General features: G+C 39.0%; 7 protein-coding genes and 1 non-coding gene across 22 annotated transcripts; 4 read left to right on the top strand and 4 right to left on the bottom strand.

Annotated features, from left to right (window-relative positions):
* The first annotated feature begins 18,669 nt into the window (after window positions 1–18,669).
* On the top strand, window positions 18,670–113,732 carry KLHL5 (kelch like family member 5). 4 transcript variants are annotated; one of them, XM_025290155.3, is made up of 13 exons: window positions 18,670–18,795; window positions 43,953–44,429; window positions 45,554–45,652; window positions 61,574–61,756; window positions 65,319–65,455; window positions 65,958–66,154; window positions 72,227–72,439; window positions 83,547–83,733; window positions 97,201–97,425; window positions 101,149–101,311; window positions 104,474–104,686; window positions 107,198–107,369; window positions 112,459–113,732. In XM_025290155.3, exons 2-13 carry the CDS (start codon window positions 44,047–44,049, stop codon window positions 112,513–112,515), a joined length of 2,229 nt encoding a protein of 742 aa, XP_025145940.1. In that variant the 5' UTR covers window positions 18,670–18,795; window positions 43,953–44,046; the 3' UTR covers window positions 112,516–113,732. The 4 variants fall into 4 exon arrangements, with proteins under 4 accessions (XP_025145940.1, XP_025145941.1, XP_044801913.2 ...); XM_025290156.3 differs by lacking the exons at window positions 43,953–44,429; window positions 45,554–45,652; XM_044945978.2 differs by lacking the exons at window positions 18,670–18,795; window positions 43,953–44,429; window positions 45,554–45,652 and adding an exon at window positions 23,001–23,950.
* Window positions 113,733–126,828: 13,096 nt separating this feature from the next.
* WDR19 (WD repeat domain 19) lies at window positions 126,829–207,873 on the top strand. 3 transcript variants are annotated; one of them, XM_006066133.4, is made up of 37 exons: window positions 127,428–127,602; window positions 133,046–133,137; window positions 133,423–133,488; window positions 135,494–135,619; window positions 137,573–137,688; window positions 141,131–141,246; window positions 145,026–145,106; window positions 146,311–146,423; window positions 146,696–146,869; window positions 151,773–151,843; window positions 152,529–152,701; window positions 152,789–152,903; window positions 153,828–153,934; window positions 154,881–155,003; window positions 159,266–159,415; window positions 161,308–161,455; window positions 161,585–161,789; window positions 164,434–164,593; window positions 164,781–164,891; window positions 169,159–169,268; window positions 173,336–173,393; window positions 176,002–176,142; window positions 176,223–176,305; window positions 176,785–176,868; window positions 178,092–178,238; window positions 178,561–178,685; window positions 180,619–180,731; window positions 182,519–182,587; window positions 190,435–190,512; window positions 192,486–192,582; window positions 192,770–192,894; window positions 195,926–196,007; window positions 197,647–197,797; window positions 199,397–199,520; window positions 200,896–200,972; window positions 201,300–201,424; window positions 207,562–207,873. In XM_006066133.4, the coding sequence occupies exons 1-36, from the start codon at window positions 127,597–127,599 to the stop codon at window positions 201,409–201,411; spliced, it is 4,029 nt and encodes a 1,342-aa protein (XP_006066195.3). In that variant the 5' UTR covers window positions 127,428–127,596; the 3' UTR covers window positions 201,412–201,424; window positions 207,562–207,873. The 3 variants fall into 3 exon arrangements, with proteins under 3 accessions (XP_025145937.1, XP_006066195.3, XP_006066196.3); XM_006066134.4 differs by lacking the exons at window positions 127,428–127,602; window positions 133,046–133,137; window positions 133,423–133,488; window positions 137,573–137,688; XM_025290152.3 differs by lacking the exons at window positions 192,770–192,894; window positions 195,926–196,007; window positions 197,647–197,797; ... (2 more) ...; window positions 201,300–201,424; window positions 207,562–207,873 and having other exon boundaries at window positions 126,829–127,602; window positions 192,429–192,583.
* Window positions 207,874–208,016: 143 nt separating this feature from the next.
* RFC1 (replication factor C subunit 1) lies at window positions 208,017–290,114 on the bottom strand. Of its 6 annotated transcripts, none has more exons than XM_044945973.2 (25): window positions 289,617–290,111; window positions 274,913–275,041; window positions 267,511–267,586; window positions 263,916–264,038; window positions 244,286–244,518; window positions 243,302–243,379; window positions 239,461–239,538; window positions 237,730–237,817; window positions 236,111–236,382; window positions 233,538–233,645; window positions 230,375–230,554; window positions 229,126–229,230; window positions 226,742–227,141; window positions 225,138–225,250; window positions 223,260–223,374; window positions 221,740–221,831; window positions 221,417–221,554; window positions 221,176–221,271; window positions 220,954–221,052; window positions 216,690–216,844; window positions 216,446–216,563; window positions 214,931–215,076; window positions 212,889–213,102; window positions 211,488–211,679; window positions 208,017–209,036 (listed from the first exon to the last, which is right to left on the bottom strand). In XM_044945973.2, exons 1-25 carry the CDS (start codon window positions 289,617–289,619, stop codon window positions 209,010–209,012), a joined length of 3,378 nt encoding a protein of 1,125 aa, XP_044801908.2. In that variant the 5' UTR covers window positions 289,620–290,111; the 3' UTR covers window positions 208,017–209,009. The 6 variants fall into 6 exon arrangements, with proteins under 6 accessions (XP_044801908.2, XP_044801906.2, XP_044801907.2 ...); XM_044945971.2 differs by lacking the exon at window positions 208,017–209,036 and adding an exon at window positions 209,069–210,457 and having other exon boundaries at window positions 289,617–290,106; XM_044945972.2 differs by lacking the exon at window positions 208,017–209,036 and adding an exon at window positions 209,069–210,457 and having other exon boundaries at window positions 225,138–225,247; window positions 289,617–290,104.
* On the bottom strand, window positions 242,705–242,776 carry TRNAH-GUG. Its single transcript has one exon. It is a non-coding gene; the product is annotated as a tRNA-His (tRNA).
* A 19,687-nt stretch (window positions 290,115–309,801) lies between the features above and the next one.
* On the top strand, window positions 309,802–346,680 carry KLB (klotho beta). Its single transcript, XM_006066138.4, has 5 exons — window positions 309,802–310,731; window positions 330,422–330,932; window positions 333,088–333,356; window positions 339,549–340,692; window positions 341,655–346,680. The coding sequence occupies exons 1-5, from the start codon at window positions 309,994–309,996 to the stop codon at window positions 342,041–342,043; spliced, it is 3,051 nt and encodes a 1,016-aa protein (XP_006066200.4). The 5' UTR covers window positions 309,802–309,993; the 3' UTR covers window positions 342,044–346,680.
* Window positions 346,153–351,022, bottom strand: RPL9 (ribosomal protein L9). The gene is made up of 8 exons (XM_006080940.4): window positions 350,914–351,022; window positions 350,440–350,486; window positions 350,235–350,350; window positions 349,536–349,631; window positions 347,621–347,753; window positions 346,789–346,869; window positions 346,461–346,575; window positions 346,153–346,236 (listed from the first exon to the last, which is right to left on the bottom strand). Exons 2-7 carry the CDS (start codon window positions 350,483–350,485, stop codon window positions 346,469–346,471), a joined length of 579 nt encoding a protein of 192 aa, XP_006081002.2. The 5' UTR covers window position 350,486; window positions 350,914–351,022; the 3' UTR covers window positions 346,153–346,236; window positions 346,461–346,468.
* On the top strand, window positions 350,475–362,994 carry LIAS (lipoic acid synthetase). Of its 4 annotated transcripts, none has more exons than XM_025290150.3 (11): window positions 350,909–351,136; window positions 352,326–352,498; window positions 353,415–353,508; window positions 354,173–354,253; window positions 355,969–356,125; window positions 356,209–356,266; window positions 357,563–357,691; window positions 359,357–359,466; window positions 360,152–360,222; window positions 360,846–360,957; window positions 362,661–362,994. In XM_025290150.3, exons 1-11 carry the CDS (start codon window positions 350,924–350,926, stop codon window positions 362,711–362,713), a joined length of 1,251 nt encoding a protein of 416 aa, XP_025145935.1. In that variant the 5' UTR covers window positions 350,909–350,923; the 3' UTR covers window positions 362,714–362,994. The 4 variants fall into 4 exon arrangements, 3 of the variants coding, with proteins under 3 accessions (XP_025145935.1, XP_025145934.1, XP_006066201.1); XM_025290149.2 differs by having other exon boundaries at window positions 359,357–359,502; XM_006066139.3 differs by having other exon boundaries at window positions 351,034–351,200; window positions 359,357–359,502.
* A 2,721-nt stretch (window positions 362,995–365,715) lies between these two features.
* Window positions 365,716–398,695, bottom strand: UGDH (UDP-glucose 6-dehydrogenase). 2 transcript variants are annotated; one of them, XM_006066144.4, is made up of 12 exons: window positions 398,387–398,695; window positions 389,599–389,762; window positions 379,821–379,922; window positions 376,532–376,732; window positions 376,226–376,423; window positions 375,142–375,289; window positions 372,904–372,998; window positions 370,893–371,023; window positions 370,525–370,658; window positions 369,967–370,058; window positions 369,743–369,853; window positions 365,716–367,164 (listed from the first exon to the last, which is right to left on the bottom strand). In XM_006066144.4, exons 2-12 carry the CDS (start codon window positions 389,758–389,760, stop codon window positions 367,054–367,056), a joined length of 1,485 nt encoding a protein of 494 aa, XP_006066206.1. In that variant the 5' UTR covers window positions 389,761–389,762; window positions 398,387–398,695; the 3' UTR covers window positions 365,716–367,053. The 2 variants fall into 2 exon arrangements, with proteins under 2 accessions (XP_006066206.1, XP_006066205.1); XM_006066143.4 differs by having other exon boundaries at window positions 389,599–389,767; window positions 398,387–398,693.
* Window positions 398,696–404,070: the final 5,375 nt, after the last annotated feature.

Below are 404,070 nucleotides of genomic sequence, written 5' to 3'. Positions count from 1 at the left end.
TAATCTTCCCAACCCAGATATCAAACCCACATCTCCTGCAGCTCCTGCATTGGAAGGTGGAGTCTTTACCACTGCACCACCAAAAGCAGTAAAATGGGACCCATTAAACCTAAAGCAATGTGAGTACTGTTACAGAACCCACATGTTCAGTTCCCATTAAAAAAAAAAATCTTTCATTATGACAATCCAAGTGAAACAAAATGCATTGTCTTAGAATATTAATCAAGAGTAGGCAAAAATCATGGTGAATAAAGAATAGGTACAAACAAGTACTTTTATTCCCATATTCTTGTTTTCTGACTTTAAAAAAGAAAAGTGGTACCAGGTATCACCAATCTTTCCTCCTGCTCACTTCATCTTGTACTCTCACCACCCATCCATTTCCATTTATCCTATTTCTTGTTCTTACCCACCCAGCCCTAGACTTTATGGAACAACAGGTGAGCTGGGGATAGGAATCAGGAAACAAAGGTTGTCCTGTGAATATATATCATGAATATGAATTAACTGTTTTTCTTCTGATTGGGTGCAACAAGTTGATGGACAAATTCGAATCATGGATTAAGGGACTTTAGGACTTGAGTCTAAGAACAATCATAACTGGAGTATGACTGCAAATATAAGGCTTATCTTATGAACAGTAGTAAGGACCATTCAAAGGAAGAGAGGAATTGATGAGTTATGGCCTGCACCAATTAATGGACTAAGACATACCAGATTACAGGTCGGGCAGTGTCAACAGCAGAGATGCTGGTAGGGATGGGTGGGAAACCCCGTTCATTAGTTCTCACAGGTGTCACTAAGTGCTCAGTGGAGCCTCTACTTCCCATTTTCACCCTGTTTTGATTCCCTCAGACACTCTAAGTCTCACAAATACAAACATTCCAATCATAACTTTACCAATGAAGATGAAATTGATCAAGGAAGTATTTAATTGACATAAAACCATTGTCAGTTTATTTCCTAGATGAATTTCCTTATAAGAGCAGTTAAACCACTTCTGTGTTTTTCCTCTATAATTTTGATTTTACTGAAACTACTTTTTGTTAGTATCTGTCCTTTTCTATGAACAACACTGCTTTAGTTCATTTACTAATTCTTTCGTCCTTACTAAATTCTATGGATTTGTGAGTTTTGTGCATGTGTGGTAGTATTTCTTCTAGATCTACTTCTTTCCTCCTTACCCTCTTCCACCCAATATGAACTTAGGCTGGTAATCCTATTCTAGAACACCTGGAAAACAGACTTTCCTAGCAGCTCCATGGGTGCTTTGTCAATGATGGGCTGTTTCATGTTCTCTGCAGCTGGCTTTCTCTGGTGCTGTATAGATGGTGGATGTCAGGAGACCAGTCCACGGTCCTTAGTCCCAGGTCATACCTGGCTGCTCTGAGGATGTAGGGGATCAGGGTCTCATGTGCATCCGTGCATGCTGCATGCTCAGTCGTGTCCAACCCTTTGTAACTCCATGAACTGTAGCCTGCCAGGCTCCTCTGTCCATGGTATTTTCCAGCAAGACTACTGGAGTAGATTGTCATTTCATACTCCAAGGGATCTTCCCGATCCAGAGATTGAACCTGGATCACTTGCATCTTCTGCCTTGGCAGGCAGATTCTTTACCACTGCACCACCTGGGAGTGTCTCATAACTGGCCTACAATCTATCTGCTGGATACCAGTGTGTCATCTCTGATTCAGAAAATCATGAGAAATTATTATATGCCCTCAGATATTTCAGGAATCTTTTATTGTCCTCAATTGTTCTCTTATATTTTCATCTAATTTTTATAAATACTTTTGATCATTTTGCGTACAGTTACTAACTGCTCAAAGGGTTAGCAGCAGAACAATAATCAACAAGTTCCAAGTATCCCCTGGGTCAAATCCTCCAAGATTCAATAGCAAGGGTGAAAAGGGTTGAAATATCTTTCTTTTTTCTGACTGTCATAATTTGTCTATTGAAATGTTTTATTACAGAAACTTGCCAGATAAAATGCATCACTAAATACTGGCATTTTAACCACCAGCAATCACTAAAATGTAAGAATTAAGCTGCAGTTTCTTGAAGGTAATCCAACTTAAAATGATAGTGCCTTGATTGGTTGGTTGGTTTAGTCACTAAGTTCTGTCCAACTCTTGTGACCTCATGGACTGTAGCCCACCAGGCTCCTCTGTCCATGGGATTTCCCAGGCAAGAATACTGGTGTGGGTTCCCATTACTTTATCTGATAGTGCCTTAGAAATAAATAAATATGAGTTGTGCTCACTTTGGATTTTCAGTTCAGTTCAGTTCAGTTCAGTCACTCAGTCGTGTCCGACTCTTTGCGACCCCCATGAATCGCAGCACGCCAGGCCTCCCTGTCCATCACCAACTCCCGGAGTTCACTCGAACTCATGTCCATCAAGTTGGTGATGCCATCCAGCCATCTCATCCTCTGTCGTCCCCTTCTCCTCCTGCCCCCAATCCCTCCCAGCATCAGAGTCTTTTCCAATGAGTCAATTCTTCACAAGAGGTGGCCAAAGTACTGGAGTTTCAGCTTTAGCATCAGTCCTTCCAATGAATACCCAGGACTCATCTCCTTTAGGATGGAGTGGTTGGATCTCCTTGCAGTCCAATGGACTCTCAAGAGTCTTCTCCAACACCACAGTTCAAAAGCATCAATTCTTCGGCGCTCAGCTGTCTTCACAGTCCAACTCTCACATCCATACATGACCACTGGAAAAACCATAGCCTTGACTAGACGGACCTTTGTTGGCAAAATAACATCTCTGCTTTTGAATATGCTATCTAGGTTGGTCATAACTTTCCTTCCAAGGAGTAAGCATCTTTTAATTTCATGGCTGCGATCACCATCTGCAGTGATTTTGGAGCCCCAAAAAATAAAGTCTGACACTGTTTCCACTGTTTCCCCTTCTATTTGCCATGATGTGATGGGACCAGATGCCATGATCTTAATTTTCTGAATGTTGAGCTTTAAGCCAACTTTTTCACTCTCCTCTTTCACTTTCATTAAGAGGCATTTTAGTTCCTCTTCACTTTCTGCCATAAGGGTGGTGTCATATGCATATCTGAGGTTATTGATATTTCTCCAGCAATCTTGATTCCAGCTTGTGCTTCTTCCAGCCCAGCGTTTCTCATGATGTATTCTGCATATAAGTTAAATAAGCAGGGTGACAATATACAGTCTTGACATACTCCTTTTCCTATTTGGAACTATTCTGTTGTTCCATGTCCAGTTCTAACTGTTGCTTCCTGAGCTTTGGATTTTATCTAACTTTTTATTTTATTTTGAAGGCAGAACTGAAGCAACCAAAAAGTTAGAAACAAGTAGATAAGCATCTAGTGATGTGTTGGAAATTTTCTTTAACAACGTTATTTGTGACTTTGGAGGACAGAGACGTATTAAGCTCTAAACCTCTAAGTGTGTGACTCTGACATTGTTAGAATTCAGTGTGAATATTTACCCTAAGGAATTGTGAGAGCCCAAGGGACTCCCAGAGCTTGAGAAGCAGTAAGGGTAAAGGGCACTCTTCTTTAGATGTTTCCCCCTTGCATCTGTGTTCTTCTCTCTCTCATATTGCTGTACTATCACCTCTCTGTCAGCAAAATGTGAAAGACCTGCAAAATAAGTTATTTCTAAAGATTATTTGATTTTTAATGGTCCATGGATAGATCAAAATTTATTTAACCATACTCCATTTATGTCATTAAAAATTTTTTTATATAACACCAATATGTGAGTAGTCACATGCATGTATCTTTGTGCAAGTATAATTACAGAGTTTAATTATGAAGACAAACAGTATGAAGATTTTTGAGGTTCTTAATTCATACAGATAGCTGTCTCCAAAACAAATTGTGTCAATATATACTCTGCCCACAGTGGATGAGACTGCCCTGTATCACCACACTTAATGCTGGCCATTTTATTCTTTTAATCTTTGTCAATTTGAAAGGAAAAAAGAACGAAAAACTTGGTTTTAATTTGTTTTTCTTTGATTATTAGTAAGTCTGAATATTTTCCAGATTTTCTGGCAGTTTGAATTTCTCCTCTTATGAATTGACTCATCATGTTTTTTTTTTGGACTCATAGTCTTGTTGCTTTAGCGGCCTCTTTTCTTTATTGGGAATATGTATCTTTTGCTGTATGTGTTGCAAACATTTTCCCCAGGTTGTCATGTTCCTTTTTGTTTTGTATTCAGTTCAGTTGCTCAGTCGTGTCCGACTCTTTGCAACCCCATGAACTGCAGCACGCCAGGCCTCCCTGTCCATCACCAACTCCAGAGTCCACCCAAACCTATGTCCATTGAGTCGGTGATGCCATCCAACCATCTCATCCTCTGTCGTCCCCTTCTCCTCCTGCCCTCAATCTTTCCCAGCATCAGGGTCTTTTCCAATGAGTCAGCTCTTCACATGAGGTGGCCAAAGTATTAGTTTCAGCTTCAACATCAGTCCTTCCAATGAACACCCAGGACTGATTTCCTTTAGGATGGACTGATTGGATTTCGTTGCAGTCCAAGGGACTCTCAAGAGTCTTCTCCAACACCACAGTTCAAAAGTATCAATTCTTTGGCACTCAGCTTTCTTTCTAGTCCAACTCTCACATCCATACATGACTACTGGAAAAACCATAGCCTTGATTAGACAGACCTTTGTTGACAAAGTAATGTCTCTGCTTTTCAATATGCTTTCTAGGTTGGTCATAACTTTCCTTCCAAGGAGTAAGCATCTTTTCATTTCATGACTGCAATCACCATCTGCAGTGATTTTGGAGCCCAAGACAATAAAGTCTGACACTGTTTCCACTGTTTCCCCATCTATTTGCCATGAAATGATGGGACTGGATGCCATGATCTTAGTTTTCTGAATGTTGAGCTTTAAGCCAACTTTTTCACCTCCTCTTTCACTTTCATCAAAAGGCTCTTTAGTTATTCTTCACTTTCTGCCATAAGAGTGGTGTCATCTACATATCTGAGGTTATCGATATTGGGATTTTTCCTCCCCCATTTTGTGACAATTTCCAAAGCACCTTCACAAATATTAGATTATAAAACAAGAATGACTACAAATCTGCAGTTACCCACCCACTGTGGACTCTACCCTCCTACTTCAGTTTAGGAATAAAACATTAATAAACCTAAAACCCAAGATATTGTTGATTCTGCTCTAGTATTAAACTTCCCTAAGTTTATATTTTTGTATCTGAGATTCGGGTTCTGGAATTACTTTAGTATGTCTATAACTCTAATGGAAAAAAGTCTTAATAAATTTATGTTGTGTGCTAGATGCAATTTTATTTTTTTAATGAGAGTATCCTTTATCTCAAGGAGCTGCTCTTACCAGAAAAAGCAACATAGATTTTAAAAATACATAACCATGACCCTGGTGGTCCAGTGGTTGAGACTCTACCTGCCAATGCAGGGGACATGGGTTCAATTTCTGGTGTGGGAGGATTCCACATGCTGAGAGGCAGCTAGGCCCATGCACCACAACTAAAGAAGGCCAAGCGCCTAGAACCCGTGCTCCCCAACAAGAGAAGCCACCACAATGAGAAGCCTGAACACAGCTAGAGAGAAGCCCCTTTCGCCGCAGCTAAAGCAAGCCCTCATGCAACAATGAAGACCCAGCACAGCCAAAAAGTAAATAAATTAAAAAATAATAAGAAACAGTCTTAAAAACTATGGTTTGGATTTAAAGTCTGTGTAGTTATCTCCTATCATATGAAATACACACTTGTAATACTTTACATGAACAATATTTTTTCTATTTTTCTTTGTCGAAATTACCCCCAATTCCTTTACTGTATTCTGTGGAAAGATCTTTTTGAGGTCAATAAAAACAATGTGCTCATGTGTTCAGTTGTGTCCAACTCTTTGCAACCCTTTGGATAGTAGCCCTCTGTCCACGGGATATTTCAGGCAAGAATACTGTAGTGGGTTTCCTCCTCCAGCGGATCTTCCAGACCCAGGGACTGAACCCACATCTTCTGTGTTGCAGGCTGATTCTTTACTGCCGAGCCATCAGGGAAGCCTACTCTCAGTCTCTTCACTATATTCTATGGAAAGATCTTTTTAGGTTAAAAAAAAAAATTATCAGTGACATTTATTGAATATTTACTATGTGCAACTACACATTCTTGACCAAAAACAATTAGACTACCAATTATTTCTCCCCCCCCCCCCAAAAAAGGCAAGGTTTATTTAGGATCAGCAAAGAATTGCAATCCAGGCTCCGCAATCATGGCAAGCCACAAGCAAGTCCCCAGCAAAAATGAAGAGGAGAAGTCTTTTTATAGAGTGGAGAAGGAAGCTGGGAGGCTGTAGTAAATAAAGAGTGCATAACTTTTCATTGGCTGAGTTGGGACAGTCTCTCATTGGCTGATCTATTGTCAGGTAAGAAGAGGAGTCATTCTTCTTCCTGTTGGGCTCTACTATCATTGTAGGATATGAGAGTTCCCCTCTCTGATCTCCTCACTCTATTTAATTGAGGTTTCTGTTGATTAATGTTGTGATTTTCACAACATTATTGAGTATTTTATATGGATTATTTTATTCAATTCCCAGCAACTTTCTGAGTGAGTTTCTACTGTTATTCCAATTTTATAGGCAAAGAATATGAGGTATAGAAAAGTCAAATAACGTACTTAAAATCACATTGTTAATAAATAGTCAAACTAAGCTTCAAACCCATCGAGTCTGACAGTAGACTGCTCTCAACCACTGTGCTATATACCCAGTTTCAGACTGTGTGAGAACATTTGTCTGTCAGAAAAGGGTCATTTATGAAATAATAATAACAGCAAACACAAATATAGCCCTTTCTGTGTGCCCGACACTGCTCTAGTTTGGGGTTTCTCAGGAATGGCACTACCAACATTTAGGGCTGGATAATTCCTTGCAGGGAGCTGTCCTTTGCATCGTAGAATGTTGAGCAGCAGATGCCATTAGCAACTCTCCCCACCCCAGTTTTGACAACAAAAAACTGTCTCCAGACAATTCAAGAAGTCTCTGGAGTGGGCAAAGATAGTTCCCAGTTGAGAGCTACTCTGGTAAACTCTTCACTTACTTTAAGTCATTTAATCCTCATAACACCAGTATGAAATAGTTACTAACATTACTTCCATTTTACTCACTTCAGACCAGTTCTATACACGGCAATCTAATCATCCAGCAAGTGAAGGACTCATAATCTGGATCAGTCTAATTACCTCTCAATGTATTACTTGCAGATAAGCCATCTACTTTGGCAACACAGCCATGCTTGGATTAACACATTTTGTGGGAGGAAATAATCTTTTATTAATGAGATCTGCCTAAGCATAAAGAAGTTTGGGGGAAGCTCCAATGTCCTCATTCAGTTTGCAGTTCATTCAACAAATATTTACTGAACAGTTCCATGGTGTCAGGCAGTGTTCTGAGCCCTAGAGATGAAGTGGTAGATTAAGCAAAGTCCTGGCACTCCCATTCTAGTGGGTGTGTACATTCCAGGGACAGACGACAGGCAAGAAAATCACAGCAATAGTTTATTTTCAAATAATGTTGTGTTCTGGGGGAAAAAAATAAAGAGTGATGTGCTAACAGAGAGTTGGGCAAGGTACATGTTGGTTTGAATAAGGATGTTAAAGAAGGCTTTCTATCATTTCTTTTATATGGCACTAAGGAAAAGCCCATGGACTGAGGAGCCTGGTGGGCAGCAGTCCATGGGGTCGCTAAGAGTCAGACAAGACTGAGAGACTTCACTTTCACTTTTCACTTTCATGCACTGGAGAAGGCAATGGCAACCCACTCCAGTATTCTTGCCTGGAGAATCCCAGGGATGGGGGAGCCTGGTGGGCTGCCGTCTGTGGGGTCGCACAGGGTCGGACATGACTGAAGCAACTTAGCAGCAGCAGCAAGGAAAAGCAAAAGTGCAGGAACAGAAAACAGGCCAGTGGTTGCCAGAGGCTGGAGGCAGAGGAGGAGTTGACTACAAAGGCACAAGATGGAATTTTTAGGGTGATGGAAATATTATCTTGATGACGGGGGCACTTATATAACCGTACGCAAAAACTCTAGAACTGTACACTGAAAAGGGTAGATTTTACTTTACGTAAATTGTAACTCAGTAAACATAATTATCTCTCTCTCTCCCTCTCTCCACATAGCCTTTTTACTGCTTTAGAAACAAAGATTATTGAGAAACATGCTGGGATGTTCCTGGGGCTGGGAGTGTGGGTCAGAACTTGAACTTAGAGAGTGAGAGCAAGCCTGAGATCAGGCTGACGGGAGACCACAGCACTGCCCTTTCTTGCCTTGTTAACCTTCAGTGGCTGTGGCGAGGTTGTTGCAAAGAAACTCAAGGCCACGTGGACACACAGGAGTCGCCCGTTAGCAGCCAGCGCAGCCTGGCCAACCTGGGACATACATCCGGCCCCTCAGAGAACCAGAGAAGATGCTCAGCATGGCTCAGACCACAGGCTGCGGTTCACTGAGCTGCCTTTTCTTTGTTCACCTCCCCTCTGGGGGACATCTGGTTTGATCTGCTACCACTGTGTTTAGAATGCTGGAGACTGGGCAGAGTGCACCTGAGGTCTTCACCCACGGGCCTCCATAGAGGTGTCAGGCCTTCACGTGCCCAGCCCACACATGGCTGCTTTCCCTACACTGGCCAGGAAAAGTTTTGTCTGTTTTCACTAACAAAGAGACAGTTTTGTCTGTTTTCACTAACAAAACCCACTGCAGTGAGATAGCAGCCTGTGTGGGAAGGAACCTGTTGGGGCCACTTTCCTTGAAAGGAATAGGAGGCAGGCTTGTCTGCCCAGACGGTACAGTGAGAGAGGGAGGCCAGAGGGAAAGCCACCCTGGAATGGATTCCGGGGAACACTGTAGTGTCTCAGCCTCTGGGAACAGCTTCTGGCACCTAATCTGACCTTGAAATGTATTATCATGTTAACGACATGTATCAAGAGACAGAAATCACAACTGAAACATTTTTCACCATTCTAGCATAGAACAAGCTTTGACTCTTTAGGTAACAGAGAAAAATCAATTGCTGAGAGTCTGAAAGTTTTAGATCCAATGGGTCCAGACTCTGATAAGAAAAAAGAAAGAAAAAAACTGGCTGCGATTGGAGAGCTCTTCTAAATCTAATTAATACTAGTTCTTGATTTTCTTGGAAATGGAGGGGAGAAGAACGAAATGCATTCATAATTTGAAATTGAAACGCCCTCTCGTTGCAGCCTATTCTTTTTTTTTCTGAGACTGTACCTACTGCACCTAATACTTTCAGATGCTGAGCGATTGATTTTACTCTATTTCCTAAAGAGTCAAAGGTTTTTCTATTCTAACATCACGAAGAATGTTTCCACTGCTCTTCTGTCTCTTGATACATGTAATCTGTAAGTAACACTATGTCTTGGTTTTGTTGGGGACAGGGTGAAGGAGAATGAGATGTTTGTTTTCTTCCCTCTGTCTTGCTGAGACCAGTAAATCTGAGACTGTCTTCGAATGTGTACCGTGTGTGCCACCTTCTAGTCACTCACTGTTTTTGTATCTCGGGTCAGCTGCTTGTTAGCCAGAACCTTTCCTCAAGTACTCAGTGCTAAGTGTAGTCACTGAATTTAGAATGCAGGTGTGAACAAAGGGATGTGTGCTACAGAAAAGATGAAATGGAGGAGGAAGTAGAAGCACAATGATTGATAAGGACTTTTCAGTTTACATATCTGTCTGAATCATCTTTCTTTAAAACTCTCTCCCATAACAAGTAGCAAGCACAGTGTCTTCTATGCTGTAGGCCTTTTCGTCACATCTGGTGAGTGCTACTGCATGAATATTCTATAAGCAAACCATCAGCACCGTGCCAAACCTAAATGCTTAACCCTGCATAGTGGTTGTAAACTTGTTCTCTGAGACCATTAAGATAGAAGCCAGATGAGTGGTTCCCGTCTGTTAGGTGGTGAACCCAGAAAAAATATTTCAAATATGAAGATCCCGGAATATTTTTTAACTCACAAGAAATCAACATCAGTTAGTAGTATTGCAACTTTCATTTTTAAAATGCAAAACAAGTATATTGAGATGCTGGAAGAATTTTTTTTTCCTTGCATGAAAATACATACCAGTATTTTGTGTTCACTCCCTTTCCTTATAAGTTTAGAGAATCCTAAATTAAGAATCTTCTAAAGTTTTATGAAACTGGTAGTGTAACACTATAAATTAGAGGAAAGTTTCCACCCATATATGTTATAATGCTAATAGGTAGAAGTGGCCTTGCTCTAATAAGTTGCTGTTTCTCAAGGCTTCATAGGGAAGGGGTGCTTTTTTGATCCCTTCATGCATTCACTCAACAAATATTTATAAGTGCCTGTCATCACAGATGTGGGTTTAGAGCTTTGGGTTCTTGGAATTAATAACAGTAATAATAATAGCAAACATTTATATAGTAGTGAGTGAAAGTGTTAGTCACTCAGTCGTGTCTGACTCTTGCAACCCTATGGTGCCTCTGTCTATGCAATTCTCCAGGCAAGAATGCCAGAATAGGTTGCCATTCCCTTCTCCAGCAGATCTTCCCGACCCAGGGATTGAACCCGGGTCTCCTGCATTGCAAGCAGATCCTTTACCATCTGAGCTACAAGGGAAGCCTATCCATATATGTTGTAATGCTAATAGGTAGAAATGGTCTTGCTCTAATAAGTTGCTATTTCTCAAGGCTTCATAGGCAAGGGGTGTTTTTTAATCTATTCATTCATTCAACAAATATTTATAAGTGTCTGTCATCATAGACCTCAGCTAGTCAGGGAGGCAGATGAGTAAACCAATGTTCATAGCCCATTAAGTACCAGTGGTGATAGAGGAGCGTACAGGATATTATGGGAACACAAAGAAGGAACAGGCTCAGTCTGGAAGATTAGGATAATGATTGCCAGAGCAGGTCCCCTTGAGTTGAATCTTGAGGGACTCAGGCAAGCAGAGATTGGAAAGACTGGACTTGCCAGAGGGAGGAAAGCTATGTGAAAGTACAATTACAGAAGAAATGATACATTCTGGACACTGCAAATCATTCGGAATGGACACAGGCCTGGAGAGGGGTTAGATTACAAAGGATTTTACAACCACTCTAAGATGTTTGAACTCTACCTTGAAGGCAATGGAATCACTGAAGCTTATTAAGCAGGGTCCTGGGGGATGAACAGAATGAGGTTTGTGTTTAGGAGATGGGAAGGAAGTGTTTAAATTGTTTTACAAAAACCTTTTTTTTTTTTCCAGTCAGAGCATAGCCTGATTATTGGAGGCCTACTTATGAATGAAGGAATGGAAATACGTGCATGAGGGAATGCACATTCTTTCCCCCGTCCTCAGCAGGTTTGCTGGGGTGGAGGCTGGGAGAGGGGGACAGACAGGCTTGCTTATTTTTTGTTTTTAATTTTTGGTAAAAAGTTGGCTTTACTCATCACTTATTTACCTTTTCTCAATTATGGCATTTCGGCATCCACAGTGACAGTACCCTGGAAGGTGGGGCTGGCCCCACCCCTCCATGATCATTAACTTCACTGAATGGTTACAAGCCGCAGGCAGGGTTGCAGGGCTCACCTCACAAGGCTCAGTGCCCTCTGACTCACGGGCTCTGAGCCTAGGGACTGCTGCCTGCCTGGCAAGGGCCACGGTGTTCCCATGGGTGGGACTAAGCAGACCGTGTATTGGGGGTGATGCCAGGTCTCTGCTCAGGACAGGATCTGACAAGGCTATCTGTGACAGTGATATGTCCTAGACTGCGGGTGGACAGACCTGCGGGACCCTCTGGGTCCTGCCACTGACTTGCTGGGTAGCTTTAGACAAGGCCCTTCTTGTCCCTCTGTCAGTCTGTCTCCTGGTAGGCACTGCCAGGGAGGTCTCCTGGAAGCCCCTCCTGACTCAGAAGGGAGGCAATACCAAGTTTGCACTTCTACTGAACTGTGACCATGGCTTTGTGCTTTGAAGGTCCCTGTGTGTCTGCGGCTGGTGGGGGGCGTCTCTCCCCATAGGGCTGCCCTTGCCATTGCTTTTCCCACCTTCGAACAGGGGCTGGCCTCCAGTGAGAAACCCTCAGACTGTCAGCACCTGACTCTATTGTCTCTGCTGCCCAGCACTGCCAGACCCCTGTCCCAAGAGGGGTGTGCTTGAAGGACAGTTCTTACGTGAATACTCTGAAGATGAAAAGAAGTGACCTAAGTGGGCTTAGAATGACCTTTCCTCCATTAAGAGAGTTCCACCTAAAGAAGGAGCTCTCACACTGTGTCAGTCCTCAGAGTCCTGGGATTGGATTGAGACTATGCCAGCACCCTCTGACCGGAAGTAAGAACTGAACAGGTGTACAAGTCCAGCGGTTGTGCCTGGGACAAGCCTGATGCCTCTCATGTAAAAGACACAAAATGACTCTACCATGTGGAGAAAGAAACAGAGCCAGGAGAGAAGGAAACTAGGCAAATTGCCTATAAATTTATACCTGCCCTTTGGGGATGAAAGTTTGTTCCTGGAAGAATGGAAACCACAGGAGAGCAATGGAACAAATGAATGAAGTTACAGGTGCTGTTTATATTTTCCATAATAATTTCATTTTTATTTTCCTCTAGAATTTGGTCTTTAAAAGTTCATTTTGAAAATTCTAGATTGGCTTGGTTGTGGTAAAGAAAGCTAAGGGAACTTTTTATTTATTTTGGTGTTTACACCAGGCTCAGTTGGTAAAGAATCTGCCTGCAATGCAGGAAACCCCGGTTCGATTTCTGGGTTGGGAAGATCCGCTGAAAAAGGGATAAGCTACCCACTCCAATATTCTTGGGTTTCCCTCATGGCTCAGCTGGTAAAGAAACCATCCACAATGCGAGACACCTGGGCTTGATCCCTGGGTTGGGAAGATCCCCTGAAGAAGGGAAAGGCTACCCACTCCAGTCTTCTGGCCTGGAGAATTCCATGGACTGTATAGTCCATGGGGTCACAAAGAGTCAGACAAGACTGAGCGACTTTCATTTTTTTTGCATCAAGTTAAAAGGGGGAGTGAATTGCCCTGGGGAACCAAGAGAAATCAGAATGAGAATCTGAGGTAAAATTCAAGGGGACATACTTTGGGTTGGATTTACTTGGCCACATGTTCCTCCCACCCTGGAAAGGCTCCTTCCAGGGGTATGATCTAATCAGACCTCTTAAAGCTGTGTATTTTCATAGGAGGAAATGTCTCCTGCATTGGCGGACAGATTCTTTACCACTAGCACCACCTGGGCGGAGAAGGCAATGGCACCCCACTCCAGTACTCTTGCCTGGAAAATCCCATGGATGGAGGAGCCTGGAAGGCTGCAGTCCATGGGGTCGATGAGGGTCGGACACGACTGAGCGACTTCACTTTCACTTTTCACTTTCATGCATTGGAGAAGGAAATGGCAACCCACTCCAGTGTGTTATTGCCTGGACAATCCCAGGGACAGGGGAGCCTGGTGGGCTGCCATCTATGGGGTCGCACAGAGTCGGACACGACTGAAGTGACTTAGCAGCAGCAGCAGCACCACCTGGGAAGCCCCACATAGTAGATACTCAGCAACTATTTTTTGAAGGAATGAATAACTTCAGATAGGAAAGATAGGTTGTATTTCTTTTCATAATGGCCAAAGGGCTTTTATGAAATTTATCTTATAACTGGAAAGATCCCCTGGAGGAGGGTATGGCAAGCCACCCCAATATTCTTGCCTGGAAAATCCACATGGACAGAGGAGCCTGGCTGGCTACAGTCCATAGGGTTGCATAGAGTTGGACATAACTGTGTATTTTCATGAAACAGGAGGCTGTTTCATGTCAAAACATGGAGAACAACAATACTGTTAAAAGTAATCCTAAAGCCTCTAAAAGCAATCCCATTTGTGAGATCCAGATTTTGAACATAGATACTACATAAAATGATATTTAAGCTTTTAATCCTCCCCACCCACACAACTGATAATCAGAGCAGAAAATGAAAAGTAAAACCATTTCTTTACTAAGTGCATCCATACACTAGGATTAAGTTCTGTTTGCTATCAGTACTACACCTTAACTAAATTCAAACATTGTCACTTTCCCTCTCATGATTAGTTCAGTTCAGTTCAGCCGCTCAGTCGTGTTTGACTCTTCGCGACTCCATGAATCACAGCGCGCCAGGCCTCCCTGTCCATTACCAACTCCCGGAATTCACTCAGACTCACGTCCATCGAGTCAGTGATGCCATCCAGCCATCTCATCCTCTGTCGTCCCCTTCTCCTCCTGCCCCCAATCCCTCCTAGCATCAGAGTCTTTTCCAATGAGTCAACTCTTTGCATGAGGTGGCCAAAGTACTGGAGTTTCAGCTTTAGCATCATTCCCTCCAAAGAAATCCCAGGGCTGATTATTATTATTATTATTATCATGATTATTCTCAACTAAAATCATTTGAGCATTCAAAGGACATTGTATTGGCACCATTTATCAAGTTATCAGTAGAGTAATCACATTTTAGGTTCAATTATTCCACTTCTGATTGCTGCTATATCATCTCAGGGAAAAAATACTAAGACTTTGACAGCATTTATTGATCTATTATACTCTCTGATTCCATGGATCCATTTATGTAAGATCTTACCATAAATTCTTAGCTGTGAATGCTTCAATTCCTGTTTCTTAGTATATTGCCAGAATAAGAGGTTAAAAACTACCATTTTCTAATTCTAATTTTAAATACGGTAAAACCAGGCTGCATTTGAGACCTCATTAATACGTCTAAGTCAGATGACCCCAGTTACAAGATAAATTTCATGAAAGCCCTTTGGCCATTACAAAAAGGAATACAACCTAACTTTCCTATCTGAAGCCATTCATTCCTTCAAAAGATAGCTGCTGAGTATCTACTATGTGGAGAAGGAAATGGCAACCCACTCTAGTATACTTGCCTGGGAAATCCCATGGGCAGAGGAGCCTAGCAGGCTCACACGTATACGGGGTCACAAGAGTCAGACATGACTTAGTGACTAAACCACCACCACCAACAACTACTATGTGGAGATTCCCAGGTGGTACTAGTGGTAAAGAACCTGCCAATGCAGGAGACATAAGATCCCTGGGTGGGGAAGATCCTCTGGAGGAGGGCATGGCAACCCGCTCCAATATTCATGCCTGGAGAATCCCACAGACAGAGGAGCCTGGCTGGCTATAGTCCATAGGGTTGCATAGAGTTGGACACAACTGAAGTGACTTAGCATGCACGCACACATCTACTATGTGACAGACAACACTGGAAATGTAACAGTGAACTACAAAGACAAGGTTCTGCTGTCCTGAAGTTTATATTCTCGTGGGAGCAGAGAAACAGATAAATGTCAGGTAGTGCTAAGTGGACCCACTCCAGTGTTCTTGCCTAGAGAATCCCAGGGACCGGGGAGCCTGGTAGGCTGCCCTCTATGGGGTCGCACAGAGTCAGACACAACTGAAGCAACTTAGCAGCAGCAGTAGCAGCAGCAGCAATGCTAAATGGTGAGAAATAAGAGATGGAGTAGAGGTTATGGTTTGCAAATTTACATAACACAGTCAGGAAAGGTGACATGAAGGAAAAGGGAGACAGTCATGTGTATGGCTAAGAGTGTTCCAAACAGAGACATGCAAAGACTTCACTGGCAAATGCTTGGTGTGATGGCAGAAAAGAAATCCACTGTGGGGAACAGCCTGAGAGTAAGCATGCTGTCAGCTGAGGCCAACAGCAGGACGTCAGGTCATAAGGGATGTATATTTGATTTGCTTTCATTGAGGTGGTGGAACAAATAACCTGAAAACAAAATTAGTAAATCAAAGAGAATAGACTTCAGTTCAGCTCAGTCACTCAGTCGTGTCTGACTCTCGGCAACCCCATGGACTGCAACCCGCCAGGCCTCCCTGTCCATCACCAACTCCCAGAGCTTACTCAAATTCATGTCCATCTAGTCGGTGATGCCATCCAACCATCTCATCCTCCGTCATCCCCTTCCATCCCCTTCCATCCTGCCTTCAATCATTCCCAGCATCAGGATCTTTTCCAATGAGTCAGTTCTTCACATTAGGTGGCCAAAGTATTGGAGCTTCAGCATCAGCCCTTCCAATGAATGTTCAGGATTGATTTACTTTAAGATTGACTGGTTTGATTTCCTTGCAGTCCAAGGGACCCTCAAGAGTCTTCTCCAACACCACAGTTCAACAGCATCAATTCTTTGGTGCTCAGCTTTCACTATGGTCCAACTCTCACATCCATACATGACTACTGGAAAAACCATAGCTTTGACCTTTGTTGGTAAACTTGTCTCTGCTTTTAAATATGCAGTCTAGGTTTGTCATAGCTTTTCTTCCAAGGAGCAAGCGTCTTTTAACTTCATGGCTGCAGTCACCATCTGCAGTGATTTTTGGAGCCCGAGGAAATAAAGTCTCTCACTGATTCCATTTTTTCCCCATCTATTTGCCATGAAATGATGGGACTGGATGCATGATCTTCGTTTTTTGAATGTTGAGTTTTAAGCCAGCTTTTTCACTCTCCTCTTTCACTTTCATCAAGAGGCTCTTTAGTTCTTCACTTTCTTCCATAAGGGTGGTGTCACTTGCATATCTGATGTTATTGATATTTCTCCCGGCAATCTTCATTCCAGCTTGTGCTTCATCCAGCCTGGCATTTCCCATGATGTACTCTGCATATAAGGTAAACAAGCAGGGTGATAATATAGACAATATAGACATACTCCTCTCCCAATTTTGATAGACTTCAAACAATATATTTAGTATGAAATAAAGGAGAAGGAATTCCTATTTCTTAAATTAGGATTCATTTTCTTTTTACAACTACAATTGTAATCTGATTTGATTGTAATGCTTTTCTAGCCTTTCTCACTATAAACCCAAAAGACTGAATTAAATTTCCAAAACTGAACAACAAATAATGATGAGAGGAAACAAAACTATGAGAGCAATGTCATTTGCTGTGAATATGCACAAATGTTAACACAGAGAAATCAAATGAAGGCTGAAAAACAGCATTCAACTCCAAAAATTCAGACTGTGGGTTTCACAGCTGTCTTTTGTAATTAAAGACAATGCTATTCAAGTAATTTTTATCCATGCATGTAGGTGTGATTGCAAAGAGGGAGTGGGGAGTCTCTCCCAGGTGGCTCTGATTAAAAAAAAAAAAAAATGCATCCTGTACTTTGTGGTTGGAGCTCTCACTGGGATTTTATAAAGTATCTCTTCCTGATTGTAACAGTTTAAAATCAGCCCATCCACTTCCTTTTGAACTAGCAGTCCATATCAATGCCTCAGTGTTTTACATTCTGTTGGTTTTTCTAACCACTTCCCCAAGTGGGAGTGTACAAAAATAGATCCCTAAATCTCGCAGCCACCCCAGGCTGTTGCCACGAACGCAATTTGGCCAAGTTGTTCTGCTATTGACTTGACCCATCAGTCTTCTGGACAATTTGCTTGCATTGGGTTTTCATTATGGACACAAACTAAAGATCTCCAGTGCAAATTTCATTTTGGGAGGACTGACGAAATGCAACCTCACGGACAGGATGACAATGTATCACAGGAGCACTAAATCTGAAAATAATGAACAGACGCCATTACTTTGAGAACAGAAACCAAGTGGACATTTCCTTTACACAACACTTAGAGACAAACTAAGGAGGCCTCTTCCTTCCCTTATCCACCATGAGCTCCGTGGGTGCAGGGACCTTAGCTGCTTTGCTTAAGACTGATTGAGTTAAGCTATATGAAGCGCTTTCGATTGGTGTTGGGATACAGGCACTGAATAAACTGAATTTTCAGCACCTGGCATATATACACAAACGCACACACTATATATATATATATATACATGCATTAATATATATTGGCTAGAGGAATGAAGAAGGAACCAACTTCAGCGGAATTCCTGTTATCCCACCATTAGAAAACAATGATTATGACCCCAAAGTTGAGGATCGTAATTATCATGACACGTATTCACAAACCCACTATGGAGCGCAATAATTACCAGCGTGTTGCATGGGGAAGGGATAGAGAGTCTGGAGAAAAGAGGCAACTCTTGGTGAGTTTCCCCAAAGCTTTAGAACAATACAGTCCTGTCCTCCAAGGAATCAAAAAAAAAAAAAACCAAAACACAGGCCGGCTCTCTGATCGCCTTCCAGCCCTGCAGAGGGACCTCTTCCTAAACTTCCACCCCCAGGAATTTTCCCTTATCCCGGTTTCCAGGGGCAGGGAACAACCGGAATCTTTGTCAGGTCCTCCGCGCCCCGCCCCCTTCCCCAGAGCCCCACCCAGCCTGAAGTCCCCCTCCCCCACAAGCGGCCCCTGCTGCACCCCGCCGCTCCCCTTCCTTCTCCCCCGACTGCCCCGGCCGTCGGCGCGCACCAGGCCGGGGGGAAGGGAAACCAGAAGGGAAACCACCAACCCCGCGGCAGCGGCGGTCTCCGGGGGCAAGCGGGCCGGCGAGAGGGGGGCGGAGCCTGGCGGAAGGGGGCGGGGCAGGCAGCTGCTAGCGCCGCGCCGGGACTGTTGGGCTAGCGGGCCCCCGACTCCCAGCCGCCAGCTCGCCCCCCTCCAGCGCTGCCTGACGAGTTTCTCGCCCCCTGGCCTCGCACCGCCTGACGGAGGAGGAGTGGCCCGCCCCGGGCCGGCCGGCGGCGGGCGTGAGGCCACCGGGAAGGGGTTGGGGGCGCCCGAGGGGCCGAGCATCCTCCTCCTCGGCCCGCCGGCCCCCGCCTCCTGCCTTCCCTCCGCCCGCCTGGCCGCCCCGCCCCGCCGTGACCCCCGGCAGCCTCCGGAGCCCGACGCGGTAAGTGCGACTTCCTCCTCGGCGCCGGGAAGGGGGCCGCGGCGGGTTGGCCGCGCACCGAGGCCCGCTCCCCGCCACCACGCGACCCTCCTCCCGGGCCCTCGGAGAGGCGTCTCGCTCCGGAGGGTGGGCCAGGCGGGGACCTCCCGGGGCTCGAACCGCGGTCCGGCCTCTCGCCGCTCAGTCGCCCGCCCGGAGCGGCGTTTGGGCCGCTCTCGAGTTATGCAAAGTTCTAGACGCAGCGTTTGTGGCCGGCGGGCTGCGGCGTGGGCTGCTGTCCAGAATCAGTGCTTCCTCCCCGTACTCTTCTACCAATAAAACTTAACTGGAAACCATTCTGGATTTTTTTTTTTCCCCTCGTTACCCTCAGGCTACCATAAGCTAAGTTTCTGAGTAATTGCCTCACCCTGGGAGTGTGGAAAATAAGAAAGAGACTTTTATTTCAAGAAAAACCAGCGTGTTTGGTTGAAACTTTCTCAGAGATTTAGGCATTTCAGTTCTGGTTGAAACTTTTTCATTTAGGCATTTCACAGTCGTACCCAGAGATCAAAACATGACGAAGAAAGTTTGGTGTGTTAAAGAGTAAAGCATTTCTGCCGTCTTTATTATCGATTCATTAAAAAAATTTTTTAATGATACATTTACAAAATTCACAGTACAGAAGAGATACGCTGTCTCGCCCCACCCAGCAGTATTACCAGTTCTTACGCATTTTTCCAGAGATAATGTATATGCCAATGTCTTTGCTGCTTTAAAAAAAAAATACGGAAGTGTTGTGTATTAAGTGCCTAGCAGTTACGGGTACCCAATAAATGGCAATTGTCCTTCCGTTTAAAAAACAGTTTAATAAGTCTTTTTGGTTATTAGACCGCTGAAAAACCAATAATGACCTCTTTCGGTTTTAAGCATAATGAATATGACTACATTGTAAATGTGTATGTTCTGTTGGCTTCTCAAAGCTGTATGAATACTTTTACACAAAGGTGACTCTGGTATTTCGGGGTACTGGGACAGGTAGGGAGAAATCAGTATGAAATTGTAAGAAAATAGAACTTGATGAATATAATAGTTCCAAAAATGATTTAAAGCAACTTAACGTCCATATGGTACTGTGGGGTGAAACAAAACTAAATGAAAAGTTGAAGCAGAGCAGGGCAAAAAGTCAAGGGTAAGATAATACCAAGTGCATGAGATCCTGTACTAGAGGCGAGTCACAGTTTTGGCTCTGAACATCGCTAGCAGCCAGGGGGAAGAGAGAGAGAGGAATAAAGTAAGTTTCAGGGTATTTCAAATTCTGAGATAAAAACAGACCAGTTCTTCTGCCTAAGCCCAGCATTTTCCAATAATTAGGCCCGAGAGGAATGGTTTCTCATGGGGCCTAATTAAAAGAGATTGTTGTGATGCAGTTGACAACATTTTTAAGGTATCTCTACAGAAACTGATGAATTTTGGATAACAGTGGACTTCAGTATAGAGCAATAGTAAGACTCTAAAGGTAAGTTCTGTAAAGGCGTTAAGCCTTTCATAATGATCCATTCATAATGTGTAGAGTTACCTAGAATAGTATTTCCCAAACTGTATTCTGAGGCATGAGAAATCAGTAGTTTATTTCTTGAAATAAGATTTTAGCTTAAATAAGTTTGAGATAACTGGCTTAAACAAATTTCAGGGTTTCCCCCCTCCTCAATTTCTTGGCTAATGTTAGTTTACTTTCGTAAAGGGGGATGTATTGTGCGACCTTTTCCAAATTTATTTGATATGGACCACAAATAGAAAATCACTGAACCTGTATAAGTGGGTGGATTGCTTATCCTTCAAGCAGTCTTTGTGAATATTTCTTACAGCTGAGATTTGATAAGAATGAGAGAGCAAAGGGCCTGAGGTTTACCAATTTATTAAGAGCCAAAGTAAAGATACAAGTCAGGATTTTAAAATGTGTGTATGTGCTCAGTTGTGTCAGACAGTTTGCGACCCCTTGAACTGTAATCTGCCAGGCTTCTCTGTCCATGGAATTTCCCAGGCAAGAATATTGGAGCGGGTTGCCATATCCTCCTCCAGGGGATCTTCCTGAACCAGGGATTGAACCAATATCTCTTTGCATCTTCTGCATTGGCAGGTGGGTTCTTTACCACTGCGGCACCTAGGTAGCCCAGAATTTTAAAGTATTTTACATCAAGGAAAAGGCTACTTTCCCCCGGAGTTCTTTTACAGTTGTTCTGCAAATTGCCTGTTGGACCAAATGATCTCTAGAACTTCTTCCTATTGTTCTGTGCTTCAGGGAGCTTGGGATCTTGAATTAAACTAGGTTTAGGCAAGTAGAACCCCTTAAAGGATGATTTTAATTATTCTTGGATATAGATACATTATTAATATTTGCTTTTTATTCCAAACACTACGGGCACTATTACTGTCAAACCTGGAATTCTGTAGCTATAAGACATCTTGGAAAGCATGATACATAATGGAAAGGGATTTGGAGCCAGAAAATCTGGGATTGTGCCATTAATGCGCAGGGTTGTTTTCCAGTAAGTTTATGAACCTCTCTGAATCTGTTTCCTTATTTGTAAGATTAGAATGATGACAGTATGCAGTTCATTCAATGAATGTTGAGAGTCTAATAGGTACTGAGTAGTAGAAAAACAGCTTTAAGAGTCCAAATGAAATAATGTATCAAGAATCCTTTACTATAAATTATTTCCATTCCTGGGTATAGATGGCAAGAGTTTGAACAGCAAGAAATATCATCCTATCCAAATATATTTGGCCTGTGAGTTTCAGATAGCAAGTAGTGAGAGATGAGAGAATGAGGGATTAGTCCAAAATTTTGACTCCGTTCAGTTCTTGTGTTTGGATTTGGAGACTTAGGATAATAACTTAGGAGACTTAGATAGTACTTTCTATAAGAAAGTATTCTATAAATCAGTTGTCCCCATCCTTTTTGGCACAGGGATGGGTTTCATGAAAGACAGTTTTTCCACAGATGGGGGGGGGGGCGGGGGGGGTGTTGTGTCAGGATGAGTCAGGCACACTGCATTTATTGTGCACTTTATTTCTGTTATCACTATATCAACCCTGCCTCAGATCATCAGGTGTTAGATCCCAGAGGTTGGGGATACTCTGCTAGAAATGATTCAATGCTATATAAAATGTTACCATCCTGAAGATAAATTGAGGGCCAAAGGGATTCATTGTCTTCATTTATTTGGTAAAAAAAAAAAAAGACCCTCATATCTTAGTGGTTTAAAACAACAAAAGATTGTTTCTCAGTCATGCTAAGTGTCCAGTTAGGGTCAGCAGGAGCGCTCTGTTCCAGTAGTCATTTAGCGCCCCAGATCGTCAGAGGCTCATCTTAACACCTGATTCCACATTTATTAGGCAGGGAGAAGGATGTGATAAATTGCACATTGGCTTTTAAAGACTCTTAATGACACATATAACTTCCACTGCCATTTCATTGGCCAAACAAGTCATATGACTGCAACCCAACTTCAAGGAGGAGGGGAAATGTAATTCTATCTTGTACCCAAAAAGAGGAGAAGGGGAATAATCTTGGGATGGTCTTTTGGACTACAACTAAGCAGACTTTATAGTTCCATGAGTTAACATAGTCTGAATAAATCAAATCCAAACCATGTTTTTCAGTATTCTATTTAGGGAATAGAAAACAGCGTTTCTTTGTGTATATGTAATCATAGAATTATGCTAATGAGAATTATAAAGAACATTTTTTATTAATTGGAACTGAAGTGCTTTTTGGAAACTCCCAATTAGACAAAGTGTTTGGCCAAGTGAATTTCATTATTTTTTAATTATATGTCCATTCAGTAAACATTTGTTAAATGTGGTATTGTATGAGGCCCTGTGTTAGATCCCATGAGGGTAAAAAGCTGAATGGGAAGTTTATACCAATAGAAAACAGCTATAATTGAATTCTCTCTCTCCTTTTTTTCTCTTTAAAATAACATAAATAGAATCTTCTAATATGATAAAACTTGGTTATGTATATCTACATCATTACACTTTGCTTCTAATCATCTTTTTTGGTCATAGGGATTATTTGGTGACGTTATAGAAAATTAAACTAATTTAAGCAGAAAGCGTGTTTTGTTAAAAAAGTGATATAGCTCTCTGTCAGAGAATCCAAGGGCAGGACATGCAGTTGCTCAGAGGCAACTGGCATATAGCAGAAAGTTAGGAGCTGGAGCTGCTTTTCCTCTCCATATCTTTAATTTCTTGCCAGTGTCTCTTTCCACACATACACTTCATTCCTCTTTTCTCTGTTGGCTGGCTTTCTCAGTTCTGCTCTTAAATGGGTGCGTTTAACCTAAGAGTTCACACACTTGAAACGAATTAGAGCCTTTGGCCATTTCAGAAGAACTACTTTTTTTCTAAGTGCCACATCTTGGTTAGTTCTTAAGGTAATTTACTATCAGAGTCTGGAAATGATAGAGTGGGCCCTAAAATATAACAAGTTAGGGTAATTGACAATTTTGTAATAGCAAGAGAAGCAGTTCAAATAGCTTAGGATGAAAGAAACCTGTGATGTCCATGAAAGTGCTACTACATAATTAACATCAGCTGGCAAATCTAGTGGGACAGGCTGATGAGAATAATCAGGATAAGAAGGTAGAACTGGAGCTGACTTGTAGCAACAATATCCCCTCCCAGAACACTGGCAGATGCCATCTCCATTGTAATACTGTCAGCCATCTCTCTTCCCTCTCCCAAGGTACAGATTACTGAATTGTCTAATGCTTATAAATCACCTACTTCTGATGCTAATACAGGGCTCCCTTGTTTCTTCCCATGACTAATAATGCAGGAAGACTGCTTTTCTATTCTTTTCTAGCCTTCAAATTGGTCTAGACAGTCTCCTTGGACATTTTACCCTTTAACATGCTATTGCTGTATTTCTCCTCCAGCTTAACCTATTTTTATTGTCAATAAATTTCCATTCTTTTTCTTTAAACTGTGTACTTAGCTTTTCTAGCAGAGTTTCCTTGCCATTCTTTACCTATGCAATGTCTCTGTTCATTTGAGTTGAAAAACATCCATAGCTTCACCTCAGCAGATGGCTGAAGGGATGGACTGTGGAGAGGTTATATGTTACCTGGAAGAGGGCATCCCCAGGAGAAAAGAGTAACAACAGAGGAAGGTGAGTAAAAGCTGTGTATGAGATTAGGTGGGATTTATCAGGGCTATATGTTAGGCTAAAAAAGGCAAAAAGAGTATTGAGTTTGGGTTCAGATTGTAGAACATCTGCAACCTCATTTAAGACATTCATTCATAACAGTCTTGTTGCTGTGGAAATGATTGGGTTTTCTTGGGTTCAGACTTATAAAACTGCTGTAGGCTTGTTTACTCAGAAGATATCAGACAGGAACCACAGCTGGCTGGTAAGGCAGCATCACATATTCCTCCTCAGTGCTTGTGATCCTCATAGCAGGCCATGTAAGCAGTTTATGGAGCCACCTGGGAGACATCTCTCTACGTGAAAGCTTAGGTGCTAGGAAACAAAGCTCACATCAGGTAGGTCCCAGAGCCGGCTTGGCTTAAAACACCTCATGTCCCACAGGAGACATTGTCTCTTATATGACTCCATAGATTTAACTTCAGGGTCCCCTCAAGGGATGTGCCAATTTCAAGAGCTGTCACACCTAGGAAAGTCAAAGCCATGGCTTCTTATGAGGTATTTATAGTTCATTATAATTCCTCTGAGTCCAGATGCAAATTTACTAATCAGAGGGATCATTTACTTGAGGAATGTTGCCAGGTAACATAGTTAACATAACTACTTCATTAGATTGCCAAGGAAGTAGAACCAAGAGAGTTAACTGAAGGTTGGTAGTAGATGAGAAAAAGATTTTACCCACACTTGTCATTATCCACAGTGTCTTCCATAGTCCTTTTCATTTGGGAAGTATTCAGTAATACTCGTTTTGTTAACTTTAATGTTGTGTGTTTTAACTCTTTTCATGACAGGAAGTATGAGATAGAGGGAAATAGAGAAGAGAAAGGTAAGGCTGGAAGGTAGGCTGGGACCATTAGATTGTCAAAAACACTAAATTCCGTACTAAAGAGCTTGGCTTTTATTTTTGGGGGGGCGGGGGGGTGGGGAAAGTTTTAACTAAGAGTGATGGGATCAAGAATTAAACACTTTGAAAGGTTAACTTTGGCTCTAGTATGGAGAGCAAATTAGAGATTTAGATTTGAGGACAGTTGGCTCATTTCTACTAAACCTGCCCTTCGGGCAGAGAGTTCTCTGATAAGCAGAAAGAAGGGATACTCAGTTCTGTGCTCTGCAGAGTTTAGAATTACTGGACAGATTCTGCATGGTACATTGGATGGAGGGGCCAAACCACTCATTTTTCTAAGTTTATTTGGCATCCCTTCTCCCAGCTTGGAGACTGGGAGTTTGAGAGAATGGCTCTGAACTGCCTGAGAACATTGGGTTAACACTAAGACATAACCCTTGCCTCCACTGGTTTCCACTGATCACCATGTGACTCACTTAGATTGCCTTATTTTGCTTTTTACTGGAATTAAATTATAAAACAGTCATTTGTTGGCTTTTTCTCTTCTTTCCTTTTTGTTTTGTTTTTTAGTTCTTGGTTATAGGTCAAGCCAGGGAGTTTCTTGAATGGCTAACTGGTTTGACATTTGTAGTGATTAACCATTTCTAATTATAAGCTGTTGAGAAACATAGTGCTTTACATTTTTCTCCTATTGTTTACACTGACCATTTTACCCTTTCCTTACAGAGCTTAACACTGTTCTATCTAATATAAAATGCAGTTTGTAAAATCTGATTGGGCCTACAACAAGTCAAGTTAATCTGTGATTGACACATTGTGTTCCAAGAACTCAGGCAGTTTTGCTTGATTATATTAGTGTCTCAAGAGTACTGATTGCTTACTTTTTTCCATCACTGTAAAGCTACAAACAAGACAGAAACACTTACTGGATTTTGTTCAAGTCAGTAAAAAACAAAATTATAGCTATCCGATTATTACTTTTTATGGCACATAAGACAGCTATGCGCATACCAAAAATACGGTATCTGGCAGGAAGTTAGCAGTGGTTTGCCATCATATTTATGGTATTAAGACGTTCGTGCTTGTGTCATAACATATTCACAAAATCAGGAGTGGGCAGCAAGGAAATCTTTTTTACCTGTCACAAGTCAAAGGGCTATTTAAAAGTAAATATTTTGTTATAATTGGGCTTCCCTTGTAGCTTAGTTGGTAAAGAATCTGTCTGCAATGCAGGAGTCCCTGGTTTGATTCCTGGGCCGGGAAGATCACCTAGAGAAGGAAAGATCACCTAGAGAAGGAAATGGCAACCCACTCCAGTATTCTTGCCTGGAGAATCCCATGGACAGAGGAGCCTGGCAAGCTGCAGTCCCTGGGGTTGCAAGAGTTGAACACTACTTAGCAACTAAACCACCACCTCCGTTTTGTTATAATTTTGCCATAATCTTCAGAATATCAGTTGTGATAACTTGTATAGATAAGTTGGGGATACAAAGTCCATAAAATATTAATTTAGCTGATTTTTTAAAATGTTACTTGCTCTTCTACTGTCTTTAAGTACTGATACAGTTGAGAGATGAAAAGGTATTTTTGATATTAATGTGGGTCAGCACTTCATCCTATGAGAATAGTGACAGAGTTTGGCAGGGAGCTTAAGTGGGGCAGACTCTGTGAGGCATTTGTACTTGGTGAATAAATGCCACATTGGCACTTAATTGTAATAAAGTTGAACTTAATATATATTGTTACATTAGGAGTGATATGTTAAGTCTGTTCTCTGGCTGTCTTTTAATAGCTAACCTTGATAACCTAGATATCAAATCAACTGTACTCTGAATCTGCTTCCCAGTTTGGACAATGGTGGTAATTACCTACTCTACTTCTCCCAAGGTAGTCATCTGCAAATGAGAATACCTTAAAAACAAGAAGCAGTGGGGTATCCTTGACAGTGTACGGTCTTTACAATCAGTCCTGGATTCAAATTGAGCCCTGCTACTCACCATTTATTAATATATGTAATCTCACTTCATTTTGTGGCCTCATCAGTTCAGTTGCTCAGTTGTGTCTGACTCTGCAACCCCATGGACTACAGCACACCAGGCTTCCCTGTCCATCACCAACTCCCAGAGCTTACTCAAATTCATGTTCATTGAGTCAGTGTGCCATCCAGCCATCTCATCCTCTGTCGTCCCCTTCTCCTGCCTTCAGTCTTTCCCAGCATCAGGGTCTTTTCCAGTGAGTCAGTTCTTTGCATGAGGTGGCCAAAGTGTTGGTTTCAGCTTCAGCATCAGTCCATCCAATGAATATTCAGGACTGATTTCCTTTACGATGGACTGGTTGGATCTCCTTGCAGCCCAAGGGACTTTCAAGAGTCTTCTCCAACACTGCAGTTCAAAAGCATAAATTCTTCGGTGCTCAGCTTTCTTCACAGTCCAACTCTCACATCCATACATGACCACTGGAAAAACCATACCTTTGACTAGATGGACCTTTGTTGGCAAAGTAATATCTCTGCTTTTTAATATGCTTTCTAGATTGGTCATTGCTTTCCTTCCAAGGAGCAAGCAGATATGCAGATGACACACCCTTATCGTAGAAAGCAAAGAAGAACTAAAGAGCCTCTTGATGAAAGTGAAAGAGGAGAGTGAAAAAGTTGACTTAAAACTCAACATTCAGAAAACTAAGATCCATGGCATCCAGTCCCATCACTTCATGGCAAGTAGATGGGGAAACAGTGACAGACTTTATTTTTGAGGGCTCCAAAATGACTGCAGTCTCCTCATATATAAGGGTAAAAGGGATGAACCCTGTTTCCCAAGTGACTGTAACAACCAAATGCCACATTCAATATAAAGTGTACACGTTACCTTGCACATTTACACATTCATAAAATGGTAGCTGCTGTTACAAATTAAAATTCTTTCTCGATACTTGTACATGCTACTTCCTGAATCCTATTTAACTGAAGAGAAAACCAAAGATGGAGGAGATGAAGTGATTTGTCCAAATTATGCACTAGCTGGTGAGAGGGTTGGTTATTGGCTCAAGTTTTTTCTGCTGTGTCACTTACGGTACCATTAATTAGTGATTATGTGAGGCAGTGAGAGCAGAAAAATCCACACCAGCCACCTCTGCACTGGCTCATGGCTTTAACCTAATGCACTTTCTTCCCTCTGTAAAATGTACCTACTGATCCTGAAGACCGAGAGATCACTCATGGCTGAGTAGGTTGCTCCAGGGCAGACCTACACAACTTTGTGCTTACCCACTGAGTTGGGTACTTAACCGAAAGTTGGTTGTGTTTATTCACAAACCTGTTTTTACTATAAAACATTAATAAACATGTAAATTAATGGGAGTGTAAGGAAAAGACTTTTTTTATTCTTGAAAATTAAGTTGACTGCTTTCGTATATTATCTCAATATAAAGGAAACAACAAATTTGCTATCAAATTTGATGAAGCCTGGAAAACTGTAAAAGACTATGGGGAAAATCCTCAAAGTTAAAAGCAAAGCCTGTCAAAGTGTCCAAATCCATGGTCCAGCTAACTGGTTCTTTAGGCTATTAGAGATTCTCAAGGAATCTCCAAACCAGACTTCAACAGTATGTGAACTGTGAACCTCCAGATGTTCAAGTTTGTTTTAGACAAGGCAGAGGAACCAGAGATCAAATTGCCAACATCCGTTGGATCTTAGAAAAAGCAAGAGAATTCCAGAAAAATATCTACTTTACCTATTATGCCAAAACGTTTGTCTGTGTAGATCACAACAAACTGTAGAAAATACTTAGAGAGTTGGGAATACCAGACCACCTTATGCGCCTCCTGAGAAATCCGTATGCAGGTCAAGAAGCAACAGTTAGAACCGGACGTGGAAGAACAGACTGGTTCCAAATTCGGAAAGGAGAGCATCAAGGCTGTATATTGTCACCCTGCTTATTTAACTTATATGCAGAGTACATGAGAAACACTGGGCTGGATGAATCACAAGCTGGAATGAAGATTGCCGGGAGAAATATCAATAACCTCAGATATGCAGATGACGCCACCTTATGGCAGAAGGTGAAGAAGAACTAAAGAGCCTCTTGATGAAGTGAAAGAGGTGAAAAAGCTGGCTTAAAACAACATTCAGAAAACTAAGATCATGACATCCAGTCCCATCACTCCATGGCATCTAGAAAGAGAAACAATGAAAACAGTGACAGACTTTATTTTCTCGGGCTCCAAAATCACTGCAGGTGGTGACTGCAGCCATTAAGTTAAAAGACGCTTGCTCTTTGGAAGAAAAGCTATGGCTAACAGCATATTAAAAAGCAGAGTCATTACTTTGCCACAAAGGTCTGTCTAGTCAAGGCTATGGTTTTTCCAGTAGTCAGGTATGGATGTGAGAGTTGGACCATAAAGAAAGCATCAACTCTCTGGCGCTTTTGAACTGTGGTGGTGGAGAAGACTCTTGAGAGTCCCTTGGACTGCAAGGAGATCCAACCAGTCCATCCTAAAGGAGATCAGTCCTGAATGTTCATTGGAATGACTGATGCTGAAGCTGAAACTCCAATACTTTTGGCCACCTGATGTGAAGAACTGACTCATTGGAAAAAACCCTGATGCTGGGAACGACTGAAGGCAGGAGGAGAAGAGGACAACAGGATGAGATGGCTGGATGGCATCAGCGACTAGATGAACATGAGTTTGAGTAAGCCCCGGGAGTTGGTGATGGACAGGGAAGCCTGGTGTGCAGTCCATGGGGTCACCAAGAGTTGGACGCGACTGAGCGACTGAACTGAACTGAAGGAAGTAAGGAGCCCACACTGGAATGTAAATTAACTACATCACTAAGCATAGTGTTTGGAGAAGGCAGTGGCACCCCACTCCAGTACTCTTGCCTGGAAAATCCCATGGATGGAGGACCCTGGAAGGCTGCAGTCTATGAGGTCACTAAGAGTCAGACACGACTGAGCGACTTCACTTTGACTTTTCACTTTCATGCATTGGAGAAGGAAATGGCAACCCACTCCAGTATTCTTGCCTGGAGAATCCCAGGGACGGGGGAGCCTGGTGGGCTGCCGTCTATGGGGTCGCACAGAGTTGGACACGACTGAAGTGACTTAGCAGCAGCAGCAGCAAACACAGGGTTTGGATCCACTGACACTTTTTTCATGGTGAGACTTTCTCCTTGAAGGAAGCAGTGCATTAATTTATGTTCTGGCACATGTCTTGTGGTGTATCTTCTTGTGTATCTTGTGGTGGATACACCACTGGTCTAATGGATTCGGTATTCTTACTCTTTCAAAAGTGCTTTTAAGTTCTCTCTCCGTTTCTGGAAGCCATAAGTGGAAATCACAGATGGTGGGTCGTGGTGGGCATGGCTTATGCAAGAAAGAGGACCCAAATTCAGTAGGAGACCCATAGCAAATATGTGGCATTAACCCTATATGAAAAGATTTGTGAATGAATGTGCATTTATGTGTTTTAACTTGAAATAAAATCTTTAAGATTATGCAAATACAATTTTTATGCTTACTGACTTTTTCATTTAATGGAGCAGCTATTGATTTCATCCAACAATGGGGCTTTTATTATACTCGAGTTCCAGCTAATTAGAAATGTATCTTTGACCTCTGCAGCTGTCAGGATCCTGTGCTTGCCCCTGTATATTTTTACCATGCTGTATTGCAACTTTAAAATTGAAGGTGAATTCCTGTGTTGTAATTCGTTCCAAAACTGTAGTCCTTTTTGCAGCCTTCATAGAGTTTCCAGTCCAGGGAAGAAAGTAAACATTAAGTAAATAATTTCAATGAGATTAAGTTATCTGAGCAAGTAGTTGGGATGCTATGTCATCACATAGCAAGGAGGCATAATTTAGTTTAAAGGTTAAAATTTACCCCACTTAATCTTTTTTACCTTGCTGTTAAGTAAGTATAGATCACAATGCTTTTAGGGTACAGCAGGAAATAAAATGCTTGGTTAAATGGCTGTAACTATGAAACTAGTCTTCATTTTCTGTGTATATAAGAGTTTGCAACTTTGAGTTTTCAATCTACCGTGTAACTTAAAAAGTTAAACTAAATCTCTTAGTTTGTTATAGCTGAATTTAAGTTAAATACTTATTTTTAATTTTACTGATTAATTGGAAATATTTCCCAAGTATTTTTAACAGAGTGAAAAACTTAACATTGTGCTAGAAATTTAATTTGGTATTTCAGACTGTATTTCTAAGCTTATTTTCGTTACAAGAGAAATTTTGATGTCGTGTTTTTGGTAACTATTGGAAAGAATGCAAAGATAATCAGTGTTAACAGCCCAGGGTATATCTATCCAGGCTTTAAATTTCTGGTTTCTTAAATAGATTGCAGATTAATTTTAAACTATAAGCTAAACATGGGCTTACCAGGTGGCTCAGTGATTAAGAATACACCTGCTGATGGAGGAAATGCAGATTCAAACCCTGGGTTCGGAAGATCCCCTGGAGTAGGAAATGACAACCTGCTCCAGTATTCTTGCCTAGAAAATTCCATGGACAGAGGAGCCTGGCAGGCTACTGTCCATGGGGTCACAAAAAGTATGACATGACTGAGAGACTGAGCATACATGCAGGAAAATAGGGTTCTAGACTCCATATTCCTAGCTATTGGGTTGCTAAATACATAATTAAAGACAAATTTGTCTAAAGTCTCAATCTTACTGAAACTGTATCCTTCTTATATATATCAGATCAGTACAGTTCAGTCGCTCAGTCATACTCTTTGCGACCCCATGGACTTGCAGCATGCCAGGCCTCCCTGTCCATCACCAACTCCCAGAGTTGACCCAAACTCATGTCCATTGCTCCAGTACTCCTGCCTGTAAAATCCCATGGATGGAGGAGCCTGGTAGGCTGCAGTCCATGGGGTTGCTAAGGGTCGGACATGACTGAGTGACTTCACTTTCACTTTTCACTTTCATGCATTGGAGAAGGAAATGGCAACCCACTCCAGTGTTCTTGCCTGGAGGATCCCAGGGACAAAGGAGCCAGGTAGGCTGCCATCTGTAGGGTGGCACAGAGTCGGACACGACTGAAGCGACTTAGCAGCAGCAGCAGCAGCATCTCCATTGAGTTGGTGATGCCATCCAACCATCTCATCCTCTGTCATCCTCTTCTCCTCTCGCCTTCAATCTTTCCCAGCATCAGGGTTTTTTGAAATAAGTCAGCTCTTCATATCAGGTGGCCAAAGTATTGGAGTTTCAGCTTCAACATCAGTCCTTCCAATGAACACCCAGGACTGATTTCCTTTGGAATGGACTGGTTGGATCTCCTTGCCATCCAAGGGACTCTCAAGAGTCTTCTCCAACACCACAGTTCAAAAGCATCGATTCTTCAGAGCTCAGCTTTCTTTATAGTCCAACTCTCACATCTATACATGACTACTGGAAAAACCATACCCTTGACTAGATGGGCCTTTGTTGGCAAAGTAATGTCTCTGCTTTTTAATATGCTGTTTAGATTGGTCATAAAATTTTTTCCAAGGAGTAAGCATCTTTTAACTTCATGGCTGCAGTCACCATTTGCAATGATTTTGGAGCCCAAAAAAATAAAATTCAGCCACTATTTCCACTGTTTCTCCATCTGTTTGCCATGAAGTGATGGGACTGGATGCCATGATCTTAGCTCTCTGAATATTGAGCTTTAAGCCAGCTTTTTCACTCTCCTCTTTCACTTTCATCAAGAGGCTCTTTAGTAGTTCTTCACTTTCTGCCATAAGGGTGATGTCATCTGCCCTTATATCTGAGGCTATAGATATTTCTTCTGGCAATCTTGATTCCAGCTTGTGCTTCTTCCAGTCCAGCATTTCTCATGATGTACTCTGCATATAAGTTAAATAAGCAGGGTGACGATATACAGCCTTGACATACTCCTTTCCCTATTTGGAAACAGTCTGTTGTTCCATGTCCAGTTCTAATTGTTGCTTCCTGACATGCATACAGATTTCTCAGGAGGCAGGTCAGATGGTCTGGTATTCCTGTTTCAGAATTTTCCACAGTTTGTTGTGATCCACACAGTCAAAGGCTTTGGCATAATCAATAAAGCAGAAGTAACATGTTTTTCTGGAACTATCTTGCTTTTTTGATGATCCAGTGGATGTTGGCAATTTGATCTCTGGTTCCTCTGCCTTTTCTAAAACCAGCTTGAACATCTGGAAGTTCACAGTTCACATAGTGTTGAAGCCTGGCTTGGAGAATTTTGAGCATTACTTTGCTAGCATGTGAGATGAGTGCAATTGTGTGGTAGTTTGAGCATTCTTTGGCATTGCCTTTCTTTGGGATTGGAATGAAAACGGACCTTTTCCTGTCCTGTGGCCACTGCTGAGTTTTCCAAATTTGCTGGCATATTGAGTGCAGCACTTTCACAGCATCATCTTTCAGAATTTGAAATAGCTCAACTGGAATTCCATCACTTCCACTAGCTTTGTTCGTAGTGATGCTTCCTAAGGCCCAGTTGACTTCACATTCCAGGATGTCTCACTCTAGGTGAGTGAGCACACCATCGTGATTATCTGGGTCACGAAGATCTTTTTTGTACAATTCTTCTGTGTGTTCTTGCCACCTCTTCTTAATATCTTCTGCATCTGTTAGGTCCATACCATTTCTGTCCTTTATTGAGCCCATCTTTGGATGAAATATTCCCTTGGTATCTCTAATTTTCTTGATGAGATCTCTAGTCTTTCCCATTCTGTTGTTTTCCTCTATTTCTTTGCACTGATCATTGAGGAAGCCTTATCTCTCCTTGCTATTCTTTGGAACTCTGCATTCAAATGGGTATATCTTTCCTTTTCTCCTTTGCTTTTTGCTTCTCTTCTTTTCACAGCTATTTGTAAGACCTCCTCAGACAGCTCTTTTGCTTTTTTGCATTTCTTTTCCATGCGGATGGTCTTGATTCCTGTCTCCTGTACAATGTCATGAACCTCCATCCATTGTTCATCAGGCACTCTATCAGATCTAGTCCCTTAAATCTATTTCTCACTTCCACTGTATAGTCATAAGGGATTTGATTTAGGTCATACCTGAATGGTCTAGTGGTTTTCCCTCCTTTCTTCAGTTTCAGTCTGAATTTGGCAATAAGGAGTTCATGGTCTGAGCCACAGTCAGCTCCTAGTCTTGTTTTTGCTGACTGTACATCTGCATCTTTGGCTGCAAAGAATGTAATCAGTCTTACTTCTGTGTTGACCATCTGGTGATGTCCATGTGTAGAGTCTTCCCTTGTGTTGTTGGAAGAGGGTGTTTGCTATGACCAGTGCATTTTCTTGGCAAACTGTATTAGCCTTTGCCCTGCTTCATTCTGTACTCCAAGGCCAAATTTGCCTGTTACTCCAGGTGTTCCTTGACTTCCTATTTTTGCATTCCAGTCCCCTATAATGAAAAGGACATCTTTTTTGAGTGTTAATTCTAGAAGGTCTTGTAGGTCTTCATAGAACCAACTTAGCTTCTTCAGCAGTACTGGCCGGGGCATAGACTTGGATTACCGTGATATTGAATGATTTGCCTTGAAAATGAACAGAGATCATTCTGTCGTTTTTAAGACTGCATCCAAGTACTGCATTTCGGACTCTTCTGTTGACTGTGATGGCTACTCCATTTCTTCTAAGGGATTCTTGCCCGCAGTAGTAGATATAATGGTCATCTGAGTTAAATTCACCCATTCCAGTCCATTTTAGTTCACTGATTCCTAAAATGTCGATGTTTACTCTTGCCATCTCCTGTTTGACCACTTCCAATTTGCCTTGATTCAGGAACCTAACATTCCAGGTTCCTAGGCAATATTGCTCTTTATAGCATCAGGTCTTGCTTCCATCACCAGTCACATCCACAACTGGGTGTTGTTTTTGCTTTGGCTCCATCTCTTCATTCTTTCTGGAGTTATTTCTCCAGTGATATCCAATAGCATATTGGGCACCTACCGAGCTGGGCAGTTCATCTTTCAGTGTCCTATCTTTTTGCCTTTTCATAATGTTCATGGGGTTCTCAAGGCAAGAATACTGAAGTGGTTTGCCATTCCCTTCTCCAGTGGACCACATTTTGTGTATGTGTGTGTGTGTATATATACATATATAAAACATATATGTATATATGTTAGTTGCTCAGTCATGTTGAACTCTTTGCAACTAACATACATATATAAGGATACAGTATCCTTCTTACTTAACCTATTTATGTTAATATTAGCGTTCGTATAGTCACCTCTGCTTCCCTCATAGCTCAATCAGTAAAGAATCTGCCTGCATTGCAGGAAACTGGGGATCGTTTCCTCGGTCGGGAAGATTCGCTGGAGAAGGAAATGGCAATGTACTCCAGTATTCTTGCATGAAGAATCCCGTGGACAGAGGAGCCTGCCAGGCTACAGTCTATGGAGATGCAAGAGTCTGACATGACTTAGCGACTCAACCCCCATAGCCATCCATGTTTGAAAATGTTGTCATCTTTGACCTCTTCCTATCCATTTGACATGGGCATTTTATAAGGCCCGACCCTGTAGTAGGTTTTAACAGCCACTCCCCTTTCAGATCTCATTGCCTCTAGCCAAGGTTACTATCCTCTTACCTCAAAGTTTTCTAACTGATTTTCCCACCAATGGCATCTTCCCTTACAAATCCATTCTTCACTTGCCAAATTAATTTTTTGAGACATACTTCAAAATTCTCAACTCAAGAACCTCATCTTTTCCCAAATAAAAGACATATTTACTCCTTGATAATTAGTAAAGGTTTCATTGAAAACCCTCTTCTGCTGTATTTTAAGACCTTTCAGATGAAGGTGTGTGCCATTAATTTTGGAGAAGGAAATGGCAACCCACTCCAGTATTCTTGCCTGCAGAATCCCATGGACGGAGGCCATTAATTTAGTCATTTATTCTTTGGTCTAAATTCAGGAAATGTTTGAATGTTGTGCACTATACAAGTTGTTAGGAGTATAGTGACCCCTGCCCTGATGAATTTTGCTATTTTCTCATCTTTGAGTTCTTTCTACATATAGCACAATTTATTGAGTTTATATAATTACAGGATTCTTTTTTACCTTTATAATGTTTGCTTTTATAAGTTTGGAAAAGAGGTACAGAGTATGTACTATATTTCTGAAATTAAAGTTAAAATTAAATCTCACATATTCCCTGATCTAGGTACTTAATGAACATTTTCTGATATCGTACATTTTAAATTTTTAGTGGAATTAAATGTCTTCAAATTGTTAAAATAAGCCAAATTCTGATAAAAGACCTAATTTAACAGTTTTAAAAGTATCCTAGAATTACCAAACTTTAAAAGTTTCTTTGAAATCATATGCTGTAACTTATTTTAGTTGAGAGGAAAACTGGGGAGGTGAAGTACTGCTGAGTTAGTACAGTAAATTAGTTCTTGATGTGTTTTATGCCATATATATTACTGGTATATAAAACATATATATATATGGTAATATATATGTTTTATGACATGTATATTTAGTATATATTAAAACTATAGGAATAGATTCATTAAAATTGATTACTCAATTTTAAAATTGATTACTCAATAAAACAAACACTGTTGTTTTTGAAAACTCCATGTGCAGGGAGATTTGTGTAATAGTGATTACCCATATAAACCAGTTACTGGATGACTGTAATTTGAATTGCTGAGTGAAGCCTTAGCTTTGAAAGCCACACTGTTGAAGTGAGCTCATCAGCAGTCTATCTTAATGACATCTCAGTGTTGCTATTGTCATATTGAATAACTTCATCTTATAAATTCACAAACTAACATTTGAGCAGTTTTGAAGCAGAAGTTGCATGTGGATTCCTTAATTACATTTTGAAAAATGTATTCATAATTGACACATCTATTTTAAACAATGTGTGACCCTTTGTATCTCAAGTTTAAGTAAAGCAAAGTTATTAAAACAAGAAAGAGTTACAGTATAATTTGATAATCGATTTGAAAAAAAGTGTTATGTTGATCTGAAAAGACATTTGTTGTTTAGCCAATAGATGTCAAAGTGATAAAAATTTTTATACCCAGAGAACAAAATAGAAAAAAAGAAACTCTTAGAGTAATATGTTGTGAATTTTCCTAAGTTGAAAAAATACTAAAGAGGTTTTCTCACCAGCAGTAAATGTTTTCTAATGTTCTTTTTAACATTCAATTCTTAAGTTTATTTTATAATTCCAGAAGTGTACATTTCAAGTATAAGTCTTTTATTATTGCTTTTATAGTTATGGATTCATTCATTCATTAGAGAAATACTTATTTAGCACCTGTCTTTCAGATACTGTTCTAAGGGCTAGGTACAGCTGTGAGCTAAAGCTCTACTGCAGCTAATTTGTGGTGAGCAAAAAGCTAACAAATAAGTGAATAAACATCTAATATGCTTGATGGTGACAAGTGCTATTAAAAAAAGGAAGAGGGTCAACGATATAGAGAGTGATGATCTAATTTATATGTGTAACCCTTGCAAACCATTTTAATAATTTAAGTGTAATGACTTTTAGTGTGTATTAATCTTTCATCAGTAATTAAGAAGTACTTCTCATCAGAATTGGATAAATTTTTGAGTGAAACAATATGATATTGTATAATAAAATTTACTGGGGCAGAAGAAAAAGTCTTATTTAAATTAACTCTGAATTCCATGCCATGAAAACAGTAATGCCTAAGTTTACTACATATTTTTCCTAAGGAAAATATTTGGCCCAAGAATTCAGTGTTAACACTGGGAAGTAGTTTTATAGACCCTTTTCTGTCATGGTAACTATAGCAAGCTACTTTATCAATAGATAATCTTTAATAGATGTTGTTAAAGTGAAGATTCTTTTCCCAAAATACATACCCAGGCTTAAGCTTAGGCAGAAATTGTTAGAGACCTAGCTATGAAGGATTTTTCAGCAGATTCTGTCTTTCAGGAGGATTTTACAACTTTGCTTACCTAAATTCTCTACATTTGTCATTATTCACTTCTGTTCAGTTGTTCAGTCGTGTCTGACTCTTTGCGACCCCATGAGTCGCAGCACGCCAGGCCTCCCTGTCCGTCACCAACTCCCAGAGTTCACTCAGACTCATGTCCATTGAGTCGGTGATACCATCCAGCCATCTCATCCTCTGTCGTCCCCTTCTCCTCCTGCCCCCAATCCCTCCCAGCATCAGAGTCTTTTCCAGTGAGTCAGCTCTTCGCATGAAGTGGCCAAAGTACTGGAGTTTCAGCTTTAGCATCAGTCCTTCCAATGAACACCCAGGACTGATCTCCTTTAGAATGGACTGGTTGGATGTCCTTGCAGTCCAAGGGACTCTCAAGAGTCTTCTCCAACACCACAGTTCAAAAGCCTCAATTCTTTGGCGCTCAGCTTTCTTCACACTCTCTTCCAACTCTCACATCCATACATGACCACTGGAAAAACCATGGCCTTGACTAGATGGACCTTTATTGGCAAAGTAATGTCTCTAATTTTGAATATGCTATCTAGGTTGGTCATAACTTTCCTTCCAAGGAGGAAGCGTCTTTTAATTTCATGGCTGCAATCACCATCTGCAGTAAATTTGGAGCCCCCAAAAATAAAGTCTGACACTGTTTTCACTGTTGCCCCGTCTATTTGCCATGAAGCGATGGGACCAGATGCCGTGATTTTGTTTTCTGAATGTTGAGCTTTAAGCCGACTTTTTCACTCTCCTCTTTCACTTTCATTACCCTTATTCAACTTGACATTTAAAAATTTTCTTGTATCAATTATTAGAGGAGAAACTAAAGAATTAAATAAAATAACGGAATTAGATCTTTTAAATATTTTAATGGTCATGTTGTCCTCTTTCTAAGTTTTAATTTTTCTTTGATTAAACTTGCTAGAAGGGAAGAGATTTTTAGAGCTAGGTCTCTAATTCTCTCTTTTTATTTCTTAGTTGTTTAGTTTCACCTCTATATTATTTCATGACTCCTCCTAGAGGAGTTTTCAACTTGAATAGATGGCTTAGTGCATGTCTTTTCTTTCCTTTTAAAATAATCGATGCATTTAGAAAGTCACAGTCTTACAGTAGAGGAATTATCCCACCTACAGTGACTATCCAAACTGTCCACTATGCTTAGGTACCATCCGTTTTTCTTTTATCAAAGTCTTACTTACTTTTTTGCTCCAGTGCTCCCACCTACAATAATCAGTCTCACCTTCCTGTTGGATCATTCTCATCATTCTAATATGTTCTATATATTTTTAAATCAACAAATACGTAGACAAAGTAGATCCATTACCTTGATTCCTCTCAATTCTTCCAGCCGGTGGTTCATTGAAAAAGCAAGAGAGTTCCAGAAAAACATCTTTCTGCTTTATTGACTATGCCAAAGCCTCTGACTGTATGGATCACAACAAACTGTGGGAAATTCTGAAAGAGATGGGAATACCAGACCACCTGACCTGCCTCCTGAGAAGCCTATATACAGCTCAGGAAGCAACAGTTAGAACTGGACATGGAACAACAGACTGGTTCCAAATAGGAAAAGGAGTCCGTCTAGGCTGTATGTTGTCACCCTGCTTATTTAACTTATATGTAGAGTACATCATGAGAAATGCTGGGCTGGAAGAAGCACAAGCTGGAATCATGATTGCCAGGAGAAATACCAGTAACCTCAGATATGCAGATGACACCACCCTTAATGGCAGAAAGTGAAGAACTAAAGAGCCTTTTGATGATGAAAGTGAAAGAGGAGAGTGAAAAAGTTGACTTAAAGCCCAACATTTAGAAAACTAAGATCATGGCATCCAGTCCCTGATGGGTAGATAGATGGGGAAACATGGTATGAAAGTTAACTATCCCTTCATGGTAAATAGATGGGGAAACGGTGGCAGACTTTATTTTGGGGGGCTCCAAAATCACTGTAGATGGTTTGACTGCAACCATGAAGTTAAAAGATGCTTGCTCATTGGAAGAAAAGCTATGACCAACCTAGACAACATATTAAAAAGCAGAGACAGAGGGATGGAATGGGGAGGGAGGAGGGAGGAGGGTTCAGGATGGGGAACACATGTAAACCTGTGGCGGATTCATTTTGATATTTGGCAAATCTAATACAGTTATGTAAAGTTTAAAAATAAAATAAAATTAAAAAAAAAAAAAAAAAGAAAAAAAAATAAAAATAAAAAATAAAAAGCAGAGACATTACTTTGCCAACAAAGGCCCATCTAGTCAAGGCTATGGCTTTTCCGGTAGTCATGTAAGGGTGTGAGAGCTGGACTATAAAGAAAGCTGAGCACCGAAGAATTGATGCTTTTGAACTGTGGTGTTGGAGAAGACTCTTGAGAGTCCCTTGGACTGCAAGGACATCCAGTCAGTCCACCCTAAAGGAGATCAGTCCTGAATGTTCATTGGAAGGACTGATGTTGAAGCCGAAACTCCAATATTTTGGCCACCTAATGCAAAGAGCTGACTCATTGGAAAAGACTCTGATGCTGGGAAAGATTGGAGGTGGGAGGAGAAGGGGACAACAGAGGATGAGATGGTTGGATGGCATCACCGACTCAGTAGAGATGAGTTTGGGTAAACACTGGGAGTTGGTGATGGACAGGGAGGCCTGGTGTGCTGCAGTCCATGGAGTTGCAAAGAGTCGGACATGACTGAGCAACTGAACTGACTGATAATACTTATTGTTGCCTAGTGGGCCTGTAAAAATAAATAAGAAGGATACACTCACTCTAGTTTTGAAAATATGAGTTTTATGAAAGTTAACTATCTTTTCAAATTTAAAATAGACATACTTTCAACCCAGCAATTCCACTTCTGTGAATAAATTCCATAGATAACAAAAGTCTCACAAGGATTTTTATCTCAAAATTATTTTAATAGCATAAAGCAAGTGTAAAATCAATCTGCATGCCCACTAGCAAGGAAATAGTTTAATAAATTGCATTTTACAGTTACGAAATATTATGCAACTATTATAAGATCATTATTAGTTTATATTTCCATGTATATAATTTTAGTGAGAAAAGCAAAATGCCAAAAATATGTATAATGTAATCTCTTTTATAAAACAAAATAATAAAAACTCCTACATATGTGTATGTAAGTTTGGATATGAATTCTATAAACATGGAGAAAGATGTGAAAGGCTATACACCAAGCTATCAGCATTGATTACCAGGAAGAATGAGTGGTGAAGATTGACAAAATAAGTGTCTCAGTGAAGAAAAGCATGCAGTGTGAGCCTGCCGATGTAGAAGGATGGGGCAGGCGTTGTATATACATGCATATGTATGTATGTATGCAACTAAACCCATGAGCACTACCGCAGTGGTTAAAAACTTCTGCTTGGCCTTTGTCGACCAAGGATCCTAGTTTCTCTTTAATCAGAAAGCCTGTTTCAGGAGCTAATCTCCCGCCTGCATCTCTAGCCTACTCAGAAGAGCTTCTCTACTTAAGAGGTATTTAATGCATTTCTCAGTTCCTCTGTGAAAAGGGTCTTTGGCCCCTCTTGGGACTGGAGGCATGGTTCAACATTGTAACATTCACGTCTTTGGATTTCTTGTCTATCACATACTGAGAAATGTCTGGCACCTTAGTGGCCTTTAAAGTCCATTCTTGTGTTCAGGCTTCAACCAGTCAGCCAAACAGCAAAACAATTAAAATTAGTTATTGAAGCTAGCACATTGTAAATGGACTCTCTGGTAAGTGTTCTCATATTGACAGATTGAATCCAATTTAACATTTTATTTATGTAAGTTATATTTATTAAGATAAATTCTTTATTTGTAATGTTCATTTAATTATTTTCTCTGCCACAATAAATAGCCCTCTTAAAAGAAAGATCTTTGTTATTTATCTTTCTACCTCTTGTGGTGCCTTAAGCATATAAATACTTGGTAAATATTGTACTTATTTACATGAAGACAGTGATGGTAAGATCATCACGAACTACTGCAATGGCCTTTCTTCATTGTGTGGGTCTGTACTTACAGATATTTACTATCTCTGGCCCCTGCCCACTCAGTGCCCTCTTTTGTCATTCCAACAACTAAAAATCCATGCCCCCTAATTTCGGAGTGTGGGAGCAGAGGGGTTGGTGCTACTCTTGTTGAGAACCATAAGGCTAGAGTAATTGGAGAAGCCTTTCTAAGGGGCAGCAGTGCCGGTGATAAACCCTGAAGGATGAGTGGATTTCCAAAACTAGAGAAATTGGGACACAAACAGCATGTGGAAGAGGAAGCACCATAATGTAGGCTCTGAAGTGGTGTGTCCATGTTGGAAAATAGTTAGAAACAAAGTTGGATAGGTAGAGTGGAGTTAGAAGGTTGTGGATAGAAGGAGTCTGGCAGAGGTGAAGAAGAGGGAAAAGTACTATTTCATACTGTAATGCATGCTGCATACTACTGCCAAATTAACTTTCTAAAAGCATTGCCCTCTTCAGCAGTCCACTTAACATTGCCTGCTAGCCTTTACACTTTGGCTCTGTGCTCAGGACGTTTTATGTCATCTTATGCATGCAACTTTGTCTCTTACTGCTCCTTAAAATGAATTAGGAATGTCTGGTTGGCTGATCAAACTGATAGCTCCTCCTCTTTCTTTGTCAGTATGCTCACTTCATGCTTTTATTGATATATTTCTTCCTTGATAAAACCTTTCATCATTCTGCCTAGGCAACTTCTTCCCATTCTTAGAAGCCTTCTCCCTAATCAAACTGACCCATAGCACTCCACACCATGCTGATATCTCCTTTCTCTGTCTCACAGTATTTATGGTTTGTTGTACACTGTTTGGCACAGAATTGTATATGGCTTTTCATGCCTCTCATTCTTATGTCTCTGAATAATTTTTATTCGCCTACTAAAGAGCTGTGTAAGGTTAAGGTATATGCCTCACAATATTTTCTAAGTCTCCAAAGCAGCTTTGCTTTTTCTTTTTTTTTTTGGTCATTTGAAAGATATTGGGCACCCTGAAAGCTCAAATTCTGTATTTGTACATTTGTAGGTAACAAAATGTTAATACTGCAGCATTATAGTGTTTCTTATATTTAAGTTGTTATTTTTTGTTTCAGTACTTAGTTTAATTATTTTTGAGGGTAAGAACAAAGATGTATATTGGTGTCCCCCACAATGCTTGGTAGAGTGTCTTGCTTACAGTTACCATTCAGTATTTTAAAATTTGATTGTATTTGATAATATTTATATTTGCTTTATCAATGTGCCTTAGCTATAACCATGTTCAGACCATTTGTTTTGTCAATAGCAGAGGATACCGTTAGGGCATTTGTACACCCAAGAAAGAATCCTGTCCCACCTAGGTATCTTTCTTGAGCCATATTTTCCTTTTGCTAAGTAGTGTCATAGAAATTTGTCTACTGTACTAAATCAGAATGGCACAGTCATAATTACAGAGCCATACTGACTTCAGGTTATTTATTTGAAAAAGAGTAAGTATTGTGTTATTTTGATCCTTTGTAGTTTCCAAACTTTTTCTTTCTCTTTAGTCTTCTCAATATTCTTTGCTCAAATGAAGTCCTACCCAGTATTGTACTATATTAATGAAACACCCTCCTTTCCTTAAGGGAGAAAATAGAAGTGGAGAGCAGTAAACGGGAGCCCCACCTTTGTATTTCTCCTCCTTTCTCACCCCCATCCAGAGTACAGCTTCAACATCACTATAACTCATCTAATTTAAAAATGCTTTCTAAAAAAGTGATAGTGAAATTTCATTTAGGAACTTAGTATAAAAATAGAAATATTTTAGTTTTACAGTGATTTTTAAGTACAAAGGAAAATGCTGTGGAATACATTTCTTGTTTCAGCAATAAAAGAGTTAACATACTAAGCAGCAGAGACAGACACTGCAACGGGATAGTGCTTTCTGTCTCTGTCATTTGTGGTTTAAGAAAAGGGGGTGGTGTTCTGCATTTAAAAGGACTTTAATGAATGCTGTCAGTGTTTGTGAGAGCTAATGGTCAGTAAGGGAAAGGAGAGCAGGGGAAAGTCTAGCTGCTTCAGGATAGGTGGATGAGAGTTTGCTCTGATTGAACGGAATGTTCCACCGTGTTTCCTCTTTTTTTCATTGTCCTTTGTTCTTTATAATCTGATATATTGGTATAAAAGTAAATGTAGATATATATGTGAATGTGATTTATTTTCCTTTCAATTTGTTTATTGTGTACAGCAGGGCATATACTTCTCTTGTCTTGGTTGGATGCACAAATCTGTGTGCAGTGCTTTTTGCCCGTTGCCTAGACGATCACTTGGTTTCTCTGAGGATGTCTGGTTCTCGTAAAGAGTTTGATGTGAAGCAGATTTTGAAAATCAGATGGAGGTGGTTTAGCCATCAAGCATCATCTCCTAATTCTACAGTTGACAGCCAGCAGGGAGAATTTTGGAATCGAGGACAGACCGGAGCAAACGGTGGGAGAAAGTTTTTAGATCCATGTAGCCTGCAATTGCCTTTGGCTTCAATTGGTTACCGAAGGTCCAGCCAACTGGATTTTCAGAATTCACCTTCTTGGCCAATGGCATCCACCTCTGAAGTCCCTGCATTTGAGTTTACAGCAGAAGATTGTGGCGGTGCACATTGGCTGGATAGACCAGAAGTGGATGATGACACTAGTGAAGAAGAAAATGAATCTGATTCCAGTTCATGCAGGTTGATTATTTTTTTTACTGTTAGAAATGGGGTGTGGGGGGATATTCTTTATACTGTTTAAAATAATTTAGTATTATTGTTTAAAATCGATGATTATACACATACATGCCTCTCTCTCTCTCTCTCTCTCTCTCTCTATATATATATATAGTATGTAATGTGGTTCTTTTACTGGGATTTTTTAATGTTCTAATATTGATTTTAATTCTAGAAAATTATAAAGACAACAAATAGCTTTCATTTTGAAATATCTTGTGCTCCATATATAGATCTGGCTCTGCCTTGAAAATAATATATGTTAGCAGTTCTATGCATCATGCCTTGTAGTTTGCTTCATTCATGTACCTTCTATAGTCTTATAGCAAAACTATAGGAGACATTTCTGTAGTACAAAACATTTTATGACATTTGTTTGCAACGGATTATAGTCATGTTTTAATTTTAGTGAAAGGTTTTACCAGGAGATGCACATAGTAGTTGCCAGTAATTTTTATTTACTCCGTTGTGGTTGTCAATAATCTTTTTCTTATGGTTATTTCTCTTTGTCCTGTGTTGCAGCCCTCTTGACTAATACAGAGAATACAGTAGCACGTCTCTTTCTAAGATGACAGCTACTAATTCCTGTTACCTTCACTTCACTGAAAATTGTGCTATTTAGGGAAATGAAGGACATTCCTTCAGGAAAGTATAAGGGAACGTAGAGGAGCTAGATGTGGTCAGCTGGTAAAAGGGGGGCAAAAAGAAGGGGAATTGAGTTTGAAAATTAAAAATTGGTTAAATTCATATGACTTTATCCATCTTCACCCATGGAGCCAGGCTTTACTTTTGAAATGAATTTTCTTCTTAATCAGTATAAACTACTATCACATCTTAAGAAATAAGTTAGAGCCTGAAAGTCACCCTTCTGATTCATCTTCACTCAAAAATATTTAAAGGCTTATTTTTCTAGATTAATTACTGGATCCTTTTTCTTTTAAAATTTCTCTGCAGGTTTTGATAACACTTGTAATTTGTATCTTGGTTATTAATAATATAGGCATCATAAGAGATGGAGACAAAATGAGTTCATATATTGAAGTATCTCTTACTTGGGGATATTTACCACCTTCTCTTCTAATCTTCAGAATATGGAATTCTGAACTGTGGTGTTGGAATAATAACAAATATAGACCAGTCATCTATGCTCATTTGTGTAATGGAGAGAGGGGAATATCTTTACATAGGTAACTAGTATATTTAATTTTTAAAAATTTAATTAGTTCATGATTTAGCATTATATTAAGAGAATAGAAGCCACTGATAATTTTCATATGGAGATCATTTGAATTAATATGGTTTCATTGTTTTGTGTTTTCTTTGGATACTTGTTGCCATAAAAGGAGTGATTTATTTAGTAAAAGCTTCAGGGTTTACCATTTTTGTGAGAAATCAAAGAGTAATCATCTTTGCATTTGAAAATCAATATAATGTATCAATAATATTTTAACAAAATTAGAGGAAAAAAATAAATTCATTCATTTATCAGCATAAGTTATAAAAATCTTAACATGTGTCTACTACCTGGAGAGATTATACATATGTGAGGGAGTATAAAATTTGTATACATGTATATAATCTTACGTTACACACACCTGGGTCACTGTAATTTACTTCCTTACAGCAAAGGTACTTTGCAAAGCTAATGATTACCGAAATTGAGTTACTCTATTCTTTAGTATCCACATTAAAATGTCATCTTGATGGGATAGTCATTATGACAGAAAAAGGTTGCTTTTTTTTTTTGGACTTAGATTGCTGTGTGCATAGTTCAAGAATATATAATTGATGTTTTTATTTGTAGGAGTTATAAAAATCAGAAAATTATATTTTCTAAAATTTAAAATGAATGTAGTTGTTTTTAAAATGCTAATAGAGAAGATTGAGAAAGTAAATAATAAGGGAATAAACAGTTCACATCTGCAGTGATCAAACTCTTTCTAAATTATTATTTCAAAAATGTACTTAGAGAAAATGTCTTCAATTTTTAGATATGAGAGGAAATGTGTCAAAGAAATTTAATATTCCTGGTGGCTTAAAATTTCTGTCCCAACATCTTACTGCAAAAAAAGGGAAAATCATTTTAGACTTTAGAAATGTCATGTGTGTGTGTACTTTTACATTTCCATTTTTCTCCAGATTAAATGTATCTAATTTTCATATCCTTCTTCAGTCCTCCAGTTCTAAGTCTTTGATCTTCATCATGAGGAATACATTTATTTGCTGCCAGCTTTTTGATTAAGTGAGCAATCTCTCTAGGTGGTTGCCCTTCTACTGTAAACAAATCAAAAACTATCACTGTTAATGTCAAAAGAAGCTACACTGACATTCATCAAATTCTGTATATAACGGGAATAGTTCTTTTCCTTATATAGTACTTGCAATAAAATATATAGCAAACATTTTATTTCAGTATACCATAGACTGACATGACATGATGGGGGAATACATATGATATACGTTTCATCAGTTGTATTCAAACCTGCCTGGCTCTTCAACTTATGGTAATTTCTGCTGTCTCACAGCTAAGTGATTTAAAAGTTTCTTATCTTTTAACTTTGATCTTGTGTCTATAGCTTAGCCACTTTCTCTCCAATGTCATTACTTTGTTATTAAAATACAAACTTTGATTTTTACACCTTGAGGAATTTTAGGCCCTGAGTAACAGAATTGTGATCTTTTGTGTGAGCAGTAGGTTTCTATGACTGTAACTCAAGATGAATTTTCACCAGGGCCAGTCAGGTTTACATGATAACTCGTCATGGGACCATAACATAAACACAGTTTACACTGTATTTGATTGGCCAACTTTGAAATTATGGTATTTTTACATAGTGAAGAAATTTTCATTATCTCAACCTTGTTTATAAAGTTAAACATTTTTTATATCAGATTATTTTTTAATTTATTTAAAATAGTAGTAGTATTTAAAATACTACTGTATTTTATAAATATCCCACTAAAATAATAGCTAATACTGACTGGGTTTTTAATATCTGTGACACATTGTTCTAAGCACTTTAGTACTGTATTACATCATTTAGTCTTCACAGATTTCTGAGTTAGATTGTCACTATTGTCATTCTAACTGTAGGGATGAGACCAGTGAGGCACGGAAAGGTTAAGTAACTTGCTCAAAAATAGTAAGTAAAATGAAACTGCATTTTTAAAAAACTGAAGTTTATATTTTATAACACTTTCAGATTTACAGGAAAATTACAGAGATAATGTAGTGAGTTCCTATATATCCCACACCCAGTTTTCCCTATTATTTCCCTAACAGTTATTAACATGTTCGAATATGGTGCATCCATTACTGTGAACCAGTATAATACCTTATTATTAACTAAAGACCATACTTTATTCAGATTCCCTTAATGTCTAAATACCTAAAGTTCTTTTTCTGTTACAGGATCCCACCTAGGATACCGATTACATTTAATCATCATATATCCTTAGGCTCCTCTAGGCTGTGACAGTTTCTCAGACTTCCCTTGTTTTTGATGACCTTGGCAGTTTGGGGATTAGTGGTTAGGTATTTTGCAGAATGTCTTACTCAGTTGGGATTTGTCTGATACTTTTCTCATGATTAAACTGGCGTTATAAGTTTTAGGGAGGAAGACCACAAAGGTAAAGTGCCATTTTCATCACACCCAAATCAATGATAGATATCATCAATCTGACTTACCATTTTTGACCTTGGTCTCTTGGAAATAGCGGCATTTTGAACCCAAACCATTAACATGTAAATTTCATGCACAAATACCAGTAGGCAGTTTTCTGTGACTTTTCATTTAATCACTGAGTTCACTTTGGATTAACATAATAGTTACTGATTCATTCTAACCAGTTTTACCTTCTCAACTAATTTTCTCAGCGTTCAGTTCAGTTCAGTCGCTTAGTTGTGTCCGACTCTTGGCGACCCCATGAATCGCAGCCCGCCAGGCCTCCCTGTCCATCACCAACTCCCGGAGTTCACACAGACCCACGTCCATCAAGTCGGTGATGCCGTCCAGCCATCTCATCCTCTGTCGTCCCCTTCTCCTCCTGCCCCCAATCCCTCCCAGCATAGCCACCTCTGACTGATTTACAAGTATAATCTCTTGACAGCTATTTACCGACAGTCATCAGATCCATCGTATTCATTGCTTGCTATTCTGTTTCAGCAGATATCCTTGAACTCTTCTGTTCCTTGGTCTGATTTGCCTTTCTTTGACTCATCTTGAAAACTTTTAGGCCCTTCTCCTCTCCCAGCAAGGGGTTATCTTCATAATATAGCATTTCTCAAGTGCTAACCCTTTTTTCTTGACCCTTTTTTTTTCTCATTAGAAGCATTCTTTATTTAATAGAGGTCTAGATTAGGACAGATCTTAATAGGAGCATAAATTTTAAACCCAAGAATTTATGTAGAATTAATTGAAAGTAATTAGCAGTGTCTCTTTCTGTTGTTGACTCTTTTTAATGTATGTTTTTATGTCAAACATCTTCTTGTTTGAACTAGTCTGTTAATTCTGATTCATTTTAAAATTAAAATCTTATACATCTCCACATGAAAAAAACCTTTGCTTCCAGAGATGGCAAAGTTCTACTATATTGTACCTATATCAAGAAAGGACGTAACGTCCTCCTCACACATAAGCCCAAGTCATGGATTCCCTTGACATAAGCTATAGAACCTTTCCCCAGAAAACCCTCTGTATGTGTGTGTCTATATGTGCATGTATGTACACACACACATGTTAAATATTTCATACAGGGTTCAGTTCAGTTCAGTCGCTCAGTCGTGTCCAACTCTTTGCAACCCCATGAACCGCAGCATGCCAGGCCTCCCTGTCCATCACCAACTCCCGGAGTTTACCCAAACTCATCTCCATTGAGTCAGTGATGCCATCCAACCATCTCAGTCTGTCGTCCCCTTCTCCTCCTGCCCTCAATCTTTCCCAGCATCAGGGTCTTTTCAAATGAGTCAGCTCTTTGCATCAGGTGGCCAAAATATTAGAGTTTCAGTTTCAACATCAGTCCTTCCAGTGAACACCCAGGACTGATTTCCTTTAGGATGGACAGGTTGGATCTCCTTGCAGTCCAAGGGACTCTCAAGAGTCAAGGGACTCTCCAACACCACAGTTCAAAAGCATCAATTCTTCGGCACTCAGCTTTCTTCACAGTCCAACTCTCACATCCATACATGACCACTGGAAAAACCATGGCCTTGACTAGACAGACTTTTGTTGGCAAAGTGATGTCTCTGCTTCATAAATCCCCTAAAGCCTATCTTTACATTGTATCAATCAGTGTTCTTAGTTTTAAGCAACTGAAACTGACTGGCTGGTTTAAACAGAATAGAAATTTATTGGAATCATTAGTTCCCAAAAAGAATTAGCTTAGCAAAACGGCTAATGGATTCTAGAGTTGTACAACTGACCTTTGTAAGTCCAAATTTTTAAGGCAGAGGAAACTTTTATGACACTTAACTGCTTATATGTTCATCCATTTGTAACTAGACAGTGAAGTTTTACATTTTTAGAATTGGATAAATTAGGCATGAAAAACAGTGATACAGACATACACACAATCACTCATATGCACAAAGCTGTATAATTTGGCCATTTAACTTTAAGGAGTATGTTAGTAGAGAATATGCTAAGATGATATAACAAAGATATTCAGAAATGTAGTGTCTCAAATAAAATAGAAGTTTATTTCTCTGTCATCTCACAAATGGGCAAATGGCTCAGGGCAGACAGGTAGTTCTGCTACCCAAGTTCCCTCAGAGACCTAGGTTCCTTCCATACTCTTTCTCCATCCCATAGGGCGTTATTCTTTTTTTATGGTCAAAGCTTCCTAAGCTCCCTGTCCACATTCTAGCCTGTGGGATTGAGCAAGGAAAGAACAGGGAGGACATTAAGCTATTAACACAAATTACAGGTATCAGTTCTGCACATGTACCATTGTTGAAAACCTAGTCACATGGCCCCAGTGAGGAGCAAAGGAGGTTCAGATGTGGTCTCTGCCTGGGTAGCCGTGTGTCCAGGTAAAACTCAGTACTGTGATGCCTGTGAAGAATGGTTTGGGATTATGATCAACAGGGCAAGAGGTGAAGACAGCTGGGTAGAACTCTTCAGAACCTTTTGATCTAAGTTTTGATGAGTTTTTTTCAATATTGTGTTTTTTTTTTTTACACCATTTGAGACATTAGCAAATAGAGATAAGCAGAAATGAAAAAATAAAAATCACTAATTACCCTACCACCTTGAAATAACTATTAACAATTTGAGAAAGTGTTCTTCCAGTATATTTTATACTAGTATAGAATAAAAATATGTTTTTAGAAGTGACTTCACTTTCACTTTTCACTTTTATGTATTGGAGAAGGAAATGGCAACCCACTTCAGTGTTCTTGCCTGGAGAATCCCTGGGAAGGGGGAGCCTGGTGGGCTGCCGTCTATGGGGTCGCACAGAGTCAGACATGACTGAAGTGACTTAGCAGCTGCAGCAGAATAAATACTGAATTTCATTGTGCATACTGTTTTGCAACATTTTTGCCTTGACTTACTCCTTTTCCTATTTGGAACCAGTCTGTTGTTCCATGTCCAGTTCGAACTGATGCTTCGTGACCTGCACACAGATTTCTCAGGAGGCAGGTCAGGTGGTCTGGTATTCCCATCTCTTTAACAATTTTCCACAGCTGCTTGTGATCCACACAGTTAAAGGCTTTGAAATAGTCAATAAAGCAGAAGTAACATGTTTTTCTGGAACTCTCTTGCTTTTTCAATGATCCAACGGATGTTGGCAATTTGATCTCTGGTTCCTCTACCTTTTCTAAAACCAGCTTGAACATCTGGAAGTTGACGGTTTACATACTGTTGAAGCCTGGGTTGGAGAATTTTGAGCATTACTTTGCTAGCGTGTGAGATGAGTGCAATTGTGCAGTAGTTTGAGCATTCTTTGGCATTGCCTTTCTTTGGGATTGGAATGAAAACTGACCTTTTCCAGTCCTATGGCCACTGCTGAGTTTTCCAAATTTGCTGGAATATTGAGTGCTGCACTTTGACAGCATCATCTTTTAAGATTTGAAATAGCTCAACTGGAATTCCATCACTTCCACTAGCTTTGTTCATAGTGATGCTTTCTAAGGCCCGCTTGACTTCACATTCCAGGTGTCTGGCTCTAGATGAGTGATCACACCATCGCGATTATCTGGGTCATGAAGATCATTTTTGTACAATTCTGTGTATTCTTGCCACCTCTTCCTAATATCTTCTCCTTCTGTTAGGTCCATACCATTTCTGTCCTTTATTGTGCTCATCTTTGCATGAAATATTCTCTTGGTATCTCTGATTTTCTTGAAGAGATCTCTAGTCTTTCCCATTTTATTGTTTTCCTCTGTTTCTTTGCACTGATCATTGAGGAAGGCTTTCTTATCTCTCCTTGCTATTCTTTGGAACTCTGCATTCAAATGGGTATATCTTTCCTTTTCTCTTTTGCTTTTTGGTTCTCTTCTTTTCACAACTATTTGTAAGACCACCTCAGACAACCATTTTGCTTTTTTGCGTTTCTTTGTCTTGGGGATGGTCTAGATCCATGTCTCCTGTACAATGTCACGAAACTCCGTCCATAGTTCTTCAGGCACTCTGTCTTATCAGATCTAGTCCCTTTACTCTATTTCTCACTTCCACTGTATAATCTCAAGGGATTTGATTTAGATCATACCTTAATGGTCTGGTGGTTTTCCCTACTTTCTTCTATTTAAGTCTGAATTTGGCAATGAGGAGTTGATGATCCGAGCCATGTCAGCTCCTGGTCTTGTTTTTGCTGACTATATAGAGCTTCTCCATGTTTGTCTGCAAAGAATGTATAATCAGTCTGATTTCGGTATTGACCATCTGGTGATGTCCATGTGTAGAGTATTCTCTTGTGTTGTTAGAAGAGTAGAGTGTATTTGCTATGACCAGTGCGTTCTCTTGGCAAAACTCTATTAGCCTTTGCCCCGCTTCATTCTGTACTCCAAGGCCAAGTTTGCTTGTCATTCCAGGTGTTTCTTGACTTCCTACTTTTGCATTCCAGTCCCCTGTAATGAAAAGGACATCTTTTTTGGGTGTTAGTTCTAGAAGGTCTCGTAGGTCTTCATAGAACTGTTCAACATCAGCTTCTTCAGCGTTACTGGTTGGGGCATAGACTTGGATTACCATGATATTGAATGGTTTGCCTTGGAAATGAACAGAGATCATTCTGTTGTTTTTGAGATTGCATCCAAGTACTGCATTTTGGACTCTTGTTGACTATGATGGCTACTCATGGCATTGGTCCCATCACTTGATGGTAAATAGATGGGGAAATAGATTTTATTCGTGGGGGCTCCAAAATCACTGCAGATGGTGACTGCAGCCATGAAATTAAAAGACACTTGCCCTTTGGAAGAAAAGTTATGACCAACCTAGACAGCATATTAAAAAGCAGAGATATTATTTTGCCAACAAAGGTCTGTCTAGACAAAGCTATGGTTTTTTTCAGTAGTCATGTATGGATGTGAGAGTTGGACTAGAAAGAAAGCTGAGCACAAAAAACTGATGCTTTTCAACTGTGGTGTTGGAAAAGACTCTTGAGAGAGTCCCTTGGACTGCAAGGAGATCCAACCAGTCAATCCTAAAAGAAATCAGTCCTGAATATTCATTGGAAGGACTGATGTTGAAGCTTAAACTCCAATACTTTGACCACCTGATGTGAAAAACTGACTCATTGGAAAAGACCCTGATGCTGGGAAAGATTGAAAGCAGGAGGAGAAGGGGACAATAGAGAATGAGTTGGTTCGATGGCATCACCAACTCAATGGACATGAGTTTGAGTAGGCTCTGGGAGTTGGTGATGGACAGGGAGGCCTGGCGTGCTGCAGTCCATGGGGTTGCAAAGAGTCAGCCGTGACTGAGCTACTGAACTGAACTGAGCTGAAACATAAAATTAGGGGCTTTCCAGATGGCTCAGTGGTAAAGAATCCGCCTGCCAAGCTGGAAATGTGGGTTTGATCCATGGGTTGGAAAAATCCCTTGGAGAAGGAAATGGCAACCAACTCCAGTATTCTTGCCTGGGAAATCCCATGGGGTCGCAAAAAGTCAGACACAACTTAGCGACTAAACGACAACAAACATAAAATTAGGTCACAAAAGGCAGAAACCCTACTCAAACTGACAAGCAAAAACTAAAGTTTTTGATTCACAGAAGTAAATAAAAGCTCAACTTGTGATGAATCCAAATACTCAAATAATGCCAGAAATCCTTTTTTTCCTCCCTTTCTAGATTCTCTTTTCCTCTGTGATGGCATTTCCTTATGCAGGCTATCTGTGTGGTAACAAAAAGCCGCTAGCAGCTCCAAGCTTACTTTTTATCAGCTTAGCCTCCTCAGTGGAAAGAGAGTGACTCTTTTCCAAGAACATCAACAAACAACTTGAAACTGATTCTCTCTGGCCTTGTTTGGCTCTCATATCCACCCAACTGATCATGATTGCCAGAAGATATGACACTCCTATTGGCCAGGCCTTGGTCCCCTGCTCACCTCTGCCCAGTGGGAGGAGTCACCTCTGCCCAATCCCTGAGAGCTGAGGTAGGGAATGTGTGGTTTCCCGAAAGGGAGAGATGGATCTGTCACCGTAAGAAAGAATCCTGGATAGGCAAAGGCAATATCCAGTGAAACAACCTGCTATGGCATTAAATGTTCTTCTGTATCTTTTTAAATGGCTGAATCATTCTATGCACAGACAAAACTTGTGGCTATTTAACCAATATTTCCCTATTAGAAACAACCTGTGATAAGCCCCTCTCCCCTACACCCCCTAGCTAGATCTCTGCATACAGATGAATATTTCCTCTAGATAAAGCCCCAAGGGAGTGCACATTTTTTAGGGTTTTTGATCTATATTCTCAAAGTCATTTCAGGAACATCGAGTGTGTCCATACTCGGTTGCTTCAGTCACGTCCTACTCTTTGAGACCCCATGAACTGTAGCCCCACCAGGCTTCTCCATCCATGGGATTTTCAAGGCAAGAACACTGGAATGGGTTGCCATGCTCTCCTCCAGGGGATCTTCCCAACACAGGGATCGAACCTGCATTTCCTATGGTTCCTGAATTGCAGGTGGATTCTTTACCCACTGAACCACCTGGGAAGCCCTTCAGAGGTGTTAACTATTTTAATTCTCAGCAGCATTGCATGAGAGTGCCCCCTGGCTCTTCTCCTTCACACTGATTATTGTTTTAGAAGTTTTGATTCTTATATAAACAACATTTAACTCTCTTCCTTACAGATATTCTGGCCACAGGACCAGCAGAGAACGCCTTAAATTCAAAAATATTTCTCTTGAAAAGGGAAGAGGTGAAGGTTATCTTTTTCTTTGCCTCTTGTCATTTCTCGGTATGCACCTCGCCTTGTCCTCACATGTATACCTGTGGCGGATTCATTTTGATATTTGGCAAAACTAATACAATTATGTAAAGTTTAAAAATAAAATAAAATTTTTAAAAAAAGTAAAAAAAAAAAAAAAAAAGAAATGACTCCAATTCCTCTTCCTCGTTACTCATCTAAACTCCCAAGTTACTCAGTTTCAGTAATCAGATCTCACCTGTTACTTGTTGCCTTTCCAGACACTATCCCATACTGATCTTTCCTTTCTTTGTATTTTGATACCAGTTACATTCCAGTTGGGAATGTACAAGATGATTTTTTGGAGGCATGGTAAAATATGGATAATTGGAATGTGTTTATTTACATTTTATCTTTTAAATCTCTATTTTTTGTTTTATAATATAAATAATTGTATGATGATATATGTATATCTTTTATAAACTCAAATGTCTATTGGGGCACATGCTTAAAAGTATACTGTAAAGGATATGCGTAAAAATTCTTTTAGAGACTGCTAGCCTATACTAAGCAATTTACATTCTTATTTTACATTTGTGACTTTGAATATGTGCAAAAGATGCCAAAAGATTCATGATATAATCATTTGCACTTTGGCAAAGGCATGAATTCTGAATGCCAAAAGCTGAAGCAGGTGGCTAGGAGTAAATCACTTACCTAGGGAGTGAGCCAGACAGACCATGAATAGAGTTTCAGTGTAGCTTTGTTTTCTACTCAAAATCATATAGTGTATAATCCTTGGGAAGTGAATCTTAAAACTTCTTTTGAAAAAATTACTCCATTAAGAAAGCCTAATGCAGTACTTCCCTTGTGGTCCACTGACAAAGACTCAGAGCTCTCAATGCAAGGGGCCCGGGTTCCATCCCTGGTCAGGGAACTAGATCCCACATGCCACAACTAAAATTCCCGCATGCTACAGCTAAGACGCAGCATAATAAGTAAATACAAAAAAAAAAAAAAAAGAAAGCCTAATGTAAGTTCTGGTGATGAAAGTGAAGAAATCGAAATAATTTGTAATAAAGAGGTAGTTTTGGCTGAGGTGCATAGTGTGTGTGTGCACACATGTGGAATCTGAAGAATTGCAAGTGATTATTGTTGCTATTTACTTTTTTTCTACTTCATAAAACTCAGCTCCTCAAATTCCAAGTCCTTTCACTGAAAAAGAAAATCATATCTTCTTTGCATCCCCACAGTTTTAACAACTGGCACAGTGCTTCATCTTAAATAGTTGGTGACTTGATTTGTTTGATACTTGCCTCTTTTCTATGTTTAGGCATTTTTCTGACTTATAAATTCATTGCCTACTGCATAGGAACAGTAAGTTAGAAATTAAATGTTTCCCTGTGACCTGGAAATATCCAGCAATATAGAGTTCATTATTCTATATTGAATGTCTGTTATAAAAGATTTGAATGCTCTCATGATGCAGTTCTTTGAAATATGACTTACCATCTTAGTAACATCAAAGAAATAAAACTAAGCGGAAATGTTAGATATTTTCCTCTGTTACCATGCAGAGATCAAGTAGAACTCACAGACAGATGTGTTTTAAATGCTCCATAAATGGCCTATTCCCAGATGTTTATATTATGGGTTAGGATGTCCACTGGGTGTGTTAAGTCAGTTCAGTCACTCAGTCGTGTCTGACTGCGACCCCATGTACTGCAGCACACCAGCCTTCCCTGTTCATCACCAGCTCCCGGAGCCTACTCAAACTCCTGTCCATCGCATCAGTGATGCCATCCAATCATCTCATCCTCTGTCCTCCCTTTTTCCTCCCGCCTTCAATCTTTCCCAGCATTAGGGTCTTTTCCAGTGAGTCGGTTCTTCACATCAGGTGGCCAAAGTATTGGAGTTTCAGCTTCAGCATCAGCTTCAGCATTCCTTCCAATGAATATTCAGGACTGATTTCCTTTAGGATTGACTGGTTGGATCTCCTTGCAGTCCAAGGGACTCTCAAGAGACTTCTCCAACATCACAGTTCAAAAGCATCAATTCTTCAGCACTCAGCTTTCTTTAATGGTCATTTTAATAAAGAATTAGGAAATTTAGTTATAAAAATTTTTTAGGAAGACAACCAAAGGAACAACAGTGTGTAAGACAAAAGACTGAGATTACAGGTCTTTCCATTGGCCTTTGAAAAGCGAGGCTCTGCTATGAGTTGATTTACCTTGATGTATATTTATTCTATGCTAGGGCTATGCATTCATTACTTCATTTAATAATCTTCCCATGAAGCATCCTCTGAAAGAAAGTATTATGTGTTACTTATCTGTATTGCTGTTGGAAGTAAAACTTAGAGAACTTAAATACTTGTCCAGATACATGGTGACAGAGTCAAATCAGCACTATGCAATAGAAAGCAATTTCTGCAATGACAGAAATGTTCTATATCTGCACTGTCCAATCTGGCAGCCACTAGCCCCATGGGGCTACTTGAGCATTTGAAATATGATTGGGTCAACTAAATAAGTGCATTTTTATTTTAATTAAAATAGCCACATGGGGCTAGTAGCTACTGTATTGGACAGCACAGCTCTAGAACCTTCCTAAAATACTCTTAATCATACACCATACCTCTCCAGTTCACGTCTCCAAACCAAAGCACATAATAGGAAAAAAATGGTAATAGTAATAATACTGACACTATAAACTACACAGACCCACAGTATTAAAAACATTTGATTAGCCAGAGCTAGAGATGTTATCTCTACACATAGAAACCTAAGAGACTCCTTTTCTCTTATACCTAGCTGCTGCTGCTGCAGCTAAGTCGCTTCAGTCGTGTCTGACTCTGTGCGACCCCATAGACGGCAGCCCACTAGGCTCCTCTGTCCCTGGGATTCTCCAGGCAAGAACACTGGAGTGGGTTGCCATTTCCTTCTCCAATGCATGAAAGTGAAAAGTGAAAGTGAAGTCGCTCAGTCGTGCCTGACTCGTAGCGACCCCATGGACTGGAGCCTACCAGGCTACTCCGTCCATGGGATTTTCCAGGCAAGAGTACTGGAGTGGGGTGCCATTGTAAGGGGCAGTAACACAGTAGTAGACTTCTGTCTATGATCTTTAATTCTAGTGTCTTCTTCTTGTTAAATTATCCTCCTTCATTTTGTACTATCATTCTCCCTTCAAACCTTTAGTCTTTGCACTTACTGATACTTAGGGCAGAGGTTAGCAAAAATTTCCATTCCTTTGTGAGTGGTTTGACCAACATTCTGAATGCCTTCAGGTCCTGGCTTTGTATCCAGCTGCCTATATGTCCTTTGTTGATCGCTTTGTGCTGTTCTGAGCCTCAAAATTTTCTCATCTGCAGAGTAAGGGGGTTGAATTAAATGACCACATAGGTTCTTTCTAGATACAAAGATTCTGCATATAATGGTTCTAGTGGCTAGGGTTCTATAGTTGTATGGATATGCAGTAAATTCTTTTTTAAGTAAATTCTTAGATTATTAAAATTGTATGTACAAAACCCCAAATTTCCAACAAGAAATGTTGGAAAGGTGTGCAGCTTTTCACGTGTGATTAGCTCTGTTCCTTCCTCTTTCATGTTCCTTTTGTGAATGGATGGCTTCAGTCTTCCACAGACACAAATCAGAAGCCTGTACTTCTTTTGATCCTTCATCTGAAGCAGTGGGAATGACTGCTATACCCAGAAATCTCTAAATTAATTGTCACATTGAAATAACATGCTCAACACATCATTGAAATGGCATGTTTAACACATGATAGCAAATGAAGGCTTGAAAGCGAATTAAGTTAAAAATATTATTTTAGAAGCACAAATAGTTGTTTGTTAATGTGTATGTATTTAAACAATTTTAATGTTTTACCATTATGCTCATTTTGAAAATAACAAGTACTAAGTTCTACTAGTTCATTTAAAATATTCTAAGAAATTCAGTTTACACGTAAAGTTTGAAGTATCTATTACATATATCAGTGTTTTGAATCTGTACATTCATCACACACTGACTTGTATAATGTATGCATCTCTTCTCTGAAGTATATCGGTGGCCTTTAATCCATGATGTGTTAGCATCACCTGTAGGGCTTTGAAAAATACAATGTTCAGGTCTCATTTCAGACCTGCTGAATCAATTGTAAGGAATGAGACCTTGAACACAAAAGCTGAAATGCTTTCCAGATTATCCTGATTCATGTCTCAGATTGAAGAACTAAAAACCTTCCGTCGGGACCGGGGTCCGGTGCGGAGAGCCCTTTGTCCCGGGACACGGGGCGTGGCCGGAAAGGCGGCCGCCCCCTCGCCCGTCACACACCGCACGACCGCACGTTCGTGGGGCACCTGGTGCTAAACCGTTCCTAGACGACCTGCTTCTGGGTCGGGGTTTCGTATGTAGCAGAGCAGTTCCCTCGCTGCGATCTATTGGAAGTCAGCCCTCGACACAAAAAAAAAGAAAACAAAACAAAACAAAAAAAACCTTGAAAGTTCTTAACAAGAAAAGAGATGGCCCCTTTATTAATTGGACTTATACCAACATCAAAGCTAGCCTGTAATAACTTAGTGATGTTAGTATTATAAAGTTCTGTTGTTCTTTCAAATTAAACATTAAAGTGTGTTTTGATGATGGCAATTCATCACTCAAAAAACACTCAGCTAATTCATTGTCCAGTCATTACTGAGAATTTATTATAAAGTATAAGAAATGTGATGCAAAATATAGGAGCACCCCCCCCCCCAACTTTACTTCATATGTTCTTATTCTTGAAAGAATTTGGGCTTATAAAAGCAGATGTTCAGAGACTTCCCTGGCAGTCCAGCGGTTAAGATCCCACACTTACACTGCAGGGGATCAGAACCAAGACCCGCATGCCATGCTGTGCTGTCTCACACACACAGAATTAGGTATTCTAATCTTCCCTCATCCTTACATCTCTAGTCTTCATAATCATTTGTCAGTATTTTGACAATAGAAAACAACATTTTATTGAGAAATGTTTTAAATCTTCAGATTGGTATTCATCAAAGTCAACTATTTGTTTTTGCTTGTATTACATTTTACCCTAGATTTTAAAATAGTTTCTAATTCTCATTTATTTATATAGGCAACATACAGTTATACAATACTCTTTCTGTTTTTATACTAATGATCTTAAATGTAAAGTTGAGTATTGTATATACTAGGTTTCCCAAGTCATTACACCAGTAATATTCATAGTGTGCAATGTATACTTTGTAGATAATTTATATTTTGCTTCTATTATCATTATTCACAGTTATCCTCTAAGAACATTCTTTAGGACCCATATTTGTATGGCATTGAAACTGCGATGGGCTGGGAGGCTTTAGGTAGAGATATTTATTATTCATGGCCCTCCTAACTTTCAAAACTGATACATCTGAATCAACATGAGAATTCTTACAAGTAGAATCTGTATATATAATCCTAGTTATAAACACTTGTGTATATTTTGCCTCTTCCTCCATGTAAGTCCTCCGTCCTCATGGTTAGAGAAAGAAAGAATGGGAGATACACACCTGCTCTTGGCCACTTTAGCTGGGAGGTGAAACAGTTGATTTCCACTATGAGACCACACCCATCTGCAGGAAAAGCTGGGAATGCAGTCTAGCTATATTCTCAGGAGAAAAAGGGTTTTGGTGAACACACAGATTTCTCTGCAACAGCCCTATTTCTGCCAGGATCAAACTCTCCGACTTTTGGCAAAGCAGTTAATCTCCTTGGCTTCAGTTCCCTTTATTATAAAAGAGTCAAAGACTTTGATAAGATTATTAGATATTTATATTAAGAAAGTTCTCTTAAGATATAGCGAGGCTTGATTCAACAATGCATATATCAGAATCATAGTATCCTTAAAAGTAGATCTGATGAGAAATGAAAACTAAGTTATGGCCCAGTTGGTGGTTTTGTGGTTAAATGCATAACCATGGGATGTTGATTACTTGATTCAGGTAATCTTGGAGAAGGGATCTTAGGGGGAGGGAGGAAAGGGGTGGATTTAGGATTTCATTCTTAGTCTCAACCTTTTTACTTTTTCCATCAATAAATCGTAATGAAAATATTGAACTCATACTCTTCACATTATAATTTGGAAATTTCAAATAATTTTTAGATACTATCTAAAATTCTTTGGATTAGACCATCAAATTTTTTTAATTTGTAATCTAAGTTATAGGTTACCCAGGCTTTTGAAGACTGACCAGAAAATCAAATGAATTATTTACAATACTGCATTTATGACCGTATACTTTGTATTGTAAACAGTTGTCTTACAAATGAACTGTGAAACATAACCCATTTTAAATAAAGGATGGCTTGAATTTATATCTGCAAAATAGTTTAATTGCTTTCCTGCCTTCAAAAAGTGAACTCTTATACCCTTAAATATAATGTCGGAGCTATGGCTGTCAGTATAAATATAGTTTGGCGCTTCTTCAGCAGAGATTTCATACTGACCAGAGAAGAGATCTCAAGGACAGGCAAAGAATATGTGTTATATAGCTGTTGGCTAGAATGTACCACATTTACTCACAGTGTTTGTAAGACACACAGATGATTTGATCTATCATTGATTTTAAAAGGCAAAAATGATAGATGATTACACATTAATATTGACTGGTATTATTACTTCTGTTACATTTGAAGGCTTTAAAAGGACTTAATAGGAAAGATATTTTTAATGTGTTCATAACGTTTCAAAACATGTGTTCTCTTTCTTTTCAGGACTTCCAATAGTAGTCAGACGTTATCATCCTGCCATACTATGGAGCCATGTTCATCAGATGAATTCTTCCAAGCCCTTAATCATGCTGAACAAACATTCAAAAAGATGGAAAACTATTTGAGACACAAACAGTTATGTGATGTAATTTTAGTTGCTGGTGATCGCAGAATTCCAGCTCACAGGTAATTGTTTTCTAAATTTCTATATGTGTGAAATACTTCCTTGATCCTTTAGTAGTGTATGTTGAGGTAACTTGTTCTAATTGATTATTCAGTGGAGTGTTTTGGTAAAGGGGTATATTTCATGGACTTTCTGCAAAGAAAGCAGTGCATATGAAATTATTACACACTATGTGCTCAGTCGCTTTAGTTGTGTCTGACTCTTTGTGACCCTATGGACTGTGGTCCACCAGGTGCCTCTGTCCATGAGATTCTACAGGCAAAAATACTGGAGTGAATTGCCATGCCCTCCTCCAGGGGATCTTCCCGACCCAGGGATTGAACCTGCGTCTCTTAAATCTGCTGCACTGCAGGCAGGTGTTTGTTTTACCGCTAGCGCCACCTGAGAAGCCCTAAGTCGCTTCAGTTGTGTCCCGACTCTGTGCAACCCCATAGACGGCAGCCCACCAGGCTCCCCTGTCCCTGGGATTCTCCAGGCAAGAACACTGGAATGGGTTGCCATTTCCTTCTCCAATGCATGAAAGTGAAAAGTGAAAGTGAAGTCTCTCAGTCGTGTCCAACTCTTAGCCACTTCATGGACTGCAGCCTACCAGGATCCTCCGTCCATGGGATTTTCCAGGCAAGCGTACTTGAGTGGGGTGCCATTGCCTTCTCCTTGTTACACATTAAATGACTCCAAAAGTGTTACTTTCCCTCTGTAGAAGCATAAAAACAAAACATACCAGCCTGAAGTTTGTCAGTATCATTTGATACAGTTTTCAGCTACTATTTAAGCCACACCCACCTAATTTTATCTGTTGTATAACTTTCAGTAAACTCAGTGGAAATTAAAGTGGTGATCATTTAGAAACAAACTGGTAGAATGGAGTGGCAAAACTGTTGAGTTTTTGTTTTTGTTTTTTTTTTAATTTTATTTTATTTTTAAACTTTACAAAATTGTATTAGTTTTGCCAAATATCAAAATGAATCCGCCACAGGTATACATGTGTTCCCCATCCTGAACCCTCCTCCCTCCTCCCTCCCCATACCATCCCTCTGGGTCGTCCCAGTGCACTAGCCCCAAGCATCCAGTATCTTGCATCGAACCTGGACTGGCAACTCGTTTCATACATGATATTTTACATGTTTCAATGCCATTCTCCCAAATCTTCCCACCCTCTCCCTCCCTGTGTACGAGACAGCAAAAGAGACACTGATGTATAGAACAGTCTTATGGAAAACTGTTGAGTTTTAAAATAGCCAACTCTATCCCACCTTCTTGGAGTAGGAAATGGCAACCCACTCCAGTATTCTTGCCTGGAAATTCCATAGACAGAGGATCCTGTCAGGCTACAGTCTATGAGGCTGCAAAGAGTTGAACATGACTGAGCACCGCACATCCCAACTTCTGTTTGCTGACCTCCAGAAAATATGAAAGGCAGTAGTACTAGGGAATAAAAGCATTTAACAGTAATGAAGTATTACTTTTTGTTGTAAGAAAAGGAAATGAAAGCTGTTTAATAAAGAATAATTTTTCTCCTAATAATTCCATATTTAATTGTTCAGTGTTAATCACCATTATGATCCCAGAGGTTTTTTTTTTTTAATACCTTTCAAAACTAATTAACACTGTGTCCCAAAAGTTTTGTTAAACCTTCCAAAGTGAAAGTAAAATTAGGAAGCATGGGCTTGGTCTTATAGTCTTTAATGCCTGAATCAGCACACATTTATTGAGATGCCACTATATGTTGTGACCAAAAGTCCATGTTGTGAGTGTGGGTTTATTAGAGATATTTCAACCAGAATTTCTAGAGGCATTTCAAATTTCCTGTTTCCAAAACAGAACTCAATACCTTACCTGCAACACCTGTGTAAGACACCATCATCTCACTTAGATTACTCGTGCAAGAAACTCCTGGCCCATTTCCCTGTTTTCACTCTTTTCCCTACATTCTGTTTTCTACACAGCTGCCTGAGTGACCCAGTAAAGTGGTACTCAGATGTGGTTGCTCCTCTGATGAAACTTTCTAATGCTTCCTCATGTTGCAGCGTGAAACCCCATGTCTTCCCCGTGGCTTCTGTGACCCAGCTTGCCGTTACTTCTTTATCATGCTGCCCACCATCTTACTCACTCTGCTTCAGCCGCTCTGACCCCCTTGTTGTTCCCTGCATGTGGTAGGCATGCCACTTCTGCCTTTTGATGTTTGCCCTGGCTGCTCTTCTTCCTGAATGCTGTTCCCAAATACCTGTATAACTAATTCCTGCACCTCCTTCAAATTTTATCTCAAGTGTCACCTTCTAGTGAGACCACCTATTTAAACCAACTCCCCATTTGCCCTTACCCTACATTTTTCCCCATGGCACTTATCACTTCTTGCCATAATTTAGAATTTACTTCTGCTATGTATTGTTTGTCATCTTGTAGACTATGACTCCATAAAAGAAGGGATCTTTTGTCTAGTTTTCACACCAGTATATCTCAGAGTATCTAGATCTCCTTGCAACCCCATGGACTATATCCCACCAGGCTCCTCTGTTCATGGATTCTCATAACAAGAATACTGGAGCGGGTAGCCATTTTCTCCTCCAGGAGATCTTTCCGACCCAGGAATCAAACCTGAATCTCCAACATCTCCAGCATTGGCAGGCGGGTTCTTTACCACTAGTGCCACCACTTAAAATCTATTCTTGCATATATGTGACTATCAATAATTTGGACAGAGACATACCTATTATATAATAATGTATTATTATAAAAAGATACAAAATATACTTTTGTGTTGTGGTAACAAAGGTACTATAATTTTACAACAAAATATAAACATTATAGTATACCCTAATAATTTAAAAATCATAAAAGTTAAAAATAACCTGCTAAAAACCAGTGTCAGATATCTCCCATGTATTTACTACTTACATAATTAAAAAAAAAAAAAAAACCCTTAGGTTGTTTTAAAAAATGATAAGCTGGAGAACCTTTACATTTTTTCCTGTATTTTATATATCATTAGTTTAAATAATATTACAGTTTTTTTTCGGGATGATAAAAAGGGATATTTGAGTAGTGAATGAGTAAATCATTTACATCAGCAGAAAACTTTCAGTAATGGAAATTTATTATTCAAAGGAAGAGACTAGAAGTTAGGGAGCTTGGGATCACCATGTACACACTGCTGTATTTAAAATGGATAACCAAGAAGGACATACCGTATAGCACATGGAACTCTGCTCAATGTTATGTGGCAGCCTGGATGGGAGGGGAGTTTAGGGGAGAATGGATACATGTATATGTATGGCTGAGTCTCTTTGCTATCTACCTGAAAACTCTTACAGCATTGTTAATCAGCTATACTCCAATACAAAATTAAAAGTTAAAAAAAGACACAAAAGGAAAAAACAAAGGAAACGACTAGAGCATAAAGCAATTTATCAAACTTAAAATGCATTTCTTAATACCAAACACTTTCTATGGGTAACAAAGTTTTTTAAAAAATAGAAGAAAAAGAATGAAAGAAAGCAAAGTGTTTACTACTGAACATCAGCTTTGATGTTGTCACTGATGTTTTTTCTTCTGATGTGCTCTTAGATTGGTGCTCTCCTCTGTCTCAGATTACTTTGCTGCCATGTTTACTAGTGATGTCAGGGAAGCAAGACAAGAAGAAATAAAAATGGAAGGTGTAGAACCAAATTCCCTATGGTCCTTGATTCAATATGCATATACAGGTAATAAATCTGAAAATAAAATGAATGTAAAACCTCTTAGATTTAAGTTGTATTATTAGATTTCAGATTTCTGCCTTTAATAAGCCTACTGCAGTTAATAGTTCTGATGTTTATAACTACCCTTGGTGGTACCTCTATAGATAAAATCTCTATATTAGAACCTTTAAAGTGGTTATTATAATTAAGCTTTTGAATGATATTTTTACATGTTAATGTAATAATTTGATGAATTATACAATGTTTTTCAACTTTTGCATTATTACTAATCCTTCTTTGAAAATTCTGGAAACAAGCTATTCATTTTTTATTTTAGTAGAAGTCACAAAGCACTAGTAGCTTATTTTTCACATTTAGTACTTTTTTTCTTTTTGGAATGTCTTAAATCATCTATATCTGGAATGCATGTAGTGAGCTCTTAGAATTATTATTGTTTGCATCAATTACCTTATAAACCAAAGTTAATATAGTTCCATAGTTAATGGAATTTCTTTTTATCATTAAGGCCGCCTGGAATTAAAAGAAGATAATATTGAGTGCCTGTTGTCTACAGCTTGCCTTCTTCAGCTTTCACAGGTTGTAGAAGCATGCTGTAAGTTTTTAATGAAACAGCTTCACCCATCCAACTGTCTTGGAATCCGTTCTTTTGCTGATGCTCAAGGTTGTACAGATTTGCATAAAGTGGCTCACAATTATACCATGGTATGTATGTTTAAGAAAGCAGGAAGGCATGGGCGCTTGCCTTATTCTTTATTGTTGCAGGCCTGTCTGCGTGTTGCTGTTTTCCCGTGGCTCTGCGGTGTGTCTTGAGGTTCAGGTTCACTGTCTAGTGTGTCATATTTTCAATGAGGTCTGAGGGGAAAACCCCAAGTAATATTTCTCCTGGATTTATAAGTCAGGCCTTAAATTATCACAGCCACTAAGAAGCAGAGCAGTATTTTAGAACCCTTTCATTCAAGATTTTCAATCTGCTACTTTTAAAAGCAGATTTCCCCTAGACAGTTGACCTTGTGGCATATGAATGAATTTCAGAAATTATCCCCTTACTCACTGATGGAAGTTGGTGATCGTGATAGTGTATTGGTGCAGTACTAGTACAGAAGATACGAGGTTGGAAGGGAGAGGCTATTTATTAAGGATAAATCTGACTATATGTAAATCTGACTAGAAAGATGTTCCTATTGATTGTAGCAAATCCTGTGCTGAAAATAAATCCCAGGGAGTTCTGATTCAGAAGGCTAAGGATAATGGATACAAGTTGATCTAGGACAGTAAGAAAATCAGGGCATGTTGAGAGCATGCTGTTAGGACCAGCCTCCACCATCAAATAGTAGAAGGATTTGGGCAGCAGAGGTGTGTGGATTTTTAAGGAGTGACCATTTTGCCATGTGTGGGTTTTCATACCTGGGTAGTGATTGAAGATTTTTGCTTTAAATGCTTCATTTAGGGCAATACATCTTCTGAGAGAGGAAAGAACATGAATATTCACATACACATATGTTATTATCCATGTTACTGATTTTGTCAACATTTAAGAGGTACATTTTTGTCTACCCTGTCTTCCATTCCCCATCCTTCCATTGAGTTGGTTCATATGTGAAGGAATTGACCAGTACTTTAGGAATCTTGCACTATAGAAATAGAAATTGGGAAAAAAAATTACAAGAACAGATGTTTATAACTATTGGGAAGATTAATTCTACCTATTTCGTAAGCTTAAGCAAGGATTAAGTGAGTTAATAGAAGTTCAGCACTTAAAATGGTGATTGGTACATAGTACCAATAAAACAGTGATTGATACACAGTTTCAACCTGGTCATTAAATGACACCATCATCATCATCATCATCATCATCATTTAGATTTATTCTGTTCCACACAGTAGGGACCTATGTGAGTGAGCAAAAGTCCTTAGGCAAAAGCACAGCTTTTATGGATGTTATTCTCCCTGTGGTATAACTGTTCCTGGGAAATGTTTCTAGTTTATGATGTCTAACTTCTTCAAGTGAAAAAGACTGTGTGACAGGGCAGTACTGTACAGACCTAGCATGGTATTAGGTTAACGTCTGATGAATTAAGTCCTTTGAAATATTCCCCCCCTCCCACTCCAGCCTTTATCCCTCCTTGTAGATTTTTCATTTTAACTTTTGCACCTCAAGTTCGAATGCTTTTTGGAATAAGATGCGCATAAGTAAAATAAAGCTGGATTTTTTTTTCTTTGTAATCAGTTCATAATTTAAGTAATATCTCTTACCTACGAAGGAGTTTTATTCACATGCAAACATTTGTATGCATTTAGGTCATTCTTATTGTTTACAGTAGAGGCATAATTGCTGCTTTAAGGCTTAGATATAAGTTAAATCTAAATTAGCTTGTGTTTATAAAGCTATATTTATAGCCAGTTAGTTGTGGTAGTTTTTTTCCTCAAGGCCATTATTTGACTTTATTCAGTTTCAACAGATACATAAAATTGAATTCTAATATAAAGTAATTTAGAGACAGATTGTGTGATTTGAATTGTTGCTATGGGAACTGAATGAAAATGTATAGCAAAATTCAGTCTTCAATTTAAATAAATCCCTCAGTAACTTCATTTGCTTAAAAACTGTTCCAAAGGGGGAAAGAGCATAATGCTAGCAAGTGTTTGGTAGCATGATAGCTGTTTATATCATAAAATGGATTTAAAATATGAAGTAAGCACAGTGCAACAGAATGAAATCAGTTGTCACAATTAGCAAATAGTGCATATACTTGGGATGTTCATTCATCCTGCATGAATACAAGTAGGAAGGGATGAGAAGTTCCTTCTTGTAACCCTGAAATATGAAAACTTTTGTTCTTGTTCTGACTGCCACTGAACATGACCTGAAACACATGGTTTAACCTCTACGAAAAATTCCGAGACTGGTTATATCATTACAGATATTTAATGCCATTATGGAATAAATACAAACATTTGATTTTTTTGCAGTTTTAAATTTGGTTTCTTGACCTAGAAAAGCTATTTAAAACATTGAATTTTGCTAAAATACCTGCTTCAAAACCAAAGTAATAATTTTGAAGAGCACTTTGTGTTTAACCTTGAGTTCAGTAGTATTTCCATAAGATGTTGAAAAACTCCATTTTCACTTAATACAGATTATACCAGAATGGAATGGCATTGTTCTGAAATAGATATATCAACAAATAAGCTATTAAATGAATATTTGTATAATCTCTTTCTCACTGATGAAATGCAGTTAATACCATTTGAAAGTATGGCAATAGTTACTTCAGTGTTGTATAACTGTTGACTGTTCAGTTCAGTTGCTCAGTCGTGTCCGACTCTTTGCGACCCCATGAATCGCAGCACGCCAGGCCTCCCTGTCCATCACCAACTCCCGGAGTTCACCCAGACTCACGTCCATCGAGTCAGTGGTGCCATACACTATACTTGTGAACAATTAGAAATGTATATTATTTTGATTTCTTCAGAATCTTATCTAAAATTAAATAATAAATATCTTTCTATTTATCTGTGTGATCTTTGTCCCTAAAGTTTTTGATGCCTGAATAATAGCCAATTGAGTTACAACTTCCTAGAGCTGGAGATTTAGGCTGTTTCTCTCTTTTTTTCTTTAATATTATAGATAACAGTACAGAGAAGCATCAGGTTTTTTCCCCCCTCTTGTGAATTATTTACCAAGGATTAAGCTGCTCATGGGATAGCTAGGAGTTGAGAGCTTCAACATTTTTATAGCTCTTGCTATGTGTTATGAAATCATTTTATAATGTCAGTATACAATTGAGTAGAACAATTTGCTTGAAGCCATTCAGCCCTGAGGTTTTATTAAAATATATTTCTGAAAAATGATAATCAGTCATTTTAAAATAGATTCATTTGGGCATCTTTAACAAATCATGATGAATTGAAGCTATTGAATATTGTTAATTATTCATGTATGGTTTTCCTCTTAAGAATTTCTACGAAAGGAATGAAATGTCAACCCAAGATATATCTTTGATCAGTATAGGACTTGGGTTACTAGAGGCTATATGGAAAATATAATTCTCATCTTAATATAGCAGATAATTTTTGATAGTCCTTATCTCTAGCTCTAATTTAAATAGCTTAAGCTATTTTTAAACAGCTCTAATTTAAACAGCCTTAGCTTTTTTACTAAAACTCTGTGCTGAGACAGCCATAGTGCATTAAGAAGCGTAAGAAACATTAAGGGACAGTACTTCACAGCATTTGCATTTATATTGTAACTATATAAATAGCCCACGCATTAAGACTTGTACACCAGAAGACTATTTTCCTTCTCTTTAGATTGTTTAGCATAATAGCTTAGTAAAAATTATTATTACTATTTCACACCTGAGGACATTTTTATCTTCCATTTCAAATTACAAAGAGCGTGATTCAAGAATGTGGCCAGAACTGAGTCATCTTCAATCTAAGATCCTGGAGTTCCAATACATTCTAGGTCAGCATTTTTATTTTGGCTCTGAAATCTCTAGGAGGCTCCAGGGAGCTCCAGTTCTTTATGTCTCAGCACGGAAAGAATTCAGTGAGAGGCCAATTCTGGAGTAGATATCACGCTTCCATCATAATTCCTCCTCAATATTGAGCAGGAAAGTTTTCTTGTCCCTACATGGAGGAGGTGGGACTGTCGTGGCACTATGGAAATACTATTTCAGATCCCAGTACAATGAGGGTCCTTCACTTTGAAATGTCACCTTTCCATAAAATACTGTTGTTGTTGTTGTTGTTGATGTGTGCAAAGAGCGTGTCCTAGGGGTTCATTAACTTACTGAGCTCACTGGGCAGGATATGGGTCTCATGCCACCATTGTTCTATTGTTTGGGAGCATGTCTCATGCTTCTGTCTTATTGTTTGGTTGCTAAGCAAGGCTGCTTGGTTTTGTGGGTAAGAAAACCTGCTTTCTTGAGTGATCATTAACTTCCAGGAGTCTCCCATACTTTTTTTCTCCTACTTACAGTCCCCTAGGGCAATTTACTATTTAATCGCCTGTGTTGTCCCTTTCAGTTCAGTTCAGTTGCTCAGTCGGGTCCGACTCTTTGCAATCCCATGAATCTCAGCACACCAGGCCTCCCTGTCCATCACCAACTCCCAGAGTTCACTCAAACTCATGTCCATCGAGTCGGTGATGCCATCCAGCCATGTCATCCTCTGTTATCCCCTTCTCCTCCTGCCCCCAATCCCTCTCAGCATCAGAGTCTTTTCCAATGAGTCAACTCTTCGCATGAGGTGGCCAAAGTATTGGAGTTTCAGCTTTAGCATCAGTCCTTCCAATGAATACCCAGGACTGATCTCCTTTAGAATGGACTGGTTGGAGCTCCTTGCAGTCCAAGGGACTCTCAAGAGTCTTCTCCAACACCAGAGTTCAAAAGCATCAATTCTTTAGCACTCAGCTTTCTTTCTAGTCCAACTCTCACATCCATACATGACCACTGGAAAAACCATAGCCTTGACTAGAAGGACCTTTGTTGGCAAAGTAGTGTCTCTGCTTTTTACTGTGCTATCTAGGTTGGTCATAACTTTCCTTCCAAGGAGTAAGCATCTTTTAATTTCATGGCTGCAGTCACCATCTGCAGTGATTTTGGAGCCCCAAAAATAAAGTCTGACACTGTTTCTACTCTTTCCCCATCCATCTATTTGCCGTGGAGTGATGGGACCAGATGCCATGATCTTAGTTTTCTGAATGTTGAGTTTTAAGCCAACTTTTTCACTCTTCTCTTTCACTTTCATCAAGAGGCTTTTGAGTTCCTCTTCACTTTCTGCCATAAGGGTGGTGTCATCTGCATGTCTGAAGTTGTTGATATTTCTCCCAGCAATCTTGATGCCAGCTTGTGCTTCTTCAGCCCAGCATTTCTCATGATGTACTCTGCATATAAATTAAATAAGCAGGGTGACAATATATAGCCTTGACGTACTCCTTTTCCTATTTGGAACCAGTCTGTTGTTCTATGTCAAGTTCTAACTGCTGCTTCCTGACCTGCATACATGTTTCTCAAGAGGCAGGTCAGGTGGATTGGTATTCCCATCTCTTTCAGAATTTTCCTTTACTCTACCCCTATCAGCTCTTTTTCCTATGAGAGCAAAAGAACTTTGTACATAGATCAGGTTAGATGAGATTAAAGTTTTCACATCAGACCTAAAATCCTTCGTGGTCTTATAAATAATATTAAAACACTTTAAAAGGCCCGTTTGGGTTTAGGATAGCTCTAAGGACACAGGCTCTTGCCAGGCAGAGTCTGAGAAGAGTTCCGTGGTCCAGAATGGTCTTGGGAAATGTAGCCACCCTAGAAGCCATTTCTGGGTAAGAGAAATACTTCACTCTTACCCAGGTATTTGGCTCCCCTGTTGGCCAAATTCTTCAGCAACCACAAATCTGAACTAACTTTTGATGTTGGAGTATCATATAAAGTGTCTTCTTTCATTTTTTTCTATCTTCCTTTGAAAGACTTGCCAAAACTATTCCCTAACTTGAGCAAAGCAATACCTAAAAGTCCTAGATTTATTTTTTAAATTGTAATACTTGATATATCACTTTAATCCTGTGTATACAGAGAAATGAGAATTTTAATAACAATTACAGTTTAAATGTTATTTTTTACTTTTTTTTCCCCCTTTTAAGCAATAATACATTGTTAGAAAGGGCTAAAGTATAAACTGTGTTTTGGCATCTAATTAAGAAATGTTTAGTTTCTTTTAAACTGTGATGGAAAGAAGAAACAGTATTTCTTATATGCTCTTTTTTTCCTCCAGGAAAATTTCATGGAAGTAATTCGAAACCAGGAATTTGTATTATTACCAGCCAGTGAAATTGCAAAGCTCTTAGCCAGTGATGACATGAACATTCCTAATGAGGAGACAATATTGAACGCACTTCTTACTTGGGTTCGTCATGATTTGGAACAGAGACGGAAAGATCTCAGTAAACTTTTGGCTTATATTAGGCTACCTCTCCTTGCACCACAGGTAAACTATTTTTAATTATTTAAAATAATTAAAGTTTCAACAACTTTGAGTAGACACCATTCCACACATCCCGAGTTCAACAAAACATGAATTGAAAATTTTTTTTAATTCCAGAAAATTCAAAAATGCAAAACTTGAATTTGTTCTGTGCCAGCAACTATTACATAATATTTACATTGCATTTACAACTGTTTATGTAGGAATTGCATGGTATTAGCTAGGTATTATAGGTAATCCAGAGATTATTTAAAGTATATAGGAAGCTGTGCAGAGTTTAATTGCAAATACTACATATTTAAATTGAGATACTGGTATCGACAGAGGTCCTGGTACCAACCCTCTGTCCCCAGAATACTGAGGGACTACTAATTACATTAATATGAGCTAATTACAGTATGCTAATTACATTAATTAGTGCACATTAATGCTAATTGGGCTTCCCTGGTGGCTCAGATGGTAAAGCATCTGCCTGCAATGCGGGAGACCTGGGTTTCGATCCCTGGGTCAGGAAGATCCCCGGGAAAAGGAAATGGCAACCCACTCCAGTACACTTGGTTGGAAAATTCCATGGATGGAGGAGCCTGGTAGGCTACAGTCCATGGGGTTGCAGAGAGTCGGACACGACTGAGCAACTTCATTTTCACTTAATGCTAATTGTGTTAGTCGCTCAGTTGTGTCCAACTCTTTGTTACCCCATGGATTATAGCCCACCAGGCTCTTCTGTCCATAGTATTCTCCAGGCAAGAATACTGGAGTGGTTCCCATTCCCTTTTCCAGTGGATCTTCCTGACCCAGGATTGAACTTGGGTCTCCTGCATTACAGGCAGAATCTTTACTATCTGAGCCACCAGAGAAGCCCATTAATATTAGCTTGTCTATAGGTTTTTTCCTTAGTCTGTTCAACGTGGTTGTTTTATGTATGTTCCTATGAAATGTTAAGGTGAAAAGATAGTGAGCTAAAAAAATTTGTTTTTTTTCAACCCAGAAAGTCTGACTACCTAAATTGCATTCATTAAGTAACATCGTTGCTTTGGGGTTAGTAATTTTATTTGACTCAGCTACAAACCTATCCTAGCAATTGAAGAATTAATAAAGCTGCTAATGAAAGAAACACTGAACTCTAGGAACCAGAAAATTTAGATTAATTCATGTGCCACACATTTATTAAATATCCACTAAATGCTGGACTCTGATGATAAACAAATTAATGAGACATAGTTCTGACTCTGACATTTTAAAACTCTGTGACTTGGCATGTTCACATACCTTGGTTTCTTCATCTGTCAAGTGGAGATCACATCCTTTCTATCTCACAGGATTTTTATGAGGATCAGAAAAGTGCTCTGAAATAAAATGTGCTATAAATAATGATAGTGTATTATCACTGTTTTAGAATTGAGAGATACCTAGTTGGTGTATTCAAGGCAATTAGTCATAACATATATACATGCATGGTTTCGCCTTTTTATAGTTTCAATTGGAATATACAAAAATTTCCTCTGCCTGCCTGGCTGCTTTGGAGAAGGAAATGGCAGCCCACTCCAGTATTGCCTGGAAAAGCCCATGGACAGAGGAGCCTGGTGGGCTTGCAGTCCATGGGCTCATAAAGACTCAGACATGACTGAGCGACCTACACACACTTGGCTGCTTATTTTGAGGCCTTAAGTAGAGTCCTTGAAAGAAAAGGAAAAAATGAGCTATTACTGCTCAAGATCAGATTTTTTTGTTGTTGTTTTAAGTGTTGTGTGTTTTGTTTGGTTTGTATTTATCTTGAGCATTATGTATTATTTCCAGCTGTTGTGAGCAAAAGTTACTGTTTGCTCTCTACCTTACAGAAACAAAAATCAGTGTGATACTTTACAAGAACGACTTCCCTCTTCAGAGGTAGAATATTGTATGAATTCATAGGAGTGAAACTGCATGACTTGATAATTCAGGAAAAATAACATCATAAAACATTTCTTAAAATCAGATTTAAAGAGGACTATTTTTACTGGTATCCAGCCTAATTTTTTTCCTTATCCTTCTCTAGAGGAAAGAAAATAAAGTCTGAAAAATCCTAGTATACTTTGAAAAGAACCTGTGCAATTAAGTAACCTGACAATTTACTTTAGCCCTGTAGTTTCAAATATTTATGATACCGTATTTGCATGACTCTCAGAGACCTTTAGAATTTCTTTTATCCAGGATACTGCTGATAATCATAGTCATAAGATCTTATGAGTTGAAAAGCATGTTGGAGATCATTTAGTCTAACACCTGTTGTACAAATGAAATAACAGATTAAAAAAGTAAAGCCATATGTTCAAAATCACAAAGTGATTGCATAAATCATGTTCTTTGGCACTGTGGTTTTATTTGACTTTAGACTAGAGCTAATAAGAGACAGGGGCTTCCCTGGTGGCTCAGTGGTAAAGAATCTGCCTGCTAATGCAGGATACGCAAAGAGACTTGGGTTCGATCCCTGGATTGGGAAGATCCCCTGGAGAAGGAAATGGCAACCTACTCCAATATTCTTGCCTGGGAAATCCCATAGACAGAGGAGCCTGGTGAGCTACACAGTCCATGGGGTTGCATAAGAGTTGGACATGACTTAGCAACTGAACAAGAGACAGAGGTAGACCTTGAACCCAAATAAAGTTACATGCCTTTTCTACTGAACTGTTGTGCCTCTTGAATGTACTTCATGTAAAATTGCTGGGTAGGGAGGATATCAGGTGGAGGAAGAAAACGATTAAAAAGCAAATCAGTAATTACAATATAATGAGATAAAGTCTGTGATAGACATGGCATTATGAAAGCAATTGGAGTGGTCCACCTAGACTGATAGTGGAGAAGCTAGGAAAATCTCTCAAGTGTCACTCAATTTGCAAGCCATGTTAGTCACCCAAAAGAATGGGCATGATAGCCCAGAAAAGATAAGAGTCCTGGTTATGGAGCCATGAGCAAATATATCATGTTCTGAAATCTGAAGATAGCATGCATAGCTAAAGTTACAGAAACAAAAAGGACAATATTGAGAGATGAGACTGGAGAAGGAAACAGACCAGATTGTGGAGGAATTCTAGTCATGCCAAAGAACTGGGATTTTTTTATCTAAAAGCAATAAGGAAGCACTAAAGGATTTTAAGTAGGGAATGGCATAATTAACCTTTTATTTTAGAAAGATCCTATGATTGCATTGCAGAGAATAGATTGGAGGGATCAAAGTAGAAACCTGCTAAGGAAGACTGTTGGATTCCGACAAGTGAATTAAGCACTTTTAAAAAAAAGTGGAGGTAGAGAAATTAATTATGACAGTCAAGAGCTATTTAGGAGGTAGGATTGATACACTGGAATGATTGAATGTACAAGGTGAAAAAAAGAAAGAGTCCAGAATAATTCTCATTTGTGCAATGCAGTTGATGAAGGTGCTGTCAGTTAATACAGAATACAGGATGAAGCATTGATTTTGAAGGTGGGGAAGGAAGTAGAAGAAGCACATTCCCAGAGCTTATTGACATCTTTAATCCTCTTAGAGTCTAAGAGGAAGTTTTAGAAACTACTTATTTAGGTTGTTGAAGCCAAGGGGAAGAGAGTGACACCAATCAAAGAGAACATAAAAGCACTAGAGGTGGAACCCTAGGAGATACTAATATTTAGTGATAGTCCCATATCTGCCTAAATAACTGTAGTACTATTAAAAAGAGATTGCAGGTTCCAGAAAGGGAATTTTATCATCATTAGATGCTGCAGAGAAGACAGATAAGGACGGTAAATGCATTGGATTAACCCAGTGTTTCTCAAAGTGTGTTCCCCAACTGTAAGATCAGTACCACGTGGGTAATTGTTTAAAATGAAAATGATTAGGCTTCCACCTACTAAATCTGAAACTCTGGTGGTGGGGCCAAGCCAGTTGTGTATTAATAAGCCCTCAGTGCATCTGATGCACACTCAAATTTGAGAACCACTGTCTTAGCCCAGGGAGTAGCAATGATGGAAGCCACATTGCTCTGTATAATTTAAACAACTTAATAACACCTCTTTGAACAATGTTTTGTTTTTTTTTTCTACAGTGATAATTCTATATGGCACCATTATGGCATTCAGAGATACTAGCAAGGTTCTTTTTTTTTCCTTACTAAAAGTAAAGGGCAGATTTGGAGAATTAGAGTTGTCAAGTGATAAAGTATTGAAGTAGACTCTAAAATCATCAAGAAAATCTTGGATTATGTTCTGAATGTTTTATTTTAAAAGATAGGAAAAGGATGAAATTGCTAAGAGTAGGTCTGAAAAGTTCTCATCACAGACATGAAAGAAGATAACTATGTGGGGATGAATGTTAACTCGACTTACTATGGTAATCATTTTCCAATATATAGATATGTCAGATCATTGTGTTATACATCTAAAGCTAATGTTATATGTCATTTATATCTTAATAAAAAATAAAAGTGACAAAGCAAAAAAATGTCTAGTGCCTATCAAATAAATGACTGATTTTTTTAAAATTACCATTACATCTAGTTACCTAAAGAATTTACTTTCATAAAATAATTCCTTTCTCATACAGTTTTAACCCTATTCTGTTGGTAAGAAACATTCTCTTTTAGCCTAACTATAATGAGTTCAACCTACATATAGTCATTTTATTGTAGTGTCTCTTTAAAATAATATAGGAAATAATATATATCATTATAATCCTGAACCAAATAATCATTTTAGTGTGGCTCTATTTTTAAACTCTGAATAATCCAGAAGATAGGTGTGTGTGGTTTTATTTTACCTTTGAAAGCATTCCAGACTTTTCTGTTCATTCCTATTTTAAACAATGTGGATGAAAATGCAGTTGGCCCTCAAACAGCATGGGGATTATTCTGTGTATAATGTATCACCTGCCCTCCATGTGAGATTCCTCCATATCTATGCATTCAACTAACCATGGATTGTGTCATACCGTAGTATTTATTGTTGAAAAATATCTATGTATAAGTGGACCTTCATGGTTCATATCCATGTTGTTCTAGGGTCAACTGCATTAGGGCATTATTTTAAATACTTTGATATCTAAATTCTTAATATTCCCAATGATTAGTCTGCATTACAAGTATATTGGTCTCCACTATTCTGTTCTCAGTTCTCATTGTTGTTTTTTACTAAAATTCAGAAATATAAAACAAATCAGTATTTATCTTTAGCATTCTTTTAATTTACAAGTTTGGGGTACCAAAACACTTTTTAAAGCCTATGGAGTTCATAAATCATTCACATTCTGTTATTTACTCTAAGTAGTATTTGGGGGAAATATTAGTATTGGGGGGAGATAGTTTTAGTGCAAATTACATCAGTTTAGTTCAGTCGCTCAGTTGTGTCCGACTCTTTGCGACCCCATGGACTACAGCACACCAGGTCTCCCTGTCCATCACCAACTCCCAAAGCCTACTCAGACTCATGTCCATTGTGTTGGTGATGCCATCCAACCTTCTCATCCTCTGTCGTCACCTTCTCCTCCTGCCTTCCAATTTTTCCCAGCATCAGGATCTTTTCCAGTGAGTCAGTTCTTTGCCTCAGGTGGCCAAAGTATTGAAGTTCAACTTCAGCATCAGTCCTTCCAATGAATATTCAGGGCTGATTTCTTTAGAATTGACTGGTTGGATCTTGTTGCAGTCCAAGGGACTCTCAAGAGTCTTCTCCAACACCACAGTTCAACAGCATCAATTCTTTGGCGCTCAGCTTTATAGTCCAACTCTCACATCTATACATGACTACTGGAAAAACCATGGCTTTGACTAGATGGACCTTTGTTGACAAAGTAATGTCTCTGCTTTTTAATATGCTGTCTAAGTTGGTCATAACTTTCATTCCAAGGACCAAGCATCTTTTAATTTCATGGCTTCATGGCTGCAGTCACCATCTGCAATGATTTTGGAGCCCGAAAAAATAAAGTCTGCCACTGTTTCCATTGTTTCCCCATCTATTTTCCATGAAGTGATAGGACCAGATACCATGATCTTAGTTTTTTGAATGTTGAGTTTTAAGCTAACTTTTTCACTCTCCTCTTTTACTTTCATCAAGAGACTCTTTAGTTCTTTGCTTTCTGTCATGAGGATCATGTCATCTGCATATCTGAGGTTATTGATATTTCTCCCTGCAGTCTTGATTCCAGCTTGTGCTTCATCCAGCCCAGCATTTCGCATGATGTACTCTGCATATAAATTAAATAAGCAGGGTGACAATATACAGCCTTGACATACTCCTTTCCTAATTTGGAACCAGTGTGTTGTTCCATGTCTCGTTCTAACTGCTGCTTCTTGACCTGCATACAGATTTCTCAAGAGGCAGGTCAAGTGGTCTGATAAGCCTGTCTCTTTTAAGAATTTTCCACAGTTTGTTGTGATCCACAGTCAAAGGCTTTGGCGTAGTCAATAAAGCAAAAGTAGATGTTTTTCTGGAACTCTCTTGCTGTTTCTGTGATCCAGCAGATGTTGGCAATTTGATCTCTGGTTCCTCTGCCTTTTCTAAATCCATCTGGAAGTTCATGGTTCACATACTGTTGAAGCCTGGCTTGGAGAATTTTGAGCATTACTTTACTAGCGTGTGAGATGAGTGCAATTGTGTGGTAGTTTGAGCATTCTTTGGCATTGTCTTTCTTTGGGATTGGAATGAAAACTGACTATTTCCAGTCCTGTGGCCACTGCTGAGTTTTCCAAATTTGCTGGCATATTGAGTGCAGCACTTTCACAGCATCATCTTTTAGGATTTGAAATGGCTCAGCTGGAATTCCATCACCTCCACTGGCTTTGTTTGTAGTGATACTTCCTAAGGCCCACTTGACTTTGCATTCCAGGATGTCTGGCTCTAGGTGAGTGTTCACACCATCATGGTTATATGGGTCTTGAAGATATTTTTTGAATAGTTCTGTGTATTTTTGCCACCTCTTAATATCTTCTGCTTCTGTTAGGTCCATACCATTTCTGTCCTTTATTGTGCTCATCTTTGCATGAAACGTTTCCTTGGTATCTCTAATTTTCTTGAAGAGATCTCTAGTCTTTCCCAGTCTATTGTTTTCCTCTATTTCTTTGCACAGATTGCTGAGGAAGGCTTTCTTTTCTCTCCTTGCTATTCTTTGGAATTCTGCATTCAATTAGTTATATCTTTCCTTTTCTCCTTTGCCCTTAGCTTCTCTTCTTTTCTCAGCTATTTGCAAGGCCTTGTCAAGTATGTGAGTAACGATAAAAATTTACAAATTGAACATGTTTCTCATCTTTTCTAAATGTTTCCACTTTAGTAATTTGCCATTCTTTTTTGGCATAGAAAGTACATGGTGTTGCCCTAAAATGCAGAGTATATGAGGGTCTGTATTTTGTAGTCCTTTCTCAGTGCCTTCTGAATCATTTTCCGAGTGATATCTGGTCTTCCATTCATCTGATGCTTATATTACTGGATTCATATTTTCTTCCATTACTGTCATCTCTCTACTTAAATATAATTAATCCCATTTATTCATAAATTATAGATACTGTCAGCATGCTAAGAAATATATTTCACTGTAGTAACTGTTGAGTCTTCTAAGACTTTACTTTCTACAGTTTTTTCACATTTATATTTATTTAGAAAGGACTAAAGCATTTATGTATAACAAGTAGTAGAAATACTGAGATTAATCTAAATGAGCCATTTGATGCGTATTCATTAATGACTTGTAAAAAGTATAACTATATTTTGTGTGCATAGGATAACATGGAATGATTAATATCAGAATTTACACTCTGCCTTAGATCCTGAGACTTACATCTTTTTTTTCAGTTTTAATATTTGTTTTTATTAAAGTATAGTTGATTTACAATATTGTTAATTTCTATTGTACATCAAAGTCATTCAGTTATACAGATGTATAAATTCTTTTTAATATTCCTTTCTATTATGATTTATCATAAGATACTGAATGTAGTTTTCTGTGCTGTCAGTTATATATAATAATTTTTATCTGCTAACCCCAACCTCCCACTCCATTTTTGCCTCAACCCCCTCTGCCTTAAAAATCACCAATCTGTTCTCTATGTTGAGACTTCTGTCTCAATTTGGCTTTTTTTTGCCTTTTGCATGCTGTTCTCAGTTGCCAGATGCCACAAACTATTTTACAGTTACTTTTGTTGTAGACTTCCTTCTCTTCCATTATCAAAATATGAACATATTCTCAACATTATTAGCCATTAAGTAAGCACAAAGTAAACTCACATTTTTCACCCACTCAAGTGGCTGAAAAGAGAAGACAGTAATAATCGTTGGTGAGAACGTGGAGAAACAGGAACCCTCGAAGATAGCCGGTGGGAATATAAATCGTGCAGACACCTTCTAAAACAGTTTGGCAGTTTCTTAAACAGTTAACATAAATGTGTACCATATGACCTAACAACTCTACTCCTGAAAACATATCTACATAAAGACTTGCACACAAATGTTCTTAGCAGCCTTATTCATAATAGCCAAAAACTTGAATGTAAGTGCCTATCAGTTGGTAAATGGTTAGATAAAATACGATGCATCCATACAGTGAAGTAGTATTCAACAAAAAAAAGAAATGGATACTGATACATGTTACATATCAATGAACCTCAAAAACATGATAAGTGAAAAAAGCAAGACGCAGGAGACCGTGCATTGTGTGATCCAATTTATACAAAGCATCTAAAGGCAAATCTGTAGAGACAGATTAGAGCTTGGAACAGGAGATAGGAACCGAGATTAACAGTAAACAGGCATTCACGGTGATGAGAATGTTCCAAAACTGTTTTTATGGTAATGGTTGCACAACTTGGTAAATTTACTAAAAATCATTGAACTGTATACTTGAAATGGTGAATTATACAGTATATAAAATATACCTTTGGAGAAGACAATGGCACCCCACTCCAGTACTCTTGCCTGGAAAATCCCATGGACAGAGGAGCCTGGTAGGCTGCAGTCCATGGGGTGGCTAGGAGTCGGACACGACTGAGCGACTTCACTTTCACTTTTCACTTTCATGCACTGGAGAAGGAAATGGCAACCCACTCCAGTGTTCTTGCCTGGAGAATCCCAGGGACGGGGGAGCCTGGTGGGCTGCCGTCTCTGGGGTCGCACAGAGTCGGACACAACTGAAGCGACTTAGCAGCAGCAAAATACACCTTATGTTGTCAAATACAATCCTGCAGTATATCAAAAGGGTAATACACTATGATCAGGAAGATCTTTTTCCAAGAATATAAGAATGGTTGAGTGTTAGGAAATCTGTCAAGGTAATTATATCAATAAAGGAGAAAAAGCCATATAATCATATCACTAGCTGTATAAAAGATATTTGGAAAAAATTAACCATTCTTAATTTTAAAACTCTAAAATAGGGAGAGAAGAAAACAACATATCTATAATAAAGATAAATTATTTAAACATAGTAAAAAATTAAATGCTATAGTAACTGCTGCTGCTGCTGCTGCTAAGTCGCTTCAGTCGTGTCCAACTCTGTGTGACCCCAGAGACGGCAGCGCAGCAGGCTCCCCCGTCCCTGGGATTCCCCAGGCAAGAACACTGGAGTGGGTTGCCATTTCCTTCTCCAGTGCATGAAAGTGAAAAGTGAAAGTGAAGTCACTCAGTCGTGTCCGACTCCTAGAGACCCCATGGACTGCAGCCTACCAGGCTCCTCCGTCCATGGGATTTTCCAGGCCAGAGTACTGGAGTGGGGTGCCATTGCCTTCTCCGCTATAGTAACTATTATCCTAAATAGTGAAAGACTGAAACCATATCAATTTAAACTATAAGATGGATACTCTTTATCACTCTAATTATTTAACACTGCTTGGAAGGTTTTAGCAATTGCATTAATGAAATGAAAATGATATAATTGGTGTATACATTACAAAAAGGTTTAATGCAGTTCCTATTAGAATTCAAACAGGATCAAGATGGTGAAGGGGAATTGGACAAATCTGTCTTAAGTTTATATAGAAAATAAAGACTCAAAAATAGCCCAGAAAATTATTTAAATGAATAGTGAAGGTAGATTTATGTCAGATAAGCAAAAAATGTCATAAGACACTGTAATAGGGATTTCTTTGACAGTCCAGCAGTTAAGACTTCGCCTTCCAATGCAGGGGGTGCTGTTTCCATCCTTGGTCTGGGATGTAAGATCCTACATGCCCCATAGCCAAAAAAACCAAATCATAAAACAAGCAATATTGTAACAAATTCAATAAAGACTTTTTTAAAAAGATACTATAGTATTAGGAAAGGAATAGACAAATATATCAGTGGAACAGAATAGAGAATCAAAAAATAGATCTCATATATCTTGAGACTACTGTAACCAAGGGTCAGTTCAGTTGGGAAATGGAATTATATTGGTCTAGAGCTAGCTATTCATTTGGAAGAAAAAGTATTTCTCAACTCATACGCTGTTTAAAAATTAACTTCATATGAATTAGTATCCTAAATGAAAGAAATAAGGCAATAAAGAGGTAAGTAGGGGGACGAAGAACCAAGCACAAAAGAAAAGAAAGTCATCTTTTTTTTTTTAATTCATCTTTTAAAGGTAGGTTGTAACCATACTTATCCATTTATGTAAAATTACATAGGTAAAACATGTAGAATTCAATGAAGTACAAGGAATTTTAGTTCTTTTAAAATAATCACCATTCGGAGTTCTTTGCCCCTTGGAAAAATTGAAAACTTTGTTTTTGCTGTTCTTGCTGGTTGAACATTCTTTAGAGAGGTCAGATAAATGCAGTCTAATTAGTCAGCTCCCACTTATAATTATTCTTCAGTTAAAACTATTTCTAACTTAGTAAAATGATTTATTTTAGAAAATCTTGAAAATATAGAAACATACCAGAAAAGTTATTTTAAAAAGCACCAGTTTCCCCACTACCCGGAGATAAGCACTATTAAGATTTTAAAGCATACCACTTTTCCTTAGTTCTGTTTTTCAGTAAAATGTAAATTTTGTAACTGTTGAATATTTTAGTTAAAAATAGATGTCCAGACTTGGATTTTTTTTAATGAGATAATTTCCATTTGTGAACATTTGTGTTTATTCTTTTAGCCTCATCAATTTCTTGATCAGTCAATATACCTACTCACTATTTTTTTCTAGTTCCTAGCAGACATGGAAAATAATGCACTTTTTCGAGATGATATAGAATGTCAGAAACTAATTATGGAAGCAATGAAGTATCACTTACTACCAGAGAGACGGCCCATGTTACAGAGTCCTCGGACAAAACCTAGGAAGTCAACTGTTGGTACATTATTTGCAGTTGGAGGAATGGATTCAACAAAAGGTATTAAATAATCTTTTATTTGAAGAAACATACAAAATGAATTTTTGTTTTTCTTTGAAGTATAGTTGATTCACAGTGTTGTTAGTGTGAGGCGTACAGCAAAGTGATTCAGCTATACGTAGCCATATATCCACTCTTTTTAAGATTCTTTTCCCATATGGGTCATTACAGAATATTGAATTCCCTTCATTATACAGTAGGTCCTTATTAGTTATCTGTTTTATATATAGTAATGTGTATATGTCAATCCCAGTTTCCCAATTTATCCCTCCCCTCTTTTCCTTGTTAACCATAAGATTGTTTTCTACATCTGTAACTCTCTCTCTCTTTTGTAAAGAAGTTCATTTGTACATTTTTTTTTAGATTCCACATATAAGCTGTATCATATGATATTTGTCCTTCTCTGACTTACTTCACTCAGTGTGACAATCTCTAGGTCCATCCATGTTGGTGCAAAAGGCATTATTTTGTTCTTTTTAATGGCTGAGTAGTATTCCATTATATATCTTATATATATATGTATACCATATCTTTTTTATCCATTCATCTGTCGGTGGACATTTAGGTTGCTTTCTTGCCTTAGCTATTGTAAATAGTGCTGCAGTGAACATTGGGGTACATGTATCTTTTTGAAAGAAACAGAAAAATGAATTAGTAATAACTAAGGCTTATGAGCTCCTTGGAGAAATAGCTGATTCTAGCACTGAGGTAGGAAAAGTACAAGATAAGCCTAGAACAACTTGTAGCGCCAGAAAGTAAGGAAGTGCCCAATGATGGAAACAGGTCAAGAGATACAGCAGACAGTTGATAAGGGCTCAGTTCAATTCAGTCGCTCAGTCGTGTCCTACTCTTTGCTACCCATGAATTGCAGCACACCAGGCCTCCCTGTCCATCACCAGCTCCCAGAGTTCACTCAAACTCACGTGCATCGAGTCAGTGATGCCATCCAGCCATCTCATCCTCTGTCGTCCCCTTCTCCTCCTGCCCCCAATCCCTCCCAGCATCAGAGTCTTTTCCAATGAGTCAACTCTTCGTATAAGGTGGCCAAAGTACTGGAGTTTCAGCTTTAGCATCCTTCTTTCCAAAGAACACCCAGGACTGATCTCCTTTAGAATGGACTGGTTGGATGTCCTTGCAGTCCAAGGGACTCTCAAGAGTCTTCTCCAACACCACAGTTCAAAGGCATCAATTCTTCGGCGCTCAGCCTTCTTCACAGTCCAACTCTCACATCCATACATGACCACTGGAAAAACCATAGCCTTGACTAGATGGACCTTTGTTGGCAAAGTAATGTCTCTGCTTTTGAATATGCTATCTAGGTTGGTCATAACTTTCCTTCCAAGGAGTAAGCGTTTTTTAATTTCATGGCTGTAAGGGCTACCACTGTCCAAACCTGGGATAATTTCAATGTCAAAATAAATAATGGTAGCAAAAGATTATAACTAAGTATTCATGAATTCATACCGATACAAACAGAAGTAGAAGGGAATGCTCTTCCTTACAGTAGAATACCAACTAATTAAAATATAGAAGCAAAGATGGGATTAGAAAAATCACCATTTGGCAATCATCATATTAATAAGTAATTCAGTCAATCATCAGTTCTCTAAGACTCATAGGTGAAAGTTTTTGAGAGCAGGATCTTTAGTCTCAAAGTATCTCCCAATCATTTGCTTATTAGTCAATCATAAGTTATGTCTTATGGTAGAGAAACTTGACATACAATACCTAAACCAAATAATCAGAGGTCATATTGCCAGTAAAGAGACTAACCAGCAGCCTGTGCTTATGTGATATACTGAGAACTCACCTGGACATCTGTGGTATTCTTGCCAAAAGTGTATAATCTGGACTTAATCATAAGAAAAAGACAAACAAATTCAAATTGAGAGACATGCTACAAAATAACTTACCTGAAGTATTCCAAAATGTCAGCATCATGAAATACAAAAAAAAAAAAAGGTTTAGGAATTTGTCTCTGTCATATGTCTTACAGAGATACGACAGCTTTTACAATATATCATCTTGGATTTTCTTTTACTATGAAAGACATTAAAATGAAAGTTGCTCAGTCGTGTCTGACTCTTTGCAACCCCATGGATAGTCTGTGGAATTCTCCAGACCAGAATACTGGAGTGCGTAGCTGTTCCCTTCAGGGCATCTTTCCAACCCACAGATCAAACTCAGGTCTCCCACATTGCAGGCGGATTCTTTGCCAGCTGAGCCACAAGGGAAGCCCAAGAATACTGGATGGATAGCCTATCCCTTATCCAGTGAGTCTTCCCAACCCAGGAATCAGACCGGAGTCTCCTGCATTGCAGACAGATTCTTTACCAGCTGAGCTGCCAGGGAAGCCATAATTGGAACAAATGATGAAATCCAAATAAGGTCTGTAGATTAGACAGCAACATTGTATAAATGTTAATTTCCAGATTTTGATGATTGTACTGTGGTTTTGTAAGAGGATTTCTGGTTTAGAAGAAGCAACACTGAGATGTTTAGGGATACAGGGGCATCGTGATTCCCAATAGCTCAGTGGTAAAGAATCCACTTGCAATACAGGAGATGTGGGTTCAATCGCTGGGTCAGGAAGATTTCCTGGAGGAGGATATGACAACCCACTCCAGTATTCTTGCTTAGGAAATGCCATGGACAGAGAGGCCTGGCAGGCCACAGTCTGGGGTCACAAAGAGTCAGACACGACTGAACGACTGAGCATGCATGGTCATCATTTTTGCAACTTAATCTGATGAAAACAGTTCAGAAAAACATTCATGCCTACACATGTACATACATAGAAAACAAATGTAAAATATAAATATGCAGGAAATCTCGGTTAAGAGTATCTGGAAATCTTTGTACCCTTCTTGCAGCATTTGTTATTCATAGTAACATTAATAACAACAAACACCATGCCCAGTGCCTACTCAATGCCGGGTATTGTGCTAGAAGCTTTCTGTTTATGTGTATTTTTTCTCAGCATACATCGATCTCCTCTTCCTCTGAATTCCTAGTACTAATAATTTGCAGGCTCCTGACAATACCTCTGACTTCTGGCTACCGCTGTGGTCTCAGTTCTCTTGTATTACTTGTATGACTAAAGCACTTGATACAGTGATCATATCTAAAGGTTTCTCCTCTATATGATATTTCTAAGAAATATCAAAATGTGAGCTCTAATTGAAAATCTTGCATTGTTATTTAGCTTTTAGGTTATAAAATATAAATAAATATAAATATAGCTATTATTGCACATAGCATATAGTGCTATGTATATATAGATGCTTAAGTTTTAAATATAGACTTGATGACTCAGTGTTCTATAAGTACATAAAGATAACTGATTGGAGTTATAATGTAAGTATTTGAACATTTTTGGAGACGTCCACTGTCCAGATAACTGATCTGCAAATACTTACTAAATAACCTGCTCTATGTCTGAAACTGGTGCTTAGCTTTATAGTCATTACCAGCACTTAAACTCTTCTCCTCAGTCTTTCCTTCTCTTTTTCAAGGCTTTAACTGTTATCTCTGTATTAATTATACTCTCACATTTTGATTTTTTATAATTTATTGAAGTATAGTTGTTTACAGTATTGTGTTAATTTCTGCTCTGTAGCAAAGTGATTGAGTTCTGTATATATCCTTTTTTATTTTCTTTTCCATGATGGTTTATCATAGGATATTGAATATAGTTCCCTGTATAGGTCCTATACGGTAGGACCTTGTTGTTTAACATTTTCTATAAAATGGTTTGCATTTGCTAATCCCAAACTCCCAGTTCATCCCTCCCCCACCTCCGCTCCTCCTTGGCACCACATCTATTCTCTATGCCTTGTGAGTCTGTTTCTGTTTGGTAGATAAGTTCATTTGTATCATATTTCAGATTCCACAAAATAAGTCTTGCACTTTGATTTTATTCTCATATTTCCAACTTGTATAAAATACCTATTTGACGTTTGGTTTTCACCTTAAACGTCATGTATTCAAACCTTCTCTGACCGTGTCTCTCAGACTTGAGAGCTTGTGATCATAGTTCAGTGCTCTTCAGAGGACATCAGCTCTGGCTCATGTAAGCAAATAAGGAATTTATTGGAAGGCTATTGAGAAATGGATAGGACTACATCCACTGTCCCTGCTTCTTTATAAATCCTGCTTTAGGTTTTAAATTCCAAGTTCAGACATCCATTTGACTAGCTTTAGGTCAGTCATAGGCCCCAAAATTCCAAAGACAATGACTGTCTTAAGTCCAGAAAAGAGGGGTTGTATGTATACATATGACTGATTCACTTTGCTGTACAGTAGAAACTAACACAACATTGTAAAGTAACTATACTCCAGTAAATTTTTTTTTAAAAGAGAAAGACCTGCCTTTTCAGTTTTCTGGGAGATGGGTTCCTGGCTCCCATCAAGGCTTATACATACATAGGAAGAGTCCCCAAACTTGGGGAAGGAACTTGAATTCTAAGTAGCCAAGTAAACAATACTTACCTCCTCTCTCCTTCTGTCTCTCAAACTTACATTCTGATAGTCACCAAGTGACTTCTTTCAAATGACTCCTAATTCTTCCAAATCTCCACTGCTGTCCTGATAATTCCAATTAGCCTTCTCTCAACTCACAAATTTTGATTATGTTAATTTTGTGGGAGTAGCATTCATTATATTCTTAGTAAATGTCAGGCATTATGCTAAGAACTTGACCTACATTGTTTCATTTCATCTTCCTAGCAACTTTCAGAGCTGTATGTTACTCGATTCAGTTCAGTTCAGTCGCTCAGTCATGTCCAGCTCTTTGCGACCCCATGAATCACAGCACGCCAGGCCTCCCTGTCCATCACCATCTCCCGGAGTTCACTCAAACTCACGTCCATCGAGTCGGTGATGCCATCCAGCCATCTCTTCCTGTCGTCCCCTTCTCTTCCTGCTCCCAATCCCTCCCAGCATCAGAGTCTTTTCCAGTGAGTCAACTCTTTACATGAGGTGGCCAAAGTACTGGAGTTTCAGCTTTAGCATCATTCCTTTCAAAGAACACCCAGGGCTGATCTCCTTCAGGATGGACTGGTTGGATCTCCTTGCTCCAGCACCACAGTTCAAAAGCATCAATTCTTCGGCGCTCAGCTTTCTTCATAGTCCAACTCTCACATCCATACATGATCACTGGAAAAACCATAGCCTTGACTAGACGGACCTTTGTTGGCAAAGTAATGTCTCTGCTTTTCGATATGCTATCTAGGTTGGTCATAACTCTTCTTCCAAGGAGTAAGCGTCTTAATTTCATGGCTGCAGTCACCATCTGCAATGATTTTGGAGCCCAAAAAGATAAAGTCTGACACTGTTTCCACTGTTTCCCTATCTATTTCCCATGAAGTGATGGGACCAGATGCCATGATCTTTGTTTTCTGAATGTTGAGCTTTAAGCCAGCTTTTTCACTCTCCTCTTTCACTTTCATCAAGAGGCTTTTTAGTTCCTCTTCACTTTCTGCCATACTGCCCTCTTTTAGAGAAGAGGATACTGAGACAGAGAAGTTAAATAACTTTCCTAGGTTCACACAGCTAATTAGTGATGGAATCAAGATACAGATAGGCATTTTGACTTTGGACACTATACTCTGCTTAATTCCCATGTTAACTTCCGTTAACATGCCGCTGCTCTGCTCAAAAGTTTCAGCAATCTTAATTTCTTTACTGCACAAAGTATAAATTCCTCTCTCTAGATTTCAAGACTTTCTGTAATCTGGCCTTTGCAGTTTGACCAAATTTATTTCTAAGTCTCTCTTAATAATCAAATGCTCTGAGGTTCTGTCCTACTCAAGCTGTCTTCCAAGGCTTTATCTTATTCCCAGTGTCTTCATGCTGCTGCTAAGTTGCTTCAGTCATGTCCAACTCTGTGCGACCCCATAGACGGCAGCCTACCAGGCTCCCCTGTCCCTGGGATTCCCCAGGCAAGAACACTGGAGTGGGTTGCCATTTCCTTCTCCAATGCATGAAAGTGAAAAGTGAAAGTGAAGTCGCTCAGTCGTGTCCGACTCTTAGTGACCCCATGGACTGCAGCCTACCAGGCTCCTCCACCCATGAAATAATGAAGAGCAATTTGCATTAGTTAGATAGGAGTCTTGATTATTAAGTTCTTGGTCCCTTCATATATCTGTTTAGTATAGAACCCCCAAATGAGCTAGTAATGGTTCTAAATAGCCACTAAAATGGTATCAGGATATATTTGTACTTAATTTTTTTTTTAAAGGTCAGTCCTTCAGTATAAATTAGGGAAATTCCAAGCTTTTACATAGGATTTTTATAATTACTAAGATTTTGTTATTTGGAGATAACATTTTTTAAGATACATGTTTCAGATTTTAAAATCTTAATGTCTTTAAAATTACATTTGATATTAACAAAAGAATTTTTAGTTACTAGTTCATATGCCTCTGATACTGCTTAGTGAACTGGATCTAAAAGGAATAACTCAAAATTCAAATTAGGACAGATAAGTAGCAGGGGCTTTTTATTTGAGGAAGAAAGAAGTTTTTAAGGTCAAGTTTAGAGTGATGATTCAAGTATACTATTACATAAAATATTTGTATCGGTAAAGCCTCATTTTGGCTAAAAATCACAAAGATTATTCAAATTCAAAAATATTTTTCAACAGCTGCTATATACAACAGAGTCTATTATATGACATTTGAGAGTGCTACAGTGGAAAAAGACTCAGTATTTATCTCAAATAACTTAAAACTTTTATAAGGTAAATAAAAATAGTAACACTAATTTAAGAAAAATATATGCATACACACAGCCCTGGTGTCTCAGCAGTAAAGAGTCTGCCTGCCTGCAATGTAAGAGACTCGGTAGAAGCTATGGGTTCAGTTTCTGGGTCTGGAAGATCCCCTAGAGAAGGAAATGACAACCCACTGCAGTATTCTTGCCTGCAAAATCTCATGGACAGAGGAGCTTAGTGGGCTGCAGTCCATAGGGTTGCAAAAGAACCAGACACAATGTATCAACTAAACAACAACAAAAATATGCATACACACATGTATTAAAGACTTTAAAGGTTTCTTGCCATATGTATAATGGCAAAACTATTTCTAAATTTTAGTAGACATCAGTAGCATCAGTGCTCTGATGACCTAGTTGTAACAAATATTTCAGAATAAATGCTTGTCTTGATTGTAGTGCTATAAGAATAGCACTGATTGCATGTTGTATTAGAGGCTTAGAAGAGAGAAGTAAAGTAGATACTAATTGAACTCTTCATAACTGAGGGTTTTCCTCTGTTTCTTTGCATTGATCACTGAGGAAAGCTTACTTATATCTCCTTGCTATTCTTTGGAACTCTGCATTCAAATGGGTATATCTTTCCCTTTATCTGCCTTTTTTTTTTTTTTTTTCAGTTTGCAAATTATTTATTTATTTATTTATTTTTACTTTACAATATTCTATTGGTTTTGCCATACATCAACATGCATCTGCCATGGATGTACACGTGTTCCCCATCCTGAGCCCCCCTCCCACTTCCCTCCCTATACCATCCCTCTGGGTCATCCCAGTGCACCAGCCCCAAGCTTCCTGTATCCTGCATAGAACCTGGACTGGCGATTCGTTTCTTATATGATATTATACATGTTTTAATGCCATTGTCCCAAATCATCCTCCCACTCCCTCTCCCACAGAGTCCAAAAGACTGTTCTATAGATCTGTGTCTCTTTTGCTGTCTCGCATACAGGGTTGTCGTTAACCATCTTTCTAAATTCCATATATATGCATTAGTATACTATATTGGTGTTTTTCTTTCTGGCTTACTTCACTCTGTATAATAGGCTCCAGTTTCATCCACCTCATTAGAACTGATTCAAATGTATTCTTTTTAATAGCTGAGTAATACTCCATTGTGTATATGTACCACAGCTTTCTTATCCATTCATCTGCTGATGGACATCTAGGTTGCTTCCATGTCCTGGCTATTATAAACAGTGCTGCGATGAACACTGGGGTACAGCCACTATGGAGAACAGTGTGGAGATTCCTTAAAAAACTGGAAATAGAACGGCCATCAGATCAGATCAGATCAGATCAGTCGCTCAGTCGTATCCGACTCTTTGCGACCCCATGAATCGCAGCACGCCAGGCTTCCCTGTCCATAACCATCTCCCGGAGTTCACTGAGACTCACGTCCATCGAGTCAGTGATGCCATCCAGCCATCTCATCCTCTGTCGTCCCCTTCTCCTCTTGCCCCCGATCCCTCCCAGCATCAGAGTCTTTTCCAATGAGTCAACCCTTCGCATGAGGTGGCCAAAGTACTGGAGTTTCAGCTTTAGCATCATATCTTCCAAAGAACACCCAGGGCTGATCTCCTTCAGAATGGACTGGTTGGAGCTCCTTGCAGTCCAAGGGACTCTCAAGAGTCTTCTCCAACACCACAGTTCAAAAGCATCAGTTCTTTGGTACTCAGCCTTCTTCACAGTCCAACTCTCACATCCATACATGACCACAGGAAAAATCATAGCCTTGACTAGACAAACCTTTGTTGGCAAAGTAATGTCTCTGCTTTTGAATATGCTATCTAGGTTGGTCATAACTTTTCTTCCAAGGAGCAAGCGTCTTTTAATTTCATGGCTGCAATCACCATCTGCAGTGATTTTGGAGCCCAGAAAAATAAAGTCTGACGCTGTTTCCCCTGTTTCCCCATCTATTTCCCATGAAGTGATGGACCCAGATGCCATGATCTTCGTTTTCTGAATGTTGAGCTTTAAGCCAACTTTTTCACTCTCCTCTTTCACTTTCATCAAGAGGCTTTTTAGTTCCTCTTCACTTTCTGCCATAAGGGTGGTGTCATCTGCATATCTGAGGTTATTGATATTTCTCCCAGCAATCTTGATTCCAGCCTGTGTTTCTTCCAGTCCAGCATTTCTCATGATGTACTCTGCATATAAGTTAAATAAACAGGGTGACAATATACAGCCTTGACGGACTCCTTTTCCTATTTGGAACCAGTCTGTTGTTCCATGTCCAGTTCTAACTGTTGCTTCCTGACCTGCATACAAATTTCTCAAGAGGCAGATCAGGTGGTCTGGTATTCCCATCTCTTTCAGAATTTTCCACAGTTTATTGTGATCCACACAGTCAAAGGCTTTGGCATAGTCAATAAAGCAGAAATAGATGCTTTCCTGGAACTCTCTTGCTTTTTCCATGATCCAGCGGATGCTGGCAATTTGATCCCTGGTTCCTCTGCCTTTTCTAAGGGCATACACACTGAGGAAACCAGAACTGAAAGAGACACGTGTACCCCAACGTTCTTTTATCTGCTTTTTGATTCACTTCTTTTCACAGCTATTTGTAAGGCTTCCTCAGACAGCCATTTTGCTTTTTTGCATTTCTTTTTCTTGGAGATGGTCTTGATTCCTGTCTCCTGTACAATGTCACGAACCTCTGTCCATAGCTCATCAAGCACTCTGTCTATCAGATCTAGTCCCTTAAATCTATTTCTCACTTCCACTGTATAGTCATAAGGGATTTGATTTAGGTCATACCTGAATGGTCTAGTGGTTTTCTCCACTTTCTTCAATTTCAGTCTGAATTTGGCAATAAGGAGTTCATGATCTGAGCTACAGTCAGCTCCCGGTCTTGTTTTTGCTGACTATATAGAGTTTCTCCATCTTTGGCTGCAAAGAATATAATCAGTCTTATTTTGGTGTCGACCATCTGGTGATGTCCATGTGTAGAGTCTTCCCTTGTGTTGTTGGAAGAGGGTGTTTGCTATGACCAGTGCGTTCTCTTGGCAGAAGTCTCATTTTGTACTCCAAGGCCAAATTTGATGGTTACTCCAGGTGTTTCTTGACCTCCTACTTTTGCATTCCAGTTCCCTATAATGAAAAGGACATCTTTTTTGGGTGTCAGTTCTAGAAGGTCTTGTAGGTCTTTATAGAACTGTTCAGCTTCAGCTTCTTCAGTGTTACTGGTCAGAGCATAGACTTGGATTACCGTGATATTGAATGGTTTGCCTTGGAAACGAGCAGAGATTATTCTGTCGTTTTTGAGATTGCATCCAAGTACTGCATTTTGGGCTCTTTTGTTGACTATAATGGCTACTCCATTTCTTCTAAGGGATTCCTGCCCACAGTAGTAGATATGGTCATCTGAGTTAAATTCACCCATTCCAGTCCGTCTTAGTTCTCTGATTCCTAGAATGTCGATGTTCACTCTTGCCATCTCCTGTTTGACCACTTCCAGTTTGCCTTGTTTCATGGCCCTAACATTCCAGGTTCCTATGCAATATTGCTCTTTATAGCATCGGGCCTTGCTTACATCACCAGTCACATCCACAACTGGGTGTTGTTTTTGCTTGGCTCCATCCCTTCATTCTTTCTGGAGTTATTTCTCCACTGATCTCCAATAGTATATTGGGCACCTACCGAGCTGGGGAGTTCATCTTTCAGTGTCCTATCTTTTTGCCTTTTCATACTGTTCATGGGGTTCTCAGGGAAAGAATACTGAAGTGGTTTGCCATTCCCTTCTCCAGTGGACCACATTCTGTCAGACCTCTCCACCATGAGCCGCCCGTCTTTGGTGGCCCCACGGGCATGGCTTAGTTTCATTGAGTTAGATAAGGCTTTGGTCCGTCTGATCAGAATGGCCTGTTGTCTGTGATTGTGGTTTCAGTCTGCTCTCTGATGCGCTCTGTCAGTGCCTACCATCTTACTTGGGTTTCTCTTACCTTGGACATGGGGTATCTCTCTCTTCACAGCTGCTTCAGCAAAGGCCAGCCGCACTCCTTACCTTGGATGTGGGGTAGGTCCTCTCAGCCGCCGCCAAGAATGGGAAAGACTATAGATCTCTTCAAGAAAATTAGAGATACCAAGGGAACATTTCATGTAAAGATGGGCACAATAAAGGACAGAAATGGTAGGGACCTAACAGAAGCAGAAGATATTAAGAAGAGGTGGCAAGAATACACAGAAGAACTATACAAAAAAGATCTTCACAACCCAGATAATCATGATGGTGTGATCACTCACCTAGAGCCAGACATCCTGGAATATGAAGTCAACTGGGCCTTAGGAAGCATCACTATGAACAAAGCTAGTGGAGGTGATGGAATTCCAGTTGAGCCATTTCAAATCCTGAAAGATTATGCTGTGAAAGTGCTGCACTCAGTATGCCAGCAAATTTGGAAAACTCAGCAGGGGCCATAGGACTGGAAAAGGTCAGTTTTCATTCCAATCCCAAAGAAAGGCAATGCCAAAGAATGCTCAAACTACTGCACAATTGCACTCATCTCACACGCTAGTAAAGTAATGCTTAAAATTCTCCAAGCCAGGCTTCAGCAATACATGAACTGTGAATTTCCAGATGTTCAAGCTGGTTTTAGAAAAGGCAGAGGAACCAGAGATCAAATTGCCAACATCCGCTGGATCATGGAAAAAGCAAGAGAGTTCCAGGAAAGCATCTATTTCTGCTTTATTGACTATGCCAAAGCCTTTGACTGTGTGGATCACAATAAACTGTGGAAAATTCTGAAAGAGATGGGAATACCAGACCACCTGATCTGCCTCTTGAGAAATTTGTATGCAGGTCAGGAAGCAACAGTTAGAACTGGACATGGAACAACAGACTGGTTCCAAATAGGAAAAGGAGTCCGTCAAGGCTGTATATTGTCACCCTGTTTATTTAACTTATATGCAGAGTACATCATGAGAAATGCTGGACTGGAAGAAACACAAGCTGGAATCAAGATTGCTGGGAGAAATATCAATAACCTCAGATATGCAGATGACACCACCCTTATGGCAGAAAGTGAAGAGGAACTAAAAAGCCTCTTGATGAAAGTGAAAGAGGAGAGTGAAAAAGTTGGCTTAAAGCTCAACATTCAGAAAACGAAGATCATGGCATCTGGGTCCATCACTTCATGGGAAATAGATGGGGAAACAGTGGAAACAGCATCTGACTTTCTTTTTTTGGGCTCCAAAATCACTGCAGATGGTGATTGCAGCCATGAAATTAAAAGACGCTTGCTCCTTGGAAGAAAAGTTATGACCAACCTAGACAGCATATTAAAAAGCAGAGACATTACTTTGTCAACAAAGGTCTGTCTAGTCAAAGCTAGGGTTTTTTCATTGATCATGTATGGATGTGAGAGTTGGACTATAACGAAAGCTGCACGCCGAAGAATTGATGCTTTTGAACTGTGATGTTGGAAAAGACTCTTGAGAGTCACTTGGACTGCAAGGAGATCCAACCTGTCCATCCTAAAGGAGATCAGTCTTGGTGTTCATTGGAAGGAGTGATGTTGAAGCTGAAACTCCAATACTTGGCCACCTGATGCACAGAGCTGACTCATTGGAAAAGACCCTGATGCTGGCAAAGATTGAGGGCAGGAGGAGAAGGGGATGACAGAGGATGAGATGGTTGGATGGCATCACCAACTCAATGGACATGGGTTTGGGTGGACTCCAGGAGTTGGTGCTGGACAGGGAGGCCTGGTGTGCTGCGGTTCATGGGGTCGCAAAGAGTCAGACACGACTAAGCGACTGAACTGAACTGAACTGAACTACTGAGAATTGGCTCTTTGTTTAGAGGAGTACGTCTTTTTTTTTTTTTTTTAACCTTAACTCCACTGTTCTTACCTCATAAAGAAAACAGAAGAGTTCTTTGGATCTTGTAATTCTTGATAACATGTAGACACCATCATTCCCCAAACTTTCCATGCTTAGGATTCTCAAAGCATTGCATCCACTCTTCAGCTCTTGTCCTTCCCTGGTTTCGGTGAAGTGTGTATCCCCCCTCCTCCTATGAAAGCCAGCCTCTCACCTGGGCCCTGATACTGCCCTTTCATGTTTTCTCAGGAACTCTCACTGTTAAGTAGGAGCCCTTCGTCTCATGTATTTTCAACTTCCTTCCCCACGGCTAGATCCTTCCGATTATTAACTCAGGTTTATCCACTTTTAACAACAAAACAAAACTTCCCTCAGCCCACCAAATAATTCTTCTCTCTCTCCACCTTTTTGTAGCCAGACTTCTTAAAGGAATGATTGATGCTTATTTTCTCCATTTCCTCACCTCGTAGTCCTGTCTCAACTGCTCAAACAAAGGACTCTCCCTAAAGTCATGAATGACCTCCATGTAGCTAAATTCAGTCATACTTTTCAGTCTTCATCCTACTTGATCCTCTTTTTTACTTTGGCTTCCATCGTGCTAAACTACCCTGCTTTCTTCCCTTCTGGCTGTTGCTTCTCAGCCCTCTTTGACAGACTGTCCTTTCTCACTTGACCTTCTAGTACCAGAGTCTGGTGTAAGCACTAGAGAGTAGAAGGAGATGAGGGCAGGGAAGTTGAGATCATGCAGGTGCTTATTGGAACATATTAGAAATATTATTGTCAGTGCTAATCCTATACTTTTATATGTCTAAGTTCATAAAATACTCAATGATGGTGAGCTTTTTATTTGCATAACTTCTTTCTGTTACTATTAAGGAGCAACAAGCATCGAAAAGTATGATCTTCGTACAAATATGTGGACTCCTGTAGCAAATATGAATGGGCGGAGGCTGCAGTTCGGCGTTGCAGTGTTAGATGACAAACTGTACGTGGTTGGAGGAAGAGATGGACTGAAGACTTTGAATACTGTAGAATGCTACAACCCTAAAACAAAAACTTGGAGTGTGATGCCTCCTATGTCTACACATAGGCATGGCCTTGGTGAGATAACTGCAGATTTGTTCATACTTTCATGTATAGGCCTGTATGGCATTTTCACATTCTTTACCTGGCAGAAGATCAGTGTCGCAGCTGCTGAGCCAACAGCAGTCACCGGCATTCTCTCATGCTCCCTGTTATCTGAGAAGCAGAAGCAGAGAAAACAAGCATGTATATGTGCAGCCAGCACAAGTGAAAACATGAATATTTAAGAATTATGGTGTAGCATGATGGACTGACAAGCCACCATTTGACATGTGTGTTCTATGTTGACATTTAATGTTATCTAACTGAAATGCTTATTTAAAGATCTTTAGCATTATTTTTTTTTCATGTATATTCCTTTGTTTTTAAGCAGAAATGAATAAGATGCAGAAAAATTTTGAGGTAGCACAGAGAATGTCATGATAGAGACTCTTCATTCTTTAATTCAGTAATTCACTGAGCAAATATTGATTAGCATGTGCTGTGTGCCATGCTCTCTGTTCTGTAGATATATAAAGATGAGGAAGACACTGTCTTTATCTTCAAGAAACTGATGACTCATTCTGAAATGGACAGAAGAGAATTTAGGGATCTTGTATCAGATGACTTCTCTTTTCTCATAGAAAAAAATGAAAAGAATTGTTTGCTGAGAGTGAAGGGGTGGATATATTATAAAATTAGATGGGGCTTGAAATGTATGTATATCACCCAGATTTTGCTGTATAACAAACCACTCCAAAACACAGAAGCTTAAACCAAGGATTATTTATTTAGCTCATTAATCTGTGCATCAGCTGGGGAGTTCTTCTGGTCTGGGCTGACTTAGAAGATTTCAGCTGGGTTTTCTCATGAATCTGGAGTAGGCAGGCAGGCTAGTTGGTCATTGATCTAGAATGGCCTCACTCACATGTGTGGAACACCAGCTATCAGCCTAGGCAGCAGAGGCAATTGGGCCACATGCCTCTAGTCATTCAGGCTAGCCCAGTATTATTCTTATGGTGGGAGTCACAGGGTTTCAAAAGCAGCAATAGAAGGTAAGTCCCAATGCACAAACATTTCAAGCTGCTTCTTGCCTCATGTTTGGTAATATCCCATTGGCTAAAATAAGTCATGTGGGCAAGCCCTGATTCAAAAGGTAGAAAAACAGACTCCACTTCTTGATGGGAGGACCTACAGAATCCCATTGCAAATAGACATGTCTTCTGGGAGAGGGAGAATTTGTTACCATATTGTCAATTTATCAGAGTTTTGGAAAAGGCTTAAAATAGTTGCAATAAAGAATTTGATAGGTTATTATAAAAGATGAATGAGTTACAGTGAAGAGATAGTTGAGTTTAGATAACATGGCTTTGTACTATACCCAGTTTATTAATACTGAGCACCAGAGTAGAAATTGCCCAAAATGCCAGTGAAAATTGTCTAGGCATGAAGCTTGGTATGGTAATGGGAACAGCAAAAGATCAGAGAGACAAGGGATTCCTCTAGTTGCAATTAGCTTTCAGTGAAAGATGATCTTCAGTTTCAAGTTAGATAAGGAAGTAAAACCAGAGAGTTGGGGCTAAGGTACTGAGAGAGGAGCTTAAAATTAACTACATGAAATTCAGCAAACAAAACAAATAGTAATCTTGAATCCATAAAATCAACTATTCAGTTCAGTTCAGTTCAGTTGCTCAGTCATGTCCGACTCTTTGCGACCCCATGAATTGCAGCACGCCAGGCCTCCCTATCCATCACCAACTCCTGGAGTTCACCCAAACTCATGTCCATCGAGTTGGTGATGCCATCGAGCTATCTCATCCTCTGTCATCCCCTTCTCCTCCTGCCCCCAATCCCTCCCAGCATCAGAGTCTTTTCCAATGAGTCAACTCTTCACATAAGGTGGCCAAAGTATTGGAGTTTCAGCTTCAAAATCAGTCCTACCAATGAATACCCAGGACTTATCTCCTTTAGAATGGACTGGTTGGATCTCCTTGCAGTCCAAGGGACTCTCAAGAGTCTTCTCCAACACCACAGTTCAAAAGCAGCAATTCTTCGGTGCTCAGCTTTCTTCGCAGTCCAACTTTCACATCCATACATGACCACTGGAAAAATCATAGCCTTGACTAGACGGACCTTTGTTGGTAACTATTACATAGGCACAAAATGGAAAGATGTATCTTAAAAGCAGCCTGAACGAGGCTTTTAAATTTGTGTTGAGCATAAAATCCAGGGTCAAAAATATGATTCAGCTGCAAACGTTCCTCTATTATGGGGAAAAGAAAGTCAATTCTAACTTAATGTAATTTCTTATAGTACATAGAATGGGAATGGCCATTATCTACCTATGTCTTGTACAGATGAGATTGTGCATGGGATTCTATCATTAGTTCTAGGTACCATACAAAAGAGTTTATTGAACTGTAGCAAGTTCAAAGGAGAATGACCATATCATTCAAAGTGTCTTCTTTAAGCCTTTATTTCCATTTTATGTTGTTCAGAACAGCTTTGTTCTTACTAATTTACCTTATAATAAACGTTATAAACATTATTTAAAATAATGTTTGAACTTACAGAAGAAATCTTTACTTAAGTAAATTTTAAATTTAAATTACTTAATTACACTCACACACATGTAAAAATATAAAATTGTCTATGTTTTATGTATATTTGGAGATAGATAGGTAATCTCCTATAGCTAGTACTGGTAGGACACAAATGAGTAGGATGGTATGTTGATTTGGTTCCTGCATGGACGGTGACTATTTATGTCATCTGGCTATGATTTCACAAAAATAGATGTCTTTGTATCACAATATGTGTATTTTGGCCTTCAGGTGATATGTATTTATATCTTACCTGACTATGGTCATGTCATACTCCTGCTGCTTTTGCTAAGTCACTTCCCAAAACCCTCCACTGGCTTTCCATCTCATTTAGAATAGAATCCAAAGTCCTTACAATTGTCCCGACCACTACATGATCTGAGTCCACCCTTCCCCTCATCCACTACTCTCTCCCCCTTACTCACCAACTGGCCTCCTAGCTGTATATACCACAGACACACTATGCCTCAGGGCCTTTGTATATACTAGTCCTTTTATCTCACCTTCTCTTCCCCTAGATACCTTCAAGCCTGGTTTCCTAACTTCATTCACATTTCTGTTCAAACATCAGTCTATCCGAGAGGTCTCCCTGATCCTCTCTACCCTTTTCCTTTATTCCCAAGTAAAATATTAGATCCATCAGGGCAGAGCCCTTATCTGTTATGCCCCATTAAGTACCTGGCCCGTGGTAGAAGCTCAGTAGCTGTTGAATAAATGAACATATGAATCTGACTTGGTTCTCTTTTGATGAATCAGACCAATATATTGTGGTATCAAATCTAACAAGCAGAATCTCATAATTTGAATTAAAGGAAGAAAGGAATAAAATTGCTGTTTTCAAATATATTGTAAATCCAAATTGTTGAAAAATATTCTAAATATGGCAAAATTGCACATATTGTATGTTTTTTAAATAACTTTCCCCTGTTGGGCCTCAAAAGATTGCCTCTAAACCTTTTAAGACCAGAATTACAGTGCTGTTTCTCCCTCTTACCCACCCACCTATCTATCAAGAAGAGCTGTGTCCCTCATAACCAATGTCTTCGTCATAAATTTTTATCATCAATTTTTGCTCAGTTAAATTTGCTTCTTAAAGGTTCATTTTACTTATATGTCAATGAACGATTTTTCAGTTTGCTTCTTTCCTGTCTCCTTGCAGGCGTGGCTGTACTGGAAGGTCCTATGTATGCAGTAGGAGGACATGATGGCTGGAGCTATCTGAATACAGTGGAAAGATGGGACCCTCAGGCTCGCCAGTGGAACTTTGTTGCTACCATGTCCACTCCCAGGAGCACAGTTGGTGTGGCTGTACTAAGTGGAAAGTAAGGATATATTTAAAATTCCACTTAAATGTATCAAGCTATAGCATGTCCAACTTAAAAGATACATAGAAATCATGAGAGAAATACTTTGAATGATGTAAACAAACTTTTTAGTCTCTTTTTTATAATAGTTCTAAATATAAATAGCTCAACATTAAGTTAGGGTTTTATTTTAATGTACAGATATTATAAATTTCTAGTTATTTTAAGTAAATTTTATATAAATATTCAATATAGTGAAAATCTGGTGGTTTATATAACTTGAAAAGTTTTTTTTTAATTATATAGTCTCGCTCGTATTTCTCTAAATAATTCCTTCCATCTCTGCTACTGATTTTTCCTTACTTAAATATATGTGTGTTTTAGTCACGCAGTTGTGTCTGACTCTTTGCAACCCCATGGACTGTAGACCGCCAGGCTCCTCTGTCCATGGAATTTTCCAGGCAGGGATATTGGAATGGGTTGCCATTTCCTTCTCCGGGGGATCTTCCCAACCCAGGGGACTGAACCCAGATCTCCTGCATTAGCAGGTGGAGTCTTTAGCAGTGAGCTGTAGGGGAAGCCTTTCCTTACTTAACACTTCTTTCTTATCTTGGTAAACTGCTGAATACTAGAATGCATTTAGAAAGACATGTTTCCTTGTTTCTTGTCTGCTCTAAATAAACATATTTGGATAGAGCCACAACTAATAGCTCTTAGTTACTCAAAGACTAAAACATATAGTATCTTTTCCAGGCCTTTCTTCCATAAAATGAAGACCTATATGGTTATTAAATAAAAGTTTTTTGTTACATAACTTTACTCATTTAAAATGCTTTATCATCATCTCCAGAAAGAGAAAAGAATAAAGGTTAAAATACAGAAACTTAAAATTATTTGTAGGATTGTTACTGATTATTAAAAGATTTAGATTTTATAGATGATAAAGTACAAGCAGATAGAGATTAAATAACTCGTCCAAAGTCACAGCTAGTAAGTGATAAGTGGTAGAACCAGGATTCAAACCCAGAGAGTCTGGCTCCAGAGTCCATTCTCTTAATGAGTATATTATACCACTTTTCACAAGGAAGACCCAGGAATTCACTGTGAAGACTGTGCAGTACCTGAAAACCTATTAAACTGTGCATGTGTATATGTGTTTTTAGTTATTGAGATTTCTAGTTGTTGATTCCTTCTAACATTCTGTGATCTGTATTTATATAATTACTCTAACAAGTATTAGTTTAAGATGAGGACAGTTGACTGTTAAGGCAATAACATCAAAAAAAGTTTTTAACATAAAATTTTAACAGGTTGAAGTTTCAAATAAATTTCAAATTCCATGCTATTAATATATTTTAAGTTTAAAACAAGATACTGCTGCAACTATATTTTACTGTTTAGGATATGTTATCTTATTATTTAAGAACCAGTTTGAAACCTGGGTTTGATCCCTGGTCAGAAAGATCCCCTGGAGAAGGGAATGGCTACCCACTCCAGTATTCTTGCCTGGATTCCATGGGCAGAGGAGGCTGGCGGGCTACAGTGCATGGAGTCACAAAGAGCCAGACATTACTGAGCGACTAACACTTCACTTGAGTGGCACAGGTATTACAAATTATGAATTAAAATTATGAAATATTTCTTTTAAATATGTATATCTACCCAAATATAAATACTTAGAGTTTTAATGGGTAGAAATTTGATATAGTTCAAATGCTATTCTTTAAGAATTAAAAGATAGCTGAATATTAACTAAGGCATCCATAAATTCAAAATGTGTAAGCTTGTGTACGTGCAGTAAGCTGAATTTATTATTTTACAAAAAACTGATAGAAAAATATCTACAAAGAGTTTCCCAGGTGAATAGTAAGTTTAAGAAGACTTTGTGCTGAATAAAAAATATTTATATGTCCAAATATTTAAAATATTTTACATATTTTAAGATCAGAGTAAAAATATTTTTAATTAGGGCTTCCCTGGTGGCTCAGTGGTAAAGAATTCACCCACCTGCCAATGCTGGAGACTTGGGTTCTATCCCTGGGCTGGGAACATCCTGCATGCCATAAGGCAACTAAGCCCATGTGCCACAACTACTGAGGCTATGCTCTAGGGCCTGTGAGCGATAACTCCTGAGCCCACGTGCCGCCACTGCTGAAGTCTGCACACCCTAGAGCTGTGCTCTGCAAGAGCAGCCACCGCAGTTAGCAGTACTCATGCCACAACTAGAGAGTAACCCCCGCTCACTGCAACTAGAGAAACGCTCACACACCAATGAAGACCTAGCACAACCAAAAATAAATAAATAAAATTATTTTTTAAAATAATATTTTTATTAGTGCAGTAGTAATAATATAATTAATAATAATCTTAGTGCAGTGTATTGATTGATAATGAATTTCTATTGGTTTATTAGGCAACATTTAGAACATTAACATACCAGTGAATATAAATATGGTATTTTAGTGTCCTAAACATTGTCTAGTAGATGAGTATATTTGAATCGATAGTTCTGTTCTCATATTTCACTATTACAAATACATCCCAGATGACTGTTGACTGTACAACTGCTCATTAATGTAACTGTTGTCCTGCTTCTCTTTCTTACTGAGTGACCACATGCAAGTTTCTTAATCTCCATGAATCCCAGTTTCTTTACCTGTGAAACAAGGATACAAATAGTTTGTCATAGGATCACTGTAATGATTAAATTAATACATGTAGAGTGCCTCACCTGTGGTAGTGCTCAGAGGTTAGTTTCTTTTATTTATCACCAAGTCCTATCTTAGCGATTTAAGAAATGTCATAGTATATTTATATATCATCTTTTATCTGTTTTAAGACACACTTTAACATCTCTAAAATTGTGATGTATTCTACAATCAGTGGTAACTTGTCAGTTAGATGGCAGCTGTGAAAAAGTTGTCTTTGCTCCCGTGAGTTTATGTGTTCTTTTTTATGTATGTACAGAATGATATGTAATATATACAAATATATGATATATACATGTGCCATTTAATAGGTGGCACATCTTCTTTCTTAATGGCACATAGATTGACAGTATTTCTTATAACTGATGACACCCTGAATTCAATGAAATACCATAAGAATAACCTCTTTCTTTGTCCTATGCATAATAATAGGACTGTCTCTTATTTACCATTCAATTTGTTCTTTTTATAGACTTTATGCAGTTGGTGGTCGTGATGGAAGTTCCTGTCTCAAGTCAGTAGAATGTTTTGATCCTCATACTAATAAGTGGACACTCTGTGCACAAATGTCAAAAAGGAGAGGGGGAGTAGGAGTCACTACCTGGAATGGATTGCTGTATGCCATCGGAGGACACGACGCACCTGCATCCAACTTGACTTCCAGGCTGTCAGACTGTGTGGAGAGGTATTTCCTGTGAAAGAAAACTAGGAATGAATAAACAAACCTAAGCCTCTGACACTTCCACACAAATTAATAATTCTTTTTTTTGGTTTGTTTTTATTTTTTAAAATTTTAATTGGAGGCTAATTACTTTACAATATTGTGGTGGTTCTCTTGCCTGGAAAATCCCATGGACGGAGGAGTCTGGTAGGCTGCAGTCCATGAGGTCGCTAAGAGTCGGACACAACTGAGTGACTTCACTTTCACTTTTCACTTTCATGCATTGGAGAAGGAAATGGCAACCCACTCCAGTGTTCTTGCCTGGAGAATCCCAGGGATGGGGGAGCCTGGTGGGCTGCCGTCTATGAGGTAGCACAGAGTCGGACACGACTGAAGCGACTTAGCAGCAGCAGCAGCATTGTGGTGGTTTTTGCCATACATTCATATGAATCAGCCATGGGTGTACATGTGTTCCCGATCCTGACCGTCCCTCCCACCTCCCTCCCCATCCCATCCCCCCCGGGTCATCCCAGTGCACCCTGAGCACCCTGCCTCATGCATTGAACCTGGACTGGCGATCTATTTCACATATGATAATATACATGTTTCAGTGCTATTCTCTCAAATCATCCCACCCTCACCTTCTCCAACTTGAGCACCCACAAACAAGGCAGTTCATTATGAGCTCTGTAAATACTGGGTGGTTTGCTCAGGCCATCTCTTGATCTGTCTCCAGCAACCCCCTCAGAGTTTTCCCTCAGTGTTACCTTAGAATTGATTACATAATTCATTAATTGAATCCTATGACAAACATTTAGTGTATACCTATTTTGTACTGGATATTGTACCTAATAAGAAAAGGAGTCTGATGAATTTTACAGAGAATGAATTAGGAGCTAGAAGCAAATAAGCAAAAAGGAAAGGGACATTTCTGACATGTTTTGATATAAAATGAAGAAGTATGAAATAGTAAACGAAAAAAAAGGGCTAGTAAGACTTAAAACCTGAACAAGTTATCCATGTTCAAAACTCATATATGGGTCTAGGTAAAGAGCCTGACATCAACACAAGCTCTGGACAGTGGTTCAGGCCCCGCCCTGCCCCATCTTCTGTGTGATCAGTGGGATGCAGAGAATTGAAGGGATTTAGGAAGTAGATTCTGGAGAAGGCAATGGCAAGCCACACCAGTACTCTTGCCTAGAAAATCTCATGGACGGAGGAACTTGGTAGGCTGCAGTCCATGGGGTCGCTACTAGTCGGACACAACTGAGCGACTTCACTTTCGCTCTTCACTTTCACGCATTGGAGAAGGAAATGGCAACCCACTCCAGTGTTCTTTCCTGGAGAATCCCAGGGACGGCAGAGCCTTTTGGGCTGCTGTCTATGGGGTTGCACAGAGTCGGACACGACTGACACGACTTAGCAGCAGCAGCAGCAGGAAGTAGATTGAGTAGGAGTGTGTATGAACACATCAGAAAGGTATACGTTTCAAAACTGGAAGGCAGCCACTGTCACTGGAGAACACAGAACGATAGAAGTGGCAGGAAAGTAGTAGGGGGAGGTCGGGGCAGATCTTGTAGAGTCTTGAAGCCCTGTTAAGGATCTTGGATTTTAAAGAGCAATGAAAAGTTAACAAATATGTGTATGTGTGTGAATTATTTAATAAACTATAAATGACTAAAAGAAGGATAAAAAATGAAGGTTTGTTGATGACAGTGAGTGCCTTCTATAAAATAATAAGCAGAGTTGGTGTTTTTTGAGAAAGCAAGATAGTTAACACCTATGTTTCACCTGTGTCAGGAAGAAAATAATTCAGACTTTGCCTGCTGCATGTTAAAATCCAGGAAAGATATATGGAAGTGTTTAAACACTTTGTCCCATAAATTACAGGCCCACTATAGGACCGCATCCAGTGAAAAGCTGTTCATTACTACAAGAAGCATATATAAGTCATTTGGAAGCAATATAAGTCATCTTAGCATGGTGTATCTGCTCTTAGACAGTTTGGGAGCAGTTCTAGCTAACATACTTCATGAAAAGGACAAGAAACTCTAAAAATGAGCAGTTAACAGTGATTGAGGGGAATTCCCTGGTTGTCCAGTGGTTAGGACTCCAAGCTTCCATTGTGAGGGGTACAGGTTTCGATCCCAGCACCACCACCCCCCGCAAAAAAAAACATAAAAAGCAAAAAAAAGCTGCAATTGAGGCTGTAAGTCATCTTACATAGAGCACCCATCTTATGCAGAGCTTCATGAATTGATTTCTTCAGATTTGCAATAGGCAATCTAAAACCCTAAAGCAGTTTTAAACATTCACATGAGCTCTTTTGAACTAGTTTAAATGTTACACATCTGTAAAATAATTCTGTTGTAATTTAGAAGTTTTCAGGAAAATACTGATTTTTTTCTCTAAAATGTGTTCAAATTTACTTTATGTAATAGATAATAAGACATAAAATAGGATTAAAGGACAGAAGGATTTTATGTAAAGTGTTGTGAGAATAATGTCAGCTCCATTTCTAAAATTTCCTTTCAGATATGATCCTAAAACAGATATGTGGACCGCAGTGGCTTCTATGAGCATCAGCAGAGATGCTGTGGGGGTCTGTTTACTTGGTGATAAATTATATGCTGTTGGAGGATATGATGGACAGACTTATCTTAATACAGTGGAGGCTTATGATCCCCAGACAAATGAGTGGACCCAGGTATGGCATTTCATGTTTCATTATTACACTTACTGTATTTTTGTTAAAAACAATTCTTTTGGTAAAACAGACCCTAATTATGTCCAGTATCAAAATACATAGCATAAGCAAGATAAAGTCATCTCTTAATTAAATATAAGAAAACAGAGGGAGTGTTTAATTTTATAGTATAGTTAAAATTCAAAATTACCTTTAAAGTGTGAGTTAATACTCAGAAATTATTAATTGGTTATTGTTGTTGTTATTACTGTTATTAGCTGCCACCATTTGCTTACTGAGAATTGATGAGATATTCTAGCATCAGTAGAGCAGATAGAACCACAAGAGGCTATAATAAAGGAGAGATTGTGGAAAATAAAAAAATTGAATCACTTTGCCATAGATGAGCAATAATTTTTAAATACTCAAGCAACTGATATTTGGGAACAGAGGACATGGCAGCCCACTCTAATATTCTTGCTTGGAGAATCCCATGGACAGAGGAGCCTGGCAGGCTACAGTCCGTGGGGTCACAAAAGAGCTGGACATGACTTAGCAACTAAACAACAACAATAACAAATGTCTGGTTATAACCTAATAAAGATGGCAATCTTAATATTAACAAGTAAGAAACTTGACTTGGGAATCTTATTAACAAAAAAAAAAATCCATCTTTATCTATTTCTAAAAGAGTCTAGAGCTTCTGAGAATGATCTTTTGAGATATTTGTTTCCATTATCACCCAGAACAGAACCATGAATTTTCTGCCTCTGGCACATAATTCAATATCTGGTACAGAAAAGGCACTTAGATCTTTAATTGAGCCAAGGTTTACCTTCCCAGGCAGTAAAGAATCTGCCTGCAATGCAGGAGGCCTGGGTTCAATCCCTGGGTCAGGAAAATCCCCTAGAGAAGGAAATGGCTACCCACTCCAGTATTCTTGCCTGGAGAATTCCATGGACAGAGGAGCCTGGTGAGCCACAGTCCATGGGGTCACAAAGTGTCAGACATGACTTAGCAGCTAACACTTTCACTTTTACCTACATACAAGGAGTAGTGGTAAGTACTGTCAATATAACAGAATTTATGAGAAGCTCTGCTGTCATAGAACTTAATTACTTGGGTCAGTGAGATCTGCACGTGTAAAGGGAGGATCCACAGTGTGGAGCATGAAGTGTTGGTATGAAGTTGGTATGAAGTGTCGCATGGTCTAGGCAGTGAGCTGCATGGGAAATCAAAGAGAAGAGAGAAAATGGTTGTTGAGAGGGCTTCAGTGAGGAAGAAGTGGGATTTAGTGTAAGCCTTAATGAATTGATCAAATTAAGGAAATCATGTAAGAAAACATTAAATAAATGTCACTAAAGTGGAAATATGCAGGCTATCTTGAGGAAGTGGGGCTGGTTATAAGACTCCATGCTTGAGAAGAGTAGGAATTCTTGGAGAGGAAGGTTGGAATCAGGATGGAGGTCTGTAATGGTTAACCTAAAGAGTTTGGTAGTGAGAAGCCAGTGGAGACTTTTAACCAAGAGAGCAATGCAGTAATAGAAAATCCACATGTCAGAAGCTGGGGCCAAGGTAAATTGGGTTGGGGCAGGGTAAGTGAAGGCTGGGTGAAAGGACATTTAGAAGGTTGCTTCATTTATATGGAGAAGGCAGTGGCCCCCCACTCCAGTACTCTTGCCTGGAAAATCCCATGGACGGAGGAGCCTGGTAGGCTGCAGTCCATGAGATCGCTAAGAGTTGGACACGACTGAGCGACTTCCCTTTCACTTTTCACTTTCATGCATTGGAGAAGGAAATGGCAACCCACTCCAGTGTTCTTGCCTGGAGAATCCCAGGGACGGGGGAGCCTGGCGGGCTGCCGTCTATGGGGTCGCACAGAGTCGGACACGACTGAAGCGACTTAGCAGCAGCAGCAGGTTGTCTAGAGAGGTGCAGCTTCTGGAGAAAACAGCAAAAGAATGATCAGAGAGTATCTTAGTAGATAATGAAATAGAGCATTAAAAGAAAGGAGAGAAGATTTCAATAACATAAAAGAATGAAGATTTGTCATTCATGAAGTTGTCAGGACCTTTGAGAATGTGATAGAAGCGGAAGCCACCAGAAGATTAAAAGTAAATGTGGAAGCTAGAGGGGCATACAATTGTAAAATAATGATAATGATAGAGAGTTAACACTTAATACATTTTATGTACCTGGCTCTGTTCTAAGCAGTTCACATTAAAGAATCTTCCCAACAACTCTATGAGGTAAGTACTATTATCTCCTCACTATATTGGATGAGGTGTCTAAATAGCTGACTCAGTGTCACACAGCAGGTAAATGGTGGAGTTAAAATTTGAGCCTAGAATCTTTTTCACAATTAAAGATGAAGACAGAAGAGTTGACAGAAAGCAAAGTTGAAGGCATTTTTCTGAAAAGAAGGACAGAAAACAGAATTGAGGGCAAAGGCAGGAGGAAAGTTTTTATCCTCAGACTGGAGGAAAGGTTTTATCCTCCAAAACTGGAGGGGAAGATGAGAATATGAGGATTGAAAGATAGAAAGTATTTTCAGGTGAAGAGAATGGTAGGTAAAGAGACTGGTAAAAAGGTTAGATTGTATAACCTTGTATTTCTTAAATAAGCGAGATCACTTGGTGAAGGGGAGAAGGCATAATTTGAGGACTTGAGGTAGAGCTACAGAATTTCATTAGAAACTACCATCAGCCTCCTACTGTGGCAGAAGAAGTTGTGAATGATAATTGAGGAACCCAAGGAGAGAGAAAAGACTCTCTTTTCCTGAAATGTATTTCATTTAAGCCCTTAGGCCAGTTATAAGGAAATCTATTTCAAACTTGCTATTACAGATAATTAATACTTTATGCTGAATCACTTTGTATCAGAATTCATAATCTGTGACCATACAGCCCTTTGCTTTACATGCCATCTGCATTACTTTTTAAAATTTTTTTATTGAAGTACAATTAGTATACAATATTATATAAGTTACAAGTATACAATATAGTGATTCACAATTTAAAGATTATACTCCATTTATCCATACTATAAAATATTGACTGTATTCCCTGTGTTGTACAGTGTGTCTTTGTGGCTTATTTTATACATGTGTTTGCTCAGTCGTGTCTGACTCTGTTATCCCATGGATTGTAGCCCGCCAGATTCCTCTGTCCATGGAGTTTTCCAGGCAAAAGTACTGGAGTGGGTTGCCATTTCCTCCTCCAGGGGATCCCACCCAGGGATCAGTCAAACCCACTTCTCTTGGGTCTTCTGCACTGGCAGGCAGAATCTTTACCACTGTGCCACCTGGGAAGCCCCGTTTTATATGCAGTTGTTTGTAACTCTTAATTCTCTACCTCTGTTTTGCCCCTCCACTCTCTCCAGTGGTAACCACTAGTTCTGTAGACCCATGAGTCTGTTTTGTTGTTGTTGTTGTTGTTGTTATATTCACTGGTTTGTTGCATTATTTAGATTCCACATATAAGTGATTTTAAAGTTCCCAAATATGAACTTATAACCATAATATCTGAAAAATAAATGTTTTCCATTCAATGGTCCTACAAATGGACAGGAGGACATTTATTTGCATAGGAAATGAAATATGATTATGAAGTCTTAAGTTACCACTCACCCCACTACCAGCATTGACCCAAAACAGGTGACCACATTGCGTTTAGTAAATTCTCAAAGCTAAACTTTCTAGCTGGTTATCATGACAACATCAACTATTCACAGGGTAGAGACAGTGTCTTGAGTGTTTTGAGAAAAACTACTAATTACAGACATTGTGATTTAAATGACTTGGAGGTTACTTCTAGAATACTGTAAGTAAATATGGTTTTAAAATAGGTTATTTAATCAAAAAGATGTAACAGTGATGAAAACAACTGATTCAGGTGGAAAACAACCATGAATTCACTCACGTTGAAGTCAGGTGTATCCTTAATTGGTCAGGAGAGGAGAGTCAAAATGACTAGAAGGTCATTTTGATATCATGTACAGGTGGCACAGTGGTAAAGAATCTGCCTGCCAAGCAGGAGACCTGGGTTACCATCCCCAGATCGGGAAGATCTCCTGGAGAAGGGAATTGCAACCCATTCAACTGTTCCTCCCAGGATAATCCTAAAGACAGAGGAACCTGGCAGGCTCTTATGTTGCAAAGAGACATGACTGAGAGACTAACCCCCACCACCATTTGACAAAAACACTTTACGACATATCCGTACATGCATAGGTACAAAACAAAACCCTTTCCAAATGCTTAATGTTTTAATTCTCTTAGCTCAAATGCATAGATTCTTACTGGGCTCAAAGTAGTCTTTCTTTTAAAACTATTCTTGTCTACACTTATCTCCACTATGAATTACCCCAGTGTCTAGAGTACTTTTGGAGAAAAAAAAAAGACAATAAGTGAAATATTTAAGAATTGTTGCTTATTCATAAGATTATACTTTCTCCCAAGTGGCTCATATTTCTGTCTCACTGTTCTCACGGTTGTAGAGTTTATTCACCAGGTTTATATTCACTCCCAAGAAGCTGGGTGGGTGATATGTGTTATTTATTCACTCTGCTAACAAGTAGTAGAATGAGTTTAGACTTTTCAGCCATGCTGAGAAGGTCATCAATAACTGTGAGGTCAGTGGTTCCTCCAGAGTAAGCAGATCCCAGGCAGCAGTGTATTTTGTGTACTCTCTGAGACAGCAGTCACGGCAGCTCTGGATAATACTTAGTATTTTCTCCATGTTGGTCACAAAGTTACTTTAAGTGTTCAGCCTTGTCTCACATCCATATTGCACATAATTTTGGCCAAAATAGTGTTTCACATAGAACAGCTCCTGATCTGTCTTTAAAAGTCATCTTTAAAGAGAAGTGAATGCTACATTATGTTATATACCCAAAACGATTTAGTCCCTGAAGCTTTGGCATCAGGAAAGAGGATCTCGTTTAAGAAAAGAGCCAGCAGAAGAGCTCGGACAGTAGGGTTTGGGCAGCAGCTCTTTGGCAACCACTGTGAGCAAACTGTTTCAATATTTCATTGACTGTTGTAGTATTATCAACATTTTTACCCACAATCCCAACACAAGTCTTTTTGGTTTTTTGTTTGTTTTTTTAGGTTGCTCCACTGTGCCTTGGAAGAGCTGGAGCTTGCGTTGTGACTGTGAAACTATAACTTAGTGCTTGTTTTTCTAAATGAAGATATCTTCTTCCTTTATGAATTTAGTATAATTATTCTACTATCAATGAATATGTTTTTAGTAAATTTGCAACGCCACATTCCTGGGCACAAAGTGCCTGATCTCTAAATGAAGATGTTAAAACACGGAAGGAAAGAGCAGAACCAGGATTAAAAACTTTCACTTCTTAGGAGAGTAAAACTGCATCTGGTGGATTGTGAATGTATGTTCCTGATATATAGAATATGACGACAAATGCACTGCTCCTAACACAACCCAGGGTTAATTGGGAATTTCATTTCTTTCAATAATCAAAAACATTTTACTGAATACTATTATCTGGATTTCTTTTATTATAGTGCAAATACATCTGATAAAACTTCTAATGTATTGCTTTGTAACTTTATCATACATGAGTTGTAGTAATTTTTATTCATTTGTTTGCTTAACCACAACCACTATTTTAATGATATACTAAAGACTATGCATTTAGTTTTTTTCAGGAATAGCTGAATTTTCTGTGCTTTGGTTGTAGAGTTTTATTTCTAAAATGTCTAAGTGAATCAATTTAATGAACATTAAAGAGTTAGAACAATGACCAAATAAAAGCTTGTTTTGATCTTTGGGATCTATTTAAATATTCATTCCATCTAGATTCATCAAGAACTCCATATTATGATAGTCTTCCTTTGGAACTGAAACAAGGTGTTTTACATTAAATTCAAGATATGCAGATTTTGTGGAGAAAATAAATGCTATATACCCTCTAATGTTCTTTCACCTAAGTAGCATTTAATTATATGGATTTGTTTTCTTTTATATTATTAAAAATGTTTTGATTTTGTCTTTTTATATCAAAGAACTGTTTGGATATTCTTATGTTCTCAAGTCTGTGTTTGCCTCTCCTGCCTTGTTTCTTATCTTTTGCCAGAATTAGTAATCCTTTGTGCATCTTTGTAATCAAACAGTTTGGAGGGGATGGGCTTACTGAATGTTTGGCAAATGAGTTTAAAGTGTTTATTACCCAAAATTTTGTACATTTGTAAACTCTTAATTATACATGTGAATGTTAATACTGTCAGTGAATTATTTATTGTTTGCACAAGTGCACTGGGCAGTATTATTTTATGATAAATTCTTTAGGGTATAAGTCATTAACTTATATCTTAATATAAAAAGAATATAAACTAAATTCTCACCTTTTAAAAGTTCATATTGTGGTTAATGTGTTTTTACATTCTGTATCAGTGTAGCCTTTATTTTGGTTGCTTCCTTTAAAAATTGAACTTTTTTTTTTTTTGAGCTGATTTTGAATACTCATGAAATTTTTTTTTTGAAGTCAACAAACCTAGGACTTCTATTCTCAAAGGAAATTCCATGGGCATTTTACTGGTGTGGGTACTAAGAAAATAGCAGTGATCATGACAAATATATTATTATTTCATATATTCATTGTAGCGTGTATATGAATTCAGATATTTTCCTCAAAAGGTGGGGTCAGCTGTAGAGTATATTTATTTAGGGTAAGAGAGAGAAGAGGAAAAAGGTATAAGAAACAAAACAAAAATTTCAAAAGTAGAAATGTGTTAGTACATCGTCCCTTCATGTGGAGGCTTAGGCCTGGATTTGAAAGAAAAGTGCTTATCCTTTTGTTTACTTCTCATCTCCATTCATCATTCACTGTCTCCTTCCCTGTGTCTGCAGTGGAGTCAGACTCACCTTAAAGGTAAGGAACTGATTCTTGTCCCTGAGGATCTTCCTTTCCTTTATGGGATTCATTAGAACAGTACCTTTGATTTTCTGTCCCCCTGGAGGGCCTTTCTAATGGAGTTTTGTAGTCTATAGGACCTGCTCTCCTGGATACAAATGAAGAAAACTTATTTCTTTTCTAGTGACAGAGCATTTGCCAAAATATTTATTCTTCTCTTAGACTGGGATCTTGTAAATCTAGAGGAAAATATGGCCCTTCCTTGTGTGCATCATCCAAGACTGCTGTCTTAACTTTTACTATTAGCTTCTCCATTATCCCAATGAACATCTCATCCAGCTGCTCTTAATTTTAGCCCCAGTTAATGACCACCTTATGAAAATTAAGAATATTTGTGAACTATTGAATACTTATGAATTAGGATCCAAGCTTTTTGCATGCATTAATGTACTTAATTGTTCTCCTTTTATTATTCTCCTTACTCAGATGAGGAAACTGGAGCATGGAGAGTTTAACCCCAAGATGATATATAGCAAGTTAGTGGCACAGTACGGATTCAGGTGTAGAAGTCTGGCTCGGGAGTCCATGCTGTTATCACTCCTGCTTCTAGGTAGAAAAGAAGTTTCATTTCATGTGAGAAATCCTTAATTTAAAAAAACTTTATTTTAAATAAATCATTTATTTTAATTTAAAAGAATGTTAATGCTTTAGAAGTAAAATTTATCAGTTATACTCTTACCAGAAAATTTTGGTTCCTTAATATTGGGGGGATATTTTATTTAAGTAAAACTCATATGGAATTTTATATACATTTTGCTTTAGAAAAGTAAATGTAAGTAAACATACTTCCAGGTTTTATGAATATTAGATAAATTTCATGGTATTTTGGATGGCTCAATCATAAACAAATCAAAAATACGCTTTATGGGACTTCTCTGTTGGTCCAGTGGCTAGGACTCCACACTCCCAATACAGGGGGCCCAGCTTCAGTCCCTGGTTGGGGTACTGGATCCCACCTACCACAACTAAAGATCCTGAATGCTGCAATGAAGATCAAAGATCTCACATTTCACAACTAAGACTCGGCACAGCCAAATAAATAAGTAATAAATATATATATTTTTTAATGTTTTATGGCCAACAAAATAGATAATCTGTATGAAATAGACAAATTTCTGGAAATACACAAATCACTAAAACTGATTTAAGAAGAAATAAATCTAAACAAATCTAACAAGTAAGAATTGACTCAATCATCAAAACCTCTCAACAAAAAAAGTTCAGAACCAGAATTTGGTAGACTTCACAAGTTTATAAGACCAGCATTACCTTGATACTTAAGCCAGGCAAAAGCAGATTTTATACCATGATGAAGTAAGAATTTATTGCAAAAATATAGGGGTGGTTCAAATACAAAAATCAATCCATCAATGTAATTTACCACTTAATAGAACGAAGAGAACTCAGCTAGTCAGTGACATGAAAATAAAGCTCTTCATTATTTAAAAAAAGATAACATTAGCATCTCAGTTGATAAGAAAAAGCATTTGACAGGAATCAATACCCTTTAATGATAAAAGCACTCAGCAAACTTGGAAGAGAATGAAATTTCCTCACCCTGTTAAAAAACATTCATGAAAAACCCACAGTTAACCACACAATAAATGACAAAAGATTAAAAGGTTTTCCTCCAACATCGGGAAAATGTCCACTCCCACCATTCCTAGTCAACATTGTACAACAGTTCTAGCCCAAGCAGTTAGGCAAGAAAGAAAAGGAATTAGCAATTAGGAAGAAGTAAAACTCCATTTGCAACTGTTTTGATCCTATATATTAAAAATCCTAAAGAAAACACACACATAACTATTAGAGCTATCATTAATGTTACAAGGTCAACACACAAATGTTAGCTGATTTCTATATACTGGCCAAAAGTGTAAGATGAAAATTAGAAAACCTTTTCATTTACAAAACTTGGGAATAAATCTAACAAAGGAGGTATAAGGCTTGTACACTGAAAAGTACAAAATATTGCCGAAATGAAGACCTGCTGCTAAGTCGCTTCAGTCGTGTCCGACTCTGTGCGGCCACATAGACGGCAGCCCACCAGGCTCCCCTGTCCCTGGGATTCTCCAGGCAAGAACACTGGAGTGGGTTGCCATTTCCTTCTCCAATGCAGGAAAGTGAAAGTGAAGTCACTCAGTCGTGTCCAACTCCTAGGGAACCCATGGACTGCAGCCTACCAGGCTCCTCCGTCCATGGGATTTTCCAGGCAAGAGTACTGGAGTTGGGTGCCATTGCCTTCTCTAATGAAGACCTAAGTAAGTGGAAAGACATGTTCATAAATTGGAAGACTTAAGATGGCAATACTCCACAAATTAGTCTATAGATCCAATGCAATCCCTGTCAAAAATCTAACGGTCTTTTTTGCAGAAATGGAAAAGCCAATTTTAAAATTCCTGTAAAATTTCAAGGGACCCAAAAGAGACAAAACAAGTGTGAAAAAGAATAGCAAAGTTGAAGGACTTTCTTATATCAAAATTTATGAAAACAGTGTGGTACTGTTACAAGGATAAACATACAGACCAAAAGCATAAAATAGAAAGTCCAGAAATAAACTATAGTCAATATCTTATGGTCAGTTGATTTTCAGTAAGAGTGCTAAGACCATTCAATGCAGGAAACAGTCTCTTCAACAAATGGTGCCAGATGCATGCATGCATGCTGTCATACCCAATTCTTTGCGACCCTGTGGACTGTAGCTCACCAGGCTGCTCTGTCCCTGGGATCTCCCAGGCAAGAATACTGGAGTGGGTTGCCATATCTTTCTCCAGGGGATCTTCCCAACGCAAAGATTGAATCTGAGTTTCCTGCATTGCAGGAGAAATTATATAGCAAAGAAAATGGTAAACCAAGGTGGGGCTTCCAACATCAAGAAAGTTATTGAAAGAAGACAGAGGATGAATAACTGAGTCTCTGGGCCTGAAGACAAGCAGAGCATCTCTTAGGTTTTGAAGTATTTAAATGTAATTAGGCTGAATCTCATGTTTTATTAAATTTCTTCAGACTTGTTTACTGAAATGTAGGAAGGTTAAGTCATCTTGATTGTGTGGCAGATATGTGCTAAGCATGTCATATATATGTTCATACATTTAATCTTTACAATAGCACTATGAAGTAGATATGATTATTCCCACTTAATGATGACTTCCCTGTGGAAGAGATTAGAGAAAGTGAATGGGGCATGGAAAGAAATGCTGAAAACTTTGGAATGAATAGCATATTCTTTTACACTTTAACTAGGAAGATAAAAAGGTATTTTATACTCAGGGCCAGCCTTAGGATTTGGAAGACCTGAGGTAAGCAGAGTGTGTAAGGGTCTTAGCTGTGTTATACTAGTGGTCCTCCTGTGAATATGAGTATCATCTAGAAGAAATCTAATGGCAGGTTTTGAGCCTCTGACCACTCCTGCCCTGTAAATCTGATCCTGTGTGTTTATCACAGATTGTTCTAGCATAACAGTTACATTCAGATCATATCAGATCAGTCGCTCAGTCGTGTCCGACTCTTTGCGACCCCAAGAATCACAGCATGCCACGCCTCCCTGTCCATCACCAACTCCTGGAGTTCACTCAGACTCACGTCCATCGAGTCAGTGATGCCATCCAGCCATCTCATCCTCTGTCATCCCCTTCTCTTGTCCCCAATCCCTCCCAGCATCAGAGTCTTCTCCAATGAGTCAACTCTTCGCATGAGGTGGCCAAAGTACTGGAGTTTCAGCTTTAGCATCATTCCTTCCAAAGAAATCCCAGGGCTGATCTCCTTCAGAATAGACTGGTTGGATCTCCTTGCAGCCCAGGGGACTCTTAAGAGTCTTCTCCAACACCACAGTTCAAAAGCATCAATTCTTCGGCGCTCAGCCTTCTTCACAGTCCAACTCTCACATCCATACATGACCACAGGAAAAACCATAGCCTTGACTAGACGCACCTTTGTTGGCAAAGTAATGTCTCTGCTTTTGAATATGCTATCTAGGTTGGGCATAACTTTCCTTCCAAGGAGTAAGCGTCTCTTAATTTCATGGCTGCAGTCACCATCTGTAGTGATTTTGGAGCCCAGAAAAATAAAGTCTGACACTGTTTCCCCATCTATTTCCCATGAAGTGATGGGACCAGATGCCACCATGATCTTCGTTTTCTGAATGTTGAGCTTTAAGTCCACTTTTTCACTCTCCACTTTCACTTTCATCAAGAGGCTTTTTAGTTCCTCTTCACTTTCTGCCATAAGGGTGATGTCATCTGCATATCTGAGGTTATTGATATTTCTCCTGGCCATCTTGATTCCAGCTTGTGTTTCTTCCAGTCCAGCATTTCTCACGATGTACTCTGCATATAAGTTAAATAAACAGGGTGACAATATACAGCCTTGATGTACTCCTTTTCCTATTTGGAACCAGTCTGTTGTTCCATGTCCAGTTCTAACTGTTGCTTCCTGACCTGTATACACGTTTCTCAAGAGGCAGATCAGGTGGTCTGGTATTCCCATCTCTTGAAGAATTTTCCACAGTTTATTGTGATCCACACAGTCAAAGGCTTTGGTATAGTCAATAAAGCAGAAATAGATGTTTTTCTGGAACTCTCTTGCTTTTTCCATGATCCAGCGGATGTTGGCAATTTGATCTCTGGTTCCTCTGCCTTTTCTAAAACCAGCTTGAACATCAGGAAGTTCACGGTTCACATATTGCTGAAGACTGGCTTGGAGAATTTTAAGCATTACTTCACTAGCGTGTGAGATGAGTGCAATTGTGCAGTAGTTTGAGCATTCTTTGGCATTGCCTTTCTTTGGGATTAGAATGAAAACTGACCTTTTCCAGTCCTGTGGCCACTGCTGAGTTTTCCAAATTTGCTGGTATATTGAGTGCAACACTTTCACAGCATCATCTTTCAGGATTTGGAATAGCTCAACTGGAATTCTATCATCTCCACTAGCTTTGTTCATAGTGATGCTTTCTAAGGCCCACTTGACTTCACATTCGAGGATGTCTGGCTCTAGGTCAGTGATCACACCATCGTGATTATCTGGGTTGTGAGGATCTTTTTTGTACAGTTCTTCTGTGTATTCTTGCCATCTCTTCTTAATATCTTCTGCTTCTGTTAGGTCCATACCATTTCTGTCCTTAATCGAGCCCATCTTTGCATGAAATGTTCCTTTGGTATCTCTGATTTTCTTGAAGAGATCTCTAGTCTTTCCCATTCTGTTGTTTTCTGTTTCGGAGGGCAAACACACTGAAACCATACCCACAGAAAACTAGTCATCTAATCACACTAGGACCACAGCCTTGTCTAACTCAATGAAACTAAGCCATGCCTGTGGGCCAACCCAAGATGGGCAGGTCATGGTGGAGAGATCTGACAGAATGTGGTCCACTGGAGAAGGGAATGGCAAACCACTTCAGTATTCTTGCCTTGAGAACCCCATGAACAGTATGAAAAGGCAAAATGATAGGATACTGAAAGAGAAACTCCCCAGGTCAGTAGGTGCCCAATATGCTACTGGAGATCAGTGGAGAAATAACTCCAGAAAGAATGAAGGGATGGAGCCAAAGCAAAAAGAATACCCAGCTGTGGATGTGACTGGTGATAGAAGCAAGGTCTGATGCTGTAAAGAGCAATATTGCATAGGAACCTGGGATGTCAGGTCCATGAATCAAGGCAAATTGGAAGTGGTCAAACAAGAGATGGCAAGAGTGATTGTCGACATTCTAGGAATCAGCGAACTGAAATGGACTGGAATGGGTGAATTTAACTCAGATGACCATTATATCTACTACTGCGGGCAGGAATCCCTCAGAAGAAATGGAGTAGCCATCATAGTCAACAAAAGAGTCCAAAATGCAGTACTTGGATGCAATCTCAAAAACGACAGAATGGTCTCTGTTCGTTTCCAAGGCAAACCATTCAATATCACAGTAATCCAAGTCTATGCCCCAACCAGTAATGCTGAAGAAGCTGAAGTTGAACGGTTCTATGGAGACCTACAAGACCTTTTAGAACTAACACCCAAAAAAGATGTCCTTTTCATTATAGGGGACTGGAATGCAAAAGTAGGAAGTCAAGAAACACCTGGAGTAACAGGCAAATTTGGCCTTGGAATATGGAACGAAGCAGGGCAAAGACTAATAGAGTTTTGCCAAGAAAATGCACTGGTCATAACAAACACCCTCTTCCAACAACACAAGAGAAGACTCTATACATGGACATCGCCAGATGGGCAACACTGAAATCAGATTGATTATATTCTTTGCAGCCAAAGATGGAGAAGCTCTATACAGTCAGCAAAAACAGGACCAGGAGCTGACTGTGGCTCAGACCATGAACTCCTTATTGCCAAATTCAGACTGAAATTGAAGAAAGTAGGGAAAACCACTAGACCATTCAGGTATGACCTAAATCAGATCCCTTATGATTATACAGTGGAAGTGAGAAATAGATTTAAGGGCCTAGATCTGATAGATAGAGTGCCTGATGAACTATGGAATGAGGTTTGTGACATTGTACAGGAGACAGGGATCAAGACAATCCTCATGGAAAAGAAATGCAAAAAAGCAAAATGGTTGTCTGGGGAGGCCTTACAAATAGCTGTGAAAAGAAGAGAAGTGAAAAGCAAAGGAGAAAAGGAAAGATATAAACATCTGAATGCAGAGTTCCAAAGAATAGCAAGAAGAGATAAGAAAGCCTTCTTCAGTGATCAATGCAAAGAAATAAAGGAAAATAACAGTTACATTACTTATCTATAATTTCCATTCTTTCAGAAGATTGTTTCTGAAACAGTAACTTTTCCCCAGGTCTCAAATGTAACCCATTGCTTGGCATTTTAAAATACTATCAGAATGTATTGATATCTTTTTTGAAGAAAAATTCACGTCTGGCATGTTTTCAAGAAAAATCTCAAAGTCTGCAGCTACTTAAGACAATATTCACATCTCTCAACCCTACTAGTCTTGTTTTTCCTATTCTCTTTTTATTTTCTTTAATTTCTTTCCCTCCCTCTGGCGTGCTTCTCTTCTGCCCTTTTAGAGAAAGCAATATCTTCAATCATTTACCCTTGGTGGACAAGTCCATCCAGAAGTTTTTAAATCATTAATAGTAATTATTGAAACAAGGGATACACGTTTTAGTCACTGCATGCTCCCTAAACACCCAGTTTTTTTTTAAGGAACCATCAAGCTGGTTTCCAGAGGAACAGAGTGAGCATAAGTTTTTTAGCAGAAGTAGCTATCCATCTTCAGAAACAAAATAGGCTTTCCATCTGCTGCTTTACATTTGGCATACTCTAGACCAATGGTTCTCAACTCTGTGCACCACAGAATTTAAAAAGAGAGAAGGAAAGAAAGAAAAGGTAGGCTTCATCTCCAGAAATCTGTTTCAATAAATCTGGGTTGAGCCTAAGCTACTGCAAGTGAGCCCCAGCTAATTCTAATGGCAGTAAGGATTAAGAACTACAGTATGAACTCAGGGGAAGTAGTGCAAAAACTTTCTCCAGAGAATAGGAATCATTAACTTGTCATGGACCCAGCACTAATTTTATTAATTTCCTTGGCTATTTTATTCACAGTCAAGTATCTGCACCTAGAATCATGCTTCGCACAGAACTGGACAAAAATAATTGTCTAAATGTTGAATATTCAATTATAATTTAAGCTTAAAATTAATCATATATAATAGCTATTAATTTTTAAATGACATTAATATTTTTAGCTACTAATATTCCTTAGGAAACCAAAGGGAACTGTGCTGAATTTAGGATCCCCTGATCAGATATTATTTTTGAATATACTGTCTTCCCTAGTTATTAATTGTCATGCTTATTAGACTTTCTACATAATATTGTAGAAAATCATTTATTTGTTCTAATGGGCATCATTTTAAAGTTTGGAAGTATAAAAAATAAATTGAAAGCAAAATATAAGATGATCAAACAATACTGGCATTTACTGGAAATGTATACAATAAAAATTTTGTGTATTATATCTATTTATTTTAAAAATCTGAATTCCACCTAAATTTCCTAGTTTCTTTATCTGTACTTAGTTTAAATGTCATTCTTTTCCATCCCCAATCCCATACCATGCCTCTTTCTCTTCACCATGGAAACTCTCCTCTCTCATTTTCTCTCTCTCTGGAAAAACATTTTTCTGATATTATAACAAGTTAGGTTATTTTTCTCAATATCCTTTTGACAAACTTCATGCTATTTTTTGCCAGTTTTTATAGCAAATTCTGACAAATATTTTTCATAATGTCATATTTTAACAAATAAATTAGAGGATCTGGTGTCCACATGCTGGAAAAGAGCTACTGAAGAGTTAGCCTATCCTGAAGATAGCATATTTAAGAGATATTTATTTATACTTAAATAAGCAATCAATTTTAAGTTATATAGTTTATTTTTTAAAATAGCTCTGTGCACTCTAGAATTACCCCCTCCCATAGGTTGTATATAGGTTCCAAATAGGAAAAGGTTCCAAATAGAAAAAGGAGTACATCAAGGCTGTATATTGTCACCCTGTTTATTTAACTTATATGCAGAGTACATCATGAGAAACGCTGGACTGGGAGAAACACAAGCTGGAATGAAGATTGCCAGGAGAAATACCAATAACCTCAGATATGCAGATGACACCACCCTTATGGCAGGAAGTGAAGAGGAACTAAAAAGCCTCTTGATGACAGTGAAAGTGGAGAGGGAAAAAGTTGGCTTAAAGCTCAACATTCAGAAAACGAAGATCATGGCATCTCGTCCCATCACTTCATGGGAAATAGATGGGGAAACAGTGGAAACAGTGTCAGACTTGATTTTTCTGGGCTCCAAAATCGCTGCAGATGGTGACTGCAGCCATGAAATTAAAAGACGCTTACTCCTTGGAAGGAAAGTTATGACCAACCTAGATAGCATATTCAAAAGCAGAGACATTACTTTGCCAACAAAGGTGCGTCTAGTCAAGGCTATGATTTTTCCTGTGGTCATGTATGGATGTGAGAGTTGGACTGTGAAGAAGGCTGAGCGCCAAAGAATTGATGCTTTTGAACTGTGGTGTTGGAGAAGACTCTTGAGAGTCCCTTGGACTGCAAGGAGATCCAACCAGTCCATTCTGAAGGAGATCAGCCCTGGGATTTCTTTGGAAGGAATGATGCTAAAGCTGAAACTCCAGTACTTTGGGCACGAAGAGTTGACTCATTGGAAAAGACTCGGATGCTGAGAGGGATTGGGGGCAGGAGGAGAAGGGGATGACAGAGGATGAGATGGCTGGATGGCATCACTGACTCGATGGACGTGAGTCTGAATGAACTCTGGGAGTTGGTGCTGGACAGAGAGGCCTGGCATGCTGCAATTCATGGGGTCGCAAAGAGTCAGACACGACTGTGTGACTGATCTGATCTGATCTGATCTGATAGGTTGTATAATGGATTGGCTAACTCTTCAGTAGCTCTTTCCCAGCATGTGGACACCAGATCCTTTCCCAGATGAACAGGCTTAATCATGTCCCTAGTTCTTAAATTTTAGAATGAGACACTGTATTTCCCTCCTTTCCCAAATATTCAGTTAATTCAGTCGCTCAGTCATGTCTGACTTCTTTGCAACCCCATGCACTGCAGCATGCCAGGCTTCCCTAGTTTTGTTTTTTTTTAATCCACATTTATAAGAAACAGTTTTATTACAGCAATGGGACTCAGTGGTATGGAGCGCCACACCACTTGAGAGGACATCCTCCCATAAGTGAGCACCAGTGTACAACTATACAGCTTCCCCACTAACCCTTATTAAAAACACCTACTTAGTCTGCTCCTGAGACTGTTGAGAGTCTTCTAGAACAGGGGTTCCCAACCCCTGGGCCAGTACTGGTCTATGGCCTGTTAGGAACCAGGCCACACAGCAGGAGATGAAAAGACAGTGAACAAGGGAAGATTCATCTATATTTATATCTACTCCCTATTGCTTGCATTACAACCTGAGTTTCACCTCCCACCCTCTCTGTGGAAAAACTTTTCCATGAAATCTGTCCCGGGTGTCAAAAAGGTTGGGGTCAGCTGTTTTACAACACACTGTGAACACTCACTTCAGTCTACTGTAGAACCATCTAAAGGAACCTCTTCTGGCAGGAGGGATATCTCAGCTGAAAACCTACAAATGGGGTCCTGGGCTTGTCAGCACCAAACATGCAGGTTTCCCATCTGCCCCACAGCATTCCTAGAAAAGTGCTGCACTCCAGAGAAACCCTGCACCACTGCAGAGGTGGCCACTCTAGAATAGGGAATAGGCTAAAAGAAATTAAACCTAAACTCTTCATCACGAGTATCCGAGGTACCCTTGGACCTTCTTTCTGGATGAGGTCTGCAGACCCTTCAGCTCTTCTTTCTGGTAGCCTCACCTACAGGCTACACCTGGGCTGAGTGGGCAGCAATCCTGAGAGCCTGCAGGGCCTCATGCCACTCAGCTTCTCTGAGCCCTGTAGTCCCCAAAGAGCGCATCAGCTGCCTCTTCCCTGGTCATGGAACCAAGATCCTGCAAGCTGAACAGCATGGCCAAAAAAGAAAAAGAAAAGTGAAGTTGATCATTGTCACTACAGTGGCAATATATTACAATATAAAAATGTATCAAATTAACATATTGTACACCTTAAATCTACACCACACTCTATGTAAAATATATAACTCCCATTTTTTAAAAGTAGAGCTGAGAAAGTTAAGTACATAATCTAAGTTACTAAAAGGTTGTTATTGGGTTCACATTGTCTATATCTTCCCGTGTACCTCATTACCTCTAAATATCCTTTCTCTTGCATCCATATATTGAAATTCTGCCTATTCTGTTACCCTAAGGAGAAAAACAGAATAATAAAAAACAAGAAACTAGGCATTAATTAGGCTCCCTGCTTTATGTAAAATAATAATACCAAATGTTCCTTGCAGCTTAAAAATAAATTGACAATTGATTTTTCAGAAGGCATATACTTGGAAAAAAACTGTTGCTTTGTAACACCATGAAAAAGAATACAGAGGATTTAGGAAACAAATTTAGAGAACAGTGGTCTCAGTGTAATCCAGAGGGGCATTATCAGCATCACCTGGGAATGTGTTAGACCTGGAAATCCTCCAAATCCACCCAAGGACAACTAATCAAAGACTGGTGGTGGGGCCAAGCAATCTATGTTTCAGCAGGCTTCCAAGGTGGTTCAAACACCCGCTGCTGCTGCTGCTGCTGCTGCTAAGTCACTTCAGTCATATCCGACTCTGTGCAACCCCATAGACAGCAGCCCATTAGGCTCCCCCATCCCTGGGATTCTCCAGGCAAGAACACTGGAATGGGTTGCCATTTCCTTCTCCAATGCATGAAAGTGAAAAGTGAAAGTGAAGTCGCTCAGTTGTGTCCGACTCTTAGCGACCCCATGGACTGTGGCCCACCAGGCTCCTCTGTCCGTGGGATTTTCCAGGCAAGAGTGTTGGAATGGGGTGCCATTGCCTTCTCCAAACACCCGCTAAACCTCTCAAATACACAGTAAAGTTATAGAACCAATGATCTAAATGATTCAGCCTCAAAAGTTGTAGAAAGGAGCTGAAAAAATTTATTTACTTAGTAGGGGGAAATTAAAACCTATTTTATTAGGATTGTATGCTCTATTACTCAGTACTATCAGGTCAGTTTATTTCTCTTGTTTAAAACAACAGACAAGTTACAGTACAAGCAGGCACATCTTTTTTTATTCGACAGACACTCCCAAGACATGGGAGTAGGCCATGGTCATGATCCCTCTTGGCCTCCCCCTTTTTATACTTCCTGTCTCTTCCTTTTGGTTGTGCCCTATACAAAGTAGGGCTTGTACCCACCACCAGTCAAGAAAAGGAATGCAAATAGGCATACACTCTAGGCCAACTGGCATCTGCAAGTTATGTAACAGCAGGCTCTGTTGTGCATGTCTTCCCATAATTCAGTCTGTTATAATCAAGATATATATGTGTGTGTGTGTAGAATATTTATGAACCCTTAATTGGCTCCTAGTTGCCTAAGGTTACTTGAGGAAGCCCCTGTGGTTAGGTTGTACCCACTGTGTGTCTAGGGCACATGTGCAGGAGTTAGAAAAGTCTCTGTGGTTATTTCTATAGCATCTGTGAATTTTCCTGAGTGTGTCTGGGAGGGGTTTTAGAGATCAGCTTGCATCTTTTTTTTGGAGAAGGAAATGGCAACCCACTCCAGTATTCTTGCCTCGAGAATCCCATGGACAGAGGAGCCTGGTGGACTACAGTCCATGGGGTCGCAAAGAGTCAGACACGACTGAGTGGTCTTTTTTGGCTAGGCCATTCCTTGTTGCACATGCCTAACTTGCTACCTAATAGTACTAACCACCCTAAAAAATGTGCTTTATTATTTGACCTAAATAACTCAAATACACATATATCATAATTATAAACACAAAGTAAAATTGGTATACACAGGGACAAAAACTAGAGAGAAATATAGCACCCTAATTAACGCATTGATGTGAGATTTCATGTTTCGTTTCTTTTCTCTTTTTAACTAATTCTCCCATATCGGCTAAACATAATACATATAAATTCGTAAGCTTTTCTCCTGTTAACTGGTCTTCTGTCAGTTTAATTCTCAGCCCCTAAAATTAAAAGTTTCTCCCTCTTAACATTCCCTAAATCTAAGAAGCCCCATTCACTCTGTTTTAATTATTATCAATACAAAAACAATTTCCGAATTTCTACTTCTCTAACCTTTTTCTCCATCACCCAATCACCTATTAAAGACATCTCCGTTTAAATGTGTGGGTCTTGCAGCCAAATTTAAATATCTGAAGACACAAACATATTCCCAGCCAAAATCAGCCTCCAAATTGAATATCCTTTGAACAGTTGCAGTGTGAGCTCTTTGCGTGAACTGCGTGAGTACGGCCCCAGGAATCAACTCCCGCCTCTTCTTATACAACACTCAGCTCCTTGAAGTTCTCAGCGTCCCTACTCGCCACCACTGATTTCTTTGTTGTCAGGGCCTAAATTTACGCCTGCGGCTTCCACATCTCACAGAACCCTCCGATGTCATCCAATCACGGCCCAGCTAGAAAGCCAAGGCTCAGCAACGCCTCACGACGTTCAACTACTCAGGGCCTCGCTTCGCTGGCATCACGTGACTCAAGTCCCCGCTTCCCACCCACTCCCTCCGAGGTTTGGAGGCACCGCCCTTCAGCTGGCGCTCGCTGATTGGTTATTGCTCGCGCGGTCTCCTGGGTGACGGGAACGCGGTAGCCTTCTTGAAGAAGACCCGGTGCGCTTGCGCACTTGTTAGATCGCGCCGCTGCTGGATCTTTGAGATGAAGGTAAATAACTTACAAACCCGGGGGGTGCGGGACTGTGCGACCACTGGCCATTCCCTTAAACTCTCCGAGAGTCGCTTTGAGGATAGAGGCTTGTGACCTCCCTTCCTTCTCCAGAGTGCTTGAGAAATGGGGAAAGGAGCGGGGTGACCAGGGAGAGCAGAGGCGAAGTTGAAGAAACAAGGGGAAAGGAAGGAAAATTAAAGAGGAGACGGCGGGGAGGGAGGCCTCTCATTTCTAGGACCGCGGACGGAGTTGGTGCGTTTTGGCCATTCCTCCTCTGCTGGAAATGAGCAGACTGGATCTGAAGAGACTCCGAATTCGCCCGATTTCACACGGCGGGCAGAATGAGTTTGGGGGAAAAAAGCGTTCGGAGGGTCCTTGTGAAGTTGGCTCGTTCGAGTGTCAGGAGCTGCCTCATTTCTTGCAGCTAAACACCTGGCAAGGCTCCTGAACAGCCTCCTGGCAGCTGTTCAGCTCCTTAAAATGAGTGAAAATCTCCGAAAGAATCTCAAATTGTATTGGCTGTGACTGGCGCAATTTACAGATCACCTGGTGACGGTGAATATTATTCACGGGGAAATCTGCATGCACAGGTCTCAATCTCTAGAGCGTCATCCTCTGCATGCACCGGTTTTAGGATTGCGCTTATGAACCCCATTCCCGGGTCACTGGCTACAGCTCATTCACCCGTCGCCTTACCAAACAATACCCCCGCCCCACTCCTAGTGCCCCCTACTCCCCATCCCACCCCCCCTCCACCCCCTCCCCCCCTACACACACAGGCCCTGATCTGGCATAGAAATGGAAAGCTTAATTTTTTTCATTGTTTTGTACATTTTCTTGGCTATAGTGTAAATTGGAGTTGACCTGTAATCTTAACTCACATTTCTAAAGCTCTTCACCATTTACGAAGTACTTGTAGCTCAGTTGGTAAAGAATCTGCCTACAATGCGGGAGACCTGCATTCGATTCCTGGGTTGGGAAGATCCCCTGGAGAAGGAAATGGCAACCCACTCCAGTATTCTTGCCTAGAGAATCCCATTGACTGTAGCCTGCCAGGCTCCTCTGTCCATGGGGTCGCAAGAGTCCTACACGACTTAAGGACTAAACCATCAGAGTAAGGAGATACTGTTATTCCTGGTTTACAGTTGAGAATTCTATGCTTGAGGCCATTTAATAGACCTGCTTTAAGCCCTACAGCTAATAAGTGAAAAGCAAAATCTAGAGTTCCCTGGTGGTCCAGTAGTTTGGATTCCTTTCTTTCACTGTCAAGGGTCCAGGTTAGTTACCTGGTTAGGGAACTAGGATCCCACAAGCTATGTGGGTGGCCAAAAAAACAATTGTATTAAAAAATAAAGGTTGAAAGGGAAAAAAAAAAAAAGAGTCTAAAGGTTCGTTTTCTGGTTGTGAAGCTAGCACCTTTTTACGGGGTGTTGTATGTGTATGGAGCGCCTGTTGACCTTCTTTGAAGAAAAATAGTATGTAAAATCACAACCAGAGGAGGTCTACCAAGAAACTAGTGACATTCAGATTTAGGAAGCCCTCACTTGCATGTAGGGGTTCCAGGGCAATGTGGTCATAAAATTGCAAAAGTAAAATGCTTTTATACTTTTTTTTTTAAGGGTGTCGTCTTGCTCCACACAACTTGGATGCACCTGTGATTGATTATAGGCACCTCTGTTTTCAATAGAGGTGGATTTGATCATCTTTTTAACGTAGTAATTGCCTGTGATTGGTGTAAAATTTAGACCATTGGAAGAGTTTTGTGTTACCATTGAGACTGTCACACCACCTGCAATTGTATCTAAACTTCACTTGCCTAGATATAGGCATCATTGTTTAATTTTTAATTTAACCTAATGTTAAAATGTAAATTTATTCATTCAAACTTATGGCCCTAGATGTTTTGTATCAACAGTGTTTAATATAAATATAATGTGAGCCAATGTACTTTAAAATATTTAGTAGCCACATTAAAATGTTTTTAACGAAACAGGTAAGGTTACCTTTCATAATATATTTTGTTTTACCCAGTATATCCAAAATATTATCATTTCACATGTAATCAATATGAAAAATTATCAGTAAAGATAGTTTGCCTTCTTTCCTGTATTCTGTCTTTTTAAAATAAATTTATTTATTTAAATTGGAGACTAATTACTTTACAATATTATATTGGTTTTGCCATACATCAACATGAATCTGCCACAGGTGTACATGTGTTCCCCATCCTGAACCCCCCTCCCATCTCCCTCCCCATACCATCCCTCTGGGTCATCCCAGTGCACCAGCCCCGAGCATCCTGTATCATGCATCGAACCTGGACTGGTGATTCGTTTCACATATGATATTATACATGTTTCAATGCCATTCTCCCAAATCATCCCACCCTCACCCTCTCCCACAGAGTCCAAAAGACTGTTCTATACATCTGTGTCTCTTTTGCTATCTCACATACAGGGTTATTGTTACCATCTTTCTAAATTCCATATATATGCTTAGTATACTGTATTGGTGCTTTTCTTTCTGGCTTACTTCACTCTGTATAGTAGGCTCCAGTTCCATCCACCTCATTAGAACTGATTCAAATGTATTCTTTTTAATGGCTGAGTAATACTCCATTGTGTATATGTACCACAGCTTTCTTATCCATTCATCTGCTGATGGACATCTAAGTTGCTTCCATGTCCTGGCTATTATAAACAGTGCTGTGATGAACATTGGGGTACACGTGTCTCTTTCCCTTCTGGTTTCCTCAGTGTGTATGTCCAGCAGTGGGATTGCTGGATCATAAGGCAGTTCTATTTCCAGTTTTTTAAGGAATCTCCACACTGTTTTCCATAGTGGTTGTACTAGTTTGCATTCCCACCAACAGTGTAAGAGGGTTCCGTTTTCTCCACACCCTCTCCAGCATTTATTGCTTGTAGACTTTTGGATTGCAGCCATTCTGACTGGTGTGACATGGTACCTCATTGTGGTTTTGATTTGCATTTCTCTGATAATGAGTGATGTTGAGCATCTTTTCATGTGTTTGTTAGCCATCTGTATGTCTTCTTTGGAGAAATGTCTATTTAGTTCTTTGGCCCATTTTTTGATTGGGTCGTTTATTTTTCTGGAATTGAGCTGCAGGAGTTGCTTGTATATTTTAGAGATTAATTCTTTGTCAGTTGCTTCATTTGCTATTATTTTTCTCCCATTCTGAAGGCTGTCTTTTCACCTTGCTAATAGTTTCCTTTGATGTGCAGAAGCTTTTAAATTTAATTAGGTCCCATTTGTTTATTTTTGCTTTTATTTCCAATATTCTGGGAGGTGGGTCATAGAGGATCCTGCTGTGATTTATGTTGGAAAGTGTTTTGCCTATGTTCTCCTCTAGGAATTTTAGTTTCTGGTCTTACATTTAGATCTTTAATCCATTTTGAGTTTATTTTTGTGTATGGTGTTAGAAAGTGTTCTAGTTTCATTCTTTTACAAGTGGTTGACCAGTTTTCCCAGCACCACTTGTTAAAGAGATTGTCTTTAATCCATTGTATATTCTTGCCTCCTTTGTCAAAGATAAGGTGTCCATAGGTGTGTGGATTTATCTCTGGGCTTTCTCTTTTGTTCCATTGATCTATATTTCTGTCTTTGTGCCAGTACCATACTGTCTTGATGACTGTGGCTTTGTAGTAGAGCCTGAAGTCAGGTAGGTTGAGTCCTCCAGTTCCATTCTTCTTTCTCAAGATTGCTTTGGCTATTCAACGTTTTTTGTATTTCCATACACATTGTGAAATTATTTGTTCTAGCTCTGTGAAAAATACCATTGGTAGCTTGATAGGGATTGCATTGAATCTATAGATTGTTTTGAGTAGTATACTCATTTTCCCTATATTGATTCTTCCCATCCATGAACGTGGTATATTTCTCCATCTGTTAGTGTCCTCTTTGATTTCTTTCACCAGTATTTTATAGTTTTCTATATATAGGTAGTATTTTATTCTTTTCGTTGCAGTGGTGAATGGAATTGTTTCCTTAATTTCTCTTTATATTTTGTCATTATTAGTGTATAGGAATGCAAGGGATTTCTGTGTGTTCATTTTGTATCTTGCAACTTTACTATATTCACTGATTAGCTCTAGTAATTTTCTGGTGGAGTCTTTAGGGTTTTCTATGTAGAGGATCATGTCATCTGCAAACAGTGAGAGTTTTACTTCTTCTTTTCCAATTTGGATTCCCTTTATTTCTTTCTCTGCTCTGATTGCTGTGGCCAAAACTTCCAAAACTATGTTGAATAGTGGTGGTGAAAGTGGGCACCCTTGTCTTGTTCCTGACTTTAGGGGAAATGCTTTCAATTTTTCACCATTGAGGATAATGTTTGCTGTGGGTTTTGTCATATATAGCTGTATTGTCTTTGAAATCATATAGTCATGGACTACCCGTATTTCAAGTCCTCAATAAAATTCCAAGTACGCATGTGGTTTGTGGCTTCTATATCAGATGTGCTCAGTGGTATTTGACCCTTTGGAACTTAAAGGACTGTAGCCCTCTCCAGCCTCCTCTGTCCATGGGTTTCTCCAGGCAAGAATACCTGAGAGGGCTGCCATTTCCTCCAGGGGATCTTTCTGACCCAGGGATCGAACCTGGGTTTCCTGCATTGCAGGCAGATTCTTTACCACTGAGCCACCTGGGAAGCCCTCCATATTGTATACACAGTTCTTTGTTGTCTAAGTGAAAAAAATGATTTTTCAGTTGAAAAAGTATCCACCCAATAGCCAAATTAAACACTTAATGATAAAGTGTATCTAATGGAGAAAGGAGAAAAAATAATTTTGAAGGAGGTATAGATATTTTGTATTTCTGTCATGGTTAAGGTTTTTTAGTAGCAACTTTATTAAATTTAATCTCCCCAAATCCATGCTATCAATAATTAGCTAAATTCCCTGATAGCTCAGTTGGTAAAGAATCCACCTGCAATGCGGGAGACCTGGGTTCAATCCCTGGGTGGGGAAGATCCACTGGAGAAAGGGATAGGCTACCCACTCTAGTATTCTGGCCTGGAGAATCACCATGGACTGTAGTCCGTGGAGTTGCAAAGAGTCGGACATGACTGAGTGACTTTCACAAATTCAAGTTTAATTTTTTAAAATTTTTAATAGTTATAAAACACTAAATCATAAATGTTTATAAAATTAACATTTAGAAACATTCAAAAGCAAAAAAGTTTTATAGTAAATGCTCCTGTGTATGTTGAGGCCTGTACTTGACCAGCCAGATTATGGTTATTTGGTTGGTTGGTTGGTTAATTGGTCATTTTATTTGTTACATTGTTGACTTCTTTTGGGTAAGCTCTAGCATAAGCCTTCACCATCCTGAATCCTACTGTTTTCATTATTATGTTTTGACATCTTTTCTGACCAACTGTTAATTGTATGTTTTAAAATATAAAAATTGTGTTGTGCTTTTTTAGCGTGTTTTCTCACTACTAGAAAAGACTTGGCTTGGCACACCAATACAGTTTACCTGGCAGAAAACATCAGGAAACTATCTTGCTGTAACAGGGTAAGATAACAGTGATTGTTAGTAAATCACCCTGACTCCACGTGGTTGTATGCCCACCAAACCGCACCATCTGTTCAGTAGAAATTCTTGAATGATGGTTGCATGGTGAGAAAAGTAATATATTAATATCACAATTCATAGAACCTTTTCCCTAGTGATAACTTTTTACATACAAATGATGAAACTATCATGAGAAAATATAGAAATCACTTGAATGTATAAGAACTCTTTAGATACATAAGAAGTAAAATTTAAATCATATCTTTTTGTTCTAATTGCTTTTAGAGCTGATCATATTGTGAAAATCTTTGATCGCCATGGTCAAAAAAGAAGTGAAATCAACTTATCTGGGTAAGTACAGAGGTAGATCAAAATTTTTTCAAACTTTGTGGCCTAAAAGATAAAAAAACACTGTCTTAAAACTTATAATCAAGTAGAATTTTGTAATTTATGTCTAACCTGTATCTCTTCTTTTGCTTTCTCCATTTGCAAAGAGATTTAGTTTTGTATACCATAAGCAGTTAATGAAATAGGTATATAGCATATGAATTAAGAGTTTAATACATTCATTGACAGATAAGCTTTAAGGCAGAATTGTAAATGAGTCTATGTGAAAGAATTCTTATTTAATTGTAAACAAGCCTTAGTGTATATATTTGCAGATAAGCCCTTATTGATGTAGTATTTCCTCTCTAATATAAATTGGAAAATAGTTACTTTCCACACTTTTTTTATCCTTTTTAAGAAAGTCATTCTAGATTACAGTAAGCATAACATAAGCATTTTTAATAATTCAGTGTGATCATTCCCTGTATTAGTTATTTTACCCATAGTCTTAGTGGTTATTATGATGTTTGCATAAGACCTAAGTGGTCTTAAGCTGCCAGGCTTTTTAAATTCACATCAGCCTTGTGTAGTTTATCAGCCACCATCTTTGCAAATTTAGTGGCTCTACTTATCTCACACCCACCTAATGCCACCATTTTAGCATTTCCTATTGCTCTCTTAATTGTTGCTTCTGGTTTCTATTTTCTGGGGAACAGAGGGCAAGCTAGTTATAATTATGTTTAGAATAAAGTGAAAAGGCACTTAGTAAAAAACTTCTCTGATTAAGTTGTAGGAGCTTTATTGCATAATCTCTGTAACATTGCTTTTGGTTATGCAATGTCCTTATTTTTTTGCTTCTGAGTTCTTTTGCTGTATTCAACATAGCTGAATTAGACTGACAAAACATCACCAGATAAACAAAATGCTATTATATGTTGTCTTTAATGATTTTATTAAGAATTTGAAAGCCTCCCTCTTCCATACCTCTCAAAATCTGTGGAAATACTATAGAAAATTAAGATCCCCAAACATATTTTAGTAGTTTGAAGAATAAAATAACTGAAGTGATTCCCAGATGTCTTAAATGGAAAGCTGAGTGTTGCTTCAGGGGCCCGCAAAGTCTGGGATCTGAGCTGGAGCTGATGTAATAATAATAGGAATAAAGTGCACAATAAATGTAAGGCACTGGAATCATCCAGAGCCCATCTCCCCAACCCCGGGTCCACGGAAAAATTGTCTTCCACAAAAGGCCAAAAAGGTTGGGGACCACTGGGCAGGTGCCCCAAAACAGTCTCCAAATGAGAAACAGAATCAGAAGAGGAAGAAAAGGTTAATCTCCAGGGAAGTTCTTAAATTATAATAAACACTTGGAGTAATTTTAAACAGTAAGAAACATATTAAATAGAGCATTTCCTATTTATAACTATTTTGTTACCTTAAATCACTCTTCTTATTCTATTCAGTATTAAGATATGAAATGAAAATGACTTTTCTTACTATGTATTTCAGAATTCAGTATTTCTTACTGTTTGCAATCCTACATCTAGCCAGCCTTGCTCTGTTTAATACACAGCTTGTCTAGATATTTCACTTCTTATCAGTACCTTCTTTTTCCCTCTGTGCATCTGAAACCACCTTTCAAAAGTTGATCACACAAATTTCCTCTTGATTCCAGATATGATTCCTTTCTAGAGGTGCTTGATGAGTATTTTACCACAAGAGCCCAGCTCTTTACAGGTGTCAAGAAAATCTGCTAACCTATTAGATATAATTGTATTTAATATAGTATGTGAAAATGATATTTAAAATAGAATTCAAAATGTTTCCATCCCCTCAACAACAACAAAATTGGTGTTAGTGTTATCCAGGCAGTAAATTTGGAGTTCTGTTTCTTACTTTAGAAAGTTTATGACTTTAAAAATAGATTGAATGGACTTGCTATAGACAAAAATCACAAATAGTTGATTGTTTAAATTTCTTTCCCCTACTTTAATGTATAGTGATTGTTTTGTTCTCTTTTTAAAAAAAGTAACTGTGTTACTATGGATTGGGACAAGGATGGAGATATTCTAGCAGTGATTGCTGAGAAATCCAGTTGCATTTATCTGTGGGATGCCAACACGAACAAAACCAGTCAGTTAGACAGTGGCTTGAGGTAAGGATAACTTTTTTTATTTTTTAAATCTTCACTTAGAAATACTATTTGCAGCTTTGATGCTAAAAAGATCTTACTACATTCATTATAAATATGCCCTGATGAGTTATTTTCTTATAAAAGGGAAAAATTCATTTCTTTTAAAATTGTTATATACAATCCTATTAATTTTGCCCAATTAATTAGAATACAGTATCATTCTAAAATATAAAGAGCTTCTTAAAAAGTTGCTTTCAGTGAAATAGACTAAAAAGTCCAAAGAAGAGAGAAAACATTTATAGGAAAATCTGGAAATAGGATGACTACAGGCATGACCGGATCTAGGGGTTGTAGTGATGCAATCTAGACATCTCACAGCTCTTTCTTTCTCTGTATTGACTTCTAAGTCAGACTCTCTCCCTTTTTTAATTCTGTTGAAGTATAGTTGATTTATAATGTTGTGTTAATTTCTGCTGTGCAGCCAAGTGATTCAGTTATACATATATGTACTTTCTTTTTCATATTCTTTTTCATTGTGGTTTATCACAGGATATTGAATATTGTCCCCTGTGCTATACAATAGGTCCAAGTCATTTATCCATCCTGTATATATTTAGACTCTTTTGATGGCTACTGGCATCAGCTTCTACCATTCTTCACAGCAAGTTATGCCAAAGAAAAGGGCATGCCACTATTACATCGCCAGTATTCTCTCAGTTCTTTAAAAGGTCTTTGAATAGGGTAGACAGGGCCATAGGGTTGATAATCCTACCCATGAAGATTGGGGTAAGAGTGGGGCAGTTCACAAGTGGAAGAAATCCTGGGCAGACCGAATAAGTTACAGATCTCTGCTAAAATAGAAGCTGTTTGCCATATGGAAAAGAAAAACTTGTCAGTATTTACAGCTGAAATGCAATTTTGACCTTGAACAAGTTGCTTAACCTCTGCTTAAGCTTCAGTTTCTTCATATATGTAAAATGAGTCTAGTAATAATATCTGCCTCATAGCATCATGTGGCCTATAAGTGCAGGAAGAGATCACACATCTACCATAAGATTAGGCTTTACTTTTCCGACTTATCAAGGAATAACAGAGCAGGTCAAAACATCCCCCTACTGCAGGTTCCCTCGACCCTCCAAAGTGAGGCTCAAGAAATGCACCCACAGGCAATGGTGTCTGACCAACATCAAGTCTACTAGATCTGAGAACCTCCACTTCTTGCTCTGTCCTTTTACACTTCCATACCTCACTTTTCAGAAGGATTTTACACACTCTGTGCTTCCATTCAAGAAAGTGAAAGTGTTAATTGCTCAATTCTGTCCAACTCTTTGTGACCCCATGGGCTGTAGCCCGTCAGGCTCCCCTGTTCATGCAGTTCTCCAGGCAAGGATACTGGATTGGGTTGCCATTCCCTCCTCCAGGGGATCTTCCAACCCGGGTCTCTCACATTGCAGGTGGATTCTTTACCATCTGAGCCACCAGGGAAGCCCAAACCTCCTTCTGAGATGCCCTTAATAGTGACAGAGCTGGAAAATCTATATCCTTTTTCAAATCATGAATTCCCAATAATTTTTTCAGTTTACTGTATCACATTTTTAGACTTTTTAAAAGCTTAAGATGTTATCCATTAAGATTTTTACCACAATTAGAGTTACAACAATTATTAGTAGACAGATTAATAACTGTCTTATCATTAGTCATCTCCTGAAATGTGAGATTCCATCATGACTGAATTGAAGCCTTTTATTCATTATACATTTGTATTTTAGGTCTCACTGACTTAAGATCACTTTATAGTGTCTCAAAATGCCTTTAGCACTTACTCTTTGTCCTAAATCATTAAAATTGTAATTTTATACTTCAGCTTCTAACTAGATATTACAGTTATTCATGAAATTCACGAAGCACTTTTAAAAGGACTGCTTAGGAGGTTAGGTTGTAAATTGTTTAGTAATTTACATCTTAACGTTACAGGGATCAATTGTCTTTCCTTCTTTGGTCAAAATTTGGAAGTTTCCTGGCCGTTGGAACTGTTAAAGGAAATTTGCTAATTTATAATCATCAGACATCTCGAAAGATTCCTGTCATTGGTAGGTTACAGCTGGAAACACTGCTTAATATTTGGGATGCTTTAACATAAATGTAAATTTTATCACCTCAGGTTTCCCTGATATTGCAGGGGAAATTTTGTAGTTTAAAATTGACTTCCCTTGTCAAGCCATACCTCTGTCTAACTAGAAGATCCATCTTCACTACCTACTAAAAACTTCCCAGGTTACATAAAACAAGTTGCCCTCAGGTAAGTGAGCCTGTGCCTCTGGACACCAGTACATTAATAGCATGATTTCCATCTGTCCCTTTCTCACCCAGATTATGCCTCTGGTATGGGGTAGCTCATGTGCCTATCAACACATTAGTAGATGGGCTAAAACATTTGGCGACTTCTTGGACAGAGTATATCCATATTCCTAATTCTGACCCCTCACTCTCTCCAATCACTAATCTAGGAGTGAACTAGGAGTTATTTTTACCTCAGGGTATATGACTGGAAGGTATGCATATTTATTCCTTCTTTGACCTTCTTGATTTAGCCTCTTTGATTCCCCCAGCCTCTGGCACTTAGCATCTGACTACCTGAAGGAAATAGTATTGATTTTTTTCAATTGTTGTAACATCAGGCTGGTGAGGAGTGAAATCGGTAGGCTTAATTATAATTTACTGCTAATGGAAGAATTAAATGCTGGAGATAATAGTGCCCACAGAATACTTGAGAAAGTGCTTTTCAGTTAAAGACACTTATTCATTTCAAGTTATTTTCACATATATGTATATCTTTCATATGTGTATTTTTAGCACTCTGGCTATACAGTTACACCATTGATCCATTTGAAAAGTTGAACTAAAAAATCAGCTTTCACCATGTAAATTAATTTGTTTGACTTCAGTAGGCATTTTCTGTATCCCACTTCATTTATAGGCATGTCCTACCAGTTAACTTACGATCCTTAGATAGCTTGACACTTGAGGTAAGAAGAAAATAATCATGTCAAAACATGATTATTTGGTGTCAGTATTTGTTCATATGTACATGATTTTATATGTGATCTTTGTATTTAATATGAATATTGATTCTAATTCAGTCTGATTTATTAACTGTATAAAATAGACCTGAAAATATTCAGGTTAATTTTACATTTTAGGCCCTTTCACTGCCTCTTTCAGAGTTTGTTGTGATTTATAGGTGCGCTTTTTTTTTCCTCTGAAATAATTTACTTTTCTAAAACCAAGGCATTTCACTTCCAGTAGCAGCTGCACAAATGCACAATCAGCAAGTGGTTTTTACAGTAACTAAATGTCTGTTCCCTTGTTAGGTCTTGCTCTGATTTCTTTCCTTGAACTGTGTTAGATACAGGCAATCCTCACTTTGCATGATTCTAATATGCATGAATTTCATTGACCACAGTTTACTTAATATTGCCAGTCTCCCAAAAACATGATTCACATTTCAGTAACTGTGGTATATTCCTGTAAGCTAATATTAATTAAATGAGTCAATACCTGCCCAGAACACTGTTAAGTAAGCACACGAAAGTGTTAACTGTTATCACTGATGTTAGGACTAACCTGAGTTCTGAGCTCTAGAAGAAAAGGAGAGATTTTCTTCTCTCTGTCCTGAGTGTAGGATGAAGTTTGTCCTTGGCATCTTTCCACCTCTCTTAATGTACTCCTTTATCCCTTCTAATACCTATTACTTTGGATACCCAGTTCCATTGTACTACCTATATCTCTTAATCAATCCATGATCAGCAAAATCTCCTATATCCCAGTCTCTTCTCTGAATGTCCCTTCATTTTTGTGCTCTGGTCTCCTGGTTTGAAATACTACCTCTGTAGTCCCATGTTTGTCTCTTCCAGACTCTAGACTCATGCAAGCAATTGCTTACTCAACAGCTCCAATGAAATTTCTAGTAAATACTTCAGATTTGATATCACCAAACCGTGCAGCTGTTCCCTCTCATCATTGATATCTTTTCATCCTCTTAGATGTTTAAGCCAAATCTTACTGTTATCCTGACTCTTATCTTCCTCATACCCTCTATACCAAATGTGCCAGAAAATCTTACAGGATTTACCTCCAAATATGTCCAGAATCAACTTGTCTCATCACCTCTACCACTACCACCACCACCATGGTGTGGGGCTCAGACATCTTCTGCCTGCATCTCTGCAATCTCTTAACCGGTCTCCCTGCTTCAACTCTTGCCCTGCTATAAGAATATTCTCAACTCAGAAGCCCAAGTGAGCCTTCTGCTCAGAACTATCCAGTGGCTCTTCATGTCACCCAAGATCAAAGTCAGAATCCTTACAATGGCTAGCCAAGCCCTCTATGACCTGGCCCTTGAAAACTGTGATTTCATCTCTTAGTTACCTTTCTTTACTTTCTGGCCTCCAGCCACACTGTTCTAGCTGAGCCTCTAACACACTGGACACACTCTTGCTTCAGGGTCTACTGACTTAATAACTATTTATTTAGAGCCTGCTTTCTGCAGAGATACTGTATTAGGTTCAATAGGGGGTACAAGGAATAAAATAAGCATGATCTCTGTCTCCATAACAGCTAAAATAGCTAACACTTATATAGCAGTTCCTGTATGGCTGGCACTCTTCTAAGGGCTTTAGCTCATTTGATCCCCAACCCTGTGAAATAGCTTCTACTATTATCCCCAGATTTAGGACAGTGTGACTAAGGAATAGATAGGTTAACTTACCCAAGGTTTTGTGATAAGTAGTGGAGCCACTTACTCAAAATAGGCAGCCTGCCTCCAGAAACTGTATACTTAATTAACCTTGAGACTCTTGAGTATTTATCTATTCTAGGACCTTTAACGAAAACCTGGTGTCAAGTCATGTGATTTCCACCCCAAAATGTAGTTTTTGCACTGGCTAGATTGCTTAATTAAAAAGCGTTCTGATACTTAGTGGCTCTCTAATATCCCTCACTAGCTAAATGACTCAGTTCTTAACATAAGTCTCACTAAGGTGCATTCATATTTGTACCTCAATATTGTCACGAATCACTGTATGTCTTTCAGTTATATACAAATAATCAAAATTGTGATGTTGAATCGGCTTATGCCAAGGATCTCCCACATCATAAAGCTGAATATAATAAAGATAACTTCAGTGCTTTGAGATTTACTTCTTTTAAGACATTACTGTGATAGGTTTTGTTATATGGTTAAACAAACAAGCTTGTCGAGGGGTGGGATATCTTTTTATGTTAGGACCTATGCTCATATTCACATACAAAGTTGGAAAATAGGATTGCCCTTATATACAGTTATCTTGATTTACAACTTTGTTATAAACTCTTTTAAATAAGGCTGCTTAGACACTAAACTGCTTTGAGATTTTAAATTCCTTGTTAGTTTAATTTCCATAGTATATTATCTAAACTTTGAGATTACCATCACAGATTTTGTAAAATTTTTTTTTGAGAAATCAATATGTACAACAATCATCTCTTTTGCAGGAAAACATACTAAGAAAATCACATGTGGAAGTTGGAATGCAGAAAACATGCTTGCTTTAGGTGGTGAAGATAAAATGATTACAGTTAGTAATCAGGAAGGTGACACAATAAGACAGGTAATACAGTAACATCTCTTTGACTTGCTGTGTTCAGATTTTCCTCCAAAATAAGGTTTGTCTATCAAACTGACCTATAAAATTTTAAAATCTCTATGAAAGATGTTTACAATAACTTCATATTCTAAACATCAAGTTTTTTCTTTTTATGTACTAGGACATTTTTCTTTTAATACAAATACTTTATCTAAATTTCCTCCTTTGTACACTTCCCCTTGGCTAGTGTTAGCTTGGATTATCAGCTCTGTGGTTATAATCAACCATTATATTTGTGAATATCTCTTATTTTATTTGTGTATTTACAATGTAAATCATAACCACTGGACTCAGTCAGATCTGCCTGATTCTAAAGCCCACTCCTTTAGCTGATATGTTAAATTGGTTCTAAACTAATCCTAATTAAATTTTAGGATTAAATTTTACTGCTGTTCAAATTGCCCAAGATTAAGGGAATTTGTATTAGCCATAGCTATATAATCTTACCAGTGGCAAAATTTCAATTCGGATGACTTGGCTTATGGTTTAGTATTTCTAGAGCAATAGTGACTGACACATTCTTTGAATACTGCTAGTTTTACATTAATAGGTCCTACATTAGCTATTTATTGCTGCATAACAAATTACCCCTGAAACTTAGCAGTTTAAAACAACAGATGTTGCTTTGCCGTTTTTGTGGGTGAGTAGTTGGCACTCCACTCCAGTATTCTTGTCTGGAAAATCCCATGGATGGAGGAGCCTGGTGGGCTGCAGTCCATGGGGTCGCTAAGAGTCAGACAGGACTGAGTGACTTTACTTTCACTCTTTTTCATGCATTGGAGAAGTAAATGGCAACCCACTCCAGTGTTCTTGCCTGGAGAATCCCAGGGACGGGGTCGCCTGGTGGGCTGCCCTCTATGGGGTCGCACAGAGTTGGACACGACTGAAGCGACTTAGCAGCAGCAGCAGTCCAGACACATTGGAGAAGGAAATGGCAACCCACTCCAGTGTTCTTGCCTGGAGAATCCCAGGGACGGGGTCGCCTGGTGGGCTGCCGTCTATGGGATCGCACAGAGTCGGACACGACTGAAGCGACTTAGCAGCAGCAGCAGCAGCAGTCCAGACACAGCTAAGCTGAGTGCTTCTGCCTCAGGGTCTCTCACGAGGCTGCAGTCATTTAGCAGTCTGGACTGCAGTCTCATCAGGAGTCTTGACTAGGGACAAGTCTATTTCCAAGCTCATGTGGTTGTTGAAAGGCAGGCTGTTAGGCTCAGGGCTTAGCTCCTGTCATTATTGACTGGAAGCCTGCCTCATTTTCTAGCCACATGTATCTCTCCGTAGCATATCTCACAACAAAGCCACTGGCAAGAGAATGAGAATAGTCATTCAAGACTTAAGCCACAACCTCTTAATAAATAACCTGATCTCAGAATTATTTTTGCCATATTCTGTTCTCTAGAAGTGAGTCACTAGGTTCAGCACATGCTCAGGGTCTGGGTGGCAATCGCACTAAGGCATAAAAGCCAGGAGGTGAGGACCATTGTGGCCCATCTTAGAGGCTGCCCGCCATAGGCCCCCTTCTCTCAGGAAGAGAAAGCTAATCCTGATAAAACACATGTAGCCTTATATGATTGTCAAATGTGTGATATAGCTTACAAACCCTGTAGCATTTGTGAGATAGAGGAGGTAAATGAATGTTGGATTGTGAATTTGTAAGAGAGAAGATCTAAATCAGTCAAGGTGTATGCTAAACTATTGTAACAGAGACCCAAAATGACAAGGACTCTAAGAATATAGTAGTTCAGGTGGCTTTTTCCTCTTTCATTTTATTATATAACAGAGGTAAGCAGGTCATCTGTGTATCTCTGCTTCTCCAGGTTGTGTAAAGTCCCCCTTCTCTGCTTCCCCACCCTTCCTTCCATCTTAATGTTTTGCCATTTATTAGGGTGTTTTGCCCTCATTAGCACCACATCTGCATTTCAGCCCCAGGGAAAGGAAAAAGAGTAGTAGAGTGCAAGGAATTGTAAGCTACCTGAGCTGGAAGATGCAGTCACTACTGCCATTCATATCACATGAACCTAGTCGTATGGTCAAACCTAAGTGCTGCCATGGAAGCTGCAAATTTAGTCTGTCTAGGTGACCATGTACCCTGCTAAAACTTGTTATAGAGGATATTGAAAGACTTTTATCAGTTGCTGTCATTCACTCCAAGCAGAACAGAAAGATAAGAGGAAAAACTTACTATGGCTTGCTGAAGACCGGAATGACTGAAAATTTGGGCTTTGAGAATTTACAGAAGTCTGAAGAAGAAAGTTGGTTCTTATATCTGGAAAGCTTTGAAATTGAGGTAGAAGTAACTCAGTCATATTGAGCAGACCACAGCGTGATTCCAGTGATTCTTAAGGAAGGCATTGATGTAAAAATAGTTTCTAGAAACCTTGTAATTTTCATCAATCTGTATTGATGTCCTTCAGAATTCTAATACTACAGGTCCCTGCTCTTGTGTCCATACCAGACATCGTCAGTAGATACTGGCATTTTTTTCTTCACTGAATCAAGACATGACCTTAGAATACTTTTCCACATATAACATCCCAGGAAGCTCTACCACTGAGCTATTATTTACATACAAGATAACTATTTCCCATTTTTAATCCCAAGAATTATGCTTCCAGAATATGACATACTAAAGTTGTAATTTAGTAAACAAAGCATACATTATAAGTATTGTTTCATCTGGTATTTTCTCCAAATTGCTTATACTTGGCTATTCTGCAAAGCACACCATCGTTACTTCTGTGGATTTATTTTTTATTTATCCTGCTTGTCTTGCTTCCTAAATCTGAAGATTGCTGTCATTCATCAGTTCTGAAAAATTCTTAGTCATTGTCTGTTTGAAATTTGCCTCTTGCCCTTGTTCTTCTCTTTCTGCAGCAACTGTTAGACATATGTTTGACCATCTTATGTCTCTTAATCTCTCTTTCATATTTTCTTTTTGTCACTCTGTGCAATCTTCAGGATAATTTCCACAAATCAGTCCACTTATTCTTCAAATATGTCTAATCTTCTATCCCATCAGTCCTTCCCATTTTAATGACCCTAATTGTTATTGGTGGAAAGTACTTTGTAGCTCTTTTTTAAAACCTGCTTGGACTTTTAAAGAAAGTGTTGTCTTTTCTTTTATTTATGAGTCTTTTTATGTTTGTAATCATTTTAAAAGTATTTTATGATCTTTTTCTGATAATTCTGTTCTTTTTAGATCTGCTGACCCTTGCTCTTGGTACATTGCTTGTGAATTTTCTCATTTTGAATTGGGAGCTCACCTACTGTAGGAAGTTGTTTGCAGCCTTGGAAGAGGCTTTAGATTTGTTTTTGCTGAACGCTGCAGGGAGTTTCTAGACCACTCAGAGTATAACTTTGGACCTTAGACCACAATGAACATAGGAGGAAAACTGATTTGAAAAGAATTTTTTCTAACCAAAGCCCAGTTCGAGTCAAATGGGTTCATTATCATCTCTCTTTATCAGCCAGATATCTGCAGCATCAGTTCCTGCACTCACTTTGCTTTTCAGTTTGATCTTTGCTTATGGGCCACAGAAATCTTCCTTACCTTCTTTCAGGCTTATCTTAGCCATTTAATAAGATACGTGTTCAGTTTCATCCTGAATTTCTAGAACTTTGTAGCAGTGGGATTTTCAGGTTATTCAGTCCAATGTATTCAGAAATGAAAGCAAGCTCCCTGTTTTGTTAATGGAATTTGGGTGTGGGGTTTATTCATGGTGATACTATGTTCATCTCCACAGATACCAGTGAGATCGGAGCCTAGTGACATGCAGTTTTCCATGATGAAGACTGATGACCGAACCTCCACTGCTGAAAGCACAGTAAGAGTTCTAAATCCAGGCCCAAATTATTTTGGTAATTTTGTAGGATATACTGTCTCCTTTTCTAGGATGGTTCAGAATCTCTGTTAAAAAAATTATGGTACATCACTTATGAAAGCAACATAGACCCCAGTTTCTCAGGCCTAAATATTGTTTTTGCTGCCACCTAACATCAAAACAATTGAAGATAGAGTCCTGTAGCACCGTGGCTGCTCTCCTTATGGTAGCAAAAACAGTGGGGGCGCCTTGAAAAACAAGAGTATTGATTTCTATATCTTTAAAGTTTTTTCATTCTTATCAGATATGGGGACCAGAATGCCAGAAATTACTAGTTTTATTTTTTAACACCTTAGATTTATTTTCCCTGCCACATTTTAACATTCTGAAGTCCAGATGGTTTTCACAATCAACCAGAATATATTTAATGAAGTAATGTTTTTCTTTATTTCTTTAAAAGATGTTATATTGATAATGACTCATAACCGATAGCATCTTCAAAGCAAGGAAATATACCAAAGTGTTTCTGTTTATATATATATATCCATTACCCTTAGTGAGCCCAAATCAGTAGTGTACTCTTCTGTCTCAACACAGTTACACTCTCAGCTGAGAATTACAGTTTAGTATTGGCCTGTGAGTAACAGGGATACTAGTCTAGCCACATTGACCAGTGCCCTGCAGGTGATGGAAAAAGTGATGATATAAAAAGCTGAGCTAGATTATCCACACGGGTGTGGACAGGTAAACCCACGTAGCTTAGAATCAAAATCAGATGGCCTCAGGGTAGAAGAGTTGCTATACTCTGAATGTGAGTTTAGTTACAATGAAACTGTGTCAGACTTACCTTCTTGTACTGCACGGTACTCTTATTAGAGGTACAGAGAATTTTTAAAAGTTATTCCATTGAGCTATTTTAGTATACTTCCAAGGGTATATTGCTATGCTAAGTCACTTCAGTCATTTCCAACTCTGTGCGACCCCATATTTTGGGTATGTGTAAACCCAAGGATCCTTCCCAGACTACATTTTAGGAAAATGATACAAATGTTTTGAGTTAGTCACATTGTTTCCTTACTAATTTATAATATTTAACCCTAAATTTGGCTCAGTTGTTTTTCTAAATTAAGTTTATGCTGTTTGAATTTGCTTATTAGTCTCTTCATGAAGTACTGAACATTCCTCTCATAATTCCTATTTTTGGCAGATAAGTGTAGTGGTTGGCAAGAAAACTTTGTTTCTTTTTAATCTGAATGAACCAGATAACCCAATTGATCTGGAGTTTCAGCAACACTATGGCAACATTGTCTGCTACAGTTGGTATGTACAGAAGCACTATACATAAAGAGTGTTTTTCCTTACTAAGTATAATGTGTTTCGTTTTTGTCTGTAGCATTTTCACTCCTCTCTGTGACATTTTCTGGATTGCAGTCTGTGATTTAAGGTGTGAAACTACCTAGCATGTTATCTGGCAAATAGGCCCTTGATAAATGATATTCTCTATTTCCTCAATGTTAAGGTATTTGTTTATTACTGTATTGCAAATGACAGTTAATCTTCCTTTTACTGTATTACTGCCTTTGTTGCTGTAGGTACGGTGATGGCTACATCATGATTGGTTTTTCACGTGGAACTTTTGTGGTCATTTCCACTCATATTCGAGAGATTGGTCAAGAGATATTTCAGGCTCGTGACCATAAAGACAGTCTAACCAGTATTGCAGTATCACAGACCCTTAACAAAGCTGCTACGTGTGGTGATAACTGGTAAGTTATATTCACATATTCCTAGGAAAGCTTATTTAAGGAATGGTCAAGAGATTCAACAAGATGTTGTTAACTAATGTTAATCTATCCACCATACTTGTACTATTAGAACATGTTTGCAGTTGAAAATTTCTAAGATATCTTTACCTTTGCCTTGAACACTCAGGGTAAAACCTAAAATACTAAATGTGTACCAAATACAAAACCTAAAATGGAGTATACTTGAAAATCAGTCATAAAAATAAAATGGACACTTCTGGGTAACAGGGAGTTAGTACCCTTGACCCTATCTCTCTCACCAAATACAGCCATAAAACCTGAAGAGAACTCATAAAACAGCTATGTAAGGATTCTGAAAAGTAAATAGTAGCAGGCAGACTGGAGAAGAAAGCCAGCATTTGAAGTACCACTGAGCCAGCGGTGAGTCTCCTGTGTGTCTTCTGGTCTCTCTCAGCCAGGACTCAAGGCAGCCTGAGACCTGGAAGTAAGCACTGGAGCAGAGACAGAGAGAGCTCTGAAAGAAGCCCTTTAGTTCTGGCTCAACTTGCAGGAAAGAGAACTCCTAACACTCAGGCTAAGTTGGGGAAATCCCTCAATTTTCTCTTTTTTCGCCCTTTGTTCTCTCATGCCCCAGCCACCAAGCAGTCCACCATGGCAGTGACAGAAAGGACCCACAGGCACCTGAAACCCTGAAGGAAGCAAACCTTCCTCTCCAGTTGGGGGAGCTGTGGTCCCGAGAAGATGGGGATACCCCCACTGTTTATTTTTCTCTCTGTCCTTTCGCTGCTTGGCTGCCGGTACAGTTGTAGGAAGACCAGAGCAGAATAACTAGAGCCCAGCTTTTGTGCTGGAAGACCAACAAGGGGAAGCCCAGGTATATTCTGATATACCTGGGAGGTCCTAGAGAAGGAGGAACTCTGGAAAGTGATCCTACAAAGATACTTATGAGGTCCCAGGTTCATCTCTGAGCTGCGTGTGTGTATCATATCGTACATGCCTGACAAAGACTTTGAGAACTGAACTAAGGGATAGATCATAGCCCAGGTCCTGTACTGGCCACTGAGTGGACCATACAAGGACGTACCTGAATACCACTGCAAAGGGTTTGGAAGTGGAACAGACATTGAAATCATAGCCCACAGAAGGCTGGTCGAAATGTGTGGCCTGAACCCAACTGGGCCAATTGCCTCCTTAAAAAAAAATAATTTAACTTCCTCCGTGGGATTTAAACAAGACAGAGTCTCATAACATAATTGTCAAACTGTCCAGAATATAACCCCAAATTGCTTGACACGTGAAGAATCAGGAAAATTTTGACTCACTTGAGAAAAAACAATCAAAGGACGCCAGTGCTGAGGTGATGCATGTAGCAGCTATTATAAAAATGTTCCAAAAGGTAACAGCATTCTAAAACAGACTGAAACATAACCTCAGGGGGAGAAAAATGGAGCCTATAAAGAAGAACCAAATGGCAATTCTAGAGGTGAAAAAATAAAATTAATATAGTGTATGTAATATCAGAATGGAAATCACAGAGTAAAACAGTTGGTGAACTTAAAGATAGATCAATAGAAATACACATTCTGAACACAGAGGAAAAGATTAAAAAAAAAAAAAAAAAAACAGCCTCAGGGACCTTGAAACTACCAAAATATCTAACATTTGTGTCATAAAAATCTCAAAAATAAAGGTTGGAAGCATCTCACGTTTGACAAAAGACAACCTATATATTATACTAGCTCAGCAAACCCCAAAAAGGATAAATCCAAAGAAATGTAGGCCCAGACTCATCATGGTTAAACTGCTAAAAACTAAAAGCAAAGAAAAGGTTTGAAAGCAGCCAGAGAACATTTTGAATGACAGCAGATTTCTCACCATAAACCTTAGTGACCAGGAGGAAACTCATAACATTCTTAAATTGCTGAAAGAAAAGAATTGTCAACCAAGCTTCCATCTATATCCAGTAAAAATAGCAATCAGTAATGAAGGTGAAATAAACATTCTCAGATGAAGGAAAATGAAAAGAATTTACTGCCAGTGGGCCTCCTCTAAAAGAACTACTGAAGGAAGTTCTTCAGATAGGAGATAACAGATGACAGAATGAAACTTGGAATGTCAAAAATAAAAGGAAGGCAACAGAAATGGGAAATAACTGAGTAGATAAAGTGAAGGTGTTGGTCACAAAGGCTACTGGTGAAATCACATCAGGAACTTATATTTGCTTATGACTGTGGGCTGCTATGAAGGGCATGAATGTGCATAAAGGGACTAGTGTTCATTTAAGATCACTGCAGGCCACTTGGCCAAACAAAATAGATGCCAAGACAGCTATATCATGGTGTAACTTAAACTTTCAGCAGACTTGGATAACACTATAAACCAACTAGACCTAGCAGACATCTACAGAACTGGCCCGCTTGAGGGGCCCACTACAGGAGGCCCACTCCACCCAACAACAACAGAGTACACATTTTTTCCAGATACCCGTGGAGCATTCACCAATGTAGACCATATCCTGGAGCATGAAACAAACCTCAACAAATTGAAATCATACAAAATGTGTTAAGCCATCATGTAATCACACTTGAAACTGGTAACAAGATAACAGGAAATTCTCTGTATACTTAGAAATTAGACAGCCTGCTTCCAAATAATTCATGGGTCAAAGAGTAAATCTAAAAGTAAACTAGAAAATACGTAGAACTGAGTGAAAATGGAAATGTACATTTGTTGTTGTTCAGTCACTCAGCAGTGTCCGACTCTTTGTGACCCCACGCATGCCAGGCTTCCCTGTTCTTCACCATCTCCCAGAGCTTGCTCAAACTCATATCCATTGAGTTGGTGATGCCATCCAACCATCTCATTCTCTGTTGTCCCCTTCTCTTCCTGTTTTCAATCTTCAATAGATGTACATAGCAATATCTATTTTCAGGCGGCTAAAGCAGTGGTGAGAAGAAAATTTATAGTACTAAATTGATATAGAGGAAAGAGAAAAGACATCTAATCAATTATCTAAGTTCCTATCTCAAAAAACTAGGAAGAGCAAAACAAGCCCAGAGCAGAAGGAAGAAAGTAACAAAGAGCAGAAATTGAAAATAGGGAAAAAATTTAAAAGCTATGGGTTTGGGGGGGGGGGGGGGGGGGAATTGATAAATCTCTAGCAAGGATGACAAAAATAGAATACAGTTCACCAATATCGTGAGTGAAATAGAAGTATCACTACAGATCTGAAAACTACTAACAAAGCAACACTACAAACCACTTTATACTCAGAAATTTGATGACTTGGAACATAGGAAGCAACTCAGTCGAGGGTACATTTTTATGTGCCTACTGGCCATCTGTATGTTGTCTTTGGAAAAATGTCTATTAAAGTCTTCTGCTCATTTTTCAATTGGGTTGTTTGGTTTTTTTGTTGAGCTGTATGAGCTGTTTATATATTTTGGAGATTAAGCCCTTGTCTGTCGCATTATTTGCAAATACTTTCTCCCATTCTGTAGGTTCTTTTCATTTTTGTTGTTGTTTTTTTTTAATGGTCTCCTTTGCTGTGCCAAATCTTGTTAAGTTTGATTAGATCCCATTTGTTTATTTTCACTTTTATTTCTATTGCCTTGCTAGACTGACCTAAGAAAACATTGATATGATTTATGTCAGAGAATGTTCCACCGATGTTCCCTTCTAAGAGTTTTATACTGTCTTGTCTTAGATTTGTCTTTAAGCCATTTTGAGTATGTTTGTGGGTGGTGTGCACAGAAGGGTGCGCACCCCCCTTTTGAGGATGTGCCCTAACATCTGATCTACATGCAGCTGTCCACCTTCCCCAGCGCCACTTGCTGAAGAGACTGTCTTCTTCCCATTGTGTATTCTTGCCTCCTTTGTTGAAGAGTAATTGACTGTAGGTGTACAGATTTACTTCTGGGCTCTTTGTTCTCTCTATTATTTCTTACAGTCACATGTGGACCTACAGTTATATCAAAAATTTAATTAAATGAAAACGGAAAATATATGAAGAAGCAGCACTGGGAGGGTGGAGAAGGGACAAAGGAAGGAGAGAGGAAGGGAGACAGGAAGAAAGAAATACCACTCTTAGGTCCCAACATCATACTACACAGGTTTCACTTGCATAAGCCTACTGCTGCTGCTGCTGCTAAGTTGCTTCAGTCGTGTCCGACTCTGTGCGACCCCATAGACGGCAGCCCACCAGGCTCCCCTGTCCCTGGGATTCTCCAGGCAAGAACACTGGAGTGGGTTGCCATTTCCTTCTCCAATGCATGAAAGTGAAAAGTGAAAGGGAAGTCACTCAGTCATGTCCGACTCTTAGCGACCCCATGGACTGCAGCCTACCAGGCTCCTCTCTCCAAGGGATTTTCCAGGCAAGAGTACTGGAGTGGGGTGCCATTGCCTTCTCCGTAAGCCTACTTACCCTTCCCAATAACCCTTTGAAGTAACATTATGCCTCCACTTTTCAGAGCTTTCCACCTAGACCTTTCCAAATCTTTCTGTTATACCTCATTTATTTTTGTAGGAAAGAACTCTTGGAGCAGTGGATGAGGGGAGAGGAGGGGAGGACATATTGCAAAGAGAGACCTGCTTCATTTTACAATAATCAGTACTGCTCAGGGGCAAGTTTGCCTACTCAAACTTTTCCTCAGGATCTTCCGCCTCCTTGTTCCTGACTGTAGATCAAAGAACTCAGCTGGGCACCACTCCCACCCCCTATCAACAAACAAAAATTTTAAAGAAAATATAATTAAATATAGAAAGTTTAATATTTTCTTACCTTAACCCTATAGATCCTCCTGTACCTCCCTTTTTGGAGAACACTGACCTGTTCCATAGCTTATAATTGCTTGAATTTAACTTAGTGCTCATATTTAAAATATATATTTTTTTTTTTTTTCAGCATTAAAATCCATGACTTGGCAGAATTAAAAGACATGTATGCTATAGTCAACCTGGATGATGAACATAAAGGTATTGATTTTTCTGAAGCAAATTGGCATTTGATCATTTTAGTAAAAGAGTAATGTGTTTGTTAATGTATGGTTTGCATTCATTGTAGGAGGAAGCAAATTAACACCTTTCACTAGAATTCCCTAAAGTAGCTTCTTTATTAGTAATTATGTTGAGTCATACTCCTTGACTGGGCTTCCCAGTTGGCTCAGTGGTAAAGAATCCACCTGCCGTTGCAGGAGGCGCAGATTCAATCCCTGGGTCACAAAGATCCCCTGGAGAAGGAAATGACAACCCACTCCATTACTCTTGCCTGTGAAATCTCGTGGACAGAGGAGCCTGGCTGGCTACAGTGCATGGGGTCACAATAGAGTTGGAAATGACTTAGTGACTAAAAACAAAAAACTTCTTGAATAGGAGGATGTGAATATACTTTGATTCAAAGATTCCTGTTGTATTTTATCCCAAATCCAGTTGCAAAATCTAAATTCTTATATATTTCCCTTTGAGCCAGTTTTGAATGCATCGGGGCTCATGCTCATAAGCCAATCCATGATGAATGTCCTAGACTAAAGCTATTTCCACTATTTTTTTAAAAACTTTGAAGATTTTTATGCCTCTGGTAGCTTAAGATATTTAGTGTGCTTGGTTTCCTGTAACAGCATATCTGTTTTTAAATAATCCTTTATGTGCTCCGTCATTTCAGGGCTGGGCACCTTGTCCTGGACAGATGATGGCCAGCTGCTGGCACTGTCCACCCAGAGAGGCTCGCTGCACGTGTTCCTGACCAAGCTCCCCATCCTTGGAGACGCCTGCAGCACCAGGATTGCATACCTCACCTCCCTCCTTGAAGTCACCGTAGCCAACCCTGTTGAAGGAGTACAAAAACAGTGTTATCTTTATTTGTTAATAAAATTAAAACAGTGTTAACAGTTGATTCACTAGTGCTTCTTTTCTCTATTATAGGAACTGCCAATCACAGTTTCTGTCGACGTGGAGCCCAACTTTGTAGCAGTGGGACTTTATCACCTGGCTGTGGGAATGAATAATCGAGCTTGGTTTTATGTCCTTGGCGAGAATGGCAAGTCTAAATCCAGTTGTTTTCTTATCTAACATATAATTTGGTTTTTTGTCTGTTTGTTTGTTTGGGAAGCACTAATAGTCTCTTTTAAGACCAAATCTTACTTTTTCTTCAGACATCTCTTTCTTAGCTTAAATGGTTTTTTGCTAATCTTCTAAAAATTTTTGTTTTGTTCTTTTGTTCTTTATCTTTGTTGTGAAGACACTGGTATCCTGAGCAGATTGTGTTCTTTAGAATTGGGCCCTGGGTTCAAATTCCCTTCTGCCCCTTTTAGCTGGGTGACTGTAGACGAATTATTTACCCCTCTGAGCCTTGGTTTCCTCATCTGGAAAATGAAGATTCTTCTACTTGAAAAGGGTTATGAGAAAAATTATATGGGATAAAATGTGTAATCTATTTTGTGCCTGGTCTTTCTTAGGCACGTGTTGGTCTGGTAGGTACTTAGTAAATGTTAATTCCCTACCCACCACCCCCCAACCCCACCCCCCCACCCCCGCCCCACTGTATGCTTTGAATGACCACTGACGTCTGAAGGGAACCTCACTTTTTCTTCTCCTCCTCCTCCACCTCTTTCCCGAAGGAGGTCAGATGTCCCTCAGGAATAGAGCCAGCCTAAGAATTATCCTCAGATGTTCCATTAATCTTCTTGTCACTAAGGTTTAATTTTTGGTTGTTTTGCAAGTGACTTTATTTTTTTGTTTTTTTTGACTCTATTTTTTATTACTTTGTTTCTTGTGAACCACTATGAAATTCCTAAAGGCAAATTTATATGGCAACTAAGATTTTCTTTAGAATGGCTAAAATAAAACTTTCAGATTCAGAATATTCTTTCAAAGGCACACATTTAAAACTTATTTGCAGATCATTAGATTAGATCATTTTGTTTATATTTTATTGTGTTTGTTCTTGTTTTGACTACCACAGCTGTTAAAAAATTGAAAGATGTGGAGTATCTGGGGACAGTAGCCAGTGTTTGCCTTTATTCTGACTATGCGTCTGCACTTTTTGAAGGCAAAGTCCAGTTACATTTGGTAAGTATTTTTGGTGTCCCATGGCCTGCTCAGGTCAGTGATGACAATGAATAGCCTAATGTTTTGTAGTCAAGAACTTTGGTCAAGAAGCGACCATGTACAGACTAGCTAGAAAGCCATATGTGATAAAGGATTGACAAAACTCTTTACCCTTCTGCATGAGATTAACCCTCAATTAACCCTTTAACTCTGTTCCCAAGAAACCCAACAAAGTTTCAGCTGTGCTGCTCATAACATTGCTTATGTAAAAATGGCCATGTAAAGTGCGTCTAGAAGGAACTATAAGTAAGTTGTAAAAACTGATGGGAATGCCATAGGTCTGGCTTCCTGGAATGGATTGACCCATGCATGTGTTTGGTCCTGTCACTGGTGGGGATCTTGAAACTATGCCCCATGAGTTGTTCAGGAGATGTTGGCCCTTGGGGCTTCTCAACCAGGACACTTCCCACATGTATTTCTTGGTTCTTTACTTCTGGGAAGCCAAAGAGATTAGCTACAAGACAACTGCAGAGGCTACTGCAAAGACTTTTACCATTAAAGAAAGTGAAAGTGTCAGTCGCTCAGTCCTGTCCGACTCTTTGCAGCCCCTTGAACTGTAGCCCATCAGGCTCCTCTGTCCATGGAATTCTCCAGACAAGAATTACTGGAGTGGGTAGCCATTCCCTTCTCCAGGGGATCTTCCCAACCCAGGGGTCAAACCCAGTCTGCTGCATTGCAGGCAGATTCTTTACCATCTGAGCCATCAGGGAAACTCGTTAAAAGGGATATTTAATGTGCCTTGCTGGCAAGCTGGGTTCCTGCCTGATACCTTTCTGAGTAAAGTGGTTTATCTGGTGAGCCTGAATATTTAGTTGAATTTAAGAAAAAGACTCTCCCTTACCCGCTAGATGTTGCAAACCAGATTTATTCAGTTAAGTCTATGAGCCACTATTATTCTTTGTTTTAGATAGAAAGTGAAATGTTGGACGCTCAAGAAGAACGTGAGACGCGACTTTTCCCAGCAGTGGATGATAAGTGCCGTATTTTATGTCATGCCTTAACTGGTGATTTCCTCATCTATGGCACAGATGTACGTGTTGTCGTCTGTAATATACAATGTGGGAAAATTTCTCATTTTTACCTTGTAATGTATTATATATGTGTGTGTATATGTATATGTGTTATATAGGTATTATATGTGCACGCATGCATACATGCTCAGTTACTCATTTGTGTCTGACTCTTTGCAACCCCATGGACTATAGTTTTCCTCTGTCTGTGGAATTATCCAGGCAAGAATACTGGAGTCGGTTGCCATTTCCCCCTCCAGGGGATCTTCCCAACCCAAGAATCAAACCCATGCCTCCTGCATTGGCAGGCAGAATCTTTACCACTGAGCCACCTGGGAAGCATTATATGTGCAAAAAATTATTATATATGTATGTAGAGCACATTGGTGTGATTTGCTATCATCAAGTGCTTTTGTAACTATAAGCAACTTTGCTGGCACAATGGAAAGGACAGACTTTGGAGTCTGGACAATCTGGGCTCAAATACTAGTCCTCTTACTTGCTGCTTGACACTTCCCAGTCTCATTTTCCTTATCTTGATGCTTTCAGGATTTAATCTGATGACAAATGTAAGACACCTCATTCAACTTTAGCTGTCCAGTGCCTACATTTAGCGGGCATTTAATTATAATTAATTGAATATTGAGAATCCCACTTCAACCTTTTGGTCGTTTGAACCACCAACACCCTGTACTCTTAAATGTTACATTAGCCACATATATATAAAGCATAATTTAGTAATAGTATTTATATTTGTAAAAACTTATAAAGATTTTTCAAAGCATATCATACCTGTTACCTTGCTTAACCTCTAGAAGAATTCACTAAGTTGGTTTTGAAAAAAAGGCATTATTTTCCACATTTGTTGCTATTGTTCAGTTGCTCAGCCGTATCTGACTCCCCCATGGACGGCAGCACACCAGGCTTCCCTGTCCTTCATTAGAAAAGCAATTAATCACTGTTTCAAAGGTTCTGTTTTCTCACATTATTTTTTTTTAAAGCATATTTTAAAACATGCTGATTGCCAGAAGAGAGACTTTTTAAATTTAAATTTGACCCCAAATCAGTTTTTGAGCTTATATACACAAGTAAGGTAGGTCTCATGTATCAGATAAAGTGGTGGTGATATGGTAAATAAGTAGTAAATAAATTAATAGTACATTTGTATAACACACAACAGTTTATAAAGCCCTGATCTCACTTGTTTTATCTCATTAACTCTATAAAATAAGCAGGGAAGCTATATAGATATATATATACTTATATATATATGTATATAGTGTATATAATATCATGATGTCCACATATAAGTGATATCATATATTTGTCTTTCTCTGTCTGACTTACTTCACTCAGTGTGACAATCTCTGGGTCCGTCCATGTTGCTACAAATGACATTATTTCATTCTTTTTTGTGACTGAGTAATATTTTATTGTATATATGCACCACGCCTTCTTTATCTGTTCATCTGTTGGTGGATGTTAGGTTGTTTCCATGAACAGTTTTTTCTCTCAATACTTTAAAGATGTAGCTCCTCTGTCATCTTGCCTACATTTACTCCAGTGAAATCTCTGTCATTCTTATCTTTGTCCCTCTGTGTGTCATCTGTCTTTTTCCTCTGACTGCTTTTAATATTTTCTCTTAATCGCTGGTTTTAAGTAAATTAATTGTGATGTGCTTTGATGTAGTTTTCTCCATATTTCTTGTGCTTGGGTTGTTGAGCTTCTTTGAACCCAAGGGTTTATAGCGTTAATAAAATTTGGAACATTTTCAGCCATTATTTCTCCAAGGATGTTTTCCCTCCCTCTGTTTGCATTCCAATTTCAGAAACTCCAATTACACATATATTAAACCACTTTAACTTATCCCACAGTCTATGCTATTTAAATTTTTTTACTCGTTTTTTTTTTTTCAGTTTCATTTTAGATAATTTCTACTGCTGTATTTCAGGGTTACTAGCCTTTTTTTCTGTCATACTGAATCTGCCAGTAGCTTCATCCACTGTACTTTTCATTTCAGATACCATAGTTCATTTGCAGAAGATATATTAGAATCTGTTTTTGTATCTTCCATTTATCTATTTAAACATATGCCATACCATTATATTAACTGTTTTAGTTACCTTATTTGCTAATTCTAATATCTGGGTCAGTTCTGGGTCAGTTTTGATTAATTATTGTCCTTAATATGGGTTATGTTTTTTCCTACTTCTTTGCATACATGGTACTTTTTCCTTTGGGGGTGCTGGATGTTTTGTATTCCTAAAGATACTTGGAGCTTTGTTCCCGGAATGCAGGTAATTTGCTTGGAAACAGTCTGATCCTTTTGAGTCTTGGCTTTTGTGATTTGTTAGGCAGATGTGGAACACTACTTTCGTTTTGTTGTTTAGTTGCTAAGTTGTCTCCAACCCTTTTGCAACCCCATGGACTATAGCCCCCAGGCTCCTCTGTCCATGGGATTTCTCAGGCAAAAATACTGGAGTGGACTGCTGTTTCCTTCTCCAGGGGATCTTCCCGACCCAGGGACTGAACCCCCGTCTCCTGTGTCTCCTGCATGGGCAGGCAGCTTCTTTACCACTGAGCCATCAGGGAAGCCTGAAACATTGCTTAGTCTACACCTAATTATTTCCCACTTTTGAGGCAAGATCTGCCTGAGTACTCTGTTCAATATCCTGTGAATTACGTTTTCTAATCTGCCAATTGGAAACAGTCACTGTTCCCAGTTCTGTGTGAGTGCCAGTCACTGTTTCCTCTAATGCCTTTGGATGGTTCTTCTCCCTGGCTTTGACAATTTTCTCATAAGTGTGCAGTGATCTATGCTGAAGACTCAAGATGGACCCTCTGAAGATCTTCAGTGCTCTCTCCCAGTGCATCTCTCTCCTCTCTGGTATTATACGCAGCAAGTCTAGCCAACTCCCTTCTGCCCCACTGAATCCTCAGCTCTATCTCCTCAACTCAGGGAGTCGTGCTCCACCTGCATGTTCCCTCGCTTTGCCATGGCTTGAAGGCTCTCCCAAGGCAAAAACTGGAGCAATCACAGGACTTATCTTGTTTCCCATCTCCAAGAGACCATTATCCTGTGTTGCCTTATTCCAGTATCTTGAAAATCATTTTTCATGTCTTTTGTCTGTTATTTTTGGTTCTTTTGGGTGGGCAAGTCAAGTCCAGTCATGCCATCTTGGCCTGAATAGAAATGTAAGATGTTAACATGTGTTTTTATTTTAATTAAACTTTCTATTTTGGGATCATCGTAGACTCACATGCAGGTATAAGAAACAATACAGAGAGATCCTATAAATCCTTTTCCTAGTTTCCCCCAATGGTAACATTATATTACGTATCACAACCAGGGTATTGACATTAACAGGCAAGATACAGAGCAATTCTGTCAGCACCAGGACCCTTCATGTTGCATTTATCTCCACACCCACTTTCTTCTTGCCTCTGCCTTATCCTTAATCCTTGATAACAATCTGGCTTTTCCGGTCTATTCCAATGGTCTGTGTGTCTGTCCCTCCACCAGTACTACACAATGATTGCTGTAGCTATAAAAAAAAAATTAACCGACTGATTTTCCCATTTTTTTTCACAACTGTTTTACCTATTCTAGTTCCTTTGCAGGGCCATATAAATTTTAGAATAATCTTGTCTGTATCTACAAAAAAATCTTGTATATCAGTTCAGGAGAAATAACATCTTTATTCTGATACCAATCCATGAACACAGTATGCCTCTCCATTTATTTAGATATTCTTGCATTCTTTCATTAGTGATTTTTAGTTTTCAACACACAAGTCCTATGCATGCTTTGTTAAATTTACACCTAAGTATTTAATTTTTTTGAGTGATTGTAAATGGTATATTTTTAAATTTTGATGTCTACGTGTTCATTGTTATTAGAGAACTGTGACTGTATCTTGTGGGTTTTTGTTTATTTAAACTTAATTTTCTAATTTATTAACAGCAAAAATATTTAAAATAATATGACTTGAAAGTTACTCTTAACCAATAAGAGTATTTCTTACAAGTGGGAAATCTGAAAATCAATTAAGCTTTAATATGACTAAGGATATTAGAACTGATAATAGACTGTTGAGTTAGATGTACATACTCATTTAACTTACTTTCTTGGATCTGTACTTTGCTTATATAGCAAATATTTTTAGACTCTTGATCAAAAATATGACTTATTTTTTTCAAATTAGGAAATATGCTTAACATAAATGCTGAAAACTCAGTATTTTCTTGACAGCCTTTCATTTCTGTGACTGGATTTTTTTAGACTGGTGTCATTCAGTATTTCTACATTGAAGACTGGCAGTTTGTTAATGATTATCGACATCCCGTCAGTGTGAAAAAGATTTTTCCTGACCCAAATGGGACCAGATTAGTTTTCATTGATGAAAAAAGTGATGGATATGTCTACTGTCCAGTAAGTCTAGAAAATTTTTCAAATAGTTATTCTTTTAAATGGCAACATATGAAGAAAAAAGTGTTTTTAAAATATATTTCATATATAAGATCACTTTCTCTAAAACAGTGCCGAGAATTATAGTACTTTGTTATTATGTTTGTGGTATATTTGTGATTTGTTTTCATGACTGTTTTCATCTAGAAAATTTTTACATTATTTTGTAATTTTTAAGTGTTAAAATATCTTAGCTTTTTAATGGAAAAAATAGTTCTTATTCTGCATCATTTTAACATTATTTATGGCACAGTATTACAGTGTATCTTCAGGTAACATATGAATTTTCTCTCTGGAAATGCAATAGCTTCAGAGAGCAAGGACTGTTCCCTGTCCTTTCTGCCCACCTCAGTTGATTTTCCTCTTTTCTTAAAGATCCTGAACACAGAGGAAATATTTTTTTTTTAATTAGGTGATTTAAAAACAGATGAATCCATTTTTAGACTTTTTTTTATTGTTGTCAGTCATTCAGTTGTGTCTGATTCTTTGCCATCCCATGGATTGCAGCATACCAGGCTTCCAAGTCCTTGCCTATCTCATGTCCAAGATAAAGGAAGTTTTTATCTTGGAGGAGTTTGCTCAAAGTCATGTCTTTGAGTTGGTAATGCCATCCAACCATCTCATCCTCTGTCACTCTCTTCTGCTCCTGCCTCCACTCTTTCCCAGCATCAGGGTGTTTTCCAATGAGTCAGTTCTTCACATCAGGTGGCCAAAGTATTGGAGCGTCAGCATCAGTCCTTCCAATGAATAGTCAGGGTTGATGAAGATTTTTGGATTTAGTTACTCCTATTTTTAAACATTGTTAATTTTTACAAGGCTAAATTTAGAAAAAAGGAAATAGTGTGGTTTTATCTCACTTACTATACTTGGATTTTTTTTTTATTTGGATATCCAGTTAGTATATTTTTGTTCATAGTTGACACAGCCTACAGCTGCGCTTGGACTGAACCTTAGTGACTGTTCCCAGGTGTCTTAGCTTTACCACAGTGAGGACACATTCCCTGAAGATAGCTCTCACTCACGATATACCCTCCTAGATAGTAAAACTTCCTTCCTCCCTTTTTCTTTTTCTCTTCTCTTTATTTCTTTTCTTTTCTTTCTTTGACAAATATGTAATAGGTTTCCACAGAAGTGCCTGGATTATTTATTCAAAATTCCTAATAGTTCTTTCCAACCCATTTCTCAGTTACAAAGTAAATGAGAAAAAACGACCTGAATGTAAAGATGACCTTGAGTTCCCCCTACTTAATAAGGAAATTAAATCTTGTAGAGATTTCCTTTCAGGATATATATGTAAGCCTATCTGCCTGAGTTTATAGGGATATATGGGTTGATTTTTTTAAATAGTTTATATTACTGTAATTACAGTTTGTTGGAATACATTGTTGGAATGCATGTTTTTAAATAAAATGTACCAAGTGGAATTTATTTAGATCTCAAATCATGTATGAATTATTTTGTTTCTTCTCTAGTTGGAGCATTTCTATACCCAATATTATTGGAAATTCTCTAAGCACAAGTGTGTTCATAGTTAATATTTCTGTTATCATTTTGAGCAACTTCAACTTTTTTTCTTAACCTGAAGTTTTGTGTCCAGACTTGTAGTTTTTCTGGCAAATTCACCAAATTTTAGATAAAACCCTTGATTTTACATGTAATTACAGTTTTTTTCAAGCTATGCTCATTATAGAAAGGGGAAAAGAAACTTTTCTTCATTTATCTTAGGATGTTGGCAAGTTGAATATGAGTTGGTAAGCTTTGCCAGCTAAGGCTGCAGACAAGCTCCATCCTACCAAGGCAAATGATAATGGTTTAAGTGCAGACTTGGGTAAAATCTGTAAATCCTCAATTTTTAGGTTAATGATGCTACCTATGAGATTCCAGACTTTTCACCAACCATTAAAGGTGTTCTTTGGGAAAACTGGCCAATGGATAAAGGTGTATTTATTGCCTACGATGACGATAAGGTGTACACGTATGTCTTTCACAAGGACACTATCCAAGGTACTTAATCACTTTTTTGTATGTTTGTTGGGAATTACATTTCCATTGCACTAAAATTAAAACATTCTTTTTTTAATGTGTCTGCTGAGTATTAGCTTTTAACATTAAGGTGTCTGTTTTATAATATAGGATCCAAGGTCATTCTGGCTGGTGGCACCAAAGTTCCTTTCTCTCATAAACCTTTGCTGTTATATAATGGAGAGTTGACCTGCCAGACCCAGAGTGGAAAAATAAACAACATCTACCTAAGCACTCACCGCTTCCTTGACACTTTAAAAGACTTGGGGCCTCATGAACTGAGGCAGGTGCTGACACAGACTTTAATGCTGAAAAGGTATGGCTTAAACATTTCTTGTGGAGCTTCTCATTTCCTTTTGTGATTTTAAAGGTCAAATCTTGTGAAAATAGATGGAAAGGAATTCCCTGGCCATCCAGTGATTAATAAGACTATACTCTTCCAATGCAGGGAGCACAGGTTCGATCACTGGTTGGGGAACTAAGATCGCACATGCCACACAGCATGACCAAAAAAAAAAGATGGAGATAATAGTATTTACCTCATTTACTTCACAGGATTATCATGAGGCTCAGATATGATCGATTTGAGAATATAAGTAAATTCTAAAGGAAGGGCTTTTGTACTATGGGAAAAGCCTATCAGAACAAAAAGTTTCTAATCTCCCAAATAGCACAGTTATTGTGAAATTCTAATAAATGTAATTATTTCAACACTCCCTTAATTTCATTATAACAAAGTTAGATTTTATCTTACTTGAGATTTTTTTCCCCCTGCTTTTTCCTCTCACCTCTTAGGACCACAGTGAATTCCTTTGTGTAAATGTTGCTCTTCCTCAGGGTCCCTTGGGCTCCTTTCTTCTCTTCTCACTCTAATTATTCTTCCAGAGTGAATCTCCTCAAGTGAGTGAAGTCGCTCAGTCATGTCCAACTCTTTGTGACCCCATGGGCTGTAGCCCACCAGGCTCCTCCTTCCATGGAATTCTCCAGGCAAGAGTACTGGAGTGGGTTGCCATTTCCTTCTCCAGGGGATCTTCCCAACCCAGGGATCAAACGTGGGTCTCCTGCATTGTAGGCGGACGCCTTACCGTCTGAGCTACCCCTGCTTTTTCCTCTCACCTCTTAGGGTGACTGTGAATTCCTTTGGTAAATGTTGCTCTTCCTCAGGATCCCTTGGGCTCCTTTCTTATCTTCTCACTCTAATTATTCTTCCAGAATGAATCTCCTCAAAGGTGGTTTCAATACCTTATATATGAGATTAACTCCAGAATATGCATCCTTGACTTAAATCTGTATCACCAGTACCTCCCAGTCCTGTGTAGCTGGGAGTCCACGAGTTCCTCAAACTCGCATCATCATCTTTCCCAGCCTCCTTTTCTCCCCCTGCCCAAATCACATTGTGCACATGCCCTACAGCGCACACCGACACACATGTATACACACCCCCACATACGCATACACACCCACACACACCCAGGTCTTTTTCTCCTCCACTATTCCTCCACCTTAACTCAGGCCTTCCAATGGTGTAATGTGTAGCAGAGCGACTTCTGTCGGCTCTCTCTCCAGGTAGCCTCAAGACAATCTATTCTCCGTACACTTTGGAAAATGTGAGTCTGATCCTCAGTGACTTCCCATTGCCTTTAGGAAGAAACCCTTATTTCTCAGGGACCTCAGCCTGACACACACAGCTCTTGCTGATTTAATACCAGCCTCACCTGCCCCGACTCCTCCACTGCTCTCTGTCCACTGACTGCTTGAATTCAATAATTTTTCATGATTTCCTGCCTTGGCATGTGCTGCTTTCGCATCTTAGACTGCCCTTCCCTGTCTGTGTAGGTAGTAATGCCTCATTCTCCACCATTCAGCAGAGCCCTCTCCTCCAGGAAGCCTTCCCCAAAGCCCCTGATCACTGGCAGTACAGATTGAGGCCTTTCTCATGTGTTGCCTCAGAGCCAGGATCTGGTGTGCAGAGTGGTTTAGAGCACATTGTCTCTTACCACTAGGCTGGTCTTTTAAGACTGCAAAGCCTCACTTTCCTCCTTTATAAAGGAGAAATAATAATAATACATAGGGAATAGGTTGTTAGGGTGATCCAGTGAGATAATGTATGCAAAGCACTAAGCACAAAGATGCACATATTGTAGGCACTCTGGTACCTCTGTCATCCTGTGTCATAGTCCTCTGTTTGCTCACGTGTCTCTTCTGCCTTCCCCAAGTGTGACCACCTAAGGACAGTGACTGCATTTGATCCTTACATCTTGGTTCCAAGCACATAACAGTGCTCAGTGAGTGTGTGTTGGGTGGAAACTGGATTGATGACTAGATGGGGAGGGTGACATATTCATTAATATAGGAGTCCCACAAAAGTCTCATTGACATTTGTGGTTAAGTTTTAAACCAGAAGTCAGCAAGCTTTTTCTGTTATGGTCAAAATGGTATTTCAGGCTTTAAGGGCCATAGGGTCCATCACAACTACCCAGGTTGGTTGTCTGAATGAGAAGAGCCCAGACAGCTCATAAAGGGTAGGCGGGCTAGTGGCTGTCTTCCACTCACTTTATTTCCCAAAGCAGGAAGCTGCAGGCCATAGTGGCTGACCTATTTTAAATTTTCCAGCTTATAGGAATAGAATATTAATGTTATTAGACTTATATGACAGCAGAAATAATTTTCATATGTGTGTCAAGTAAACCAAAAAATAAGTGAGTAGAATTAGTTACTGATGAGGGAGGGTGGTTACACAACGTCGACTCAGATTAATTCAATAAATTCAGGAAAAAACATCTATACAAAAAAGGAAAAAAAGTCTATGTAGTTCTTTTATAACTTGGAAATGATTAAAGATTGAAAAGTATTTTTGCAAAATTTATCTAAGGCATAACATTAAATTACATACAGTCTAAAAGCTGCCTAGTGGGAAACAAATAGAGCTCTTTGATTATGCTTATATGTTCAAATGACAGGTTTCCTGATGCCTGGGAACTGTGCAAGATTCTCAATGACCAGGCTGCCTGGAATGAACTGGCCAGAGCCTGTCTACACCACATGGAAGTGGAGTTTGCAATCCGTGTTTATCGCACTATTGGAAACGTTGGCATGGTGATGTCCTTGGAACAAATAAAGGTAAATAGCATCTTATGGGAATTATCAGATTCGCATTTAAATGATACTGAGTCAACCATTTAAATTTCTGCAGTTAGTCTTACCTAGCTCAAAAACTGATAGATACTACCACTTCTTCCTAAGCACAGTCCTTAAATAAAAATTAAACCCTTGAGTTTCTTCTCATTAAACCTGTTTTTATTTGTAGGGAATAGAGGACTACAATCTTCTGGCAGGACACCTTGCCATGTTCAGCAATGACTTCAACCTGGCTCAGGACCTGTACCTGGCATCCAGCTGCCCTGTTGCCGCCCTTGAGGTAAGGCCGCAGATGAGGGAAAGAACGTGCAAAGAGGCTCTCACCTCTTTAAAGAGTTAACATCTCTCAGCACCAGGCACCACATGCCTTCCCCCTCCTTGAACTCAGACTTCAGCTTCAAGAACCCTTGAGTATTCATTAACCTTAGAAGTATTTTCACTCTGCATTCTATGGAGCAGTAAAAGGCATGGTATTGTTACATTACCCATTAATTTAGAGTCAGAGTGTATCCAAAGAGAACAGATTCTGTAACTTACAAAAACACATACAAGTGAAAACAGCCATCATTTATTGAGCACTTACGTGTACCAGGTACTTTTCTAAGAGTTGACATAAATATTTTAATTCATTCAACCTTCACAACAATCCTGTGAGATAATACTATTATTTTCTCTATTTTCCAAATGGGAAACCTGAGGCATATTTATCATTTACTGTGTGACGTTCTCTTGTGTGTGAAGAGGGGGAGGCTAAGGCTTGTTTATCATCACCAGTTTCCCAGAGGTGAGCATTACAAGGGAAGGACCAGAACAGAATGCAGGACCTAGGGCCTCACAGGTAGGAGAGAACTGTGGCTGTGTAGAAGAGCAGTTAAGAACGTGGACTTCAGAGTTGGACGTGACTGGTTTCAAATCCCACCTCTTCGTGCCCTTGGACAAGTTATTCCATGTCTCAGTGCCCTAGATCCCATTTAAAGGAGGGATAATAATATCTAGCCCATAGGGTTGCCGTAAAGACGTAAAATGAGAGTAGATCTTTGGGAACGGTGCCAGATTGACTGTAAAGACACAGATGGTGGCTTTCATCACTAACATTGTTCCACCTCAGCCAACATTTCCACAGCCACATACAGAAAGCATATTTGCTACTGATTTCACGACTTCTCTTTTTCAAATTGTTCTATAGCAAATTTCATTTTTTTTAATTTAAATTTATTTATTTTAATTGGAGGTTAATTACTTTACAATATTGTAGGTTTTGCCATATATCAACATGAATCCGCCACGGGTGTACACGTGCTCTCCATCCTGAACACTCCCTCCCACCTCCCTCCCCGTACCAGCCCTCTGGGTCATCCCAGTGCACCAGCCCCAAGCATTCTGTATCCTGCATCGAACCTGGACTGGTGATTCGTTTCTTATATGATATTATACATGTTTCAATGCCATTCTCCCAAATCATTCCACCCTCTCCCTCTCCCACAGAGTCCAAAAGACTGTTTTATACATCTGTATCTCTTTAGTTTTAGAAGTTTTGGCCACAGCAAATTTCATTTTTAAATTTTAAGTGAACTGAATGTTAAGAAAAAAATTAGATGATGTCCCAGTGTTATTGGCTTCCCAGGTGGCACTAGTGGTAAACAACCCGCCCGCCAATACAGCAGATGAAAGAGATGTGACCCAATCCTTGGGTCAGGAAGATCCCCTGGAGTAGGAAGTGGCAACCCACTCCAGTATTCATGCATGGAGAAGCCCATGGACAAAGGAGCCTGGCGGGCTACTTTGCAAGTCCATGGGCTTGCAAAGAGTCAGACGTGACTGAAGCGACCTAGCACGCATGCACTCACAATATTATTTGAGATGACTGGGGACACCCTGAGAAATTTTCAGATCTTGGATTGGTATGTGCTGGAGTAGGAACAGGGCTTCCCTGAGTGAGGGCAGAGATGTCATCCTTGCTCTTCCGCGTTAGCTGTGGACACTTGTCACATGCTCCTGGCTTCATAAAGGATTTAAGCTGATGGCTTCACAATGGGAAGTGGTGACTGCACCCCATTGTTCCTTTAACCTCACTTTGAAGGCTGACAGGTTAGCTAAGTAAAAACGTTGGAGGCAGAGTCCTACTGCTCAGCCCTGCCACACACTAACAGTGAGACTGTGCGTGCAAAACTAGCCTCCCTTTGCCTCAGTTCTGGATCCCTAAAATGGGCACAGGAACAGCTCATTACAAAAGGCCTAGTTGTGGAAAGTAAATAGGCTAATGTCTTAGAGTAGAAAATACCACTTGCAAAATGTTAGCCATTGTTAATTCTGTACAAAGGGTGAATAAAGTGAGGAATGAACTCCAGAAGATTAATGGTTTACTCTTTAATGGTTTTTTATTATTTATTTTAAATGAAACAAAGATGAATATTTTAATGATAAAAGGAACAATTCACAAAGAAGATAGATATCATAAACCATTAGACACTTAACAAAGAAACAAAAGACATAGAGCAAAAATCAGAAGAAATAAAAGGGAAAAGAAGCAATATATAATCATAATGAGACATATTAACATTTCTCTGAGACTATTTTATCAAGTGCAGAAAAAAGAATAGGAGCATCTTGAATGATGTCATTAATAATTTAAATATAATAGATTTATATTTAATTAATTTATGTTAATCATATCCTGTGTGCTTGTGTGCTAAGTCACTTCAGTCATGTCCATCTCTTTGTGACCCACTGGACTGCACCTGCCAGGCTCCTCTGTCCATGGGATTCTCCAGGCAAGAATACTGGAGTGGGTTGTCATGCCCTCCTGCAGGGGATCTTCCAGACCCAGGGGTTGAACCCACATCTCTTATATCTCCTGCATTGGCAGGTGGGTTCTTTACCGCTAGTGCCACCTGGGAAGCCCTAATCATATCCTACACAAATATATTTAAAATTTTGTATCTCATATGTTATTAGATGTCCATAGGACATTTAGAAAAACTGGCGATTTCAAAAAGTAGAATTCTTTTTTGTGTGTGTGATTCAGTTATACATATACACGTTATTTCTGAAATTATTTTCCAGTATAGGTTATTACATCATTCTGTTCCCTGTGCTATACAGTAAACCTTTGTTGCTTGTTGCATATCTGTTTTTTTAATTTGGAAATCTAGCATTCTATTCATACTAAGAAAAACAAGTGGAATCAAAATGTCATTAATTTTTTAGTTAGACAAAAATTCATAAGTTTTTAAAAATATATATATATGTTTACAAAAGCTTTTCTACTATGCTTGATAAACACTTGAGAAAGAACATCCAGAAAAGAAAAGATGGAAAATTGGAAAACATAAACAAAATGAAATGGGAGCACTGAATATGAAATAGAAAAAAATGAAACAAACTAGATAAAAATGAAAGATCCTCGTATATTCCAGGTGTATTTATTTATTTTTAATTAATGTATTTATTTATTTTACTTTACACTATTTTATTGGTATTGCCATACATTGACTTGAATCCACCCTGAGTGTGCATGTGTTCCCCATCCTGAACCCTTCTCCCACCTCCCTCCCCATCCCATCCCTCTGGGTCATCCCGGTGCACCAGCCCCGAGCACCCTGTATCATGCATCAAACCTGGACTGGTCATTTGTTTCACATATGATATTACATGTTTCAATGCCATTCTCCCATAACATGGCTGTTCATTAGAAACGGGAGCTTTAGCAAAAAAAAAAAAAAGCAATACCTGGGCATTTGTACTTGTATTTTTCAAAAAAAATTCCAAGATAATTCTGATATGCATATGAATTTTAAAAAGTGATTACAGGTTTTTCTATTAAATGGTAGCTTTGGTGATAAAGAATTCTGTAATTTTTCTGTTGACCAATCATAATACAGTGGTATTAAGTAATAGTTACAAAATCACAATAGTAAAAAGATGTTTATCAGTTTTCACAATCTATAGCCAGACAAAAAATAAAAGATAATTACAATTTCAAGCCATAATGGGAACATGATTAACCTAACAATATAAAATAATTACATACAATTTTGGAATTGTGGAATTGTGTACCAGACACAGATAAAAGACCTCAGGAGCCAGGGAGAAAGACATATTCACATTTTATTTGTGTTTGCTACTATTCATCTTATGATACAGGTTCAGATTTTCTCAGAAAATAAGATCAATTCCTATAGTAAAGTATTTCTCAACTTTTTCTTTATTATCTCCCCTCTAAGAAGAAATACTAGTTTTAATTTAGTTGATTGAATTAATTTTAATTCAATGTAATTTTTTCCTATTGAGACAAATTAAATACTACAGAGAATAAGATTTTGTTTAGGATTGAGTTTTGGAGGGCCAGGGACCCTTGTAATAGCCACGGCCCTGGAATGCACAGGCTCAGTAGTGGTGGTTCGCCACTTAGGATCTTCCCGGACCAAACCCACGTCCCCTGCGTTGGCAGTGGTCCACTGAGCCATGGGGAGTGTAAAACCAGCACTGTATGGTAACTGTGCAGAATAATTTGCTATTTGAAATTCATATCTTTCTCTTTCTAATAGATGAGAAGGGATCTGCAGCACTGGGACAGCGCTCTACAATTGGCAAAACGATTAGCCCCAGACCAAATACCGTTTATATCAAAAGAATATGCTATTCAGCTTGAATTCACGTAAGTCCTCGTCTTTATATGTTTCAGTCAGTAACTAATTATTGAATATCTTCAGTTCTAAACTCCTATCCATTATAAGGCCATTGATTTAATAATTAAATACATGGATTTAATAGTGGCTTCTTAGGTGGAAAAAAACCCATATTAATTATACATCCAAAAATGTTTTATTCTAACTAATGATGTCTTATCCATGTATCTATCCACTCCCTTTCAGCATCAAAATCTCAGTTTGGGTCTAAGCCTTTTCCATATTTAGAATTGTTTTGAATTGAGAAATATTGTTTTGAAACACATTTGGCCAACAACAGTTACACATAGTGTCAAGGTGACTCTGCTTTTCTTAATCTACGATCATGACCTTGACCACTTTGAACACTTTGAGGATTTGCAGTGTGAATTCAAGGCATGGTGAAAGATACCAGGCTTTGTTCCACAATTCTCTTTGCTTCAACTTGTACTTCTGCTTTTTAAAATTGAATTGAACGTGGATAAAAATTCATCAGTTCATGTTGCAAATCAAGCCAGAAGCTTTTCAAGGTGAAGCTGCAGTGCTTGAGTAATAAGCCCTGCTGATGCATGATGAATATGCTTCACAGATCTTGCCTACCTTTGAAAATGCCATAATCTGTTCTGAGAGATTTAGAAATTTCTAGTGTTCTTAATTGCTGCTGCTGCTGCTGCTAAGTCACTTCAGTCGTGTCTAATTCTGTGCAACCCCATAGAGGGCAGCCCCCCAGGCTCCCCCATCCCTAGAATTCTCCAGGCAAGAACACTGGAGTGGGTTGCCATTTCCTTCTCCAATGCATGAAAGTGAAAAGTGAAAATGAAGTCGCTCAGTCGTATCCGACTCTTAGCAACCCCATGGACTGCAGCCCACAAGGGATTTTCCAGGCAAGAGTCCTGGAGTGGGGTGCCATTGCCTTCTCTGGTTCTTAATTGCCAGACGGTCTTGACTGTCAATAGTCTTAATTGATAGACTATACAGTTTTACTTCAGTCCTGCCTAAAAGTGTAATTTTAGAGGGATTTCCGGATCCAATTTGAAACTCCCATTCAGCTGTGGTTAATGTCACTAACGCAGATACCTGCAGAGACAAGCAATGAATCATTATTGACAAATAGAAGTTTGCAAGTATATGTAGTTGCAAGGACAACTACATCATAACTGGGTGATTTATTATAGGATATATTCCATTTTCAAAAATTATAAAATGGGAAAAACACTGCTTCTTGAACAAAGAAAATATGGTTCTAACATTAAAAATCATTTTTATGTAGTTCCATTTTATTTTCATATAGACTTTATAGTCATTGAGAATATTGACAGATAATAGTTGTAGAAATTACTCCATCAAAAAGTACTCTTTCATTTCTAACCAGGATACCTTATTTAAAAGTCCCCATTTTGCAAATAAAAGCTTTTTGGAGATTTTATTTCTTCTTAGTCGATCTTAATCTAAATTTATCACATTTCTGCCCCTTACAAAGTTAATCCAATATGTTGAAAAGAACAAATAGGAATCTTAGTGCATAACACAGGTGAGGAGGCCTCAGTGCCCTGGCCCTGCATCTCTGTCCTGAGAGTGACTGGGGCTGAGAGTAAAGAGAAGAGGGTCACTGCACTGGGAGATGACCCACCCTCCCCTGTCAGAGCACAAGCACTTGAGGAAGCTCTGGAACTATCCAGAAAACTTCCACTGTTCCTCCTTTCAGGAGAATCAGTCTTTGTAGCAAACCCTCAAAAGCTGTCTCATCACAGTTAGGTGAGCTGAGCCAGTTGAAAGTCTGATGTTATTGATAGTTTTTTAACCGTTTTTGCTCAACATGTGACTGTGAAGCCACCAGTTTCCATAGTTTTCACTGCTGTTTCTATGCTGACCCCTGGGTCCTGATCTAGGTATGCACCCCAACACCCAAATCAAGAGACTTACTCTTGTGAAAATTGTAACTAAGTAGGTACAGCTTATCACCATCCAGTACCCCGGTAGCTACCAGGTGCTGATTTTTAAAAAATATTTGTTTATTTGGCTGCACCAGGTCTGGTTGTGGCACGTGACCTCTCAGTTATGGCATGTGGGATCTAGTTTCCTGACCAGGGAGGGATTGAAGCCAGGACCCCTGCATTCAGAGTGTGATGTCTTAGCCCCTGGACCACCAGAGGAGTCCCACCAGCTGCTGATTTTGATTCTAAGGCCCTGGGCCTCTGCTCAGTTCCAACCGTCTGTTTCATTCTACAGCCAACACATTGATTAGATCAAAGAAGGACCCATCTGACATCTGTGGGAAGGATTCGCTCTCCAGTCTGACATTAGAATCATGAGCTAGAGCCACACGAGAGTTCCAAAATAATTAAATAAAGTACATGAACTAAAAATACCATAAAAATAAAGTGAGAGTTCCCAAGTCTCAGTTTAGCATCTCTTAATTGGGCTTGCTCAAGGAAAACCTCAGTTCCCGAAGAAGGAGCTATCAGGAGACATCTCTATCTGTGTTGATGTAATTGGGTCCAAATATTGGAAATTCCTGGGCTTCCTGGGTAGTTCAGCTGGTAAAGAATCCACCTGCAGTGCAGGAGACCCCAGTTTGATTCCTGGATCGGGAAGATGTCCTGGAGGAGGGATAGGCTACCCACTTCAGTATTTGGGGCTTCCCTGGTGGCTCAGATGGTAAAGAATCCGCCTGCAGTGCGGGAGACCTGGGTTCAATCACTGGGTTGGGAAGATCCCCTGGAGGAGGACATGGCAACCCACTCCAGTATTCTTGCCTGGAAAATCCCCATGGACAGAGGGGCCTGGAAGGCTACAGTCCATAGGATTGCAAAGAGTCGGACACGACTAAGCATAGCACGGCAACATTAGAAATCCCCACGTAGGAACACGGCCGACTGTGAGGCTCTGGGCTGTCCCACAAATTCCTTGTAACCAACAGATGAGGAAATTGAGTGAAGCTGAGGGAGGTTGACTGGTCTAAGCTGATTTCTCAGAGCTGATGATTCTGGAGGAGATGGTTTCTTAAAGGACAATGGATTTCCAGATAGATACTAAGCAATCACTGATCACTGATCCATTCTGTTTCAAGCAGTAAGAATGAATTGAGGTAATAAATATGACTTCTAGATACGCAGATCCATATTAGCATCCATCATGGGAAGAGGGAGTGGTATCATTTATATTCCCCGCTGTCTCAGTGGTAAAGAATCTGCCTGCCAATGCAGGAGACAGGAGACAAGAGTTCGATCCCTGAGTCAGGAACATCCCCTGGAGAAGAGAATGGCAACCCACTTCAGTATTCCTGCCTGGGAAATCCCATGGACAGAGGAGCCTGGCAGGCTACAGTCCATGGGGTTGCAGAGTCTTAGTGACTAAACAAACAACATGATACTTTTTATCAGAATAAGAATCAGGGCCCTTAATACTGTCATCCCCAGTATTTTCCTTAATTTCTACACATATTCTCTCAATACATATTGCACTTATAAATACTGTGTATTTGGGGAAAAAAAAAAAAACATTGCTTTTTATGGTCTCATGATTGTCTTTAGAACCCCAAAGGAAAGGAGGAAAGGAAAGTTTGTCGCACAGTCGTGTCTAACTCTTTGCGATCCCATGGACTGTAGCCCACCACATCCTCTCTGTCCAAGAAATTCTCCAGGCAAGAGTACTGGAGTGGGTTGCCATTCCCTTCTCCAGGGGATCTTCCCTACCCAGGGATCAAACCCGGCTCTCCTGCATTGCAGGCAGATTTCTTTACCAACTGAGTTACTAGGGAAGTCCCTTAGAACCCCAAAGGAGATAATTAAACAAAAGTGACCCCAAAATTTTAATGTAGCTCCCCAAAATGCCTAGCATACTACAAAGTTAGTACCTTACACTCTTAGCATAATCTACTTTAATACTTATTTTTAAAGTAGCAAAATAATGGCCTGCACTTCAAAGAATGCATGCATAAACATTGTGTATCGTCTTTCATGTGCTTAAGCAACTCAGTGACAGTTTATCTTTTAAATCTTGTATATGTAAACAAGATACTTAAGTGTGTATTAAAATTCACTCTCTTTTTTTTCAGAGGTGATTATGTAAATGCTTTGGCTCATTATGAGAAAGGAATAACAGGTGATAATAAGGTAACCTTGAATAAAGATAAGATATGCATAGTTATCTTTGAGTTTGTTGTTAGTTTCCTGTAAGAAATAATCTTATTTGCATTGTATTTATTTAGTATGAAGCAGGTGAGCCTTTTTTTTTCCGTTTATTAACAACTTTGCAAGGACATAGTTAAATCATTTTAAAACACTTTGAACTCTTGAAAACTGACATTGACAATATTTTTATCTGTCTGAAAAAGCTTTGTTTTCCATTGGACCCTAAATATGAGCTTTTTATTGAGGTTGGGAGTAAAATTTGTATCCCTTTCCACGTACAGGCTAGCTATGATTTTCATAAGGCTTTTCGTTTCACTCTTAAAATGTTTCAATAACCGCTTTAAAAGTGAATTCCCAGTCCATAAAGGTTTTTCTGCTATTTTACTGCTCATGCTGTATCTTTTATGATTAACCTGGTAAGCATATACTTTACCCACTATTCCAGTCCATTCTCTTGTCCCAGACCATCCCAGAATTTAACTCAAGAAGCTAAATTTTGCGATAAAAATTTGAGCGACTTCCCTTTCACTTTTCACTTTCATGCATTGGAGAAGGAAATGGCAACCCACTCCAGTGTTCTTGCCTGGAGAATCCCAGGGACAGGGGAGCCTGGTGGGCTGCCGTCTGTGGGGTCGCACAGAGTCGGACATGACTGAGCGACTTCACTTTCACTTTTCACTTTCATGCACTGGAGAAGGAAATGGCAACCCACTCCAGTGTTCTTGCCTGGAGAATCCCAGGGACGGGGGAGCCTGGTGGGCTGCCGTCTGTGGGGTCGCACAGAGTCGGACTGAAGCGACTTAGCAGCAGTAGCAGTAGCAGGTGATGTCAAGATTGAAAACCTTTTTATTTTCTGTTTTATATCTAGCCTTTTATTACAAAAGTGATAACAATGTCATTATAGTCAATTTGAAAAATCACCAAAGTCTGTTAACCTTACAAAGTGAGAGTTCAACGTTCTCTCCTCCAAGCACACTCCTTAATGATGACTACTGGTCATGATCTTGTATATTTCCATCCAGAATCTCTTCTAAGCATATAGATATGTACACAATAGGGGTTTTTACTAAAAATCATTCACTTCCATTCTCTCAGCAGAGATCAACTGAGAATCTGTTCTGTGAAAGAAAAACAGCATTTTGCCTTATGGTCTTTCCAAGTCAATACATATGAACATTTTAATTTTTTAAGAGCTTCTAAACTTTCATTGTTTGGATGTACCATGGTTTTTTCCATCCACTCCCTTGTTGAATTCAAATAACTATAATTATAGTTATTTGGGGGTTTGTTTCTATCAAATACACCATGGTGAATATTCTGCCTGGTGTTAATATATGTATCTTAGCTACTTAAGATAGTATATCTGCAGGCTGTATTCTCACAAGTGGGATTTCTACATCATAAAATGTGTGCTTTCAAATCTTTAAACTCCTAGATTGCTCTCCAAAAGAACTTATGGTAATTCATACAGCTGTGTATGAAAGTATTCATTTCCCCCATATTCTCTACACTACCAATCTCTACCAATTTGATCAGCATTAAAAAAAAAAGGGTATTTAATTTTATTTTCTGTGTGTTTGATTATTAGTGAAGCCAAGCGTGTTTTATTTATTTATTGGCCAATTGTATATTTTTAAAATTAATATGAATTGCCTAATTATATCCTTTGCTCGTTTATCTCAGAGTTTTGACAATTTCTTTGTTTGGCTGCATCTATTTTCGTTCATTCTTAACTGTGTTATTAAAATGCAGTCAGCACTAGCCACATGGGGCCATTTAAGTTATTTAAAATTAAATAAAATGTAAAACTCAGATCCTCTGTCACAAATAAGTAAAGGTTTTATGTTTCATCATGCCTAGTAGAGCAATCTTTAATTTGATAAATGTTTTTTCTCTTAATTTTATTCATAGCATAGCTATGTACCCAGTGTATTTCCTCCCACATAAAATTTTATACCAAGAAGACATACAAAGATATGCAAGGTATTATGACAAAGGTGCAGTAAAAATTTGGCCTTGAGCAGAAAAGATCTAGACTTCTAAAGAAAAGAATATGACTTTGTAACAGATGATTAAAAAAAAGATTCCATATTATTTCAGAATCTTGAGATTTGCCAGCAAAGACTATTGAAAGTAAACCATAACATTTAGACTCATTTTAGATTTAAATTGTTTGGCTGAAATACATCCTTTTTACAAGTGAACTTACTTAAAAGACAGAAAGAGACTCACAGAGAATGAACTTATGGTTGCCAGGGGAAAGACTGGGGGGACAGGATAGTTAGGGAGTCTGGGACAGACATGTATGCACTCCTGTACTTAAAATGGATAACCAGCAGGAATCTCCTGTGTAGCATGTGGAACTCTGCCCAGTGTTACGTGGCAGCCTGGATGGGAGGGGGATTTAGGGGAGAATGGATACACGTATATGTGTGGCTGAGTCTCTTTGCTGTTCACCTGAAACTATCACAACATTGTTACTCGGCTATATCCCAATACAAAATAAAAAGCTTTTAAGAAATTAATAAAAATAAAATACATCATTTTAAGCTAGGGTGTGCTTTGTTAGTTATTTGCCTTCTAATTTCAGGAACACGATGAGGTGTGCCTGGCTGGCGTGGCCCAAATGTCCATAAGAATGGGAGACATCCGCCGCGGGGTTAACCAAGCCCTCAAGCACCCCAGCAGGGTCCTTAAAAGAGACTGCGGAGCCATCCTGGAGAATATGAAGGTAGAGTTTCCTGGGAATACATATTTATGAGGTCTCATACACAATAAAACTAGTATTTTGATAATCTCATACTATTTTAGCAATTTTCAGAAGCGGCTCAACTGTATGAGAAAGGTCTCTACTACGACAAAGCAGCATCTGTGTACATCCGCTGTAAGAACTGGTAAGAATCTGCTGCAGAGTGTGTTCTGAGCAGGCGTGGAAATGAACGTGAGTAGATGCCCTCCCCTCTGGTTCTCTTGCTCCTCCTCCCAGCTGTGCAGCTTTTGCCTCTGTCTGGGTCTTCCCTCCATCGCCTGTTTTTCTTTATAGATAGATGAGTTCATTTTAATAGTTCTGTATCCAAAGAACAGCACATTTTCTTGGCTTAATATGAGGAAATAACCTGATCAGATAAATTACTAGAATAAAAAAGCCCTATTATTCACAGAGTCAATGAACTGGCCTTCATTTTCCCACAGAGGGTGGGCTGGCTGGGTCGGGGGCCGGAGAAAAAGCAATTAAATCTTTTAACTGTAGGGGCCAAGATTTTTTTAAGATCATGATAACTGTTTCTTGAATCCTAAAAATTAACATCTGATTGTAGGAAGCTACTTTTGGAGCAAATGTAGCGCTGACATTATTCTCAACCTACGTTTCTAGGGCAAAAGTTGGTGAGCTTCTCCCTCATGTTTCTTCTCCAAAGATTCACTTGCAGTACGCCAAAGCTAAAGAAGCAGATGGAAGGTTTGTACAATGTCTCAAGTTTACACAAATCTAAAAGGATGTTTTATAAAGTAATTGTTGATATCTGCAACCTTTAAGAAAGGCAAAAACAGAAAACATCTATTAAGTTTTCCCCATACTTTATATAGTTCATCCAGTCAGTCCTTTATGTATTTATATGTGGACTCCTATCTCATTTTTATTTGAAGGTTAAATACTAGAAGTTGAAATTTTGATATAATTATGGCATGAAAATGAAATTAGGCAATAGTCATTTTATTAAGGAAGATAACTTACAGAGGCAAAGAAAAGTGAAGAAACGTGAATTTCATGGCTGCTCTGTTTAAGCTGAAAAACAGTATTACAGTATAACAATGGATTATTGGTACTTTAAATAGACAAAGATTTTCTGGAACTTAATATAAGAAACTCAAATCCACCGGGAGGAAATGGGCTAAGAAGGAGTGCCAGAGGAAGAAATACAGTTATGAAATTATATTTTATACAGATACGAAAAAGTTCCATCTCACTAATGGTAATTAAATTAAAGCAACAGCATATCATTTTAACTTATATTGGGAAAAGATTTATTTTAAACTAATAACCATATTGTCAGAAAGCACTTGTTATGCATGACTAATAGGACTGTAAATTTCTAAAGTCTTTAGAAGGTTATTTAGCAATATGTATTCAGAGATTTTTAAAGGTTACTTCCTTCTACTTTTAGAAAAGTAACCTTAAGAAAGAGATACACACTAAATGTCTTATTGAAATAGAAAGAGCTAGAGAGCTCATAGAGACTGAACAGAAGTCTTGAGCTCCATCTAGAGGTCAATACACAATGATTTTATAGATTACTGTTGTATCTGTAATTGTGAAAAATTCCTGATTTTCTGTTTGCTAAAATAAGCCTGTATTACTGTTATAATCTTTCCTCTTTACAGAAGATATTTTACTGTTACAGAACAGTAAAATATTAAAAATTGTATATATATGATTCAGATGAGAAAACAGTTCATTTTTGGTATTTTACTGTTAGTTTATCAAACCTCTAAAAACAGCATATTTTAATGAAATGGTTCATGGTATTCTTTCTGATAAAAAACAAAGATGTGCAAGAAAAGTGAGCAACCACCATCAATTAAAAAAAAAAACAAAAAACAATATCCTAAGCATTTATTGACATTTTTCTCCCAAATGTGACAAGGTTGAGAAAGTTTGTTTGAACTAAGTATCTCTTATAGATACAAAGAAGCTGTTGTGGCTTATGAGAACGCAAAACAGTGGAACAGTGTGATCCGCATCTACCTGGACCACCTCAACAATCCAGAAAAGGCTGTCAGCATCGTCAGAGAGACCCAGTCCCTGGAAGGCGCCAAGATGGTAGCCAGGTGATGCAATGCGTTATTTTTGGACTTCCAAAAACTAGCCTTTAAAGAGAGCCCCCACTTCCCCTTGTCAAAAAAATCATTTCAAATGGAATATTTATTCTTTCTTTTCAAAATTATCTCTTCTGAGAGTTTAAATTCAAAGGCTGTTTGTTATGGTCAACATACGCGAGTATGTTTACCAAATGTAAACATATGGTGTAGAACTAGTTTACCCAATACGTTTTACTTTGGAATGGTTTCTCGGGCTTGAAAAAGATTTTATTTTGTGAATGACAGACTTCTCTTAAATGAGTCAAGCTAATTAAAGTACTCTTTGCTTTAGATTTTTTCTACAGCTCGGTGACTACGGGTCTGCCATCCAGTTTCTTGTTATATCCAAGTGCAATAATGAGGCTTTCACACTGGCTCAGCAACACAACAAAATGGAAATCTATGCAGACATTATTGGTAAATATCATTGTTTTCCCCAATTTCTCTTAAAGATTTTATCTGGTCTAATAATCAGACTGGCTACATCCACATGCACATGCACGCACACCATTTGTACACAGGCACACACACCATTCCATTTGTACACAGACACACATACAACCATATGTTACCTGTTAGGTTTCAAGATCCCTACTGTCACCTTCAAGGTGAGATGGACGTAAGACCACTTTGAAAAATTAAGGTGTTTCAGGTGACTTCCACGGAAGGCCAGATTTCCCAAATTCTCCTGCCAATCCACCAGTGGTAAAGGAAGGTTCCAAAACGAAAGTAATAGGAAAGGCAGAGTGACTTTTGAAAAAGTAATTGTGTTCATCAAATTTAAAAATTGAGTTGTAAATTAAGAATATAGGATGTGGTTTTTAAAGATTTTGAAAGTCCGAAAGAAAATTTTATATTCTGAGAATACCAGCTTATAGGTTATCTTCCCCTGTTTGTAATTATTCTTAGAACTTACTGAAATAACTTTCAGATTTTTCACTTCATGGGCCATATATAACATTATTTGTGGTGTGATTTTTCTCTTTTTTTTTTTACTGTGGTAAAATATACAAAACATTAATTTACCATTTTAATAATTTTTAAGTGCACAATTTGGTTGCGTGAAGTACATTCACGTTGTTGTACAACCGTCACCACATCTGTCTCCAGAACTTTTTCACCATCCTAAACTCTAACCATTAAACAATGGCCCCCATTCCCCTCACCTCCTGGCCTGGTAACACTGTCCTACTCTCAGTCTCTATGAATTTGACTATTCATGGGACCTTATATAAGTGGAATTATAATATTTGTCCTTTTATGTTATTTCATGTTTTAAAATTCAGAAAATGACCATAAGAAATGATGGTGGGATTCATAAGAAAATTTTTTTTCAGTCTTTAAGGGAAATGATAGGTAAAAGCATCTTGTAATATCTTCAGAAGTCATTCAGATAATTGGAAATATAAAGAGTTAAAGAAAAAAAGAAAGTACAGATAAAAGTCACATTATGATTATTAATGTTTAACATGGCTGATGACATTTCTGTCCTAACATTACAAGTCATCATTGCACTAAAGCATTTAAGTTTTTCTAATTTCATAAGGATGTGGCTTATCCGATACACACACACAAATACACACTCTAATCCCCAAACATAACACACACTTTCCTTCATCTTTCTTTACTCTCTTCTTTTATAAACTCTAAATCTGGCTTGGTCTGGAGATAAGGGCTGTTCATACTCTGGTGCCCTATTGGGCCTCCAACTCCCGTGAGTAAATGTGAAATGAATGTAAACAATGAATTGGAACTCCAGCAGCTTTGGGGTCTTCTGTGCTTAATATGTTTAAGCCTCAAACTGAAAGAACAACAGTAAAAAAGGAAAAACAGTAATTATCTTTAATAGCATCTATTATCCACTTGAGTATCATCTTCCCTGTCTGACAAATACACACAGACTATTGTTTAAACCAGGCATTGGAGAAACTGAGAAAGGAGATGGATTGCATGTGCATTATGGTTAACTTGGCTCCCAACTGTTTTGAAACCCTAGGGAAATCCTGGATTGTTCCTGTTGTTTTAGGAAATGAGATTGAAACTTTTAAAGAAAGATAAAAGTCCCTAAGGGTAATGTCAAACCATAACCTAGCTTCTCACAAAACCTCCTAGCTTCCTCTCCTGATTGCTGTTTAGAGAGAAAAGAAGGTGGAACGGTTGATCTGTGAGGTTATTATGGTGAATGTGTTTTGTGATGAAAAAGACACTGATAATAATATTTGCTGTTAAGTGATTTTAATTGCCTCTTTTTAGATTACCTGTTTTTAGATCTTGTTTTTGAATTAGCAATAAGAAGTAAACAGCTTATGCTCAGATATTTTACTCAATGAATTTCTGATTTCTGTTGTAGGTTCTGAAGATACCACTAATGAGGACTATCAAAGCATAGCCTTGTATTTTGAAGGAGAAAAAAGACATTTTCAGGCTGGAAAATTCTTCTTGCTGTGTGGCCAGTATTCACGAGTGAGTATTTGCAAAGAAAACATACTTTGGACTCCACAGGAATGATTAGGGGAAATGTGTTAAAACATAGTATGCTCCTAGACACCCAGCTTTGAAATCTGAAAGTCAACCTTGACATCTTCCACTCTCTCCCACACCCAGTCACCTCTCTCACAGCTGCCTTCGTAACCTCTCTCACAGCTCTCTCTTTTGTTCTTACCACCGTCCACATAATCCAGACCCGGGTCACCTCACTTTAGATTGTTTCCTATTTTCCTTGTTTTTACCTTCTCTCTCTATAAATCTTTCTTCGTTTTGTTCCCCAAATGGTACTGACTTTGACTGCCAAAGAACCCCTAAGGCAGAGTTACGGTGTTTAAGCAGGGGACGTAAACAAGTGAAACTGTGTAGTAAGGCTTGCTTAGTGAGTGAAGGGCCGGGACTGCTGGATGGCACCTCGTATGAAGGAAATGGCTGCTACTCACCCTCAAAAATGTGTTGCCATTCAGCAGTTTGGGCCTACTAGTTTCAGATTATAGGATTTTTCATAAACATAAGTCTGGGTCAGTGTTAAAATATAGGCCCGGATATTTGTATAACATCTCTCTGACCAAAGAAACAAGTCTGTGTGTGAACATGGCCTTCAGGCCACCAATTTGCTGTTCTGGCCCTTTGGTTCTTGAGTCTAAATTCCTTCGCTGGATTTTCCACGATTGATCAACCAGCCTGAACCTCGCAGAGTGGCATCTAGCTTTTTCCAGTGAAGAGTCCTACTATCCCACTAGCCTTTCCCATCCTTGTTCTCCACTGGGCTCCTCTCTGCCCTCTTCCCCACCTACCACAGACCTTTTCATCTTCATGTCCTTTTCCTCTGTGATACCTTCAAGAACATCCTTTCTTCCTCACACCAGCCATAAAACCAACAGGCTATACTGTTCATTTGTCAATTTAGTACTGACTTGCACACACTGCTATATTTAAAAATTTTAAATAGATAACCAACAAGGACATACTGTGTATAAATAAATTGGAAAGAAAATATTGCCATTTGTCTCTGAAGCCTTTATAGCCATAAATGTCGTCATAGTTGTGGTGGTATGGTGTTTAGGAATTAGACAACCGTGGTTTAAATAATTGCTTTTGGGGATTTCCCTGGTGATCCAGTGGTTAAGACTGCACCTTCCATTGCAGAGGGTGTGGGTTGGATCCCTGATCAGGAAGCTAAGATCCATGCCTTGTGGCCAAAAACCAAAACATGGGGGGGGTGAGGGGAAGAGGAACAGAAACAGTGTTGTAACAAATTCAGTGAAGACTTTAGAAGTGGTTCACATAAAAAAAAAAGAAAAAAACTTAAAAGAAAGATTGGCTCTTTGTATTATCATCACATCACATAGATCCCCCCAGTGAGACTGTACATGATACAAAAAGACAAGCTGCAGAATCCCCTTAACTGGTATCTTCCTCAGCATCTAGCACAGCCTTATATTCAGAGCAGCAGATCGTCAGTAAATGATTTGTTGAATGAATCAATGAAAATAATTGCATCTTCCTATCTAAAGAGGGCACATTTTTCATTCTTATTTCATTCAAAATCAGAACTAGAGTCTTCAGACTGGATCCTTCTACTTTTTAAATAAACTACACTTAGCCTTTTAAGTATGTGTTATATGACCCAACATGGTGCAAGTTCCTGGTTGAGATGAAGATACTTTCACAAACTGCGATTACCATGTGTGTGTGAAAGCTTTGTGTCTCCTGTTGTGAAAGCAGTCTGAAATTTTTTAATTGTTATACAATTCTCCTTTCAGGCACTTAAACACTTCCTGAAATGTCCAAGCTCAGAAGATAATGCAGCAATAGAAATGGCCATTGAAACTGTAAGTAAACTCTGTAATGAAATTTTCAAGAATGCTAACTTTTTAAAAACTTTCTGAAGAAATTTTCAAACATTTACAAAAGTAGACCTAACAGTATAACAAATTCCCAGGTACCCATCATCTCTCATTTCAACAGCTAACACATGGCCCATCATATTTTATTCCTGCCCCCACCCTCTTTCCCTGTATTATTTTAAAGCAAATCACAAATATCACAAAAATCACAAATACCATTTCATTTGTGAATACAAAAATTATCTCTGAAAGATAAAAACATTTCGATTTTCTTTTAGATGTAATTTGCATCCAGTAAAATGCAAAAATCTTAAAATATACAATTCAGTTAGTTTTCTCAAATATGTACACCTGTGTAACCCCCACCTAGCTCAAGCTCCCCAGAAGGCCCGATTGTGCCGCCTCCCAATCAGTGATCCCCAACAAGAAAGAAAAGAAATGTTAGTCGATCAGTCGTGTCCGACTCTTTGCGACCCCATGGAGCCCACCAGGCTCCTCTGTCCATGGGATTCTCCAGGCAAGAACACTGGAGTGGGTTGCCATTCCCTTCTCCAAGGGATCTTCCAGACCCAGGGATCGAACCCGAGTCTCCCACATTGCAGGCAGATTCTTTACCATCTGAGCCACCAGGGACGTCCTTGCCTCCCAACAAGGGTTGCCGGGGTCCAGCCCCGGCTGATCCAGGGTATTCGAAGTGGGGACAGCGTCGGCGAGGATCAGGATACAATAGCTTCAATTAGATATTAATTAAAGATATAAAGAGTAATAGAATAAGGATAGCTCAGTAGGAAAATTCAGTGGAGAAAAGAGGCTGAGTCGCTTGGTTTACGCAGGAGACCAATAAAACTTCAAGACAAGAAGTTTGCACCACTTACGGAGGCCGCAGGCATCCTTCCGTTCTCCCAAAGGAGAGGAGACACTGAGGCCTCCCCGGTCGGATCTTAGAAGCCCAGGCATAATTAGTAAGCATGTCGGGTTCCGCGCTCCAGATGGAGACTCAGCCAGAGTGAGAGAGAGAGCGACATGGGGAGACCAGTATTTCGAGAAACTGATCCCAATTCTTTATTTTCCATGGTCTACTTTTATACACTGAGATGTTATGCAAAAGTCACGTGGGGTCAGCAGTCCTGACTTTTATCAAAGTCAGGTGCTTCATACAAATGTATACAGAGGTCTTAGGGGGTGTTACATCATCTTCTGGCCAGGGGACCTGCTGACAATTTATGACCCTCTTCTTGTGACAGCGGTCAGTCAACCAGGACACTTATTTTTCTAGGGGTGATTATTCTTAAAACAGACGCCACCCAAATAAAGTTACATTCCTATAGGGTGAGGGTGTAGTGGGTTTTAGTTAAGGAAAGAATTTACTTAGCCTAAGGTCTAATGTGATTTATATCAAAGGTTAATACTTATTTCTTCTATATATTCATTAATGTGTGTAAGGGCAGGGGATATGGAGACTTAGCAACAAGCATTGGCTCAACAAATGAAAAACCCTTCACCAATACAACTTCTAATCAGCCCATTATACTTATACTAACAGTTTTCTAACTTTTCTAAGGAACCTGTTTTTAGAAGGTTTAAAGCATCTCGTGCCTCTCATGGTTGGGAGGCTGTGAGCAATCACATGTGGCCGGACAAGCCTGTCAGGCAGGCTAGAGAACCTTCAGAGGAGTTTGTAGGTTAAAACACTCTTGTCACGCCCAGGAGTTTTTATTAACTGGAGCTCTAGGTTAACTCCTTCTCCGAAAGAGGTGGTGGGGGACAGCCCCCCGTAAAGTCAGAGGTGAAGGTGAGAGCACAAAGTAGTAAAGTAGGCAGGCTCTGGTTATGGGGGTAGATGCTCGAGGATTTCCAGGGGGACTCCTGAGGCTCAATCCCGCCTTTGCGTATGTCGAGCCTCCTTCCTCATGACCTTTGCCACGGGCAGAGTGCCTCACTCTGGCCCCCAACAAAGGGTAACCACAATTCAGACTTCCATTGTTATAGTTTTACATGTTTATGAATTTCATGTAAAAATCATACATACAATCTTTTTTTTTTGGCTGCTCTGTGTCTTCAGTACTGCATGGGCTTTTTGTTAGTTGTAATGAGTGGGAGCTGCTCAGAGTTGTGGTTCGTGGGCTTTTCATTGCAGTGGCTTCTTTTGTTACACAACACGGTCTCTAGGGCATGCAGGCTTCAGCCGTTGCGGCTCCTGGGCTCTAGAAGAACACAGGCTCAATAGTTGTGGTGCATGGGCTTAGTTGCTCCACTGCAGATGGGATCTTTCCAGACTGGAGATCAAACCCATGTTTCCTGCATTGGCAGGCAGATTCTTTACTACTGAGCCATCAGGGAAGCCCATATGTTTCCTTTCGTATCCAGTTTCTTTTAGTCAATAGTAAGTCTACAAAGGCAGCTGTGTTATCACATGTGTCAATAGTTCATTCCTACTGGTTGCTGTGTAGTATTCCACCATGTGACTATCACAATTTCTCTACCCACTATTCTATTAATGGACATTTAGGTTGTCTCAGTTTGGGCATATTATGAATTAAGTTGCCATAATGCTGTTCATATCCTTGTGTGGACATAAGCACTCAGTTTTATTGGGTATGTATCCAGGAGTAGAATTATTAGCTTACAGAATACATATATATATATATATATATATATATATCTTCAGCAATAGTTGTTCAGTCGCCCTGTTGTGGCTGACTCTTTGTGACCCCGTGAACTGCAGCATACGAGGCTTCCCTGTCCTTCAGTATCTCCTGGAGTTTGCTCAAACTTATGTCCATTGAGTCAGTGATGCCATCCAGCCATCTCATCCTCTGTCTCCCCCTTCTCCTGCCCTCAGTCTTTTCCAAAATCAGGGTCTTCTCCAGTAAGACAGCTCTTCACATCAGGTGGCCAGAGTGTTGGAGCTTCAGCATCAGTCCTTCCAATGAATACTCAAGGCTGATTTCCTTTAGGATGGACTGGTTGGATCTCCTTGCTATCCAAGGGACTTACAAGAGTCTTTTCTAACACCACAGTTCAAATTCTTTGGCACTCATCCTTCTTTATAGTCCCACTCTCACAGCTGTACGTGACTAATGGAAAAACCACAGCTTTGACTATACAGACCTTTGTTGCCAAAGTGACATCTCTGCTTTTTAATACACTGTCTAGGTTTGTCATAGCCTTTCTTCCAAGCAGCAAGTGTCTTTTAATTTCATGGCGGCAGTCAGCAATAGTAGGTACTGCCAAACACTTTTTTCACACTAGGTGTACCAGTTTCACTCTACCGACGATGTAAAAGAATGTAGTTGCACCTCATCTTCACCAGCACTGATCTGTTTCATCGCTACTATGCTGACAGATAAGTAGTGGTATCTCATTATGGTCTTAATTTCATTTTTCTAAAGAATAATCATATTGAGCATTTTTTTAAGTTTGTTGGCTATTTGAATGTCCTATCTTAAAAAGTTCTATTCAGATCTTTTTTTCTAATTTTTAATGGTATCATCTCTTTCTTATTGGTTTGTACAATTGTATTATATATTCTGGATATGACTCTTTTCATCAGATAGAAGCATTGTTGTAACATGTATTGATATATTATCCCTCTTAAGGGCAGAATAATGTCTCACTGAATGCTGTATACCTTGTCTTTATTCACCAGTGGTTACACGTTTGGGTTGCTTTCTCTTGGGGTCTATTATGAATGATGCTGCTGTGACCATTGTGTACAAGGTTTTATGTGGACATGTGTTTTCATTTCTCTGGGGAATATACCTAATAGTAGAATTGCTAGGCCATACGTTAAGTCTACATTTAACATTTTGAGGAACTGCCAACTGTTTCCCAAAGCAGCTACACCATTTTACATCCCAGCAACAATGTATTAAGTTCCAGTTTCTCCAACAATAATTTCTTGATATTATCCAACATGTAGCTAGAGTTCACATTTCCCCAATGTTGCATGAGTGCCTTTCAGTTGGTTATTTCACATCATATCCAAACAGAGTCCTTGCCTTGCAGTCAGTTTACATGGGCCTTAAATCTCTTCTATCAAAAGATTGTTCTTCCCCCATCTCCCTTTCTCCCTCCTTCTGGCTCCTTTTCTCTTTTCTTCCTCCTCTTCCTCCTTCCCCCTTCTTTCTTCTCACTTCTGCTTTTTTCCCCCTCTCCCCTCTCTCTTTACCCCCTTGTCATTTATTTGTTAAGAAAATGGGTTATTTGTGCTGAGGAATTCCTGACATTTAGATTTAGCTGATTGTATCCTTGTGGTATAATTTGTTTCTCTACCTCCTGCACCTCCAACTAACTAGGTATTTAATCTAGGTATTTCATTAGATTAGATTTTTTTTTGAAACACTACTTCATAGATGATGCCATGGGCTTCTTTTTTAAAAATATATATTTATTTATGTCTTTGGGCGCACCAGGTCTTCGTTGCAGCACACAGGGTCTTTTCCAGTTGTGGCACGCAAACTCTTTGTTGTGGCGTGTGGGATTTAGTTCCCTGACCAGGAATCCAGTCTGGGCCCCCTGCATTGAGAGCCTGGAGTTAAGACTCCAGGGAAGTCCCAATGCCATGTACTTGTTATATCATCACATTAGCAGGCCCAAGTCTTAGTTCAGGCTAGCGTAACAAAATACCACAGACCAAGTGGCTTAAACACAGACATTTATCTCTCTCCAGTCCTGGAGGCTTAGAAGCCTAAGATCAAGGGACCTGCTTATTTGATTCCTGCTGAGGGCTCTCTTCCCGGCTTGCAGACTCCAAAAAGAATCTTAGATATCCCTGGAGATGATCCAACCTAATCTCCATTTACTGACAAGGAAACCAATGTCCCAGAAGATGATAAAACCAACCTAAAGACAGAGGAGTAGAGCTAAGACCAAAACCCAAGTGTTCTTCCCAACCAGACTGCCTGATCACAATCCTAGGCCGGTGCTCTGTGCTACAGCCCAACTGGCCCCTTTCCCCGAGTAGCTGAGGGCTCCCATCTCTTTGTTCCTGTGCTCTTGCTGTTACCCACACCTGGGACACCCTCCTCCCTGCAACCTTGCCTCCTACCCAACAGGCAGGACCCACTTCACATGCCACTTCCTGCAAAGGTTTTCCTGAACTGTCCTCTGGATGTAAATTAAGCCTCCTTAGAATCCCATGAATACTTTGAACCTCCCTTACTGCTACAGTTAACCCCCTTCAAATTAATAGTCCCTCTAAGCCAAAGGCCCATCTCTTTGTAGTGTTTAGCACATTGTGGACACTCAATTAATATTCACTGGAATGAACACATTGGCCCCAGTTCTGAAAGTACTGTATAGGTGATGTTAGTTTCCTTCCCATCCCTCTTCTCCTTTCCACCTTGAAAACCCTCCCCTGAAAAAAGAATCACCTTTACTCATGACATGCATTTGCTCACAACCTGTGTGTTTGTATCTGCTGATTCTCAACTAGAAGGCACAGCCCTTAATCCTTTGAGAACATCTTTAAAATGTTCAAAGTTCACCCACCCACGCCCTCCACACCTCAGGGTTCTGAAATACCTTCTTGGTGTTTGTGTTGGTGGAGGGGGGCTGTAATGGACCCCACGTTAGGAGTCAGTACCAGCGTGAACCCACAATACAGATGGGGAGGATGGAACTGTACGGCATCCGTAGCTTTGTTGGGGGCCTGCTTCCCTCTTTGCAGTCAGGTTTTGCCTTCACCAATCATAGCCTTCCCTGAAGGGTCGCCACTGGTCTCTTTCTTGCTAAATACAGACGTCTCTTCTCAGCCTGCACCCTACTCCATGTTATGGTAGCATTTTATACTCTTATACCGTATCTTTCTTGAACTTTTTTACTCCCTTAGAACACTGCTTCGCTTGTTCTCCAGTTACCCCTCAGATGCACCTTCGCAGCCTTCTTCTCTGGCTCCACTGCCCTTCAGTGGGAGTATCCGCAGCACTCTGTCTCTATGCTTCTTTTAATTTTGATTCTGAGTGGCAACATCTCTTCTCTCCTGGCTCCCCTTTCCATTTATCCTAGTGTTTCAGATGAAATTCAAACTTAACTAGGCATCACATTTTTGTTGTTGTTTGCTCTCTCTGGCAACACTATCTGGCACTTGATTACTTGTGTGTGAACATATTTAATCCTTACAACAATTCTGTGAGTAAGGTATTATATTTATCTCCTTTGAGGTCCTAAGAGTGACCTGCTCTGGATCTCACAGGTGACCTTTTGACCTCAGGCAGACTGACCGCAAAGCCCTTTGCCTTAACCATTTCTTCGTACAGGTTTATTCACCCAGAGCCATCCCCAAAAGCCTTAAAGTTGATGAGCTCTGCCTTTTCATCCTTCCTTACAGCCATGGGCAGAGCAGAGACAGCAGACTGGTCAAAGCTTAGCTTTCTTGCAGTGAGGACCACGGGCAGTGGAGTGTGTGGAAATTCGGTAGCCCTAGAGCCTATGCCCCCACCCTCCACCACAACAGGTTCACGAATGTTCGCGAAGACCCCTTCTGGCTCACAGTCTCCCTCTGCTGCACAGAGAGCTTCTGAACTTCTTACACTTTCCCTGAGCTGTGGTGAGCTAGGCCTTGTGTGGCTCTGTCCCTAATGAGTTTCCTTCCTTTTCCAGTCTCTTTTCTTACCACATCACTGCTGTGACAGGAGGGCAGGGCTCCTTCCTGCTCCTTGGTTGAGCTCCAGTTGGGCTCTTGGCTCACCTCTTTTTTTTTATAGACGCAAGACTCTTAAGCCTCCAGATCTTGTCAATAATTATTCCTACTAGGAGAAGGCGATGACAATAATTATTCCTAGGAGAAGGGGATGACAGAGGATGAGATGGCTGGATGGCGTCACTGACTCGATGGATGTGAGTCTGAGTGAACTCCGGGAGTTGGTGATGAACAAGGGAGGCCTGGCGTGCTGCGATTCATGGGGTCGCAAAGAGTCGGACACCACTGAGTGACTGAACTGAACTGAACTGCGCTAAAACTAATATATTTCCATTCTCCAATTTGGTAAATAATTTTCCTGATCATCACTGCCCAACCTAGCAGTGATTTAACTCTGAGCTTTATGGAGCGGACTCTGAAATCTGGATCTCCAGGCCAGGTCCTCTCCAGAACTCCACCCCACACTTCCAGCTGCCCACCCACTTCTGGGATCCCTTGGCCTACTTTCATTTCTACTGTAGATTACCAGTAACCACATGTGAGCATGTGTCTTCAGGGAGCTGCTGGAGGTGAGCGTTTAGGGGTGCGTTGTTGTGAATGGCTCAGTTCCTGTGCTCAAGATGGCATCCTGCCCATGTCATAATCACTCATCGTAAGAAAGTGCTTATTGAAACATCCAAGGAGTACATTCTGTGTGTAAAAATAATACTACAGTATTTTGATACAGCAACTTAGAAAAGCTAGAGCTTCTAAGGATGGATTTTTATTCATGGAGACTTTACAAATGAATGACAGGCTTCCCAGGTGGTGCTAGTGGTAAAGAACCTGCCTGTTAATGTAGGTAGACATGAGAGACGTGGGTTCAATCTCTGGGTTGGGAAGATCCCTGGAAGAGGGCACGGCAACCCACTCCAGTATTCTTGCCTGGAGAATCCCTTGGACAGAGAAGCCTGGCAGGCTGCAGTCCGTGGGTCGCAAAGAATTGGACACGACTGAAGCGACTTAGCATACACCCACGAATGAATGAAGACAGAGACCCTGAGCTTACATCATGGTTCAGGCTCTTGACTATAGGTGTTTTTACACACTTTTTAAATTCTGTCACCTCAGCAGACTTTTTGTCCTTCCTCTCCATTCTCTTCCTAGGTTTAAGATGCTGAACTTACTGTTTCTTTCTTTTCCTAAACAGGTTGGTCAGGCCAAAGATGAACTGCTGACCAGTCAACTGATAGACCATCTTATGGGAGAGAGTGATGGCATGCCCAAGGTACCATTTTCTCCACTGGGATTAAGTATCTTAGTTGTGCTTTTACTTTTATCTGCCCTATTTTGGAGCCTGGCAGACTACAGCCATGGGGTCGTAAAAGAGTCAGACACAACTGAAGCTACTTAGCACACATGCATGCACTGTTTTTATCTATTATTGCTTTGGCATCATAGATGTACAGACTTCTCTCTCTGTGTGCAGCCTTAGATCATCTAGACAGATCCTGCATTTTAGATATTGTGTGCATTCACTCTTGGAAATTGGCATCACTTCCTGTGATTGCCATGCCCTTCTGGGTAACAATTCTCACCACCTGCCATTTTTCTCAAATGTGGTAGAGTTTTATTTATTCTTAGAACTTTGAAAAATGACTATTAAAAGCATGAGTTAGCACTAATCCTCCAAAATCAGTGTACTTTGTTCATATTTCAAAAATTATGGGAATTAATAAAAATCCTATTTACTATAAAAGTAACTCACCAAAACTAGATATCATTAAGAACATGTTTTCAAAATAGATGACTTTCTCGGATTTTGTGCAGAAGTTGGTCTTCTCTCAGGCCTGATAAGGACAGACTCCTTCGAGAATGCCGCCCCAGAGCCTTTTTTTCCCCTTTTGCTTTGGTGTTTAAGGGAATCGGCCTGTTTGTGAGGAACTTGAGTACAGTTGACCCCTGAACAATGTGGGTATGGACTGCGTTTCCGCTTACATATAGATTATTTTCAGCAGTAAATACCATGGTGCTACATGACCCCAAGTCGGTTGAGTCCATGGACATGGAGGAACTGCAGGTACCGAAGGTGGACTATAAACTACACGATGATTTTCAGCTCTGTGGAGGTCAGCACCCCAACCCCATCATTGTTCAGGGGTCAGCTGTAACTGATTTGGATACAAGGTGCTGAAAGTCGTACCTGGAGAGGACTGGCCATCCTGATCCCCGAGTCCATTTCCTATGTTTTATAGATATAAAGACACTGAGACCCAGGGAGGCTCAGAGAACCTGCCAAAGGGTACAGGTTAAACTTGCCAAACCAGCTCACCTTATATCCACTTATTCTAATAATCAGCAAACCAATATCAAGTATGTGAAATTGTTTAGAGTTAAAATAGGAATGGAAAATGGGCTCAAAAAATTTTTATAGGTGTAAAAATTTTTGAAATTGGTACATTGTCTCAGCACACCTTTCCGCTGAAGCACACGAGAGAGAACTCTGTGGACTAGGGTTTGGAGCCCAGACTCTGACGCTGGTTCAGATCCTGGCTTGGGAGAGGTACTTTGTTTCAGTACATAATCACACCTTCCTCCCAGGGAGGATATGAGGATTTAATAGAGTTGTTATTTCTCAAGTACTTAGAATACTGCCTGGCACATATTAAACTCTGAATAAATACTTAATAAATAATTATTTGTTGACTCTTTAAAAAAAAAAAAGGTTGTTTTTAAAAAATGGCCTCTTAACACAAGCTAAATTATTTTGGGGGTTTTTTTTTTGGCCACACTGTGCGGCATGCAGAATCTCAGTTCCCAACCAGGGATGGAACCCATGCCCCTGCACAGTGGAAGTATGCTGTCTTAACTAGTGGACCGCCAGGAAAGGCCCTCTTTATTGGGTTTTTAAAAAACAATTTTAACACTCAGTTACTGGAAAGTGAAGGGCTTCCCTGGTAGCTCAGTCAGTAAAGAATCTGCCTGCAGAGCAGGAGACTCGAGTTCGATCCCTGGGTCAGGAAGATCCCCTGGAGAAGAGAATGACACCCCACTCCAGTATTCTTGCCTGGAAAATCCCATGGACAAAGGAGTCTGGTGGGCTGCAGTCCATGGGGTCGCAAAGAGTTGGGCCCAACTGAGTGACTGACACTTTTACTTAACTAGGAAGTAAATGTGATCCTAAATGAAAATGCAAAATTTTAGGCATCTTCGCACACAGCTAATGCGGATGTGATGTTTCTCTAATGGCTTGTATGTCAGGACGCCAAGTACCTGTTCCGCTTGTACATGGCCCTGACGCAGTACCGAGAAGCCGCCCGGACCGCCATCATCATCGCCAGGGAAGAGCAGTCTGCAGGTGGGCCCCCAGAAGCCATGGTTTACACCCCAAACAAGTAGTAGAAGCATGCTCCAGAAAACAGGGAACTAAATAAATCATTCTTTATTAATAACTTAATAAGACGATTTAACAAAATCCACCTGTTAAATGGAAAGTCCTCAGATTTCATCCTTTGCAGTAACGTCGTTTACCACCTCTTTTCAAGGAAACTATCGGAATGCGCATGACGTTCTCTTCAGCATGTATGCAGAACTTAAATCTCAGAAGATCAAGATTCCCTCTGAGATGGCCACCAACCTCATGATTCTGCACAGTTACATACTAGTGAGGGTGAGGCCTTCGGGTGACGTGGGACATAAGCTGGGTACCCCTCCCCTGGGTTGGAGCCATCTCCCAGATCTATATTGTTAACTGAAGACACAAGAGACAGGATAATTATATAATATGCTGCCTTTTGTGTACAAAAAGGCAGAAAAAATATATATTCACCCCAAGTAAAATTAGAAATACATTTAAAAAAAATAGGAAAAATAGTTTCCTAAAGGGATCAAGGCAGAGGCGGAGTGTAGCACTAAACCCAGTCAAGGGAGAAGAGGGAGAACAGGCCCCTCCATATAGAATACCTTTTTATGTTGTCTTGCTTTTGAAGCAGACAAATGTGTTACTTTGTCAAAAAAAAAAAAAAAATTTACTAAAAACATTTTTGTTTAACCAGTTTCCTAGTTTATTAATTGCAGGGTAATGAATTTTATACAGTTCCACTGTGCTTTAATACTATTTAGTTTTCATCTGAATATAAAATAATACTGAGAAAATTTAGAGAATATAGGAAAATATAATGAAAAATAATTTTCCCCCTTTAAATCCATCATCAGATATAAGTTGTTACCACTGTTGTACACTATATCCTCCATGCTTCTAAAATACATGTGTGCACCATTTTGGGGGCGCCTCCCAAGTGGCTCAGTGGTAAAGAATCCACCTGCCAATGTGGGAGACATGGTTTGATCCCTGGGTCAGGAACATACCCTGGAGAAGGAAGTGGCAACCCACTCCAGTATTCTTGCCTGGAAAATCCCATGGACAGAGGAGCCTGGCAGGCTACAGTCCATAGGGTTGCAAAAGAGTTGGACATAACAACTAAAGAGCAGCCATTTTTTTTATTAGGAATATATTTATGTCTAGTTGTCTATTTTTAATTAGTGATTTTTAGTAAAAACAGAATGTGCAAACCTGAAATACTTCTATGTAGTTTACATATGTGTATGTATATATACATTTTATATGCACACATATCTTTGTAAAAATACAGGTAGACTCCAACGTACGTACTTGTCCAAATTTTGATTTATGTCAAAGTACGCCTTCCCATTTTAATGCTAAGTTGGTTTTCAGGCCAGTCCACAAGAGTGAATTCAATTTGGAAGCTTCCTATGTTACAGCAGTCATGCTATGAATGACTTAGATGCTAATTATGACCTGCAACAGCACGGCCTACTAGAACTTCTGCAGTGATGGGTGTGTCCTATATCCATTAGCCTGGCCGTGGAGCACTTGAATGACACATAATGCAGCTGATAAACTAAATTTTAAATTTTTATAATCTTAATTTTTACTGTAGCTACATGCGACTAGTGGCTACCATTTTAGGTCCCATAGGTGTGCTGTGCTGTGCTGTGCTTCAGTCGTGTCCAACTCTTTGCAACCCCATGGACCATAGCCCGCCAGGCTCCTCTGTCCATGGAATTCTCCAGGCAGGTATACTGAGGTGGGTTGCCATTCTCTTCTCCAGGGGATTTTCCCAACCCAGGGATCGAACCCGTCCCCAGCATTACAGGTGGATTCTTTACCTAGTGTCTGAGCCACCAGGTTAACCCACAGGTCTACAGAACCTATTGTAAGGGAAATCGGAGAATTCCAGCTTGCAGCCACCAGGAGTGCATTTCCTCTTGAGCCACAGGAGGGCTCTTGTACAGAAAGGACTAGAAATGGGGAAGGAGGGCTTTCTCGGCTTAGACATGAGTGGCACTGCCAGTGTGCTGAGGCACAGAATCCAGCAAAATGGAGCCTTTGGGCATGGAGGGGAGGACAGAAACAAGTTGGTGGAATATGGGAACAAAAATTACAGGTTCCTATTAGAAGCCCTCCAGGACCAGGGCTTTCTCCCACGAAAAGCCACAGGGATGGCTCTTGAGTCTTCTTTTCCTCTGGCTCTAAGAGTGGGCCCATCACTTCCCCGAGACCAGACGTCCTCCCCCGCACCCCCCCCAACTGAAGAGCACCCATGTAACTTTTCCCCTTCACTCTACTCCTTTATCCCAGCACCAGATATATTCAAGATTTTTAACTGCGTCTGGCATTCAAAAGGGAAACTATTAGACCTTATCAAGTAAGAACTGATATAAAAGTGTCACAGGCCTCTTTGACACAAAGGGCTGGAGAAAGCCATCCGTGTTTCAGGGGAAATGGGAGACTTGGCGTTAGTGGCTGCTTCCTCCCAGAGCTGGGACAGGAACTCCAGCTGAAGGACAGCCTGGGACCTCTGCACATGGATGGCTGAGCTGGCCCAGGGAGTCAGTGGAAGGCGACTTCAGGTTCAGTTAATATTTATTAATTACGTTGCAATGCTCAGTTAATTACACCATCGTCCATCTGCTCAGACCTGATGGATGTTACAGCTGGGAGTTACTCTACTCACCCTTCACGTTCTCACCATTAATAGCACCACTTCCGGCTCCCTGTCTGTCTGCTTCTCTCCATCCCCACTCCCCACCCTCTCAGGGCCGCCTCCTCTCACCTGGACAACAGCAGCAATATGGTGGTCTGGCCCTGCCAACTCCCCAGCCTTGTGTCATCCTAAGAGGACCACCTCCTTGCATCACACACCCCACTCATGCTCACCCAAGCTCAGGCTCTCCAGCCATCGTTGCCCCTTTGCCTCTCACAAGTAGCGCCCTCTTCTCGGAACAGCCCATCCTCTTTCCTCCTGCCTCACTAACTCAGACTTCAGGGCTCACAGGAAGTTGGTAAAGTTGTTATTGTTACTCAAGCTCCCCAGTAAAGACCAGTAAAAGATGTTGAGTGATCTAGAGCAAAGTAAAAAGCAGAGTGTAGAGCAGGGTGAGGCTGGCAAGGCCATGAGGCCGGGCAGCAGCTGCCAGAAGGAGAAATAAGGGAGAAACCTCAAGTGAGTGACAGAAAGGAAGACTGCCAGAATCTCGTGACCACCCTGTTCAGGATCATAACTGAGTTGTTTATTTGGGAGAATAAAAGGTGAATTCGTGTTTTGTTTTGTTTTTAATTGGAGTATACTGAATTAGTGTTAAAAGTCTCTAAGAGTCTAATGTGTCACTTATTTCAGATTCACGTGAAAAATGGAGATCATATGAAAGGGGCACGTATGCTTATCCGGGTGGCCAACAACATCAGCAAATTTCCATCACGTGAGTCCTGAGGGGAGCCAGTTGTCCCCATTTCTGCCTGAGTGTAGCATGGTTAAGATCTAGCCTCTCTAACTCTGCCAGCCTCTCTTCTCTACACGTAGCGAGTCATTTCATCCTCACAGCCACCCCATGAAGAGGTGTAACCGGCATTCCCAAGACCACCCCCAGATTTGATAATTCACAAGGAGGACTCATATAACTCAACACAGAGTAGTGCTAAGGTTCAGATTTATTATGAGGAAAGGATACAAAGCAAAACCAGGAAAGGGAAAAGGGGAGGGGCAGGGCCTGGGGGTCAGGGGCCAGCACCCAAGCCCCCCGTGCTGTCACACTGGACACACTCAGCGCCTCCAGGCAGCACGTAACTGGAGTCTACCGGCGTGCGCGTGACTCAGTGCCCGGGCGGACCCTGGGGGCCTGGCCACATGGGTACCCCCTGATGAGCAGGTACCCAGTCTTGACTCCCACAAAGCAGATGCTCAGTATAAACCCCATTGTTTGTACAGAGGCCAGGCACAGGGAACCATTCATTCCCTGCTCTGGAAATGATGGGAACTCTCCAAAAATCCAAGTTCCCAGATCCCAGGTTCAAGCAGGTCTTTTTCAGGCCACCAGTCTCCAGTTTGCACATGTGTCCTATTTTCTCTGCTTTATAGATAAGCAAACTTGGGTTAGAGAAGTGAGGGGGCACTTGCCCACGATCATACAGTCAGCTAATAAGTCTTACTCTGTGTTCTCAACCGCTGTAGGTGCCTGCCTCTGAAAGCAGTCCCAATATTATAAGACATGTCGTCATAACATTTTTCAGTGATTAGATTTTGTCACATTCTATATGACAGAGTCAGTTTTTTCTATAAAGCGTCAGATACCGAAGGCTCGGGGCTTTGTGGGCCAGTCTCTGCCGTTTTGGCGTGAACCATATGTAAATGAGCACAGCTGGGTTCCAACAGAACTTCATTCTTTTGGACACTAAAATCTGAACTTCCTATAACTTTCACATCACAGATTTTTATTCTTTTGATTTTTTTTCCAACCATTTAAAAATGTAAAAGCCCATGGACCATACAAAAACAGAGGGGCACATTTAGCTCACAGGTCACAATTCACCCCATTCTTTAAATGAGTTTATTTTTGTTACATGAAAAAGACTAAATAACTATATGTGGCTGGCAAAGGGTGTGCTAGACAGGCACTCTCCTGATGCTGGTGGGAACAAACATTCCAGAAAGCAGTTTGACAATCTGCACTGAGTGTGTGCACGTGTCTGTGTGTGTGTGTGTATTTTTTAAGTTATGCTCTTTGAGCCAATAATTCGACTTCTAGGTATCTGTCCTGAAGAAACAAGTGCACTCAGGTTAGTGCATAAAATTGTTAATCTCCCCACTCATTCATCAGCTGTCCGTCAAATGCAGAACTTTTATCTTCGAGGCAGGAAAGGAAACATGCCAAAGGTTACCTCAAGGGAGTGTGGGGCCCCGTGTTACTGGCAAAACACAGTATCACCAGGGGAAAGACACCCGATTGCACTGCTGTGCCCTTTCCTCCTCAAACGGTCCATCACAGGTTCTTTGCCAGAAAAGGCAGATTGAGAGAGAGGCGATCCTGGCATCATGCCAGCGCTCCTCCATTTGCTTTGCAGACATCGTACCCATCCTGACGTCCACTGTGATCGAGTGTCACAGGGCCGGCCTGAAGAACTCGGCCTTCAGTTTCGCAGCCATGCTGATGAGGCCTGAGTACCGCAACAAGATAGACGCCAAATACAAGAAGAAGATCGAGGCGATGGTCAGGTACGTGGGGACAACTGTTCCTACCGTCTAATCACAAGTATATTTTTCAGAACACAGCTACTAATGTGTGGACTGAGTAAGAACACAGATTGGGGAGAGCAATTAGGCTTGTACTCAGCCACCAGGAGCAGGAAACCCTTACTCAGAAGACCTGAATAAGTCAGGATTTGTCTGACTCACACACAAGGTGTTATAGTCCCAGGCTGGTATCTCTGTGTCCTGCTTGTCACCGAGGACAAAAAAAGTTCCCGCCTCACAGCTGCACAGCTGTGGTTGTCTGACATCACGTACCCTGTTCCAGGCAGGAAGAAAGAAGTATGGAAATCAAAAGACGCAAAGGTTTTTGCCTTGTTAGTTAGGAAGGACATGGCATTTACCTCTTACTGGCTAGTCCTCTGCTGCGTGGCTCCCTCTAGCTCTGAAGTATATTGCTGAGTGAAAACAAAGCTCTGCTGGCCAGGATGGCTGTTAGGTAGGCAGCAAACACTGTCGGCCACGGAAGGACCAAGAGTGAGTGCTTCTCAGTGTGAGCAATTTGGTGATGACACAGCCTATTGCCAGAAGAGTTCATTTCCAAACCCTCGAAAGGCACACAAGTCACAGCCCCGCTTCAGAAAGCAGTCCAGTGACCTGACTTTCTACAGGAAAACCCGGGGAAAGTAGCACTCATCTTTACAAAAGGCGAAGGTAGTAGCAATCATGTGGTAATTCTGTATTACCAGGTCTGCAGTGATGACATCTGGGGCGCCTGTGGGTCCCCTTTTGACCAGGGAACTCAGGTGTACCTGCCTGCTGACCCAGAACTCCCATGTCAGCCAAGGGCCATGGCTGCGCCAGTAACAGCAAAGGGAAACCAAGTAGTACTGACTGCCAGCTGGGCTCATGGCAGGGAACTCTCACCTGGATAGGGCTACATGGACTACTCCCGTTTTTTTTTTAAAGCCAATAAGCCTAAGTAGCTTCAGACCAAATCCTCATGACCGAGCATGCCTGCCAGCATGGGAAGTGAAGTGGGGAGAAAACGCTGGAGCACACTGACCCCCAGATTCGTGCCACACCAGCCTGGGTGCCAGCTTGGAGAGGCACTGGATCTCGCCCCACGCATGAGTGCTCTATAGCTGTGAGGTCTCCTGTGGTAGCCACTGGCACATATGGTTATTTACATTGAAAAGTGAATAAAACTTAAAAGTTTCTCACACTACCCACATTCCAAGCGCTCAGAGCTCTGTGTGGCTCCTGGCTACCATATTGGTGAGCACGCAATTAGAACATTGCCGCCGGCACGGAAAGCTGTGTTGCGCAGCCCTGGACAGCCTTTACCACTTCAGTACACAAAGCGAAGTGGCGGGCTCACTGCTCCAGTGATCTGGGAGACAGGATACAGCCAGACCCAACCATGCTTTCTGCACGTAATGTGCTGTGGCCTCTACCCACCCCCCCAGCAGAGGTGGCCCATGTAATGCTATGGTCTGAGCCATGCTCATTCCTCTTGCTCCTCCCTGGGCTGGAGCATGGGCCCAATAGTCTCTAGCCTGTATCTCTAGTCTCAGGACCTGATTATGAAGAAACAGGTGCATTTCATGTGATTCTTCCTCACAGGAGACCTGATACATCAGAGACAGAAGAGGCCACAACCCCATGTCCCTTCTGCGAATTTCTTCTCCCAGAGTGTGAACTCCTCTGTCCTGGGTGTAAAAATAACATCCCATATTGCATTGCAACAGTAAGTTTATCATTTCCCTTTCTTTGCATATATATAATCTATAGCTCGCTTGAAGACTTGATGTGTTAACACTTTCTCTGCTTCCGAAATAATCTTACCTCTCAAATTTCCTGCAACATTTAGCATATAATTGCATGATCAGTAAAGCTGAAAGTTGTATTCAAGGCATATAATAACCTAAGTAAGTATGAGGCCCTGCAGAGGAGAGCCCAGAGTTGGAGATCAGGTGGTCCTGGGCTTAGATCGTCTTTCTGCCACGTACTGGCTGTATAACCTTGTGCGACTTGCTTTTTACCTCACTAGGTCCCTCCATCATAATCTCTTGTCTATTGAGATGAACTGCAGGTTGACCAGAGAATGAATATGAAGCCTTAATTCAATACCTGGCATGCTGTAGCACTTAAGTGGTGGTTTTTATTATAAACTTTAAGACCTATTATTCAGTTCAGTCCCTCAGTCATGTCCGACTCTTTGCGACTGCATGAACCGCAGCACGCCAGGCCTCCCTGTCCATCACCAACTCCTGGAGTTCACCCAAACCCATGTCCACTGAGTTGGTGATGCCATCCAACCATCTCATCCTCTGTCGTCCCCCTCTCCTCCTGCCCTCAATCTTTCCCAGCATCAGAGTCTTTTCCAATGAGTCAGCTCTTCGCATCAGATGGCCAAAGTATTGGAGTTTCAACTTCAAAATCAATTCTACCAGTGAACACCCAGGACTGATCTCCTTTAGAATGGACTGGTTGGAGCTCCTTGCAGTCCAAGGGACTCTCAAGAGTCTTCTCCAACACCACAGTTCAAAAGCATCAATTCTTCGGCGCTCAGCTTTCTTCACAGTCCCTCTCTCACATCCATACATGACCCCTGGAAAAACCATAGCCTTGACTAGATGGACCTTTGCTGACAAAGTAATGTCTCTGCTTTTGAATATGCTGTCTAGGTTGGTCATAACTTTGCTTCCAAGGAGTAAGCGTCTTTTAATTTCATGGCTGCAATCACCATCTGCAGTGATTTTGGAGCCCAGAAAAATAAAGTCAGCCACTGTTTCCACTGTTGTCCCCATCTATTTAAAACTAAGACCTATTATTAGAAAATATTAAAATGTTTGTTCATCACTAGACTAATATAAGCTTTATTTTAAAGGAAAATAAATTTAGGTAATGTCACAATACTGAAGATTATTCTTTTATACACAAATTTGATAAAATCTGGCTTTAGTCCTTTTGATGTCATCTCTTCTTAATCAATTACCCACCTATTATTATTATTATATCATGATTTAGAGGTTTGGCTTTTAACTGTAACCATGTATTGTAATTGAATAACGGGAAATTTGAATAAAGATGAGTTTTACTCTCCAATGTGCTGTTTCCAGGGTCGACATATGTTGAAGGATGACTGGACGGTGTGTCCACATTGTGACTTCCCTGCTCTGTACTCAGAATTCAAGGTGTAAGTTGTATCATTTCACTTAGTCATACAGACTTATTATCAAAAAATAGACCTTTTATTCAGCCAGTTTCTACTGAGGTCTCTTTATTTGTTCATGTTCCTAAAAATCTCTGAAGACTCAAATTGTCTTCTTGGGAGAATCTTCTATGACTTTTGAGAACATTTTCCTTAAAGGGACTCCTGCCTAAGACTGAATGTTCCTAATTCTTAAGTTGCGTGATGAACGTGTAACTAAGACATAGAAAGGAACAGCTGTTTTTCATATCACAATAACCCAAAGGTAAAGGAATATTATTTAATCTACTCTGCCTTTCCCTCCCCAAACAGCATGTTAAGCACTGAAAGCACATGTCCTATGTGTTCAGAAAGATTAAACTTGGATCAACTGAAAAAAACCTCTGACTGCACCCAGTACCTGCGGACAGAAGTGGAGCAATGAGCGGCATGTGCAAGTAAGTACCAGGCCATCCACTCACCTTCTCAGGGCACAGGGTCCGCAGGGCAGACACGGCTTTACAGTGTGTTCTGCCATTGGTTCCTTTTTGTGTGTCATGGAACCTGTCCGATTTGCACAACAAACTAAGACAGGTTGTACAGTCTCCATGGTGACAAAAGTTATTTGACCGAATAGCATCATGGATTCCAACCAGAGTGTATTTTATCAAGTCACATGGGTTTCTTTTTAACCAGTTCATTAAAACTATAGCTAGCTGTTAAAATGGAGGTTGTTTTAGTTCATAACTCAGCAGAGTAATTGTAAAAATTTTTGTTTCCAGAGACCTGAAAAATTCCCATTAGTCTTTCCAAGTTTCATTTTTGTTGCATAGAGGCAGCACATAACCCTTCCAGTCTCCACTGGGAAGAACCTATTCATGTGGCCACACACACTGCAGGGGAGGCAGGGAAATGCAGTCTCTAGCTAGGAAGCCAAAAGCCCTACTCGTTTTTCACAAAGCCTGTTCTTGCATTCCTTTACTCCCTTGGTAAACTGCAGCTCCATCCAACCAGCTGATCAGGATGGAAACCATACCCCCAGTCACCCGGTCCATGGTCAGGTCCTTTCAGTCTGCCTCCAGTGTATCTGGCTCCCTTCCAGAGGTGGAGCTTCTGATTGCAAGTGAAAAGACAAAGAGGCCCCAGCCTCTTCCTCTACTTATTGCAGCCCCACTGGCCTTTCGCTGTCCTTGGACTCCAAACTGCTTTCTCGGCAGCACCTGCAGTCTCTCATATTCCCGCCAGCAGCATAAAGAGTTCTAGTTTCCCCTCATCCTCACCAACACTTGTTGTCTGCCTTCTTGATTACAGGCATCCTAGTAGGTATGAGGTGGTATCTCACTGTGGTTTGATTTGCATTTCCCTAATGATAATAATGTTGAGCATCTTTTCATGAGCTTGTTGGCCACTTGTATATCTTCTTTAGAGAACTGTTCAAATCATTTGCCTATTTTTTAACTGGGTATTTCATCTTTTCATTGAGTTGTAAGAATCCTTAATATATTTAGGTACAAGTCCTTTATCAGATACGTGATTTGCAGATACCTTCTAGATAGTATCCTTTACTGTACTCAAGTTTTTATTTTGATGAAGTTCGATTTATCTGTTTTTTTCTCCTTTGGTTGCTTGGTGTCATGTCTAGGAAGCCATTGCTTAATCCTGGACCACAAAGGTTTTACAGTTACACTTCCTTCTAAGAGTTTTACAGTTATTACTCTTACATTTATGTCTTCAATCTATTTTTGTGTATGATGTGAGGTAGGGACCCCGATTCCTTCTTCTGCACGTGGATGACCAGATGTCTCAGCACCATTTGTTGAAAAGGCTGTTCCTTTCCTATTATTACCAGATGATTGTCTTATTATGTAAGTTCTTTATTTGTATGTTCTAGATATGTCTTCATCAAATTTATTTTGCAGATATTTTCTCCCACTATGGCTTCCCAATTCCTTTTCTTAATTTATGTATTATCTAAGAGTTGATTTACAATGTTGTATTAGTTTCAGGTGTACAGCAAAGTGAATCCGTTATACATTTATTTTAGTGGTCTTCTGATGAGCAGAAGATTTTGATTTTGATGAACTATATCTTAGCAATTTATCTTATTGTTATGACTTTCTGTGTCTAAGAAAATATTTCCCTACTTGCAAGTCAGGCGCATATTCACCTGTGTTAGGTCTGTGATCCATCCTGAAGTTATTTTTGTTTACAGTGTGAGGTAGGGATTGAGATTTCTTTCCGCCTCAAGTAGATATCTACTCTTCCAACAGCATTTGTTGAAAAGTCTTTCCTCATTGAACTGCCTGCATGCCTTTATTGAAAATCAGTTGGGTTTTCAGTGTGCATGTCCCCGATTTTTATACTATACTGTCTTGATTACTGTGACTTTATAATACATCTTAAAGCCAGGTATTGTGTATCCTACAACTTTGTCATCTTTTCCAAGATTGTTTTGACTACTCTTACTTTTCTTTCCATTTCTGTATAAAATTTTAGAATCAGCTTGTCAGATTCTGTTTTAAAAGCCTGCTCAAATTATGATTGGGGTCCATTTATTTTTCTGTTGCTACATAACATATTATCACATATTTAGCATCTTAATATATATTTAATATCTCAACTTTTTGAGGTATAATTAATCATCTTGTATTAGTTTTAGGCATATAACATAATGATTTTATGTTTATATTATGAAATGATTACCACAGTAATTAACATCCATCACTACACACAGTTAACAGGTTTTTTTTGAGAACTTTTAGTATCTACTCTCTTAGCAACTTCCAGATATATAGTATTGTTAACTTATAATCACCATGCTGTACATTACATCCCTGGGGTTTATTTGTAACCGGAATTTTATACCTTTCAGCCATGTTCATTCTGCCTACCCACCACCCTGGGCCTCTGGCAACCAACAATTTGTTCTGCATCTGTGAGTTCAGTGGGTTTTTTTTAACTACACATATAAGTGAGACGGGGATTCCCTGGTAGTTCAGACAGTAAAGAGTCTGCCTGCAATGCAGGAGACCCAGGTTCAATCCCTGAGTTGGGACGATCCCTGGAGAAAGAAATGGCACCCCACTCCAGTATTCTTGCCTGGAAAATCCCTTGGACAGAGGAGCCTGGTGGGCTACAGTCCATGGGGTCCCAAAGAGTCACACACAACTGAGCAACTTCACTTTCACTTTTCATAAGTAGATAGTACAGTTACCTGTCTCTCATTTCATTTAGCATAATGCCCTTAAGGTCCATCCACGTTGTTGCAAATAGCAGTATTGCCTTCTTTTGTATATGTATATACACAAGATATACACCACATATATTTTGTTGAGGGCTTTTGCAACTATGTTCAGAGATACTGGCCTGTAATTTTCTTTTTTGTAGTTTCCTTGTCTGGTTTTGGTACCAAAGTAATGCTGGCCTCATAAAATGAGCTTGGAAAAGTTTGAGAAGGTAATTCTTTAGATGCTTGGTAGCATTCACCAGTGAAGCCATCTGGTCCTAGATTTTTTTTATTACTGATTCAATCTCCTTTACAGTAATTGGCCTTTTTTTTTTTTTTTTTTTAATTTCCTCACAATTCAGTCTTAACAAGGTTGTGTGTTTCTAGGAATTTATCCATTTCCTCTAAGTTGTGCATTTTGCTGGTCTTATAGTTTCATATAAGTCTCTTACAATCTTTTATATTCCCATGTTATTGAATATCATATCCCTTCCTTCATTTCTGAGTCCCCTTTCTTTCTTGGTGAGTCTAGCTAAAGGTTTATTATCTTCTGAGAAATAAAAAGCAGCTATTAGTTTCATTGAACTTTTCTATTGTCTTTTAAGTCTCCATTTATTTCTGCTCTTTGAAATTTCCTTCCACTAACTTTGGGCTTAGCTTGTTCATTTAGCTCCTTAAGTTAGGCTGATCTATTTATTTGAGATCATTCTTGTTTCTTAATGTAGGTATTTATTGTTATGAGTTTCTTTTCAGAAGTGTTTTTGTTGCATCCCGTAAGATTTGGTTTGCTGTACAGCTGTCCCTCAGTATTCGTGGGGGATTGGTTCTAGGACCCCTAGTGGATACCGACACCCATGGACGCTCAAGTCCCTTATTTACAGTGGTGTAGTATTTGCATATAACCTATGCACCTCTTCCCATGCACTTTAAATCACCTCTAGACTACTTATATAACTGAATGCAATGTAAATGCTATATAAAAAGCTGCCAGCATGTGGCAAATTCACATTTTGCCTTTTGGAACTTTTTGGTACTTCTGAATTTTTTTGATCCATGGTTGGTTGGATCTGTGAATACAGAACCCACAGATATGAAGGGCCAACGATATTGCCATTTTCAAGTTTTTTTTTTCTTCTTGATTTCTTCTGTGACCTCAGTGGTTGCTGAGTAGTATGTTTTAATTTCTACATATTTGTACATTTTCCAGTTTTCTTGAAATTGATTTCTAGTTTTGTATTTCTGTTGTCAGAAAAGATGTTTGATATGATTTCAGTCTTCTAAATTTATTAAGACTTGTTTTGTGGCCTGACATGTGATCTGTCCACTTATGCTTGTTTAGTCCATCTGGTCAAACACATCATTTAAGACCAATGTTTACTTACTGATTTTCTGTCAAAGGAAGATTTATTCACTGATGAAAGTGGGATAGTGAAGTCCCCTACCATTATGGTATTGCTCCTTCTCCCTTGAGATACGTTAATATTTGCTTTATATTTACAAATGTTATATCCTCTTGTGGACTGATCCCTTTATCAGTATATAATGGCCTTCTTTGTCCTTTATTACAGTCTTTGTTTTAAAGTCTATTGTGTTTAAGTATAGCTATTCCCGGTTTCTTCTGATTTCCCTATCTTTTTCCATTCCAGTCTGTGTGTCCTTAGAGTGGAGTCTAGTAGGCTGCCTACAGATGGATCTTGGTTTTAATCTATTCTCTTTTGATCAGAGAATTTATAGTTAAATAGTTACTGATAGATACGGACTTACTACCGCTTTGTTTTCTGGCTGTTATTCCTTTGTTCTTGCTCCTTTCTCTCCTTTTGTGATTTGACAGTTTTCTGTAGTTGTATGTTCAGATTCTTTTGTCTACTATAGGTTTTGCTTTGTGGATACCATGCTGCTGCTGCTAAGTCACTTCAGTCGTGTCCAACTCTGTGCGACCCCATAGACAGCAGCCCACCAGGTTCCCCCGTCCCTGGGATTCTCCAGACAAGAACACTGGAGTGGATACCATAAGACTTACATAAAATGCAACAGTCTATTTGAAGCTGATAACAACTTAAGTTCAAATGCATTTTTACTCTCTTTGTCCACATTCTGACATCACAGTTTACATCTTTGTCTCTTGAGAGTCCCCTGGACTGCAAGGAGATCCAACCAGTCCATCCTAAAGGAGATCAGTCCTGGGTGTTCACTGGAAGGACTGATGTTGAAGCTGAAACTCCAATACTTTGGCCACCTGATGCCAAGAACTGACTCATTTGAAAAGACCCTGATGCTGGGAAAGATTGTCGTCCCCTTCTCCTCCTGCCCTCAAGAGAATGAGATGGTTGGATGGCATCACCCACTCAATGGACATGGGTTTGAGTAAACTCCGGGAGTTGGTGATGGACAAGGAGGCCTGGCATGCTGTGGTTCATAGGGTTGCAGAGTCGGACACAACCAAGCAACTGAACTGAACCTTATGTATCATTAACAAATTACTGTAGTTATAAAACCTTTGCATTATGAGAAGGATATCTATAGAATAGTTTATATACATAGCTTATTCACTTTATGGATATAATAAAACATTATTTTTACTCTTGTTTAACTTTCACACTAGTTATAAGTACCTTTCATTAGTCTGCATTTATATTTACTTTTACCATTGAGATTTACAATTTCATATATCTCCCTATTATTAAGTAGTGCCCTTGCATTTCAGCTTAAAGAAGTCCCTTTAACATTTCTATAAGGCCAGTCTAGTGGTGATGAACCTCTTTAGCTTTTCCTTGTCTGGAAAATTCTTTCTCTCTCCTTTAGTTCTGAAGGATGGCTTTGCCAGATAAACTATTCTTGACGGGCAGTTTTATTCTTTCAGCACTTTACAGGCTAGAAGAGAATGGCCTGATGTTGTCAAAGCTGCTCCTGAAAAATCTGCTGACGTTCTTATGGGGAGGAGGAGGTTCCCTTGGACATAACAAGCTATCTTTTGCTGCTTTTAAGATTCTTTCCTTGTCTTTAACTTCTGGCAGTTTAATTGTAATGTGTCTTGGCATGGGTCTCTTTGGGTTGAGTTGCTGAGCACTAACTTTGCATTTCCTCATTCTTCTCAGTAAGGTGGCTGTTGTCAACATGATCCTCACTTTATAACAGAGGTTCAACAACCTGCCCATACAATTTTATCAACTGAAAGGCCAAGACTGAAACTCAGTACTAATTACAGACTGAAAATTTCTCACCTACATGTAGTGATCCTGCTTCACATTCCAGAAAATGTGCAAAATATCATGCTTAGCTTTTTTTATTACTAAATGCCAGTTTATTATTTGAAGCCTTTATAAAAGCATATGGGGTTTATTTTTTATTTTTTTTTGGTATACTTTTTAGGTATAATGATCCTGAGAAGACAGCATTTTTCTACAAGAGGCTGTGTTTCTGCCCCTAGCAGTTTAAGGATGGTTCTTCCTGGATACAGAAAAAAATAAGGTCACATCTCCAGGTCACCACTTTCAACTTCTGTAGAGTGACAGTGATATATAACATGCTATTTTTTATACTTTGTATATTTCCTCTTCTGAGTCTTACATATTCAGTGCTCTGTACTGTTAATAGTAACCTATGACATAATTGTAAATATTCAGCTTTTTGATATCTTTTATATTTTGAAATATCCCCTTTAAAATAAACTGATTAAATATTTGTAATGTTTTCCTGTATTTAAAGACAGAAAAAGAAATAAAGTAGCTTTGAAACACTGAAGTTTAGACAGCACAGGTGTTAAAAAGTTTAAAGTGAGAGGCTTACACAAATCAAGTCCTAGAATAAAAATATCAAAAATCAGTAAAATCAATATTTGAAAGAATGAGTGAAACTATAAGCTTATGTTTCCTGAGTCATTATACTATGTAGTACAGAATTCCTGTCAAAAGTTAAATCATTTGACATCCGCTAGAGATGTACATTATTCAGTATCTTCCCCAAGGTGGCCCTGAGGGTTCCTTCCCCAGAGTATAGTACCCCGCATACTATACAGGTGAGTATATACTTCCTTGCCATCCAAAACCAGAGTACCAAAGTCTGAGCAGAGACAAGGTCATGCAGCCTAACTCTGAATGTATCAGATGATACAATTTTACAGGGTAGCCACCAGCATCCTGAGCATTACAGAGGTACCTACGAGCCTAGGGTAGAAACCAAAGTGCCAATGACATTTTACAGCACCAGGTATCCATATGAATACCTCCAGCTTTATAATCTCTTTTTTCCCTCCCAAAGGCTGGCTAGAGGCCTTGGCCTTACTTTCTAAGTGATACAAGTCATTATCATTAAACCTACCCATAAGGGGCTTAGACATTCACTAGTGAACATAACTGTACCAAAACTTATTTAGGAAGATACTCTTCCCAATACATACACCAGTATACTCCTTGTTAATAACTTCAAGAGGCCCGATAATGTTGCTGCAAATAAAAGACTGCCAAAACTTAAAAGATGAAGGATAAAGTAGTAGTAGTAATAAACTAGTAGTTTCTTACAGACTACCAAATAGCCAAGATTCAATGGATCTCAAAAAAAGAAAGTATGCTGCAAGGATGATGTGTGGCCTCCAGTGGCTCCAATAAGGATTTGCTGGTTGCTCCAAATCATACTGAACAAGTCAAGGACACAACCCGCTGACCTGGGCGCAAGGAGATTACAATTACAATCTTTCTCCCGGGGAGCACAGAGCAAGTTAACAGACACAACTTGCACATCCAAAAGTGACAGAAGAATATGCAGAAGAAATGTGTGCTCACCCACTGGTGAGGTGAGGCAGTCATCAATCAAGGAAATCTTCACTGAAGCAGAAGTTTCAAGCAGGGCTTTAACAAAAAGAGGGACATGGCTCAGTAGGCAAAGGCTTAAGGAAACAGTTTATTCCCATAATGAACTTAATCTATATGGAAGACGTTTTTCACACTGGTAAATACATTTTAAATGTCTCAAGACTTAATCTTGTTATAGAGGTGAGAGAGACAATCAGTTCCCTAAAGGCTGGAACAGATTCCAGATTTTACATTCCTTTTAACACATACCTCACAGAAGTAGCACGTACCTCTGAGCATTTATTGACAAGATTAAATAATCGCTAGACACCCAAACTCAAGGCTGGTTCCACAGCCTCAAGGCTCCTCAACAAGCGCAGCTGCAGATACAATGGAAAGTCCCAGCAGGGCTGTGAGCCTGTGAGGATGGAACCGGCTCTCCCAAGGACAAAGTCAGCAAAAGCCTGTGTGCGTTTTGTCCCAAACCAGAGGAAGGTAAGAGTCTGAGCCAGCCTAGGCCTTTCTGGTTTGAACCTGATGAGCTGAAACTCTGGAAGGTTAGGAATGTCTGACATTCCTTTTGCAGCCACAATACTCTCTAATAATAACAAAGAGGCCTCTCCATGAAATTCTGTTCACAGCAGAGGTGTGTGTGGTTGACTTTCACAGGGGAACGATGTTTGGAATTAGAGTTTGACTCTTCAGCTGCAAAAGTTACATGTTTTACACAAGAGGTTAGTAGGAATATAGTTAGCTTTTGTATCCAATCATCTGCAAATTAGTAAGGAAAAATATACCAACATAATATTTTACTGTACAAGATAACAATCTTAAGAATCTGTACATGTAGCCTGTGACACATTTTTATTCCTAGTTTATATTTGGCAAGATATTTGACAATGTACAAAGAAAACCCAGTTCTAGGTGGTGATTATTTTGTATTATGATTTATTTACAAAAGTTCACCACATTATAGTAACTATGCTTTTTAAAAAGTCAGGATTGGTCCCATAATGGCCATTAGGATAAACTCGTAAGCCTACAAAAGCCGCCTTACTACCTCTGTTCCCAGACATATCGCTGTTCACTAAAAATCTGACTCCAAAGCCCACATGCAGTTTCTAATTCTGATTATACAGTCATCTTGAAGTACAATCTGTTAGACTGACAGGGACAGTGGAGGACCTACGCAGTCCTAATAACCTCTATAAGAGGTGTACATCAGCCTACTGGTTACGTCCTTCTAGCTGTACCACCGTTTATCTGCAATGAGACCATGAGGCTGTCCCATTACACTAGAACATGGTTCCTCTGGGAAAACAAGGTATTCTCTAAGACCAGCTGAGACTGGTCAGCAGGGTAAGCAAAAAGTAGCTGTCAACAGTGAAAGAGTTTCATTTCTTTGAACTTTTTCCTTTTCCTTTTCTGGACTCCTTATCTTTTTCTGATTTTGAAGGCTTTGAAGATTTTGTCTTTTTCTGTTGGGAGGGAAAGATGCACAAAATAGTTAGCATTTGTGTTTATGGGTTAGTTCATCTCTACAATAAATCAAATCTTTATCTGCAACTTAATAAAGAAGCAAGGCTGCAAACGCCTGTATCCTGAACTGCAGCTACCCTTGATGTGCTTACTAACAGCGACTGGCTAGGTGTGTGGCCTTTAAACTACTGAAAAGCTATTTAGCCTCTAGAACCAGACTATGTTCCCCAATATGCAGTTTCTTAGACTTCAGGTATAGATATACTTAGGAAAGACAAAACAAGCAAGAGATCATTTACACACGCAGTAATGGTTTCATGAAGAATTGTCTTTTCTTTCAGTTTCAGATTAGAGATCCAAACACACAGTTTGAGCAGGGGAAGGAGTGGTGTGTCTAGACAAGACTAGTGAGAGCCACACTGGAGAGGCCACTACCCCACCCCTACACATACAAAACAGAATCGAGGGGCACAAATGATAAACGCACCCACACCAAGGACAGAAGAAGATACAAACTAGATTTCCTTTGCCTTGGCCCATGGTAAACAGTGAACCGACACCATAAATGATTTTAATCTTTCCTAGAAAAAGATGAGGATGTTTTGCTCTGAGAAGTTTCTATAGGCAGTTCAATAGCCATAGCAAAAAAAAAACAACAGAAGGGAGGAATAGTTTCATTAAAAATGCTTTTCTTAATTATGCTGTGAAAATGTGTCTGTGTGTAAAGCACACACCAAGAGCGGGAAAAAAAAAACCAAAACAGTCCTTTCTCCAACAGAGAATAAGACCATCAATATGATGGCCTAGTTTCTTGCTATCAGGCTCCTACACCCTTATAAGAAGCTGTTTATAAAAACGAAATCTATACTTTCTTTACCCTTGGAACTGTGATGAACAAAAAAACTTTTTCTCAGCTTCCTCTGCTACTTGCTAAACAGGCTCTGAATAATTCAAAAGGCAAGTTACATACAAGGTAAGCTATTTTGAGGGAGTATCATGGCTTCTCCTATTGGTATATTAAAATAGTACCTTGATCATAGCATCAGTTTCCAAAGTGTCCTGGTCTTTCTCATCAGACTGAGAGTCATCTTCATTTAACTCTTCATTGTATTCAGAATCCAGAGATGGGCCTGTGCTATGTCTGTGTGTCTTTACGGCCTGGAGTGAATATGGAGTAAGGTGGACTTCTTTATTGTAAGCTCTTGTGAAGGCTGCTTTCACCTACACAAAAGGAATAGAGTTTTTAAAACTTCAAGTGTCAAACAACCCTTTAAACTTTGTAGGCCTAGAGGCTTTGAGAGACCCTAGGAACCCCTTGAAATTGTTTGTAAAATATGCATGCAAGTACATGCAAGTCTATCTCTATGCATTTTTCTATGGAGAAGTTCCTATTTTTCATGACATTCTTAATAGAGCCCATGACAAAAAGGAAGAATGCAACATTGTAAACCAGGGACTTCCCTGGTGGTCCAGTGACTAAGACTCTGAACTCCCAGTGCACGGGGCCCAGAGTCAACCCCTGGTCAGGGAACCAGATCCCACATGCCGCAATGAAGACTTGGCACAGCCAAATAAATAAATGTATTTTTTTTTTAAACTGTAAATCAACTATCTTCAACAAATTTTTTTTTTTAATATGAATCAGTATTTGGGAACATTAGGCAGATTTCTAATAATCATTTTAAGTCATCATTTTTTTCTATTCAGTGCTCTCTGCAGTTCTACAAAGTGACAAAGTTGATCAGTAAACCAACAAATCAAAAAAGATTTACAATGAAGTACAAGACTAAAGGTGGCCTCTAATTACCACAGAATATATAAATTACATTTCCCACAAAAACAGGTTATTTCAAAATACTACGTAACTTGAAAAGCCTTAATTTCAAGCTTCTAAACCTAACTGCTGAATTAGTGCAAAAATTCTAACAATGGATAAATTCTCTTGTGAGAATTTACCTATAGTCATTCCCATAGTCAAGTCAAAGTTCTAGAGAAGGCAAGTCACAGAGAATATAACTTCCAGAACAGCACCAAATAAAAAGGCACCGGGTGAAGTCTTAGATGTCACAAATTCATGTCACTTTAGTTTTTTCATGCTCATTATAAGAAGTCTGTGTGTCTGTTACTCCCCCAGGCTCATCTGCCCATCCTTATAAAGGATACATTTATTAATATATTTGCTCCTCAGATTTCACATCGTGCTTTCCCATTTAGCATAAAGCAAAGATAAAACTATAAATTACAAAGTCAAATCCCAAAGTCTACTCTTAATATTGTACTCAAATAGTATCTTTGGAAAGTGCAGACCATAAGCAAAAAGCATTTAAGAAAAAAAAAAATAAACTTTTGAAAGCATCTAAAACATTTCTGAAATACTCCAGTATATGGTAATTATAAAGTGTTGGAAAACCAGTGGAGTACATAGTTTACCTTGGGATCCAGTTTAGAGAACGGACTAGGTCTGCCTCCCCAGCTGCTAATTTCCATAATACTCTCGAAGTCATCTTTCATCAAATAATATGCATCCATAAGCGCAACAACATCCTGTACTCCTTCTATCCCTTGTGAGGCCAAGGGCTGTACAAGTGCATCTCTTATATGTGACAGATAATCCATGTTTACTGTCCTTTTGCTGGAGTAAGTTCTTAAAACAAAAGAGATACAAATGTAGTCACTGGCAAACTACCACCAGCTCACAGTTTGCTAGAATTTAATCCACTTTTAGTAAAGCTCAAAGGAATGCTTACTAATTAATAGCTGGAGTAGGGAAAGCTTAGCACTTACACCACTAGGCTGATGGATACACATTAGTGTATCTACACAAATACAGTGGAAGCATCAGAGAGGGACACCTGGGCAAACTGATGCTTCATCTTTAAAAAGCAATGGGCAGAGAATAGGAAAAGAGCTGAGATGCAGGCCTTCAGCTTTATTAATGAGAAGAGCTGGGGAAAGAGCCCTTTCCCGCTTCTGGAGGCCACCTACGTCTCTTGGGTCACAGTCCCTTCTTCCATTTTCAAGTCAGCAGAGGAAGAGCAGCATCTTCAGATCTCTGCCTAACTGCTGCCTTCCCCCACCACTTTTTTTTTTTTTTTTTTGGTAAAAACACTTAACAATTACATTGGGCCTATCCTGATAATCCAGGGTAACTACTATCTCAAGATGAGAATAAATTCGTGTTAAGACATTAAGTTTTGGTAATTTGTTACAGCAGCAATAGAAAACTAATACAGGGTAGCAAAAAAAAACCCCTATACCACAGGCTATGAAGAGGGAAAAGAGTAGGAAGCAGGATTCTATAGGAACAAAAGAAAGGCGTGTCTTGGTTCAGTTTTAAATAAAAGTTAACAGTAGACTAATATTCTCTTCAGGGACCAGAAAGGAAAATGCAATTATTCAAGTAGTTCTTCGTGGTTAAAAATGAATCCCTAAAGTTCCGTCTAGTCAAGGCTGTGGTTTATCCAGTGGTCATATATGGATGTGAGAGTTGGACTGTGAAGAAAGCTGAGCTTTGAAGAATTGATGCTTTTGAACTGTGGTGTTGGAGAAGACTCTTGAGAGCCCCTTGGACTGCAAGGAGATCCAACCAGTCCATTCTAAAGGAGATCAGTCCTGGGCATTCTTTGGAAGGAATGATGCTAAAGCTGAAACTCCATGCGAAGAGCTGACTCATTGGAAAAGACTCTGATGCTGGGAGGGATTGGGGGCAGGAGGAGAAGGGGACGACAGAGGATGAGATGGCTGGAAGGCATCACTGACTCGATGGACATGAGTTTGGGTGAACTCCAGAAGATGGTGATGGACAGGGAGGCCTGGCGTGCTGCAATTCATGGGGTCGCAAAGAGTCAGACACGACTGAACTGAACCTAACTGAAAGTTCACCTAATATTTGTGTGCACATACATTTTCTAAGTTTCTAAACTGTAACAGAATTTTACCAAATAACAAGAATTTTTGAACTTCTTAAACTCCTCTAAGGAGACTGGTTTTCAATTCTCTGAGTATCTACATTCTGTGATATGCTAAACTGTATCCCCTACCCCAAATGACCAGGTCAGTTTACTATTAGCATAGGAAGCAAAAAGTAGTTCATCTATTTAAATAGTTCTCTTTCTCCTATTAAGTATTTTGGAGACCAAGACATTATGTATGCCTCCTAGTAATAGACATACTCACAATAACAACAAATAATAGCACTATCTCAGATTTATATAGTTTTAAAACTTAACATTATGGCACATCTACCATCTGGCTTTATTTTCCAAAGTATCCTTTTAAGTAATAAAGCAAGTGTTACACTAATTATAGATAATAAAACTCAGGGCCATGAACTTATCCATGATCATTTATCTAATTAGTAATAAAATCAAAACTAAAACACAAATCTTTGTGACTCATGGTGTCATTATTAGAGAAAGGCTAAATATACTACCCTGATTTTAAAATGTCGAGCATGGAGTAATACTGCTTACCTGAGACTCATATGCAAAGCCAGGTCCTGAACGGTACGATCGTGTTTGCCCATAGATGAGTACTTCCCCAACCAACTCGGGAAGGTAGGAAACTGGGTCATGTACCCCCTCATTAACTCTCCAGGAAGAACACTGGCATAAATGGCCTAAAAAAAAATGAATTGCAGTCCACAAGTTAAATCCAGTACTAAGCTGCTTCTTTAGCAGCTGCTGGCTTCTAAGCAGTCTCTGGAAAGTGAGGCAACACTGTCCCCTGTGCCCTTTCCCTCTGTCTCTGATTTGCTGATATGGGAAGCTTCAACTTGAGGGAACAACTGATTGCTATAAATGTCTTGGACCAAAACATGTTATGGCCCTCAGAGATCATCTCACCGACCTAGCTTCCTCAGCCAGCTGGTCTCAACACACACACCAGCTACTTCAGGTCAATGTCACGGAAAAGATTTTAAGAGGGATATGACTGTCTTAAAAAAAATATATTGATAGACCCAGGTCAATCAAAGCATGGAAAATCTAATAATTAGAGAAATAAGTAAACTGGGACTTGAGGAAAGTTCTTTTTTTTAAATAGGCATCCTTGGTTATCTTTTATAGCCACAGTTTCTAACTTTTTTAAGGCTGGAATTATACATAAATTTTCTACCCTGCTTTAACAATTTTCTGTCATTAGTATTCTTTATATTAGATCATCTTTACAATTTTAAAGGCTGCATAAACATACCATCAAGAGGATTTACCATAATTAATCAGACTCCTATTGCTGACCATAGAGATTTTCTCCCATTTCTTGCTATCAGAATTAATGTTTTAGGGAGTATTTTTGTACATTAAATTCTTGCTGTGTTTAGCATTATTTCTTTAGGATAAATCCTCACAGGTATAATTATTAGGTACAGAGAAAAATGAACACTTCTAAAACAAAATAAAAAGATATCTTTAAAAGAAGAGTAGACCTTCCAGAAGTCCCTTGCTTGTTACTCAGGTCAATTATTAAATATACAAAACTCAAGAGCAAGTAACAGTCTTAACAACGAAAGTTTGCAGAATTCTGTTTGAGTAAAAGATATCAACCTACATAAAGTAATCAATATAAAACTGCCTCTGTAGCAAGGAAATTAAAGAAAATCAGAATTCACGTATCAGAAAAGTGGCTACAGACCTGCCCCTGCAGCATTTCTTCAAGAATAAGCTACTTAGTAACAATATGGGAAAGCCAAGAATGACAAAAAAGAAAAGGATTCTTAAGATAAAAGAAAGCAAATGAAACTAGATTCATATCTTAGTTAGGACCAAAATCTAACTTTCCTATTTCATATGTCCATTTATAAAAAAACATTGAAAAGTAAGGCTAGATTAAGAAACAGAATAGTGACCACAGGATACTTTATAAAAGACTGTATTTTTGCCATTAAAAGTTTAAATGTTTATCTAGTATTCAAATAATTACAAGAGCTAAAAGCTGTTTTTGTTCTAACTAAAGCCGAGTCTGCACTTTAAGGGGAGCCCTGTGCTTACCTGTGTGGGCAGAAGACTCCAGCTTTGCTTATTCCGGATTTGACGGTCCACTAGGTCACCATCACATATGCTGTCTGCTGCTCTGCTTAAAAGCATCAAGTGCTTTTTCATGTCACCCCTGCAGGAATACACCAGTCTGGGTTACACCACTGTCCACACTCCACACCCTCCCTCCCAGGGCACCTGGCCTTCGTGGGGCTGCGAGGGTGCCGATCCTAACTCCTCGCTACCTCTGAACACTCACCCTGCAGCCACGGGCTTCACATGTATGTAATTCTCCTGGACAAAGAGGGGTGCTATTGAATAATCATGGAAGAAGAGATCTGATTTGTCCATAAGTGACATATGAGCAGTCTCCTCTCCAGTTACAAACACTTTCCGGGCAACATCAAATGGGCCCTGAAAGAGAGAGGGACATAGCTAGTAGAACAGCCAACATCCAAAACACTGACGACACCAAGCGCAGGCTAAGATGTGGGGCAAAAGAGACTTCATTTCACTGCTGGCAGGAATGCAAGACGTTATAGGCACTTTGGAAGGCAGACCTTACAAAACTCTTTATCATCCCATCCAGCACGTGTGCTCCTTGATATTTACCTAAATGAACTGAAAACACAAAATAACCTGCACATGAATGCTTATAGCAGTTTTATTCAAAACTGCCAAAACCTGGAGGTAATCAAGACATCCTTCAACAGGTGAATGAATGGATAAACTATGGTATACCCAAACACTGTACTGCCATTCAGCACTAAAGAAAAAAGAGTTATAAAGCCATGAGAGGATATGGAGAAGCCTTAAATGGATACTACTAAGTGAAAGGAGCCAATCTGAAAAGGTGACATGCTATATGGTTCCAATTGTATAACATTCCGAAAAACCTGAAACTATAGAAACGGTAAAAAGACTAGTGGTTGCCAGGGGTTGGGAGAAGTGAGGGACGAAGAGGCAAAGCAAAGAGGATTTTTAGGGCAGTCAAAGTATTCTGTGCAATACTACAATGGTGGATACAAGCCATTGCTGCTAAGTCGCTTCAGTGATGTCCGACTCTGTGTGACCCCATAGATGGCAGCCCACCAGGCTCCCCCATCCCTGGGATTCTCCAGGCAAGAACACTGGAGTGGGTTGCCATTTCCTTCTCCAATGCATGAAAGTGAAAAGTCAAAGTGAAGTCACTCAGTCATGTCCAACTCTTAGGGACCCCATGGACTGCAGCCTACCAGGCTCTTCCGTCCATGGGATTTTCCAGGCAAGAGTACTGGAGTGGGGTGCCATTGCCTTCTTCGGGATACAAGCCATTACACATTGTCAAATTTCACAGAACATATAAAACCAAGAGCAAACCCTAATGTTAAACTATGGACTTTGGGTGACAATGATATGTCAGTGTAGGTTCATCAGTTATAACAAATGTAACACTCCTGTAGGGGATATTGATGGTAGGGGACATTACACAAGTCTGGGGACAGGACATACCTAGGAAATCTCAATTTATGTAGACCTCTAGTCTCAGAGAGGTCAACTATAAACCATTTGAAACAAGATTAATTCTGAAGTTTCAAAACCATTCAAAACCTGAAACCCATACACAAGGGACTCTGGAAAAGCTATTAGCAGCTATTAGATCAGATCAGATAAGATCAGTCGCTCAGTTGTGTCCGACTCTTTGCGACCCCATGAATTGCAGCACGCCAGGCCTCGTTGTCCATCACCAACTCCCGGAGTTCACTCAGACTCACGTCCATCGAGTCAATGATGCCATCCAGCCATCTCATCCTCTGTTGTCCCCTTCTCCTCTTGTCCCCAATCCCTCCCAGAATCAGAGTCTTTTCCAATGAGTCAACTGTTCGCATGAGGTGGCCAAAGTACTGGAGTTTCAGCTTTAGCATCATTCCTTCCAAAGAAATCCCAGGGCTGATCTCCTTCAGAATGGACTGGTTGGATCTCCTTGCAGTCCAAGGGACTCTCAAGAGTCTTCTCCAACACCACAGTTCAAAAGCATCAATTCTTCGGTGCTCAGCCTTCTTCAAAATCCAACTCTCACATCCATACATGACCACAGGAAAAACCATAGCCTTGACTAGATCAACCTTTGTTGGCAAAGTAATGTCTCTGCTTTTGAATATGCTATCTACGTTGGTCATAACTTTCCTTCCAAGGAGTAAGCGTCTTTTAATTTCATGGCTGCAGGCACCATCTGCAGTGATTTTGGAGCCCAGAAAAATCAAGTCTGACACTGTTTCCACTGTTTCCCCATCTATTTCCCATGAAGTGGTGGAACCGGATGCCATGATCTTCATTTTCTGAATGTTGAGCTTTAAGCCAACTTTTTCACTCTCCACTTTCACTTTCATCAAGAGGCTTTTGAGTTCCTCTTCACTTTCTGCCATAAGGGTGGTGTCATCTGCATATCTGAGGTTATTGATATTTCTCCCAGCAATCTTGATTCCAGCTTGTGTTTCTTCCAGTCCAGCGTTTCTCATGATGTACTCTGCATATAAGTTAAATAAACAGGGTGACAATATACAGCCTTGATGGACTCCTTTTCCTATTTGGAACCAGTCTGTTGTTCCATGTCCAGTTCGAAGTGTTGCTTCCTGACCTGCATACTTTCTGACCTGCAAATTTCTCAAGAGGCAGATCAGGTGGTCTGGTACTCCCATCTCTTGAAGAATTTTCCACAGTTTATTGTGATCCACACAGTCAAAGGCTTTGGCATAGTCAATAAAGCAGAAATAGATGTTTTTCTGGAACTCTCTTGCTTTTTCTATGATCCAGCGGATGCTGGCAATTTGATCTCTGGTTCCTTTGCCTTTTCTAAAACCAGCTTGAACATCTGGAAGTTCACGGTTCACATATTGCTGAAGCCTGGCTTGGAGAATTTTGAGCATTACTTTACTAGCGTGTGAGATGAGTGCAATTGTGCGGTAGTTTGAGCATTCTTTGGCATTGCCTTTCTTTGGGATTGGAATGAAAACTGACCTTTTCCAGTCCTGTGGCCACTGCTGAGTTTTCCAAATTTGCTGGCATATTGAGTGCAGCACTTTCACAGCATCATCTTTCAGGATTTGGAATAGCTCAACTGGAATTCCATCACCTCCACTAGCTTTGTTCATGGTGATGCTTTCTAAGGCCCACTTGACTTCACATTCCAGGATGTCTGGCTCTAGGTCAGTGATCACACCATCGTGATTATCTGGGTCATGAAGATCTTTTTTGTACAGTTCTTCTGTGTATTCTTGCCATCTCTTCTTAATATCTTCTGCTTCTGTTAGGTCCATACCATTTCTGTCCTTTGTCGAGCTCTTTGCATGAAATGTTCCTTTGGTATCTCTGATTTTCTTGAAGAGATCCCTAGTCTTTCCTATTCTGTTGTTTTCCTCTATTTCTTTGCATTGATCGCTGAAGAAGGCTTTCTTATCTCTTCTTGCTATTCTTTGGAACTCTGCATTCAGATGTTTATATCTTTCCTTTTCTCCTTTGCTTTTCGCTTCTCTTCTTTCCACAGCTATTTGTAAGGCCTCCCCAGACAGCCATTTTGCTTTTTTACATTTCTTTTCCATGGGGATGGTCTTGATCCCTGTCTCCTGTACAATGTCACGAACCTCATTCCATAGTTCATCAGGCACTCTATCTATCAGATCTAGGCCCTTAAATCTAGTTCTCACTTCCACTGTATAATCATAAGGAATTTGATTTAGGTCATACCTGAATGGTCTAGTGGTTTTCCCTACTTTCTTCAATTTCAGTCTGAATTTGGCAATAAGGAGTTCATGGTCTAAGCCACAGTCAGCTCCTGGTCTTGTTTTTGCTGACTGTATAGAGCTTCTCCATCTTTGGCTGCAAAGAATATAATCAATCTGATTTCAGTGTTGACCATCTGGTGATGTCCATGTATAGAGTCTTCTCTTGTGTTGTTGGAAGAGGGTGTTTGTTATGACCAGTGCATTTTCTTGGCAAAACTCTATTAGTCTTTGCCCTGCTTCATTCCGTACTCCAAGGCCAAATTTGCCTGTTACTCCAGGTGTTTCCTGACTTCCTACTTTTGCATTCCAGTCCCCTATAATGAAAAGAACATCTTTTTTGGGTGTTAGTTCTAAAAGGTCTTGTAGGTCTTCATAGAACCGTTCAACTTCAGCTTCTTCAGCGTTACTGGTTGGGGCATAGACTTGGATTACTGTGATACTGAATGGTTTGCCTTGGAAACAAACAGAGATCATTCTGTCGTTTTTGAGATTGCATCCAAGTACTGCATTTTGGACTCTTTTGTTGACCATGATGGCCACTCCATTTCTTCTGAGGGATTCCTTCCCGCAGTAGTAGATATAATGGTCATCTGAGTTAAATTCACCCATTCCAGTCCATTTCAGTTCTATATCTATTTACTATAAACATCCATACGTTGTGTAGATGTCTCTATGAACTGTAATAACTATTTCCATTAGATTAATACTGATAGGAGAAGAAATGCTTTGGCTAAGAAAGTAGGAAATGAAAATTCATTTTACCAGTTTGATGTCCTTTTTGGCTCTATGAGAATCAGCCTTGGCCTGGTCATAAGTTAGTGCCTTATTCCGTGCACACCACATATTCAGGTTGTGTAAAACCTAAAAGAATCACAAGCAAGATACTATCAAGATAAGAAAACACTGCCACTCCCTGTCCCCAAAACACTAAAGGCATCAGTTGAAAAGAATTGTCAACTGCTATATAACATATATTTAATTTACCTGTCTGATATCTTGATTAGCTCCCAAAATTATTTCATTCATAGCTGGAGGGGGGATCTTTAGACCCTCTTTAAATGCAATAGACATCATAGCACCCTGAAATTGACAAAGGAGAATGAACCTTCAATGATTTTTTTTAATTCACATAATCAGATATTTTAAAATATTTATCAGGTACTTTAAAAACTGACCCAAAAATATACATGACAGTGTGATGGAGAAAAAAATCCAATTATCATACCTTAATCTGTTCAACCCGAGGTCTTTGAAAACGAAGATCAAAACAATAATGAACCAAAGAGCGAATCTTGGGATGATTTCTATCATTGCACATACAAATAATGGGAATTTTTGTATGTTTTATCAGGCCAATTAATTCCTGAAAAGCAAATTTGCAAAATAAATATAATTTGTTAAAAAAAAGATCACAAAATATATGTATTTTAGGTTTTAAAACCTCCTCAGCAACATGCCTTAACTGCAGTAATTATAATTAGCTCTTCAAATTCTTTTTAAAACCTAAAAATTAACAGCACCACTACAGAAATACAGTCCTTTCATTACCTGAATTCCTCCCCTGTCCTCATTGCCAGCCATGCCATCTACTTCATCCATGATGAGAGCATGCCTCGTGCCTACTGAATGGACTGTTCCACCTGACCCATGGTGAGAAGCAATGGGATGGGACAAAAAAAATTGTTGTTCAAACACTGCTGCTTAAAAAAAAAATACTATATACACATATATATAAATAACATAGGTACATGATACAAAATTCAAAAGGCACAAGAGTAAGCAGTGAAACTCTCTCCCACCTCTGTCCGCTAGGGTATGCAGTTTCTCTCTCTAGAGGCAATGATGTAAACTCACTCAGGGACGTACCCCTTAAGAGATATCCTACATGTTAAAAACGTGTACATAAAAATATACACCTTCAGGACTTCCCTGATGGTCCAGTGGTTAAGACTCAGCACTTCCACTGCAGAAGGCATGGGTCTGATCCCTGGTCAGGGAACTATAATCTCACATGTCACATGGCATGGCCAAAAAAATAAAATGGAATTTCTATTTTTAAAATACACACACACACACCCCTTGGTATTCTGTTCCTTATCTGTAGATACAGAACACCTCATTTTTTAAATGCTATAATATTCCATTTTACACATATATCAAAAATCAATCACTTTTCATTGATATAATATGAAGATCCTTCAATCTTTTGCTATTATGAATTATATGAAATGAAGATCCCTACATGTATGTGTCATTTTGCATATATACAAGTATAACAGTTGCTAAATTCCAGGAATCAGAATTTCTGGGTTAAGGGTATATATAATTTATTAAATAACTTCAAGTAATGCTGTTAGATTGCTCTCCAGAGTTGTACCAATTTACATTCCCAATAATCATGCATATGTGTAACATTTCCTGAGCAAATTCTTTTTAACAATCATCTCTACCATTCATTCAGTGACCATGCAAAATACCATAGATTCTAAATATGCAGTATGGTCTGTAATTTGAGTATCCTATTTTCCCCATAAACTCTGGCCACACCAGACCACTAGCTACAACCTGAAGCAGTGGCACTTTTATACTGTGTCTCATCTCCTCTACTGCCTTTGCCTGAAATAATCTCTTCCACCCGCAAACTATTCTCCTTCTCATTCTTCAAGGCCCTTTGAACAAACGTCACCCTTTCATGGTAGCTTTCCCCAGTGTCCCAGATAGAACCATTCCTTTACCTACAGGCCTCTATTTCCTCACTCATCATACTTCATTAGTTGTTATTAACTTTCTTCACAGGATTCACTCTTGAATCCTCTAAAATCTGCGTAATTATGTCCATGTATATATTTTTATCACAGTCTTAGAAACCACTAAGACCTAAAAAAAAAAAAGTTAACTAGTGCCTATCAGGGTTATGTCATTCTCTCAATAACCCCAGGATTTAATAGGGTGCTTGGCACATAGTAATGTTCAATCATAGTAATGTTACTGAACGTTGAAACGAACCCATTTTTCTTACATAACTTCCCCCCAACCCCTCTGCCAAAAAAAAAAAGAAACCCACATACTTGAATAAAAGCCTTTGATGCTGGTATTATTCAGTGACTCAGCAACAATCTCCTTCAAACTGTTCTTACTCCGAGTGTCACTTGCATTCAGTTCCACATAGCTATATCCCAATTCCTAATCCAAACGTTGGAAAACATTACTATCACAATGCAAATTATTAGCTCTCCGCACAGAAACAAAGCAATTAAGAAAGAGGCTAGAAAAGTCACATAAGAAACCATGCTGCTAAGTCACTTCAGTCATGTCCAACTCTGTGCGACCCCATAGACGGCAGCCCACCAGGCTCCCCCGTCCCTGGGATTCTCCAGGCAAGAACACTGGAGTGGGTTGCCATTTCCTTCTCCAATGCATGAAAGTGAAAAGTGAAAGTGAAGTCACTCAGTTGTGTCCAACTCTTAGCGACCCCATGGACTGCAGCCTACCAGGCCCCTCCATCTATGGGATTTTCCAGGCAAGAGTACTGGAGTGGGGTGCCATTAATACAGTGGACACTAATAGATAATGAGATTAACTATAATATGAATCACAATAAGAGATTTTTTAATATCATATACATATATAACACAACACATAAATACACACACAAATGTGGTCTTAAAACCTCAACTGCTACATATAACTAATCTGGAAGAGCATATCTGAACAAGCAATTTTACTAGTTCGCTTCTTAAAGTTCACTTCTTAAAGTCCCCAAAAGAATTAAATATAACTACCCCAAAATTTCAATACCAGATATAGAATTAAGATATCAAAAAGTACATTAAGATAACAAAAAGTAATCATTGACTCTTCAAGATAAACTATAAATTGTTCTGTGTCAAATTATCCCAATATATAATCTCCCTCTCAAACTGAAAAATCAACTAACTTGGGCTTATTTCCCAAAAGGGATCATTATGTTAAGGCATTATGCAAAACCATTAATTCCACAAAAAAGTAATGCTAATAATAAAGGGGAAAAAAGGCGTCATTTTCACAATTGTAAAGACTAGGGAAAACATTTTTTGTTTTTGTTTTTAAATGTTAAATAATAGAGTAGAAAATATATAGTTATTATAAGAGCTAAAAATTTATGGTCTGGTCTATAATAAAAAATACTAAACAAAGACATCAACCTATGGGACAAAGGGTTGGGAAATCCAGTAATAAATTTAAAGTAAGTGTAAAATCTCTCATTTAATTTTTCTGATACTACTTCATGTATTGTTTTACACCATTCTGATACATCTGGACTCCCCTGGTGACTCAGCGGTAAAGAATCTGCCTGCAACGCAGGAGCCATAGGAGACTTGGGTTCAATCCCTGGGTCAGGAAGATCTCCTGGAGAAGGAAATGGCAGCCCACTCCGGTACTCTTGCCTGGAGAATCCCATGGACCGAGGAGCCTGGCGGGCTACAGTCCATGGGGTCACAAGGAGTCGGACATGACTGAAGTGGCTGAGCACGCATTCTGATACATGAGTCCTGGTTTGCTCCAGTGCCTCATGCTCTCACTGTCCAGAGATGTGGCAAATGTAGAGACAACAAGAGCAAAGGCAGGACCCGCAGTGTGAGAGCCAGATGCCGGGGTCACACTGTGCCACCACCCTCCTCTACAAATCTGTTTCATTTGTCACATGACGACGGCAAGAGTACATATATTCGGTACACAGAATTTTTCCTACAGGGGCATATAAGATATCTGTAACAGTCTGTAAGACATATTATCTGTAAGATTATGCACCCAAGGGCTTATATGCACACGGCCTGGCACACAAGTAAATATCACCTATTATTATAATTACCAATATTTTTAAAAGGGGGAAAATGACAAATAGGCTCAGAACCAAAGCAAACTGCAGAGGTTGGATTTTAGAAAAGTAATGACGGAATACGCACCTGACAAACCAGAGAAGCTGTGGTTGTTTTGCCAACACCAGGAGGACCTGAGAGCAGCGCCGCTTTAAAACTGGAGCCATCATCTTTGCCAGCAAATTTCCCAAACTTTGCTGCTAGGGAAAAAGAAATTCCAGAATGTTAACCTCTACGACCTAACAGAAATGCAAGAATGACAGGAATAACTGTGCATTAAGTTAGCATCAAGAGCAGTCCTCCAGTTTCACTGAAAATCTGCAATTTTTTTTTTTTTTTTGCAAAGTTCAAGCAATAGTTTCCTGAGCATTTAGTGAAATTCTACTCCCTACCTCATCTTCACTCAAATAAAAAAACTTCAAAACAATAATTTTATGAGCCTCCTTTCCTACAAAAACATAGGTCATTGAGCAGACTCCCTGGGTTTTGGGAGAACTGCAGGTGACTTAACCCTGTCTGTTTCCTCCTTTGTAAAATGAGGGAAACAACAGCGATGTGCCTGGAGGGGAAGCTGTGAGGATGGACAAGCTGAGCACAGAGCCTGGCATGTCTTAATAAATATTAACAAGAATGGCCACAAAAAGAATGAATTGAAGACGTTGCATCCGCAACTATCCTGCCCAGCTCAACTCCTCCCCTTATCATGGGGGCCTGGAACATAATAGGTGCTCAACATGTGCACAAGGACTGAGAGAGAGAGAGATGGTTAAGCCTACCTCAGGCATGGGGAAAGGGACTACAGCTCGCCTGAAGCCTTAAAACCTCTTCTTTAGGCACATAAAGCACTTACACCACATTTTATTTGGTTTTGAAAGAGAAAAAGGGTCAGTTTAACCCTGTATCATCAAAATTATATTATTTAAATATTATAAATAAAATAAAGTGGCTCTGTTGACCAATGTCTAGTGATGACCTCGCTGCAAATAACCCAGCCATCACTCTGGAAATTCACTACGCTGCTCACTAAATTTCTCCTTTTTATTTCTCACACAGTATCCCCCAGGGTTGTGGCTGGAATTCAAGACTTTACTAGCATTTGTGACTGGAAACTTCAGTTCCAATAATAAATATATATGACCGTTCGTTTTCCATGCCTAGCAAAAGCAAACACGCTGCTGGGGTTCTCAGGCTGCCTCCTCTGCAGCATGCCTCAGCTTTTTAAGTGTACCTTTCCCCCCCGAGTCTCTCTGGCCCTCTCGGGGGTCTTGCTCTCACATGTCGCGGACCTTGAGACATGTCCCACCTGACACTCCCCTCCCTTCACCAAGCTAACTCCTTTGAGTTTCCAAGTCTTAGCTTAGCTATCCCTTCCTCTAGGGACGGGAATCCCTGTCCACACTCTTCCAACTCCTGAGTGCCCTACACTTAACCCTCTAACTGTACTTAGCACAGTACATTTTAAATGCTGGTTTATCTACGTCTCCCTCACTGACTGGAAGATTCTTAAAGGGGACTGTGCTTTGTTCACAACAGCACTTTTGGGGTCTAGTATGACACCGAGGCTCAGAGCAGGCTCTTAATAAATGCTTGCTGAGAATCAATAACCAACTATTACACTTCCTAACATATGTGTTCCTGAGCAATGACATGGTGACAGACACACACAAGAATGAATGAAGCTGTAAAATCACCGTGTTTCTTATCTTCGGATGGACTCTTGTGCCAGTTTTGGAGCCAGCGCAGGAGTTTGTTGGCACAGCTCTGGTCACCTTGCTGTCCAATTATGGTCTTGAGCGAGGTTGGCTTATACTTATCCACCCAGAGCAAACTTTCCACTTTGCTTTCTCTGCTGTCATCAGCCAAATTCCTAGCCCGGCTGTCACCATTTGTCTCCTCAGCCGCCTGCTCCTTGAAGTCCAGGCCTCTCTGAGACACACTTGCTTCCTTTTTTAGTGACTTTATAGAGCTTTCCCTTTTGGGAGTCAGTTTGCACTTTTTAGATTCTGATTCCTTCTTAGTTGGACTACTTTTTCTTTTTCCTTGATCTTTTTTTTGGGGTGTTCTTTCCAATTTGGATTTTTCTTTCTTCATCTTAAAAATTGGAGGAAAAAAGAAACCTGATGAGATATACAGAATTTCTATCCTGCTAAATGTACTCTAGAGGACAAACTGAGGTCCCCAGGTGAGCTACTCAACCTGGGTCTGTCTTCTCACAATGGACTCTGCTATTTGTGGAAATCTCCATGTTCCAAACTTTAAAAAAAAAAAATGAACAACACACCAAAAGCATCCACATGCAATTTTAAAAATGAGAGTTAAAAAAAATGAAAATAGCTTTTTGAAAGCAATTAAGTATTATAAAATTAGTTTAAAAAAAGGATTAAGAATTTTTGCTTTGTGACTCGTTGATATTTTATTCCTCCACAAAAACATTTACATAAATGTTCATAGCAGCATTATTACATTTTATATATACAAATATTATAGCCACACCACTCTTGGCCATCAGAGGATGAACAAATAAAACATGGTATATCCACACAATGAAATACTAATCACCAACAAAAAGGAGAGGAGCACCAATCATGCTTCAATACTTTGAAAACAAGGTGCTAGGTGAAAAAAGGTAAGACGGCCACATGTTACGTGTTTCGCTTTATACAAAATGTTCAGAATAGAGCAGCGGTTGCCAAGGGGTGGGTATGATCAGTTTCTGTGGGGGGACAACTGTTCTAGAATAGACAGTGGTGACAGCGGCCCAGTCCTGTGAATAAACTAAACCACGGACGTACATTTTACAGCAGGTGAGTTTTATGATCTATGAAAACTAAAATTAGTGGGAAATCTGACCAAAAGCAAGGTATTAGCACTGTATTAAAGTATCTCCCCAAGACATTTATCAATACAAAAGGAAAAACTGTCACTTCACTAGTGAAAAAACCAGGCAGAAATCATATGAACTAAGTAACAAAGGCTAACACCACCAATAATAAGACATATCAACATCATGCACAGCTGATGTGATGCCCTGAAGGGGACACAGTATCACTTATGTGGTCGTCTTGCCCAAAATGTATAACCTCAACCTCACCATGAGAAAAGATCAACAGCCCAAATTGAGAGACAGTCTACAAAAGAAATGACTAGCACTCATCAAATCAAGGTCATAAAAAGACAGAGGAAAGACTTGCAGAACTCTCACAGATTGGAGACTAAGAAGACACAACTCAACGCAGTGAGATCCTAAGGACGACGGGGCTAAATGTGAAGTTAACATGTTTAGCATCAATGTTAATCTCCTGGTTTTGAGAACTGCACTATGTTATGTAAGTTGTGAACATTAGGGGACATGGATGATGGGACAATCCAAATCATTCCCCAAGACTTTTCTAACTGGAATAAATTGGAAGACCACCTCACCACTTGGGTGACAGAGCTGGGGACATCAAACTTGGACTGCTGGCAGCCCTGTGTCCCACACATGGACATGTATATAGCGGAAATGAATGCAGCTAACACTAGGAGAAGTAGAGAGACCGAAACTGAAAGAGTACTGAAAGCACTGCAGTCTGCAGACCCAGCAGTCCCCACATCAGATTTCTCAGAGTTTACTTATGTGAGTCAAAATGGTTCCCTTTTTTGCTAAAGGTAACATGGGCTTGGTTTCTATCACAACTGAAAAAGTCCCAATATAGTTCTAAAAGCAAATGATTTTATCATGCTGATATGTATGATATAACCTTCAAAGAATTCTTAATCAAGAAGCTCTGCAGAGTTTTACTGTAAGAATAAGGAAAATATGGACAGTTTAATCAGTAATTAATAGATATGGGTAGTACAATGTATGGTCCCCTCTTCCTCCTCATACTCCCTTGAGAAAGTTAAAGAAATACATCAATGACAACAGCCGACAGCTGAGTCCACCTACTCAAAAGGAAATAAGGGAAGTTCATTTGCAGCAGGAAGAAAAGTTAATTTTTTAGCCCACAGGCCTATATTCACCCAAGAAATGTCTCTATGAAACAGGGAAGGTCTATACACCAACATAAATAAGTCAAGTTCACTTTATACAAACCTCAGCTTCAGCGGCTATTTCATACTTGGACTTCTTGCCTGGCATAGTTCGAATCAGATTCAACAGGCCATCTTCATCAATAATATTTGTTCCCAAGGCTGCTGCCTATTAATTTAAAATGCAAATCATTGAAACCGTTACTTTCTACAAAAAAGAAATATGATTCTCAGGCTTGTCAGAAGGTGAAAAACCACATTTGTAAACTAGGTAACACTGGAATATTTTTTAAAACAGTGTGCATGAAAAAGCATCACTAAAAAGAAAATAACAGAACCTCCTCTAAGAATGGTGGGGTATCACACTGCCCCTTTTGTGGACTGCTTTCCCTTTCTCTCTACCCTAAGAAGGTCAAAGCCTCTAAGGCCTAAGTCCAGCTCTTCACACCCTCTGCCAGGCTCGACTGGCTAGCAGACCTCCTCCACCATCTCCCCTGCTAACAGAACTGCAGTGTGTTTATCTCCAAGGGATGACTTATGACTGGTCTAAGAATCAGAAGAATCTTCATCCTCCCCAAACTCTATCACTCTGAATGGCCACAGGACAGCTCTGGCCAATGAGACTTAAGTGGAATTCTGTAAGAGGTATTTCCGGGAAAATTCTTATGGTCAGTTACACCTAGTGTAACATCTTGCCACTGCCCCCTACTTCCTGCCTTGAATGTGAACTTGAGAGCAGCAGCCAGCTTGCCACACAAGGCAACATGCATGGAGACAGAAGTGAAGGACAGAGCTAAGTCCAGCTACATCTCTGAGGGGCTGAACCATCCCCAGCAACTGCCCACCTCTGGAATCCTCATAAGGTAAGGAAATAAGCAGCTATTTGTCAAAACCACAGTCAGGTATTCTACTATTTGGAACTAAGTATAAAAGAGAGTTTCCACTTAAAAAACTCAAGATGGAGTCCACAGCAGCATATATAGGAATACTTAGGACTAGAAGAAGAGGAAAACTGCTTTTGCTTCTAGAGGAAAACTGCATTTGCTTCTATCTTCAAAAAAAATATTCTGGCTAGAATACTACACTAAGAAAGCCAAGTCAATAGGAACTGTGCCTTCAGCTGGAAAACCAAAATCCCGGGTCAAAGACAAACAACACTTCTGTGGAGAAGAAATAACGTAGAGAAGAAATTACTTTTCCATTTTTTCTCCTCATTTCCCTCTGTGTACAGGACATTACTACGTATGGTCACATCATGAGCCTGCCAAGGCAAGCAGGCTATTTCACTGTGCTGAGAACACAGCACTACCCACCTTGTCACTCTTGGATTGGCCACTATCACGACCCATGACCAGGTAGTTTGTTTTCTTGCTGACATTTCCTGTCACTTTTCCCCCATAACGCTCAATTAGAGACTTGGCCTCATCTCGTTCAATGGACTCCAGCACTCCTGTGATTACAAACGTAAGGCCTTCCAAGCAATTTTCAGCTCCCTAAAAACCAAAACGTTCAAGCAGAGAGGAAATTACATGGTAGCTTTCCAAAGAAATATTTGGCATCAAAACTGCAGGAAGTTGATTTTTCTCATTTGACATCATAAATAATCTCAGCATGAAAAAATCTGCAGGAAATTTACAGTCAATACACAGAAACTGAAATTAAATCCTGAGAAATTCTTATGTAGGTTAACATTTAACAAGCTTATAAAACCAGCAACAAAAAAATGTATGTTCAGTATGGTTAGGAAACCTTATTAAAATTATCCATTCATACTATCCTCACTGTTTAAAAAATATTTAAACTACTAGTTAACTTGTATAACTTTAAGTAAGCAACCAGATGTAATGCACCTACAGAATATCTTGCTTCTGCTAAAAAAAGTTTCAATTCTGAAAAAAACTACACAGGTTTGAGCTCTTACCCTATCATACCATCTCTTGATTGAAAAGTTAATCTGATAAGACAAAAGACACTCGGCAAAAGAAGGCTAGATGGAAAGACATTTAACCTTAATTGGAACTGTGCACAGGTATAGATTTTTTTTTACTTTCACAATGGTTCAATATGGTATAACCCCAAGCAAAAGGAAAAATATATGTCATTCCAAGTTACTTATTACTTTTGAAAAGAGGATTGAGATCAACATAGACTTAAAACATGCTTGCAAAGAAGCAGCTAAGCAAAATTCAAAGACTGCCCCAATACAAGCTCAATCCTTCACCATCCAGGTGAAGAACTGTTGCTGGGAGGGTAGGGGGAGTGTAGTAAGTCTGTTTGGAGAGAAAAGGTTTGACTAACAACATCTCAAGGTCCCTATGACTCTAGGATTGAAACGACCTTGTGGATCTCCCTACCACGCTCTTTCATTCTCGAACTCTCATTGCAGGACCAGCAAACCACCCAATATTCTCAACCTCTTCTCCAATATTCCATCCATGACCTTGCTTTCACTGAAACCTGGCCACCCCCTAAGAACACCACTTTGGCTCAAGTCCTCTCAAGCAGAAGCTTTTTTATCTTTCATACAGGAGGCAAGCCTGGTATCTTCCTCCAGCCTCCTACACAGCCCACTAGCCCCTTCTGGCTCATCCTCTGCCCCTCTTTATTATGGGAACTACACCTCCATCTGTGTTCTGAATCCCCTACCCTTCTACATTCTCAGAAACCTCATAGTACCTTTGATTATCCTTCTCTTTCTGGGATATCTTCAATCTCTCCCTTTCTGATAGATCAATTCCATCATCAAAAAAAACATGCTTTAAGCATCTGACTCAGTGGTAAAGAACCTGCCTGCCAATTACAGAGATGACAGTTCAATCCCTGGTCTGGGTAGATCCCCTGGAGTAGGGAACAGCAACTGGCTCCAGTGTTCCTGCCTGGGCAATCCCATGGACAGAGGAGCCTGGTAGGCTACAGCCCACGGGGTGGCAAAAGAATCAGATGTGACTGAGCAACTGAACAGCAACAAACCTTAAAGACGCTCACATTTTCCCCCTAAAGCCACCTCCCATTATAGCTAGAAGTCCTCTCTCTCCTCTCCCCTTCACAACCAACATCATCTACTTATGCTGCCTCCATTTCATCTCCTCCCACTCACTCTTCAACCCACTTCCACCAGTTTCTGCCTCGATCATTCTATCAAAACTTTTGCTAGGATCACTAAGGATCATTCACATTACTGAACGCAGTGGACAATATTCAGTCTCCTCAATGTTTTTTTAAAACTCTCTCCTCCCTTTGCTACTGTGATACCACCTTTACCAGGTTTCTCTCCTCTATCTGGGGCTGCTGCTCCTCCGTCTGTTTCTGGGTTTCACCCTCCTCCACTTCATGAGGAAGCTAGGTCCAAGGTCTCTTCTCATTCTGTCCTTGTTTGCCAGGTGACATCAAGTTCTTCAAACATTTTCTACACGCCAATAATGCCCAATCTTTTGCATCCCATCGTGACTTCTGTTCTGAGCTCCAGTCCTCCTGTCCACTGAATATTTCCACCTGGCTACCTTGCATACATCTAAAGCACAGCATGGTCACAATGAACTCATTATCATCTCTCCAAATCTGCTCTGCCTCCAGCGGTTATCAGCATCCACCCACAGATGCTCACACCAGTAACGAGGAAATCACCCCATGCTCATTCTTTCTCAGTTCCCACTCCCAATTACCACCACGTCCTATAGATTTTCCTTTTTCATTGAAGCTACTTCACTTCTCAGCCTGGTCACTGCTACTACTCTAGACAAGTCTCTATCATTTCTCACCATCTCTCCTAATTGATCTGCCTGCATTTATTCCCCCCTGCCTCCACTGCACTCTATATTTAGCAGCCAAGAGTGCTCAGCCTGAAATGCAAATCTGGTCATACTGTTCCCCCACCCACAACTCCACTTAAGGACCAGATTCCCTAAAAGAATCTCTGCTTTTTCCCTTATGGCACATATCACAATTATAATAATTAAGTACCATGAAGGCAAAAAGCATTAGTCTTGTGACTGCCGTATCCTACATCCTAATTTGTAAAGATGGTGACTAATGTTTTCCTGTTCTTTTTTATTTATTTACTTTCGGCTGTGCTGGGTCTGCTGCTGTGTGGGCTTTTTCTTGTGGTGAGCGGGGGCTACTTTCTACTTGCAGTGTGAGGGCTTCTCACTGCAGTGACTTCTGTTGCAGAGTACTGGCTCTAGGGCACGTGGGCTTTAGCAGCTACAGCACATGGGCTCAGCAGTTGCGGTTTCAGGCTCTAGAGCACAGGCTCAGTAGCTGCAGCGCACGGGCTTAGCTATTCCACGGCACGTGGGATCTTCCTGGACCAGGGGTCGAACCCATGTCTCCTGCATTGGCAGGCAGATTCTTTACCACTGAGCCACCAGAGAATCCCTGCTCATTTTTAATTATTAATTCTCTGCTACTGTAGACATAGTGAATACATACAGGGACCCATAGACCAGAGGCCTTGAAACACCCTCTCAGTGTTCTTACCTTTGGTATTTCTTTGGAGCCCAGAGCTTTGGGACCTTCTCGATTTAAGTAGCTTCGGTAAGCTTGATAATTAGTGCGTCTCTTTTCAGCCTCATCAGGACTTACAGACTTTGGGGAGACGGAAAGAAAAATGAATAAAGTCATGCAAAATTCTTACAAAATTAAAAATACATATCAAAAAATAAATAAAAATACCTATCAATAAACAAACAGTAAGTCACTTCGGTGCTTGATCCTGATACTAACATTTTCAACCACATAGGTACGTCCCGATCTACACACGCCAGGCTTACAAACAGCCCTGTCATAAGCCCTTCTTAAACCCTTCAACTCTCTCTAAAGGCACAAACCTCAGGGTAGACTGAGCATACAAGCCAAGCTGCTAGCCCCAAGCCACAAAACAAAAAGATGTATTTTATTTCAAAAATTCACGTGAATTTTAAATTCTATTCCATAGTATATCATGTGTATTTCAGTGGAAAAATTAATTTTTTCCCAAGTAAACGATCACAGAAGAAAATATACTATTTTTAGACAATGGCTCTGAATACCCTTAATATAACTTATCCCCTGTACTCCTGGGGAAACAGGCACTACAGTCTGAGAATTAATGGCTTTATATAAACACCTGGCTCAAATGAGAAGCGAGCTATACTCCAAAAAGCAGACACATTCTGTATGCCACCACTCTCCCTTCTGGGTCTAATCTCTCCTATTCTGCTTCTCTCAAGGGATCTGACCATGGGTATCTCTCAGAAAATACTGGGGAAATCTTTTAAACTGTAATCCCTGGATGCACTCCAAGTTTTTGACCCAGAGATAGGTGGTATAACCAGCATGTGTACATTTGGGGGAAGAACATCTTAGATAATTAAGAACTACTACAAGAATGATCTCTGTCATTTTTTCCACTTCCTAATTTTACATTATTGTTAACTTGTAAGCCACCTCAAAGTCCTCTGAGAATAGACAAAATACCACTTTTATACAAACAGATGATTTAATCAACAAAAGAAAATAAGTTGCTTTGGTTTTGAGTTAATTGTGCCATAGGCTATAGGCTAATCCTAGACTCTAATCCTACTTTTTATCAGTGGCTCTCAAATGGTGGTATGCAACCATATCATCTCAGAAGCTTGTTGAAATACACCTGCCCAGACCACGTGCCCGAGGAAATCATATTTTTAACTAGTGTCACAGGAAAGTACAATGCATGCCAAAATGGGAAAATCATTTATAACAATAATTCTGTGAAAAAATAACTGAATTATAAACAAATTATAAAAGAAATCTAAAGCACATTCATTTGTGAAGTCAAAATTATTTGACTGAGATAGACTGAATTTATAAAACAGACTTTCATGTTCCCAAAACTACTTAAGTTCTCTGAGTCATTTCTATTTCAACTTTGAAAAATAAGGTGAATAGCAACAGTATCATTTTTAAATTATTCTGCTTTAATAAAAATAGACAAGCGTCTATAAACTGAACATGTTTAGTGTGTCTGAAAAAAATATTCATTCTCCAGCTAAGTACTTTGCGAAGAAAAATCTGAGACCAAAAAGTTAATTGTCCCCTTAAGCATATTTATTAGCACTGACCAAAAACAAAAGCATCTAGAAATCATCCAGCATTTCAGTTTTTCACTAAAAAATAATGGTAATGAGCACTTAAAATAGATAATATTCTGCTTTTAACTGCAAGTGCCAAAGAGGCTTGAAGGAACAGTGGCTTCTCTTATGATCCTAATAAGGTGGTTTCAAACTGGAGACTCTAAGAAACAATTCTCAAATACATATGAAAACAAAAAAACTTCTAAAAGTCATTCTGAAAAATAAATAAATAAATATATAAATAAAAGTCATTCTGCATTCCTTCACTGTTTATCCCTCTGAAAATGATTTGCTCCTGTTAAACAGGAGCAAAAAGGCATACATTCAGGACAATTCCAAATAAGTTATTTTAATAATAATAATAGCCAAAATTTATATAGCATGTATTATGTACCAGGCACTGTTCCAAGCAGTTATACACATTATCTCATTGCATACTATTATTATCCCAATTTTACAAATGAAGAAACCAAAGCAGAGAGAGGGGAAGTAACCAGACCGAGGTCACATATCTGCCCAGTGGCAGAACTATGATCCAAAACTGGCTCCAGAGTCCATGTTCAGAGCCACAATATTACATTACTTTTTACTGGCCTTAGAGGACCTGAGTTCAAAATGACTCTGCCATGTACTCACCAGATGATCTTGGGAAAGCTACTTAAGCCCTTTCAGCCTGTTTTATCATCTTCAAAAGTTGAATAATAAAAGTAAATATCTCTTGTGTGAAGATTACATGACATATCACCTGTATGAGCACAGTATCTGATACACATTAACCCTCAATACATACGGGCTTATTTAGCTATATTATTAATAATAACCTATATTCTGCAGCAGCATCTTTAAATAAGAGAGTATCTTTAAGATACTATAATGCCTTATAAAGTTAGAGACAAAACTTTAAAACAAACCAGACCAACACACAACCCCCTCAATGATACCCTTTTCGAAAATGTCTACCTCTTTTTTAGCTGGAGAACTTTTGATTTTCTTAGGAGTTCTTGTCTCTTTTAACTCAATAACATTTTCTTTTCTTTTTGAGGCCATAAACTCTGTTTCTTTATTAGAACTCTCTTCTTTTTTTTTCAAAAGTGCCAGCTTAGAACTGGCTTTTGGAGAAGTTTCTCCTGTTTTATGAGCTGATGACCTGGAACGTTGCTGGGATTGTCTTGAACCTTCACACTTAGTTTGCTTCTTAGGGCTGAAGTTCTTTCTTTCATCTGAAAATTGTTCTGTTTTTATGAGGAAGAAAGAAAGGATTATAAATGTTGTTTTTGCAAAATGATACCCAATATCAAGACTATTTTTTCATTTTTCAACTAAGAATAATCTTAGTAGGACATATTGTTATATGGTGACTTCATAACATTCACATTAAAATTTTAGTTTTAAGTTTATACAAAACTTTTTTAATTAAATATTTGTATATTACTTCCTTGTGTAACCAGTTCAAAATAAGAGATCTGCCTTTTTAACTATAAATTATTCATTAATTGAAATGAAATGGTAAACTACATCTGAGAACATGGACTTTATTCCACAGATAAACTTCAATGATCCGAAATTCACAGAGAAAAGTTACTAATTAGAATATCCTGTCACATAAAAATTCTGCTTGTAATAAAGTCTGAAAGAATCCTGGGATTTCAAGACTAAAATTATATGAACAGATACATTAATACTTATGAGATTAAGCCCATCTATTAGCATCTAACCAGTAGCACATGCTTAGATACCTGGACAACTGAAAAAAAACTAAAACCTACAGACAACTAGCAGAAGAGCTTCAGAGGACCTGGACGATGATGATTCAACTACATAAGCTTGAAACATCTAGTCTTTTGTCTTCATGTATTGAAGTCCACACACTTGCACTACACTTGGAAATTAACATGAACCCAAACAACAATTACAGAGCAGACAGGCATTCTGTACCAGCTAACAACCACACAGTTTGCCAAGCATCTAAGTAGAACATGCTCCAGTACTATGAAATAATGTCAACCTAAGAATACCAGGCAATTATTATACAGAGTGAAGGAAGTCAGAAAGAGAAAGACAAATACTGTATATTAACTGTATACAATCTAGAAGATGGTACCAATGATCCTATATACAAGGCAGCAAAGGAAACACAGATGTAACGAAGAGACTTTTGGACTCAGTGGGAGAAGACAAGGGTGGGATGATTTGAGAGAATAGCATTGAAACATACATTACCGTATGTAAAACAAATAACCAGTGCAAGTTTGATATATGAAGCAGAGCACCCAAACCCATCACCATGTGACAGGCACCTGTCACACAGGTGCTCTGTGACAACCTAGAGGGATGGGGTGGAGAGGGAGGTGGGGGGGGCGGCTCAGGATGGAGGAGACACATGTATACCTATGGCTGATTTATACTGATGTATAGCAAAACCATCACAATATTGTAAAGTAATTATCTTCCAATTAAAATAAGTTAATTAAAAAAAAAAAATACCAGGCAATTATTGGACAAATGTTTAAACAAAAGGTTACATGAAGTTTCTTCTATAAAGATAAATGTTCCGGCTTACTTTGTTCTGCTAGTTTTACCTTTATGAGGATATTTAGGTTTCTCTGCTTTACATAAATTGACTTGTACAGATGAAAATGTCTCTCTTTCTTCTGCATCCTTTTCAGCCTAAGAAAATGTAAAAAAGTGTCAAATGCGACAACAGGAAAACTTTTACCACAAAGTATGTTGTTAAAATCAACCAAAGATTAAGGGTCATCTTCCAAAGTAGCAAAACAATGCAATAAATTTTAATTCATTCTTACACAAAATTTCTGGGGCAGATGAAACATGTTTAATTACTTTCAATTTTACAGATGAGGAAACAGATGAAAGAGTATAAAAACAGACCTAAAAAAACCTATCCCAGTTGTTCCCCACTTGTGACGCTGAAAATGAAAGCCTTGTTTCTGCTGCTTTCATCTCAATTCTCAAACTGTTAGCACATCACATGCAGTTAAAAATTAAAATCTAACCCAAAAGACTAACAACAATCTGAAGCTCAAAAGAAAAACAGAGTACTTTCTCAAAAAAGAAAAAAATGTCCATTCTCTCCACTGCTCTTCAAAACTCCATTTTGCAGAAAGGTCACAATTGGGGTGTATAATGCAGTATTTTCAATTTGAATGTCTTTAGATGAAATAATAAGGCTTTTCTAATGACAAAGTCTCCACCATTCCCTACATTGCCTTACATCTGCCTGCTGTAAAATCTCTTAAAACGGTCCGATTGATACTGACAATATTAACAGAGTGTGATTCACAGAAATAAGGCTAATTTTTTGGAGATCAAGTGCTTAAAGAAAAAAATCTTGATGCTTTCAGAGATTCCCCAAAATACTCACTATTTGAGACTGTCCTAATACAGATCTTAAAGTTAGCTAGCTACAAACAACAAATTATGCTTTTAAAAAGACAGTAATTAAAAAAAAAAAAAAAGACAGTAATTAATATTATAGTTATTAAACTTTAGATTCCATTGAAATGTTTATTTATCAGTGTTATTCTCTGAAGAAGTACATAAGAACCTCTTTGGAACAGAAAGCCAAAGTTACAATTTGTTTTTTTGTGAAGAAGGGTTCTGATTAGCTTTGGTCCTATCGATCTTCCTTTAGGAAGAATAAGTTTCTCAATGAGCTTCCCCAAAACATTTTCATTAACTGAAATAATTTTAAGCATCTCTCTAGAAGACAACAAAGGTTCGTCTAGTCAAGGCTATGGTTTTTCCTGTGGTCATGTATGGATGTGAGAGTTGGACTGTGAAGAAGGCTGGGCACCGAAGAATTGATGCTTTGGAACTGTGGTGTTGGAGAAGACTCTTGAGAGTCCCTTGGACTGCAAGGAGATCCAACCAGTCCATTCTGAAGGAGATCAGCCCTGGGATTTCTTTGGAAGGAATGATGCTAAAGCTGAAACTCCAGTACTTTGGCCACCTCATGCGAAGAGTTGACTCACTGGAAAAGACTCTGATGCTGGAAGGGATTGGGGGCAAGAGGAGAAGGGGACGACAGAGGATGAGATGGCTGGATGGCATCACTGACTCGATGGACGTGAGTCTGAGTGAACTCCGGGAGTTGGTGATGGACAGGGAGGCCTGGTGTGCTGCGATTCATGGGGTCTCAAAGAGTAGGACAGGACTGAACGACTGATCTAATCTGATCTGACAGAAGAGTTATTCATGGTTATATCTCCAAAGCCTAAGATACAAAGGTCTGAAAGGAAACACTGATCTGTATTGTATATTCAGAATGCAAAGAGCCGGTAAAACACTACCTTTTTGGTCTTGGGTTCTTCATCCAACATGGCTAACGTTCTGGCAAACTCTTCATCTTCATGCAGTTGTCTCTCCAGCTGTAAAAAGTGTCAACACAGTGAGTTGCTTTTTTTTCTTTTTATAAATAAAAAGCTTTAAAATGTTCGGTTCGTGATACTTAAAAGAAACTGGAAAAAGATTTTCTAGAAAGTAACTATGACATTTTTTCACTTAGAAGTTAAGTATCACAGGTTTGCTTTGCTAAGCCAAATTTGATTGCAGAACATTTATTGTTAATTTTGCAGGCAAGATAGATGGATCTGAGCATAAAGATCCAAGTCTTTAGCTTTTTCTTAATGGTCCCAATGCAATACTTACAGATCTCTCATTTCTATGTATTCTAAACTCTAAGAAGGGCTCAGAAAAGAATCATTATCCTAACACAAAAAGCAATAGCCTGGGTGGGGACACAAAAAACTAAATAAATCAAGAAAATTATATAGTTCCTTTGCACATGACAGTAAGATACATACAATGCAACTATCACTAATATCATCAAACTTCTATTTTCAATTACTAACTCAAATGTATCTGTTCTTTTTTTTTAACTGAAGTATAGCAGACTTAACAATTTTATACTAGTTTAAGGTATACAACACAGTAGTAATTTCTCTGTTTTAACTTCTGAAAATTTAAGTCATTATACCAGTTTTCCTAACATGCTAATATAACACACAGACATTCTAGTTACCATGCTGTTATTTCCAAATATTACTATTTTTACTTTCAATTAAATGGAACTCTTCTAGAAGAGAATGTGTGGAAACAGATTATATTTGTCATTATAAATTTATGCTCCTTGATAAAATGGCCTAATACAATACCTTATTCAAACAAAGGAAAGGACCTCAAAAACAATCCAAAAGAAAAGATTTGCAAACTGGTATAAGCCTGGTAAGAACTCAGTAACCAAGTCTCCTCTTGTTTATAAAATGAATTAACTCAAGTTACACAGAACTATAAGCAAGCCAGACAGGCGCACATCAGTATGCTCTCTGTTGCCTAGCATTTCTTTACCATAACTGAACTACACATTTAATTTCTAAAACAAACAAACAAACTTCATCATATAAAGTTCCTCTAAACTCTAAACTTCTAGTGGTCCTGCAAGGATTTCTGGTTGAAATTTACATTTTTCTAAAATTTCACACTATGTAGTAGTATACTTCTAATAAACAGGATTCTAATTGTTTCAGAAGAAATGTAAATACTTCCATTAGAAATTCATTATTGGTAATTATGGTATTATGTGATCAAAAGTCTTATATTTTAATATAATGTTTATCATAGCAGATAGTGTTTAACATACTGACTTGCAAGTTAGATTCTGGGCACACATTCACTAAATGAATAAACAAAAAGGTGAAAGTGAAGGGGAGGGGAGGAAAACAGAAGCTCTTAGAGGGATAATTAAGAAGGACAGCATCAGTCAGTTATTAACACCCTGAAAGTCCTTCATAGACTAATAAATTACCCAAACAAGATTCTGAAAGAATGTGACAGAAATGGGAAAATAGAGGATTGTGATATAAAGCGCCACACCTGGTTTGGAAAGGATAGGGTAAGCCTTCAGTATCTGGGACAGATAAGAAGTCAGGTCCCTAAAACTCACTCCACAGTTTTACCTAGGCCATGTGTGCTAGCCTGAGTCACATGGATACCTGTATGTAGTTTATAAAATTCAGTATAGACAGTAAGATGGAAAAAGATTTTGAAAACACAAACTATAAACTGCCAAATCAATAAAACGTGAACAGCAACATACACTGCAGAAGACTGGGATACTGTCCTCTCACAACAACTGCTGTCAAGAGCCTCTTCCTTGCCAAGCACTAAAACGGGCGCTGATGTACAATAGCTGTGACATAAACACCCCGGCACAGAGCTTAAAGTCGACAGACAGGAAGACATTTAGATGTTAACAGTAGGTACAGGGGGTTCAGTAAAGTACACAGAAGGGATGTCTTACATAGTTTAGGGAATATGAGAGAGCGACATTTAAGCTAATAAATAGGAAGGGGGTTCAAACAACAGGCACCAAGGTCTGGAGCCTCTGACAGAGATGAACACTTGTCCTTAAAATAACCTTCTTCACTTGGCTCCCATAAAATACCAAGCTTTCCTGATTGCTCCACTTTCCTAGCCACTTTGGTAAATCTCCTCTGCATGATCCTCCTCCTCTTCCTGACCTCTCATTGTTAACAGTGGCCCAGAGCTCAATTCTGACACTTCTTTCCTGTTTACATTCTCTCCATGATCTCATCTAGTTACACTGGTTTTAATACCATTCAAATGCTGCTGATCCCAAATAAGTATCTTCAGCTTAGACCTCTCCCCTGAGCTCCAGATTCCTCTACCAACTACCCACTCTGCATCTCCATCTGGAAGCCTATCAGGCATTTCTGAGCAAAACAGATTTCTTGACTTCCCTGTATCAATGTTCCAGTCTTTATAAATGATAACACCATTCACCTAGTTGCCCAAACCAAAAAAAACATGGAGTTATCTTTGAATCTTCTCTTTCCCTCATACCTTACATTCAATCTATCAGCAACAACTTGAAGGTTATATCTTCAAAAAGCACATACAGATTGTGACCACTTCTCACCACCTCTTCCATTACCACCACCCTGGTACAAGCCAACATTGTCTCTTGCCCCCCACTCACTCTAACAGTCCCCAAACTGATCTGATTTTGCCCCACCATGGTTTATTACCTTCATAGCAGCCCAAATAATTTTCTTTTAAGATCCATCAAGTCATGTCATTTCTCTATTCAGTACTCCAATGGCTTCTCATCTCACAGAGACTAAAATCCAGACTCCTTTCCATCCCAAGTCCTTCTGGTAGGTACCAAAGACCAGTCATGACTTAACAAGATTTGCTGCTATTTCTTTCAAAGTCATCAAGCTCAAACATTTCTACCTCAGGAGGCTTGCACCTGCTTTTCTCTGTTTAGAGGAAATCTTCCTCCAAGTGGAGGGAAGCTTACCACTTAAATTTATGCCCCAATGTCACTCCCTAAGAGGGGTTTCCCAATCTCTTATTTAAATAACCCCATTGAAAGTGAAAGTGAAGTCGCTCAGTCATGTCCGACTCTTTGTGACCCCATGGACTGTAGCCTACCAGGCTCCTCTGTCCATGGGATTCTCCAGGCAAGAGTACTGGAGTGGGTTGGGTTGCCGTTTCCTTCTCCAGGAGATCTTCCCAACCCAGGGATCGAACCCGGGTCTCCCGCATCACAGGCAGACGCTTTACCATCTGAGCCACCAGGGACTGATTGCCCCCAAAAGCAGCTATCCCTTTACTTGTCCTCATAGCATTTATAATGACATTATTTTTTTTTAACTGCAGTAGCCTTAACAACTAGAAGTGTGCCACAGTAAGTGCTCGGTGAACACTTATTAAATGAATGGAACAGGTTTACCACAAACAGTACTCTGAATGAAGGTAGATTTAGGGAATCACTAACACATGCATACTACTTAAGGCCACAGAAGTAGATGAGATTGTCCATAGTGAAAAGAGATATGACCAAGTTAAATTATTTTAATTATACTAAAGGAAGCTTCCATTCAAAGAAATCTAAAAATAAATCTTTAAACAATTATCCTCTGCTCTCATCATTTATCTTTTATATAAACTTAGGTTTTCATATAGTTTTAGATCTTAACTTATTTTACACATAACTCTTAGAATGAGGCTCAATTCAAAATAAGACTACTCTAATTGTCTCCTGAGTAGACTAAATAGTAAGTGACAACTCCAATGATTACGACTATCTAATGAAAATGCCAATACCTCTGCATCTTCATCAAGCTGTAATTGCTTGGCGATGGCTTCATCATTTAATCTGGAATCATCTGCATTTTGTGAAGGCTATATTTCAAAGAAATCAAGCAAGAATAGCATAAACCTTAAGTTCAAAATAAGGTGCTTTTTTTTTAAACATAGATGAATAAATATTGGGTTGGCCAACAAGTTCATTTGGGTTTTCTGTAAAACCGTATGGAAAAACCTGAATGAACTTTTTGGCTAACCCAATACATCAATGAGAGATAAATATAGTCTCAACGCAGCATCAGCCAAAAAATTATGTTCACATCTACTCCATGATCACATTCAATTTCCTAATGAGCAAATATCCTACAGACAGATGATTCTCACATATTCTATTGAAATATCCAAAAGAAATATCCCCAAAATACTATCTAATGTCTTGACTTCAGAAATAGCCCAACACTGGCAAACCAATAGTGAGAGAAATTACACTGTCTTATGGAGGCACTAGTGAAATCAACACACACACACCACGTGCCAGGTTTCCACGCAGGGAACTACTTTATTTATCTGTATTTCTGTTTCCTAAGTGTCCAAAAAAAATAAATCCAACCATCAGCCTGAGAGGTCAAATGTACAGAATGGGTGGGCTCTATTCTAAGTTACGTATTCATGACCTCACTTGGGAACAATTATGTTGTCCAGTTTTGTCTAGCTGAGGTTAACGGTAAAATTAGTTTACATTCTGAGTATTTAAACACTAAGAATTACAGTTTATTCTCATGATTTAAATGATCTTTTCCCACTTTCAAATATTAGAAGCTTCAATGTGTGATATGCCAATTTCTTCATTCTCCAAAACAGCATCCACACCTTTTACCCATAGGAAAATTATTTTCATCAATAAAATGTTGATCTATTTATAAAATTCACATTTCACCTCTTATTAACAACAGTGAACGGGGACAAATCCTGAACATTCTTGCCAGCGTGGAAAACACTCACCTCTTTTCTTCTGCTTGCCACCATCTTCTTATCTGATCTTTGGATGCTTCCAGTTCCAAAATAATCAAGCACTGATGTGGGGGTAAGTTTTATTGGTGACAAAGGCTTATTCTTGGTCTTAGTGTTTTCCTCATTCTTTTTCATGTTTGATGCTCCAAGATAACTATTTGTAGATCCTCCATTTTCTTTTAATTTAGAGGCTGTCTTCTTACACACAAAGTCATCGTCTTCATCTTAAACGAAACATAACCAAATGTGGTTTGATAAAACATCAATTCTAACTACAAAAACAACCATTTCCACCAACTTTCTAAAAAATATATACATGCTATGGGATGCTAATGACTTTTTTCTTGCTATCTGCTAAATTCAACAGTTACCCTCACATTTACCAGTGCTAGGTCTGTAATACACCATATCCCCCACTGACTACCCAGAGTACATAAACATGTATATTTATTCACGTAGTCAACAAATATTTACTGAGTGTCCATTATGTGCAAGGCACTGAGGATACAGGAGTGAATAAGACAGACAAAATTCCATGCAATTATCCTTCAGTTAAAATTAAATAAAATTTTTTAAAAAGACAAAATTCCTGCCCCTATAAAGCTTGGCACCTAGAAGAGGAAATAGATACAAACATATGCCGTCAAGTTATAAGTGCTATGAGGAAAAGTAAAACAGAATGAAAGATTGACAGTGGATGAAGGGTTCTCTTTTAGATAGGGTAGTAGAAACAATCCGATTTCAGTACTGACCATCTGGTGATGTCCATGTGTAAAGTCGTCTCTCATGTTGTTGGAAGAGGGTATTTGCTATGAACAGTGCGTTCTCTTGGCAAAATTCTGCTAACCTTTGCCCTGCTTCATTCTGCACTCCAAGGCCAAACTTGACTGTTAGCCAGGTAACTCTTGACTTCCTACTTTTGCATTCCAATCCCTTATGATGAAAAGGACAACTTTTTTTTGGTGTTAGTTCTAGAAGGTGTTGTCGGTCTTTACAGAACCGTTCGACTTTAATTTCTTCAGCATCAGTGGCTGGGACATACACTTGGATTATTGTGATGCTGAATGGTTTGACTTGGAACTGAGATCATTCTCTTTTGAGATTGCACCCAAGTACAGCATTTTGGACACCTCTGATGACTTGAGGACTACTCCATTTCTTCTGAGGGATTCTTGCCCACGGTACTAGATATAATGGTCATCTGAATTAAATTTGCCCATTCCTATCCATTTTTAGTTCACTGATTCCTAAAATGTCAATGTTCACACTTGCCATCTCCTGCTTGACCACATCCAATTTACTTTGATTCATGGACCTAACATTCCAGGTTCCTATGCAATATGGAGAATTTTCAGCAGGGCTGTGAGTAATCCAAGTTAAGTCATGTCCTTTGGATTACACAATATCAAGGGATAAAAGTGAATGCAGGGAGCCCATTTAGGAAGCTGTTCTGCACAGTTAGAGAGGAAATCTGAAGCCTTGGATTAGGGTGGTAGCTGCAGAGGTGGGAAGAGGCAGAGTACAGCTACACTTTGAAGGTGGAATATCTAGCAATATCTAACCACTGAAGACTTTAAACACTTTGCTGTGCTACATTTTATGTTTCTAAAATGTTTTCATCGAACATTTGGCTTTAAAAGTCTTTATAAGCATGCATGACAATACATAACTAGAGACCCCAAAAAATGCACCTCAAAAGGAACTCAGTAAACTCTTTTTGTTTGGTTCAGTGATTCACAAGATAAAAGGCTTTTCACTTTGGCCTAATAAAAAAAAAAGAAATCCAATGAAAAGAAAAATCTAAAAGGCAGTTGCCAGGTCACTCTGGAGGAGCGAGTGTTCACTCTGTAAGTTTGTTATTCAAGGCCACCTACGAATGAGCCTTGCTTCCTCTCTAGTACTCATTCAACCACTAGTATTTGCTAAGGGTGTTATATGGCAGGAACTATGCTATTCCTAGGTGCTGCCATCTCAAACATAAAAAGTGCCTAAGATATATAAAAATCAAAAAGGATTTAGTCTTATTCTCTATTTATATTAAAATGAAACTATAAACAATGCATAAATAACTCTTAAAGGTTTCTGAGTACTAAACATAAAAAGTAATCCACTATATAAAGCAAAAATATAACAGACATCTCAGAGAATGCCCATTCAGCTCGCCACAAGTCCATGTTCCCTTAAGGACTTATACCCCACTTGACATCCCAATGGCCTCCTATAACCACAGATATATTTATTAGATGGTTCCATATTCCATAGGGCTTCCCAGGTGGCGCTAGTGGTAAAGAACCTGCCAATGCAGGAGAATACCAGACTCGGGTTCAATCCCTGGGTCGGGAAGATCCCGTGGAGGAAGGCATGGCAACCCACTCCAGTATTCTTGCCTGGAGAATCCCATGGACAGAGGAGCCTAGTGGGCTACAATCCATAGGGTCACAAAGAGTCAGACACAACTAAAGCAGCTTAGTACTCATGCACATATTCTGTGCCATCACAAACTGGACAAGGAATGGGCACTTGAACAAGGTGGGCCCAATCTTACCCTTAATCGTTTTGCTGAACTCACATGTTTAAACTAAGGTGCTAAAGGTTTATTCTTACATTCAATGAGACTCAACAATGACCTAATAAATTCCATTTTGCTCACAACAAGCTAGGTTTTCTTCTTAACCTGCAACCAAAGATTTTAATTAAAACATACTCATTTTACTTAGCTTCAACTATAGCCAATCTACCTTCAAGATTAAATTAAAAATTCGCTCAATCCTTCTAAGCACAATGCAAGGTTCGATACACTTGCCGGATTTCAGTTTAACCATGTGTTGACAAGAGTCAACAGACTAAATTCAGTCTCTCGTATATCTGTTCTCCCTACATGACAATCAGTCCTTCACTTTCCCTGCCATCTTATTCAGATGGTTCTGCAAAGTCTAGGTGACATTATCCCCATTCCACGTAGGTACAACGGCCACACAGATCACCCACAGCAGTCCTAGTAACCACAGAGAATATAATCTGAAACTTCTCTCCTTCTAAGATAACAACAAAATGAACTGTTATAGCAACCCAAACAATTTTTTTAATAATTTCTTGTTTGTCGATTTTAAATCCCTACACTCAGTTAAGGTGCAGCACAGGCAAACCATCGGTGTTCAGCAACTACTCTCCCTTAGCAGCCAAAACAAATTGCACAAAATGCCTCTAAAAGAAGATTCAAAACAAAATCACTGATATCTAGCTTTAATAAAAATAAGAAAACAACAAACCTGGAAGCTCCTAGGTGTGGACATCCAATACATCTCCTTAGGCCATAAGTGCAAAATTAAGAGCATAGCTAGTATATATAAGACTTCCAATCATATATGAGAGCTTATTAAATTTTACAATTTTTACTTGGTTTAAGTTCAACAACTGTACTTTTGGGCAGGAAGGACTCCTTTAATGGAGAAAAATAAATTAAATTGTATTTACGAAATGACAGTCCTCTACTAGTTTTTCCCTCACTTTAAAAATGTCAAAGGCAGTAACATTTAATTTCCACTACATCCACCCATGTATACAAGCAGTATGACAGAAAATCTTGGAACTGAATGGATCAGGTTAAGCACTATGTTTTTCTGTTATAGTTCTTCCCCCTTCACTCAAGAACTTCATTTGTATAGCAAATATTATAACTGTCCTTAAGGAATTAATTCAGACGAGATCAACCACTGCTACCCCAGAAAAGGAAACAACGGTATTAGCGATATTTGCAATCCCTAGCTTAACCCTTTCTCTAGCAATCTCATAAATATTCACAGGTAACAGACTAGTATGAAATTTAGTGAGATCCAGAATTTCTAAGACTATCAGATTAAAAAGATTGTTGGCAAGGGTATAGGGAAATGGGACCTTCATATATGCAAAAGGATCTTCTGGTATTTAAAAATAGTAAACTTTAAAAAACCTTTATGGGGGCAAACCTGCAATATATATCAAAATCTCAACTATGCATACCCATTAGTCGGACCCAGCAATTCCACCTCTAACTAATTAGTCTAAAAACAAAACAGACTTCCCTGGGGATCCAGTGGTTTAGATGCCACGCTTTCACTGCAGGGGCCGTGCGTTCACTTCCGGTTAGGCAACTAAGATCCCACATGCTGCAGCCAAAAAACAAACAAACAAACAAAAAACATACAAAGATGTATGTACAAAAATGCTTGTCACGGCATTTGTCCATTCAAAAGTATAAAGAACAGACTGCAAGAGGGTAAGAAAAGATGAAAAAAAAATTAAAGGACTGGAACTTCCCTGGTCCAGTGGTTAAGAATCCACCTGCCAGTGCAAGGGAGATGGGTTTGATCACTGGCCAGGGAAGATTCCCCATGCTGAAGAGCAGCTAAGTCTATGTGCTACAGCTTCTGAGCCCACGCTCTAGAGTCCATGCTCTGCCACAAGAGAAGCCACCACCACAAGCGGCCCACGCATCTAGAGAGGAGCCCATGCTCACCGCAACCAGAGGAAGCTTGTGCAGCAACAAAGACCCAGGGCAGCCGAAAATAATAGCTAAATAAAAGATGAATACAGTTGAGGCAAAAAAGACAGCCTCAGCTATGAAGTGGCACCAAAGACAGAGGTAAGTGAACACTGTTCATAAAGTGGGAAAACAAATTACCAGAATATCTACTATTATGTTCAATCCTGTAATGGATTCTATGCTCCGACAGAAAGTTACAATGCATATACATATTTACTGACATCAAGATATGCTTATGTTTAAGTGATAAAAGATATACAACAAGACGTTTAGTGATATACCTAAATCTACTCATTTATGCTTTTAAATTCATGTTCAAAGATCTGAAAAGAATAAAATGTGAGCAACTTTTATCTCTAGATTGAGGATTATGGGTGGTTTTAATTTCTTTCGTCGTATGTTTTTCATCTTTATATTATATTTGTCTTTCTTTTTAACCTACATCTAATATTTACAACAAATCGACTATCTCCTAGAAACTCTGTCCCTTTGGCTTTCTGAGACAGAAAGGTTTGGCTTTAGCTTCTCTCCCCATTTTTCTTTGCTACTTCTTTCATTACTTATTAACATCTCTGCTTATTCTGTCACTAGCTTCAGGGACTACATGGTATCTATCTAATATATGATATAATAAAAATTTATAATAGCTATCATTATTGGGCATTCAACTTCATGCCAGGTACTCTACCACATTCTTTAGAATCCACTACCTTTAGTCAACTAGTTTTCTTAGTCAATAGATGGACTCCACATGTATTGAATGTGTTTTCCACATTCCTGGCAAACACAGAATTGGCTTAAACACTTTCAAAATAGAGCAGTGAAACCCAACACAGCCTCCTCTCTCTTTAGTGAATAGCACTTACTGTACTCCTTAGGAGAGCTCTTCCTTATATTAAGCCAAAATATTTCCCTGTGAATTCTACCTATTTTCCTTTTCTCACATTCAGCATTTGAAGACTGCTCTCATTCTCCTCTTTAGCTCCTCTTCCCTACAAATGGTAAAACAGTTTCAAACGACTCACCATTTGAGTTACTGGGAAGATTAGATTTTTAAAAATCAAACTGCCCAGTATAGCAACTCATCATGCTATAATAAACATTCAATAAATAATAAAGCAGTATTCTCTGATAAAAACAATACTGAATAAGAAATCCAGAAAACTAAAATTCTAACCTGACTTCAACTTATTTTATTTAATTATCTGAGACTCACTATCCTCCTACATAAAATGTTGGACCAGACAAACTCTTCAGATTTTCCGTCTATAATTCTGAGAATCTGTGAATGGTCACATAGATTTTGTAGCTTCCGTACTCAGTACTGGTGAGAATGTGATAAGTATGTACTAATATAAACACTAACTATGAAAGTGTAAACTAGCACAACTTTTCTAGAAAGCAATTTGGCAAAGAAGTTCATAACATTTAGCATAGTAATTCTTAGAGTGAATCAGAGGTGCTGACAAATATTTATATACAAATATATTCATCACACTATTGAGAACATAAAAATGTAAGCAACAAAAGTATTTAAAACTGGAAGGGCTATATAAATTGTGATCTAATCATATAATGAAAGTGAAAGTGTTAGCTGCACAGCTGTGTCTGAATCTCTGCGACCCCATGGACTGTAGCTTGCCTGCCAGGCTCCTCTGTCCATGGAATTCTCCAGGTAAAAATGCCATTCCCTTCTCCAGGGGATCTTCCCGACCCAGGGATCAAAAACTCAGGTCTCCCGCATTGCAGGCAAATTTTTTTTTACCATCTGATCCACAAGGGAAGCCCAATCATATAATAGGTTCATGGAAAACCAAAAATGTATCACTTTGTTCTTTTAAGTTAGCCTTAAACATCATTCCTAAAATAGTTTCTTTTCACAGCCTTCTCTACTAGAGATCTCTTTACAATGGTGGAGGGTAATACAGTCCCTCTCTGAAATTTTGGCTTAGAATACATGGATTTAAAACTAAAAATTTAAAACTAAAAATATCTTCAAGCTATAGATTCCAAAAATATATTATACCTAAACACAAACATAATTTTATAAACATTTTCATAAATACTAAGTAAAATGTAATTCTCAAGAAAAAAAAAAAGAAACATTCTGCATGAAATATCAAGTATGTTTTCACTGTACTAAGAAGAAATTGTATCAAAGTTCCTTTTTCTCTACTAACCACACCAAAAATGGTTCTTCAGGCACCTGGAAAGCAGGAGCAATTCTAGTGAAATACAGTTATGCAAGAAGAAAAAAAAATTAATGTTTGATTTAATACTTATTTAGTGCCTTGTGATTTGTGCACTTCTCCAGAGTCTTTAGAGTTGTGTGGGGAAAACTAACACCCAAACGCAAATTCACGACCCTGTGTTTCTTAGGGTTTCATCAAGGTAACACTGAAAAAGTCACAGGCGTATCTGAGAGCATGCTGTCACCTTGCCTTGGTGACACCAGAAAACCTGAACAAAGCAGCAGTGCTGCTCTATCTTAGGACTTCTGAACTAGCCAGCTTAAAATCCCTTTGAGCTCACATGCTCAGTCTTGTCCAACTGTTTGCGACCCCAGGGACTGTAGACCACCAGGCTCCTCTGCCCATGGGATTTTCCAGGCAAGAATACTGAAGTGGAGTGCCATTTCCTATTCCAGGGGATCTTCCTGATCCAGGGATTGAACTTGCACCTCTTCTGTCTCCTGTATTGGCAGGTGGATTCTTTACCACTAATGCCACCTGGAGAGACCCCTAAAACTCTTTTGGCCCTGCTGCTGCTAAGTTGCATCAGTCGTGTCCGACTCTGTGTGACCCCATAGACGGCAGCCCACCAGGCTCCCCCGTCCCTGGGATTCTCCAGGCAAGAACACTGGAGTGGGTTGCCATTTCCTTCTCCAATGCATGAAAGTGAAAAGTGAAAGGGAAGACACTCAGTCGTGTCCGACTCTTAGTGACCCCATGGGCTGCAGCCAACCAGGCTCCTCTGTCCATGGGATTTTCCAGGCAAGAGTACTGGAGTGGGTTGCCGTTTTCTTCTCCAATGCATGCATGCATGCTAAGTCACTTCAGTCGTGTCCAACTCTGTGCGACCCCATGGACAGCGGCCTACCAGGCTCCTCCTAGATATTTCAAAACCTGTACCAAAATATTATGAAGTTCTAGAAGGCAAAAAAGGCCAGGGATCAGAACAATGCAACTAGCTGCTTGACAAAGACCATCATTTAACAGGTGTTGTTATGACCAACCTCACGTAAAATAAGTATATTACAATTCTACACAGTGTATAGGGATGAAACATGCCAAATAAAGTTATGGTTGTTTTCCTTTTTTAACATTTATTCTTGTTTTCTAATGAACCTAAATTTGTTCTGCCTTGTCAGAAGCCAAAGGCAAAATTGTGTTCTTTTCCTCCCAGAAACTTATAATAAAGTAGTGATAAATAAATCTAAGTCAAATTTCTATGACCTACTTGAAAATTTGGCAATTGAACACTCAGAATCTCCCCCCAGGATATTTGACTCCTTTTAAAAACACCATTTATTTTTATTTATATACAACATAACCTCAAACATGGTAACAGTCACCACGTAAACTAGCATTATCCAACACACAGCAGAGAAACTGCCTAGAAAAGAAGATTGCTTTGCCACTCTGAGTTAGATACATTCATTTATTTAAAAGGGTAACAAATGAAAGAACAAAAAAATAATGTGCAGCTCTCTAAAAAAATCTAATTCTGACGTTCCTACTGCTCAGAGTTTGGGATTCTGATTTTTTTCCTTCAGTGTGAAACACACAGAAACCAAATTAATGGAGACCATGCTAGAGAATCTGGTTACAGAGATTTAAAATACTTTATTTTGCAACAAGTCAAAAGCTAAAAAGGGAATCTGAGTCTTTAGAGCTTTTCTCTACTAAGTTCTTTTTTAATACCTCCATGAGTCAAAAATCCCAACTGTAACTTTGGTTATAGACAAAGAGAAAGGTTCACGCATATTTCAAATCTTCAATAAATATCTGTCAATTAAGTGGACAGAAGATAAATTACACATACCACCTCTGCAAAACTTATGGAGCGTGAGAATCAGATACTCTGTGGTGAATCAGATAGCTCTCAGTATAATGAAATAAAACTAAGACTGACCATCTTTAATCAAAAAATTAAAGATATCATGATTCTTTACTAATAAATCCTCTTACAATCAAATGGAGTCAGTTATATCTTAAGAATAAAAATATTTAATAATCCATGAGGTATACAGTGAGGTAGGTAAGCAATGATATTTGTCACTAAGAGATAAAAGCACTGACTTGTGCTGTGATGTTACCTACCACAGAGTCCCCACCACAGCAGGAATAACAGTCCATGGAAAGTCACGACTGGTTTCAATTACTAAGAAAGCACAATACAGGAGAAGAAAGTGGAATACTTTACTACTTACTGGCCTCCTTCCTCCATCTCCACTGCATCTCTCAGGAAAAGAAAAAGGAAGTTTGGAGTTAGGGGAGGGAAGGCTTGGACAACTGGCCACAGGTACATTTTCCAGAGCTTCTAAGGCATGAAACCAGTTATAGAAGGAAACCTGACTGACCAGAAGTGTTTAGGGAGTGGTTCAACAACGCAATTCCCCACTTTCATTCACATTCCAAGTCCCTGCATGTGAGAGAACGAACGACTATGGTTTCGGTGTAACAACTAAGCATAAATCACCGTATATTGTTTTATTAGTACTTGCTGACATTTTCATAACATAATCCTACTTAGCATTTTGGAATACAATCCTGTGTCTCTCCTAGTTTCACAAGTGCCTGACAACAAAATACATGTCATGATAACAACCAACAAGTCTGCTCACTTTCAGAGCTGCTTCAGACAAATGATCATTCCAGATACTCTAGTGCTTCACTATCAGTATGTCCTTTTAAATTCTCCCTCTCCATATGCCACTAAAGTTTTTTAGGTCAAATATTGAAAGAGGAATAAAGGGCAAAGTAGGCAAAAAATATTTCAAGAAAGCATCTATACAATATTGTAAAGTAATTAGCCTCCAATTAAAATAAATAAACTTATATTTTTAAAAAAGCATCGAGCTCTTATAATGATGCTTTAGTCAAAATAAATCTGTGAATAAAAATTGCTAAAGGGTATCAGTGACCTGTGAATCATGACATAAAATGGAAGAAGTCTCTAAAGATTAAAGAGTATAAGTAGAGTCCTAATTTCAAAACGAAAAAGGCAAATCCCTAACTACAATAGAACCAAAAAGGTTTGGTGACAATTCTATGCATCAATATCAAGAATAGTTCAAAAAAAGAGTATTTACACATGGCCAACAGGCACATGCAGGCTTTCCTGGTGGCTCAGTGGTAAAGAATCCACGTGTGAATGCAGGAGATGCAGGTTCAACTCCTGAATTGGGAAGATCCCTTGGAGAAGCAAACGGCAGCCGACTCTAGTATTCTTGCCTGGGAAATCCCATGGACAGAGGAGCCTGGCAGGCAATATAGTCCACAGGGTCACAAAAGAGCTGGACACAACTTGGCAACTAAAACAACAGGCACATGAAAAGATGCTCAACACTGCAAATTATTACAAAAATGCAAATCAAAACCACAATGAGATACCACCTCACACAAGTCAGAATGGCCATCATTAAAAAGTCTACGAATAACAAATACTGGAGAGGGGGTGGAGAAAAGGGGACGCTTGTACACTGTGGTAGGAATGTGAGCTGGTGCAGCCAATATGGAAAACAGTATTGAGGTTACTCAAAAAACTAAAAAGCCAGAACTACCACATGACCCAGCAATCTCACTCCTGGGCATATATCCAGACAAAATTATAATTCAAAAAGATACATTCACACCCTCATCCCCACACAATGCTCTAAGCAGCACTATGCACAATAGCCAAGACATGGAAACGACCTAAACGCCCACTGACAGATGAATGGATAAAGGAGATGTGGTACATATATACAATGGAATACTACTCAGCCATGAAAAAGAATAAAATAATGCCATCTGCAGCCATATGGTCGCAACTACAGATTATCATACTAAGTGAAGTCAGAAAGAAAAAGACAGATACTGTATGATACAACCTACATGTGGAATCTAAAATATGACACAAATGAACTTATCTACAGAACAGAAACAGACTTACAGAGAATAAACTTGTGGTTGCCAAAGGGGACAGAGGTGGAGAAGGGCTTCAGTGGGAGTTTGGGGTTAGCAGACGCAAACTATGACATATAGAATGGATAAGCAACAAGGGCCTACTGTATAGCATAGGGAACTATAATCAACATACTGTGATGGAAAAAAATATGAAAAAGAATGTGCATATATGTATAACTGAATTACTTTGCTGTACAGCAGAAATTAACACAACACTGAAGATCAACCATACTTCAATTAAAAAACTAAAACAAAAAAAAGTATTTAATAGAAGCAGAGGACTCACTGACACTAAACTACACTGGCCTAAGCCATCATTTATTCCTTGAGTTATAGGACTAGTAGATGATAAGAATACTAGAAACAGGGATGTCTGGATTTCAACAAAGAATCTACCAAAACTGTCTTCTGATAGGCCATGGCAGGGTTTTTAACCTCTGCATTATTGACATTTTGCATTGTAGGATGTTTAATAATGTCTCTGGCCTCTACCAACTGGATGCTACAGGATCCACCAGTTGTGATAACCAAAAATAGCACTCGAGATATGCCGAAGTTCCCCTGGGAGGCAAAATCACCCTTGATTAAGAAGTACTGATTTATGGCAAAATGGAGAAATACAAGATAAGTAACAGTGGTTTCTGAAATTCATAAGTAATTGAACAGCTATTCAAAAGAAATTGAAAAGCTGTATCCAGGGTGCTGATAATGGATCATGTCCATTTTGAAAAAGGTTTCTTTGTGTGTGTGCACATGTGCGCTCAGTCACTCAGTAATGTCCAACTCTTTTTGGCCCATGGACTACAGCCCGCCAGGCTCCTCTACCCATGGAATTCTCCAGGTAAGATTACTACAGAGGGTTGCCATTTCCTACTCCAGGGGATCTTCTTGAGCCAGGGATTGAACCTGTATCTCCTGTATCTCCTGCATTTTACTATGATCCAGAAAATGTACATAGATAGGTTCATCAAATTGGAAGATATGAAATCAGATGATATGAAAAAAAAAAAAGTGGATGGGGACCTCCAAAGAACTACAGAATTCATCCACAGTGAAGGTTTGTGTAATGGTTTGAAAGTTGATTCTTTCAAAAGTAAGTTTTCCTAAGGTAAATCAGCCCTGAATATAAGGTAGTTTTAAAGATCAATGAGACAGATAAAAAATACAAGCCATATAATAATGTTATTCTGTTCATGAAGTCTGTAAAACACTGCTTTGAAAAAAATTTACAATACCATACAAGACAAAACATATGTTAACATTATTATGGTCGAGCTCCCCCTGCCTTTCACTGTGGACACAGGGGTTTCAAGTAGAGTAAGAGATTCCTACACAGATGACACTATAATTAAGAAAATACAAGGTATAACACAATACTAGGTAGTAACAATCTAGTTTAAGTAAATCTATGAATGTTTACAAATTGAATCTCTCTCCCAGGAAATGCTTCCCGAACCTCCAAAATAAAAGCAATTTCTCTCATGCCCAAATATCTTTGGAAGATATTTCTATCACTGTTAATTGTTTCCTTATATTACAATTTTTAGTATTTAAAAGATAATCTGATAGTTTATAAGCCCTTGAAAATAGGACAGAACTTTATTCTCTTATCTGTTTTATAGATTGTCCAGTACACGGCTGGGCATATATGGTGAACCATCACATTTGTTAAATAAATAAATTAGTGAGAATTTAACATTTTTAAAATATTTATTTGGCTGCACCAGGTCTTAGGATATATGGGCTCTTTAGGTGCAGCATGTGGGATCCAGTTCACAGATGAGGAATCAAACCCTGGCCCCCGCATTTTGAGTGTGGAGTCTTAGCCACTGGACCACCAGAGGAGTCCAAAGAATTTACTATTATTCAATTAAAGTATTCAAAGTTAAAATTTTAGAAATAGATGACAGAATCAGAATACAAAAGCCTGGAATCAAGATAAAAATGTCAAGAGCTTCAGAAAAAAATTTAATGAGAATCAATGTAAAGTTCCTTTTCTGGACCTGAGAATCAAAGAGTAGAAGCCCCATTCTATTCTTCATAATATAGGTGGATGAACTACATTCTTAAAAATGAATACCACTGAATCTCAAGAAATACTATTTTTTTTTTTAATTTTATTTATTTGGCTGCAGTAGGTCTGAGCATGTGGATCTAGTTCCAGACCAGGGATCAAACTCAGGCCTCCTGCATTAGGAGCACAGAGTTTTAGCCCCTGGACCACCAAGGAAGCCCTACTACTCTCTTTAAAGTGATCATATTCTTCATTGTGAACTGCCCACTTATTGATAGTTAGATATGTTCTCTTACAATGAAACATAAACAAGGATATTCATATAATAATCCAATATCCAAAATAAGAGTATGAGAAAAACTAAATGCATACTATTAAATTAAATGCAGAAGTTTAAAAGAATGAGATACGGATCTTTCTGTATTGAAAGAAAGAGAGGCTGGGGCAGGTGGGGATGGGAGGAGGAGAGAAAAGGCGATAAGAAAGGAGGAAAAGAGGGAGACATTAAGTTATGAAAAACCAAGCTACAGAAATGTTACAAGATGCCGCTCTCAAATACATACATGTGTGTATATATGTACATATATATATATATATATTTTTTTTTTTTTTTTTAATCTGTCCCCTGGTGCTCAGATAGTAAAGAGTTTGCCTGCAATGCAGGAGACCTGAGTTCAATCCCTGGGTGGGAAAGATCCCCTCAATAAGGAAATGGCAACCCACTCCCGTATTCTTGCCTGGAAAATCCCACAGACAGAAGAACATGGGGGGCTATAGTCCATAGGGTCACAAAGAGTCAGACATGACTGAGCGACTTCACTTTCTTTCATTTTATATAGCTATGTAAGGCAAAAGGGATGGAAGAAGGAATTGAATATTTTTTATTTGAATTAATTCTTTTTCAGTGAGAATGTGTTCCTTAGATAATTTTATATAATATTAATGTAAATACTCATCCTCCAAAACCTAAACTTAGTTTCTTTTATAGTCTTAGTGCACAAATCGATATTAGTTTTTAAACAAGTATAATGAAAGAAATATAATTCTTAAGTTTCCCCTCACTTCAAAGAAATTCTGTCTCAGTCATGCTGGGTTTCCCTGACAAGTCTAAGAGAAGGTCTCTATCCTATATAAAATCCATTTCCATTTATCCAGTACACAAAGCTATAGGTCATTAAAAATTAGCACATACATCTCCAGTAATATTTTCTACTGCTATTTTCCCAAGTCACGGATACTGCCTGGTAAACCTAGAGAACACCACATTCCCAATTTTTTCCCACTTAATGTTCCCCAAATAATTATAACTGTAAGAGCACTCTGCCTCTGGAATTATGTGCTCACTAAAAATTACCAGTCATAAAAACCCACAGAATGGGAGAAAATATTTGCAAACAAAGAAACCAACAAAGGATTAAATCTCCAAAATACACAAACAGTTCATGCAGCTCAATATAAAAAAAAACCCCAAACCCAATCAAAAAATGGGCAGATCTAAATAGACATTTTTCCAAAAAAGACATACAAATGGCTAAAAATTATATGAAAATATGTTCAACATCACTAATTATTAGAGAAATATGAATCAAACCTACAATATAGCAAGATATCACCTCACACAGGTCAGAATGACCATTAACAGAAAGTCTACAAATAATAAACGCTGGAGAGAGGGTAGAGAAAAGGGACGTCTTCTACACTGTTGCTAGGAATGTAAACTGATACAAAAAAACTAAGTATAGAACTACTATATGATTCAGCAATCCCACTCCTGGGCATACACCCAGAGAAAATCTTAATTCCAAAAGGGACATGCACCCCAATATTCATTGTAGTACTATTTACAAAAGCCGAGACATGGAAGCAACCTAAACGTCCACCAACAGAGGAGGAGATAAAGAATGTGTGGTGCATATACACAATGGAATATTACTCGGTCGTGAAAAAGAATGAAATAATGCCACTTGCAGCAACACGGGTAGACCTAGAAACTGTCATACTGAACGAAGTGTGTCAGACGGAGAAAAACAAATATCATGATATTGCATATATGTGAAACCTAAAAAAAAAAAAAAGAAATGAACTTATTTACAAAACAGAAAGAGTCACAGATAGAGAAAACAAACTTATGGTTACTAGAGGAGGAAGGGGGGATAAATTGGAAGACTGGCATTGACATACACATACTACTATATATAAAATAGATAACAAATAAGGACCTATAGTATAGCACAGGAACTCTACTCAATACTCTGTAATAACCTATATGGGAGAAGAATCTAGAAAAGAGTAGATATATGCATAACTGATTCACTCTGCAGTACACCTATAACTAATACAACATTGCAAATCAACTATACTTCAATAAAAAAATTTACTTTTTTAAATTACCAGTCATAAATAATTCTCAAGACATGGAAAACCCTCACTATTTTCAAGCAAACACCCACAGCTCCTGATGAAACTGCATAGTAAAAGGTCACCTTTTGCCAAACAAAACTCAAGGTCTCTCACTTCATTAAACAGCTAAAAGTAAATATATTTACCCAGTACTTTGGATTTTTACCAACCTTCAAAAACATCCCACTACAGTCAACAGTTGCTATGAAGATATGTATAATAATATAAAGAATTTTTTCCCTTTCCTATAATCTGGGAAACTAATGTAGTTAAAGTACTTTAAAAATCAGTAAGTATTAGAAGATAAGTTTAGTCAAACAAAGTGATGATGAAAAGTATGTCATGGAGCTAAATGGTAAGCCTGAAGAACTGTATAATAATATAGCCTAAAGACTCATATGATAGTACAAAGAAAAGCACCTGAAGTAGGTTAAGTAGGTTATTTTCTAAAGTAATGTTATTTCCTAAATATATTTCTCATTGTTTATAAAGCACTATGCAACAGAAATAAAATGTGATCCACATTTTAAAAAGTAGAAAGAATAAATAAAAAGTAGAAACAAACAGATGAAACTAACTTTAACAATATATTTCATCTATCCGAAAATATTCAGATGATTTCAACATGTAACTGATGCTAAAAAATTATTAATAAGATAATTTATCTTTTTTAAAGTCTTTGAAATCTACACTTCACACATACCACCTTTTCCATTTAGGCTAATCACATTTCAAGTGCTCCACAGACACACGTAGTAGTTCCTATATTGGTCAGAGAGCATCTATAACGTAAGTGGGTCAAATACAATTTCTAAATTTCTGAAGCACAGTTATATAATCAAAAGAAGCCCTAAATAGCTAAGCAAAAGCAAATGTCTTTAGCATAATCTTTAAAGGCAGATGTAGGTAAACAATCAAGTCAAAACATTTCATATGTACCAGACCCTACTTTAAGTGCTTGTCCAGCATTATCTCATCTGCTCAAGCACAAAAGCCTCTGATGCTGGCACTAGTAATACCCTCATTTTAGAAACAAGGAAAATAGGACATAGGGAAGGTTTAACCCAGGCAGTAGGAGGTTTAACTCAAGAGCTCATGCTCTTAATCACTATACATGCTATACTGTAAGAAAAAAAAAAAAGCTGATTTATAAAAGATAAAATATGGAATAGTAAAGCAAAATCATTTCTTTAGGAATAGGTTATTAAAACTGAATCATATAATTCTTCTCCACAAGAAGCTCCAAACTCCAAAAAAAATAAAATAAAAAAACAATTTTAGGTTAGAATTTTTATTTGTAAACTATTATTACCACACATTTTATTTAAATTTATGATGTTTATATTTATAATATTAATATTTATTCATAATCATCATTGAAAAATTATAGATTTAGCTTTAAAAATGAATAAAAAGATTATTTTGTGGTCAAGAAATTTCAAGTTTATTTCAAGCTGTACTTTTATGTTTTACAAACTCATTTTATTTCTGATCTCATTACTCTAATTTTATTGCGGACTTCTTTTAAAAGTCTCATTCTCTTTTATGAAGGGAAGGAAAAGGGCTTATCTTTCTCCTATTCACCTATCATTTGAAGGTATAAAAAAGTATGAGAAGATAAAACAGGCAAAAAAAAAGTTAGCTTCTTTCCTATATCTTAATTCTAAGAAAAAGCAGAAAATAGCATCATATTAGATGGATACATTGTACCCCAAGATTCTTTGATAAAACCAGGAGAAAACATTCACTTTCACACGCACGTACCCTTGGCAGAATGACCTAAATACTGTCTAATGGTCATAAAATTTTCAGATAAGATGTCAGCTATCTCCTCAGAAAATAACATTCAAAAATACTTGCTCTGAAATAAACAGTCCCATGTTAAAGAAAATCGGTGACCAGAGTTTAAATTGTCTGACCTTTCTGTGTACCTAAAAATCACAAGACAAGGATAGCCTTGATCCCCGGTTGAAGGCCATTGCTGTCTGCCCACTAACTTTGACGTTTTCAGGGTGTCACTGGGAAAGCCTGATCACACCACCTTCAGTTACATAATAAACCTATCACCTTACCAGTTTTACCATCCCTCCCACATATTTAAAACTTGACAAAGGTGGCCAGATGTTAAGAGGGGGCCCTTTAATGGAAGACTGCATTTGCACACCGTGCCTGAGCACATATTTAGCAACAAAAGAGGTTCAAAAGTCAACCTGCCACAAGCCATAATGAAGAAACATCTCAGCTTACAAAAAATGTTATAGAAAATATGCTCATGCCACTTAGATTTTCCCTTTGGTATTTGAACAACTTTATCAAATATGCAAATGTTTCAGAGAGCCTGCAAAGCTCATCTGTGGGCTTCCTTTGTTTTTATTTTTCCCTTTTGACAGCTGGCTATTTATGTTTCAGGCACTGGGTCTGGCCCTTTCATGTGCATCACCCTGTTAAGTCGTCCCAATTGTCCTATTCAATTAGTTTCTGCTTTACAGAAAAGGAGGCAGAGTCACTGACCTTCAGCCCTTTAGAGTTAGACGGGAACCAAGGATGTATCCCCCAAGCAGGGCTTCTTTCAGCTTCCTTCTATAACACAGGGACTGTGTTATCCTGTTTCATTCCCTACTTACTGACCAACTTATCTACCATGGGTACCTTCATGCTCTCAAGTACCAGCTCAAACATGTAATAAATAATAAAATTCCAGTAACACTAAAACATGAAAGGTGAATTGGAGGCTATGTGAATTCTATCTCAATAAAGCTGATGCTAGAAAATAAAAAAAAAAATTAAACATAAGCAGGATAATAACATCAACTTTCCAATTATCCTAGTAGTAAATCATAGACAGCATGGCTGAACCACAGGCAATCCAAAAACCTAATCTATAACTCATCTCTCAAATGTTTATAGATCAGTCCCTTACTATTGGTACCTTTTTAAAATACTATTACTTCACTCATAGATTACCGTTAAGAGCCTCAGCCTCCTCAATTATTATTTTTCCATTTTCCCTGCTACATTAAACTAAATTCTTCCACCTAGTTTTCAAGGTCTTCCCTAAATTGGCCTCATATACCACTCATTATTTCTCATCATGTGGGCAAGCAATCTCTTTGGGGTCCTACGAACATATCAAGCCTTGTGCTGGATGCTCTGTCTTAAATAATCCCATCCTATTAACCAGAAGGGCTTCCCTGGTGGCTCAGTGGTAAAGAATCTGCCTGCCAATGCAGGAGACATGGGTTTGACCCCTGGGTCAGGAAGATTCCTCTGGAGAAAAGAAAGGCAATCCACTCCAGTATTCTTACCTGGGAAATCCCATGGACAGAGGAGCATGACAGGCTACAGTCCATTGGGTAGCAAAAGTCAGACACAACTGAGAGATTAAACAACAACCAGACATATTCTTTCCCTCCATCACCTGCTCATCCTTCAAGGATTAGACCAAATCTTACCCTCTCCATTAAGCTCTCTCACTAACTAATGCATACTGCAGCCTCAGGCAATTCCTACAGTAGTTAGCAGTCTTTAGTTCTACCTTTATATCCCCAGCTCCTAGTAAACAGAATGGAAAAGATAATCAATAAAAGCCTGCTGAATATAAGTTGCAACATGCTGTCCCAAAATAATTATGTGGTTTTTACCCTATCTCTTCAAACCAGGTGTATTCACTTCACTGGCAACACAAGTAGCTGAGTGCTAAAAATAATGCTGCCAGAGGTTCTCCTCAAGATGAACAAACCAATGAGGTATATCAGATGCTCTCATGGCCCCCAAACATTTTTATTAGGAACTGATTCAACAGGCTCTGTGAATTTGAAGACAGTCTCCTCTAGGAGTTAACAATGCTCAGATCAAAATGACTTTATAACAATCCATCCTAAGTTTTTTTCCCCTAAGATGACAACGTAATTCAGGGCCTCTCACTATAAAAGAATACTGCAATTATTTATATACTATGACAATTATTCATACTTCAACATCTTAAGATTAGTGTACATTTATAAATGTCTTGTTTTGGACCACTCAAAAAAGATCAAATAAATATAAACACAAAAACAAGCATATTTTTAAAGCCACTATTAAATCTTTAGGGTCACCAGAGAATATAAGGAATTCAAGTCACAAGATTATAGATTAGAAGGCACAAATTTGCATAGTCATTATATTCTTAAGATTGTTATGACTTAAAAAGGTAAAAAAAAACACCAAAGTTTTTAAACAATCCAATAATACTTATATAATATATGATTCAAGACATAGTATCAACATGTATGGTTTGATATGGAGCACTTTAAAAAAAATTCCAAGAAACAACTACCCTGTTATTGGCCCTGAACTCACAGGAAATGCCAAAGATAATTACAGCTTTCCTCTGCTAAGTACAATTCTACACAGAGAAAAAGGCAACTGAAGTTCGGTTCAAAGTGAAGGAGATACATTTAGATACCAAGAGAAGCTCAAGAACACAACACACCGTGCACTTGTCTCTAAAACAAACATATTTAGTTCCCTTACCTGTTTCTGAAATGTACGTAACAGGATCCTGCTGTTGGATTTTAGCAAGTTTAGAAGACAGTGGCAATTTTTCTGGTCGCTTTTTGGCATTTTTTACCTGTACTGTTTCCTCTGATTCTGAATCTGAATACAAGAGGAAAATAAAAACTCTGAAAAGAAATAGTATTAATATAGTGTGCTTTTATTTTTAAGTTTTTTATTGGAATATATCATTGCTTTATAACCTTGTGTTAGTTTCTGCTAAGACAAGTGAATCAGCCATATTCATACATCCTCTTGGACCTCCCTCCTACCCTACCCCCATATAGTTTGCTTTTAAAGTGGGGTTTTTATTTTATTTTATTTCCCATGAAACACAGCCTGTGGGATCTTAGCTCAACCAGGGATCGAACCTGAGACCACAGCAGTGAAAGCACCAAGTCCTAACCACTAGACTACCAGGGGATTCAAGTGATTATTATTAATCAATTCCTTGAGATTCTTTTCCAAACAAATCTCTTTTTTAAATTCTGATAGATTATCACTACCCAGTGGTTAAGCCTTTCTATTGCTGTGGTAACAAATCAACACAAACTTACTCGCTTAAAACAACACAAATGTATTATTCCCAGTTCTGGAGGTCAGAAACCCAACTTGGGTCTCTGAATTAAAATCAAGCATCAGGACTGCTGTGATCCCTTCTGGATACTATACGGAAGAATCCATTTCCTTGTCTTTTCCAGTTTCTAGTGACTGCAAGCATGCCTCAGCTCATAGCCCCCTCCCTTCCTCCATCTTCAAAGACCGCGACATTAGGCCGAGTCCTTCTCAAACTGCCATCTCTCCAGTTTTCTGACCTCCTTCCACAGTCAATTTCTAAACCTCTTCTGCCTTGCTCTTCTTTGTGACTACACTGGGCCCATCCAGATAATCTCCCTACATTAAGGTCAACTGATTATCAACCTTAATGTCACCTATAATTTTAATATCACCTCTTTTGCCATACAACTGAACATATTCACAGGTTCTAGTAACTAGGGTGTGGGCATTTTTAGGGGCCATTATTCTGTCTGCTGCTGCTGCTAAATCGCTTCAGTCGTGTCCGACTCTGTGCGACCCCATAGATGGCAGCCCACCAGGCTCCCCCGTCCCTGGGATTCTCCAGGCAAGAACACTGGAGTGGGTTGCCACTTCCTTCTCCAATACATCAAAGTGAAAAGTGAAAGTGAAGTCACTCAGTCGTGAAGTTGCTCAGTCGTGTCCGACTGTTAGCGACCCCATGGACTGCAGCCTACCAGGCTCCTCCATCCATGGGATTTTCCAGGCAAGAGTACTGGAGTGGGGTGCCATTGCCTTCTCCGATTATTCTGTCTACCACAGTCTAATTACCCAGAGCACTTAAATACAAATCAAGACAAAGTATAAATACCTAGTATATGTCTGGTACAAAATAGGAGTTTCAGAAATTTCAGTGTCCCTCCTCTTCCTCTCACCATGCTTTTATAAATCCTGGCTCATACAGTTCTAAAATGTATCAATTATATTTCCACTTTCCCAAAAGATGTAAACTTCTGGGGAATAGGGATATGTACTTATTTCAAATTCTTTATTATATACAGCAGTAAAAGACTCACTATAAACATTCAAGTACTTTTAGAACCTTTGCTATCACTGTCAAAATCCTGATAATCTATAAATGCTTCCTTAGGTTACATTCTTAATTTTAAGAATTCATACTGAATAGATCTTCTCCAAAAAAATCAAAATCTAAAACTTTTACCATTATTTTAGCATACCATAAAAGGCACGCATAAAAATGTATGTTCCCTATCTTAAAAATACAATTAACCCTTGAATATGGGTTTGAACTGCACATGTCCACTTCTACACAGATTTTTTTCAAATAAGCATGTTGAAAAAAATTTTGGAGATTTGCAACAATTTGAAAAAACAGACAAACCACATAGCCTAGAAATACTAAAAAAAAAATTAAGAAAAAAGTATGTCATGAATGCATGAAATATATGTAGATACTAGTCTATATCTACATAGGTATGAGGTGATCTTTCATATAAAATTAATCTGTATTAGTTTTCTGTTTTATAACATTGCTTTCAAAGAATTACTACTATAAAGATTTACTACTATAAAGAATTACTACTATAAATTTCAAAGAATTTACTACTATAAAGTATGCCTCTCTGTAACTGGGTAAACTGCATAACAGCCTATTTATCGTAACAGGTAAGTGGATTTTCTTTTTATGTAACAATGTTTCCAATACTGTATTATGAATACCGTGTTATAGTCATACTGTATGCCAAAATTTTGTTAACAGATTCATTAGTGCATAGGCTAGGCTATCATGAAGCAATCCTATCAATTACACCAGGCTACCATAAAACAATCATACTGCTGCTTCTTCATTATTAATGCATGAATTGTTATACCTGTAAATATGAATTTCCTTTTCACATTATCTTTTCATTTCTGATGTCAAAAGTTAGTAATATGTACAACATCTACATCTGTATTATAATAGAGTGTAGTAATATATATAACATCTAGAGTATTTTATTTTGTATTATATTAGACAAGATTGATGTAGGTACTGAGATTCATCTTGTAAACAGATGACATAAACTTATAGTATCAATAAATACAGTATAGTACTATAAATGTATTTTTCTTAAGATTCCCTTAATAACATTTTCTTTTCTCTAGCTTACTTTATCGGAGAAGGCAATGGCACCCCACTCCAGTACTCTTGCCTGGAAAATCCCATGGACGAAGGAGCCTGGTAGGCTGCAGTCCATGGAGTCGCTAAGAGTCAGACACGACTGAGAAACCTCACTTTCACTTTTCACTTTCCTGCACTGGAGAAGGAAATGGCAACCCACTTCAGTGTTCTTGCCTTGAGAATCCCAGGGACGGGGGAGCCTGGTGGGATGCCGTCTATGGGTCGCACAAGGTCGGACACAACTGAAGTGACTTAGCAGCAGCTTACTTTATTGCAAGAATACAGTATAAAATACATATAACATACAAAATATGTGTTAACTGACAGTTTATGGTATTGGCAAGGTTTTTAATCAACAGTAGGCTATTAGTATTTAAGTTTTGGGGGATTCAAAAGTTGTGTGTAGATTTTCAATTGCAAGGGGTGTCAGAACCCCAACCCTCATATTTTTTAAGTCAATCTTATAGTCAAAGTTTTTAAAGTGTGTTTGTTCCTTTTTAACTGCAACAAAAAAGGACCAAATCAAAAGGATAAAAATGAAGTTTTAGATCTTTGTTTGTAAAGCAACATTTTATGGCACTCTTTTTCAAATTCAGTTTCCAAGAACCTCAGCTGAAAGAGAAGTTAATACAAATACTTTAGCATATTCAAAGTAAGTTTCAGACACGCCATATATACCACATCTCTACAGAACAAAACCTTATTAACATATTTCAGCTCTGATAAATTCTCTAGTAATAATAAAAGTTGTTTTCAACTTTACTTGAACACAGAGTCCTCTTCTCACAGCACCTATTAACATTATACAGAACATCAGCTCTAACAGATACAAAATGAAAATTTTTAAACTTGAAAACTCCTGAAAAGAAATATTACCCGAATCATAGATGATCCTCTTTTTCTTGTTTGACTGCTTCGGCTTGAATTCATCTTCTTTACAAGAACTATTTACCTATAAACATCACAGTATAGTTAGAATACAAGGAAGCCTATATAACTTACCTATTTTTTCCTTGTTAGATTTGAGCTCAATAGTTCACAACCAGAGAAACCCTGCCCCTACAGGATACATTTTCACTTGTCATACTGGGGTCGGGGTGTTACAGGTATATAATGGGTAGATAAGGGATGCTTCATTCTACAATGCACAGGACAGTCCTCCACAATAATGAATTATCTCACCCCAAATGTCAATAATCCCCTAATTAGGCTAAAGAATGGAGAAGGCAATGGCACCCCACTCCAGTACTCTTGACTGGAAAATCCCATGGACGGAGGAGCCTGGGAGGCTGCCATCTGTGGGGTCGTGCGGAGTCGGACACGACTGAGTGACTTCACTTTCACTTTTCACTTTCATGCATTGGAGAAAGTGAAAATGAAGTTGCTCAGTCGTGTCCAACTCTTTGTGACCCCATGGACTATAGCCTACCAAACTCCTCAGTCCACGGAAATTTTCCAGGCAAAAGTACTGGAGTGGGTTGCCATTTCCTTCTCTAGGAGATCTTCCCAACCCAGGGACTGAACCTGGGTCTCCTGCATTGAGGCAGACACTTTACTGTCTGAGCCACAAGGCAAGCAAGGAAATGGCAACCCACTCCAGTGTTCTTGCCTGGAGAATCCTGGGGATGGGGAGCCTGGTGAGCTGCCGTCTGTGGGGCCGCACAGAGTCGGACACGACTGAAGCGACTTAGCAGCAGCAGTAGCAGAGGCTAAAGAATAAGCCAGTGAGTGCGTGCATGCTCAGTCATTTCAGTTGTGTCCTACTCTTTGCGACCTTATGGACTGTAGCCCACCAGACCCCTCTGTCCATGTGGATTTTCCAAGTAAGAATACTGGAGTGGGTTGCCATTTCCTTCTCCAGGGGATTTTTCCAACCCAGAGATCGAACCCGCATCTCTCAGGTCTCCTGCACTGGCACACGGGTTCTTTACCACTAGAGTACCACCTGAGAAACCCTGCAGACTAGGCCAGACCCATCATCAAAAAGATAAAGAGATCACAAATGCTGGTGTGGATGTGGATAAAAGGGAACCCTTGTGCAATGTTGGTGGAACTGTAAATTGGAGTACCACTATGAAAAACAGTATGGAGGTTTTTCAAAAAACTAAAAATATTCCAATCCCAAAGAAAGGCAATGCCAAAGAATGCTCAAACTACTGCACATTTGCACTCATCTCACACGCTAGTAAAGTAATGCTCAAAATTCTCCAAGCCAGGCTTCAGCAATATGCGAACCGTGAACTTCCTCATGTTCAAGCTGGTTTTAGAAAAGGCAGAGGAACCAGAGATCAAATTGCCAACATCCGCTGGATCATGGAAAAAGCAAGAGAGTTCCAGAAAAACATCTATTTCTGCTTTATTGACTATGCCAAAGCCTTTGACTGTGTGGATCACAATAAACTGTGGAAAATTCTGAAAGAGATGGGAATACCAGACCACCTGACCTGCCTCTTGAGAGGTTTGTATGCAGGTCAGGAAGCAACAGTTCGAACTGGACATGGAACAACAGACTGGTTCCAAATAGGAAAAGGAGTCCGTCAAAGCTGTATATTGTCACCCTGCTTATTTAACTTATATGCAGAGTACATCATGAGAAACGCTGGACTGGAAGAAGCACAAGCTGGAATCAAGATTGCCGGGAGAAATATCAATAACCTCAGATATGCAGATGACAGCACCCTTATGGCAGAAAGTGAAGAGGAACTAAAAAACCTCTTGATGAAAGGGAAAGTGGAGAGTGAAAAAGTTGGCTTAAAGCTCAACATTCAGAAAACGAAGATCATGGCATCCGGTCCCATCACTTCATGGCAAATAGATGGGGAAACAGTGGAAACAGCGTCAGACTTTCTTTTTTTGGGCTCCAAAATCATTGCAGATGGTGATTGCAGCCATGAAATTAAAAGACGCTTACTCCTTGGAAGGAAAGTTATGACCAACCTAGATAGCATATTCAAAAGCAGAGACATTACTTTGCCAACAAAGGTTCGTCTAGTCAAGGCTATGGTTTTTCCTGTGGTCATGTATGGATATGAGAGTTGGACTGTGAAGAAGGCTGAGCGCTGAAGAATTGATGCTTTTGAACTGTGGTGTTGGAGAAGACTCTTGAGAGTCCCTTGGACTGCAAGGAGATCCAACCAGTCCATTCTGAAGGAGATCAGCCCTGGGATTTCTTTGGAAGGAATGATGCTAAAGCTGAAACTCCAGTACTTTGGCCACCTCATGCGAAGAGTTGACTCATTGGAAAAGACTGATGCTGGGAGGGATTGGGGGCAGGAGGAGAAGGGGACGACAGAGGATGAGATGGCTGGACGGCATCACTGACTCAACGGATGTGAGTCTGGGTGAACTCTGGGAGTTGGTGATGGACAAGGAGACCTGGTGTGCTGCGATTCATGTGGTCGCAAAGAGTCGGACATGACTGAGCGACTGAACTGAACTGAACTGAACCACATGACTAGCAATTCCACTGCTGAGAATATATCCAAAGGAAGAAAAAACACTAACTAAAAGTTATTTGCACCCACATGTTCATAGCAGCATTACTTACAAAAGCCAAGACATAGAAACAACCCAAGTGTCAGTCAATAAGGGATGAATAAAGAAGTTGTGAATATATGAATATTACTCAGCCATAAAAAATAAGGGTATCCCACCATTTCTAACAAAGTGGACGGACCTCGAAGGCCTTTTACTAAGTGAAATAAATTAGAGAAAGACACATACTGTATATCTCACTGTACATAGAATCAAAAGCAAAAAATTAAAAAGCATGAACTCATAAAAAAAGAGATCAGATCTGTGGTTACCAGAGGCAGAGGGTGGGGGGAAGGGGGACCTGGAGGAAGGTGGTCAAAAGGTAAAAACTTCCAGTTATAAGATAAATAAGTGCTAGGAATGTGACGTACAACATGACAGCTGTAGTTAACACTGCTGTATGATACACAGGAAAATTTAAGAGAGCAGGTCCCAAGAGTTCTTAACACAAGGAAAAAAAATTTTCTTCCTTTCTTTGTACATATATGAGATGATGGATGCTAACTGAGCCCACAGTGATAATCATTTCAAAATATGTGTATATCAAACTATCATGCTGTACACCTCAAACCTCAAATAGGTGATGTATGTCAATTAAAAGATGTCCTTTTCATTATAAGGGACTGGAATGCAAAAGTAGAAAGTCAAGAAACACCTGGAGTTAACAGGCAAATTTGGCTTTGGAGTACAGAATTAAGCAGGGCAAAGGCTAAGAGTTCTGCCAAGAGAACGCACTAGTCATAGCAAACACCCTCTTCCAACAACACAAGAGAAGACTCTACACATGGACATCACCAAGTGGTCAACACCGAAATCAGACTGATTATATTCTTTGCAGCCAAAGATGGAGAAGCTCTATACGGTCAGCAAAAACAAGACCAGGAATTGACTGTGGCTCCAATCATGAATTCCTTATTGCCAAATTCAGACTGAAATTGAAGAAAGTGGAGAAAACCACCAGAGCATTCAGGTATGACCTAAATCAAATCCCTTATGATTATACAGTGGAAGTGAGAAATAGATTTACAGGACTAGATCTGATAGATAGAGTGCCTAATGAACTATGGACAGAGGTTCGTGACATTGTACAGGAGACAGGAATCAAGACCATCCTCATGGAAAAGAAATGCAAAAAAGCAAAATGGCTGTCTGAGGAGGCTTTACAAATAACTGTGAAAAGAAGGGAAGCGAAAAGCAAAGGAGAAAAGGAAAGATATACCCATTTGAATGCAGAGTTCCAAAGACTAGCAAGGAGAGATAAGAAAGCCTTCCTCAGCGGTCAATGCAAAGAAATAAGGAAAACAACAGAATGGGAAAGACTAGAGATCTCCTCAAGAAAATTAGAGATACCAAGGGAACATTTCATCCAAAGATGGGCTCAATAAAGGACAGAAATGGTAGGGACCTATTAAGAAGATATTAAGAAGAGGTGGCAAGAATACACAGAACTGTACAAAAAAGATCACCTAGAGCCACACATCCTGGAATGCAAAGTCAAGTGGGACTTAGGAAGCATCACTACGAACAAAGCTATTAGAGGTGACAGACTTCCAGTTGATATATTTCAAATCCTGAAAGATGCTGCTGTGAAAGTGCTGCACTCAATATGCCAGCAAATTTGGAAAACTCAGCAGTGGCCACAGGACTGGAAAAGGTCCATTTTCATTCCAATCCCAAAGACAGGCAATGCCAGAGAATGCTCAAACTATCGCACAATTGCACTCATCTCACACGCTAGTAAAGTAATGCTTAAAATTCTCCAAGCCAGGCTTCAGCAATACATGAACCGTGAACTTACAGATGTTCAAGCTGGTTTTAGAAAAGGCAGAGGAACCAGAGATCAAATTGTCAACATTCGCTGGATCATGGAAAAAGGAAGACAGTTCCAGAAAATCATCTATTTCTGCTTTATTGACTATGCCAAGGCCTTTGACTCTGTGGATCACAATAAACTGTGGAAAATTCTGAAAGAGATGGGAATACCAGACCACCTGACTTGCCTCTTGAGAAACCTGTATACAGGTCAGGAAGCAAGAGTAAGAACTGGACATGGAACAACAGACTGGTTCCAAATAGGAAAAGGAGTATGTCAAGGCTGTATATTGTCACCCTGCTTATTTAACTTATATGCAGAGTACATCATGAGTAACGCTGGGCTGGAAGAAGCACAAGCTGGAATTAAGATTTCCAGGAGAAATATCAATAACCTCAGATATGCAGATGGCACCACCCTTATGGCAGAAAGTGAAGAAGAACTAAAGAGCCTCTTGATGAAAGTGAAAGAGGAGAGTGAAAAAGCTGGCTTAAAGCTCAACATTCAAAAAACTAAGATCATGGCATCCGGTCCCATCACTTCATGGCAAATAGATGGGGAAACAGTGGAAACAGTGGCAGACTTTATATTTGGGGGGCTCCAAAATCACTGCAGATGGTGATTGCAGCCAGGAAATGAAAAGACGCCTACCCCCTGGAAGGAAAGTTATGACCAATCTAGACAGCATATTAAAAAACAGAGACATTACTTTGTCAACAAAGGTCTGTCTAGTCAAGGCTATGGTTTTTCCAGTGGTCATGTATGGATGTTAGAGTTGGACTATAAAGAAAGCTGAGCACTGAAGAATTGATGCTTTTGAACTGTGGTGTTGGAGAAGACTCTTGAGAGTCCCTTGGACTGCAAGGAGATCTAACCAGTCCATCCTAAAGGAGATCAGTCCTGGGTGTTCATTGGAAGGACTGATGTTGAAGCTGAAACTCCAATACTTTGGCCACCTGATGTGAAGAACTAACTCATCTGAAAAGACCCTGATGCTGGGAAAGATTGAAGGTGGGAGGAGAATGGGATGACAGAGGATGAGATGATTAGATGGCATCACTGACTCAATGGGCATGAGTTTGAGAAACTCTGGGAGTGAAGGACAGGGAAGCCTGGCGTGCTACAGTCCATGGGATCACAGAGTCAGACACGACTGAGGGACTAAACAACCACAAGCCTCAATTATCTGTAGTGCAATTCCAAAATTCTAATATAGATACATATGTGTGTGTGGGGGTATATGCGTGTGTGTGTGTGTCTATATATAAGGACTCTTCTCCTATAAGAGGAGAGAGTAAAGCAGAAATATATTTGAAGAAACAATGGTAAAAAATTACCAAATTCAAAAAAAGATATAAATTTACAGACTCAGAACTCAGAAACCCTAAACAGTATAAAAAAAGAAAACTACACCCAAGTACACCATGGGCAAGGCTGAAACTCAAAGATAAAGTCTTTTAAAGAAGCATGAGAAAATAATACAATACATACAAGAGAAAACAATATAAATGACAGCTACCATCTCACCAGAAAAAAATGGAGACCAAAAACAAGGAATGGAACACCTTTACAGTGCTGAAACAAAAACTATCAATCCAAAACTCTATATCCAGCAAAAATATCAAGAACAGAGACAAAATAAAGACATTTTTAGATAAACAAAAACTTATATAATTCGCTGCCAAGCCTATTCTACAAGAAATGCTTAAGAAAATTCTTCAGATTTACAGAAAATGGTATAAGGGACTTCCCTGGTTGTCCAGTGGCTAAGACTCCATACTCCCAATGCAGGGGGTCTGGGTTCAACCCTTGCTCAGAAAACTAGGTTTTACATGCAATAACTAAAAATTTGCATGCCACAACTAAAGATTCTGCATGCTGCCGACAAAGATCGAAAGGATCCTGTGTGCTGCAACTAAGACTGGGTGCATTTAAATAATTAAATAAATAAAAATATTAATTAAAGAAAATTATAGTAGATGGAAATTCAGATCTTTGATAAGAAATGAAACCAGAAGTGGCCAATATATGGTTAAGTACAAAAGATCAATCTTCCTCTTTTTTTTTTTTTGACAGCAAAAGACTGAGATTTTTATTTTAGTCTCACCTAGGAAATTAAAAAAGTTAATTTATGTGTTTAAATTATAGTTTATTGGTATTTTAACAACAGTTTAATTACATGCATTTGTAATTACTCATATGTTTTTAAAATATTGTTTATTTTTATCTTATTTACAAAGTAAGTTTTTATTGAGATATAATTGACATGTAACATTATATTAGTTTCAGGTTTACAACATGATGATTCAATATCTATACATATTGTAAAATGACCATAAGTCTAGTTAACATCCATCACCATATGTAGTCACAAACCAATTTTCCTCTGTTTATTCCTTTAAAATAACGTTGGTTTAGAGCAATAATTATTATATTGAATGTGGAGTATTAACATATATAGATATAATTCATATGCCAATTATGGCATAAAGGATGGGGTGGTAGTAAACCAACCTGTCGAGTTGCAAAATTCTCACATTTTACACAAAGAGGAACAATATTAACTCAAATACACTATTGACACCACTGCCTGCTCATCATAGTGATATTATATCTTAAATTCTATGAAGCCCAAGGAGGACAGGAAAAAGAATAAAGCTTTCCTCCAAAGCCTTCCTTCACAAGAAGCCCAATACTGGAGCTTATGTCTTTATGAGCAAACTTTGGTTAAATTTTCACTAAATCAATTAACGAAAATACCAAACTATAGATGCAGTAAGATATATTAACTAGAAATAAGTAAGACCTTATTACTTTTCTTCTTTTTCTGCTAAATGAGTCGAAATTTATATTTACTTAAGGCTCTCAATATATTAAATCTCAGAACTGAGTTTATTTTATACAATTCAACATTGCATCTGGAAAACTGACCTTGATTTCCTTTATTCCTTTCTTTGCTTTTAAACTTTCTTCAGCAGACTTTGTTTTCTCATTCTTCTTTACTGTTTCACTTACAAGTTTCTTTCCACTTGGTATAACCCCAAAGAATTTTCGAATATCCTAGAAGCAAAAAAGGAGATTCATAAACAAACATTAACTGCACAAAATTCTAATCTCAATTGTAAAAAGGAACAACTCTGCATACACACTGGTGTACTCTCAATCATGTCTTCATAATGATATAGCTCCAAGTGTGCAGCAGCATCCTTTTTATATGCAAAAATTAACTGATAAAATTACCTGAGTTAAAAATAATGAGTCTAGGGAATTCCTTGGTGGTCCATTAGTAAGGACTCCGAGCTTTTACTGCTAAGGCCCCGGGTTCGATCCCTGGTTGGAGAACTAAGATCCTACAAGCTGAGCATCACAGGCAAAAAGATTCAAAAATAATAATAATAATGTGCCTAATGAAAAGCAGTTTTAATTCTCAGAATCTGGCCAAAACCAGGGCAAAAATTAACAAAGGAAATTTTTGCTAAAAACAGCACCGTTAAAAGAGGCAAGTAACAAGCATTTATTGATTATGCCTGCACATATCCCATCATCACAGACACACTAGGGGAAAAGACAAAGAGTTGAAGAACATAATCCTTGCCTATGGAATTTACACTCCAGTTTGAGAGAAGAATAACTCTTACAACCCTGATCATTTAAGACCTTAATAACTAAGAACTTTGAAATTATTTCCCGTTATATGATTTTTCCAAATTCCAAAGGAAAAATTTTGATCACACTTGCTTCAATTACTGTCAAATTAATCATATATTTACAATGTAATTTATCATACATTTGTAATAATCATACTTTTACAATATAATATATAATTAATATCACTTATCTTTCTTATGATATATATTCTTCCTACACTTTTAGATTTTCAGTGCAATTCAGTTTCTCAGTCGTGTCTGACTCTTTGCAACCCCATGGACTACAGCACACCAGGCCTCCCCGTCCATCACCAACTCCCGGAGTTTACTTAAACTCATGTCCATTGAGTCGATGATACCGTCCAACCATCTCATCCTCTGTTGTCCCCTTCTCCTCCTGCCTTCAATCTTTCCCAGCATCAGGTGGCCAAAGTATTGGAGTTTCAGCTTCAACATCAGTCCTTTCCATGAATATTCAGGATTGATGTTCTTTAGGATGGACTTTTAGATTTAAGCTCTGAATAAACTGTTGTATAGAGAAAAAGTAATAGCCCTTAGAGTAAGAAATCCCTGGTATGAATCTCTGCTCTAGCACTTTCCAGTGGACCAAGGGATGACCTTGACTTTTAATCTGTTTTCTCATCAGTAAAGTGAGATCAATACTCCTTACACTTCATGAGGATTAATTATGCATCTGTCACAATTCTGACTCAGTAAAAAGCTTCCCTTCTCCCTCATTTATGTACTATTATCCCTCCATATCCACCTACAGTTCTCCACCTACAGTTCTCTACTCACAGGAAAGGAAGGGTATAAGGAACACAGAATATGAGAATTTAGGATCTGAATTCCAAAGAACAGGGTTCAACAGGCAGTTGAACTGTTTTCCCTATTCCTATCCTCAATGTTTATAATCCTGAGTCTTCAATTTTTTTTTGCCTGTTCCAAGCTCTCTCTCTTTACTGTAGTGAGGAAAATACCTGTTAAAAGTACTTTGTCAAGTGTAAGAAAGATAACAATGTTTTTCCTCAATCCTGGCGGTAATTGTCACACTCTTAAAATGTCAAAAATCCCAAATAAGTGTGTTCTGCAAACACAGAAACACATAGCTTTGTGGTTAAGCCAATAAAGAAAACAGATAAACGAGATACACAGACATGTTAAATTTTTTTGAAAGGTTACAGACTTCCCTGGTTTTATACCCTCTTCTGTAAATTTCCTAATATTAAAAAGTCACAAATCCATCCTAATAAAATCTAAGATATATTGTTCGCAAAATGGTACCTTAGCTATGAAACTGAGACATTTGTGTCAGTTGCTAAGAAAAAATAGATAATAAAGAAAGCCAGAAAGCCACAGTCTTCCGTATAATTTGCAAAGAATTGAATTTGAGGCTGACAACTACTTACTTTATTGCCTCTGGAGGAAATGAGAGTTTCACATTGGAGTTTCACTTTTGAAATTACCAAGTAGGTCTTCAAATAGTGTGATTTTTCAAATATACACACACAGCACGCATGCACCACAGTTCAAAACTGAACATTAATAAACAGCTTAAAGTCGGTGGTGGTTTTCCATCTGTGATGGAACCACAAATACTTAAAACCACAAAGAGAAAACAAAACATAATTCAGGAAATGGAACTACTGGTAACGTTGAGCTCTCTGACTTCTGTCTGTACCACACTGCCAATCCTAAGCATTTTTGTAACCTTTTCTTCCTAAGTAATTCTTCCTATTCACAACCCCTTTCCTCTCCCTGTACTCTACCCTACTTTCCCACTCCCCATGCCCTTACACTCTGACGGCAGCAAAACAATTAAATTACAGCATCCTGATCTTAACTCAATATCTACTAAAAATCTAAACTTTTGAAAAAGAATTTTCATTGGAATGAAAGTCGTTCTACTCACACTTTTTTAGGAGTTACCTCCAAAGTGAGCAGCCATCTGGTGTATAAGCATCTAAGAGAAAAAGGTCACCAATTTGACTTTAATTTATATCATGACTTTACCTTACTCTTTATTAACAGTCCCTACCTGGTATTGCAGGTCTTTAAAGATTTCATCAAATAAAGAACAAGACTAGTGACTAATCAAATTACCAAATAATGGATCTAAACATCACTCTTACCTGCACAGAATAATTCTTGCTCAGCATATGAGTAGAAAAAGGAACACGTTTTTAAATTTTATTTTTATAATCTTAGCAAAGGGAAGTCCTTCCAAGCAGAACATCAAGACTAGAAACTACCCATTAAGAAAGAAAAATTTGACTACATAAAAATAAAAGATATCATAAACAAAGTTAAAAAATAACTAACATGAAAATATCTACCACACATTATATATGAGGGCTCCTACAAATCAATAAAAGATAATCCAGTAGAAAAAATGGATAAAAGTTACCAGCAGACAAATTATAAAAGAAATGCAAATAACCAAACAATAAAAGATGCTCAACCTAACAAATAATAAATTGGAACTTGATTATTGTTGTCTAAGTGTTAAAAGATTCATCATGTTCAGGTATGTCAAAGGTGTGGGGAAACAGATTCTCACACACTACACTGCTAATAAAAGTAAAAATTGGCATAACCTTTCCAAGACAATCCAACACTTATCAAAATTTTAAATGTGCATACCCTTTGTCCCAGGATTTCACTTCTAAAAGAAATGGTAAAAGAAACAGCTTTATTTGGGGAAACCAAAAGAGTAGTAATTAACTCTTACTTTCTTTTTAAATAGTTATTAACTGAACATGACAGTTTAAATAAGCAAGATTTAGGCAAAAATCACATAAACATTAAAACAAATTTTAGCACAGACAGCTAACAGCAACAAGTTTTTCACACTTCTACTTACAGCTACTGGACACAGATTTATCTCTTTTGACAATTCTATGAGGTATAAAGGCAAATAGAATGAATTATCTCCATTTTATAGATAAGTAAGTAGAATTAAGTCTGACAAACATAAGCTTTTAGTCAGTTTTGCCACTTACTACTAGACACTTGGGCTTCCCTGATAGCTCAGTTGGTAAAGAATCTGACTGTAATGCAGGAGACCCCAGTTCGATTCCTGGGTGGAGAAGATCCACTGGAGAAGGGATAGGCTACCCACTCCAGTATTCTTGGGCGTCCCTTGTGGCTCAGCTGGTAAAGAATCTGCCCACAATGCGGGAGACCTGGGTTCGATACCTGGGTTGGGAAGATCCCTTGGAGAAGGGAAAGGTTACCCACTCCCAGTATTCTGGCCTGGAGAATTCCACGGACTGTATAGTCCATGGGGTCGCACGACTGAGCGACTTTCACTTCTACTGGACACTTGGGGGCTTCCCAGGTGGTGCTAGTGGTAAAGAACCTGCCTGCCAATGCAGGAGATGTAAGAGAATGGGTTCAATCCTGGGTCAGGAAGATCCCTTGGAGGAAGGCATGGCAACCCACTCCAGTATTCTTGCCTGGAGAGTCCCATGGACAGAGTAGCCTGGTGGGCTACCATCCATAGGGTTACAAAGAGTCAGACACAACTGAGGCAACTTAGCACACATGCACCAGGCACTTGGGATGAATTACTTAACTTCTCTGGCCCTGTTTCCTCATAATGCCACTTGCCTCACAAGATTCTTGTGGGGATTAGAGATGGCACACCCAGATTGCAACCTGGTCCTCTGACTCCAAATTCCTTTCATAGTTCTCTACTTGACCACGACTGTCCCCTCATCATTTTACCATAATTCTAAGTGAAAGTCACTCAGTCATGTCCAACTCTTTGTGACAACAGTCCATGGAATTCTCCAGGCCAGAATACTGGAGTGGGTAGCCTTTCCCTTCTCCAAGGGATCTTCCTAACCCAGGGATCGAACCCAGATCTCCCGTATTGCAGGCGATTCTTTACCAGCTGAACCACAAGGGAAGCCCAAGAATACTGGAATGGGTAGCCTATTCCTTCTCCAGCAGATCTTCCCAACCCAGGCATCGAACTGGGGTCTCCTGCATTGCAGGCGGATTCTTTACCAACTGAGCTATCAGGGAAGCCCTGATAGATCCTGACACCCCATCACTAGCAATATGGCCTTTCCCTTATTATTCCTGATACATTTGATCCTTATGTGATTACAGACAGGCACCATGCCAGGGACTTAGGAAACAAACAGGAAAAAGACCTCATAAAGTTACCTGGGAGACAAATTAGTATATGAAGAATTAAATACAAAAGAGTGCTAAGACAGAGCTAATCACAAAACTATAAAAGCACCAGGAGCACCTAATACAGACAGCCTCAAGGACAGAAGACAGACCTGAAATGGGTCCCAAAACGATTAGTAGGAGATACTTTTGATAGTCATAGAAATCCGAGTTCGAACACATTGCTATAAATTCCATACAGGAGGCTTGTCTATCTTACTCACCTCTGTATCTCAAGTACAGGGCCAGCACCTCAGATAAGCAGATGCTTAATTAATAATGGTTAAACACATGAGTGGTTATTTTTAAGGTCACTGACCTTCACACCTGGGCTCAGGAAGAATGGTTCTTAACTGTGTAAAATGAAATTGATGGTAGATTTGTTTTTAAAGATTGCTTATTAAAATAAACTTTGAGATTAATTTGTGGGGATGACTTTATTTACTGCTCTTTGTTTTAAGGAATTTTAAGCAGGTATTAAATTAACATTATTGTGTACTATTTCCCAGGAAAATTATTCAAGTTGACTCTTCTATCATATGGTAGTCTTGTCATATTAGAGTATTGTGGCTACAAAAAACAAAATACTTTCACTTTTAGTATAATACTCTTCCTCACAGCTTTTCTCTAAAGCCTATTAATGGCTCTCCATGAACTTTAAGTTAAAAACTTCTGATTCACATACTCACACTGCATAAGCTAAGTTACATCCATCTTAAAATCAGGTACCCCTTAAAAACACACTGCTGCTGCTGTTTAGTCGCTCAGTCGTGACCAACTCTTGGAGGCCTCGTGGACTAAAGCCCACCAGGCTCCTCTGTCCATGGAACCTTCCGGGCAAGAATACTGGAGTGGGTTGTCATTTTCTTCTCCAGGGGATCTTCCTGACTCAGGGATCAAACCCACGTCTCCTGCTTAGCAGGTGGATTCTTTAACACTGAGCCACCTGAGCCTCCTAAATCTTGTGTTTACTCCAGACCTCTGAGCTCCATATCCATGTAGCCAGTCTGTCATCTTCACCTCTATCCAAATGCCCCAAAGGTGCCTCCAACTCATAACATCCAAAACCAAGCTCATATTTTGGGGGTACTTGTTTCTCTCTGTTTCCCACCTCAATGCACAGCACCAGCATTCACTCAAAACAGAAAAATGGGCACTGTTTTTCCTCCTCATTCTGACCCTCCACCTCACTATCCTATCTAAGAATCTCCTGAATACTGCTGTCCTCTTTCTTCTATTTCTATTGCCAATGCCCTGATTTAGGGTTTCATTTACTTTATAAAAAAAAAATTTATTTATCTCATTGGCTGTGTTGGGTCTTAATTGGGGCACACAGGATCTCTGTTGCTGCATGTGGGATCCTCCACCATGGGCTCTTCTTTGCAGCATGCAGGCCCTCAAGTTGTGGCTTGTGGGCTCCAGACAGTGTGGGCTCAGCAGCTGCAGCACCAAGGCTTAGTTGCAACATGCAGGATCCTAGTTCCAGGACCAGCAGTTGAACCTGCGTCCCCTGCATTGGAAGGCAGGTTCTGAGCCACTGGACTGCCAAGGAAGTCCCTATTTACCTTTTTAACAAACCCTTAAATAGGACTCGGAGAAGGCAATGGCACCCCACTCCAGTACTCTTGCTTGGAAAATCCCATGGACGGAGGAGCCTGTTAGGCTGCAGTCCATGGGGTCGCTAAGAGTCCGACACGACTGAGTGACTTCACTTTCACTTTTCACTTTCATGCATTGGAGAAGGAAATGGCAGCCCACTCCAGTGTTCTTGCCTGGAGAATCCCAGGGACGGGGAGCCTGGTGGGCTGCCGTCTATGGGGTGGCACAGAGTCAGACACGACTGAAGTGACTTAGCATAGCATAAATAGGACTTACTCTGTGCCAGACAATGATTTAAACATTTTAAAAAACTAATTTAATCCACATAACAAAGTCTATGACAGTCTTTAATTTTAATTCATAGATGAAAAAACTGAAAATGCTAACAAGACATTTTCTAGTAAATGTTTTGAAATATAAGACGTTCTTGAAGTGAACTGAAAGTTGTTCAGTCATGTCTGACTCTTTGTGACCCCATGGACTATACAGCCCATGGAATTCTCCAGGCCAGAATACTGGAGTGGGTAGCCTTTCCCTTCTCCAGGGGATCTTCCCAATTCAGGGATGGAACCCAGGTATCCCACACTGCAGGCAGATTCTTTACCAGCTGAGTCACATAAATGTAACCAAAAGGAAAAGATCTGTTGCACTCTCCTACCCTAAGGTGTAACAATTCTACAACACTATTAAAGAAAAGCATTGCCTATCAGGCAGCCCAAATGCAATTTTAATATACATATACATTGGAAGGAAAGTTATGACCAACCTGACAACATATTATAAAGCATAGACATTACTTTGTCAACAAAGGTCCGTCTAGTCAAGGCTATGGTTTTTCCAGTGGTCATGTATGGATGTGAGAGTTGGACTACAAAGAAAGCTGAGTGCCAAAGAATTGATGCTTTTGAACTGTGGTGTTGGAGAAGACTCTTGAGAGTCCCTTGGACTGCAAGGAGATCCAACCAGTCCATCCTAAAGGAATTCAGTCCTGGGTATTCACTGGAAGGACTGATGTTGACGCTGAAACTCCAACACTTTGGCCACCTGATGTGAAGAGCTGACTCATTGGAAAAGACCCTGATGCTGGGAAAGTTTGAGGGCAGGAGGAGAAGGGGATGACAGAGGATAAGATGGTTGAATGGCATCAGTGACTCAATGGACATGGGTTTGGGTGGACTCTGGGAGTTGGTGATAGAGAGGGAGGCCTGGCATGCTGCGGTTCATGGGGTCTCAAAGAATTGGACAGGACTGAGCGACTGAGGTTCGTGACATTGTACAGGAGACAGGGATCAAGACCATCCCCATGGAAAAGAAATGCAAAAAAGCAAAATGGCTGTCTGGGGAGGCAGCCCATTTCACAAATAGCTGTGAAAAGAAGAGAAGCGAAAAGCAAAGGAGAAAAGGAAAGATATAAACATCTGAATGCAGAGTTCCAAAGAATAGCAAGAAGAGATAAGAAAGCCTTCTTCAGCGATCAATGCAAAGAAATAGAGGAAAACAACAGAATGGGAAAGACTAGAGATCTCTTCAAGAAAATTAGAGATACCAAGGGAACATTTCATGCAAAGATGGGCTCGATAAAGGACAGAAATGGTATGGACCTAACAGAAGCAGAAGATATTAAGAAGAGATGGCAAGAATACACAGAAGAACTGTACAAAAAGGATCTTCACGACCCAGATAATCACTATGGTGTGATCACTGACCTGGAGCCAGACATCCTGGAATGTGAAGTCAAGTGGGCCTTAGAAAGCATCACTACGAACAAAGCTAGTGGAGGTGATGGAATTCCAGTTGAGCTATTCCAAATCCTGAAAGATGATGCTGTGAAAGTACTGCACTCAATATGCCAGCAAATTTGGAAAACTCAGCAGTGGCCACAGGACTGGAAAAGGTCAGCTTTCATTTCAATCCCAAAGAAAGGCAATGCCAAAGAATGCTCAAACTACCGCACAATTGCACTCGTCTCACACGCTAGTAAAGTAATGCTTAAAATTCTCCAAGCCAGGCTTCAGCAATATGTGAACCGTGAACTTCCTGATGTTCAAGCTGGTTTTAGAAAAGGCAGAGGAACCAGAGATCAAATTGCCAACATCCACTGGATCATAGAAAAAGCAAGAGAGTTCCAGGAAAGCATCTATTTCTGCTTTATTGACTATGCCAAAGCCTTTGACTGTGTGGATCACAATAAACTGTGGAAAATTCTTCAAGAGATGGGAATACCAGACCATCTGACCTGCCTCTTGAGAAATTTGTATGCAGGTCAGGAAGCAACAGTTAGAACTGGAGATGGAACAACAGACTGGTTCCAAATAGGAAAAGGAGTCCGTCAAGGCTGTATATTGTCACCCTGCTTATTTAACTTATATGCAGAGTACATCATGAGAAACGCTGGACTGGAAGAAACACAAGCTGGAATCAAGATTGCCGGGAGAAATATCAATAACCTCAGATATGCAGATGACAGCACCCTTATGGCAGAAAGTGAAGAGGAACTCAAAAGCCTCTTGATGCAAGTGAAAGTGGAGAGTGAAAAAGTTGGCTTAAAGCTCAACATTCAGAAAACAAAGATCATGGCATCCGGTCCCATCACTTCATGGGAAATAGATGGGGAAACAGTGTCAGACTTTCTTTTTTTGGGCTCCAAAATCACTGCAGATGGTGACTGCAGCCATGAAATTAAAAGACGCTGACTCCTTGGAAGGAAAGTTATGACCAACCTAGATAGCATATTCAAAAGCAGAGACATTACTTTGCCAACAAAGGTTCGTCTAGTCAAGGCTATGGTTTTTCCTGTGGTCATGTATGGATGTGAGAGTTGGACTGTGAAGAAGGCTGAGCGCCGAAGAACTGATGCTTTTGAACTGTGGTGTTGGAGAAGACTCTTGAGAGTCCCTTGGACTGCAAGGAGATCCAACCAGTCCATTCTGCAGGAGATCAGCCCTGGGATTTCTTTGGAAGGAATGATGCTAAAGCTGAAACTCCAGTACTTTGGCCACCTCATGCGAAGAGTTGACTCATTGGAAAAGACTCTGATGCTGGAGGGATTGGGGGCAGGAGGAGAAGGGGACGACAGAGGATGAGATGGCTGGATGGGGTCGCAAAGAGCCGGACATGACTGAGCGACTGATCTGATCTGATCTGAGCGACTGAACTGAACTGACATTAAGTCAAGACAAAGTACCAGACCTCACCAGTGCTCAAAAAAAAAATTATTAATTTTTTAGAAGTTTCCAAATCTGCTAATTACAAATCTATTAGTAGAGTTAGAGATGAAAAAAAAAAAATCTTTGCAATAAATACTCCTAAACCTGCACAAAGGAAGCCACCATAATGACCTTTTAACTTTAAAAGATCAAAGCACAAAATCTAATACATATTTACTTTGAAGTATAACCAAACAGCTAGTAACTTTTCCACTGCACATGGGCTCAACCAGCGAACAAGTTATATCTGTCTACCAAAAATGCAAAGAGAAACCATATCCTGCACTGTGTTCACTCACTTTGAAGAGTACAGGATTTTATGCAAAATAAGCACTGCAGTGCTCTGTGGGGTTGGCTTTACTTCTCTATTTTGAAAGTAAAGAAATACAAATATTTTTGATTAATATGTTTAATTCATCCACCAAATCCACAAGCAGAAATTGATTATCACCAACACACTTCACAAAATCTATCCAAATGCAAAAATCTATAATTCTGAAAAACAGTTAAATGCAAAATGATATATCTGACTAAAACCGTATATTAACAGCAGCACAGAATAGACAAATGAAATTAAACAATTTTAAATTATATTAAAACCTTATACTTTAAAAACGACAGGTAAGCTGTTGGAATGTAATTCCCTAAGTTCAGGAGAGAGATCCATTCTCACCACTCTTATTCAACACTCTGGTTAAAAAAAAAAAGAAACCCATTAGGCAAAAATAAATTATAAAAGGCATACCAGATTGGGCAGAAAGAAGCAAAATTATTTTTATTTGCAGCTGAAATGATCTTAAATAAAGAAAAGCCTAAGGAATTTACTAAAATAACTGTTAGAACTAATTTAAATGAGTTCTACAAGGTTGCATGATACAAGCAAGATCAATATACTAAAACCAACTGTATTTCTATACTTTTCACAAGAACAAACCAGAAATGAAATTAACAATTCCATCTATAGCATCATCAATAAGAACAAAATAGCATTATCAATAAGAACAAAATACTTACAAATAAATTTGACAGAAGTGTTAAATCCATACTCTGAAAACTATAAAATATTGTTTAAAGCAATTAAAGAAGACACAAACAAATGGAAAGATAGCCCATATTCATGGATCAGAAGACATTATGTTGTTAGGATGGCAATACTTTGCAAATTGATTTACAGATTCAATACAATCCCTAACGAAATCCTAGCTGGCTTCTTTGCTGATTCTAAAATTCATATTTTAGAAATTCAAGGGATCCAGAACAGGCAAAACAATCCTGAAAAAGGTCTAATTTGAAGGACTTACACCTCCCAATTTAAAAATGCACCACAAAGCTACAGTAATAAAGCCAGTGCATTACTGGCTTTAGGGAAAACACATAGATCAGTGGAATAGAATTCAGTGTCCAGAAAGAAACCTTCACACTTACAGTAAACTGATTTTTGACAAGGGAGCCAAGACAATTCAATGAGAAAAGAATACTTTGCAAGTGGTGCAGAAACAACTGGAGACCCACATGCAAAAAAAAAAAAAAAACTTGGACCCCCCCCCCCCACTTCACACCATATACAAAAATTAACTCACAATGGATCAAAGTCCTAAATGTTAAGAGCTAAAACTATAAAACGGTCAGAAGACAATAGAAGCATAAATCTGCATGACCCTGGATCAGGTAATGGGTTTCTTAGATATGACGCGGAAAGCTCTGAGGAAGTGATGACTGACACTTGAATGAGTGAGAAAAAGGCAGGGTATTCCAAGAGGAGGAAGAGTATCCCAAGGAGAGGAAATAAAAATAAAAGCTGAGACAGAACCAGCTTAACACACTCAAAGAACAGATAGATGAGCCTGGAAAGGAAATAAGAGTCTTATAGGTCAAGTACCAGTACAAATGGCAAAAGTTACATTATTAATACAAAAGAGTGACAACATTGTTCCAGGGAAGCATTCATGCAGTAAACTTCAATGTGAAAGGGCTCCCCTAGAATGTGGCAGAGCAGCAGCTTAGATGTGTTCTGACCTCTCTCATCCCTCAAGTCTCATGCCTGTTTAATTCAAACTTCTCCATATTTTCAATAAATAACTATGACAGTCAATGAATTAAATATGTTGACTTTTTTTAATGGCATCTCTCAAGTTTTATTAATGTTTTAAGCAAATAATTAAATCCTCATAGCAATCCAAATCATTTACATGGCTACTTTTTATTCTATTTATTTTCATTTCAATTCCTTTAATAGACATTATATTCACATGGTTCAAAAATTCAAAAGGGTAAAATGTCTCCCTCCTACCCTGCCTCTCAGACACACATTTCCCATCTTTGGAGGCAACAGATGTTATCAGTGCCTTGTGTATCCTTCCCATCTTCAAGCAAATATGTGTATATTCTTTTCTCTCCTTTTCTACAATAAACTGGCAGCATATTTTACATACTGTCTTGTATCTTCTTTTTTTTTTTTTTAACATTGTATCTTCTTTTTTCACTGAATTATTTTGGCAACTGTTCCGTATCAGGGTACAAAGTTTTCTCTTTTTGATGGTTGCACAGTATTCCATTTTGTAGATACACAGTATTTTACACCTTTGATAACTTTTAATTGGAAAAGATTTGAGAAAAAGATGCAGCTCCCAGGGCAAGAGCTGCTAACCTTACATCTATCGAAGGGCCTCAGAAGATATATGAATTCCCTTAAGTGGTGTGTATATGTCCTTACGTATTACTGTGGGCAGCAAACTTGCATACCATTCACCACATTATCAAAGGGAGAGCTGTGATCCAAACAAAGCTACAAACTACTGTACAATATAACTTGTGTGCTGCTGCTAAGTCGCTTCAGTCGTGTCCGACTCTGTGCGACCCCACAGACGGCAGCCCACCAGGCTCCCCCTTCCCTGGGATTCTCCAGGCAAGAACACTGGAGTGGGTTGCCATTTCCTTCTCCAATGCAGGAAAGTGAAAAGTGAAAGTGAAGTCGCTCAGTTGTGTCCGAGTCTTTGCGACCCCATGGACTGCAGCCCACCAGGCTCCTCCATCCATGGGATTCTCCAGGCAAGAGTGCTGGAGTGGGGTGCCATTGCCTTCTCCAGGTGTCTAATAAACATATGTTGAACAGAATTTTGGTCGAGGATCAGCTCATTTTTGTACTAAAGAGAGAACTAAACACCAATAAAATCCAAACTTGTTATGTTCTTTATAGAATCTTTTCCCTTTACAAACAGCAAAACCGATCCCTTTGACTCCCACTTTTTTTGAGAAGGGCTTTATTTTTCATCTGCACCTTGAACAGGAGTACTAAGAAGAACCAATTATGTAAAGTACCTGAATGATCAAAAGTTGACTACATAAGCTATCATTCTCCATAACTGACAACATCAAAGGTATCTCTGATGCCCCTTAAACTCTTTAATGTTCCACACAATCCTTCCTGAGAAATATAGATCATTAGTCATGTAGTTGTATGTTTCCTACCACAAGCCAGGGACCAGAATAGAAGCTTTACATTTATGATTTTGTTTAACCTTCAAGACAATCACTCAAGGCAGCTATATTTCTCCCTTTCTACAGTTAAGGAAACATAATTTAAGAGGTTAAAGTTAAGCTATTTACTTGTTCAAAAACCACTTCATCATTAAATGGCAGAGCAATACCAAAACATCGCCTCACTCTTACCTTCAAGACTCCAAATCTTAAGAATTTTCCACAATTACCATGCAGTGCCTTAAGTCCAAAATGTAATTACTAATTACAGTCATTTTAGGGGGGTGGAATAATGTGGTGGTCAGAAAAACCTAGGTTCTAATTCTAGTTCAACCATTTATTAGTTACATCACAAAATGTTTTAAACTCTAAAGGCCCCCTTTACCATCTTTAAAACTGGATTGCTGTGAGGTTTAAACGAGAAAAGACATGTAAAACAAACAGCCCACATATCCACCTGAAGATACTTGCTACAAGCTGGCTATTACGCTGTTATCATTATTTCATCCTTCTCTGAGAAGAAACACAAAGGGCTGTAAGGTTTCCGAATCTGGCATAAAATTACACACACAGCCCAGAATGTTGACACTGTGACAAACACGCTGATTGAAAATCAAATGACTGAAAAAAATGTCTGATTATTAAGTAGACTCCAGCTTAACGCAGCACAATAAACTGTCCTTTACATTAAAATATTTCAAACACACACTAGTATCAACTGCCATTCTAGCATGAATGTTTTGTTTTGACGGCTGCATAATTATTTCACTATTTATATGGTTTATGCAGAATTAGGCACTGAGGGTTTTAAGATTATTTTTACTATCAGGTGACAAGCGATGACAGCTGTCAAATGCACTACAGCTGCTCCTCCCAGGTTTGCCCTCCCTCCTGTAAACCGTATTATCCCTTTAATTTCTATGAACTCATCTGAACCAAATAAAACATCCTCCCCGTGCCCTCGATCTCAAAACGGCTGATGAGCACTTCGCGGAGCTGCTAATGAGCAAAGTACAAAAACTGAAGGCTGAGAAACTTATTCATGAGAGCATTTCGCGGTGTTGTTGAAGACGAAAGTTGAAGGCCTGAAACTTGTTCATCAGAAAGGAAGTTTGTTCGATTCTTCTTCTCTGACACCCAAAGCTTGAAATCAACGCTTTAGGCAGGACTCAAACAGAAGTTGGAGGCAACACTTCACAGGAAAAGCAACTTTACCCCTGAGTCCCCCAAATCACCTCATTACTCCCTTCCTTCCTCCCTTCCCCCAACACTGGGAAAACGTGGAGCTGCCGCGCAGCACCAAGAGCGCTGCGCGCTGGCTGCGGCCGAAAGCTGAAGCCCCCAGTGGAAGGAAAGCTGTGCGCCCGGCGCCCAGTTTTTAGCCCCTTTCGTGCCTTCGTTCCCTTCCGGGGCCACGCATCCCGGTCCTCCCAGACCATCCACGCCAGGAAAGCCAGGTCCACGCCCTGCCTGCGAACTCTCCCCAGCCCCCCAGCCGCGAAGCCTTTCCCAAGGGCTCACCATTGCAGCCCACGGATGAACGCGCGAGCAAGCAGGCCCGGCCGGCTGGGGAATCCGTTACCGGGGCTCGGGATCCATTCGCGCCAACAACTTCTCCCGCGAAGTGGAAGGAGGTCGAGGCAGCGGCGCCCGGTGATGACGTCAGGAGGCGCGCAGCTTCTTTTGGGTCCCGGCGGGAGGCGGGAGGCGCTACGTGAGCCCAGGTGCGACCCTTGAGACCGCCGCGACGCTGGCGTCGCAAGGAGTGGCGGGACCATGGCCCGAGCCTAGTTTTGCGCCTTCGACTTTTGGTAGGGGCCCTCAATTGGGGAGGTCTCGAGATCGATGTCCTCCGAGGGCGGACACCTTTGGAGGTTTCATTGCCCTCCTTAGTAGCTTTAAAATGTTTATATATATTTTTTTAAATGTTTCCATTACCAGCCGCAGTAAGGCAAACATTTTAGGTGTATGTTTCACAAATTACATTTTAACATCTATTCTGAAATAAAAATTTCACCGAACAGTATTTACCCTGATCTTCTTTTAAATGTTTGACCAATCCAGTTGGTTTTGTTCGCCTACTTTTAAGTGGAGACCCACACTTTGAAAACACTTTTAGGACAATTTTATATTGTATAATTCCAAAACAAAAAAGACTTTGATAAAATAGTCATTACCACCCACTCCATTTTATAAATGAAGAATATAACGCCCAAACAAGCTAGGGGCCCTAACTGAGAATCTAGGCCTTCAAATTCCCAACCCTACCTCAGCTGCTGCTGAGTCTCAAAAAAGTGTGTTGGAAACCAAGGCATAAACGAGGTACATCTTCCTAGAAGAACGATGATCCCAAAAGCTTTGGAGTAAACAAGTTTTATATTAATAGATAAGCAATGGCATTTTGGAATAGAATGTGACATTTGCATACAATTTTAAGAGAAAACGGAGACCTTAAGTAGTTGAATGGGAAGAGCAGTATCTCCAGGTTTGGCCCTAGACTTTCAAATCCTTATCCACCCTCACCCACCCCTTGTTCCATCTTGCATTTTATCACACCCAGTATCTCTGCAATGAAAGATAGCAAAGCCTTCAGGAATGAAACAGAGGTTAAGGTGGAGCTAGTGGTAAAGATGGACAGAGGAGCCTGATGGGCTGCAGTCCATGGGGTCTCGAAGAGTCCGCACGACTGGGCGACTTCACTTTCACTTTCAGTGGTCAAGAACCTGCCTGCCAGTGCAGGAGACATAAGAGACTTGGCTTCAATCCCTGAGTCAGGAAGACCCCCTGGAGGAGAGCATGGCAATCCACTCCAGTATTCTTGCCTGGGAATCCCCATGGACAGAAAAGCTTGGAGGGCTATAGTCCACAGGGTCGCAACGAGTCAGACAGGACTTAAGCAGCTGAGCATGCAAGCACAGAGAGGTCCTATTTATTAACTGCACAGCATATGTGCCAGGCAAGCAGCTATGGACTATCCCACTTGAACTCATCTGATACCTAGTGACACTGGCTACTATTAACATCCACAATTTACAAAGGAGTAAACTATTCTCATCAACAGAGCCTCAGTGCATTGGACCCTCTGATGCCAATATGCCAGGATTCCTAGCCCTGCCACATGCTAATTGTGTGACCATGGGCAAGTTACTATGCCTCCATTTCCTCAACTGTAAAACAATGATAATAGTTCTGTGTTCCTCGTAGGGTTATTAAGGTTATTATGAAACTGTTCCTGGATAAGTGAATAATTTTTAAAAATCAGTTGTTATTATTATCATCATTATTACACAAAGCTAGGTAATATCAAGAGAGATAGTTCCAAAAATGAACATACCTACTCCACAGTTTTGCTTGGGGAAATACTTGACTGGGGAGGAAGGGAATCAAATCTTTTGAGAAATCAATAAAAAAACTACTCCCCAGAAAAATGTACATGACAGACACATCACAAAAGGTTTTGCCTGTAACTTCAGAGAACCTAAACTAATTTACAGTGTTCATTGTGTTGTAAATAAGCAAATAAGTGAAAGCCACTCAGTCGTGTCTGACTCTTTGTGATCCCATGGACATACAGTCCATGGAATTCTCCAGGCCAGAATACTGGAGTGGGTAGCTGTTCCCTTCTCCCAGGGATCAAACCCAGGTCTCCTGGATTGCAGGCGGATTCTTTACCAGCCAAGCCACCAAAGAGGCCCAAGCAAATAAGATGTATGTTAAAACATTTACATATCTTTTACATTATACAAGTTTAAACTTTTGCATTTCTTTTTTAGTATTTTGAAGCCTTCCTTGAACTTAGGCAAGACTTAAATCAAAAGACTGACTACTAAAAAGATACTGAACTGAATTTGTTGGATTGTTTTCTTTAGGAACATTTACTTGGAACTATCCTATCTCAGAAATGTACCAGATTTGAAATGGCTATATATGTTTGATGCTCCTCCCCAAACATGGACTGGCCTGTGACAGATTTGACCAAAGAATATAGTGGAACTGATGCTAGGACGGTTCCAAGTAAAGCTTCCTAATAAAGCTTTTAGAACACCAGCAGCTCCCATCTTGCTCTCTTGGAGCTTTGAGCCACCATGTAAAGCAGGAGGAGGGCCAGTTGAGTCCAGGCTTACAACCGTCTCCACCAGGTTACAGGCTCATCAGTGAAACCATCTTCAACACACGGTACCAGCTGCTGGTGGAATTCCACTAAATGACCCCAGTCAACACTATGTGGAGCAGAAAAATCACCTAGTCAAGGCTTGTTTAAATTCTCTGACCAACAGTAATGTGAGCATAATAAAATGATTGTTCTTTTAGGGTACTAAGTTTGGGGTAGTTTTTTGTAAAATAATAGATAACCAGAACAGCAATGTTTTAAAGAAACCAAAGGATAACCAAAAAAATAAGCAGCAACAAAATACTCAGGCTTATTTTCTCCACTGTGGTGCTTTTTTACTGATGCATCATTCAACAAATATTTATTGAGCATCTACTGTGTCAGCACATTTTATGTACATGCTGGGAAACCATAGCAAACAAGACAGACAGTCCCAGCTTTTCTGAAGTCTATATTTTTGAGGAAATGAGAAAAATAAGTAGACAAAAATAAAATCTGTACTTTTAGATATGGGTGAGAGTCCCTTGGACTGCAAGGAGATCCAACCAGTCCATTCTGAAGGAGATCAGCCCTGGGATTTCTTTGGAAGGAATGATGCTAAAGCTGAAACTCCAGTACTTTGGCCACCTCATGCCAAGAGTTGACTCATTGGAAAAGACTCTGATGCTGGGAGGGATTGGGGACAGGAGGAGAAGGGGACGACAGAGGATGAGATGGCTGGATGGCATCACTGACTTGATGGACGTGAGTCTGGGTGAACTCTGGGAGCTGGTGATGGACAGGGAGGCCTGGTGTGCTGCAATTCATGGGGTCACAAAGAGTCAGACACGACTGAGTGACTGAACTGAACTGAACTGAAATGCTATAAAGAAATCATAAGATTTGAAGCCTAAAGAGTGCTACGATCCTATTATTCTTGGTTGGTGGTTTAGTTGCTAAGTCGTGTCCAGCTCTTTGCCACTGCACAGACTATAACCCACCAGGCTCCTCTGTCCATGGGATTTCCCAGCAAGAATACTGAAGTGGATTGCCATTTCCTTCCCCATCCAGGAACTGAGCTGGATCTCCTGCACTGCAGGTGTACTCTTTACCAACTGAGCCACCTTTGTATTTTATGACCAAAAAAAGAAAAATAACAGATTGCTAAGTGTTTTGTGGCAAAATATGATACACATTTGTTTTCCATGGTAGAGAAATCTGAAGAGTGCTAAAAAGATGATCAAATGTGATTTTTTAAAAAGTTGTCTATAGGACAGCAGCAGAGTTCCCTGTTAAGTTTGCTTCTACATGATAATTGCATCTGGATTTTAACCCTTACAGGGCTCTACTCTATAATAGTTTGAATTTTTTCCAAGCAAAAGGCCAGCCTGTGTGCACCTTCCATCTCTATGTGGTCTTTCTTCAACGATGAGAATAAAATGACAACAGGTCATAACTACTCCCGTCTCTCACTATTAACTGAAAGACTGCAACAATGCATCTCCAGGAAACTGAGGGTGCCCAAAAAAGAATACAGCAAACTGGGGCTAATGATTTTTAGATAGTTTTTCTAGAGAGGCCCAGAAAAGTCATTTATCACTGATGTAAAACATTAGCCAACAGAGATTCCTTGCATGTTTTCTTGAAGGTATTTTCACCAAAACTATTTCCTCATGTTTTCCTTGGTCATGCTTTCCTTAGTTGAGCTCTTCTTAGTATAAATGTTTCTAAAACCAGCTGATGAATAAATAAGACCAATAATTAATTTGTAGAATAACACCAGTAACAGATAATATAGCAATTAGATCAATGCTGCCGTTTCCAGAATTAAGGGTATCTATCTAAAAGCCTAAAGTATTTTTTAAAAATTCTTTGCTTTTAATAATGGTTTGAGACATATCACAGAGAAGACCCATTTTAAGGGATATATTAAATATTGGATGTGATCATCTGATACTGACTGGCCTTGTCTTAGTTCTTAAAAGAAAAAGCTTCAAGGAAAACTCTGTAGAGCAAGTCAGTTTTGTGAAAGGTAGGGCTCTCTTTCCCTCTTCCACTTAGGGATACATCACTGGTAGAAGAATTGCTGACATTCCATGGAGAACTCTTTACTTCATAAGTTAGAATATTGACAGTAACATCTCTGCTAATATATTTCTAAATCTGTGAACAGTTTGGATTATGAGAATAAAAATTGGCTCTCTTTCCATAATGTATGTGAACACTCAGTCATGTCTGACTCTTTGTGACTCCGTGGACTGGAGCCTGCCAGGCTCCACTGCTGATGGAATTTTCCAGGCAAGAATACTGGAGCAGGTTGCCACTTCCTAATCTGGGGGATCTTCCTGACCCAGGGATTGAACCCGTGTCTCTTGAGCCTCCTATGCCCACACCTCCTATGCCTCCTCCATTGGCAGGAGGATTCCTTACCACTGCCACCACCTGGGAAACCTCCATTGCCCTCTTGAAAGTGACTTAAAAGCTATGTGTTAGTTAGGAAGTGCATAACTTGAATTTTGGTCATCCTTTATAATCTTACTATCTACTGCCATACATAAGTGAAAAACAATTGCAAAGGGCAATCTAAATTCTTAGTGTTAATGCCTGTGTCTTAGTTAACTCATCTGTGTGATGAAAATAACTCTTAGAGTCACTCTGAAATGCTTTTCAAGAGCACAATAGTTACATTGTCTTTCACTTAGACATTTATAAGTCAGCAGAAATCAATGGAGTTTTCACTGTGCAACAACAAATGTGACTTTCTGCCCTCTGGATAAATATTAGCACGTCCTGCTTTGCTAGGATTTATTGGAACATTTTCCTTGTAGAAACCGTCTGTTAGGCAGCTTGTCCTCTTCTGTGTTTGTGATGCCTGCAGAGACCCAGAAGGGTGATGTTGACCTTATAATCCATTTATGAACATAATCATTAAGTCATAATCTGTCACCATTAAAGTGGACATATTCTAAGTTAGGAAATTAGGTAGTAACTAGGTCATTTATCTTAATTGTTGGATGATATCTTCTTAATGTGATTATGGTTGAGTAATCTAAATTTATATAAACTTGCCTGATATCTTACAAATAATAAAAATGTTTGTTCCATTAATAAATCAGTATCTTCCCTTAGGTTAGAAGAAAGTTGCATTAAAAATAGTAAATTTAACAAAAAGCATATAACTTTACTTCTGGCGTACATGTTTGATTATATAAATAAAATGTATCTCAAATTATGAATTAAATCCCTAAAATATTCACTGGCAGGACTTCCCTGGAGGTCCAGTTGTTAAGACTCCGTGCTTTCACTGTAGCAGGCACCAGTTTGATCCCTAGTGGGAGAACTAAGATCCTGCAGGCCACGTGGGGCGAAAAAATAAATAAATAAAGTATGCATTGGCAATGTTAAAGTTGTTTATAGACAGAACAACAGGAATGCCAACCGTATTTTGTAGTGAGTACTCTACAATTTTTTTTACAATTAAAATAGTCTTTCATTCTCCAAGTCCTACAAATCAAAGTAGTTCTAGAACTTTTGTTGTTTCATGGGAATAATGTGAGGATACATAATAATCATACAACAAATAAAGGAAATTACCAGTTATAGGGCTTCCCAGGTGGCGCTACTGGTAAAGAACCTGCCTACAAATGCAGGAAACTTAAGAGACGCGGGTTCAATCCCTGGGTTGGGAAGATTCCCTGGAGGAGGGCATGGAACCCACTCCAGTAGTCTTGCCTGGAGAATCCCATGGACAGAGGAGCCTGGCAGGCTACGATCCTAGTGTTGCAAAGAGTCAGACACGACCAAAGTGACTTAGCATGCCCACACGCACACTAAAGAATGACCACATACTTGGATATTATAGAAGTTTAAGACTCTTGAGAATCTGAGTTTCTATGATAAGATACACCCAGAATTGTGCATATTTCAACAAAGTTTACAATGAAAATATTTTGAACTTCCATGGAAGTCTCACAGGTCATCTTTCTCAATGTGCAGTTTAAGTAGAATTGAATGTACTCACTGTTTATACAGAGTAGTGTATATTAGAGGGGGAAAATATCTTGCAAATGAACACAAGCCAGAATAGAAAAGACACATGAAAAAGGAATTCCAATAAATTCACATCTTTCATAAAATATACAGCAAAATCTTGGTCAGATGAAGTCTGATTCATTGTCACAGAAAGGATATAAACAATAATTTTAAGATACCTGTTTAAACTGCTAGTTCCTATAGAGTTAACTTTGCTTTAAGAGAAAGTCAAGTGCTTTGTATTCTATGCTTTTAAATATTATACCCAAAATTATAAAATATTGATATCTTTATATAAACATTATCATTAGCTCTGGAATTAGCACTACATAGCATATCTCTAACCCACTCCAGTACTCTTGCCTGGAAAATCCCATGGACGGAGGAGCCTGGTGGGCTGCTGTCCATGGGATCGCAGAGTCAGACACGACTGAAGTGATTTAGCAGCAGCAGCATATCTCTAACACCTGGGATTTCCTAGACATTTTTCAGAAGATGTTCAGCTTGATCTAAATATATGATCTGCAAAACCTAACATTACCCATTATGTTGAAACCCATTACTAAAAGTTGAATTTCACCTCTTTTACCTTTTTCTACTTGTGTGCATAATCTAAATCTGATCATGAGAAAACATCAAACAGACCAAAACTGAAAGACCTTCTATAAATTAACTAACCAGGATTCAACAACAGTCTTTCAAGGTCATAAAAGACAAAGAAAGATGGAGAAACTGTCACAGATTGGAGAGGATTAAAAATACACAGTAAATAAATGCAATGTGGAATAATGGACAAAAAGGAGATTAGAAGGAAATAGGCTAAATTTTAATAAGATATGTACTTTAGTAAATAGTAGCATAGCATAATATCCCCGTTTGATCATTGCAAGTGATTATGTAAGTTAACATGAAACAGAACTGAGTGAAAGATGTGTGTGAACTCTCTGTACTCTTTTAGCCACTTTCCTATAACTTTTTTATATTAAAAAAAGAAGACCCTAAAGTGGATATTTGTACCACTAAACACACAGGACTGTCGAAGATAGGAAGCAAGAATTTGATTTTTGAACATGTTAAGTCTGAGATGTCTTTAGACTTGGGATGAAAGAAATAGTCACCGCAAAGAAATCAGAAAATTTGTATTTATGTCCAAGTAACATGGCTATGAAGCTTAATAAAATTTTTAAGAAGCATCCTCTGTTTTAAAAAAAACTTGAGGGTATAATTAATAAATTATTGATAACCTTATATCTTACCTCTATGATTTCACAAAGCATTTCTTCATGAGAATAATTTCTTGATGAAACATTCCTTCTCTTGGTTTCAAGGACATCTGGTCTCCTGGTTTTCTTTCTTCCTCAACAGCCACTCCTCAGATTCTTGTGTTCGTTGCTCCTAATTTTCCTGTCCTTTTAATATTTGATTGCTCTAGGGCTTACTTCTGTACTCACTGCCTGGTAATTTCATCCAATATCATAGCCTAACATACTACATGAATACTGACATTTCCAATTTTCTATCAGCTGCTGAATTTTCCTGTAAACTTCAGACTTCTATATCCATTTTCCAACTTCACATCTCCACTAATAGATGTATCAAAGTTAATCTGTCCAAAACTAAACTCCTGATCTTCCCTCATAAACCTGTGTCTCAACTGATGGCATCCTACCATTTGCACAGAAAAAAAGAGAGAGGAGCCCCAGGTGGCAGCTGTGCCCCAGGTGTAGTGAGAGGGCATGCAGTCCGGACTGTAGAAGTTGTCACCCAGGAGACAGGCAGATCACGGGCTGTCATCACTGTGCCCCCTGAACAAAGCTACTGGGGCATTCACTCCATGACAGGAGGGAATAAACCAGGAAAAATGAAAGAATGAGATTCATATAATGGAATTGAAAGCATGAAAAGGTAAAGGAATTCCTAAGTTGTCAGCAAAGGGAAGGCCCAAAATGACAAATAGGCAGAAAGGATCAGGCCCAGAGCATCAGCAGATGGAGGCAAACAAAGGTCTCCAGGAGGAGTAACCTGAGAAAAAAGATTGAAACTAATAATAGAGATCGACCTTGTACTAAGAGCTATTGGTAGGTGTGGGAATTTGACAATAGCTACAGACAACTAAGCAAGTGAAAAACAAGGCAATTATTAAACTGTAAGAAAAACAAAAAGGAAGAGAGAGAACATAATCATAGTATACTACGATACTCAGCAATGAATAATATTTGCATAAAAAATAATGTAAACTCTAAATATCAATTTAACCAAAAAAGTAAATTTTTTTAACCAACAAAAAATGGTGACATAAGAAACCAAAATCTTTATCTACCATGGAAGGGTATCAATAGTCTCAAATTAATGAACTGAAGGATAACAACCGTACCTGACTATTATGCAAAGTTCAAATGTGGAAATATACAAATTCTAGAAGAACAGCTACAGAGTTGAAAGTAGGGCAGGGGACAGGGGAGTAGTTCAGTTCAGTTCAGTCGCTCAGTCATATCTGACTCTTTGCGACCCCATGGACTGCAGCACGCCAGGCCTCCCTTTCACCAACTCCAGGAGTTTACTCAAACTTATGTCCATTGAGTCGATAATGCCATGCAACCATCTCAACCTCTGTCATCCCCTTCTCCTCCCACCTTCAATCTTTCCCAGCATCACATTTTTTTCAAATGAGTCAGTTTATAAAAGTAAAAATTAATTTTAAGAAAATCACACATGAAAATCCAAACTACAAAAGTACTAAAAAGATATGAGACTACCTTTATAATTTTGGAATGGGGACTGCTTCTGTAGCCCAGAAACCCAAAAGGAAATTAATAATTTGATTATAGAAAATGAAAACCATATTCACATGTAAATATATTAAAGCAGAGTTCAGTAATACTCTGAAATTGATTGTAGAGATGGTTGCCCAACTCTGAATACACTAAAAACTATTGAACTGTATACCTTTAGTGGATGATTGCATGGTATGGGGATTATATCTCAATAAAGCTGTTTTTTAAAAGAGTTGAGAGAGAAATTGTTGGGAGAAAGTATTTGCAACATATATATCAGGCAAGGGATTTATTTAATGCTTTATATATAATTAGCATGCATGCATGCTAAGTCACTTCAGTTGTGTCTGACTCTTTGTGACCCTATGGACTGTAGCTTGCCAGGCTCTTTTGTGTGTGTGTGTGTGTGTGTGTGTGCGTGTGTGTGTGTAAGGATACACTCCAAATGTTAACAGTGAGGACTTCAACTTTTTGTTCCATATTCTTTTATTCTTACTCTTTTAGAACCAACCTTATTAATTTGTTTCTAGTATCTTGAAGAATATGAATTCTAAAAAGAAACAGAAGTCAGGTGTCTATTCAGATAGACTGAATCAGTCTCCAGGGGATGGAGACTGAGCACATGTATTTTTTTAAAACTCGAGGTGAGTTTGATGTGCAACAAAAATTGAGACTGTGGCAAACAGTATGGAAATCCCTCAAAAAATTTAACATAGAAGGGCCATGTGATCCAGCAGTTCTACTTTTGTGTGTATACTCCAAAGAACTGAAAGCAGGGACTCTAATAAATTTATTTATTTATTTTAAATATCTATCTATTTAGCTTGCTGGGTCTTAGTTGCAGCATATGGGATCTTTTTGGTTGCAGCATGCAAATTCTTTGCTGTGGCATGTGGGATTCAGTTCCCCAACCAGGAATTGAACCCAGGCCCCCAGCATTGGGAGCCCAGAGTCTTAGCCACTGGGCTACCAGGGGAATAATGCTGTTCATAGTGGCATTATTCACAACAGCCAAAAGGTAGAAACCCAATGTTCATCAATGAATGAATGGATAAAATGTGATATAGCCATGCAATGGAATAGTATTTGACCTCAGAAGGGAATTAGGGCTTCTCTGATAGCTCAGTTGGTAAAGAATCTGCCTGCAATGCAGGAGACCCTGGTTCGATTCCTGGGTTGGGAAGATCCCCTGGAGAAGGGGTAGGCTACCCACTCCAGTGTTCTTGGGCTTCTCTTGTGGCTCAGCTGGTAAAGAATCTGCCTGCAATGCAGGAGACCCGGGTTGAATCCCTGGGTTGAGAAGATCCCCTGGAAAGGGGAAAGGCTACCCACTCCAGTATTCTGGCCTGGAGAATTTCATGGACAGCCCACAGGGTCGCAAAGAGTTGGACACGACTGAGCGACTTTCACTTTTACTTTCAGAAGGGAATTAAGTTCCGACACATGCTACAAATGGATGAACCATTATGAAAATGTAATGCTAAGTGAAATAAGTCAAACACAAAAGAATAAGTATTGCATTATTTTATTTATATGAAGTACCTGGAGAAGTCAAATTCATATAGATGCAGAAAGTAGATTGGTGATTGCTAGGGGCTGAGGAAAGGGGGAAATGAGGAGTCATTGTTTAATGGGTACAGAGTTTCAGTTTGGGGAGATGAAAGACGTCTGGAGATGGACGGTGATGGTGGCACAACAATATGAATGTACCTAAAGCCATTGAACTGCACTCCTGAAAACAGTTAAATGGTAAATTCCATGTATATTTTATCACAATAAAAATGTTTTAAAGATTTGCGAAAAACTCCTTTTTCACTTCTTGTGTGATGCATCTCCATTTATTTCTAAAGTTTCAACCACTGTTTACACACTGATAGGGCTTACATTTATACTTTCGGAAAAAGATCTTTCCTCAAACTTTAGTCTCAAATAGCTAACTGCACACCAGATATTTCATACCTCAAACTCAAAATGTTAAGAATACCATCTTCTTTTCAAAGTCCTGGTACTTACTTTGACCCAGTTGCCCAGGTCAGAAACCCGGGTCACCACTGGCTCCTTTCTCTTCTAAACTCCATCTCAATATCCACTTGATTATCAAAGCCTGTTGGTATTATCTTCGAACTAGTTCTTTAACTCATCTCTTTCTCACCATCTTACCCGGCTACATACTATGTTTTGTTCAAGCCAGATCATTTTTCAGATTAACAAGCCTTTTAACCAATTTCCGTGCCTCCAGTATTACCCACTCCCTGCCAGAGTGATTCTCCTAGAGTGAAGATCTGATCAGAGCCCTCCCTGTGGCAGAGGATGCTGGCCAAATACCAAAACATGTGCTCTCCCATCCACGGCATTGAGTAGAGAACAGAGTAGGGACAGAAGTGGTGGAGAGGTAAAGAATCTGCCTGCCAATGCTGGAGATACAAGAGACGCAGGTTCGGTTCTGGGTTGGGAAGATACCCAGAAGTAGGAAATGGCAACCTACTCCAGTATTCTTGTCTGGAAAATTCCATGGACAGAGGAGCTTGGCGGGCTACAGTGCATGTGGTCATGAAGAGTCGGACGTGACTGAGCAAGCAAGAACACCAGAGAATATTGCCCAGTTCACCCTGCCTCTAGAAGTGGCCACAGGACTAGTTTTCTCCACTGCAATGTATTAGAAACTATGTACATCACTTCCAGGCCAAAGCTTGTAAGGTTTCCACTTTCCCCAACTGAGTGCAGTGGGTGAGGCCCCCGCGAGGCCTTAGGGGCAACTGACCACACACATGAGCAGCCTGGATCTCTGAATCACTGTAAAGAGCCAGCTGACAACTTGGAACTCCTTCTTCAGACAAATGTGTGGCAGATGACCTTCTGTGTGGGCCTTAACTTTGTATTTCTGGGTCTGTCTATATCCCATGGATGGAAGAGCCTGGTAGGCTGCAATCCATGGGGTCGCTAAGAGTCGGACACGACTGAGGGACTTCCCTTTCATTTTTCACTTTCATGCATTGGAGAAGAAAATGGCAACCCACTCCAGTGTTCTTGCCTGGAGAATCCCAGGGATGGGGGAGCCTGGTGGCTGCCGTCTATGGGGTCACACAGAGTCGGACACAATTGAAGTGACTTAGCATAGCATAGCATAGCATACAGTATTACCCTACCTTACATACTTGCTTAAAATGTTTTCAATGGCTGCCTATTTCTTTCAAGGTAAAGCCCAAATTCCAGCAACATGGGTCATGAACTTTTTCATTACCTAGTCCCTGCCAATCTCTGCAAATCATTTCTTGCCATTTCCCTCTAACTCTTAGGACCCAGGTGTCCTAAACGACTTGCCAAACGTTTCCATTCCTGGGACTTTAAATACGCTTCTCCATCTACATAGGAGAGCTTTTCTCCCTCCTCCCCTCCTCCTTCTGGCTAAATCTTATCATTCATTCTTCATTTTTTAAGAAAAAAATAAGAGTTTTCAGGCATCTCCACTCAGCCTTCCACTTACATACATACACATATACACACACACACACAGACTCACTGCTGCTGCTGCTGCTGCTAAGTCGCTTCAGTCGTGTCCGACTCTGTGCAACCCCATAGACAGCAGCCCACCAGGCTCCCCCGTCCCTGGGATTCTCCAGGCAAGAACACTGGAGTGGGTTGCCATTTCCTTCTCCAATGCATGAAAGTGAAAAGTGAAAGGGAAGTCGCTCGGTCATGTCCAATTCTTAGTGACCCCATGGACTGCAGCCTACCAGGCCCCTCCATCCATGGGATTTTCCAGGCAAGAGTACTGGAGTGGGGTGCCATTGCCTTCTTCGACACAGACTCACAATGCTGGATTACATATGACTCCTATGTGCTTCTATACGTCCCAGGTGGCGCTAGTGGTGAAGAAGCCACCTGCCAATGCAGGAGACGCAAGACATGTGGATTTGATCCCCGGGTTGGGATGATCCCTTGGAGTAGGAAATGGCACACCACTCAAGTATTCTTGCCTGGAAAATTCCATGGACAGAGGAGCCTGGCGGGCTGTAGTCCATCGGACCGCAAAGAGTCAGACACAACTGAGTGAGCACAGATGTGTTTCTATAAGATTTGAATCTGTGAATTGAATCAGTGAAAACTGTGACATCTTCAGTTTTAAATTCCAAGCTCCAACAAAGTGCTTGATCATAGGAGATACCCAATAAAGATTTGTTGAATGAATAGATGAATGAGTAAATGATGAATTCTGGCTTCTAATATCTTGGTCTCAAAGCCCTCATCTAAAAAATAAAGGGTTGACCCAGATGATCTCTAAAGACCCATTCAACTATAAAATTCTGTCATTTGTACAAAGCATTATGAAGTGGTGCTTTGCATGTAGAATTCCTAGAGTGTATAGATCTGCCCCACTCACCTGGTATGTGGTGGACACTATCTAAATTCTTAGACATTTTATGTTTTTTATTCTTTTTTTCCTTGACTAAACTGTAAACTCTGCAAGGTCAGGGATGTATATAGTCCTCTCCTAGGACCTAAGATGGATCCTTTTATGAGTAAAGTATTCAAAAAATATTTGATAGTTGTTTACAAAAAAAGAAGCTTCTAGTCTTGATTCACTAAGCCATGAGAAATACTTCATAAGTTCATAATCTATTTTTGTAAATATTTGGAAATTTTTGTCTCAGTATTGAGTCATTGTCATCATAAAATTTCTTCATCTATTTTTCTCTTTTATTATTTAAAAATGCCAAGACATGGAAGCAACCTAAGTGCCCATCAACAGATAAATGGATAAAGAAGATGTGGGGTTCTTGAGTAATATATATTACTCATATATATATGAGTAATATGAAAGTGAAAGAGGAGAGTGAAAAACCTGGCTTAAAACTCAACATTCAAAAAACAAAGATCATGGCATCCAGTCCCATCACTTCATGGCAAATAGATGGGGAAAAAATGGAAACAGTTAAAGACTTTATTTTCTTGGGCTCTAAAATCACTTCAGTTTGTGACTGCAGCCATGAAATTAAAAGACACTTGCTCCTTGGAAGAAAAGCTATGACCAACCTAGATAGCACATTAAAAGACAGAGACATTACTTTGCCAACAAAGGTCCGTCTAGTCTAGTTTTTTTTCCAGTTGTCATGTATGGATGTGAGAGTTGGACCATAAAGAAAGCTGAGCACCAAAGAACTGATGCTTTTGAACTGTGGTATTGGAGAAGACTCTTGAGAGTCCCTTGGACTGCAAGGAGATCAAACCAGTCCATCCTAAAGAAAATCAGTCCTGAATATTCATCAGAAGGACTGATGCTGAAGCTCCAATACTTTGGCCACCTGATGTGAAGAACTGACTCATTGGAAAAGACCCTGATGCTGGGAAAGATTGAAGGCAGGAAGAGAAGGGGATGACAGAGGATAAGATGGTTGGATGGCATCACTGACTCAATGGACATGAGTTCGAGCAAGCTGTGGGAGCTGGTGATGGACAGGGAAGCCTGACATGCCGCAGTCAATGGGGCCACAAAGAGTCGGCATGACTGAGCGACTGAACTGAACTGAATGAGTAATATAGTGGAATATTATTCAGCCATAAAAAGGAATGAAATATTACCATTTGCAGGAACACAGGAGGATCTAGAGATCATCATGCAAAGTGAAGTAAGTCAGAAAAACAAATACCATATGCTATCACTTATTTGTAGAATCTAAAAGATGACACAACGAGCTTATTTACAAAACGGCAACAGACTCAGAGACATAGAAAACAAACCTATGGTTACCAAAGGGAAAAGGGGTGGGATACATACCACTGTATATAAAATAGGTAAACAACAAAGATTTACATTTTAGCACAGGAAACTATATTCAATATATTCTAATAATCTGTAATGAAAAGAATCTGAAGTTGTATACCTAAAACTAACACAATATTGTAAACCAACTATAGTTAATTAAACAAATTAACTTAAAAAATGCTCAGTATACACTTCAAAACCTAGTCTTTGTTAACAACCTATTTTTTAATTAATACTTTTTCTTGAGCAATTATAGTTACAAAGTTTCCATAAATTGCTTCACTCCCTTCCCCCACATTTTCCCCATATTTAACATCTTGCATTAGCGTGGTATATTTATTATAATTGATAATCTAATATTGATATATTATTACTAACTAAAGTTTGTAGTTTATATTGAGATTCACTCTTTATGTTGTACATTCTATACGTTCTGATTAACGGGCTCAATATTACAGGACCCTACAGAATACTTATTTCACTGCCCTAAAAATCCCCTGCAATCCACCTAGTCATGCTTTCCTCTCCCCAGTACCTGGCAACCAATAATCTTTTTACAGCTTATCATATAGTTTGGATCATACAGTATGTAGCCATTTCAGATTCATTCCTTTCACTTAGTAATGTGCATTTAAGGCTCCTCTATGTCTTTTCCTGGCTTGATAGCTCATTTCCTATCACTGAATAATATTCCATTTACCACAGCTTTGTTTACCCATTCATTGAATGACATCGCTTTCAATTTTGGGCAATTATGGATAAAGCTTCTACAAACATTTATGTGCATGTTTTTGTGTGGACATAAATTTTTAATTCATTTGGGGAAATACCAAGAAATGGTGTGATATGATATGATATATTACCAAATGCAATATGGTAAAAAATGTGGGTTGTTGTTGTTATTGTTGTTTAGTTGCTAAGTCATGTCCGACTCTTGCGGCCCCACGGACTGCAGCCCACCACACTTCTCTGTCCATGGAATTTCCCAGGCAAGAATACCAGAGTGGGTTGCCATTTCCTTCTTCAGAAGGTCTTCTGATCCAAAGATCAAACCCATGTCTCCTGCACTGCAGGCAGATTTATTACCAATGAACCAGGGAAGACAAAAATGTGGGTATTTTCTTATAATTCTAAGTATTGGTTATAGTTTTTATTACATCATTATAATCATACTGATTATTCATTTTATTGCCTGGATTTTTTTCAGTTTTTTTTTTTATCTTCAATATTTTAATGTTACTACATATTCTTTGAAAACGTTAATGATAAACATTTCATCAAATGGACATTTCATGCTTTAGGTAATTATTCCCCTATGAATGAATCTTTAAATTATTTCTAATTTCCCTCTGTCATAAATAATGCTGCTATAAATATATTTGCACACACAGCATTTTATGTATTTTTAATTAATTTATTATACTTCAGAGATCACTAGATTCAAAGAGAGAATAAAATCTAAGATTCATGAAATATTAAAAATTGTTTTCCATGAGTATTGTGCAAATTTATATTCTAATCAGCAACATCTTACAACCTCATTAATGTTGATTTTTATTACTTACGTATATTTTTGATAATTTTATAAAAGAAAATGTTGTATAGTAATTTTTGTAAGTGCTTTTAATTACCAGTCATTAAAATTTTTTCATTAGCTACACAGTTACAATTTCCTGTCTTGTATATTTTTTACTCATGTAGTTTACCCATTTATTTGATTTATTTTTCTTATTGATTTGCAATGAATTACTTATATAATAAAAAGTTGGCCATTAGCTTTCTAGATTTGCTCATTTTTCAAGTTTGTTATTAGCTTTTCAATTTTTTATTTTTTCAAATATTTTAATTATAAATTATGTATGCTCAAATATATATATCATCCTATAAACCATATGTTTATATAATTTCATTTTTACTTCTGTTTCCTTCTAGATTTCTGTGGGACCATGTGGCTTATGGGATCTTAGTTCCACGACCAAGGATTGAACCTGAGCCCTCAGCAATGAAAGTGTAGAGTCCTAACCACTGGACTGCCAGGAAATTCCCTATGTATATATATTTTTTATTGTGGTAGAATACATATAACATAAAATTTACCATCTTAAATTTCTGTGGCTGTATTTTTTGAAATAAATATATTTATGAGGTTCTGAATTATTACATTAAAAAAATTTTTAGTAATCATTTCATAATATATACATATATCAAATCATTATTTGTACACCTTAAACTAAAACAATGTTATATATCACTTGTGTGCATATGTGCTCAGTTGCTTATTCATATCTGACTCTTTGTAACACTTTGAACTGTATCCCACCAGGCTCCTCTGTCCATGGAATTTCCCAGGCAAGAATACTGGAGTGGGTTGCCATTTCGTACTCCAGGGGATCTTCCCCATCCAGGGATCAAACCTGCATCTCCTGCATCTCTTGCATTGGCAGGTGGATTCTTTACCACTGCGCCATATGGGAAGCCCTATATGTCAATTTTGTCTCAAGACCTAGGAAATTTTAATTTTAAAATAGGGAACTAATTGCATCAACTCCATTCATTTAACAGACAATGATTAAGCATTTACTCTGATAAGATAAAAATTTAAATAAGAGATATTCTTACAGTCTAGTAAGAGAGACAAACAGTTCTGGGATTACCTGATAAATGCAGTGATAGAGGTATGCATAGTCTATCATTGCTACATGCCTTCATTCAACACAAGTTTAGGCCCCAGATATTCAACAGGGAACCAAACAGTAATGGCTCTTGTTTTTAAAAGACAGAGATTACAGTCAAACAAAAGATACAGATAAATGTAGTCTATGTTAAGTGTCATAACAGCGAAAACATGGGCTGCCATGGGAACACAGAGAATATTCACTTAAATCAAACCAGAGTGGCTATTTTTCCTCCTGACCTGCCTGAGGATCAGCTTCCATCATGCATGTCACTGTAACCATCTGGACCAGGAAGTTCATGACCAAACCACTGCCTCAGTAGAAACAAATGTCCCTCACCCTGGGGACACAGCAGTGCCTAAGACAGAAAGTCAGGAAAAACTAGCTAAAATGTATAAAACCACACCAGATGTCATCTTGGTATTTGGATTAAGAACCCATTTTATGGTGACAAGACAGTTGATTTACAGTTCCTTAGATTACATCCCCCAAAATGAACCCAGACACAGACTTGCAAGATGTGGCCTGTATGAAAAGAAGCATACCTCAGGAAAGCAGCCAAAGGAATGCAGGCACAGAATGAAGTCAGGACTGTAGGGCCAAGGGTGACACTGGCAAATAGCGAGCTGCAGCCTGGACAACAGGTGGAATAGGTTCTACAGATGGAGTGACTTTACCTGCAGTGACTGAAGATTTTTTTCAGGAGAGGGCCAATAAGCTAAAACCTTCTTAAAATCTAAATTTAAAAATAAATAAAATAAGGAGGTGACGAGTCCACCTGACGATGCAGGTGGGTACAGATTCAATCCCTGATCTGAGAAGATCCCACATGCCACTGAGCAAATAAGCCTGTGCGCCACAGCTACTGAAGCCCGCGCACTGCAGAGCCTGGACTCCACACCAAAAGAAGCTGCTCCAGGGAGAAGTCCGTGCGCCGCGACTGGAGAGTAGTCCCTGCTCGCCACAGCTAGAGAAAAGCCCAAGCAACAGCAAAGACCCAGCACAGCCAAAAATAAATTAATAAACAAAATAATTAAAAAAAATAAAATCCAATGGGGGAGTCAGAAAGGCTTTCCAGAAAACGTACTGAAGTTTTGAAGAACGGGTAGACCTGAGCTAACTGAAGCGGGGAGAGCACATCTATGCAGAGAGCACACAGACCAAGGCACAGGGGTGGGGGCAGTGGACGTGTGCACAGCTCATTAAAGGCTGTTACCGCTGCAGGGAAGGGGGTTGCGTGTCGTTAATGGATGAGAAATGAAGCTAGACATGTAGGCAGGAGCCAGAACTTAGTGTCCTCTATGCTAAATCCTTGCACCACTTTCTGAAATAATCATCACTTTTCACATAGAAATAAGAATGATGTCCATTGAGCACTTACTATGTGTGTCTATTCAAAGTGCTTTACATGTATTATCTCACAATAATTCAGGTAGTTGATACTATTATTATGCCTTATTGTACATGAAAAGAAACGGAGGTGCAGAAAGCTGAAAAACTTGTCCTCAGCCACACAACTGTTAAACTCAGGCAGTCTAACTCTAGAGGCCACACCATGAACCACTCTGCCTCTCACTAGTATGTAATGCTTCAAATTTTTAAAATTTTAACTAATGACCAAATAACCAAGGTCATTTGGAGGCTATAAGTTCTGTGCAATACTTATTTATACTTATCCTTATTCCAGACAATGCTCTTTAAATTTTTCTTTATGTTTTCATATCTGAAGGTAGTACACAGCATCACTATTTTTTCAGTTTTTTTTGTAATTATTGTGTATTTATTCTTTAAATGAATTTCCACAATAATTTTGTTGAACTAAAATTTGGGATCAGAGGACTTTGGTGAAAAGTGAATTAAATGTATAAATTAAGTTGGAAATTATTCAATGTTTCCACCCAGAAAGTGCTGTATGTTTTTTCCTTCATTTTTTAATTTATAAATGCATTTTAAAATTTTTCTTAAAATAAACAGTAGTTAATAAGATTATTCTTAAATGTGTTGTAATTTTCATGGACGTATAATATCTTATGTTTTTTAATTCTTTATTATTGGCATATAGGAATGCTGTTTATTTGTCCATAAAATTGCTTTTTCTGAAATGTGAAACATAAAATTACCACTCAAAACCTACAAAAATAGAAAAGGTATACACTTTACTCAATAATGTCCAAAACAGCCAGAAAAGATTTGCATCACTATGAAAGGCGACAAAGAAACTATGGCATTTTCTTCCTTGTTTGTATATAAGTTACACATTTGAACTATTTGTCACTGATGCATTTCCATATAATTTTTGCAATAATAAGAGAGAAGGCAACATGCTGGTGAGTGCAATAGAGCCACCTCCCTCAAATTACGTTGCTCTCCCTGACCCATCCTAAGTCTCACAGTTCAAGCTAATCATTGACAGAGCTTTACAATCACAAGCTTTTTTACTGAAGCGTTGATAAGACAGTCGAGCAGTTAGTGGCAAATGAAGCCAGGCTGTGCGGCATGATCTCCAGGGAATGAATGGATTTTCTTCAGCACCGATGAAAGAAACATACGCTATAGGAAAACAATGTCCAGCGGGGGACTGCAAAGATCTGTCATCCTGTCAGCGTTTATCCTCCTACGAGCTGTTACTGGATTCTCTGGAGACGGAAGAACTATATGGTCTAAAAATCCTAATTTCAGTCCGGTAAATGAAAGTCAGCTGTTTCTCTATGACACTTTTCCTAAAAACTTTTTCTGGGGCGTTGGGACTGGAGCATTTCAAGTGGAAGGAAATTGGAAGGCAGACGGAAAAGGACCTTCTATATGGGATCAGTTCATCCATACTGACCTTAAAAATGTCAACAGCACGAATAGTTCCAGTGACAGTTACATTTTTCTGGAAAAGGACTTATCAGCCCTGGATTTTATAGGTGTTTCTTTCTATCAATTTTCAATTTCCTGGCCAAGGCTTTTCCCAAGTGGAATAGTATCAGCTGTCAACGCAAAAGGTCTCCAGTATTATGATACTCTTCTCAATGCTCTGGTACTTAGAAACATTGAACCTATGGTTACTTTATATCATTGGGATTTGCCTTTGGCACTCCAGGAAAAATATGGAGGGTGGAAAAATGAAACCATAATAGATTTCTTCAATGACTATGCCACATACTGTTTCCAGACATTTGGGGACCGTGTCAAATATTGGATTACAATTCACAACCCATATCTAGTCGCTTGGCATGGGTATGGGACTGGTATCCATGCTCCTGGAGAGAAGGGAAATTTAGCAGCTGTCTACACCGTGGGACACAACCTGATCAAGGTACTGTACAGCTGACTTCATAGTATACTTTCAGAATATAAAGAGCAGGAGTTTAAAAGAAACTCTATGAAAATGTATGTTTCCTTTAAATAACTTTTTATTGAAATCAGCTCAACTAATTTTAGTCTAATTCACAAGTTCTATCCTCAGATTTCATACTTAAGGTAGAGCATGTTTTATTTACCTAAGCTAATATTACTGTATTAACCCAATTATTTTCCTTAAATATTGCACTTTTTAAATTAACTATTCTTAAATCTACAGCTATACATCAGAAAGAATATGAGTTTACTTTCATTCTGTGGAAAGCCAGTCCTTCATAAATTTAATTGTTGAAACCCTTTTTCTGACCATATGCAACCAATTCAGAACTTAATGTTAAGGCATGACCATTTCAAACATGTATTTGTTGTTGATATTGCTATTCTTAGTGATATTTAGCAATAATGAGGTAGATAAATGTTAGCTAACTGATAATACATATTAAATGCAAGAATTGAAATAAATGTATTCCACAGTTGATTTTGTGTTACATGGCAGAAAAGATGAGACTATTTGTTCTAGGAGTTAAAATTAAACTAGTAATATAACAACTGGAAAGAAAATGCTCTACTAAGTGTTTTAAAGGAGTATATTTCAAAACCTAGAGTTTATGTTGGGAAATGCTAAAATGATTAAAAGAATAGTGAAGTGTAAGCAAAAAATAGCTAATATTTATTGAGAGCTTATTATTTACCACAAATGACATTAAGCATATTATATGTATTATCATATTTAATCCTCATAATAACCTTATGAACTAGGTCCTTTATTGTCCCCATTTTAAAGATGAGGAAACTGAAGCTTAGTGAGATTAAATAAGTTGCCCACCATTACAGAGTAAAATGAGCTGTTGTGACCATGGAATTTATAAATTACAACATTATTAAACACAGAATATCTATATTAAGAATATTTTTAAAAGAGCAATCTTTCAGGAATTTTCAAGAGTTTTGTCTTACATTGAGGCTAATATCTAGAATCAGGCTTCAATTTTTAATCTAAATAGTTTACTTGGAAAAAATAAATTACTCTGGACACCTGCTACATTTTGAAAATGAAAAAAGCTTTACTAGTAGGGTTTCATAATGTGCTAGGAGAAGTAATTTGATGTTTTAATAATCAAATGTTAAATATATAGAAACAGAAAAATGTATAGGAACATAAAATTACTCCATGTCTAAATTTTCACATACAAAAATACCTGTTAACCCTTCTTTCCTTTTTGAACTTTTTGGATTATTATACATGTGCATTGCACTATGTTTCAGTCACACATGCCCTTGCAGTTCAGTTAACATATTGCATTACAATCTCAAGGTCATTTAGGTATCTTTGACTGTACTTGTATACAGAACAAATATTAATGTATGGGTATACTGTGATTTGGTAAACAGACCTCAAAGGGGAGAAAGCATACAGCTATTAACTATGAAGATTATGCATATATATTTTAGAAAAATATTCCTTTTATTTAGTTCTTTAAATTATTAAAATAATACATGTTTGTGTAAATTGGAATATAAGGTGAAAGTTAAATTTATCCCTCCCTCTGCACCTGATAATCCCAAACTCAAGGAAACTACTGTTAGTATCTCATATAGTCTTTATAAAGCTTTCTATGCAAATATACACATGTGCATATATGCTTATTTAACCTTTTTATAAAGAAAAATATTCTAAATTGTTAAAAAGTTTTTGGTCACCTACCTGGAAAAATGTTAACAATTAGAATTATCATGAAGAATATGTTTCAGTGGTTAATTTAAAGCCCTAAAAACTATCTGATAAAAACACACAGAAAAAAAGTTTTAATTAACAAATAGATACTGTTTCCAAACTTATTCTATCAAAGCTATATTTTCAGATATTTTTCATTTTTCTGTAATTTGAAATAAACTCTGTCTTTAACATAAAATTAGATAGTAAGATAAATTTTGTTGTTTAAAATAAAAGGATTACATTTTAATTATTTTCCAAATAATTACTTTTATCCCTTTACGTTTCTAAATCACTGACCTACATAAGGAGCATGAGGGGTCCCTTGCAATCAGTCAGAAAGTGAAATCTACTGCATAACCCAGTGACTTATAGCACCAGAGAGAAATCTCGCAATAGTTTGACAGCCCAGGGTGAACTAGATTTTCTCATTTACCCCCTCTCTCCCCTTCCTTTAACATAGAAAAGATTCATTTGATATTTTATGTTGCAATGAAGTATTTCTCCCTTATTATGCCAACTTGTGACCCAGAAGAAGCATTTCTTTAGGCTTAGTTTTTTGTCCAAGAACATTTATTGAGTTAAAAAAAAACAACTAATATAAAACTAAATTCATAAGTCATTTATAGACCACTTTATTCCCCAGTCCTCAGGTACTGAAAAGATTTCACAGTGGCTCTTTGTAGCCTAGTTCCAGGATGATGTTGAAAACACCAGCTCAGTCTTAAATGTTCTGGTTTGCAGGAAACCTGAATGGTCTAGCCAGTCCTGAGACTGACCTGGAATCTAGATTTCACTTTACTGAATATCTGGGGATTACCTTAGAGCAAGCTAAGTCTCAGGTAAAAATCTGCCACAATGATACCTACTAATAGATGCTCCACTCTGAGTTTTTAACATTTGGACACAAAGAGGGTGCATTCTTTGGCCTTGACCATCTCTAAGCACTGTAATCATAGCTTTAAATATTTTCTATGATTTTCACAACAACCTTCCCAGGTACCTATTATCATCTCTGTTTATACAATGACATTTCAAGCATCATGTCACTCCTTTGCATAAAATCCATTAGTGGCTTTCCAAAGTTTTAGGAATGAAGTCCCAAGTTTTCACAAGATCTTCAAGACACAACCCCAGCCTCCATTTCCTCCCTCCTGGCCACACTCCTGTCCCCATCAGTAACGCTAACCCTTAGTACTCTACACTCCGTAATAACGCAGTACTAGGAGCGCTTTGTGAAAGGGAAACTCGCCCAGTCGTGTCCGACTCTTTGTGACCCCATGAACTGTAGCTCACCAGGCTCCTTTGTCCATGGGATTCTCCAGGCAAGAATACTGGAGTGGGTAGCCGTTCCCTTCTCCAAGGGATCTTCCTGACCCAGGGGTCGAACTCAGGGCTCTGGTATCACGGGCAGATCCTTTACCGTCTGAGCCACCCCAGAAGCCCAAGAGGGTCTTAATTTTACGCTACTATTCCTCTCCACGGAGAAGGAAATGGCAACCCACTCCAGTACTCTTGCCTGGAAAATTCCATGGATGGAGGAGCCTGGTGGGCTACAGTCCATAGGGTCGCAAAGAGTCGGACACGACTGAGCGACTTCGTTTCACTTCACTTACTCCTCTTCACGAAGCCTCTGTGCGTGCGAGCTAAGTCTGCTGCTGCTGCTGCTGCTGCTGCTAAGTCGCTTCAGTCGTGTTCGACTCTGTGCGACCCCTTAGACGGCAGCCCACCAAGCTCCCTGGAGAAGGCAATGGCACCCCACTCCAGTACTCTTGCCTTGAAAATCCCACGGACGGAGGAGCCTGGTAGGCCGCAGTCCATGGGGTCGCTAAGAGTCGGACACAACTGAGCGAGTTCACTTTCTCTTTTCACTGTCATGCATTGGAGAAGGAAATGGCAACCCACTCCAGTGTTCTTGCCTTGAGAATCCCAGGGACGGGGGAGCCTGGTGGGCTGTCATCTCTGGGGTCGCACAGAGTCGGACATGACTGAAGTGACTTAGCAGCAGCACCAGGCTCCCCCATCCCTGGGATCCTCCAGGCAAGAACACTGGAGTGGGTTGCCATTTCCTTCTCCAATGCATAAAAGTGAAAAGTAAAAATGAAGTCGCTCAGTCGTGTCCGACTCTTAGTGACCCCATGCACTGCAGCCCACTAGGCTCCTCCGTCCATGGGATTTTCCAGGCAAGAGTACTGGAGTGGGGTGCCATTGCCTTCTTCGCGTGCTAAGTCTACTAGCGCTCTATCCAGCTAGAATGCCCTTCTAACTCCCTGCTTTATCCATCTAATGTCCTTCAAGACTCAATTTCGGCAGTCTCCACTTCTAAGTTCTCGACTCATCAGAGTTAGTGCCCCTCCTGAGGGTTCCCATAATAAGACATGTTTGCTTCTATCACAGCACTCTTTTCATGTGGTATTTTTCCATCTCCCTCGACCAGCCTGAGAGTTCTTTGCAAGGAGAGACTGTGTTTGATGTGTTTTACGTTTCCAGCACCTAACACAGAATATTAGGCACATGCTAGGTATTAACGGAGAAGGCAATGGCACCCCACTCCAGTACTCTTGCCTGGAAAATCCCATGGACGGAGGAGCCTGGTAGGCTGCAGTCCATGGGGTCGCTGAGGGTCGGACCCGACTGAGCGATTTCCCTTTCACTTTTCACTTTCATGCATTGGAGAAGGAAATGGCAACCCACTCCAGTGTTCTTGCCTGGAGAATCCCAGGGACGGGGGAGCCTGGTGGGCTGCCGTTTATGGGGTCGCACAGAGTCGCACATGACTGAAGCGACTTAGCAGCAGCAGCAGCAGCAGCTAGGTATTAATACTGTGGAATGAATGGTTTGGGATTTCTATCTTATACCTTGTAATCAAAGAACCAACCACAGGTTCAAAATTCGTATTTCATTGCATTCTAGCTAATTCTTGAAATATTGCTTATATTTATTCAGTGGTGTGTTTTATAAGTTAGGATTCTTGGTTGCAAGAGACAGAAACCTAACTCAAGTTGACTTAAGTAAAAATGAGTAATTTCCTGTAACCAAATCACAGGGATGAATGGACCCAGTAACTAGGACACCCTCACAAGCCCTTTATCTTAGTCTCTCTTGTTCATTTCTTCTTGTGGGTTTGCCCCATACTCTCCTTTGTAGAGGAAAGAGTTCTGTCCCAAAATCAGATTTTAAAATCCCAGAGACATGATTCTAGCCTGTTTGGCCTATGCACGCATGCCTCAGAGCAGCAAAGCGCCAAGTTTTCATGTTAATGAAGTCAGTAATGGTATCTGTTTTTATTCTATCTGTAAATCAACAAATATGCAAAATAATTTAAATATATGAATTTTACTCCCCTCCCCCACCTTAAAATGAAATATTTGAGAGCCTCTGAGTAAACATACAGGGAGGTGGGGGATATGAGGTTGCTCATAAGATGGTAACTCCTTCAGTTTATTACACCACTAAATACTGCCAGCTTCTATGATAGTTCTGATCATTTCATGGCTTTAAGTTACTATCTGTCATAGATGTGTACTGTGTACATAGTACCAGGATTTCTTAACCTGGGTGCTGTTGACATATTGGGCCAAATAATTCTTCCTCCACGTGAGCTGTCCCGTGCTTTGTAGGATGTTTAGCAGCATTCCTGGCCTCTATCCCCTAGATGACAGTGGCATGCTTGTCCCCAGGGTTACAACCAAAATTGTCTCCAGACATTATTGAATGTCCCCTGGAGTTGAGGGGGGATGCAAAATTTCCCCCCCTTCCCTCTCTTGAAAACCACTGACTTAAAGTTATAAATTGTCAACTGGTTAAAGATGTGAAACGTAAAGAACAGCAACTTTGAAATACAATCAATATGAGGGACATACAATTGTCTCAGTTTTACAGAATCACCTCAAGGAGATTTTCACCAGACTTGTTAAGTCCCATACACAGACCCTAATTTATAGCATACCAGGATGATTTTGGAGAACAAATGATGCTTTAAAAAATATTAAATGAGAAAATAACATTGATGATTGTATCTAGTTTGGCTTTTCACACGTTGGGAATAAAGACTGTTCCTACTAGTTTTGTGCTATTTGTAAAATACTTGAAAGAGTTGCCCCAACCCATTTCTCTTATATAGTTATTTATGAACAAAACAATAAACTTAATTTTTGCACACTTGTTCTTTTTTAAGAGTAAAATTCAAGAATTCAGACAAAATGTTATAGAAGCAATATTATAAATATATTAATATTTATCAATTTTTGATGCCATAACTTTGTGTTTCACAAAGCATTACTTCGTGGTGGCTTTTTGCTGGCTTGTTTGTATACCCAAGTACCACATGTATTATTAATTATTTTTTCTTTAAAAATATTTATTTTGAGGGGAGTCTCCTGGGGGTCTAATGGTTAGGATTTGGTGTTTTCACTGCCATGGCCCAGGGTTCAATCCCTGGTTGGGTAACTGAAATCCCATAAGATGATTGGCCAGAAAAAAAGAAAGTGAAAAAAAGTTTATTTTGAAAGGATATCTTACATCCTATTATATATGAAAGACCAGTGTTTTCTAATATCCTTAAATATGTGACATTTAAAATAAAAAAATGTTCATCTTTGTTATGCCCAATATCACATTCCATACAAAAAGATATAGATGTACCAGCCTTGGAAAACCATGATGAATATGTAAATTTTATTCTGTATTTGAGTATATATTCAGTGGGATTCCCTTGTGGCTCAGAGGGTGAAGACTCTGCCTGCAATGCAGGAGACCTGAGTTTGATCCATGGGTCAGGAAGATCCCCTGGAGAAGAAAATGGCACCCCACTCCAGTATTTTTGCCTGGAAAATCCCATGAATGGAGGAGCCTGGCAGGCTACAGTCCACAGGGTCGCAAAGAATCAGTCACGAGTGAGTGACTTCACTTTCACTTTTCACTTTTTTCAGTCCTAATACCAAACACAGTGTGTCATTTAAAAATGTGTCATAAAATACATTTTATTATGTAGTTAAAATAATTTTAGTAACATAAAACTATTCATTAAATGGGAAAATGCCAATATTTATCTTTATGTACGAGTATTTTAAATATTCATATTTTATTTTCTGAATATTTTAAATTTATTTGAAATAAACTTTTCAGTACAATCTTTAGGAAATAGAATTACATAAAAGAAAATATAGGTCAACACTTGTTTGTATACCACACACAAATGATGAAATGATATCTTTAAATTCCTCAGGGGCTCAAGAGATTGCTTAATACTGTGAAAGAGGCTTTCAGGACAAGATATGTTGGGAAACTCTACTTGAGGTCAAGGCCTCACCAGTTTGTTCCTGAGCCTGGAATACGACTTGATTTATGCCCTATTTTTCCACCTCTTTGAGGAACTCTGTCTTGGCATTTACTGGCGTCATTCCCTCAGAGAAGGTCACACAAGGCTGCATATGTATTAGGTATTCAATAAATAATTCAACTGATTATTTTTTATTTAAGGAAAATCTGCTTTGCCCCATAAAGGATTTAAAATTGTAATTGAATAAAAGTGGTTTCAGACGCACACACACACACACACACACCAAGCCAGATACTGGCATAAACATATTGTCTTTTCAGAACATGCAAATTCATTGTGTATACCTGCTTCTATTAAAAAGTTTACATTGAAAGCCCATCTCAAAACAAGGTACAGAATGTTGACAGCTCTTAAAACTGAGTGATGTGTTTTCAGGGGTCATTATACTATTCTTCTACCTTTATGTGTTATGACAATTTTCACAATTAAAAGCAAAAAATAAAAATAAAAGCAAAAAATACATAAAGAAAGTAAAGAGATTATTTTGTATTTTGAAAAGAAAACAGTCATCTTTACATCGTACGCTTCTTAAGGATTCTGTCAAAATTCCTAACCAAAATTTAGTGCTAAAACTGTAGAAACAGCTGTGAAAAAGCCATCATTCACATGATTTATAGCTAAGCCTTCTTTGGCAACAGACGGCTGCAACTGTTTTCTTGAACAAGAAGGCTGCCCTGTTTGGTAGGCACATTTAAATAGATTAAATGTCATTTTTAAATCTCTTCAGCCCAGCCTCCCACCAATATTTTGAAAACTAAGCATAATATTTCAAAATGGAGTTTCTAGCAGGAGCACTTTTTAGCTTGTCTTGGTTACAGAGAAGCAAAACCTTCAAGGATCATCTGAAATGGTTTTTTCCATGGAAAAAAGAAAGGAATTTTTAAAAGCTCCCTTGTTAAAGTTGGGTTGCAAGACAACAATATATTAAAATTACTTTTTGTTCAATCTGCTAGCTAAAAAACTTGCCCAAGCTTTTCTGTCCATGAGAACATTAAAAAAAACTAACTTGCTACCTTCCACCACTTCCCTTCTAACACCAAAAACAAAACAAAGGAAAAATAACACAGAAATGGGATAAAGGACAGAAACTGGTTTGAATTCTTAAAATGGGCACTTGAGACAATTATTACAGATAACTTTTTTATATTCTATTATACTATTCTTAATAGCTATTATGATAAAACTATTTTATTGCATACCTATTATTGTGTCAGAAACTATACTAAGTTGCCATTTCCTTCCCCGCTTTTCATATGTTATCTCATTTAAGTTTTACATCAACCCTGCCAGGTAGGTATTCTTATAGGCATTTTATAGTTGATGAAACTGAAGCCCACAGAAATTTGTATTTTGTATAATTGTGAGATTACACAACTATACAAATGCATTTTTTTTTAAACTCACAATAAGTGTCAGATCCAAAATTTAAATTTCATCGGTCTGAATACAAGTTAGCAAGTTAGGTGACATGAATCAGCTACCTAGCCTCAGCAAAAAAGAACAATTTACAGCCTACAACCCCATGGCAGCCACTTGTGTTGATGCAGACTTGATAGATATTTGACTTCACCTTGCTTATTTAAAGACCAAAACAATCTAGCTATGTGTTTTATTTGTCCACAAAATCTATGAACAGTTTATCCCTAATGCGTGCATTAATCATAAGGTTTATTATTTGTCCCATGATTTTAATTTTTATTTGTCAGAACTTTAATGTCCCATTAAAGTGCTATTTACTCATATATGTGTGCCTTTGGCAATACCATCTAAAGTTTAAAAATGTTAACATAATTATTCATTTAATTAGCTAATGCATGGTATATATATAAAACATTATATGTACACAAATATGTGTATATATATATTATATATATATATATATATATATTTTTTTTTTTTTTGCCTCACTGAGCAGCTTGCAGGATTTCAGTTTCCCAACAGGGATTGAACCCGGGCCATGGCAGTGAAAACCCAGAATCCTAACCACTAGGCCACCAGGGAACGCCACAGTACCTATATTATAATCCCAACTCATCTTTATTAGACACATCTAACAACTAAGACACATCTAACAAGATATAGGAAATAGCGATCAAGCAAGTTAAAAATAGTATTCTTAACAATGTTTCTAATCAAATTTGAATACAAGGTTAAAACAGCTTTTGGATAAGAATTGTCAAAGAGTTTCAATAACCAGAATACCATTGTTTGACAGAAGAGTCTAGTAAAAAAACTATTTGTAGAGGACAGTTGGTATTTTAAAACCCTCAAGAGACCAGTGTTTACCTTTTCTAATCATTAAGTAGAAAAAGTTATACTTCAGTGAATGATTAACAGGTTTAAATAAATGTAATTATAAATGTTCAGAGAATAACATTGTGATCATATTTAAACAGCTTGATTTGATATGAATGCTCTCATACATGGAAAATTAGGCCCAACTGGAGATTGAAAATATTGTAACTAACGGAAACAGTGAATACGATGAAACTATGAACTGAGGGAAACATTATACTAGTTTATAATATAATACATGTGTCATTTAATTGCACACAAAAAATCTTACTGAGAAAACTCAGTATTAGAAAATAGCTTATATTAAAAGAAAAAGGAGTAATTAAAATTATTGGACATTAACAGCTATTCTGTTGCTGAAAAGCAGAGGGACACTGAGAATAGACTAGAACCTTCTAACTTACTAACCAATAAATAGTGAATCACAGAAGTAATGAAAGTGACTTCCTGGGTGTTCTAATAGTGCTGCCTAAAAATTGGGGGAGCCTTGAGGCTGGTGAAAACCAGGATCCTTTAGTATTTTTGAGGAATCCATTCATTGGTTCTCTATAGCATCATATCTTGACCAGAGATTCTGTGACTGAGTCTTAAATAAAGGATTGGGTTTACTGTTATCAGTTCATTTTACCTGGTAATCACATGTTATTGTATGCTTCCTCGTTTTACCTTTAAATATCAACGTGTTATTCTGGAGTAAAAAAAAAAAAAAATTCTTTAATATATAATGAAATCCAGAAGAACAGAACTTTTTATTTAAGTCACTTTTTTTTTTTTTTTGAGACTTTTGGAACTTCAGAGAAGGTGAAAAGTGATAGCAAAGAGCAATTAAATTCACTGACAGGAAACATCTGTTTCAACCTAGTCTCTTGACTTTTTAAAATTTCAAAATAATGCATTTTTACTACAAAACATTTAAACAATACAGAAAGACATAAAGTTAAAAATAAACAGTCTTCTCTTTTCTTACTCCCTAAATCCATACCCCAGAACTAACAATGCTAGCAGCTTGTTCAATGTCAAAATATATTTCTCTCTATATATAAGCCTACACATACAGACATTTTTTAAAACTTTGAATCATATTATTACATTAAGATTTTTTTTATTATTTCTAATTTTTCTTCTACTTCTTTCTGTACTTCTCTCTCCTACTAGAGGTCATAGGTCACCTGAAGGCAGGAGCTATCTTGTTAATATTTTTTCTAAATGCCTACTAAAGTGCCTTGTTATTTGTTTTCTCTTTGTATTTGTTTGTATGCTTTTTTTGCTGTTTTGTTTGTTTTTAAGCAGGGTATTGGGAAAAGTTTTCAATTAGCAACAATTGCACTTTAGATAAATTTAATTGGCTACAATAGTGTCACTGTGCAAAGCTGCCTTGTTTTGTTAAGTGTTTATAGACTTGAATTTAAACAATTAATCACCATAATGAATGAATTGTGGAGAAAAGGATAAAATAATAGCCATGGGTTGAAGGAAAGCAAGAAGTAAAAATGATTTCTCTAAACTTGCTTTTACTGTTGTGTGGAATTTCTTTAAGGGGAAAAAAATAATTAAGCAGAACAGGAGGTAATGCTGATGAACTCTCTGTTTTGGGACTGAGATAATGTCCCAGCTGGTAAGGCTGGATGAAAAGTGAAAGTGAAAGTCCTTCAGTTGTGTCTGACTCTTTTCCGACCCCATGGACTATACAGCCCATCAGGCTCCTCTGTCCATGGAATTCTCCAGGCCTGAATACTGGAGTGGGTTGCCATTTCCTTCTCCAGGGAATCTTCCCAACCCTGGGATCAAACCTGCTTCTCTTGCATTGAAGGTGAATTTACTGCTGAGCCACAAGGGAAGTCCTCTTAAAGTGTTCCTGGCACCCACTGTCACATGTCTTTCTCAGTGTACTGCCCCTCCTTTTTGTGCCATGTCTGTTACATACTCTTTGCATTTACACAGCCTGTTCAATCACCTTTGAGTCTAAGATATAAATGTCTGTTTTGAAAGCACATAGTTTAATGTACATCATGTCCAGAAATGACAGTGACCTAGAGGTTGAAGGATTTAGCTCTAATTCTAGCTTTGCACTAACTGATACGTTGGGCAGGTTACTTATTTCTTGTGCTTCAGCATCTTTTCCGTAACAAAGAGTTTTGAAGAATTAGACCGAATGATCTCTAAAGTCCATCTTCTACCTCTAATTAGCAGGCAAGAACACAAAACTTGGAGCAATACAGCCTCAGCTTGACTTAACTTACGAACAAACCACCTAACCTCTCTTCCCTTGCTCTCTTATAAAATGTGAATAATAATAGTACCTACCTCTCGAGATTTAAATGAGGACTGTAATGAGATAGGACATGGAAAGTAGTTAGAATAGTGCTTAGTATCTTTATTGACTGAACCACAAATGTCTGTTATTCAGTTGCAAAGTTGTGTCTGCTCTTTGCAACTCCATGGACTGCAGCATGCCAGGCTTCCCTGTCCTTCACTGTCTCCCAGAGTTTGCTCAAACTCATGTCCATTGAGTCAATGATGCCATCCAACCATCTCATCCTCTATCGCCCTCTTCTCCTCCTGCCCTCAATCTTTCTCAGCATCAGAGTCTTTTCCAATGAGTCGGCTCTTCTCATCAAGTGGCCAGGGTATTGGAGCTTCAGCATCAGTCCTTCCAATGAATACTTGGGATTGATTTCCTTTAGGATTGACTGGTTTGATCTCCTGGCTGTCCCCGGGACTCTCAAGAGCCTTCCTTCTCCAGCACTACCAAAAGCATCAGTTCTTTAGAGCTCAGCCTTCTTTATGGTCCAACTCTCACATCCATACATGACTACTGGAAAAACCATAGCTTTGACTATACGGACCTTTGTTAGCAAAGTGATGTAGGAAAGCTATGACAAACCTAGACAGTGTATTAAAAAGCTCAGTATGTTTAGCACTAGATATATGTTTATTTTTATTACTGTTTATATTATAAATTTTCTATGATTCTGCAATTTAAACACTCTTCTATTCTATCATGAAAGTCCCTCACCTTTAAGGAACTATTTAATTAAGACTTGTGCAAAGATGATGCTGTGCTAAGTGCTATGCAACCAAAGCATCCCTGCCCTTTCAGTCTAACACTGACAATGGTGTACAGATCACCGTCTTCAGTCAAGGCAGTCAAGTGTAAAATGGTTCCTAGGGGATTCATTTAGCCTCTGACACCAGTGAGGACAATATCCAATGTCAACATTGCCAGTTCTAGGAAAGAGGGGAATTACACATAAATGTCACATGCTGTACTGGGCACTTGGACAACAGCATGGTTTTCTGAAAATCCCAAATTCACTGGTAGGTCCTCCATGAACTTTCTACATGATCCTAAATTTCAGACACGTATATAGATATTTTATTCTCAACAGGCAAGAGTGAGACCCTCATTCTAAGACTAGTTCTTTTAATCACCAAGTGCAGCAGAAAGAAAATGTAATTTTAAAACAGTCTGTCATGGTTCATGTCAAATGGCCTTTCCCCAAGATTCAAAGTTTAGAACTGGTGGGACATAGAGAAAACCGGATGGTTTAGTATCGTGTTCAGAGAGGCCTGGGTTCACATCCTGGATCCATCACTATTCAGTCTCTGTAAACTTCAGTTTCTTCTCTAAAATGGGAAAAATAAAACCTGCTCTGCAGAGGCTGTATTATCAACAATGTATCTCAGGTCACCACCAAACTAGCTGATCCATAGTGGGCATTCATTCAACAAGTATTCTATGCCACGCTCTCCCCTGAGCATCTGTTTGTAAAACTGTGAACAAAATAGATACAGTCCCTACACTTAAGAAGCCTGTAGGCCAAGAGTGGATCTATGTTGCATGGGCCTGAAATTTACATAAAGGGTAAAAAAAGCAAAACAAAATCATAAACACAAGTGTTGGTACAAAATTAAACATCTATTTAGAATGAGAAAAATACTACAACAAATTACTGGAGTAACTGTAGTCCTAGAGATTCAGATTCCTTATTTTCTGAGGTCTCTTCAAGGAATTTATCAGAAATACTTAATTAGAAACGTTTCCAAAAACTGTCTGGCTCTCCACCCCACCCAGGACATTTCGTGGGGACTCATGCCAGTGAGGAGCCCTGAAGTTTTAGGTTCCTTAGGTTCACAGCCAGTCTGCCTTTGTGGCAAGCCCCAAAGTGGTAGGTCTTCTTTTTACTTTTGTAATAATTATATTATTTGTAATTTTCAGAGTGGTTTCTATATTGACTATCTTTAACTTTTTATTTCTAAATTCTGAGGAAAGGCTTCAAGTCTCCAACCCAGGCCATTTTGGCTTCAGTTATACTTGGAGATACAGTCTTTTTGCATGAAAATATTACTAACAGGATCACTATTATCAATTTAATAATAACAGAAAACTTAAAATGTCATTCTGCCTTCTGCAAAGTTGGCATGCAAATATTCTCCTTGGGCAAGTAATCTGAACTTCAGTAAGGTACCAATTTACTGATATTGATTTCTTCTAAGTGCCCACCTAATATCTGGAGAAACCTACAGATGCTTCCCTTAATAAATTATTGCCTTTATTCTAAACATTTTCTTCTTTGTGTTGCCAGGCTTAGATTCTGGCTCAGGCATTAGTTTAATCTAGTAATATTAAAATTGAAATTAGAATTCTATGACAATAATCGGACCTTTTTTTGCAGGAAAAAATATATTAGAGTAGTTTTTACATTACTTCTATGGGGAAATCCTGACACTATGCAAATTGATAACAATCAATGATTTGTAAGAATAAGTTGAAGATATAATGATTGAAAAGAAAATAGGAGGAAAATCAATTTTAACATGATCTGTTTTACTCCAACCATACAAAACATGAATTCAAACCATTAGAAATTAAATGGGTAAATATCTTCTTTATGAAAGGTAATAACTTTTGTTAATATTTAAATTCTCTCCTAAGAATAATGAGCATAAGATTGTTTCCGAGAGTTTCAAGACTGTCCAAAAAATAATAAGAAAATAACAATCACATAATATATTTCAAGGAAATAATAGTCATACAATCTTTTTAGCAATGAACTATAAAGTTGACATATCTTAAACACCCAATAAATAATGTGGAATGAATGAATATTAAATAATTTAGAAGAGCAGGATTGTAACTAGTAGAAAACTTGATACTTAATATAAAGAAGTGCCGGGTAAAAATAAAAAATTGTTTTAAAGTGCTAGGTGAATGAAAAAATGAATCAAACGGAAATTAATTCTAGCCCAAATGGACAATGAATAAACTCAGTCAGCAGCAACAAAAATAGAGGAGGACAAAACTGACAGCCAGGAGCCTTGAGAGTTCAGGGAGCGCCATCTGCAAACACTGGTCGTGCCCACACAACTTCCCACAGTCGTTCTCCACAGCAAGTTAAATAATTTCCAGCTTCCTCCCTTAAAGTACTTTAAATTTAGGTTTCTGTGGTTTTCACAAGGTCTTTAAGTATATCACCTGTTCTATCTTCACAATAATATTCTGGATTGTCTATTTTTAGCTCAGTATAATGAAGGAGGGACCTGACTGCCGCTGAGAGGGAAATGACTGAGGCAAGACCTTAAAGTTAGTAGCAGGGCCAGTGCCAAAGCCTAGGTGTCCTGCTCTCAAGACCCAGGTCCTGTCCCCTGTGGTACCACGCAGGCGAGCAGCACTTACATAGCATTCCTGATTGCCAGTTACCCCCCAAAAGAGCAATCAATGATTCCAAGTAGATGGTTGAAAAACAGTCACGCTGAAGGACAAAATGCATGCAAAGCAATTTGGAAATAAGTAAGGCATTTCAAAAAAATAGGTAGCTCATTCCTGGGTTTGTTTTTTTTTTTTTAAGGAAATAATTCAAACAAACTAAAAGCTATATGACCAAAGTGAGTCATTATATTATTATGGCAAAAAGGAAGGAGGAAAGGGTGTGAGGGAGGGAAGAAGGAACGAAGAGAGAGAAAAGAGATGGAGGAGGGAAAGAGGAAAGGAGACAGGAAAGGAAAAACAAGCTAATTTTTATTAAAAGAGGGAGATGACTAAGGAAATCATATTTCATCCAACTCATACTGTTAAGGTTATTATGAAAACTAAAAATAACATGGAAAATGTTAGAGTGACTTTAGCTGAGAAATATATTTTTAAAAGCTGGGAGGGAAACAGAAATATGAAAACAATGTGCTCTGTGGAGTTTTAAAGTAAATTTTATTTAATGGTGCTAATACTTTATTTAACAGCTTTAACAATAAACAAGTTTATAGTTCACATGCAAATATTTCAGCCAAAATGTGACTAAAACCATACGCAGATTTGAAAATTTAATTTTTGACCAATGACTGGGCCTTCCTTAAATACAGCCACGTGTGATGTACTAGGTTTCTTCAATACATGCCATCCAAAGCACTGCCTTCCATTTGTGTCCCTTCCACCATGTCTTCCGGACCCTAACCCCTTCTTCATCTTTGTTTCTAAAGTTGTCCAGCTATCTTATTTGCTTCCTATCACGTGTCTGGACTTCCCGTGGCATCAGAGAACTGCTATGTTAGATTAGAGGAGGGAACAGAATGAGATATTGGGCCCCTGGCTGTCTCTCAGTGACATTAGGCCCTGCTATCTGCCTCAAAAAGAAAAAGCGGACTTCTCCTTTAAGCTACTGAATCTAAAGAACAAAGGTTGAAGCTCCCTTAAATCAATCATTCCAAAGGTAGATGGCCTTGTACAAGATAGAGGGTAACCTTGGAAATTCACAGAATGACGGTTGTGCAAGGTTGCAGGGCCCAGGTTGCACTCCCCCCTCCAACTGTGGTCCAGCTTCCCCAGCAGACCTCCTTTATGAGCATTGGACCAAAGCACGCGCATAGATATTCCAGTTTCATCAAGAGTTATGTCAAACTCACTCTTTTGGAGCAATATTTTTCACCTGGTTACTTGGCAAACAGGATCAAGTTATAACTATAAATACTGCACAAAGAACCTCCCCCATTCTCTACATGAGAATGGAGAGGCTCTCTTCAGCCCAGAGCAAAGATAACCCTAGATACCTTGATAGCCTATGCAAATAGCAGCAAAGGTGAAAGAGACACTGTGAAACACCAAGGTCACCTTGGGGCATAACAACATGTGTATCTAGATATATGGAGAGATCTATATTTCCAGAAAACTTGCTTGGAAAACTATTGCAAAGATACATGTCTGTTTTATCTCAACTTACGTCATCTTTCATTTAATCACTGAAATATGCAGTAGAATATTTATTTCAAAGAAAATTCTCCCTTCTTGTTTTTTCCTATTAGAACTGGTTAATTGCTATTGGGACTGGTTTAATACATTATACTAATTTCAACTCACTTTCCCTTTAGTGTCTGATGACATCATATTTGCCAGGCAGCTAGTTTATGGCTCAGAATCTTACATGTGTTTAGTGCTTTACCGTTTACACATCAGAGGTGCACACCCACCCACAGGAGGCGTACTACTGATCACTGGGGCTTTTATGGACGAAAGCACTGAGGCTACCAAAGGATTAAGTGATGGATTAGAATAAGCAAAGAATGCCTCCCTTTGAATTCTAGCAATGCACAATTGCTTTTGTTTCAAATCAGGAAAAATGCAGTTAAGATCCGCTGTGATTCCAGCCCCAGAAAAGTCTGGAGCAGCTGATAACACTTCAGATGGAGTCTGTCCCCGGCAATACTGAGAGTCCTTCCAGAAACTGGAACCTCAGGTTGGAGGCAGGGGAGGAGGCTACAGCCTGAACACTTTTTTGAGAAGAATATTCTTGAAGGATCTTTAAGAACATTAGGGTGCTTGCTAAGTGGTCCCAGAATCTTCCAATGAAAGCTGAGTAAGAACAGGTAGATAGAGGTAATGGCTGGAGGCATCGCCTTCTTCAGAAAATCTTTCACGAAATTGTTTAATTTAGCTCTTCTTGCATAAAGCAAGGAGACATCATTTTTGAAATCCTCACCCCTTACATTAATGTCTTTCTCTCCCCACCCTAACAAGAGTTTATGGAGCATTTTTAATGTCCACAGGATCTGTTAGGATTGAATCGTTGTTCATATTTTATTGTTTTTGACCTACAAAAAGGCACTTCTGGATAATTCAACCCAATATGATAAAACACCTCCAGTGAGCCAAAAAAAAAAAAAAAGGAAGAGATTGAAAGCTGACTTTGTGGGTTAGAAGCAGTAAGGGTCTGTGCTTTTGTTCTAGAAGCATCCAAATAGAGGAGAAGTTGGCAGATTTAGGAAGAGACATGAAGAGGCAAGCAAGTCAGGTGCTGAGAAGAGGAAAGTGAATGGACTACACAATGATGTCCAATAGACTACATAACGCACACTAAATGTGCATTAATTTTTTAAAACACCTTCCTTGTAGAGAAGGGGAACAAAAAGAAGCAAATGTAGAAAAATATGGGAAGCCTATTGAAAATGTGTTCATTTCCCCAGGAAGTTCTGGCTTCCCAGGACAGGATAGAGACCTTGGGCATTAATCTGGCTTGTGTGTGTGCTTAGTCGCTTCAGTTGTGTCCGACCCTTCGCGATCCCATGGACGATAGCCCACCAGTCTCCTCTGTGCATGGAGTTCTCCAGGCAAGAATACTGGAATGGGTGCCATACCCTCTTCTAGGGGATTTTCCTAACCTAGGGATCAAACCCAGGTATCCTACATTGCAGGTGGATTCTTTACTGTTTCAACCACCAGGGAAGCCCTTAACTGGCCTAGAGCCATTAATTGGAATCCTTAACCTTTGCTTCTCCTTCTGATACACCCCATGGTTCTTTACTGGCTTAATTTACTGTTTTATTTTATGTGGTGCTATATATTTCTCTTTCACACATTTTAGTCTTATTTTCCTATTGAGATCATTGGCTTCTGAGAGCAGGTTCCTGTACTATTTATTTCAGCTTCTCAAGGCAAGGCAAGACAGGCATTCACTGAGTCAGCACTCAGTAAGTACCTACTAAATAGATTGGACTGATCATGAGGCTTTGTTTTAAGTGAGCTCAACTGGGAATGTAAACTCCAGGGGGACCAATAATAACACCCATCTTTAGGCAGTAGCTCCTGGATGCTCTATTCTATGCTACATAATCAGTATATACATTAGCCCTGCATCTGACAACAACTTTACAAAGGGGATTATTATTTTTAACTTCATTTTACAGATGAAGATATGAAGAGATTTCACTGGAGCCTATTATACAGAGTGAAGTAAGCCAGAAAGAAAAACACCAATACAGTGTACTAACGCATATATATGGAATTTAGAAAGATGGTAACAATAACCCTGTGTACGAGACAGCAAAAGAGCCACTGATGTATAGATCAGTCTTATGGACTCTGTGGGAGAGGGAGAGGGTGGGGAGATTTGGGAGAATGGCATTGAAACATGTATAATATCATGTATGAAACGAGTCGCCAGTCCAGGTCCGATGCACGCTACTGGATGCTTGGGGCTGGTGCACTGGGACGACCCAGAGGGAGGGTATGGGGAGGGAGGAGGGAGGAGGGTTCAGGATGGGGAACACAGGTATACATGTGGTGGATTCATTTCGATATTTGGCAAAACTAATACAATATTGTAAAGTTTAAAAATTAAAAAAAAAAAAAAGAGATTTCAGAAAGTTTAAGTGACTTGTCAAAGGCCACTGTAGCTTGTAATTCAACGTGAAGCCCCAGTGTGCTGACCCCAAATCCTACACTATTTCCACTGGTTTTCTGTTTTGTATCATGCCTACCACCCTTTTGTAATAACAGTAATAATAGCTAAGGCTCATATAGAGGTTACTCTGTGCCAGGTACTCTCCTAAAGTACATTAATTCATTCAAATCTTACAATAAGAGGTGAGCTCTGTTATTATCCATTTACAGAATTTAAAGGCTGTGTTATCCTGCATTTCTAACTTAGTGCCAAAAGATTCTGTAGAATAGTGAAAGATCACTGCTCAGAGTCTTTTTATGTAGAGGAAAAAACCCTGTAATCTATATAGTATCTCACCTGCATGCAGCCCCAAGGCAGCCTGGAAGGGAGACAGGGAGAGAAAAAGTAAGATGGAGCTTGGACAAGGGCTCTCTGCCTGCCACTCGGTGATCTTACAGGGGAGCCTTTAAGTTGGAAGCATGGAGGAAGTGAACAGAGAGCAGACTCTGTAGTTATCAGAGTTCTCTGGCAGCTTCCCCCTGCATCACCCAGCAATTCATTAATTTATCCATGAAAAGACCTTCTACCAGCCAAGTCACAACCTTGTGAGTAACAGCAATAAAGATTAACAATATTTTCTTATTACTAGGCTCATTCGAAAGTTTGGCATAACTACAACAGAAATTTCCGCCCACATCAGAAGGGTCAGCTGTCAATCACGTTGGGATCCCATTGGATTGAACCAAACAGATCAGAAAATACAATGGATATACTCAAATGCCAACAATCCATGGTTTCTGTGCTTGGGTGGTTTGCCAACCCTATCCACAGGGATGGCGACTATCCAGAAGTGATGAGAAAGCAGTTGTTCTCCATTCTACCTCGTTTCTCTGAAGCAGAGAAGAATGAGGTGAGGGGCACAGCTGACTTCTTTGCCTTTTCCTTTGGACCCAACAATTTCAAGCCCCACAACACTATGGCTAAACTGGGACAAAATGTGTCACTCAATTTAAGAGATGTGCTAAACTGGATTAAACTGGAATATGGCAATCCCCGAATCTTGATTACCGAGAATGGCTGGTTCACGGACAGTCACGTAAAAACAGAGGATACCACAGCCATCTACATGATGAAGAACTTCCTCAACCAGGTTCTTCAAGGTTGGTCATACATTAGCTCAATTTTAAAAACTGTTTCAGATACTTTTGCTATAGGATATTTAAGGTCACCTTTGAATAGGTTGCTGGTATTGTTGGACTTTTCTATTGTGCAGTGATGATAGAATTTTATGTTACTCTCATGTCCTTTTTTTTTTTCAGCTTTATGTCCTTTTTAAATGAGCTTGAAAGCAAAATAATTTTAGGTTGTAGATACATCCTTAATTGGCAACAAGATGCTGCTTCATTCCTTCAAAAAGAACACAATGCTAAAGGAAAGCGAAAAGAAAGTGTCCAGCTCTGTGCAACTCCATGGACTGTAACCCACCAGGCTCCTCAGTCCATGGAATTCTCCAGGAAAGAGTACTGGAGTGGGTTGCCATTCCCTTCTCCAGGGGATCTTCCTGACCAAGGGATTGAACCTGGATCTCTTGTATTGCAGGCAGATTCTTTACCGTGTGAGCCACAGTGCTAAAGGAGACATGTCCAAAGTTTAACAGTTTTAAGATGCTGAAAGCTTTTCTTGATTGTGCTCCTTTTACTCTATTACACGACTCAATGATGAAGTCTGAATACCAAGAATGAGCCATGAATGGCTAAGCTGAACAATTTCTATTGTTCCTGGATATTTCTCTAAGCTCTGCTCATCCTCTCATTCCTTTTCCATTTACTCAGGGAGTGACATCTGCAGGTGGCGGATTGAAATAATGGAGCAGAAGACAAGCTTTAATTATAATGGTTCTGTCCCCTACAGAGTTGGGCTCCATTTCTCTCCCATATAAAGGAATTCTCAGTGGCTCTTTCTACAACTCTGTAGCTCTCCTTAGAAGTCACAAGCTTGAAGGGAATGCCCTGGGAATCCAGTAGTTTGGACTTCCTGCTTTCACTGCCAAAGCATGGATTCGATCCCTGGTCAGGGAACTAAGATCATGGCAAACTGCATGGAATGGCCAAAACAAAAATCACAAACTTCAAGAAAAAAATCCCTGGTTCTGTACAGAGTGTTCAGGGAAGGTCCCCAGGGAGAGCAAGACACTACTGTTCCAACCTGCAGGAGGATCGCATGGAATAGAGCTGTGCCAGGCCCAGCCCCAGGGCTCGTGCACATGGGGGCCTCCAGAGCAGAGAACTCTGTCCACAGAGCCTGGGCAGAGGTGGTGTCATTCCCTAGGCATTACCATTCCTCCTTTCACAGGACCCTATGACACCAAAGCACGAGAGCCAGGGCCTGTTGAAACATTTATCTCGTTAGAATCTCTTGACATCAATTCTACCTTTTAGGAAAATAAATTCTGTGATAAAACCCCCAAAGTGCAGAAAGGAGACATTTCCATGAGAAAATGAAAGCTTTTAAGAACAAAGGTTTATGTTTGATTGAACCATTGTTGTTTTTATTGCATATTTAATTTTTATCTAATTCCTAAACGTTGTTAAATGTAAAGCTAGAAAATTTCTGAAAGATCATCTTTTTCAATACTAATGAGAAAACTGAGGTCGAGAAACCTGTCCAATAGCCCCGCCCAGGAGCACAATAGAGCAAGCCCTCTCCCCTCCTGCCCCTCGGCCCACTCAGTTCTTGTTCTCTTACATCACTGTGCTTCTGTCTCCTCCTTAAAGCTGCATTCACATATGTTCATTCTCAAAGCTGATGTTTCAGTCCCTGAGGATTGTTTCATAGAAGACAGTTTGTCCACAAATGGGAAACAACCCAAGCTTGAAATGAGAAACTCTTGGTCAAAGCTGGCATCTGCATTGGTCCCAAAGGGTTCTGGAAATTACCATGCCCTCCGACACAGATTTGCACACTAAGTTAAGTCTCATGAATATTTTATTTTTAGTTTATGTATTTATTTTTTGGCCACGTGGTGCCTTACGCGGGATCTTAGTTCCCTCACCAGGAATATTTTAAATTTGACTCTTTAACTGTGTTGTTCACTTGGGAAGACCATTCTAGTTGAAAATAACTGCCCCTTTTCAAATATAAAAATAAAATTCAAAAAAATAAATAAAATAAAATTTCTAGTTGATATAATGGGCCTGCAAATTAGGTAAAAGGTTGGTTTCACAATATCCTGCTCCTGGCATGGCATTTGTGAAGCTGTAAACATGAACCAGAGTGTTTAGGCCTCTGAACATCTGCTTTTGTCCTTCTGTACAGCAATCAAGTTTGATGAAATACAAGTGTTTGGTTACACAGCCTGGTCCCTCCTGGATGGCTTTGAATGGCAGGATGCTTACACCACTCGCCGAGGATTATTTTATGTGGATTTTAATAGTAAACAAAAAGAAAGAAAGCCCAAGTCTTCAGCACATTACTATAAACAGATCATTCAAGAAAATGGTTTCACTGTGAAAGAGTCCACACCAGATGTGCAGGGTCAGTTTCCCTGTGATTTCTCCTGGGGTGTCACTGAATCTGTCCTTAAGGTAAGTGGCTACTTAAAAATTAACTATGCATGCATACTAAGTCACTAAGTTGTGTCTGACCCTTTGCGCCCCTATGGACCATAGTCCACCATGCTCCTCTGTCCATTCAATTTTCCAGGCAAGAATACTGCAGTGGGTTGCCATGCCCTCCTCCAGTGGTTCTTCCCTGATCCAGGGATCAAACATGCATCTCTTTTGTCTCCTGTATTGGCAGGCAAGTTCTTTACCACTAGCGCCACCTAGGAAGCTCCACAAATTCAACTAGGCTGCTGCTGCTGCTAAGTCGCTTCAGTCGTGTCCGACTCTGTGCGACCCCATAGATAAAGTGGTACAAATAATACACAATATTCCCTTTCATTTTACTCAATGACATCTAAGAAACAGCTATCAGATAATATCAAATACCATGATTATTTGGGGGTTATAAGGGGACATTGGGGAAAGAAGAGAGAGGAAGGGAAGAATTCATGCTTACTGAGAGCTTTTCATACTGCCCTCAAGTTGCATATAGTCCAGAGAGATCTTCTAGTCATTTTTGTGACAGCCATTTGTCAGTAGTATCAAAATTACAGGAAACAAATTTTACAGTTTTTCTTTTAATTTGTTGGCTGCATCATGTAGCATGTAGGATCTTAGTTTCCCGACCAAGGATTGAACCCACACCCTCGGCAGTGAAAGCATGGAGTCTTAGCCACTGGACCACCAGGCAATTCCCTAGATTTTTGTTTTGCCAGAAGTAAATTACTAGTGGCCCTTCATTTAAGTGATTTATGATAAATTCGGGTCATTTGCCTTATGAGGTCTTTATACCCCAGTGGGGCCTCCTGACTTGCCTCATTCTTCACCTTCTTCAAATGTAACTCAAATGTCAACCTCTCAAGAAGGCTTCCCTCTACTCCAAACAGCATAACTTCATCACCATCACTGCTTAGTCTCCCTTCCTGCTTTATTTTCTTATATAGCATTCATCACATCTACCATACTATGTATTTACACATTTTCCTTTTTTTCAGCTTTATTGAGATATAATTGACATACAACATTGCATAAGTTTCAGGTGTACAATGTGTTGATTGCATACATCTTTTATTGCAAAAACATTACCACTATGGCATTAGCTATCACTTCCATACCATCACAGGCAAACCTCATTTCTTTTTTTATGGCAAGAAAATTTAAGATGTTCTTAGCAACTTTCAAGTATACAATACAATATTATTAGCTGTAGTCACCATCCTGTATAATAGACCCCCAGAATATGTTAATCTTATAACTGGAAGTTTGTACCCTTCAACCAGTATCTCATTTCCCCAACTGCCATCCTCTGTTAACCACTTTACACATTTTCCTTACTGATCACGCGTTTCTCCTACTAGAATGCAAACTTTCTCCGCAAGAGGGTGAAGATGTTTGAGGCTTTACCGCCTGCTGGGTGCCTTACTAGAGCAGTTTCAGATACACGGTAGGTGCTCAGTGCATAGTGTATGAAAAAGGTCAACGTTTAGACCCAGGTGAGCCCTTAGAAACCTCCTATACCAAATCTTTCATTTTATAGCTGAGGAAAGTAAGGCCTGTCAATTAATAACAGAAAGTGACTTGCCTAATTAACAAATAGTGGCAGAACTGTAGCAAGCTATCCTCAAGTTCTCAGATGCACGATGCTCTTTCCGAAATAATTTTTCTGAAACTATTTTTGATGTACCAAGCATTTAACTTCTGAATGTATGTGCATTCAGTATCCTTAATCATAAAACCCTCATTTTATAGGCAAAGAAATCGAAGCTTAGGGAAGTTACATAACTTGTCCAACTTACCCTGATTTGTCTGTCTCTGACCATTATGCTATAAGACCTCATAGTACTTGTATTCTAGAAGCTTATGGAAAAACAAGATGTGCAAGGGATACGACTAGACAAAAGGGCCGAAACCGTGAGTGACCAAAGTTATGAATCTCAACCCCTATCAGTATTTCAACAAAACTTTAGTAAAGGCCTGGGAGTGACAAAAGGAGGAAAGATATAGGGAGTAAAATAAACACAGTGACTCACCTTCAGTTTGGGTCCCCTGGAGAGGCACGTACTTACCCAGTATCTCTCTCCTCTTCCGCATGGCACAGGCAGACCATCTTTTCCCCACCACTTCAAGTAGGTTTATGTTTTGCAAAGTCTAGAACCAGCAGCGACAGGCCCCAGGAGGGACAAGAGTTCCAGATGGTACATAACCCAACCTGCAAGTCCCTGCTTCATGTGAAGACCCATCTGCTCTCCACTAACTGACACTATGACTGTCAGTCCACTCTGAGGACCCTACTTGTATTCCTCAGAGCAAGAGCTGATCACTTGGTCAGCGGAAAGTAATGCTGTGATCAATCAGACCTGGGCTTCTTGCTCACACCTGGAGCCCATTGAGGAGTCAGCTTCCTTTGCACTTAAGGAATGAGGATAAATGCTTTACCAAGAAAAATTTGGATGTTTTTTGAAAACTCATCCAAAGGTTGTATGAATAGATGATGGGCAGGCAAGAGTAGATGTGCTCTATAGGAAGACTACAAAATGAAAATAACATTTAAAAAATACTACTATGCCTTCCCCAGCATCTGGGTCTATGTATATCTTTAGCTTCTTTAATTCAGAGAAATCCCCTTAATCTCATGGTATTGATAGTTTTGAAGAGTTCAGGCCAGTTACTTTGTAGAATGTGGGACTTTTTTTTTAAGTTTTTATCAAATTTGTTACAATATTGCTTCTGCTTTATGTTTTGGTTTTTTTTTGACCAGGAGGCATGTGGGATCTTAGCTCCGCAACCCATACCTCCTGCATTGGAAGGTGAAATCTTAACCACTGAGCCACCAGGGACATCCTAGTTGCTTGTAAAATATCTGCAAGCATGAATTTCTCTGTTTCTTTATTAGATTCAGTTAAGCAATTCTAGAAATAATACTATATAGATGCTGTTGTGTATTTTCCAATACATCATATTCAGTTCAGTTTAGTCGCTCAGTCGTGTCCAGCTCTTTGCGACCTCATGAATTGCAGCACGCCAGGCCTCTCTGTCCATCACCAACTCCCGGAGTCCACCCAAACCCATGTCCATTGAGTCGGTGATGCCATCCAACCATCTCATCCTCTGTCATCCCCTTCTCCTCCTGCCTTCAATCTTTCCCAGCATCAGGGTCTTTTCAAATGAGTCAACTCTTCGCATCAGGTGGCCAAAGTATTGGAGTTGCAGCTTCAACATCAGTCCTACCAGTGAACACCCAGGACTGATTTCCTTTAGGATGGACTAGTTGGATCTCCTTGCAGTCCAAGGGACTCTCAAGAGTCTTCTCCAACACCACAGTTCAAAAGCATCAATTCTTCAGCACTCAGCTTTCTTCACAGTCCAACTCTCACATCCATACATGACCACTGGAAAAACCGTAGCCTTGACAAGATGGACCTTTGTTGACAAAGTAATGTCTCTGCTTTTTAATATGCTGTCTAGGTTGGTTATAACTTTCCTTCCAAGGAGTAAGCGTCTTTTAATTTCATGGCTGCAGTCACCATCTGCAGTGATTTTGGAGTCCAGAAAAATAAAGTCAGCCACTGTTTCCACTGTTTCCCCATCTATTTCCCATGAAATGATGGGACCGGATGCCATGATCTTCGTTTTCTGAATGTTGAGCTTTAAGCCAACTTTTTCACTCTCCACTTTCACTTTCATCAAGAGGCTTTTGAGTTCTTCTTCACTTTCTGCCATAAGAGTGGTGTCATCTGCATATCTGAGGTTATTGATATTTCTCCTGGCAATCTTGATTCCAGCTTGTGCTTCCTCCAGCCCATAGGAGGCACATAAAGTCAGTTTCTTTCATCACTGGAGACACTAGTTGAGGTAGCAGTCACCAGGTTTCTTGATGTGGCATTTGCCAGATCTCTTAACTGAAAGGTCCTTTTCCATTTGTAATTAAGAATTAATCTGATGGTGATATTTTGAGACTGTATAAATATCCTATTTCTCAACAACATTCAACCAATGCTCTTAACATTGATTTATGAACCTTGCCTGAATTAGTTATTACTTTGTAGATTGCAAAATGGCAAATTTCTAATTAGATTATTTCTCTGTATTTATTAAGTGAATTAAACTCATTGTTTAATGAGTGAATTAACTCAATGTTATAATTCATTGTTGTCACTGATTCACTGGAACTTTTGATGCTCAAATTATCTCAAATTTGGCATATGGGACTCTTTCAAGCTGTTCTTATGTCTTTTAGACATTTCCTTTCCAGTTTTTAAGTATGTTCTTATTTTTCTTGCACAATATTCACCAGGACCCCCTCATTCCTTTCCTGAATCAGACCTGAAAACAGCCATTTTTCCAAGGAGTCCAGGATCCTTTTAGTGCAAAATAGAACTTGAGAACCAAGCTCTGGGAGCTGGGGCGGAGGTCAGAGTGCAATACTTTAACTATTTCTCTTAGCAGATTAATCACACAATTGCTAAGACTAATGCTTTCTGGAGATTTTTAAAAGTAAAACAGATTTTCATTTGATTGTACCTTACCTTACTACAAGATTGCCCTTTGTAAATAAATATCTTTTCAATACCATGATGCTCTGAGGTTTCAAAACACTGAAACTGGCTATCTAGGCAAAGGATTTTACTCAAATAATTATATACAGATTTAGCTTCATGCTCACATGATCAATGTTGTCTCAGTTTAATGTTCTAGATAGCTAGCTGGCAGATGGCAAGTGGGCAATGATATGATTTTGTAATTAGACTATGAAAGATGACACATGAGAAAACAATTAGAGGGAAAATATTTACCAAAGGCTAATTACCATTGATTCCAGGTGCATTTAAATTCAGTCATGGGAAGAAAAAGCACTTTAAAACAAGAACAGAACTTTTACTTTTTCTTATTAATCTTGAACTTGTTTTTCTTAAGTCCTTTTCTGTTTTAATTTAAACTCAAGGACCTAACAGGCGATAATTTCAGGGAGAACTAAACCCAAGTCATAAGTACCTTATGTTTGTAGAGTGCTTTAGAGTTGACAGAGCAATTGCCCAGAGTCACAGACATCGCACAGTACACCTGTGAGGTGGGTGAGATTGCTCTGTCACTAAACAGAGTTGTCAAGCCTGGCTTTTAAAGGGACAGAACTAGAGCAGGAGTCCAGGGCTCTCTGCTTAGTGGAGGGGCAGAGAATGGATTCAAGAGTCAACCTGCAAGATTCTGGGGGTTATTTTAGGGTTCTCTCCTTTCATGCTTCATTACCTTATATAAGGAGGGTGTTCAGAATCCTCCCTTTGGAGGAATAAATGCTGTCTTCTCACAGGCACATGGGAAGGGGAGAACTGAACGATGGACATGTGACATCACTTGGATTTTTCAAATGGGATGTGTTAGCCGCATTCAGCAAATCCAAGGGGTCATTTCCTACTCTTTCCCACTGGCCTCTTTTAGGAACTGTGGCTGGGGTCCACCAGCCACCTCTAACCCCAAATGCTAATCTCAGTGAAATCCTCCACAACTGGAATGCTAATTTGCGTTTAATTCGTGGCAGGTTTGGAAGGTCTATCTTTGTGGTTCCTTTTAACTGAGAGAACCAAGTCAATTTCCTGATGCATTTGAACAGAATCACATGAGAACCCCACCCCCACCCCACCCCACCCCCACCCCCACATTACCTGGTTTTTAGGATCCAGGAACTGGAAAACATCCTCTTGTTTTCTGCAAGACAAATTGTTTTGCAAGCCAAGCCCTAGGTGCGGTTCTTTCTCTACATTTTCCTGTCTCCCTGGTAAATTTCAAGGGCCGGGAGGGAGGATAATCCATCAGGCCTGTTTTGCTGACATCAACAGGAAAGGAGCAGGACGACATAGGTTGTTCTGAAGGACATGTGCATCATTTATTTTCTCTATTGTGAGAGACAAAATAAGATCAGGCTTTTCCTTTCTGGTCTGAAGGTCTGAAGTGGCTCACACAGTAAAGAATCCTAATGCAATGCAGGAGACCCAGGTTCCATCCCTGGGTCAGAAAGAGCCCCTGGAGGAGGAAATAGCAACCCACTTCCAGCCCGGTGGGCTACAGTTCATGGCGTTGCGAAAGAGTTGGACATGACTGAGTGACTAACACACACACACTTCTTTCTCTTAGAGGACGCATGCTAAGATTCTGCCTGCCTGTATGTGCTTGTTTTCACAGCCTGAGTCGGTGGCTTCCTCCCCACAGTTCAGCGATCCTCATCTGTACGTGTGGAATGTGACGGGCAACAGACTGTTGCATCGAGTGGAAGGAGTGAGGCTGAAAACAAGGCCCGCTCAATGCACGGATTTTGTCAGCATCAAAAGACAGCTTGAGATGTTAGGAAGAATGAAAGTGACCCACTATCGGTTTGCTCTGGACTGGCCCTCAATCCTTCCCACTGGCAACCTGTCCATGGCTAACCGACAGGCTTTGAGGTACTACAGGTGTGTGGTCAGTGAGGGGCTGAAGCTCAACATCTCCTCAATGGTCACGCTGTACTATCCGACCCACGCCCACCTAGGCCTCCCTGTGCCTCTGCTGCACAGCGGAGGGTGGCTGAACCGGTCCACGGCCGAGGCCTTCCAGGACTACGCCGACCTGTGCTTCCGGGAGCTGGGGGACCTGGTGAAGCTCTGGATCACCATCAACGAGCCTAACCGACTGAGTGACATCTACGAGCAGTCTAGTAACGACACCTACTGGGCAGCCCACCATCTGCTGATCGCTCACGCCCTGGCCTGGCACCTCTACGACCGGCGGTACAGGCCTGTGCAGCGCGGGGCCGTGTCGCTGTCTCTGCACTCGGATTGGGCCGAGCCCGCCAATCCCTACGCGGACTCGCACTGGAAGGCGGCCGAGCGCTTCCTCCAGTTCGAAATCGCCTGGTTCGCAGAACCCCTTTTCAAGACGGGGGACTACCCGCTGACCATGAGAGAGTACGTCGCCTTCAAGAATAGGCAGGGGCTCGCACGCTCCACGCTGCCTCAGTTCACCGAGGAGGAGAGGAGGCTGGTCAAGGGCACTGCGGACTTCTACGCCCTGAACCACTTTACCACCAGGTTCGTGATGCACGAGCGCCAGAACGGCAGCACCTACGACACGGACAGGGACATCCAGTTTCTGCAGGACATCACCTGCCTGAGCTCCCCCACCCGCCTGGCCGTGATGCCCTGGGGAGAGCGCAGGGTGCTGAAGTGGATCCGGAGGAATTATGGAGACATGGATGTTTACATCACGGCCAGTGGCATCGATGACCAGTCTCTGGAAAATGATGAACTCCGAAAATACTACTTAGAGAAATACATTCAGGAGGCTTTGAAAGGTGAGGTTCGAGGGCCATTTCCCTCGAAGTTATATGACATTCCCAGGTAATATGAACCAAAGAATGAGGGGGAACGGGGTCATTAATGACAGTCTATTATGGGCTTAGAAAAAGGCAGTTGTAAAAACTGTAGCTTACTCCCAGGGATAGGAAGGTTCTAGGTTTTAAACAGAAGGGTGACAAGATCCAACTCACCAAAAGAATTGCTGCTGTTTTGTGAATACCCCATAAAGGAGCAAGAACTGATACAGGGCGAATTGAACTGCTCTGGGTAAGGATAATGGTGGACTGGGTCAGGTTATTAAGAGTGGTGAAAGTGAAGTCGCTCACTCGTGTCTGACTCTTTGCAGACCCTATGGACTGTAGCCTACGGGGTTCCTCCATCCATGGAATTTTCCAAGCAAGAGTCCTGGAGTGAAAAGTGGATAGGTTCTGGATGTGTTTTGAAGGTAGTCAACAGGATTGGATGTGTGTATGAGAGTAGAGTCAAAGATGATTCCAACAGAGGAGGTGTTTTAAGTTTGTTGACAGAAGGTATAAAAGAGTTGAGTAGGAGAGTAAGAGTGAGTGGCTGGGGAAACCAAGTGCAGTTATTGGGCAGTTATCTCACATCTGAGCTCTAGAATCAAGGTAAACAAGCAATCTTTTTCTGCTTTTAACATTGTGAACAAGTTGACAGTTAAGTCCTTTGGACCTTTATGGCTCCAGTTCTTAAATCTGAGTTTCCTGCAGGTGTTTTTGTATTATGATAGATATGTTTTACTTCAATCTTTTAAAAATTACATTATTATACCTATATTCATCTTCTCAAGAAAGATCACTGATTAAAGAATGTCAAAAAACCTTTAATGAAAATCATGTTTTATGAGCATGCATTTTAGATTGTTTTCAATGAAAACTAAATTCTTAAGGATATCTAATAGTTCACGTGATTAATAATGTTTATTTTTGGTATTTTTCAGGCTACCTGATTGATAAAATCAAAATCAAAGGCTATTATGTATTCAAACTGACTGAAGAAAAATCTAGACCCAGATTTGGATTCTTCACACCCGATTTCAAAGCTAAATCCTCAATCCAGTTTTACAACAAACTGATCAGCGACAATGGCTTCCTTTCTGAGAACAGTAGTCCTAGATGCAGTCAGGCTCAGAGAAACACGGAATGTATTGTCTGCTTACTTCTTGTGCAGAAGAAACCGTTGATATTCTTTGGATGTTGTTTCTTCTCCACCCTGGTTCTACTGTTATCAATTACCATTTTTCATAAGCGAAAAAGAAGAAAAATTTGGAAAGCAAAGAACTCACAGCACATACCGTTAAAGAAAGGCCACAATAGAGTTCTTAGCTAAGCTGATCTTATTTCTGTCTGCAGAATGGAAAAGTTTAAAAATTCACTCCAGTTCCATATACTGGTAACTTACAGAAGATACACCTATATTGTAGAAAAAAAGAACTTGAGAATTTAGTGATAGCCAAGGTAATGACAATCTTGGTCTCCATTGTGTGGTTCAAATTTTCCCTTAAAAGGTGTTGACATCAGTGAATTCAGTTCTTGGATCTAAGGTAAAGGTTTCCCTAGACAGTAAGCCTGTGATTATCTGATATGTTGTTTCATGGCGTTTGATGAGCCGTTTCCTATCATTATTCTCTAGTTTTCCTCTATTCATACCAGTAGCTATTTATGGTAAAAGAAATTGTTTTGAAAGTACAACTTTGTTGAGACTCTACAGTGGAGATTGTCAGTGATAAAATTCTGTCACTTTTTAGGTGCTTTCCCCTTTGATCAGGGTGGTTCTCAAATGGAAAAAAATAGGGTTAAGAAGTAGTGTTTGTCTATAGCCAGTTATATATAGACTCTTAAGCACATCAATCCCTCAGCTTTTCTCAATAGAAATTAAAATTGAGCATTTATAAAACATCTCATTTTATGAGATCTTTTATCAGATATTTTTTAAAAAAATAACATTTAATTTCCAGTAACTCATGTAAACATCAGAGGACAAAGATTAAAGAGAACTAAACCCAACTGCCTGTGAAGACAGAGAAGTCATTCAACCTCACAGTACAGCAACTTCTTCAAATGGGTTTTATTCCTCAACTGAATCTTAGGAGGTGACAGATGTGGCAAACATTCTAAGATATAAAGATTTTTTTATATTATCGTTATCAAATTACCATTTATCCCATGAGACTTGTTCTCTTCCCCTGAAGTCCTTCACTGATCTAACACAAGCACATATGGACCTCTCAAGGTGTAGAAGGCACCTCCCAACTGTGGACACAATTCAGAATATTGGTGGCCTGAGTAAACTATTCTTACATTGCAACCTTTGAAGCTAGGATTAAGTGAATCCTTAAAACTGAATTTGCAGTTTGACTTTTTTGAATTCTGTTCTTAACATTCATTCACTGTATTCTAAATGTTGGGGGGAAGAAAACCCAAATCTAAACCCATTTATATCCATTCTTTCCTTAGGTGAGTCAATATTTAACTACTGTCTACTCCTCTGGAAGTCTGACTTCCAGAGTCAAAGGAAAGCTTATTTCCTGCATAACTGAGATACTAATTGATAACAGCATTAAGTTTCAAAGATACAGATAACACAATTAGTCAATTCAAACAAATGCAAAAGTGGTTAAGACATCAATATTCTGGCTGGCCAATTCAAATAGTAAAATTTCAGATGTTTTTCTTATCTCTTTGTTCCAACTGCATCCTTCCTCCAACCTTAGCAGCTTTTATTTTCCAAGAAGTTTTTATATTTCTCTAAGAACCACTGGAGAAGGGAACGGCTACCCACTCCAGTATTCTGGCCTGAAGACGTATAGTCCAAAGGGTCACAAAGATTGGACACGACTGAGCAACTTTCCTCTGATTATCAGGCTTGAGGCTATACGTGATTACAGTAACTAGTTTTTTAATCCTAGAGTATCAGTTGAGCAACTCATCAACATCCAAGGTTTTGAAAAATAAATCCATATTCAGTCATAAGAACAGACTTGGAATTAAGATTTTTGCTTTCCTGTTTTGATTATATTATCTTATATTGTTTGTAAGTCTTTACATTTAGAGCTTAATGTATCTTTTAAACTTGTCATCTTGCCACAAAGTGAAAACTGTTAGTCACTCTTTGCAACTCTATGGTCCATCCATGGGGTTCTCCAGGCAATACTGGAGTGGGTTGCCCTTCCCTTCTCTCTAGGGGATCTCACGGAGTCTCCTTCATTGCAGGCAGATTCTTTACCATGTGAGCCACCAGGGAAGAAAAGGTATCAATAGTAAAGTCCCTAATTCAATGCTGTCCTCCCTTTTTTGCCACCTGGGAATTTTACTAGTCTTTAAGCCATCATTATACATGAGTCCCTAGGTACATACTTTAATCTGGCTCATGCTCAGTTATACCTTTCAGGTTTTTCTTAAATTCATTTTAAAATCATACATGGGGATTCTCCTGGTGGACCAGTAGCTAAGATTCCATGCTCCCAATGCAGGGGGTCTGGGTTCAATCCCTGGTCAGGGAACTAGAACCCACATACCACATCTAAAGAGCCTTTGCCACAAGTAGACCCTGCATTACCAAATACATTTTTTTTTAATTAAAAAATAAAACCATAAAGAGTCAGTTAGGAACTGTTGGCAGCTTTTGACAGGATCTTTTAATTTACCTTTCGAAACTTGAAGAACATCTTAAAATGTAGTTTACTTTGTATATTGTTGCAGTCTCCACATTCAGTTCAACAACCCTTTCACCAAGTCTGATATATATGGAAATATTGCAATTATGGTTTTAAAGAGCCTCTGGAAATTGAGGTCAGTAAATTATGACTAGATGTTTTAATTCTCAATGTAATTTATTCCAAATAAACTGGCTTATGCTGATTATTTATATTCAACTTAAGAGCTGTGGAATGTGAATGTTTGGTGTTTTAACTGGGTTTTGCCAACACCCCCTCCCTCCATCCTCCCAAACTGTGCCAATTGAGCAATTTACTCCCAAGTATGTTTTCTCATTAGAAAATGTAGACTGCTACACCTCAAAACTGAGGATGCACTTACATGCTCATCCATGGTAAACAGAAAACACGGAAAGCTTCTCTGGGGAGAACTACACTTTCCTTTACCACATCTAAGTTATTAAATTGAAGTAACTCCTCAGCTACAACCAGACTGCCAATAGTTAGCCTTTAAAGTCTCCACACTTCACTTCTGGTGTTACACACTCCAATTGCTGCTACCACTGCCTATATACTGACACTCTTCAATACTAACACCTTTATCCCTCTGCAACATTGCCACTTGGAGGTTTCAACCCTCAAATTCAATTTTAAAATTCTGTCGATACCTTAAAAACATATTTCGAGGCCCATTACTATTACTCAATCTCCACAACCTCAATCTCCCTGGCAATGTGGGAACCAATCACTCAGCAAACAGCTATATGACAGACACTGTTCTAAGAACTTGGAATACCCCAGGGTAGACAAGGTCACACCCCCCTCCATGAAGGTTAGACTCTTAGCAGGAAAAAAGCATATAATCAATACCCAACAAAGTAAACTATTAATCTTACATTATAAACATTATGGACAAAAACTGGAGCAGAGTGTGCTAGGATGGACATGAGGAATGAGCACAACAGGCTTCACTGAAAAGTCACTCAAAGGAAAAGACAACTTAATCATCCAACACCTACCCCAAACCTCATCTCAAAACAATTCAAAGCAAAATCTGTATTTACAATTTCACCCATGTCTTAAAAATTTAACTGTTATCAAACCAATGATTAACTCAATATAAAATTAATTTCATTTATTTAAACCAAGATCTTAGTAAGCGCACAGATTTTATTGATGGACTAGACACAGTATGTAAGACAAAGTTAAATGTTTTGCCTGAGAAATTACACGGTTAAGAGTTTCTAACAAATGAGATAGGGGAGGACTGCAGGTTTAGGGGCAACCCTACTGTACTGTATAGTAGTATATCTGAAGTATGACACATGGAACGTTTAAGTTTTTTTTAAAGCCATCAAAGACTAGGATGTAGATGTGGCTGAAATTTGAGTATAACTGAGAGAACCTTAGACTACAGCAACCATGTTTATCATAAATACAAATTAACTCCATCTTTTAATTCTTACTAAGACAGTATCACTTCTCAGCTGCTTTTTCAGTTACTGTGACTCAGGCATTTGCCTCACAAATATTCAAATCTGTGCCACTGCAAAATTAGATCTCCGAAAGTTCTTCCCACGATAACCATATTCCTCTTGCCTGAAATGTCCTTGGTATTCCTTGAAGCCCCCTATGCCATTAAGTCTTGCTAACAACATCTTTCTAACAACAACAAAATCAATCAACCACTCCTATTCCTTCTGTTATTGTTTTTAACACACTAGAATTTACTTAACTGCTTACTGGCCAAATAGTTTGAAATGATAATCAGTAGGAAAAAATCTCAAATCAAGTTTTTATTGTCTCTTTAAAACATCACAACTGAGTCCATAGAACCATCTGCTATCTTGTTTCTGCAGCAGGATCACTGTAAAAAAGAAAAGAAATAGTCTGTAATTCTCCATCAATATTCTTGCCCAGAAAAGTTTTATTCTCAATCATGTAAAACATGCTTTCTGCCTCTGCTACAACTACCATTTAAGTTTCTTAATTAATTAGACCCAACTAAAGCAATTGCAAAGAGTCGGAGACGACTGAGCGACTGAACTGAACTGAAAGCAATCAAATTATACAGATATTACAAAAACCCACCTGAGATCTTATTCATCAGCCTGCTGAACTGTTCCTTTTTCAGAAACATAGATACCATCCAAAAATTTTCTGATATCCTTGTTTTTAACTGTGGTGGCTTGCTGAATCAAAGCAGCTATAAGGGTGAAAAAGATAAGGCAATTATCAGCCAAACCCATCACAAGTATTTCATCACCTGCTGTACTTTATAGCTTTTAATTAAGATCCCAAAAATTAAAAACAAAAAAACAACAACCCTCACCAAATGAACAAATACTAGGTATTCAACTCCAGGATTTAGATAAATAAGATTTTACAGGCATTAATTATGCACAGTAAACATACAAACCTGAATTTGACACAAGTTCAATGTCATTTCCTTCAAGAATCAACTCATCTTTCTGGGCTTGAGATACTGAACAGGCAACCCCTAAAATATAAGAGAGCATGTGCATAGTGTCAACATAAAATAAGAGTTGTAGAATATTTAAAATATTTAAATTAAGGAGCAATTTACTTGATTTAAAATTCCACACACCAAATCAAACTGTTTTGTAATTGAATCTGAATTATCTGGGCAAATTTTGTATTTCTGGGACTTCCTGGTGGTACAGTAGCTAACACTCTGGGCTGTCAATGCAAGGGGACTGGATTCAATCCCTGGTCAGGGAACTAGTTCCCACATGCTACAAGTTAAAGAGTTTGAATGTTGTGACTAAGAATTCCATAGCTAAATAAGCAAAAACTAAGACTCAACCAAATAAATAAGCTTTGTTTCCAATTTTATTTCTTATTTCTATTGTATACATTTGGTATTCGTCAAAGCTCATTTTTTGGGACTTCCCTGCTGATCCAGTGGTTAAAGCCTCCATGATGCCAATGCAAGGGGCAAGGATTTGATACGTAGTGGGGAACTAAGATCTCACAAACCTTGCGCAAGACCTCCCACTCCCCCCCAAGTTCAATAGGAAAAAAAAAAGCAGAATCAAAGAGCACTAAGTTTTAAAATTTTCTAATGCTTAAATGTTAGAAGCATCAATTATGTATCAGAGAAGAACTATTTTAAGTGCACTTCTACTTTAACCATACTGGGTAATTCTGAAATAATCTGACCTTAGCTATAATTAACCTAAAATATATTTAAGCCTTCACAAGCAGAAAAAAAAATTTATGAATCATACCTGGCCTCATTCGAACCCTGCGTATATATTTTTCACCCAAAAAATTTCGAATTTCCACAAGAGAACCATTCTCCTGAATAACAACGTTGATGGGGAAGTGGGCATACACCGACCTCATCTTATAACGGAAACCCTAGATTTAAATAAAGAGACTATTAGTAATGCTGAGAAATTTGAACAGGATACCCAGTTTTTCTCTGAAAACCAAGTAGGAACTGCCCCTTTGAAAGGAATATTTACATTTTGTCAGGGTTGTCTCCCTCTTTGTACCTAGAAAAGGATGACAAAATCTCTACAGAGACTTTAGAGGAAAACTTCCTCCTCCATGACAAAGGAAACTGAAAACTGTTCTCACATACTCATGTCAAGGTTTTATGAAATCACCCACACCAAGCCTTATAACAACTGTACACTGAAACATCTGTTTCTGTTGTCTCTTTGCTGGACCGAAGCGCCCACCTTAATGAAAAGTGTTTTACTACCGCCTATGCCTTTCCAACACAAGCTGGAATCAAGATTGCCGGGAGAAATATCAATAACCTCAAATATGCAGATGACACCACCCTTTTGGCAGAAAGGGAAGAGGAACTAAAAAGCTTCTTGATGAAAGTGAAAGTGTAGAGTGAAAAAGTTGGCTTAAAGCCCAACATTCAGAAAACAAAGATCATGGCATCCAGTCCCATCACTTCATGGGAAATAGATGGGGAAACAGTGTAAACAGTGGCAGACTTTATTTTTCTGGGCTCCAAAATCACTGCAGATGGTGACTGCAGCCGTGAAATTAAAAGACGCTTACTCCTTGGAAGGAAAGTTATGACCAAACCTAGACAGCATATTCAAAAGCAGAGACATTACTTTGCCAACAAAGGTCCATCTAGTCAAGGCTATGGTTTTTCCTGTGGTCATGTATGGATGTGAGAGTTGGACTGTGAAGAAAGCTGAGTGCTGAAGAATTGATGCTTCTGAACTGTGGTGTTGGAGAAGACTCTTTAGAGTCCCTTGGACTACAAGGAGATCCAACCAGTCCATTCTGAAGATCAGCCCTGGGATTTCTTTGGAAGGAATGATGCTAAAGCTGAAACTCCAGTACTTTGGCCACCTCATGTGAAGAGTTGACTCATTGGAAAAGACTCTGATGCTGGGAGGGACTGGGGGCAAGAGGAGAAGGGGATGACAGAGGATGAGATGGCTGGATGGCATCGCTGACTTGATGGACACTGAGTCTCAGTGAACTCTGGGAGCTGGTGATGGACAGGGAGGCCTGGCATGCTGCGATTCATGGGATCGCAAAGAGTCGGATACGACTGAGCGAGTGACCTGATGCCTTTCCAGGTGGCTCAGTGGTAGAGAAACCACCTATAAAGAACCCCAAAGCCCTTCATCTTGGGCATCGAGGCTAACATACTGAATTACTAAGGTACACCAGATAGCAAGAATTAAGGATACAATGGCACCCACACTCAAGGAACCTACCCTGATATGTTTTTAAGGAAATGGACATGGAGTTCAGAAATTAGATCCACCTTTTTCTATCCCCACGAGAGTAGAAGTGACAGGCATCGAACAGGAAACCAAAGTCTACCCCATGTGTTAATTTTCTATAAACACGCACCTTGAAAATGAGACTTAATTTGTGTAGGAAAAAAGAAAAACCATTAGCAGACTATCATAGACTACCTGGTCTGTACACACACACATACACACGCGTGCGTGTGCCCAACACTTAATCCCAAGACCCATGAAGGCCTATTGGACACATCTGCCAACATTACCTCTTCCCAAGTACTAGAGCTCAAGTACACCACTAAATTACATGCATAATCTATTCTCTGCAGCAAACATTTATGTTGCATACACAAAGTACAGCTGAGAAACCCCCCCTTCCAAGACAAAGTAGTCTGAGGAATCTGCTTACCAGTGTAACACCCTTGATCATGTTCTGTACGTGACTACAGATTGTGCGAACAGTGGCCAGTTCCTTTCTGTTTCCCCACCATTTGTCAACACGGAGCTGTAACAGAACAAAAAAACTTTAGAAAACTCTTTCCAGAAATAAGCAGGCTTAGAAAAAACTCCATTTATTCACAACGATCACTGTAAATTCTAGTACTTGCCCTAATTAAAAAGTACGACTTGCCAAAAGAAAAAAAACACCACTTCAAATTATTTTTATCACTAGGCATTACAGGTACACTATTTCACAAAGGAACGACAACCCAGAAACAAAAGAAGTATGGTACAAGCTGCATTAAACGTCAATCCTGGAAAATTATCAGGTTTAAGACCCACTGCTGCCTCCCTAAGATTTTTACAAAACAATCAGGAAAAAAATAAACTTAACTTGTTAACAGTATTATTAAGATCTGCTATGAATCATTACTACTCCGCTGCACCCTGGTCTGGAAGGAGTTTTTCTAATCCACTTTGTTCAGAATTTGATCTTCCAATTTTGTTAAAGCAACAACACTGAAACTAGCTATAATTCTGGACTGAGTCAATTTGAAGCTAAAACACAGAATCTCAATGTAGTAATTTGAAAAGCAACCCATCTTGTTCCTCTCAAATCACAACCTTCCAAACAAGCAACTGTGCCCAAAACGAACAAAAAACTCACCCTCTTCTTTTTCTTTCCAAGGAGACTGAGTTCTACATTGATGTGATTGAAGTCCCTCCGCAGGGTGCCTCTGGGGCCCTTCACAATAACTGTCCGTCCCTTCAAGTTAATGTCGACTAGGAGAGAATGTACTCGTGAGGCCTCGGAACAAGGTATAGAGCATGTAGTAAAGACGTAAGAAAAACGCAAACACCAAGTCTCGTACCATTTTCTGGGATGTCGACAGTCTGGTTGCTGAGAATGGTCTTCATTCTGAAACACAAACACTTGGGGTAAGAAGGCCGCTAACGACCAAACTCCACCGCACGGAGCTCCTCTCCTACCGGAGAGCGCCGGCAAAAATACGGGAGGACCCGAACCGACAGCGGTCCCCGCTGCGCCCTGGTACGGAAGGAGCAGCTCGCAGGCGCACTTTATAAGCCCAACCGGGGAACTCCCCGCTCAGCGCATCCCTGGGTGTCCTGTCAAGCTGGCGCCATCCCGGCAAGGCTGAGGAGCTGGGGTAGGCCTGAAAGCCCAATACAGGGCTCGAATTCCAGCGCAACCAAATTCATATGGCGTTCGCTGTGTGGGGAGACAACCACGATAGAGTTCCTGGGGGCCACAAGCGCGCCGCGGGCCTTCCCAGAGCCGATGGCTTCAGATTCCCAAAGCCCACCGCTTACAGAAACCACCTCACCTCGCAGTAGATGCGGCAAAGAGAGAGCGTCTTTCGTCATCACGCTCTTATAGTCCGTATGGGGCCTGCGTGTAGGGTCATCAGTGCGCGACGCCGCCAGACTAAAGCAGCCAATCGCGGAGCTGTGCGAGTTCCTCCGGGTCAGGGTGGTTCAGCTTGTCATAAATCTGGCGACGGTCTGTCCTTTTCTCTTTTCCCGGGAATTACTGATTATTCGTCCTTGGTAGGAAAAAAACAGCAAGATGTCTCTACGCTGCGGGGGCGCGGTCCGCACTGTGGGCCCCCGGGTGAGCGGCTGGGGAAGCAGGGTGCGGGCGTAGGGTAGAGGGCTCCCATCCTTTTAGAGCGTCCAATAATGCCAGCATTTATTGAATGTTTACTTCTAGCCAGGTTTTGTTCTAAACATTTTTCGTGTGGTATCGTCTAATTCTTCAGACACCCCCACGAAATTAAGTCTCTGGTAGTGATTTGTTTGTAGTTATCTCTGGCTGACGCTGAGAGGTGTCTTTTTTTTTTTTTTCCTTGCATATCAGTCATTTCTACTAGACACCGGTTTGGGCAATTAGAACCCAAATCTGTGCTGTAAGCTTGAGCGGAAGACCTGGGCGAGAACAGTAGTAATTGTGCAGCATCTTAATAGGCACACTTTTTTTTTTTTTTACTCTTTGAGTTTTATGGTATTTTGGCTGTCTTGTCCATGTGTGTGTTCAGATCCAGAAGCTGACGGCTTCTTTTGGTCAACAAATATATATTGAGTGACTTCTTTGATCAAACACAGAATGTAACGTAGAAAATTGGAATAGTAAGTTTGGTTTCCCTACTTCAAGTTCTCTGAAATCAGCTGGGTTAAACCTTAAACCTCTAAGTTTTAACACATGTGTTTATCCAAAGCCCAAAGCAGAGATAATTTACTTCAGATTTTATTTAAACGTCCTTGACTCGTCAGGAATAGAAAATTCAAATCTGTAGCATCTTCTCCTGTTATTGCAGTTTAAACTTGAAAGACAGACTTTTAGTCCTGATACGGATAAAGTGTGGCATGTTTTGTTAGCCAGTTCCAGAAGTTTCCAAATCTATTTTAAATCTAGACAGAAATAGTTAATTCCTATTCTTCTTTAGCTTTGTTTTGTTCCCTTTGGGTCCTCCTTAACCTTAGATTCTAAGCTTCAACACAGAGCTTGTAAATAGTTTAACATTTTAATTTCCGAATCAGATCTCTTGCCACTCTTCCTTTTAGCTATGTAAATAGGTTAAAACTAAGTTATTACTAACTCTTCTAAATAAATTTTTGCCTGGGAAATCCCATGGACAGAGGAGTCTGGTGGCTGTAGTCCATGGGGTTGCAAAAGAGTCAGACATGACTTAGTGACAACAGCAAACTAAATAAATGTCATAATGAACCCTTTGTTTAGGTATTTGGAAGATATTTATGCAGCCCTGTCAGAGAAGTAAGTTTCCTGCCAGATGAAAAAAAGGAATTTTTACAGAGTGGACCAGACCTTCAAGAATTTATATCTGGTAATCTGGCCGACAAGAGTACCTGGGATGAATATAAAGGAAATTTAAAACGCCAGAAAGGAGAAAGGTAATTGAAAATTTGGGGTAATTTTAACATCCCATTTCTTCATAGTGCATCATTTTCAGATATAACCAAAGCCTGAAATACATTTTTAATCAGCTTATTAAATTTAGCTAAAAATCATTAGAAAGAACTGATAACTAACATAAAATAGGCAAATAGGTGAAATTTTCTTTTCTCTCTGTCCTTTGACGGCCTTGCTAGGACTTATGCATCCTACACCACCATCTCCCTTTGTCCATCCAGCAACAAGTGTCTTCAGAGAGCAAAGATTATCACCTTGATATTAGTCTGTTACACTTCGATAAGGTTTTCATTGTTACTGGGTGCTGATGATCTAACTTGTTGTTTCTCCTAGCAAGGATAGCATGCCTTAGTTTAAAAGAATGGTAAGAGAATTTAGTGCAGAGCACCAATTGTTTTGGGAGATACTTTACCCAGCAACTTCTAGACTACAAGTGGGTGGAAGTCAAGGGAAACCTGAGGATATGTAGTCTTTACTCCAAATTTTAGATTTTTTTCCATTTAACACCTATCAAAATCGAAGAGCAGAAAGTTCACTTGTGGGGTCTCTTCTTAATCTGAACAACTACAGAACTTTTTGTCAGTATTATTCATTAGGGAATGAGATGTTTCAAAAGCTCTTTTTTTTTAAAAAAAAGATGGTATTCCTCTGTGCCTTTGCAAAACAAAGACATGAGCAAAGTGCCCTGATAGACACAGTTATGAGTGTTTTCTAAAGTGATTTGAGCAAATCTAAGTTTGATTCTGTTATCTCCTATGGCAGAAATTAAAAGAATCATTCCAGGATTACAGGGGGAAAATTCCCAATTGGCCATCATAATAGAGCAAAGTAACTTCAAAACTGTGTGCTTATTTAAGAACATATTTGTTAACATATAGTTATTTTGGCTTTCTGCAGGTTAAGACTACCTCCATGGCTAAAAACAGAGATTCCTATGGGGAAAAATTATAATAAACTGAAAAACACTTTGCGGAATTTAAATCTTCACACAGTAAGTTTTCTTACTTACTGTTAAGGGTTAAGTATCCCTCATTACCAGAAGACATAATTTTTCTATGCATATATAACTTGAAAATTAATAAAATACATATTGAAAATAGCAAGGAAAGTAAATAAAGGCATTTTCACATTACTCTCAGTAATGGAAATAGATTTAAAAGTTATTTTCTGTGCAAAAGAAGCAAAAAGTAATTGTATTTCTTAGCCACTTATTTAATAGTACAAACCAAAAAATTTTTTTCTGCCATTTAGGGAATGAGAATTTTTGTTTGTTTTGTATTACAAATTAAGTACATGCTTGTTGGAAAGGATATATTAAATATGAAACATACTATATGAAATCTCAAATGTTTGTTATACCACTTTAACTATTCAACATATACCCTTGCAGACTTTTTTATTTGTACATATGAAACATATGCATTCATAGTTTTTAATTTAAAAATAGAATCCTAAAAAAAAAAAAAGAAAAGAAAAAAAAGAAATAAAAATAGAATCCTAATATCTGCGTGGTTTGGCAGTTTAACGGCATTTCCAAATAGTGAATTTCTTAACGTACTATATAAAGAATGGATAGTATAAAATGTCTGATGACTTATTTGCTCAATTGGTAAATATTTTCAACCTGATTGTATTCAGTTCCCTCTTGCTCATAGGTGTGTGAGGAGGCTCGATGTCCCAATATTGGAGAGTGTTGGGGAGGTGGAGAATATGCTACCGCCACAGCCACAATCATGGTAAAGCCACCCTCAAATTCCAGAGTTTTAGTTTAGAAACCGAAAGGAAATGTTTTATGTCTTTTTCCTACAAATGTTCATTTTGAGGCTCAAAAAATATGATATTTTTTGCTACATATGAGTTTGTGGTGGGGGGGAAACTTGACGGAATAATCTAGCTTGTTACCATCTCACCTTTCTCTGAATAAGTCTGTTATTGATTCTTCCATCTACCTGATAGAATATAATAATTAATTATGTGCTACCTTGAACTACCTCTTCTATTAATTTATATTTCCCTCTCATGGGCCTTTCAGTTAGCCCATGATCATCTGATCTTGAATGTGCTAAACTGGACTCCAGGAAGTAGGTTGAGCTCAGGTCTCCTCTGCAGAGCTTTATTCTTGGACCAGCTGCTTGCCAAGGATATTCTTATCACAGAGGATGGAAGGACCACAAGAAGGCAAGCCAAGCATCCATGCACATTTGAGGCTTGTGCTTGGTCATGCCTGCTGTCATTCTATTGGCCAAAATAAGTTACATGGCCAAGCCAGACATCAATGGGAGTAGAGACCTAAGTTCCTCCCTCAGAAGGTGGGCCCTGCAAGTTACATGGCAATGGGTAAAATGTACGGTCTTAATATGATGGAGTAAGAAATGGAATTAACAATGCAGTCTACCATATTTATTCATACAAAAAGATTGAAATATTGGGTTAAATCTAAATTATGTCTAGCTTTAAGTTATACTTGTCTGGGGAATGTCTTATAAATGAGTTATACCAGCAAGAGACTATTTACATGAGAAACTGGAGATTCGTGTGAGATAGAGCTCCTTCTAGAATAATACAGAGCCAGCCCAAGAGCTTTTCTAAGTTATGCAACATCACTTCTTGAAGGAAGGAGTTATTCTGAATACTCCCTGATGAAAATTTCTGGTTTTATCCCTTGCCTGCTCTCCATGATCACTATTGGTGCATAGTGACTCCTGGGAGGTTTCATTGTTTCAGTAACATTCTGTGAGATGATGGGCCTAATTACCATTGCAGTGAGTTCTTTCTGAGTGAGTTAAGCATAAAGGGAAAGAATTGCTTTCTGTCTCAAATCAAAACCCCTACCACAGGGCTTTGAGACTCCAGTGGCTCCAAAACATCTGCAGTGGCTGTGCTTGGTGAGGGGTAGAGCATGGTAGTGACCCATGGTAGCAGAAGCAGTGTCCTGGAGAAACAGCAGGGAATCCCGTTACTAACTTTTTATGTGTTTTTCTCTTTCATCTGTTTAACAAGAGGGAGCTATGCCTTCTGTTTAACTTCCACAGAGATCTGCATATTGATAGGTTAATTGAATATTTTGTTTCTTTTAACATCATTTTTATTAAAATTAAATAGATATAAAAGAATTTTTACAACCTATGTGTAAGTTATGAAGACTACCAAAATGCAGATACCCTGATACCTCCAGTTTGAGAACAGAACATTAGTTTTTCATCCCTTCTTGATCCCATCCCCTTTTTTTTTCCCTTAACACTACTCCTTATTCTAAGTTTATTGTTTCCTTTTCTTTCTTGTTTCACCATATATGTTTGTATTCCTTAACTATATTGTTTAGCTTTGAATGTTTAAAATTTCATATAAACAGGGTCAAAATTTGTTCATTCCTTGCAGTTTTATTCCCTTACGATTATATTCTTCAAAGTCATTTGTTTATTTGATTTAAACTGTAACATCTCTATTCTAGTTGATGGGTGACACATGTACAAGAGGTTGTAGATTTTGTTCTGTTAAGACTGCAAGAAATCCACCTCCACTGGATGCCAATGAGCCCTACAATACTGCAAAGGCAATTGCAGAGTGGGGTCTGGATTATGTTGTCCTGACGTCTGTGGATCGAGATGGTTAGTGCGACATCATTACCTCTTCTTAAATTGACTTATTAAGCTGTGACGTCATCTTAAGCAGTGGATTCTCTTGATTCCAGATATGCCTGATGGAGGAGCTGAGCACTTTGCAAAGACTGTATCTTACTTAAAGGAAAGGTACTTGTTTTTGCATTTGCTTGTGTAATTTAGGGACTTTTGTTGACCCATACTAAATTCCGTTTATTTAAGGTTTTTTTAAGGTTAACTTAAAGCAGTGGTTACTAACCTTTTGCAGGGGGTTGTAAACCCATTTTATAATCTGCTGGAAATTAAAGTCTTCCCAGGACTGAACTGAATAAATCATCATCTAGGAGAAGTTAGGATGAGATAAACGCCCACATTGTTAAAATATGTAATCATAATATAAATTTTATTGATGTTGACATACCCTGGGGATTTTACCCATAACTCACATTTTATTAATATGTAAATTTTATTTTAAAAGCCTTTAAAAAGGAGTTTATGCTTATTTCCTACAGCTCAGAACTAGTCTGGCACCTAGCACACTCAGTAAATGTTTTTGCCCTGATTCCCCCAATATTTTCTATTTGTTTTTTTTAATAGTTCATTTCAAAAAAGTTTGGCTGTTCCACCCATAAAATTGATTTCACAAACTACCAGTGGGTCCCTCCTTGCAATGAAACAGTGAGTTACAGGATGTGTTCTTTCAGCATCTCTTGAATCCATGAGAGGGTGTGATGTGGTGCTTTCTACATCTGTTCTCTCATAAAACAACTCCAAAAAAAAAAAGTTGCAGTTTGGTTTGTGAAAAAGTTTATTAGTTTCTCAGTCATTTCTACTGCTTGTCAAAGGGAACAGCTCTATTACCTAGTTCATACTTTAATGCTTGAATGCCTAGTATAAATAGAAAGATTAATGTTTGGCTTGTATTTCATTTAAGCAAAGCTCATGACTCAGCAACTCAGAAGATAGGTTTTAAAGCCCAGAGCACTTGTGAAATATTTTACCTAGAGGAAGGGAGGAGGGCATTATTCATGAATTTTAAAAGAAATCAAAATTAAGGCAATCACTTTATATTCACATAAGAGGTATCCTAATTTACTTTCTTAAAAATATAATTTATTTTATATTTAATACTTTATATTTTAATTTCTTCAAACAACTTTTAATAAAGTTTAAAAGTTTATGTAATCCCAAAATGTATTCTGATCATTGTTTGCAAGCAGATGTGTTTTAACCACAGTGTACATGTTATCTGATGTTCTGGGTTGTCACCGTTTTCATTTAGCAGTTCATATATAAGCACTTGTCTGCTTGTGCTGTTCTTGGCAAGATTCTGAAGCTTACTGTGTTGAAACTGATACTGAATGCATACTGATGATTTCTATTTTGAGCAAGTTTTGTCAATTCTTTTCCTCAGTGTGATTGATACCTATCTCTTTTTCACTATAGGAATCCAAAAATTCTTGTGGAATGTCTCACCCCTGATTTCCGAGGAGATCTTAAAGCGATAGAAAAAGTTGCCCTGTCAGGATTAGATGTATATGCACATAATGTAGAAACAGTTCCAGAATTACAGAGGTGATTTCACGTATTGAGTAATGTTGGGAAGTTTGGAGGGTCAAATCTGCTATACTTTTTTTCAGGGGAGAATGTTGTAATTCTATAAAGTGAACTCTCTTTTTAAAACAAAAAGGTGTTTTTTAAAAAAATATATATGTCTAGTACAGAAAAATTAGAAAATATAGACAACAAAAAGTATAAACATCATCCGTATTTCCACCTGGTAATATCAATTACTTACATCTCAGTGTCTATATACTTACATATTTATACATGTGTGTATATGTTTTGGTATACGCATACAAACATAACTAGCATCTTTTTTGCTTTCCTTTTTTTGGTAAAGTATTGCAAGTGCTGATGAGCTGGGATTTTTTCCCCAAAGAACAATTTTCAAAAAGAAAAATATTATAAAAGAGCAATTGATTGTAGTTCTAAAAAAGGACATATAACAATGCATTTGACAATAATATATGCAGTAAATGATGCTGAAGAAAAAAATGGTATCATTCAGATGTATTTTAAATCTCTTTTAAAAAAAGTAGGTACTGTGCTGTCTTACTCTTCGTAGTAATTTTAGTAGTTAGGAATAATTACACATTGTTGTTCTGTATCAATAACTATTCATATTTCAGAAAAATAAAAAATTTCAGGCAAGATTATACATTCATTTTCATTAGTTTAGTAAAGCATTTGGTAGTGATTTTATTAGGTTCTACACATTATTCTGTATCATAGAAAGAAGTATGGTAAACAATAACCAGCATTTCTGCTAAATCATAACTGTATTAGGGAGCATAATTTAAATTCAGTGGAGAAATACTTTCAAAAAGTATATTCCTTATTATCAGTATTGTGGTTACTTTTAAATTCATAAATTTGTTCCCTCTCCTCCTGTGTGAACTGGTCTCTGATTAAACATAGCAACCATAACAACAGATCAGTTACACAGAAGAAAGGTACATTAGAGTTCAAATGAATGCAATTTAACGTCAGCAACTGTGTCCTTTGGGCCTTTATCCATTTAAAACTTGGTGGTTTGTCCCCTGTTGAAGTCAAGCACACAGCCTGTTCCAGCCTTGTCATATCTTATGATCCCACCACCAGTGGGTGCCAGTTTCTCTGTTTTCATTTAAAAAACATTATCCTTTCCAGTGAAAATTCCAGAATCATGCATTTTTTTTTTAACCTAAGAGATGTCAATGCTGTATCCTTACCAGCAGAGGGCAGCTTAGTCTTTAGAAAAGAAATGAACATAAAAGTTTCAATCCTCTGAAATGGTTCAGGTTAAACAGTTTTTTCTTTGTTCAGTATCGAAATTTTCTTCCATGTTTTCCCCCTTCTCTCAGTTACCCTTATAATCACTCATTCTCTGGCTTCAGAATCCTGGTTTCTCAATGAGTAATTCATAAACTGAATTACTTCATTCATTACTTCTGTTCTCATTTTCTCTGCCCCAGGCTTGAAAGGCCTGAAAAGTCAACAGAACTGGGGGCCTAGTGAAGGCTGATTTTCTTTCTCAAAGTAACAGTTAGACATTTGTGCACAAATGCTACCATTGAACCATATGATGCAGCGTGATGTCCAGAATGTACCTTCCTGGTCTTTCAGGTTGCTTGCATAATTATGTACTTACTTGAGCTTGTGGTTATTCTTGCTGACAACAGCTCTGCTGTTTTCAAGGAAAGTTCGTGATCCCCGGGCCAATTTTGACCAGTCTCTACGTGTACTAAAACATGCCAAGGAGGTTCGACCTGATGTTATTTCTAAAACATCTATTATGTTGGGTTTAGGTGAGAATGATGAGCAAATATATGCCACGATGAAAGGTAAAGAAATTTAAAAATGAAAACTCTGTTCCATTTAACTTGAGTGATAGCAGGAATCCCACTTTGGAAAACCTGGTATGCTTTCTCCATAGTCTCAGTGAAAGTGCTAGTGAGAACAAAAATTCAGGATATGGTTGTAAACAGCAGCATAGAAAGGAAAGGAAGAATGTGTTCTTAAAACTTTATGGAATGATGTACAGGATGCTTAGAATATGGAATTTGCATCCCATTTTATTCCTTACCCTTTCATCAACTAAAAACATGATTTTTGTTTGCTTTTCTTGTCCAGTCAAGACAATTTTTGAGTGCCAGCCAGGTACCAGGAGCTCTGTCAACCACTGACGACTCAAAGATGACTAAGATGAATCCAGGCCTTTGAGAAAGTGCTTACTTATAGCATTGTTACATAACATGGTGTGCTTTTGACTTTTAGTCTATTAAATCTGCTTACTTTATAATTCTTGAGCTTCTTAAATTTTAAAATATAAAAGCTTTTCTTTTACCTGAAGGTCCTTGGCCAACTTGCAGTTATCTATTGGTTCAAAGAGTAATAAATTCAAATGATAATTAAAAGCTACTTTTTACAGCAATGCATACAGATAGCACTTTAAAAAATCTGCTCATATAATGTGTGCTTTTTTTCCTATAGCACTTCGTGAGGCAGATGTGGACTGTTTGACTTTAGGACAATATATGCAGCCAACAAAGCGCCACCTTAAGGTACAACTACCATAAGTTGCCAAATGTTTCTTGGTAGTTTGAATTATATCTTTATTTTCTATAGGTAAAATTCAGAAGCTGCTGGCTTTTTAGTGTAATGTTCCATGTATATTTCTGAGTTCCAGTTCCATTTTATTATCTGCATAAAGCGGCTATGCTGGCACTTATTTGCTGCCCTCAATATTGTCTTACTAAAATGACCTATAGGAAAAAAACTTTTAAGTTGGGAAGTACATTCATATCACTCCTGCCAATCTTGTGATTTGTTTTAGAATTACATGAGAGCCAGAGGTGAAGAAAGATAGAAAAGCCAGTCTCCCTATTTCTATATCAGACATTTATTCATTCATTCAGAAAACTTTTCTTGAGTAGTAACCATGTGCCAGACACAGTGCTGAGCAGAAGATACAAGATAAGTAACACAATCTTATCCTTAGGAATCTTACAGGCATGACTGATCCTTTCTCTTTTGGAATAGCTAGTGTAATACAAAATTGATGTTTCCCCTTCGCTGTGATTCACTACCATTATGTTCTGACCAAGTAGCCAACAAGTAGATTTTCATATAGAACTAAAATGATTTCAGAAAATTCTAGAATCTAGAATTAATTCTTTAAATCTAGGTTGAAGAATACATTACTCCTGAAAAGTTCAAATACTGGGAAAAAGTAGGAAATGAACTTGGATTTCATTATACTGCAAGTGGCCCCCTGGTCCGTTCTTCATACAAAGCAGGTAAGTTAAATGGGAGGGCATGCTTCTGTTTAGTCCATAATTTTAATGTAATTTTACTAGCTACAATACGATTTTTTACCTTTGTAATTTCAGCTCTTATTTTGATAAATAGCTTGAGCTGACTTATGAAAATAAAAGCCTTTTTAAGAGAGAAAGTCATGTGGTAATGGCCATTACAAGAATAAACAAATAGTTATTTTTTGGATATATCCAAACTGTGTTATACTATTAAAGATCTTTTTAATGACTGTTATATGTTGAAGTCTAATCCTAGTATGTTTAAATTAGGCATAAATTCTGATTGTAAAAATTAATGTTTAGGTGTAATATTCAGTGTGTTCTGTAAAGAAATTGAAGACTTTTTTAATGAACTAGCAACAGCTTATCTTGATTATAAAACCCAAGAATTTGAGCTGATTGACAGACTGTGGGAACTTTGGAAATCAATAATTATAAATGATTTATTCTTCAAGCAGTGCTGCTGGGAAGCTAAAAATATATATAAAGAATAGGACCAACAGCAACTTCCAGGGTGGTTAAAGTAGAATAATATCATTTGAAAGGAGTTTTTGTTGGTTTTTTGTTTTGTTTTTTGCTAAGGCAAATTTCTCACTTTTACAAGTAAGTGAATTATAAACTTTTAAACTTCTTTAAAATTACCAGTAGAAGAACAAAGCCTTAGATTCAGATGGATTAGGATATTATCAGATGATAATATGGTTAGGTTCTTATCAGATTGAGGTAAAGCATGGGACAGCAGGGATTATTCTCTCCGTTACTTGGCTAGGTTACGAGCCTTGGGATTCTTGGTGATTATGTACACATCACAGTCATTGCATTCTACTCAGAAGACCCCCTGGAGAAGGGAATGGCAGCCCACTCCAGTGTTCTTGCCTAGGAAATCCCATGGACAGAGGAGTCTGCTGGGCTACAGTCCATGGGGTCACAAAAGAATCAGACACAACTAAGTGACTAAACAACAACATTAAGATGACAGAGAAGTTCATCAGACTCCTCATAATGTTGGGCCTGGAGTACTGAGCTCTGGTGTTAAGCACTGAGCCGTGGTGTAACAGCCAGAGACTAAGTGGAACCTTAAGACCTGAAAAGTGAAAGTGCCCTCCTCTAACTAGCTAATTTAGTGCACAGGCACATCGTAGAGTGTGGAGAGAATGCAAGCCCATTATAAGTGAAGAGCTCTTGCTGCCCTAGAGGGGAATAAGTTAAAGAGATTCCATCAAATGAATTTGCTCAACTGCAACAAGGTCTCCATTTTATAAATATCGAATCTAGGCTAATAATGTAGCCGAATTGCTCTCTGAAATAACTGTGCCAACCAACAGCAATACTTTATCAGTGATGAGGAATAGATACTGCAGATAAAGTAGAATAAATGCACATAAAGTAGAATAAGTGCACCTTAGATACGATAGGGTCACCCTTTATAATATGTTGAGTTACTCAAAATAAAAATGGTAGAAATTGTAGTGATAGAAAAAGTCTTTTAAGAATAATGATCATTATGGTTGAGGAAAGAGCCAAAGATGTGGGGGATCTGTGGGGTTAGAAAATTGACATTGAGAATTGAGAAGGAAACACCAATAAATACAGAAGTCTTCTTTAAAGGGAAACAGAAGTATAATTATTCTGAAATCTATACCTAAAATTGATACTAATATATTTTTTTTATTTTTCCTAAATAGGTGAATTTTTCCTGAAAAATCTAGTGGCTAAAAGAAAAACAAAAGCCCTGTAACATTTAACAAGACATTCAAGATCATGATAATTTTGGAAGTTTCACTCCAGTTGTTAACAGAAGTGATGGTATAATGCCTAAAATTCAGTGCATATATCCTAATTTTTTTTGTTTTAAGAAAAATGTCAATTAAGATATGCATATTTAACTATAATAATGCATTTGTCTTTTAGCATATCTTGTTTGTCCCAGTAAACAATTGCTTGTTATGTTATAACCATAAAATGTCTTTGTAAGAGTTTATCATTAATTTAAATAATACATTAAAAACTTAGAAAATCTTTGAGCCTCTATATATCATTGTCACCTTTCATTTCTGGAAAATGACACTGATGAAACAGTATAGACTTGAGATTATGTCTGTTTAGCAAAAACATCACTGGAATAATTTAGAAAGGCTTAAGAATTTCAGTGTAGACCCTTCATATAGATAACAACTGTTTTAGACCTACAACGTAATTCTACATTGATTACTTGTTTAGGACTTCTATGAAACCAAGACCATGATGTTGTCCAAGATGGGGAAATACAACCTAAGAATAAAATATTAACTTTTATAATATTTGCTACATCACATACACTGTCCACTTATTCCTTTTATTCAACTTACATCACTCTGGTGAGGTGATTGTGTTCTATCATAGTAATGACCTGAGTGAGGAATTTCTTTCCTAAGTAGTAGAACTCAAATTCATCCTTTGACTCTGAATCCTGTTTTTCTACCACATCTCACAAGGGACGCATTTAGATGGCAATATGGTAAAATATGTAATTTGGATAGCCAGTTCTGTTTTGAAGTTTTAAATATGTGAACTAATTTTTTTTATAATGTGTATAACTTTGAAAATTAGCTTTTAATTTAACTCAGGGGAGCCATATATATTTTGACTCACTTTCCTTATGCTGTGTGTGTTCAGTCGCAACTCTTTGCGACCCCATGGGCTGTAGCCCACCAGGCTCCTCTGTCCATGGGATTTCACAGGGAAAAAAAATGGATTAATTTTCAGACTTTGATTTTGTAACATAATCTGCTGCTACAATTGCCCAGGGTAGGGAGTCAAATATATATATGGCTCCCCTGAGTTAAATTAAAAGCTAATTTTCAAAGTTATACACATTATAAGAATGGGCAGGCCTGAATTTTGAAAGGCCAGGACAGAGCTCTGACCTTCCTAAACAATGATGCATTAAAAACAAGCGCATTTAAATGCACAGACATGGCAGGCGGCCTATACAAAATTTTTGACCAGGTGGTACAAGTTAATGCATCAGTAGTCGCCAATATGTAAAATTTGGTATGTGCCCATTTCAATATGTCTGATCCTTTTCTTTCTGTAGCACAAATGAAATTCTTTGAAAAAGTGAAAATGATAGATGGCACATAGTTTTTAATCACAAAGTCAACTAATACAGAGGTTTCTGCCCCATTTCCAATGACTAAATTGGCCAACCCCAAAACCCAATTCCTGTTTGCTGCTGCTACTGCTGCTAAGTCGCTTCAGTCGTGTCCGACTCTGTGTGACCCCATAGACGGTAGCCCACCAGGCTCCCCTGTCCCTGGGATTCTCCAGGCAAGAACACTGGAGTGGGTTGCCATTTCCTTCTCCAATGCATGGAAGTGAAAAGTGAAAGTGAAGTCACTCAGTCGTGTCCGACTTAGCGACCCCGTGGACTGCAGCCTACCAGGCTCCTCCGTCCATGGGATTTTCCAGGCAAGAGTACTGGAGTGGGGTACCATCGCCTTCTCCGAATTCCTGTTTGGTCAGATATAATTATTAATGAAATTAGTTTGAATAGGAGTTTCTCTTACTGGAAGCTGAGTGCATTAATTTATTTTGTCATACCTCACAGCTTGCAGGATCTTAGTTCCCCGACCAGGGACCTAACCCATGGTCCCCTGCATTGGCAGTTCAGTTCAGTTCAGTAGTGTCTGACTCTTTGCAACCCCATGAACCGCAGCACGCCAGGCCTCCGGATTCTTAACTACTGGACCATTAGGGAAGACCTGAGATTTTTATATATCCTTTTGTATTGATTTGAATTTTTAAAAATCATGTCCATGTATTATTTTCAATTTTAAGTACTAGTTAATAATCTCAAAAGTACTAACTAATAAATCTTTTTTTTTTTTTTTTTGCCATACCATATGGCTTGTGGGGTCTCACATCCCCAACTAGGGATTGAACCAGGCCACTGCAGTGAAAGCCCAGAATCCTAAACATGGGCCACCAGGGATCTCCCCTAAAAAATAGAAACATCGTATCAATTTTTAAAAAACACAAGGTCTTTAATTGTCTTAATAGGGAAAACAATGGTAACCATCTTCTTGCAACTTTTCACATAAAGGCTCAAATTGCTATAAATTAACCTTCACTGGGGCTTCTTCCCCATTACAGCCAGGTTACATGGCTCTTTGTCTTTTGTATTTTCGTCCACTTAGCAGTTCTCCCACCTTCTAATCAGTAACCATGTTTTACACATTTAGTTATCAATCCTAGGCACTGAAGCATCCTGCGACTTAAAACGCCTAATTCAACTGCTTTAGCAAGACACCTTTGCGTTATAATCCCTTTACTAGACTTTAAGATTGTTAACAGAATATAAGAATATTCTCAAGCAGAAATAAAGAGCAGGGCTAGTTAATAAGCCCACTCCCATTTCAAAATCTAAGAGTGAGGGATCATCTATTGTCTCTGTCGTTTTGTTTCCTTCACTCTAGTCTGCCAACTTTTTCTTAAAGGGTCAGACAGCAATATATATGAAACCATTTAAAATGTAATCATGTAAAAATGTAAAAGACATCTTAGCTCACAAGTTGCTGGCTAGGTTTGGCCCATGGGATTTTGTTTGCCAATACCTGGTCTGTTCTCTCCCTTTCTTGCATCATTTGAAAGAACAACATAATGTCCCTTTCTCAAAAAAGGAGTGATTTTCCTGTCTAATGTCATATACTGTCACAACTTAATTAGTTACTTGCACTAGACAAAAAATAACCCACACACTGGCTTATGAAGAATATTTTATTTATGTATTTGATATCTGTACAGATGTCTCTGTCCTCATCTTTATCTCTGTATTATTGAACTGCAGAATTCCTAAACGATGAGTTTTGTATCTGTTTAACTCAATTTGTATACTCTCGGCAGAGCACAAGCATCAAATGGACATTACACACGAGAGAAAATCAAATATAAGTCAACAAGAGACATAAGAAAAAAAGCAGATGAAAACACAAAATTCCTTATTTTAGGATTATGCTATACATTAACTTGTAAAATCTACTACTGTAAGTTTATGTATGAGATTATATTGACTTTATTACTTAAAATGGGAGAAACTGTAGTGAGTCACAGGAATAAAATACAAAGTAAAAGTAACAAATAATTTGGGCTTTTAGACTAAAAAACAATGATCAGTGAGGAAAAACAAGAAGAGGAATGATATAGACTTTCATTTCACTACACTGATTTTTTTCTTCATGTTTTTTAAAAAAAGATTACCTTTTTAGTCTTATTTGGATTGATTGGAAATGGACAGTGAACTAAAGAAACCATCGATACAGCCCATTAAAACAAAAGGAGCAAAAGAACAATAACCAAACCATAGCTGTAGGGTTACTTCTAACGTGGAAGCATAGGCAGAAAAAAGCACAAAGGCCACATTCTGTCCATGGCACCCTCCTCAATTCAGGGAGATGAGGAATGGCATGGAACACACCTCACCCAATTAATACAGAAAACTTTAAATCTCCATGACACTATTGGAAAGGTTAACAGGTTTAGCCCGGTATTTAGCACAGCCATTTCATGGCAGAAAATACATGGGGTGGTGGTTTAATCACTAAGTTGTGTCTGACTCTGTTGCAATCCCATGGACTGCAGCTGGCCAAGCTCTGTCCGTAGAACTTCCCATGCAAGAGTACTGGAGTGAGTAGTCACTTCCTACTCCCGCAGTGAAATAAATACTTAATGACAAGTAGACAAAGTAGTGACACTAAGGAGTGTCACTCCCGTTACCATTCGATATTGAAGTGCTGCCTAAAGATATTTTATGAAGTAAAAAGTTTGAAGTTTAATTTTACAAAAATCGACACCATTAAAACCAACATGATTATTTGCTACTCATCCAATCACTGAGGTAACAATATTATAAAAATATGTAAAAAAATTCTAGTTTCATAATTACCAGATAATGCTAATTCCCATATAGCTAGTATAAATTTGATTATTAAAAAAATAGTTTTGTTTCCTTAAAAGCACGTGGTTCATTTGTCATTTAATATCAGATAGGTATTTGCTATTTTGAAGTACCAAAAAAGTTACAAATAAAAACGGCAAGGTCTATACTCTGGGTTTCTTGTTGGGCATATCCTGAAGACTAAACTTTGGAATTTCACCAGAAGGAGCATATGGAATTCTCTTTGAAGACACCTTCTTGCCAATTGTTTCAATCTAGAGGAGAAAAGAAAATTGTTAATAATACCTAAACGTAAAACTTTGCCATATAGTGTAATAAGGGCTAAAACCTAGATGATTTTTTTCTTTATAAAGGCAGAAAAAGTTTCTCAGGTTGTGTGGGTTGCTGTGAAAAAGACCTTTGGTTCCTTCCGTATTTTTTGTTTCTAGAGTCAGTCTACATTCCTCTTTTCATATTCATATCTAGACATGCTCACTCCTCTCGTTCTTAACACCAGACTCCCTCAAACAGAATAGGAGATTACATGCCACTGTGGCTTTAAAAGCAGATGTGAAAGCAATAAATAGCCCAGATTCCCGTTAATTCACTATCTTTCAAACACTATTCTAATGTCTTGTTTCCCTTGTTCTAAAAAACTTGCATAAGTTATAACAGCATAGTTTTTAGAAGTTCAGGCTTCAGAGTCTGAAAGGCTCCAGTTGGAATCCTTACTGATAATCGCTGATACCTAAACTCTCTAAGGTCTTTCTTCCTTGTTCATAAATGGTGTTACCCACCTACCTCGAAGTGCTATAGTAAGGATTCAATTAGATAAAATGCTCAGGACAGTGTCTGGCATATTAAGTCAACCTTCAATAAATCAATAGTAGTCAATTCTCATTTTGCATATTACATTTAAAACTTTTCCCCCTCTTTCCAAAATTATCAATATTATCTTTAAAGACACTTTCTTTAATAATAGTTTATCTCCGCTCTACAGCAGAGATAAATGTACTGCATAATTTTCACAAGTGTATTTTTAATTAAAAAGGACATTTTTAATTAAAAATTAATATTTATGCTGACTCATACCACAAAGGGCTTCTGCTTTGTTTACTTATTTATTTGGCCAGGTCTTAGTGGCAGCACTCAAGATCGATCTTCATTGCTACACACAGGATATTTAACTGTGGCATGTGAACTCTTGGTTGAGGCATGTGGGATCTAGTTCCCTGATCAGGAATTGAAACCAGGCCACCTGCATTGGGAGTGTGGAGTCTTAGTCACTGGACCACCAAGGAGGTCCTTCTGCTTTGTATTAATCAATTGTCTTATTTAATGGCTTATAAATTCTCTTTATTTAGCAATTCCAGTCTAATAGTTTTTTTAACCCTTACTAGGACTAGTTAATTATAAGAGCTCAAACTCATTTTAAATATATATATATGTCTCTGCATTTCTCCTCTAGATGAGTAAAACAGCAATGAGAGAAAATGTTTCTGTGCCTGCAAATAATGTTTAAAAAATAACACTGCTAAGTCATGATTGGGAAAAACAGTCCCATTACTCACTAAGGAGGGGTTGGACAGAAGAGTCCCCAGGGTCTTTGATGGAATGTGAACTAACAAGGATGTCATCTGATTTGTGTTGCAAGTTAATCTCTCATGAATGAGGAGTGGGCACTGAATTATAAGAAGGATCTTCAACAAGTCAGTGACAGGTTAAGAGAAACAGATCAGATATTTCGAACAGGGAACGCGGCCTTATCAGTACCTCTCCCAGACAGCTGGTGCTAAGCAGACGCACACAGCCGACTCGAAACACTGCCACGCTCTGCTCTGCTCTGGGACTCTGCTGACAACAGTCTCCTGGCAGATTTCTTTATCCTCCCAACCTCCCCCTTGGGGCCCAGACTCCATGTCTGCTGAGGAAATGGAAAGTGGCTCTTTCTTCTTAAAACCTTTGAGGCCCCTGGTAGAACTGAAGTGGATGCAACATAAAATGTATCGTGCAGCTTTCTGTCTGCTCTCCAAACGTTCCATAACTAACTGACAAGCTTTGAATTAAAAGAGAGCCAACACCTCTGCAGCTCCCATACTTTTCCTTTAGACCTCTCACAGCACCAGCATAGTGCTAAGCACTCAGAGATAGAGGATCCTAAACCAACATGGGACAACTATAGTATTAAAACATTTCTATAGGAATAAACGACCTGGCCTCTGAGGGGGTCAGTGTGGTGCGCACAGTGTCACAGAGCAGCTTTGGAGGCTCTAGAATAAAAAATTTAATGCATACACTTTCTTACTTGATGTTTATACGAGGTAGGGTGAGGCACACCTTGGCCCTATAAACTTAGTAAGAGAGACCAAACTGAATGACCTTTAGGTTATGAATTTGAGGAGGGAGTGGAGTACTTCACAAATACCTCAAAGACTTCCCAGAGAACTGACTGACATTTTCCCAGAGTTATGTTATTGCTAAATGAGAAAATATTAAAATCATAAAACTCACAGCCAGGGATTTCCCTGTGGTCCAGTGGTTAAGGATTCACCTGCCAGTTCAGGGGACATGGGTTCGATCCCTAATCAGGGAAGATCCCACATGCCGAGGAGCAACTAAGCCTGTGTGCCATAGCTATTGAGGCCATGTTCTGCAGTTACTGAAGCCCACGTGCTCCAGAGCCTGTGCTCTGCAACAAGAGCAGCCGCCAAAATGAGAAGCCCGCACATCACAATGAAGACCCAGTGTAGCCAAAAAATAAATGAAAAAAATTAAAATGAAAAAAACTCAAAGCCATTTTAAAAAGCAAATGACCAAACAAATGAAACAAAACCAATTCAGGATGATGCTTACCTGGAAGCCAATGGTTTGTAGCTCATTGTGGAGCCCGTCCAGGACACGTCGTCCGTCAAAGATAAAGGCTGGTTTCAGCATTTTTTTATGAATGCGTTCATAATCCAGCTCCTATAAAGAAAGAACCAGAGAATAATCAGAGCATATACAGGCACGCATACTCCACCCCAAATGCTATCAGAACAGCTCTAAAATCTTCCTTAATCTCGCTTCCGTCACTTCACCTTAAACATGTCCCACTCGGTGCAAATCACAACAGCATGAGCACCATCACATGCTTCGTAGGGATCTTTGGAAATGGTCACGAGCCGGGCCACTGTAACAACCAACAAAAACTGGAGTACGAGAGGAGTGATTTGAGATTATGCATTTTAACACTAGAATTGCAGGAGGAATTGAGAGTCTGACAGAAGTGGAATGGTCTGGTTGAAATATGAGTGTGGGTAACAGTGAGGGGCCTGGAGTAGTCCCCAGTCTTGTCCCAGAAGCATCCCCTTATAATCCCTGGGGCTTTTTAAAAGAATATCTTGGGAAAATCATTAGAGTAATCTACTTCATTACTTGATTACTAATTAGTAATTACATTACTAATCCACTGGATTACTTCAAATCAAAGTTGATGAAGCAATGTCTGAGAGTTTAATTTTAGAGAATTGAGATTGAAAAGAGGGGCCTAGCAATGATAAAAATGACAAAAACTGAACAACCAAAGGTTTCCAGAGAATAAATAAGTTTGGGAGCCCAAACTCAAAATGACACGTGAGAGACAAAGCCTGACTTACCTTGGTCATCCTTTGAAACTCCTGGATGAGAAAGATCCACAACTATCTGTTCCCTTGGTACTTTTGGATCATATATATGGAGGTGTGCACCTTCATCCATCAAATATTTGCTAATATATATACTAGATGACTCTCTGAAGGGAAAAACAAAACCCAGCTTTGCTATGCTTCTGAATGGCATATATTTTAATACCTATGGAATTTAATATACAGGTGAGATTCTATTTCTTGTGAGGATATGAACATCCACTTTTTTACTCTTTATACTATACACATACATGTATTTCACATATACAGCTACCATCAAAAAAATCAGGATGAGGAGTTAAGATTCTCAAAAAGGTTGAAGTATTTGAAAGAATTAATACCTTGTATCACCGGTGTCCTTTTTGAAAGCAAACCCCAAAATAGCTATCTTCTTATCTGTCACTGTATTAAACAGACTGTCTATGATCCGGGAAGCAAACCTCCTTCTCTGGTAGTCATTCATGTCTATAACCTGAAAGGACATGTACAGTTATGCAAGGATCAGTTAAAAGAGGTACAGCCTGTGCATACACTGCTTATAGCTTGTGGTTAGTACTCTTGTATGAATACAAACCTTATGAATTAACAGGAGGCAAACGTTACCAACCTCTTTAGTATCCACAGATTAGAAAAAACAAAGAATTTTACCCACTCCCTTCCTTCCCCACTCCTCGCCACCCTGAAAATTTTAAGTTTCATTTGGTTTTAACTTTACATGCATCAGACTGGGATGGATGGTGGGGAGCACAGGGAAATTCCAACCCCATTTGAGGTCTGCCATGAGGCCAGCCTAAAAAGGCACATAGAAAACAGTGTTCTCCTTAGCCAACTTCTCCAAACCCTAAGGAAGCAACTAAACTCCAAAGTACTCGCTCATATGCTTAACCAGACCCCTCATCAAAACTGAGTGTGAGTAGAAAGAAGATAGAGAACAGTAAAACCACGTGCAGAGCTACAGGTGCCTCCGGATGAACCATAACACCATGAACATTTGGAGAAATTTTTAACTAAATGTTACAAGTAAAAGTCTCTGATCATCTAATCTGTTACTCTCCTAAGAATTTATAAACAAACATCATATTTGTGACCAGTAAAGTCTCTGATCATCTAATCTGTTACTCTCCTAAGAATTTATAAACAAACATCATATTTGTGACCAGTAAAGTCTCTGATCATCTAATCTGTTACTCTTCTAAGAATTTATAAACAAACATCGTATACTTGTGACCACAGGAATTTAAGGAAAGACTTTTTTTAAGGCTCTAAGCTTCCAGAAGCCATCTCAGAGTCTGAGAGCTTGGGAAATGAGCTCAAAGCTTTAGAAAAATCAAGCCTTTTTTTTTTTGCCACATAGCTGCAAGGCATGTGGGATCTTAGTTCCCCAACCAGGGATCAAACCTGTGTTCCCTGCAGTGGAACCATGGAATTTTAACCACTGGACTGCCATGGAACCTGGAAAATGAAGCCTTTATCTGCATTTTCCCCACAATGGACAGTAACATAAAGCCATTACACTAGATTGAGTGAAATGAACTTAGAAGTTTATATTTCTCTAAAAATGCTCATTTCCTTACTTTCCTACTCACTGCTAAAATCTGAAAAATTATAAACCTGGGGAAAAAATATTTGGAAAAGATACATACACTCACTGACTGGTATCTTGAGCAAATTACTTAACACTGTTAAGCCTCAGCTTCCCCATCTATAAATGCTGCTGCTGCTGCTGCTGCTAAGTCGCTTCAGTCGTGTCCGACTCTGTGCGACCCCATAGATGGCAGCCCACCAGGCTCCCCCGTCCCTGGGATTCTCCAGGCAAGAGTACTGGAGTGGGTTGCCATTTCCTTCTGGGATAATATTAATGATGAGAACTAAGATACTACATATAAAGTGCTTTAAAGAGTGCCTGGCACAGAGTTAAGCACTCAATAAATGTTAACTCTATTTCCAGTTTGAGTAGGATCTCCAATTTTAGCTCTGTGAATCTCAAAGGGATAAAACAAATATCAACACATGCAAACCATCTGCAAGCATAACAATAGAGGTTCTTCTTTTACTTCTATCTTATGCCTTTCAAGATGAAGAACTACAATTAAAAGTTCTTGCTTTACATAGGGAGCAAATTTTGTTATTAAAATTAAAAGGAATACTTGTTTATCATAAACTTTCATCATAGCTGATTACCAAAACAGACAATTTATAAACACAGAAGCTCAATAAATAAACCTAAAATGAACAAACTGAATATAATAATAATTGAGTTCCTGGAAAAAATTAATACTCTCAAAAACATTTGACAGAAAAAGATGACATGTTTTAATCAGAAGTTAATCATAACCCGTTGACTATAAATACCTGCTGCCAATAACGAGCTACTTCAGGCAAATTTAGAGCCTCACAGAGATAAACCAAATTCAGAACATCCTTTTGAAAGCAACTCCCACCAAAACCTGAAGAAAGACAAAAAAAGACAATATTTTCATTTGGAACCACACAACTAAATCATGTTATAAATTTCTGTATCATACTAATCAGAAGGCCTCTGCTAGGATTTTTAATAATAAAATTTGAATGTGGGAAAATTAATGAGTTTATAAATTATGTGAAATTTGCAAGAAACTAATCAACTCTATAAATAATTTCCTAATAGTTATAAATAATTTTAAATAATTACAAATAATTTAAAATAATTTTCTAACTTAAGTTTTATTGTGGCTACATTTCTATTTTTTTCCTCATTAGCTGGTATAACTGCTCCACATCTCTCACTCTAACATAGAGCTGGCAAACTTTAACATTCCCAGTGAAAAATATTTTAGCCTTTGTAGGTCATATAGTCTCTGGCACAACTATTCAACTCTGCCCTTGTTGCTCAAAAGCAGTCATAGACAATATGGAATCAAATGGGCATAGCTATTTTCCAATAAAACTTTATTTACAAAAACAAGCTGTGGGCCAGATTTGGCCTGAGGACTGTAGTCTGCCCACCACTGTTTGAGTGCAATGCAGTATACAGTGAGGGTTGGCATGAGGTTTGAAGTCAGACACACCTAGCCACTCACTAGTTGTATGACTGAACAGCTTACGAAAATTCCCCCAATCCATTAATCAGCAACACTTTTATATAACAGGTTATAAATTAAGATATATAAACAGCTGTTTCAGAACTTATTGAATAACATGCCTTCAGGAAACAGTAGCTATTTTTATTAAATGGTCACTAGAAGAAAATATCAGAAAGACAGAAAAGGCCAGGAAATCAGTACTGAAAAATGGCATAAAGCCCCAGAAACATAGGAAGTGCTGCCAATGGCCCAATCTGTAAAAGACTCTTTTTACCTTTACATCAACTTTATTAATTTAAATCCAAAAGTATAGGCAGTTCTCATTAAACTCAGTAGTTATATCCTATAAATTTGCCACAAACACTGAATTAGCAAATACTGAAGTGCTGCTTGTAGGTAAAATACAGCATTAGGTTCCTGTGAGCTTCTGGTAATGTTTTTTGTCAACTGATCAACATAATCTTGTTTTATGTGTGCTTATACTTAGAGACATCTTATTTAAAAATATTGTTGACCTTCATTAACAATGAACTCAAAGCCAACAGCACTGAAGTGAAGCTTATCAAACCACATGTATTTTCTCTGTAAGGCACATAATAGTTTGCTGACACTTTGGAACACCAGAAAAAAATTCAGCAATATTCTTGAGGGCCATTTTAAACAGTGAAATCACAGTGGGGGAAAAGCACCAACATGCCAAAAATATGGTACTAAACAGACCACAAAAACAGCAGACATTTCCAGTATGTGAGCTAAAATAAGAAGGTAAGAGTATTGCCTTATTCAACCTCAACTGGAAATGCATGCATTGGGTGACTCAAATTTTATGCTGCTCTGTTCATATCTGCAAATGACCATATGAATATTGATGTCGGGTTACAAATGCATTTTAGCAAGTAGGCTAAATAATTCACAAATATGGAATACACAAATAATGAAAATATTTCACTAAGGTCACATTTGCCACCTCATGCGAAGAGTTGACTCATTGGAAAAGACCCTGATGCTGGGAAGGATTGAGGGCAGGAGGAGAAGGGGACGACAGAGGATGAGATGGCTGGATGGCATCACCGACTTGATGGATATGAGTTTGAGTGAACTCCGGGAGTTGGTGATGGACAGGGAGGCCTGGCGTGCTGCGATTCATGGGGTCACAAAGAGTCGGACACGACTGAGCTACTGAACTGAAATGACTGATCAGTAGGAAAAGCAAATGATAAGGAATTTTTTCCTATTGCTTCAGTAAGGTGTTATATGGTTTCTGATGTGATCTCAACTTATTCTACCTAAATGTTCTAACAAAATATTCATATATTTCTTCTGAAACACTGAACCATGTTTATATACTAATCAGTCACTAATTATTAAACAATATATGTAACTATTGTCTCACTTAGGAAGTCCCTGTTAAGCTGAAGGCTACATGTATAATGAAATCATTATTTTAAGGGTGTCAAGCAAAGGCTTCCTTAAAGTTAGAGATCTACCTAAAAGAACCTACTTGATGTATAGAGAACTTTCAGCTTACCAACACTGGCTTTCAGAAATTTATTTCCAATTCTCTGGTCCATTCCAATGGCTGTTGCCACCTCTTCTACATCAGCTCCTGTTGCTTCACAGAGGGCACTTATAGAGTTAATGCTGCTGATTCTCTGGGCCAGAAAAGCATTTGCTGTCTTTAAAAAATAAATAAATAAAAGGAAGAATACGATGAACTAAAATAAACATTTTATATAATCTGCATTATATTTCATTGAGTTGATGCAAACTACTGAAGGAGATATGAAAGTTTCTGATGGGTTCAATCTGAAGAGGCAATGGGTGGGTTGGTTCAGAAAAATGTTTTAAATTAGAGAAGAAAGGTGATTAACAAAGGGTAAAAAGGGACTTCCCTGGTGATCCAGTGGCTAAGACCCTTTGCTGTCCACGCAGGGGGCCTAGGTTCAATCCCTGGTCAGGGAACTAGATCCCACATGACACAACTAAGATCCCACATGCTGCAACTAAGACCCCGTTCAGCCAAATAAACAAATATTTAAAAAATAAATAAATAAAGATGAAGATTTTAAAAAGAGAAAGTAAAAAGAAGGGAATGAGTGATTTTTAAAATTAGTATTTTAGTATACTCTATTTTCTTTTACATATTCTAAAATATTTTATACCCAAATATTTGACCCCCTTATGAAATTATTTTATAATATACAAGAATATTATCTTCATAAGCATATCTTTTATTTAAAAAGTACCTAGGTAGCTTATCCGGAGAAGGCAATGGCAGCCCACTCCAGTATTCTTGCCTGGAAAATCCCATGAACGGAGGAGCCTGGTAGGCTGCAGTCCATGGGGTCGCTAACAGTCGGGCATGACAGAGCAACTTTACTTTCATTTTTCACTTTCATGCATTGGAGAAGGAAATGGCAACCCACTCCAGTGTTCTTGCCTGGAGAATCCCAGGGACAAAGGAGCCTCGTGGGCTGCCGTCTATGGGGTCGCACAGAGTCGGACACGACTGAAGTGACTTAGCAGCAGCTTAGCAGCAGGTAGCTTATCAGGGTTAAGAGAAATAAGTCCTTGGCTTAAATTTAATAGAGAGTTGAGTGCTACATACTAACCAGTTTGGAAAGTTCTGAAGACCAAGTATTAGTGGTGAGGATCTTTTCTCTGGGAACCCAGTGCTCATACACAGCACACAGTGCTTGCACAGCTCTCTGGCCCTCTGGGGTTTCATCCCCTCCAATCAGTACTCTGTCTGGGTTCTTCAGGTCCTTGATGGCCGTTCCTTCTGCCAAGAACTCAGGGTTGGACAGCACCTAAAATCCCAATGCAAAGATAAGTTTTAAGCTAGAATGAATTATGGACAACTCGAAGCACTGATATTTACATAAGAAGGCCAGATTCTAATGCTTCCTTTTTCATACCTGTAAATTCAAGTTGGGTTTTGTGTTTGCATCAAATATTCGACGAATACTTTCTGCTGCCCGCACTGGGACCGTGCTTTTCTCAGTCACAATTTTGTACCCGTGTGAGTTTTGCACAATGCGTCTAGCACAAGCTTCAATGTACTTCAGATCTGCTGCACGGCCTTTTCCCATTCCATAGGTTTTGGTTGGTGTGTTCACCTGATGAAAGTATACGGACTTAAGAACAAAGTATCTGTGAAATGTTCACTTATATCAAGATACACCCTGGACCATCAACTGACTAGTCAAGTGGGAAGTTAACATCATCAGTAGCCCTGGTCTCACCCTCTCTTAGTTCCACGGAAATAATACATTTTATAAATATAATACCATAGGGAACAGCTTGAAGTTCCTGGAGAACTCACTCATTACATTTCTACATTTCTATTGAGAAGCTACTATATATGTGTCAGAGTCAGGTTCGCAGGATAGGCAGGGTCTAAGCTAAGACTAGGCTTCCCACATAGCTCACATGGGCTTCCCTCATAGCTCAGTTGGTAAAGAATCCACCTGCAATGCAGGAGACCCCGGTTTGATTCCTGGGTCAGGAAGATCCACTATAGAAGGGAGAGGCTACCCACTCCAGTATTCTTGGGCTTCTCTTGTGGCTCAGCTGGTAAAGAATCCCCCTGCAATATGGGAGACCTGGGTTCGATCCTTGGGTTGGGAAGATCCCCTGGAGAAGGGAAAGGATACCCACTCCAGTATTCTAGCCTGGAGAATTCCATGAACTGTATAGTCCATGGGGTCACAAAGAGTTGGACATGACTGAGTGACTTTCACTTTCACTTCACTAAGCTAAGACTGGAGGTATAAAGATGAAGGAGACTCCAAAAGGAGTTCATAGACTGAAATGAAATGTAAGTTCTCTCTTACTTCTTCTCCTGATTATATGTAACATATTATCCTAGTCTTAAAACTCCTTTTACTCTCCTTTTTTTATAGATCGATATCAATAAGTTTTTATAAATGTCTGCAGGGTCATTCACAAATGCTTTCTTGGCTATTTAGAACTAGAAATTATCTATCACCTCCAGGATACAGAATACTATGCAGACAAAGACTATCATATAGAAAGAAAAATAAACCATGAGTTCAGAGTCCAGGCATTTAGTTTTGGCTTAGCTGTATCATGTAACTGTGAGGAAGTATGGCTGCCTTTGTCTCAATGACCTCAGTGGAAAATGAGAATAACACATTCTCTAAAATCTAACTCATGAGTTTCATAACATTCACATAAAAGTGAAAATACTCTGTGAAGTCCAAACTTCTATATAGGAATAATTTTTGAACCAGTAAGTAGCACCAATTTTCTTCTCTTGACTAGCTTATAACTTAATGGGAAACCAAATAAAAGAATGAAACCAAAATAAATCAAAATATGAAGATTTAGATGAGGTGTGAAAAGCATGAGGGAAATTTGTTTATATGCATGGAACAACTTAGGAAAAGACTTAGGTATGGAAGTCAGGGTGCGGTGGTGCACAGAAGGGCAAAAACGACTGATAAGACATTGTGAGACATGCTGGAGATGTGGGATGATCAGATGGTTTCCCAGGATAAAGGAGCTCTAAAGATAACAATTGAAAACTGATTCCATAGCATAAAACTATTCCTACCTGGAATTTGCCTAAAAATAATTTGGGTAATCTAGGATGGGAGAGAAGTATAAAAAAAGATTGGGGACTTTCCTAGTGGTCCAGTGGTTAAGACTCCATTCTTCCACTGCAGGGGGTGTAGGTTTGATCCTTGGTTGGGGGAACTAAGATCCCACATACCCCGAGGAGCAGCCAAAAAATTATAAAAACAAAAAACATGAATGACCATGATGACTGTTGACAATGGAGAATGCATACATAGGGGTTCATTATATTGTTGGTTTCATCTTCTGCATAAGTTTGCTATTTTTCATAATGAAAAGTATACAACAAGCACAGTTTTTAAAAAAACTGATGCAGAGAAAAATGGAAGCTAGATAGGAGTCATACCACAAAAATAACTCTAACAGGCACACAAAGCAATAGCTTGGAAAGACTCAAGGGAGTCAAGGGAGCTCAGGCACTGTATAATCAGCTGTCTTTGCCAGAACACCCTAAGGTAGACTCCATTGCCTTAAGAATAGATTTTTTTTTTTTTTAATTTCTTTTTCTTACAGAAAAGTCCCCTATTCCCATTCTAGGTTGTGGTTATCCAAATGTTGGGACTAAGGTAACTTCTTGATTTTCTCCAAGCATCTAGATACTCCCAAATAATTTCTCCTTTTCTATGCCTCTACCCTAACCTTCTACAAGCTTGAACAGACAAAGGATAGGTGAGTCACAAAACTGGCACCAGTTCCTCTGAAGTAATTTTTAAAAAGAAAGACGGAATTCATAGCACAGTTTCACCAAGGGTTTCATTACTACTTTCTCCTGGAGTTCATATTTCTTCACAGTACTGCCTTTGCCTCGATACACATAATCAATTCAACATCATCTCTACTCTATGGACGTCCCTGGTGTTTCTTTATCTCATGGAACCCAGTCCAAGCTCATACCACTGGCTTTCCCCTTACTCCATAAGGCTATAAAGGTCTTAAGTCATATAACACCCTAGCTCAGCTACCACCTGGTGATAACTATACCATCACACACAGAATATTTGAGTCACCAAAACAGCAAGAAAAAAAGCTACCTTGGTTCACATATTGGATTACCAGAGTGTATTCCCAAGCATTGATTCTACTTTTTTTAATTACAAAGGTACAATAGGTAAGTTCTTTTATGAACTGAAGTTATTTATGGATTAGCCTAACAACCTAATCAAGATATGCCAAGTTCCAAATAATTAATTTAAAATGATTTTTGGAATATAAATTCATCTAGATAGGAGATGGTTGCACAGTTGCAGCAAACTTTACCTGATTCTTTTTACCATACCTACACCAAGCAGTAGAACCAAGAAACAACGAAATACATATACTATCACCCTAGGTGCTCACGTGTGTTCACAAGTTATCAACATTTCCTAATTCTAGATCTCAGACTAGAACTTTCTCTGAACTTATTTATTCAAGGATCTGAAATGATCAGATGATCATAGAGTTTGGTGAAGTGTTAGATAAAATTAGTGAGAATCAAAATTCAACTGGACAACTTTATACTAAGTAATGCTATGGCTTAATGAAACTGCATTTATTATTAAAATACAATGAAACTTCTATACAGACAAGAATACATTACCTCACACAGCAAAGGAAAATACTTACAGAAATAAACACAAGATCAGCTTCCTTAATGGCATCATCAATATTGGTAGAAAAAAATAAATTTTTTCCTCGACAGGATTCTACCACTTCTTTTAGTCCTGGCTAAAAAGAGAAAAGACAAGAAGTTGCACATAAATTTTACCAGCCAGATGAGATAACCCAATAGTACAGAATTGCATTCATTCAGGGAAAGGTCATGTTGTAATTTAAAGGTCTAGATTTGCTCTCAAATAACACCTCTGTAGAAAACTCAAAGATCAAACTGGTGCCAAAGGCCATCTAATGCACATTATGTAACATAACAAACAAAGCAAAACTGAACTTGAACAATTAAAGCAGCAGATCAACTTAATGCATTTCATTGTTGACCATGTTCCAGACTATTTCATAAGAGTTAACAGTTAACACCAAGTATCACAGCATGATCAGGAAAGTCAAAGTCTTTTGTGATTTCAAGCAAACATTTGATTTTGCATCGTCATTATGAATGCAGGTTTACTCCCATGAATCCAGGTCACAGAACACAGGTCATTCAGACTAGTTGTGAAATAGTTGATATTTACACATGTGTAAGTTTATAATTTTTCTAAGTCCTATTATAAGAAACATGTCTATCAAAAAAATTACTTTCCCATATAATTTTTTAAGTTGATATGTTATATTTTCATTTTTATTCAGTTCAAGAAATTTCTCTTTTTTTGTCTGCATGGCATTCAGGATCTTAGTTTGCCTGACCAGGATCAAACCCCTGCCCCCTGCAGTGGAAGTGTGGAGTCTTAACCCTTGGACAGCCAGGGAAGTCCCTGATGTCACCAATTATAGCAACTGTTTCCTTATTTTGACTACGTTCTAGAAAATTAGAGTAAAGGGTTATTTTACAGAGAAGATCTAATTCAATCCTATATATAATCTTCTGGACTTCCCTGGTGGCTATCTTCTAATATTTAAATTAAAGTAACCTAAAATCAAAGCAATGCAGAATTTATAGTAAGTCTTAATAAGATTTCAACATGAACAACTACATTATTCCATTAAAATCAATGGGATATTTGTAGATATCCAAAACAAATGCAGAAGCAGTTTATAATATAGGTTCTACTTCTTATTAGGTTCATTATGTAATTGTCATAATTAGTATTTCAAATTTATATGGTACTTTTTAATGGAAAAACTCAAATCCTTTCATAGGTTAAAATTAGCTTTTGTTTTATTCAGAAAAAGCAAAGCAAATTATCCAGTTTGGTTTTTTTAGAAGTAGTTATTAAATGGCTTTTTTAAATGAACAAATGAATGAAAAAATAAATGAACAAATGAACAAATGAACAATGAAATTACTTTAACATTAAAGTAATAACTACTTAATAAATATGGTAACACAAAATGTTTTCATTGTTAAATATTAACAGAATCTACTATTCTGTTCTCTGAGTAAAAACATGAATACCTTATTACCAAGTTTTATCTGATGGTCATTACTATTTCCTTCTTAGGCAGTAAAAATGCCTAATTTTATTAATATAGTTTTGACCCATAAAATATAAACTTATAACACTAACCACTGGACCACCAGGGGAAAAAATCACAATGAACACAACTCTGTGGACCCTAAGTACACTTAGCTGAGTTTTTCAATGTAGCTTGGTAAGATTTTTACTTGTCCTCTCATTCTGAGATTACTGCTCCAACCTACACACAGGTTCTTCAGAGGATTGTACTTCCATGTTCCAACAACTGAGATTGACCAATCTTCCAGTCACTTTTATTTCCTGTTCCCATCAACAAAACAGTTTATCCATTCTTATTTGCATGCCTGTGTGCTCAGTCCTGTCTGACCCCATTGACTGTAGTCTGTCAGGCTCTTCTGTCCACGGGATTTTGCTGGCAAGCATATTGGAGCGGGTTGCCATTTCCTCTTCCAGGACATTTTCCCAACTCAGAGACCAAACCCTAGTCTCTTGAACTGGCAGGTGGATTCTTTACCACTGAAACACCTGGGAAGCCCCATCCTTGTTTACTTCCCTCCAATTTCTGAGAAGGGGACTTTCAAGGCCAATTCCTCTTCTTGTGCTTTTGACCTCATCATCTTTGCTATTTTTCTAGACTTTATTCCATCAGTTAGCTCCTTTCTTCTTATACTTTTGACCTTTCCTTCTCTATGTGATTTGTCTACCTTAGTTTACTAACGTGCTTGATTCTTTATCAACCATAGGAAAAAAATATAAATGAAAAAAAATCGTCTTTACCCCATGTCCCTCTCCAGTGACCACCACCTTTATTTCCTTATTAAACTTTTTAAGAGTCATTCCTTTTCTACACTCTTACTTCTCCAATCTCCTACCACTTGTAATTGGTCTTGTAAAAGTTGCAATGGCCCCCATAATATTGAATTTCAAGAATATGTCTCATCTCTTATTCCTCCTGTATCTGTCATAATTGACAGCTTATTCATGCGGCAAACACTTGTCAAGCAGTTACTGAGTACTGGCCACGGTGTTAGTCCCTCATAATCAAGACATACTTCTTTATGAGTTTACACTACTAAAACTCTTCTGGCTTTTGGCTCACCTTCTCTAAACTATCCTTCTTGGCTTCCCTAAGGCACTTCTTCCTCCACCCACCATCAAACATTGGTATTTTCCAGGGTTCTGCCCTTGACTCATGCTCTATTCTCACTACAGGTCCTTCCTGAGAGCTAATCTACTCTGATTTTACTGCTGCCTGCACAATATTTTTTTTTAATACCTGGATAATCTTAACTTTACATCTTCAGACTTGGATTCCTTTTTTTCTTTTTGGCCATGCCTTGTGGCATGTGGAATCTTAGTTCTCCAACCAAGGACTGAACCCAGGCCACGGCTGTGAAGGTGCCAAGACCTAAATCACTGGACCACCAGGGAATTCCCCAGCCCTGAATTCCTGAATATCATTCTAGATTCATTCCTCTCCTTCATCCTTTTATATAATCAACAGTCAAGTCTGATCATTTTTCTTTCTAAATATTTCCCTTGGGAATTCCCTAGTGGTCCAGGGGTTAGGATTCTGAGCTCTCAGTGCTGAGGGCCTGGATTCAATCCCTGGTTGGATCACACAAGCCTCAGTAGTCAGTCAGTTCAGTTGCTCAGTCGTATCCAACTCTTTGCGACCCCCTGGACTGCAATACGCCAGGCCTCCCTGTCCATCACCAACTCCTGGAGTTTACTCAAACTCTTGTCCATTGAGTCGGTGATGCCATCCAACCATCTCATCCTCTGTCATCCCCTTCTCCTCCTGCCTTCAATCTTTCCCAGCATCAGGGTCTATTCCAATGAGTCAGTTCTTTGCATCAGGAGGCCAAAGTATTGGAGTTTCAGCTTCAGCATTAGTCCTTCCAATGAATATTCAGTACTGATCTCCTTTAGGATAGACTGACTGGATCTCCTTGCAGTCCAAGGGACTCTCAAGAGTCTTCTCCAACACCACAATTCAAAAGCATCAATTCTTTGGCACTCAGCTTTCTTTATAGTTCAACTCTCACATCCGTACATGACTACTGAAAAAACCATAGCTTTGACTAGATGGACCTTTGTTGGAAAAGTAATGTCTCTCCTTTTTAATAAACTGTCTAGGTTGGTCATAACTTTTATTCCAAGGAGCAAGCGTCTTTTAATTTCATGCCTACAGTCACCATCTGCAGTGATTTTGGAGCCCCCCAAAATAAAATCTGTCACTGTTTCCACTGTTTCCCCATCTATTTGTCATGAAGTGATGGGACCAAATGCCATGATATTAGTTTTCTGAATGTTGAGCGTTAAGTCAACTTTTTCACTTTCCTCTTTCACTTTCATCAAGAGGCTCTTTAGTTCTTCTTCACTTTCTGCCATAAGGGTGGTGTCATTTGCATATCTGAGGTTATTGATATTTCTCCCAACAATCTTGATTCCAGCTTGTGTTTCATCCAGCCCAGCATTTCTCATGATGTACTCCACATATAAGTTAAATAAGTAGGGTGACAATATACAGCCTTGATGTACTCCTTTCCCGATTTGGAACCAGTCTGTTGTTCCACGTCCAGTTCTAACTGTTGCTTCCTGACCTGCATACAGATTTCTCAAGAGGCAGGTCAGGTGGTCTAGTATTCCCATCTCTTGAAGAATTTTCCACAGTTTGTGGTGATCCACACAGTCAAAGGCTTTAGCATAGTCAACAAAGCAGAAGTAAATGTTTTTCTGGAACTCTCTTGCTTTTTCGATGCTCCAACGGATGTTGGCAATTTGATCTCTGGTTCCTCTGCCTTTTCTAAATCCAGCTTGTATATCTGGAAGTTCATGGCTCATGTACTGTTGAACCCTGGCTTGGAGAATTTCAAGCATTACTTTGTTAGTGTGAGATGAGTGCAATTGTGCGGTAGTTTGAGCATTCTTTGGCATTGCCTTTCTTTGGGATTGGAATGAAAACGGACCTTTTCCAGTCCTGTGGCCACTGCTGAGTTTTCCAAATTTGCTGGCTTATTGAGTGCGGCACTTTTACAGCATCATCTTTTAGGATTTGAAATAGCTCAACTGGAATTCTATCACCTCCACTGGCTTTGTTCATAGTGATTCTTCCTAAGGCCCACTTGACTTTGCATTCCAGGATGTCTGGCTCTCAGTGAGTGATCACACCATCGTGATTATCTTTGAGAACCTCACAAACAGTATAAAAAGGCAAAAAGATAGGACACAAGCCTCAGGGCAAAGTTAAAAAAAAAAAAATTTCTCTAATCTAGTGAGTCTCAGAGTAAGTGCAGTGAGGATGGAATGACTCTCAAGGAAGCTGTGCATTCAAAAGAGCTCATTAAATATGATAATTACATATGATTTATCATTTCTCTATCAGTGACCAGGACTTAAACATTAATCCCCAAGAGTCTCTAATATGAAAATTTGGTATTTACAAAGAAAAATCAATACCATAAATTTTAATAGTATCCTTGAAAACAAATATCTACTTGCATATTTTATTTATTTTTTTAAAGAAATATTCTTTTTCTTTTCATTTTATGTAGTTTTGGCTGCACCGGGTCTTCACTGCAAGTGGGAGCCACTCTCCAGCTGGGGCGCCTGAGCCTCTCACTGCAGTGGCCTCCCCTGCTGCAGAGCACAGGCTCCAGGGCTTGCAGGCTGAAGCAGTCCCAGCTCCCGGGCTCCACAGCACAGGCTCAATAGTTGTGGCACCTGGGACTAGCTGCTCCATGGCATGTGGGGTCCTCCTGGACCAGGGATTGAACCTGCGTCCCCCACCCTGGCAGGTGGACTCTTCACCACTGAGCCACCAGGGAAGCCTGGTTGCTTATTTTAACTGCATTATAGGATACAGATTTAAGGAGGAAGTTGATTGCAAAGGTATCTAAAGTTTCTCCGGAAATAAAATATTTCTCTGCCTTGCCCAAGATAGGTCAGTGTAAAATCACAACTGGTAACAATACATATAAGCTACTCAGTAAAGGAATTCATAAAACAGTATGAACTCTGGTTAAACCTGTCATTTGTTTTCCTTCTTTCACAGTTCTCCCTATTTGACATTTCACCTAACATTCACACCTTCAATATGGCCAAGGAAATGTGTAGGAATAGTTTTACAAGACAAAATAAAGAAATAAAAAATGGAACAAAGGCCTAACATATATTTGAAAATGGATAATTGGGTCACACGGCTCATTTTCCCAATTTTTTCCCCCAATATTTTTTTTTTTTTAAATACACAATGCTACGGAAATAATTTATTTTCTTCTGATTTATAAATTCCTTCAGCAGGTATCTTTTAACAACTGATGTCTAAGAAAGACACATGAAAATTACAAGCTTAAAGTCATTTACTTGCTAAGAGGAAAACCATTCTACTTGCTAAAACAAGAATCTTCTTGTTATAAGAAGATTCCTTCTAGAATTTTAAAGTAGCAGTGCCATGTTTTTAACCTCCAAAGTCAGCTGGGTTTTACTGAAAGACTCCATTTCTTTGCAAGCTACACTAACTAGTACAGAACTAAAATAGCTGCTTAGCTTATCATCATCTAATTTTCTGGAGTAGATATATTAAAATGAGATAAAAATAAGACTATGAAGACCAAGTAATTACAACTTTAAATAAAGCCAATACAATTATGGGATGTTAGAGTTCTGAGAACTCAAACGTTGTTTCTAATGGGCACCAGTGCTAGACAGACTTTCAAATGCTTTCGATTCTATTTAAAGAGATTTAAAGAAGAAAAAAGTTATGAAATAAAAGTGTGAAACAACAAGAAAGATTTTTGATTTTTTTGGTAGATTAGTGAGAAAAAACAAGTAAGATATGGAAAAAAATCATCTTAGATCTTAATTCTTTTTTTCTAAGTATATATCCCAATGGACGGAATGATGCTAAAACTGAAAGTCCAGTACTTTGGCCACCTCATGCGAAGAGTTGACTCATTGGAAAAGACTCTGATGCTGGGAGGGATTAGGGGCAGGAGGAGAAGGGGCTGACAGAGGATGAGATGGCTGGATGGCATCACTGACTCGATGGACGTGAGTCTGAGTGAACTCTGGGAGCTGGTGATGGACAGGGAGGCCTGGCGTGCTGCGATTCACGGGGTCGCAAAGAGTCAGACACAACTGAGCGACTGATCTGATCTGATCCCAATTGGATTCAATATCAATGTAGAACATACTATTTTTTTGGAGGAATTTAACTTCTAATTTTTCAAAAAAGCAACAAAAGTATAACATGGCAAGTTGAGATCACCCTCTCACTTCTTTTGTGGCTGACTATTACTTTTATTTGGGGTTTTGGGCTGTTGTTTATTTTTATTTAAGTATAGTTAATTTATAATATTGTGTTAGTTTCAGGTCTATATTATAGTGACTCAGTACTTTTGTAGATTATACTCCATTATAGGTTGTTACAAGATGATGGGTATAATTCCCTGTGCTATACAGGATAATTTTGTTGCTTATCTACTTCATATAGTTTATATCCGTTAATTCTATATCTCTAATTTGCCCCTCCTCCCTTCCCTCTCCCCTTTGGTAATGACAAGTTTTCTGTATCTGTGGAACACACTATCTGTAATTTAAAGCACTGAAGTCTCAGGAAAAAGAGTTTCAAATTTCAGATAATAGAAATGGCACTGGTCTTCCATGGAGTCTCAAACAGTTGGACACAACTTAGCAACTGAGCAACAACTGGGTTTCTCTGGTGGCTAAAGAATCTGCCTGCCAATGCAGGAAACACAGGTTCGAACCCTGGTCTGGAAACACCCCACCTGCCATGGAGTAACTACAAGCCTACACGCCACAACTATTGAGCCTGTGCTCTAGAGCCTGGGAACCACAACTACTGAGCGCTCACGCATCCCAACTAGAGAGTAGCCCTCGCTTGTCCCAACTAGAAAAACCTTGGCATCAACAGAGACCCAGCACAGTCAATAAATACATAAATAAAATTATTTTTTAAAAAACAGTACTAATAATAAGAATCTAACTAGGGAACATGCCTTCTGATCAACTAATGTTTTTGTTTTCTCCAAAAAAAAAAATCTAAAGCCAATATATTATAGATAGCTTATACTTCTTCTAGTTCGAGATAATCTTTTTTTTAAGTAAAAATTTTAGTGAAGTAAAAAAAAGTTTTAAACAGTACATATACTTTAGCAAAGAAAAGTGCTCAGTTTTCAGAAGTGAACGTACTTGTGTAATCACTATCCATACAAGAATTAGAAGAATATTAACAGGGGAGTTCCCTGGTGGTCTAGTGGTTAGGATTCTGGGCTTTTACTACTGTGGCCTGGGTTCAGTCTCTGGTTGGGGAACTGGGATCCTACAAGCCTGGCTGGGTCAACAAAACAAAACAAAAAACATTAAATTAAAGCCTGCAGTATGTCCTCTTCTAGTAACTACAATCCCTCAAACTACCATCATGCTGAATTCTACCACCAGACCAGTATATCTATATTTGAACTTTATATAAATGGGATACACAGTATGGACTACCTTGTGTCCAATGACTTGTTACTTTTACGAGAATTTAAATGTATGCTTGCATGCAGGAGTAGTTTCATTGATTTTTCAATGTAGTATTGTATTTTATTATAAAATTAAACTATAATTTATGTATCCATTCTATTGCTAATTAACATGTAGGGTGTTTCCCATTTGGGGTTATTAGGAATAACACTGTTAATAATACTGTCTTTTGGTGCATATATGTGAGCTTTTCTGTTGCATATACACCTTGAAGTGGAATTCCTAAGTCAGACTATGCATATTTTCAGTTTTAATAATTACCGCTGAAACATTTTACAAACTGGCTGTACCAATTTATGCTCTGATCAGCAGTATATAAGCGTTTCCTCGGTGGCTCAGTGGTAAAAAATCTGCCTGCAATGCAGGAGACATGAGTTCGATACCTGGGCTGGGAAGATCCCCTGGAGAAGGAAATGGCAACCTACTCTAGTATTCCTGCTTAGGAAATCCCATGGACAGAGGAGCCTGGAAAGCCATAGTCCATGGGGTCACAGAGAGTTTGACACAACTTAGCAACTAAACAACAGCAAGGCATACAGTTCCAATTGCCCTAAATCCTTGTCAACACTTGGCATGGTCAGCAGTCATAATTTTAGCCATTCTGTTACACTTTGTGTTTGAAAAGTTATGTTGGCATAATAATTATGTAATAATCAATTCAGTAATCAACTGAATGACTGGATATAAACATGGTTCACAAGATTTCAGATGACTTCCAGCCCTTTTATGGATATCAGAATTATTAAACTTTTAATCAAGTTATCTTTCCAAAATGCTTCTAAAAATCCCCACAAACCAAAATAGTAGTAATGTTATCTAACAGGGAAAGAAATGCTATCACACTGAGGTATTTAAAGAAGTATTATGGGAGGTTCATCTGGTAGAGGAAGAAAGGGTAAAGCACAAACAGAAGCTACCACATACAGAGAGGGCTTTTAAAAAAAATTGTAAGTCTGATTGAGATATTAACAAATCTTGGATTTCTATTCACAGACCTATAAATAGCAGGCAGATTTATCTTACAGAGATTTCCCCTTCTAAAGACTGCTTAAAGACTATAGTTGATTAGAGTCTTATAAATAACAAAACTTTTCTGGGAAAAAAAAAAAGAATATATTGATGTTGGAGAAAAATGCTATCCTCAAAACTTTCAAATGCTTTTTTCTGTTGGATTTCAAAAGGATAATATCATGAACTCTTTTTACTATGAAAACTTAAAAAAATGAAACCTTACTTAATAAAATAGAGACACATTTTCCTAACTATGAGTTCTCTAAATTAAAGAAATACTGAAATTCCAATTTAAACAAATTTGTGATACTGAACACTGAACATGAAAGACACCATTTATTCATTCAAGGTTTATCTAATATAAATACAATAATCCAAAAATATAATAGGCTTACATGAATCAATATTAGAAACAACCAGTTTTTTAATTTTTATTTTTACAGAATGCCACTTTTTAATTGCACTATTATAATATGGTAGCCATACTAACAGACAAAATTAGAAAATAGAGAGGAAAATTACTCGTCATCTCACTCCACTAATACAACAATTATTAATATTCAGTAAACTTTTTTCTACACATTTTTCCTGGACATATCTGACATAATTATAATGTTCATAATATGTATTTAGACCTTACCATTTTATTCCTATCAGTTACAGTCATAGAGTTTTACATCAAATTAAATTAGCAAAAAAAGTAAGAAAGCAAAGAGCATAAGAACGATGCATTGTTTAATATGGTTTACCTCATAAATAGGAAGTGTAGGAGAGTTCCATGCATTGATTCTTGATTCATTGATATCAACAACCGTCACCCTGATTTCAGGGCACATGTGAGCAATGACACTACACGTGGGTCCACCGACGTAGCCTGCACCGATGCAGCAGATCTTCTTAATTTCAAACATGACTGTACTAGAAGAGAAACAGTAAGACTGACTATTGGGAGCAGAAAATTTAAAGAAATCACACTGCACATTCATCACACTTTATAAAAACTGTCAAAGTGACAGGTATAGGGAAAGATTTCCTACATTCAGACCCATTAAGAATTATGAAAACAGTGATTAAAAAAAAAAAAAAGTAATGTTCCAATTGGATGACCTAGCCTGTTCTCAGCTGTACCAGCACAAAACATGGAAAAAATTATAGTAACTGATATTACTGAAAAAGTGTGACAAAGATTAGAGTGACCTATACCAGACCACCTGAGCTGCCTCTTGAGAAATCTGTATGCAGGTCAGGAAGCAACAGTTCGAACTGGACATGGAACAACAGACTGGTTCCAAATAGGAAAAGGAGTCCGTCAAGGCTGTATATTGTCACCCTGATTATTTAACTTCTATGCAGAGTACATCATGAGAAACGCTGGACTGGAAGAAACACAAACTGGAATCAAGATTGCCAGGAGAAATATCAATAACCTCAGATATGCAGATGACACCACCCTTATGGCAGAAAGTGAAGAGGAACTCAAAAGCCTCTTGATGAAAGTGAAAGTGGAGAGTGAAAAAGTTGGCTTAAAGCTCAACATTCAGAAAATGAAGATCATGGCATCCGGTCCCATCACTTCATGCGAAATAGATGGGGAAACAGTAGAAACAGTGTCAGACTTTATTTTTGGGGGCTCCAAAATCACTGCAGATGGTGATTGCAGCCATGAAATTAAAAGACGCTTACCCCTTGGAAGGAAAGTTATGTCCAACCTAGATAGCATATTCAAAAGCAGAGACATTACTTTGCCAACAAAGGTCCGTCTAGTCAAGGCTATGGTTTTTCCTGTGGTCATGTATGGATGAGAGAGTTGGACTGTGAAGAAGGCTGAGCGCCGAAGAACTGATGCTTTTGAACTGTGGTGTTGGAGAAGACTCTTGAGAGTCCCTTGGACTGCAAGGAGATTCAACCAGTCCATTCTGAAGGAGATCAGCCCTGGGATTTCTTTGGAAGGAATGATGCTAATGCTGAAACTCCAGTACTTTGGCCACCTCATGCGAAGAGTTGACTCATTGGAAAAGAGAGCAATATGCTTAGCCATATGCATACTCTGATGCTGGGAGGGATTAGGGGCAGGAGGAGAAGGGGACGACAGAGGATGAGAAGGCTGGATGGCATCACTGACTTGATGGACGTGAGTCTGAGTGAACTCCGGGAGTTGGTGATGGACAGGGAGGCCTGGCGTGCTGCGATTCATGGGGTCGCAAAGAGTTGGGCACGACTGAGCAACTGAACTGAAGTGAACTCTACTGAATATTTAGAAAGTCAAGCAGCACAATAAAACCTTTACTCTCTAACACAGTAGCATAACTTTGATTGCCAAGGGAAAATCATAGGTGAACACACCCATGCAATTCTTGCTTAACTAAATGTTGGTGTACAAAGGTCAGCTTTATGAGAGATTTAGACTAAAATGACAGATATTAAGATTAGTTCTAAGCCCAAAATTGACCTGAGATTATATTCCCTGCACAGTTTGGCTTCAGCAATTCTTTCTTAGGTACTGGACAAAGATCTTAAACTCTATTTCAACTTTAATCAGAAACTATGAAATATTTAAAGGAAAGTAATTTCTGTAGTTGGGCCTTCGTAGCTCAGTTGGTAAAGAATCATCCTGCAATTCAGGAGACCTGGGTTCGATCCCTGGATTGGGAAGATCTCCTAGAGAAGGAAATGGCAATCCACTCCAGTATTCTTGCTGGGAGAATCCCATAGACAGAGGAACCTGGCGGGCCAGTCAATGGGGTCACAAGAGTGGGACACGACTTAGCTACTTAGACTAATTTCTGTAGTTAGCAAAGCTATGTCACAGATTTTGATGACTTTTCAAGTGATTAGGTGAACTGATTCACACTAATCAAAATGACAAGGGACTGAGTTATACAAAAGAATGTCAGTTTATTCAGTAATAAGAACAAAAATAATCAAACTGATCAAATTCTTAGAAATTTTGTCCTTGCCAAGGACTAAATCTAATCTCAGACATCATCTGATCTAACCCATTCATGGATTCCAAAGAGAAGGAAAATGGGAATTAGAGAGTTTAAGAACCTGTTAGTATATTGCTGCATGGATCAGAGAAGGTAATATGGAAGGCTCACCTAATTACAATGCCTGGCAAGTATATCCCTATAGTGAAAAAAGGTACACAAAGCACATAATTAAGATGATCCAATTCCCCCTGATATGAATTTGCACTAATCAAACATTGTTCTAATCTTCACTGGTTCTCTGGGTAAGCTTCCCTACTGGAAATGAATGGCTTGACAACCCGTACAAGTATCCTGGTCTGTGTTAATAAACAAATAATCTGGTTTATAAATTAATCTTTTGGTTATGATTAGAAGATATCAACTCCCAGAGTCTGATCTCTAATGACTCCTTTTTTCTTTTCTGGCTGTGCAGCTTATGGGATCCTAGCTACCTGATTAGGGATCAAACCCCAGCCCCCTGCAGAGGAAGCACAGAGTCCTAACCACTGGACTGCCAGGGATTTCCCTCTAATGACCTTTTAATAACTTAAAATGGAATTTTAGTAAAACAGTACATATGTACAGAATTTGTAACCTAATGACTTTTGAAAGAGAGCAATATGCTTAGCAATATGCATACAAAGTAATATTTTAAATGTATTTTTATTTTGAATAGGTAATAATTCATATGAATCAAAAATTAAATCTGAGGCATTCCCTAGTGGTCCTGTGGTTAAACACTTTCACTGCAGTTGGTCTGGATTTAGTCCCTGGTCAGGGAACTAAGATTCCACCTTGGGGCAGCCAAAAAATATCTGTGTAATAAGGTAAACAGAAGCCTCACACCTACCCCATCCTTATCTACTTTGCTACCACAGGAAACCTTTGTTAGTATTCCAGGATTCACCTTAAGAAAAACACTGGGCCTAGTAAAGTAAACTTTCGGCAACCATGTATCTTTCATTACTTCACCTTTCTATTTTTCAGTTCTGCCTGTTAATACTCTCCCAGCCTCAAGTGCCCTACAGACAAGGAAAATGTACAGGGAGATATGACTGCGTTGGAATTGCTAAGTGGCTAAAGCTGAGGGGAATGTTCTGAAAGTTCCCACCTGTGGGAGGGAGAGTTGGGCCTGGAGCAGGCTTACCAAAGATGTATCTCCAGCATTCACTGCTGCTATCCCCTTTACAGAAGAAGAATCTTGGCATCTGGTTGCAGAAAAAATGCCTTAACTTTCTTCAGGCTTATCCCCTTCTTCTCCTTGATGAAAAATTAACATTCCCAACTTACGGGTCTACTGTGTGGGCACAGCAGAGAATTTGGCCACAGAATAATATAGGTCCTGACCCTCAACTACTTAACAATTTATTTAGGGAATAATTCAACTGAAAAGCATTTATTAAAGACCCCACCATGTATCAGACACTATTGTTCTATGTCCTATAGATACAACAGTGACCAGGACAGACAAGAGTTCCTACCTTTAGGCGGTTATATTTTAGTAGGAGAGCACGCAAACAAAACAATGGCAGTTGTGGTCAACTCCACATAAAGGAAATAAAAGAAAAGCTGAAAAAGAAACACTGTGGGGAATGGACTATTTTATTTAGGGTAAAGCAAGTCTCTCTGAGGTGACTTTTAAACTAACTTAAAAGATAAAGAGAGAAGGCAATGGCACCCCACTCCAGTACTCTTGCCTGGAAAATCCCATGGATGGAGGAGCCTGGTAGGCTGCAGTCCATGGGGTCGCTAAGAGTCGGACACGACTGAGCAACTTCACTTTCACTTTTCACTGTCATGCATTGGAGAAGGAAATGGCAACCCACTCCAGTGTTCTTGCCTGGAGAATCCCAGGGACGGGGGAGCCTGATGGGCTGCCGTCTATGTCGCACAGAGTTGGACACGACTGAAGCGACTTAGCAGCAGCAGCAAAAGATAAAATGGAATCAGTAGCACCCAGATAACATGGTTAAATTATACAAGGGACTATAACCAACTAGATGACAAAATAAGTGTTAAAGTCCAGAGGAATCAAAATAAGAAAGCAACCTACATCGAGGGAAATGTAAAAGACTGGCCTAAAGAATGAATTGGATATAGAAAGGAAATATAAGCAAGGAGGGCATTTCAGGTAACAGGAGGGAATAAATAAGGACTTACATACAGAAATGAGTCCAAAGAAGTGAGACGATCTGCCTAGTTACAAGGAAAAAAAAAAGTGGATGTTAAGTAGTGACAGGCAATATTATACGCCAGCCTGGATGGGAATGAGGTTTGGGAGAGAATGGATACATGTTTATGTATGACTGAGTCCCTTTGCTATTCTGCTGAAACTACCACATTGTTAATTGGAGCTTCCCTGGTAGCTCAGCTGGTAAAGAATCCACCTGCAATGCAGGAGACCCCCGTTCAATTGCTGGGTCAGAAAGATTCCCTGGAGAAGGGATGGGCTACCCACTTCAGTATTCTTGGGCTTCCCTGGTGGCTCAGATGGTAAAGAATCTGCCTGCAATGCAAGAGGCCTGGGTTCGATCCTTGGGTTGGGAAAATCCTTTGGAGGAGGGCATGGCAACCCACTTCAGTATTCTTGCCAGAAGAATCCCCATGGATGGAGGACCCTGGAGGGCTACAGTCCATGAGGTCACAAAGAGTCAGACACGACTGAGCAACTAAGTACACACACCCCAATACAAAATAAAAAGTTTTGTTTTTTAAAAAATAATTTTATTCATTTATTTATTTTGCTGTGCTGGGTCTTAGTTGCTGCTCAGGCTTTTCTCTAGTTGCAGTGAGTGGGGGCTACTCTGTAGTTGCGGTGTATGAGGTTCTCATTGCAGTGGTTTCTCTTGCTCTTGGAGCACCAGTTCAGGGAGCTCGGGCTTCAACAGTTGTAGCTCCCAGGCTCCAGAGCACAGGATCAATTCACTGTTAGTTGCTCCTCAGCATGTGGGATCCTCCTGGATCAGGGACTGAACTCATGTCTCTTGCATGGGCAGGTGGATTCTTTACCACTGAACTACCAGGGAAGCCCCCAAAAGTTTAAAATTACAAAAGAAAAAAAAAGTATTAACAGGTAATAATTGTCTTCTAGAGTGGAAATGAATTGGAAGTGGGTCTTGAATGCGTTTTTCAGGAAGGTATGACCATAAAAATCCAGGAGGCTATAATTTAATAACTTAAGGAAACCTCTGAAAGTAACCATAACAATCAAAGGCATTAATGTATCTAGAGCCTAACAAGCTCCATTGAAGAAAAAGAAGAGGGAATGATCAGCTTGGACCCTGGAAAAGGAACATTAAGAAGAAGAATGACGTTTATTTCAGAGCTGTCTAAAGAGTGACACAGAATCTGGAAGTCAGAAGTGTTCTGGGTTCAGAACAGTGAGGCAAGAAAAGGCTTTCCCAATGCTTGGATGGCAAATTACCCCCAAATTCTTGGCTCTGATTCCACTCTGCCTTATGAGTTCAGATTGCCAGGAATTATAACACTAGAAAGGGATGACCTGGGTTTGAGACATCAGTATTCCAGGCACTAGAATAAAATTTCCCTACTGTATTAGCAAGGTTCCATCCTAGTATATCCATCAGTCTCTTATGAGCTTAGGCATCATAAGTTAACACCTAAAACCTCATTAACCATGGGTCTGTGGGAGAAAAAAAAAAATCAACCTTCCAGATCTGTAAGGCTGAAGGTCAAGTCCTGAACTGTGACAAATCTGAAGGACCACCACACACAGCAACACCCTTACTGGATAGGTGGCCTCTCTAATCAAAACCAAGATATGTGGAATACCTAAAAAGTGAACTCTCCAAGCCTTTAGAACGACAGGATTTTATGTTATCACTTAACCCATAGTCAAGAGGTTGTAAGGGCAGCCTATGCCCTCAATCTCAACCAGAACAGGTTCTGTTAACATTCTTACAATAAACATGGGTTGAATATCTACATGATGAACTCTTGGGCTCAAGAGTTTAATAAGGTGGTCCTAGGCTAACATTTCTCTGCTGCTCTTCACCCAAGCACCTAGAATAGGCTCTCAATAAACATTAATTGGATAAGTAACTCTTATTAAGGGTCTTTTTGAGATGAAAACTGTTATTGGAATATTTTTAGCTCAGACGGCTTATCACAGTATTTTTGCAGATTGTCCAAAATCCTATCATCCTTTCTCTTAAGGTGGAACTTTAGCATGTCTTCTCAGAGCTACTTCTTTAAAAAAAAAAAAAAAAGATTACGGCTGTGCTGGGTCTTCAGCGCTGCTTGCAGGCTTGCTCCAGTTGTGGTGGCTGGTGGGGTCGGGGGCTAGTCTTTGTTGCAGTGCAAGGGCTTCTCAGTGCAGTAGTTTCTCTTGTTGCACAGCACAAGCTCTAGGCGCACGAGCTTCATTACTTGTGACACACACGCTCAGTAGCTGCAGCTCCTGGGCTCTAGAGCGCTGGCTCAGGGGTTGTGGCACACCAGCTTAGTTGCTCCGCAGCATGTGGGAGCTTCCTGAACCAGGGATTGAACCTGTGTTCCCTGCATTGGCAGGCGACTCTTTACCACTGAGCCACCAGGGAAGCCCCGAGAGTTACTTCTTATCCACCTTGGTTGCCAGGCCATATTCAGCTCGCCTTTCATATAAGCAGCTAGGGTAAACTGTTGATGGCAGGTGGGCCTGTATTATAGAACTACATGTGTTTTGGGGTACCCCTGTGTTGCTATTTCATATGGCTCGCAGATGACAATGGGAAATTACTGAAGAAGCCCGATGTACCATCTTTGCAAGTCCAATAAATTACCACTTGGAAGTTTCAACAAAATCGTCAATAAGCTTTAATATGGAGCTTGATACAGTGTTAGTGATGTATTTCACCTGACACAGATATCTTCTGGTACCACTTTAAATTTCTACTTTTATATACCTTCTGATCCTCTACTGTGCTGTCCGGGAAATGGTAATATTTGCTTAAGAACGAGTCAGTTTGAAATGACTTTTGACCCCGTGTTTTGGGAAAGTCACAGCAATCCAAGCTGTTCCAAACTATTTTTCTTTAAAAATTTTACAAATTCAGATCAATATTTCAACCTACAAGCTCTGGCTAACAAAGAGCGAACCTCCTATTACAATCTAAGGTGAATATAATCCCTCCATCTCCACCCCTCTTCAGTATACTTTATAACTACCCAGTATACTGGGCTTTCCTGGTGGCTAAGTGGTAAAGAATCCACCTGCCAGTGCAAGAGATGCAGGTTCAATCCCTGGGTCAGGAAGATCCCCTGGAGAAGGAAATCATAACCCACACCAGTATTCTTGCCTGGGAAATGCCATGGACAGAGAAGCCTGGCAGGCTACAGTTCATGGGGTTACAAAAAAGTCGGATGCAGTTTAGTGACTGAACAACAACAAAGCTAAGGCAATGGATGTCACATCAACCTCACACATCATTTTAGACATTTCAGAAATTAAATACTAACAAATGCCTGACCTGGGGAAAATATTTAATCAATGAATAGGACTGTTAACTTTATATCTAAAGGGTTTCATGTAAAGCTGTGAAAACAACAAGAGAGAAGATGGAGTATGAGTATTAGGTGCAGATTTCCTATTAAAGGAGTACAGCAACAGGAGAAGAAATGAGACCCTTTAAATCAGGGTTGTCAACCCCTTACCTTAAACTAGATGCTGGGCACTACCAAGCACATCTCAGAGCACACAGTAACCTCTTTCATTTCCAGAACCACCCTCCTACCCACCAAGAAACAGACCAGACTACAGTTGTCCATTTCTTAGGGGATTTGAATAAACTCACAGACTCGCTGTGTCTTTGAGGGCAGTCAATGAACAGTTCATCCTCTGTATATCCCTGAAAAGTTCCCTATCAGTGAATCCTTCTTTTCTATATACCAGAATTCCCGACCTTACTCAATTATTTTCCTATATACAAGAAGGTATAATTTTTCAAGGTCTCACACAAACACGATCTCCTGAAACACTCAAGAAAGGCCTTTCTTAACATGAAATAAAGCCATTATATGGTTTGGCAGCCAACAATGCATTTCAGGACAGCTATATAGATGTCACGACAGAGAATTTTAGGACTTCGCCTTCGAAAAGGCTCTCTGGTTCGTTTTCTTGTCAGTTTCTTAAGAAGAGCGGTCAATGAAGGGAGAACAGCAGCACTCCATGTGAGCAATTCTAAACACAAAAGACTTTGATTCAGAGGCCAAAATGGGGTCCCTAAGCAAAGGACCACTTCCTCTGGTGATGTTCGGCTTTCAGAGGCGCCAGGGAAATCTCACTTAAGTCGCAAAGTGGGAGAAAGCAGAAAAGAGAAGCGGTTGGAAGACTCGCCGAGTCTTGAATTAAAAGCCTAAGCTATCCCTCTTCCAAGGCAGCAGATCCAAAAGACGATTCCCGCCCAGAGCCCAGAAGAGGAGACGGAGAGTCGTGACACTGGAAAGCCTGGGACCGCGCGCAGGGAGCGACTGGAAGCAGCGCGCACACCCCGCCCGGCTCCTTTCACATCCCGGCGGGACCCGGGAGCACCCCACTGGGCGGCGGGGCCAGCCCGAGAAAGGCGCTTACCCACTTCCAGGCACCGAGTGCTGCAACCGCTTCTATCCCCCGGGGTCGGACAGCTCCTCGCTCTGGGCCGCGCAGCCGCAGCTTCAGCACTCGCGCCCTGCTCCGTCTGATCTTCCCACACCGCACACCCTTCTCAGGATGCCCCGCGCCACACCCTGAGTCCCGGGCCCGAGCCTGTATTTAAAGGTTTCCACCCGAGAAGGCGGAGGATTCATTCCCTGGGAGCCAAGCCCTCCCGGACTCTGCCCTCGGTTGCATCCCTGCCTCCCCTCCCGCCAAGCTAGGCCAGGGCCCGCCCCAATTTCCTGCGGGGCCCAGGGGCCGGGATACGGGGGCGTGGCTAGTAGTGGCTGGGAGGGGGACAGACTCCGCCCCCTGCCGAAGCTGAGCAAATCCACTCCGTCCAGCTCAGCGGCCCCGCCCCTGCCGCGAGCCGCGCGGGGCGGAGCTGCGTGCGCTGCGGGTCCACCAACGCCCAAGCGGCTAGAACCCGGGGAGCGAGTAGGTCAGGTTCTAGTTCCCCCGTAGTCTGAAGTCTACTCTTGCCATCTGGCCCCCGGTTCCTTCCATGTGTCCCCATCCTGTCTGACAGCGCTGAGGTGGTGCCGCGTGCGCGCCAGGTCAGCCATACTTTGGGGCTGAGGCCCAAGGGGACCGGAAGGTCCAGGCCCCCTTTCCGGTCTCCCCAGCAGCCTAGAGGGCCTGCCTTGTCTTCCGGCTCCCCTAGACCGTGTGGATCAGACGTGGCCAGCAGCCTCCTACACTCCCACGTCCTCCAGGCTCATGGATCCTTCGTACCCTGCGGGCCCGAGTCCCAGGGTTTCGTCACTTTACATAGACCCGCCGCTTCTGGGAAGGAATCACGCCAGATGGATGCTGAGTCCATCATGACTGGACCAGTTAGTGATCCCCACCCTGATCCCGGAGTAGAGAAGCGAGACAGCCATGCCCTCCAGGCAGATTTTCCAGATACTCCTGCCAAGTTCGGGATTTGAGACCTCTGGGCACGATAGGTAGCAGAGCGGATGCAAGATCTAAGTGCCGCGTATGAGGAAGAGTGAAATTAACGTATGGAGCTGCCCACTTTTAATGAGAGCAGCTCTATTCCAGTTTCCCCACTCCAAGGTCATCTTAAACCTCAAATTTAAAGGGGGGCGGGGGGAGCAAAAAGCAGTCATGACTTTTTCTTTCCTCTGGTTAAATTAAAAATTACATCACATGGACCTAGAGATTATCATTCTAAGTGAAGTCAAAGATAATTATATCGCGTCTTATATGTGGAATCTTTTTTTTTTAATGATACAAATGAACTTTACAAAATACAAATAGACTCACAGACATAGAAAACAAACTTATGGTTACCAAAGGGGAAAGGGGAAGGAGGGACATATTAAGAGTTTGGGATTAACATATACACACAACTGTATGAAAATAATCAGGGACTTCCCAGCGGTCTGTGGTGAAGACTCCGCTGCAGAGGGTGCTGACTAGATTCCTGGTTGGGTAACCACCGGTATACCGCTGGGCAGGGCCAAAAAAAGAAAAAGATAACCAAAAAGGAAACTCTACTTGATATCTTGTAATAACCTGTAATGTTAAAGAATCTGAAAAAAGAATATATATTTATAACTGAATCACTTTGCTGTACACCTGAAACTAACACATTGTAAATCAATTATATAAATAAAAATAAATTATATAAATATTTTTTTTAAAAAATAATTACTTCAAGTATTACTTGAAGTTAAAGACCATTTTGAAACATGTTGAGGAAAGTGGATAGAAGTTTATAAAGGCACGTTAAAATACCATATAGATGACAGATTTCTGATATGAGCATGACGTGCACTTGAAACAAGCTGTTGAATTGCTGTGAATCCTAGACAAAGTGATACCATATGTAGGCGTTGTACATTCTATATGCTTAAATTGATTCATTCAACAAAGATTTAGTGCCTATTGTGTTAGACATTATCCTACAGACCAAAGACAGATCAAAATCCAATTTTTTCTTCCAAAACTCACAGGTTTGTGGGGGAGACAAATGAACAAGTAATTTCAATGCATTTAATAGAAGTGTCTTTTTTTTTTTTTTTGGTCTTTCGGCCATGACACACTTCTCTGCATGTTGCATCTTAGTTCCCAGACAAGGGATTGAACCCACACCTTCTACATTGGGAGCAGAGTCTTAACCACTAGACCACCAAGTCAGTCCCAAAGGTTTTTTTTTTAACTTGGTGCATACATAGATTTGTTTACTGTTACAGTCAGCTTTCTAAAAACCCCACTATTCTAGTCCCTTTATTTTGAATTCAACATTTTTCTACCTATTATTCACTTCACTTTCTTTGTATTTTGACAATGATCATAATCTTCAAAAAGTTCAATAGAATCTTAGAAACGAAATCAAACTATATTAGCTAGAACGGGCCTTTAGATATAGGACAATGGTTCTCAAAATGTGCTGATCATTTCTGAGAACTTTTCAAGGGATCCAGAAGGTAAAAAACATTTTTATGATACTACTACTGAACCCTAGAACCTTTGTTCTAGGGTTCTAATATGTCCCTTTCTTTTTTCACTCATTCTGTCACAAGGATATGGTATTTTCCAGAGGCTATATGACATGTAATATTATAACAGGTCAGTGCGTGTTAGTTGCTCAGCCATGTCCAACTCTTTGCAACCCCATGAACTATATATAGCCCACTAGGTTCCTCTGTCCATAGGATTCTCCAGGCAAGGACACTGGAGTGGTTAGCCATTTCATTCTCCAAGGGATCTTCCCGACCCAGGGATCGAACCCTGGTCTTCCTCAGATTCTTTACATCTGAGCCACCAGGGAAGTCCCTGTAACACATCAGTGCAGATATTATAGATTTACGAAAATGTAAAGCAATGCCAATCTTCTAATTTCTTATTTAGAAGTAACTTTTTAATAAAAATACATTATGTTGACATGTAATGGACTTATGACTTACAGCTTTCCTCGTAGCTCAGTCGGTAAGGAATCTGCCTGCAATGCAGGAGACCTGGGTTTGATTCCTGGGTTGGGAAGATCCCCTGGAGAAGGAAATGGCAACCCACTCCAGTATTCTTGCCTGGAGAATCCCATGGATGGAGGAGCCTGGCAGGCTTCAGTTCATGGGGTCACACAGAGTCGGACATGACTGAGCGACTAAACTACCACCAATGGGCTTATTATTGCTAAGTTTAAGGAACTGATGTATTTCCTTGTGATTTATCAATTTTCATTTCTACAGGGTCAATACAAATGGCTATAATAAGCATGAAAAAGCTTTTTGGGGTCTTCAAGTTTTAAATGTGTAAAGGAGTCCTGAGAACAAAAAGTTTGAGAACTCCATGTGGTAGGGCAATTATTTTCAGATTATGTATCATGGAGCTCTGAGTTTCCCTGGTGGTGTGTCAGAGTCTATATGAGAAAGAAAATGAGTGGGAGGTTAAAGCTGACAGAGCACTGTGTCTCTGACTTCCTCCTCCGTATCAGAGCAGTTCTACTTTTATCTGTCAATCTGCTTCATATTATCAAAATTTCATGTAGGATTTCAATTTACAAACAGGTTCCTCTTAAAATTTAAAAAGCGCTTGATTCAGTCATTTCATAGGAATTTCCTCCAAGTGTTTACTATGTGATAAAACTGTGCTAGTCATTAGGAATAGAATCGTGAGTAAAGAATGGTACATTCCCAGCCTTCCTACATTTTACTCTCTATGGGGAAACATCAGTAACACAGATGCATGTAAAATAACTTTATTAAGGAAGATACATATAGTCTTGTGGGAATACACAATAGAAGCATCTAACATAGCAGGTCAGGGATGCTTCAAGTTTATTTATTTTTGGTTGTGCTGGGTCTTTGCTGCTGCTCAGGCTTTTCTCTAGCTGTGGCAAGCAGGGGCTATGCTCTAGTTGCAGTGAGCAGACTTATTGTGGCTTTTCTTGTTGCTGAGAACAGGTTCTAGGGTTCAGTAGTTGTGGCACATGGGCTCAGTAGTTGCAGCTCCTGGGCTCTAGAGCACAGGCTCAATAGTTGTGGCACATGGGCTTAGTTGCTCTGAGTCATGTGGGATCTTCCCAGGACCAGGGATTGAACCAGTGACTCCTGCGCTGGCAGGCAGATTCTTTACCACTGAGCCACCTGGGAAGCCCCTTCCTGAAGTCTTGAAAATTAAGCTCCTAAAGGAAATATAGGCATTAACTAGGGGAAACAAAGAGGGTGGTCGGAGGAATAAAAAGGATGAATTTAGGGCAAGCAATTCAGAGCTAATGACAGCCATCAAGAATTAGAAGCAGTATGTCCATTGTAGTAACCCAAGAGATTTAGAGCAATGAACAGATTCAAGAGATGATCAGGACTTCCCTGGTGGTCCAGTGGTTCAGAATCCGCCTACCAATGTAGAGGACAGGTTTGATCCCTGATCCTGGGAGATCCTATAGCCACAGGGAAACTAAACCCAAGCACCACAACTACCGACCCCATGTGCTGCAACTATGGAAGCCAATGTGCCCTAGAGCCTATGCTCTGCAACAAGAGAAAGCCTACATGCAGCAATGAAGACCCAGTGCAGGCAAAAAAATGAATAAATAATGTTTTTTTTAAAAAGAGCAAGATGATCAGGGAATAAAAGCATGATTTTATTAATATCCTCCCCCTCCTCTCATCTCACACCAAAGGTGACACTATCTTGGCTTTGACAGTAAAGGTTAGTTATGCCTTGCACAGATATTTAAGGGTATCAATTTCTTAATCAACTAAGGGAATAAATTTCTGGCTCAACTTTCACAGGTACTCTTTCTCAAAATTAATTTGTCCAAGAATAGTGGAGAAGGCAATGGCACCCCACTCCAGTACTCTTGCCTGGAAAATCCCACGGACAGAGGAGCCTGGAAGGCTGCAGTCCATGGGGTCGCTGAGGGTCGGGCACGACTGAGCGACTTCACTTTCACTTTTCACTTTCCTGCATTGGAGAAGGAAATGGCAACCCACTCCAGTGTTCTTGCCTGGAGAATCCCAGGGATGGGGGAGCCTGATGGGCTGCTGTCTATGGGGTCGCACAGAGTCGGACACAACTGAAGTGACTCAGCAGCAGCAGCAGTGCATTTTACAAAAAAAAGACTTACCTTTTATCCAAACAAACCCTTACTATGATCCATTCGCCAGGGGTAAAAATTCTGGGCGCCAAACAAAGGGATAAAATGAATTCTGGTTTGGGGAAAGTCCCTTATACTGAATAATCAAGACACTTCAAATCTGTCTTTCCTCATTTTATATTTATTTTTGTTAAGGGTGAAGGTCAGAGGTAGAAACAGGACATTTTGGACATCTTCTGAATTAAAAAAAAAAAAGATGCCACTTAATGAGTTGGAATATTTTAAAAGCAATGTAAATATTTTGCAGGACTACAAAAACTGGCCAGCGATAGTGGATAAAATTGACATGGATAGAATTTAAAAGATTTATTCAGTAAAATAGTTAAACTTAGTTATATCAAATCTTACAATACTTTTTCCACTTGGAGGTTTCATCTTATATGATGTTTAATACTTTTATTAACAAAATTATACACACTTATATCTAAAAACATATTAAATGCCAACTTAAAATGGTCTAAGCATTGACTAAAGTCAGAGCCATTCTCGAAAATTTCCAAGGTGTTTCAGT

Source organism: Bubalus bubalis, chromosome 7 (genome assembly GCF_019923935.1).
Source record: "Bubalus bubalis isolate 160015118507 breed Murrah chromosome 7, NDDB_SH_1, whole genome shotgun sequence".
Lineage (NCBI taxonomy): Eukaryota > Metazoa > Chordata > Mammalia > Artiodactyla > Bovidae > Bubalus > Bubalus bubalis.
The sequence above is the reverse complement of the archived record's forward strand: the minus strand, read 5'-3'. Positions and strand labels throughout refer to the sequence as shown.

What these genes read in the sequence shown, in the direction of transcription:
- RFC1 (XM_044945971.2), bottom strand. An exon ending in AAGGAATAAAGGAAATCAAG is followed by an intron (nt 267,587 to 274,912) that starts GTCAGTTTTCCA and finishes TGATGTTTATAG; the next exon opens with GTAAATAGTTCTTGTAAAGA. An exon ending in AAATAGCCGCTGAAGCTGAG is followed by an intron (nt 227,142 to 229,125) that starts GTTTGTATAAAG and finishes CCAATTTTTAAG; the next exon opens with ATGAAGAAAGAAAAATCCAA.
- UGDH (XM_006066144.4), bottom strand. Translation starts at nt 389,760, where the DNA reads ATGTTTGAAATTAAGAAGATCTGCTGCATCGGTGCAGGCTACGTCGGT. An exon ending in AAGGACACCGGTGATACAAG is followed by an intron (nt 370,659 to 370,892) that starts GTATTAATTCTT and finishes TTTTCCCTTCAG; the next exon opens with AGAGTCATCTAGTATATATA. An exon ending in TACAAACCATTGGCTTCCAG is followed by an intron (nt 367,165 to 369,742) that starts GTAAGCATCATC and finishes TTTCTCCTCTAG; the next exon opens with ATTGAAACAATTGGCAAGAA.
- LIAS (XM_025290149.2), top strand. Translation starts at nt 350,924, where the DNA reads ATGCGGCAAAGAGAGAGCGTCTTTCGTCATCACGCTCTTATAGTCCGT. An exon ending in GACGTCTGTGGATCGAGATG is followed by an intron (nt 356,126 to 356,208) that starts GTTAGTGCGACA and finishes TCTTGATTCCAG; the next exon opens with ATATGCCTGATGGAGGAGCT. An exon ending in GTATCTTACTTAAAGGAAAG is followed by an intron (nt 356,267 to 357,562) that starts GTACTTGTTTTT and finishes TTTTCACTATAG; the next exon opens with GAATCCAAAAATTCTTGTGG.
- KLB (XM_006066138.4), top strand. Translation starts at nt 309,994, where the DNA reads ATGTCCAGCGGGGGACTGCAAAGATCTGTCATCCTGTCAGCGTTTATC. An exon ending in TCACTGAATCTGTCCTTAAG is followed by an intron (nt 333,357 to 339,548) that starts GTAAGTGGCTAC and finishes TTGTTTTCACAG; the next exon opens with CCTGAGTCGGTGGCTTCCTC. An exon ending in CATTCAGGAGGCTTTGAAAG is followed by an intron (nt 340,693 to 341,654) that starts GTGAGGTTCGAG and finishes GGTATTTTTCAG; the next exon opens with GCTACCTGATTGATAAAATC.
- WDR19 (XM_006066133.4), top strand. An exon ending in AATCTATGCAGACATTATTG is followed by an intron (nt 178,686 to 180,618) that starts GTAAATATCATT and finishes TTTCTGTTGTAG; the next exon opens with GTTCTGAAGATACCACTAAT. An exon ending in CTGTACTCAGAATTCAAGGT is followed by an intron (nt 200,973 to 201,299) that starts GTAAGTTGTATC and finishes CTCCCCAAACAG; the next exon opens with CATGTTAAGCACTGAAAGCA.
- RPL9 (XM_006080940.4), bottom strand. Translation starts at nt 350,485, where the DNA reads ATGAAGACCATTCTCAGCAACCAGACTGTCGACATCCCAGAAAATG. An exon ending in TTGGAAAGAAAAAGAAGAGG is followed by an intron (nt 349,632 to 350,234) that starts GTGAGTTTTTTG and finishes GTTCTGTTACAG; the next exon opens with CTCCGTGTTGACAAATGGTG. An exon ending in CAGGGTTCGAATGAGGCCAG is followed by an intron (nt 346,870 to 347,620) that starts GTATGATTCATA and finishes CTTATATTTTAG; the next exon opens with GGGTTGCCTGTTCAGTATCT.
- KLHL5 (XM_025290155.3), top strand. Translation starts at nt 44,047, where the DNA reads ATGTCTGGTTCTCGTAAAGAGTTTGATGTGAAGCAGATTTTGAAAATC. An exon ending in TACACATAGGCATGGCCTTG is followed by an intron (nt 97,426 to 101,148) that starts GTGAGATAACTG and finishes GTCTCCTTGCAG; the next exon opens with GCGTGGCTGTACTGGAAGGT. An exon ending in CTGTCAGACTGTGTGGAGAG is followed by an intron (nt 104,687 to 107,197) that starts GTATTTCCTGTG and finishes ATTTCCTTTCAG; the next exon opens with ATATGATCCTAAAACAGATA.